The sequence below is a fragment of the Paramisgurnus dabryanus genome, chromosome 7 (assembly GCF_030506205.2).
Source record: "Paramisgurnus dabryanus chromosome 7, PD_genome_1.1, whole genome shotgun sequence".
NCBI lineage: Eukaryota > Metazoa > Chordata > Actinopteri > Cypriniformes > Cobitidae > Paramisgurnus > Paramisgurnus dabryanus.
In genome coordinates this window covers 3,695,963-4,272,678 of record NC_133343.1, presented here as the reverse complement: position 1 = coordinate 4,272,678, position 576,716 = coordinate 3,695,963, and the positions used below count along the sequence as shown (strand labels likewise).

At 38.0% G+C, this 576,716-nt stretch overlaps 1 protein-coding gene and 1 long non-coding RNA gene across 2 annotated transcripts; one reads left to right on the top strand and one right to left on the bottom strand.

The window, feature by feature from the left end:
* Window positions 1-128,476: 128,476 nt before the first annotated feature.
* Window positions 128,477-480,420, bottom strand: LOC135783174 (protocadherin-9). Its single transcript, XM_065293787.2, has 5 exons — window positions 479,852-480,420; window positions 476,225-479,364; window positions 403,011-403,112; window positions 254,127-254,328; window positions 128,477-130,530 (listed from the first exon to the last, which is right to left on the bottom strand). The coding sequence occupies exons 2-5, from the start codon at window positions 479,258-479,260 to the stop codon at window positions 130,166-130,168; spliced, it is 3,705 nt and encodes a 1,234-aa protein (XP_065149859.1). The 5' UTR covers window positions 479,261-479,364; window positions 479,852-480,420; the 3' UTR covers window positions 128,477-130,165.
* On the top strand, window positions 377,899-379,881 carry LOC135783175 (uncharacterized). Its single transcript, XR_010545587.2, has 3 exons — window positions 377,899-378,692; window positions 378,819-378,966; window positions 379,685-379,881. It is a non-coding gene; the product is annotated as an uncharacterized lncRNA (long non-coding RNA).
* Window positions 480,421-576,716: the final 96,296 nt, after the last annotated feature.

Here is a 576,716-nt window from a genome sequence, read left to right as displayed (position 1 = left end):
CACAGGGAGAAAGGGTCGCTCCGTTTTCAACCCCTGCCCTCTTTTTTCTTCTTCCACAGGAATTGGCTTAACAGGGGTGAGAAATAAGGAATAGATGACAAAGCAAAATGGTTTCGGTTTAACGGGTGAATGTGGGACTCACATCTCTATTAATATTATGGTGAATTCTCCTGATGGGTGCCTGCTGGAAAAAAAATTTTTGGGAACTGGCTTATAACTTTTTGAAAATAGGATAATTATTGTTACTGTATAACTAAAACTATTGAAATTAAAAAATAAGCCTAAATATTAGCTGAACATAAATAATAATTAAATAATGAACGTAAATTAAAAACAAACAAAAATTGTAAATGCTGCCTTAGCAATGTACTGAAATAAGTTTCAACTGAAATATGAATATAATACTAAATATAAAAAATGAACTTTAAACGCCTATAGCGAAATTACTAACATATCAGCTAAAATGAACATGAAAATAAAAAAAAATAATTTAAAGGCTAATTCAAACTATAAACTCAAACAACTCTGCTTGGAATTTATCAAGCTAATTTGTTTTTAGCAAACTTTATTGGAATTCCCATGCAGCAAAAAAAAATATATATTTTCAAATATAACTTAAATTTAATTTTTGAAATGTACAAAAAATATTTCCAAATATATATATATATATATATATATATATATATATATATATATATATATATATATATATGCTGAAATTTATTTTAAATATGTTTACAAAAATGTATTAAGCCTAACCCTAACCCTTACCATATTTAAAAAATATATTTATATAAAATAAGGCTGTCAAAAGATTAATCATGAATAATCGCGTTCAAAATAAAAGTTTGTTTTTGCATAATATATGTGTGTAATTATTTTGTATATATAAATTCCCCAACATGCATGAAAGTATTTAAAAAAAAATTACATTTATATATATTTATTTAGATTTTAATAAGTTTAATTTTATATATCAATTAAAGCAACACTATGTAGTTTCCATGTAAAAATGACTTACAGCTCCCCCATGTGGTTGAAAAGCGCAACAGTGCCTGGTATCAGACACTCTTCTGCAGGCAGGGGGAGGGGCGGGGCTGTGTTTCCTACCCTCCACCGCCACTTTCAGAGTGTGCTTGTAGCAGCTAGGAGGCTGCTCAGGTTGCAGCAACAGTACAATTTGTCCAGTTAAAAGTTGTTCTATCACTGAAATAATTTTAGAGACATTATTTAAAGGTAAAAAAAACTACATAGTGTTGCTTTAAAAAATATACATAAATAACATGTTTGGGTAATTTCTTAAATGTATGTGTTTGTTTATATATACATAATAATTACACACAATATGCACGCACGTTATTATGCAAACACAAACTTTTACTTTGTATACGATTAATCGCGATTAATCTTTAGACATCCCTAAAAAAAAACAAAATATATATTTATATTTATATCGCATTGAAATAACTTTATATGATACAAACCTATAAACATAACAGGTTTGAAAATGTTTAAATTTAATTTTTACATTTTATACATACTTATACAAACTTTTATATTTTGGCCAGAATTATTATTATTATTATTATTTGCTGTATTGTTTGTAAAATGAGAAATTTATTTTTTGCCCCTAAAATTCATTTTAAAATGTATGTTAATATATGAAGGTTAAAACTAAATATATTTTCCAATTCAAAAATACATTTAATTAAGCTTTACTTTCTATAAAATGTATTTAAAATATTTTTAGCCAGAGATTTTATTTATTTTTTGCTGTATGGGTTTACATTAACTGCAAATAACGGTACTATAGTAGACGTGGCAGCTTACTGCAATCATTGTAAATAGTAATTAGATGCTAACAATACTTTTATATTGGCAGATACTATTTGTGCCTCAGGATGCAATAATATCGAGTTTAAATGATTCAGGTCAGGTCAAAAAGATCTGCATTGCATTTTCTCATATGGATTTCCACTTACGACAGTAAAACAAAGATGGGCCAAGTTGAGAGTTGAGTGATATTTAACTCAAACTGCAACAATATTCGCCGACTGTTTACTTCCATCACTGTTGGTCTTTTTTAATAACATACACAAGCTTCTTCTTCATTAGTGGGTTTACTGCGCAAGTTGTTTGCATTTCGGCTGTTGCTCTGCTATTGTTGGTTACACATGTGGATACTGCCTACTAGCGGTCTGCTTGTGTAATTTTATGTTGACACGAACAACAACTCAGAAGTATTTATGAAAACCGCCGTGTTGCCTACGCTATCGGCCCTACGCAGAAGTATAATGAGCCCTTTAGTGTAAATAGACGCTCCAAACTACGTTTCTGCCGTTTTCTGTTTTGTGACTTTTGTCCGTCCACCACTAAAACATTGCTTTTGTGGGGATTCTGTCAAAGTCAAACTTTAGCACTATTGGATGCTTGTATGATGCAAAATACAGAAATGTGTTTGACCGCCAAATGCTTTCAATGTTTCACAACTGGCGCATCCGCTGTACACAACTTTAATTGCTGCGGTAAATCCGTCACATCGTGTTTCATAATGGCAGCCCTGCTCAAATTGTCGAGCAGAATTCAAAACATAAATAAGTCCAAGAAATCCCACGGATTGAAATAAATGCGGCACGCTGTTGGTAAATAACATTTTTGTAAACAACATTCCTGTTATTTACATCTGCTGAAAAAAACAAGCTTTATGGGCATATTAACATCACTTATAATTCAACCTGTCATTTATAAATTATTGATTGCATATATACTGTAAATATCATATATTCACCCAGCAGACAAGCGTATTTACCCTTCGGCTATTTATTCAGCTTTCTCTCTCCCTCTCTCTTTTTCTCTCTCTCGCCCTATTGTCTTGCGACAAAAGTCGATTGTGTTGGACCTGAATGCATTCCTCCCCACCCAAACCACATTAGCTCTTACCGAAGACACAAACACACTGGCGTGTGACAAATCACCTGGAGAAAACGCACAAGCGTGGAGAGAAATCGATATGCGTCCATGCCGAACAATTACATAATTTATCTATCAATCCATATGCTGTTATTAAACGCCAATAGGGATATTTCAGCCTTGCGGATTTCTTAAATGCTCAAAGGGAGCGTACAGAAGTAATGGGTGCACAGAGAAATGTTTATTAATGTTTGTGGCATGTTTCTCTTAAGCTTTTGTCCATCTTTAGAGAGCACGAGCGAGATCAGTAAAGAAGTCACTTTACAGCATTAGCCGCTCCCCGCATTGATTGGCACATGATGGAGAGCGCCTGTGCTCTCTGAGGTAATCAAGACACCCGTCTAATGAATGACATTTATCAACTAAAGGTGATTGGCTTTTACCATCACAGTCAAAATTCCATCGTTCTGTCAATGAATCCTGACACTTCATTATTCTTATGTATCCAAAATTGTGTTTTGCAGCAATAAGAGCTGTGCAACATTACGACTGGTGATAAACTGATGTAATGCTCGATATTAAACCGTATTCAGATCATGCGCTCTGGCTGATACCTTTGTTTGTTCAAAGCATAAAACGTTTTATTGACGAACGCTTAGCTAGTGCATTGCAAACCAGACAACAGATGACTCCGGGCGAGATCTGCATAGGATCTGCACCAGAGCTGCTAACTTCGGCATGGATATGCATTGAAAAAAAGTTCTTGGTTACATCGTATTTTGTCTTGTTTTCAGTGCAAATATCAAAAAAAAATTTAATCAAGATGCAGGGTTCCCACGGGTCCTTGAAATCCTTGAAAGTTTGTGAATCTGGGGGGAAATTCAAGGCCCTGGGAAGTTTTTGAAAATATTCGTACATAGATATAGGTCATTGAAAGTGCTTGAATTTATTTTATGCAAGAATTTCTCTGGAAAAAATTCCATATTATTCCCTTTGTAGTGTAGGATAATAACATTTTTTTTTAAGCACACGTGCTAAACTGTTCACTTTAAATGCTTATATCTTCTGTATGTGAATATTGAGTCATACCAAAATAATTTTTTGCATAGTTGTGTTTGACACATGAAAACGTCTCCGGTTATGTATGTTACTGTTGTTCCCTGAGAAGGGAACGAGACGCTGCGTCTCCTTGGTCATACTTCCTGCCTCCCTGTAACACCGTATTTGACAATATTTCAGATAGCGATATACTTCCTGGCTCCCGCGTCACCCTGTCTATCGTTAAGCCTCACCATTGGTTGAATTTGATATACACATTCAGACACACTTACTCCTGGAGACGTCCCCAAAGTGTCACCGTAGTGACGCAGCGCGAGTTCCCTCGAAAGGAAACTGTACCAATGTATCATTAAAGGTAACACGATGTTACCTTGCTCTCACTTGAAATGTGTCCCCACATTTAGTCAGAAATTAGGTGTATTGGACCTGGAAAGTCCTTGGATTTGAAGTTAACTAAGGTGAGAGAACCCTGAACATGTATTTTAAATGATTTCTATTTAAATTATTTTGTGCTTAAAATAAGCAAATAAATCTGCTAATGGGGTAAGAAGATTTTTCTTGAATTAAGTGTTTAGGATCAAAAGGTTTTTTTTTTAGATATTTGTACTGGAAAACTAAGTAAGAAAGTCATTTTTTGCAGTGTGGTGGGGATCTGGCCCAGAGTCGTCTACTGTCTGGGAAACATTTTGAACCGTTACATTTACTCAACATTCTGCTGTTCCTGTAGCTGACACAAAAACACAAAGGTCATGGGTTCGGTCCCATTATCCCAATCCCATCATTGTATCACCTGCAGACATATTGATTAAATGTAGCTTTAATGCTCTGTTATTTGCTTTGGATTAAAGCGTCTGCCAAATGTGTAAATGTAACGTGAATGCATTTGTCTGCCAGTAAAAAAAATTCAAGGGGCTTCAAAAATGTTGTTCTTCTTCAGGTATTTTGTGCATAAAACAAACAAAAAAATCTGCCAATGGGGTTAGCAAAAAATCTTAAACATTTTTCTTAAACACTAAATTCATGAAAAATTCAAGAAAAATTTTTGCTTAACACATTGGCCGATTTTTCGCTTGATTTATGCACAAAATCACTTAAATTTGATACATTTTCACAAAAAACTAGACTTATTTTCTTGGGTCGTTTTGAAAAAAAAATACCTAAATTAAAGAGTTTTTTGATATTTTAACTGAAAAAAAGACAAAAATACTAAGATTTTTTTTCTTGAAAATCATTTTTGTGCAGTGTAGAGTGTGCGTTTTTAAAAATGTGAACATTGCTGTGAATTTTTCGCAATAATATACAGCAACATTTACATTTATAAAAACGTTTTTTTTTTTTAAATGGAAAAGTGCTTAGCACCATTGTCAGGGTCTGAGCAGACAAACATATTGGACTAATCTCAAAAAAAGTTGTGTTGTAGTCACAAAAAATTTAATTAATTTATTTATTTGTGTCCATGGCACGAAATTCAGCTTTTTTACGCGCCTTGAGCATTAATATCTTTTTTGTGTCCATGGCACGAATTTCTATAAACAGTTTTTCGTGTCCGTGGGACGACTTTCTTTTTCGTGTCATTTTATGTATTGTTTTCTCATAGTTTTTTCCTATTTTCTTACCATTGTTGCTTGGGGTTGAGGTTATAATCACTTTCTGTTACATTTTTAGACCAAACCCCAACTCTAACCCCAACTCCAGGCGAGAATAGTTTTAAAAGCGGAATAAAAACACGTAGAAATCAATACATAAAGCTATATCCTAACCCAAACCCAAAACTAACCCCAACCCCAAGCGACAATGTTTTAAAAATAGTAAAAATGAGAAAACAATAAACGAAATGACACAAAAAAGAAAGTCGTCCCACGGACACAAAAAACTATTTATAGAAATTTGTGCCAGTGACACGAAAAAAACATTCGTCCTCAAGGCATGTAAAAAATGAATTTCGTGCCAAGGACGTGAATAAATTAATCAATTTTTTTGTGATTTTAACACCACTTTCCATGAGATCATGTTCATTTAAACATTGACAGGCGCTTCTTTATATATCAACACTGTAAAAAAAAAATCCGTAGAAATTGCAGCTGGGTTGCCGGTAACTTACCATAGATTTAAATTTATGTTATTTACTGGCAACATTTTGTTCAAAGTTAAATGAACATTAAACATTTACAAGTCTTTGTCTTTACAGAGTAAAACTAAAAAAACAGCATCAAGCAAAGCATTCTGGGAAACAAAATCTGAAGCAAAAAACAGAAAAAGGTTGATGATGATGAGGCTGTTATTGTATAGTTTTATTCTGTAAAGATAAAGACTTGTTAATATTTAAAATGTATTTAACTTTGAACAAACTCTTGCCAGTAAATTACAAAAATTTAAATCTACGGCAAATTACCGGCAACCCAGCTGCAATAACATTGTAATTTCTACAGATTTTTTTTTTACAGTGAATGACATGAATTGGCATCGTTTAAAGGTGGATCTGAAGCTGCTTATCTGGGCTCAAGATTATTTGTGATTTATAGATTTCACAATTTATAGATTTTACCCCGAAACAAAAAGGCATGCGCGTTTCTGTGCATACAGTACGTTCGTTCTATAAATCACACATATGCATTTTTCAGAAATGATCTTTAGTTCGAAGAAGCTATAGTTTACACTGATTTCATTTCTGCTAATATATCCAATAATTAATAACACATCTGCACATTTAAGTCTGGTGTTGTTTTGTACTCTATGTAATGAACTTTAATCTTAGTTTACCATTAAGCTACATTTTCTAAAAGCAGTTGTTACCCAAAATCCCTTTTCTGTTGGAGAATGGATGGCTCTTTTTATTGATATCTGCCTTTCCCTACAGAGAAGTTAGCCATCATTAAACATTCATGGCGTATCCACACAAATAGCCGTTTTTTGAAAAGCTGACCTGTTTCCAACAACAAGAGGAAGGAATTGTTGGCCTGCAGCATTGTATGAGAGATAGAAAGCATGTACCTTATATAAGCAAATATGGACCTGGCTTTGATTGCACAGCTATTATAAAATTATAGCGTCTATAAGCCATTCAAATGGAGGATGAACACTAGCTTGCTTTATATACGTTATTAGTCCTCTTTCATCATGTAGTAAGGGATTTCGTATCTTAAAATTAACGGCGTAGAAAAAACATTACGGGAAAGAGCAACACATTATTTCCCACGTTGTTTATTATTTTCAGCATAAAACATTATTTCCCCTTTTCATATTTCATGAACGCCCCGCTGAATTTATTACACCGTACATTTGTCACGAGCCAAACTCAAGAAAAGTGCCGTTTCATTTATAACGCGCTGGTTTTATAGTCTTGTTGACAAAGTCAGTGCTAAAAAGAGCATCCAATCGGAGCTCTGAATTTCACTCATGAATTATCATTACTACCCGTGTTTGTGACGCAGCAATAGCGGCAGGGGAGAGATGAATTATTACAGTATCAAAGTAACGCTGCTATGATGTATCGCCCGTAGCGGCCGAGATGCCAGAAAGCCAACTGTACAGTACAGACTTCAGAAGTCTGCTGGCTACTTTAGCTTTATGACTTAATGAGATAGAAAAGAGGACAGATGAAGAAAGTTTGGGTGTAGAGAGTGAAAAAGGCGACGGATTCCCAAACCCAGTGATCCCGATGAAGTAATTTTCAAGTGCTGATCTGTTTCGACAGTTTGGAAAGAAATCAAACAAGCAAACAAACATGCACACGTTTTTTTTAGTTATTTAGCATATTTTTTTTTAGTTTTTAGGTCAAATATTAGTTTTAGCTTAATGATTGTTGAACATGTGGTCGGTCTCTTATATACCACTCATGTATGGCTTCTCATGGGAAAGAGATCAAAGCTTTGCTAAAGTTGGCAACTGATTCATTATCAGTTTGTATAAATGCATCACTCGCTTAAAATGGACTGAACTAGTTCTGATTAAGCCAACTGTGTCGTGATGAGAAACCAAACATGAACTTAGATGTGTTTTATTGATTCACTGAGACTTACTTATTTTGAAGACCAGATTCCTTCGATGCTGAAATGTGTCTATCAGTGGATATCAACCTAGGGTCAAACATATTCTAGATATATGCTGGGTTGGGGGCTCAGGTTGTCATATATGTATGTAGGAAGGCCCCAAATGGAAAGATTGGGAACCACTGATCTAGATGAACTGATTATTGATGCAAAAATATTATATCTGTTGACTGTTTTATTCTGATTGGCTAAGAAATGTTCCATGGGTGTTGATTATTTTACTTTATTACACGGCTCTCTGGAATGCTTGATTCTGATTGGTCAGTTGAGACATTTGCAGGTTCGTTCTTTTCAAATAATAACCGCTCCAAATTAATAACGCATAGCCGGACTACTTGCACGAGTAAAATCGCTCCGCATCAATAAAGATCAATAAGATCTTTATCTGTTTGGCGCCATCTTGTGACAAACACTCGACAACCACGACAAGACACAGACAGCTTACTGAGACTGAACTTGACAAAATAGAGCATGACAGCTACGAAGCCAACACACACAAAAATACAGAATGGGGATTCAAAGACTGGCTAAAAGAGAAAAAATGGAGACAGACAAGTATGAAGCAGAGGATCTTAATAAGGTATTACGATCATTTTATGCATCTGTGCAAAGTTTCGCGGAAGGATAAAAATGTTAATTTAAAACAAATATGCCAATAAAATGTTTCAAATTCATATTCATGTCCAGTTTTTTTTCTTATGTGGCAAGTAGCCGTGTAATAAGCGGGATAATGTAGAGGCAGCCGGTAGTTATTGGGAAATAAGCCCCTTCAGTGTGATACAAGACCCTCCGCTTCGCGTCGGGTCCTGATCACACTGTCGGGGCTTATTTTCCAATAACTACCAGCTGCCTCTACATTATCCCTTACATAAACTGCACACCTAATCTGTCAAATGTCTTAAAAATAAACACCAGAGCAATGTTTGTGTTAAAAAGAGGAATAATTGACTCCGGTCCTTTGAATTATTTGAAAATAATGCACACCTGTGGTGTAACGAGTTACACCCGTGCTTTGTGTCATGCCGCATTACCACCTTGGGTGTGCATTATTTTCTTATAATTCAACAGCCCGTCGTCAAATATTCCTTAGTTATAAAATGTTACATAAATGTATTTATGAGTGACAGCCCTTTAAGGTCACATATTATGCCTATTTTTACAAGATGTAGTATATGTCTCTGGTGTGCCTAGAATGTGTTTGTGAAGTTTCAGCTTGAAAACCCCACATACCATTTATTATCACATGCTCATATTTGGATGGGAGCAAAAAACTGCTGTTTCCATGTGTGTGCTTTACTTTTAAATGCAAATGAGCTACAGCCCTTACTCCCTTACTAATCAGTACCACCAGAAAAACACGATTTTGCGATCGCATGATTCAATGCATAATCACACTGTAAAAAGTAAAACATTGCTGTTTTTCGTTTGATTTTTTTTTTCATTACAATAACCTAAAATTATTTGATTGTTAAGTAAAATTTAATTTTGTCATTTGTATGTGTCTTTCAATCTATTTTCTTAGATTGATACAATAAAAAAATATAACATAACAATGAAATTCAAATTATACATTCAATCAAACTATTTTCTTGGATTGATACAATATAAAATTATAACATAACAATGAAATTCAAATTATGCATTCGATCAAATGACTTTTATTAGATTAAAGATGGTTTGCGCACAGATGAAAACGCTAGAGAGAGTTCTGGGAGAGACCGTACGCAGAAGTTGTGTGGACGGTTATTTGCAAAACAGCCCGAACAGGACACATTTGTCAGGTAAAATTAACCAAAATTGCACGTTTGCGTTCAGCACTAACACTATAATTTTATAAGGTGACTAGTCCAGTTTTTATAAGGTGACTGGCACCGTTTTACCTATAGCCAGGTTTACAGGCTAGCATGACCTATCTAGCATAATGTAATGGGGAAACTCATTCAGCATTTAAATACTTGAATAGCATTAACGTCATATAATTTTAATAAACAGACACGCCAATTAGAAGTTATTATAACATTACTTTTTACATTAGCGGTATAGCGTTAACATGGTGCTATTTTTCAGCTTTTCCTGGGAAATCCTATTACTAACCTGATTAAGAACTTAATATTATATAGACTGATTGAACGGATAGTATGAAAGGAAAAATATTTCTCGCTCTGAATGTTGTAAAAAAAGTTGTATTCATGACTAATGGTATGTTTACACCAACCGCGGTAGAGGCGTGAAGCGCGAGTGATTTCAATGTTAAGTCAATGTGAAGACGCGTTGACGCGCGTCAGGAGGTCCCGCGGCGCGGAAGAGGCGTTTGGCGCAGCGCGGAAGACGCGTTTCCGCCTCTTTCGCGCGTGAAGCTCGGGCGAAAGGCGCGAATTGAGCGTTGTGCCCGGTACGCGCGGTAAGCGCGGATGTTGTTTTTGTGCATCTTGCGGTTCACGCGAATTTGCGGCTGACGCCCGAGTTGAAAAATTTGAACTTTGGCGGAATTTCGCGCCGCGTTAACCAATCAGGAGCCTGCCTGCTGCTGTGGTGGCAGCCCCGCCCGGAGTCACTCATTCAAGCAGTCACTCGGAGCTATATGACACAAGTTGTTATTTCTATAGAGGAGACAGGAATAAAAAGGACCTCGCTTGGAAGAGTGTCAGTAAGGACTTTGGGCAACTTGGTAAGTTGTAATACACACTTCACTTTTGAGTCACGTGACGTTTATCTGCCCGCGCCGTTTATTTTTCCCCATAGTAAGGTTACCCAATACAAAATTGGTAACTCTCTTGATAAATGCACAAGTAACATCAGTCATCTTGCAAACAGACACTCGCACAGCAGTTGCCCCTCCCACAAGAAGCGGATTTTGCTTCGGACGCGCGTCAAATGCTTGCTTTTTCCGCGCGTCTACTCCGCTCTACACGCGCGAATGCATCCAAATTGTTCAAGCGGCAAACCTGGCGCGGTAGACGCGATTTTGACGCCCAAACCGCGTTTGGTGTAAACTCAGCATAAGGCTTGAGTATATTGCATTTCTCTGCTGACAATTAACGTTAAATGAATTACCTCAATAGGTGATACATTACGCTGAGTTTCCCGCTCGGAGTGTCTTTATTTAGCTAACTTTGTCCTACTGGCTCTGCTTCGGGCGCTCATTGCCAATATGAACGTGGATTGTATATGTTTTAAAGTTGCGAAGGCGGAAATGAATGTGAGGGAATTTAATTTACACTTTGAAACTGTAAAACTGATTACTGTTTGGATTTGAATATTATTTTTTCATGTGCAAAAAATGCGGGTCTTGCATGATTCATAATCCCAACATTTTCGTTACAAAAATCACATAAATCTGTCATGATTCTGCCATCTTATCCTTTGTGTAATCTAGTCTTGTGGCAGGATCATGACAGGCCCATGTTTTGTATTGGTTTTACTAGACCACGTGTTCCCGGTGTCTTGTCACTTTTACCTCGCTCCCTAGTCACCCTCATTGTTTAATCCATGTCACCTGTTGTATTCATTAGTTCTCCCCTATTTAAGGTCTTTGTGTTTGTTACTCTGTGCCTGTTCATTGTTGTTCCATGTCTCGTTCTATGCCTCGTTACAGCCGTGAGTACTTTGTCAGTTTAGTCTAGTTATCCCGTGTATTGTGTTCTAATAGTTTATTGTTCAGTGTTACCTAGCTTAGTGTCCCATCATATTCTGTTATCCTGTTTATGTTATTTTGCCTCCTCGTGGGTTGTTTATTTTGTGTTTTTGTGTTTCAGTACTATTTTGGTTCATCTGTGTCTGCACTTGGGTTCTGTCTTACGTATTGTGACAAAATCTTAGCAGAAAGTTCATGTCCCCTGTTGCCATGGGAGCGTTATGCAGTGACGTGATTTTGTGACATTGTGTGCAAACAGTTTTTCGCACGTTCACGCAGTTTTTCGCAAGTTCCCGCGATTTTTGCAAGTTCACGCAATTTCACAGCATAAAATTGCATAAATATCCCGCATGTTCCATCAGATTTTTTTTAAGGAAACTTTTTCTGAAAGGACTGACTAACAAACACTAAGCGCTTTTGAGTAAAAACAGATCTGATTCCTGTGAATACAGTCTAAGACAATTGCGCTACAACGTGCTTATAAACACATTTATAAAAGCTTTTGGGTAAAAATAACCAGTCAGGCACTGGCTGTGGGCGGGGCTTGTATCACATTCACAAGAGAATCAAAACAGCTTGTCTAATGAGACTTTAATGGGAATTAACTCATTCCCCCCACCCCCTTTCATTGCCCTCCAGAATTTTTTGTGATTTTCATAAAAGTTTCACAAATTGCCTTCCAGGAAAATTTTCTTCTAAAAATATAGAAATAAACAAATATATTAAATAAAATGGGGAAAAAAATGTTTTATCATGTCTAGATTTTTTCCCTGCTTATAAACTCTTCAGATTCAGAACGATTATCAAAACATACACAGAGTTTAATATTAATAAAAAAAAATGCTTCAGTTTTTTTTTTATAAATTGGTTAAGTGGATCTAGTGGATAATTGCTGTATTACAGATTTATTTATAAATTCATCAGAAAGACATTTTTTCATGATTTCTTTCTCTTAATTAACGAGATAACTCGTCAATGGCGTGGAAATGTTAACAAAGATGGAGAAGGTGGATTAAATGTGATGGAGAGGGTGGACACGCATTTATGTCCAAACACCTTTTATAACAGGATTTTGCCTAATTTGTGTTCTAAGTCTATTTTTTTTTTTTTTTTTTTGCACTGTGCATGCAATTTTTTTAATCTGAATTCTAAAATAAAACAGTGTTTGAGGGGGAAAAACGAACTGCATTCACTGATGTCTTAAGACAGGGAAAGCTAAATAAGGTTTTCTTCTCCTTACATCCAAAAACACACTTCTTTTGTCGAACTATCTTGCTAAAACAAAGTTGCCGCGTGCTGTGCAGTGATACCAGTGACTTCTACTCGACGGTGCAATGACAATACGCATTGTTTTTGACAATACGCGTGGTTTTCTGAAGGTTAAGGCACATAACAGGAATATGGGGTCAATCAGTCGTAACGGATACCCCCATTCGAAAAAAAAACTTTCAGAAACTTGTTGGAAAATGGAGCAGTGAGTTTGGCTCAGAAATACTTTGTTACAACTGCTTTTTTGACACTTTTCTTATGTTTAGCATGAAGACTACAACTCTTAAACTGTGTTAATATGTCAGAATGCATGAAATAGCATTAAACGACCCATTTAAGGACATTTGCAGTATACTGATGCAAGTGAGTTTCTATATTTAAAAAACCAAAGGTTCAAATAAAGAACAATGAGGATACGAACAACTCTGCAGCTTGATGACGCAAGTGTACCGCGGTTCAGAACAAAATATTATGAAGTGAACAGAGACCAGCGGGGGAAGAGGGAGGGGGGAGCAATCGATCTCGGGTTCGGACCAGCCAATCGAACCCAATATGTAGCAACCCTAAAACTTCAGTCTCTAGTATCTATTAGTTGCATTGCCTGTAAGATCCTGCGTCACCCAACCTTTTCCTCAGCAACACTACACTAGATCTGCGTCTACTCTGTGGCAGGTCAGCATTCATCATTATCTGCAAGTACAAATCTAGAATCTCTTACATCTAAAGGTCATCAAAAGATAACATGTAGCTTTTGAAAAGAGTCGGAATTGGGGCTATTGTTGGCACTTGAAATAATCAGGTCAAAGTCTTGCAGACCTCTTCTGCACTCACACTTGTGCGAAACTCTGCTGCATTATTCAAATATGACCTTACGTTTTATCTCAACCTCTCTCGCTCGTTTTTCCTCTCTCGCTGTCTCTCTGATGAATGCTCGTAGTTTCTTTTTTCTTTTACTGCGGTAGTGAATAGGTCAGTTATTCTTATGTCACATAACTTTGGCTTATTGGAACACAAGATTTGTGATTTCCGAGCCATTTAAATGTTTATATTATGCAAATGAGGTATAATCCTATTAAATATGCACGCATTTGCATACTCCATCAAAAGTGATATAGACCTCACAGAAAAATGTTTTTGTTTCGATGTGATTCACAACTCTTGTTATTCTTTTGTCGTGTTGTTTAATAAATCATTTAGTGCAAGCTTTTTTGCCAATTGGTTTACATTTACAATTATTTATTTATTTATTTAGCAGAGGCTTTTATCCAAAGCGACATGCAAATGAGAAAGCATTTAACATTATGGCAATGAACTAACAGAATTTACAAAGCAGGACTAGAGGTTATAGCTAGCAAAGATGAACAACTTCGATTATGTTTTTTATTGTTATCATCGTTTAGGATATATTAGCCCATAAAATGATTATCAAAAACCTTTCTGACAATTACCATCACTGGCAGAAGATCGCAAAAACCAAACGCAGTTTTGTTGATGCTTTCTTATATACAAAAAAAGAAAAAGTTATTTTAGGGAAAAAGTGATAAATTAGTTTCCAGCATCCTGGTGATCGGTTCGTATCCTCCGAGGTCTCCAGCCTCACAGCCCATAAATCTAAACCGTAGAAAAGATATCATAATCAGACAGGACAGAGGTGCTCATATTGGAGAGATTTGATTGAGGCGCACTTGAAGGACACTTTGCATGTTGTTTGGGAGAAAATTCGCCCGTTGGATGAAAGAGCGGTATATTGGCTGACCTTTGCCTGCCGCGTCCCCATGATAAAAATTTACAGTTTCCCTGGCAATAAGATGTGTAACTCAGCAATAATAAAGGTCAGGGACGGCTTCCTTTCTTAGAGAGGTGCTACAGGTCGGCACTGCAATACTGATGAAATGACCTCTGTGTAACGCTGCTCACCAGCTGACTATATCTGTTAAGCTCGCTGAGGCGTGTCTTTATCCAGCGGGCTTAGAAAGACAAACACAGACACGCGCAGACTGCACAACTTGGGCACAGTTTGAAGAATAGATTCAGCTTGAGATCTAAACTCATTCGTATTTTTTTATTTACAGTCAACGAAATGGCATTTAAGGACTTTTATTTTCATTGAATTTTAGTCTGTTAACATAAAGCTACAGTACAACTTGGAATACGTGGAGTAAAAACTTAAAAAATAAATAAATTCCGGACTATAAGTCGCTCCGGAGTATACAACCCCAAATCCGAAAAAGTTGGGACACTGTAGAAATTGTGAGTAAAAAACTGAATGGAATAATTTACAAATCTCATAAACGTATATTTTATTCACAATAGAATATAGATAACATATCAAATGTAGAAAGTGAGACATTTTGAAATGTCATGCCAAATATTGGCTCATTTTGGATTTAATGAGAACTACACATTCCAAAAAAAGTTGGGACAGGTAGCAATAAGAGGCTGGAAAAGTTAAATGTACATATAAGGAACAGCTAGAGGAGGACCAATGTTTAGGAATAGGAATGTTGTCCCATTCTTGTCTAAAACAGGCTTCTAGTTGCTCAACTGTCTTAGGTCTTCTTTGTCGCATCTTCTTCTTTATGATGCACCAAATGTTTTCTGTGGGTGACAGATCTGGACTGCAGGCTGGCCATTTCAGTACTCAGATCCTTCTTCTACGCAGTCTTGATGTTGTAATTGATGCAGTATGTGGTCTGGCATTGTCATGTTGGAAAATGCAAGGTCTTCCCTGAAAGAGATGACGTCTGAATGGGATCATATGTTGCTCTAAAACTTGGATAAACCTTTCAGCATTGATGGTGCCTTTCCAGATGTGTAAGCTGCCCATGCCATCCGCACTCATGCAACACCTAACCATCAGAGATGCAGGTTTCTGAAATGAGCACTAATAACAACTTGAGATGTCTTTGTCCTCTTTAGTCCGGATGAAATGGAGTCCCAGTTTTCCAAAAAGAACTTCAAATTTTGATACGTCTGACCACAGAACAGTTTTCCACTTTGCCAAAGTCCATTTTAAATGAGCCTTGCCCAGGGAAAACGCCTGTGCTTCTGGATCATGTTAAGATATGGCTTCTTTTTTGACCTATAGTGTTTTAGCCGGCAACAGCGAATGGCACGGTGGATTTTGTTCACCGACAATGTTTTCTGGAAGTATTCCTGAGCCCATGTTATCATTTCCATTACAGTAGCATTCCTGTATGTGATGCAATGCCGTCTAAGAGCCCGAAGATCACGGGCATCAAGTATGGTTTTCCAGCCTTGACCCTTACGCACAGAGATTATTCCAGATTCTCTGAATCTTTGGATGATATTATGCACTGTAGATGATGATAACTCCAAACTCTTTGCAATTTTTCTCTGAGAAACTCAGAAAACTATTTTTCACCGCAGCATTGGGGGAATTGGTGATTCTCTGCCCATCTTGACTTCCGACAGACACTGCCACTCTGACAGGCTTTTTTATACCCAATCATGTTGACAATTGACCTAATACGTTGCAAATTAGTCCTTAAGCTTTTCCTTATATGTACATTTAACTTTTCCGGCCTCGTATTGCTACCTGTCCCAAATATTTTTGGAATGTGTAGCCCTCATGAAATCCAAAATGAGCCAATATTTGGCATGACATTTCAAAATGTCTCACTTTCAACATTTGATATGTTATTTATATTCTATTGTAAATAAAATCTACGTTTATAAGATTAGAAAATTATTTCATTCCTTTTTTACTAATGCCTTACAATTTCTACAGTGTCCCAACTTTTTCTGATTTGGGGATGGCATCATGAAGTACAGACCTTAGGGACCCTTGACGTGAGTCCACAAGGGTGCACCGGAGTCGTATTTTGGACAGACTGAAGCGTTGCACCGGAAATAGGAAGAAAAGTTCCCCATCAGTGTGAACTCCTCCCATCTGTCGTCTGATTGACTTCTGGGTTTGGTAAAGTGTGTGAACCCTGCAAGTGCTGGCTTTGCCGAAGACTAAATCAACGGTGCAAAGGGGACGTTGATGTGCACATAAATGACAGATGGGACACCCTACGGACTCGTAGACTAAGTGAGTATGTGCAATTTAAGGCCACGAGATGGAAAGTCCACATGAAGTGCGCCATTTGGGACAGGGCCACACTACACGTACAATGTGCGTGTGATTAAAAAAAAATACACGTGCACTTTTCTGATGATGCAGATTGCTTCACGCGCACTGTATGCGGCCCCTCGCGAATGCCTCAAAAGTGGACCATACTTTGGCATGTAACTAATTTAATATTTTAATAATTTAATACTCTTACAGTATATTGACGTTGGGGCGGCAGTGGCCTAGTGGTTCATGTAGGTTGTCTACAAACCGGAAGGTTGGTTGTTCAATCCCCGGCTCCACCGGACCAAGTGTCGAGGTGTCCTTGAGCAAGACACCTAACCCCAGCTGCTCCCGACGAGCTGGCTGGCGCCTTGCATGGCTGACACCACCGTCGGTGTATGAATGTGGGAGTGAATGGGTGAATGTGAGGCTAATTGTAAAGCGCTTTGGATGGCCATAGGTCTGTTAAAAGCACTATATAAATGCAGTCCATATACCATTTACCATTTACGTTATACATCCAGGAAGTAGAGGGCTGAAGTCCAACCCGTCCGTTCTTTGTAAAAAAGCTAATTCTGTCAATGAAAATATATTGCTTGGCATTAAACTTTGAGCTTTATAATTTTGCAGGCATTATTTATGCTCTAAAAGCAACTTTACACAAACTAAAGTTCACGAAAGATCACGAAAAATGACAGCTTTAAAAATATTATGTGTAATAATTATTTTAAGTAGATATCGCATATTTTTTTACTTACAGTGTACTGGCAAAACACTTTTCATTTACACTATGTACACATACAGGCGTTTAATAGTATTGTAAAGAGAAAACACTTGAATGCATGCTGGGTAAACAGACTGATATATATGCACCTGTGTGTGTATCAGCATCCTCTGCATTTTGCATTAAAAGCATGTTTGTTTTTCCCTTACTCTCTCTTTCCATCTTTCATTTCGCTCGTAGCGTCTCAGTTTTCCAATCTTGGCTGGTTGTTTTGGAAGAGAGCGGTGATGAATGTGGCTCGGGTTTGCTTGACCTCTGTGATAACCCCTGCTTTCTCTTGGCGAAAATTCATCAGTGCCTGATGCGGAGACCCACGGGACCCGTGATTCGGCACTCAAGGTGAGTGTTTGTCATGAGGCTTTGGGAACTCAAGACAGGAGGAGAGCAGAAAACGGCCGGCTTCATTCTTCCGACTCCCAGCTGTGTCTCTCTGCTCCCTCCAGGGACGACAGATATCTCCCAACTGGATTTCTTGCATTCTTTTCAATGCCTACTGTATGTTTTCTTTCCCTAATCTTCTTTTCTTAATCAGGCTCTCATTTGGATAGTTTTTTTATGCTTTAATAGCCAAAAAGTAAACAAAAGTAGAACTGAGATATTGGTGTAAGCGTACACTGCAAGAATTACTTTCTTAATTAGTATCAAATTTAAGTGAATTTGTGGAGTAAACAAGCAAACAAATCTGCCAATGGGGTAAGCAAAAAAATCTTGATTTTTTTTTAAACATTTAATAATTTTAAAAAAATTGCTTACCCCATTGGCAGATTTTTTTGCTTGCTTTAAACACAAATTCACTTACATTTGATACATTTTGACAAAAAAACTAGACTTATTTTCTTGATAAAACATTGATTTAAGAATTTTTCGATATTTTTACTGAAAACAAGACAAAAATACTAATTAAGAAAGTCATTACAGTGTACACTGCAAAAAATGATTTGCAAGAAAAAATTCTTAGTATTTTTGTAGTGTTTTCAGTAAAAATATATATTTTTTAAAAATCTTAAATTAACATGCTTTTTCTTGATGAGCAAAACGACCCATGAAGAAAAGTCTAGTTTGTAGACCAAAAATATCAAATGTAAGTGATTTTGTGCATAAAACAAGCAAAAAAATCTGACAATGTGGAAAGCAAATAGTTTTTTTATGCACAAAATCACTTCAATTTGAAATTTTCGGTCCAAAAACTAGACTTATTCTGTTGGGTAGTTTTGCTTATCAAGAAAAAGCATCTCAATTTAAGATTTTTTAAATATTTTAACTGAAAATATTTTTTTTCTTGAAAATTATCTTTTGCAGTGTAGTATTTTTGTTTTTTTGTTTTCAGTAGAAATCTAAATCTAGTCTAGTCTAGTTTTTAGACAAAACATATTAAATTTAAGAGAATTTGTGGATTAAACAACCAAAAAAATCTGCCAATGGGGTGAGAAAAAATTTCTTGAATTAGTGTCTAAGAAAAAAATAGTAAACTTATTTCAAGATTTTTTTCTCACCCCATTGGAAGATATTTTAGCTTCTTTTAAGCACAAATTCACTTAAATTGTATTTTTTTGTCTATAAAATAAACAAAATTTCTTACACTGCAAACATTTTTTACTTTATTAGTTGTCTTGTTTTAAAGGACAAGTTCGGTTTTTTTAGACTTAAAGCCCTGTTTTCAGATTGTTTATGGTCAAATAGAATGGTTTTGACTGAAATTTCGACATTTTCGGCTGCCCTGATAATTTTCGCGTGTTTGTTAGCCTGACGTTGTCATACTCAATTCTAGTCAGAATTTGAGTCTGATACCGCTCCATTGAGCTATAATTATGAGGCGTGTCTCAACCGAAAAATGCCTCTGCACTCAATTGGATAGACCTACGACCAATCAGGACAACGGAGTGTGACGTATGTTGAAATTACGTCTTTGCAGCCTGACCGAACTGCTAGTTATTTCGCTACAATGACACTAACATTGTGATTATACTGAGTTAGCGAATGTACATCAACACCTATTATGTTTACAACATTTCGTTTATATCACGAAGTATTTACTAAGTCAAGGAGTAAGACTATCTCTTACCATTTGTACGTTAGGTGCACTTCATCCACGACGATACCCATTACGTTGGCTTGAAAATATTAGAGCCTAGCATGTCCCTCCACTTATTCAGCAACTACGATTCCGAGCTTCCGAAAAGAAGCTGGCAACGATCGCTAATAATATCCATCTCGTCAAGCACGCTGAGTTGCATCGCCGTGATAACGTTACCCATTTCAGTTGCGACCAACTTTTGTCGAATAGGAAGTACGGCAAAAACATCAACATATGCCCTGCTCGCGTTTCTCTGTTCCTCTTTTAAAATCAATGCTCTGTCGATATCTTTTAGAACAGACTCAATGTCAGAACCCACACATCTGAACTCTACAGCAGCAGCCATTCAACACACGCGCTCTTTGGTGACGTGGTTCACTACGTTACTGTTGATTATCTGTCCATCATCGTATAAAGCCCGCCCTGACAATTTGATTGGTTCGAACAGCATTTGGTCTAGCATAGTAGCTCCTCAACGGAAAAACGCCAGACCGATCTTCCCGTTTTCAAAATCTTGTGGGCGGGGCTAAGATCGGCTGGCACCCAGGCTACGTGTTTGTGTTTCAGCTCAGACCTCTACAATGGGTTTAATGGTGCACTGGAACAATCCTTCCTAAAATGCATTAAACTTTCGTTTACAAAGACGTGAAACTCACCGAGTGGTCAGGGGTGTTCACTGGTATGCTCACACAAAAATCGCTCCAAAAGACGCATTCCAACAGGTTTTATCGTAGTTTTTACCAACTCCATTGACTGTATTAGACGTCCTATGAGGTACGGTATTACTCCGCGCCGGGAACTTTGTTTCTATTCTTGCAATTGGCAAAGGCGGATTAGCGCCACCACCTGGGCTGGAGTGTCTATTATTCAAGCTCTAAGCGGAAGAATGTACGGGTGTGAGGCGTTTGGGGAAATAGGTCCACAAGTTAACAACGAATGCTAAAACAGCTGTTGGAAAGCATCTTTTGCAGCGATTTTTGTGTGAGCATACCAGTGAACACCCCTGACCACTCGGTGAGTTTCACGTCTTTGTAAACGAAAGTTTAATGCATTTTAGGAAGGATTGTTCCAGTGCACCATTAAACCCATTGTAGAGGTCTGAGCTGAAACACAAACACGCGAAAATTCTCAGGGCAGCCGAAAATGTCGAAATTTCAGTCAAAACCGTTCTATTTCACCATAAACAATCTGAAAACAGGGCTTTAAGTCTAAAATACCGAACTTGTCCTTTAAGCACAAATATCAAACATTTTCAAGTTAAGATGCATTTTTTGATGAGCAAAATGATCTAAAAAAACCCCACTAGTTTTAAGACAAAAATATTCAATGTAAGTGAATTTGTGGATTAAACAAGCAAAAACATCTGCCAATGGTGTTAGCAAAAAACTTGAACTTTTTTCTTAAACACTTAATTAAAAAAAAAAACTAAAAAAAAATTGCTTACCTCATTGGCAGATTTTTTTGCTTGTTTTATTGACAAAATCTTTTAAATTGATATATTTTGTCTAAAAACTAGACTTATTTTTTTAGGTAATTTCGCTCATCAAGAAAAAACATCTTGATTTAAGAATTTTTTGATATTTGTACTGAAAACAAGACAAAAATACTAAACTAGAAAGTAATTTTTTGCAGTGAATATATGCTTATTATGATTTTATGACACTGAACCAATTCCATACTAACCCTTTTAGATTGTCTATGAATTATCTACACATGGACAGCATAGCTTAATGTCTATCCAACATCAAAAGACAGCGCTAAATGAAATGTATTCTCCAATACGTTTTTATTATTCCATCTCTTTGTGGCTGGCTGAAATTGTCCTCGTCTAAATCAGATTGGGAGATTTGGATAAAGGTTGCTCAATTGAAGCAACAACCAAAGCCGTCAAAGAGAACTCATATCCAGATTGAAACGCATTGTTGCGTTGGCTGCGATGCTTTGCGACGGAAATGACATTATTCGGCTTCTCATCGTATTGGCGATCTATGAAAGCTTATCAGCGAGCAAATATGCAAATGGCAGTCTCCAGTGGAATGGCATTGGAGCTGATTCAAATAATTAAAATAAGCACGTTTTGGACTGACTTTAAGCAACGGCCTGTTGTGTTCTGAAAGGACAAATCTTAAATTTTGTTTCTTACACAAAACACGGATGCACGTGCACTTAGATGTCTGTCTGGGATTGCAAGACGTTTATTCGGTAAGCATGCAAACAAGGTCTCCGTAAGCAGAATTTATTCAAGAAATGTAGCCCTGTGTTAACTCACGAAAGTGAGCAATAAAGTTCAACAAGATGTGTTCATCTTTATTTATGAATGTAAACAGGTGCATGCTGTTGGCTTCTACTGAGAGTATAATTTGTTTTTTTAGAGAAAAAGGTTAATACAGTAATATCTCCAAGGCAACAAATTATTTGTATATGTGATAATAATACTCGTATTCATAAAGTTCTCACAATAAATCTGTACATGTTGTTGATGTTAATACAGATGTTAATACATAAACATTTGGACTGTTTTCTTTGCATGTTGTGCTCCTTATTTTTCCATGTGCATGATAAGTGGGCGGAGCATCTGCAGACTGAATTATAAGGAGGTGTGGTCAAGGGTTAAATGTGGATCTGTGTCCTTTCTGCTTGGTGACACTGTAACCAGAATCCCACCCACAGGCACAGAAATAGAGTGATTACTTCCCCCCATGAGAGAGAGAGAGAGAGAGAGAGAGAGAGAGAGAGAGAGAGAGAGAGAGAGAGAGAGAGAGAGACATGGTTTTCACAGGTTTGATGGGTGAATGACCAAAAGGACAAACAGGAAGATGATGATGATTAGAAAGACATAAGCAAGCAGACAGATAAATAGATAGACAGCTAGATGGATAGATGACTTGAAAGACAAACGGACAGATATATGTATTGCTAAGCAGAAGGAGAGACAGGCATCTAAGCAGAAAGACTAACAAAGAGACAGCTGGATAGATGGATGAATGGACAGACAGACAGGCAGGTAGACAGATATAGATTAACAGACAGTAAGGCCGATAGATGGATGGAGACAGACATAATCAGACAGATACATTAATGGATAGACTGATGGACAGACAGACAGAAAATGGATTGCCAGACAGACATACATTTGCAGACAGATGAACCGACTGCAAGACAGACAGCTAGATGGATGGATGAATGACCAGAAAGACTGACAAAAGATGGATGGGTGGTCTGACAGACAGACAGCTAGGTAGGGATCTCTTAAGATCGAATATAAATGGCTCCACGTCTATCTTGCTATCATTTCGATAATAAAAGTACAGACAGTAAGACCGAGATGGATGGCGAGACAGACATACTCAGGCAGACAGATACATTAAATGGATAGACTGATGGACAGACAGCCAGCTAGAATGATGTCCGGAAAGACTGACAAAGAAGTGGATGGATAGATGGGTGGCCAGGCAGGCAGGCAGGCAGACAGACAGACAGGTATATTGTAATGCTGTCGGTGGTCACAGAGAACACTTCATTTATTCATTCCTAACTGTGCCGTGTGTTGTATAAGCACGGTGACTGCGGCCAGTGTATTGTAGTAACTTCAATGGCTCATGCGCGGTACTGAGAGCATCATGAAGTGACAGCAGGGACACAGTGTGGTATGGATCATCTGCTCTGAGCAGTGCTGTGTGCTCTGCCTTTGATGTGACTGCACCCTCGCTGTTTCCCCTCTTACTCAAGACATTCTGGAGAAACTGAAGGCAAACTGTCCACGGTAGCTCTTTGTTATTGTGCCACGAGTTGTGTTTACTTTGCATGTCACACACTGAACCTCAGATAACCCAACACAGAGCAAAAGCCCGGGAGTGAACAAATCCAAGGCATGCTTTTTAAACTGCATCATAGTGAAAGGAGCACTCATAAACTACAAAAATAAAGTTAAAAACCACAAAAATAGGTATGGGAGAATGTATGTCCCAAAATAATACATTGCATAGTTGTGTACTACAGGTGCACAGAAAAGATGCTCAGACTAAAATATTGCTGGTTTCAAAATGTGCCGTAGAAAAATGAATTCTGGTAAAAAAAAACCATGGTAAAAATATAACCATGATTGACTTTATCCAGACTGATCTTACGAGAATTCGTACATATTTTACGAGTTCGCAATTTCATTTGAATTCGTACAAAGTTAATCATGCAAAAACATGCAATCGTTTATCATAAAAACCACTCCTAATCCCAAAGTCAAAGGGGTCAAAGCAAAACGTACAAAAATGTACGAATGTGGTCGTACAAATTAACTCATTCCCCGCCAGCCATTTTTTGCAAAGTTGCCCGCAAGCATTTTTTGAGAAGTTTCACAAAATGCCTTCCAGGAAAATTTTCTTCTAAAAATATATAAACATACAAATATATCAAATGAAAGGACAGACCCTCTGCTTTCAAAGAAACAACAAACAAACAAACAAAATGGGGGAAAAAAACATTTCATCCTATCTATATTTTTTCTCGGCTTATAAACTCTTAAATATGGGTATTTTTCTTAAAAAAAAAAAAATAATTACATTTTTGTGAAGGAATTTTGTTAGAGGTCAGATTCAAAACAATTATCAAAACATACACAGAGTTTAAAATTAGTAAATAACGTTTTAGCTTCAGTTTTTCATAAATTGGTTAAGTGCGATAATCGTGGTGGTACAGATTAACATAAAAATTCATCAGGAACAAGTTTTTTTATGCAAATGTTTTCTCTTATTTGACGAGATAACTTGTTTGAATAAAAATGTAATTATTTCAGACGAGATAACTCGTCGATGGCGGGAAATAGTTAAAACGAATTAGCCACCTCGTAAAATACACTGCAAAAAATTATTTTCAAGAAAAAAATTCTTAGTATTTTGTCTTGTTTTCAGTAAAAATATCAAAAATTCTTAAATTAAGATGTTTTTTCTTGATGAGCAAAATGACCCAAGAAAATAAGTCTAGTTTTTAGACCAAAAATATCAAATGTAAGGGCTTTTGTGCATAAAACAAGCAAAAAAAAATCTGCCAATGGGGTAAACAAAAAAATCTTGAACATTTTCTTAAACACTAAATTCAAGAAAAATTTGCTTACCCCATTGGCAGATTTTTTGCTTGTTTTATGCACAAAAACATTTCATCCTATCTATATTTTTTCTCGGCTTATAAACTCTTAAAGGAACAGTATGTAAGAAATTTATATCAATTAATCATATAATGGCCCTGATATGTCACTAGACATTAAGAAATCATTTTCTTTTCAAATACTTTTATCTCTGACAACATTGGTCTGGCCAGGATATTGTCATTTAAAAAGTGGAGTTGCAGCCCTCAACTGATGTTTATGTTGTCATGTTGTGTATTGACCACCAGTTGTGAGATTGCAGTACCAGTTTAAGCCACAAGTTTTGTGATTGCAGTACCAGCTTTGACCACAATCCTGCATAATGTTCCTTTAAATATGGTTATTTTTCTTAAAAAAAAAAAAAAATAGCAAAAAGCTGAAATAATTACATTTTTGTGAAGGAATTTTGTTAGAGGTCAGATTCAAAACAATTATCAAAACATACACAGAGTTTAAAATTAGTAAATAACGTTTTAGCTTCAGTTTTTCATAAATTGGTTAAGTGCGATAACCGTGGTGGTACAGATTAACATAAAAATTCATCAGGAACAAGTTTTTTATGCAAATGTTTTCTCTTATTTGACGAGATAACTTGTCTGAATAAAAATGTAATTATTTCAGACGAGATAACTCGTCGATGGCGGGAAATAGTTAATACGAATTAGCCACCTCGTAAAATACACTGCAAAAAAAATTATTTCCAAGAAAAAAAAATTCTTAGTATTTTGTCTTGTTTTCAGTAAAAATATCAAATATTTTTTAAATTAAGATGGTTTTTCTTGATGAGCAAAATGACACAAGAAAATAAGTCTAGTTTTTAGACCAAAAATATCAAATGTAACGGCTTTTGTGCATAAAACAAGAAAAAAAAAAAAAAAAACAATTCTGCCAATGGGGTAAACAAATAATCTTGAACATTTTCTTAAACACTAAATTCAAGAAAAATTCTAGAAAAATTTGCTTACCCCATTGGCAGATTTTTTTGCTTGTTTTATGCACAAAATCACTTAAATTTGATATTTTTGGTCTAAAAACTAAACTTATTTTCTTGGGTCATTTTGCTCATCCAGAAAAACCATCTTAATTTAAGAGTTTACTGAAAACAAGACAAAAATTCTAATTTATTTCTTCTTGAAAATCATTTTTTGCAGTGTACGTACGAATTACCATGAGACAGCGTTGTTGTATCTTATATACAGGACACATTCAATACTCCTACATATTTTTTACATCAATTAACAGTAGTTTTATATTTCAATGGTAATAAATAATTTCGGACTAACACATTTTATGTACAGAAGATCAGAATTGGTAATGTGCTGATAATAAAATGAGGTGCAACGTCATTGATTAATTGCGAATCGCTTTGCACGAAAACACGTGCACGCTCCATTAGTGAAGAAGACCCGGCGACTTGAAACGCTTCCTTGACGATTGTCTGGCTCAAATCCGTTGTCTCCTTACGGATATTCGCCAGCTCACATGACAGGAATCTGCATTGAGGATTTTTTCCTCATTAGTTTTGCTCCAGTGCATCAGAATTGATGTCATTCCACCTGCTTCAAACCGTGCTCTTGATGGATGGGCTTGTGAGATAAAGAATTGGGTTTAGGCGACCTCAGAGCATTTACGGAAAAGCCGGGATAAGAAAATATCATTTATATTTTCATGTACGGCGAGAAGAGTCTGTAATTTTGACAGGTGAGCCGCGTCAACTCACCTATAATAAACGCCCACTTCAATTCACGGGTCGACTCAAATTTGGCGGATCAAGTGACGGAATAGAAATTGCGTGGCTGCGGATTGTGTTTTCGTGGGGTTGTGACAGTAAAGTGTTAAAAAAGACATTCAATTGTCGAGAGAAAGAATAAATGACAGCTGGCTGCTAATACGTTTACCTGATATTAAATTATTCAGGAGGCACTGTCAGCAAGAGACAGCGTTTCTTCACCAAATATCCACAGATGCATGCTGGGAAGTTAATAGAAGCTCCTTATCCCTATTTGTATGCCTCGTCCCTTGATAAAGGTCTTTGTAGAGCAAGCCTTGAATTTTATTTTGGCCCACACAACAGCCTCTGAGGTCATGTATGCTATAAAAACAGATTAGCACGTCAAGTCTTTCCTTGCATTTTATGAAAGCCTGAGCCAATGGTGAAGAAAGCAGGAAATATTTCTTACATTGTCAAATATTCCTTGTTGCAAGTTTACTTAACTTGAATTTGCAATTAATTTCAACTTTCTTGACTAGTAAGGAGTTGCTATAATTTATAAAAAGAAAGTTTAATTATCTTATGATATTTCCACTTTATTCTTGTAATTTATAGCAACTACTTCCTCAATGTTTAAATAAATTGTAAATTCAAGTTGTTTGGCGCGTCATGTAAACTTATCTGCATCGCACGTCATTTTAAAATAAATATCTGCTGCAGACACAAGAGGGTTTATGAGACGCTCGTGTTGGCCAGATACTCGCTTAATCTCATGTGTAACTAGAGTTTAATGTTAAGGGAGTGTCTTGTGAGTATTTTGTAAACATTATAAATGCTTTTGACCTGTGCAGCAAACACATATTTTGACAAGACGCATGCTGCACACGGTTCACATGACGCAACAAACACATATTTTGACATGATGTGAGCAACACACATGACACTCCGAACACATACTTTGAATTCGACCCCTCGGAAGAGAAGTCACCGGCCGCCACTGTATCCAATAATAATTACCACAAAACGCAACATAAATTCACAAAAGATGTTTATTTTATTAATTCGCTGCAATACACATCTTTAACTTTTTCTCCGCCAGCGTTTTAAAAAAAAGTTGCCAGCCAGCGCCAGCGTTTTTCATGATTTTCACCAAAGTTTAATGCCTTCCAGAAAATGCTAAATATATAAACTGACAATATACCAAATGAAAGAACAGACCCTCTGCTTTAAAAAAAAAAAAAACGTTTCATCCTACCTTCAGTGGTTCTTTTGTAATCATCTTTTGAATATGGGTAGGTTTCTGCAAAAACACCACATTTTGAGCAAAAAGCAGAGATAATTCCATTTTTGTGACGGACTTTTCATAGAGATCCCATTCAGAGCGATCTTTAAAACAGACACAGACATGCAGCCGCTTGCCATAGGGCAATACTTTAAAAAGTATTTAAAGTATAAAATTTAAAAAGTTGCGGAAGGGCGTCACCTGGTGGATAATAGCGGTATTGCGGAAATACGGAAAATCTCGTCAATGGCGGGGAAGCTTTTTCTCTTAATTGACGAGATATCTCGTCAATGGCGGGAAAAGAGTTAAAAGTCATACAATTGCGAGGAACAGATCCAAATTCAGCCCTTTATCCAGCGATCTTATCCCATTTCTTATCAGCAACTGTAAAATCTTGCTTTCGTTATGAATTTGAATTCAGAAATTGCGCCTCAAGAAGCTTTAAGACACATTGCTTGGCTTTTGCGTGCTTCGTCACAGATATGCGATAGTGCCGTCGTTCAGTCTGTGTACTTTTGAAATCTCAAATGTGTGCCTTGACAGAGAGAGGCCGAATTAACGTTCTCGTTGATTAATACCTTATAATTAGCCTGACGTTGTCATACTCAATTATAGTCAGAATTTGAGTCTGATACCGCTCCATTGAGCTAAAATTATGAGGCGTGTCTCAACCGAAAAATGCCTCTCCACTCAATTGGATAGACCTATGACCAATCAGAGCAACGGAGTGTGTGACGTATGTTGAAATGTCATCTTTTGCAGCCTGACCGAACTGCTAGTAATTTCGCTACAATGATACTAACATCATTGTGATTATACTAAGTCTGAGTTAGCGAACGTACATCAACACCTACTATGTTTAAAACATTTCATTGAATTTATATCACAACATTAAGTATTTACTAAGTCATACAGTAAGACTCTCTTACCATTTGTACGTAAGCTGAACTTCATCCACGACGATAGCTACCCATTACATTGGCTTGAAAAATATCAGAGCCTAGCATGTCCCTCCACTTATTCAGCAGTCACGATTCCGGGCTTCAGAAAAGAAGCTGGCAACGACCGCTAATTATATCCATCTCGTCGTGCACGCCGAGTTGCATCGCAGTGATACCCATTTCAGTTGCTTCTTTAACTTTGTCCTCCATAAGTGCGACCAACTTTTGCCGAATCCCGTAGGAAGGACGGCGAAAACATAAACAAATGCCTTGATCACGTTTCTCTGTTCCTCTTTTTAAATCAATGCTCTGTCGATATCTTTTAGAACAGACTCAATGTCAGATTCCACACATATGAATTCTCCAGCGGCAGCCATTTCATTGTAAACAGATTCAACACACGTGCTCTTTGGTGACGTGGTTGATAGGTTACTGTTGATCATCTGTCCATCATCGTATAAAGCCCGCCCTCACAATTTGATTCGTCGGCCAGTTTTGGGACTCGCATAGTAGCTCCTCAACGGAAAAACGGCAGACCGATCTTCCCGTTTTTCAAAATGTGGTGGGCGGGGCTAAGATCGGCTGGCACCCAGGCTACCTTATAATTCCTATAATACCTATAATACTTGTACTTTATATACTTTAGAAAATACAGGGGATGCAGCACATTATCATTTTAACTACATTTGGTACTACCTTAGAAATTTTGCAATGAATAAATTATTGTTATTACTCTTGTCTGTCTGTTATGCTTTTTATTTCTAACAGTACATGATTTGTGTAGGTTTAGTGGTAGGGCTGTATTAGCAGCGTAATATCTCCATTAATTGCTGTAAGGATGGGTTCACTACAGGGGTTCAATCTGTAGTAACGCCGAAATGACTGAGAAATGCAAACAACAAGATGGTGTAAATCTGTGTATTTCTTGTCAATTATCACCTTTCTGCAACTTATACCAACAACGGAAAATAGCGCAGTTATGATAGCAAAATATGTGGGAGACCATTGCTAGAAAACAAATATTGCTATGCAATATGTAGCATTTATTATTTATTAATTATTGTGCTTACACTTGTCTGTCTGTTATGCTAACAGTATTTTAATCAACTGTTTTGGGTAGGAATGTATTAGCGGCTTTAAATATCTTTTAAATCCTATATTGTTACAAACATTTCTGTCCATTTATTTGCTTTTTATATAAAGAATAGATAATGTATATGTTTAGGTATAAAAAGGGTTTGGGTTTAGGGTATGGGGTAGGGTTATTAAGGGAAATTATAAAGCAATCTTTATGGTATGAACTATTTATAAATGTTTAACATTTTGTAGCTTAAAAATGATTAAATGTACCAATTTAATACGTCTATATTGTACGGTTCAGCATCTATTTAAACGTACAAAAAAGTATGTTTAGTGTTTTTTAAAGCTACGTATTAATACTACGTATAAACGATTGAAGCACGTATCAGATACGAGTCGCTACTACTTAGGCTGGGTACACACCAAAAGATTTCTTACATCTTATAAGATTTTAAAAATGTCAAAGACCACACATGAGGATAAAAAAATCCTAGATTTAACCGTTTTGCTCCTAAACAGATTTTTAACCAGAGTCTCTACTGTGAACACAGGAAATCCCACAAAATCTCGCGAGACTTCAGAATAAGCATGGCGGACGATATGCAGGAAGACATTTCAATGATAGTGCTTGGAATAATTTTTACAAGACACGTCGTATAAACATTCGTGCTGTTGCCCCAAATCAACAAGCTGATCCTCCATCTCTGCTGTCCACATCAACTTCACTTTGGCCGTTTCTCAATCCGAAGGCTGTAGCCTGTGGAGGTCGCATATGCAGGCTGCATACGTCATGAAACCTGGTTTATTCAAGGTAACTGAGCATTACATTTGCAAGTCATAAGTATATTACAACAATATAGGATAAACTAGGAATTATAGTAAATTTTATAACTGTTTATAACTAGGAACTCAGAAATACTCAAACCGAGAAAATCGAGACAAAAGGGACTCTTCTTTCCAACTGGGGGAGACAATAGGGCTCATTTACATCTCATTTAGCTAAGCCATACCCCCTGTAAAGCTTTTTTGAGATACAGATGTTCTAGCATCATATGTAGTATTTTATGACAGAAGGCAGGATGACAACATGCAAAAAATAAACATGACTCTTTTTACCTTTGTGGGGATCACAAGTCGAATCAACAAGCCGATTTCAACCGCAAAATGTACGCTTTTAAATATACAAAAACTGCTATCTCAAACATGGAGAGGCTTCTTCGTGATCTCAACTAACAGATTCTGCAATAAAACCAAAATCACACATTTTTCCGTGACGGGTCACGATACTCTGGACATAGCTAGGATTGTCGGAAGGGGGGAAATTGGCCCAAAATTTGCCTGATTATCTTTTGGTGTGTACCCAGCCTTACCTACAGAACTTTTACTGGGACCGCACCAGCATACTTTCACACCTTCATACATTCCTACACTCCAATCCAGAACCTTACGTTCAGCAAAGAGGGGCGCCTTGTCTTACCTTCACAAAGGGGCACCAGATCACATTCCTGTTCAATTTCCTTCACTTCTCCCTGCTTGTGGAATGATCTTCCTATTGCAATCCGATCAGCCACATCTCTTGCAACATTCAAAAAACAATTAAAAACCCATCTCTTCCAAAAATACTTGACATAGATATTGACCCCATTTCTTTCTCTTCTCCCATTTGAGTAAAAAAAATAATAAAATAAATAACTTTCTACAGGTATTGTTTTCGGAATAGTGAAAACTTATATCTTGGTATAAGCACATTTTGTACTATTGCCTCTCTATGGCACATCCCTTTATTGTTTCTTAATCCTTGTAAGTCGCTTTGGATAAAAGCGTCTGCTAAATGCTTAAATTTAATGTAACAGTGCGACCAGCCTGCCCAAGCACAGGTTGCAACAACACAGGGTTTTACTGAAGTAAATACAGCCATTATGACACCAAGGAAGAGCCTGCACATTTTGTGAGAGATTTTTCCAAAGCACCGTCTGTAATTACAGTATGCTAGGTGGCCATTTTGGTATCAGGCAGTGATATGGGCTGCTAATGATATCATGCATTCTAATGTTAAGCCTTGACGGAGTAATCAAACTCTCATTACCAGCAGCTTCCACTCGGCAAGAAGAAAAGAAGAGGAACATTAGAGGAGATGAGCATCTGCTTAGGTTCTTTAAAGTGTCAACATCCACAACAATGAGCAGCCATATAAACGAGTGGGCAGATCTATTATTTATAGACCGCCTTTGTGCTTATAAACCAACACTAATGTGCTATAGAAATACAAGATTGGACTGTGTTGACTAAACATATGTTCATGTATTTTAATGTAAAAACATACTGTACGCAAGCACGTGAACACAGGCACGTCTTGCTACTATCGATGTTAAGTCGTGACGTAAGGACTCCGCTCACTTCATATGAGACAGCCGTTTATGAGCACTATTTCAGACTGTTCAGAGTTCAGACTGCACGATTTTAGCCCTGATTTTGAGTCAACAACAGGTTTTGAGTAATGGCCGACCAATGCTCGAAATCACAGGCACATCGATGCTTGTGCATTCGAGTGACAATCACACAGTGTGAATTATCAAAGGTGTGTTCTGAGAGAATCGCGCAACTCAAAATCATGCAGTGTGAAATGTGTTTTGACTGAATATAACATCAGCGATGACCTAAAGCCAATGAGAGAGCAACATACAGGACAGCTGGAAGTTCGGGGAGGAGTCTCTTCAAACATTTCCTCTTTCATAATCTTTATTTATTTTTCTTCTTTCTGCTGCAAATGAGCGCACATACAATTTGTATGGTAAGCTTCTTGCAGGCTACCATTTTTATAACAATCCGAGTCTCACGTGAGAACTCCGGTCTTGCATGCGTGACCTCGCATTGTTTCCTTCGCGTAACTTCTCACCAGGACAAAGTTGTCGGCGATTCTTCCTATGGTACAGTCCTGCAGTGTGAAACCCCCTGTCGCCAATCCATCATGCAATCTAAAAAACAGCAGCGACTGAACGCTACCCCAGATAGTCACGCAGTGTGAAAACACCTGTGACCCGACTAGTTTGAAAATCATGCATTCTGAACTCGCCATTATCTGAATACACTTCAGCAGATTCAAAGCCTTGGTAGAATAACACAGGATTTCTGTGAGACTTCTTCGCAATCTTTTCATAGATATGTACACTAGATGTAGCCATGGGGTTCTAAGCATGCGTCAAAATTGCGGCCATCTTGGAACAGGGGTCTTGTCATAGGAAGTAGCTCGGTAACGAGCTACTGGATGCTGGTCATCCAGAGACAGTGAAAAAAATTTGTGTTTTGTCGTTTGCTCGTAACTCGCTCCGCCCGCAGTACACTTCCAAGGGCTTGGGTTATTCGGGATGAATCGGTACAGCTGATCTGTCTTTTATAAATCTTTTTTAAAAGTTTGTGAGATATTTTCAAGTGTTTTTATATCGTTGTTATGTGAATGATGGTTACGCAACAGTTTGTTATTGTGGGGGAAATCTCCACACTCCTAAACATGACGTGGCACAAAGCGAAACGTGATTGGTTGCTTTAAATGTCAGTCATGTGGCCTCTCCTTGGCCATTGAAAGTGGCTATGGTTCCCAGACCTTCAGTATATTTTTATAAACTCATGGTGTACACAAGCTCATGGCATCCCAGACACCAATAAAAAATGAATTATGTGATTTTGTGCTGTATTTTGCATGCCAGGCCAGTAGTTAGCAGTGTCCCATGATGTCTGGACATGTGATATGAATGAAATTCTCTGTTCACAGATTTGCGTTCACAGATATAATAGCAGTATCATTTTCAAAAACACCTGTTTCCAAAAGTTTGCATCTCCAGGCCCCCAAACGCCATTGTTGTGAAAATAAATGCCAAATGCATAAAAAGTTTTACGTTTTTAGTTGAGAATGGTGTTGTGTAAACGGCCCCTGAGTCTGTCAAGAGCACATTTTCTCATAATGACACGATGTAACAGTGATACCATTACTCCAAATTGCTTTTAACCTAAGGTAACAAAATCAATTATCCCGAGAAGGAAGAAGCAACATCGATTCCAGTGAGGTTGACGTCAGGATGTGAGGTGTTCACACTTGCCTCCTGAAGCATTAGGAGATGTTTAGTTGTACATTAGGTGACTGCGCTATCCCCAGCCTGCTAACCTCTAAGAGAATGACTTTCGTATGGCTTTCTAATGATGCTCCACGTTAGCCGTAAATGGCAGTCGCTAATGCATTATTCAGGCTAAAATTACGTCTAGGTAATCATGTGAACTTAGCAATTACTGAGAGACTGTGTCAGCTGCTCTGTGGTGATTACTCTAACATTACGGCATAAGACCATCCAAGACTTCATCATTCACAAGCATCCGATCTCACGACAGGGTCTCGGTTCAACTCCTCCAGTTAATGGCTCACACAGAGGAGACTTGCATGAGACCATCAAACAGTCATGCACTATGATGAATTATTGCTGGTTTGGTTGTGTGAAGTTAAAATATGTTCTTTGCCATGAGATTTGAGGTTCAGTAAATAGTAACCAATATGCTTTTTTAAAAGAAGTTACTTATACACCAACTAATTTCATTTAGATGTATGTATGTTTGTTTGTTTGTATGTACTGTATGTATGGATGGATTGATGGACATGGGCATGTAGATGGTTAAATGGACGGGTGGGTGGATGGATGGACGAATGCATGGTTGAATGGATGGATGGATGGACAGATAGATGGACAAATAAAAAGATGTATGTATGGATATAAAGATAGATAGATGGATTGGTCGATGTATGTATGTATGTATGTATGTATGAATGGATGGATGGATGGACAGATAGATGGACAAATGGATGGATGGATGGATATAAACAGTGTTGGGGGTAACGCATTACAAGTAACGTGCATTACGTAATAATATGACTTTTCTAAAGTAACGAGTAAAGTAACACATTACTTTTTAAATGTACACATTTATATTTTATAATGCAAGTTACTTTTTTAGTTTAATTAATTAGATAAAAAAAATGATAAATAACTAAATTAAACTAAACGTAGTCACATTATGCACTCTATGCGTACACGCTTGTGTGGGAACAGTTTGAGTCAGAAACTGAGATGGTAGGCCTGAGCTCGACATTTTTGTGATGAAATATGCAATTTCTGAATGCAGAACTTTTCAGTCATAAAAAACACCTGCAAGGCCTGAAAGAGATCAAGCCTCAGCCCAGAAAAAGTAACGCAAAAGTAACTAAAAAGTAACGTAAGCATTACTTTCCATGAAAAGTAACTAAGTAATGCAATTAGTTACTTTGTTTGGGAATAGCTTAATATTGTAATGCATTACAATTAAAAGTAACTTTCCCCAATACTGGATATAAAGATAGATACATAGATGGATGAATGGATGGATGGATGGATGGATGGATGGATGGATAGATATGAAGATAAATAGATGGATAGGTGGATGTATTATGTATGTGTGCATGGATGGATGGATGAGTGGATGGATGGACATATGGATGGATGGATGGATGGATGGATAGACAGATAGATGGATGGATGGATGGATGAATGGACAGATGGATGTGGATTGGTGTATGTATGTATGGATGGATGAATATAAAGATAGATAGATGGATGGACGGATGGATGGATGTGGATTGGTGTATGTATGTATGTATGTATGATATAAAGATAGATATTTGGATATGTGGATATATGTATGGATAGATAGATGGATAGATGGATGGATGGATGCATGGATTGATTGATGGAGGGATGCATGAATAGGTATGTAGATAGATAGATGGATAGAATGATAGATGGATAGAATTATAGATAGATGGATGGATGGATGGATGGATGGATGGATGGATGGAGAGATGGATGGATGGATGAATATAAAAATAGATAGATGGATACATGTATGTATGTATGTATTGATGGATGAATAGGTAGATGGATGGATAGAATGATAGATGGATATAATGATAGATGGATATAATTATAGATAGATGGATGGATGGATGGATGGATGGATGGATATAAAAATAGATAGATGGATACATGTATGTATGTCTGTATGTATGTATTGATGGATGAATAGGTAAATGGATGGATGCATGGATGGATGGATGGAAGGAAGGAAGGATGGATAAATGGATGGATGGATGGATGGAAGGAAGGATGGATAAATGGATGGATGGATAGATGCATGCATGAATAGATGTGTAGATAGATAGATGGAAAGAATGATAGTTGGATATAATTAGAGATAGATAGATGGATGGATGGATGGATGGATGGATGGATATAAAAATAGATAGATGGATAAATGTATGTATGTATGTATTGATGGATGAATAGGTAGATGGATGGATGGATGGATAGATAGAATGATAGATGGATATAATGATAGATAGATGGATGGATGGACGGAAGGAAGGATGGATAAATGGATGGATAAATGGATGGATAAATGGATAGATGGATAGGTAGATGGATGGATAGATGCATGCATGAATATATATAGATAGATATGTAGCTAGATAAATAAATGGATGGATGGACGGATAAAAAATAGATAGATAGATGGATGGTTGGATGAATGTGGATAGGTGTATGTATGGATGGATATAAAGATAGATAGATGGATAGGTGGATATATGTATGTATAGATAGATGGATAGATAGATACAGTAGATGGATGGATGGATAGATTGATATGGATAGATTGATCAATGGAAAGATGCATGTATAGATATGTGGATAGATAGATATACACATAGATAAATTGATGGATGGATATAAAAATGAATAGATAAATATATAAATGGATGGAATGGTGAATATATGGGTAGATAGATAGTGTATTATTCATACATTATGGTTTTGTAAACTGATCCATATGTTCTGTCTTCTGGGTATCTCTCAGTATCTCTCTCTAAACACAACACTTCTTTCCTCACATACTGCTGTCAGAAGACATCACATCAACAGCATTCTGACTGTGCTATCACTGATACATGAGGTAATTAACCCTGAAATTAAAACTGTCAGATCAAGCAGGAGACAACAGCCTCCCTCTGATTTCCATCACCCACCTTCCTTCTGTTTCCCTAACTTCTGAGTTGATTTGATATGAAAACATTTTTATCTCATGGAACAAATTTAGTAGATATGTGGGAAATTAAACTGCCGTCAGGTCATCAAGACGCTTCACGCATTGACAGAACATGATGTAGTACTATAGCATAAACCGCATCTGGAATTACCTGAGGAATTAAAATTTAAATTACCTTCTTGCGTATACATCGGTATTAAAATGTAATGTGGTTACAGCATTTCAACTTGTAGACACAAGTTAATATGTATAAAGTTATATGATATAACTTTGAAGGCCAGTGCTGGAAAATCACAAGTTGGCTTTGATGTAGTGGTTATACAAAGCGACTCAATTTGTAATGATAAAAAATCAAAGAAGTGTTTTTTAGATTTTTGCATTTGTATTCGCAGGAATCAGATCTATTTTTAATCAAAATCAGCTACGTTCTGTTTAAGGGTGTGAGGAGCTGAAGCTCATTTGCATTTAAAGGTACACACATAAATACAGCACGTTTTTGCTTCCACCCAAATAGGGGCTTCTTGGACATGCTATGATAAATGATAGGTGAGGAATTTTGAGCAGAAACTTCACAGACACATTCTAGGCCCACTTGAGACTTATATTACATTTTGTAAAAATGGGCATAATAGGTGCCCTTTCAAACATAACAATTGCAAATGAAATATCACTTTATGACTATTATAACTCCACTGACAATTCAGACACGTTTCATAAGTCTACCTAATGACTAACAGGAACTATTGAAAGTTATCCCGACATGTGAAAAGCAAATGACCGCAACCTGATCTCACGGTCATCAAATGTGATTCAGACTTTTTAGAGATCCAATTAGTGTCATTCAGTCAAAAAAGCGCTGGCTTTTGTATGAAACGGTGGGCTTCAATTCTCTCCCCCAGATCTCCGGCTCATAATGAAGCCTCTAGAAGAAGGGACCGGCTCTCTTAGCAACATCATCTGTCATTATCAAATGGGTGGTTTCGGCAGGGAGAAGCCAGTTATGGGTCAAGTGCTGCCGACCCGCACAATGGCTCCCCTCCATATTGTATTATCATAGGAGCTGAAGAGGACGCGGGTTATTTTAGCGAGACTTCCATGCGTACGAATGCAATCATGAGAGCAAATAAACAAGGTCAGGATAGATTTTTGGAAGCCAGGGGCCTCATTTATAAAGCCTGCGTAAGCACATATTTGATCATTAAGTGTGCGTACCCAAAAATCCACAGTAAAGGCCATATTTATAAAAACGTTGACGTTGAAAAGTGCTAAGCGCCATGTCAGGGTCTGAGCAGACATATGCACTTTTGTTTGTCTGATTGCTGCAGGTTTTTGGAAATATTAGACATTCTTGCGGTTTGAAATTGGGTTTATACATTGACAAGCGCTCTTTTATATGTTTATGACATTAATTAGGCATCGTTTAAAGGCGGAGATCTGAAATTGGTCAGCTGCGCACAAGTTCAAGATCATTTGCGATTTATAAATTTCACATCTGAAAGAAACGTGTTTTCTGTGGGTACGTTTGGTTTATGCATCACGCGTACGCATTTTTGATAAATGATCGTAAGATCAAATGTACAATGGTTTCTACGAAGCATTTTATAAATGAGGGCCCAGATGTCACTTTCCGGTCCGAGACAATGGAACTTTAAACTTTTAGTGCGTAGTTTGGTCCCTGTGGATAATAATCATTGTAAAATCTTTATTACCACACAGCTAAGGCCAGTGAAATGCGATTCATGCAACTTTTATGTGATGTCACGGGATGGAGTCATGGACTTATTGGAGTGACAAGACCCCTGGGGCGACCCAGGTTAAAGTGAATTGCTCAAGGGCATAATGGTGATGGCTTGCGGCTTGCTCCTTGGAGAGACTGCATTAGAAACCTTCTGGATATTAGCCGTGAGCCTTAACTGCTAGTGCTACACCAAACCACCTCGACCTAAAGAAGATTCAGAACCTCACACTTCTTCGAAAAACTCAAACATTTTAAACATCTTGAAGTTTGGTGTATGTTCAATATCTTGGGGAGTGTATGGTAACTCTCATTGTGACATGAATACTTGACAGGAACAGATTTAAAGAAAAAATAAAGGAAAAACTTGAAATATTTTCTCTTTTAACTAAAAATGCTAAATCTGCAAGATGAACACTGTTAAAAGTGAAAGTTGAATTTACTTAAAAAACTACTTTAATTGGTAACACTTAAAAAAACGCATAAAATTTATGCCGAAAAAAATATTTTTAGGTTTTAACAATTGAAGTATTTTTTTATAGATGGATGGATGGATGGAAAAATTGATAAATGGATAAAAGTTTATCCAACTTTCACTTCTTACATTTTAGCTTTTCACATTACACTGCAAAATATGATTTTCAAGAAAAATATTTTCTTATAATTTTTGTCTTGTTTTCAGTAAAAATATCCAAAAATATCAAATTTAAGATTTTGTCCATAATACAAGCAAAAAAATCTGCCAATGAGGTAAGCAAATATTTCTTGAATTTTTCTTGAATTTGGTGTTTTTTTGTGCTTGTTTTATGCACAAAATCCCCTAAATTTGACATTTTTGGTCTGAAAACTAGGCTTACTTGGGTCATTTTGCTCATGACCATCTTAATTTAAGAATTTTTAGATATTTTTACCGTAAACAAAAAATACTAAGATTTTTTTTCTTGAAAATATTTGAAAATATTTGAATATTTGAAAATTGTCTAAAATTGTGTACAAAGTGGTCAGGATTTGGCAGGATAGCCCTGTTAAGTAGTGCAACATCACTATTGTAGGATTAAAAACATTTTTGAACGAACTTCTAATAAAGCTTTTGAGGTCAAAATACTGAAATCATAAGTTTTAAAACAACTATACATATAAAAAAGTTTATAGAATAGATTGTGAAAGCAATTGTGACCATGGACCAAAAAAACATAAGGGTCTTTGTATACATAAGGAAGATTTAAACATACTAAACATTAAAAAACACGATTTCCATTGATGGTTTGTTAGGACAATATTTGGCCGAGGTATTTGAAAATCTGGAATATGTGGGTGCAAAACAAATGCCTTTAAAGTTGTCCAAATAAAGTCCTTATCAACTACATCCACAAAAATAAAGTTTTGACATAATAGGTAATTTACAAAATACTTTCATTGAACATGATCTTTACTTAATATCCTAACGATTTTTTGGCATAAAAGAAAAATTGATAACTTTGTCCCATGCAATGCATTGTTGGCTATTGCTACAAATATACCCGTGCGATTTAAGACTGGTTTTGTGGTCCACGGTCACATTTATTAAAGAAACATTTAATACACTTTTCAAGTACAAAATCTATTGACCGAACAGGCAGTAAGCATTCAGGGCGACTGCATCTCTCCCTCAACTAAGACTCGGCTCGAGCTTCATTTTCTCTCTTTCCAGCCCGAGGCCACTGCATCCAGATCGATATTGTCCATCGCACCGTGGTCCGACTAAGGCTTCCCCTCCGCCCCCGGCGCCTGTGCCTCGTACGCTTCATCCGACGCCTGTCACCAGCTAATCTCCCGGTTTTGTTTTTCTTGGGTATGTCGAATCGGCGTGCCGTGATCTGCCGGCGTATCTCTGCCCTGCGCTACTGAATCTATCAACCTTTAAAAGTTAACAAGTTGTCTAGGGAAATGCCATTTGTTACCGGTCCAATAGGAAATGTCAGTGTCTAATAAAACAGTGACGCTTGATACACACGTCAATAGTGGTAGAGCCTGTCCGATACGCTCTCTCACCCGGGTGCCGCAGAGAATGGAACTTACAACAGCAGCCACCTGAAACGGAAATGGACGTTGTCGGAAAATAAATCATCTCGGTAAGGAAATGCGTGCGCACTGACGAGTCCTCTTACCACGAATGGCCTCCACAATCAGTCGGGTCTTTTCCTGGCACCCTCGTGTATGCGCAGATCTCTCACAAGTATTCATCAACCAGCATTTCAATTTCCTGAGAAGCTAGATGGCCAATCGGCGGTCCATTGAGGCCGACGGTAATGAGCGCAATGTCTCTGTCCCGCGTATCCTCGACTCTCTGCAACAACAATTACCACTTCAATCACATTCATTTGGGCCCCGTAATTGACTAGCGTAATTTACAGCCATGCGCTTCCCTGTTATGAGAACCTGATTGGTTTTAGTGCAATAACAGTCACGGGCTCATCCGAAGATCCACAGGGAACACATGTGTAACATTACTGCAGAATGAAGTAAAACAGACAAAATGTACTGCGAAGACACCGATCGAATCAATTACTGAACGTCCACATGGAGATCAATTTAATTCTGTACCCTAGTTGCTTTTCTACGCATTTATTTCTATAGGGAGGCTCTATAACAAGGTTAAATAGCTCCTGAATTTCGTCTTTAATTTTATTGGTTCACATGACCTCATGGCCAATTTACTTCTCTACCACACATTTATTTCTTTTGGGAGGCATTATAAGAGTTTGAAGGTTAAATGGGGTCCTAAACTTTCATCTAATTGGTTTTGATTGGTTCTCGCATGTCACATAATATCATCGTGCTTTTATCCTTTTTGGAGCTTGGTAAATTAAAGGCAACAGGTACAAATTTGACAGATTTTAGCTTATTTCTTTATCTCTCAAACTAAGTAAATCTATTGGTTGTTGGAGTTAGTTGGTAACAATTATATTACTGTAATGTCACTCCATGTATTCCCATAATTCAACTGGCAGAGCATTGAATTAGCAATGCAAAACCTCATGCCTTCGACTCTCAGGGTACTCACATACTTATAAAATGTACGGTATGCAATGCACTTTAAGTTAAAGTATAAGTCATAAAATAAATCAAAAGCATACATATTACAATATTTCAGTAACTCGATGGCCATGCTTGGAGTCATAGTATTGGATATTAAAAAATTATTAAGACCGCATTGCTATGAAATCACCAAAGAGACACTATTAATCTTGTTTTTACATTCAAGGAATTATTGCTTGTTTTTAATGCATGCTTTAAAAGTAATTACATCTTTAAACTAGCGAGTGATAGACCGTTATCAGGGTCAGGGTGATTATTATTTGGCCACTCTTGAGCCAATAACCATCTTGTCTTTGCCAAATAACATTGTTTGCTTCCTAGTGGTCATTTACAACTTACAGAAAGGGATGGATGATCACATTTGTGATGAGAAATGAAAGTGCTCATTCCATTTCAGCAATTTTTGTTGATGTTGTATTGCATTACCACACATATCAGCATTATATTGGCCACAGGCCATTGAAAATCCCACATTTGGCACAGCTTGTTTGAAGTACACAAAGACTGTTCTGTATAGCATAAAATATATTTTCCTGTCTAAAAATAAAGAGTGGGTATATTATCCACACTTCATAAAAACCTACAGAGTTTTACTTTTCTGTCTGACCAAGTCACAGTTCATTGCTGTCAGATCTAAATGTCAGCATCCTGTACCAACAAGCCATAAACGGCCGTAACATCAAATCTTGAGTTTGTTATGAATTTCAATTCAAATATTGCGCCTCTAGAAGCGCTACGAAACATTGCTTTACGGCAGTGATATTTAAACGCTCATTGGCTCTTGCTAACACAGTCTCACCCCATGGCGTCAATATTTGACGACACTTGACCATGCGTCAATATGTTGACGCGGAGGGTATACCTTTCGCGTCATTTTTTGACGAACTGGGGACTTCAATACTATTACGTCCGTTGCATTCTCTTTCCTATTTTCTTACCATTTTCGCGTCGGTTTAGGGTTAGATTACGCAAAATTAAACAGTGTACGCGAAATTAAACAGTTGTCACCTGGCGTTGGGGTTAGAGTTAGGTACGCGAAATTAAACAGTTGTCACCTGGCGTTAGGGTTAGAGTTAGGTTTGGGTAGGGATGTCATTATGTAAATCTAACCCTAAACCGACGCGAAAATGGTAAGAAAATAGGAAAGAGAATGCAACGGACTTAATAGTATTGAAGTCCCCAGTTCGTCAAAAAATGACGCGAAAGGTATACCCTCCGCGTCAACATATTGACGCATGGTCAAGTGTCGTCAAATATTGACGCCATGGGGTGAGACTGGGTTGCTCTTGCGTGCTACGTCACAGATTTGCGACATTGCCGTCTTTCAGTCTATGTTTTTTTTTATCCGCGCCTTGACAGAGACAAGCTGGATTAATGTTCTCGTGGATTAATAACTTTAATTAATAACTTTTGGTATAAAAAGGGTTTGGGTTTAGGGCAGGGGTGGGGAACCCTGGTCCTGGAGGGCCACTGTCCTGCAGAGTTTAGTTCCAACCCTAATTAAACACACCTGGAAAATCTAATTAAAGTCTTCAGGATCACTTGGAAATTAAATTCAGGTGTGTTTGATTAGGGTTGGAACTAAACTCTGCAGGACAGTGGCCCTCCAGGACCCAGGGTTCCCCACTCCTGGTTTAGGGTAAGGTTTGGGGTAGGGTTAGGGTGGTAACATTATCAATAAAATGGTTAAAGGGAAATTATACAGCAATTTTTATGGTATGAAGGATTTGTAAATGTTTTACGTAATAATGGTATGATTAAATATTAAAAATATGTTTACATTGTACGGTTTAGCATCGTGCAAAAAAATACAAAAAGCATATTGAAAGTTACGTATTAACTCTTTCGCCGCCATTGACGAGATATCTCCTCAATTAAGAGAAAACGCTTCCCCGCCAATGACGAGATTTTCCGTCTTTCCGCAACACCGCTATTATCCACCAGGTGGCGCACTTACGCAACTTAAACAACCCGGAAGTAGCGCCTCACGTGAAAGATAAAGAACTCCGTGTATGTTTAAGATAACTCTGCATCTGATCTCTATCAAAAGTACTTGGCAAAAATGGAATTATCTCAGCTTTTTGCTCAAAATTGGGTGTTTTTGAAGAAACCTACCCATGTTTGAGAGGTGATTACAAGAGAACTAATGAAGGTAGGATGATATGTTTTTTTTTTTTTTGTTTGAAAGCAGAGGGTCTGTTCTTTCATCTGATATATTGTTTGTTTATATATTCACATTTTCTGGAAGGCATTAAACTTTTGTGAAAATCATGAAAAATGCTGGCGCTGGCTGGCAACTTTTTTTTAAAACCCTGGCGGGGAAAGAGTTAATACCATTAAAGGAAAGGTGTTTCCCAAAAGCATCGTTTGCCAACTATTGTCGCAAGGTTCATTGTTTCAGCATAGTTTTAAGATTCGAGTGTTTCCCGAAACCATAGTTGTATAACCCTACAGGCTTTAAGACCCTGGGGAATGCCTAGGAGGAGTGACGTAAGAGGGAAATTTGCGCATTAATGAAATATCTTGAAATCAACCGAGGACTAAAGCATGATAACATCATTTTCCGATGCAATTTACGTTATTTACAGAAATAATCAAATCGATTAAACAGATTAATTACTACTCCACCTCCCACGTGACATCATCAACTATTTGTTGAACCAACATGGTTCAAACGATGAATGTGCGACAAGGTTACTGTTTTCGGGAAACAGTCGTGACAAGGTAGTTAGTTTCTCCAACTATGCATCACACCATGGTGGTTGAGCAGCGAGTTACGTCGTTGTTCGGAAACGCACCCCAGGCTGGTATTTAATGCGTTGGTGAATTCGTAAACAGTGAATCGTACAAAAACATATGATTATCATAAAAAACAAACAATAATGAAACCACATTCCTAACCCCAGTGTCACTGGGAAAAAGCAAATCGTATAAAAATATAAATGTGGTGAATTGAAACGAATTAGCGATCTCTTAAAATACGTACGCATTGATATCAGATATTTTTGGCCATACCGGATGTAAGAAAAATTGCCATATGACCCCGAAGATCACACCAGTGTCTTATTTTAAACATGGCAGAAAACATTCCCATTTGTGGGGATTTTCCGAAGATGTCGGTGGTTTGATATTATCAAAGCACTTAATATCTGGCTAATCTCCTTGGTTTTGAATGTATTTATTTTCAGATTTAAAGATGTTGCTGAATTATCAGTGCTCATCAAAGAGGCTTTTGATTTCCCCTGAACTTTCGGGGCAATCTGAAGTCGGCAAAACGAAATAAAAAAGTTCATCCGCGGGAATTAGTGTTCAGCTCAAGTAGTTAATTGCTTTGATTGATTTTTTTTCTCCTTCTCTGTTTTCCTCGCTGGCTCCGTCTTTCAAGGCTCTCTGGGGTTGAGGTTATTTTCAAGAAAAAGGCCAACCGAAGCTCCTGTTTTCCCCGTCGTAAGATCGCTGTCTCTCTACCGAGACTTCATCTGAAACAGAATAGCCAGATATGCTCTTTCCAGATAACTTGTGGGATAACACACACACACACACTTCGAGTCCTTTCTGTCGGCCCTTACCGTCTCTCCAGCTCAACTCTCGCTGTTACTGTTTTTGGAAGATGAATATTGATTGGGCCGCTGTTACAGCACAATTCACTGTCTTTCTCTCTCTGCCTTCGTGTCAGAGGGACATGAGACTTTGGCCCCTAATAATAGCTTAGTAAGAACACCTATCTACTCTGGAGACACCGAGCAAGTTTTATTCTGTTCTCACCTTCACTGGAACAATGGATCCTGGACCACTAAAGGGATCTTTCACCAGCTATCTTGGGATAGACATGAGATTCCCCGTGACATCAAAGTTCTCAGCCCATCATTCATACTGTATGTTGCTTTGGATTTATACTGTAGGTCCGTTCCTGCGTATTTTTAATGTGAAGCTACATTGTTTGTGCACTGTAGCTTACATAGTGATATTCACAGCACTAGATTAGTGCAAACAAATTATGATAGACTTTCTCATAGACTCAGATAGTCTTATAATAAAATGATGAGGAGCATCAAAGTTTGATTTCAATCTTTGACATGACCTTACTCAGGCATTATTAAAGATATCAAGGTTATATTTCACAGAATGTTCTTAATAATGTAGACAATAGTAAAAAACGACAAGACTTTCACAGATATTTTTGCAATTGCTTTTACCAACTGGTCATCAGATGACTTGCAGTGGACATATTGCCATCTGAAGGTGACACACAGGTAGCTCATTGCATTAATAATGGGAATGTTACGCTAAGTGCTCGAATTGAATCAAGTCTTATGGGGGGTCCCCACCATGACATAGCGAAAACCCAAAATGGCAACACATTACTACAGTACCTTTAAACACAAATGTATGATTTGTGTAACATTGATACAGAGAAATGCAATCCAAAATTTACAGACTTAAACTAGATCAGAATTTACCTTCATAACACATAAAAAAAAAAACATTACGGGTTTGGTAGCATTATCTTTACTAAGATACCAATATCTGAGGGGACCCCCCTAAGTATAATTTTGACTTTTTATAGGAGGTCCCTAATGCCTTATGGGAGGTCCTGGATCCCTCCAGCCCCCCCCCCCCCCCCCAATTCAAGCACTGCTTACCAACCAGAATTTGTTTAAATATTTTATCTCCATTACAAAAAATAATTCAAATGTGTTTTCATTCAAAACATAATTTTTTTTTTATGTGAAAATGATTGACAAAAGTGCCACTTGCATATGTTGATGCTTAATTTTAATATTTAATAATAGGCCTATTAAGTAATAGGCGCGTAAGTAAAAAATATATAAATGACACAAACATGTAGCAAATCATAAGTGAACCTGTCAGTGTTGTATAAAGTGTTGACTCGGACTCACTCCTCCCGCAGTTCGTAACTCCTCCTTCTGAATTTTTCCGTACGTTATCGGAAAGAATCGGTAAAGCTAAAATGCCTTTTAAAAATTAAATAAAACTAAAGATTTTTCAGATATATGAAGGATGTTATACTACTCTATAGGTACTCCAGATTAACATCAGAAATCGACAATTATTTATATATTTTTTACCGTAGTGTATAGAAAAATGCACAAATAAAAAATGCACTATAAAACAATATTGAAAAAAATGCAGCCTAAAGTTAAAACAACCTGATTATGCAAGTCAATTCAACTTACTATTTCAAGTTTTGACTTGTGATAAGTTGACATAACTTAATAAATTAAGTTAAACAATTTCAACTTGTTTTATAAGTTAAAGTAACATAAAAATATATGTTGATTTGATATCTTTTTACAGTGTACTCTCTAAAGAATGCTGGATTATTCTCAACCCATACAGCTTTGTGTCAAGAAGGGACAAACCCAACCTATTGGATTGTAATTTAACCATGGTGGGTTGTTGTATTCCATTGCTGGGTCAAATATAAGTTTTTAAATGAGTTAAATTAACCCAGGGACTGGGTTTGTTCCTTTCTGACCAAACGCTGGGTTGAAAATAACAAAGTTTTTTGTACAGTCTGACATTTCTGTGATTTATAATATTTTCCATTTGCATGTCATTTCCTAGCCCTCTATCTTCTGCAGGTCGAATTACCAGAGACCATCAAATACGGTTATATCACAAATTCTTCATTGAAGGATTTCTCAAGACCCCTTAGATAAGCCATTCAATTTCCGCCCATGTCCATGAAAACAATTGTTTTATCTATACGTTATCATCTTACCGCCGGATTCTTATTCCACGGTACTGTATACATGGCCCAAAACTAAGACCATTTGTCATTTTCATTAGAAGAAAAAGTCGTTCACACTTTTAAAATGTTCATTTACATAAGCATATAAGGAGCTTATGTTCTTTTGGCCACTAAAGTCTTGCAAAATTATGTTCCTGTTATTTGCATTTCATTGCATTATGCTAATTTTTAATGTATCCACATTCAATATCATTATAAAATGCTCAGTTTTAATGGCATGTGTCTCTCTGCACCCTAAAAAGGCTGGGTTGTTTTCAACCAAGCGTTGGGTCAAAAAGGGACAAACCCTACACGTTGGGTAAGGTTGTAATCATGCTGGGTTGTTTCAACCCAAATTGCTGGGTTATTTTAACCCATTCTTCTGTATTTTTTTATTTATGTAATTGATTTAATCCAATGGCTGGGTTCGTCTCGTTGTGACCATGGTGCTTGGTTGACAACAACCTAGCATTTTTAAGAGTGTGTCAGTAAAACATTTTTATTCTTATTGTGTAAAATAAATCGTTTAAATCCTTTCAAACATGAAACTCTTACGCTCCTTGAAGCATAATTTACATTTTGAGCGCATTTAACAGGTCCCATCTCTCAACTCAGGTCAACGTAATTGGTGAGTTTTGCAAACGGTTTGAAGATGCTTTGTTAAGATGCCACATTAATAAAATCTTAAGCCTACAAGTGGCACATCTGAAACAACTTAAAATTGCCAAAATTGTTTTCTTGGCAGTGTCATATAGCAGCAAAATGGTTTTCTTCTTTTTAAGAGCCACATGCATCCAAACTTAGTTTATGTGCCAATCAAAGTGTAAAGGGTCATTAACAGGCCTTTTCCTCTTCATTACGGCTGTATCTCTCTCTCTCTCACTGTGAAGCAAACTCAATTATCCCATCGCGTTTTGGCTCTCTGATAAATCTTCAAATTGTGCTTCTTTTGCCTCTTAAATTTTTAATGCGAGCATTATATCTGGAGTTTAACCGCAAAGTACCATTTTATTGAATATATCATACAGAACTATATTTAAATCTGAAGTGGACACTGGTGAAATAGATAGTGGATTATATTTAATTGACAAATTACGTAGCTATGATTAGTTTCACCCCAGATTTGTCTTTGTAATGCGATTCCACATGCAAATGTTCTGTCGACCGGCTATTTTCAGCTGGTATTAAAGTTATGAATGTTTAATTATTCATGATTTATAAAGTTAAAAGTCGTAGCCCCAGGCAAACGTATAAAGTTCTTCTGCCTGAACCCTCTGAAAGGTTTAGAAGTTTTAGGTACATATTTTTTTCTTTATGAGTCTATCATGATATACACAATTTGTCAGCAATCACGCTAAATTGCTGGAATATTTTCAGCCCAGCGTTAGGTCAAAAAGGGCTATAATTTAACATATGTTGGATTGTTTTAAACCATTGTTGGGCTGTTCTTTCTTTAAATAAAAAATGTAAGGTGAAACAACTTAAATTAAACTTAAACTTAAACTAAAAAATTAAGCGTTTTCGTTGAAATTGTTTTCTCTTTTTTTAAAGGTGTTACTAATTGAAGTAATGTTTTTAAATTACTGCAAATTTTGAATGATGATTTAAATAACACTCAATGAATAAATAAATAAATAAATAACTTACTTTCTTGGGGTTGTTTTGTCTTTTTTTTCAGTACAAATATAAAAAAATTCTTAAATTAAGATGCATTTTCTTGATGGGCAAAATAACCTAAGAAAAGAAGTTTAGTCTTTAGACAAAAAAAAACAACATAAAATTTTAAGTGAATTTGTGCTAAACAAGCAAATAAATAATCCACCAATGGGGTAAGAACTTTTTTGCCTGTTTAAGCACAAATTTGCTTAAATGTTTATATTTTTGGTCTTAAAAATAGATTTATTTTCTTTTTGGTCATTTTGTTAATTAAGAAAAACATTTTTTTGCAGTGTACCTGGGTCAAATATGCACATTTTCTGGGTTAATTTGACCCAACAGCATATCTTGGGTGTATCTTGAATGTGATTAACTTCCTGGGGTGCAAAAACGCGGGCGCATTTTGACGTGTTTTCTCCTTATCATAGCAGAATCAACTTAAAATACTCCATCATTAATTATCAAACACTTACACTGCAAAAATGATTTTCAAGAAAAAAAACTTGGTATTTTTGTCTGGTTTTCAGTAAAAATATCTATAAATTCTTAAATTAAGATGCTTTTTCTTGATAAGCAAATCAACCCAAAATCTGCCAATGGGGTAAGCAAAAAAATCTTGAAAATTTTTCTTAAACACTGAATTCAAGAAAAATTCACTGACCCCATTGGCAGATGTTTTTGCTTGTTTTATGCACAAAATCACTTAAATTAGAATTTTTTTTTTTTTTGGTCTAAAAACCAGACTTATTTTCTTAGGTCGTTTTGCTCATCAAGAAAAAACATCTTCATTTAAGAATTTTTTAGATATTTTTACTGAAAACAAGACAAAAATACTAAGAATTTTTTTCTTGAAAATAATTTTTTGCAGTGTACGTGTTATAGATCATTTGAAACTGTGAAGGGTCTTCTTTAATTTGAGCACATTCACAATAACAAATCTTTGTGTTTTTGTCAACTAAAGAAAATAAACAGTGTGCGCATTCAGACATTTCTGTCTCCGCCAGCTGTCTCTCAAAACACGTTACAAAAATCAATTGAAACGCGAATACTCGTCGCACAAACATGATACACATATCCAAATAAAGTCTTAAATGTCTAGACCAAATGTAAGAGCATGTCAGAACCTCTGCCAGTGTCCCAAAAGGGTCAGACCCCAGAGGGTTAAACATTTTAAGTCATTTGGTCTTGGTACATGTTTCAGTGTTATTAAATCATTAAGTGCTTAATGTGTAATTATATTACTGCTTGTAATTAAATGTTGTTTTATTGGCATATTGATCTGTTGCACCAGGTCGGATGTCACTGAAGGTGAAACGCTATTGGTTCTTATGCTCTATGTGGGCACTTAAGCAAACTTAGTCGGTCCCTCTGTTTCCGAACACCTTGACAAGAACCAGAATAAGTCAAAAGAAGCGTGAAGGAAATATTGGCAGGGCGAGGAACCCGACGCCCAATACAGCTGCAGGCAAGCTTTTTTATAAAGCCATTCTAGTGCAGATTCAGCCAACATCAGGCCTCAGTAGGGACACATGAGACCCTGCTGGTCTACCATTTTCTCTCTCTCTCTCTCTCTCTCTCTCTCTCTCTCTCTCTCTCTCTCTCTCTCTCTCTCTCTCTCTCTCTCTCACACACACGCGCACACACACAAACATCATAATCCCCATCTTCACGCATTAACCACTAAACTCCAGTTGTGCTTCATGGAGGCAGGACGGCCACTCCTCAATCCAATTACCATCTTATTACAAGCATCTGTTAAAGCAAAGCGTTTTTCCTCATTAACAGGCAGACACCTAGGGCTCCTCAACCTGTGTAAGAAAGCAGATGAACATGATGTAACAACCACAAGGTTTGTGCTGCTGGATCTCAAACCATCCACAGCGGGAGCTGCCATCAATCTGTAACAGAATCAAGAGGTTTGAAGTTGATCAACTGGAATATAAAAAGCTCATTTTTTTCTGTGACGCTTTATTGCAAGTTTGCAGTAATGCAGCTTTAAAGTAAATACATATTAGTCCAGACAGTAAAGACATGAAAAATGTAAGTGATCCTGTGCATAAAACACGCAAAAAAATCTGCAAATGGGGTAAGCAAAAAAATCTTGAAAATTTTACTTAAACAATAAATTCAAGAAAAAAATCAAGAAAAATAAGTTTACTCCATTGGCAGATTTTTTTGCTTGTTTTATGCACAAAATCACTTAAATTTTATATTTTTGGTCTTAAAACTAGATTTTTTTTTGGGGGGGGGGGGTCATTTTGCTCATCAAGAAAAAACATCTTAATTTAAGAATGTTTAGATATTTTACTGAAAACAAGACAAAAATACTAAGAAATGTTTTCTTGAAATCATTTTTTTGGAGTGTATACTACTATTATTGTCTAAAAATTATTAAATCGGGATGCATTTTCTTGATGAGCAGAATGACCAAAGAAAATAAGTCTAGTTTTTAGACAAAATATATCAAATTTAAATGAATTTATGCATAAAAAAGCAAAAAAAGTCTGCCATTGGGTTAAGCACTTTTTTGTTAGATTTTTCTTGAATTAAGTGTTCAAGAAATTTTTTTTTTTTAAATGTTTAATGCACAAATTCACCTTAATTTCATATATTTTGTCTAAAAACTGGAATTATTTTCTTTGGTCATTCTGTTCATCAAGAACACAGAGTACATTGCATTTTTTTTTTTTTTTGCATTTAATATTTCTCTAAGATGCATATCTGCAATAACTGTAAAACTGATTGTCTGTAAGATTACATTTGCTTTTAATATGAAAACTTGACTGAAATGACAACTTTAAATTTAAACAATTTCCAGAAATAGATGTACGTCAGAAATACAAGTAATTTCATCTGAAAGCTTGTATCTATCTCAGTGCTTTATGGGCAGACAACGTATTAATGTAACCTGTTAAATCTGAATATATAATGATTCACATGTAAGATGACACATGTCGTATTACAAATGTGAAAATTAAAAATAATGTACACTATCTAAACGGTCTTTAGGGTTGTAGACATACCATATTAAAAGCAAGTAAAGTTAAATTTAAAAAAGAGTAAACTCTAAAACTAACATGAATGAATGAATAAATATAAATAAGTTAAAAATAAATAAGTATTATAATTTTCTCTTGCTGTCATCTTGTTCATATCAGTGTGTCTGTCCCTTAAATAGTCTTTAAGCTTTAATTAGATAGTCTTTGCTTTAAAACTCTTTTATGTAAACATGCCAAATGATAAAATCATATCCTTAATAATTACTTTGTTGTGTTTTCCAGTAAAAAAAAATCTCAATATTAATATTTTTTATTTAACATTGTTTATCTAAGCATATTATAGTACTTCAAATATTAGGAAAAAAAAACAAACATAAACATAACCAAACACATACTGTCACTTATACTGACACGATATCTGTAAAATAGATCTGAACTATGTTCACAACACAAATATGAGAGTTTCATCTCCTATATATTCCGATTCAAAGCAAATATCAGGCTATCCTGTTTAATTGTTAGATGAAATGCAGGGGGACATATTCAACATGAACAAGATAACTCAGATTGTAATTCATGAAGATGATGAAAGAGAAGAACTTAATCTATATTGAGTTGGCTCGCAAGACAGTTAACACAAAATCAATTTCTTACCTCGATGCTGGTGCCAGACGAGCCCACTTGGATCGTGTGATACGCGTACTTTGCAGGTGGGCGACAAAACGCAGAATAAATTATTTAGACAACTCTTCATCTTTCAGGAAACATCTGGGCTGTGATCCAGACACGGCCCAAAAATTCCTCGAAGACCTGCTGATGACAACAGCATCCTCACATAGTTCATTACTGATTCTCAGCCCTTGATTTAGTGAATGTGTCTGAAATGACCAATTGATCTTAATGTTCACCTAATATGTAAAACTCTCAGGTGTCCAGAATGTGTCAGTGAAGTTTCAGGTCCAAATATCTTATTGATCCTTTATTAAACCATGTTGAAATTACCTGTTGTGGGGTGTGCATGACAAAGTGCTGTCTTTGTGTGTGTGTCTCTTTAAATGCAAATGAGCTGCTGATTCCCTCCAAAAATCTATACCAAAAACATATACTGTTTTTAATAAGACAATCACTTTTAATGAATTAGAGCAATAAATATAAAAATATAAATAATGATGACCTAACTGTGGTCTTGGATGGTTGTGGGCGGGGCCTACAAAAAAGTGACTTCACATAAAATGGCAACAGAGTAGATTTTTATCATAAATTTGTGTAGCAAAACAGCTGACTCATAATTTTTTTCAATGATTAAAGTGAACTTCTCATATTAGGTGACCTTTAAAGGAACGGTTCACCCAATAAACATTAGTCCACATTTAATCACTTGTATTTCAATACAGCTAAATATTTCCTCATCTTAATCAAAGTGGTAGCCGACTAAATGTGTGATTTATACATTGCAAAAAATTATTTTCAAGAAAAAAAATTCTTAGTATTTTGTCTTGTTTTTGGTAAAAATATAAAAAAACCTTAAATTAAGATGCTTTTTCTTGATAAGCAAAACGACCCAAGAAAATCTAGTTTTCTAGTTTTTAAACCAAAAATATCAAATTTAAATGGTTTTGTGCGGAAAACCATCAAAAAAATCTGCCAATGGGGTAAGCACATTTTTCTTGAATTTAGTGTTTAAGAAAAAAATTCAAGAATTTTTTTGCTTACGCCATTGGCAATTTTTTTGCTTGTTTTATGCACAAAATCACTTACATTTTATATTTTGGGTCAAAAACCTAGACTTATTTTCTTGGGTCGTTTTGCTCATCAAGAAAAAGCATCTTCATTTAAGAATTTTTAGATATATTTTCTGAAAACAAGACAAAAATACTAAATGATTTTTTTCTTGAAAATCATTTTTTGCAGTGTTAAGTGCCACAACAGGACAATAAAGCACCAATGTAAAGCAAAGTAAAAATAGTAAATTCTTCTGAATCTATACCTAAATTTTTTAATTAACACAGTCACCTCGTACAAGAACAATAATGTCAAACGTGATGCAATGCTCGTAAATGAGACATTTTTAATTGATGTGTACAAATGGGGTTTGAGTTATTTGGCAGAAGGGAAAATTAAGTTGTACGGAGTACTTCTGCGTTGCGTTTGGGATTTTAAATTAAATTGACTTAATGTGCACTATATAAAAGAACTTAGTTATTTAATAAAAATACTGAATTTTTTGTGTTAACTGTAAAATGAACATTTTGACTCTCTTAAAAACTCTTTTCCTCTGATGTCCAAAAAATGAATGACCTCAGGTTAAATCGATTGTAAGTAAATTACAATGTAAAGTTTCACGGATGAGTCTTTTTGGGACGGTGTCGACTGTTTAATTAAACAACAACTATGCAAAAACACTTTACACGTATTTCCTTATTTGAGCACAAAGCTCATTTGGCCTTAATTTATGATTATGCTTCACATTCGAGTGGAATTGGGCTCATTAACCGACTTGCTTTATAATCTCCTGATAAAACCAGACCTCCGACACTATTAAATATTTCACCTGTTATATCCTCTAATACACGTAGAGTGAAAATGAGGACAGTTCATTTTTTCTTATAAAGTGACTGTTCTTTTAATACCGTTCTGAGCGCCATCGGAAATGAATTAAAGAGCAAATCTATTTTCGCACACCGATGCTGTGCTAAAAGTCACTCTTAACCCTGTGAAAATGACCTTCATAAAGTTTTTTATTCTGGTAATTTAGGATACAATTTTCACTTACAAGTGTGGTCTCTAAGCATACGAGAATATCAAGGGCTGATATTGACACTCTGGATGCAAAAACGCTCAGGCTAGATAGATAGATAGATAGATAGGTAGATAGATAGATAGATAGATAGATAGATAGATAGACAGACAGACAGACAGACAGACAGACAGACAGACAGACAGACAGATAGATAGATAGATAATTTTATACACATCTTTGCATATCCAGGTGTTCAGTGCCAAAATGCATGAATTAATTTTTGATTTTCATGCTTTGGAACACCATTGGTTCTCACACAGTCTCTGAAATAAACATTGGCTATGGTGCCAAAGCGAGTCCTAAAATAAATATATGTTACACAGGTGAGTAAATAAAGCATACAGTAGCCTACATGGTTTATATCAATTCTTTATTCTGTAGCTGATGTAAGTGATGTGCATAATACAGATCAAACCACACTTCACCACCCACTACATCCTCTGTCGCCATTTTTTACAAACTTTGAACACAGTGGAAACTTTATCAGAACTTTATCTGGAAGGAATTTTTTCATAACTATGAGGGACACAATCTTTTTAAATCTTTACATTTTTTGTGACAGGAGAAGAGAAGATTGATTCATAAACAGCTGTGACTGACACAATATATAAGAAGAAAACATAAAGAATCCTGGGGCGAAATATCCATGCACAAAAAACATAATGAAAAAAGTGTTTTATACAGAATAAGAAATATTTCTAGCCATTACTTTTTTTACTGAATATTTTTTTCTTTAAAATGTATAATTGGAATATAATGCAGAAGACATGTGGTCCTTTTTGAAGATCACCGTCTGGTTTCCCAGTACACATACAGGGTAAGATCGGACATCTCAGTTGTGTTTCTTAGAAGAAAAAAAAACATTTTGGATTTAAACAGGGTTGTGTCAGGTGTGTGAGGAAGGAGATAACTGGAGACTCTGAGGGATAATAAAAAAAGATTAACTTTAATAATAATAGTAGAAACACGCACACACTTAAAGGAATACTGTACTTTCATAAAATAAAAATGTGTGTCATTTACTCACCCCCATGTCATCCAAGATGTCGTCCTTTTGTTAATTCGGTCGAGAAGAAATCAGTGCAGGATTATTCTCCATATTGTATACTTTAGTGGACCTCAACAGTTTACAGTTTCAATGCAGCTTTAAAGGACTCTAAACAATCCCAACCAAGGCATAAGGGTCTTATCTAGAGAATCCATTGTCGTTTCACCAAAAAAAAGTACTTTTTAAGTACAACTTCTCATCACTTGCCTTGTGATGTACCAGCTTATACCTGTGAACCAGTGAACTTGCGTATTACGTAATCACATCAAAAGGTCACGCATATGACGAATGTGAAACTACCGCTCCAGTGTTTAGAAGTGTAGAGAAAAAGGGCCGTTTCAACATTGTTGTATGTGGAATGATACTAATTAATGTCTTTGAGTCAGTTTATTTTTTTAAATGATCTGTAAGTGTGCATTTCATATATGTGATGAGCATATATGAAATGCACACTTGTGCGTGAACTTTCGATGTGATTACGTAATATGCAGGTCGCGCTGGCGCATCACACGGCTAGTGCAAGATAAGAATTCTATATTTTAAAAAGTCTATTTTTTATTTATTTTTGTTGGTGAAAATGACGATTGTTTCGCTAGATGAGACCCTTATGCCTTCGTTGGGATTGTTTAGAGCCCTTTTAAGCTGTAATGTTAAACTGCATTGAAACGGTGAGCCATTGAGGTTCACTTAAGTCCACTACACTGCAAAAAACAATTTTTTACATAGTATTTTTGTCTTGTTTTCAGTAAAAATATATGAAAATTCTTAAATTAAGATGTATTTTCTTGATAATCAAAATGACCAAGGAAAATTAGACTAGTTTTTAGACCAAAAATATGAACTTTGAGTAAATTATTGCTTAAAAGAACAGTATGTAGGATTGTGGCCAAAACTGGTATTGCAATCACAAAACTTGTGGCTAAAACTGGTACTGCAATCACACAACTGGTGGGTTGTCAGTGATATAAGTATTTGAAACATACATGATTTCTTAATGTCTACATATCAGGGCCATTTTATGATTAATTGATATAAATTTCTTACATACTGTTCCTTTAAAACAAGCAAAAAAAAATCTGTCAATAAGAAAAATTTTCTTGAAATAAGTCCTGCCTCCTTTTTTCATAAACACTTATTTTAAGAATTTTTTTCTTATTCCACTGGCAGATTTTTTGCTTGTTTTAAGCACAAATTAGATTAAATTTTATATTTTTTGTCTAAAAACTAGACTTATTTTCCTGGGTCATTTTGCTTATCAAGAAAATGAAATGAATCTTAATTTAAGAATTTTTCGATATTTTGCTGAAAACAAGACAAAAATACTAAGTATGAAAGTCTTAGTATTTTTGTCTTGTTTACAGTAAAAATATCTAAAAATTCTTAAATTAAGATGCTTTTTTCTTCATGAGCAAAATGAACCAAAAAGAAAATAATTCTAGTTTTTAGACCAAGAATATCAAATTTAAGTGATTTTGTGCAGAAAACAAGCAAAAAAATCTGCCAATGGGGTAAGCAAAAAAAAAATGTGAAAATTTTTCTTAAACACCAAATTCAAGAAATATTCAAGAAAAATGTGCTTACCCCATTGGCAGATTTTTTTGATTGTTTTATGCACAAAATCACTTAAATTTGATATTCTTGGTCTAGAAACTAGACTTATTTCCTTGGGTCGTTTTGCTCATCAAGAAAACGCATCTTAATTTAAAAATTTTTAGGTGTTTTTACTGAAAACAAGACAAAAATACTAAGAAAATATTTTTCTTGAAAATCATTTTTTGCAGTGTACTGTAAATGAAGAAAAATCCTGGAGTGTGTTCCTAAAAAAACTTAATTTCTTTACAGCTGAAGAAAGAAAGGCATAAAAATCTTGGATGACATGAGGTAAATTATTGGGATTTTTTATGAAAGTGACGTAATCAACAATGGGAAATATAGGATGAGCTTATATGGGAAGAGATGACGATGACAGGTGAGGGGAGCGTAGAGGATCATGGGAAATGGAGTCCAGAGGGAGGCCAATGGTGAATACATGGTGAACAGAACAGGAGGACAGACAAGGGACAGACAGTTTGATTTTGTACTTGATGAGAAATTTAAGATTTTGCTTAAAATGTGGTTCATTTTAGCGTTTGCCCTATAATTGCCCTGTCCCAAATGGCACTTGTGGACTTCCTCAGAGACTCGAGCATCACACCGGAAATAACAAGAGAAGTTGCCCATCAGTGTGAACTCCTCCCATCCGCCGTCTCTTTTGCAAGGACTTCTGGGTTGGTAAACGGTGCAAAGGAGGCGCTGATGTGCACACTTCGGAACGTAAAAATGACAGATTGTAGACTTGTAGCACGCGCAGTTTAAGGCCATGAGACCGAAAGTTCACATGAAGTGCGGCATTTGGGACAGGGACAATATTTCTGCCAAAATTTTAAATAGCAAGTGTTTCCCAGCATGAATCAGCTTTCCGAGAAAACCACGGAAGGTTGATGGAAAATAATTTCACTCTGGGCTCTCTCGCTTTTCTCTCTTAATCTTCCTAAATGTTTGCTTGACCTTTACCTCTCCCGTCAAAAACATTTATACATTATATACTGTTTCAACCCTTCTGTTGTCCATTTCATAAACTGTCAGAATAAATTGGTCCCTAGCTGTCCTAAAGAGTTCACATTAGTACCTCAGATGTATTGGTACCAAATACATCTGTACCTAAATAGTACCTAATGTTATGACCTTTTCAAAGAGTACTGACAGCTAAGGAACATTTTTTTTGATTGTGCATTCTGAAAGTGAAGCTTTCACTGGAATAGTTTGATCAATTAATTAAATTCTGTGTGATTCGCGGCATAAAACAGTCTTTAATCTTCACCGTGAATTCTCCCCATTTGTACTGTAGATGCCTCATTGTCAGCAAGCTGTATCTGAAAGTCTCTTAAGATAACCATGAGAACATGTGAGCCTTGTTTGCAGAAGTCTTAATGAGCATCATGGTCGTTCCCTATCATTTTACTCTATCAGCACATGTTTTGCTACTTAACCCATAAATTATACTGTACATATGATTACTACTTTTATGTTCGCCTTGTTCGTTTAACACCGTCTACACTTGAGCAAGTAATAAGATCGAACGCGGTCGAATGGTGAGCTTTATAACGCTCCAACGTTCGCTAACCAAACAGAAAATTGAACAAGTCCCAAGACAGTCAACGTGTTCAACAATAACCTTGGGAGTTTGCATAAGTAAGCAGACCAAAAGGGAAAAAACATTAGTGTGCTGATTAATTTAGCCTACATTTACATATAATACCTGACACAAGCTGTCTTGACAAACCTTTGCGGTCGCAAATGTTCAGGACTGTAGCCGTGCTTGGCAAGCTGTTACCTCTCCGCCACCATATGGCATTTTGACAGTGTTTACTCTGCTAATTAGTACCTTACACATAAGCCAGGGCAACAGAGCAAATGTCAAAGTATTCCTCCCATTCTTCCATCAACAATACTGTTTGGGCTCACGCTTGTGTTATACAAAACTGAGCTGGTTTTAGACATTTCATTTGTTTATACTGTATATTTATTAACAATACGGCAAAAATATATTTTCAAATATAATTTAATTATATATCAAAATATACAAAAAATATGTATTTTGAAATATGTTTACAAAAATTTATTTTTCACCAATACTTTTTGTGTATTTTAAAATATAGTTTAAAAATAAATATATTTTAAACCATTTACTGTATATTCATGTCGCATTGGAACAATCCACACCTTGGTTTTCTTCAAATTCAAGGACCTTTCAAGGACTTTCCAGGTCCAATACCCTCAAATTCAAGGACTAAATGTGGGGACACATTTCAAGTGAGAGCAAGGTTACATTGTGTTACCTTTTAAGATACATTGTTACAGTTCTCTTTGAGGGAACTTGCGCTGCGTCACTGCGGTGACACTTTGGGGACGCCTCCAGGGGTAAGTGCGTCTGAATGTGTATATCAAATTCAACCAATGGTGAGGCTTAACGACAAAGACAGGGTGATGCGGGAGCCAGGAACTCTAATATGAAACATTGCCAAAGGGAGACGCAGAGCCTCGTTCCTTTCTCTGGGACCAACAGTTACATACGTAACCCGAGATGTTTTCATGTGTCAAACACAACTATGCAAAAAGCATTTTGGTATGAATCAACATTTGCATACAGAAGATGTAAGCATTTAAATTGAAGAGTTTAGCACGTGCGCTTAAAAGGCTAGAAATTTTATGAAATTATCCTACACTACTCAGGGAATTATATGGAGTTTTTTTTTATTCAAGCACTTTCAATGGCCTGTATCTATGTATGTATATTTTCAAAAACTTCCCAGGGCCTTGAATTTGTCCCTGCAAATTCACAAACTTTCAAGGATTTTAAGGACCCGTGGTAACCCTGAGAAAAACATAACAGGTTTGAAAAGATTAAAATTAATTATAATGTACTTATAAATTTATATTGTATACATATACATTTATACTTATTTTACCAAATGGGATGTAAAATTGAATCAATGAATGAATGAATTACATTTTATTTGATATGGACATAACAATTATTAGAAATGTACAACCCAGTCTCACCCCATTTCGTCAATATTTGACGACACTTGACCATTCGTCATTTTTTGACGAACTGGGGACTTCAATACTATTACGTCCGTTGCATTCTCTTTCCTATTTTATTACCATTTGCGCGTCGGTTTAGGGTTAGATTTACATAATGACATCCCTACCCAAACCTAACTCTAACCCCAACGCCAGGTGACAACTGTTTCTAACCCCAACGCCAGGTGACAACTGTTTAATTTCGCGTACACTGTTTAATTTCGCGTACACTGTTTAATTTTGCGAAATCTAACCCTAAACCGACGCGCAAATGGTAATAAAATAGGAAAGAGAATGCAACGGACGTAATAGTATTGAAGTCCCCAGTTCGTCAAAAAATGACGCTAAAGGTATACCCTTCACGTCAACATATGACGAATGGTAAAGTGTCGTCAAATATTGACGAAATGGGGTGAGACTGTGTTAAAATGTACAGTATTTGTTGCCCCTGAAATACATTTTGAAATATATGTTAATGATTTTTTCAAATTCAAAAATAAATTTAATTGAGCTTTACTTTCTACAAAATGTATTTCGCATATATTTAAAAAATATTTTGGTCAAAGAAATTATTTAATATATAGACAATTTGGCATGGATGAAGTAGGGATGAACATCAAAGTAAAAAAGTCATGATTTTCCATCATTAAATATATAAAAGTACTGTAACAGCAATGCACTTAAATTTGAAGTAAATATACACTGTAAAAAATATTTGCTGCCTTATATTTGTTTGTCTAATCAACTACAGTGGCGGCTGGTGACTTCTCTTCCGAGGGGCGCAAATTCAAAATATGTATTCGGAGTGTCATGTGTGTTTCTCTTGTTTTCAAAATATGTGTTTGTTGCATCATGGAACCATGTGTTGTCATGCATCTTGTCAAAAAGAGCCTGCTGCACACGCGTCGAAAGGGTTTATGAAAAGAGGTGCTCGTATTCACAAAATACTCGCACTTAACACTAAACTCTGATTACACAGGAGATGAAGTGAGTATCTGGCAAACTGGCATCTCTTTTATCATAAACCCTTTAGACACGACTGCAGCAGGCTCGCATTTTGACATTACATGTGATGCACATAAGTTTACATGACGCACCGAACACATATTTTGAAAAGATGAGCCACACACGTGACGGGCTACATACAGTACATGTTGTGACGAGCTTCGCATTGTGCGCCCTCAAAAAATAAGTCACCGGCCGACATTTATTTGTCTTGACTAAAGATGAGTTACTACAACTTATAAAATGAAGTTCACTTATTTCAACTTTTACTTTTAAATGCAAGAAACAACAAAGGACATGCTCAACAGTTTATTCCAGAGTCAATTTACTAAAAGATGCTAGCCGATCATCATCACAATAGTTGACACTTGCATTTTATTGCAAGATATTATTTGATATGATTTAATTATTATATTATACATGGTTTTAATTTATTATTATGTATTTTGTTTGCATCGCTGCAAATATCCTGGGGCCTCATTTATAAGAAAACTTTCTAAATTTGATCTTATGATCATTTTTCAAAAGCACGTACGTGTTATTCATATAACAAACATATGTACAGAAAATGCATGTACGAATTACTTTCAGAAGTGAAATTTATAAATTGCAATTTATCTCAAAATTGTGCGAAGTTATATTTTCAAAAACCTGCAATCCTGTGCGTATGTCTGCTCAGACCCAAATGTGGTGCTGTGCACTTTTCCACCTCAAAGATCATTTTCATGAATATGAACATTGCCTTGCGTTTTTGCGTATTCTTCGATCAAATACATATGCATATGCACGTTTACAAATAAGGTTCCAGATGTCCAACCCAAAACTCTATGAAAAGATTTAAGTCTATTTCCCAACCTGGTTTACCTTTGTTGTAATTTCAGAAACCGTAATAGAAATAACCCAACATTGAAAATGTTAATTTCTCAAGCATAGACGAAAAAGCTAATACCAATCTGTGTCAGGAAAGCAAAGCCCTGAGGTTAACCATACTGTTTTCATATGAGTGACTTTGTAATTTGTCCCCTAACACTTTGGGAAGGTTGTATAAATGCAGTCAGGTGCTCGGGTCCAGACCCAGGGATGTCTGAGTTCTCTTCCCCCCGCTAAGGAGGCTGACATCAGGGTCAGTGATAATGGCTGTGGCCAGATGGTCCCTGTCCACTGGGGAGAAAGGACGTAGACAGCACGCTTACACTTTCACTGTAGAGGTTGCATATTTCGCTACTATTTAATACTTATTACATGCATCATTTATCTTAATTATTTCCCTATGAAAGTCTGATGTGCTACACAAAACAAGTGACACAGGAGTAAGTCAACTTTGCCCTTGGTTGAAGACGAAAAGGTGGGAGGTAAAAAGAGGCAATAATGGAAATAAAAAGTTTGTTACGATGTTGTGGCCATATCGGTGGAGCTATGTAGGACAGGTGGACACGTTTTGGTTTTGGAGCTGGACCATAAAACAATAAAAAACACATTCTGTGTCTATTTTTGAGAGACGTGTTGTCTCTCTCCACAGGGGTCACGGATACCCAGGAACTGATCTGTATTTCACCCCCTCTCTCTTCTCCTTTAAGGGTTTGGTTACTGGAAATATACTAAACACATGTAACATTGGATATATCATATGTTGTGATGCTACAAAGGTTTCATCTTCATGTTTGGTTTCGTTTTAAAGGTGATGGTGCGATGGTTAAAAAGGTCTAATTTCTATAATTCTAAGAGAAAGTGTATCAAAGTTTAAACTTAAAGACATAATCTGTACTCCTGCGAGGGGTGTCACATCATGAGAAGATCTAGATTACAGATGGTTAACAGTCCCATTTGGTGCTCCTCTTCAGGTCACGAGAACCGACCAACCAAATCCTGTTTTGAGATTTTATTATTCTTTTTCTCATTCTGTGTATATAAGGTGGCTTGGCAAGAGACTCTGGGAAGTATTCTTTAGCAAGAATCTTCCCCACACTTTGGGTGTGTGTATTCAGACATTATGGAAGTATTCTTTAGCAAGAATCTTCCCCACACTTTGGGTGTGTGTATTCAGACATTATGGAAGTATTCTTTAGCAAGAAACTTCCCCACACTTTGTGTGTAGGTATTCAAACATTATGGGAGAAATCTTTAACAAGAATCTTCCTACACCATTTTGGGTATATTATATTCATGATGGAAGTACTCTGTAGCCAGAGTGTCTATTGCCAGGTATGACTTTGTAACTGTTGATCATTTTAACGAATTGGATTTGAATCATATTCTGTATGATATTCTGTCATTTATGTTTGAAGTTGGAACCTGCCTGGTATAATAAATTGTTACATTTGTTTCATCTGAATTCTTCAGACATTGTATTGATTTATTTTAATTCTTTCAGAAATTATTATTTCCAGTAGATTAGAAGGAGTCTGGTATTACCGCAAAATAAGTATGTCAGGATATGATCACACTGGTGTTTTGATGTTGAATGGAGCAGGTAGCACATTCACCAGGATTCTCAGATTTATGTCTATCACCTGACTTAGCAAGTTGCATGATCGTGACTAAAGTAACTATTTTTATGATCGGAGCAAGCATGGGGCGGCCAGACATAAAAATATTAGTTTACCCGGCAACCTCTGACTAAGATCGGAACTGGCAATTTTGTGTTCGTGAGATGTACGCAAACGGCCGGCGTATATCCTGTGCGATATCGGGTCCCTAATGAACGAATAACTAAGACTATGGGAATTTATAAATAATCAAATATCTAAATTATGATCAACAGATAATTGGAATAATGCACTAAATTGTTACTTTATTAAATTGGAGTCAGATTATAATTTAAATACAGAGGTCAAAAGAATTTTAATTAATCCTGATATGGAATTATTCTTCTAGAAGCGCTGAGGAAGGAACGAATACGAGACCCCTTCACCCACTCCACTTGTATCTGTCGTTGGGCTTGTGGGTGGTACCTTACAGCTTGGTGACCCCGACGTGATGACGTATACCACGGGACGTGATGACGTAGTACACCCGAGCAAGTGACGTGGTACTCCAGGAAGCTTTCCAGCGCGACATTTCAACCATAACAGAGTATTCCATTCATCGCAAAATAGGAGGTTTAAACGTCTATTTTTCTGTCTGCAGCTGTGTTGGTAAGTTGATTTTATTTGCCTATTAGAATTGTTGAGGGTGAGCATAAACGCACCCGTATGTTGTAGAATGGGACGTTAAACTCCCATTGAAGGTCCGGAGAAATCCGGTTAGGCATGAAAATTAGAATAACAACACAGCTGTCAGAGAAATAATAACATTGCGGATAAGGAAATAATATATTTTCTCGCGCTTCGAATCAAACATCATCTCCTGTGTTTACACTCAGTAGGAGTGAATATTACATGGACTAATGACTAATGTTATCGTGGTACATTACGCAAAGTCGTAAATTTGAGTCTAAAAGTGGAAACATCGCCGTGGCGATTATCTATTTGCTTCGTGGAACGATCTCGAAACTATATCGGAAACCCATAAAGTATTAGCGAATCTCCGTGAATAATAAAAGTCCAGTCGAATGGATGAGAAAACTCCGTGCCCAAGTCGATGCGTCCATGTATGTAAACAAACCAGCGCAAAACAGGCGATAATAACTCTGTTAATGGAAATAACGTTACACAGCATGACAACAGCAGTGTAGATGAGGATAAACTCGCTTTTCAGCAAATGAAATATCTTTTGTTTATGAAAGCAACAAAAGATTAACTTAAAATGGAGTAACATCTTCCAAATTGTATTCTGGTTCTCAAATAAGGGTAAACATTGAATTAATACAGTAATAACTACATTTGAACTCCCTGTATGAGATTTTATGATGTTCACAGCACATGTGCAACATTTAGAGGAACAAAATCCTTCAGAGCAAGAATTAACTTAAATAAAGGGATGTTAAATACATTTAAACTACAGTGTACGTTAAGGTGTTTGCATTATGAGAAGTGAATTTCGGGCTTACATGATTGATATGACAAGAGCAAATGTTCGTATTAATCTTTATAGGATCATTAAATGCAGTAAACTACCATTTACATACTATACATGATGAGTTAAGGAGATAATTGTAATTATGTTGAATGAAGGAGAGATGGAAGTGTATAAATGATGGAAGGCAGCATAGTTTGGGTTAGAGGTACAGTGCATGCAGAGTGGAACTAAATGTTGGATATTAAGCAAATAGGGAGATAAGTGTAGATAAAATGGAACCAGAAAGTTTTGTTACAATTCCTTAATTAATGCAGGATTTCTCATTGTGTGAATAAGGTAAATTGAGCTAAAGCTTTGACTGATGCACAGCAAGATAATGATGAAACTGCTAAAATGGTCAATAAAACACCTGTGATCTTATCTCACTGAGAAAGTTTCACCACTGAGACCCTCTCAGAAAAGATCTGCTGTTTCTCCTTGTTTCAAGGGAAATATTTTAGCTTGGTTGTAACAAATAAAATACATCATTATTTTCTGTGAATCAATCAAAGTGTTTTAAGGCAATGATTAACAACATGATATACAGTACAGCGGTGTTAAGAGTTCTAGGCTTAGTCCTTTCTTTATGAGATTATGGGAATTGTCAAATAAACAATTTAGTCCAGTTGTCTAGAGATTGTTGAAGCTGAGTCTTTGTTTCTCTATGAGATTGTGGAAATTGTTAAAGAGCAATTTGTTGTCTAATTGTCTAAAGATTGTGAAAGTCATAAAAATAGAGCTTAGCTGAGTCCTGAAATCACTGCAGGATTATAGAATTCCTGTTTAAAGTGAATCAGTGGGAGCTAGTAAAAGTGTTTTTAGACTTCTGTATGTCTTCAGGCTAAAAGTTTATGAATTTAAAATCTATAACAAAATTTGTGCCTTACGCCCTATTCATTGATTACTTTTCATATTCAAATAGAATGACATCTAAAGAAGACTTAATGAGAACTCAGCTTAAAACATGAGAAACTTGTGCCAATTCCAGAGTGTCACAAAAAACTCCAGCTGAGCAATGAGTTAAGTCCTGTACCCAGCATGTGCTGCAGTTTATTGCATGCTAGAAACAACAGAGAGCAGTTGGTGTTAGTGGACCTGTTAATGCAGCTGCTACTGCAGGGTCAATTCACAGAAATGTATTCTCAATTTTGCAAATTTACTCTCATTCTAGAAGCTCTTGAGACCAGTTATAAAATTAATTTTAATCAATATTATTTTTAATATAATATAATTTATATTATAATTACATTATAATATACGTTATATTATAATGGCCAGATAGGCCTCAGATGGTGAAAAATGACGCATCTCATGCATTTCAAACTAAAATGGTTCAGACCTAGCAAAAGACCCTTTTAAATTTAGATTCAGATTTATTTGGTCCACTATCTCGTGCCAAAACGGGGGTATGTGTATGCTTTTGCTTGTTGCTTTGTTTTTTTGCTTTGCAGGAACACTGAAAATACTATGGCACAACATAGCAAACCAAACAACTTTTTTATAAGTTTGAAACATCAACTTTAACTGAATCTGATTAGTCAATTTACTTTTATAGTTGGTTAAAACTGTGGGAAATGTTAAATCATCAGATATTACAGTCCTACAGGTCACAGAGATTGAAAAGTTTAATAGTGTGTACCATAAACAGACATCACAGCAGTTAAACATATGAGCTGACGGTACTGAGGACAACTCAGAATAAAGCCATTTAAGATTAAAATTAAAGTTAATACAAAAATTTTCCCGGCAAAACTGGGACTTCTTATGCTCACAGTTTAAATGCAAGTGCAGTATATGGTGCTATACACACTCAGACTGAAACAACAACATAGTCAAATATAACAGAAAATTTCCAACTTAATCTGGCCTCTGAAATTAATTTGCAGAAAGTAATGATACAAATCTTCTTAACAGGAAGAATTTACACCCTAATGCATTGCTGTCATTGACAGCTGTGTGGTAGTGACATCATTTTAAACTAAAGATGATACCATATCTTAATGCAAATTGACCAAAGTTTAGAAATGTATGTTTCTTTGTCTGTTATCTTAACATCTTCCATTTCAGGTGGATCTCTATGACTCCTTAAGAGTCCTGACACTAGAGACGTGTCTGAGCCTAAATACAGGCACAAACCTGAAATGCAGGAGATGGGTGTGATAATTCTTTAAGGGGTCATACACATCTCACAGAAATAAACTACTATATTCATTTATGACCTCCCGATGTAGCATCGGAACTAAAATTGTGCAACACAGATTGTTTAAGGTTAGAATCCACCCACTCCCAGGCATGAACATTTAATGCACATATTTTCACCATTGAAACAACATAACACTGTTACCTGGTATAAGTTTTAAAACTATCCAGGCTTAAAACATCACACATATGTATGATTAATGACTAAGAATCCAAACTCTAGAGTTTGTCATACATGCAAAACCATTTAGCATCTCACACATAGGAAATCAAAGAACTACTCATGATGCTAATTTTATTTTTAATATAAAAACTATGTTTGCATTTTTCTTTTGAACTACGTGAAATTTTACAGTGTACGTAGGACATATGCATGGTTATAGTCACAAATTAAGGTTATTGTCTCTGATTGAATAAATAAAAGGTAGAAACTCTACCTGAAAACTCTAAATAAGACCTATTTGAGAATAAGATAAGTGAAGAATTAAGCCATTTGATGTGGTTGCAAACATGTCTAATGACATTCCAAACTTTAGAAAATGGTTAGATCTGAAGTGCACTTCTATTGATCAACCAACTGATTCTCAATCAGACTTCTAACCATTGAATGTGACTTTGCCAACGTTTATGTATAGAATTTGTGAACAATGGTTAAATAAGAAATTCAGAATCTGTTTGTGTAAAGTTTTCTAGGTATGTTTTAATTTGCTTTACTGAAATTTTAGATCTACATGGTTAACTTGCATTTCAGTGTTCTGAACTAATAATATGGTGATGAAAATATAGTCATATATCATATAAATATATCATATTATATATACCTTAGTATAATATTTGTATTTATATACATATAAGTACATGTATTTGTATTATATTTGAATACTATTGTTATTATATGCTTTAATGATGTATACCACTGGTAAATATGTCAGTAAATAACTTTTGCCACTCTCCCTTTAAAATACACAGATTATATCAAAATTCCACTCTATGTTCAATATGCATAGTAGTGAAGAGTTTGGTAATTAAATGGGATCACATTTTGGGACAAATTACTTTGAAAAAGGGAATGAGACCTTATTTACCATTCGCACCAATATCATGAAACATCTAATAATGTCATGTGTTGTTGTAATCCTTCACAACTATTTCCTTCCAAAGAAAGTCAAGTTCATCAGTGTTCAGTCATTTCATGGTCATGTGTATTATATTCCAATTCCCTCTCATACAGTGGTGCATTCTCAGTGTGAGGAATTCCTTCACCTACGGAGGTCTGACTTTTCTATCAAAAAATACCTTCTGCCAATAGGTAACAGAGGACTGTTCAAAAGGTCAGAAAAATATCCAGGGGAGGACCCCATTAGAGACAAATGCTTCTAAATGGTGAGAGGAGACAGCTTCCATGAACAGAGCACATGCATTTGGCTGACACAATGGACTTTGTACAACAAATTTCAACCAGATCCATTTGGGAGATTATGTAACCATGCAAACCACAGAGATTCTGTCCATCACAGACACCTGTTCATCACAGTTAAGTTCCTGCTTTGATATCTGCAGGCATTGTTTAACATTACAGGTGTTCATCTTGAAAAGACTGTTACAATTACAGAGGACGTATGGAGACCAAAGAAGTCCACCCAAAATGACCCCTTAGGTACTCTGACAGTGACCCAAGGGGGTCAGGGGAGGAGTTGTAGGACAGGTGGACACGTTTTGGTTTTGGAGCTGGACCATAAAACAATAAAAAACACATTCTGTGTCTATTTTTGAGAGACGTGTTGTCTCTCTCCACAGGGGTCACGGATACCCAGGAACTGATCTGTATTTCACCCCCTCTCTCTTCTCCTTTAAGGGTTTGGTTACTGGAAATATACTAAACACATGTAACATTGGATATATCATATGTTGTGATGCTACAAAGGTTTCATCTTCATGTTTGGTTTCGTTTTAAAGGTGATGGTGCGATGGTTAAAAAGGTCTAATTTCTATAATTCTAAGAGAAAGTGTATCAAAGTTTAAACTTAAAGACATAATCTGTACTCCTGCGAGGGGTGTCACATCATGAGAAGATCTAGATTACAGATGGTTAACAGTCCCATTTGGTGCTCCTCTTCAGGTCACGAGAACCGACCAACCAAATCCTGTTTTGAGATTTTATTATTCTTTTTCTCATTCTGTGTATATAAGGTGGCTTGGCAAGAGACTCTGGGAAGTATTCTTTAGCAAGAATCTTCCCCACACTTTGGGTGTGTGTATTCAGACATTATGGAAGTATTCTTTAGCAAGAATCTTCCCCACACTTTGGGTGTGTGTATTCAGACATTATGGAAGTATTCTTTAGCAAGAAACTTCCCCACACTTTGTGTGTAGGTATTCAAACATTATGGGAGAAATCTTTAACAAGAATCTTCCTACACCATTTTGGGTATATTATATTCATGATGGAAGTACTCTGTAGCCAGAGTGTCTATTGCCAGGTATGACTTTGTAACTGTTGATCATTTTAACGAATTGGATTTGAATCATATTCTGTATGATATTCTGTCATTTATGTTTGAAGTTGGAACCTGCCTGGTATAATAAATTGTTACATTTGTTTCATCTGAATTCTTCAGACATTGTATTGATTTATTTTAATTCTTTCAGAAATTATTATTTCCAGTAGATTAGAAGGAGTCTGGTATTACCGCAAAATAAGTATGTCAGGATATGATCACACTGGTGTTTTGATGTTGAATGGAGCAGGTAGCACATTCACCAGGATTCTCAGATTTATGTCTATCACCTGACTTAGCAAGTTGCATGATCGTGACTAAAGTAACTATTTTTATGATCGGAGCAAGCATGGGGCGGCCAGACATAAAAATATTAGTTTACCCGGCAACCTCTGACTAAGATCGGAACTGGCAATTTTGTGTTCGTGAGATGTACGCAAACGGCCGGCGTATATCCTGTGCGATATCGGGTCCCTAATGAACGAATAACTAAGACTATGGGAATTTATAAATAATCAAATATCTAAATTATGATCAACAGATAATTGGAATAATGCACTAAATTGTTACTTTATTAAATTGGAGTCAGATTATAATTTAAATACAGAGGTCAAAAGAATTTTAATTAATCCTGATATGGAATTATTCTTCTAGAAGCGCTGAGGAAGGAACGAATACGAGACCCCTTCACCCACTCCACTTGTATCTGTCGTTGGGCTTGTGGGTGGTACCTTACAATTTGTAGGATTGAAAATATAGAGATTTGTAATATAAAAAATATAGGAATTGATTACTTTGTCACAACTTGTCACAACCCCCATTTCCATACTGTACCATCTGCATTCCTGTGCTTACTGATAGTGATCACAGACTATTGTCACAGCTGTTTATCCAGTACAGTGGGGGTTAAAGGTGTGGTCTTCTGATTGGTCAGTTTGAATGTATGATGTTAGGTTTAGTCACATGGTCAAGGAATAGAGAATAAAGGTCTTGGTTTTCATGAGCTCTGGGCTTTTGCCTTTTGGCATTTGCCATTTGCTTTCTGCCCTCTGCTTTTCTTCTTTACCTGAGTTCTTGGGTTTAGGCCTTTAGGCCAAGATTCCAGTTCTTAATGGTGATTCTCTTTCTTCTAAACTTTATTTCTTTCTCTGTTCTCTATCTTAGCAGGTAATATCTCACATACATTGGAAACAGTCAATTGTTTGTATTAAGTACCATTTCATGCATTTATAGTGTAACCATTTCAACTGTAACTTTAAGTCAGTACTGTTATTAAACCTTTTCATTTACAAATCTGTTGTTAAGTTTGGATTTAGTGTTAATACTTAAACGCTACATATTGCAATTCAATATATTTATATTCTAGCAATGCTCTCCCACATATTTTGCTATTATAACTGCACTTATTTCCGTCGTTGGTATAGGTTGCAGAAGGGTGAAAATTGACCAGAAATACACAGTTTTATAACATCTTACTGTTAACATTTCTCAGTCATTTCGGCGTTCCTACAGACTGAACCACTGTAGTGAATCCACCCTTACAGTTTTGGTGCCGAAACCCGGGAACGATTGCAGTTTTGTTCCCCTTCCGAAACCTGAGATCCCTTACAGTTTGGTGGCCCGTACGGGGATCCCTTGCGGTGAGTTTTCTGAGTTTTACTTTGATTGATCAACTAAATGAGGACTTTATCACAGTTAATCCTGTGAATGGGTTAAAGGCCTTCTGACCACACAGTGGGTAAGTCTGTTTTCATTGTTTCATGGCATGGTTAGTTAAATCTCCATTTGCATGAATTGTATGAAACGGAAATTAGAAGGACCTTAAATAGTCCTAACATTGTTGTACAGTTATAGATTATTTCAGATTATCTCCTCGGGGATGGAAGGGAGTAACTCCAGTAATGATATATTGTTTGATTTATGGAGCGAGAAAGTTGAATCTACACTTTATAAATTATATAGAAAGGGTCTGGATTACTACGCTACCACTGATGATATTCTCACATGGTGGCGCATGGTTGGTGTTGAACAAAGAAAATCCAAACATGCTGACACCATTGAGGCTTTGAATTTCATGACGTGCAAGCAGCTACGTAAAAATACTGGAATTATTAAGTCAACCCTGAATGCTAAAAGTGATGAATTGGGAACCAAAAATGCTGAATTACAAAAGTCAGAGGCAAAGATCCAAAATCTTCAAACTCAGATAGATCAACTATCATCTGAGCAGTTAGCCCTGGCTAAACAGTGTGAGAAATATAAAGACATTATTGCAGATGTAAGGGCTAAACTAATTGTGCGAGACACTAAGTCTCCCCAAACGCTTAACAGCAATGGGACTAAAAAAGATGCTACTTGTACTAAAGAGAATGTATTTTCCAGAACCCAGAAAAGTGTTCCTATTTCAGCAATTGGGGTGATGCATCAACATGCTGGAACAGAACCGCATGATGTGAATGAAGCATTAGAGAGTCACAGACCTCCTGAAACTCCAGTAGAACCAAGCTACAAACCCGGTGGCAAAATGAACAGGCTTTGTAGTTCCTGTCATAAAATAGGCCATACAGAGGAGAAATGCTGGTCACTGGGCAGGGGCAGACCTCCACCTTATTATTTAAAATGTTGGAAATCACTTTCTAAGGACAGATGTACGCAATCTGGTTTTGCAGGTAAAACTCTTACTGAGTTGACTGCATTGTTCATGCAAGGACTCCAGCTGTTAACCTCACTTGCTAGTGGCTTAGCAGCCAGTTAGCACGTGTTTAACATTCTCATTGCAATGATCCTGTTAGCATTTTCTGATTTCTGATTGCTCGTAATGCATTGTTGTTTCTATAGAACACAAATTCTAGTTGTTTGTTGTACTGTATGTACACATAGGCTAATGAAGTTAATTTCTTATAACACTTGACTGTTTCCACTGTAAGTGTTAGACAAAACATTTAAGTGAGAGGTTGTTGAAACTACATGTATTCTAGACCAGTCGTCTTGTGTTAATGGAATAACTTTTGCTCTTGAAATTGTCTATTAGTTTCAAGTTGTATGTGTTTCTATGTTGAAAGATTTGTCTCCTAAGTGGTAAACTCTGCTATTCCCTGTATAGCTGCAGTCAGACCCTAAAGAGGAGCACAAAAATGCCATGTGGCTACATTGTGTTATATAATTACATTAATGAAAATGTTTTACCTCACAACAGGATCCAGTAGCACTTTTACCATGCTTAACTAAAAACATGGGTTTGAGAAGATTTACAGAGCCAGATTACAATCTCATACTTATATCAAAATGGCTCCCTGTTTTCAACAACAGGACTAAATTTGCATCACAATTTTATCTTCCTCACCTTTGTTGCAGCATGGTATTCACACATAGCCTCAGTTAAATTCACACATAGCAAACACAATTCGCCTCACATCAGTCATTATGTTAAAATGTCTGATGTCAAGCATCTGTTTTGGTTTCTTTTCAAAAAGTTTGATTAGTTTTATTTCTCAAATACTGAAATCTTGATAAAGAGTTATTTTCTATGTGTAATAATTTCATTAATTTTGCTATTATGTTTTACATTTAATTTGCTCTTTATCCAAGACATTTAAAACTGTCATGTTCTTAGTTCTCATTTTGTTCATTTTATTTATATTGGTTATACTGGAAAATTAAGATCTTTAAATATCATGTGGTTACACTAAATATATTGTTGTTGTTGTTCCTACTGACAAAGTGGGTTGTTAAAAATAACATTTGCTAAGTTAAAAAAGCATTGTAGTTACATGTTTCCAAAAACAATGTAAGAGCTTTTATTATTTTTTTATTTTATTCTCACCTTGACCATGTTTTAATGTATTTGACAGGGATTTAAGGCTGAAGACCAATCTGACCATTTAAAACTTGAGTAACAAATGCCATATGCTTTGCTGTTTGTTGTGCCATTTGCTTAAATCACAGAATTCTTGCTGTTTCACATCTTGGGTGTTGCCTCAAAGAGAAGGACAAAAGTGAAGTCCCCCTTCAGGGCCTGTTCTTGTGAAGGTGTGAAGTATCGATGGAAATCTGCATAACTATGAAAGGTGCAATTCCATTCGATGAAGCCTTTCATGCAGGGCTGAAAGGAGAAGGACGTCTTCAAGTCTCATCAATCAGCAACAAGTTTGGACAATAAGTCTGAAGATGACCACTGCACACAACTAAAGGCATAATCTTATGAACTATGTCACCATGGGTCTTCTTACGTGTGGCCCACGGTGCCAAGGGCGGATTTGTAGGATTGAAAATATAGAGATTTGTAATATAAAAAATATAGGAATTGATTACTTTGTCACAACTTGTCACAACCCCCATTTCCATACTGTACCATCTGCATTCCTGTGCTTACTGATAGTGATCACAGACTATTGTCACAGCTGTTTATCCAGTACAGTGGGGGTTAAAGGTGTGGTCTTCTGATTGGTCAGTTTGAATGTATGATGTTAGGTTTAGTCACATGGTCAAGGAATAGAGAATAAAGGTCTTGGTTTTCATGAGCTCTGGGCTTTTGCCTTTTGGCATTTGCCATTTGCTTTCTGCCCTCTGCTTTTCTTCTTTACCTGAGTTCTTGGGTTTAGGCCTTTAGGCCAAGATTCCAGTTCTTAATGGTGATTCTCTTTCTTCTAAACTTTATTTCTTTCTCTGTTCTCTATCTTAGCAGGTAATATCTCACATACATTGGAAACAGTCAATTGTTTGTATTAAGTACCATTTCATGCATTTATAGTGTAACCATTTCAACTGTAACTTTAAGTCAGTACTGTTATTAAACCTTTTCATTTACAAATCTGTTGTTAAGTTTGGATTTAGTGTTAATACTTAAACGCTACATATTGCAATTCAATATATTTATATTCTAGCAATGCTCTCCCACATATTTTGCTATTATAACTGCACTTATTTCCGTCGTTGGTATAGGTTGCAGAAGGGTGAAAATTGACCAGAAATACACAGTTTTATAACATCTTACTGTTAACATTTCTCAGTCATTTCGGCGTTCCTACAGACTGAACCACTGTAGTGAATCCACCCTTACAGTTTTGGTGCCGAAACCCGGGAACGATTGCAGTTTTGTTCCCCTTCCGAAACCTGAGATCCCTTACAGCTATATCAGGGATAAAATCATAAGAAATTTGGTAAAACTCTCACAAAAGTTTGTTTTCCATATTTGATATAAAATTCACAAAGTAATACAACGAAAACTTGAATCTTGAAGCCATAATCAATAAATACAAAGAAAAACAAATACACACAATAGCCATTGATCAATACTGTCATTTGAATAAACATTCACATCAAGCAGCAAAGAGACCCACGGGCCTTCCTTCAGAATAAAACGTCCTTTTAAGTGTATTATAGTGACGCGGGGTTGCTAATGCAGTTTAATGCTGGGTAATTGATAATAGGACGCTCTTTCAGCTCAAAGCAGAGCGGAGAGATGGTGCAGCACATCATATGTCACGGCGAGTTGACTGTTTCGCCCTTCCCCATGGCATTTGCTACCGTGGCTGAAGGATAATTGCCAAACACTGCTGCAGTGTCCTGCCAAGTCTGGGTGTGCACGGTAAAAAGCTCAGAGATCGAGGGCTAAAACCATTAGATACCTGCAAGAAAGTTAGAAAATGGAGGAAAAGGAGTCCAAGGCAAATTTAAGGGCGTTTTTGCACTTAAAAAAAAAAGGCAGGACTTTGGCCCTCCAGGACCAGTAATGCTCACCACTGATTTAGTCAATGGATCTGTAAAGAATTATTATTTAAAGGGCCATTTCACCGGTAGAAACATTAATCTTTGATGAAAGTGGGTCATATTTGTAGTCGAAATGTAACATAAATTTAGAATTTTGTGCCTATTTGACCGAAAAAAGACAGAATGTGACTTTAGAGCACATTTGTATGAAAAACTACAACTCCCACTATGCACCACAACCCACAGCTCTGCAAGCCACTCCCATTAATCGGAACACAGCTCAGATATGCTATTGTGTACATAAATGCCACGTTAGTAAAACGAAGAAAATAGCCACCAAACCTGATGTTACGTTGTGTTACACACAATAACACTCTGGCCTGGTATGTAGCAAAGTCTTATTCAAACAGTAACGTGTGGTTTCAGATCCGCAGTACAAATGTCTTTCCAAGTACTTAAAAAAGGGTATGCATATTAAATGTTTATTTAGTTTTACCAATTTTCTTTTTGTCTCTTGTTTACTGTAATTACATCTGTGTAAAATCAGCCTCATTGCTTTCACATAGACATATAAAACACCGCTCAGATATGCTATTGTGTACATAAATGCCACTTTAGTATAACAAAGAAAAAAGAAACACTCACTTTACAGTCAGACGTCCGTTTATCCCTGCATCCTGCACACAAACGCGTCCCCTGCATAATATATCCACAGACGCGCTGCCTCAGGTCTGTGCTCGTAAGTGAAACACGTCTTTGAAATAAACATGTCCAAACACGCGCAAAGTTGCTCTCTTGCCTCGAAACATTCACCAAACAAACGTCCATATCCTTATCTGATGCAGAAATGTTATAAAGAAGGCACACAGCAAGAGTACAGGCACTATCAGTCCGGGTTTCTCTACGCAGCAGAGGCCAATGGTTGCGGCGTCCTCCCCGGGCTCCTCTACTCAGCCGAAGCCCAGGCTCCGGCCTACTCCTCGGGCTTCTGTTCCTACATCTGCCTGAGCTCTTTGCTGTATTGTGGCTCATAAAGGTGCAATGAACAGCGGATTAGAGCATCACGCTTGCGAAATCACCCTCTTCTATATCATATTGATTAACTTCCGCTGTTATTGTAATACGAAGTCTGGCTCGCTCCACAACATCTGTTTTGCTTAGCTTAGCATAAAAATGGCGGCTGATTGTTTTTTTCATCTGTGTTCGTATATTTTCGTAAGTTCCACCCACTGATCTGTAATAGGTCTGTAGCGTGAGTGGGTCCCACCCATAGCCCCTACCTTGGAAAAATGAGGAATGAGTGTCTGTAGTCGTTCACACACAACAAAGATATTGCACTTCCTTCTTTCAATGATGCAAAATGATGATTTTTACATCATTGAAAGAAGGAAGTGCCTCACTGAAATTAGTATTTCTCCCCTCTCAGGGGAAACTGAGTGAATAATGCACGACCATTTAAAATATGTGACCCGTCACGGAAACCAGGGACTCAAGTCGGCAGCACAAGTTTCGAGAAAATGAGAAACAAAGTTTTTTTTTCGAAATTTGTGATTTTCGTTTTATTGCAGAATCTGTTAGTTAAGATCACGAAGAAGCCTCTCCATGTTTGAGATAGCAGTTTTTGTATATTTAAAAGCGTACATTTTGCGGTTAAAATAGGCTTGTTTTTCCGGAGATTCTAGCGTGCAGCGGGGGGCGTCATTGTCTGTGTGTATATTTACATACTGTATAAGCTTGTGTTTTCGCCTCCGCCCCCAAAGGGAACAGCGTGACTACTAAATAAGGATAGTTCGCCAAAAAAGGAAAATAATGTAATTAATGACTCACCCTTATGTCGTTCTAAACTCGGAAGCCCTCCGTTCATCTTCGGAACACAGTTTAAGATGTTTTATCGTTAGATTTAGTCTGAGAGCTTTCCCCTTCATTGAAAATCTATGTATGGTTTCCATGTCCAGAAAAAACATCATCAAAGTAGTCCATGTGACAACAGTGGGTCAGTAAGATTGTGTTGATGCATCGAAAATACAGTTTGGTCCAAAAATAGCAGAATTACGACTTTATTCAGCATGTCTTCTCTTCTGGCTCGAGCGTGAAGTCACGTGACTGTAGTGACGCGCTGCCCTGTTCCTCAGACATGTTTGCTAAGTTTTTTTTTTTTTCAAACTTATAGCCTGCGTCTCCCCAGACTGTAAAGCTCGGGCGCACAAAACAAAAGAAAAATAAAAGAAGCTGGGGCGGAACAAATAACAGTCAGCCGCATCGTACGTCAGTCGCGTCACTGACTTTATGCGGCGCCGCAGTCGGATGACGTCAAAGTACCGCGAGAGCACTTCAAGAAATCTTACGGAGTAGTTTAATTTCGACTCGCTCTCGCTGTACTTTGACGTCATCTGTATGTCAGTTCTTGCAGCGCAGCATGAGTCCAAACACACAGAAGTTACACAGATATAGTTGTATTCTTCATATAATTGGCTACATATTTTGTCTATCAATATTTTCCATGAAGTCATTGGCTGATGGAGGAACGAGCGAGCCATTGGTAACCTCTCTAAAGGATGTCACGTTTTCGACGGCGCTGTTTGGATGATCTATTATACTACTTCCCTATTTTAAATACAAACTTTGAAGGCGGGTTCATGTGTTTAATGGAGTGTAAGCTCATATACCCTTACATGTTACGATTTAAATAGTCTTCAGATTATATATTATATTGTATTACCAGACATTCATGCGAAATCTGATGTAAACAATCTATATTTAATAATAATAATAATAATAATACATAAATCTTATATAGCGCTTTTCAAAGGATTTCACGGATTATACGCATTTGTGGACAAATAATGGTCATTGGATAACCTGAAACAGACTGGATTCGACTTGTGATCCCCACAAAGGTAAAAGAGTCATGTTTATTTTTGCGGGTTGTCATTTGGTCATAAAATACTACATATGATGCTAGAACATCTCAAAAAGGGTTTTACAGGGGGCATGGCTTAGCTAAATGAGATGTAAATGAGCCCTATTGTCTCCCCCAGCTGAAAAGAAGAGTCCCTTTCGTCTCGATTTTCTCGGTTTGAGTATTTCTGAGTTCCTATATTCAAATGGCCACAACTTCTCCAAATCTTATCAGATTTCCATGTGTTACACATCGTTGGAAAGCTTAGAAACTGCACTTTCAGAATCTGTGAATAACTCAAAATGCCCAGATCCGACTTGTGTCCCTACTTTCCGTGACTGGTCACATATGACTGGGGTTCTAACGATACAAAGCTTAATGCAAATGGGTGAAGTTTCCCTTTAAGGAACCATACAGCCAAAATGTTTTGTTGTAGTTATGGCATCGGGAAGCTCCATAACCCTTGTGCTCAGTGACAGGTGGGGGCATATACTGTATACACTACAAAAAAAATATTTTCAAGAAAAAATTTTCTTAGTATTTTTGTCTTGTTTTCAGTAAAAAATATCTAAACATTCTTAAATTAAGATATTTTTTCTTGATAAGCAAAACGACCCACGAAAATAAGTCTAGTTTTAGACCAAAAATATCAAATTTAAGTGATTTTGTGCATAAAACAAGCAAAAAAATATGCCAATGGAATAAGCATTTTTTTTTTTAAACACTAAATTCAAGAAAAAAATTGTTACCCCATTGGCAGATATTTTTGCTTGTGTTATGCACAAAATTATTTACATTTGACATTTTTGGTCTAAAAACGCTTAGGTTACTCACGTAACCCCGGTTCCCTGAAATAACGGGAACGAAGCATTGCGTCAGTTAGCTGACGCTATGGGGGGGGGGAACTCCTGTTTACTCCGTGACTGAAGCCTATTGGTTAACGTCTGTACAAAGTACAGACCAATGACGTTTGAACCCGCGCGCGGGAGGAACGCGTCCCTATATAAGCGCGGTTCAATCGTCAGCAGCTCATTATTATTCGACTGAAGCGCGCAGCCGAATAACACTCGCTGCGTAGACGTTTGTAGCACGGCAAGAGACGCAATGCTTCGTTCCCGTTATTTCAGGGAACCGGGGTTACGTGAGTAACCTAAGCGTTCCCTTTCAATACGGTTCACTTCGCATTGCGTCAGTTAGCTGACGCTATGGGGGAACGTAATCCCATCACGCCGTGCATACACAACGTACTGAAGTGCCTTACCGGAGAGACACTGCGTGTGGCCCTATACCCGGCATATTCACAGCTTTAAAAGCAAATGTGTAAGCACCATATAAATTGTTGACGCGCACACGGTGGGGTTTTAAACGCACCGGGGGCACATAACATAGCACAAGACGGCGAGGTACGCGCCGCGGCTGTGCGAGATAAGTAAATTCAGAGTCACGTTGGTGAGCTCGCTGAGCGCACCGTGGTGTACACATAAAACGCATGAGCGTGCATGATTGAGCCGAGAGAACCTGCGCTCGTAGGGCAGGGACGTCTAAGCTGTACAATCTGACAACGTAGACGGCGAAGACCAGCCGGCCGCGTAGCAGATATTAAATATAGATATAGATACCCCTGTAGACCAAGTTCATGAAGAAGCCAAACTCGCACAGAGTGGGCTCTATATAGGACATAGCTCATAGAGGGGCGTGAGCCAGTGCGATGGTTTCAACGATCCATCTAAATAACCACTGTTAGCAACAGACATACGTAGTGAGTGATCTGCGAAGCTCACGAACGGCCGATCTGACTATAATATGCGGCAGAACGGTTCGTAGCGTGGGATTATACAGATACCACAATAGTGTGAACCCCGGTGCACCCTCGAGCGCATCGGGATGCATATAGGTAGTATTATAGTGCACAGATCGGTGAGCTTTCCAAGCGCGCCGTAAATGTGTATTGACTATAAATTGCACGGGCACAGGTGAACACTTGAATACATCGTGAATGCATATAGATGAATCAGAGTGTTATAATGCACAGGCCGGCAAGATTCTCGAGCGCGCCGTCATGTGTTCTGATAATAAATTGTGCGCACACGGGTGAACTCTTCAGTGCACCGTGAATGCGTATAGATAAATCAGTGCACACAACGCGCCGTGAATGTGTACAGATATGATTGATGAACGTAACGGTGGGCACCCAACGCACCGTGAACGTACACAGATGAACAACAATGTAAGTGTCACAAAGCATAACACAGCTGTGTATACAGGTGAGCTTTCCCAAGCGCATCTTATTGTATACCAAAATGTTATAGCGTGTACATGTGAGCTTCTCTAAGCGCACGGTGGACGCATATAATTAAAACCCATATCGTGCATACAGGTGAGCTAATGGGCGCACCTTTAATGCAACAAACCTCAGTAGTGCGCGAAGCAGGGATGTCGAAGCTGTAAACTGACAACGTGGACGGCGGGGACCAGCCGGCCGTGTCACAATTGTCAAATGAGAAACCTCTAAGACCATGCCCATGCTCTAAGACAAGTGAGCATAATTGTCACGGGAGGTGATAACGTCAACGATCCATAAATAGCCTGTATTGACAGGTGCTCTAGTGAGTGATCTGTGACGCAGATGAACAGCTGATCGTCTGATGTACGTCAGACGTATGTGTCATACAGGACCTTGGACAGTTCCAGAGCGCTGTGCCTCGGGCACCGTCCGCATCTGAGAAATGACAGGCTTATGAATAAAGTGAATGGCCAGCCGTAAAAGCATGGTTCGCTGTTACCGCCGCCGTCCGCATCTGAGAGATGACAGGCTTGTGAATTAAATGAATGGTCGGTCGTAAAAGCGTGGTTCGCTGTTATCACGGCCACATAGATATAGGTAGGGGAGAGAGCCGCCGTGCCTCTGTAGTGAGGAGAAAAGTGTTCCCCCGGCGATTCGCGGGGGGTTTTGACTTTCAAATGTCACTAGACAGAATGGATCAGACTTTGCATAAGGACGCCTCGTGAAAGGGGTCCTAGCAGCTTGTGTCAATGTGTCATAAGGCACGTAATGTAGGTCGTGTCCCACGGATGCCATCTCCGCACGCCCATCGTAATGGGTTAATATTGGTAGTTTAAGCATGAGATGCGTATCACTCTGATTGAACATAGCTTATAAAGCGATGCAATGAGTTTATAAAGGAGATGACTCGTCAGCTTGTTCAGGGGGCGAGATCTCAGTCTGGTTCGGTAAATAATGAAACCACCGTAGATTGCCCGACCGCATTATCACAATAACACGGTCGAGAGTGCTGCAGTGCTAAATCATCCTCATAATGTACCGTATTCACAGTACAAGGTGATTTATATGAGACAAACGGCGTTCCACGCGCCGAAGGCTGATTGCCGTCGTAAAGCGTGTTCAACCCACAGCAAATGCTGGGCTAGCTCGTAATGACAGCACTTCATGCAGCCGTGTGTAACTTAAGCAAGCTTCCCGGCCGTCAGCTCGGGGCGGGACCTTTGCTTAGTCAAACTGAAGTGGACTTATGAACAGAATGCCACGATATTCAGCTTTCTGAGGCTCGTTAGAGGGGTACGTGTGCCCGTCTTAAACGAGATGCCGCGCGCGTCTGACTGTGCGCGCGCTTTAAGCTTTGAAACTTATTGTGGCGGGTAGCAAGCTCACTTGAGGTTGATATTACCCTTAATATCTCCGAGTATTGGAGCGGAGGTGTGAGCGTCTTCGGATCCGCTAATATAAATCAGCTATATGGCCGAAAAACGTCATAAACCGCTTGGCTGTAAGCCTTTGAGTGGCCGTCCGGAGAGGGCGCGATTCAAACGCTTGGAGCCATGCAAAAGTCTGAGGCTGTCCTTCCTCTAGGAAGAGAGAATAACAGCCGTAAGACCGTGCTCGTTTGCGCCATCAGCATCGTAGCGGAGAAACTGAGGTGGGCTGCGAGCGAATTTGGCAGAAAGGTGTTAGAGACACCGTACAGTCGTGGGGTGTCAATACACAGTATATGGCCAAACCGGGGTTTTTTTCGGCTAGCGTCGATAGAATTATGGACAGCGGACCGTGTGTGCGTATTACTGATTGCTTGTCAGTAAGGCGATAAAGTGTTTAGAGACACCGTACAACCGTGGGTGTCAATACACAGTATAGTAAGCACGGAAATTACTCTTTTTAGAGGAATTAAATACCGTTCGCCACTATAGTGAGGTCGCATAGCCGACAGTATTACACAGTATGTTTGGATAAACAGCACACAGAAAACATTACAGGGCAGTCCAGCCGAGGCGCGACATAACCCCTTTTCTCCCAGACAGTTTCGTTCTCTGTTGATGCAGCTGTGCTGCGGAGACCAGAGCTCAGCCGTTCAGGTGCACAAGCCTCAGTAGTGACGGTGACCGAACGGCTCACGGAGCAGAGCAGTATGTCTAGGTGGTTTAATGTCAGACTGAACCCATCGCAGAGAGGAAGTCTGCCGTGAGGCCCGCGGTTTTGCCGTTTATTAAAAGGGCAGAAAAACCGGGTATATATATAAGAATGTACCAATATTCAGCGCACTGATATAGGACGGGACTGAATAAAGGGAGGTATTCGGGCCTCAGTATATTATAAACAAATTCGTTCTGCCTCTGATTCCGTCTAAACCAGAGAGAAATTACCAGGCAGACGAAAAATGAGCTATCTGAAGTGAGATCGGCTCAGGCCAGTAAAGCTCTATAATAAGTGTTTTAGCGCTCCAATAGAGGCGTGTCCGCCTTATCGAGCAGACGAATGAGATCGTGCCGCTCCAGGAGGGGAGGGGCATGAAGCTCTCTTATAATGAGTGTTCTTGGTGCTCCAATAGCGGCGAATCGGCCCTATCGAGCAGACGAATGAGATCGCGCCGCTCCAGAGGGGAGGGGCATGAAGCTCTGTAATCGTTGAACACTGGACAGCTGCATTTAGAGGCAGCGAGCCGTAATACCGCGTGCTAGCTAAGCCGTTAAGAGACCTCACCACTGTGGGGAAAGGAGCGAGGGACTCCGCGAGCGTGGAGCACGAGTGGCTGTGCTATGACAGAGACAGGGGCAGACCGCCCGTGTTTGCTTGTCGTATGCATCTATCCAGGTCTACGGTTCCCCGCTTGTTCATCTCAACAAGAGAGGAACGGCAGAGGGGAGCAGCAACACAGACAGAACAGCCATGCGTCGTGACGGTATCACCCGATGCACTCGGGGGATTAATATATGTGCCAGAGATCTCGCCACTGAATTTGATAGGAGCGAAGGGACTCTGTAAGCATGAACGGTTGCGGTGTGACAGAACACAGGGGGGGTTAGTCCGTGTGTGCTTGTCTATGCATCCATCTAGTCTCATGGCTCGCCGTGTGTTCATCCCGGCGAGAGAGGAACAGCAGGGGGAGCACGAAACATGGATAAGACAACCAAAGCATAAGCGCGGTCCCGGCGTGGGAGGTGCCAGACCGGTAACGCGCTCGGAGGAAATTCATAGCAGAGAGGCTCACCGAGCCGCTGTGCTGGACGCTATTACAACAGCGCCTGCTCTTTTAGCTTATAGCTTTATATTAAAAATATTGATCTTACCGGGCGGCCGCAGGGGAGACCTCGTCAGGCGTGTCCGCTGCACAGGGCTCGTACCACGGCAAGCGAAGGCTATCTTCGGTTCTCGGCCGGAAAGCGGCAGGGGAAGACGCTAGGCCTGGACTCTGCTATCTTCGGTTCTCAGCCGGAAAACGGCAGGGGAAGACGCTAGGCCTGGACTCCGCTGCAGGGCTTTTGTCAACGGCGAGGTAAGGCTTCTTCTTTTCTTCGGAGCAGCGAGAGGTTCGCGCTGAAGGAGAAAATAATGAGCTGCTGACGATTGAACCGCGCTTATATAGGGACGCGTTCCTCCCGCGCGCGGGTTCAAACGTCATTGGTCTGTACTTTGTACAGACGTTAACCAATAGGCTTCAGTCACGGAGTAAACAGGAGTTTCCCCCCCATAGCGTCAGCTAACTGACGCAATGCGAAGTGAACCGTATTGAAAGGGAACTAGACTTTTTTTCTTGGGTCGTTTTGCACATCAAGAAAAAGCATCTTAATTTAAGAATTTTTAGATATTTTTACTGAAAACAAGACAAAAATACTAAGAATTCTTTTCTTGAAAATATTTTTTTTTGCAGTGTAAGAGCTTTCTCTGATATTTCAGAGCAATCGATTAAATAGGCTCGAGCAACACGCTTGCAAAATGAAACAAATGATCAAGAGGTGGAGAGTAGGTGGTCTCTTCAACCATATGCGCGTCTACCAGTGTTGGTGAAAGTTACTTTTAAAAGTAATGCATTACAATATTAAGTTACTCCCCAAAAAAGTAACTAATTGAGTTAGTTACTTTTCATGGAAAGTAATACTTGCGTTACTTTTAAGTTACTTTGCGTTACATTTTCTTACTTGGCTGAGGCTTGATCCCTTTCAGGCCTTAATAACTGAGAACTTCTGCATTTAGAAAATGCATATTTTCATTGAAAAAATGTCAAGCTCTGGCCTGCCATCTACGTTTCTCACTCATACTGTTCCCGCGCAGGATATGTGACTACGTTCAGTATAATTCCATAATTTAAAAAAAAAATAGAATTAATTAAAGTGAAAAGTAACTCGCATTACTTTTTTATTAAAGTAACTCAAATATTAATATGTAAATTTATAAAGTAATGCTTAACTTTATTCGTTACTTTAGAAAAGTAATATACCGGTAATCACGTAAAGCACAGTACTTGTAATGTGTTACCCCAAACACTGGCGTCTACAACACAAAAGCAATTCGGTCAAAATCATTTTCCACTACCTCTGAATGTGGTGTCTCAAAACCTGTATTTAGCGTTGTCCACTTGTGATCCATTCGACCAAAGCACATCTAAATACCAGGTATAAACAGCCTCATAAAGAAACAAACACATGCTATTCAGATGACAAGAACCCCGGTGATCCACAAAGGTCTCTTGAAAGTCAACAATGCAACATCAAGGTACCAGCATGTTCAAATCACCCCTTGGCTCAGGCAGGATAACTCACACGTTTGACTCCACTGTAGGAAGAGCTCCCGAGGTCCAGTGCCACCATCAGCACATGAAGCTCGGATCCAGCGTGGCTGTCATGAAGACCAGAAAGAGAAGTTCAAGTATAAATAGCATTTCTGCTGAGATGCGTGACAGGCGGTGACACGCAGCGGCACAAATTTCTTCCAAAGCATATGTCTACTGTATGTGTCAGACAGCACCATCATCTCTGGAGTGAGAAACACATATTGCCACAGCTATTACATCAGACATCACCAAAATATACAATGATTACTGTTATTTTGGCATTTAGTGATTTTATTCCAACTTTGAAATCGTGTAGGTTGCTGTCATCTAACCAGACGATGCTGCTGTGACATGAACAGAAATTTGAGGAAATTACAGTACATTGGGAGTAGTAAGGATTTTAATAAGTACGCAAAAACATACAGCTTGCCAATTGTTAGCGCACAATAAATCCTGACATCGTGATCAGCAATCGATACAAACAAGTTTAAAGTTAATGTTTTTTTTTTTCATTTGGAAACAATGGGTCAACATTATATTTTTTTTATGCCGCAAATTACGTTAAGTAAATTTCCTTGTTGCTAATGACTTCATTTGGACAACTTTAAAGACGTTTTTTTTTTTTTATATTTAGATGATTTTGCATCCTCAGATTTCAGATTTTCAAATAGTTTTATCTTGGCCAAATATTGTCCTAACCTAACAAACCATACATCAATGGCGATATTTATTTAGATTTCAGATGATGTATAAATCACAATTTAAAAAAATATCCTTATTATTGCTGTTATTAGTTTCAAGTAGTTATCTGGGATAAACAAACCTCAGAATGTCACCACTTTTATATATTATAATATTTCCTTAATCTTCTTTTGATATGTTTTGTTATTTAAAATGTATTATTTTGTTTTAGTCTAATCATTAAGATAAGATGGTGTTTGCTAGGAAAAGAAGTATCCATAGTTATGTTTAAATAATTTCCTTTATATTTTAACATTCAATTCAACCGTGTTACAGAGTGAAAACTGGTCAAACTGTTAAACCTACTCATCAGTCCATCTGCAATAGACTATTATATTTCATTTTTCTCTGGACAAAATCAATATTAAACATTTTTTTACTTAAAGTGAATCAGGCTGAAGTTGTACAGTATGTGGCTCAGAGCCACGGGGCATCGCTGTCCTTTGAGGTGGGTCCTTTGGGTGGAATCGGATAAATAAGTCCAATGATTGAATTTGAAATTCATTTGGTTGTCAGTCCATTGAGACCAACACAAGAGGAACAAATCTTTGTGAATATTAATTAGCAATCATTTTATAATACCCCTGGGTGAAAGAAAACCATATAGCTTACAATAAAACACATTTAAAAACTTAATTTGAATGCTAAGGATATAAGTAGCACAGGTTTATTTGTAAATAAACGGGTTAAAATTATAGATTTTTTTCAAGTAAAGATACAGTAAGGATATTTTGTAAATGTTCTACTGTAAATATAGCAAAACTGTATTTATCATTAGTAATATGTGTCGCTAAATACTTCATTCTGACAACTTTGAATGTGATTTTCTCTTTATCTTTTATTGTACAAACCATACATTGATGGAAACAAATGTATAAATCTCAATAAAAATATAAAAAACTATGACTAGTTTTGACTTGTGACGTCCATGACGGGTTTTTTTTAGGTCATTTATTAGACATATAAAGTTGTTGTTTTTTTTATAACCAAATCTAGATTAGTAAAACCATCTGTTAAACATCCTTCTGGATGAGAAAGTTTTTTTAAAGAAAGTCACTTTGAAAAGAAAAACGAAAGTAGACTTCCTTCACTTTTGCTTTGCAGCCTGCAGATATTCTGGTTATAAAAAGAGTTTTAACCTACTTCAATGAGGCGTTTCTTTGGTACAAATGTTGCATTATCTGACACACTTTCCTGACATCTATTTCACGCACCATTTTCTTTTTTTAAATCATGTGATGTGTATCTTAATATTTAATGTTAAAATACTATCTTAAAGTACCTTGGTTTAATGTAAACAGCAATAGTTAAGTCATGTATAAGTTGATTTGATAATAAAGTGTAAACGTTGTGGCTCTTTGACACTTTTCTACAATTCTCAGTTTTTTTAGGAGGCCGACATAGCAACACTTTGCTCAACTGATAGTGTGAGGAACCACCTGTTTGTCCAACCAATGGAGGACAAGCTGGTGTTTGGGAAACAAATTCTGGTTTTAAAAGAGGTTTACAGTAACTGATTACCAAAACACTTCATATTTACATTTATGCATTTTGTTTATTCAAAGTGACCTACAGCAGTGTTGGGAAGTAGTTAAGGACAAGTAGCGATGACGTTACTAACTTAACTACACTTTTCTAAAGCTTGACGAAAGTTATGTTACTTTTAAACAGTGTAGCTTTAACATTTTTTTGATTCTTTTTTTTTCGTGTTTTTTCGTGATCGTATAACGAATTCCTGTTTTCGTGTGATTATCACGTATTGGTTACTCAACTGTTTTGTCCTATTTTCTTACCATTGTCGCTTCGGTTTAGGGTTAGATTTACATAAAATGACATCCCTAACCAAACCCAACTCTAACCCTAACGCCAGGCGACATATAAAAAATAAATCAGAAAAAAATAGTATAAACCAATATATAAAGTGACATTCTAATGCAAGCACCAAATCTAACCCTAAACCGAAGCGACAATGGTTTAAAAATAGGAAAAAGCAGTTGAGTAACCAATACGTGATAATCACACGAAAACAGGAATTCGTTATACGACCACGAAAAAACACGAAATTTCGTGATAATAGCACGAAAAAAGAATAAAAAAAATACGTGACTATATCACGAAACTTTGTGAGACTGGGTAGGATAATTACGTAAAGAAAGTGCAGGGGTAAAGTCGACAGACTCATATTATAATGTTTGTGATGGAGCGAGGCATGATGGAAGAATCTAAAGATGTAGAGATCAATTGATCACGGCCATATAAAGAAACAAACAGTAAAGCTTACACATTCGTACGTAATCTGCAAACCAAAGATTTGTCTGTCTGCTTAGTAATAGGTATTTTAAAAATGAATCCTCACATTTTATTGCTTCTATCAAATGTCTTTTTCTATTTTAAGTGCATTGATGCATTCGCTTCCCCCATTATTCCAAAATCTAATCTGTCCTACAACAGTTTTGTAACAAACCTACAAGAATACTAACATTGTGTTTGCACCACTGCTTCTGCATCTGCCAATCAAACAGAAAAATAAATCCAGATATAACTTATATACTAAGTGCATTTAACAAACCACATGATTTAATTATAAATCTTAGTTTATTTATAATAATTGTTAATAACAAGTAATAATTATTATTATACAGAGATAAAAAGTGTCATTCAAATATTATTTCCTCTCTGTATTTTTATTTTTCATGCCTCTTTATTGTCAATTTAATATTAAAACATCAATGAAATCATAATTGTACTGCATTGCATTGTTTGTAACCCCAAATCCTTTTCTTTTATTATATTCAGTTATTTGTACTATAAAGTCATTGTAAAAAAATCTAAGTAGTTTTAATGTAGTTAGCTACTTTTTAATAGTAACTTGTAGTGTAGCTAACTTCTTTTTCAGATAGCTAGCTTGGCTAGCTTGTAGCTTATCTAACAACTGTTTCAAAATAGCATTGCCAACACTGGCATTTAGGGGTGCCACGATTCTCAAAATCCTCGATTCAATTACATTTTCGATTCATGGTTCGATTCAATTCTCGATTTTTACTTTTTTTTGAAAGGCAAAAAAAATGCTATGCCATTATTATTTATTACATTATTATAGTTTCACATTAACATGCTTTTCCTCGCATGGGGGTTTGTGTGCTTCACTTTACATGAGAGAGCTTGTAGAGAGAGGATTCCTTAATGCACACACCTGGACTTAATGCACGTGTCTAGGACTCCTGCATTTGAAATAAATCCAGCGCGTCATAAGCATCTGCCCTTCTTTGTCTCACGTGTGCGCGCTCATGCATCTGTCTAAACATAACCTAAAGTAGTAATCCTTACCTATTTGTTCAGTTTTATGCATTTCATGCTAGCTGAGGCAAACAATTCCTTTTGTTTAAAAAAAACCCACTGCATGGCGCCTCTCTCACTCTCAGGCACGTGCAGAGAGCTGCGCTCTGTCCGAAGTCAGATCACTAGTAATCCTGTTTATGACATGCATTTCAAGGAGTTGTAGCATTACATCTCTCGTGTTTAAATATAAATTACGTTCCGCTGGACCGATGTTTTTAAAGGCACATCTCAGGGTTTTTTTTTTCCCGCTTGGCAAGCCGACCAGACGTGACATGGGCTGTGGCAGCATCAACGATCACATTTTTTATTCGAGGTTCGAGGTTGTGACTTGATTTCGATTTAAAATCGAAATCGTGACACCCTTACTGGCATTTAGTCTATTTATTTTTATCAGCATGTGTGTTATTCTCTGGGATCGAACCTATGACCTTTGCATGGCTAACACAATTCTCTACCAGTTGAAAAACATGAACACTTTCTCAAAACTGTCACCTAAAAGGCACAAAACTGTACTTTTTGTTGGTTCCCTCAAATTCATTTTGGGCTCATTCGTTTTCTACACAGAGGAGGTTAAATGCACATTACCGTACTGGGGTTTGTAAATGTTGTGAGCATTTCTTACACGTTTTAATTCCTCAGATAGCCAATGCAGCAGCAACAGCAAAGCTCGTGAGCGCGCTCAGACACTGACGTCTGCGACTGCACTGATTGCACTGCCTGCCGACAGAATAAAGTAATGTAACACGATCAAAACGGCCATAATCTCTGAAAAGTGACAAGGATGCAGCATTGAATTGATAATATTGTGCATATTAAACAGATTAAAAGAAAGTTACAGATTAATGGACGCTTCTTTGATTTTGAGGTTGCATGCAAAATCCATTTGGCTCAAAAAACCGAGGGGGCATGTTTGAGTGGGCATGACACCTCTGATTATACCCTAAGGACCAAATGTGTACCAGTTTAATGTTAGGCGTATAAAACATTTAATTGTACCTTTAAAGGTACACAATAGGTATAGTTATGTACACAAAAAGATACAATATTGTATTATGTTTTACAAAAATAACTGAATGCAGTATACCTGTATTGTTTTGGTAGCATTTTGTACCTTATTTCTGACAGTGTTTGTGTTTTTTATTATTTTTCTAGGTCAAATGACTCACACAGATCTCAGCAAATGTGCATTGTGAATTGTATTAAAATGTCAATTGTACTAAAATGAACATGTAAACTTCCCAAAAAAATAATTGCATATCTTTTAAACTTTATACTTTTGAGTGACTCACTTTTAGAATGTAATCTTTCCCAAGGTGATGACGATGACATGAGTACCCACATGGTCCGAGCGCATAACATAGCATTGAATCTTTGCGTCATCAACGGTATGCATCTGATGTCTGGCTCAACACTCGCTCCCCTTCATTATATCATCTGGTTTATGAAAGAGATATGTTTAGACGTCTAAAGTGGCTTCTGTGTGAGAGAACCGCACTGTGATTATTTCACAGCGTACTCAACATAATGATGTGTTTGCATCATAACTCAGCATTCCGAGACGTTTCCTCCCAGCCCGCGCCGCACGTTAATTTCCTCTCTCTATGAGACCCAGAGCGACTCAGAAACAAATAAATTGAGGTTGTTTCGGTGTATAGCAGGGGGAGATCTGGGACACTTTCATTTGTCTCGGTTATTACAATACGGGGATGGTTTCGCGCCAAGCAAAGTTGAGCTAATGAGTGAGAGAAGAAGATTAGGGTACGACTGAGCTCTCGAACGGGGCGACAGGTCAGTAAAACAGTGGCTGCTCGGGAAGATCAGAGGGAGGTTCGGCTCCAAATCATTTCAAACCCTCAGCACGGCTTTTGAAATGCGACACACTACCATGCACCAACTCACCACACCGGTTGCTAAAGAGAATGGAGGATCATATTGCTGCCTTTGGGCCAGAGAGGAATCTAAGATGCATTTCTGATTCTCTCCAATCTCCGACTTGCCAATGTGGTTACCCAACAGTCATTCTTCATTACCGCCACTGACATCCTGGTAAAGAGCTCGATTTTATCGGCAGGCCTCTGTCTGATTATAAGTGCCTAAATCATCGACGCTGGCACTTTCCAGGAAATTATTTGTTGCTTCTCTCTCTGTTTGATTGAGGGCTAAACAAAGCGACGGAAAGCTCTGGTTTTCTGATTCGCATTGATCTGGCACGCTTTTGTCACGCAGGCATAAAGCACGTTTAAGCCACATTGCCGTGTGTTCTGATCTGGTCCAATTACCATTGGCTGCCCTCCCGCTGCATACTGTACACTTCATATGAAAACGAAATGATGGCACTCACTGTCCCAGCAGTGGCCAGAATAGCAGCCATTAGGCGCTCATCAGTCCCCACTGTTTTTTTATCTCGCAAATGGATGCATGCCTACGACTCGGTCATCACTTATTAATTGCCAAATCACGAATACTAGGTGGTCATCCACGGCTAACAGAGTTCTGAGTACTCTCAAACAGGGCTCCGAACCGGTTCAAGGAACGAAAACGAAAACCGGAAACGAACGAAATTTTAACAGGAACAAAAACGAAAACAAAAACAAAATCAATTTTAATCGTTCTGAACAGAAACGTTTATTTAAAATGGCCATTAACCGGTTAATAACGTTATTTTTTCGTTTTCTTTAATAATTTACTTTTGCAGTGACCAATCATGAATTGAACAATACAACATGTGACTTTGACGTATTAAACGTGAGTGACGTTGACGCATAGCATGAGTGAAATGCCCGCGCAGCAGTCATCGAGTCTCCGGCACAAAAAAAAATTGTCTTAAATAACTTAAATAACCACAAAGCTACCCATCAAATGTTCAGAGGTATGTTTAAGTTAAAACTTGCTTGGGAATATAAAGATGCAAACTGTAACTCAAAAAAGCCAGCGAACTTATACCACTGTCAATTACTTTTTAGATGGGTCGCCACCAACAAAATCCTTTTCGTCACTATTTTTCTTACGACAAGGTGTCTAACAAGTCTGTCTGCAATATTGAAGGATGTGGGGGAGAAGTAGCCGGGAATCACGGAGGTAACTTGCAAAGGCATATTCAACGTAAACATCCAGCAGAGTATGCTGCGGTTTCAACCAGTAAACGACCGGCATCTATAGACGATGGACAAACAACTCTTGATGCGGTCATGGTTAAAAAGCCAAAGACAAGCCTAAATATTCAACTGAATCCTGATGTTCTAAAAAATGCTTGCATAGAGCTAGTAACTGTCAACGGGAGACCATTTACATTAATGGAAGACACTGGCTTCAGAAAAATTATCGACCCAATACAAGAGGCTATAGGAAATAATTTCGCCATCAACTCCTCAAATATCCGTGATATGGTGTCGAGCGTTGCTTATGTGGGAAGGGAAAAGCTCAAGAATGAGTTAAAGGGAAGGCTACTCATGCTTAAAATTGATTCGGCAACATGCAGAGACCGATCCGTTCTTGGCATAAATGTACAGTACACAGACGGAGAAAAAATTGTGTTGCGCACTTTGGCCGTAAGGGAGCTAACTGAACGACACACGGCCGAATACATTTCATCCGTTGTAAATGATGTCTTGCGCGAATATAATGTTGAATTACGGCAACTTTTCTCAGTAACGTCGGATAACGGCGCTAACATGTTGAAGGCGGTGTCTTTACTATCCGATATGCAAGAGGGTACCCCATCTGATGAAGAGAATGAAACGGATCCCTTTGGAGCAGAAATTGGTGAGGATGAGCTAGATGGAATCGAGGACGAAAGACCTGATTTGGAAATTGAACTTGACTGTATGATGTCAGGACATGTGTTGCGCAGTGTGAGGTGCTCGGCTCATACCCTGCAGTTAGCAGTTGACGACGCATTAAAAGAGCAACGGTCATCCAATTTGATTTCTAAAGCGAGACGGGTTGCAAAAAAGTTGCGCACACAGAATGTTGTCACTCTTCTTAAAAGAATGGGGCACAAAAGGGCAATTGTTAACTGCCCAACACGCTGGCATTCAACACACGATATGCTGGAGCGGCTTTTAGAGCTTCGAAATTTTTGCGAGGACATGTCACCAAACATTAAAGAACTACATTTAGGTGAGAATGAATGGGACACAATATCCAACTTGGTGACTTCCCTGAAACCAGCGAAAATTGCCACGAAAAGCCTCCAATCGGACCAGCTCACAGCGGGTGATTTCTACGGTGTTTGGCTTCAGTGTGTACTGTGCACCGAGAGAATTGACAATCCCTTTGCAAAACGCCTGGTTCAGTGTCTCAAATCACGACAAACAGCGCTCTTTGACAATGACGCGTTTGTGGCTGCTTTATTTCTCGATCCTAGATATAGACTTTTTCTGAGCGAACATCACTCGGAAAGAGCAAAAATTCACTTATGTCGCGCATGGGAAGCAATTCAGACTTTATCTGGCATCAACGCGACGCCACAGCACACTCCATCCCAGTCATCTGACGATGACGATGAGATAGAACAGCTGTTGATGGCAAAGGAAAAAGAAAGCACAACAGTAAAACACACTCGTGTTTCCATCTCATCTGTTTTGGATATGTATTCAAGAGAGGCACGGCTTAAGAGGAGTGAGTGTATTTTTAAGTACTGGGCAAGTGTTGCTCCCACTAACCCAGATTTGCACAAACTTGCTATGAATGTAATTGCACTACCTGTAACACAAGTCAGCGTAGAACGCGCATTTTCATGCCTCAAGTACATTCTTTCCCCACTGAGGTCGTCAATGAATCCACAGGTCTTGGAGGACATTCTTTTCGTACGTTTAAACGAGCAGTACGGACTCTAAGCTCAAATAGACAAATGGTTTAGTTTGTGGATTTAATTTAAACCTACCTAAGTACCAACTGGGTTAAACTGTCGCACAATTTCATAATCTTTAAAAGTAGCTAAAATATGTATGCATTTTTTCTTTTAGACTGTTAATGCTTTGTATTATTTTAAAAGGTTGAAATTTGTTGTCGTTTTACAATGTTATCGCATTAAATTATCTAAATTAGCTAACCAAATCTGATTTTGTGATGCCATGTTGCGCAGTGTTCGCATTAAAATAGCAATTGTTTTTATTCGGTTTATTTATTTTAATTCATGTTATTTCTAAAAAACAAGTTTTGCAAAAAAAGTTACAGAAAATGTAAGCACTCTTCTGAAAATAATTTGGTAGGCCTACTCTAAAAGGGCCACTTTCGATTGTCTACGGTCGAGAAAAACGGGTCATTTCCCCCCAAGCTGTTTATACTTAAATTAATGCAGGTATTTCTGTTGTGGTTTTAACGATGCATTAAATGTTCATACAATTTAACAATGTTATATTGCATTAAATGATCTGATGATGATTTAGAAATGATGATTTATTAGCTAACCAAATTTGATGTTGTGATGCAAGGATGTGTTGCGCAGTGTTTGCTTTGAAATTTGCCGACGACGGGTCATTAAAAGAGCAATGGTTATCCAGTTTATTTATTTTTTATTCTTGTAATTTCTAAAAAAGAAAGTGTTGTAAAATGTTATATACAGAAAATGTAATCCCTCTTCTAAAAAGAATGAGGTATAAATTTTTTCCAGCTGTTTATACTTAAATTAATGCAGGTATTTCTGTTGTGGTTTTAACAATGCATTAAATGTTCATACAATTTAACAATGTTATATTGCATTAAATGATCTGATGATGATTTAGAAATGATGATTTATTAGCTAACCAAATTTGATGTTGTGATGCAAGGATGTGTTGCAGTGTTTGCTTTGAAATTTGCCGACGACGGGTCATTAAAAGAGCAATGGTTATCCAGTTTATTTATTTTTTATTCTTGTAATTTCTAAAAAAAAAGAAAGTGTTGTAAAATGTTTTATACAGAAAATGTAATCCCTCTTCTAAAAAGAATGAGGTATAAATTTCTTCCAGCTGTTTATACTTAAAATTAATGCAGGTATTTCTTTTGTGGTTTTAACAATGCATTAAATGTTGAAGTTTAGTTATATCATGTGTTATGTTGTTATTTTTGTGTGAAAATTAGTCTGTATGCATGCATTTGTTAAATTATAGCCTGAATTAAAATAACGTTATTAACCGGTATTTTTTCTAAGTAAACCGTTTTCGGAACGTACATGTTCAATGAGGAACGCAAAAACGGAAACGTTAAAATATCGATTCTGCTCGGAGTGAAACGATTGATTATTTTTTTCGTTTTAAAGCCCTGCTCTCAAATGTGACCATCGGCGTTTCTCTTTAATAACATTACTTCTGCCCGCTGCTTAATGGCTATTAGATATGCCGCTACGTGTCGAATATTGCTTCCCATTGAGCGAGCTGCGAGGAGATAGTGGATGGGGCATGTCATTCCTTTTCCGTAGAGGACCGTCGTATCTTTCCTTCCCTGCAGGATTCCTACAATCTCATCACTCGGAGACCTGCATGACCAGAGCGTGGGGCTTCAATCACTCCAACCGCCGCATTCCCATCACAGGAACCAATCGGTGTCTCTCCCCACACCGTGGCCACTCTTTTCCACCCTACCGCTGGGGTTTGGCCCTAACCGTTATGCACAGTGGGACAGTGAGTGGAGTTATTAAACGTCTCCCAAAGGGAAGGGAGCATGAGAGGCACGTGACCCCTTCGAGAAATCATTAGCCGAACTCAGAAAGCCAGCTAAAAGCCCTGCCGCTGCCGACCAGCAAGAAATAGATGGATCAGGACTGCTGCGTTCAAGTCCCGCGGCTCGCATTGACCATCGCTAAACGTTTCCTATAATCACACTCGAAAATAAAGGGGTCATGTCAGGATTTTTATTGATCTTTTGAAATGAAAGAGATTATTATAATGTGAAAACATGCATTAACTTGTAATATTTCAATTATTCAAATTTTAATATCATAATAAAAATACTTGCAATTATTTAATAACAATAATACATTTTTATTATGCATTTTGTTATTTTTTATTTATTTTATTTTGGCAGGGTGGGGTTAATATATATATATATAAAAACAATACTGCACTGCAAAAAAAAAAAAAAATGATTTTAAAGAAAAAAAAATCTTAGTATTTTTGTATTGTTTTCAGTAAAAATATAAATAAGTTCTTAAATTAAGATGCTTTTTCTTGATGAGTAAAACGACCCAAGGAAATAAGTCTAGTTTTTAGATCCAAAATATCAAATTTAAGTGATTTTGTGCATAAAACAATCAAAAAAATCTGCCAATAGGAGTAAGCAAATTTTTCTTGAATTTTTCTTGAATTTAGGGTTTAAGAAAAATGTAAGATTTTTTTGCTTACCCCATTGGCACATTTTTTTTGCTTGTTTTGTGCACAAAATCACTTAAATTTGATATTTTTGGTCTAAAAATACTAAGAATTTTTTTTCTTAAAAATCATTTTTTTGCAGTGTGCTTTTAAATACATAAAAATAAGTGTTACACTTCAAAAAAATGACTTTCTTACTTAGTATGTTTGTCTTATTTTCAGTAAAAAGATCAAAAAATCTTAAATTAAGATGTATTTTCTTGATGAGCAAAATTACCTAGTCTAGTTTTTAGACAAAAATATAAACTTTAAGTAAATTAGTGTCTGCAAAAAAATCTGCAATTGGAATAAGAATTTTTTTTCTTTATTTTTTCTTTCTTTTAGTGTTTAAGAGAAATGTTCAAGATTGGCAGATTTTTTTTTTTTTTTTTTTTTTTGCTTGTTTCATGTACAAAATCACTTAAATTTGATATTTTTGGTCTAAACATTAGACTTATTTTCTTAGGTAGTTTTGCAAATGAAGAAAAAGCATCTTAATTTAAGAATTGTTTTTATATTTTTACTGAAAACAAGACAAAAATACTAAGAATAATTTTTTCTTGAAAATCATTTTTTTGCAGTGTCTCCTTACATCGATTCACAAAAGTAAGCTTACAACAATAATGTATGATTTGAGCTGCTCGGTATGATTTCATGTTACATGTCAGTTTCACGTCATTTGACTTCAAAACACTTAACATTAACTTGCAGTTTAAATGTCAAACAGAGATGGCACTAGAGAGGCAAAAGTTATGAATTGCATTTTTCTTAACCAAAAATACAAATAAATGATGACTAATTTTGGCCCAAAACTACCTTATTAACATTATCGGTAAACCTCAGAGGAAAAGTAAATTACAAAAACAAATGTTGATGGGAGTGTGGTGTGTTATTTTATCAAGGATGACTATTTTCTAAGACACTCTAGCTTAAAGTTTAACACTTTGTTAAAAGAAAGACAGATTTTCTCTCCACATGAGAACCAATGAAGTAAAACAAATTAAACCTCCCTAATATCCAATTAAAACCAAATGATAATAAGTACGATCATAAATTTTCATGTTATGCTTGGATGGATGTTGAGAGGATCTCACCCGCAGCGCTCGGATCACAGGTGAGAGTCTTTGGCTTGTTTAATTACTTTTGATTTTTGTTGAAAGTAAGTTTAAGAACATTTCCAGGCCAGGCAAGTTTTAGATCCAATTATCCACACGCCGATCCATCTGTGGGACAAAGAGTCGTGGCGTGGGAGCACTCTTATTATTCCATTAGAGGAATCTATGTCAATATAAATGGAGCTGAGCTCAAAATTAGCGTTCGAGTCTTCTGAGAATTCGGTACTGCAGTAATTAGAACGGATTTCATCATCTAAATTCATGTCCCCTGCCTCTCACCTCTGCTAAAGTTTTGACCTTGGACTAATAAAAGATTCGCATGTACGACAATGTAAGTGCGAGTGTCTCTAAAACTTTGGCGACTTTGTCTTTCTTGTGCAAAAAAAAAAAGCTGACAGTGTGCATTACCACAAAATTACTCCCGCTCTCTATTTCGGTTGCATTTAGTTTATGTGAAGAGAGTAAAAGACTTTAGTTACTGTTATTTGCTAGAATGATTAAAGGTTGGGATTCAGAGGCAAAGCATTCAGGTGACAACTTGATTATCCCCTTTCTGCTTGCTTTTGTAGGAGTCATGAATAAAGCCCCGGGTAGGGGGTACCAGGAGGCTCCTCCTGTCTCCATCTCTCTGCCCGCAGGAGGCTCACAGATGTGGAGGCTTCAATCCTGTCCTTGGTTGTCAGTATGGATGGCTCGAGAGCAAATCCCTGTCGAACTGATGCGGATGTGAGCGAAACATCACAATGTCACCCGGGAAGGGAAACTTTGCGCTGTCAGGACTGTTGTTTGTTTTGATTAAGTGCATTAGAGGAGAGTGCCAAACTTCAGCAGCGTTATTGCCATCGTCTGGAGGGAAGCAAATCACCATGGCGACAACATCACTTACTCTGACAGTTCTACAGCAACCTGCTGCTTTTCTGTCTAGCTTCTAATAAATTACAAATCACTTCTTTATTCCACTTAAGTACTTCAATAGTCAGCTATTTGTAAGACTTATCTGCTTCGGGTGTGCCTCAAACATCTTGAAAAGTGAAGCTGCTGGATCTTTGATCGCCCCCTGGTGGCAGGCTGCGGTACAAGTCATAAACCCGCCCTCTTAATGAACAGGACTCATATATACACTTCCTGTAAAATTTCCGAAAGATGGTTTTGGTCCTTTAAGGTAGTTGGGATCATGCTGATATATGTTCAATTGTTCATTTTTGTGATACGTTTCATTAAAGCTAGTAATTTGATGCTATAGAAAGGGGGCGTGTCGTTATGATTGACATTTGTGATTGACAGCTTCTCTGAGCGGACTATCGGGGGTTCGAGGGAATATTGAAGACAAAATGAGTTGAATTTAACTTACCTTATTTTAGCAAGCTAGTCAAATGAGCCGTTCAAGGGGCGTGGTTGAACTGGGCGTGCAAGCTTTTGGACAAAAGTTTGATACCGCGGCTCCACCTCCGGGCTCCACGGACAATTCCTTCTGTGCATGCCCCGGCTCCAAACTGACATTTTTGCATAACATGTCAGCGCCCATTGTCTGAAATTTTGTGTTTCGTTTATTACAATGGAAGGAAGCGGCGTTGCGTCGTCCATCTTTTTTACAGGTTATGATCAGCTTGTTCTTATTTGCTTAACCTTATATTTTTAAATGTTAATGTTTTACATTTTAAAAGTGTATTGACTGAAGGGAGATACTGTGAATTTTAAATACTTATACGTTTTGGAGCACACTACCTTATAGAAAAGGCAAAAGTTTAGATTTTAGTTTTTACTGGTCCTGCTTTCTAAAAAAAAAACGCTTGGCTATTTTCAACCCAGTGTTGGGTCAAAAAGAGACAAACCCAACACACTGGGTTGTAATTTAATCCAAAATGCTTGGTTATTTTAACCCATCCCAGACAGCAGACAACTCTTGACCGGGTCCGCACCGGATCCATGCCAAAGTCGGCAGCTTCATCTGCTCTCTGTTGGGTCAAATATAAACATTTTCTGGGTTAATCTAACCCAACAGTTGGGTTCATCCATTTTCGACCCAACACTGTTGAAAATAACCCAGCATTTTCTAAAGTGTGGGCAAGAAGAAAAACATATTTTTGTGAGTGCATTTGAAGGTAACTCTTTGTGCACCACATCGGGGAAAAACTTCATCCTGTACTTTTCAAACTTTTGGAAAGAGATGACTGCTATAACTACTCAGTTTGTTCAACCATCATTCTTTTATCATGAGCAGCAATGTATCTGAATGAGATTTTTGACAATCAGTTTCTGACTTCCGCTCTGACTGAAGATTCTTTAAAAACTTTATTATTAAAAATCAGTCATACACAGATCAGAAATACGGCAGGGGGCTCAAAAAAGTCTTTCTTTACATGTTGTGGGAGGAGGTCAACACATATCACTAAAAAAGGAAATATTTCTCCATATTGCATCATAAATAGGCAAACAATCTTGGCATGTTCTGGATGAACATATTGATTTGTGTCAAAATGAACGCGTGTCATCTTCATGTTGAAGGCAATTTATAGGAACGGAATGAGCCACAAGTTCTGGAGTTGGCGGGCAGTGGGTGTCTGAAGTGAGAATCCTTGAAGGATGTTTGTGATGACAGCGAAAAGTAATTTTGGTTGGAGACCGAAGTGACAGGAAGGGCAGCATGACTTTGCTACACTTCTACACCTGTGAGACCGGGCAAGAGCGCAGGTATTATCAACCTCCCCCCAACCCTCCGCCGCCTCTTCGCCAAACCTCGCATCACATGGCCCGGTCTCCGCAGGGGAGGGGTCCGTCACATCAAGGACACGCCGCGGATGGCAACAAGCGGCTAATTTATATCCTTCTCCTGGACAAACATGAACACAGCAGCAGTCGTGTCACCCAGGAGTCGTAATAAATATGCAAACGCAGATTTCCAAGAGCGTGGGGTCTGTCCGGTTGCCATCTTTTTTCATCTCATTTTACCTCCTCTGCGGTTTGTCCTCTGCTGACTTTCCGATTTGTAGGTGGCTGTTTAAACTAGCGGACATTGAGCTAAATGTAAACTGGGAAATGTAATATAATGTAATATATATATATATATATATATATATATATATATATAGTCAGGGTGCGATTTGTGAAAAAAACAGAGGGGGGGATGTTTTCATAGGCGTCGAATTCGGCGACGGTGGGCACCCACCATATTTCGTCATGAGTTATTTTGTACCCACCACTAGTTTTTACTTTTTTGACTGTTTTCAGTGGTTAAGAAGAGCAATATGAGAGAGAAATTTGGTAATCATTGTCTGACCTAACAAAAATCCATTATAATATTATTATTATTTTTTATATATTTCTAATTAAAATATTTCTAATATTCAGAAATGCGCTCTCCGCTCACGAGCTCTGATCGGAACAAACCCGAACCTCACTGTCTGCTGAACTTGCGCAGAAACATCAAAATATAACCAGCTTTTTAAAATGGTTTTAAAACTTAACATTTAGACTATTTTAGCGCAAATTATGAGCTTATTGACGATTTTTTATAATTCTTGACATAATGCGTCTCTGTCCACAGCACATTTCAAAACATTTTAATTCATAAAAATAAATAATGAGAACATGAACTCATCACTGCATTTGCAGGAATTGTAAAATCTTTTTTCTTATTAACTCATGAAGCAGCCTAACGCAATATTTTTATTCTAATAGCTTATCTTTCCCCACACATATGAACTGTGATCATGCACAACGAAAAACGCGTAAGAATTAAATCTTGAATGGCAAAACTGTATGGCACAATGTAGTGTCAACTTAAATATAAATATGAACAATGTCTTGATTGCAAAGTTAAACCATTACAGTAGAAACAGTTTTACTGCTGCTTTTAAAGTAATAACATTAACTTTACACCGCAATGCGGAGCTACAGTGAAATGATAGAAAAGACAGATGCATTATGTATAGTCACTTAGCCTCATTTGCGCAAACTGGACGCGCCCGCACCTCGCTAAACGCCTCATCTGCGTGTAACTTCGGCCATTCTCAGTGGTGTGACTGGGACACTAACTCTGCTTGTCATCATAAACAGATAATCAGATTGTTATGTTTATTCCCGCTTTATTAATATGCGGATGAATATGCTGCCTTCCACCGTTTCGACACACAGCTCCATAACCATCTCGCATGTGTTGATAGGCTACTCGTGAGGTGTAACCGGGTCTGTAACCAATCAGATAGCGCCGTGGGCGGGACATTGAGCAAGTCTGCATGCAGAGTGGTGAATACAGAGAGGCTGCGCGGCAGCTGTATCAGAGCCAGCCAAAGCAGCGCATTTTAAAACAAAATTGACTTTAATCAAACCACGGATCCGTGATAAGTTTTGTGATCCGTCTCGCCACAAGTGTAGTAGCACTGATCACTTTGAGGGGGGGATAAATTTATCCCCACCGGGGATAAAAATAATTAAGCAGAGGCAGGGATACATTGACCAGAAAGGGGGAAATCCCACGCATCCCCCCCGGCAAATCGCACCCTGTATATAGTGTACAAAAAACAACATCAATAACATTCACACAAATAGCCATATCTAAAGTCACACATGCTGGGAGATTTTGAATAGTTTATCTGAATCCCTGTGGCCATTATCCAATTCAACTATCATTCTCCATGGTAGATGCCCCGAGTCCCTTTGAACCCATGAGGCTAAAGTCTATTCAACACACTGGGGGTGTTAATGAAATTGTTTGTGGTTTAATTCTGAATGCCGACGGCCCACAGACGATAATTCGGGGCAACAGGTACAGGGTGAATTATAATGACTGAACTCTTCAGAGAATTTCTCTTTTAGTCCTGAAAATGATGTGGGTGAAAAGTATAATTAGATGGCGTAAATTTGATCTGGGAGCGTCAGAATTGACTTTTTCAATTCAAACCCCTTTGTGCTAATGAGTTTATGTATTTACAGAAACCATGAGCGCATTAATGCGAGGTCTCGACGTAAATGGTTTTGGTGTTTGACTTGCAGTAGACAACATTGCTTTTATAACTATGCAAGTATATCTGCACTAGACAGATTCTGTCGATTTAACAAAAATCAGCAAAAATAAGGACTTTAGGCAAGGCAAGGCAAGCCCCTGTGCTAGGCTTTACATTTACACAGATATATTGGTAACACTTTACACACTGTAAAAAGTAAAAGTTGAATCAACGTAAAAAAAAAAATGCTTCAATTGGTAACACCTATGAATTTAAAGTTTTCTCACTTTTATTGAAAATTTAAGGTCAATACAAAAATAGCAGGTAACACCTAAAATATTTAACTCTTTCCCCACCATTGACAAGTTATCGAGTCAATTAAGAGAAAACATTTGCATAAAAAACTTGTTCCTGATTAATTTTATGTTAATCTGCAATACTGTGATTATCCATCAGATGGCTTACCCAATTTATGAAAAAACTGAAGCCAAAACGTTATTTACTGATTTTAAACTCTGTGTATGTTTTGATAATCATTCTGAATATGATCTCTAATAAAATTCCTTCCCAAAATGCAATTATTCATTTTTGCTTAAAAATATTTTAGAAAAATACCCATATTTAACCATTTATAACCATAGAAAAAAAATAGATTGGATTGAACATTTTTGTTTGTTTGTTTATTGTTTGTTTGAAAGCAGAGGGTCTGTTCTTTCATTTAATATATTTGTATGTTTATATATTTTTAGAAGACAATTTTCCTGGAAGGCATTTTGTTAAACTTTTGTAAAAATCATTAAAAATGCTGGCGGCGAACTTTTCAAAAAAAAAAAAAAAAAATGTCTGGAGAGGAATAAGTTAAACAATTTCAACTCAAAATTTTCAATTTAAAAAATTTTGGGTTGACAAAAATGCTCCAGTGACAGCTAGGGACATTTTTTTCTAACAGTGTAGTTTTAAAGGACAAGGAAGAAAATGAAGTGCTCAGATGCAAAACATTTAAGTGTATTTGACATGTTTTCTTGTAAATGAGCATTTTTTATCCAGCCTGGAAAACTGCCTGAAACCGCCCCATGGGTCTAAAAATAATTACACAAAACTTCTGATCGTTTATGTCTTTATTAAACACACTCATTCAACATTCAAAATAGCAGTGGAAAAGTAAGTGAACCCTTAGAATTAATAACTGGTTGACCTAGGGCTGGGTATTGTTTAAAATCTTTCGATCCGGTGCCAATTTTGATACCTCAGTTTCGATACCGGTTCCTAGCGATACTTTTTTCCGATACCATATGTTTTAAAATTAATTTAAACATTAAAAAAATACATTAAACACACAACTTTTATTTTTCACCTCAATTAAAACTAATTTTGGTAACACTTCTCACTCAGGGTAACATTATTAATAAAACTGGTTGTGCTTTTTAGATAGGGGTGCGCCAGCAGACACCCTTATCAGTTTTTTTTATGAAAATAAGGAAACAAAAATAAAGACTGCTTTATTTTGTGAAATGTAAAATGGTATTTAGCTTGGACTAACAGTATTTAAAAAAGTGGGTTCATTAGTTGCAACTTTGACAAAAAGTTAAAATATTTAAATGGGTGACTGAGTTTTACTGGGAAGATTTGTATGCATGTGTGTTTTTGTAAACAATACTCAACTTCATAATTATCCAAATATTAAATACATTCGGGATTTTTAAAATGAGTAGAAAATGCGTTCAATGTCATTTCATTCAAGTGAAATTAGCAAACCAGTTAAATAGAATTTTAGTTTGTTTTAAATAATGAGTTAGGCTTGTAAGCAGTGTTGGGCTGCGCATGTGCATCAAGTTTAAACCATAGACTGTAAAAAATAGGTTTAAACGCATCGTCCATTTTGGGCGATGAGGGCATAAAGGCTTTGCGATGCGGAGAGACAGGCCAAGTATTTCATAAGCATTAAGAGACACAAGCTGCGCCCGTGGGTCAAGTTTAAACACCTTGTCGAGACTTTTGTGGGAGACACGCGCGGAGTCTTGCAATGCGAAACCAGGTGCGAGTAAAACAAGCAGAGACACAGGCTGCACATGTGCTTTATATTGAAACCCCTCGTCACTTTAGGAGAAGCGCCGTTTTGGTTGACATGCCTTTCACGGAGACAACACGGCCATGCTTGCGCTAACTCTATTGGTAAGACTGTCACAAAGACTTTCTTCTCATATTGTATCCTTTCTACACTTGTGTTGGGTGACTGCGAGGTGGACTGCGAGTATTCAGAAATCCTCCCCGTCACGTGGTGGTGGACAGCCAAACACGCAAGTACAGGCTCACACAGACACAGCCGCTTGGCTGTTGGAATCGAAATTTGGCATCGAATGATAAATCATTTTTCGATACTCGAAGTATCTGAGTTTTTCGTTCGATACCATAAAAGTATCGAAGTTCGGTACCCAGCCCTACACACACATGAGACGTCCAAAGAATATGACATAGCTAAAGCAGTTCTGCCAGAAAGAATGGGCAAAACAAAAATGCCTGGTTGAGGTTATTGCTGGGGGGGGTCAACATGGCCCTCTTCAAGTCAATTCATAGCATTTCTATCAGGGTTGATGTCTGGGCTCTGACTTGGCCACTCCAAAAGGCGGATTTTGTTTTTCTAAAGCCATTCTGTTGTGGACTTGCTCCTGTGTTTTGGGTGCGTTGTCCTGTTGCCTAACTCACCTTCTACACAGTTTCAGCTGACGTACAGACATTCCCATATTATCCTGAAGAATTGCCTGATATACTTGGGAATTCATCTTCCCCTCAATGATTGCAAGCTGGCCAGGCACTGATGCAGCAAAGCAAGACCAAGTCATGATGCTTCCTCAACCATACTTTACAGTTGTAATGATGTGATGTTTTCCTAATGATAACGTTAATCCAGTTTCTCTTTCTGTGAAGGTGTGCATTTCAAATTTCAAAAGTACATCGACTAAAAGACAAATTTGTACATCTGTAAAGCTGTTAATACATAAATAACGTATTAGTCAATGTTATGTGTTTTAGTGTGTATGAACACTTAAATAAAATACACGTATATCCATGAGATCACGTTGTTTATTCAGACTTAATGGATTCAGTATTTCAGTATTTCTGAAAGACCTGAGACCGTGATTAATACAACCAAAACAGTCATGGCAGAAAGTGGCGTGAACATACTGTATGTTGACTACAGCTACCATAAATGAGGCCTATGTGAATGACACGAACGGATCTTTCACTTTGAGACCCGAAATAAAAGTTCAAATCTCAAAATAAAGTGATGGGTGATGTTCACACCAGTGAATCTGTCTTTCATAACGACACCCCCGCTGCTTGTAAACTCTGAGTTTGAGAGCTCAGCGTGAGATGGGACTGTGAAGACAGGAATGTGATGGAAAAAAAAAACGAGCTTGATTAAGCGAAAGGGGGGACGCATTAAGAGCGAAGAAAGCCTAAGCTCTTTAACTCCTCTGCTTTGCATATAAATGAGAGATTACGGAGTGACTATATCTTATCAACCGCTTGGAATACATATCCCTAATTACAATGTATTCAGAAAAAGTACGCAAGTGTAATTTGCACAAAGAAGATTAGGTGCACAGAGAAAGGTCAGACCCCGTAGCACATACTGTTACAACGACTATCATGATCTGGGAAGACGAGGATCTATGCAGCTTTGGAAATATGCATTTTTGCATTCACTTCCATTAGGAGTGCCTTTATTTAAAGGGACACTCCACGTTTTTTGAAAATATGCTCAATTTCCAGGACCCCTAGAGTGAAACATTTGATTTTTACTGTTTTGGAATCCATTCAGCTGATCTCCGCGTCTGGCGGTACCACTTTTAGCATTAGCACAATCCATTGAATCTGATTAGACCATTAGCATCACACTCAAAATGACCAAAGAGTTTTGATATTTTTCCTATTTAAAACTTGACTCTTCTGTAGTTACAATGTGCACTAAGACAAACGGAAAATTAAAAGTTGCGATTTTCTTGGCCGATATGGCTAGGAACGATACTCTTATTCTGGCGTAATAATCAAGGACTTTGCTGCCATACCATGGCTACAGCAGGCGCAATGATATTACGCATCCCTGAAAATAGTCCCCTTGGTTACTTTCAATAGCAGGGGACTATTTTCGGGCACTGCGTAATATCATTCCACCTGCATTTGCGTGATGCTAATGGTCTAATGAGATTCAATGGATTATGCTAAGCTATGCTAAAAGTGGTACCGCCAGAACCGGAGATCGGCTGAATGGATTCCAAAACAGTAAAATGAAATGTTTAATTCTAGGGGAGCTGGAAAATGGGATGAATCAGATTTTTTTGTGGTAAGCAAAGTTATGCACATAAGTGGGTGAATATATAATTAAAGGTACATTTAGGGCCAGATTTACTAAATGGGGCAAATTAGCGTGAGAGCGCAATTCCAAAAAAGCACCAATTATTTACAAAAAAAAGCACAAATAAAAAAACACAGGCGCAACAGCTGATTTCCATAATCCAATCTACTAAATGCAGCGCAAAATAGTTCAGTGTCGCAAATAAGCAGAGCTGATCTTAAAATCGCATCTGAAAGGAAAACTCCCAGAAATGCATATGCAATAAGGTCAGTCGCAAAAATAACTAGACCACACCTTTCCAGTGGTAATTAGTAAATTCTGACATATCGTTATTTAGCAACAAAATTATGCTTTGCTGTTAGTAAATCTGGCCCTTGGTAGTCCAAAGTCATTATTTTTCATGCTTTTTTAAATGTTTATATTTTTAGTAATTTAAATCATTTGGTACTCATTGTCATGGATCACAAGATGTTGACAGGCCATAATATAATATATATTTATTCTGTTTTCCCGTTCTCTGAATTTGTCTGGGTCAATTCTGTTTCTGTCAAACTCTGTTACGAATGTATGTGTGTGTTTGTGTGTGTGTGTGTGAGAGAGAGAGAGAGAGAGAGAGAGAGAGAGAGAGAGAGAGAGAGAGAGACTGTGTGTTTCTTTATTTTGTTAAATACTGTCAGCACTGTTAATCTATACTTTGGTAACAGAGTCTGAAAGTAAGAGAATTGACACAAACTTATTCGCAGAATGGCAAAACATGTTTTTCAGTTATATAAGACACTTTTCTGCTGTTCGGCTGGATATGTACCGCACAGCATGCGCTACTTCACCCATACACACAGATAGTTTTTAAAGGGTTTGAAGGCACCGGTGTGTCACTCAATATAGAGGTCATTCAGGCTGCTGAGCTCTCAGCTTTGCCGTAATATTTTGTCCCATGAGACCCAAAGCTGAAGGACAGAGCTGGGTGAGTGTATATTACAAATGCAGAAGGTAAACACACACACGACTGCATGAGCGGGCAAAGGTGGAAGATGCAGATGTGCCAGACACCTGCTAGAAAATCACCATTTCAGATTAATATTATTATATTTCTTTAATCAAGATTGGGCGGAAATGCATTTGATATTTAAACAACGTGGCGCTAAACGTGAAAATTATAATTGCATCGGGTTTAAACTAGAAAAAGACGCGTTGCGCATTGCGCTGCATTGCGCTGCATTGCGCCGAGTGTATGATAGAGCTCTTAAATTCCTTTATTTTACACTTGATCTCACACCAAAAATCTCTCATTGAAGAAATCTGGAATAAAACAACATTAGCTCATTTTCTCCAAAACTAATGTGCTGAGAAACACAACTGCCTGTGTAGCACATATTAGATTTTATTGCAATCAAACGCAATGGTTTTAATGAGTAATGCAGGCTGACTTATAACAATTACATATTGACTACATGTTGTTCATCACAGTAACCAACTACTTGCACATGCAATTACACTGTAATCTAAAGTGTGACTGTGTAACTACTTTATCAGCAGCTTATTGTTCAAGCTGTTTTAATGGACTTGTTTTTTGAAGACTGTTTGATGGGGGTCATTGAGTTGACAATTTTCCCAATTTTGTAACTAAATTGGAACCCCTTGCACAAGCAGCATGCGCTCTTAAAAATCAATGTTTCCTTAAGTGTCCTTTGCCAGGCTGTATGGTCCCCTTAAAAACCGACGCAAAAACTTTTATTTATTGGAAGAAGGTTTCAAAGCTTATGAAAAGGTAAGAAAGAAATTAGAAATATCTGACTGAACAGTTCGTGAAAAAGATAATGAAAAATGGTTCTTCTAGCATCGCTGCACATGAATAACTCTTTGGTTTCTTTATTAATAAATTAGACGTTAACAACAATCATAAAAAAAAATCGCCCAATTTGAACCTATTTTATGAGGTGCTAATTTGTATTAATTGGTACGAAAAAACATTAGTTCATTTTTGTAAAATTTGCCTAGACACATATGAAGTTGGGGCTGGGGGCGTGGTTAGGGGTGGGGTTTAATTTTTTATTTACTTTTATTTTTTTGAAAATCGTAAGTTTTTGTACGATTAACTTCATACAAATTCATACGAATTAGCCAACTCGTAAAATATGTACTGTACGTATTTTCATGAGATCAGGCTGCATGGTAGCATGCATTCCATAAACATAGAGCCTTTCTAAACAGAGACTTTTTGAGGAACCAGACCATTCAGATTTAAAGAGATCCAACACAACCTCATGGCAATTTGTACCTATTTTAAAAGGTGACAAATTTGAATTAGTTGGTACGAAAAAAATTCTTACTATGCCTTCACACCAGACGCGGAAGAGGCGGCAAGCGTGAGTGATTTACATATTAAGTCAATGCAAAGATGCGAATATGCATCCTGCGAATTGAGCGTTGCCACGGGAAACGCGCAAGTTGAAAAATCTGATATTCGGGACATGTTAACCAATCAGGAGCTTGCTCTAGTAGTGACGTGATTACAGGAAGGGAGTAGAGTTGCAGAACCCCCCAATGACACGAATTTCCGTGTGAATGTCTCGAATGACTACAATTTCATCCGTGAATGAATCAAGTAAACTCAAAACGTTCAAGCATCCAACTACGCACGAATATCACGTTTTTGCCACCTCTACCACTTCTGGTGTGAATGCACAGTTACATTTTTGAACGATTTGCCTTGACCCCTATGACGTTGGGTCTGGGGATGTGGTTAGGGGTGGGGTTTCGTTATTGGTTTTTTTTCTTACGTTTTTGTATGATTAACTTTGTACAAATTCATACAAATTATTCAACACAAACTCATGACAATTTAGATTTTACAAAGTGAACAATTTATAAGAGTTGGGTGCGGTTTCATTGCAGTAGTTTTTCTAATAATCTCACTTCAAACTAATTCATATTGTCCCAAATTAAAATTGTCCTCGCCAACAGACGACTCCGGGCCGGATTTGCACCAGATCCATGCCGATGTCAGCAGCTCCAGTGTGGATCTAGCCCAGATTCGTCTGCTGTCTGGTATATTTCTTGAATGCACTAAAATTGGCTTTGGATAAAAGTGCCTGCCAAATGCAATCCAGTACAAGCACACAGTCTGTTTTACTTCACCCACTACTGTACATCTGTTTAAATACAGTACCACAGTTTCTTTACAGTACAAATGATACTGTTTACAGAAAGTAGTGAGGGATGGGAAAGGTGCCCGTGACATGCGTGGATAGAGGTGTCAGGATAAAGATGTATGTGTGTGTGACAGAAACAGACTTGTTGTGAGTAATGAGCGAGGAAGTAAACACATAAAAAAAAACGTATTAAAGTGAGGACGAGAGCCGGTGTGAATAGAAGTGAATTGTAGGTCATTTGGCCTCACTTAACTTCACTGAATGATTCACGTTTCCCTACAAATGACTGCCTTGACTTTCAATCTCGGTGTTGATCGTCCAAGGGTTGAGATGAGAGGTAGAATTTGTAAAAAGGACATTGTGCTGCTCAATAACTGCATGCATGAAATGTTGATATGATTACATTATTTTATTTTAAGTTCCACTAAAAAAAGCATGAAAATTAGATACTTTGTTGTCTATGGAAAATTAATTATTACAATGATAATTACAATATTTAATTTATATTATAACTGAATGTCTTTCTCTGTTAAATGTTTTTAGTGGGATGCCCTGTTTGGATTTCTTACTGTCTGACAGTTTTTGGCTTCAATGCAATGGACTTTAAACTTGGGCATCATTGGGCATCATTGCAACTTGGGCATCATTGCAACATCCACAGAAAAAATATTACAATAAAATATGTACATGCTAAATGCACTCGAGTCACCTTGGATAAACATGTCTGTTAAATGCATACTTTAAATATAAAATTTGGCCCTCTCTTATGCTAGGGTGCTTAAGATCTCATCCGCCTATTAACGCTCATATTTTTTATAGCATTTTTATTCAATCGAAAAGTGTATTGCTTAAAGCAATTGTGACAAAACCAGCCATAAGTCGCACGGGTATATTTTTAGAAATAGCCATGGGTCACAATTATAATTTTTTATGCTAGTAATCATTAGGATATTAAATAAAGATCATGATACATGAAGATGTTTTGAAAATATATTAAAAAAAAATCACTATAAAATGACTTCATTCTGACACATTTTTCTCAATATTTAGATTTTTTTTGACGATTTCAAATAGTTTATTAAATCTTGTCCTATCCTAGATCAATAGAAAGCTTATTTATTCAGCTTTCAGGTGATGTATAAATCTCTATTTTAAAAAATGACTGGTTTTGTGCTTCAGGGTCACAAGTGCTTTTTCATCAATATTTATCACATTTATATGACCTTCAACTTTGTAATAGAAATAAATTAACAAAAGACATATTTTAAGAAATTGCATTTCAAATCTGCGTGGCTGAGAAATGTAAGTGGGACGCGTGCATGTGAATGTATCACTGTATGTTCTGTCCTCTTCTCTCTGTTTTGTTCAGGTGGTCTCTCTATCAGTCAAAGACATAAAAAACCTTTCAAATTGAAGTGTCTATTATTCATGCACTACGGCAAACCACCGCACTTTGATTTCATTTGATATACAAATCCATCCGTGCAATTGAATTTGTTACATGGAAGACCTTGTTCATGTCCTTTATATAAATGGGGTTTATCAGCATGATGCTATTAGCGCCTCTATATCATGTAGGATATCATACGTTTCCTCGCTGATCCTCACATCGGCATGCACGGGCCCGTCTCTCATCTTTCTAACGCGACAGGCAGAATGTGTTCACCTGCTGATCGTGAGCAATTCATTTCACAAACCTCTGTCCCATAAAACCACCAGAGGAGAGGCTAATGCCACAGTTTATACATTAATCACATTATCTTTACACGGATCAGATACCAGACCTATAAGACATTTCACTTCACGCTGCTTTTGGAAAGCAAATGCAAAATACATGCAAAGATCCCTTAAAGGACACAGTTTGTTCGTTCTGCTGAGATGCATTATGTCTTAGGCCAAATCTAATGAGGTAACCTTGAGTTGGATGAGAGAAGAAACTTTAAAGTCTGTATAAAGTCATTTCAGAGAATTGTTTATAAACACATTGGGGCGGTTTCCCGGACATGGATTGGACTAATCCTAGACTTAAAGGAACATGCCCACATTTTGGGAATTTAGCTTATTCACCATAACCCCCAGAGTTAGATAAGTTCATACATACCTTTCTCATCTCTGTGCGTGCTGTAACTCTTACTGACGCAGCCCCTGCTAGCTTAGCTTAGCACATAGACTGGAAGTGAATGGCTCCAGCTAGCATACTGCTCCCAATAAGTGAGAAAACAACGCAAACATTTTCCTATTTATGTGTTGTGATTTGTATAGTCACAGACATCTTTTAGCAGTATATTTACAAGGAACTATATTCTCAGAGCACTGCTACTTGCTTCTCCGGTGCTTCGAGCAAAACACTCCGCCCAAGTAGCAGTGCTTCGCCTTCTAAAAATATAGTTCACAAGTAATGTTTTTAGTAAGGAATATTTGTTCAAACTAGTTATATGTCCTAATTAAACGAAGGTCAAGCTAATACCTGTCCGGGAAACCATCCCATTATGCTAGAAATGTACATTACAAAGATTGTGAACTATGTAGTATTGAAATGTGGAGTTACACCGTTAAACAGTTTTTCAACATTTCTGTGCTCAGGATTATTTGGGCGGGGCTAAAACGGTGCCTCGATGATGCACTGGAGCCACCGAGCATGGCCCCGCCCCTAACACAATTGCAAGCATCCATTTAGGTTGTAGCTGTATTCGAAAATTAAGCGAGACTGACAGATTTCCCGTGAGTGGGCATCAGTGCCAACAGCAGACACGCCTTCAACAAAGAATCCTGTCTGTTTTTTCCAGGATTTTGACTAATTTTATTTATGTGGCTTTTTTAGCATTCAAATTTGGCTGGGTGGTGACATGAAAATATAAACCACTGACCTATCTTAAGGCGCATACATCAGCACCTCTGTGATAGTAATGGTCTATTATGCTGCGCTCAAGTCATGTCGGCTATATCGCATTTATTACATGACGTGCTTGAACTTTACCGCAAAGTTGTAAATATCACTTAGAAACTCAAGATTTTCTTTAAGCCCCGAATTTAAGAGTTGGGGACCAATAGAAACAACACCTGTGGTTGACGGTTCATTGTTCACTGTTGGTTTACTTGAAAAAGTAAGTTACTTGGTTGCCTTAAAATTTGTAGTTAATTTAACTTAAAAATATTAGTTAAAAATGTTGCGTCAACAAATATTTAAGTTGAACTAACTCAAAATATTAATGTTACTAGCTAACCTCCTTTTTTATGTTAAACCAACTTTTTTACAGTGTAGTACAGCTTTTATTTACAGGTAAATAAGTATGTTTGATAGCATTATTATGTAACATAAATTAATTTATCAAAAAATAATTTAAAAGCACGCGAAACACGCCTGAAGTGGATTCTTGTTCTCCATTTACAGTAAGTAAAGTTAACATTGCTGTATTTTTGTGTATTTCATTTAAAGATGGTACACCACTATCGTATTTTCCGGACTATGACCTGAAAGCACCCGACGTCAAAAACATAACTCAACATAACTGAAATGCTCTGATTGGTCAAGCTGGCAATTTTGGAAAGCATTTTTTGAATGTCCCGCCCCTTCAGCTGTTGCCATAACAGCAAACAGTAATAAACAGCATTTCTTAGAAAATGGCCACAAAGCAGCTCAACCAGACCTTGTGCCTTTCTTGCGCGCACTTTTGGCAATAATTATTTAAATGAGCAAAATTGAGAAGTCAGTGTTTTCGGTTAAAGAGAAAATCCATTGGGAGTCGACTTTAAGCTTAAGTTTGCTCAAACAGCAACACTGCACACTAAATAAAGTTAAAAAGCATAATAGGAGCCCTTTAAGCAATAGTATAAACAATCTTAAAGCTAGAGAATAATGAAACGACAGACACACACACATCACATGCTGGAGGCGCTTAAGGAGGGAATTTAATTCTGCTCCACTTCATTTCTCTACAGGCATTAACTCATTCCTAAATCCATCTTTAAATTATCTCAAATTAGCAGAGTTTAGTCATTTCCATTTATGTTATTAAAAGAAACCAGTTTCATACTGAAAATAAGCTGATTCATTACCGCGGCTGGGACATGATTTTAATGCTAATGCCTAATATGAAGACACAGAGGAATGCTGGGTAAACAATAAGGCTAAATGAATATACATTGTCATCTATGGTATCCGCACCATTCGTTCTCTAGACTCTGACAGAATATGAATGTAATGACATTGGATATTAAGGACTGTTGATACAATACTGCATTCAATACTTGATATTTGAAGTAAGAGAGAGAGACTGAAAAAAAACACAGGTTCAGATTCATTTGCCTTATGATTAGTAGTTCTTACTGTATTTTGGTTCATTTTGGTCCAAAGTGAGCAGGCGGTAAATGTGACAAAGTTGGGATTTAAATAAGATTAAATCTAAATATCACATTTTCCATAATTTTATTTCATCATACTCCTTACGCAGCATATATTGTTGCTATAAAACGTCAGATCGACTCAATTGAATTGTTTTATGGTGTCCCTATGCCAATTTATGACCATTATGTGTTTTGTGGCTTTTAAAAGATATTGTGCTTTTATAAATCAATTATTGAATCGATGGTCACCTGCAGAAAGCTTTGAAATCCTTTGTCTAATTATTAGCGTATGAAGGCGTTAAAGGGTCTTTATTTCCCAGAGCTCCTTTGGTGTCTTGTCTAGAGGGATTTTAATGGAAATCTGTTATCTACCGCGAGTCTTTCAGGTGTTCAAAAGGGCCTTCCTGTTAAATAATATAATCCCTAAAGCTGCGACAATTACCACTAATTCCATTTTAATTCAGTGGAAAGGTGAAGTGACAGAGAACGCTTTATACCTCTGGAGCCGAAATGTAATTTTGATTTCAATTATTCCTTAGAGGGTTCGACCGATATCCAGATTATAGAACCGAAGTGTATGCGCTGGAAGAAACGGTTCTGGCAACCAAAATAATAACGTGATTTTATTAAAACACAATTTTGTGGAAATATAAAATACCTAAAATATTGCCATCTCTATCTTAACAATGCCTACAGTACATAACTAAATGTCCAATGTTCTGTTTTTATTACAAAGACAATGAATGAGGTGCAATTTATGACAATAAGTATCATACAAGTTTACTATAGCTCCAGTGTGCTATATTTCAAGTCATTCAATAAGAAACTAAATAAAATCTTCATTTGCGGATAAACTTTGTCTAAACCTCATAAATGGTTAAATTTAGACAAATCAAAGATACTGAATATTATAAGATTGAGCAGTACAATTACTATGACTAATGGAGAATGCAATGCTCAATATGGCTTCTCTGGCGACGGACGTCCCACCTTCAATTTATAAGACCTAATCATTAATCAATAAAGATTGATGATTCTTTGTGGGAGGGGTTTTGTACAGCTTCACGTGAGGTGCTTGCCAACCTGTGTGCATGAGCGAAAAATGCACACTTTTAAGCTTAAGAAACAAAAGTTATGGTGCAATTGATGTCAGTTTTTATTGTTGGTCAGAAATGTGTGATTTTAGAGATATCTCTTTATGTCTTCATTCAAGTAGATAGGACTTCAGTCTTGCATGACTAAGATAACTTCCAAACATGGCTGCCAAGTGGCGCAACTTCCCTAAAGGGATTTGCCGGATCGGACAATTCGAATGAGAGAACCAATATACTGTACTGTATTTTAGACACGGCACGCAATGCATATAAAGGCAACAACAGATGTGGGATGAGCAAGACTTGGAGATTATTACAGCTAAAATCGGTCATGTGAGTCACAAGTATACACCACTCTTATGGTGCTTTTATGTCGTTTTAGATTTTATTCACAGACCTTTTTAGATAAATGAGAGACATTTCATGCAACTGGATACGTTGATGTGAAATCCACTGCGATGTGTAACTTAACATTGCATTGATTTAAAAGTCAAATATCTCTTGTACTTCCTTCAATTCAATAGAAACGCCTTATTTTTGCTGTTCAGTTTTAAAGAATGCCTTCGGTTCAATACAGATTACGCTTCGTGGAAAGCATCAATAATAATTTTTAGTGCATTTACAGTAATATGCTTACAATAGAAGGCTATGAGGCAAGTCATTCTGAATGGGTCGAAGGCAGAAATATGAAGCTTGTATTTTTGTTAAAGCAATTATATAACTTCTTCACAATACACAAATGTGTGTTACTTGAGCTACTTCAGCTGTAAAAATCATTTTTTATGTGAGATGACTGCCGAGTTTACTCCATTTAAACAATACTTGCAAAAAGTTACATTACATGATATGGCATCTCAGAGCATATAAACTTTTAAAAGATAAGTTCGCATCCTTACATGTTTTCAGTTGATTTGCACCTTTAAATTAATATGACTCTGGTATTTTTAGACTAGAAGCCTAATCTTGGTCTTGTTTTAAAGAAGACAATAAAAGGTTTTTCACTGACGTGTCTGGAGGTGAAAATATTAAACAAACATTTTTTTATGCAGTTTTATAAAATTTATTTTAAATATATATTAATTTTATAAATACAATTATAAAAATTTAAATGTTTCACAAAATAAATTATGTAAACATGAAGGCATAAGTCTCAAATAGTTGTGATCCAAATTTCAAGTTAATTTCAAGTCACTCTTTTGGTCGTTTTACCAACAAAGGCCACTAGGTGTCAACGGTTTGCTGCATACTCTTGTCACAAATTATTAAATTACTCTCATTGCATTATTATTACTGTTCAAATGTTTTAAAATATGAAAAACAAACTACATTCTTAGAGCTTTCCAACGATATATAGTTTGTCAACATTTTTGAAGATTTATACTAGGGTTTAGTGTTATAAAATATGTATAAACAAATTGGCCCCACCTGTGGGCACATGACCTTTTACAAACTGACTCTCACAACATAATTTTATCACCAAAATGATGTTGATATGAAAACTACACTCTTAGAGCTTTCCATTGATATATAGTTTGTCAAAGTGTTTTTAGGTTTACAACAGGGTATCAGTGTTCCAAATATGTAATAGCAAATTGGGCCCTTCTGTGTCCCATGATATTTTAGAAACTGACTCCTACTACGTTAAAATTTTCCAAAATTGGTGATGAAATATAAAAACAACACTCTTACAGCTTTCCAAAGATATATAGTTTGTTAAGATTTTTATGCTTAGACTAGGGTATTAGTGTTATATATAAAAACACTGAGGTCCCACCTATGGGCCCATGACCTTTTAGAAAATGGCTCGCACTATGTCATTCTTTTCCCCCAAAATGATGATTATAAATGACAACTACACTCTTAGAGCTTTCAAGTGATATATAGTTTGTTATTATTAGATACGAATTCATATGCAAAACACAGAAGTTGGTGTCCCGCTGGCGGAACAGTGACATTTAGCAGGATTATCAAAGTTTTAGGCGTACTCTTATCATAAATGAATCAATTACTCTCCCTACATAATTTATTTTTTAAAACACTGAATTTATATGTATTCTAGAGGCTTAGACCTTTCCAAAGATATATACTTTGTCATGATTTGATAAACATTTACATCTAAAATATTGAAGTAAAGTCAGATGTTCCTCAAGAGGAACGGTGACAGTGTTAATCAAGATGTTATGTTTGTTTAGCAAATATTGCTTTGTTCAAGTTAAACCGACCAGAGGTCATTAAAGACAGTAGTAAATATAAAGACAGGCCTGCAGTTTTTTTTGTGGAGTTGATTTGCTCTTTATATCTCCTCCTGATAAAACAGAAAAAGTAAAACCTTAAAAGAGAGAAGGTGAGAATGTGCAATTTGAAGATGTTTCGGGTCATTATTGACATCACTGATCAGGTGACCTCCAGAGGTCAGAGGGGTTAACCTGTACCCACTGCTTCAATATGACATGTAATGCGAAGTCATTTTGTACAAAATAAGCCTCACATCTGCCTCAAACACAATATTGCTTGGGTTTAAATGCCATCAATTGTGTTCTACCTACATACAGCAAGGTCCCCAAGCATGTCTATTCACAAGGTTCACTTGTTTTTGAAATACAGACCGCACTGATAAAAAGTTTCTTTGACATTAATTTATCTCAAAGTGGACTGAAAGTGGAGATGACATTTTTGCACTGTATTTCGCTTGTAACACATTTGGAGTACGGCCCACAGTGGTCTTTCAGAGAGACTGTGAACAAGAGGAAAAGGTGAGAAAGAGCTAATGAAAGCAGACGCGTTAACACAAGAGCTTTTTTAGGGGCACGTTTGCGCGTAGCCGCAGGGCTTTGGAGGATAAACTGAAGCTGCTAGACTAAATCAAACATGCAAAAGAAATGTTCTGCTGTTTCAAATTAGACACAAATCACTCTTTTGTCAAAAATTGACAAATCTTACAGTACAGTATATCAGTGCGTGAAAGAGAGGTTTTTAGTGCAGATTACATATCACTAAATATATTAGCTGTACACATGAAAGGGTGTCGTGTTATGATTCATTCACTCTGGGACCCAGAAATTTTTTGATTTTTAGGCCCGAAAACCATCGGATCCATCATACTGAGGATACGTCAATATGGTACTAATATTTTTTCCATGTATTACCTTAGAATGAGCTGTTTTTATCCATACACTCTTACATTGAAGTCACCATTTTGCCCCGGCATTTTGTCACTGCGTTGTCTAAGACGTTGACGTGTTTGTCCCATGGCGGCTACCGTACCTTCTCTATGCATTTCGTAAAGGAGGGGTGAGCTGTGGACTGAGCCTTCGGGTGCAATTCACAATCAAACCTTTATAAGCAGACCTTTAAAGCATCTGCTAAAATTAATACATGTAAAAGTAAAAAATTGTCTATGCTATGTCTTTGAATTAATAAATATATTTTAATATTTGTGTCTAATTATATTAATCAGTTGCCTTAGAGATGCAATGACCGATGGATCAACTAACTGCATATATTTACATTTATCTGTCTCTAATGTAAATCTATCTCAAGGCAAATTATTGAATTATTAAACATATTTTCTGCCACTGGTTGTACAAACATCTATTTTTTCATCGTTATATGAGCCTGGTTTATCATTACTGTTAACATGCATTTCCCATAAGGTCATCTGAAGAGATATCTTCGGTTAATAACGTTCATTAGTTATACTCGGATATGAATTGGTACTCGAGTGATTACACAAGGTTAAGCATTTCATTTAAGCCCACCGAACGGCTGGATAATCATTTCATTAAACTCGTGATGCAAGAGGTAAACAGGTAAATAGGCATTAGAGAACATCTGAATGAGAGTAAATATAAAGTGCAAAAAACACTGGAAAGCAAAGATCACAGCGGAGGAATAAATATGGAGATTTACTGTACACTGCACATAATTGTAGATAAATGCGAGTCGTTGATATTTTTAAGCAGGAACACTTTGAAGCTTGCTGGAAAAGCAAGTGGTTCTGTAGCACAGGCTGTATATGCCCATTTACATCTGCCCGTGTCAATCTTCATGGTTGATGTTATTTAACACCAATGTCCAAAAGATGAAAATGCATCATTTGCAGACCATTTTAAAGGCACACCATAGAACTTTTTGGCCACTAGGGGGTGCTAGACATGTATTTTTAACGTCTACCGCCCCTAGAGGCCACAAGCGCTGCAACACTGTCGCAAAGGAACAGAAGACAACTCTTTAGGTCACAAAGTGTGCCTTCCAGCATGTCATGTGTCATATAATTTAATTTCATGGGTTTTATTTTCATCAAACGCCAAAAAAAAAATCACATAGCTCACGTTTACAAGCCAGTTGTAACGGTGGCCACTTGGTTAAAGTTTATATATTTTTTTAAAAATGCCCTAAAGGGGAATCAAACCCAGATCGCCCATGTCGGGTCCATGACGCCACCACGGCGCCACAATGTCACATGATATACCAATAATATTCGAGGAAAAAAATTGTGTGCGGGCGCCAGACAGGATTTATACTGTCTGTATATGCAAGCAATATAACTTTACTTACTAGTCCAAAAGCATGAGGGCCAAGTCAGCATCAGTCAGAAACCCCACGCTCTCCTTTAGTTCACGCCAGCGAGCGAACGCTGGCCCAATATAATTGATCCTCGTCCTTCTTTTTATTCTGCCCTTTTTTCTTTCTGGTCTCCTCCGACAAAACCTTGGGTTTCTTTTTCTTAGTTGCTGCTTCGGCCATGACAAAAACATCAGGAAAATAAATGGTTGCCGCTCTCACGTCCGAATTTGAGGAAGTGGAGGAAGTGACGTATGCCGTTAAGCAGATTTTTGTAGTTTTTTGTTTTTGTGCTTGGGTTACTACCCGAAACTCCAAGTTTAAAGTATGAGTAAAAGCGAAACAGACCCCGTCTGGCTATGGTAGACATGTCATTCAACCTATTTTAAGTCAATGTACCATCACAAGGGTCTTGAAAATATATTATAAAGGTTGAAAAACTACAAAGTGTCACTTTAAACAATAATCTAATAATGGTCGCTTTTGAAAAATGCTTCATGAGACTTCGTAACATTTACAATTTTTTTTTTCGAATCCTTGGTTCAAAGCGTGTTTCAAACTGGCCAAGTTACGTAATTTTAGCAAACAAGGCTTCATTGCATCATAACTGTTTCAAAACGTTTCAAAAATCAGATATTTCTTATTTTTCTTGCCGATCAATTGTTTTGCTATAGATAAGACCCTTATGCCTCGCTTGGGATTGTTTAGAGCCCTTTGAATCTGCGTTAAAACTGCATTTTTACTCTTTCCCTGCCATTGACAAGTTATCTTGTCAATTAAGAGAAAACATTTGCATAAAAAACATGTTCCTGATGATTTTTTATGTTAATCTGCTTGGATCATTTACTAAATTTAGGCACTTACCCAATTTATGAAAAAAAAACTGAAGCCAAAACGTTATTTACTCATTTTAAACTCTGTGTTTGTTTTGCTAATTGTTCTAAATCTGTTGTCTAACAAAATCCTTCACAAAAAAATCAATTATTTCAGCTTTTTGTAAAAAATAAAATAAAGCAAAATATACCCATATTTAAAGGAACAGAATGCAGGATTGTGGCCAAAACTGGTATTGCAATCACAAAACTTGTGGCTAAAACTGGTACTGCAATCACACAACTGGTGGCCAATACACAAAATGACAACATAAACATCAGTTGAGGGCTGCAACTCCACTTTTTAAATGACAATATCCTGGCCATACCACTGTTGTCAGTGATATAAGTATTTGAAATGAAAATGATTTCTTAATGTTTAGTGACATATTTTATGACTAATTGATATAAATGTCTTACATACTGTTCTTTTAAGAGTCTATATGCAGAAAAAAAATATAGATAGTATGAAAAGTTTTTCTTTTATTTTTTTTTATTTTGTGTATTGTTTGTTTGAAAACAGAGGGTCTGTTCTTTCATTTGATATATGTGTATGTTTATATATTTTAAAAAGAATATTTTCCTGGAAGGCATTTTGTGAAAATCACAAAAAATGCTGGCGGGCAACTTTTCAATGGCAGGGAATGAGTTAAACAATAAAGTCTATTTAATCAAGAAAAAATCCTGGAATGTTTCCTCAAAAAACTTAATTTCTTATTGACTGAGCAAAGAAAGACATCAACATTTTGGATGACATGGAGGTGAGTAAATTTTTAGATTAAAAAAAAAATTAAGTAAGTGTTTAACTTACAGTGTAGATGAGGTTGTTGCTAAAGCATTAGTTAACTTAAAAACAAAAATCTTCACCATCATCTATCAAATCAAAACAAAGCATACAGTATGACATTAAGTATTCAGTGAATATAGCATGCCAAAGTGCAAAATATACGTATTATAGTGTAAACATTTTGTCATTTATTCAACAATTTAATATATGATTTGATTCTAGTCAATATTTGACTAACAAAAGCTCTTTATCACTTTTACAGTGTACAGCATGAAAGCTACTAAATTATGTTTCACTCGGTTTATCACACAAAGCTTTCATAAGACTTGCAAAATAGTGTGCACTTGTACAGACTACTTAAAACAAAGATATTGTCCTTCTTAAGATCTTGTCATCTCCTGGTCACTGCATGCTTTTAGTATAGAAAAGGACAACACATTATTCAAATCTCTCCACTGGTGTGAAACGACAAGAGAGGTAAAAAAAAAACGATGACAGAATTTTCATTTTTCACAATGCCAGGCCACAGTGTGACTGCCATGCAAACCAGAGTACATGTCTCCTGTTCTTGTTCGGCACCTGTACCCGCTCATTATTTTCTGCCCTATTGATATTACACACAGTATAGCACCCGTGTCCAAAGAGAACTCGAAAAAATTCATCATCTTTCAGACTTGATTCGACCAAATCTCTGCTGGCCGCACTGTTTGCCGCTCTCCGGCCCAGCGGAGGCCCGGCGCGCATTGGAAATTGTTCTCACAAAGCCGTATGAATAGTAAATGGGAACGTTTCTTTCGTTTTCTTGCGGTGTGACACTAATTTGCTTCCCCTTGCACTTCCAAGGCAATTAGCTTTGAAGCTTTTCAGAAACTATTCCAGGCCGAGTCGATAGCTGGCGTGGCGAATGAGAATTTAAGCAGGTCCGCTGGGGGAGGCTAGATAAACATATCAACAGAAGGAGGGAAAAAGCGGTGTGAGAAAGAGGAGAAAATAAAGAGCAAAAGAAATATAATTACTCCAACTGCTCGCCTGTATGCCCGGCCTTCATTGCCGGGCATCAGTTTCATGCTAAATTCACTTCCTAGCAATTTGCAGTGGAGCCAAAGCACAGTCACCAGACAGCGTAAACAAAAACTCTATTGACGGATTGGGCGAAACGCCACGCCGAGAAACGTGGCGAACGAGCAAAGAGAGGCAAAACGAAACTTCAGAGGCGTGTTCGGCCGACACTAACTTAAACAGTTTCTGTTTCGGGCTCTGATCCGACTTCTGATTAGTGGTAACTGCAAACAAATGTTATTTTCACATTGTTATTCTGTCAGTAATGACTTTCTGTGGTGCTTGTTAAAGGCGGAACGGCCGCGTGAGATTGTTAAGAAGCGGGGTAGCGTGTATAAAGACACGTGTAGACATAATTATGCCATTATTGTTTTAAATATAACTAGATTTGTGCTTAATGTGACAGTAGGGCATTAGGTGAACCAGGTATAAAGGGCTGATACAGTACAGATGGAACTTTTACAATGACGTCGGGAGACCGGGGCATGTTGTCACACATGGAGATTGTCAAGTAACATAAAAAAAGGTTTTCCCAGCAGTGGTTTTCTATGTTGGTTCCAAACATCTTGTTAGTAAACATGAATATTTAGACATGGCCAGCTACATAACCACATGTAATTTGATAGATGTCTAAACATAGCCCAAAAATAAATCAAATAAAACAAGACACTGGTAATCACTTTTGACTTTGCTTACATGCCCTTACGAAAATTAACCATGGTTTTACTACAGTTAAGACCAAAAAACCATGGTTACTATAGTAAAACCATGGTTACCACCAAATAACCATGGTTTTGAATTTTCGTAAGGGTGATGAAATATCATATATTTGTATTTTGGCAAAAACATCAGGTAACCAAATTCAAGTTTATTTTGGGTTACTCATATACCTGGTTTATTGTTAACCTAAAGTAGTCGGTGAAATGACTGCTATTGCTTGCAAGGCAGGATGAAACTGAAAGTTTTTAATCAACATTAAAAAGGTCAAGGCTAGTGGTCACCTGTGTTTAAGTGTCACAAATTAAAGGTGCAGTGTGTAAATTTTAGCAGCATCTAGTGATGAGTTTGCGAATTGGCTTACTCCACTGCTCACCCCTCGTTTTGAAACACACAGAAATCTATGGTAGCAGGCACCGGACAAACATGTCATTGTCGGAGACAACTTAGTAAAAAAATTGTCCGTTAAGGGCTTCTGTAGAAAAATGGCGGCACAAAATGGCGACTTCCATGTAAGGGAACCCTCTGTGTATGTAGATAAAAAGGTCTCGTTCTAAAAGCACATAACGGTTCATTAGTTTTGTCAACTTTACTTAAAGCAAGAAAAATTAAAGGTGCCAAAGAATGCATTGATAAAGTATGTGACTTTATTTATAACGTTCCTGAGACATTTTTACATATCCATTTACAACTCTAGGATTTGCCCTCAAACGCGGTTCAGGGGTACACCCCTGATAATAGAGTTTTGTATATTATTTTGCATTTCTGTCAAGAGATCCTTCTTAAAACTACACACTGCACCTTTAAATAATATGTGTTAATCAAACCAGTGGTTATACATTTTTGTAACAATTTAGGTAAATTGTTTTGTGTTTTGCAGCTGAAATGTACTTTATTGACAGTGGACAGTGGGACAACATGCCCCAAGGTAGGTCAGCATGAGATCACAGAGCTGTATCATTTTGCTAAGTTACAACAGTAGAAATGTTTAATAGCTATTTTGAGCCAATAAATATTTTAAATTGACTTTCAACCCCCATGAGAATGTTTACTGCAGTAGAACCACTAACTTTTTAACAACTAAAATTTTTTTCAACTTAAATTTTCTTAAATTAAGTGAAATGTTTTATGGTGTTACCAAATGAAGTAATTTTTTACATTTACCTTCACCCTTAATGGTGCCGTAGAATGAAAAACTATTTACCTAGGTGTAATGAAGTATATAAGTGGAGAGGAAGAAGGCAAAAACCGGAATGCATTTAACACTTTAATAACAACACAATACTGAACGCCGGCAGCCCCTCACAGAAGACTGCCATCTAAAACATACAAACACAATACACAAATACTCTAAAATAGTGATGGGGACGAGACTGCCTATGCCAAGTCGGAGTCAAGACTGATTTTTTGAGGAAGCAAGTCTGAGACGGAGTCCTTTAGGAGACCAAGACCATAAAAACATGTCAGTTTTCATATTCATGATTTAATATCACCCCAGTTAATAATCAACAGTTAGTCCAACAGACTAAGCTAGATTGGGAATTGTTTAGAGGAGCAGTCTTAACATCTTAATATCAAGCATGCCGCACAAGCCCTGAAAAGTGAAGCCAAAACGTCTCAATCGCCCCCCAGTGACTAGTCCCAGTATAGGTCATAAACCCCGCCTCCCCATGTTATTCAATGGGACTTGAGACCAACTAAACAATTTAATTACACTTCAATTATCTTTTTTCCGAAGCTGGTTTCTGTCATTTACTGTAGTTTTTATCGCGCTGATGTAAATTCAAATGTTTGTTTTTAAAAAAGGTTTGTGTTTATTTAGTTATTTAATGATATAAAAACGGTGGTGTCATGTCATGATTGACAGCTGTGATATCGTGTGATATGCGCATTCTGCGAGAGCGAGGGTGGGGTCTTGATTTCGCGGCTTCACTTCCTGCTCACTACTGCGCATGACTGGTCCCGAAATCGCTACTGCGCAGACTCAAGACCCAAGATGTCAGCGCCATATCGGGAAACTGACAGCTTCACTTTTCACCAATGGAAGAGAGCGAACGGGCGTCGTCCATCTTTTTTTACAGTCTATGCTTAATATGGACTATGCTTTTTCTTTTCTGCCTATTTTTCTAGAGATAAATAACCGGCTCTGATGGCAGTATTTGCATTGCACCATGGGATGTCATTTTCAAATAATGCGGTCAACATTGCATTTTATTATTGTTGTTATGTGTTGTGTGGTTTTTTATATGAACATAAAAAATGTGTTGGTCTCGAGGACTCGTCTGAAATTACGAGTCCTCCTCCTCCCACTGTGGTCCGAGACCGAGTCAAGACCGAGTCTTTGAAGGAACAAGTCCGAGATGAGTCAGAGAAAGCAGAAAATGGTATCGAGACCAGACTCGAGTACTACATCACCACTCAAAAATAAGTCCAGGCCTGGTCCTCTCTCGTCCACCACCGTCGTCATTCCTGCATGCATACTTCCGGACTCCTCAGTAGGATACAAAATGCTCTGGCTGCCCTGCGTGACCGCTGGAAAACAGGCCAATGTCAACATAACACCAACTCCGATGTTACAGTCGAAATGTTGCCCCCCAACATTAAATTACACATTTATTTAAGTACAATGCAAAAACAAAGTTGTGACTTTTGAGTTAGCGCTATATGCTAGTTAGCGCTATATGCTAACAATAAGTTCTGCTACTGACTTTACTGTTACTTTTCGCAGGTCCATACTGATAAAAACAAAACAGACACACACAGAGCTACTGAAATTAGCTGCTTTGAGAAACAGCCAATCAGAGCTCAACATAATTATCCATTTTATTTTGAGGGCAAATCCTAGAGTTGTAAATGGATATGTAAAAATGTCTCAGGAACGTTATAAATAACGTCACATAATGCTTTCTTTGGCACCTTTAAATTTCTTGCTTTAAGTAAAGTTGACAAAACTATTTTTTTTTTTTAAAGTTTAAGTAATTTGTTTAAGTAAATCCAACTTTCATTTTTTACAGAATGGGTTACCTGTGTTTTTGTGTAGGAATGCAATCACATTTTCATATACAGTACGCAGCAATTCACTTATAATAGAGATCTCATTAATGTTTTAGATAATGCTTAGCTTTTCATATTGCTCATCGAATCATACCATTGACATCTTTATACTCTTCCTGTTTGTGTCTCATTTATGTCTCTCTTTTTTATGAATTTAAGAAGAAACATCGAAGACAAAGTTGACACTTTAGACATTTACAACCCGATTAAGTCTCATGAGTTATAAAGGAGCAACTGCTGAGCAATATAGCATTTCATCTGTGACGGTTTGACAACAATGCAAACACAATACATTTCAAAGGGGTAGTTCACCCAAAAATGAAAATTCTGTCTCATTTTCTCATCCTCATGTTGTTTTAAACCTGTATGAATTTCTTTTTTTTTTCTGATAAACACAAAAGAAGATATTTTGATAAATGAAGGTAAGCTGACCATTGACTTCCATAGTAGGAAAAACAAATATAATGGAATTCAATGGGTACTGTCAACTGTGTGCTTACCATCATTTATAAAAATATCTTCTTTTTTATTTATCACAATACGTCCATAATATTTTTTTTTTCCTACTATGAAAGTCAATGGTAATGGATGTGCTTATCATCATTTATCAAAATATCTTCTTTTGTGTTCATTAAAATAAAATAAAAAACTCATACAGGTTTATAACAATATGAGGGTGAGTAAATATAACACAATTTGCATTTTTTGGGGGGAGAACTATTCCTTTAAATGAGACTAAATGTGACTTTAGTTAAATATTTTCATTTTTTAAAAATCAACTCAATGATACACAAAACAAACACCAGAAATGCACGAATTGAAAACATTTATTGCAGTAGCTTGATATACCTGTAGAGCAGTAACAAGGAGTAACTGTTTAAATATCTATGATCGCAAACATCCCCACAACCAACAAACATACCGCTAAAAGCAACTGACATCACTCTTGCCTTTTCATATTGTTTTTTTTTTTACCATTTTTGTATATTGTGAGAAAACAAAGGTGCTATACAAAATGAATGGCCTTTACGTTACAAATCAACAGTTGAAAACTAAAGGAAAGTAAGTGAAAGTAACTCTTTGTAAAGCTATTTTGTCTCATGCGGTTTTGTTGTTTAAACCGGCGGCCATGCCACTGTAACAAGAAGGGTTTCAAAACGGCCCAAACATTTAAAGAAACAAAACCAAACACAAACCTCAGTCCTTAAATTATGCACATGCTCTTTTTGATCAAGTTCTGCGCTTTTCTTTTTTAAAATTCCCTTCCAAGTTCAGACTTGAAGTTTTTTTTTTTTACCTGGAATGACTGAGTATATTGGCGCCTGACAAACAAGTGTGTCTGATATCCAGTGACTAGGGACTGCTGTATCGCAGTCAGCGTATAACCTCTAGATCGGTACAATACATAGTATACTGTATGTCATGAAGGCACAGACATGAAAACTACACTCACTTCTTTTGCATGTTGAAAATCTTGGGCATACAGGATATTTTATGAAAAGAAAAGAAAAAGTTGGCAAATACTACTCTCAATTAAAGCACAGATTTTACATTAAAAGACATATTTAAATTAGATGTTGAGAATTTACAAATATATTGCTGTTGAATTGTTTTCATTTTTTTTTTTTTTTTTGGAGGAAAAGACATCAAGCTTTGTGTTGCACGTACCTGCAAGTAGAAACTGAGCATTTACATCAATAATACAAAATAGTTTTGAAAAAATAAGTTTGCCAGGTTCATCGACTTAGTAAATGCAAAAAACTGGGCAATTGTGCAATGACATGATTCGTTCGTTATTTCTCCATCAAAGGGGGCGTGGCTGCAGTTTGCGCAATGGAGTGTACGTCCGACTCTCGTGCGTTTTTGCATTTGTCGGATCCAGACGGCAGTCCTCCGTTCCAGCAGACGAATGACTGAAATAACAAAAGCATGTCTCCCGTACGATGAATGGTAAAAGACAACTGTCGTGATCATTGATCGAATCAGTGTGATTATTTCACGATAAGTACATAAAATCGGTTAGTATTAAGTTCTATTTACAAACACTTCAACGATGACAGACTAAACAATTTTCCACTAACAGAGTTATAAGCACAATGCTTTCTCAAGTGTAAATTCCATTTTTCTTGGATGGTGTAGATTAATATAGTCCCAAAAACAATCACGTCACAATATTTGTATATATTGGTCAGCCGTTAATATTGTTTTATTTTTATAACTGTTCATCTCAAACTCTTTTTTGCAGTCTCTGTCCAAGACGAAGTATACAGTGTTTCGTATATTTTTAGCAGTTGCGGCCGACCTCTGCAGAAGGCCCGTCGGCAAGCTGGATTCGCATTGTATACAGTCCTGCATAAGCGATAATGTCTACGATCTACACGAAACTATCACACCGCATTAGCCTCGATCTAAGAAAAGAAGATCAAAACAAGAAGAGGAAAGAAACCGAATGGACTAAAGCTCTCAAAAGTTGACCAGATACCCAAACAAACCCGATAAAAAGCTTTTAAAGCTGCTGTTCTTTCGGATTGTCGGGGCCTGAGGCGGCCTGGTAAGATTTCAGGCTGGCTAATGGGATGTCGGCCATGCCGCTGCCAAAATGTCCCTCCGAGCTCCCGAAGGTCTTCCTGTCCCCGAACTGATCTTGGCTTCCTCGCTCGCCTTTCCAGCTTCGGGTGAGGGTGTGGCCGTTGAGCAATCTCTCTTTAGCCCATTCTTTTTGGTTGCCGAAGGAGGTAACGGGCGACTTGGGCGAAGGGTACGTGCTCAGGCTCGGTGGCATCCAGCAGTTGTCGGAGTGACCCAGCACCAGGCACTCTTGGGTGCACATCTCTGTGGCCTCCACTAAGCCTCTTGGTCCTAGGGGTCCATCTGCAGATACAAAGAGAATGGGATGAGGTCACATTTCGAGGATGGAAACACTTGACAATCACGTAACTTTACTATAATGTGACAAAAAAGGTGTAAAGAGCCGTAATGTTGCAACAATAAAATAATTCATTAAAAGTTGGTGAATTCTGCAACTGTTAGCAATGCAAGCACTGAATTGTATGCAAATGCACAGAGATGCAAAAGACAGCAAAGCGACTCGACGACTTCGAGCCATTTAATCTCTGTCAGTGTGAGAGCTCGAATGGCATTATACTTATTGAGAAAACTATCTATGCTAAATACATTTGACTTTGAATAAAACAGAATACAACACTTCCATTCCACCCACGTCAGGACACAAAGTCCACTGTGGGAATCGGAGTTGTATGTTCAACCTAACAGCGCTGACAAATATAATCTAGAAGATAATGAAGACAATCCTCCAGGAGTTATTTAGTATTTATACCATGCTGCTCTGTGTAGTATTTAATCTAACTTGGACAAAATAAAGATGCAATTGTGATATTATAACTATTCTAGTAAAGAGCACTTCAAGATTCATTAAAATTTCATGTAAGGTCACAGGTTATTCACGGTAAGTCCTTGCAAATCAACGACTCGTGTGGAGAGCAAACAACAAATACAATAAATTTTTCGATAAACATTGGTATTTCCATATGCAGGGTTCATCGTAACAGACAGAGGGTTTGATGCGTGTACTTTTTAAAGGGTTTGCCCTTGGTTTTATATCATATGACTAGACTGTGTCTTGGGCTGTCATCACAGATGACTGTCTGCACTGTTCCCAGTCCAGCTTTATAAAAGCTTCACTCTTCCACCAGCTGTTGAGTGATAAAAATGGGTCTAAAGTTGATTTGACGGGAGCTGGAATTGCTAAATATAAAGTGGAGTGAGATTAACTCGACCACCTCGTCTCTGAACTGATTCAGACAGCGGCGTTTAGCGACAGGTTGAAAATATCCCATCACATCTGTCACCAAAACTATCAAATCACGAGGCTTGCGAACATAAAGCCACATTAAAATGCGATGTTATGACCCGTGCAAGAGAAACGGTAACATAATACGGGAAAATAATAGTGTCCGTTTTTATTTTAACACTGCTCTGTGAATCTCGGACACACTGCATCTATTATTCATCTGTTTGGTGTAATGCAATACTGTTCGTATCACAGGTGTTTCAATTCCAATTTAGCGTCTAATTTTCACCTTAAAGCATAACTAAACCTCTTGTCAGAGCCTGACTCCACCCACTGGCAATATTTGAAAAATGCAAGAAAAGTGGGCAGACCCCAAGGAGATAGAGGGGACGAACTAAGTGTGTGGTGAGATCGTAACAAGGGCATGGTGATCTTGAACCTGCTTATGTCACAAGTCATTTATTGGACCCCCCATCCAATAGGAAAATTCAACTGCAGTAGCCACCGTTCAACCTGAAGAGGGCAGCACTCAGACGTTTTTACACAATATATTGTAGTATTGAAACCCTTTACATCCAAATGTCAAAAAACTTACTAAAATCAATGAACAACACTAATAAAGCCCCATTCTTACAGATCATTAACTAAAAAAGTTGGTTTAGGGTTTAGTTACTCTTTAACGACTAAGATGTCGAATGTTTCCTGCAATGAGCTTAAGCTTTGAAAGACGCACCGTGGAAGGAGACCAGACATCGCTTGTTTTTGCCGGGAACCGTATGAACTGCTGATATGAAAGACAGCCACATGCTGTAGCCGGACAGAGCCGATGAATAAACAAATCTGGCGTTTGATGAGGGAACAAAAGCCAAAGCGCCATGTCTTTGCATAATTGGTCTGAAAAGCCATAAGCAGATTGCCAAATCTACCGCGGGAAATGGAAGAATTCGCTATGGAAAGTGATATTTAGGGCATCACTTTAAAACATATTGTGATTAAAACATATGAGTAACATTAGCTAAGATCAATGTCATCAGAAGAACACAGTAAAATGCAATACAATAAAAACACTTGGCTAATGTAATGCTAGATTCACACTTAAAAATAAAGGTGCAAAAACATTTTTGAATCAATATTTTTGGTTCCCCAAAGAACCTTTTAGTTAAAGATTCTTAACTCTTTCAGTTCCAGCATTTTTTATGATTTTCACAAAAGTTTTAATGCCTTCCAGAAAATGTACTTCTTTAAATATATAAACATACAATATAACAAATGAAACTTGCTCTGCTTTCAAACAACAACGAAAAAGTATTGTCCTATTTTAATTTGATCTTTTTAATCACCTTTCAAATATGGGTAGGTTTCTATAAAAATTCCAAATTTTGAGCAAAAAGCTGAAATTATTGAATTTTTGTGAAAGACTTCTGATAGAGATCAGATTCAGAGCGATGATCAAACATACACGGAGTTTGAACTGTTTCCCAAGGAAATATTCTGGGTTTTATAAGTTGAGTAAGAGCGCAACCTGGTGGATAATAGCAGAAATACGGATTGCCGTAAAAACTCATCATTGCCATCGAAGCGTATTTTTCGTAATTGACGAGTTAATCAGTTCTTCAGTACCTTTTCATGGTCTTTGAAATGTTTATCACAACAATGAACCCTTAGCCCCCATGTACATCGGAGCGTTTTCCTGGCATTTTTGTCCGCTTTTCCATACCCAATTCCGAGTGCTGAGAATTAAAAAATGTTCCACTTTGGGTGAAATGTTGAGCTCATTAATGTTACTTTTGTCATCCAGTCACACTGGAACTGGGGTGGGACAAATACCACACCAACCCGCACATAGTACAATGTTGGCAGGCCATAGATATATATATAAACATAGATATGTCATTAGCATCTGGGTCTACCCAAAATAAAACTTAAAAACTGATTTTTTTGTTCTAAAGAACAAAGCAAGACATTGGGGTTTTGTTTTTGGGTGAACTATTTCTTTAAACGGCACATTTTACAAAACTTTTTTAAGATGTCAAATAAATCGTTGGTGTCCCCAGAGTATGTATGTGAAATTCTAGCTCAAAATAATATATAGATAATTTATTATAGCCACTTTGTAGGTGTGAGCAAAAAATTGGCCATTTTTAAATGCAAATAAGTTGGTCTTTGCACTAATTGCTGTGTCGTGGTTGGATAGTGCAGATTATGGGGCAGTATTATCCCCTTCTGACATCACAGGGGGAGCCAAATTCCAATGACCTATTTTTTGACATGCTTGCAGAGAATGGTTTACCAAAACTAATCTTTTTCACATTTTCTTGGATGGTAGAAGCACTGGGGACCCAATTATAGCACTTAAACATGGAAAAAGTCAGATTTTCATGATATATCCCCTTTAACATAATATACATATGCGCTAATTTCTGAAACAATAATCTGAAACAGTTTTGGTGAGATATTTTACACTTTCTTTTTATATATACCATATATTACAAAATCTACTTTTTAAAATGTTAAAACACATGCGCAATCACTATGGCAACAATTTCTTTTCAATTCAGTAATGGCTTGCGGTTTACTGAGTCATGTCATCCAGACCGATTCAGTGACTCTGTTTGACTGATTCTTTAAAAACAAACAGCTCGTGGGATGTATTTGTCCACGAATCAGAGTGCGACTCCAAACTAATCTATTCCTAACATGGCGGCTCCATTTGTCTCTTGTCATCAGACTAATATCATGGGCCATTTGGTGCTTCAGTGTCCCAAAAGCCCAAATTACATCGGCCTTCATCCCTCATTGAGACTAAAGTTCCATCAGAGCTCCTGAACAAGAGTTTGCAATCGATATTCCCATCACTTCCGTGTTTTTGTGCGCGTGTAATATAAATAACACTGGTATGTCAGATTTACATCCATAATGTGAGAGAGAAATGTGAAATAAAGCATCAGCAACCGGCAAACAATAACACATCTCTACTACCTGCTGATATTTCGAGAATTCTGTCACATTTTTCATGAGATGCTTTTTATGCCCGTGCCATTTATAGAAGCCAGCCCTCTTTTAACATGAATTTTAATATTTATCCCCAGAGGGCGTTCTGTCACTCCGGTGTGTTATCATGGGAAAATAAACTGACTGAATTAAAGAGCAGACGACACGCGCGTCTTTTCCCCTGCACTTAGACGTATGCATTTATTTCACCGTGATCACGATACTGAAAAGCAGTTTGATGTTTTGGTGGGGTTGTCGCTGTAATTTTCAAGCTCCCGCAGGCGTTCGTCGTTTCTAATCTTCCTGATGGAGTCAAAAAGCGTGAGTTGCTCCGTCTCACGGTCTTTTAATAAGAACACATTACCACCATTTCAGAAACCTTGAGGAACAGCACTGTTACCATGTGTTTCACTACATTACACTGTCAGAAATAAACGGTCCAAAGCTGTCCCTGGGTCCTAATTTGTACTTTTTTGGTACAGATACAGCACTGTATGTATGCATTTGGTATCAATATACAGATTTGATGTACTAATATCATCTCTTTGGTACCAACATGTACCTCTGAGGTACTATAAACTCTTGAGTTGCAAATGTGTACTCTTTGGGAGCATCGGATGGTCAACACCTAGGGTGGCCATTCGTGCCAGTTCCGCCGGACACGTCCCAAACAGGATTTCGGGTTCGTTGCTCGACCGCATACGTCATCGAGGTTCTCACATTTCAGTTAAAATACATTAGAAAATTAAGATTTATTTCTTTTAAGACATACAGTCATTGTAGTTTCATTCTTACCTTGAAATGTAATGGTTGATTTTCTGAAATTGAACCCGAAATATTGAACCATGATGACGTATGCGGTCAACCAACGCGACTTCCGGAGAAGGCACCCAAAAACCTGTTCGGCGGAACTGGCACGAATGGCCACCCTATCAACACCAGAGCTCCAGTCTTGCACAACCAGAAAGAGCGACATAAAAGTTTTGGTTTTGTTACATGAAATTAACGGGTATTTATCTTATATAAGACATACAGTGGTGTGAAAAAGTGTTGGCCCTCTTCCAGATTTCTTATGTTTTTGCATATTTGTCATACTTTAATGTTTAAGATCACCAAACAAATGTAAATATTGGTCAAAGATAACATAAGTGAACACAACATGCAACATAACTTAACTGTGGTTTATCACACCTGAGCTCAATTTCTCTAGCCACACATGCCAGATACAACCAACCAGTTTTGACTAGCCTACAACTTGGATGATTGCTGAAGTGTACTACATATGAAGAGTTTCATTGCAAAACGAGATAAATCAGTTTTTAACATTTTTGTCAAAACATTATGGGCCCTATCTTGCACCCAGCGCAATTGACTTTGTCAGTGACGCATGTATCATTTGTATTTTGCACCGGCGCACAGCGGGTTTTTCCCTCCACAGACGCACGTCGGCAAACTAGGGAATGAACTTGCGCTCCCTGGGCGGTTCAGCGCAAAAAAAGAGCCGTGTTCTGGCGCAAACCATCCCTGATGCTATTTTGCAGTTTCAAAAAACAATTGCGCCACTGACCAGAAAAAAAAAAGTTTAAAGTCAGTTGCGCGTTGTTCATTATGCTATTTTAAGGGCGCATGCTTGACCATAATGTATAGCGTGCACAACGCGAGGGCAAATCATAAATTGTTACACTTAAAAATATTAATACACGAGATAAAAGGAAACATAGTGGTGAGCATTGTGGTGATAGTTTTTATTTATTGTGTGGCTGCGTTAAAAAATTATCATGCAAATAACGATTAAAATATTTTCATAAGTTTGTTGTGTGGCTGTATTACGTTTATTTTATGTAAATAATAATTAAAATGCTTTCATAAGAAACCTTAATGTATGTGAACTTGATTTGTAAGTGTACTTTGGGGTTGGACCTTGCTTGCGTTTCTTGGGTCCGATTTCAAAGCCCCAAAACCCTTTCAGCGGTGAGGGTGGACGCAGCGATGTCCTCTGCTGGCGTCAGGTCATGTGTAGGCAGATCCACCTCCCGTTACATGGCGTGCCCGATTTATGCTGGCAAGCTTGGGATTCCCACGTCTCCTGACATCATTGTAGCGCTTGGCGCAACGATGGGGATGCCAGCTGATGAGACTGTGGCTATTTCCTCTCACGCCTGTTTAACCTACGCTGATTTGGGCGGGTTTCTCCTATCCCCATACAAAACAACTTCTCTGTCTTTGACTGCTCTTACAAGAACGTCGGTCTCCTCGGCTATGAACCGCTCCTGGCGTGTGCCTGGTAAATCCGTCATAATAATAGCAACCCGCCATGGAACTTGCGCCCTTGCGTTTAAAGGGAATGTTGGATAGCGTTCTGATTGGTTTATTTGACGTTACGCCCAAACCACACCTATGAATAATGAACCTACTTCAGAGCAACCACTTATTGATTTGCGCCCGGCGCAAAAGTTATTTCTCACGCCGGGAAAATAGCAACAGCGCCCAAGATCCGCCCACAAACTCACTTGCGCGTTGCGCTTCGCACTTGCGTTTCAGATCGTTAAAATAGGGCCCTATATTATAATGTTATCATTTTATTATTTTGTTTTATGGTGCTACTTAGCTGTGTTTTTTAAGTTATGTAGGTTTAAATCAAAACAAACCAACTGCAGTTGAATTGATATTAATTGGAATGCACAACCATAAAACGAGATTTCTGAAAAAAAAATATCTCGTTTTCCACGAAACTCTTCATATCCTAAGTATAAAGAATAAATAAACTTGTCTTTTAAACTCATTGGTTTTCCTTAAACAACTAAAATATGATTTGCATGCGCAATAAATTGTACTAAAACTAAAGCTTTTTAATAAAATTTCGTGCATCAGGCTCGTTCAAATCCTCGGTGATACACACGCAGTGTCAGCAACTCTTTTGTCAGAATCGTTGGAAAAACCCTACAGGTTGAACCAGCTCATTCGGTCTCTTTGAGTCTGACGTGCTATTTTGGCTGTGCGTCCTGCATCATCAACCCGGAACCTATGCCAGAAACTGAAGTTCGATTCAGTTTGATTTGTGAACCGGCTCAAACGAACGATTCGTTCAAGAACCTAACATCACAACTCCTCATGAAACACTCAACAGTATATTTAGATGTGTGATGCTGTCTAGGTAGGCAGCTCACTAGGTTTTAGAGTAAAGCCTCATGTTAACATTTCCACTGCTTCCCATTTACTCATCAACTCCTTTGTGTGGCTGTTGAGCACATGCTAAGCCTGTCCCTATCACTCTTCTTATGGTCTCTGAAGAAGCAAGAACATGACATTATGGGACTGACATGAGAAATCATGAGGGATGAATTAGAGACTGAATCATGGTGACAGGAAAATGAGTACCACGAGAGAGAGAGAGAGATAGAGAGTGAGGGAGAGAGAGAGAGAGACTATAAACTACGTACTATTAACTTACTATATTTCACTTAAAATTTTGCACTATATATATACATGTGTGTGTTTTTTTTTTACTTTTTTTGCACTATTTGACTTTTTTTCTCACGTCACAGATCGGACATGAAGGCAGGAACAAAGGGCATAGATTCTGAGGTGCTTCTTCTTCTCTTCTTCCTCTTGTACTTCTTATTTGGGTTGGTCTCCATGAGCTCTGCTCTTCTCTTTCTTCTAAACTTTCGTTTTTCTCTGTTCTTTATTCCAGCAGGTAATATCTCTCATACATGGGAAACTACAGTAACAGTTAATTGTACATGTACTATTTACGATTTCATATAGTGTAACCATTTCAATTGTAACTTTAAGTCAGTGCTGTTATTAAACCTTTTAATTTACAGATCTGTTGTTTAGTTTTGATTTAGTGTTAATACTTAAACGCTACAAATTGCAATACAATATATTTATATTCTAGCAACGCTCTCCCACATATTTTTCTATTACAACCACACTTACTGTATTTCCGTCGTTGGTATAAGTTGCAGAAGGGTGATAATTGACAAGAAATAAACAATTGTACACCATCTTGCTGTGGACATTTCTCAATTCTTAGTATTTTGACTTGTTTTTAGTAAAAATTACTGAAAAAATGTTCAAAAAATTCTTAAATTAAGATGCATTTTCATGATGGGCAAAACGACCCTAGAAAATAAGTCTGGTTTTAAGACCAAAAATATCAAATTGAAGTGATTTTGTGCATAAAACAAGCAAAAAAAATCTGCCAGTGGGTTCAGCAAATTTTTCATGATTTTTTCTTGAATTTAATATGTAAGAAAACCGTTCAGGATTTTTTTTGCTTACCACTTTGGCAGATTTTTTTTGCTTGTTTTATACACAACATCACTAAAATTTTATATTTTTAATCTAAAAAATACACTGCAAAAAATGATTTTCAAGAACAAAAATTTTAAGTATTTGTCTTGTTTTCAGTAAAAATATCTAAAAATTCTTAAATTAAGATGCTTTTTCTTGAAGAGCAAAACGACCCTAGAAAATAAGTTAGTTTTTAGACCAAAAATATCAAATTGAAGTGATTTTGTGCATAAAACAAGCAAAATAATCTGCCATTGGGTTAAGCAAATTTTTCATGAATTTTTCTTGAATTTAGTTTGAAGAAAAATGTTCAATATTTTTTGCTTACCCCATTGTCAGATGTTTTGCTTGTTTTATGCACAAAATCACTTAAATTTAATATTTTTGTTCTAAAAACTAGACTTATTTTCTTGGGTTGTTTTGAGGTAGGTTGACCATACGTGCCATTCTTCCCGGACACATCCTGGCCAGGATTTCGGGTGCGTCTTCCGAAAGTCGTATTTGTCGACCGCATATGTCATATAGAGGATTTTTATTATTATTACAGAAAAGCAACCGTTACATTTTAAGTTAAGAATGAAACTATGATTGTTTTTAACTAAATGGCGTATGCGGTCAACAAATGCGACCTCCGGAAGACCCACCGAAATCCTGCCTAGGATGCATCCGGGAAGAATGGCACGTATGTTCACCCTATTTGAGGACACAGCATAAATTCTGAAAATATTGCATTTTTTACACAAGAAACATGAACACATTATATTGAGCCCCGTAAACACTAGGAAAACGTCAGGAAAACGTCCACATTAATGTTAAAGAGAGAGAGACAGTGTGTCTGTTTGAACCTGCAGCACATTTTCTCCTGCAACAACGCATTATGTGTGTCCAAGCTTACAAACTGGAGTAACTTTATGGTAAATTTGAAAGGATATCTCGATTTTTGACAGGCAAAAAGGCAAAAAAGGGAATAACGAAAACAATTTCACCCTCAAACTCTACAGAAGAAATTCATTTCCTTTATCTGAGAGCACTTCTCTTTTAAGTGCTTTCAGTTTAAAAACAGCACTGTACGCCTGTAGCACAAAAACTGCTTTGTTCAGTAATGGCAATACTTATAAATACATAAATATTATTCAATAAACAATAATACTATTTAATAATTTTAATATATAGTAAAAAAAAACTATTTTCAATAACTATAAATACTAAAACATTGTAAAGAGTAATGGATGGTTGGTGGTATGTAGGCTATATGACCTGGGTGCCATCTTAAACATCTGGACTTCAGATATAGCTCGAGTTGTTGGAAAGTCTGTAATATCATCCGCCAAGTGAAAATCATAAGTGTGATCACACCTTTTCTCAGCAACCGGCACAATTTGAGGCAAAAAATAGCATTGGGGTTTGTGCGAATCCCTAACTCTAATATTAATAGTAACAAATGGCCGAATTAAAAATACCAGAAGTGATGGTTCGGCTTGGGAAATGTTAGGTCATAATGGTAATATCAGTTCTCCAGCAGCCCTTCGATCAATGCATTTCAAACCTATTTTCCAGCTTCCTAATGATATCATTTCAATGGCAGAGTGAGATTGATCGTGCCGAATGACCCTCCGCTCCAGCCATGTTAACTAAATTACTCTTGCGCTGTTCTCTTCCCATTTCGTCCCTTCATTTGTGATTTTCCATTCCGTTGACAGGGTTGCAACTTCCATTAACATGCAAATTGGCGCCTCGCAGGACCCCGTCTTAAACAGACGTTCCTATTGGCACCAATATCTATTGTACATCAACCTCTGATGGGAACCTGCTGTCTTGTGCTGAGACCGGACAAAAACTAACTCACGACAGTCCACCTGAGATAAGACCAGTGGGGATTCATTCGGAATAATGATTCACTTGTCTTGACTAATTGGTTAAAGATATTAAACTTAAATACGATTCAGTTTCTTAACCAATGAATCACAATGGATGCTATGCTAAGAAAAAATATAACGATTTAAACAAAATGGCCTGTGAAAGGACTTCTCTGTTGATATACTGTGACCATACACATATAACGATATACTGTGAGTTGTACCGTATGAATGAGAATACTGCAGAAAACACATACAAAGTATCAAAACTCAATGTAAAAAAAAAATTTAAAGGGACACTCCACAAAAATATGCTAATTTTCCAGCTCCCCTAGAGTGTGAAACATTTTATTTTTACTGTTCTGAAATACATTCAGCTGATCTCCGGGTCTGCCGGTACCACTTTTAGCATAGCTTAGCACAATCCATTGAATCTGATTAGACCATTAGCATCGCGCTAAAAAATAACTAAAGAGTTTTGATATTTTTCATTTTTAAAACTTGAACTCCTCTGTAGTTACATCGTATACTAAGAGTGACAGAAAATTAAGTTGCAATTTTCTAGGCAGATATGGCTAGGAACTATACTCTCATTCTGGCGTAATAATCAAGGACTTTGCTGCCGTAACAAAGCTGTTGCCGTAACACACCTGCCGTAACACACCTCGTTTTCAGACAAGGGGTGCGTTTCCTGAAAGCAACTATGGTCGAAAGTCCTATCGTTACCAATAGAGTTCAATGGTAACAACAAACTATTAAAACAAAGTGACACTGGACGTGAAAATAATAACGTTTGGTTGGACCTAGCAAGAAACATTTGCGTTGTGGCTGCCGTATTGCACCGAGTGTAGGATTCTGTTAGCTTTGCAATGTTGCATGCGAATGGTATAGACGCGTTTTAGCTGACGTCACTCACTTGTCTCCTGCCATTTTAAGTACCTGAAGTGGTCGCAATAGAACTAGAATCTATGCCTTCAATATGTTGTGAGCATCAAAATCGCTATTTTTACAACACTAAGAAGGCTCGACACAACATGATACTTTGCTCAAAGTATCACCTGTGTCTCTACATGTGAACTTGAGCCATGAGAACATTGTTTGTGAACACAGACTTTAGTAAAAAGAAGGTTTTATACAACTGACTTTGGTTGATTTGGCTTCTGCTCGCCGCCATCTTCCCAGTCAAGATGTATCGGTCTGCGAATGCGACGTAAGAAGGGAGGAGAGTAAAGATGAATAGCTCCAAAAGCATAGTTCCATAACAATGCACGGATAATTCGTTGTTTTGTCGCAAGTGAAAAACAATATTGACCTTCTAGTTGAAAAAGGAGCCTCATATCAGATTAATTCATTCGGAAATCGATTATTTACGTCTGGCAGAGATGACGAGCGGACACCATAACAGCCAAAGTCAGTTGCACAAAACCTTTCTTATTACTGTAGTAAACTCTGTGTACACAAACAATGTTCTCAATGCTCTCGTTCATGTGTTGAGATCCAGATGATACTTCAAGCAAAGTTTCATGTTGTGTCGCTCTTTCTTATGTTGTAAAATAGTGGTAGTTCGGTAGCAGCGAACAGCGGCTGGATAAACGCATCAGAGATCGAGTAAGCATCACACCCTAACCAAGATATATTTTTTTAAAGTAGCGTTTATTTTCATGACAGTCGAGGTGAGACATGTTGTCTTTCGTAGCCCTTTACTGTATCCGTAAGAATCATAGACAGTAAATATAAGAAATCCGTAAATCGTAGCAAGCTAGCCAATGCTTGTCAGTAGCCTACTCGTTAGGTCTTCAACATGGCGGCATGACGTAAAAGGTCACATGACTGAATTCCACCTATAGATATATTAATAATCTATATTTAAATGTATTCAATATATGTTAGGATTTACCAATCGTCGAAAGCGGAATTTCTTGGGACAACAAATCCAACGTGATCTCATGGGAAAACATTACTATTTTACAAACTGGCGATTTCACACAAAATATAATCGTACAAAAATATAAAATTAATAGAAAAATGCAAACATGAAGGTCCACCCCACCCCAAACATAACTGTAACTGGGATAAAAGCAGATCGTTCAAATACGTACACATCAATATGAATTAGATACCAATTTAATAAAATGATAAAACTGTTTGAATTCTCGTGAGATTGCGAGTGAAGTCATGTTTAGGGGTGCACCGATATATCGGCAGAGTATGCTTGCTATGCTTCTTAATTAAATATTGTGAAATGCAGCTACCTCCAAAAGCAAGGGGTCGCTCTCGTGCTGAAACTCAATATGCGCTGTAGACGAAAAACAATACACACGCAGCTATGAGCTCCAGAAAATGTCTTAAGGATATATTTATATTGCTGTTCTTCAAATCTTTAGGTATTTTCATGATAATAAAGAATATGTATAATGATTATGTTTGACGAGTGTTTCTTTTTCAAATGCATGTTATAAATGATTCAAACTAACAGTGATTTCAGATCGATAAGGAGTTAGCAGTGATGGGAATAACGGCGTTATAAGTAATTGGCGTTAGTAACTGCGTTATTTTTTTCAGTAACGAGTAATCAAATAAATTACTGTTTCCCCCGTTATAACGCCGTTATCGTTACTGACATTAAAACGCCGTTTCACATGGTACGCGGCAACCGCGAGTGTTTAGTTCTTTTTCAATAGGAGACGTGCGGAAAGCGGCAAAACGGGGGCGGTTACAGAGGTGAAGCGGAGTTGGTCCACACGCCTTGCTCGTGCACCCAAAATTCTGTTCCTTCTCCAGACATAGTAATTTATGACAGGCGCCGTTGAAGATAAACATATTTGCACTTAATGCTGCACAAAACGCTTCCAATACAAGAGAAAAGCTGAAGCCACGCAGCGATTTTGCCGCTTACCGCGTACCGTGTGAAACGGCCATTACGCTGTACATGACGCGGCGCACCGCTGCTCGTCGGAGCTCGCCGCCGGCTCTCATTGAAAATTAATAACTTCCAGACACTTTGACGCTCTCTCCGGTGGCGGTCTGAATGCACAGTTAGTGTATATCGGCATTTATCGGTGCACCCCTAGTCATGTTTTGTCATCCACGTCAACTTTTGTGTTTGAGGCAATTTCAAGTTTAAAGCCCATTGAGGCTTTGGGAAATGTGTCACGTTATGAAAATTAAAGATGTTTTCAGTAATTAAGATTAAGACACAATTGTACCGTAAGTGATAAGGTCCAAAACCCAAATCTTTTTACACCTAATGAATATGAATATGACAGCAACAAGGCATATCCACCCACTACTACAGAGGAGATTTATGATAAAAGAGATCTGATTTACTGTACTGTGACCTAAACTTGTCCCTTTAAATGGCTTTCAAAAGTCTCAGCCCCACGCTTAAAGATTCCTGGTTTCCTTCCATGTTTTTACGGTGCCATTACTTTGACGTCAAGGTTATGGCATTCAAGGTGAATCCAATCAAAAATAAAAGGACATTGAACGCTCCAGCCTGCTTTGATTAAAAGGGGAACGCTGAAGCGGGGCTGTATCATTAGAGAACATATTTGTTCTTCTGACCGCCCTTTTCTTTCCTCTAAACATCATGTTTACCAATAAGTGAAGTGACTGTCATGAATAACGACCATTGTTAGATGTGGCATCCTGCTGTAAGTCGACTCTGTCGCCCTTAAAAGAGGCAAACAAAACGTGAAGCTTTTGTAGTTTAGCCTCTCAGCTCATGTTACTTTTCCTATGTAAGACTAATAAATGTGAATATGGTGCCTGGTCATATGATCATATCTGTAGAAATTTGCTGTGCTTCGATTCAGGAGCCATGGGAATATCATCCCACCTGTTTGTCACAGAGTTTGACATCTCACTATTTATAAAGATGTTCATTCACTTGCACATGTCACGTTGTGAATAGAGGAGCCAGATAACAGCGGTTAACATTGTGGTTTCTTTTCATTGGAGTTGTTGTTGGTTAATTGAAAATCAGTTAACAGTAATTACATCACTCTTTAACCAAAAAGCGATTACACAGAGGTACCAGAGTCGTAAAATAGCGTCTGTATTACAATTTGGTGCATAAAATATCTATCACTAAAGCAAGTACTATTCTGTTTTTGCTATGTGGGTGATACAATGAGTGAAAAAAATCTTATAAAATCTATAAAATAGTAATAAATACTGTAGGTACCAGAACATACCAACCTAAAAAAGACCCTAGCAACTACACAGTGCTACATATTAAAAACAACAGTACATTGTTTACAACTGTTGTTTACTGATGTATTTGTTGTCTTTCTCTTTATCCTTGATTGGCTCCGTCACAGTCGTCAGCCTCCATCACCAAGACACCCTGTCGTCTAGGTGCTCGGTTGCCGTGACGCCCTGCCCTAGTTTGGGTAGCTTTGGTGTGCTGCACGGCCTCTCGGCTTGACCTGGAGTCGTTCTGACGACTGCACCTGTCACACCAGCATCACCATGGCACCCGTCAACACGGCACATGTCACCGTGTGCGATAATCAAAGGCCGGACTACAGGATGCTGGAGAGAAATCAAAGTGTGTTTGTGTCTGGCTATACATGTGTGTGTGTGTGTGTGTGTTTGTGTACAGCCAGCTTTATGGCAGTAGATTGTAATACAGATCCAATAAAATGTCAGAAACGCCTTGAGCTACATACGCGTGGGACATTGGTGTGACTGCTTTATTCAAATACAAATGAAACATGTAAACCACACAAAAACAAATTAAACTTGCATATTCCAAATCAAGGTCAATGTGATGTAACTAAAACACAGGAAGGCATTTTGTCGTCAAGATGTGACTAGATGACACTATATTTTATCATATGCAGTGTAGAAACCATTTTCCTACAACTTACAAAATCATATTCGCGGCTTCTAGGGTTGAAGTCCTTGTATGGGCACTTCTTACCGAAATGTACTAATCAGAGCCCATCAATGTCGGAACCGCAGGTGGTAAATAAAACAGCATCAAAAGTGTTTTGTTGGCAATCTGCATGTAAGAGCATAATGTACACAACATGAAAGTAGTCAATCAAAAAGTGATAATGCAATGATGTTTTGTGTACGTTGTGTGCTCGTGAAAAGGCCACCCACAGTACACCTCCTGCAGCTCGGCTAAAACTAAAGATATGACTAAAGATATGAACTAAAGATATGACAGATGCAATACTACTCTATAATGAAGGTACTTAAGATTAACATGAAATTAGCAGAAACTGTGTGTTATGTAAGGGATAATGAATAGGCAGCCGGTTGTTATCGCAGAAATATTTTATATTAATATTTATCAATTTTATCGAATGCAGACCCTCCGTGGGGAAAACCGATTTATTTTTATTTTTTTAAGATAAGACTTTCAAATGTCACAAACACACTATTTGGTTTAACTCTTTCCCCGCCATTGACGAGTTAACTCGTCAATTGACCTATGGCAAAGCCACGCCCCCTCCACTCACTCGGACAAACAAACAACATTCGGTGATAGGCGCTATGGCAGCTGTCACAGTAGGAGACATTTCACAGGAGGCAATTGGTGATTTTTGGAGACAGAAAGATCATCTTGAAGTTACCAAAAGGGACTTAACTATGCATTGGAGGGTTTCGGGATACCTAGTGTCAGAGTTACATGTACCCCATGCACACTGTTAAAATGACAAAAAAAAAAAAAAGATAAAAACGAATGAAACTGACTAACTGCAATGCATGTCAATGGACGTGTAAGGAAAAAATGTCAGAGTGTATTGGATTGTCATTGGCTCATCACGTTTGATGGCGTGGCTTAGCCATAGGTCTATTAAGAGAAAACGCTTCCCTGCCAATGACAAGTTTTTCAGGCAATCCGTATTCCCACTGTTATCCACCAGGTGGCGCTCTTACCCAACGTATAAAACCTGACAGCAACCCCTCACTCTAAAAACAAACGGTGCTATATAGCACCAAAAGTGGTTATTTGCTCGTAATCATAGAAGAACCATTTTTAGTGCCATATAGCACTGGTGAAGCACCTGTGTAGAACCATATAGGGGCCATATAGCACCACATGGTTCTACACGGGGGCTTCACTGGTGCTTCACCGGTAATATATGGCACTAAAAATGGTTCTTCTATGATTACGAGCAAAGAACCACTTTTGGTGCTATATAGCACAGGTGAAGCACCTGTGTAGAACCATATAGGGGCCATATAGCACCACATATGGTTCTACATAGCACTATATGGTTCGACACAGGGGCTTCACTGGTGCTTCACCGGTGCTGTATGGCACTAAAAATGGTTCTTCTATGATTACGAGCAAAGAACCACTTTTGGTGCTATACACTCTAAAAACAAACGGTGCTATATAGCACCAAAAGTGGTTATATAGCACAGGTTAAGCACCTGTGTAGAACCAAATAGGGGCCATATAGCACCACATATGGTTCTACATAGCACTATATGGTTCTAAACGGGGGCTTCACTGGTGCTTCACCGGTGCTATATGGCACTAAAAATGGTTCTTCTATGATTACGAGCAAAGAACCACTTTTGGTGCTATATAGCACAGGTGAAGCACCTGTGTAGAACCATATAGGGGCCATATAGCACCACATATGGTTCTACATAGCACTATATGGTTCGACACGGGGGCTTCACTGGTGCTTCACCGGTGCTATATGGCATTAAAAATGGTTCTTCTATGATTACGAGCAAAGAACCACTTTTGGTGCTATATAGCACCTTTTGTTTTTAGAGTGAGGGCAAACACTAAAAACTCTGTGTATGTTTTGATCATTGCTTTGAATCTGATTTCTATCAAAAACCCTTTACAAAGAAGCCTTTTGCTCAAAATTTTTTATTTTTGAGGAAACCTACCTATATTTGAGAGGTGATAAAAGAGAACAAATGAAGGTAAAATGAAAAGTTTTTTTTTGTTGTTGTTAGAAAGCAGAAGGTCTGTTCTTTAATTTGATATATTGTATGCTTATGTATTTAAATAAATTTTTTTTGAAGGCATTAAACTTTTGTGAAAATCATGAAAAATGCTGGCGCTGGCTGGCAACTAAAAAAAAAAAAAAAAACGCTGGCAGGGAAAGAGTTAATCATTTGTAAATATAATGGCAGATATGTTATTAAAATAAATATTTATATTTAATTTTGTGTAATATTTAACTGTACCTGTCAAAATGATTTGCAGCATCTGGGTTACCGTGTGGTATTAGTTGAATAACATACCTTGGTATGCTGCACCTGGCCAATCAGAATCAAGCATTTTAGAGTGTTGTGTAATAAGTGACTTTTAACAATGGGTTTAAAACAACCCAGAACCTACACTGTCTTTTGATATTTCATATTTGGATCTAAATAACATTCAACTGACCAACATAATAAGAGAGGCACAAATTAAGCTAAAACAAATATAATAAGACAGCATGACAACCTTCAAAGGTGGTTTTTGCTATTCAGCATTTATTTTATTAACAACATTAAAAATTTTTTTTTACATATAATGGATTTCTTTATGCATTTAAATAATAAACAATCGGTATCGGCCTTTCTCATGCTATTGCCGATATGCAGATGGTTTCAAATTCATCAAAAATCGGCCGATAAATATCGGCAGCCGATACATCGGTGCATCACTAGTTTACACCATTTAACATTTTAAAATATTAATAAAGTAAGTGTTGTCTGTGTGCCGCTGAGTCTACATTTCTTATTTGTCATATGCACCGCTCACTAGATTTCTTACAAGATTTCTCATTTTCATATCCTAATTTGTCACTGTTTCTCGCATACATTTTTCTCATTTCGTTCATTCTCCATTCCTACATCTGTAAATGTTTATATAACGACCATCTAGAGAAAGTCAATTGGAGAAACTATACAGTCAATTAAATATCTAAAGGTGTGGAAAGGTTTATTGACTTCATCTGATCTCTGAGTCTCTCATTGTCTTTTATGATAATTATGGAAATATCGGTGACATTGTTGAAGTAATTGCTGGTGTGCGAACTGATAGATCCCTTCTAGTAAATGAAGGGTTAGATAGATCATCGCAGCTCTTACTTCCAGATGAACTAACAAAATTATTTAAGCAAAAGATGCATTTTATCCTGAAAAAGGGAAATAAAATAACCAAGCACAATGAAAGGAAACAAACTGTACTGTACTTAAAGGCCACTGAGGAATGGTTAATACTCATTGTATCACCCTTAAACACATGCTGGCATTGTAGGGCTTCTCAAGGTTTAAGGATTTTAAAAATTAGCCTGGTTACAGTCAAAGCTATACAGTACGCAGAGTAAAAAAAGAAGTAAACAGCAGAACTTAACACATACGAGCACCCATAAGTCAACAGATGTGAAGTGTTGACAGAAGCTGATCATGGGATCATGGAGCGAGCTGACAACAGTCTCATACTTCAGTATCTCACAGACAAACATAACAACACACGAGTCAAGGTTCATTACGTTTACTCGACTAAATCAGTGAAACTGAAAGTAAAACAAATTCCCTAAATATATCAAACAATGGTAAACGCGAGTCACACAGGTTCATACAACAGGTCCACCTCCAGCTTTTATTGGAAGACACAATCGTCGGTTCAGTCAGGACAGAAGAAACCTCGAGTGCTCACGTACCTTTCGTCTCCGTCCGCCGTGCGGCCCATTAGCAGAACACCGGCTGGCACACGCCCATCCAGCAAAACTAATGCTCCGCCATCGTGCCAACATTACGTCAGGCACCATAAATGTGATTTTCAGGGTGACCCCGCGAGAAGAGTCCGGCTCTCAAGGCCATCGGAGATTGAGAGCAGTCGATAGACGTTGCTTTGATGTGATGAAACCTGATCTGAATGTGAAAAGGGGCTTATAAACAGTACATACATCAACAGGACGATGTGTCCTTACTACTGTAGTTTGATGTACCGGTCAACTGGTCATTACTTAAGTGAGACGGCATATTGTGAATGTAGTCACGGCTGAAGGGCACTCTTAGGCATAATGTACTTAAGATTGGTGCCAGATCAACTATTTGCTCTACTAGTAGTCTCCTAAAACCTTCAAACACTTAATGCATAACCAGAGACACATAGACGTATGGGTTGGCCAAAGGCATGGATGACAGTTTTATGTGTCTGGGAAGTGTTTTGTGTGATGACGTGATGTAAGAGTCCTGCCAGAGCACCTGTTATTACAGTTCTGAGGACAGCATCTATATACTTCCCTGTTTGACAATAGAAACAAATACAAATGGAAAGGAGAAGTTAAGACATTCTGGATTAAGTGGGAACACCAAATGCAAAAGATGGTAAAACATGAGGATGCACAAAATTGAAATTTAAAATTAATGTAAAATTAAGATCCACATATTATTTATACTACATACTGTGAAATATTTAGTTAAAGCGATACTGTGGTAAATAAGGAAAAATTAACCTATGATTAACCCTTAAGCCACCCTCAATATGCACAATTATCTTTTTTTCCAGATAAACACAATCAGAGTTATATTTAAAAATGTCCTGGCTCTTCCAAGCTTTATACTGGTAGAAAACAGGGTACAACTTTTGACCTAAAAGCCCAAAAAAGTGCATTTATCCTCCACAGACACAATCCAGACGGCTTGAAGGATTTTTTTTGTATTGTAACAACAATGTACTTAATTTAATGTGTAATTTAATAAAGTCCTTCTGAGGCTAATCAGGCCTTATCTCACAAGAATTCAAACAGATTTTACGAGTTGGCTAATTCGTATGAATTTATATGAAAGTTATCGTGCAAAAAACGTACGATTATCACAAAAAAACTGCCCCTATCTCCAACATTACAGGGGTCAAGACAAATCGTACAAAAAATTACCAATGTGGTCGCACGAATTATTATGAATTAACCACCTCATAAAATACGTAGGAATTGTCATGTAGGAATTGTCATGAGATAGCGTTGGGTTATCAATGCGATTTTGTATAAAAAATATCAATATTTAAACTAGCATATAGCGCCAACCAGTGTTGGGTTAACGCATTACAAGTAACGCGCATTACATAATATTATTACTTTTCTGAAGTAGCGAGTAAAGTAACGCATTACTTCATAAATGTACACATTAAAATTTGAGTTACTTTTTTAAAAAAGTAATGCAAGTTACTTTTCAGCAGGCACGTGCACACATAGACATCAAAGGGGGCTTGAGCACCTGCCCTTTTTGTTCCTGGAGAGAAAGTGCCCTTTTTCTTCTGGGGTGCTTTTTATTTTTTTTTTAAATAATAATATAATCTTTATTCATATAACAACTGATGTCTGTCTGTTTCTTGTGTTTTTTACTTATTACTTATTTAATTTAACATGAATTCATTCAGGAATCATTTTAATGAAATTTAAACTCAGAAAAAAGAAAATTAGCGCTATTTGCGGTACACACACGGTTAACAGATGAGTCCCGCCTCCAAAACTCACATAGCTAATATGATTGGCTTTACCTTTCTTAAGTCCCGCCTCTCTAACCTACTTTGCTTTATGATTGGTTTGTCTATCCTCGTGTATGGCTGCATTGCAATCGCGCTTGTAAGCGCCAAAGCTCAGCCAGAATGAGACGCGATGTGCATGATTATGCTGCAGCAGGCAATCGGTAAGTGTGTGAGGAAGAAAGCATTCTTATATTAACAGTTTTATGCATTAAATATGGGACACATCGTTACACATAACGATTCAGGGACATTGTTTTCCATGGTAATCCCATATTAACCGGAATAGTTGCAAACTTGTAACCGTATATAGTGTATGTAGTTTAAACAGACTGCTCATAAAATAATAAAGCACAACCAATAATATAATTGCTAACTACAGTGGTAAGCTTTTTTGTTTGCGTTTTTTTGTAATGGTTGGCTGTTAAATAAGTACAATGTGTTATACCGGAGTGCTGGAGTAGATTGGGAAGAAATCTGATGGTTCAGTATTTTACTTGCCCATTCAGAATTTTCACATCACAAAAAAGTAAAATATAAAATACAAATAAAATAGGCCTAATCTATATTTGTTGTTTCTGACATGTGTAACCCTAATAAATATGAAACCTAAGATTAAAGGTGCCATAGGATGTGTTGCCATAATATGTTAAATTGTTCTTTGATAATTACATAGAAGGTATGTTGCTTTATTAAGTGCAAAAATGATCCAGAAACGTTTTTATATGTCCATTTACAACCCTAGAATTTGTCATTTGAATTAAATGGTCTATTTTTGCTCTATTTGAAAGGGTCATGAATAATAATGTTGAGCTCTGATCTGAGGCTTATGCCAGAAGCTCACATTAGTAAACAGACCGTATCAGATGAAAATACAGATTTTGAGTAACAACTAATTGTTAACTAATAGAGCTTCAGCTAAACACTAGCATATAGCATTTATTGGCATGTAGCGCTAACTCAGCAGTCACAACTTTGTTTTTAGCACTTTAACACATTTGTAAATTAATGTGTAATTTAATGTTGGTGTGTACATCATGTCATCAAGAGTCTTTCCACCTGAAATTTAGAAATCTAAATTGGTGAATTTAGAAGAAATCTACAGATACAAACAGATGGAGGATACACTCTAAAAAAAATTGTAAATCTGAGTAACTGCATCTGGTACTGTACATTAATAAATAAAACTGAGTAGAAATAATTTAACATTAAACATTAAAAATAATTATTAAGTTGCTGTATTTTGTCAATCATTTTTGCAGTGATTTTTTCCAGTAAAGTTAACAAAATAGCAGCAACAACCCTCTTCAGTTTAAAGTGAATATTTGTGTTGATTTTATAGCGTTATGTATTCTGATAACAACAAAATAACTAAAATGATGTAGTGTCTTGTGCAAAAATAAACAAATTATTAGTAAAACACGCCCCTCTGCTGGATGCATTTATTTAGGTTATTCTAAATATATACTTGAAACTAGTAGCTTAGAAAATGTTTTCAAAACATGCACATTGTGTAATGGTTTCCTTTGCTGCTCTATAAACCTAGAAAACTAAGGAGAACATGGTTTCTGTGTGAACTGATTATTTTGTAGACATCTTTTGAAAATGAAACAATTGCGTAAGTTTTAGGAAGATAAAATTAATTAACTTTTTTAATTATTTTTTTTAAAAAAGGAAGTGAAAGTTGCGTTAATATATATACTTTTTTGTTTTAAAAAAAACAAACAAAAAAAACAACATAATTATGAGAAGTGCCCTTTATTTCACTTGAGCCCCTGCCCCTCAAAATGTCTGTGCACGTCCCTGCTTTTCAGTTTAATAAATTAAATAAAAAAAAATATAATAATCTACTGAATTAAACTGAACATATTAACGTATATATATAACGTACTCTGTGCACCTGAGCGGGAACAGTTTGAGTCAGAAACAAAGATGGCATGTCAAAGCTTGACATTTTTGCGATCATAAAAAACACCTGCAAGTCCTGAAAGAGATCAAGCCTCAGCCAAGTAAGAAAAATTAAATCAAAAATAACTTAAAAGTAACGTAAGCATCACTTTCCATGAAAAGTAACTAAGTAATGCAATTGTATTGTAACTTAATATTGTAATGCATTACTTTTAAAAGTAACTAATTCAGGAGTCACAAAAAAACTTTGTTTTTAGCATTGTAACAACATTGTACTTAATTTAATGTGTATTTTAATAAAGTCCCTCTGAGGGTAATCCAGCCTGATCTCATGAGAATTCGTACATATTTTACAAGTTGGCTAATTCATATGAATTTACATGAAGGTAATCATGCAAAAACGTAGATCATAAAAAAACATCCCTGACCCAACATTACAGGGGTCAGGGTAAATCGTACAAAAATTTACAAATGTGGTTGTATGAATGAATATGAATTAGCCACCCCGTAAAATACGTATGAATTGTCATGAGATAGCGTTGCGTAATCATTGCGATTTTGTAAGAAAAATATCAATATTTCAAACTAGCTTTCGGTAGCGGCCTATGCACATTTTATGAAAAAAAAAGACATTAGATGGGTTTTCACAGGCAGGGTAACATACAGTATGTTGAAACTATAATAAAGGTGCCCAGAGGGTGTACCATTTTCAGAAGAATTTGAGGTTTGCATCTGGGAAGGCTTTTTGGATTTCCGTCGGAATTTTTTGCACATTTTTCCGTGGCATTCTCACGGATCTCCGCATTTTTCCGTGGCACTGCTACGGACTGTCTTTTTCATGGGCATTCTCACGGAGTGGTTACTCAACTGTTTTGTCCTATTTTCTTACCATTTTCGCTTAGGTTTTATGGTTAGATTTACATGAAATGAAATCCCTATCCAAACTCAACTCTAACCCCAACGCCAGGCGACAATTGTTTAAAGTTTAGAAAACATAAAATAATAAATCAGAATTTTTTTTTACAAATCAATAGTTAAAATGACATACTAACGCAAACACCAAATCTAACCCTAAACCGAAGCGAAAATGGTTTGAAAATAGAAAAAGACAGTCCGTAGCAGGGCCATGGAAAAATGCGGATATCCGTGAGAATGCCACGGAAAAATTAGCAAAAAATTCTTTGTCTATCCAACGGAACTTTGTGAGATCAGGTTGGAGATTTTCTGTTTTCAAGAAGTCTTTTGCATGCACAAGGTTTACATAAAAAGGAGGAAACGATAGTTTTTGAGCCTCACGATTTGTCATTACCATGTACAGAGCTCTTATTATTAATCTATGCCTAGGTAAATAAAGTTTGACATGCACAACACCTTTAATGTAAATCTCTTTTACCAAACGCTTAAAAGTATGTACTTCCCCAGTGAAGGATAAAACTAAGCAGAGAGAGAGAGAGAGAGAGAGAGAGAGAGAGAGAGAGAGAGAGAGAGAGAGAGAGAGTGAGTGAGTGAGTGAGTGAGAGAGCGAGCAAGTACTAATGCTCATGCCCAGGTAATCATTTCAAATAGCATTAGTCCCTCCATCTTCTCAGAAACAACATGCAGCTTACAAGGAATATTTCTCAGTAAATTAAATCAATTCACTGTGGGGCTTCTTTTTTATCGTTCTTTTTCAACTCAAAGACATAGCAAAGTGCTATGAAGTCGACGGCGAAGCTCAAATGAAAGGCTCTGGATCATTTTGCAGTGAGGAAAGGTAATTATCCATCTGGCCGAGCCGTTCGCATACAGCGAGTGAAACTCATAGTGATGTGAGTCAAATAAACTCGCATGAGATTTTTATTGAGAGCATCTCACATGAGATGAGTCTAATATGCAAAGATTACTCTACGCTACAGTATTCATACTTGTTGCCATCTAACGTGCAAAATGAAACCGGACGAAATCATTTCCCTCAGAAATCAATTAAGCGTTAAACTATTTCATAAACTCGTATTAAAACCGAGCATACGTCTGTGATTTTGCGCTCATGAAAGCGTATTGATGTTGTTGTCAGCGGTCGTGTTCTGCGAGGGTGAACGTGCGACTACATGCCGCTTCATAAAAGTCTGATCAGGAGAGATTAGCTTAGCTCGGAAAACAAAAGCGGGGCGCCGTTTTGGCGCCTGTTTACGCGAGCGCACGGCCTTACAAATGTGCCTGATAAAACAAGCTTTCTCATAAAACTGCAGGTATTGATATTTCCATAAGTAGACTCTAAAGCCCAGCACCATTAAAAGTGATTAAGCAGGGCTTTCTCGGTCGGTGCGGGCTCATACTCCCCAGACACAGATGAAAGAAAGCCACCATAAAATGGCTTTTATGTCAAGCAATAGAGGTCTGGAGAAGGCTGCATTTCCCCTGTATGTGACCATTAGTCAAAAGTGAGAATATTACCCTTAGTACATTTCAACAAGAAATGTTCCCTCCTCTTTCTCCCCGCCTCATGTAGTTTGGAGCCTGACACTCTATCTTTTTGTGGAGCACCTGCCGGCTCTTTCTTGTTATCAGTAGCAAATCATGATTCCCTTCCGGCGAAAATATAAATGTGAGGGGATCTTCAGATGTTGGAAACGGGGTAAGAGAATAAAACATGGCGCGTCCCGTTGGAACCGGGCATCACGGCCGAAGCCCTGTTTTCAAATCATCTCAATTTAGGACATAAAAGGTTTGTCTGAACAGGTTCATTCTGCCCTTTCAGGTCATAAAGAACCTCTTAAATAACTACTCACAATTTTAAAACTGCAATTGTGACGTGCGTTCGAATGATTCGCACAAAATCGATGAAATGCTATATTTTTTCTCTCTTTCTGCGTTCAGCTCTGAAAACCAAAAGCTCTGAAGCAAAATTTCAGGTTAAAAATATGATCATTTTATTTTCTTGATGATTCACTAAGACAAACCCTTAAAAAAAAAAGAGAGACCTTATTCTCATGTTTTTATGTTCGGTTCAATGTTAAAACATGAAGAATTAAATTATTTGGCCAAAAATGTTTTAAATTAGGGTTGTCAAAAGATTAATCACAATTAATCGCATGCAAAATAAAAGTTGAAGGCACAGCCTTGTAAAACATAGTATATTTGACTTATCCGTGTACACAGACGTTCAAAGCATACGCATTGAGACAAAATGTAATGCATTACCTGGGCTACATGCTATTTTTGCCTGTACGCACAAAGTACATGTACGCGTGGTTACAAAAATCCGACGGGACATGGTCTTTTGTGTAAGCATAAAAAACAGAACTAAATTCTGGCTGAAGCCCATTTTGTTGGTCCGAATCAAAAGAATCAAGTGTACTGAATTGTATATGTGAACACGAACTTAAATGTAAAAAAAAAAACAAGGAAAAGCTGACCAATTAGGTTGAAACCTTATTCTTACATTTTTATGTTCGGTTTGCTGTTAAAATGTGAAGAATTCATTATTTTGGCAAAAAATATGTTTTAAATTAGGGCTGTCAAAAGATTAATCGTACCGAGCCCCTAAGGTGACATTGGAGTAAAAAAATCTATAGTTTAGTTTCGTGTGCTCACGTGAAACTTTCATGTGCGATAGTTTCACGTGAGCACGCGAAACTAAACTTTAAAAAAAAATCTGCACATGAAAGTTTCATGTGAGCACATGAAACTAAACTTTATTTAATTTTTGCTCCATGTCCCCTTAGGGGCTCCGTATAATTGCGATTTATCACATACAAAATAAACGGGGTTTTTTTTTCTTTTTTTTGCATAATATACACTGAAAAATGATTCATTGAATTTAATACATTTTTTTAAGGTAAGTGGTTGCAATCAATTTATTTAAGCTACATTTAAACAAAAAAGACTAGTAACGTAAAATAAAATATAAAACTTTTGTTTAAATGTAGCTTAAATAAATTGATTGCAACCACTTACCTTAAAAAATTTATTAAATTCAATGAATCATTTTTTTTCAGTGTATGTCTGTGTAATTATTTTGTATATTTAAATACACACACATGCATGCATGTATGTAAGAAACATTTACATTTATATATTTATTTATTTAGATTTTGATATTTTTATATTATGGGCCCTATTTTAACGATCTAAGCGCATTGTCTAAAGCGCACAGCGCAACGTCTAAATGGGCGTGTCCGAATCCACTTTTGCTAATTTAACGACGGGAAAAATGGTTTTTGCGCCGAGCGCATGGTCGAAAAGGGTAGGTCCTATTGTAATGGGAGTACTTTGGGCGTAACGTGCAGTAAACCAATGAGAGACTTAGCTCTCATCCCCTTTAAAAGCAAGTTGCGCTGGCGCTATGTCTAATCCCTATTTAGATAACGGACTTTGTAAACTGAAAAACTAAGCGGAGGAAGAAGATCCCGTCTCCTCACGTTTCAGCACTTTGGACAGCGTTTTTTTTTTAGCAAAGAGTTTTTTTAAGCATGACTTAAAAATGTTTCTCATCTCACCATATCCACAGATACAGAGTCATCATATACAATAAATCCGTGAGGTAGCATTAAAAAACATTTAAAAACAGACGCATTTGTTCAAAGCAAAGCATTTATTTACTTACCAGGCTGCAGGTGAAGCAGCTCTTTGCGCCTTCTAACGTCTCATAATTAGTCCTCCTCATTTATGTCCAAGAGACTCAATAATAATCTTTTACATTCAATCCTTTAATCTTTCATATTTAAAAGCATTTTTGTGCTGCTGCGCATTCATGTACCTTGTGATAAGCAAACCCGCGTTGTCCTCCCGTGTATAGGCGCATTTTACTAATGCGCTCTTTAAATAACATAAAACACATTGCGCCATTGACTTTAGACTTTAGACCAGGTTTTTGTTGGTCAATGGCGTAGTCTATTTTAGTTGCCTCAAAATAGCAACGCGCCAACAATGCGCCTGAACACACCTCGTTTTCAGACCAGAACGCCCATGGGCGCAAAAGGGGGCGCAAATGCATTTGCTATTTAAACAACGCGGCGCTAAACGTGAAAATTAGGGTGGAAACTAGCGAAAGACACTTGCGTCGCGCTTTGCGCTGCGTTGCGCCGGGTGTAAGATAGAGCCCTATATATAAATTTGAAAAAATTATACATAAACTTTTCCTAAATTTATAAATGTGTGTGTGTATTTATACATACATAATACAAACACAAATATATAATGCAAACACAAACTTTTATTTTCTATGCGATTAATCGCGATTACTCTTTTGACAGCCATACTTTAAATATATGCTAAATACATTTTGTAATATATTTAGATTTAATCTTCATATATTAACATATATTTTAAAATGCATTTTAGGGGCAACATATATATATTAAAGTTTTTCAAATATTTTTACTTGCCAAATATTAAAGTTTAATATATAATGTACATATAAGTATTTAATGAATAAGTATATTTTTGCAGTTGAATATATTTTTCATTTTAACCTATGTTTTGTTTACAGGTTTGTAACATACAAAGTCTTTCTTCCAATACAACGTGAATATAAATGCTTTAAAATATATTTATTTTTAAAATATATTTCAAAATACAGAAAAAAATGGCCAAAAAATATATCGGTGAAAAATACATTTTTGTAAACATATTTTAAAATATTTTTCAGTATATTTCCATATATTTTTTTGTATATTCTGAAATATATTTAAAAATATGTATTTTTTGCCATATGGGTACATGGTTGAACGCATAGCCTTGTAAAGCATACTTTATTTGACTCGTACGTGTACACAGACGTGGAAGCATGCGCTTTGTGACATAATGCAATGCATTACCTGGGCTACATACTATCTCCTGTACACGCACAAAGTACATGTATGCATGGTTACAAAAATCCAGCAGTACATGGACTCTTGCATATGCATAAAAACTGAAATATATTTCTAGCTTAAGCAAATGTATTTTTTATGTGGCCTGTTGACTGAATTACAAGTGTAAACACGAACTTAAATTACATGCATGACTGTCAAGAGTTACCCCGAAAATAATCGCAAATGAATCACACATTATTATCTGTTCTACATTTACCTTAATTTAACACTTTTAAAATTGTTGGCTTCATCATTTGTGACTCATGCTAGGAAATTAAGTCAGAATGAGCAAATTTTCAAAAATGAGTTATTTATATTTTATTATTTGTATTTTTTCATAATTTTATAGGAAAATAGTTCAAGCACCTTTTACACCTTTTAAATACATCTACTTGAAATGTCCTTTTCAACCAATTGGATAAAAGTAATTGCTATTTAGTTTAATATATTTTCTTGTAAGGTAAAACAACCTGAACATTTAAGTGTGACTTAAGTGTACTTGAAGTCATTGCACATCTTGATTTAAAAAAAATTTTATTTAACCTAAAAATATTCTTCTGTAATATCCGGCTGTGAAACAAATCCACACAAAACATTCAAACGCACTCGTTTCATAACGTACTGAAGTCTCGGAGCCTGAATGCAGGTGGTCGTGTGACAGTGTAATAGTGTTGTCTCTCTAACGCAGGCTGGTATCATCTGTTCGTTTTCAAGGATTAACTAATTTCAGCCGTCTCGCTCTGTCCTCATGTGTAATCTGTGCTCCTGGCTGGGGAGCGGACTACATTACCCCGAATGCAGCTGCGTCTCGAACCGCTGACACACATATTGATGAAGTGAACAACAGGCCAACACCTGGTGCAGTATGCAGGCGTGTCATTTTATAAAGCAACTTTACCTCCTGCCTTTTATGAATTAGCAAATTATCCTTTACATCTGTTTGCCCATACGGTACGTAGTATACAGACGTATTCTGTCATATACAGTCTTTGCACGCATTTCAAGATATATATAAATTGGGTTTTAATCCCAGGTTACATACAAACTGATAAAATGTATAGCCAGAATAGTTATATTTGGATAAAAGCATCTACCAAATGTATAAATGTAACATGGCCTTGCATTTGAACTGACCAACTGCATTAATACTCATGAGTCTTTTGTCAAGAAACTATTATTTACACTACAAAATGCTTTAAATGTGTAAAATATAGCTGATTTATGTGGTCTTAGGTTGCATCCAATCACACAGCCTTGTACTGGCAGCAGAACTGTGCATGAGGCAGAATAGCAGGAGGTTGTAACCGAGATGACTGCCTGTCCCTTTTTGTCATTTAATTAGCCTGATTTCAGTTTCAGCTGACTGCGGGGCACGGATTACACTTCAAACATATGCAGGCATCCAAACACATGCACGCGCTCCCACTCAAATGTGTTTGCATATTTGCCCACAAGAGATGAGACAACAAGAATAGATGTTGTGAGTAAATGCGTTACGGAGATGTAGACGATGGGGGTGTGTAAGAGGTGGTGGTGTTCCAGTCCCATCATTCCTAATTTTAAGGGCCCCTGGCAAACCTCTGGCTGCTGTCAGATGCCTCCAGGGAACAGGAAAAACATGTGTGTGTCTGTGTGTGTGTGTGTGTGTGTGTGTGTGTACCTGGTAATCATTGCGTCATGTGGACCAAATCAAATGTCCCCACAAAGATATGAATACCAGTACATTTTTGACCTTGTAAGGACATTTTGAGGTCACCATGAGGAAACGAGCTTATAAATCAAACAGAATGATGTTTCTTGAAAATCTGAAGTAGGAGAAAGTTGTCTTTGATGGTTGGGGTTAGGGTTTGGGTTAGGAAAATGGAATAGAATATACAGTTTGTACGGTATAACAACTATGGAAAGTCCCCACAAAACATGGAAAGCAGAATGTGTATGTGTCTCTGGGGGTTGTAAGTCACTGGATGATATATTTGGTACTACAATAGCTACAGTTATAAGCAGCAGCTGCAGTTATCCTACTGAACAACTGGGGTCAATAGTCAAGGAAATAGTTTAAGGTTAGTTTAAGGTGAGGTTGTAATTTCAAATGCTAAGGCATTTAACAAACATTTAAACATAGACATTCTGGGCATAACTTACTCCGCACTTTTTAAAATATAGGTTTAATTGATACCATTTTCTAGAGCACTGCTGCAAAACCCCCCACTTAAAACCTCCACCTTTCCCAGAATAAAAACCATAACAACCCTGATTGTCCCAAAATGAACTAACTACTTAGTCATTCATCCTCTATCCATCCAAATATTTATCAAATAACCAAGAAAACTGACTGACCAGCTGACCAACCATCCACCCATCAACCACTTATTAAATGGCAAATGACAAGAACAAGAAAACAAGAAACTAAATAACCAATCAACTAATCAGCCAGCCACTAACTATATATGCAATAACAAAGAAAACTAATAAACCACCAACCAACAACCAACTAACTAACTAACTAACTAAACAAAATAACCAACCAGGTAATTAGACAGACAGCCACAAACTAACTAACTAACTAACTTACTAACTAACTAACTAACTAACCATCAAAAATATAAATATCAATTAACAAAGAAAACTAACAAACCAACCAACCAACCAACCAACCAAATAACTAAACAAAATGACCAACTAGGTAATCAGACAGACAGCCACTAACTATGTATGAAGTAACAAAGACAACTAACTAACCAGCCATTAGCTATTTATCGAATAACAACAAAAACTAACCAACCAACCAACCAACCAACAACAAACTAACTAACTGAACAAAATAACAAACCAGGTAATTAGACAGACAGACAGACAGACAGACAGACACTAACTAACTAACAAACTAGCCATCATATATATATATATATATATATATATATATATATATATATATATATACATACATATATATATATATATATATACATACATATATATATATATATATATATACATACATATATATATATATATATACATACATATATATATATATATATATATATATACATACATATATATATATATATATATATATATACATACATATATATATATATATATATATACATACATATATATATATATATACATACATATATATATATATATATATATACATATATATATATATATATATATATCAATTAACAAAGAAAACTAACCAACCAACCAACTAACTAAACAAAATGACCAACCAGGTAATCAAACAGACAGCCACTAACTATGTATGAAGTAACAAAGAAAACTAACTAACTAACTAACCAGCCATCAACTATCTATCAAATAACAAAGAAAACTAACAACCAATCAACCAACCAACAACTAACTAAACAAAATAACCAACCAGGTAATCAGACAGACAGCCACTAACTATGTATGAAATAACAAATAAAACTAACTAACTAACTAACCAACTATCAAATATATCAAATAACAAAGAAAACTAACCAACCAACCAACTAACTAAACAAAATTACCAACCAGGTAATCAGACAGACAGCCACTAACTATGTATGAAGTAACAAAGACAACTAACTAACTTACCAGCCATTAATCTATCTATCAAATAACAAAGAAAACTAACCAACCAACCAACCAACTAAACGAAATAACCAACCAAGTAATCAGACAGACAGCCACTAACTATGTATGAAATAACAAAGAAAACTAACTAACCAACCAACCAACTTACTAATTTAACTAACTAACCAGCCAACTAACTAACCAGTCATCAAATATGTATGAAATAACAAAGACAACTAACTAAGTAATTTAACTAACTAGCCAACTAAGTAACCAGTCATCAAATATATATCAAATAACAAACAAAGAAAAATAACTCACTAACTAATTAACTAAATAATTAACTTCTGTAACCAAAAAAATAACTTTGTAAACCTCCACACTCAGATGTAGAGTAGATGTGTTTACAGTTGGCTGTGTTGTATCAGTGAGGTGAAAGAAACCTCAGCACATTGATGAGCATCCTCTGTTTTTACTTGCTTATCACCAACACTTCACACTACTGCCTATGAAGACTCCAGATAGCAGCTATTGAACTTCCATCCATTTATTTTAGCAAACAGGTTACATTTCAGAGAATGAGATAGTGAGGAAAGAAGCGGGGAGGAAAAGAGAGAGAAAGAGAGATACTTTTTCTCCGGGTTGATCATTAGCTGCAGCCTGAAGAAATTTGGTAATAAAACCCTATCTGGTTATTTCAGCGGCGTAATTACAGAGAGCGCTCAATCTTACCCCCCTCCCCATACACTCCATAACGATTGCAATTTTAGCCTGCAATGTACCTGCACACAGTACATCATTTAATCCACATTACCTGGGGGAAGCGATATTTAACAGTCTTTAATAACCGCTATAAAGAATATAGCAGAGTTGATACTTCACCTCAATCTACTGATTGCTGTAACAAGGCAGGACAGAAACAATTTAAGAGATGTCTGTTGAAAGTATTAAAACTAAGTTTCTTATGTACACAGTGAGAAAATGAGGTCATTATTTACTCACCCTCATGTCGCTCCGATTCTGTAAGCTGTAAGCTTTGACGACATCTACACATCCAAAGTCAAAAATGAAAATATGACACCTTTTTTAGGGTGTTTGGAGCTAACATCAGTGGCTCAGATGTGTCGAAAAATCATGACTGAATAATAACAGGATTTTCATTTTTTATGTAAATGTGAACTTGGATTGTTAGAATCTAATTATGAGAACCGTTTTTATGGGAAAACTGATAAAATGATGTGGCATTTCAACAATGTAATTAAACTGTATGTTTTTTTTTTTTTCAGAACGCATAAGCCAATTGTCTTCACTTTATATATTATGCAGCTCTATATTACTTTATAATTTACAATTCAGATGCATTGAAAGGTCAGGGATTACCATGCCTATTTTTCCTATTTCTTGCTAGTTCCGACTCTAACAATTCTCTGTCTAATTACATTACTTACAATTGCAACTATTTCTGAATAGGGTTACTGTTCTTGTTCTTACTTCATTAAATAGGTAGCAGTTAAACTGATTGTCATTTAATTAACATCCATTTGAATGAGTTGCATGTGATAAAAATTCATCCCACATAATTCGCAAATGTAAGTGCATTTCTGATTCTCATTTTGATATACGTTTAATATGACAAAGGATGAAAAATAATAATTGGTAACAGGTCAAAATGTCTTAAAACTCTGAATCAGCTTGACACCTAACTCCCAACTCATCACATATTGATGCATGGTCAGTGACTCGTAGTCTGCAATACTTTTTAGTGCTCAGGCCCATTTGTGACTTTTTTTTGACGTGCAGGGTACTTCATTGAAATAATCTGTTTGCCTAAGGCATCAGATGCATTTCATTCTTTGCATTTGTAAACGCAGAAATGCCAGCATTAAGCTCGTTTTTTTTTTTTTGTAGCTGTTCAATAAACCATCCAGTGAATTCTTTCCCATAACTGTCTTCAGTGCACAAACAGATTTTTTACACAGAAAAATATGTTGTTCAATTCAAGGACAAAATAACAATGTAACAATTTTTCTCATTTTAGAAACTCTGAAGCAGAAAAGCGCTGTTTGTATGAAACATTGCTCTCCATCTCCGGGCAATAGACGCTATGAATGTATGCATCAACCCCCAAATTATGTACTAGTATGGTAATTTCACAGACCTGTTTTATTTGAGTAAAACTAGACTTGTTCACATAACTGAATTATGCAGGGGGGCATATTCGTCTCTTCTTAGTACCGTTCTTTATTTTCTTTATTAACCATCACAGATTGTTCAGATTAACTTTATATGTAGGCTATATACTCCTAAGTACTACTGGCTATAAACCTTCAAATGAATATAAATCTGAATTTTTTTTTGGTTTAGAAGTCTAATCTTGGTCTTGTTTTAAAAAAGACACTTTAAAGTTTTTCACGGCAGTGTCTGGAGGTAAAGCTATTATATATTATACTAGCCTGTCTGGGAACCACATGCTATTTTTCTCGTATTTGAGAAGCGGTTTATTGCCGTTTATTGGGCGCTACGAATGTCTATCCAATGCGACTGTACATAGCTCATAGCCAATCGTTTCAATTATACCAGATGACGTACGTATGTAGAGCGACATAAATTTTCAAGTGTCAACCACTTTTATCAGGAATGCTATGCAACTAAACCGGTAGCTGTATATTGATATTGAAAAGCAACACAACTTAGTGGCACTGTGACAACCACTGTAGGTAGGCTACAGGCATAACGACAATATGATAGTAAATAATACTAATAATATTAATAAATACCACTTTCCATTTATAAGTTAAATGGACTTTGTCGACGATGATGCCTAGCGTGTTGGTCCTATAAAACTCTGTGGCTATCATGTCTTGCCATATCCATACATCCTTCTTGGATATAAAAAATTGTTTAACGCCAAAAAACTTGCATTCAAAACTACTTAGAACACTATCTAAAGCTGCATCGAAAAGTAACTTTGCATCTACTGCCGTGTTGGATAAACAAAACTGCTTCGGTGTGTCGCATAGACATCGTCATCATCTTGCTGCCCCTCCCGTTCTGTGATTGGTTCCCTATTTCAGGGGAAAAAAGGTCCATAGTTTTCCATGCTAGACTTGCAGCGTGAATAAATATTATGCTGTATAATCTCCTAATTTCTTTGTATGCAATACAATGACAATAAAGGCATTCAATTTAATTAAATAAATAAAAATATAGCAGTTTACATTAAATGTTTTAAATAAAAATAATGCAATAAAATATTATTATCACAAAAAAATGAGGTTTGTGTAACTGTGCGTTCACACCAGATGCAGAAGAGGCGGCAAAAACATGCTATCCGCGCGTAGTTGGACGCTTGAACATTTTGAGATTACTCGCTTCATTTGGGCATGAAATTCTAGTCATTTGAGACATTTACGCGGAAATTTGCATCATGGGAGGGGCTTATATAGCTCAAATTGAGTAAACTTACCAGGGTTGCGTTTCCCCAACAACGACGTAACTCACTGCTGAACCAACATAGTACGATGCATAGTTGGAGAAACGAACTACCTTGTCACGACTGTTTCCCGAAATCATAGTAACTTTGTCGCACATTCGTCGTTTGAACCATGTTGGTTTAAATACATGGTTGATGATGTCACGTGGGAGGTGACGTACTAATTAATCTGTGCAAATCGATTAAATGTCAGATTATTGCGGAAAATAATATTATAATAACAAGGAACGATGCTTTTAACCACAGGTGAAGAGCTGCCGTTCAGACCACACAAGTTTACGATTGAGCTTGCGAATGTTTGAACTATGGTTTCAGGAAACACCAAATCGTTGAACTTTGTCAGTAACGGCAAAACTTACGACAGTAGTTGGCTAACGATGCTTTTGGGAAACACACCCCTGATTGTTCGACCTCCTCACCCACAACAAGATCCTTTTAATTCCTGTAAAAGTATGAAGATGTCTCGTGTAGCGATGATGATTGTCCTCCATTGTTGTTTTGTTTTTCTGCCTCTGCTCGCTTCCTGTAATCACATCACCGCTAAAGCAAGCTCCTGATTGGTTAACGCGGCGCGAAAATCATGTGGCAATGCTGAATTTGCACGGAAAGTGCCATCCGTGCATTCTGCACAATCCACGCCGCAGGATGCCTATTCGCATCTTTGCATTGACTTAACATCAAAATAACTCTCGCTTGCCGCCTCTTCCGCGTCTGGTGTGAACGCACCATTACAATTTAAGTGGTTTTACCCACAACGGCCACTAGGTGTCAATGGTTTGCTGCATACTCTTATCACAAATGAAAAAATTATTGTCACTGCATTATTATTACTGCTAAAATTCTTTTGAAATATAAAAACTACAACTGGCAAAAGTTAAGCATTCTTTTTAGCTTGTACTGCTTCGGTATCCAAACAAAGCATGAGGGTTAAATGTTGTTGCTAGTGTTTGAAACAGAAAAAGACTGGAATATTGTTCATCATAGCGTTCCATTTGCCGAATGCTGGAATTGTTGTCAAACTTTCAATTGGATTAAAGATCACTGCATAGTCATTGTGCTTGTCATGTTCTTTGCCACGGAGATGTCGGCTTGTTAGGGAGACCAATGTGTCTTAGCTTAGAGAGAAGTCGGGCATTAAATTGCCCTTGATGGATCCGGCTGATGATCTATCTGTCGCACGACCATATTTTGGAAAGGCGCTGCACCGAGGTGGTTTAGCTGTATTTAAAATACGCTTTTATTGTTATTTAACCTTTTTTATCTTAAGAAACAATTCTCGCATCAAGGTTTGATGATTCCCACTCAGTCGCAAATAACCCGGCTCTCATTTGGACGCGATGAAATTCCGTGTTAAGGACTAATGTGTTGTTCTGAAGAAAGCATAATCAATCTTTTCCAGGGGCGAGACTTCCTCGAAATGAGATGAACGGGGGGTGCAAATGTGAGTGTTCCTTAATCTCAGGCTGATAAGAGTTTATGAGATGACCTCACAGCTATGATTTATAGATTATCAGGAACCGCAATTACAGCAGGAGAGCGGCTTTAAAAATTTTCAGCCCAGGGAGTTAACGTGGGTCTAATATGTAGGTGAGCGAAACTTGGCAAGGACTGTGCGGAATTTGGTAGCGGCTCAAAGATAAAAGATACTTTTAATGAAAGCGCATTTGAACTTTGCAGTTGTTATGGAGAAATCAGCCCCAGGTGGGATGCCGACATTCTCACGCATACAGGTTTGTCCGATCTGTAAGCTGCAATATGATTGGCTGGCTTTGATTTGGCTCTGTCAAACACAGTGGTGAGGACTTTAGTCTTGTATGGGTAAAATAGTTGCCTGGAGGCGTTGCAAACATGGCCGCCCAGTGGCCTAAAGGGACTTTTGCAAAACTCGTATGCAGAAATGTGTTGTGTTTGTCTTCTCACTGATATGCTGTGATATTTTAATGTTCAGTGTTATCATTAGCTTTAAGTGGGAATTATTGCAATGATTTACTATTGAAAATCCAAACACTACTGCAGGTGAAACAGATTCACCGAATAGCTTTTCCCCTTAATGACACACCTAAGTCTGTTTGTTATAACATCTCGATCACACAGAGTCTTTCTCGGGAAAAGACAATGTACTTATATGAAATCCAATAGGTTGTAATTACTGCCCCATAGGTTTAACCTGCGTTTTACAAAAAGCCTTCAGGGTAAACTTACAGCTGAACCTGTAAACATACTGTACCGAAACTATGCTTTGTCTACGCTCATGCAAATATGTAATCTGCATTAAAATCCAGAAAGTGGTATTATAAACCAAACCCAATTATTTCAATCCCACAGCGTTAATCTACTTCACACCTGACAGAACGAGCGAATGCGAAAGGAAAACAAGTAAAGGAATATTGGATTGCTGTGTTGTTGCTTTGATCGTGTTATTGTTCAATATTATAAGGATTAGCTTGTCTTAGCTCATGTCTTCGACAGACGGGAATCGAAGGTGATGTTCTCTGCAAAACGCACGTTTAAGCATCTGCTCGATTCATGTGACTAAACGCGCTCGCAGCTCAGATCTTTTAATTATGACTTTTTCTCAAATTAGAGAAAAGGTTCAATTTCTGTCTATGTGACAGCTGAGAAATTTAAATGATGAAGGAAAAGCTTAAAGAAATAAAAACATTCTGATGTTGACAACAAACACAGACGACTGTTTCTTTAAGAATGTTCATACTTGTAAAACACATATGCTGCTAAAACCATGTTTGCTCCTGTGGCTCAATTGGTAGGCTATTTTGTTCGGGCATGTGTTAGATTTCAGAATACACACATACTGATAAAATGCATATAATGCATGTACTATAAGTCGTCTTGGATAAGAGCGTCTGCCAAATAAATGCATAAATGTAAATATGCAAATATCAGTGATGGGTTCATGAAGGCTTGACTCCACAAGTTAAAGCTTAAACCACTGAGACAAATGTCAAAACCAAAGGTTGGGGTCTTAAAAGAAAACATTTTCCAGCTCCCCTAGAGTTAAAAACTTGATTTTTACCATTTTGGAATCCATTCAGTCGATCTCCTGGTCTGGCGCTACCACTTTTAGCATAGCTTAGATCAGATTAGACCATTAGCATCGGACTCAAAATTAACCAAAGAGTTTTTTTAATATTTTTCCTATTTAAAACTTGACTCTTCTGTAGTTACATCGTGTACTAAGACCGACGGAAAATTTAAAGTTGCTTTTTTCTAGGCCGATAAGGATAATAACTATATTCGTATTCTGGCGTAATAATCAAGGAGTTTGCTGCCGTAACATGGCTGCAGCAAGCGCAATGATATTACGCAGTGCCCGAAAATAGTCCCCTTTGTTACTTTCAATAGCAAGGGACTTTTTTCAGGCGCTGTGTAATATCATGGTTGATTCTGATTGGTCGCAACATTTCAATGTGTGTTATTCTGAAATATTAACCGCTTAAAACAAATAACCCGGAGTAACATAGATACTGCAAATAATTTTAACAGGTACATATATATTACACAAAAATTTTATATAAATAGATCTTTTAATAACATATATGACATTATATTTACAAATTTATTTAATTCGTTTCGGGTCTTGATCACACTGCCCACGCTTATTTCGGCAATAACAACCTGCTGTCTATACATTATACCTTACATATTAGTGTATAACATAATTTTAACCACCTACTGTATAACATGGGTTATGTCAGGGGTTTTCAAACTGGGGTCCGGACTAGAGGTCTTCACGGGTCCACTTAGATCCGAAAACCCGAGGTCCGACCCGAAACCCGATCGGGTCTTAAATTTTCACATGGGCCTCGGACACGGGTCGGGTACAATAATAGCGGCATCGGGTCTCTGGTAATTTAAAAATGAATGTGTTTTTTCTGAACAGACCCGAGAAGACCCGAACTCTCTCGCCTGTGTGCGTCAATGTCCTTTTCAAACCTCTCATCTGTTTGCCAAGAGCGCTTGCGACATTGTGTGGTTGTCGGAAGGTTCATTTTCGTTGAGACAAACATGTCAGTCAATTATAAATGTAAATTTTAGCGGTTACGTTTGTGTCGTCGTCAGATAACAAAGTAAAACGAATGGAGCAGCTCGCCAAATTGGTTGCAAGGCCACCGGAGTTTCTTTCTGTCTGACTGCTGCGCGTGGGTCTGCAGACTGCACACACGTCAGTGCCGTTTACATTCGGTTCCAGTCGGGTAAAAAAAAAAATTTCACTAGCTTGGGTCGGACTCGGGTCTAATTTTCTCGGGTTTGTCTCGGGTCGGGTCTTTCTTTAAAAAAAAAATTATTTATGCACGTCGGGTTCGGGTATGAAGTGATTCAGGTCATTTCGGGTCGGGTACATTTCTATAAATTTTTTTTTAGGAAAGGGTCCATTGTCCCTGCCATTCCTACATAAAAATCTAGCTAAGACCAGCAAAAGCAGGTCAGTTTTAGCGAGTCTCCTAGCTTGGTTTTAGCTAGTTTTGCTTGTGTAGCAAGTTAGTCTAGCTGTGTTTTAGTCACTTTTTAAGCTGGTCTGGTTGGAGATCAGCTGACCCACCAGCTTTGCCAGGCTGAGAGTACCAGCTTAAACCAGTTACTGCCACCTTAAACCAGCTAAAACCAGCTACCAGCTTATGCTGGTCGTAGCTGAATTTTTCAGTAGGGATCAAAAAAGTTTTAAAACCCCTGGGTTATGCTATTGCCATTGCTTTAGTACTCAAATAAATAAATACAGCTTACCTGGCATAAACAGTTTCAATTTATTATTGCAAGATGCTTTTATGTATAAAAAGTACCAAGGTGTACCAATAGGAAATGCATTTGTTGTTTTTACAACCACTAGGCATGCCATTAAAACCATTAAAACATATTTAAGCTTAACCAGCATATAGCAGTGAGTGATTCTTTTGTTAATATTTTTATTTGATATATATTGTAACTATTCAATTTTTTTCAATGCTCCTTTTTACAGTATGAAGCACTTATACAGCTATTTTTATAGCGACTATGTACACTTAAAGCTGTAGAGATGATTTTGAACTTTATGATCTCCCTAAAATCCTGTGTCATGCAGACACTCTCAGAAAATACACAAATGGGCCAAGATAAATAAATAAAGCACAAGGTGGTGTTTTATCCTATCCAGCCCTCGACCTGAAATGACATCCCAGTGCTAGACTGAACTGTAATCATTTTCTCTTATTCACAAGAACCATTACAAAGTGTGATTCAAACCTACATCACGCTATTAGTGCCCGGGAAGAGCGGGTCATTGGAATATCCAAACCGACATCAGGCACGCTTTCTTTTGCCTTCAGTGTCTGTTTTTACATTCGACGGCCAGGTAAAAGCATGCCCACCCCTGCGTGATCGTCCAAAGTGTTGCAGTCTATTTCGGTGTCAGACAAACACGGTACAGCGAATTGAATTGCCAGAACAGCTCTTTGAAATCATCCTCGATAATCCCTGTCAGCGCAGCGCTGAACGTGCAAACAACCTGCTATCCTCCATCTCAGTACGCCCAGAGCAAAGAGAGAAGCCGGCTTCCATCATTGTCACACTTTGTCAAACCGTTTCCCAACACGCCATTCTTCTCCCCTCCTTTCATTTCACTTTACGGTGGAAATTATACATGTTGTCAGCATGGCTGGATACATCCACAATTAGTCTAAGTGAACCTACAGTTGTCATGTTCTTGTCATAAGTTACAGACGTCAGTGGCTTAGTGGGACCCTGGTGCGATTTCAGATATGCAGCTAACACAAATCAAGTCATATTTGCGGATCATTAATTCAGAAGATCTACATTAAAAACCAGCTTAATCCAACAAATGTAATGGTCAATAAAACAACCCTAGTTTACAATTCCTGTCTTATTTCATACAAAGCTAATGCAGAGTTGCTAACTTGCACATACAGTATATAAAATGTCGGACCTCTCCTATGCTTTAGGGTTTAGTGCTTTACCCTGTATTTTTTCGGCTGGTCCACATAAAAATACACTTCAGGTAGGGTTGTCTCCTTAAAGAAAGGCTCCTGACAGCATACAAAATTGACCAAGGCTGCTGGAAGGAGCTCAGGGACTGCTAATAAGCACCGCAATGCTCGCAGGGCATGAACGATATCAGCAAAAACAAAGACTAAAGACCGCTGCAGTCAGATAAACAACCAATCAACAGCAACAAGTCTGCCTTGATTCCCCCCATATTATTTCTTAATCAATGTCAATGGAAGAAAATAAAGAAGGATCATGAAGGAGCAGAAGAAGAAACCTTTTATTAGAGATTGTTAACCTTCGTGTTAGTTTATGTCAACATGAAACTACAATCGCAAACCATTTCACTTCAGGAATGTGATGTATTTCAAGTCAACTTTTATTGTCATTTAAACCATATATAACAGTGCAGTACATGGATCATGGTGCTACATACAGACACTGATCTACAGCGTCTACGGACTAAAAAGTTAATCTAAACCTATAGCCACATTAAGTGCATGTTTGCAATGCAAACAGTGCCAGACAAGAGACAATACAATACATACTGTAGGCGAATTCTCACAAAATAAAACGTGGCGATTTTTACGCGGATAAAAAATGAGAACTATAGCCTATTGTATGGCGGAAGAGCACTTAGTTTGCAGCACTTCGACCTCGGCACGCAGTAACATCATCACTCCTGACTACCCCCCTCTCGCTCAAACTTCGATCAATATTACTTTTAGTCTGGGATTATGCACTAAAAACAGTGCTAAAAATGGTGCTAAACAGCACTAAAAGTGGTTCACTGGCTCGTAATCATATGGGAACCATTTGAAGTGCCATATAGCTCCTATGTAGTACCTGTGTAGAACCATATTGTGCTATATAGAACCATATCTGGAGCTACACTGTAAAAAAATTCCCTAGAAATTGCAGCTGGGTTGCCGGTAATTTACCGTAGATTTAAATTTATGTTTTTTGCTGGCAATATTTTGTTCAAAGTTAAATGAACATTAAACATTTACAAGTCTTTGTCTTTACAGAGTAAAACTAAAAAAACAGCATCAAGCAAAACATTCTGGGAAACAAAATCTGAAGCAAAAAACAGAAAAAGGTTGATGATGATTTCTGGTTCCCAGAATGCTTTGCATGAGGCTGTTATTGTATAGTTTTATTCCGTAAAGATAAAGACTTGTTAATATTTAACATTTATTTAACTTTGAACAAACTCTTGCCAGTAAATAACATAAATGTAAATCTACGGTAAATTACCGGCAACCCAGCGGCAATAACATTGTAATTTCTACGGATTTTTTTTACAGTGTATAGTGGTGCTATATTACCCCCGGATGGTTCTTTATACGTACTTTATAGGTGCTATATACTTAAAATGGTTCCCCTATGATTACAAGCTTTTAGTGATATTTGGCACTATTTTTTGAGTGTAGGCTTTAGCCCTGTCTGGGAAACCGCCTTAATATGTTTAAAAATAATAAAAGTACAAAAATATGTAAGGAATAATTGACAACCAACCGTTGATTTATTACAGCGCATTCACACTGTGCGAAAGCGTTAACGCTTGACTGAAGGCTTGTCTGAAGCTTGGCCAACAGCCAATCACAGTGGCTGCAGCACATGCTCCGGTCTTCCGTAAATGTAATTGGCTGGCTCTGCCTAGGTTATTTGTATAAGGCAATCTGATTGGCTGACGCTCGCGTTGCCGCTTGAAAAGTGAGATATGTTTAACTACTGCCGTGAGCAACGGCAGTGACGCGGCACCGACCGATCCACAGTTCATTACGCCAACGCTTGATGTCACCCATTAAAAGTGAATGGGAAGCATCAACGCTTACGCCCCATGTGAATGCGCCGTTACACCTTGGGTGTGCATTATTTTTCAATAATTCAAGGTCCCGGAGTCAATTATTCTGCTTATACTACGGTTACCACACCTCAAGAAATCGATCACATGATATATTTAAAGGGATTCGTCCGGTTTTTGTACTTAAATCGTTATTGTGAGTAGGACTATTTCTTCTGCGTCTCATCCAATGGCTCTTTTGCTTTTTCCAAAACGTCATTTTAAAGCTGACAATGGAGGCTTGAGTCATTGATAGCATTCTAATGGATTCAATTAATGAAGTTATTAGAAAGAGAGCGAGAGAGATTGTGTGAACGAGGCTACCTCTGTGCGTCTCTAAACAGCGCCGTTATTGCCTCGGAAAATCGTCTGTCATGTTGTTTTTGTTAGTCCGTTATTACAGTTAACTATGGGAAGTGATATGGAACTGTAATGTGGTAAAGAGAGCTGCCTGGAACTATGCGTTTCCCAGAAAATAATTGCATACCTCAGAACGTTCATCAGCCAATCAGATTCAAGCATTCGGCCGTAGTATACATTTATTTAAACTTTAATTCCTTCTTTCTTTGCGTATATTTATAATACATTTTTGGCCAAAAAAAAGTATGTTTGTGCTGCGTAGACTACTAATCTCTACAAAACTACTCTACAGTCTGTTGAAATAGACGTGCTACAAATTATCCCTGGCAAATTGAAATTAGAAAAGAAATGTAATGATTTGAACTTGGTAATTAGAAAAGGAAACCTGTTTCATTATAAACCATTTAAATGGTGATATGCAGCAAATGATGCGTTTAATATCTCAGGGAAGGAAGTGGGTTTTGGGTACACTGTTGAGTGCGAATGTTAGCTGGTGCTTAACTCAAACACATGACCACAGCACACACACACATTAAAGTAAACATTAACTAATATCTATTCCCGTCTATCTACAGTATACGCAACACAAAGATCTGCAGCAACACAAACAAACCTAAAGTACCCATTTAATTCCATTATCTATTTTGCCAGACCCTCACAGCAGAACAGTCGATACTCTTTTTTTAAAAGTTACCCATTTCTTTTTTTGTTCCTGGTATGTCTGCTTCTCTTGATAGTGTCTGAGCAGTGACAGAAAGAGATTATAAAAACCACTACTCTGGCTCAAGCACCTAACTTCTAGCCAAAATGGCCGTCATGCACCATATTGAACCTGTCAGAGGAACGTTCTCAGTAGCAGTTCTTTAGGCAAACCTCTTGGACTTTAATTGCAGTTGCTGGGCAACATGTGGGGAACAAAAGTCTCAGTAAATAGTTTATTATATAGAAAAAATATTTTTAGAAGGAAAACTTAGCTTTGATCATTTGATTCTGGACTTTGTATCTTGGCACACGTAAGCACAGTTTTAGACACAGCAGCACACTGCTGAGATCTGATTTTCAGGAGAAATTAAAAAGCATACACTTTATTTTGATAGTCCACTAAATTTACAGCTTTACAAACTTGTATTTGCCATTACATCTTAACCTACTCTCATTAGAGTATTAGATGACTATTAGGGAAAAGGTTACAACAAAGTCCCTGTAGAGAAGTCCTGCCACTAGGCGGCCATCTTTGCAATGCCTTCAGGCAGTTATTTCATCCATGCAAGACTAAAGTCCTATCTACTTGAATTGGGTAAAGGTTAAGATATCTCCAAAATCTAATACTAAAGTCACAATTAACTCTTTCTCTGCCAGCGTTTTTTGTTTGAAGTTGCCAGCCAGCCAAGCATTTTTCATGATTTTTTATTCAAAAACACCAAATTTTGAGCAAAAAGCTGAGATAATTCCATTTTGTGAAGGACTTTTCATGGAGATCAGATTCAGCGCGATCCTCAAAACTTACACAAAGTTCTTACTCTTTCACATGAGGCGTTACTTCCAGGTTGAAGAAGTTGCAGAAGAGCCACCTGGTGGATAATAGTGGTATTGCGGAAAGCTGGAAATACTTGTCTGTGGGAAGGAAGCTCGTCAATGGTGGGGAAAGAGTTAAACAACATATTTCTGACCAACAATTAAACCTGACCATAACGTTTGTTTCTTAAAAGATTAGTCCATTTTCTTAAAAAAAAAACAAAAACAGATAATTTACTCACCACCATGTCATCCAAAATGTTGATGTCTTTCTTTGTTCAGTTGAGAAGAAATTATGTTTGATTTGAGGATTTTTTAAATTTTAATGGACTTTAATGGACCCCAACACTTAACAGTTTTAATGCAGTTTAAAATTGCAGTTTCAGAGGACTCTAAATGATTTCAAAAGAGGCATAAGGGTCTTATCTAGCGAAACGATTGTCATTTTTGACAAGAAAAATAAAAAATATGCACTTTTAAAGGTGCTCTAAGCAAATCTGCGGGACGTCACTTTTTGTTGATGTTTGAACTGTTTTCAAACAAACGGAGCGTAGCTAACTCCTCCCCCTCCCTTCCGTGCTTTCATGAACGCACCCAACCCCCATCCCCAAATCCTTCTTGTCGTTTATTGGCTGGAACACTTTTTTGTTTTGTGGTGCTAGTTTTGGCCACTGTGTTTATATTGAAGTTTGTAGAGCCTGGGCTGTCTACAGAGATCCCGTTTTTTTACAGTTTGATCAGCGGACAGGGAGCAAGCAGATAGTGAGGAGATGTTTGTTGTATGTAACAAAAAAAAATGTATGGTCTAAAACGCGTGAATTCACTTAGAGCACCTTTAAACCACTAATTCTTGTCTTCTTCTGGTCCTGTGACGCGCCAGCGCGACCTTACGTAATACGTCATCACGTCAAGAGGTCACGGATGACGTATAGGAACTATGCCCCAGTGTATGGAGAAAGAGGACCGTTTCGACGTTCTTGTATGTGGAATGATACTTATTAATGTCTTTGTGTCAGTTTATTGTTTAAAATGGTCCGCAAATGTGCGTTTCATATATGTAACACGTGACCTTTCGACGTCATTACGCAATTATGTGAGGTCGCGCTGGCACATCACAGGACTGGAGGAAAACGAGAAGTTGTGGTTTAAAAGTGCATTTTTTTTTCTTGCCAAAAATGACAATGGTTTCGATTGAGAAGACCCTTTTGCCTCGTTTGAGATCGTTTAGAGTCCTTTGAAACTGCAATTTTAAACTGCATTAAAACTAATAATTGTTGGGGTCTATTAAAGTCCATTAAAATTAGAAAAATCCTGGAATATTTTCCTTAAAAACATCATTTCTTCTTGACTGAACAAAGAAAGACATCAACATTTTGGATGACATGGTGGTAAGTAAATTAGATTTTTTTAATCCTTTAAGCTGAAATTGCGCTAAAAACAATGTTCTTTTAAATAGAAGTTATTAAAGCACTAGTGTGCATTTCTCCACATGCGTAGAAATAGCATTTTGTGTCATATCCAATATCTTTGGTTACAGTAAGTAGAATAAGTTGACATACATGTGTAGTTGCCCAGGTACTTACAGTAAGTACAATGTATGTGGGGGGATCATCACAATAAGATATTAAGCATACAGTCTACTAATACCCCAATGCCTGGTAGCTGACAAGTTGCAAACAAGTTGCTGACAAGAGTGGCATTAGACATCCAGTCTCCAGTTGATCTCCATTTAATCCCATTGCACTCCAGGAGAAACAACAGGGATATTAAGGGGATCTCATTTGAGTTCTTTCAGGATGTGGTATGAGAACACATAAAATGGTTTTATTGATGATTTACAATTTAACTGTCTCTGCTATTGTTTAAAGAACAATTAATTGTTTAAGTCATTAGGCATTAGATGATTTTTAACTCCAACAGTTCATCAGAGAGAGAGAGAGAGAGAGAGAGAGAGAGAGAGAGAGAGAGAGAGAAAGAAAACAGGAGTGGGTGTGACAGTAGCTCAGTGTTGTTAACTCAAGGTTTCACAATGTTAACAAGTTTTGTCAGAGTAGCAACATGGTCTCCCGTGGCAACCGAAAAACAGTGATAACAGGGCCAGTAGCTTTACAGCAGACAGCAGCATGAGAGCAACTGGACTAGCTGGGTCCCAAGAGGTCTCTCTCTCTCTCTCTCTCTCTCTCTCTCTCTCTCTCTCTCTCTCTCTCTCTCTCTCTCTCTCTCTCTCTCAGCTATATTAAGATGAATCCAAGACTATGCCTTATTTATAATAGGATATTAAAGTATTTTTTACAAATATACCTTACCAGGGGCGTCAGTTTGTGTTGAAAAGTGGTTGGGACAAAAGTTTAGATGAAAAAACATTACAGCAGGACTGGAAAATATTGAATAACGGCGAATCAAAAATGGGCATAGTGTAGGCCAGTCAACAACACACAAAAACTCAGCATAAAACCCTCAACAATGTCAACTGCACATGTAACAGTCCCTGCAACACCAGCTCAACCGAACAGTGCCAAAGCACCATACTGTAGAAAACAGCAGCACGTTAAGTCAATGATTACAATGAAATTCATTATGTAAAAGAAAACACACCATAAGCATACAACACAACATATGTGTTGGACCACAAAACCGTCGTACACTGCAAAAAATTATTTTCAAGAAAAAATGTTCTTTGTGTTTTTGTCTTGTTTTCAGTAAAGTATCCAAAAATTCTTAAATCAAGATGCTTTTTCTTGATGAGCAAAATGACCTAAGAAAATAAGTCTAGTTTTTAGACCGAAAATACCAAAATGTAAGTGATTTTGTGCATAAAACAAGCAAAAAAAAATCTGCCAATGGGGTAAGCAAAAAATATTGAACATTTTTCTTAAACACTAAATTCAAGAGAAATTCTAGAAAAAATTGCTTACCCCATTGGCAGAATTTCTGCTTGTTTTATGCACAAAATCACTTAAATTTGATATTTTTGCTCTAAAAACTAGATTTTTGCTCATCAAGAAAATACATCTTTATTTAAGAATTTTTAGATATTTCAATACAAAACGACGTAAGAACATAAGTCTAGTTTTTAGACAAAAAATATACAATTTAAGTGAGTTTGTGCTTAAAACAAGCAAGCATATCTTCTGATGGTGTGAGAAAATTTTGCTTAAATTAAGTGTTTAAGAAAAAAGAAATATTATTTTTAGATTTTTTTTTCTCACCCTATTGGCAGATATTTTTGCTTGTTTTAATCTTAAAATCACTTAAATTGTAAATTTTTGTCTAAAAACTAGACTTATTTTTTTAGGTCATTTTGCTTATCAAGAAAAGCATCTTGATTTAAGAATTTTTAGATATTTCTACTGAAAACAAGACAAAAATACTAAGTAAGAAAGACATTTTTGCAGTGTAAGTCGCTCAGGTATTGTTTGATTTTTCAGAACATTTTAACCAAATGCTTTTAAAAAGTGGTGGGGACAAAATCAGCCATTTCAAAAAGTGGTGGGGACAAAATCAGCCATTGCAAAAAGTGGTGGGGACATGTCCCCAGCGTCCCCAGTGTAAATGACACCTATGTACCTTACAAAAAAACATGTTCATCTTGAGACAAAACAATGGCACTGATATATTTTAAGATAGGTTAGTGCAAGCTGCTTTCAGTAAGGACAACTCAAACAAAAATTTTGGACTTGAGCTCTGTCCAGGAAACAATCCTTAATGTACAAGTAATAGTGCTGTTATTGGATGTTACAAGGTCATTATTTTTACAGTATTTTTGTGCTAGTGGTGCAGAAATGTCTTTACCCTTAAAGGGAAGTTTGTACTTAATTAATATTTTTTTAATCGGTGCAAAATGTGCAATAACTAGATTAGGTTTTGTTTATTGCTGTACTGTAAGTCCACTGAAAAGACTAAAACTGCATTCATTTTAAAATACAAATGTAATAATGTTGCATGTCTATATCCATCTTTGGAATGTGTTTATCTATGTGGGAAGGTGTGTAATGTGTAATTGAATAAATGTGTTATACGTTTTATCTTATTTACTTCAGGTTTAGTCAAAACAAGGGCACACATAGTCGCAAGGGCAAGAAAAAAATCCCAAAGATCTTTTTAATTTATTTGTTTCTTCTAGACAATGAGATTGCTTAGAGAAAATATTATATTATTTCCTGATTTAACCAGAGAAAAAGACCTGACCTCACAAGTGTTTCTTCAAAATGTGAGTCAGAGATGCAATTATATTTACATTACTTTTATTAATTTAGCACCTTTATCCAAAACAACTTAGAGAGCGTTTAACATTTTCTCTCTAAGTACAGCAAAGTGAAAACCCAGAGGTCTCCAAATGAACCAAAACATTTCTCGAGATGAGATACGCACTGTGTATAAAGACCTCTATGTGTAATTCTTATACAAAAAAATCACAACATTCATCCGCCGCATAGCAAATACTTTCATGAGCTCAACTGAGGCTATAAAAGGTCAAGAGCGGAGCAGATCTGAAAAGACCGAAGTCTGCGGTCAAAAGCCACCGATTTCAACATGAACTCTTGAAATACTTCTTCTTGAATTATCAGAAAATGTATTGATCTGAGCTCTACTGTTCTCATATTGTGTATATTCTGTATATCAACAATTGTCTAATTTGTGTCTATTGTTATTTCTCCTAAGGAATGTTAAAGGCGGAGTCCACGATGTTTGAAAAACGGTTTGGAAAAGGAGACGGGCCGACTACCAAAACACACTTATAGCCAATCAAATCAAATCAAATGCCGGGTTGCGTATGTGTGGGGCGGGTCTATCAACGGAATGTCCAGATTCTATTGGGGTAGGGGCGTGTTTGTTTAGGCGATTTCAAATATCAACACTGGCTTTCAAACATCGTGGACTCCGCCTTTAAAGTTGGAAACACATAAAAATGAAATCTGCTAGATAAGCCAAACAACAGCTGGGTTTCCATCACCCCGGATTTATGTGCATTTTAAAGTATCGCATAAGAAACGAGTGAGGGAAAATTTTGACTAAAAATGCCTTAATTTGCAAAAAAGTTTAAGGTGTTTTTTGACTTATGCTGGAAAAAAATGCCAATAATAGGAGATGGAAATAAATTTTGACGTAGCAAACATTAAACTCACGTGACTGATCGTTTAGCTTTTCCCGATGTCGTTGTCTTTACCTTATATGGGGCTCGATATTGCTGCAATGCCCTTTCTGCTAGTGCCTGCATCAACAATGTTGCATTCCTTCTTTTCTGCACAGCATTCAGTTTGGTAATAACAAGCTGCACTGCTAGTTAATGTATAACTTGCCCAATCATAACTAAATGCAGTCCTGTCTCTATTTTCTAAGCATGCCTTGTTTCAATTACTGTTGGTAACTAAATTACCAATACCACCATTATTTGCTCAAACATCTTTATGAAACGCATTTCCATTTGCTTGTTTTTCATTTTTAGGAATTTTAAAAAGATTTGCTTCACGTTTGGATGGAAACCCCACTTATTGTATGACTAAAACGCATGACACATATCTGCCATACCTTTCTAAGGCACATTTCATGCTTCAATACAGAAACATCCCCTCCAGCTGTTAAGGGATACAGACCACTACTCTCTACTCCGTTCAACATCCAATCAGCTCTCAGTATTGCCATGCGCTCCTGCGCGGAGGCGTCCATCCACGGGGACGTCTGATGTGATCTGATTGGTAGGTACAACCTGTCTTTGCGTCTGCATCAGCCCATCTGTCATCGGTTTGACAGGATTGCTGATGTTGCTTCCATAAGCAAAAACAAAAGAGGATCTCTCGTCCTGTACACGGAACAAAACAGTGTCCGGGGCAGCAACAACCGGCGAAATCGCAATGCTTTAAATCAAGATACATGTTATTTGCTTTGGTTCATATTGTTTTTTGGTCCATTTCTACTTGAGCTTACTTAATTTATACAAATAAATATTTAAATGATAAACACTACAAGCCTGGTCTTTCTTTCAGTTAACAAATCGGACTTCAAGGTGCCACCCAAAATGTCATCCAAAAAGTTGCGCACATAAAAAACGAGAACAGAATAATTGCATTTTCATGATCAATCGCCGCCATTTCCAAGTGCTCGATACTGCTGCCACAAATTTCTCAATGCTGAGAATCTGACTACAGGCTCAATGCATCATTTCTGTAAGTTACAGAAAAAGAAACTGGTCAGCGATGCATAAAACAGTCTGGGAATCTGGAATATAAAGCACAAATTAAGAAAAATGAGACCACCGCAAGTGTTATATTGTGTCTCAATACAGCCAGTACGAAAAAACACAAACAAAGACAAATGCCCTATAGCAAATCCTCAGAGACAAGAACATCAAAACACATCCAACCTTTCTTTTCTCCCTGCCAGCTGTACAATGCACCCGTCCATTCTACTTCTCTTTTGTGTTTCAGAGCTTCACCGGAGAACCATGACACACGAGGCTGAGCCCTTCGACTCGAGGGGAGCAGGATTGAAAACAATGAGTTCCACACAAACGTGCCACGTGCTCGCTCTATGAACATCAAACCCACATAACCTTTCGTCCGGTGGGAAATAGCCACGGGAGAACAAGCCGCAATGCTCATTTAAGACATATGTTATAGGACGGGGGGCTGCGTGTGTGGGTGTTGAGGTTATCCGAGGACCCTTCTGAAGAAAATAAAGCAGATCCAGTGAGAAGCAGCCACAAATGACTGACATCCCACTCATCTGGAAGGAAAGCTATGTGTGTGTTACATGCGCCGGCACAGTGCATCCAGCCTGCAGTTTACCCGCAGGCTTCAGCCGTACCGGGAATGTGTATATTGCAGAATTAATGTTTATGTGGTCTGGTTTGCAGCTCTGTGGGTGATATACACCTGTACTGTATGCTGAATATTCAGAATATAGCCGCTATGGTTTTGCTGGTGGGCGATAATAAATTAAGCAACGCCCAATCATTTTAATGCACTTTTTATTTGGCCATTAGTGTGCGATTAGAATGGTTTTGCAAATGCACCTCATCTAGCATCAAGACAGAGATGTTTTGATAGGCTACAAAATCGTAAAAGAAAAATAATTCGGAGCATCCACAGATGAATCATGCACAATGAGACCAGTGCCGTGCATTAAGCGCGTAGGGATAATATGAATTTATCTTCACTTTAAAAATCTTGAATTTAATGGGTGTTATGTTGTCAAGATGGTTGTCATCCGTTTGAAACAAAGCATGCTTAAGTAATTCCAGAGCACATATTCGCATGCAAGTATTAAGATATATCAAAAGATATAAAAAAAACTTGGACATTTTTATATATATTTATAATATCGCACAGGCCTGGTGGGTACCCAGATTCTGTTCTTTCTCTCTATAAAGACTAACAAGTGCTTTGATTTGATTTGTACGTTATTTCCTCCCCGTATCTTCCCAGCAGTGTCAAAACAAATGAAAAATCCACCTCACCAGAAGAGAATTTCTGAGAATCTCAGATTTTCCAGAAACTAGATTTCTTTCTTTCTTTAGCTCGCCTATAAATGGCTTGCATTTTAATCCTTTTAATTATGGATTCCTGCTACAATTACCTCAAATTGAATTACTGCACAAACCTCAGAAGAATACATTACGGAAATCAAGTGAATGAATCTTCAGTTGAATGGGGAACAACTTAGCCAAAGACTTTCAAAATGTCCACCCACGTGTAGCAGTCCAATCGCAAGTGGCGCTGAAATATTCAGATGGTGCTTCTCTGTAGCCAAAAAGGACCACACATATCGTATAAAATCCCGCTCTTCCACAGGGGATGAAAGATTTGACTTGCCCGGCAGGCGTGTGACTCATTAAATAATAGGGGTAAAATCGTGAAGGGGCCCAGGGAGGTGCCGTGAGGGGCTCCCCTTGCGAAAGGCCACACTTGCGTATGGGGAGCAAGAAGAAACTCTCTACTGCGTGTCAGCAGCTGGCTGCCAAGGTCGAAATGGCATTCCACTTCCTCTGCTGCATTTCCCATGTTCTCTGGAGACAATCCATCGAGCCATGAGAGACAGTGAGAGTCTTGTGTTAATCTTCTCAAACCACCACTGACCTCTCCCTCCCTTCCCATCTGCGCCTCTTAAATGAGGTGCATTTTAACATGAAAAATGAAGTAATTACTTGATGTATCAAAGTGGTTAATTGCTTTGCTGGATATGGGTCAGTCGCCTAAAGGGATGAGGTTGGGGAGGGGGTAAATTTAAAAGGAAGACAGACAGATTCTAAGAGAGAGAGAGAGAGAGAGAGAGAGGGAGAGAAGTGCAGATGTCAGGGGACAAAGTGGCATTATGACAGGATTAGACTGGGTCTCTAAATCGCCCACAGCCTCTGGATGTGCAAGCCAACACATACTCTTCACGAACACATCCTAAACAGCCTCCACCAACATTTCAAGCCACGTTCCGCAAATATATCTGCAATGAGCCAAAAAGTCGAAAAACTAATATGTGCGTACAAAATGATAAACCTTGTCATTCATTAAAATCTTTATTGATAATTTGATAATGATTTCAGCTACTAATAAATTTTTTATTTTATTAGGGTTTGCATGGTAAAAACTATCTCAATTGTCTGTATCAAGTGGCATCGTCACAAGGGCAAAAGGTTGTGAGTGGACAGAAAAGAAGATCATGATCTTTCTGTGCACGGTACGTATCATACTTTGGTTCGAAAAACGTTGGTAATTAGCAATGAGTGGTTGAGCATTAACAAGAGCTGTGTTTTGACACCACTAATTGTGTTTGTTTAAAGACCCGCTCTGTCAAGGTCCCTGGGAAATTTATTAGAAGAATACAACCTCAGTATCCTACTCTACAACGAGCGTCAAGGGTTCGTAAAAAGAACACAAAACTCGAAAGAAAATAACGCTGGCCTAGTTAATTGGTAATAATACACCAGAAGAGTCTTTCTATATTTCATCTAATGTCCAGCATCACAAGAGCTTGGAGATTGAATTACCTCTTTGATCACCATCTTCACCTCGCTGAGCTATAGCAGCGGATTGTCAATACTGTATATGAAGCAGCATCCAGCTTTCATATTCGCACCTGATTTCACAAAACGAGAAGCCTTGCGGGGAGACTGACAGTTCATCGATCTCCTCAAGCGTTTCCGGAGACAAAAAGGTACAGAAATGCTTTTCTTTCGTGATGACAGATACTCTCTCCGATGGAGTCGCTAAATACCCCATGGAGGCGACGTCTGGGAAAATATCAAGTAGCTTTTTAATTCAGTGAGAGAAATGTTAAACAGGACGTGTGGCGGATGGACTATCAAATGTGACACGTCCAAAGCCCAGGATGTAAACAACGCAAGCCACAAATTCCAAAATGACGATGATCTGAAACATCTTCCATCAGAAAAAAATGCACACGTATTTATAAATGACGCATCTCTTAGGATGTCCACAAAACAAATTGATCTGCATTTTGATGTCCAGATAGGACAACAGAGTACCTTTCTAGTGCAACTGGGTTGTCCAATTTTAAAATTATTTGAATCAAATAGTGAACCAGACTGAACTGATCAAGGCAATCTTCCACAATGATTCGACACAGCTGACTCACTCACTATACCGGGAGTCATCTCCAACCGTAAATGAGCCAAGACTCATTCTGAAAGCAATATTTAAAAAATAAAATCAGTCTATGCTGACTAGCTGTTAATATTTCATTATACATATTGAACTTACTTTGCATTGGTTTTTTGCAAAAACTTGTAGGGAATTATATTGGCATGAAACTTTCATCTGGTAGGCCTATGGGAAGCCTCTTGAATCAGTGACAGAAATTAATCAAATAAATAAATAAAATGTCTTCTTACCTGTTGACGGTGTCATGTAGGATAACCGCACATGTAAAAGAAGATAAAAGAGAAGTTGTATTAATTTCACAGTATTTTACCTCAGACACAATATATCACAACACCTCGGCCTTCTTAACCTCAATCGAAAAACAGCTCAGGCGTATCATTCCTGTCACTTTCTATTGTCTGTGACTTGTAATCGATTGATCCAGCATCAGATTTAAAACATTTCACACCGTGTGCGGTTTCACCAACACAACCCCTGACATTAGCATTTGCTAAACATATTTCTGGAACCTGCTGTAAGTCTGAAGCAATAATTAGGTGCTGCGCTCATCCGTAGCTGAAAGGCGTAAATGAATTTGTCTGTTTGTGTCAGGTAAACACGGCTACATATGCACGCTGAGTGTTATGACAGACACCTCGCACTCTCATTTGAGTACTAGCATTAACGATTAGCATAGAAGCTAGCTTGTTACGTAAATGTAGGGAATGAGAGAGGAATATTGAGGTTTGTAACTCATGCCTTTGTGTGATTAAGTTTCTAGAGAAACATCTTCGTGTTTAAGAGGTTGATAAAATAATTAAAAATAGTAAAAAAGGTGAAATTAAGATGAAGAATTTTAATTAACATTTTATTATGAAATATTTTTTTTTAATAAGAGTTTTTAAAATAGCCTTGTTATTTATTGTTAGTTATATGTATAATATGTTTGTTGACAAAAAACAGCAGAATTTAATTTAATTTAATTTAATTTAATTTAATTTAATTTAATTTAATTTAATTTAATTTAATTTAATTTAATTTAATTTAATTTAATTTAATTTAATTTAATTTAATTTAATTTAATTTAATTTAATTTAATTTAATTTAATTTTTTGCCTCACTCTCTTTAAGTGTTGTCCAAAATAACTTCATATGAATGAGAAATACTCAAATAAATGATATAAATGTCACCAAGAACATTTTACGATGCATCGCTGTCCAATTCTGTGAGTTATGCCTTTTTTGATTGCAAACCGTATCGAAGTTAAGATGAACTACAATTTTTGAGGCAAACCACTTCATCCAAACCAAATACACCAAACAGTCAAACGGACTTGGATCTGCACCAAACAATTTCAACTGACATCGACCATAAGATGTGCTTTACATTAGCGAGCTATATTTGATGCTAAAAGAAGTCTGTAAGACGCTGTTTTCTAAGCATTCTTTTAAAGAAAATGACATGCTACGGGTAGACTTTATAGTAAATGCTGTTTTACCTCAAAATCACGGGCTGACTGACAAAAGGTGTTTGTTTCAGTTGTGCATCAAAGGCTCTGATTCATGTTATTCCCTCGCCGGCGGTTTTCGCACGCCAGGCGTATGTGAGAGGTTACAGTGTTTGTGCGAAAGAGTCATCAGAACTGGTGTGCGCACCATGCCGAGCGCCGTGGGGTGGAAGAGTTTAATAAGGATCAAACTCATTTACATAGACAGAAGAAACCTGGGAGATCTCAGCAAACACAACCATTTCGAATCCCAACCAAGAGACCTCAACAGTAATTACACCAATTTTTTATTTTTTAACCAGCATGTTCAGCCTGATCTTACGAGAATTCATACATATTTTACTAGTTGGCAAAAATCGTATGAATTCGTACAAAGTTAATCTTGCAAAAACGTACGTTTATCATAAAAAAATTTGATGAATCCCCACCCCTAATCCCAATGTCACAGAGGTCAAGGCAAATCACACAAAAATTTACAAAAGTGGTCGTAAGAATTAATACAAATTAGCCCCTTCGTAAAATACATACAAATAAAAAAAGTTGCCAGCCAGCGCAAGCATTTTTCATTATTTTTACAAAAGTTTAATGCCTTACAGAAAACGTATTAACATACAGTACATGCAGTATATCAAATGAAAGAACAGACCCTCTGCTATAAAAAAAAAAAAACATTTCACCCTACCTTCTTTTTTTCTCTTTTATCACCGCTCAAATATGGGTAGGTTTCTTAAAAAATACAAAATTTTGAGCAAAAAGCTGAGATAATTATGTTTTTGAGAAGGACTTTTATTAGAGTTCAGATTCAGAGCAATGATCAAAACTTACACGGACATACAGCTCATTTCCCTAGGGCGATACTTCTGGGTTTTATAAGTTGCGGAGCGCCATCTGGTGGACAATAACAGTATTACAAATTGGCGAAAAAACGCATCATTGGCAGGGAAGCGTTTTCTCTTAACTGACGAGTTAACTCGTCAATGGCGGGGAAAGCATTAAAGTCCCCGTGAATAGGAAATAGCCAGGTGTGGCTTGTGTTTTCCACTTTCCTTTGATTGGATATAAAAAGTAGGTGCTTCATATAGAAATGGAACTTGCAGCAGACCCCATTTGGTGGAGGCGGAGTTAAAGGATATTTAACTCCACCTAATCCATCTCGCTGACGTCACAAAAGTGTGGAAGAACATTAAAGTTTATGAGGGCACATGAATTTAAAAAATAATGAACCACACTGATAAAATTTTTATAATGAACCCTGCAATATTGTAAGTTTTGATTTCATGGGGACTTTAAAGTCCACTTCATACCTTAACTGTGCATGCAAACTATAACACAGACACATGGCATATAGAGGCTGTTTACACTTGGCATTAACATGCGTTTTCGTCGATTGGATCACAAATGGACGACGTTAATGCCAGGTGTAAACGGTGTTCAAAATGTTTTGAGCTCGTCCACTTTCAACCACATCCAGAGGTAGTCGAAACCACTTCCGATTGGATCGCTTTGGAGTTGTGGAACTCATATGTGGTTGAATGTGTTCGAACAGCCACACACGACCGCCTTCTCTCCGCCCATTTATCTAATCTGAAGTATCAAACACAAGTTTTACGTCTTTTTTTGACTTCTGCCGTGAACATACGGTAAACAGCGCTATTTTTAGCCTTTCATTGATAAAACTAAAGCGGAGGATCTCCGTAGTTTCGTTTTGAAAGCGTGTGAAAGTTGCGCGATCCTATTTCATCAATTGCGCTGAAAATTCAAAGAAAGCTCTTACATACACACGTACAAAACACTGTGCAGCATGTTTACTTGCTAAACAAGCAGTGGACTCCGACATAATATTAGTTTGCGTCCATATAAACTCATAATTACTACCGCTTGCGTTTAAATGACAGCAGAACGACTCGCCCACCGTCTCGACAGACCGCCCCCTCACAGTGTTCAGGACAGATGCGGTCGAAAGTGGAAAAAAGAGACAAATTTAAATACCAGGTGTAAACGTAATGTGTCTCTCTCGTCCACTTGTGATCCGATCGATGAAAACACATCTTAATACCAAGTGTAAACAGCCCCATAGATGGTGTAGCGTACTGGGTAAAGATCTAAGATGGTTGTTGGTGTGAGCTTGCGAAGAACAAGCCACAAGCTATCACAACCACCTGCTGGTTTACATAAAACCATCGAACAAACATTACAAATCTTTCCTGTAAGTAGCCCATTTGATCTGTAAATATATCTTAAAACCCAGCTCTTTTAAACAAACACCACCAACCGAGTTGCGCTTGATCTGGTTCATCTTTGAAGGTGTGAGAGCTGGGCTAGTGGTTGGGGGTCTCTGTAGACACACATGAACTGAGATATTCGGCTGAACGGCAGACGGCCGGGCTTATGCGAATGCCAACAACTTAACATCACACTATGCTACCTCTCATCTCTCTTGTCTATTTTCTTTAACCAGAAATACTGCCATGAAAGGCACCATTATGAGTGTTTATATGTATAGAATTGTATTGTTAAATGACCGTATTACTGTAAAATGCATTCAGTTCACAATAGTATTGGATTAAAAAGCAGCCCTAGGATCTCTTTCCCCTTTACTCTTATCGTTCACATTTGCCAACGAGCCGTCTTGCAGTGTGGATTCATTAAATTCAGTTAGGAATCCACAGCGATTCCATCCCTGAATATAAATGTTATTTTCAATTAACGTCCCCCCAAAAAGGACAGGCAACTGGCCAAAGCTTATTATCTGAGACCCTGAACGCAGACTGAAACATTTTAACATGCCGGGTGCGTACGCTGGTGACCTTAGACACAGGTACACTGTATATCATTCCAAAACGAGGGGGAAAACAATAAATTAGCGAGTCGAATGAATTATCTGTCTGCTCGAGTCAGTTGGAGAAAAGCCAGTGAGAGCAAGTGAAATAAAACACATCAGATATGATTATCTGAACAACAAAGGACGCCTAAAATGTAAGGTACAACTTAATAGAGGACGCGAAGGTTGCGTGCGTGACATATTTTTTTGCCAGACTCGGAATTCTTGATGCTGAATCTAATAGCACGAGCAGTAAAAGTATAAATGTCACATCTTGCCATTTAGCTGCTGGCCTCTGTAATGCTCAGTCGTCAACGCTGAAGGTTTTCTGTACAAAAATTTCACTGAAGCTCAGCAGTCTTAAAAATAATAACCATTGCATGAAAATATTTCAGAAGCCATCAGTAATTTCATTAAATACACCAAAAGATATCTTCTTAAAGGGACACTTCACCCATTTGCATTAAGCTTTGTATAGTTAGAACCCCAGTCATGTTTTTGAATGGTCATGCATCATTTCCTCAGTTGCTGCTGAGAAAGGAGAAATACAGATTTCAGTGTTGCACTTCCTTCTTTCAATGATGTAAAAATCATCATTTTGCATCATTGAAAGCAGGAAGTCCAATATCTTTGTTGAGGGGGTAAGACTACAAACACCCCTTTTCTCGGTCAAATAGGCACCAAATTTGAAATGTTTGTTACATTTCGACAACAAATATGACGCACTTTCAATAAAGATTAATGTTTCTACGGGTGAAATGCTCCTTTAAAGTCTCCCAGCGGTGGAAATCAAGTTTTAATTGTTGTTTATGTGTCTATGGTGTTTTTAATATGATTCAAGACAAATCATATGCAAATTCATCATTCAATGCAGGTTTCTAAAAAGCCACGGTCTGAAATCGCTTCGGTTTCAATTTTGCCCCATGTGCAGCACATACGGAGAACTGAATTGAGTTCGAGCCATAGATTCAAGTATGTGTGAATGTCAGAATTGGCACTGAAACGATTGCAGCACTGCTGCATTAGCTCTTCTTTTGAGATGTGAGCATGTGCACCGTGAATGCTCTAACCTGTTAACATCTACGCTCCAAAATATGTGCTGCAAACACGCAATTCACGTATGCATTGTTACACCAACAGCTTCGTGTCTGAAATTGTCGAATGTGGCATCTATATATATATATTATATCTATGGTCTGAGCTGAAGTGACAGAGTGGAGGCAGGGACTAATTCGCATATTCATATCTATGGTTTGAACCGGTGTGATTGAAAAGACTAATTCACATATTCTTGGATCTGTACATATTAACTCTTTCCTCACCAGTGCTTTTTTAAGTTGCCAGCCAGCACCAGCATTTTTCATGATTCTCCATTTTTACTTCCAGTAAATGTTCTTCTTTAACTCTTTCCCAGCCATTGACGAGATAACTTTTCAATTAAGAGAAAACGCTTCCCTGCCAATGACGAGAATTTCTGGCTTTCCGCAAAACCACTATTATCCACCAGGAGGCGCACTTCCGCAACTTATACATCCCGGAAGTAGCGCCTCACGTGAAAGAGAAAGAACTCTGTGTATGTTTTAAAGATCTCTCTGCATCTGATCTCTGTCAAATGTCCTTCACAAAAATTTACTTATCTCAGCTTTTTGCTCAAAATTGGGTGTTTTTAAAGAAACCTACCCATGTTTGAGAGGTGATAAAAACCTGAAGGTAGGATAAAACTGTTTGTTTTGTTTGAAAGCAGATGGTCTGTTCTTTCATTTGATATATTGTTTGTTTATATATTTAAAGAAGAGACATTTTCTGGAAGGCATTAAACTTTTGTGAAAATCAAGAAAAATGCTGGGGCTGGCTGGCAACTTTTTTTTAAAACACTGGCTGGCAAAGAGTTAAATATATAAATATACAATATATCAAATGAAAGAACAGACTCTGCTTTAAAAAAAAAAAGTTTTATCGTACCTTCATTAGTTTTCTTTTTATCACCTCTCAAATATGGGTAGGTTTCTTCAAAAACACCAAATTTTGAGCAAAAAGCTGAGATAATTGCGTTTTTTTTTTAAATACGTTTGAAAGAGATTATATTTAGAATGATCCTCAAAACATACACGGACATAACATACAGCTGTTTGCCATAGGGCGATACTTTCGGGTCGTTTAAGTTGGGTAATAACGGAATTACAGATTGACGGAAACACTCGTCATTGGCAGGGAAGAGCTTTCTCTTAACTCTTTCGCCGCCAGCGTTTTTTTTAAAGTTGCCAGCCAGCGCCAGCATTTTTCATAATTTTCACAAAAGTTTCATGCCTTACAGAAAATGTTCTTCTTTAAATATATAAACATACAATATATCAAATGAAAGAACGTTTCATCCTACCTTTATTAGTTCTCTTGTAATCAGTTCTCAAATATAGGTAGGTTTCTTCAAAAACACTCAATTTTTGAGCAAAAAGCTGAGATAATTCCATTTTTGTGAAGGACTTTTGATAGAGATAAGATGCAGAGCGATCTTTAAATACACGGAGTTCTTTCTCTTTCACATGAGGTGCTACTTCCGGGTTGTATAAGTTGCGTAAGAGCGCCACCTGGTGGATAATAGCGGTGTTGCGGAAAGCCGGAAATTCTCGTCATTGGCAGGGAAGTGTTTTCTCTTAATTGACGAGATAACTCGTCAATGGCGGAGAAAGAGTTAAATGAGAAAAGTGTGTAGAGTTGATTTAAAGCATGAATAATTTATGACTATAAAACGTTTACATGTGCTGTTTTGATGCCCAAAAATTTGTTATAACGGACAAAATTATCGACTACAGGGGGACTTTAAGTTTTGTTTTAAAACCGGCTGATCTGTTTTCCTCCACATAACCTTACCCATGTTAAAGTTTTATTTAAATTTACACAAGACACATACGTGCATTCCACCTGCACTAGTTTTCATGGTCAAACACTGCATTTTTGAAGCAGAGCCTTGGTTTTTTTTGTATCAGTCGATAAAAAATTACAAACAGCAGGAATAAAAGTAATTGCATTTAAGTTCTGTAGCTGTTAAAATGGTTTATTCATTTATATGACAAATTCCTCAGGCATTAGAGAAACGATTGTGAAAGAAGTCGTACACACCCCAGCGCCCACCCATGGCTTTAAGTAATCCATCCTTGAGAATATCTCATGCTCACAAATGGCTTCATTCTTTCTTTTATCTTCCACGGAGATTAAGCGGTTTCTATTACTACCACATTAGGAAAGAACAGTTTTGTTAAATGGACTACTATTTAAAACACTGCTTCAAGCCCATCCCTCACCCCCCATCATTGACGACCACTGCTGAAGCCTGTACAAGATTAAGGAAAATACAAATGCATAGCCTTTGATTAATCCCTATCTTTATCCGCAAAGGAACATGAGTCCCGAGGGCTTAAGTTTTATATATATATGTACATTCAAATATCAATATCAAACTTAGCCTTAAGCGTGGAAAGTTCATTCGCACGTAATCCAGCCCTTGTGGTCCTTAAAAATGTAAATACAAGTAATGAGTATTGAATCCTGCGCGTGTGTTTTTAATTAGTCCAAGCTGTGTTTGTGCAACTCCTACGCAAATAATTTCACAATCAATATTACAGTAAAACTGTGATTTAATAATGCACAGAATCTGGTGTGCTTGCTCGCTACATGGGATTTATTCACCCAAGAACTCATTTAATTAAGACGCCTCGCTATAGCAGCTGATGGTGGTTTGAAGTAATGGATGAAATTTCGAGGTTTCTAAGTGAAAGACTCCACACCATTTACCAATGAACACAACAAGACTCAAATAACCTATGACTTGTCTTTTAGTTTTCCTGTAGGTCAACTGGTAGAGCATTGCATTAGCAGCGCAAAAGGTCATGGGATTGATCCCATACACAGACTGATGAAATGTACAGTACAAGTTTATTTGGGAAAAAAAGTGTCAATCAAATGCATAAATGTAAGCGTGTTGTAATACACATAACATAATACAGGTTGTGTCTCTGAAATGGACAAAGTTTGTAAGCTAAAAAGGACTTTGTATGCCACTTGTTATTGCTTTTCTTTGACAAATTGCTTTGCTGTCTTTCCTTGTTGTTTAACTCACATGTGTCTCCACGCTGTAAAAAATATGCAGCATTTTTGTCAAATCGATGTATATTTTATGTTAGTTTAACAAGGCAAGGCAAGTTTATTTGTAAAGGATATTTCATACACAGAGGTCATACAAAGTACTTCATACAAGGTAAAAATTTTGTTGAATCAACTTGGATTTACAAGTCATTTCAACTTACTATTATTTACCTTGACTAGAGATAAGTTGTTATAACTAAAGGGGAGTTGTTATAACTTGTAAAATTAAGTTGACTTTTCTCAACTATAATTTATAAGTTGTGATAACTCATCTCTGTTGACATGACTTGTAAATAAGAGAAAAAAAAAAAAAAAAATAAGAGAAATAAAATCTGAATAAAAACATAGATACATATTCCCCTGAACACTTAACTCTTTCACCGCCAGCGTTTTTAAAAAAAGTTGCCAGCCAGCGCTAGCGTTTTTCATGATTTTCACCAAAGTTTAATGCCTTCCAGAAAATGTTCTTCTTTAAATAAATAAACATACAATATACCAAATGAAAGAACAGACCCTCTGCTTTCAAACAAAAAAAAACCGTTTCATCCTACCTTTAGTGGTTCTTTTGCAATCAGCTTTTGAATATGGGTAGGTTTTTGCAAAAACACCATATTTTGAGCAAAAAGCAAAAATAATTCCATTTTTGTGACTGACTTTTCATAGAGATCTCATCCAGAGCGATCTTTAAAACAGACACAGACATGCAGCAGCTTGCCATAGGGCAATACTTCCGGTTTTAAAAAGTTCCGGAAGGGCGCCACCTGGTGGATAATAACGGTATTGCGGAAAGACGGAAAATCTCGTCATTGGCGGGGAAGCGTTTTCTCTTAATTGACGAGATATCTCGTCAATGGCGGGGAAAGAGTTAAACACCCCTTATTTCAAAAGTTATATTTTTGTTTAATTTCTTTATAAATTCATATATTGCCTCCTTCTCATTAACAATAGGCTTTATGCCCAGCTGAACTACTTCCTGAACTTCAGCCAGCTCCTTGTTTGCTGTCTGCCATTATTGGACAAACTGATTAATCCAGGAGTGTCTGAGTATTGTTGTTGTGACTACTGAGGTCAGGCACACCTGGATTAATCAGTTTGTCCAATAATGGCAGACAGGAAACAAGGAGCTGGCTGAAGTTCAGGAAGTAGTGCAGCTGGGCATAAAGCCTATTTCAACTTGATTTTACAAGTTATGTCAACTTATCACAGGCCAAAGCTTAAAATAGTGAGTTGAATTCAACAGCAAAACCAAGTTGTTTTAACTTCATGCTGCATTTTTTTACAGTGTCCTTTTTGGATTTCCTTTTCTGTCAGTTCGTGCTCGGCACAACGTCACGCAACGCTTAGGTTGCTTAGCAACGGCAGATGGTACTTGAGCACACAAGCGTTTTCTGCATGGTTAGACGTGAAATGTGAAGTGCTCCTTATTCAGCTTATTCATCAAAGCAGTATTACAACTCGCGAGATCCACCAAATAGGTTCTCGAAATTCGGTGGGTGCTCCGGGACAAAATTGGCCACTATTGGCATTTTGCCATTGCATTGTACCCCACAGTTTGGTTTGGGTCGGGCCAGCTTTTTACTGGGTGCAGTACGTAGTACCCAATACTTTTTTTTCAAGCGACCCGAGCTGATACCAAAACGTGATGCGAAAACACTGTAGATCCCTGATTGGTCTGAGAGAACCGTCACTACCAGCGTCATCGCTATAATATAAAAGATTTGCTTTACCTTCGTGCTAGCTTGCGCCGTTTCAAGTAAACCTGTTGTCATCTGTGCTTTGCTGTAAGTTCCCAAACTCCATTAAAGCGATGAAAGGGGCTGACCTCTTCCAGTGACTGCGTAAAAGCCCTCCGGTTCCACTTAAGGAGGAGGAGGTAGGTTTTAAGGCAGAAGGCCGGGCACTAGATGTTCCTTTAACCCCACAGAAGTGCCAGCGACTGGGAAGCGCCCTACCTGAGCGGGATAGGAACGCTGCGGAAGCCACCACCCGTCTTAAGGGCTAATGGTGGGCGAAAGTCAACCGTAGTTGAGGTAAAAATGACAGCCGTGGCTGTGTAAGCAAAGCAGTGCTCTGCTAAGGGAAACGTGGGCTGGTAGGATTAACCCCACGGAAAATACTCACAAAGGAACCCGGTGGGACACAATGTGGAGCCCGAGCCAGACACGTAGGTTCGCGAGGATACAGCTAGTGAAAGGCTGACAGCCAATGCTCCGCAACAAAGGCTGCCAAGGCAGCGGAGGAAGAACAATTCAAACCATTACGCATTTTTGTTCTTGAAGGCCTTCCATACTGACACAGTTATGAAGCATCAGTTGGAGGCTGCAAGCCGACCTGCGAGACTGTTCTCCGTGCTCCCCCTGGTGAGGAAAGAACACGAGAGGATACAGGCTCGATACGAACACTGTAAAATCTAGTGAACGCATTAGGTGTCGCCCAACCAGCAGCTCTACAGATGTCTGTTAGCGAGGAACCACGAGCTAAAGCCCAAGATGAGGCAACGCTCCGTGTGGAGTGCGCTCTCAAATTAAAGGGGCAAGGAATACCCTGAAGATTATAAGCCAGGGTGATAGTATCAACTATCCAATGAGACATCCTCTGCTTAGTGACAGCTTTCCCTTTCTGCTGGCCACCATAACAAACAAAGAGCTGGTCTGAGGTCCTGAGGCTTTGCGTGCGAACCACGTAGAGTCGCAGTGCGCGTACGGGGCACAACAAAGCCATGGTTGGGTCTGCGTCCTCCGGGGGCAGCGCTTGCAAGCTCACCACCTTATCTCTGAAGGGAGTGGTGGGAACTTTGGGCACGTAGCCTGGTCTGGGTCTCAGTGAGACAGCAGGACCAAACTAAAAGCACGAATCGTCAACAGAGAATGCATGTAAATCCCCTACTCTTCTTCATGGAGGCCAATGCTATCAGGGTCAGAGTTTTCATTGATAAAAACCTCAGACTCGTAGACTGCAAAGGCTCAAAAGGGAGACCTGAAGGCTTCAGCACCATGGACAGGTCTCAGGAGGAAAGAGGGAGGGCGCGAGGGGTTTAGCCTGCGAGCGCCTCTTAAATGTAATAATTAAATCATGCTGACCAACTGATCTGCCGTTGATAAGAGAGTGATGAGCAGAAATAGCGGCGATATCAACTTTAATGGCGGAGGGACAGCCTACCATCTAACCTATGTAAAAGATATAAAAGCACAATGTTAATGGGCATTCTCTGGGGTCCTCGCGTTGCGAAGAGCACCGGGTGACGAGAAAGGTTTCTTTAAGCGCGTAAGCCCGTCTCGTGGACGGTGCTCGAACCGCGTCGATGGTGTTAGATACCGCTTGCGATAAATCACCTAAACCTTGCGCGCGCTCAACGACCATACATGGAAATCCCACAGGTCGGGGCGCGGGTGCCATAATGTGCCCCTTCCTTGAGAAAGAAAGTCTTTCCTCAGGGGAAATCGTCAGGGAGGGGCTGTCGCGAGGAGCATTAACTCTGAAACCCAATTCCTGGAGTCCAGTACGGGGCGACTAATAAAAGGCTCTCCTCGTCCTGCCTGACTTGCACAGAGTCTGCGCAATAAAGCTCACTGGAAGGAATGCGTCTTAACGCATCCCCCGCGGCCAGCTGTGTGCCAACGCATCCACGCCGAGGCTGCCCTCGGTTAGTGAATAAAATAGGCGACAGTGGGTATCGTCCGGCGACGCAAACAGATCTATCTACGCACAACCGAACTTCTTCCAAATTAGCTGGACCGTCTGGGGGTGGAGTCGCCATTCGCCGGGGGCGCAGCTCGGGAAGCGCGTCTGCCGCTGAATTGAGCGTACCCGGGATGTAAATGGCACGAAGGGACCTCAGATGCTTCTGACTCCAAAGGAGGAGATGACGAGCGAGATGCGACAGGTGACGAGAGCGCAAAACCGCCTTAACGGTAAATAACGCAACAGTCGCAATGTTATTGGTGTCGGCTAATACATCCTTCCCTCGCATCTCCATAGCGGAGCGTACAAGTCCCAGATATACAGCGCACCGCTCGCGGCAGTTGGGGTGCTATGCACACCCCTGAGACTGCAAGCCCGTCATACGTGGCTGATCATCCCGTGCTGAGGGCATTGCAATATACAGAATGCCAGGAGACCCCTCAGGGGCATATCTTCTATCGGAAATGCCGGGTCTACCACGGGGAAAAATTGAAATGACACGCAGGTGCAATGTTTACACGGTGTATGTCGGTGTGCCACGCTCTCCTCGAGACTCGATCGTAAGCCAACGCTGAAGCGGTCTCATATGAAGCAGCTAGGGCGGCGTCACAGCCGCAGCATGCTGTCATATGTCCAGGAGCTTCTGAAATTGTTTCAGAGGGACCGCGTACTTCCCTCGAATTAAAGCGAGGCAAGTCAGAACTGACTGGTTGCGCGCTCTTGTAAAACACGCCAATTAGTCGATCGAGTCTTATTTCCATACTGAGAAAAAGGATCCTCTGCACGGGGCAAAGTTGCTCTTTCCCAGCCGACCTGAAGACTTAAACGAGCGAGATGCCGAAGCATTAACTCTCTGTGTTCGCGCACGTCTGCCAAGAACGGGCTATTATAAGTCGACGTAGCTAAAAGCAGATTGCGAACAACGCTCTCTCTGACATTTTAATGCCGTGACTATGGAGACACGGAGAGAGAGAGAGACAGCTCGAATGGTGCACTTAGTATTAATATGCCCACCCCACGACGCAGAGCGAAAAAACGGTCTAAAGCGAGGGGAGATGGACACATAAAGTACACGTCTTACAGGTCTAAGGCTGCAAACCGATCTGAATATTGAAATACGAGCCTCGGCGTTATCATCCAAAAAGAACACCTTCGTAGAGCCGGTGCGTAAATCAAATCGATCGTAACCCGCCGCGTATTTTGGGTACTATGAGATAAGGCTGGAAAAACCCCATCATCATCATCTCGGTAAGAGGGACCGGCTCGAACATCCTTCGCCAACAGGATATCGACTTTTGCACGCAGTACATGTGCATCGGACGCTTTCACCACAGTGAAACGAAAGCCCGAATTTTGGGGTGTGCCGGATTCGTAACCGAGGCGGATCGTGCGTAAAACCCAACGAAACGGGCTGGGAACTGAAGCCAAGCACCCAGGCACCGTACGAGGAGAAATAACGACACTACCGAAGTACCCGCGGTGGGGCAGCGAAGCGAGACAGGTGGGACTGCCGGTGCGTCTGCTGTGACAGCATAAACATCTACAGTATGTGTGTGTGACACTGACCTGAGCCCGCTGAGGGTAACGGTCATCTGGTCTCCTCTACGGAGAGCGCAGACTCCGATGAGGGTGCTGGTGGTCCGGTCTCCTCAGCGGAGAGCTCGGACTCCTCAGGTCACCCGTTGGCGATAGAGGAGAGGTAGGGGAGCTGGTGTGTACCCGCTCACGGCTCTCTCGATCCTCCGGAGACCTAGAGAGGGAAGAGGAATGCACTCTTATGTGTGGTTAAGTGGGTACCGGCCGAACAGCCGGTGGAACATATGCAAATCAAGGATTTTCCACCCGACCCTCTATCGGGGGAAGGAGCTCCATCTCCTGAAGAGTGATCCTCTGCCAATCCGGGTCGCCCTTCACTGGCCACTTAAACTCCCGAATTTCACGGGAAGCGGCTAAGCGGGCGGGGCGAGCTGCTGACGACCGGTTCCCCTGCGCTGCCGAGATGGGGTCCGAGGAGGGGAACGGAGGTGGTCGCCGCAGGACGCCGACGGCGAGAGGCAGACTGAGGAGCCGGCGTGGTGGACCAAGGGCAGCTCTCTTCCGCCGGGGCATGACCTAGGAGATCGCCTCAGTCTGCGCAGCGGAGCTGTCCGACTCCCCTGGCTCGCCGAAGAGGCCGGTCTGAGAGACAGGAGCATTCAAGTTGTTCTCGTCTGCGTCCGTCATGTCAGCCAGACACAGCCAAAGGTGGCGATCTTGAACCACTGTGGTGGACATCGCACGACTGAAGGTCGCGGGCTCCCTCGTAAATCCTTGGTGAGCCTGCAGCAACGTTATTGCGTGCAGGGCCGAAGCCGCCTCTCCGGCATGCCTGATGGGCAGCGTCCGTAACCGGACGACTGTCTACAAACACGGGAGGAAAGGGTTGGGTGGTCCCTCCAGGAACGCATCCCGCTCCACTGAAGGGGTCCCCGCCCTTAGCGGCTCCGTTGGTGAGGGAGGTGAGGGGTGAAGCTGAACGGCCGGACGGCCGCAAATCACGTCAGCTCTTCGTGCCGCGGGAAAGAAAGGCACAGGAGGAGAGGACCGAGAGGCCCGAGCAGCTCCGAAGTACCAATCATGTGGGCGGGACGGTTCGGGCGGAAAGGGGTTAACCTTTCCAACTCTACCGTCTCCGCCGCTCGCGGGCACGGCCGCCATCTCCGGAACGACTCTGCCTCGGAGGAAAAATGGACACCCCTCTGATGCTGCAGAAGTGACGGGACCAGAAGGAGGTCCAATGGATTCGGCAGACATCGTAGAACACGACTCTGCAGTCTCCACCGGAGCCTCAACCGGTTGAGGATGAGAAGGCCGGTAGGCGGAGGACGCATCCTCCATCCTACTCAGCGTAGTGACGCAAAGGGCGCCCTGCGAGCGCTTGACAGCCGCACCATGGCGGCGTCAGCACTGCAAAGGCGCGGACAGCGTTCCCGTAGAAACGACAGTCATCTCCGCAATCCAAGAGGGTTATGCTCTCACAGAGAGAACAGAAACTCTCCACGAACGCAGCCCCGGAGTGCTCGATGCCTGAGCACGAAGACAGCGCTCGTGACCGTCACTGGAACCCTTATACTTCTCGCATCCAAGATCGCACGGGCGAAAAGCTATCCTGAAAAGGACGCTGATCTCCGCATATACGAGAGAGTGGCTGCCTTTAAAAAGACACAGAGCTCTCACGTATCACTCTTTTAGGGAAATCACTCTTTAGGTGCTCAGCTGATGATGCGCACAGGGAAGGCAACGCACACACTAAACTCAAAACAAAAAAGATGCAGAGCCGTGGAATACTGCGAGCGTCCGCTGTGTTAGTACTGCTTGTCAATCAACTTCAGCAACCGTTCCCAGAAGAGCAGAGAGTAGCTTCTCAGTAGCAGATAAAGCCGGCTTTCGAAGCGAAAGAGCTAATTTCCCTATTTGCACCTGCTGCTTATAAAGGCACCTGGCGGGGCGGCGCCAGCATTATGCAAATATCTCAATGCCAAGTTCATTGGCGTTTTTGTAGTAAACGAAGCAGATTGGTCTCTCTAAGCGAGTTCCCAATTCGTCGGTCACGACGTGACGTCGTAGTGACCGACTGAAAGGGAACTCAGAATTCACATGAACTCAGGTGTAAAACCCTTAAAGTGCATCTGACATGTTTTCTTATAATCGAGCATATTTTTACCATTATTAATGGATTCTGCATGCCAACAAAGCTGGATTAAGCATATTAGAAGTGAAAGTATTTAATGAACGTATAATACATACCGAAAGCATTCGGTCAATATCATCATTTCATTTTTGACGGAGTTGGCGTGTAGCGGCTTTTGCATCTAAGTATTTTCCTCTGCGACTGTCCTTGTTAGCTTAACAACTGTTACACATGTGAGATAAGTAAATTTTACTTCCATAAAACGACTGCTAGTTACAGTTGATTATTTGCTGTGAAGGCCACAACAGCGAAAGCATGCTCGGTTTAATTTGACAGGAAGGATCAAATGAAAGCTGAATTACATTCTGACAGGCCTTTAGCACCAGAGCACTGCTCTCTGACACCGGTGATGATGTTATTGCAGGCCATGTTTACAGTTCTTACTCATAAAGAGATGATAGCTACACACAGCTCAAGGGCAAAAGCAAAGCACCAGCTAAAAGATCGCTACAGCTCTTTCAATCTTCCAACAGCCATGCTGCTGAAATAAAAGGTCAAAACCTCCAAGCGAGCGTCAACGCTACTGCAGCCGCTGTCAAGCACCATTCCTCACAGATAATGCGACCCCGGGCGGCTTTGGCTCTCATCAGCGTTGATGGGTGTCTGTCACTTGGTGTGACACATTAACTTCAGAGTGATATCAGAGTGCCAATGTGCTAGAAGTGTTAGCTTCTCTGATACAACCCTCTATACTCGCATATACCCTGCTGGAAAGCTTAAAGGATTACTACACTTTCTTAAAAAAAATACAGATGATTCACTCACTCCCATGTCATTCAAAATGTTTATGTCTTCCTTTGTTCATTCGAGAAAAAAATTCATTTTTTTTGAGGAAAACATTCCAGGTTTTTTATCAATTTAATAGACTTTATTGGACCCCAACAGTTTACAATTCAACACAGTTTCAAAGGACTCTAAACAATCCCAAATGAGGCATAAGGGACTTATCTAGTGAAATGATTGTTATTTTTGGCAAGAAAAAAAAAGCACTTTTAAACCACAACTTCTCATCTTGCACCAGCCATGTGAAGCGCCCGCGCGATCTCACATAATGCATAATAACGTCGAAAGGTCATGCGTTACATATGTGAGACGCATACTTGCGGACCATTTTAAACAATAAACTGAAACAAAGACATGAATAAGTATCATTCCACATACAACAATGTTGGAACGGTCCTCTTTCTCCACACTTGTAAACACTGGGGCGGTAGTTTCGCAGTGATTAATGATGGCGCATTACATGAGGTCGCGCTGGCGAGTCACACCGCTAGTGCAAGACGAGAAGTTGTGGTTTAAAAGTACATATTTTTTATTTTTTAGCCGAAAATGACAATCGTTTTGTTAGATAAGACCCTTGTGCCTCGTTTGGGATTGTTTAAAGAACTTTGAAGCTGCGTTGAAAAAGTTAAACTGCATTTAAACTGTTAACAGTTGGGGTCCAATAAAGTCTATTAAATTGAGAAAAAAACCTGGAAAGTTTTCTTCAAAAAAAAAAAAAAAAACGTAATTTCTTCTCGACTGAACAAAGAAAGACATCAACCTTTTGGATGACATGGGGGTGAGAAAATGATGGGTTTTTTTTTTAAGAAAATTGAGTTTTGAAACATGGCAGCTGGTTTCTTAAGGCCGGGGTATAACTTTTATCCACGTCCGCGCAGCTTTCCAGGTATACTCCCCGCGGCTACAAGCGGACGGCCGCGTTCGACACTATACGCAATACAAATGATTTCTTATTCAAATTATTAGTCTAACAGGCCGTCAGGGCAGCCCTGATTTGGCGACATTTACAGTAAATTAAAACATTAGGACAGGCGAAGAAAAGTAACCGATCCACCATTCAAACACAGTTTAGAACAAACAACAAGACAACAAAGAACCGGAATCAAACATTATGGTAACAAACATGCTCCACAGCTTTCTGATCTTGGAAGAAGTAAAAATTTAAGAAGTTAAACGATAGTGTGTGGGTGCAAATGCTGTCTATTTCCTTAGTATAAGTGTCCTGTCTAAATATTTTCACGCGCATGCGCTGTTGTACGCGGTCTGTACGCACATTTTGGGCTGCACGCAGACCCTCCTGATGACGAAAATGATGTAATGCGGACGGCGTGCATACGCGAACGTCCCTAGTATACTTTCGGCTTTACTAAACAAACCTGGTTTATGCTGGTTAACTATAAGAATATTAGCATACACAGTAACCGACAATAACATTACTAGATGTTTACATACGGTTACTGTAGCAAAACTATGGATAAATTTGTGGTAAATGTGGTTAAACTATTATTTTTATGTTACTTTAACTTAACAAATTAAGTTAAGTTTTTATAAGTTATGTCAACTTTTGTTATCAACACTTAAAATACTAGTTTGAATTGACTTGCGAAACCAAGATGTTTTAATTTCATGCTGTATTTTTTTACAGTGTATGCTTTTTGGTTTATACTTAGTATTGTAAAACCACGGTTAATTATTGTAAGGGGTCAGAATAAGATGAATCTTGGTTCACCAAGTTGTTAAGCCATGAACAAATATCTTGGAATGATCTTGTAAAGTAATTCTTATAAAAAAAATCTGTTTACAAATGTTTTATAATTAAAGGAAAACCTATACTGCCGTCCAAAGCCAAAGCGCAGTAACTACACACTTGGTCGAAATTGAGTTAAGGCTTGAAATGAGCTTTATGACATCTGTTCTGTCTTGTGACAAAGTCTCCTGGTTCAATTTTGTCCCGTTTCAGAGAAATGAGGGTGTCAAAATTGCAGTAACTACAAAATCCATGCTAATACCAAGGCAAACCGCAGTAAGTGACGTTACTGCGTTCTGGCTTTGTTTCCCCGGCTTTGATACCGCAGATACTGCGGTTCCCCCCGATCGTAACACACAGAAACAACAAACCATGGCACAATCCCGCGGCCAAATGATGGTTGAACTCGCGTTAAAACGCAAAAAAACAAATACTGGTAAGGAAGATAGCTAAATAATACCTCATGCTAAGGCAAATTACAGCTTTATAAGTAGTTAACATTGACTAGCCAGCTGCTAGCAAGTTTTGACCTACCTGTGCTCGTCCATTGAAGGCAATATCCTCCGACAATAATGATATAATCCGATTCAAGCGCATTGGTGTTTGTTGATTCGAACATCTCTCCACTTTTTAGGCAGCTAATCAAATTGTATTGGCAGGGGTTACTCCTTCAAAAGTTTGATAAGAGTCTGGTAAAGTTTTATTGTTAGGCAAAGATAGCGGAGCCCAGTCAACCTGACGAGCGCAGCCGGGCCAGCAGAAAGCACACTATGTGAAAAAGTACACTTCCATAATAAGTGCTCTTTCTCCACGAACTAATTTTGTAGGCTACATTATATTAAAACATTTAGTTTAGTACTTCTTAAGCTAATCTTAAAAATATCTAAGTTTACATAACTGTGCTACTTTGAGATGAAAATTAACTAAAATGTACATACTGTTAGTTACCACTTATAGTAAATTTGAAACAATAATGTCTTTGGGACAAACATGTTCTTCTATTTTTAAATTATGTTAATTTTTAACTACTGTTTTAAAGCAAACCTCGTCTAATGTATTTTTTTAATAAATAAAAATTAATAAAGTGAGTTAAATACTCTCTTTGTGGTAAAAGGAGCATTTTTAGCATTCACAAACATAAATAAAACTATTACAGTTATTAAAAACAATCAAAATGTATTAAGAAGCATGAGGAAAAAGTTGAATGAACACATTTAGTTCGTAGATACTGCACTTTGCTTTTGCAATAGTGTTTTAGTTGTGTAAGGTCTTTCAAAGGCAGAGTGCAGTATCTGCATTTTGGGAGTCAAAGGTCACATCGGTGGTCATGGTTTTTATCTATAAAAAATTTCTTCCTAACAAGGCATTACATGAATGCATTACCACTAATCTACCTACAACATGTTTGGCTGGCTAGTGTAAAAACTTTAAAGCCATTTTTCTCAGTTTCAGTGTTTGCGTAGATACTGCACTTAGGCTTTGGAGGGCAGTATAGTCAGATGGTTGTTATCTCAAAATTAAGCCTCAACAGTGTGATCAGGACCCGACACAATGAGGAAAACCCATTTACTTACGGTTTTAAGATAAGACAAGACGTTCAAATGTCACAAATAAAACAGTAAATAAAACAATGTCCCTCCCTCTTCTTCTTCTTCTTCTTTGGATAACTACTCTCCTGGGGGATCACAGGATAGCAAAGTGTCCACCGAATGAACACTTCAGGATCTTGCCGGTAGTAGTAGGTCTTCCGGGTACTTTCGTCAAATGTTTTTTTGAACACTATAAATTTTAAAAATGCTACTCGCCTACTGCTTTTTTGCATACTATAGAGTAGGTGGTTTTGGACGCAACCTGTGTCTTTTGTGGTTTTGAACGTTTGTTATCTGGGAATAACAAAACTGCAAATGTCATGACTGGCCAATCAAAATCAAGCCTTTAAAAGAGCTGCTTAATAAGTGACGGGTCCTGATCACACTGTCGGGGCTTATTTCCCAATAACTACCGGTTGCCTCTACATTATCCCGCTTATTACACGGCTACTTGTCACATAAGAAAAAAAACTGTACATGAATATGAATTTGAAACATTTTATTGGCATATTTGTTTTAAATTAACATTTTTATCCTTCCGCGAAACTTTGCACAGATGCATAAAATGATCGTAATACCTTATTAAGATCCTCTGCTTCATACTTGTCTGTCTCCATTTTTTTCTCTTTAACCAGTCTTTGAGAAGTTTTAATGCCCATTCTGTATTTTTTGTGTGTTGGCTTCGTAGCTGTCATGCTCTATTTTGTCAAGTTCAGTCTCAGTAAGCTGTCTGTGTCTTTTCGTGGTTGTCGAGTGTTTGTCACAAGATGGCGCCAAACAGACAGTAATCTTTATTGATCTTTATTGGCGCGGAGCGATTTTACTCGTGCAAGTAGTCCGGCTATGCGTTATTATTTTGGAGCGGTTATTATTTGAAAAGAACGAACCTGCAAATGTCTCAACTGACCAATCAGAATCAAGCATTCCAGAGAGCCGTGTAATAATTACAATTATACCACGGGCCTGTTAAATGCTTGATTCTGATTGGCTGAGAAATGTTCCATGGGTGTTGATTATTTTTCTGTAAACTGCACACCTGACCTGTCAAATGTCTTAAAAATAGGCACCAGAGCAATTTTTGTGGTAACTGTGAATAATTGACTCATTTGAAAATAATGCACACCCGCAGTGTGCCGCATTACCACCTTGGGTGTGCATTATTTTCTTATAATTCAACAGCGTATCTTCAATTATTCCTTACTTATTAAAAAACGTATTAACCTGGTTTATTTGAATTATTCATAGGAGCTGATCTGTAGAAACAAGGGAAACTTTCCATCACTATAGTTACCAAGCTAATTACCAGCTTGAACCATCTACCATGATCAGGATTTTCCAACGGGCCAAGATCCCAAGCTGCGAAAAATGAAGTCCGCCTCCCTTATACAGTTGGAGTGATTAGTATTAGTCACGCACACTCCACCGAGCCGCAAAGTCTCGAAGCAAAGATCAAACCAGCTACCGACAAGCGCATGACAGACAAAAACCAAGTGCAGAAGACTGATTAAGAACAACAGAAGAAAGAATAAAACAAAAGGGACTAAGTGTATTCATTAAGAAATAGTGCACATGTCAATGGCAGATGGTTTTATGTGCACTGGGCGACGGTCTTGACACAGATTCTTTTCGGAGTAAACAGCTGGGCTTTTTCTGCGTCAGGAGCCATGATAGTCTTCGCGTTGTATTTACACAGCTACAGACGGCCCCTAAGGATTGTGGGTTTTGTCACGAACCCCAGCTGTTGTTCTCCTGTGTGTCTTTACAGCGTATGTGTTTGTGTACACATCTTAGAATGGTGCCAAGTATGTTCTCTTTATCTTCGGTTGGTACAGACAGAGATAAGCCATATTTCGGCAGCGTGGCTTATCGCCGCACACGTGGTGCATCCTAAATTTCTTCCAGCTTGGCATCTTCCAAAAACGCCAAACAGAAACCTGGAAACCTGGTGTTGTGTAGTTTGTTGTATGACAATGTGCTTGCTGGCTTAAAAGGGACAGGTTTTGTATTTTTGTCAATGCTAGTCAAGAGTTTTTGCACTTTACATGAACTTTTTCTTTTCAATCTTTTCCAAAATATTGCAGCTTTACCTTTAACTCTTTCACCGCCAGCGTTTTTAAAAAAAGTTGCCAGCCAGCGCCAGCGTTTTTCATGATTTTCACCAAAGTTTAATGCCTTCCAGAAAATGTTCTTCTTTAAATAAATAAACATACAATATACCAAATGAAAGAACAGACCCTCTGCTTTCAAAAAAAAAAAAAAAAAATGTTTCATCCTACTAGAGCTGCAACTATCGACTATTTTTTCAACCGATTAATCTATCGATTATTTTTTAGATTAATCGAATAGTCTAATGATTTTTTTATACATATAATTCCCCAACAAATAATAAATGTAACATCTGCCATTAACGCCAACATTTTATTTAAGCATTTTCTTAATTAAACAAACACACAAACCAAAATTTTCAACATGAAAAATAAAGTGGCAGTGCCACTTTAAAAGAGGTATTATTCACCTTAAACAATAAAATAGGCATATATTAATATTTTAAACATTAGTTTATGATTAGTACATGCATTAACTCAGCATTAGTTCAGACTGAAGTAAAAATAAGTTCATTGTGATTCATGAACCCTTATATAAGATGTAATGGTTATATTATTACTGTTAATATTATTACTATTAGTAGTACTGCATTCTCATTTAACTTTAACATTTAACTTTTCTTAAGTTCCGGGTAAAAAACAAGTTCAGTTAGTATGATCTTCTAATATTTTATAAACAGCGTTTACGCCGCTGTTACTTTAAATAAACGCATGTCAGGAATACCTTACAAGACGAGCTTCTGTAATATCTGCGCACATATTCGCAAAAAAGACGTTCATTGGGAACTCCGCACTGCCAGCTGGCTTTCAGTGCACGCGGGCACATGCCTATCAGTTCTCAATGTGACAGTAACTTATTATTTCATAACTTCTTAATATAAAAACATGTCCTGCTCTTTATTTACTGTTTCAACATACTGCCCAGAAGCGATGCAATGTCACGTCTGTCAGGCGTCTCGCAGCTCGTATTAAACGAAGATGTAAACGCAGCTGTATTAAGCACAATATGTATTGATTCTATTGTTTATAGAGTAAGTATAAAAACTTACTGTAATAGTTCAAATTCTTACGCTGACGTCTCGTCATTTTGAGGTCGGAGAGCTCCAGGTTTTCTTCTTTTAAGATGATCATACACAGGTGTTGCCAGTGTTGGGGAAGTTACTTTAAAAAAGTAGTGTTTGCTCGTTACTCGTTACTTTTTAAAAAAGTAATCCATTACTTTACTTAGTTACCACCTTTGGAAAGTAACTTTTTACGTTACTCGTTACTTTAACGTTACTTTTATGTTGCCTGTATTTTGAAAATATTTTGGAAACACACACAAACACACGAACACATACACACAATACCCTGTTACTCAGGCATTTGATCTTGTTAAAATCTTGTCTTTTTTACATGTTTTAACACTGTACATTTAACTTAACATATTTAATTGTGTACAAGAAAACAGCTCTTATTAATGAATTATTAGTAGCATGTTGTAGTGTCTCGGGAGATTGTGCTCATTGTTAAATAGCTTTGTGGCTATACTGCACTGGAGCGGCAGTTTAAAATATAAACCCAGAATTCAGCGAACGTCAAGAACAAGAAAAAAACAATAAGGCCAAGACGCGGGATTTAAATTACGTTACACGGACCATGTATAAATTTCAATGTTTCTGGACAGAAATACCAACTTTGTCTGGTATTAATAAGCTGCACATTGGAGTGCTGGCTGCTCCCCGCGGTGCTGAAGACGCGTGATGGCACATATACACAGATATCTACGTGCAATCTATTGGAAAGTGGAGGAGTCATTAGCTGGGTTAGTAAAATAACGAAATTAAAGCTTTTAAATAGAAGAAAAAAAGTTTTTTTTGTAAAGAGATGTATTTTTTTAAGTTTAAAAGTGCAGAACTCTTCTCAAGGGGAAGAAAGCTATACTTTTCCCCTTACGTGCAACCTATCGGAAAGCCCAGATGAGTTAGTTTGGTTAGTAAAATAATGAAATTATAGATTTAAGTACAAAATAGTATTTATATAAAGAGAAATATTGAAATAAAAAGTGCAGAACTCTTCTTAAGTGGAAGTAATAAAGTAAAATAACGAATAATTATATAATAACGAATAATAGTTTCCAATAGGTTGCACGTGCTGCCACCAGTACTCCGTCCGAGCGCGTCTTCAGCACCGCGGCCAGCACTCCAATGCGCAGCTTATTAATACCAAACAAAGTGAACAAGTTGGTATTTCTGTGCAGAAACATTGAAATTTAAACGTGGTCTGTGTAACATTATGTAAATTCCGCGTCTCTGTCTAATTGTTGTTTCCATTTCTTGTTCTTGACGTTCGCTGAATTCTGGGTTTATATTTAAACTGCCGCTTCAGTGCAGTATAGCCACAGAGCTATTTAACAAGCACGATCTTCCGAGATACTATGCTAAGATACAATTAATACAAAACGAAATTCACTTCAAACGGAGTGGGTAGACATGATTTTTACCACTTTATTAAATTTGTTTTCGTAGAAACCTTTCTCTAAAGTGAATTTCGTTTTGTATTAATTGTATCTTAATTTCAATCAATGTTTTATCAACCAATTGCTTGAATTTAATACATAAGAAATAAATAAAAGAAAACGATTTAGTTTTATATTTATGTTTAAAAAAAATTATTTCATTTAAACATAAATATGAAGCTGAATCGTTTTCTTTAATTTATTTCTTATTTATTAAAATCAGGCAATTGGTTGATAAAACATTGATTAAAATTAAGATGCCTCCATCCCTCAAAAGTTAGCGTCAGCTGCTTCTTGCTTGCCATGATTTCTTTGCAGACTGATACGAGCCTCTGTCATGTGTGTGAACCTTGTGACTATTGCGCAAATGCGCAGATGGCAGTGTCGCTGTCAAATCTAACCAAAAGTAACGTTGCGCTGAATTGGAAAATGAACTACGTTACCAAATTTTCAGTAGTAACGCGTTACACTACTTTTTTCTCAAAAAAGTAGTTACGTTACTGTAACGCGTTACTTTGTAACGCGTTACACACAACACTGGGTGTTGCGCTGCTGTGGTATGCCATTTCAGTTTTACACAGTATGTGTTTTATTTGGTCTCTGCTTAAAGTATTCCCACACTTTTGATCGCGTTCTGTCTGTTTGGTATAACAATTGTATCACCCGGTCGGAGCTGAAGCCGCCTTCATTTCAAAATGTAAACAGTGCGACGCATCGACGCATTTCCGGCAAATCGACGTAATCGACTACGTCGACGCGTCGTTCCAGCCCTACATCCTACCTTCAGTGGTTCTTTGTAATCAGCTTTTGAATATGGGTAGGTTTCTGCAAAAACACCATATTTTGAGCAAAAAGCAGAGATAATTCCATTTTTATGACGGATTTTTCATAGAGATCATATTCAGAGCGATCTTTAAAACAGACAGGGACATGCAGCAGCTTGCCATAGGGCAATACTTCCGGTTTTAAAAAGTTGCGGAAGGGCGCCACCTGGTGGATAATAGTGGTATTGCGGAAAGACGGAAAATCTCGTCATTGGCGGGGAAGCGTTTTCTCTTAATACAGGGGAAAGAGTTAATACAGCATATAAAATATAATTTTACCCTAAATTTGATTTATATCGCTAACCTTAAAAGTTTTGTAAGAAAATATCCACAATTTTACTTACAGTATTTACAGCAAGGAAATTCAATAGGGAAGTGATATACAACATCTATAGGAAAAAATTTCAATATTTCTGCCTACTTTAATCTTTTTGAATGCCTTTCAAACAAAAGTATTCCTATAGCTCAACTGGAAGAGCATTCCAATACAGCAGATGACTCCCGGCCAAATCCTTACTGGATCTAGGCCAAGGTCCGGAATGGATCCTGTCCCGATGTTGTCTGGAGTCATCTGCTCAACGGCAGTGGTTCATCTAGGTTGTCTACAAATCGGAAGGTTGGTGGTTCAATCACGGTTCCACCTGACCAAGTGTCAAGGTGTCCTTGAGCAAGACACCTAACCCCAGCTGCTCCCGACGAGCTGGATGGCGCCTTGCATGGCTGACACTGCCGTTGGTGTATGAATGTATGGGTGAATGTGAGGCACTTTGTAAAGCGCTTTGGATCTATTGTTTATTGTTAATAGTTTGTGGTAAAATGTACTCTGAATTGCTTTGGATAAAATGTCTGCAAATGCAAACATGTAGATGGAAACCTCATCTCCGTTGGAGGGATGGGGAGCATCGCAGCACAAATCATCATCATTTTATAAATGCCTGAAGGCAGCGTTTCAGGCGCTGGACAAACATGAATATTAATTATCACACTAGGGACCGAAAGTGATGTGTTGGAAAACACTGCATCCCTCTCGTACTCTGGTCAAAACTAATAACGTGATTAATGATATGCAAAAGAAAGATCAAACAGCAGATATCTGAGGCTGTAGACCGAGCTGGTAAATGCGTTTTAAGTTCTGGCCGGCAGAACATCATGTTGATGGTATCAAGTGATTTACTACAGTATAAAACAGAGGCATTTGTGGTCATATTAGGGTCTTTTAAATTAACCTCATTTATTATTCCTACACTTGCTTCAAATCTAAAATGACTTTTCAGCTGATGTCACCCACAAACAGCAACTGTCTTTGTTTCAATAGCGTAATGGGATCACTGTTTCACACAACGCCTCCGCATCACACATCTCTTGTAATTTTTCCAGGTTTGTTACTCACGCAAAAGTCAAAGTGAGCTCAGAATGCAATGACCCAACGTGGCCCACAAAGTTTTTTCGCTCCTGCCCTCCATGTGTCACTAACTGAATACGCCATATACAAGTAAAGCAACCAATCACATTTTGCTTTGTGCCGCGACATGTTTAGGGGCACGGAAATGTCTCCCCTATAACAGACCGGTGTGCAACCAGTATATCATTCACTTACGAACGTCTTTGAAGTTCATAACAACAATGGCAAACACGTTAAATATCTCTTTTAGATTTCACAAATTGCATCAAACTAAACACTGTCTTTTAAAGACTTTATGGCGTGAACCTTGCATACTTTTCAGCTTTGTGTTGTTTCCAGGCGGAACACAACACACTCAAGGCTTAGACAATGGCTGCGTCTGAAATCTCTAAAATGCTGCCTTCCAAGGCAGGAAGACATCAAGGCACGTCTGAATCAAATGCTTGGTTTATTTGCTGACTCCTGAGATACCCTCATCGTCTTGACCACAAATCTATTCAAGTGTCTGCCAGGGGAATGTGATTGGTCGAGCCTGCGTGAGTTCGAAAAACCAAAATGGCGACCAAGAAAGTGCCTGGATCACAAATTTAGTGCAAGTTATTTTTTTTTTACTTTTTACACCTTGTGATTGCATTTCTTGCGTAAAATTTGTATTGCAGTTTTCAAATATGGGATAAGTTATCACAAATGCGCTCTCTGTTTATAGGCTGTTTCATCGGACGCACGTGCATGGTTAGTTTTCGTAAGGGTATAGTTACTCAAAAGAGAAACCTGAATTTGACACCGGAAGGGCTGCAGCGTGGACGCCATCTTTGGCCAAGAGGCGATAATTCATTCAGCGCGAGCTTTAGTGGACGACTAGCTTTTTTTTATCTATGTGTTTCAGGAAGAGAGTGATATCTAGATCTACAAAAGTGTACGGCATTTGAAAAATAATGTTCTTATTTTTCTCTCTAAAATACAAACATGTACATACATGTAGCTCATATAATATTGTAGCCCAGTTTGTGCTGAACACAGTTTTATGAGACACTTGCCATTATTATGTTTTAAAGCAACTGAGAGGCTGTTTACACTTGGCATTAACATGCGTTTGCGTCGATCGGATCGCAAGAGGACGACGTTAATGCCAGGTGTAAACGGTGTTCAAAACGTTTTGAGCTCGTCCAATTTCGACCACTTTCAACCACATCCAGAGGTAGTCAAACCACTTTCGATCGGATCGCTTTGGAGTTGCGGAACGCATATGTGGTTGAATGTGTTCGAACAGCCACACGCGACCGCCTTCTCTCCGCTCATTTATATAATCTGAGGTATTAAATACAAGTTTTACGTCTTTTTTTTACTTCTGGCGTGAACATACGGTGAATAGCGCTATTTTTAGCCTTTCATTGATACAACTAAAGCGGCTGATCTCCGTAGTTTCGTTTTGAAAGCGTGTGAAAGTTGCGCGATCCTATTTCATCAATTGCGCTGAAAATTCAGAGAAAGCTCTTACATACACACGTACAAAACTCTGTGCAGCTTGTTTACTTGGTAAACAAGCTGTGGACTCCGACATAATATTAGTTTGCGTCCATATAAACTCATAATTACTCCCGCTCGCGTTTGAATGACAACAGAGAGACTCGCCCACCGTCTCACAGACCACCCCCTCAAAGTATTCAGGACAAAAGCAGTCGAAAGTGGACAAAAGAGACGGATTTAAATACCAGGTGTAAACGTAATGTGTCTCTCTCGTCCACTTGTGATCCGATCGATGAAAACACATCTTAATACCAAAAATGAAAAATGTAAGAGCATGTCAGAACCTCTGCCAGTATCCCAAAATGGTCCGACCCCAGAGGGTTAACCATAAACCAAACACATTGTATTACACAAAATAGACACAACAACTTTGTTTTTAGCAATGAAATAGGTGCTCTTTAAGGGTACAGGGAGCTCTTTCGGACACAGCTTATACGACAGGTGGTGGGAGGGAAAGGGTTAAAGAAGCCAAAATGGTCATCAGATACTAATTTAAGATTATTAAGTCAAACATTTTTGAACTTTAATATAGGGTCAGCTTTCATTTCTGACCCACATCTTCAAATGTGTGCGATTTCTCCAAAGCTTCAACATGTTGGCTGAAAATGTAATTTGACATTTGTGAAAAATGCTTCCATCTGTTCTAGTCAAGCGATCACATTTGTTTTTTAGAGAATCAACCCAGAGCATCCCATCCTTCCCCCAAGTGTGCGCTCCTCTCTGAACCGTGAACCTCACCGTGAACTTCACAGCTGATGGAGCAACTCTGCTGAGAGCAGGAGGAGATCTGGCATAAGTGTTTTGCCGTGTTATAGTGTTTGCTGCATAAGACATGGAAAAGTGAGAGGGAAAATGGAGGTAGAACAAGAACGAGATCTTGCGATTCAGTGTACGCTGAAAAGCTAAACAAGGAAGGTAGACGACTGAATTCACAAGGTTCAGATTGGGTATATACTGTATTAATACCTCAAAGATGCATATAAGTATCTCAAAGGTACATATTGGTACCAAATGTATACCTATGTGTGCCTAAATGTTACATTTTAGGACCTTTTTAACCCTGGATAACCCACGGGGTCAAATTTGTTCAATAGAATGAATGGGTTTTTGGATTTTCCTGGGTTCTCCAGGGTTAAAGGGTCTTGCCCCTTAAGGACCATTTTTTTCTGACAGTTTATTATTTTTCTCTGCAACCATCACCTAACAGTGTTTTGAGTTGTTATGCTTTAATCCGTTCACGCCAGATAAAAACCACCGAACGACCCCATTACACGAGGACATGAGATACAGCGTTCAACTAAGGAATTACAGATAGGCCTTTACCGCAGTATGTCACACGTTTGATTGTTTTTTACCGTACCGATAAGCTTTCATTTGATGCACGGCAGTCATTTATTACCTCTGACGTTCTCTGTGACCTCTGCGTGTGGGTGGGCCGCACCACGAGGCGAGTAAAGGCTATTTGTTTCAAACAAATTAAAGAAAACCGGGCCGCTAGCAAAAGCAATCAGCTCACAGCTAAATGTTTAATTTGACGCGTTCGTGTAAGAGTAAATCACTTACAAGACAGCGCGTGTCACTCTGAACAGTACAGCGTGATTCATAGGGGAGGCTTCCTTCGTAAAACAAGATACAGGGATCAAACTTGAAAGCGGTGAAGTGCCTCTAGTGGGAAATGCTCGGGCAGGTACATATGCAACACTGCTAGCATGAAAGAATTAACATTACGGCGGTCTACACACTCGGCATGGGGTTCTGAGATTTATCTTTCTTTTTTAGTGTAAAAAATGCATATTGTACATTTAAAAAGAGCTTGGTTCCAAAACGCAATAAATTCATTTCGACTAATTTCGGTAAAAATGTGTTTTCTATACCAAGAAAGTGACAAGATGAAAACCACTATTTTGTGTTACAAACTTTCACATAACATCTTTAAGTTATAAAAACATAAAATTCAAATCTATAAGGGTGCGCTGTGATTGGTTAAGCAGATGTATTGCATTCTGCTGAGAAGGAGGACTGGCGTTTATCGCGTTTTGGGGAAAAGGGAGAAAAGATGACAGAATAACACGGTGGATATTGAATTTTGCGTAAAATTAAGAATTTACTTTTTAATACTGACCTGATACAATACTGATTTTGGTGGTAAGTACTTTTTTTAAATTGCGTTTTAGAACCAAACTTTTCATTTGGTACTTGCTGTACTACTGTAACATGATGACGCCCAACAAGACATCATTTTACCGCCTATAGACCCAATATAGTCTGGCTATGAGTAACCCACTTCTATTCAAACTAAACTTGAATTTTGCCAAAATATCTTGTGAGATGTATGATATGTCATCATGTAAGCAAAGTCAACAGTGATTACAAGTTGTTTGGATTCATGTATTTTTTAGCCTATGGTTTGACATCCAGAAAATTTTTAACAGCTCACATTTTGCCTGTATGTCTGGGCTGTGTTTGGAGGGCTATTAGACGTCTTTTAAATGGAAAATTGCTGGGCGTTGTGCGTTTTATAAATCTTGCATTTATGTTTACGGCAGTTAAACTTATCGTTAACAACTTGCAAAAAACACAGCATGAATTTGTGGTATCACTAATAAAATAAATATCTTTTTTGCTCCTTTAGTGTGTGCGTCTGTTATATGAGTGCTCTTCTCTAGCAGCATGACTCTACAAAGAGCAGAAATATAAAAATGTATCATTTTAATTTTGAAACATAAATAGTTAATACCTAACAGATTTACATTAATTTGCATATGTGTGAGTAAATATTTATTTTAGTGTAGCTATAATAGCTATAATAGGAGAATGCATTTTTTTTCCTGCCAGTTTTGTTATGAACACCACAGTTAGGACTATTATAACGAGGAGATAGTTTAATGACTGTATTTCCACACTGTGACATTTGATGATAAAAATGCATAGTAATTAAGATAAATACAGTATATCGTTCTTTACACTATGTTCTGCAGATATCTAATGGTAGGGTATTTGATGCTATCCATGCAATTGGGCCTCCTCCTGCGCTCCCGTAGTGGACAATGTGACGGTGAGACAGCGCTAATTAAATATTTAAACTTTTTTTATTTAAAGGGCACCTATGGTCCGATTCCCAATTTAACATTTCCTTTGGTGTGTAAGTGTGTATTAGTACATTTTAACGATATGCCCCAAAAGTAAATGAGGACGCGAGTTATCGTCTCCAACTTAAATCTCTTTTCTTGGACTACAACAAAAACACGGATTGTAGGGAAAAAGTTTACTTCCTGGGATTGGTGATGTAGACAAGACCGACATTATCATAATTTGGCTTTTTAACTCCTGTCAGCATTGCATTGTCACCGAATCTTTCAAACATGGTAAGGTGCGTCCACAATTCCAGCTGACATTTGAGGTATTCAGGCCAATCGCAACGTACAGATTAGCTGGCCAATCAGGGACACAGCGCTTTTCAAATCGATAAGTTTTGTACAAAATCCATGTGTTTCGGGAAGACAGGGAAATCTGGAGCTACAAAAATTTACAGTATGTTGAAAAGAATGTGTTTTTTGTAAGCCACGCAAACACATTGCATTATACCAAATACACAAAATAATGTTTTAGCAATGAAATAGGTGCACTTTAAGATTTTACTCTTTAAACCAATGTGTTAAAAACAACACATCTCTGTTTTTATTGGAACAACACAACTTGTGTTTTATTTTAACACAAAAACAATCACACATAATGTGTTAATAGCATAACATTTGTAAAAATGAACACATCCTTTCTTAGCGTGTATACCTATATGAAACAATTATCACTCAGTACAAGTGTAAATAAGACTGCTGAATTTATTCTTCATGATAACGTGGGTCTAATGTATGATATGGAGTAAAATTATGTTTGCATCTATATTTATAATCGTTCGTCTGACATTTACTTTCTTCTTCGCACTTAAATTCACAACCTCACCATCTGTGTCGCCAATTCCCCATCTCTCCAGAATGTGCGTATGCACGGCTCTGAGTTTACTTACAGATGCGCACATTCTCCCATCAAGTTTGTTTTTTATAGATCACAACCTTTTCGTGGGAACTGGCGTACGCACGCATCCAGTGCCGTTTTCAGCGTATGCATGCTTTATAAATGAGACCTCAGGTCTTTAAATTTTATTATTACATGGCTCGTTGGAATGCTTGATTCTGACTGGCCAGTCGTGATGTTTGCAGGTTTGTTATTCCTAGATAACAAACGCACAAAACTAATAACACACAGTAACTCAGATGCTGCAAATCATTTTGACAGGTACAATGTAATATTACACAAATATTAAATATAAATGCCTTTTAAAAACATATGATTAAAACAAATAGTGTGTTTGTGACATTTGAACGTCTCTTCTTATCTTAGAACCGAAAGTAAACTGGTTTTCCCCACGGAAGTTCTGCATTTGTTAAAAATGAGCAAATAAAATGTTTCAAATCAGGCATGGCTCCAGGGGGGGGCAGAGTGGGCCTGGCCCTCCCTATCAGAGGCTTGGCCCACCCTGGCCCCACATAACAGACAATATTTTGGCCAAAAATCTATAATGTTATACTATATTATCAGCATTCTAAAAATATTGGCTTCACAAGTCTTTAATAGTATTATGCTAAAATTCCGTTTTAGTTACAATATGTAAATATTTATATATTTAGTTAAACTGTTCTGACTAAGTTGTCTACTCCCCAAACTTCCCATTGATTGGCTTTAACTATGCGACAGAGAAAGTTCAACAGCTGAAGGCTGCACAATTCAATTCTTTTGTTGCATTTTTCATTGTATAAAAATAATTTATGAGCGTACACACGCATGTACACACGCAGAAGCTGATTAACTCCCACACGAGCACCCACGCTTACTTCTTAGTAGAATAACAAGTATGCATCGGCATAATGCACAAATACATGCACGTTATACAGCACCAACACCCAGTCACTTATCCCTATACAGACACTGAAAAATTATAAACTTTCACAAGGCCTGCAAAAAGGCCTTGATACAACCTTGGGAATTAATTCCAACTTGAAGAAACGGCATCCGATAATTTAATACCTCTGGGTGCAGTACTAAAGAAGAAATTATTTCTCCGTGTCATGAGCGTGAGATAACTTGACAATTTATTGGGCTTTACACTTGAGTCCTGCGAACCACTCGCTAACACTTCCTTGCAGAGTGTAGTACAAAATTGCGCCAACAAGATCGCAAGATCAACAAGTGTATTATATGATATGAAATGCCCGCATCCGGGAATTAGTCATTTTAACAGAAATGAAGGCAGAATTGTATCAATTATTTATAAAATCTGCAAGGAAGCAAAATTGTTATTTGTCAGATTAGCAAAAGCACGTCTTCAGAGAATGCTTACCCAGCTCTGGAGGAGTTTAACACAACAAGCCTCTTTACCGTTTGTCAACCGAAATATCATTTTGGCTGCTTTTAAGTACACACGCAGTACACATTGCCATGCAAAATCATGACTGGTTAGGCTGGCAGATTAAATTGAATTTTCATCTCAAGCCTCTAGAAGAAGCTGTGCGAAGCATCTTGAGGGTTTGTTTGGGCGACGTCCGGGCTAAAGCTGGTAAAGACGTGACTCAGATGTTTCTGCCCTGAAGTCTCTGTTCTGTTATGATGTCCTCAGGGCTTGCGAGTGGAGGTGGACAGAGACTTTAAACAGCACTATACTATAGGTCAGTGGTCACTGGTGCATTGTGTAGGGTGCATCCTTTCGTGGCCCCCAAAAGAAAATTCATGACATAAACAATGTCAAACCTAAAAACTGAATAAAATAAAACATATAAAATGATGCAATGTTGTGCTGTTGGTTGGTATTAATATCCTTATGAGGTTTGATTTGAATTTATGATAAATGAATGTATATTTTAAAATATCATAAAACTGGGCCTCCACTGGCACCATTTCGTGCCGCTTAAGGGGGGCCCGCCCCCCAGTTTGGGGTCCACTGCTGTAGGTGATCAAACTAACTAATTTTTAACTCTTTCACAACCATTGACAAGTTATTTTGTCAATTAAGAGAAAACATTTCTCTGCCAGTGACGCCTTTCTGACAAGTTTTTATGGTAATCTGTAATTCAACTATTATCCACTAGATGGCGGTGTAACCCAAGTTATAAAAAACTGATGCAAAAACGAATTTAATAAATTTTAAACTCAGTGTTTTGAATCTGATCTCTAACAAAAGTCCTTTACAAAAATGCAATTATTTCAGCTTTTTGCTCAAAATTTTGTATTTTTAAAGAAACCGACCCAGGTTATTAAAAAGAACAAATGAAGACATGAAACTTTTCCCTCGTTTTGTATGTTAGTTTTTTGTTTGTTTGTTTGTTTGAAAGCAGATGGTCTTTCATTTGATATATTTGTATAAACTGCAGTCTGACAGATTTGCAACAAAATGTAAAACTTGTAAAGAGTTCAAATACATGCTGGTGTACATTTTGGGCCATACAATTAAACAGGTTGTTTTTGCTACTGTGCCTTTAAAAAGTAAATTACCTCTGTTATGATTGGCTAATGACAGCAGACTGGCATAATTCACACAGTTGTTGCTAGACTGAATAAGTTAATGGCTTTAATGGCACAACCATAAGCGCATGGCAATTTCTAAACGACTCATTTCTGCAGCAGTTTCAATAAACTCTTATTTCAAAAGAGCAATAAAATCCTGCGTTACACAATACGACCCCTTTAATAATCGCAGATGTGCATGTTAACACATTGGCTGTCAAAAGGTGCAATATTGCCCTTATACAAATCCCAGCGGAGCGATAAGGATATATAAAAAAAAGAGTATGTGCATGTGCGTGAAACCTAATGCTTATGTCTGTTTTTCAATGCTATTTAGATTTAAAACTGTTTTTTTTTATAAAGAACTAGTCTAGATAGTTTCTGAAGCATGTACTTTACCTTACAGTATGTAACCTTACAGTCATTTAGAAGAAATAGACAAATAATCCTTCTAAATATAAACTATCAGTATGCTGGATTCGAAAAACAGCAAATGACATTTAAAGTAGTGGCTGCTGAATTATATTTTCCCGAGATGCTGTAGGCTGCGCAAGGTGAACCCGCGGCTGTCGTTCTTACAGCAGGATTGGCACGCCATCTCTACACCAGCGCAGCCGTCAGTCACTCACATGAGATACTGCTTTAATTCAACACACCGGTTTGGTGGAAGAGAACGAAGTGGTGTTTGAATTGTAATCGCTGTCGTACCGTGAGGGTTTGCATCCGTGTCTCTGTAAGTGTGCGAGATTGTAGCTGACATTCATCTGAGACCTGTTCAATTCAGAAGTTTCTTATTACGGCTGCAAAACTGATGCTTGCTGCAGTTATTGTTCATAAATCCACGGATGCCACGTTTCCACCCAGCATTCACCGTTTCTGCTCTTCACTTTCTCCCTTGACTCACTTTACTTACAAATACTCTATTTCTCTCTCTCTCTCTCTCTCTCTCTCTCTCTCTCTCTCCAACTCTTTTCAGACAGACATTACGGAAAATACACGGAAAATGCATCCAGGATTTGTCCGGGATCGTTCAATTTTTGGTTCATTTACACTGCCAATGGTTGCAACTTCTGGTTGCAATGACACACACATTCTCACTACGGCACCTTACGGCATTGTTTCTGCGTCTTGTTCACACAGAGGGTTTTCCGGGAATGTTCCGGGAATGTTGCTACTGTAGGTCCTCTTTACGGGAGCAATCCCAGAACATTTACTGAACGTGTTTGTGTTCGCACAGAAGCCTCTGCCAATTTCAAAGAAATTTTCTGGGACCAAAGTGCTGTGTATGAGGTTTCTCTCTCATATGATTATATATTTATTACTTTTACTTCTTAAAGCATTAGCCTCTTTGAATTTATTTAGTTTGTTTGTGTTATCTTGTAAACAAAACAAAAATAAACAATTTCCAAGTTTTGTAGAATGAAAAAACAGAATTCAAGATGTACTTTTTGAATACATGTTTGAATATCTCATGCAAACTCCTTTCCCACATAAAAAATAATTTGGTACACGTTGGTAAACTGTTTCCTAGATATTATAGTGTTTTAGAACTTTACCATAGTAAATATTAAGTAAGAAATAATTGACGACAGGACATTGAATTATAAGAAAATAATGCACACCCAAGGTGAAATGCGACACGACGCGAAGCGGAGTGTGCATTATTTTCAAATAATTCAAAGGACCGCAGTCAATTATTCCTCCTATACCACGGTTATAATTACGCCCCTTAATTCAAGAAAAAATTAAGACAAAATTCTTAATCCATTGTCAGATTTTTTTGCTTGTTTTAAGCACAAATTTACTTAAAGGTGCAGTTTGTAAATTTTAGCGGCACCTAGTGTTGAGGTTGCGAATTGCAACCAATGGCTCAGTCCATTGTTCACCGAAACGCATAGAGAAGCTACGGTAGCCGCCACGGGACAAACATGTCATCGTCAGAAACAACTTAGTAAAAAAAGTTTGTCCATTAAGGGCTGTTGTTGAAACATGGTGGCAAAAAATGGCGACTTCTATGTAAGGGGACCAGCGGTGTATGTAGATAAAAATAATTCATTCTAAGGAAAGAAAAACATAACGGTTCATTATTAAAGGTCTTTATACACCACTGATAATATAGTTTTGTATATTATATTGCATTTCTGTCAAGAGAGCCTTTTAAAAGTTACACACTGCACCTTTAAATTGTATACTTTTTTCTAAAAACTAGATTTATTTTCTTAGTTCTTTTATAATTTTATAATAATTTTGCTCATTTAAAAATCTTTTTGTATTGTTTTTAGTACAAATATCTAAAGAAAGAATGTCATTTTTTGCAGTGTAAATGTACATAAAACAAAATGTCAAAAAGGGACGAACCCAACCTGTTAGGTTGTAATTGAACCTATATTGGGTGGTTTTAAATCATTTTTGGGTCAAACATAAACATTTTCTGGGTTAATTTAAACCAAAGATTGGGTTTGTCCCTTTTGAACTCAATGCCAAGTTAAAAATAACCCTGCATTTTTTATATCAAATATACTATGGCATTTCCATCTGATGTCATCACTATATCAGTACCATGGTAACAAAACCTGATAGCATCTTTGCCATTTTCTGAAAATAACTTCAATTTTCCCTTCCTCAGAGATGTTACCACGGTAATACTACGCTTTAGAAGACACAATCGTGACAGAAATACCATATTTGAGTGCTGTGAGTTTTGAGCTCAGTGTGTGATTACTTCTCACCTCTAGCTCCTTCTTTCTCCACCTGTCACGCCTCCATCTGTTCTCATTACACCCCTCCTCACCTCTAGTTAATGGGCTCTTCCAGGTGTACCCGACACCCCTGCTGTGCCTTGCGAATGGACCGACCCATCTCTGCCACTAGACTTCACTATTACTCTCAACTTCACATGCCATGACGGATTACCCTTATAAAGTGATACCTGGACATTTTTAGCTGTACATCTATCTTTCGAAAGTCACATCCCAAATGTATCAGCCTCTTTTTCATCACGTTTAACGCTACCTTCTGTCGTGAAATATTATTACCACGCAATCAGACTGGCTTTATGCAATAAAGCATGTTAAACAGTACTGTATGCCACGGCAGTAAGGATGTAAACATATGAAAAAAAATAGCAGCGGTAATCCAGTGTCTACAGAGCGAAGCCTATCAAAGCTTAATACACACTCACAAACACAAAACACAGAGATGCTGGATGAGCTCCAACCGCACAAGAGGATGCAATTACCACGGTAACAGGAGCTATGAGCTGTGGTGTAAAAGTGAAGCACAAACCATATGGTGGATTACACATTTGCATGCACATATAGACAGCAATCCAAAAACAGTGGCCCCTGCAAGTATTGGGCAACTTTAGGCATGGTTAAAAATAATATTGTAAGAATGCCATTGCATTAGATAACAAAAATGTAACCCTGTAGGGTAATGTATGCTAGTATTCCTACGGTAAACTTCGACTATATAGTATACAAAAACGTTGTGTCATATAAATGTATGTATGTGTTACAAAATAATAAATAATAGTAATGAATAACTTTTTACCTTCGGTAAGTTAACATTTCACATTTAAAACCACACAGAAAAAGCAAATGCAACGTTTTTGGGGTGGTTCGCGTATTTCGCAAGCACAAATATGTTATTTTGAATGTTTAGATATGCGACAAGTCAGCTCAAATAGAGGTGCGATGCAGTCGTGACGCGCAAACAGTGCAATGCACTCTTTTTTCAAGTGTATCGGCACCGCAGCCAGTTAAAAATATTTAAACTTTTCAGAATGCTGTGTTAGAAACTGCATTGGAAAGAAGGAACGTGCTGCAATCGCTTTTTCCGCCGGGTTTTAGACGCGAACTGTTAACCCCCCCTGCTCCATTCTAATGTGCTTTCCGACTATAGACAGTAAACAAATATGGACGTTGTGTCCGAGACGTCACCCATTAGTTTGTGAAGATCATTTTTTAAGCTTAAAGTAGGTGTTGCCTGACGTCGCCATCGTGGCTGTGCGTCACCATGACTCACTCACGGAAAACCAAAAATGGGTAAAGAGGCGGGACATGGGTGAAGCTGAGGTGGCTGGTTGCTGAAACCACGCCCGCCTAGCTCCATTCTAGTGACAGCAGTGGCTGTTCAACCATCAGTCAAGCAGCAAAACCCTTAATTATGCAGAAGTTTAATGTTGCGTTTACACCAGCCACGGTAGAGGCGTGAAGCGTGAGTGATTTCAATGTTAAGTCAATGTGAAGACACGTTGACGCGCGTCTGGAGGACTTGCGGCGCGGATGAGGCTTTCAACGCGTTCTGCCTCATTCGTGCATCTAGTTTGCGCGAATGCCGCGAATTAAGCGCCTGGCGCGGTATGCGTGAATGGTGCTTTTAGTGCATTTTATGTTTGACGCAAATTGCCGGCTGACGCCCGAGTTGAAAATGTGAACTTTGGCCGGAATTTCGCACCGCGTTAACCAATCAGGAGCCTGTGGCAGCAGCCCCCCCCCCCCCCCCGGAGTCACTCATTCAACATGAAGGAACGCTTGATATTGTCCAAAGCAGTCACCCGGAGCTATACGACACAAGTTCTTATTTCTATAGAGACAGGAATTAAAAGGACCTTGCTTGGAAGAGTGTCAGCGAGGACATTGGGCAACCTGGTTAGTTGTAATACACATTTCACTTTTGAGTCACGTGGCGTTTAAACGACCCGCGCCGTTTATTTTTCCCCTATAGTAAGGATACCAAATACAAACTGGTAACTATTTCGACATCAACATCAGCCATCCTGCAAAGTCAGTGCAAACAGACAACCGCATAGCACTTGCCCCTCCCACAAGAAGCAGAGTTTGCTTTTTCCGCGCGTCAAATGCTTGCTTTTTTCCGCGCGTCTACTTCGCTCTACACGCGTGAATGCATTCAAACTGTTCAAACTGCAAACTAGACGGGGTAGACGCGATTTTGATGCCTGAAACGCGGTTGGAGTAAACGCAGCATAAAGCTTAATAAATTTTAAACGGATGAGTTACAAAAAAATTCACATTTTTGTACCAGGCTGTAAACATATTATTTTTTACTGTAAAGTTGGGCACTTTTACATGGCAGTCTATGGGAATTGACCCCATTTTGGAGCCAGCCTCAAGCGGCCAGTCGATGCATTTCAGTTTAAGTCACCTCCGTATTGGCTTCATTAGAGAGATCGGAAGGTTGAGCCTCGTTTCCGACATGGCATTCTGAAAAGTTTAAGTATTTTCAACTGGCTGTGGCGTCGACATGCCTCTCTATTGAGTACCCTTGCCGCGACTATTGTTGTAGTACTCGAGATCGGTTTTGGTCTCGAAGGTCTTGGTCTCGTCTCATCTCAGACGAAGAGGACTCTGAATTTTATTTCAAGACTGGTCAAGACCACAACTGATGGAATATCACAAAATTATATTTTATCATTAATTATTATAATTTACAGATTTTTACGGTGCCAATTTATTATAATTTTTATGCCATCTCTCATGGCATAAACACACACACACACACGGACGAGAAGTGCCTATGCATATTCCACATTTTATCGTAAGTGTTTTAATGCAGTGACTTGCACTGGTCTTGGTCTTGACTTGGTCTCGCCTGTCTTGGTCTTGACTTAGTCTCCGCCTGCCTTGGTCTTGACTTAGTCTCGGCCTGTCTTCTTGACTTGGTCTTGGCCTGTCTTGGTCTTGACTTGGTCTCAGCCTGTCTTGGTCTTGACTTGGTCTCAGCCTGTCTTGGTTTTGACTTAGTCTCCGCCTGCCTTGGCCTTCACTTAGTCTCTGCCTGTCTTGGTCTTGACTCTCATTTCTCTGTCTTACCCCTTCCCCTTACCCCTTCACCTCGGTTTTGCGCGTTCATGTGAGGCGATGTGGTGTCTCAATTCTCAGTTTGATCAAAGGCTAGGGCCAAGGCGTAGGGATACATAGCCCTTGAAATGAAGTGTGATAAGGACCACACTTGAAAGAGAGGGGTAAACGTTAATGTAAGAATTTCTCAGGAGAGCCGGCATCAAGACGTTTTAATGATGAGCGTCGAACTGTCAAGGAGTCGCAAAAATGAAAGTAACGTTATTTTCTGCAGTTTAATTGAGATTATATTATGACAACACATGTTTTATGATACTTTTAATAAAATGTTCAAGCGGTTTTAATTGTAATGTTTTTTGTTTTGAATCGCTAGTTAAGGCGCTAGCTAGCAGCTAAGTTATGCGCTATTTGTTGAGCTCTGCTCAGGCAATCGATACCACAACCTGCGACAAAGGCATCTTCTTTGTTTGTCAACGCTTGTCTGTTTACGTAGCAGCTGGTTAGCGGCAAGGGAAAGTGACGCAAATGGTAATCGAGTGGTGTCTCATTTTTTAGATGAACAATCTGTCTTACCCCTTTCCCCTTTACTCCGTTTCGAGGGGCAAGGGGAAGACGAAGACAAAGGGGAAGGGGTAAGACAGAGAAATGAGATTGGCCCTTAGTCTCTGCCTGTCTTCTTGACTTGGTCTTGGCCTATCTTGGTCTTTATTTGGTCTCGACCCTTCAAAGTCTTGGTCTTATCTCAGTCTTGGCCTGTCTTGGCCTTGGTCATGACTTGTTCTCGGTTTAGGTGGTCTTGACTATAACACTAGTAGTCGCTTCCGAAAATCGCATCAAGTTAAACCTTTCTTAACTTCCTTGCGTCACGCATCTGGTCGCCGATGGTCACTTGTGCTTGTGACGCTGGAAGTCGCCAAGCTTCATTTAAATGAACAAGATTATGTCGCTCTGCTACTGCTAGTCACTGATGGTTGGAATGTGGCCTGCATTTGTTTTATGTTCTGACAAAATAAAATGAATTAATTTCATTAATGAATTAATTTATTGCTATAATAACACTGGTCCCAATTAACAAAAAGGCATCATGATGCACTCTTCACTGAGGGCTAACCCCCCAAGAATGAAATTCTTTATATGTATATAAAAACAAAATGTGCAAAATGTTTGCTTCAATGATTGCTTCCTTTACAATAAATGTGGTTAACCAATGCAGTGACATCATTTATGTTTCTAGCTAAAGACCTAAATGTCTCATTGGAACAGAACTGAAAGTTTTAAGGGTTAAACTGATAGATTTGTGTTACTCGCTCTCCATGTTTAAGTCTGCAGTGTGTATCTGTGGATTAAGGTCCATCACAGGGCTGTGAAGCTGAGATCAGCTTGTCGGGGTTAAGGTGAGCCCCCTCCTAAAGATAGAGCAAACTGGTGCCATCTCTCTCTCTCTCTCTCTCTCTCCTCTCTCTCTCCTCTCTCTCTCTCTCTCTCTCTCTCTCTCTCTCTCTCTCTCTCTCTCTCTCTCTCTCTCTCTCTCTCTCTCTCTCTCTCTCTCTCTCTCTCTCTCTCTCTCTCTCTCTCTCTCTCTCTCTCCAACAGGGACAGAGAACTTCACCATGAAAAGCTAATACAAAGATAACCGCTTTAAGTGGCTACCGTGACTCCACCACCGCAGGATAAAGAGAGAAAACCGTGAGTCAAACAAAGCCCAGAGGACAACAGCTTAAAAAAATCACCTTATTTGAAGGCACAGCACTGACTCCTTTTACCTTTAAAGAACCGATTCACGTGTAAGCCTGCAAACCAGAACCGTCTTTGGCATTTACACAGCTAGCGTGGCCTCCGCCCAATCCACCTGTCATCAGTACTTATTACAGTTGATAATGTTTAGGAACACTGTAAACAAGTGCCATTGGGGACTGCTGCATAAACAGGCTAAATATAACAGTTATAATTATCATGTCACCGCAAAAATAAGTCTTAAAGGACACAAAATGGCTTTTACACTCCACCAGAATGTTATCTTTCCTCCAGCAGCGGCTCTCATCAAATTGTAGGAACAAACGCTTTTCTATTGCACTCCGTTGGCCAATAAAACCTTCGCTGCCAGCGTTCGGCACTCTTAAAAATAAAAGTTTCAATTACAACCAATAAGAGTTTTGCAGTCTGATGATCATGTGCTGTCGTTCCTCAAGAAAATCACTGAAGATAAAAACCTCAGAAACCAATACATCAGTCTAAGGAGTCTATATAAGTGAACCAATTCAAGAACCTTATAAAATCAGCATAAAAAGGCGATGACTACCATAATGAATACCTAAAATTGTACTTTACCGTTTCAAAACTCCATTGAAAAACCATTATAAAGCGATTTCTGTAGAGGGTGTATGTGCTGATTCTTACAGTGTTTGCATTATTTTTGTTTTGTATACTGTGCACAAGGAGTACAGTACATGACAGAAGAGTACTTGAAATACATTTCCTCTACCTCTGCCGCACTGTATATCTGTTCATTATACGCCTTATGTTCACTGTTACCATGGTTTCAAGGCACTAACTCTGATTAAGGCAAACTTGAATAAACTCCGTTCTGACTCTGAAAAAGGAAAAGCTTTCTGAAAAGAGAAAAATAAAACTGAATATGTTTTATGAGAGAATGGGTGCTATAGGGATAGTGAGCGGATGTAGAGCGATTCAAACACTTCTCAGTCTCTGTTGCCATCCTTCTTTTTCTCCGCTCGCTGGGTTGTGTATTTTCCACCCCTCATCCTCTGTATCTCATTTTCCTTATTCTCGATCTGTGACAGCATTTTCTCACTTCAAAGCGGTTCAGCACAGAAGCAACAACCTTTACAGAAGTCACCTTAAATCAGTGTTTACCTCCAGGAAGACTTCCAAAAAGGGTAAAGGAATTTCTGCTGTACACATCTGTGATTATGATTTTGTGATGAGCAGATGTGCTATACATCCAACACATTTCTATGTTTTTTTATGATGATCATTCATGCGTATATGCAATACATAGATTTTCATTAGAATGTATTAATATTATTACAGGATACTATGTGTACTTTTTGTCTTGTTATGTTACTAAAGCACCCCAAATTCCCACGTGGGATCAATAAAGTATCTATCTGTCTATTTATCTGTCTGTCTATCTGTTTCTCTCTTTGTCTGTCTGCCTATCTTTTTCTCTGTCTGTCTGTCTGACTTTCTATCTGTCTGTCTATCTATCTATCTATCTATCTATCTATCTATCTATCTATCTATCTATCTATCTATCTATCTATCTATCTATCTATCTATCTATCCATCATTAGTCCCTTTCACACATACAGTCTTTACTGGTAATTTACTGGTAAATTGCAGTTAACATGTCATGTGTGAACAGAACCTTTCCGGTAAATCAGTGCTCCCAATTTACCAGTAAGACAGGTTGTAAGATTAGCAGTAATTTACCGGTAAGCGCTATGTGTGAACGAAAAATATAGGATTACCGGCATTTAGAACGGACGACGTCAGACCGCGCTGACAGATCGGGCCAATCAGAACGTTTTTAAACAGATGACGCGTTTACCACCGCACTGTTTAGGTTCGTTTCCACACCCATGCTGCTTAAAAGTCGAGCACAACTGAAGTTAACATCCACATTTCTTCAAAGTTGTTTAAAACAGCTTACCATATATTTGCCAAATTGCGGATCCGTCGGCGCCGCGTCACTGCCCTTGCTCGCGACAAAAATTGAACATTTCTCAACTTTTCAAGCGGCAACGCGAGAGTCAGCCAATCAGATTGCCTTATGCAAATAACCTAGGCAGAGCCAGCCAGTTACGTTTATGGAAGATCTGAGCATGTGCTGCGGCCACTGTGATTGGCTGTTGGCCACGCTTCAGACAAGCCTTCCGTCAAACGTTAACGCTTTCGCCCCGTGTGAATGTGCGTTAACGTAATGTTGTTTGGTCACGAGCAACTTCGCAACCATTTGCCACATCGTGAAAACAACAAAATACGGACTGACGATATAAAGTCATAACCCGCCATTGTGTACAAATACGACTCGTAGCTCGCGGCCGCGCGCAACAGGTAACTTCCGCTTTCTCTCCGAGTTTACCGGTATTTTGATACTAATGTGTGAATGATGTCTTACTGGTAAAAAGACGGAACGTCACTGCATGTGTGAACAGCACATTTTTGTATTTACTGGTAAATTCATTCTGGTAATTTCATGGTAATTTACTTGAATTACTGTGTGAAAGAGGCTATTGTCTGTCTATCTGTCTGTCTATCATTGTATGTCTGTCTGTCTGGTTCTCTGTCTGTCTGTCTGTCTGTCTGTCTGTCTTTCTATCTGTCTGTCTGTCTGTCTATCTATCCATCTATCTATCCATCATTGTCTGTCTGTTATGTTTGTTTGTCTGTCTGTCTGTCTGTCTGTCTGTCTGTCTGTCTGTCTGTCTGTCTGTCTGTCTGTCTGTCTATCTATCTATCTATCTATCTATCTATCTATCTATCTATCTATCTATCTATCTATCATTGTCTGTCTGTCTGTCTGTCTGTCTGTCTGTCTGTCTGTCTGTCTGTCTGTCTGTCTGTCTGTCTGTCTGTCTGCCTGTCTATCTATCCATCTATCTATCCATCTATCTATCCATTATTATCTGTCTGTCATCTGTTTATATGTCTATCTATCTATCCATCTATCTATCCATCATTGTCTGTCTGTCATTTGTTTGTCTGTGTGTCTGTGTGTGTGTGTGTGTGTGTCTGTCTGTCTGTCTGTCTATTTTTCTATCTATCTATCTATCTATCTATCTATCTATCTATCTATCTATCTATCTATCTATCTATCTATCTATCTATCTATCTATCTATCTATCTATCTATCTATCTATCTATCTATCTATCTATCTGTCTATCTACCTACTGCCTGTCTGTCTGTCTGCCTGTCTGTCTGTCTGTCTGTCTGTCATCTCTCTCTGCCTGTCCCTCATTGTCTGTCTATCTATCATTATCTGTCATCTCTTTGTCTGTCTGACTGTCTGTCTGTCTGTATGTTTATCTCTATATCTGTTTCTTATCTCTCTGTCTGTCTCTCTGTTTGTCAGTCTATCTATCTCTCTATCTATCCATCATTGTCGGTCTGTCTGTCATCTCTCTCTCTGTCTGTCTGTCTGTCTGTCTGTCTATCTCTATATCTGTTTCTTATCTCTCTGTCTGTCTCTCTGTTTGTCTGTCTATCTATCTCTCTATCTATCCATCATTGTCGGTCTGTCTGTCATCTCTCTGTCTGTCTGTCTGTCTGTCTGTCTATCATCTCTCTGTCTGTCTCTCTGTCCGTCTGCATGTCGATCTCTATATGTGTCTCTTATCTCTCTGTCTGTCTATCTCTCTATTTATCCATTATTGTCGGTCTGTCTGTCATCTCTTTGTCTGTATGTCTGTCTGTCTGTCCGTCTATCTATCCATCATTGTCTGTCTATCTATCATTATCTGTAAGTCTGTCATATCTTTGTCAATCTGTCTGTATGCCTATCTATACTGTATATATCTGTCTATCATCTCTCTGTCTATCTACCTGTCTGTATGTCTATCTCTATCTCTATATCTGTCTCTTATCTTACTGTCTGTCTGTCTTGTCTGTCTGTCTACCTACCTACCTACCTACCTACCTACCTACCTACCTACCTATCTATCTATCTATCTATCTATCTATCTATCTATCTATCTATCTATCTACCTACCTACCTACCATTGTCTGTCTGTGTGTGTGTGTGTGTGTGTATGTATGTATGTCTGTCTGTCTATCATTGTCTGTCTGTTTGTCTGTCTGTCTACTTTATACAGAGCCCAGAGAATGCTCAGTCTTTATCGATTGATGATTGTTTTTTTAACTGGAAGGCGGAACTTCTGTCGCAGAGCGGCCATATTAGGCATTGCATTGTCCACTATTTATAGTAATACCAGTGTTTATATCCAGTATCTTTGATTATTATCCTCATTGTTGGTGCATGTACTGTAAAGGATGAATGTCCACTGAGCCATTGTTTAGCGTCTTATGTGGTTTGTTAAGATTCTGACAAGTTTGAAGGTCAAAGTGTTTAACAAACGATGTCTTACATTAAAAAGCTCAATCTCATTCATAACCGAAAACAGGTCTAAATTTGTTTAAAATGATGAGGTGGATAATGTGTACATCTAATTAACTTTAACCTTGACCTTGTTATGTTGGGAAATCATTACACCTACTTAATGCATCAAAATTAATTTTCTATTTCAATCACTGACTATTTGTCTTTCTAATTATGAAAGGACTGGGAGCTAATATACTGGAAATGAGATATTCAAGCATAACATCACAGCTTCTGTTTTTAGCCCTGATTGAAGTAAACATGTATCTATGGACAGTTTTAATCAGCTTGAATGAATTGAGAGCTCTACCTTGAGCTCAGATTATTTGTAATCAAGACATTTGTAATCAATTTATGATTGAACGCTGTTATTATTATCGTTTCGGCCTAAAATAATGGATGAACCATAATGATGTCCATAAAATAAACTGTGATTATTCAAGTGGTGTAAGCCGATAAAGGATACTTGCAGTAAACACACAAGAACTAAAGGTCATACATTTACAGATTAACTTGTTGCATATTACATTAATGCGTTTATCTAAATAAAATAACTTTTCATGAATGTATACTATTTTACAAGATTTAATTTATTTTATTAAAGATGCATAAAAAATTTTGCATGCATCTTGCATTGCTGTGTTGGGAGTACAAACAAAGTTCAGCTTTAAAAAGAATTTAAGGCTGTGCAATTAATTGTTTTTAAATTTTTGCACATTTTGACTGCAAAAACAAGATAATCGGAGTAATTTGATTAGTGTGCCGCATTCTGTTCCTGTTATTTAGTCTTGCATTATAAATCCAACCTGTAGAGCCTCTCTCACATGTGCACATGCCCTCGCATCAGTCCAAAGTCCGATCACACAGTATTAATCCTTATGTATTTGTTTAGTTTTATGGGTTCCAAGCAAGCTGAGGCAAACTATCCCTCTTGTTTAAAATATAATCAGCTGCATCGTGGCATGTGTTTAATAATCGGGATTATGGTTTTTACCAAAATAATCGGGATTATGATTTTTCCCATAATCGAGCAGCCCTACAAAACACATGTGCAAAGTTTATAAAGACAGGATAAAAATTACAAAATATTAAGAGGATCAACACATGTTAATAGGTTAACAGATAAAATTGTAGTCAATGGATACTTTAATACATGTAAGCTTTTTGTTTTCTGTGTATTTTTTGTATATTCTATATAAAAAATATTCCCTATACACCGTGGTTTGCATTTTGTCCAATAAATACCTTTTAGATTTAGTGTTTTGTGCATTTTGTGTGATACAACTAATTATTGATGGTTTAATCCAACACAATTTAAACACAGAAGACACAATGTCCTGCAATTTTTTTCTCATTTAACGTTAAATAAAATATGAACACCAGCAACCATTCAACGTATTAAATGACTAACTAATAAAATAGGCAACCTTCAAAGCAGTTCATTTCAGATCTGTTTTGCTCGGTACTTAAAATAAACCTCACTGGCTATGATTGCTTTATTCATATTTCGTGAATACCCTCTAAGACTCGATCTTTTTATTCAAAACCTTAAATCATAATGAAGTGCTAAATAATGGCAGCAATATCACTTAGATTTCAAGTGATGCATTAAAATTGCACATCGTGCGTGCTAATAATTTCATTTTAATATCAGACTCAGACAGAGCGCTTGGCTGCGCTCGGTAAGTTCGACTCAGTTAGCCACAGTGAGAGCGGATTAGTGATCTTTCCAGAGAAACCTGGGCTAACATCTGCCACTTCTCCCCCCTGCCAGCTCTTTTCTTATCACACCTCTCAACCCGGCACCATGTGCTAACCAATAGGGGGGTGGTGAAATTTGCAGGCCCCTTTTGTACTGCATAGCAAAGAGCCATGTTTGACTACATTTAAAACAACAGCTGATCTGTGCCTAAAATGTTTTTTTATGCGCGGTTGTCTGTTTAATGCGAAAACAACGAGCGGGCAACAAGACCCAAGTGATGAGTTCCAGCGAGAGATAACTCATTTTTATTTTTATACAGGCTCCACCTAACCAGAAATATATATTTATGACACCCATCATGGTGCGAAGTCAGTGTAAACCAACGAGGCGTCTATTCTGTGCTGCAATAAACGTTCCTTAATTTACATGGATAAACATGTCGTCGTATATCTGTAAGATTGTCTATACTATATATAATAACGTGGACTCCCTATATTTGTAGGAAAAGCCTTGAATGCACTGACACACATTCATATTTAATCATCAACAACTCACGGGGAAAGCATATTTATTTTTTATTTTTTATGTGTGGACATAAAATGTTAGTCAAGACTTCTAAATATAAGTAGCTATCTTACATGTGTACCAACATTTGTCAGGCAAGCTGTCAAGTAGAGTTTTTCATTTTAAATAAAAATAGTTTTAAGTTATTATTATGTCTACACAGTACATTGATTTAAAGAAAATATTATTAACACATACAAACATCCATTTAACATCCACAACACAAACAATAGAAAGTTTGCACATTAATTAAAGGTTATATTTACACAACAATGATGTAGTTAAAAATGCAATTCCTTCACAATTATTTTCATGTAAACACGACAACACTGTCAAACATTACAGATCCACAAAAAATGCAATAGTATCACGCATGCCAGGCCAGTAGATGGCGATGTTACCTTGTAAAGAATCACAATGTGCCTGCTCACATATGCATTCTTCTACAGGCCGATAAATACAAACAATCAGGAGAGCAAAAGCTTCAAACTGTTTTGTTTGCATGAACAATACGGTAGGTTCATTGCTAAAAGTGACACTTGAGTATATAAAGCGTCACAATTTTGTTGGATAAGTGTTAACAAACTATTTAACTATTTTCATACTTTAAATGACAACAAGCCGATGTTTTTAAAAACGTGCACTTTAAAATCCGTCTTCAGAAGTTTGTGTTTTCAGGACCCCAAAATTAGGCATATACGGACTTTTTCACCTGGTCACTTTATGCTTTTCCTCGGATAGCTATCAGATTGTAAAAAGACCAGAAGTAAATACCCTCTTAATACCGATCGCTCAAACCACTTCAGGAGGTGGTCTGGGATGCATTTCAGACAAAACTGGACAAGTGTAAATACATCTGGTAAATAAAACCACATATGTTAGCCATAACTCCTTCCAAACGTTAACACGTCACCCGAAAGTTAGCCGGCAAAGAGCTTATAGCTTTATGGAGCAACCACTCCGGGTAAAAAGCTTTCTAGAAGCAATAAAAGATTCCAATAGCAAACTCGAATGATATTAAACAAAGAAATAAGTTAAGTTAAATCATCACGCCGTCACTCTCCTGCTACTCTGTATGCTTCATGCCGAGCAAGGAGACGCGCATCCCCTGCCCAACATACAATTCAACAGATAGTAAGTGCTGCCTTTTGTTGCATAAACTTTTTAAGGTGGAGTAATTAATAGTGCTTTTGCATTTTATATCCGTTTTGCCAAGACGCATTTATGTGGCCAAATGTAAATGGAACAGTTTAAACAAATCAGATTGCGATCCGATCAAAGAAGGCATAAAAAGACCTTTAGATGCACTGCGGCAACTATTGTAGTGTTTGCAACTAAACTAGATATCTAGTCACACCTACCATATATTTAGCACTTCATCACACACATCTTATAACTTGTAATACTGTCTCACTGCTCTCTAGAGATGCAGATCTATTAAAAGCTCTCATATAAGTAACCTCATAAACTCAAACTCTCACGCATTGCTGAATTTACCAGCACTACAGTGGTGCTATACTTAAAATTGTGTTCACCAGCTTGTTGACCAGATAAATAGTATATACTGTATATATATATATGTATATTGCACATTATTTGTGTTTCTTATGAAGCATTTAACATCATCAATTTGCCATTGGTAAATGGCTTTTCAGAGTGAAGTGTAAGGTTTATATTACTAAATGAATGTGAATGCCGCTGGCAGGACGTCCCTCTGTTAATTAAATAAACAATGGGCATTGTTGACATAGATTGTCAACATAATCTCTTTAAATGGGTCTTTTGTGTTGCCGGTGCTCGTGGCAGATGGACTGAATGCGATGGCTGAATCTGTCCTGTCGAGTGTCAGGCACTGCGCCTGAGAGGCCGGTCAGACGATGAGAGGAGGCCAAAATCCTACAGGGGCTCTTGAACACAAGTACTAAGCCAAATGCTTCACTCTTACTGGAAGGACATATTCAATTTAACTTACCTGCCGCATTTGTCAAGCCAGATGTGTGTACAGATTCAAAAGTCTATCTGAGTAGTTTATTTTCAACTTTCAGTTTTAAACATGGGGCTCATGTTAAAGTTTGACTTTCCAATCGATACAATTTCTATAAAAATTGCTAACATGAAAAAGATTGAACTGTTGACAACTACATTTCTTATTTAGATTTCTGTAAGTCATTGCCGTTTTGGGAGTGTCTCACACACAGAGAATGGAAGGGACTCCAACGCAGAGAATAGGAGTGGCTCATGCACAGGAAAGGAAAGTGTCTCACACAGAGAAAATAGGGGAGTGACTTACAAACAAAGGGGAGTGGCATGAGCACAGAGAATGGGAGTGGCTCAGACACAGAAAATAGGAGTGGCTCACATACATCAAATTGGCGAGACTTAACAACAAAGGGGAGTTGCTTGAGCACAGAGAATGGGAGTGGCTCAGACACAGAAAATAGGAGTGGCTCACATACATTAAATTGGCAAGGCTCAGAAACCTAGAATGGAAGTGGCTCACACAGAGAAAATAGGGGAGTGACTTACACATAAAGGGGAGTGGCTTGGGCACAGAGAATGGGAGTGGCCAACACACAGAAAATAGGAGTGGCTCACACACATCAAATTGGCGAGACTTACAAACAAAGGGGAGTGGCTTGTGCACAGAGAATGGGAGTGGCTCAGACACAGAAAATAGGAGTGGCTCACATACATTAAATTGGCAAGGCTCTCAAACCTAGAAGGGGAGTGTCTTACACACAAAGGGGAGTGGCTTGTGCACAGAGAATGGGAGTGGCTCAGACAGAGAAAATAGGAGTGGCTCACAGACATCAAATTGGCATCACTTACAAACAAAGGGGAGTGGCTTGTGCACAGAGAATGAGAGTGGCTTAGACACAGAAAATAGGAGTGGCTCACATACATTAAATTGGCAAGGCTCACAAACCTCGAAGGGGAGTGACTTACAAACAAAGGGGAGTGGCTTGTGCACAGAGAATGGGAGTGGCTCAGACACAGAAAATAGGAGTGGCTCACATACATTCAATTGGCAAGGCTCACAAACCTCGAAGGGGAGTGACTTACACACAAAGGGGAGGGGCTTGTGCACAGAGAATGGTAATGGCTAGCACACAGAAATAGGAGTGGCTCACATGCATCAGATTGGCTAGGCTTACAAACAAAGGTGATTGGCTTGTGAACAGAGAATGGGAGTGGCTCGGACACAGAAAAAAGGAGTGTCTCGCATACATCAAATTGGTGAGGCTCACAAACCTAGAAGGGGAGTGACTTACACACAAAGGGGAGGGGCTTGTGCACAGAGAATGGGAGCATCTCACACACAGAAAATAGAAGTGGCTCACATACATCAAATGTGCGAGGCTCAAACACCGAGAAGGGGAGTGACTTAAACACAAAGGGGAGTGGGTTGTGCACAGAGAATGTGAATGGCTCACACACAGAAAATAGGAGTGGCTCACATACATCAAAATGGTGAGGTTCACACACAGAGAAGGGGAGTTACTGACACACAATGGGGAGTGGCTTGGGCACAGAGAATGGGAGTGGCCAACACACAGAAAATAGGAGTGGCTCACACACATCAAATTGGCAAGGCTCTCAAACCTAGAAGGGGAGTGACTTACACACAAAGAGGAGTGGCTTGTGCACATAGAATGGGAGTGGCTCAGACAGAGAAAATAGGAGTGGCTCACAGACATCAAATTGGCATGACTTACAAACAAAGGGGAGTGGCTTGTGCACAGAGAATGGGAGTGGCTCAGACACAGAAAATAGGAGTGGCTCACATACATTAAATTGGCAAGGCTCACAAACCTCGAAGGGGAGTGACTTACAAACAAAGGGGAGTGGCTTGTGCACAGAGAATGGGAGTGGCTCAGACACAGAAAATAGGAGTGGCTCACATACATTCAATTGGCAAGGCTCACAAACCTCGAAGGGGAGTGACTTACACACAAAGGGGAGTGGCTTGTGCACAGAGAATGGGAGTGTAACACAGAAAATCGGAGTGGCTCACATACATCAAATGGGCGAGGCTCATACACAGAGAAGGGGAGTGACTTACACACAAAGGGGAGGGGCTTGTGCACAGAGAATGGGAATGGCTAGCACACAGAAATAGGAGTGGCTCACATGCATCAGATTGGCGAGGCTTACAAACAAAGGTGATTGGCTTGTGAACAGAGAATGAGAGTGGCTCAGACACAGAAAAAAGGAGTGTCTCACATACATCAAATTGGTGAGGCTCACAAACCTAGAAGGGGAGTGACTTACACACAAAGGGGAGGGGCTTGTGCACAGAGAATGGGAGCATCTCACACACAGAAAATAGAAGTGGCTCACATACATCAAATGTGCGAGGCTCAAACACCGAGAAGGGGAGTGACTTAAACACAAAGGGGAGTGGGTTGTGCACAGAGAATGTGAATGGCTCACACACAGAAAATAGGAGTGGCTCACATACATCAAAATGGTGAGGTTCACACACAGAGAAGGGGAGTTACTGACACACAATGGGGAGTGGCTTGTGCACAGAGAAAGGGAGTGGCCAACACACAGAAAATAGGAGTGGCTTACATACATTAAATGGGCAAGGTTCACAAACAGAGAAGGGGAGTGACTTACACAGAAACGACTTGTGCACAGAAAATGGGAGTCACTCTCACACAAAAAATGAGGAGTGGCTTACCAAGAGAATGGGATCCCAAACTTTTTAGACTGTTCTTATGTCCCTTACTAATTTACTTTCCTTAGTAATATTTAACATTTAGCCAGTTCTGTTCCACTAGCAGCATCAATTAGAATTGGAAATATTTATAACTACTTTTAAGGCAAATTTATAGTCTTGCCTCAGATTGCCACAGCACAGCTTAGTCTGGGTTGCTCAGACAAACAAATAACATTTTCGTTTTGTGCTGCTAGTGGTGCAGAAATGATAAACTGCATCTTTTAAATGTTGTTTACTCTAGTGCAAGTCTCACAGAGTCATGAGAAAGACTCGCTGGTGCGATCATGAACCGAGAAAGAGTTTATGTCAGTCAACGGAGCCCATGGAGCATGTTTTAACAGTAATACATCACTAACACCCCGCACATCCCGATGAATGTTATGTGTGTGCATCCAGTAAGCCGGGGCTCAGAAGTAAAGCAAGGGAATCGCCCATCATCTCAAGCTCATCAATGATGAATGTTAAAAGTGCTTCCGTTTTCATGCTAGATAACATAACAATCTCTCCGCATCATCACACTTGGCGCCCCCGAGTGCCGGGTTCCTCCATCGTCCAAGCCCGACAGACCCGGCTGTAAACGCAGACTGACACATCGAAAGAGTCTTTTACCTGCATGCTTTCTGTACCTGCATAAATAAACATCTTTCTAGTAACCGCGTAGAATCAAGTGCTAAAAGGGTAGAAACATTTCACCACAGCTATATTTACCACAGAGACAAAAGATTTAAATATAAATAAATGCACAGCGTTTCAAAGCCGCAGTGGATTCCTAACACCTCGCTTTGGTGGGTATCAGAAAAAAACTGATGACTGTGAACTATGACTTTCACTTACAGAGACTGTTACACTTACACCACAACAACACAAATCGTCACAGCGGCTTAAAATCATCCTGCACACACCCACACTCACACTTTCCCTCGTATTTGTTTTCTTTACGACAGCCTTTTTCAGCTCATATGAGATGTTGACATAGCAGAAGTGCTTGTTTGCGTTTCGTTTTACGAAGAGAAATATACATCAGAACTGCCGAGAGAACGCGTTAGTAAACGTGGGCTAAACAAACACATATGTTGGCAGCGTTTGTGTTAGGGATGATTTTACACATCGGTCTTATTTGGGGCCACTTTAAAAAAAGTATTTTTGCCACCTGATGGTAGCCGAGTACTTCCTCAGTAAATAACATACTCCTAAAACAGTGTAATATGGTAAATCTATTTACATATTAAACTATACTATTACTAAATACGATTTACAGATCCATTTATATTTACAACTTTTTTGTTTGCCATTAAAAGAAATTGTGTTTGTTTAGGTGATTTCAAATGTCAACACTGGCATTCAGAGATCATGAACTCTGTCTTTAAGACTTAATTTATTGTATATAACTTTTATATATACTAGCAGAGCCGATCCGTCCTATACGCAGGCTACGCGAGCTGTTTAGGGTCCCCCACCACTTGGGGGCCCCCTTGTTCTTAACTTCATGCAACGCTGCACAGACCACCTGGCGAGTGACATCATTGTGCCGCCAGAGCCATTTGAAGTTATGCAGACACGCCTATCGACATGCATCTTCATTTGGATATGGTTTAAAGCTATCGGCCTGGAGCAGGAAAGACAAGCGCCGTCAAGGTGAAGTAAAAAGATTAAGAAGACACATTCATGTTTTAAATTCCTATTTAGTCTTGACTAACCATGCAATAGATTTATAACAAACACTGCAGTCCCAATCCCTAGATTCAGTTCTTGTCCAATCCATATCACAAATGTATAAAACAAGCTATCCTGAACCCATACTACTGTACATGTAGCTCAGCTTGTAGTGACACTAATGCCATGCCATGGGTTTGATTCCCAGGGAAAGCTTGAGCTGCTATACATTGCATTTAAAAAGAAACATACAGCTTGAATTTACTGTTTAAAGTATACTTTGATACCGGTGTGGATAAATAAGTCTGCCAAAACAATAAAGTCTTCAAGTTCCCCAAGCAGGTTCATAAGCATAATGAATGCATTTCTCTCAAAAGATCATTAATAAAACAAAGTGAAATAATTATATTATCAAAGCAAAATCATTTGATTAAATCTGATTTGCCTTCTGTAATCAGCTCATGCCAACAGGGTGAATAAAATCTTCGGCTGAGGTTTGCAGTGAACCGCAGTGGCACTTTCACGCTGTAGGTTGAATCTCAATGAAACCTTTCTTTTAATTACACAATTAATTATGAACTTGGTAATTAGATTAATTGGTTAATTGTATTAAGGGCTCTACCCCTTGCCGTGGTGCTGTGTAAAATTAAAGTGAAGCCGCCAGCGATTTTGTTGAATGCATGATGAAAATCATCATGTTGGCACATAAATATATACTGTAGTGTATAACATAAACACAAAAAGACTGTAGTGCAGCGTGTGGTCCGTGTGACAACGACAAACTGTAAATGTGCATGCTGTAAAATGAGCAGGTCTGTATCTCAAGCAAACACAGATCACCATAAAGAGGTCTATTATATTGTGATTACCTTTAACTTAAACCTTTTACTAAGCATCTTTTTACCAGGAAAAGCAATAGATGGACATGAAATATGGATCTGCATTGAAAACATAGTGATAGGAAACAACAAAGTCATGCAAAACAAAGTTACCCGTAACAAAGGTCAACTATACATCATATTGGATACCAGAATGCTGCTTTGGACCAATCCGAATGAAGTATTGAGAGCTGTGCAAGAGTCAGCGCTGCCATTTGTTATTTAACATGGACAATACTTTAGGATACTACAAAACTTGAACACGCCCTCCATTCTCAGTTTCCACATTTCCCCCAAAATCATCTGTCAAACGCTCATAATCTCTCTTCTTCCTGCGATCAATCATTCGTCTCTTTCCTGGCCTTCTGTCTGTGCCGGCAGCCATGCACAGCAAACACGGCACCCTGCCAACGTGAAGTAATTAATTTCAGTATTTCCACGAAAGCGAATGATTGACAGGGTTTCGTTTGCCATGAATCCTCATTATTTCTCAAACGCTCCCTTTATTTCCAAGCACCTCCTTCTTCATGCCCTCCTTGATTTTCTTCATCTTTTGCTCGTTTTTGCCTCGAATGCGAGACGCCTGCCGCTGTGTGAACATCTTGTCACGGTGATGGAGTGAGTACGACTTAGTCTCCACGATTCAATGAATTGCTGGATGTTGGGACATTGCTATCGAGTCAAACTGATTCTATCACGAATGTCGTGTAGCAGCATTTGATTTCAACATCATCAACCAAACATTTATTTCATTAAACCCTTAACTCTTTCCCCGCCATTGACGAGATATCTCGTCAATTAAGAGAAAACGCTTCCCCGCCAATGACGAGATTTTCCGTCTTTCCGCAATACCGCTACCGCAACTTTTTAAACCCGGAAGTATTGCCCTATGCCAAGTGGCTGCATGTCCGTGTCTGTTTTAAAGATCGCTCTGAATGGGATCTCTATGAAAAGTCCGTCACAAAAATGGAATTATCTCTGCTTTTTGCTCAAAATGTGGTGTTTTTGCAGAAACCTACCCATATTCAAAAGCTGATTACAAAAGAACCACTGAGGGTTTTTTTGAAAGCAGAGGGTCTGTTCTTTCATTTCGTATATTGTATGTTTATTTATTTAAAGAAGAACATTTTCTGGAAGGCATTAAACTTTGGTGAAAATCATGAAAAACGCTGGCGCTGGCTGGCAACTTTTTTAAAAAAATGCTGGCGGTGAAAGAGTTAAAGGGGTTTGGAATCAATTTAGCCTTGATCTTTTGAAACATAGTATCATTAATACATCCTGCCAGTCTCATATCTAAAATGCCCTCTTTTTCCAATAATCATTTATGTTATCGTAACATGGCCCCACCCTGAAAAACACACATCACATCATCATATCGTTGGCTCCGCCCACTGGTGTTTAGTCAGAGGAGCGACTCAAGTGAAGCTGAATCTGGATACTAGATCGTAGTTGTTTACAGTCATGATAATAACAGTAAATTTCCAATATCAGACAAATATTGGCTATTGCTGGTTGTGGAAATCAAGTGCGCTAGTGATTCACTTAAATGCTTCCTGCACTGGTGAAAACTTTTAGCTTTGTGTCTGTGAGATTGTTTTGCTGTGTGTGACATAATGAATAAACAAAAAAATTGCTTAGTTTGCGAAGCTGTTTCTGTAGTGTGACTGCAGTTTTAACCGCAGCACCTAGCCTGTCAATCATAGAAGTGGGCGGGACACAAAGCCATGCCGAACGCTCTTAAAGGATTACTCCGCTTCATAATAAAATCCCAAGAATTTACTCACCCCAGCATCCAAGATGTATATGTCTTCCTTTCTTCAGTTGAAAAGAAAATACGTTTTTTGAGGAATTTTTTTTTCTCCGTTTAGTGGACTTTAGTGGACCTAAACGGTTTTTGATGCAGTTTAAAATTGCAGTTTCAATGCAGCTTCAAAGGGCTCTAAATGATCCCAACTAAGGCATAAGGGTCTTATCTAGCAAAATGATCATAATTTTCACAAAGAAATCAATAAAACCACAACTTCTCTTCTTGCACAAGCCATGTGACATGGCAGCGTGACATTACATATTACAGAATCACATCGTAAAGTCAAGTGTTACATATATGAAACGCACACTTGCAGATAATTTTAAACAATAAATAGACATTAATTGGTATCATTCCACCTACAACAACGTCAGAACGGTCTTCTTTCTTCACACTTGTGAACACTAAAGCAATAGTTTTGCATACGACATGCGTGACCTTTCGACGTGACTACTTAATATGTAATGTCATGCTGGCTAGTGCAAGACAAGTTAAAAAGTACATATTTTTTTATTTTTTGGCAGAAAAATATGATCATTTTGCTAGATAAGACCCCTATGCCTCGGTTGGGATCATTTAGAGCTCCTTGAAGCTGCATTTAAACTGTAAACTGTTGAGGTCCAATAAAGTCCACTATATGGAGAAAAATCCTGGAATGTTTTCCTTAAAACTAAATTTCTTCTCGACTGAGCAAAGAAAGATATAATATCTTGGATGACATGGGGTGAGTAAATAATCCGAATTTTTTATGAAAATAGAGTAAAGTGCAAGCACACAAATCATGAAAAACATGATTTCTATAAATTACTTTTTTATCGTATCTTTTTCTTATTTGTTTTCTCATCTTTTGTCCTATTTTTTTTTACCATTGTCGTTTGGGGTTTGGGTTACAATCACTTTCTGCGACGTCTTAACCCGAACCCTGAATCTAACACTAACCCCAAGCGACAATGATTTAAAAATAGGAAAAACGATGAGAAGAAAAAAAATATAAAATGAGACGATAAAGAAAGTCGTGGCACATACACACAATTTTCTATAGAAATTCATGCTGGGTGGCACGAAAAGACATTTGTGCTCCAGAGGGAAGAAAAACAGCAGAAAATCGTGTGAATAACACAAAAACATGAATCAAATTTTTCGTGAGAATAACACGACTTGCTGTGAGATAGAGTACAAAAACAACATTATTTGGTATAATACAATGTATTTGCGTGATTTACGGTTAAAAAACACAGTGGGCCCTATCTTGCACCCAGCGCAATTGACTTTGTCAGTGACGCATGTATCATTCGTATTTTGCACCGGCGCACAGCGGGTTTTTCCCTCCACAGACGGACGTCGGCAAACTAGGGAATGAACTTGCGCTCCCTGGGCGGTTCAGCGCAAAAAATGAGGCGTGTTCCGGCGCAAAACCATCCCTGATGCTATTTTGCGTTTCAAAAAACAATTTCGCCACTGACAAAAAAAAACTAGTCTAAAGTCAGTGGCGCGTTGTTCATTATGCTATTTTAAGGGCGCATGCTTGACCATTATGTATAGCGTGCACAACGCGCACACACTTTGCTTATCTAATCTACACAGATGCAACAGTTATTTTTGCAAATCATAAATTGTTACAATTAAAAATATTAACACATGAGATAAGGGAAATCATTGTGGTGAGCATTGTGGTGATAGTTTCTATTTATTTTGTGTGGCTGCGTTAAATTATTATCATGAAAATAACGATTAAAATATTTTCATAAGTTTGTTGTGTGGCTGCATTACGTTTATTTTATGTAAATAATAATTAAAATGTTTTCATAAGAAACCTTAATGTATGTGAACTTGATTTGTAAGTGTACTTTGGGGTTGGACGGCTTGCGTTTCTTGGCTTTCAGCAGTGAGGGTGGACGCCGTCTCCTGACATCATTGTAGCGCTTCTGATTGGTTTATTTGACGTTACGCCCAAACCACACCTAGGAAATACTGAACTTACTTCAGACCAACCCCTTATTGATTTGCGCCTGGCGCAAGAGTTATTTCTCCTGCCGGGAAAATAGCAACAGCGCCCAAGATCCGTCCACAAACTCACTTGCGCTTTGCGTTTCAGATCGTTAAAGTAGGGCCCATTATTTTCCACATACCGTACATTTTTATAGCCTTAGATATACTGCTTACTTCAAACGGATCGATTTTGTACAAAACTCATCGATCTGAAAAGCGTTGATTGGCCAGCTAATCTGTACATTTTGATTGGTCTGAATACTTTTGACGTCAGCAGGAAATGTGACGCTCCTTGCCATGTTTAAAAGATTCGCTCACAGTGCAATGCTAACAGGAGTTAACTTACAGGCTGTAATTCAAAGCCGGAGGAATTATGATAATGTCGGTCTTGTCTACATCACCAATCCCAGAAAGTAAACTGTTGCTTACAATCTGTGTGTTTGTTTTAGTACAAGAAAAGAGATTTACGTCGGAGACGATAACTAGCGTCATCATTTACTTTGGGGTTTGAACCTTTTGCTTATCCTTAACATGTACTAATACTCACTAACACACCAAACAAAATGTAAATTCGTGAATCGGACAATAGGTGCTCTTTAAAATAACAAATTAATGTTTTATTATTTTAATTCAGCAATGACAGATCATGAACAGATATCAGCACACAACTTCACCTTTGTATTCGTAAAATGCTCTCCACTCCATTACTTTATGTTTAAAAAATAAACTGTGCTTTTGAAAATAAGAAACTGGATTTTGGCTCTCATTCTCGGGGTTCTTGTATCGTACCAACCATGAATATTTTATGTAAAGGTTCTTTATATAACAAAGAGTGCAGTGGTACAACTTCAATAGCATTCTGTGTTAAACTCCCTACATGAATGACTAGTACGTTAATCTTAGATGCATTAAATATAGCAAACATGATTTGGGTCTATTTATCATAAACAGCAAAGATTCGAACATCTCTTCTTGGCATAAAATGATAATGATAAGGTTTAATTACTGGTTGCCTGCTGTATGTGAATGGCTACAGATTCAGTTCCCCAGAAAAGAGCTTCAGGCATTTTAATCTTTAATGATCAGAACTGAACTATAAACCCAAGGCATTGAAACATTCATCAATAAATAAATAGCTATGGGTTATTGTATATTCTCATGGTGTATTCAAATAGTGACAAGCCTCAGCCCCAACCCGTGGCATACCGGCACCATCTCAACTTCCAATTATAGCCCAGACTTATTAGATTACAAATTAAATCGGTGTAAATTTGTAGCGCAGCAACGTGGGAATTGATGTAGCTAATTATTCCAGATGTTAAGATCGCAAAGAATTTATAATGGTTTAAGACGCCCATACTGTAAAAATAATGACTATCACTATAATCTTTTGTGCCTTTAGTGCTATTTTTAAAGCACAAGTGATGCTTAAATCGTTGACCTACAATTAGCATCCACTAACTTAATGTCTTTTGATTGGAAGCATAAAAATGTTTAGTTCATTTGCATAATTGCTAATTAGATGCATATGTATTCACTATTAGCAACAGCTGTATGGTATGATTGTATAATTTCAGCTCGGGATGCCAAACGAAAAACAAACCACAAATTTTGCCCATAAACAAAAGCATTGGACTTAATCTTATATTTGAGTATTTTCTTACAAATGCTTAAAAGTTTTTTTTTTTTCTCAAATCCTCGAATGGTAGAGCTTAACAGTATCCTGTAATTATCATCTCAGAGGGCTGCTTTTGTTCAAAGGCCTTTTTGGAAAAAAAAATAAGGAGATCAGCTTTTGAATCCCACGCAGCTTGCGAATCTGGGGGTCCCCCGTGGAGTCCAAATGGAGCCCACTCGGATCCAGTACTTGTGTGCTTAAGTTGTTGAATACAATTGCCATTGACAGTCCTGTGAGGCGTATTTAAAAGAAAATACAAGCTTTTTGTGACAATTCCAAGATTTAACAGACGTCTACGAGTAAACAAAGCGAGATAAAAAAATAAAAGAATATCATAATACTCCCTACTTCGAAGATTAATACAATCAGCAAAACATCCTCAGACCCGCTTCCTCTGTGGTTGGTGGATCGTATGAAGTTGACAAATTAATCCTCGCAGTCAGTTTTTACAGAAGAGAGCTTTCTGAACTCTCGGAGCAAACAGGCAGAGAGAGATTTGTGCACAATGGCTCCACGCTGTAAAAATCATTGTTGTGTGGCATCTGCAGTGCAGGCAGCTCACAGAAAGGAAAAAAAAGCAGTTTTAACCGCTATTGTTCAATGAGAGCATGTTTTCTGAATTCAGACCTTTGTTTGATGCTTAACACAATCTGTGACCTTGAATGCGAGTCATTAAAGGAATAGTTTAACCAAAAATGAAAATTCTGTCATCATTTACTGGCTCTCATGTTGTTACAAACCTGTATAAATGTCTTTGTGCTGATGAACACGAAGGAAGATATTTTGAGGAATGTTAGTAACCAAACCGATCATGAGCCCCATTCACTAGGAAAAAAAGTACTATGAAAGTGAATGGGGCCTCTGATCGGATATTCCTCAAAATATCTTTTTGTGTATTTATCAAAAAAAAAAAAAAAAAAATGAAAGGAAATTTATATAGGTTTATAACAACATAAGAGCCAGTAAATGATGACAGAATTTTCATTTTTGTGTGAACTATACCTTTAACCTTCACAGTGAGTCAACAACTAGCTCAAACTGCCGAGCCTTGCATTAAAACCACAAATATGATAGGTTCGATCCTCAGGAAACATAAAGATTGATTAGAAAAAAAATGCATTAAAAACAAAAAAAAACTAAAGTCGTTTTAGATAAGTATCTGTAAAATGCATGTAAATAGTAAAAAGTCAAAGTAAACTTTATTGTCAATTCTGCTGAATCTACTGTACTAGACATACAGAGTATCGAAATATTGTTCCCTCAACCCCACAGTGTACAACAGCAACAACATTACAGAAAAAGTTTTAGAGAATTAGAAATAATAAAATAAATAATATACAATATTTAAAGAAAAAGACACATTGCGTCACATAAGAATAGTATATAAATATAAATAATAGTATATAAATAATTACTGTATGGACATAAAAATTGTTAGAGGTTGTATAGTCTGTAGCTGCGTTTCTATTAAAGACATGTATAAACTTTTGAGTTATTTTTTGTTAACAAAAAACTATTGCGAAATGACTAAAACTTAATTTTGGGTCTCATATGTTGTTTCATATGGCGTCACGCAGACGGACATGCAGATGATATCAAAATACTGTGAGAGCGATTTGAAAGCATACAGACTGGTCGACTAACAAATCGCTCTCTCTGCATTTGAATATCATGTGCTTGTCAGTTTTTGTGACGCGACAAAGTCGAACAAATCTCTTCTGTCTTGTTCTCCAATCAAACATGCCATATTTAAAGAATGATCATGTGACTTTTATGCACGCCAGGAAACCTGTAAAGGCCGAAGTATAGGCACGTTTTTACGAGTCATCAAAAGAGTGCAGGCATACTGTACGCGCACCGCCAAATTGTACATAGGTTGCGCATGTGCCTGTAAAAAATATTTTGTGTCTTAGTAAGTTTAACTAAATAAAATTAGTAAATTCTATATAAAAAAAAACGTATTCTTGTTTTTTAAACAAATTTGAGTAAAAATAACACAAAAAAGGTGAGTAATTCTAAATGAACACATTATTAAATAAATTCAACTTAATTTTATCATTTAGAATTTGTAAGAAGGAAATTAACTTAATCATTTTGTGTTGAAACTACTTGAATTATTTTAGTAAATATAACTAAATAGGCAGTGGACTTGTATATTGTTAAAAATAATACGCTGGATACTATTATACTTAAAAATATAGTGCGTCATTTTTGCATCCACTTTTTTAAGTAAGTAGCATTTGCTTAAAAAGCACATTTTAACTTAAATTCCTTAAAATTCCATGTAAAACTATACTTAAAAAAGTGTATGCAAAAATTATGCACTATAATTAATTCTTTTTAGTAAATCCAGTGTATCATTTTTTGAGTGTACATGAGTGTACAATGTAGTATGTAACCAAGGAGATGCATGCGCCAAACATCTGTGTACATGTACAAGTCAAATATAATATACTTTGCAAGGCTGTGCGTTCCACCATCCTCGCACGTTGGCGTACATGTAAAACTGTAAAACTGACTGTACTCCGGGTCTAAATGCGAAAAAACATCTTTTCGAAAAATTCGCTATTTATAATTCGTTACATTTATATAGCGCTTTTCTGCAGTAGCACTTAAAGGAGTAGTCTACCCTTTTGCCATATTAAACTATGTTATTACCTCAACTTAGACAAATTAATACATATCTATCTTTTTTCAATGTGTACACTGCGCGTCGTGAATGTGTTAGCATTTAGCCTAGACCCATTAATTCCTATTGTACCAAACAGGGAAGCCACCAAACACTTCTGTGTTTTCCCTATTTAAAGACTGTTACATGAGGAGTTATACCAGTAAGTATGGTCCCACAAAATAAAACTTTTTTTTGGTACCATAGGAATGAATGGGGCTAGGCTAAATTCTAACACATTCACAACGCTGCGCTGTACAGTGCACGCATTGAAAAAATATATGTATGTATTAATTTGTCTGGGTTGAGGTAATAACATAGTTTAATATGGCAAAAGGGTAGACTATTCATTTAAAGCGCTTTACATATGAAAGGGGGATTCTCCTTAACCACTACCAATGTCCACCTGGATGATGCGACGGCAGCCATATTGCGCCAGAACGCTAGTCAGTGTATATAGGGATGATTAATAGGCCAATGGGCAAATTTGGCCAGAATAGAGATGTTTAACGACCAAAGAGACCTCAGATTAACGTCTCATCCGAAGGACAGTGCTTTTTGACAGTATAGTGTCCCCATGATATTACTGGCATGTATAAAAGCTATACAAAAGTTAAACGCTGACATCTCACTCAAGTTCAAAGGGTTTTCAGCTCTTAACTTCAGAGAAATAAACTTTTAGCTGCACTGCAGTACTTTCATAATCTTGAACCTTTTGATATGCCTAATTTGTTTTCCATTGTTAAAGAGTGAGATGTATAAACTTCACATTTGATCATCTTCATCAGACTTCATTAACACACACCAAATCTACCGGCCAATAGACCTGGATTGATTTTACAGTCCAGACAACTGGACCAAATCTTTGATCCGCAAACTAGAAGTGAAAGCATTCGCCCTGCTTCTCCACCTTGTAGACACGACTTCATCCTCAACACAGGTTACTTTAAATATCTGTTTATGCTTAAGTCAAAAGAAAAACTCAAAACTTTACATTTCAGAACTGTCAGAATTGCCAATATTAATTATTTACACTTATACACTTCAATAGCAAAATGTTGCTGTATTTTTCTAAAGATGACAAAATTATTATTTTATCATGTTGTTATTTAAAAATATTCTTTCTATAAATACTATGCAAAAAAAAGAAAAGAAAAAATGTGACATAGTCTGTAAAACTCTGTAAAAGTTTATTTTAAGTAAGGGTACTTTCATTATAATGATTCAGAAGAAATGTTAAATGCAGTCTTATTTGAAAGTGGCTTTGGATTAAAGGGTCTGCTAAATGAATAAATGCAAATTAAATTGTATCCGCAGTCACTGACCTATATGCATTAAGAGCTACCTAAAGTTTCTTCACAATTTCACCTTTTGAAAAAACAACAACATAAGCTTTTGCAATAAAACATTTATGCACTTGGCAGATGCTTTTATCCAAAATGACTTGCAGTGCATTCAATGTATACGTTTATACTGCTAATGCAATGCTCTACTGGTACTGAAACACAAGGAATATGGAGGTGAAAAATACAGATGAAATTTACACATTCCGGTTTACGCAAAAATGTATTTTTGTATCCAAGCAGATCTGGGGCACCATTGACTTCCATAGAAGAAAGAATATACTATGGTAGTGAATATTGCCCAAGATCTTTTTTGGTTACATACATCCTTCAAAATGTATTCCACAACTTGGGGGTGTGTGAATTTTATTTTATTTTATTTTATTTTCAATAATGCAATAATTGGCACATGCAATTTTTGCTCCTTGTCTGTGAACGTGTTTTGCCTACCATTGTGCACCCTGTTCACACAGACATCATCATTAGCGCATTTTTTTACATTTATTGAAAAAAAAGTGAAATAAACACATTTCCCAAGGATAACACAATAAAGTTAAAAAATAACTTATTTCCATTGTGGTCCTTGAATTCACAACAAGTTCCAATAATCCCAATCCCAACAAGTGGCACAAAAGGGAAAAAACGAAACCAGTTTTTAAAAAAGGAGGCGTGGCTTTGGATGGCGATTTGCATGGAGGGTGGGATCATGATTTCAATGCTAGCAGGCTACATTTATCACTTTTCAAAATCAGATACATGCCATTTAGTTGTAGTCAGGTTTATCGATCCTTTGCCGAACACGGAAAATATAACTCAATCGAGTTTGTTGGTTTTCTTTGACTGACCTCTAATTGAAGTGCCATGTTAGTGTGGCGATGCTCTCAATATAAACCCTGTGTGCACCCGATATTTGATTATGCATCGGTCTCTATGGCACCCGGGCCATTTGTGTGCTAATTAATTGTCAGGCTTAAGAGCTTGCAGATAATTGGTGTGTACACCACCATCAATTCCATTAAAATGAACAATTATCACCTACTTTATGCAAATGCTTGTTTCAGACCCCCCTCTCCCCAGACCAAATTAAAAGGTGATACTTGTGCCGCTAGATCGCACTTTCAATATCGTAATAATAGCAGGAAAGACGTGGAGCCATTTATATCCGATCTTAAGAGACCAATGCAGGGTGGATGTAAAATCAAAGGGTGCCTACATTAAAAACGCACTAGTCTCATAAAGGATCACATTCATTCGAAACAAAAACACACGTGTGGAGATTTGACCTTGGGGGAGACAGGTGCATCTGCAGATCTATAACTCTCTGCGATGGGGAAAGTAGGTCACTGTGGCTGGAACAAAAACGAACATCTCTGCCGCATGAGATGCCAACGGGGAAATCATCGCTAAATAAATCAGGTAGGTGCTCAGACCAATACAGCTACCCGCAGAGACTTGACTGACCATTATACTTCCGTCACGGCCCGTCTTTATGCACAAAGTGACCTCAAATCTCAGAGCGAGATGTTAAGGAGAGCCGTATAAATCAAAAGCTTTCTTATAGCTGACCTTTTGTGCTAGGTTACGATGAACATTTTTCTTATTCATATGGCTTAGATAAACAAGGTCAAAACTTCTTTCTTATATTCAGACATTACTAATATTTTATTATTCACATGCCATATAATTACTATAACAATGTAATGAATTTCTTTTTCTGATGAACACAAAAGAAGATATTTGTAAGCAAGCAAAAAAAAAAACACGAAAAATAAATACTATGGAAGTCAAGGAGCCAAAAAACATTGCCAAAAAATATTTTCCTTTGTGTTCATCAGAACAAGAAAATGTATACAGGTTTGTAACAACATAAGCATAGCTTAGCACAATCCATTGAATCTGATTAGACCATTAGCATCATGCTCAAAAATAACCAAAGAGTTTTAAAACTTGACTCTTCTGTAGTTACATCGTGTACTAAAACCGACTGAAAATTTAAAGCTGCATGTAACATGGCCAGAGAAGGCGCAATGATATTATGCAGCACCCGAAAATTGTCCCCAGCTATTGAAAGTAACCAAGGGGACTATTTTTGGGCGCTGCATAATATCATTGCACCTGCTGCAGCCATGGTACGGCAGCAAAGTTCTTGATTATTACACCAGAATGAGAGTATAGTTCCTAGCCATATCGGCCTAAAAAAAATCACAACTTTTAATTTTCTGTCAGTCTTAGTACACAATGTAACTACAGAAGAGTCAAGTTTTAAATAGGAAAAATATCAAAACTCTTTGGTTATTTTTAGCGCGATGCTAATGGTCTAATCAAATTCAATGGATTATGCTAAGCTATGCTAAAAGTGCTAGCGCCAGACCCGGAGATCGGCTGAATGGATTCCAAAACGGTAAAAATCAAATTATTAACTCTAGGGGAGCTTAAAATTTGCATATTTTCAAAAAAGTGGAGTGTCCCTTTAACTCAGAAAATATTTATATTTGATCCAACAACCCAGCATTTTTTAAACTGCATACCGTCTTGGACAAGCGATGAGACATTCATTTGGTTTCTATCTTGTCACCCACACACAGTTTAATCTAATTGGTTTAAAACTTCTGTGACTGTTCAGGTATAACTGTGCATTACAGACTGAAATATTACTTCCTACTAAAAATGCACGTCTTGCTTAGTCAAAACACAATGCAAAGCAAAACAGCGATAGAAACTTTGCTTACAGTACAAGATAATACGTATTTACAGCATTACACGCTTAGATTAATTAAAGCAGATCTTGTTCAAATCATCAAAGCATCCCATGCATCTCGCCACAAATGTGCATAATTATACAATCTCGCCTCAGCCCATTTCTTCCTAAGTAGCTTAAATTAACTCGCCTCAACTTTATTCTGTGCATCATGAGTTTGTAAAGTTGAATTTATGTTCGTAATTACTGTATATAAAATTGTCATTTACAGTATTGTTGTGGGTGAGATGATGTACGGTGTAATTGTCTGTAATATCTGGATGAAGTTTCTGCTTAATTTATTAAAACACGCATAAAAGACTAGAAGCTAACTCACCAGAGTTGGGGTCCGAATTACCGTCCGCTTCGGTCCTCTTGTCCGGTGAGGCCTGCTCGTAAAACTCATCCTGGGACTGCACCAGAGGAAGAGGATGGGAGAGGAGCGGCCCGCTACCCACCGGCTCATGGTCACCCAGTCCACTGTCACTGCAGCTTTCCTGAGACCCGTCCGGCAGGTGAAACGTGACGCGCCGTTGCGACTGAAATCAGAAAGGAGAGAGATGGAGACCAACGTTAATGCTTGTCTCATTGTTTACGAATCATATTTTGTAATAAGAATACAAAAAAAAGGGGTTGAATATTTTAAGAGGATTATTTACGATTTGCTGAAAGTTTTACAGTACAAAGATTAACACACTGCAAAACAAAATCTACAATTCAACTTATTTGACTAGTGAGGAGTTAAAGTTGAATTAGATCTCAATTTTATTTTTATAATTTGCAACAAGGCATCATAGGTAATTTAACCATATTTTAGCCAGGCATGGGAAGAAATAAATCTTGTACTTTGCTTCCAGAAATACAACAGCACTTTTTATTTATTTATTATTGTCTGTAATTAAACCATAAGATCAAAAGACATTAAAACAGGCTGCTGCCATGAATAAAACTAAGAGTCAAAAATCAGATGATATATTTTGTACATTCGCTGACGCCTGGTCACCGCACGCTCGACCCGCAACACTGGTAGGCGTCGGAATTGAACTGCTGGGTTGGCACGGCCTGACCAGAGCATTCAATTTCACATGCCATGTGCTCACACTGGGCACAGAGGCAGAAAACCGCATGACAGCTTTGGGCGTGACTTTTTAAAAGCTTTCACAATCCAGCCAGTGTGTACCGTTCACCCTGCATCTGCTAAACCCTCGGTTGCTTTAAAACCAACAATGTTGGCACCCTCCAACATGCAAATAACCGATTGCACGCCATTACTATGCAATGATACACGTCATTGCAACCAGGCAGGATTCTTGTTTCTCTTAAAAAAAAGGTTGGCAGATCTCCGTGGTTTGCTTAATTTTGACCACACTCCAAAGAAATTCAAATGACATTTCCCGAAGTTCGGCGCTGAGCTCTCTGCTAACCTTTTTGAGCGGTAACGTTGTGTTTTCCTGCAGCGTCTCTGTCGACTGTCTTAGGCGATTCTGCTGTAATTATTGGCAAAAGCAAAGGTCAACCAATCTCAGCGCTATGCAGATGACCTCATTATATAATTTGGAGCATTTCATAAAGCAACTGACTATCAATAAGAGGTACAAAACAAAATAGGTGGGATTGTATCTTCTGTGCTGTTTCTGAAAACACCAGAACTTAGATCTTCAGCTAAATCTCCTAAATATATATTTTTTTTAGATTATAGGTGAATTTAAGAGGCCTTTAAGAGGTGCAGGCCTTGTTAGGAAGTTTTAAAACTAAATCTATATTGAAAACTTTCCAACTTTGTTAAATATATAAACGCCAAGTATAGCAGTGTGTTGGTTTTGCCCAGGCAGTAAAATAAACTAGTTCACAAGAATGCTAAACCAATATTTCCCTCTTTCTTATTTCCTTATTATAAACATTTCAACAAAGAGTTAGTGAGTAGAAATATGCAAAACGTATGAAAACTGTAGTGCGAAATAGACTCACAAACAAAAAACATTGAAAGTGTTTAAAGCGTGTCTTTAAAACAGATATTGGTCTTAAATTAATGTTGCCTTACACTCTTATTGTGTGTGTGTGTGTGTGTGTGTGTGTGTGTGTGTGTGTGTGTGTGTGCTATGCAATTTGTTTATTTTTAGGTTATTCTTAACTTACCAATCATCTTCTTTCATGTTGTTAATATCGGATTTGAATAATAGTCAGTTTAAGATTAAACACACACACACACATACAGTTACGTAATAGATATGTGGGATGTGGACAGAGTCAACCACAAATCATTTGCAGTATCATTTTCATCTAATATGCTTGGGTTATACTAAAACCACACCAAATATTATTGTCTCATATCATGTAATACAATATCATACAGCTATCAAAGCAATATTTGTGCATAGCACTTTTCAGAGAGTACTGTAACTTGACCCTTCTGAAGTGATACATTTCCCTGTAGAGCATGTAGAAACCTAATTTGTATGAATTCGTATAAAGTGAATCGTACAAAAATGACGTATTATTAAAATAAAGCATTAATGAAGCCCCACCCATGACCTAGCATCAATGGGGCGAAAGCAGTTTGTATTAAAACATATTAATGAGATTTACCATTCTTAATAAAACGTTTAGGTCCAGTCCTTGATTCGACTTTTACAATTTATAGAAGTTTATCCACGATGCCTAAAGTTTTGGTTTTCTAAAAAGTAGTTGGAATGGGGTAAGTTGTCACACTGTTCATAACAACAACACTAGATGCACTAACATCTCAAAAATCCCATAGCCACTTTGTGTGTTGATGACTTCTATAGTCAAGTTCGTGTTCACATGTGGTCAAGACCGCTCTAATCTGACGTTAGCACAATGTTTTTTTTTTTGGGCTAAAAACTTTGTTAGGGATAAATGTAAAAAAGTATTATTTTGCACAAATTGATGAGACAATAACGTGTATTTTAAAACTTTAGCTGACGTGCTTTGTTGAGCTGACCCTGGAATTTGGCCAACATAAGCACACGTGTCAGTTTGGGGCAAGTCATCACATGCCTTTCACACCGGAAATGGTTAACCCACAATACAATACAAACATGCAGTTATATGGTAAATACTTTCACTTTATCTTGGCATGCGGTAAAAAGACAATTTTGGACCCTGTGTGCCACAGTGAGGGACTGTGTGTATGTGTTTGTTTGTGCGTTTGCCCAGCAGTCACTCTCTGTTATATTAGCATAAGACCAGCTTAAACCTTTGCCACTGCCAATTTACACGCAATCATGGCTTATCATGCTTGTCAGCCCACATTAGCCGTGTGTTTTTATTTCGTAAGAGGCCAAACATCCTGGCGATGGCACTGATGCTAGACAAACATAGACGCTTTGAGCTAAGATGTTTGCCATCGTCAAAGTACACAAAATCAGTGTCAGAGAAGTTTGCTACTCAAAGACGGCACTCGATCGTGGCACGTACTCAATTCGCTCACTTGGTACTCAGAAGAAAAGAAAAGAAATTGATGCCTCTAAACCGCTTTTCAGAAAACTGAGACGTCTTTGGCTGCAAGTAAATAGGCAATTACACCATGCATAAACAAATCTGCGAACGTGCACATCTTTAATGAATTACATTTCCTACGTTTAAGGCTTATGTCAGTTTTTCTAAAGAAGAATTTTAAAGCTCGCCTATATGGATGCTTCATATCCAACTGAGTAACGCTTAGCGGATTTGCGTTAAGTCTCGGTTTAACCTAACCTCCCGCTCGGCAAAAGTCACGGCTGTCTGTGGACCTTTATCGCAGTTTAGCTGCAGATCAGGTCTCTGTGTAGAGATTATCTTTGGAGTTTGCTAGAACTTTCCATTGAGTGTTGGAAAACCTCAGAACACCTGCTTTAAATCTCTCACAGGCACAACAAATCTGACTAGAGTTCATTCATTGCAATATTTTTCCCACAACATGATGACTTTGAGTTCATACTGAAGTCAAGAGCACTTCTCGGAAAGCAGCCCATCTCTCTCCATGAGATGAATGATACACATTTAGAATTAGGATGCGTTTAGGATGCAGTCCTGATACCCAACACTGGCATCCCCTGGCATATTTAAAAGCCTAAGGGGCACAGATGTCTCGTTTTTCTTTATTTAGACTAACTGCTATTCTGTGTTTGTTTATGTATCAAATACATTTATCGAGTGTTTAAGGTTCATTACCAGAAAAGTAATGTTCTGTATTTAGACATCCTGCATGTTGGTAACAGGGTTGCACAAATGATAAAACTCATATAATCATGAATCAATTAAAACAATTGACAACAACCCTGATACTTTCAGGCGTGTTGGTGCTTGACTACAAAATTATATAAATCAGTGTTTTAATCTGTATTTAGACATCCCAAAGTTTGGTAACAGGGTTGACAAACCTTATAAAACCATGATTCAACAACTCTATTACTTCAATGCCTGTTGGTGTTTGTTTTATTTATTATAGATATTTTATTGTGTGTTTAATGTTCATTACTACAAAAATCTGTGTTTTAATCTGTATTTAGGCATCCCAAAATCTGGTAACAGGGTTGACAAACCTCATACAACCACGAATTAAAAAATGACAACAACCATGTTACCTCAATGCCTGTTGGTGTTTGTTTTATCTATCATTTATATTTTGTATGTACATTTAATGTGCATTTGTGAAAAAACACACAATTCAGTGTTTTAAACTGTATTTAAACATCCCAAAGTTTTGTAACAGGGTTGACAAACCTCATATTATCATGAATCAAAATATGACAACAACCCTGTTGCTTCAATGCCTGTTGGTGTTTGTTTTATTTATTATTTATGATTTATTGTGTGTTTGATGTTAATTACTACAAAAATCATACAAATCAGTGTTTTTAGACATCCAAAATTATGGTAACAGGGTTGAAAAACCTCACATAACCATGAATCAAAAAATGACAACAACCCTGTTACTTCAGTGCCTGATGGTGTTGGTGTTGGTGTTTGTTTTATTTATCATTTATATTTTTTATGTATGATGAATGGGTATTTGTATACAAATCAGGATACAATTCAGTGTTTTAAACTGTATTTAAACATCTCAAAGTATTGTAACAAGGTTGACAAACCTAAAAAAAAATCAAAAAATGATAACAACCCTGTTCCTTCAATGCCTGTTGGTGTTTGTTTTATCTATAATTTATATTTGTAATGTATATTTAATGTTTATTACTAAAAAAAAACCATACAAATCAGTGTTGTAATCTGTATTTAGACATCCCAAATTCTGGTAGCAGGGTTGACAAACCTCATAAAATCATGATTCAATAACCCTGTTACTTCAATACCCGTTGATGTTTGTTTGATTTATAATTGATATTATATTGTGTGTTTAATGTTCATTACTACAAGAATCATATAAATCAGTGTTTTTATATATATTTAGACATCCCAAAATCTGGTAACAGGGTTGACAGACATCATACAACCATGAATCAAAAAATGACAACAACCCTGTTACTTCAATGCCTGTTTGGTGTTTGTTTGTTTATTTATCATTGACAAATCTCATGAAATCATGATTCAACAACCCTGTTACTTCAATACCTGTTGGTGTTTGTTTTATTTATTATTGGTATTCTATTTTGTGTTTAATGTTCATTACTACAAAGTCATATAAATCAGTGTTTTATCTGTATTTAGACAACCCAAAATCTGCTAACAGGGTTGACAAACCTCATACAATCATGAATCAAAAAATGACAACAACCCCATTACTTCAATGCATGTTTGGTGTTTGTTTTATTTATAATTTAAATGTTTAACATATTTTTACAAATCAGTGTTTTAAACTCTATTTAAACATCCCAAAGTTTTGTAACAGGGTTGACCAACCTCATCAAATCATGAAAAAATGACAACCCTGTTTTATATGAATCAAAAACTGACGGCAGCTTTATATAATATACACTGTACAGTAGTTTGACACTGCCTAAAGATGTCATTCAACTTCTTTTAAACATAAACAAATAAAAGCAGATATTTTCAGCACCACATTCATGGAAAGCACACTGCCTATCTTATCACCGTAGTTGTTCACAGAAGTGTATATTCGCCCCGGCATGGCTCATGTAGTTGGATGCCACGTGTGTGAGAAATAATAGACTGCTGTTTCTGCTTCGATCCCATGGGACGATTCATTGGCAAGCACACCTCTCGCTTCCCCTCTCTCTCTCTCTAATGGGTTGGGTACACTAACAACCCCCTCGATTTCCAAACCTCAGTGAGAAAACTGCATACTGAAAACACCACGCGCTCTTCCGCACCTGAAACCAAACCTACAGTGCATCCTAACCAGGTTTCAAAGATAATTTATCCGTCCAAGCTGACGTAAAGTAAACATGTTGAGCATAGCAACAAAAGCGCAGCCAATCAGAACACAGCAATATACATTTGTGGAGAGGGATTTAGGGCCAATAAGGTTTTACAGTGCAGAAATAAAAACCACTGCTTCATCTTTTTAGTGATTATATAGTAATTATTAAATAATAATACATATAAGTTATTATTAAATAAATTAAAGTACTGTACACCCACTGATCTATATAAATGACTGGATTGCGCATGACGTCACACTTGTGAAGCCACCGTGCCGCCATGTTGGTATACCCAAACGTTCTATTAAATCAATGGACGTTATCAGATTTGAATGATAAAACTTCACTTTACTCGTCTTCGTTTTTATATCCGAAGATACCCTGTACATTATTACAACACAAACGTCCTTAGCATGTAAATAATTATTTACAGAAATTTGTACATTTTGCGTTTTAATCAGTTATTATACATTCATCTTTATTACAGTATCATATCAGCAGACAGACCGCAGCATATTTAGTATTAATTACAAACTTGCTCATTCTGAAATGCAAATAAATAATCATGCTTTGTACCGTATGTGCATGCAATTATTTGCTAGTTTTGTAATTATGTTATCTAAACGTACATGTTACCTAAACTTATTTAGAGAAATAACGCTGACCGTCACCGTGTAGCTGAATGTCAAAAAAAACTTTATTTATACCCGTGTCATTAACAGAATGCAGCAGACACACTCACCTTAACGTTTTTTATAAATCTATTATCCTGCCCGATTAAAACATAAACATTGCAAAAACACCAGAATTAACAAATAATTAACGTACACATATCCTAAAAATTAACCTTTTGTAACTGATACGCTGTAAAGGGGGTAAATTTTGATCATGATTTTGAATGGAAGTCAATGGCGCCCTCTGCCGGTTGGGTATACCAAGATGGCCGCTCGAAGTCTGCACTGGCTTCACCTTACGCAGTTACGTCAAGCGTTCTATGCGCAATCCAGTCATTTATATAGATCAGTGTGTACACCCCAAAATATGCTTAACCATATGGTTAGGTCAAATATGGACATTTTCTTGAAATCATAATATTATTGGTTGAGTTTGTCCATATTTTACCCATTACCCATGCCGCAGCTACTATACAGTAAATGTCCATTATTGAAGAAGCTTTCTTTCCTGGTAATGGTACCCACCCAAACCCTGACCAACAAGAAATGTAACCACTTGTCACAACCCTAGTTACTACGCACTGTTCGTTTCAGGTAGGTATCAATGTGAAATCAGGATTGCGTACGACTAAAGCTTTAAAGTTTCAATGGCAAACTCAACAAATTAGTCACACCCCACGATTAAAAACTGCACAATGTATCTCACATGTTCAGGTAGACATGCACACACATGCACACAAAGGCCAGGATTTTGACAGGTTCTGGATATTTCCAAAACACCACCGGTGTGTTTTTCATTAGCAGTCTGTTGCTTAGATTGCTGAGATAGAAAGAAACGACAAATTAAGGTAGAAAAAGAGAAAGAAAGAAAGAAAGAAAGAAAGAAAGAAAGAAAGAGACCGTCTACCACCTCACTGTAGCTTCAACCTCAAACACTCGAAAAAATAATCCAGCGACGCCTTTACCACCTGCTGAAGGAATGGCCAGGTGTCGAATCATCAGTCTAAACACAACAACAACACCACTACTGTATGTGAAAACACAACTAAGACACACAACCCAAAATCTCAAAGATGATGACAATGGCACATCTTCACACAAATGCAATGTGGATGCACAGATACATCTGTAAACATATCAACATCGTGCTGAATCCGACATAACCAATCACAAAGGAGCGACAGGGTAAAAAAACTTTTTGAAATTTAGTCCTTTATCTTCCATTTTAAAACTCATCTGTACCTCAGCCTGTGAAGCCAATGGTTTATCATTGGCTAAATAGATGTGTGTAATTTAAATGCATGTGTGTTCATAAAGGCTTTTTTCGTTGTACAATACAGGCATCATATGTGTGCATTGATGTTCGTAGGCTTTCTGTGAAAAAAAATAAGTATAGCCAGCCTTGCAGAATGATTGTCGACAAAGACTGCCAACAGTGCTTGACAAACCCCAGATATATACAGTAGATATATACAGCATAACACACAAACATCCACTCGAGTTGCTTTATTTATTTTCTTTCTAAAAACCCTTATTGCTGCTGAATCCCCGCCTCACGAGTGATATATATTCTGCTGCACTGAAGTGTTTTTACACAAGGAAACAAGGAGTAAAGGAGACGGAGAGTCCAGCTGAAGTCAATGTAAACGTCTGCCTGCCCTCTATTGGTTAAAGTGCGTTACTGCAGCACAGACCTTACATGGGTTTCTTTCATATCCCGTTCTCTCTTTACCCTCCTCTGTTATCATACTCCCTATCTCATTTCAGTCTCCGTTTCGTCTCACATCATAGGGTTGCATGTGTAACGTCAAAGGCCTTGTTCAGCTCGCCCCCGGGTTTGGATGTGTTCTGTCTTAATGATCCCCCTGCTCCTCATTACAGGCAGAACGACGTGACGTCCCTCCCATCGCACGGAGACTTTCATTAGCTCGCCCAGGCGATCACGGAAAACATCTTTTGCATTTCGGCCTCTGTCATAAGTTTTGGCACCGATGGGCGAGTGAGCACAAGAAACATTAAAGAAGCCCGAATAACAAAGCACACACGTGCAGGGCACACTTGGTCTTGTGAGGGTTGAAATGGCAGCTTTAAAGATGAGCGCTTTCCCGGTGTCCCAGAAACACAAGCACATAAGTCCCAAATCTGTTCTAACATGTGGAGAAAGGTGAATAAACCATGGCACGTGTGCATTGTTTTTTATTGTAAAACCCTGTGTGTGCTGCTCGGTGCCGCTGGATCTGGACCTCGAGCGTCAACGGATGTCAAAATACATCCTGGTTCAAACAGTAGAAATCTCTTGGTGGAAATATTTTGCTTGTTTCTGCAGAGGGTCAGGTGTATGTGTGAGAAAGATGAAGAGAGAGAGAGAGAGAGAGAGAGCAACACAATGTGAAGATTTTAAATGTCCCTTATAAAATTAACCACGGTTTAATTTAAGCATATAATAAAACTAACCTAACCTAACCCTAACCTAACCTAACCCTAACCATTTTTTTAGTATATTGATTACCATTTTTTGTAGTAAAACTGTAGTAAACATGGAGAAATGATTTATTATCTATTATTTTACATGAGATATCATAACAATGCTATATCATAAAAATGACGCTTGCCATAAAAATCCCACTATCAACTCTTACAGCGCAACCGATTCACGGAGAAGTTGTTCCCTATGCGCTAATTGTCGTCCGTCACATTCTTGAAACTGAATTTCTCTGCTTTCCTTTGCCAGCAGCCTCTTTATCTTTGTTCTCGCTATAGTCGCTTTCCTTCTCTCTGGCGTGGAGCCCGGCAGCGTGCATCCGGCTCGGAGAGTCGGAGAGTTGGCCAGGCTGTCCTCCACACTGGTGTAAAGGGTTTCTCTGGATCTCTCCTCTGTTCTGCCTCAAAGCATTAGCTGCACACTAACAGCTTCTCATGCAGGAGGAGAGACTGTGCGCTTCAATGACTGAGTCAGAGTGTGTGCGTGCGTGCATGCTCGCTGTATGGAGTGACTAACAACCTGATTCCTCTTCCAGCGTTACAGCTAAGAAAGGTAAAGAGTTTAAAGTCGGTAGCTTAGTTCCTATGCAATTATATCCTATCTATGCATGCATTTCTTTGCTTCTTGCAAGTTCTGGATGCTGAGTGGCAAATATGGCACTTCAGCTATGCTTAAATATACATAATTTGCAGTTATGATGGCCAAAATCTGCATAACGCACCCATAGAGATTACGTTTATACATACGCTTTTATCCACAGTGCATTACAAGGTATACATTTTTTATCAGTATTCGAACTGAGGGGCAACCTTCTGATCCCTCTGATGAAGCCAAAACACGGAAATGATTTAAACTGCATGGTCAACACGCAACTTCCCGGTAAACTCCACTAAGAATAAATAACAACAACGTCCTTAAAAGTTATATATTTAAAATAAGCAAAATAAACAACACATAGATTACCTAGGAAATCAAAACATTTGTTATTTTCGAAAAGGTATTTGTTTAAGTGTTCAGTTTCAGCAACCATTAAACAAACAGAAACCGGAAGTAAAGTTCGGTCCGATGAAACAGTCCATAGAGCTAATTTTGCCCTTCATGACAACTGTGAAGAGGGGGGTGGGTTTTTTGTTACTAATTTTGTTACTAAATTAAATCTGCATAATTTAGAGGGTGGGCACTGCTGTCCAATCAGCTCCACCCACATTCTGCCTATTTGGCCATTTTCGGTTATCCTGGAGTGACACATGGTTACGCGTTTGGCAAGATGGAGATGACCGGCTCCGCCTACGCTTGGCTTCACAGACACTAGGTCCATGTTTTATACAGTCTAGGGGCTCTATCTTACACCCGGCACAATGCGCGACGCAAGTGTCATTTGCTAGTTTCCACCCTGCGCAATTGTAATTTTCACGTTTAGCCCCGCGTTGTTTACATAGCAAATGCATTTGCGCCCCCTTTTGCGCCCATGGGCGTTCTGGTCTGAAAACGAGGTGTGTTCAGGCGCATTGTTGGCACGTTGCTATTTTGAGGCAACTAAAATAGACTACGCCATTGACCAACAAAAAGGCACAATATGTTTTTTGTTATTTAAAGAGTGCATTAGTAATATGCGCCTAAATGGGACGACAACGCGTGTTTGCTTAACACATACATGAATGCGCAGCAGCACAAAAACGCTTTTAAATATGAAAGATTAAAGGATTGAATGTAAAAGATTATTATTGAGTCTCTTGGACATAAATGGACGTTACGCCCAATATACTCCCATTAATCATTCAAAAAATAGGACCTTCCCTTTTCGACCATGCGCTCGGTGCACAAACCATTTTTCCCGTTGTTAAATTAGCAAAAGTGCATTCGGACACGCCCATTTAGACGTTGCGCTGTGGGCTTTAGACAATGCGCTTCGATCGTTAAAATAGGGCCCTAGGATTCGAACCCATTGCAGTGCTAACCCAATGCTCTACTATGAGCTATACAGGAACACACTTAAAGGCGAGGTGCATGATCTCTGAAAGCCAATGTTGACATTTGAAATCACCTAAACAAACACGCCCCAATAATCTGGATTTTGATAGACCCACCCCACACATATGCAACCTAGGCGACAATGGGTTAGTAGACACGCCCCTTACTGCTGATTGGCTACACATGTGTTTTGGTACTCGGCCTAACTCCCTCTTCCAAAGCGTTTCTCAAAAATCGTACACCCGACCTTTAAATTACTACTAATCTTAGTTTACATGCACATGTTTCCTGAAAGATAGCACTTAACAAATCACTTAGTGTTGATTTTTATATTTTGTGCATGTTATAAATGAGTCAGAAAAGCTATATTGTAAATATATAGTAACCACAAGCGAGTTAGATGTAAATATATACTGTATAAAATGTATAGAGTTTAAATATACCGTAAATAACCAATGTATTAACCAAATATTTAATTTACAATTGATTACTGACTTGCTATTACAGTATTCATTTGCTGATCTTGCATCATTCTCTGCATTTTCATGATTTAAGATATCTACTGACATAAGTATGTATTATCTTTCTTTGCCTTTAGCTGTTCTTTCGTTCTTTATTCGTATCATTTGTAGACTTGCAAATCTTACATGACAGCTAAGTATGGTAAGTAGCAATTTATCATGAGGAAGAAAACGTCCAATTGTAGTACAATAAACAGAGGAATGAATCACAAAGCTCAATATGTCGGCCGTAGGGCGTCTCGCCTTTCACTTAAAAATGTCAATTGCATTGTAAAAGCGCCTAATTGCTCTGGATAATGCATTAGCACATACTACAATTACTACAATAAAACCACTTTTATCCTAAGAAACTAAATATTTGTTGACAGATTTTATTGGTGATTTATATTATATTCATTTTTCAATGTTATTGAAATAAAAAAATCTATTCTGCTAAAAACAACCCTTCTTAAAAGGGACATATCATGAAAATGTGACTTTTTCTATGTTTAGGTGCTATATTTGGGTCCTCAGTGCTTCTATCAACATAGAAAACATAAAATAATTTTTTTTTTATTGACAGCACAATTGAGTTTCAATTTCAACCAACCACCATCATGACGATCAGTGTTTGCATTCCATCAGCTCATTTGCATTTAACTCTTTCCCCGCCATTGACGAGATATCTCGTCAATTAAGAGAAAACGCTTCCCCGCCAATGACGAGATTTTCCGTCTTTCCGCAATACCGCTATTATCCACCAGGTGGCGCCCTTCCGCAACTTTTTAAAACCGGAAGTATTGCCCTATGGCAAGCTGCTGCATGTCCGTGTCTGTTTTAAAGATCGCTCTGAATGGGATCTCTATGAAAAGTCCGTCACAAATATGGAATTATTTTTGCTTTTTACTCAAAATATGGTGTTTTTGCAAAAACCTACCCATATTCAAAAGCTGATTGCAAAAAAAACACTAAAGGTAGGATGAAACGGGTTTTTTTTTTGTTTGAAAGCAGAGGGTCTGTTCTTTCATTTGGTATATTGTATGTTTATTTATTTAAAGAAGAACATTTTCTGGAAGGCATTAAACTTTGGTGAAAATCATGAAAAACGCTGGCGCTGGCTGGCAACTTTTTTTTAAAACGCTGGCGGTGAAAGAGTTAAAAAGACACACACAGAAATTTTTGCTCACACCTACAAAGTGGCCATTTTAACCTGCTATAATAAATTATCTATATGGTATTTTGCGCTTAAACTTCACACTCTTCACACGCGGTGGACACCAAATAATTATTGTACATCTTTAAAAAGTCTCACAATACTGTATGTCCCCTTTAAGATCATTTGCTGATTTTAAATCATTTATACTTGTTGAGCTGGTCTTCTAGCTTGGCCAAGATAGTATTTATTAGGTTAAAGTGCCCAAAACACACATAAACAAGTGAAACGATCCAACCCCCGTATCTCTACGATGTTCTGATGCAGAGATATAGGCTTTCTAAATCGTCCCATGCACACGGAGTCATTTCTCTGTCCATATACAGTAAAAGGTTTTTTTATGCTAATGTAAATATGACAGAATTAAAAACAGCCCTTTCCCTATACGGTGTGATTCGAGAGGTAAAATCTCCATTCAAGACCTGTTGAAATAACACTTATTTGCTCAACGAGAGCACGTTTTAGAGATGAGATGTAAATCGATGCAGTGCCACTTGACTCATTTTTTGTCAGCAAGCACACAGGCCAGAAAACACTTCCAGTCTCTCTTTCCCTCTCACCGGCGTGTTTGCCGTGAGTGGTTTTTCAATGCCTCTTTACCTTAAGCTATTATGCCTGTGTGATTTTACCTATAATGCTTCAGGATTCAATTGAATTATATCAAGCGTAGTACTACAGATACACTAAAGATGGCCGACTGCTGACTGACTGATTCCTTCCTCTCTTAGTTCTGTCTTACCACCATCTGTCTCTTTTCTCAGACAATGAAAAGCTTTGAAGATCTGAAAGAGGTGAAAGTCATATTTCTGTCGCGTCACAATTTAACAAAGCCCGTTTTGTCATGTTTGTTCCGTGGCGGCTACGGTAGCTTCTCTATGCGTTTTGAAAGGGAGCGGTGAGCTGTGGACTGAGCCTTTGGTTGCAATTCACTGTGCCACCACTAGATGCTGCTAAAAACTACACAGTGGACCTTTAAATGAAAATCCGGACATGGACATTGCATGACGGTGTCCTTGAATTTTTTTGGTAATTTATCGATGCCCACTGATTTATTGAAATTGCCAAAATAAACATACTGTACTAAAAAAAAGTACTTCTATTGTAAGTGTAATTTTTTATTTTAAGTTACAATCTGAGGTGAAAGCCTTCCAAGTGAACAATCTGACAAAAACCAACAATCTCCCTAAAAAATGATCAAAAATACAATGTTTCGTTGCCTCTGACTTATTAAAGGTAAACAAACCGTGGGTGCAGGTGCTCTGAAAATCAAGCTATCATAGAAAAATAACCCAATCACAGAACAACAACAAACATCTATCCCATTCCACACCTCAGCAATGAAAAGGGCATGCCGTTGGAAAAGGTCTGTGCTGTTGTCTATTTCTCCTTGTTTTTCTTCTAACTGAGACTCGGGGCATGAGCCGATTTCCTATTAGGTTGAAATAACCCAGGTCCTCTTTACTGAGGTTAAACGGCGTACGAGGTTCGCTGAAGTGTAGCCTGCGCACTCAAAAGAGATTTAGATGTGTCAGGAGTTCTTTTGAATGACACGCCATCATTTGAAAGCAAGGTTGGCATGTGCTGAACCAGCCTTGCTTTTGAACCGACCGGCAAGGTGGTGACCTCCATGCAGCTGTGCTCTTAACCAGCCTATAAAGGGGTATGAATACATTGAATGCATGGGAATGATCGAAATCTGCTTGGACACAATCTCAAATTTGCACATTGGGTCCCTGAGGGCCTTCAAGGATCTGTCTTCGTTCCAGGCCGCCACATGACACAACCTAGTTTTGTCAGGACTTCGACTCTCTTTAGCCTTGACAGCTTTTTGAGATCCTAACAACTTTTTACATTTATGCATTTGGCAAACGTTTTAATCCAAAGTGACTTACAGTACAATGTATACATTTTTTTTAATCATTATTTGTGTTCATTGGGTTCAAACCCAAAACTTTTGCACTGCTAAAGCAATGCATAGATCTGTGATGAAAAGTTTAAACATCATTGCTGCTGTTTCGGTCTGTTGGTTAAACTGTGATGTACCCCGGATCGAGAGCAAACCCTCATTTAGGAACTTTATAAGAACACGACCTGACCCAGCCAGCTCCGCCCTTCTGAAACAGCAACACCTGAAAAGGCCAGGCAGATGGCTGTCTAATGGAAATGGATTGAACTCGCAAAGAGGTTGAGAGAGCGAGGTAGAGACAGCCACGAAAAGAAATGCAACATGACGAAAATGGATCCGGAAACTGGGGATGACACGTCCACCAAATGTCACTGCTCCAAATGTCCGGCGCTCCCATATCAGGAGTGCACACCGGACCCAGAGAGACAGAGCTTACAAGAGGGAAATAAAACACAGAAGTACAGCAGAGAATAACAAGAAGGAAATGCGACGAGAGAGGGGCATTTTCACAGCAAAGCGATGAGAGGATAATAAAGTGTTGCCAGGTGCTAAACCTATTTGCTTACCAAAAAAAGCATGATGGCATCGCCTACCCTAATTCCCTGGCTGGGGCGCAGGCCCGGCGGTGACGTAGGGAACCCGAGCAGCCGTGGCATCCTGACTAGCCCGAGATCGAAAGAAAGCTCAATTATATCGCTATTGGCAGTCGAACATTTGCAACACGTCGCATAGAGCATTGTATAGGATTAGCATTGACAAACTGCCGCTTTTCTTGGCCGTCTACCCAGTTTCCTCCTCGCTTCCAGCATCACGGAGTGGAGGACTGGTCGGTACATCTATTAGAGAAGTAAAACTGAACAAATCATTTGTATGGATAGGTCATGTTCACGGAGCTTGGCACGCCCGCGGACACCTCTGCACACATATAATAAGTGCAACCTGCATCCCACTACCCTTTCCGCAGCGTCCACGGACCTCTAATCACAGGGATCGAACCGTAATCCCGTTTGGATAGACTGTCACGCAGACGCAGACAGTTGTTGCTTTCTCTTGCATTTACGCGACATGCAATACTAATACAGCTAAACTAATTACACCGGCGACACCTGCCGTGTGCACGCTTAACACTTTTCCATTCACTAAGGGGTCATCTCTGAATTATTCAGAATGCAAATCCGGTTGTGGTTTTCCATCATAATGGCATCTCTCCCATCACGGTGGCGTGAAGGCTTTACGGCAGCGGGTGGGAAAAAATAATATTTCTCAGTCGGAGCTTCGGATACGCAGCCGGTGCAATTCGGGGGCGACCCTGGGAGCTGCAATGATATTCGTCACAGGAAAAGTCACATGCATATGTATGCGAATGACCCATACGGGGGAATACGCGCTCACAGAAAATAAGCAAACCACTGAGATGCGGCGGAGGGAATTGTGTCATGCTTCAGATAGCAGGGTGGAGAGGCTATTATTAAGTGGGTGCCCAAATATCCCTCGTACTATGGCAACATGTGTAACTTACTTATGCATTACAGTTAACGCTCAAAAAGCTTTAATCAAACGCTATTTGCATTGCATTCAAGTTATAGTATTACTCTGATTTCAACCCTTGACCTTGACGCTACCGCCAGTTAAACTACAAAAACAGCAGTGTAGTTTATTCTGCTAAACACGACTGAATAAAACATGGATTCAGAAGGGATGCAATGCATGGAGGTGTGTCACTATATAAATAAAACATCCTGCATGGCTCCAAAAGAGTTAATGGGTATTTTCACATCCAGATATAAATAAGTGTTCTCCTACATTCAGTTACCCCCCTTGTTCTTTCCTAAAACAAATAAATCAATAGTCTGAATCCAACAGATGTATCAGATACAATACCACACGGTCTCAATCAGATTTACAACCACGTTTTAAAAATAACCCAAATCGAATGCCAAATCTGATCTTATTACTGTTTTGCAATGAGATCCAATCTCTGCCAGTCCGTGGGAAGAAAAATGAGTATAGGCTGACAGCGTAAACGTGTCCTATGACTCGGCAAGTCGGTCAGGTTGCAGCCCACCATCACCGTCACCATTTCCAAACCACAGTGTTCAAGGTAAATGATCACTTGTAATGGTGCATGTTATTACTCCGGCGGGAGCTAAAGGACACGCTTTAATAACGCATGCAATGAACTGGGTGTGAACTTGTTCCTCAACATACAGTAAATTAGAGGTTTGTTCCGTCAGGTAACTTAAGTAATATGTATCTTAATATAAGAAATACAATCGATTCCCGCCTTAATAATTAATTTTATGGTCGGTGATCTTAGCAACCATCATTTCTGTTAGACTTAATCATCTGGAAAATAAAAATTGCCCAAACTGCTTTCTCCATTTGTGTGGTTGCCAAGCAGCCGGCAAATTTCCCTCAAACCCGCCGCGTGTGACACGATGCCACGGTTGCCATGCATGTGTGGGTTTTTGTGTGAGAGTGCATGATTCTACATATTGGTCTATGCATTGCAATTATAGTTGTTTTCAAGCACCGGAGGGCAAGAAAATAAGGAGGAAATGGATGATGTAGGAACACCATCAGTCTGTTGTCTTCGCAGCACACAGACCCCTTGTTCCCTGTGAATTAATGGAGAACACTAAAGCAGTGTTTCCTACAGTTCGCAGCAGGGGGCACAACAGCACCCCAGCCCTAAAACTGGAATATTTATTCCATCACATTCATATGTAATTCATACACTTTACGTTTTATTTGTGCACTTTTATCCAAAGTGTTTGTAGCCAATGCAATGCTATTTGCATTCTTACAGTGAGACCATGATTCACTCTTTTTAGTTTCAATGAGGTTGACTGATTCATTACCACAAGTCGTCACACCAATCAACAATATTTATAGTCAATGCATTATTTCACAGCACCCAGTATTCCTATTTCATCAAACGCAAATCACAAACTTGTTGGCACATTAAACAACTCACGGCAATGTAAATGCACATTGGCTGAATAAAAAAAAAACTAAACAAAGCCAAGCACGCGCATACGCCTGCGACTACATTAAATTGCATGTGCACACACGGCGTTCGAACTCCAGATACATCTGATTCCAGAATCAGCAGGAACATTTCTCTAATGGACTCCTTGTCGAAATTAGAGCCTGTCAGGCATTTAATAGCCGCCGTTTCTTTTGCATCAGTGACTTTAAAAGCCAATAACCATTGCGAAAAAACAAACGGGAAGCACGCCTGGAAAACAGCAATGGCCGTTTATGTGCAAAAATCGCCATGTGCTAATTACAGAGCCCAAATGGACCGAATTCGGTTGCCCTGCGTGGACTCGGCCACTGGGTTTTCTAACGTGTCATTAGGTGCCTTTCAAATGTTAATGGTGCTAAAAGATTTTTCAGAGGTCAGATGACTCACGAGTCTATTTTCGAGTACGAAAACATCTGAGCCTCGACCGAGATCAGCTGTGTTTTTGCAAGATTTCTCATTCATTGCACACACACAGACACATATGTACAGTTAGTCAGTATGGATGTGTATGCGTATACATGTTTATTATTACTTTTAATGGTTCCCTAAGGCCCATTTACTTTGTTATGTGTATGTTTTCACTTCAATTTCTCTGACTCTTACAATTCAGCGGGCCATTTGCTTTATGTTGTGTCTTTCTAAATATCCTGATCATCACACAATAACTAAGACTTTATATTATTAGCAAGGCATGCAGCCGGTTGCAACATTGTAATCAGGACCCCGATAAGAGGCAAAGGGGTCTTGAATCACCCCGAAGGGATTTAACTGCGATAACAACCCAGCTTGATGTATATTATCAATCTTATTATACATATAGACACAGAATATTGATTTGGTACGTTTTATTACCACATAAGTAACAATGAAAAAAACTTTCAATAAAGGAAGCATTGAATAAATAAGACAAACATGCATTTGGTTTAATCACAAGACCCTTTTATTTTTTCCTACTATGGATGTCAATGGGGCTTCTGATCGGTTTGCTCTCCCAAAATTAATATACAGTAGCACACTGTATTCTGTAGCGCGTCCCATTCACTTGTTCGATAATAATAGTAGTTTATAAACGTTCATAATTACATTCAGCATGCCCGTGTTTCTGATAATTGTCTCTTCTCATCAGCCCAGGTTGCATGAGCTCTAATTAAAATCATTAAACTTCACAGCTCATTATGGGTCCAATTTTAAGAGGCCTCATTAAAGGCCGAACGCCCGACACGTGAGCTCGTGTCACCGCGATATAAACCGTAAACGATAAAGACATCACGCTAAGAAATCAAAAACAAGAAATCTCAAAATCACACGCTATGTCATGCAGTTAATCCGCTTCACAGACATCTTAGCACCTAATGTTGCCGCGTGTCGGTATATAAAATTGTGCCCCGGGCTATTGCAACTGAGCCAAAACAACTTAATGGATTAATTGGGGAACCAACAGAGTTAATTAGGCCTTGGGGGGTTTATGATTCCACCCAACGTCAACCTTGCCTCAGTCTCAACAGCCCTGCTGAGCAACCGCCACAATTAGCCGAGATGTTGTGTCAGTGTCCAAGAATTAGCAGGAGGCGGAAGAGAAATTGTGCTTGTGCAAAAGCAACGGGGAAATTCAGGAACTGAGCTTAAAAAGCTTCACGCTTTCATTTTGTTAGCTTTATTCGGAGGAGCGAACAGAAAGGCGAGTTGTAGTTAAAATTAGAATTTTGGGGAGAATTGAAAACAATTTGAAATTTAAACAAGTGTAGTAATAAGAGATGTGCATGCATGTCATTTTTTTCATTTCGATTAATCGATAGGTCTGAAAAATGAGTGCTCGATTAATTGGGGGAAGGGCTATCAAAGAGGCGGGGCGTCATGGTGAAAATTTAATTATTTTTATTAAAAACACTCAAACTTAATTTTGAAGAAACTATGACGGAAAAATTAACACAAACAATACTAGATTATTAATAAATTAAATGTTTTTTTAACAGAAACCTCTAATTAAGGGTTAATAAACACAAATCAAATGCAGGTGGGCGGGGTCCGGGAGAATATCGCTGCGATTAGCAATTAGCAACATGACCCAGCTTCAAATGATCCAATCAGATCTCGATGGACAAATTCAAATCCAGCCCTGCCTTATTTCATTTCAGAGGCCGGTTTTACTCGGATACACGCCACCACTGGGAAAATCAGGCAATTGATACTTCCGTTTCATGACGACTTTAAACTAAGTTATATAATGGACAGAAAGTTTAACTCCCGTTGTGGATGTGCACCATAACAGTACGCTTTTAAACACATCAAGTCAAAGCACAAGCTTCATAACATTAAGCAGCTTTAAGTCTTTTGCTATCATTTAAGCGATTAGCTGTGTCGTGTCGTCCTTTCACCTGTTCTCAGTCAAGAGGTTATGTTCGTATGGCTCTCTGATATTTCTTGACATTTGATGTTTAAATATGAGATGATAACCCATTGAACTTGTGACGGCGCTGTACATTTTGCACCTGACTGATTGTATTTTCGTTTTACCAAAAGTGAATCTTTTGAACCATAGTGCCTCAGTTATGTGTTCTGCTTCACAGCGTTGCATGGATCGGCGAGGTTGCCAGGCGTGGGTGCGCTTCGGGAACGGACTTATCTGTTTGGTTTTGAATCATGCATGGTGCTGATGTCATACAGTACGCCGGTCTACGCAGCTTACATCAACGTCAAACACGCACCCGGTCTTTACTACCACATGCGCTTGTAACGCTAACCAGACCTCCAAATCCCGCCATAACCACAAAATAAACCAGCTGATCATCGATTTCGTGATCAATCGTCGATGCCACGTTCGAGTACTCGAGCAATCGAGTATTAGTGCCCATCCCTATTTGTAATAGTTTAACATTTATTTGATGTTATTCATGTTAACAAAAATTAAAAACACTTGTGATGTAATAAATGCGTAGTAAATTTTGACTTAAAAAAATGTATCTTTATTTTGTTATATGGATACGTGATGTATTGACGTGGCGTATTATTGCTAAATGAGTTCAAAATAATTTATATCATAAATGTATAGTTTTACTTTAAAATACATTTATTAACCTACTTGTGCCAATTGGATTACTTTAAAGATGGATGTTTGTGCAGTTTTTGAACTCAACAACCAAGTGAGTTCTATATGAGAAGATAACATGGCGGGGATGGCATGAGAGTGTAAAGTTATTCCTTTAATTTTTTATTCTTTCTGTCAAATTCCAGCATCTCCCGTTTCATCCATTACTAAAGGGAAGCCAATTTCTCCATTCTGTATATCGCACAACCCTGGATCCAACACCAGATCTTCACCGGATAAGCAGAAAAGAAAGTTTGGAGCACACCTCCTCTTTTCCCATGCAAAGAAAAGCCTCGATCTTTGAAAATTTTTGCAAAGTTTGCACTTTCTCTGAATGTTTTTTGGAGAAACTATCTGTGCTTATTGCCACCTACGCAGACACTACGCTGAATTCCAACGCTGAGCTGAGTCTTTTTCTGGCTGCGTGTATACGTCAAGAACTGCTAGCATCTCGTCCGCCCCGTCTGCTGTTTACCATCCCCAGATCCCCCTCCTCCTTCATTCACCCCAGTTAACGGATGCTACGCCACCCTCCCGTCACCACCACTACCACCCCACCACTCAACCGTCTCCCCGCGCCTGGCGGGGGCCAAATTGATTGGTGTGCTCTCTCCCTTCAAAAGGACTTGAACTCAATTTGCTTGCAATGGCTTCAATTTCCTGGCCAGCCCAAATCTGCCCTCTTTTTTCTATGTCTTTTTTTTGGTCTTCTTTTTTCATTTCATTACTTTGTGCGAATCCACCTCCCCTCTCCACCCACTATTCATCCCGCGACGGAGATCAGGCGAACGTTAGCATGTACACGTGTGGCCGCGTGTATGCGTGTGCGTGTCATAAGGAATCTGTTTGCTTTAAAACCGTGATGTCACCGCGGGTCCCGTTACCGGTGAACACTAGACGGATGTCGCAACCTCTTTCCAAACAGCTAACAAATAAAATAAAAAAGCACATTTGTGACATTGACCAATTTAACTGCTCTACAAAAGGTCAGAAGTTTCTGCTTCCAGCACGTAAGGATTTAACATTTTCACATCGTGATGAATAACATGGATCATCAGTTTTTCAACAAATTCTTAAAAATAAAAGTGATAAAAATACTTCCACTGTATGCACAGAAATCAATGCAATTAAAGAGCCTTGCATTTTAACCTTCATCTAAGTCCAATTGCAGGGCACACTCTTCTTCAATGGCCTCATTAAAACAGATTCATTTACATGACATTACTGTGCTGTTGAGGAACGCGTGTAAAAATGAAGGGATGCCACGCTAGTCGACACCCACATCTAGCGCCATACAATCAGTTAATTGTACGCTATTAAATCTCAATTAATGGCTCGAGCGCCGCATGGATGATTAGTGTTTTAGCAGACAAAACAGCATCTCTATACATCTCATACGAAACAGCTGAATGCAGCAAACTAATAGATAAAATAAAGCACTTGTAAGTGACATCAGGGACATTAAGGGGAGGAGAACAAAAACTTGTGCATTTACAGCAGATGTAGCCCCGCCTCACAGGTGAAAGAGCCAAATGCATTTGTTTATAGAACGCTTTACATTTGCTGTTCATTTACTCAAAAATGCACATAAAATAAACAAAAGTTTTATTTAGTTTGTGTGATTTGAGCTAGAGATATGATACGATTAAACAGAAGCACCACTGATTTCCATATAGGAAAAAATACTATAGTGGTCAATGGTGCTCAAAAACGGTTTGTTTACAAACCTTGCATCAAATATCTTCCTTGGGGATCTCTAAATGATACATCGCTGTTTCATGGCAATTCGTAGGTATTTTACAAGGTGGCAAACTCGTATTAATTTGTACGACCACATTTGTAGTTTTTTACAATATGCCTTTGCTTTGGGGTTAGGGGTGGGGTTTCGTTACTGTTTTTATCTGCCAAAATAACTGATTATTATAAACATATATCATAAACAACTGAAAAGAAGCACCACTGACTTCCATAGTAGGAAAAAAATACTACTATGGAGGTCAATGGTGCTCAAAAACTGTTTGTTTACAAACATTGCATCAAACATTGTCCTTTAGGTTCTGTAAATGATGCTATGCTATTTCATGGCAATTCGTACGTATTTTACGAGGTGGCTTATTTGTATTCATTTGTACGACCACGTTCGTAAATTTTTGTACGATTTGCCTTTGCGCCTGTGACTTTGGGGTTAGGGGTGGGGTTTTGTTATTATAATTTTTTTTATTATAGTCGTAAATAATCATTTATGATAAACATATATCATAAACTATTAAACAGAAGCACTACTGATTTACATAGTAGGAAAAAATACTACTATAGAAGTCAATGGTGCTTAAAAACTGTTTGTTACAAACATTGCATCAAATATCGTCTTTCGAGTATTGTAATTGATACAACACTATTTCATGGCAATTTATACGTATTTTACAAGGTGGCTAATTCGTATTCATTTGTACGACCACATTCGTACATTTTTGCACGATGGGCCTTTGCGTCTGTGACTTTGGGATTAGGGGTGGGGTTTTGTTATTGTTTTTTTAATGATAACTGTAAATAATCTATTATAAACACAAATCATAAACGATTAAACAGAAGCACCACTGACTTCCATAGTAGGAAAAAATACTACTATTAAAGTCAATGGTGCTCAAAAAACAGTTTGTTTAAAAACATTGCATCAAATATCATCCTTTGGGTTCTGAAAATGATACAACACTATTTCATGGCAATTCGTACGTATTTTACAAGGTGGCTAATTCTTATTAATTTGTACGATCACGTTCGTACATTTTTGTTTTCCCTTTGTTTCTGTGACTTTGGGGTTTGGGGTGGGGTTTTGTTATTATTTTTTTATGATAGTTGTAAAATAATCATTTATGATAAACATATATCATAAACGATTAAACAGAAGCACCACTGACTCCCATAGTAGGAAAAATACTACTATGGAGGTCAATGGTGCTCAAAAACAGTTTCAAATATCGTCATTTGGGTTCGGTAAATGATACAATGCTATTTCATGGCAATTTGTACGTATTTTACGAGATGGCTAATTCGTTTTAATTTGTATGACCACATTAGTACATTTTTGTACGATTTGCCGTTGCGCCTTTGACTTTGATGTTAGGGGTGGGGTTCCTTATTGTTTTTATGGAAATCATAAATAATCAATTATTATAAAGATATATCATAAATGAATAAACAGAAGCACGACTTCTATAGTAGGAAAAAATACTACTATGGAAGTCAATGGTGCTCATAAACACTTTTTATTATTGATTTTTTTTTATGATAATCGTACACAATTAACAATTTTGTATGATTATTTTGCACCATTAACTTGGTATGAATTCATACGATAGAATATGTATGAATTATCGAGATTTAGCTGAAATTAAACAAAATTAAAACATTTTTGGGGGGGAACTGTCCCTTTAACTATCCCTTTATGCATCTGGCAGGCCCTTTTACCAAAGCATAGTGTAGATGAATTTCTATAAACAAAAAACTATATCGATAAACAAAACAAACAGTAAAACATATCGGTCATGGTATTGTGTACATCGCTGAAAAATCATAGTTGTGTTTTAATACGCGACCTTGTAATTGTGTCACAGGTAATTGAAATGTTTCAAATTTGTGTTCATGGTACATAGACAACGCTATATCATGGAGGTCATTCGTATTAATTTGTACGACTACACTTTTTCTAGATTTTCCTTTGCCTCGTTGAGGTTATGGGTTTTCGTTATTGTTTTTTCTTTATGATAATCGTACATTTCAGCCAACTTGTAAAATACGGATTCTTGTGAAATCAGGCTGACATAGATTAAGACAAATTCAGAAATATGAGCTATTTATGTTGCTTGATATCATTTCTTTGTTTGACTGCAGTCGTATCTAATTGTGCTACAAAAGCATATTAAAATACATTGAAAAAAGACTGACATGTTGTCATTTCATTTTTATCTTTCAAAGAAATGTCGTCATTTGCAAGGCACAGTGGTTTGCGGTGTTAATATCTTGAGACCGTAAATCCCTCGATTTCTTTTCTTTTCTTGACGGCTGTAAATAGCACAGCATTAATGAAACAGGCGACACTATGAGCTCTGAAATTTTTCATAACATGACAGTAGCCATTTGTCATTCTGAGATTCGTAATTAACGCAGTTTATCTACATTAACTCTTTTGATCCGACACGGTCCTATCTGCCGTAAAGCATATCCTCTGGCCTGAAATTCACGAATAAATGACTTTGGAAACACATAGAAACAAACAAACGTGTGCTTCAATCAGAGCGATGGTGTGGGTTACAACCTCGCTTTTGAAGATCAGCCAAATAATTTACTTCAACGTTGACGCGATCGCGGCCTCGTGTTTTCTCATCCGAGGCGTTCATCTGTAACCTCTCGGTTGAATCTAATGACTGCTCTCTCATACCCGATTATCAAAACTGCAAACAAAATCAGGGTCTGACAAAACAAATTAAAGTCAGGCAACTTTCCAGACACCCAAATAGCACACGGGTCCCAATTCCTCTAACACTGTGTCTGTGTCCGCCCGACTGTAACAGAATTACCCTGGCCAGAGCTGATGAGCGCCAGAGACCGTGTCTGGCGGTGGCCCGGGGAAGTCGTCCCATTGCTGGGGACTTGATTGGAAAAGCCAGCCCCGGGTTCTCTGGTGCTCCAGGGAAATTAAGTCAGCGTGTATCGAGGTATTGAAATGAAGTATTGAACACGCCTCCCTTGACTCAGTCACCGGTCCAAACAGATCGAGGTAGAGATGTCCAATTCCCTTTATGAAAGAAACAAGAAGGAAGCCCATCCTGGGAGACCTCCAGGCTATCTGTAATCTTATGCTATCAACCTTACCATGAATATAACAAGTACCAGCGTAGCTTCGTACAAATGTCCAAAGTTTGGATCTGAATTTGGGTGCGCAATTTTTTGAGGGAAAAGCTGTAACCAAACCAGATTGAAAATGTTGTCTGGTTTAGCATCCTCAATGATAATGTTTAAACTTATGCAGACGCTTTATCCAAACCAACTTACAAAGTAAACATCCTGGGTTCGAACCCATGATCACATGCAAGAGTATGTTGATGATGCAAATGTGCCACAATTAGGACCCAAAACGATCACAGAGAATACAAACCATCTGGAAGCGAATTGGAGACGGATCACGTGTTCCTGTAGGTCAGTTGGTAGAGCATTGGCGCAAAAGGTCATGAGTTCGATCCCACAATGTTTACTTTGTATTGCACTGTAAGTTGCTTTGGATAAAGCGTCTGCCAAATGCATAAATGCAAATACAAGCAAATCAAATTGAGTCAGAAAAGAAGCCGGTCTGAAGGATAAAGACATGATGAATGAGAGCAGAGGTGGCGTTCGATGTTTTTGTGGTACTCGGCCCACACATTAAGCGAGTGTTTGATATAATTTTGCTGGCTCTCTGTAGCCGAATTCACACAGCTGGTGGGTTTGCCAACAAGCTAATGACATGATACATAAACTGCTGTCATTCTCTCCCACCAAAATCTCTTTAGCGTTCCGCTACATCTTTAGCGCTCGTGTTTATGTTGCTTAAAAAAGTTCTGACTGACATTTTATCCACATTAGAAAAACGAACAAGCCGAGGAGAGGATATCTGGTTGTTGTCTGATTCAAAACATGATGGTTTCCCAGATTCCATTTTAGGCTCAACGTCTTTCAGTCACTTCTCTAAAGCTGTCAATCAATGACAAGAAGTGGTTTTATTAACCCAAAAGTGACCTTAAAGCCACCGGGAAGGGTTTGCACGGATTAAAAAGAGGATGACGGACGACAATAAAGAGGTAGAGGCGATGTGTCTTTCAACTGAATTCCAGAAGTGAATTTCCTATAAAGGTTTCTATTGTTGCATCTAGCCTGGGCATTCAAAAGACTGTTCGGCACAGTTCACCATGTGCGTAAAGTGCCCATTCTCCACCTGACATCCAGCCATAACTGTGGTAATAGGCATCTGTGCTCGCAGCAGGACAGCGAGGGACTGTCTCTCTGACAGGAAGCTGATGATATACCTGTCGCATTGAAGAGCGCGCTACCTTCCCCTGTCAATCATTGGGTCAGATTTAGCATCTCATTGAAAAACATGGCCTAGCGCTCGCCAAATACCATTGCTGGCTATTCTCTGCTGAAATTGTATTATATTATGGAAATAGCGAGGTTTTATAAAATGCATACTGTATTATGCAAGGAACGGAGAGATTTGAGAATTGACTAGGTTGTTTATTTTTACAGAAGTTGGGAGTGGCGTTTACCCATACTGGAAAGGTGGCACCAGGATGCGGGCCGTTGCTATGATGTTCCTAGGGGATTGTTAGGGAGTTCTATGTTGTCGCTAACTCTTTTCATGCAAATCTACAATACTTTATGGCTGTGTCCGAAATAGCCCCCTATACATTTTTTCACTATTTTCTACACTGCAAAATGTTGGATCAACTTTAAAAATGCCTAAATGTAATCAGGACCCGACAACAGCTTTATTACACAGCTTTTACCTCATAAGTAAGGTTAGGAACAATAAATATTGATTTTAAAATAACAAAAAACACATGCAGACCGCTGGTAGGCAGTATCCACGCTGGTAACCAAAGTAGCAAGGGGACTGTCAATGAAGAAGCAGCTTGGTCAGTTTAACCCACAAACAAAGAAGAAACAGCAACTTGTCGTGTATGTTTTGAGAAGACCAGCAGTGATGGAAGGAATAAACAGCGACGAATGTTGCAGTTGCCTATCTTTGTTCTCACCGTCGCAAATGGAAATACCTATGACGCAGTTTTTTTACCTGATGGGAGGGGTTCTAGTGGACCAATCACATCGCTTGCGGTCCGCATAGAACTGACTCGCTGATAAAAATTTGGCGAGGTGAACGTCTGGCTACTCAGAGGCTACGGATAACCTACGGCATAGCGCCATATAAATTGGACTTAAGCCTCTTCCTGGGTTAGTGACATCACAAACCCCACAATTAACATAATCTCTGCCCACAGGAAAACGCGCACTAAAGGGGCTTTTTTTCAAAACAGCCAATCACAACACACTGTGACACCAATCTGAACATATTGAGTATTTCTGAGGGAGGTGCTTCAGAGACAGCCTGTTTTAACTCTTTCCCCTCCAGCGTTTTTAAAAAAAAAGTTGCCAGCCAGCTGCAGCATTTTTTATGATTTTCAAAAAAGTTTAATGCCTTCCAGAAAATATTCTTCTTAAAATATATGAACATACAATATATCAAATGAAAGAACAGACCCTATGCTTAAAAAAAACAACGTTTCATCAGACCTTCATTAGTTTTCGTTTTATCAGCTCTCAAATATGGGTAGGTTTCTTCAAAAAGACCAAATTTTGACCAAAACCCTGAGATAATTCCATTTTTGTGAAAGATTTTTGATAGAGATCACATTCAGGGCAATCCTCAAAACATACATCGACATACAGCTGTTTGCTCTAGGGCGATACTTCCGGGTTTTCTAAGGCTATGTCCACACGAAGCCGGTGCATTCCCTATCTGATCATTTTTTTTCCTTGCTCTAAAAAAATAATCCGTAAACACGAAACCACTGAAACCGACTGAAAGCGGTGTAGTATATATGCCAAACCAGTATGGGGCGCTGTAATTCTTCCACAGATATACACTATACACGGAGAAGAAGACTTTGAGCATGCGCATAACCAACGTATGGTGTTGTCCATTATCGCTTGTTGGTCACCACAATTGCATAGAAGCAATAGATTTTGCTGTAATAAAGCTAGTAGGCTTTAGCAGCTTCTGTAGCACGAACACAATTACGTAGTCCGCCATTATTGTTGTTGCTGTTACGTGTGACGCTTCCGACACGTGATGTGATGACGTTTTCGCTTCACAAAATATACGGATTGGCTGTACAGACGAAACCGCAAGGGTGTCGGTTTCAGATTTATCCACTTTAGGACCCAGTTTCAAAAAATAGCGGATTCAGTCTCCCAAAACGCCGGATCCGTGTGGATGAAACGCCAATACGATAACAAATTTATACGTATACAGTGATACCCGTCTCCGTGTGGACAGCCCCTAAATTGCGGAAGAGCGACGAGTTAACTTGGTAAGGAAAAAGTTAAAGGAAAACACCACCGTTTTTTTATATTTTACTATACTCTTATCTCAACTTATATGAATTAATACAACTCGATCTTTTTCAATGCGTGCACTTTTAATCTTTGTACAGCGCCTCCTTAAAGTGTTAGCATTTAGCCTAGCCCCATTCATTCCTATGGCTCCAAACAAAGATGAAAGACTTCCATGTTTTCCCTATTTAAAGAATGTTACATGAGTACTTACACGAGTAAGTATGGTGGCACAAAATAAAACTTTTGCTTGGAGCCATAGGAATGAATGGGGCTAGGCTAAATACTAACACATTTAAGAAGCGCTGTACAAAGATAAGTGCATGCATTGAAAAAAGATAGGTATGCATTAATTAATCTAAGTTGAGGTAAGAACATATTGAAAACGGTGGTGTTTTCCTTTAAAAGGATGGCAACAGCGTTGCAGAATTAAGGTAAAGTATAGGGGAAATTATGTTTTTTTTCAATGAAGCATAAACACATGTTACAGTGTACCACATAAACACCATCAAACCTTAGGAATTTAGGATTTACCCCCCCCCCTCCAAGATAAGACATCAAACACACTATTTGGTTAAATAATTTGTAAATATAATCTCATATATGATATTTAATGACATATTTATATCAAAGTTTTGTGTAATATTAAACTCTATAATCGGGGTCACTGTGTGTTATTAGTTTTGAGTGGTTGTTAACTGTGAATAACAAATCTACAAATGTAACGACCGGCCAATCGGAACAAAGCATTTTAGAGCGCCATGTAATAATGTGAGGTTATCATTCAAGTCCATATTAAAAAATCAAAGGGAGACTTGCATCAAGTTTATAATTTATGAAAAAAAATATATATATTTTTTAAATCCCCTGCATATGAATGCACTATTGTTTTAAGCCATTAATAAACAGAAAAGATGCATACGGGCTTTGTTTTCCCACGAACGCTTATTTTGGAAGAGAGAGGTTTTTAAACGTTGCTCTTGTGCTGTTATTCTGTGTCGTTCTGATCTAATATATTTTTCACTCAGTTTCTCTTTCTCAGCTTTCTCTGGCTCTGTAATTCCTCTGGGCTTAAATAAAGAGATAAGGCATCCAGTGTAAGTAATGGAGCGCACCCACGCAACCCTAACAAACTGTGCTTTAGTCCACACAGACCGCTGCCGGTCCATGGGAAACCCACATCACTGTCTTAAAATGTCAATGCTCAGAGCTGGAAGTTATTACAGGCGGTGGAGTATGTGTGCATCTTAAAAAGACACAAGATAACATAAACCAATTGTGCTGAACTTCAGACTGTAAAGTGATCTGCCTGGTAATACTTAACAATAAGATCTCATTCAATTTCATGAATGCATTAGCTAACATGAACTAACAATGAATACATTTCCAAAGCATTTATCGATCTTGGGTTGTTGGTTGATAAAAAACAAATGTAAGTTTATTGAGAATTACCTTGATGTACTAATACTAATAAATCCTTAATTTATGCATCTTGCAGACACTTTTATCCAAAGCAATTACGGTGCATTACAATGTATGCATTTTATATTATTAGGGTACCTATGAACGTTTCCGCAATTGTCGAACACTGAGCTATATAGGAGCACTAAATGCTGTATTGACTTTATATAAAAATATAAACGCTTACTGGAAATGCCAGCGTGAATGTGCCGCATTACTTACAGTACTCAACAGCTCTGAATAAAATCTATTTCTATCTGTAAAGTTCAATGCAACATTTGCATAATCTAACTAAAGCCACGGGTTACTTCATTGTTGGATTTCATTCAGCGGGGAAAGGACAGGTGAATGAAAATATATAAATATATTTATAACAAATAACAATTGATTTTCTTTCACAGCGCGAGGTGATGCAGTGAGTAAAGTTGCAGTCCGAAGCAAGACGAATAGAGCTGACTGCGTGTATGTGCACTGCAGATAAATCAATTCAAATGAGTACGGCTGACAAGCGCTTGTATTGCGCACCGCTGCTCGGGGTGGAGAGTGAAGGTGTCGCGAGCGTACTGTGACACAAATTCAACACCCCCCACCCCTCCGACGGGGAATATGTAAACAACAACTTGTACCTTCACGAGCACCTGGGTTTTATCTTATGAAATGTCAGACAATATGACCGACACAAAAGTTTTTAACGAGGCCAAACAACAGAAAACCAAGACCAGATAACCATTCAACATCCTTACGTTTCTGATGTCATAAATACTATATTATCTACTACTACTTCTACTTCAGTATTTAATATAATAATAAGATACTACAGTATTCTGAACTGTAGTAAATACTGTAGTATACTTCAATATTTACTATACTAATTTGTAGCATTATTGTAAATGCCACACTTTCTTAATTTACACCACAGTATGCATTATTTATAACTATATTGAATTATTAAACTGCAGTCAACACTAGTATTTACTATAGTAAATGGTAGTATACAGTAGTATATAATACAGTATTAATTACAACACTTTGTTAATGTACACAACAGTATTAGGTAGTAATAACTGTAGTGAATGAATAAACTGTAGTAAATACTGTAGTATACTTTAATATTTACTATAGTTAATTGTAGCATACTGTAGTATATTATAGTAAATGCCACACTTTCTTAAGTTACACCACAGTATCCATTAGTTATAACTGTGGTAAATTAATTGACCGTAGTCAACACTATGGTACACTTCACTATTTACTACAGTAAATTGTTTTATAGTGTGGTACAGTATATTACTAATTATATTAATAATTACCACTATAGTGAACTGATAAAGTGAAGTAAATACTGAAGTATACTTAGTAAATTGTAGCATACTGTAGTAAATACCACACTTTATTAATGTACACCACAGTATCATTTAGTCATATCTATGGTGAATTAATTAAACACAATAACATACTTCAGCATTTACTATATAATGGTTGCATACTATAGTATATTATAGTAATTGCCACACTTTCTTAATGTACACCACAGTATCCTTTAGTTATAACTATGGTGAATTAATTAACCGTAGTTAACACTGTAGTATACTTCAATATTTACTACAGTAAATTGTTGTACAACGTGGTATTTTACAATAATAACCACAGTTAGTTATTGTATTATATATCTTCTGTAGCATCAACTACAGTGAACTGATAAAGTAAAGTATATACTCTAGTATACTTTAATATTATAGTAAATACCAAAATTTATTAACATACACCACGGTATCCTTAAGTAATATATATGGTGAATGAATAAACTACTATAATTTAAAATTTACTATAGTACATTGTAGCGTACTGTAGTATATTATAGTAATTACAACACTTTTTTAATGTACACTACAGTATTCTGTAGTAATAACTATAGTGAATGCATAAACTTTAGTCAACACTAGTATACTTAGTACATTGTATTGTACTGTAGTATATTATAGTAATTACCACACTTTATTAAGTTACACTACAGTATCCATTAGTTATGGTGAATTAATAAACTGTAGTCAACACTAGTATCCGTCAGCATTTACTGTAGTAAATTATAGTGTACTGTAGTATATTATACAGTAGTAATTACAACACTTTGTTAATGTATACTGTAGTTATAACAATTGTGAATGAATATACTGTAGTAAATACTGTATTATATTTTAATATTTACTATAGTACATTATAGCATACTGTAGGATATTGTAGTAAATTCTGCACTTTCTTAATGTACACCAAAGTATCCTTTAGTTATAACTATATTGAATTATTAAACTGTAGTCAACACTGTAGTATACTTCAGTATTTACTATAGTACATTATAGCATACTGTAGTATAATATAGTGTACACTACAGTAACATTTAATAATAACAATGCTGAACTAATAAACTGTAGTCAACACTGTAGTATACTTCAGTATTTACTATAGTAAATTGTAGCATACTGTAGTATAATATAGTGTTCACTACAGTATCATTTAATAATAACAATGGTGAACTAATAAACTGTATAGTCAACACTAGCATACTTCAGTATTTATTATAGTAAATTTTAGCATACTGTAGTATATTATAGTAAATGCCACAGTGTCCATTAGTTATAACTATGGTAAATGAATAAACTGTAGTCAACACTAGCATACTTCAGTATTTACTATATAGTAAATTGTAGCATACTGTAGTATATTATAGTAAATGCCACAGTGTCCATTAGTTATAACTATGGTAAATGAATAAACTGTAGTCAACACTAGTATACTTCAGTATTTACTATATAGTAAATTGTAGCATACTGTAGTATATTATAGTAAATGCCACAGTGTCCATTAGTTATAACTATGGTAAATTAATAAACTGTAGTCAACACTAGCATACTTCAGTATTTATTATAGTAAATTTTAGCATACTGTAGTATATTATAGTAAATGCCACAGTGTCCATTAGTTATAACTATGGTAAATGAATAAACTGTAGTCAACGCTAGTATACTTCAGTATTTACTATATAGTAATAATAAGACTTTGTTAATGTATATTGCAGTATTTTGTAGTAATAACTATGGTGAATTATTAAACTGTAGTCAACACTGTAGTATACTTCAGTATTTACTATAGTTAATTGTAGCATACTGTAGTGGTATATTATAGTATTTACCACACTTTATTAAGTTAAACTACAGTATCCATTAGTTATAACTATGGTGAACTAATAAACTGTAGTTAACACTGTAGTATACTTTAGTATTTACTATAGTAATTTGTTGCGTATCGTAGTATATTATAGTAATTACCACACTTTATTAATGTACACCACAGTATCCTTTAGTAATAACTATGGTAAACTAATAAACTGTAGTCAACACTGTAGAATACTTCACTATTAACTATAGTAAATTGTAGCATACCTTAGTATATTATATTAAATGACACACTTTTTTTTATGTACACCACGGTATACTTCAGTAATATCTATGGTGAACTAATAAACTGTAGTCAACACTGTAGAATACTTCACTATTTACTATAGTAAATTGTAGCATACAGTAGTATATTATAGTAAATGCCACACTTTCTTAATGTACGCCCAGTGTTCTTTATTAATATTTATGGTAAATGAATAAACTGTAGTCAACACTAGTATACTTCAGTATGTACTATAGTAAATTGTAGTGTACTGTAGTATATTATACAGTAGTAATAACAACACTCTGTTAATGCATGTTACAGTATTCTGTAGTAATAACTATAGTGAATGAATAAACTGTAGTCAACACTAGTATACTTCAGTATGTACTATAGTAAATTGTAGTGTACTGTAGTATATTATACAGTAGTAATAACAACACTCTGTTAATGCATATTACAGTATTCTGTAGTAATAACTTTAGTGAATGAATAAATTGTAGTCAACACTAGTACACTTCAGTATGTACTATAGTAAATTGTAGTGTACTGTAGTAGTATATTATACAGTAGTAATAACAACACTCTGTTAATGCATATTACAGTATTCTGTAGTAATAACTATAGTGAATGAATAAACTGTAGTCAACACTAGTATACTTCAGTATGTACTATAGCAAATTGTAGTGTACTGTAGTAGTATATTATACAGTAGTAATAACAACACTCTGTTAATGCATATTACAGTATTCTGTAGTAATAACTATAGTGAATGAATAAACTGTAGTCAACACTAGTATACTTCAGTATGTACTATAGTAAATTGTAGTGTACTGTAGTATATTATACAGTAGTAATAACAACACTCTGTTAATGCATATTACAGTATTCTGTAGTAATAACTTTAGTGAATGAATAAATTGTAGTCAACACTAGTACACTTCAGTATGTACTATAGTAAATTGTAGTGTACTGTAGTAGTATATTATACAGTAGTAATAACAACACTCTGTTAATGCATATTACAGTATTCTGTAGTAATAACTATAGTGAATGAATAAACTGTAGTCAACACTAGTATACTTCAGTATGTACTATAGTAAATTGTAGTGTACTGTAGTAGTATATTATACAGTAGTAATAACAACACTCTGTTAATGCATATTACAGTATTCTGTAGTAATAACTATAGTGAATGAATAAACTGTAGTCAACACTAGTATACTTCAGTATGTACTATAGTAAATTGTAGTGTACTGTAGTATATTATACAGTAGTAATAACAACACTCTGTTAATGCATGTTACAGTATTCTGTAGTAATAACTATAGTGAATGAATAAATTGTAGTCAACACTAGTACACTTCAGTATGTACTATAGTAAATTGTAGTGTACTGTAGTAGTATATTATACAGTAGTAATAACAACACTCTGTTAATGCATATTACAGTATTCTGTAGTAATAACTATAGTGAATGAATAAACTGTAGTCAACACTAGTATACTTCAGTATGTACTATAGCAAATTGTAGTGTACTGTAGTAGTATATTATACAGTAGTAATAACAACACTCTGTTAATGCATATTACAGTATTCTGTAGTAATAACTATAGTAAATGAATAAACTGTAGTCAACACTAGTATACTTCAGTATGTACTATAGCAAATTGTAGTGTACTGTAGTAGTATATTATACAGTAGTAATAACAACACTCTGTTAATGCATATTACAGTATTCTGTAGTAATAACTATAGTGAATGAATAAACTGTAGTCAACACTAGTATACTTCAGTATGTACTATAGCAAATTGTAGTGTACTGTAGTAGTATATTATACAGTAGTAATAACAACACTCTGTTAATGCATATTACAGTATTCTGTAGTAATAACTATAGTGAATGAATAAACTGTAGTCAACACTAGTATACTTCAGTATGTACTATAGCAAATTGTAGTGTACTGTAGTAGTATATTATACAGTAGTAATAACAACACTCTGTTAATGCATGTTACAGTATTCTGTAGTAATAACTATAGTGAATGAATAAACTGTAGTCAACACTAGTATACTTCAGTATGTACTATAGTAAATTGTAGTGTACTGTAGTATATTATACAGTAGTAATAACAACACTCTGTTAATGCATGTTACAGTATTCTGTAGTAATAACTATAGTGAATGAATAAATTGTAGTCAACACTAGTACACTTCAGTATGTACTATAGTAAATTGTAGTGTACTGTAGTAGTATATTATACAGTAGTAATAACAACACTCTGTTAATGCATGTTACAGTATTCTGTAGTAATAACTATAGTGAATGAATAAACTGTAGTCAACACTAGTATACTTCAGTATGTACTATAGTAAATTGTAGTGTACTGTAGTATATTATACAGTAGTAATAACAACACTCTGTTAATGCATGTTACAGTATTCTGTAGTAATAACTATAGTGAATGAATAAATTGTAGTCAACACTAGTACACTTCAGTATGTACTATAGTAAATTGTAGTGTACTGTAGTAGTATATTATACAGTAGTAATAACAACACTCTGTTAATGCATATTACAGTATTCTGTAGTAATAACTATAGTGAATGAATAAACTGTAGTCAACACTAGTATACTTCAGTATGTACTATAGCAAATTGTAGTGTACTGTAGTAGTATATTATACAGTAGTAATAACAACACTCTGTTAATGCATATTACAGTATTCTGTAGTAATAACTATAGTGAATGAATAAACTGTAGTCAACACTAGTATACTTCAGTATGTACTATAGCAAATTGTAGTGTACTGTAGTAGTATATTATACAGTAGTAATAACAACACTCTGTTAATGCATGTTACAGTATTCTGTAGTAATAACTATAGTGAATGAATAAACTGTAGTCAACACTAGTATACTTCAGTATGTACTATAGTAAATTGTAGTGTACTGTAGTAGTATATTATACAGTAGTAATAACAACACTCTGTTAATGCATGTTACAGTATTCTGTAGTAATAACTATAGTGAATGAATAAACTGTAGTCAACACTAGTATACTTCAGTATGTACTATAGTAAATTGTAGTGTACTGTAGTATATTATACAGTAGTAATAACAACACTCTGTTAATGCATGTTACAGTATTCTGTAGTAATAACTATAGTGAATGAATAAATTGTAGTCAACACTAGTACACTTCAGTATGTACTATAGTAAATTGTAGTGTACTGTAGTAGTATATTATACAGTAGTAATAACAACACTCTGTTAATGCATATTACAGTATTCTGTAGTAATAACTATAGTGAATGAATAAACTGTAGTCAACACTAGTATACTTCAGTATGTACTATAGCAAATTGTAGTGTACTGTAGTAGTATATTATACAGTAGTAATAACAACACTCTGTTAATGCATATTACAGTATTCTGTAGTAATAACTATAGTGAATGAATAAACTGTAGTCAACACTAGTATACTTCAGTATGTACTATAGCAAATTGTAGTGTACTGTAGTAGTATATTATACAGTAGTAATAACAACACTCTGTTAATGCATATTACAGTATTCTGTAGTAATAACTATAGTGAATGAATAAACTGTAGTCAACACTAGTATACTTCAGTATGTACTATAGCAAATTGTAGTGTACTGTAGTAGTATATTATACAGTAGTAATAACAACACTCTGTTAATGCATATTACAGTATTCTGTAGTAATAACTATAGTGAATGAATAAACTGTAGTCAACACTAGTATACTTCAGTATGTACTATAGCAAATTGTAGTGTACTGTAGTAGTATATTATACAGTAGTAATAACAACACTCTGTTAATGCATGTTACAGTATTCTGTAGTAATAACTATAGTGAATGAATAAATTGTAGTCAACACTAGTACACTTCAGTATGTACTATAGTAAATTGTAGTGTAGTGTTGTAGTATATTATACAGTAGTAATAACAACACTCTGTTAATGCATATTACAGTATTCTGTAGTAATAACTATAGTGAATGAATAAACTGAAGTCAACACTAGTATACTTCAGTATGTACTATAGCAAATTGTAGTGTACTGTAGTAGTATATTATACAATAGTAATAACAACACTTTGTTAATGCATATTACAGTATTCTGTAGTAATAACTATAGTGAATGAATAAACTGTAGTCAACACTAGTATACTTCAGTATGTACTATAGCAAATTGTAGTGTACTGTAGTAGTATATTATACAGTAGTAATAACAACACTTTGTTAATGCATATTACAGTATTCTGTAGTAATAACTATAGTGAATGAATAAACTGTAGTCAACACTAGTATACTTCAGTATGTACTATAGCAAATTGTAGTGTACTGTAGTAGTATATTATACAATAGTAATAACAACACTTTGTTAATGCATATTACAGTATTCTGTAGTAATAACTATAGTGAATGAATAAACTGTAGTCAACACTAGTATACTTCAGTATGTACTATAGCAAATTGTAGTGTACTGTAGTAGTATATTATACAGTAGTAATAACAACACTTTGTTAATGCATATTACAGTATTCTGTAGTAATAACTATAGTGAATGAATAAACTGTAGTCAACACTAGTATACTTCAGTATGTACTATAGCAAATTGTAGTGTACTGTAGTAGTATATTATACAGTAGTAATAACAACACTCTGTTAATGCATATTACAGTATTCTGTAGTAATAACTATAGTGAATGAATAAACTGAAGTCAACACTAGTATACTTCAGTATGTACTATAGCAAATTGTAGTGTACTGTAGTATATTATAAAGTAGTTATCACAACACTTTGTGAATGTAAACTGTAGTAATAACTGTAGTGAATGAATAAACTGTAGTAAATACTGTATACTTGAATATTTACTATAGTAGGTTTCAAAATCACTATATGTAGTATCTTGGATTGTTTTCTACAGTTTAAAAGAGTACACTAAGATATGAGATCTATTAAAGGTACAGTAGCAAATAGGTAATAGATGGACATTTATTTTTAGCCTATTTTTGGTTTGAATAACCTTGACCTTGACTTGTAATCCAAAGTGAGTTAACACAACATTATTTTGCCATTGTATGTTAGAGAGAGATGTGTATATGAATACCTCCAGCATATATTTGTACTGTATTAGCATATAATATCCGGATTTATCATCTCATTCACCAACTTATCCTGAAATCACAGAGTATGCAAAATCTGAATTGCATGTTAAGTTCTGAGCCACATACGACAGCTGTTTGCAATCCATCTACTCTTGATATTCTGTATATTTTTGCTTGTGGCACCGAAGACAGTGTCTGATGTGTCCAGGTGTATGTGTGTGTGTGTACCAATGCAATGTCCTCCATTACTTGCGGGACACCGAGGTCATTCACCACAAACATCAGAAGAATGATAAGCAGCCGTGATTCTGAAAGATGCATGCGCGGGGCCGACCCTCCATCCAACACAGCCATTTTCTGTGCATCACAATATCTCAGGGTCATTACACCGGGCAAGGATCAATGCATGGGGAAAAATCAAGTGATTGGTCTGCCACTCCAGACGAAGCGCAGACCCGACGCTCTCTCGTACCACCAGCCCAGACGAACGCTCATCAATCTTCCTTTAATGCGTTTAACCTAACGTGTGCCGTTTAGAATGAAGGGGGAGACTGTTGTGTTACTAGTTATTCAGGCCAAATCGTTTGTTTGTTATAGATCGGAATGACTTAGACAGATTATGCTTCCCTTTTATAGCTCTGACACTCTTAAAGAAAGAGGCTGAAAAGAGTCATGGATTGAGCTGGATAGTATAGGCTCTCTTCCAAAATCGCACTTTTGCAGGGTCAACAGACGCCCCTGTTTTTGTGGGGTGTTCCTTTGGACAATCAAAATGTGTTCACAAAAGCACTTACTATTTACTACTGTAGATACATGTGTGCTTATTATTTCGCATACAGTACATAATTTCTATTTCTTTGTTTTTATCGATCACAAGACTAATATCATAAACATTACTTTCTATTTTCTTTACACACTGAAGCATCAAATACTTCGAGTAAAATCAATGTTTAATTAAATTTAGCTGTTTTATTGATGAATAACACTAGTAATTATAAAGGTGCTACATGATAAACTTTTTTTTGATTTAGGTTTCCATAAAGTACCTTTAACATCCGAGGAACCTTCGAGAATGGTATATGTATATTTACAAATGCATTTCACTTTTCTGCTGTGTCGAATAATTTGTTTCAGTGAATTTGCTGCAGTGCATTATGGGACTGTCTAACGTGTGAGGAATCCATGTGATGTTCCCTGAGATATAGATGGCTGCATAATTAATCGCCATCGTCTATGATGTCTTCGCATGCTGTTGAGGTTAAACGGCTCACTGGGGTTTGAAACAGAGCCATGGCCTCCCTGGAGGTCTCGTTCAGACATTAAAGTAGACAAAAGAAGATTTTGGTGGTCCGGGTCAGCCGGTGTTAATGGCACCTCAGAAACATTTAGTCTAGTAAATGTCATTTTTATAAAATCTTAATGACTTGGGTTCACTGTCTGTCAAAAAATAATTACTAAACTTAGCCAAATTCCCCTCGGGCTTGTTAAAGATTGAATACAAGATGTGTCGTTAGAATCATTTATATAAAATATCTTCAAAGTAAGAAAGGAGAGCTTATCATCTGTAAGACAACTTTTAAAAACCTACAATTTCTAAATGTAGGAAGAATATTTCTGCGTGCTTATTACGTGTCAGACATCATGAAGTGTGCTAGTCAAGTACCTTAAAAATATTGTTATATTATAATATTTGGCTGAATTCTTTTATTTTTACAATACTTAAACTTCAAACTGGGTTATTTTTAATGGATGAACCAAACCCTAGGTTAAAGGTGCATTATGTAACTTTTAGAAGGATCTTTTGACAGAAATGCAATATAATATACATAACTTTATTATAGTAAAGACTTTACATAACGAACTCTATTGTTTTTATTATCTTAGTATGAAACGTTTTTATATCTATTCACCGCAGGTCCCCTTAAATTTACAATTTTTATCTGCATTTTGTCAGGATTTATAAACACTCAGACACGAACCCAGATGCAGACATTAACCACGAAGGATTTATTAGACAAAACAGGGTAAAACAGAAAAACAAAACCCACGAGGGGGCAAAACAAGACAAGGGAAAACACGACGCTAAACTAACACTAAACTTAACAAAACAAACAATAAACTTTTCAAAAACATAAAACAGGCAACGACTAAGACTTCACTACTAGATTATTTACTTACAGGCAGACCAACAAGGTGCGACAAGACGAACGTGCACAGAACAGCAAACACAAGGACAATAAATAGGGACAAAGTAAATTACATACACCTGGAAAATAATCACAAGTAAGGGATTGGGGAAAAAGTGACGAGACGCGGGAAATGCGTGGTCAGAATAAACCAATACTAAACCACGCATCTCCCACATAGAACATATGTACTGTCAGAACCCTGCCATGCTGAACTAGATCTAAATACCAACAAGGATCTGGCAGGATTCTGACACATTTCATGTGACCATGACTACCAATAATGGTAGTCTACCCGCATTCACGAACATACAAAAAGTGCTAGACATGCTAAACATCTCAGTCTCGTAGAAATTCCTCTTTTAGAAATGTCAGCCCAAAAACGCCCCAATCTAAAAAAAATTATCCTTATGACATCACAGGCATCTCACTGCCCCTCCACTTTAAAATAATTGGCTAAATTTTTTTGAGTGGCAGTAAAGTCAGCCAATCAGTAATGAGATTGCAAGTTAAGCCAGTAGGGGGAGCCAAATAGGTGCAAAACCACTTGTTTAAAATCCCCCACCTTAATAGAGCTATCTGAGAGAGTCTTTTAGGAAGCTTCTAAGGCATTACAGACCCAAACAAAAAAGGTTTTGTCTACATGTCACATCACAGAACAAGGATAAATACCCCGTTCAATCATTCTATGTCACCTTTAATGAGAAAAACTTTAAAACGGATAAAAAATCAAAGATTTTTTAAGTTAAACGTGCAAATTAGGTCTGTCACAATTAATCGTGCAAATGTGCGTTTTCTCAATGAATGAATTTGAATGAATTACGGTGAAATCTTTGCACATCCCAAAGCCAGGGGACGCTCTCGTGCAGAAACTCCCTTTGTGTCACAGTTGAAGTAGCATCACAAACGCTATTCAAGGAATATTTATATCGCTGTTATTCAATTTGTTTCAGGTATTTTCATGACAAAAATACTATTTTGAATGATTTTGTTTAACGAGTGTTGCTTTTTTAACTGCACGTTATAAACGACTCCGACTCATAATGATTTTAGATTGATAAGGACTTCCTACTGACCAAATGCCGTAGTACACGCACAAGCTGTCCATGAAACAAAGAATCAATTCAAAATAAATTCTGAATGGAATGGAATCGATTAATCATTGCAGCCCTAGTGCAAATGTGCTATTAACTTATTGAAATATTTACTTAACTCATTTCCCGCCAGCCTTTTAATTGAAAAGTTGCCCACCAGCACTGTTTTGTGATTTTCACAAAGTTTTCACAAAATACATAAACATACATAAATATCAAATGAAATAACAGACCCTCTGCTTTCAAACGAACAAATAAAAAATTGTTGGATTTTTTTTTATAAACTTCTCTTCAAAAATATTTTTTTAGCATAAAGCTGAAATAAGGAATTTTGTTAGAGATCAGATTCAGAACAAAACATACACGAAGATCAAAATATACAAGTGTAAAATTAATAAAAAAAATGTTGCTTCAGTTTTTTAATAAATTGTGTAAGTTTGCGATCTAGTGGATAATCACGGTATTACAGTTTAACATAAAACATTATCAGGAACACTTTTTTTCATGCAAATGAGATTACTTGTCAATGGCGGGGAAAGAGTTAAAATCTCAGTGGAAAAAAAACCTGGGATAAAGTCGAAATGAAATTGAAATAAAAATGATTTTGGGGGGATTCTTATGGTATTTTTTTACAAATTACTTATATGTGAGCTCAATTAGTTTATATATATATATATATATATATATTTATATATATATAATGTGCCCTCATAATCTTTAATCAAAAAGTAAATCTCTTTCCCTTCTCGAAACGATCCCCCCTGACTTCTGGTCATATGGTATGGCAGGTGGGCGGGGTCTGGGAAAAGATTGCAGCGATTAGCAATTAGCAAATGATCCAATAAATTCTCAATGGACAAATTCAAGTCCCGCCCAGGAGCCTTTTCACGCAGATATACGTCACCACGGGAAAAATAAGACAATCACTATTTTTCATTTCATGGCCACTTTAAATGGGGTTTAAACAACTCAGAATTTTTTTTAACTTATACATTGCTAAAAGTGTTTTAAATGTAAAAACAAACAATAAATAAGAATAGCAACAAATATATAAAATAAATCATTAAATAAATAAATAAATAAATCTAATTTTTAATAATGTAATGCAGAAAATTATACTTTTTTTAAAAGTTATAAAAAAGATAATCTTTCACAGATGCAATGAAAGTATAAAAATACTGTCAATCTTACAATTGTCACTACTGAGAATTTTGAGAGTCTATTGAAAGTTTACACAAAAAAAAAAACTTTCAGCCATAATACAGTAATAAATAACAGTTTGGGTAACAATGTACCAAATACATCTAGCCATACATCTGCCAACATGTCTAGATATCTGTTTTTTTTTTCATTACAAACATAGTGTAATTTCACTTTAATTTGCTTTGATATAAAGCACCTAAATTTCAAATATGGCATCAAACACGGCGAGATGTGTACGGTGCAGCGGTGTAAAACGTGTGTAAGCTCGTGTTGGTTTATTTGAGAAAATCCTATGTACATAATTCAGCAGGAGTTGAAGTTAATGAGCGCACACATCCACGAGCGTCTTCTGTCTGCGCTTTCATCTCATCGCCTCGACTTTCATTAAAGGGCCGGAGTAAAACGCAGGGAGCTTAAGGACTGTTTGCCTTTGCGGTTTTGAAAAGAAACGAGGCCTAACCAGTCACCCGAAGAGATCGCGCGGCACTTCATTCACACCAAGAAACGGTTTTCTGCTGAGATCCTCCACCATTAGCACAAAGGAACTCGATTCGTATCACTTTCTTTGGAAGTAAATGATAAAGCGGGAACTGCTCTGATGGAGAAGAAACAGATGCGCGATTCAAAAAATTGTGAGGAAAAGAATGCGGGAGTTCAGATGAACGACAACAAAAGCAAAGGAAAGAGATGAAAAGAGAGACTTTGGCTTTCTTCCAACCTCACTGCGACATCTTTCTGTTTACAGCTTAAAAAAAGTTATAATTCTCATCCACACCTAAACATTGCTCCTTATATGATGCACACAAGCTGGATTTAACAGATTTTCATAAGAACTGCTCGCATTTCGACGTCTATCTCAACTCCACCCCGCTCCATGTGTCATTACCAGAACCTGACCTTCTCAAAATCTGTATTATTTTCAGCGTCTGAATGTGTTTTGAAAGTCCGGCGAGAAAATGCGAGCTTTGAAGATGCTCAGACAGACCAGGATGAGCCCAGAGGACGCTGGAGTCGGGGTCAGGATCTCATCATCGTCTGGATTTTTTGGTGATTCAGTAAAGGTGCTCTGTAATGAGGTGGCCATCGCTGCAGGCACACAGCCTCCCTCTCTCATGACTCTACTAATGCTCTAATTGGATTGTTATGGTCATAATTAAGGTGGGAACACACAGGGAAGAGACACAAAGTCTACAGCTCATTACTGGTGCTCAAATGCAAACAAACAGCCGCGGCAAACAAGATTTATAAGTCACAAAGGCGACCGTCTCTTTTCAAATATCAACCAGCCTATGTGTGTGTATAAGACAGATGGCTGTGGGGTGAAGTTTGGGTTTTCGTGGCACTGAGTGTGTGTGTGTGTTGTTAGTGTTTATGTGTGCGAATGCCTGCTTGTGTGTGTGTGTGTGTGTGTGTGTGTGTGTGTGTGTGTGTGTGTGTGTGTGTGTATGCGTATGTGTTTGTGCCTGTCTGTGTGCATGTTCGCATGTGTGCGCATGATTGAGTGTATGTGTGCATGCGTGTGTGCATGTTTGTGTGTTTAAGCATGCGTGTGTGTATGTGTGCGAGCGTATGTGTGTTTTTGTATGTGTGTGCGTGCATGTGCGTGTGTGTGTGCATGTTCGCGTGTGTAAGTGTGTGTGCGTGCTTGTGTGTGTGTATGCGTGTGTGCTTGTGTGTGTGCATGTATGCGTGCTTGTGTGTGTATGCGTATGTGCATGTGTGTGGGCATGTTGCATGTGTGCGCATGATTGAGTGTATGTGTGCATGCGTGTGTGTATGTTTGTGTGTTTAAGCATGCGTGTGTGTATGTGTGCGAGCGTATGTGTGTTTTTGTATGTGTGTGCGTGCATGTGCGTGTGTGTGTGCATGTTCGCGTGTGTAAGTGTGCGTGCGTGCTTGTGTGTGTGTGCGTGTGTGCTTGTGTGTGTGCATGTATGCGTGCTTGTGTGTGTATGCGTATGTGCATGTGTGTGGGCATGTTGCATGTGTGCGCATGATTGTGTGTATGTGTGTGTGCATATTTGTGTTTTTGTATGTGTATGCGTGCATGTGTGTGTGTGTGTGTGTGTATGCATGCGTGCATGTCCCTGTGTGCGTGCATGTTCATGTGTGTGTGTGTGTGTGCTTGCATGTTTGCGTGTGTGCCTGTGATTGTGTGCAAGCGTGCGTGCATGCTTGTGTGTGGGTATGCGTGTGTGCTTGTGTGTGTGTGTGTGTGTGTGTGTGTGTGTGTGTGTGTGTGTATGCATGCGTGCGTGTGTGTGTGTACCTGTGTGTGTGCATGTTCACATGTGTGTTGATGATTGTGTGTATGTGTGCATACGTGTGTGTGTGTGTGTGTGTGTATGCACGCGTGCATGTTTGTGTGTTTAAGCGTGCGTGTGTGTGCATGCATATGTGTGTTTTTGTATGTGAATGCGTGCATGTGTGTGTGCTTGTGTATGCATGCTTGCATGTGCCTGTGCATGTTTGCGTGTGTGTGCGTGTGCATGTTCAAGCGTGTGGTTGTGATTGTGTGTTAGCAGGCGTGTGTATTTGTGCATACGTGTGTGTGTGTGTGTGTGTGTGTGTGTATGCACGCGTGCATGTTTGTGTGTTTAAGCGTGCGTGTGTGTGCGTGCATATTTGTGTTTTTGTATGTGAATGCGTGCATGTGTGTGTGCTTGTGTATGCATGCTTGCATGTGCCTGTGCGCGTGCATGTTCGCGTGTGTGTGCGTGTGCATGTTCAAGCGTGTGGTTGTGATTGTGTGTTAGCGGGCGTGTGTATTTGTGCATACGTGTGTGTGTGTGTGTGTGTGTGTGTGTGTGTGTGTGTGTGTGTGTGTATGCATGCGTGCATGTTTGTGTGTTTAAGCGTGCATGTGTGTGTGCGTGCATATGTGTGTTTTTGTATGTGAATGTGTGCATGTGTGTGTGCTTGTGTATGCATGCTTGCATGTGCCTGTGCGCGTCCATGTTCGCGTGTGTATGCATGTTCAAGTGTGTGCTTGTGTGTAAGCGGACGTGTGTGCGTGCTTGTGAGTGTGTAAGCATGTGCCTGTGTGTGTGCGTGTATTATCACATGTGTGCGCATGATTGTGTGTATGTGTAAGTGTGCGTGTGTGTATGTGTGTGTTTGTATGTGTATGTGTGTGTGCGTGTTTGTATATATGCGTGCATGTGTGTTCATAATGTGTGATGTGCGTGTATGCGTGCATGCATGTGTGCTTGTGTGTGTGTGTATGCGTGCATGTGCCTGTGTGAGTATGCGTGCATATGTGTGTGTGCGCATGTATGTGTATGCGTGCGTGCATGTGTATGCGTGTGTGCTTGTGCGTGTGTGTGGGTGTATGCGTGCTTGTGTGTGCATGCGCATGTGCCTGTGTGTGTGCGCATGTTCGCATGTGTGCGCATGATTGAGTGTATGTGTGCATGCGTGTGTGTATGCGTGTGTGCATGTTTGTGGGTTTAAGTGTGCGTGTGTGTATGTGTGCGTGCATATGTGTGTTTTTGTATGTGTATGCGTGCATGTGCGTGTGTGTGTGTGTGTACAGTATATTTGTGTGTCTCTTCTAGATTTTCTTGTTAACATTTATCTCTGCTATGCATTGATGACAAACACAAACAGAGTTGGGCCATTAATTTCTTTAACAGGTACACAAACTATTGTCAAAAATAGTGTCATTGTGCATAAATAGTGCATTTAGATTTTGGTACCAATATGTACCCTTTAACATGTGCAAAGGTGCACTTTTTAAAAGGGTGACACCTAGTGACCATTTGTTGTCAATTTTTATGTAAAATATTCCCCAGTTATCTTCTAAAGCCAGGAGCTTAAACCCATTATGTGTCAACAAAGTCTATCACCTTAACCGCTCACATGGAGGTTGAAAAAGTAAGTGCATTTATTCCTAGCACCAGACGAACTAACAAGAGTAAAATGTGGTAAAGTCTGTCGAACAGCTGTGTGTGTAACACCTGCACATCCATCTGAAAAATAAGCAGCTGTAGTTTATTTTAACAAGACCCTTGAGTATCTCGGTTTGATCTTAATAGCTTGAGCGACACATTTCAGTGCAGATTCTGTCACAATGTAATACAGGGTTTGCAATGGGGTGTTATTTAAAGATGGGGTTGTTAAAGCTTTATTGGACGCGGCATCAAACCCACATCTGAGATCTGAGATAAGGCTCTCTCTCTCTCTCTCTCTCTCTCTCTCTCTCTCTCTCTCTCTCTCTCTCTCTCTCTCTCTCTCTCTCTCTCTCTCTCTCTCTCTCTCTCTCTCTCTCTCTCTCTCTCTCTCTCATTTTGCTTGGAGATCAAAGCACTGTCAATCTCGACCTGGTCATTGCATGAAAGAGAAGCAATGTTACGCCTTCAGCTGAACAGTAAAGAAAACGGACACAAACTGATGTGTTTTGCATCGTGTACAGTCTCCCTCTCTCTCTTTTTCTCTTTACAGAAAACAGGACAAGTTACACAACCCCTTTATGTTGGAAATAAATGACGTTTGGTGTATCCAAACATGGCTTTTTCAACTACGCTCTCCAGAGAGGAAAAATCTCGTACAGACTTTGATGTTGACGATACAGCAGTGGCTGTCACTTCCGTTTTAAAACACAGTTTTATGGCTTACTCGTGTATAAAATACAGAAGAAGAGAAGATTATTTCCTTAGCGAACGCCCTTCTGAACTATTTATTTATGCAGCTATTTGATTTCATTATTGTTAAAATTAAATCATACATCAGGAGTTCAGATCTGTAAAAAACAGAAATAAATAAACAAACAAACAACTTTTTTGTGTCAGGCAAACCGAAACAACTTTAGTTGTGGTAAACATGAGTACAAATAGGAAGGCATTAATATTAATAGCTTTATTTTTCAGTCTGAATGCGTAATACGATTCATTGTGCCTGCTACCTGTCATAAGATACCTACGTAACAGGGAAGGCGATTTATCCGGCATGCACAGAACGCTTGAGTTCAGTCCCACGCAGGGTAAAAGGATAATAAAGAGTCATTTGTCATTAAAATGAAAGACTTTGTTATATTTTCTTTCATTCTGTTCCTGAACTCACAGCATATCACAAATAATGAGATATGTATTCAATGTGCTCACATCCTCAACTTTTCTAAGTCTTCCTACTTTCAAAGTATAATTTTAAAGAAAAAGTTTGCTCAAAAATGAAAATACTAAAATCGACTGTCACGTTCGTGTTGCATGGCTATTCATGTCTTTGCATAGACTTTGTATGTAATTTATGCAAATTCAATTTTGGTGTGCACACACCATTAGGGATCATGCAACTAATAAAATGTAAAGATTGTATGTCACTTTAGGATAAAATACATAGAATGAAAAAGTTAAACGCAGAAGACTTGGATTATATTGCTTTTTTTTCTAATGAAGTTTGAGAAAATTGTAACCAAAACAATCAGAGGCCCCATTGCCTTAAAAACTAACTCTGTGGAAGTCAATGGGGCCTCTGATTACAAATATTCCTCAAAATATCTTCCTTTGTGTCTTTAGAAAAAAAGACATTTATACAGGTTTGTAACAAAATGAGAGAAAAAAAAACATTTATGAAGAACTATTCCTTTTAATGAAAGAGATTGATCAGGATATACTTCAAAGGAAAAAATATCCTATCCAGTCCCACAGAAGAAGGTTTTTGAAAAAAAAAAAGAAAATCAAAAGACAAAAAGAAATAAAAACATATGTGAGAGATTGAGAAAACAACAAGTGAGATCAGATGAAGGTTTTATAGATCAAAGGTTTCACTGTTACCAAAGCAACGCCTGAAGCGTGGCAATCACCCACTGTGGGTCACGCTGACAGTGAAAACAAGATGGCTACCCGCTGATAAAGACACAGTTCGTCCCTTTTTTCCAGACTAAATGAACGACCGCGTCTGTGACCCCGAGTCATCGAGTCCTCTATAAAGAGACCATCATTACTCCTAAACAGGAGGGAGCAGTTCATAATAGTCCCTCTACAACTGTAAGATCTCTTTATACTGTACATGTTCCTCAGCATCCCTCGTAAGCCAATGGCTAAATCAAAAAATAAAACTTTAATTCCATATAAAGTCACAAAATTGTGTTTGAAACCTTGAATAGTTGAGTATTTTATCCTTTAGTTTTTTTTGTTTCATGGATGGATTTTTCTATTTTGGATTCTAGCTAGCTGCCCCCTCGTCATCATTTCGTTAAAGTCATTTATTTCAAACATTTAATATTTTTTTAATAAAAATCAAAGATTATATAGAAAATAAGATACTTTTCCATCAAGTGGTCCTGAACCAAAGCTATCTCATGGCAATTCAATTCACCTTTGCCCCTGTGATGTTGGGGGTAGGGGTGGGGTTTCGTTTTAATTGTTTTGATCATGCTGTCGTAAACACAGGGTTCCCACAATTTAGTTAAATACAAATTCAAGGACCTTTCAAGGCCTTTCCAGGTCCAATACCCTCAAATTCAAGGACTAAATGTGGGGACACATTTCAAGCGAGAGCAAGGTTACATCGTGTTACCTTTTTAGATACATTGTTACAGTTCCCTTTCGAGGGAACTCGCGCTGAGTCACTGCGGTGACACTTTGGGGACGCCTCCAGAGGTAAGTGCGTCTGAATGTGTATATCAAATTTAACCAATGGTGAGGCTTAACAACAAAGACAGGGTGACGCGGGAGCAAGGAAGTATATCGCTATCTGAAATATTTCCGTTACAGGGATGTAGGAAGTATGAAAAGGGAGAAGCAGCGTCACGTTCCCTTCTCAGGGAACAACAGCTACATATGTAACCCGAGACGTTTTCATGTGTCAAACACAACGATGCAAAAAAAGCATTTTGGTATGAATCAACATTTGCACACAGAAGATATAAGCATTTAAAGCGAAAAGAATTTTATAATATTTTAGAATTTTTATATTACCTACACTACACAGGGAATAATATGGATTTTTTCCAGAAAACTTCTTACATAAAATAGATTCAAGCACTTTCAATGACCTGTATCTATGTATGTAGATTTTCAAACACCTCTTCAAGGATTTCAAGGACCCATGGGAATCCTGTAAACAGTGTATTTCCTGTTTGGTATAAAATGCATTGTTGAATTTTGCACAATGAGTCTAGAAATGTCCATTAAGAAAGTAGTAATTTAATTCGTAATGATCAGCATGTGCCTTTGACCTCCCCGTCAGCGTGCAATCGTGTTTGACTAACGCTCACAATCTTTTCAAGATTTCAATCTCCAAATCAGTTTTACAACTAAGCTCCTACAAATACATTCAAGCGTAAAAGCAAACAACAATGTTCAATAGTGATTATCTTTTTGTGACAGAGTCTCCAGACTGCACATCAGCACCCTGCGTGAGGGATGTGGGGAACGCGTTCAGCACAACCGTTCTCTTGAGCTGGCGTGAAATAACTTCATTCGTCACCTTCTATTTGGCAATTAAGCTACTCGCACCGCCGTGCGACACAAGCCGGCATGTTTGAAGAAGACAAAAATAGCTGCGGGATCTGGTTCATCTTCTATTTACGGCCAGCTGATGACCTAGCATGCTACTTAAAGACTCTGGATTGGTTGACCTCCAAAATTTCAAGTACCCATGTGGCTCTATTCCACGAAAATGTGTCACTTTCTTAATGTTTTCCTGTTTTTATCTTGCACCTTCTCATATCGCCCTCTCCAAAGCTATTTATCCAGATGAATTGATGGTAAAGGTCTAGTTCGCCTCTTGTCCCCAGAGCTCCTACTAATTATTCTCTCAAGTGCTTCTGGGATCTTCAAGCACATTCTTGAGGAGGTCTCCCTTCCCTCCTACAGTACCAGCTGAATGGAGGATGTGCAGGTTTTGAAAAGAGTCCGGAAGTTCCTTTAGCTTCCGACGGACAAATCGAATTGAAATCAACCCACCAGGAACATCATCTTCTGAATCATTAGCTTACATCATATGAGAGCGTGTTAGTATTTGATATAGATCTATCTGAGTATGTCTGGGGCAAAAGATACAGATGGTCTTAAAGAAGTTAAGTCATGGAGTGGTTTCATCAATATTGTAGCAAACCAACCTCATGTTCCATTCATGAGTGCCTCTGGCCTTGTGGGCAACCTCTCTGACTCACCCTTCCCAGAAAAGTAATGTCCTCTGTGCTGCTTTTCAAGTGCTCAACTCCCGGTGCCCTCTTCTCAAGTTTGGTTGAGGAGGAAACACTTGATCTAGTGGCGGGAGAAAATAGTTTCTTGATGGATTTGAAAGTACAGGATTGTGAGTTCTGTGGGAAATTTCTTTATCCTTTCTGTCCCACCTCAAACACAGCATCTGTGGTCTGAATTACGATGTGTGAGGGAGTGGCGGCTGGTGACTGCTCTTCCGAGTGGCATAAATTCAAAATATGTGTTTGGAGTGTCATCTGTGTTGCTTGTGTTTATGTGTTTGTTGCGTCATGTGAACCATGTGCATCACGTGTTTTGTCAAAATAAGTGGTTGCTGCACACACGTCAAAACCGTTTATGATAAAAGAGAAGCTCACGTTCACAAAATACACGCAAGGCACTCCCTTAACAGTAAACTCTGATTACGCATGAGATTATACGAGTATCTGGGAAACGCGAGTGTCTCTTTTATCATAAGCCCGTTAGACACGTCTGCAGCAGGCACTTATTTTGACAAGACACGTGATGCACATAGGTTCAATTGATGCGACGAACACATATTTTGAAATTATGAACCACAAACATGACGGGCTTCATACAGTGCATGTTGTGACGAACTTTGCATCGAGCGCCCTCGAAAAATAAGTCACCGGCCGCCACTGGTGTGAGTCTTGTCAAGTGTAAGGCTTTGCAGTTAACTCTTTTCCCACCAGCATTTAAAAGTAAAAAAGGCCAGCAAACGCTAGCATTTTTATGATTTAAAAAAAATCAAGAACAGAGCCTCTGCTTTCAAACAGACAAAAAACTTTTCATCTTATCTTCATTTGTTCACTTTTTATCAAATATGGGTAAGTTTTTTCAAAATACCAAACTTGTATTGCAAAGGACTTTTGTTAGAGATCAGATTCCGAGTTATGAACAAAACATACACAGAGTTTTTACTGTTTTTGGATCAGTGGATGCTTCAGTGTTTTATAAGTTCTGTAGGAGCACCACCTAGTGGATAATAGCGGAAATATGGATTGCCGTAAAAAGTCATCATTGGCAGGGAAGCGTTTTCTCTAAATTGATGAGATAACTCGTCAATGGCACGGGAAAAGAGTTAACTTCGCCATTAAAGGGAGCAGTGAGTGAGGAAAAATCTGCTGACACATATGAATATTATAAAACAGATACCGTCCTGGATGCTGATTGGTCAGAAGATGTGGTTTATTATCATTAAAGCACAGCTACATTATGCGCACTATACATGATAAGATTTTGTTACTGTCTCTTGATGTTACTTACATGATGCAGTGTACCTTTAAATATGAAGCAGAAATATGTGCTTGACTTTTCTATATAAATGAATCCTCAGTTACATCACAATTTCCATCAAAATATAGGCACTGTAAAAAAAACAATGTATTGGTACAACCTAAAAAAATACCAGGTTGGCTTAAAGGATAATTCCGGTATTTAACACTTTGAGTCTCATTTCTGGTTTGTTTTGGATGAACTACAGTGATGGACATTGAAATTTTGACAATGGGTCGTGTCTTGACTTTTTGACTCGTTTAGAAGCGTCTCTTGACTGCTTCAGAATGGAAGTCAATGGCCATGCACAAACATGTCATTAAAACAACACTTAACGTTCATTTTCAAAACGGTGCTACTCACCGAGTGGTGCGTGGTGTTCGTTGATGATTAAAAACAAGTTGTGTAGCGAAATACAGTTTCTGTCGTGTTTTATTTGGCATTTTGTAAAATTCCATTGAAGACTCATTGCTCGCTGATATATCACTATGCCGCCGGGAAACAGAAAAGGGTCTGTTTACATGTGATTGTAGTTTTTTCGCTCGGTTTCTCTCAGAAGAAATTTTTCCCATATTTGATGGCTCAGTGACCAGCTTTAGGTTTGAAGTTGAGCTCGATTGTGACTGTCTATACGCTAGACACCGAGAGTACTTTTATGGCAAAGTGGTTGTCGCCATCAAGTGGTCGGGAGTGTGCTAACGCTTCAGACTCAAATATAGAGCGGAAGTATATACGCGGTTGTGAGGTATCTGAAAAAATAGTTCCACTATAGCAAATAACACGGATTGAAATCATACATTGCGCCAATATATTTGTTTTTAATCATCAACGAACACCACGAACCACTCGGTGAGTAGGACAGTTTTGAAAATGAACGTTAAGTGTTGTTTAAATGACAAATTTGTGCATGGTCATTGACTTCCATTCTGAAGCAGTCAAGAGACGCTTCTAAATGAGTAAAAAAGTCAAGACATGACCCATTGTCAAAATTTCTGTGTCCATCACTGTAGTTCATCCAAAACAAACCAGAAATGAGACTCAAAGTGTTAAATACCAGAATTATCCTTTAAAATCTGGAGTTCATTGGAGTTTGTTGACGTACAAAAGTTGGGTAAAAATTGTTGTGTCAACTAATATATATATATTAAATTGAATTAAATCAAAAGTTTAAGAAAACCAGGTAACTTACTTTTTTAAGTTGAACCTATTTTTACATTGTAGTCAGTGCTTTTTGACTATTGAGGAGTATAAATAAATAAACAATAAAGTTGAATGAGCTTTAGTTCTTACAAGTAAATTTTTTTTATAATTTATAGCAACTTGTAACTAGTCAAAAAAAGTTGAAATGACTTATTAATTCAAGTTGTTTAAACTTTTAAAAATGTAAGTGCAACCACGTTTTTTTTTACAATGTACTACTACTAACTTCAAAACCCTGTCAGAACCTTTTAAACAACTGCATTTACTTGCCAAGTAACATACAACCAGTTTGACAACCAATACCATACACTTTATGGTGTTTAATTTGATGTGTAAACATTCCTAGCAAAAAGAACAGCACGGCAAAGTAATAAAGCCAAGTGTAATTGCTTAGAAACAAGCATGCTGGTATATGACAGTATAATGCCAAACATAGCTACAGTATATCAACTTATCCAAACACACAGGTCAAAGACGCAAAGCTGGATTAGGTACTCAAGACCTTCCCAATTCCCCCAGTTACCCAACTGGGATTACTGTAGTATGAAGCCAGCCTGCTGTTGTCTTACAGTATAGAAGGTTGCCTGCAATCTTTTCACTATCAGGTTATCAGAATTAACATCGAGAAGTTACGCATTGTATTGTTTGTTGTATAACCCCCCAGTCTCACACAAAAAACATGTGCACTCTTTATTACATATCTGATTTCAAACAAACAACCAAAAACCGAATCTATAGTCTTAGCACTTTAAAATACTGTGACACACAACCACATTCAAGAAACCATAACTCAAGATCTAAAACTTTACCACTAATTCACACTTTATGTTACTGTCGGTGCCCTGAAGCAACTAGTGGTCGAACGATTCTCTTGCCGATCATTTTGATACGACTACTGAAATAACACTGTCTGTAATAAATAATAACTACTATCACAAAGCTGAAGTGGCACGGGCTATAAAATATCTCGTTATCCGTGACCAGACAGAAAATACATTTTGGTTTGATTTAAACCTTGCTTTTCTTTAAAAGAAAGGCGCTAAAACATGTTCTTTGTGGCGGTGTTATAAAATAACTATTTTTGATTCTCCAAAAAACCTTCGGTGCAACAAAAAGCTGTTGTGTACAATTTGGTTACCTTTGGAAAACGTGTCTCTCTTCTGCTGTCTTGCTTTCTCAGATCAAATCAATGTAGTAGGTTTTAGGTAAACATATCAAACAGTCAAGTTTTTCTTTAAATTGGGTTATTAGTATTTTTCATTTAAAAGACACAGCCGTCCAAGTTCATCCTAGACATCTACGCCAATTTTTGGCTGTCAGTGAAAATGTTATAGATGTCTAACCATCGCCTCCCCAAAAATGTATAAATAAATAAATGAAACCAAACACATTGTAATCACTGTTGACTTTGTTTTTGATGAAATATTATACATCTCACAAGTTATTTTGGCAAAAACAACATGTAACCCAATTCAAGTTTATTTTGGCTAGAAGTGGGCTACTCACAGCCGGACTATATCAGGTCTATAGTTAACTTAGATGGTGAAATAATAACTATTGCATGTTGGAAATGACAAAAAATGACCAACTATGCTAATAGTTTCCAAAATAAACACGAGGGGTTGGAGATTAGAGACACTCAATATACCAGACTCTCTCGCTCTCATACACACACATACATGACCTCTGTAAATCTAAACAACTACTTAGCACCGAGTAGGATTATCATTTCATATGCCAGGCTTATGTTTTATTAAATTGCATTCGGACTATTTTAAAAACACTCAATAATAATAGCATGTGGCATGAGACTGTATACACCCAGAGATCCCTGCGACCGCTTCAGTGCATTTACAGCATAACGGCAGTGTTTTGTGTCGGTGTGGGCCAGACGAGATAATCTGATACATGAGCTAATGTCTTATTTTATCACAAAGAGAGAGAGAGAGTATGGCACAGACCAACAGCTCAGAGGAGATGCTCGGACGCAACAGATACGGCACACATCGCTATTTTTCCGACTTTTCCTAAGTCATCATTGTTTGTTTTGTTTCTTTTGACAGTGTTTGTTTCCAATATCTCTCAATGCCAAAAAAAAGAAATCATCTCCCTGACCTCTTTTCCCTTCCGACCCCTATTACCACGTCGGCAAACAAAATCCGAAATGAGAATCTGGCGCAGGGTGATGAGGTCACCGGCGAGCACCATCCACACGCGACTCTCTCACCCCGATCACGCCACATGGAAAGATAAGCCTTTCGTCTCACACGCTTTGGGCGACTCATCCATCCCTCTTTTCTACGGGAGGGATTCATCACTGCATATCCGACAGGAAGCTTTTGAATGGCATCGTGACTGTTTTACTTGACCTTTATCTGTCACGGAGAGGAATAAGAGTGACTGTGAGGAAGATGATGAGGAAGGTGGAGAGGACCCTTGAGGTTGAAATGATGTTGAAAAGAAGCTCTCAGGAAACAAGATTTGCACTTCCTGGAGGAAATAGCAGTGTTAGCAAAGCATCAAATGAACAGTGGTAAAGGTTGAAATAAACACTGACACTGAGACACTGAGCATCTGTCTTGTTGTCCAAAAAAGCAACACATACTAAAGTGTTTATACAGTATGCAATATGTTTACTGTGCATGGGTCATTTTCATGCATTGAATACATAACTGTTATGCTTTACACTGCGATCAACACTGTATCCCATAATGCAATGCGTTTGACTTAACCTACTGTACTATTTCCAGTGATATGGAGAGATAATACAAAAAAAAAAAACGCTCAAAAAGACCAATTCTGATTCAGTATGCAAATATCAAATAGAAGAACAATCACCAATCACTTACAATTATTACAACAACACCAGCTGCATTCAGTCAACTGGGCATTTAGAGAAAAGTTTCCTAGCAAAGTTATAGAAATGTACAACAAAACAAGTCTGTAAGGTGTCCACGTGTTAAGTTGCTGAGCAGAATTAATTGCTGAAGTTTAATACTCGGGGTTAGGGGTTTAAAACAAACCTTAACCGCAATGTTTGGAATATTAATACACCCCTGCACTGCAAGCACAGTAATTATGCACAGTGAGTCATAACGCTGTGCTTCAGAGGAAGAGAGGGGCAAACCGTAGCATAACAAGATGAAAACTTTTAGTCCCACCTCTCAAAATCACCTTCCACACATCACAACAAAGACGCTGGATGGCAGAAAGCTTTTTAATGAAAACAAAATCATAATAAATAATTGTCAGAGGTGTACGTCTATACGCTGTGCATCACTGTGAAAATTAATTGCATTCATTCATGTTTTATATCTCAAGTCTCTAAGCCCCCAATCAAAAGTTTCTTGGAGAACATTTGAAGCATGCTTACAATTTTGTTTGCATACATTTTTTAATTAAATTTAGAAAAGCCACAAATTCTTGCTCTTAACAACATAGAAGTGCATGTTTTGTTTATATAGAGAAAGTATAAAACAGGTCATGCCGCTTATAAGCATTTCATTCAAGTCCCACCTGGCACCTTTCTCAGCAGTAAGACAGCCAAGTATGTACAGTATGATTTAAACAGACAATGAACAGCTTGGGGAGTGCAAGTAGAGCGGCACGCGTTGGGCAGGCGGTAGGAGCCGTGCCAAGCAATTTGGAGCTGTGATCCCTAAAAACAACTAAGGGGTGAGTTGCCCTTGTTAGAGACCAAATGGCCGGGGGACCGTCCTCGGAGAGCCCAGGCTCGTAATAACGCAGTGAGAATCGAGTAAAAACACCCAGAAACATGAGGAAAGGAAAGAAGAAAATGCCAAAACACATTTCACCTGACCTCGAGAGAAAAAGGAATCAATATCAAGAAGTCATCCTCTTTCTTTATACAGGCCTGCACTTTGATGTAGAAATGAACCTTTTCTTTTCCCTTCAAACCTTTCTTTCTCAGGCAACATCGCTATGTGCTTCCGCCTGCCCGACCGAGCTCCCACGAGGGGCTGGCGATCTCTCTTACAGTATTTATTTCATTATTTCTAATATTACAAAACAGCATTTTCGCCAAAATGATAGATTGGACGCCGGATACGGTGCGTGTATGTGCGTATGCCGTTTAAATGTCAGAAAGTAGTGCACCGTGCCGTGAAACTCTGCAGGAAACGTCCGACACTGATGTATTAGTTCCCGTACGCCTCCTGCCGTTCGCCGGCGTGCCCTCCTTGCACAACCTTTTTCTATTACATTGTCAAACATGTCACACATCGCAGACATTACTTCAATAAAAGATTCGTTGCTAGAATCAATAGCGGCCCCGCAACCTGTTTGCTTAGGTGGCTTTGGCGACACCGCACAGGTCACATTCGGCCCGTGAAGCTGATTACCTTCGAACCCTTGGGTCAACTTGTCAAGATACCTTCCTTTCACAGGGCGAGGTTCTTGGATAATAGGTGAGGAGTGTGGGTCTGAAAGGTGATTTCAAGGACAAAGCTCTCTTTGAAAGATCTAGAATTACAGGGGATTGGATGGAGGTAGATGCAATACTGTTTGCCTTGTATTTCTCGGATTAAATAAATGAAGAATAATTGATACTGTTTGGCTGTGGTTCCTGTTTGACCTGCTATATCTTTAATGAATTGAGAAACAGCTGCCTCTATTGTTTACAAACCCTTCACACCATTGCAGATGAATAAGAAACACGGCCTGGGTGCCAATCAACAAGATCCAATCAAGATGCGTAACAATTCCCTAGAATCCCAAGCAATGAGCGCACGCTCCATTTAACACAACAGTCGAGGGAGCGGACGACATGCTATAAAAGCAGAACATACCGATGAACCTTTTTTTCCGGGCACGTGTGCAGGCAAATGTGCATGGTCAAGCCCAAAGAGAGACACCTTTTTCTGGGGTAATGGATTTCCAGGCGCTAAGCTTACTTCGCTTTTTGGGTTACTGGGATGAGGGATTGGTTTCTGGCGGTGGAGTGGGCTGCCAGGTGTTTCGTGGCCCTGGGATAAAGAGAGATCTATGGCTCTATCCTCAGCTCAAGAGAGGAGAAATGAGGTTGGAATTACACTACACAACACGGTCAGATTTCAATTCACTATCCCGCAGAAGAGGAAACCGGGCAAATATTGTGCCTGCTTTAGTGTTATTCTCCTGAAGGCTTATACATAAACACTGGTTCATACATAAAAAATGTTTCTTTGCCGGATAAAATGGGTTTCACCAGCAGGTGGTTCAGATGTTTTGGGAACGCTGTAGCTGATTTGTTGTTTCTCCACTTTATTAACCAAGCTGGAGCAAAGCAAGTTAACCAATAAAATGGGATTTAGCTAGTTTTACAAACTTATACACAGTATTCAAATGAATATTTTATTTCTGCTCATTTATTTATCGGCAAGCGGCAGTGTTACAAGCAGGATTATGTACAGTACATCGGCCATTATTTCAAACTAAATCAGTTTAAGGCGATACGAGTCCTGATCACCCATTTGGGGGTTTATTTTGCGATAATGAACATTGTACCTTACATAAAGACTTAAATATTTCACAGTATGTGGTGTAGTTTTCTTTAAAAAAAAAATAAAAAATGCTACGGTGTGCACCTGCACCTCTTTTGGCTTCGAGCTAGCCGAATACATGCCCAGAAGAAAAATATAGAGAGATGGCTCTGTCTGTATCAGAAGGTCTGTCAAAGCTCAGTCCCAACTGACTTCCCAGTTCTCATGAGTCAGCGCCTTTGATTTTAAGAGGGAATTCACTCTAGGTTTTCAGACAGGCATGTTGCAGGTCTACCTAATAGCGATACGCATCGGTTCTTTAAGGTCCACCGGGTGCGGATCAGGTGATAGACAGACACGAGCTATATATAAGGCAATGTTCTCGCAGCGATGAGCGTCTGGAAGTGTGAAAGGTGATTGATTTCAGAACGTCACGCTTGCCTACCGGCACGGCGAATTTAATACATAAACACAAAGATAGAACGGTGCGAAAAGTGTACCTGTTATTTCTGGTGTTACCTGTGTCGCCTAAATTCGCTCCAAATCTCTGGTGTCGCACACATCTCTTCCCTCTTCAGGTTGATGGTATGAAATATGCTGAACTGCAGGCTGCAGACTCTCTTCTCTCTTCTGTCTGATCTTTCTGCTGTTCTGTCTTCTCTTTTATGCCGCTCCCTTTTCATTTGATTCTTTTGCTCTTTTCTTTCAGTATTAATCAAAGGCTAGCAGAATGCTCAGACCAGCCATTTAATTATTCATGGTAATTCCTTGCCTGTAAACCTTGCACAACTCACGCACACACACATTCATCTAGCTATCTACAGTACAGTAAATTAGGACATACTGTACAGTAGCATAGACTTTACTTTTATAGAAAGCTCATTATTTATACCCACATCCAAGCCCTTGCTCAAAACTTTTACAAAAATAATACAAAACTTTTTTTAGAAGTAAATAAAAAACAACAATAATGTATGCATGCTTTTCTCACTTGAGGACATAAAGGCAAAATAAATATTCTGCACAGTTTGCAAAGCAGCTAACACACCTATACAAACACTCACCATGCCAACCAATCTTAGCAGTGGACGTCAGCTAGTTTTGCTTCAGGACTCAGACGTTACATTACACACCAAATGAACCACTACATAGTGTGTTGGGTTATACTGTACAAGTTTTATAGTGATGTCCATTTCATTTCAGTGTTGTTTAGGGTGCATCCCTACAATGTCAAACTAAGAATTTGAACAAACTTATAAAATGATACAATCTAGTCATAAACCTGCCCCCACCTCCCGGTCCCACGCTTCCATATGTTGGCGCTTTTCCATCGCATGGTACCCCACGGGTTGTGTCGGCACACCTTACCTTGGCTCGGTCAGCTTTTCCATTAAGTTTAGTAGCACTTTAAAGTAAGAGGGATTATAATCGTGGCATTATATTTGCACTGCCTGCTGCTGTGACATCATACAAAAAGTGGGAGCGAGCATCGTTGGAATGCAGTGTTTCGCATACATTAATTTATCTGTCAGTCCACCACAAAATCAAAATTGACCACCAAGAATAGACATTTGCACAAAAATAGCGTGCATACATGCGGGCGTGCGCATCGCGGATGTGCCGCCACAAACTGCAAGTCTGGAAAACACTGGTACAATGTTCCTGATTTTCAGCCTGTGGATGTTTTTCATCGCTAAAAGTGAGTTTGGGAGCTTACAACAAAGCACATATGACAACAGGTTTGCTCGAGACAGTCTAAGCACGAAGGTAAAGCTAATTTTGCATTTATCGATGACGCTAGTAATGATGATTCTCTTAGACCAGGGATCTCCAGTCCTGCTCCTGGAGGGGCGGTGTCTTTGCAGAGTTTTATTCCAACCCTAATCAAACACACCTGCTCCAGCTAATCAAGGTCTTACTAGGCAGACTAGATATTTTGAGGCAGGTGTGGTAAGGGAAGTTTTAGCTAAACTCTGCAGGACAACCGGCCCTCCAGGACCGACTTTGGACACCCCTGTTTTTGACCAATCAGTGATCTACAGTGTTTTCACATCTCGTTTTAGTATCAGCTCAGTTTGCTTGAAACCTCAACCGAGGTGGTACAAAAAAAAGTACTATTGTTACTGTACCCATTGGTAAAGCCCCCAAAAGTGAATTGGAGGGATCAGAATGGTCAGTATGGCCTCTTTAGTTCTTCCTTCCAGTAAAAAGAGCCAATCGTCAACGTTAAAAATGACATCCTCTAACGCCGGATTTCCACCAACTGCGGAGCGGCTGCAGATCGGCTTCGCTGCGTTATGGCTCCGCACTCCGATGTCCGCCAATACCCACCAGGTCTGTATTTGTTGCAGAGTGGCTGCGTGCTGAAGTGCCGAGGTCTCGCAAATTCATGTGATGATCGTGCGATATCTAGTTCTGTCTCTGCCCATTATGCCGTTGAATTATGACGTTTTTACAAACCAGCCCAGATCACAACACGAGTTCTCGCGTAGACAGAGCAGTACAACAAATCCATCCAAAATTCAAAAAATAAGAAGGCTGCTAAAACCATTTATTTATGCTCTATCTTTAATGTATTTATTTGAAACTCCCCCTGGCTCTGTTCTTGTCTATTATTTGTTGTTTCTGTATTAATGACTTTATTTGCGTGTGTTTGTATTGCAAAGATTTACGCTCTGCGTATTTGTGCCGGAGCGCTGCGGATGGCCGGAGCTGTGATGGATTCGGAGCGCAGTCAGTGGAAATACACACATTGATTTGAATGGAAACCGATTGACTCCGCCGCCGTTCCGCAGCGGATCCGCAGCCTTTCTGCAGTCGGTGGAAGTTGGGGGTAAGGGATTGACGAGTCTTGCTTTAGAAAGACCTGGACGCATTGCAAAAATGGCAGCGCAGTGACGCGTCACTTGCGATGTGCACGCACCTTTAACTACAGTATGCATGATTATACGTTTACTTGTATTTCATTTGCACCTAAGACACGTTCCTGTGCTGCGACGCTAGTTGAGAACCACAACAATAAACTTGCTACTGTTTTTTGTTTATAGCTCATTTTAACAGACAAGCCCAAAGCCTGACTTTACATCTAAAATAAAAATGATTTATTTATATCCTTTTAAGCTTCGTGGACATCCACAAGACTATGTCACGCTTCATAGATATCGTAAAACTAACAAGATACTCGTTTTCTTTTTCACGGTTACCTTGTACTGTTCATAGAAGCGCTATGTCTCCACCTTAAACTAAATCGAATAAAATGACCCCCTTCACCGAATCTCTGTCCTTCCGCAATATGACTGCTACTTTCATCTCCCCTCCGAGCTGATTATCGCGCCGCACAGCTCTCTCAAGCACAGATAACAGGCCTGTCTATTGTACCGGGTTTGAAGGCTGCGGGTGCCCTCTGTTACTCTGCCGCCGTGGAAAAGGAAAGGTGGACTCTCTCGATAAGGCCCCGGCCTAAATCAACCGGCACTTCCTCCATAACAGCTAATTAGCCGGCGCTGAGCGCCTGGGTGCGCGTTCGGCCGCGCTGTCCGTCAAGCACCCGGCAGCCATTGACATCCAACAGCAAATGTCAAGTCCGCCTTTGTGATGGAGACAAGCCTATTACAGAGAAGCATGCTGACGGGTGGGGGTGGGGGGTCAGGCTGGCATTCAGAATAATAAAAAAGGTGCGAGAATAGAGGGGTGAGAGAGAGAAAGAGAGACAGACTTTTCTTTAAAGGCCTAGACATGTAGCGATTGCAGTATTTCTAACTGGCCAGCTGTCAGAGAGAGATGGCTGTTAAAGGCCATTCAGAAACTAGAAAGAGGGAATAAATGTGCTCACAGGCTGAAGAGAGAAAGAGAGAGAGAGACAGACAGAAAATTGGGGCTAATATTTGTACAAGGAAATAGTAACAATACAAGCTTTGTGTCATCATCCAACAAGCAAATAGTGTTAAATAGGAGAAAAAAGCATTGGCAAAAAAGTCTGCATGTGATCTGCCACAGTCAGATGTGCTCGGCTTTGCCTCCGTCACCTGTGCTGTGCCTCGCGGTCACCATTGACAAATTAAAGCGTAACAGCACATGGCATATTAGACTACCATGAAAATGACTTTTATCACCAACAGTTTAAAATCTGTTCGTTTTAATACAAATCAACCACTGAGGCATAAAAGTGCACGCAGCTAAAGAAACACCCAGAAGTGATCTAAAAATAATCCTGATTTGCTTGGCTTATGAATATTATTTAGGTGACATTACATTTGCCCCGGTATACCCTAACTGATTGGTTAAAGGGAAAGTTCACCCAAAAAAACTTGTCTTCCGCCATTTTGAGTACCTGATGTGGTTGCAAAAGAACTAGTAACCATGCCTTCAATATGTTGTGAGCATCAAAATCACTATTTTTACAACACTAAGGGGCTGGACAAACCAAAACTTTTAAACGCGGCTGAAAACGCCTTGAGGACGCCGAATGCCAGCTGTTTTTCAGCTGAGTGCCAGCTTTCTTCCGCTCTGCACTTTGGTAGCTGTGATACTTCAGCTGCGAGCCGGTTGGTTGCTGTGGTAATGTCCCGCCCCTCCTCCACTGTGATTGGGCGGCCGTGTGAGAACTGACATTGACGAGCGGAGCTTTTCTCCCCAAGTTGAATCTCTTTCAACTCTCGACGCTCAGCGCCGAGCGCGGAAAAACCGCCGAGCGCCGGTTTTCAGCGCGGAAAAAACCCGCTAGCTGCTGGCTTATTTGAAAAACGCCGAGCTTCCATTGGAAACAATTGAAAACATGCGCCGGCCGCGGGCGTAAAAGTTTTGGTGTACACAACCCCTAAGAAGGCTCGACACAACATGATACTTTTTGAAGTATCACCTGTATCTATACACGTGAACTCGAGCATTGAGAACATTGTTTGTGTACACAGAGTTTACTAAAAAGAAGGTTTTAAACAACTGACTTTGGCTGTTTTGGTGTCTGCTATCCGCCATTTTGCCAGTCAAGATGTACCGATCTCCAAATGCAACGTAAGGAGGGAGGAGGGTAAAGATGGATAGCTCCTAAAGCATAGTTCTATATACATGCACGGATAATACGTTGTTTTGTCGCAAGTGAAAAACAATATTGACCTTCTAGTTGAAAAAGGAGCCTCATGTGAGATTCATTCATTCGCATTCGGAGATCGATTCTTAATGTCTGGCAAAGAGGCGAGCGGCACCAAAACAGTTGTCAGTTGTTTAAAACATTTTTATTAGTAAACTCTGTGTACACAAACTATGTTCTCAATGCTCACGTTCATGTGTAGAGATCCAGGTGATACATTTCGAGCAAAGTTTCATGTTGTGTCGTGCTTTTTTAGTGTGGTGGTAGTTCGGTAGCTGCAGACAGGGGCTGAAAGAACCCATCAGGGATTGAGTAGGCATCACACCCTAACCAAGATATTTTTTAAAGTAGCGTTTCTTTTCATGACAGTCAAGGTGCGAAATGTTGTCTTTCGTAGCCATTTCCCGTATCCGTAAGAATTAACAGTAAAATATAAGAAATCCGTAAATCGTAGCAAGCTAGCCAATGCTTGTCAGTAGCCTACTGGTACTCAGTAGGTACTCAAGATGGCGGCAGGTAGCTGTAAAAATGGGCTAATGACGTAAAAGGTCAAATTACTAATAATCATCTATACCAGTGTTTCTCAACCTTGGTCGAGGACCCCCTTCCAGAAAGTTTTCGATGTCTACTTATTTAAAACACCTGAACCAATCAGGTATGTTAATTAGGGAGACATCTAAAACTTTTGGAAGTGGGTCCTCAGGGACCAGGGTTGAGAAACACTGATCTATAGTATACTCGCCTACTACTATATAGTATGAAGTATGCTGTTTCGGACACAGCCATGGTCATCTATTTGTTTGATGACTAAAATCTGACAGAGGGAGCTTTTTAAAAAGCACTTCTTTGTGTCTCCCGTCACGGAAACCACAAGCACTGTCATGTTTTTAAAACCGACGAAAGTTTGGGGTGAAATGTGACAGTGAACGAAACTCTACAAGAGTGACACTCCAAAGAACAGAGGGAGGCCCGGGCTCCAACGCTCTGTTGTATGGTAGTGACAGAAGAGCTTTTAGAAAGAGATAGCCATTCATGGTTAGTCTGGAGTTGAAAGATAATGCCATGTTATATTGTCTGACACATTGTTTTGACTTCCAGTATGAAGTGAAACTACAGCTGTTATGAGCGGTGAAGGCCTGGCATCATGGACACCATTATCTATCATTCATAGATACACTTGATGCGCTGGCCTGAAGTATACAATCCTGTCAAAGCAATGCTTTTCAATGTCTACCGCAAAGGGGTCATATTCGACACTTTTGTTACATTCATTTGATATCTGGCCATTTTCCACCTTTTCTAGTCTGAACCTTAGCTGACAAAGTCACTCACTGACCACCCAATGGCTATTAAAAACAATACCCCCATCCGTGCTTTCATCCAGAGTGACTTACAGTGCAATCGAAGTATACGTTTTATCAGCAAGTGTGTCCTCTGGGAATCGAACCCATGATCTTTGTATTGTTAACGTAATGCGTCACCAGTTGAGCCACAGAAACACTACAGGATTTTAGCACCTCTGCGTAAATAAAGGTAGAAATATGATCACAATGACAATTTCCAAATAATTTAGATTATATTTTACATAAACTAATAAATCTAAGAAAGTGTAAATAAAGTTCACATAGTTTTAAAAACTCAAAAACACGTAATTCGCAAATGACTTAACAAATATGCAATATATCCTCGAAATAAACAAATAAAACGAATGGTGAATGGGCAGTAATGCACCTCGAGAAAGCAATACCTTCCGAGGGCCTTCTGTTTGCCCATCTCTGAGCCATAAAAGCCGGAGAAACAGTAGCCTTTGGGATATCGGAATGGATAATGGTGTTTTCTCAGACCACTGCAGTAGACCGGTTCGCATTCAATTACTGCCTGCCCTTTCTATCTTCATGCCCCCCCTTCGCAGATGCTGTTTCAAATCATTACCTGCGAGGAAGAAACAGAGTGTGGGCTGCCATCTTCACTGCCTCGGAGCTACACCGAAACCTCATATACACACACGTACGCGCACATACACACAAAGATGGACTGCTCTGCCTGCTGCCCACCAGCTAGTCTGAACAATCACAGACCGGCCGTACACGCCGGTGGCTATATCAACAGAGGATGATTGTTTGTATATATATTTTTTGCCGGTACTCTGTCAGCAGAAAATGAGACCTCCATACTGCTAAGCTGAATCAATGAGACGCTAAGATGCACGTTATTGCTAGCACAGGCCGGAGAAGGTTATCACATTCCAAACGTGCGTATAGCATATTCCCAGGATCAGTCGAATGAGCTACGCTTAAAACAAATTCATAAATAAACAACAATTTGCACACAATCATCAGGCTAATCAATATTAGCGCCCATGGCTAATGCTAGCACAAGTCACTTATTAGTCACACTATTATTTTATCTGTTCTCACAGATTATCTCATATGCCAAACTGTTCAAGCTAGCATTCTAAAAACACAGCTGCTAACAGGAATGAGAAAGTTAGCGACACTTGCATTTAGCAATAAATGTGTACGCTGCTAAAAAAAACAACTAAAATGTTTATAGCAGATCCTTACAAAAATGTATTGTGTTTTTTGTGTTTTGATTACTATTAGCAAAATCATGGTTTTACTACAGTAACCATGACTTTTTGGTGTTAACTGTAAAAACATGTTTCTTTTTGTAAGGGGATTTTTGGCCACTTAGCTGGTCAAGCTGGTCTTGACCTGTCAGGTTGAAAGACCAGCTAACCCAGCAGCTAAAACCTGCTTGGCCAGGTTGAGAATTGATCCGTTTTTCCTGGCTGGCTGCTTTTAGCTGGGGTTTTTTCAGCAAGTTTTTACATCACGGCTGCTAATAGGAATGGAAAAGCTGTACCAAGATTTATATCCATGAATATGCACTTAAGATGTGTATATTATTTGAATACCTATAAAATCACACCGTTGTGTTCTCCAGGTGACATGCGTTTCCAACAGATATATTGGTGATACATTTATGCTAACTTGGATCTTCATCTGAGACATCAAAGCATCTTAAGGTGAAGATCAATGATGGTTAATGTATGTCACCAGTTGCCCTATGTCAGTGTTTCCCAATTCTGGTCCTCGAGTACCCCCTCCCAGAATGTTTTAAGCCCGGGATACATTGCACGATTTTTGGGTGTCCCAGACATAATTGTTGCGATTTCTGTGATCGTGGCTCTTCATCGGTGGTTTATGTCATACAGTGGGGCGGCAGTGGTTCAGTAGGTTCATGTAGGTTGTCTACAAATGGTTGGTGGTTCAATCCCTGGTTCCACCTGACCAAGTGTCAAGGTGTCCTTGAGCAAGACACCTAACCCCAGCTGCTCCCGACGAGTTGGATGGCGCCTTGTATGGCTTACACCGCCGTCGGCTAATGTGTGACGCAGCCTCCGTGTCATCATCGTATAGTCTACATGCTTGTCGTACCCGAGTTGCACAGTGTGATAAGGTAATGATCTTATAGGAGTGCAAAAATCCTGCAGTGTATTCCGGGCTTTAGATGTCTCCTTATTTAACACACCTGACTTAACTCATCAGCTTGTTAGGAAGATAACCATACTGGAAAGAGGTGGATGAGTTGACTCAGGTGTTTTAAATAACCAGACATCTAAAACTTTCTGGGAGGGGGTACTCAAGGACAAGGATTGGGAAGCAATGCCCTATGTGATGTGCGCTTTCCATGTTGTCGGTGTAATCCTCATGGCTCAAATGCTAAAAAGTTGCCTCTGTGATGTCAGAATAACAACCAACTGATCCATAATTAAAAAGCCAAGCCGATCAACGTTGATGTTCAAGGACAGTGACTCAGCGTCTCAAAGTTCGGCCCATCTTACGGGGATGTGAAAATATATCCAAACCCCACACTTCTCCCCACCGTTTCCTTCGCACCACAGCCTGAAACTTCGAGGCATCGATCACAAGTGGATGAATTATGAGTGTGTCTGGAGAAGCTGGAGGCTGCGGCTGGTGAGGGGCAGCCTCCAGAAGAATGCCCCCGCTCAAAGACACCCGCAGGTGGGGAGAGGGTGATGGATTGGGGGTCCGGCAGAGAGATGGTGAAAATCTCTTACTTCCATTTAGGAGCAGTCAGTGTTCAGCATCAAGTCATCCTCATTTGTGAGAAAAAGACAGAAGGAGAGAGATTTCTGTTACAACCCAGCCAAAAATGAAACAACATTCTTGGGGTTAACTATCCCTTTAAATCCATTCATTTAATAATGATACATGCGTAAGCAAACTCTTTTGTGTTATGATTTCTCTCATTCATATTTCTACAATCGGTTCATCACTTTCATTAATTCTTTCTCTGGTAATATTCAAACCATCATTATCGCAGACACATGGCCGGGTAAAACAGAGAGACAGAGAGAAATAATGCCACAAAGAAAAAACAGATGTCGCAGCATTACGGAATAAAGAGTAAATCTATAGCCAATTAGTGCTGTGGGTACGACAGCGAAGCTATCAGTCATTCTGTGGAGCGGCACTGACACAAGCAGACACGACGCTGTGGGAAAGAAATGAAGCTCACAACGAGATCTAATGGAGGTCAGAAGACCCCAGTCCACGACGAACCCGGAGACACGCGGAGACACGGAGCTGTCCGAGCCCAGACGTGCGATTTCCATTTCTGTGATCGCCCCATGATGTGCGTTTAATGGCGAATACAGTCACCTGCGCTGTGTTACGGGTCCTCAGACAGGGGACGGATGTAGACGCGAAGCGGCTGTAAAACAGCGCCCATTAAAAATGAAGAGGTGGATTTTCCACAGATCTCATCTTCAAATAAATATCAAATAAAATCTAGCTGCATTAACAACCATAACATGTAAAACATGTTTCTATGTATGTATACATGATATTTACATAGTAGTCTATGGAATCACCTTCAGTGTAGTACTACGATACTGCACTCCTAAAAAAAAAAAAAAACAGCATTGGGTCAAAAATGGACGTTGGATTGTAATTTAACCTATGTTGGGTTGTTTTAACCCATTGCTGGGTCAAATGTATACACTTTTCGGGGTTAATTTAACCCATCAATTGGTTTCGTCCTTTTTAAACCCAATTTTTTATTTTTTTACAGTGATGTAACAGAGGGTAATATACGCCCAGCCTTTGGGTTAAATTAACCCAGGAAAGGTTTATATAGGTTTAAACAACCCAGCATAGGTTAAATTACAAACCAAGGGTCTGGGCTTGTCCAGTTTTGACCTAACCCTGGTTTGAAAATAACATTGTACCCTGTTGTTACAGTAAAAAAATAATAAGCTATAAATAGTGTGAATATATGGTACAGATAGTGTCTATAACCTCTTTATGAAGCAAAGTGGATATCGATGAACTGTACAGTACATGGGCTTCTCGTATATCCACTATGTGTATATCATTACAGTGCAGTGTTCATGTGCAGACATTAGGCCTTATATGATCTGTATGAGGTAATCTGGTTATAAAAAGCGCGTCATACTGTATTGACTGTGCAAAACCGCAGATACGTTAGATAGAAGCTACTGCATTTCTGGCAATATGCCTAATGTTTACCACACACATACACATTGTCTCTTTCTCTCTCTCTCTCTCACACTCACCCACACACCCAGACACAACGCTGTATTCACATCACCGCTCTGCATTCCTGTCACACATGCGGTCGCCGTTGCCTCGGAGATGAATGGGGAGGCGGGATGCTTCATTACATGAGGCTGAGAGCACATCGTGTGAGCCGCAAATAAAAAGGTGCCTTTTAAGCAAATTCAGCGATCAGTGTTAATGTTAGCCATTTTACCAAGCCGCCCACCGTGATGGTAGAGAGAATGAGGCCGATGGCACGCTGAGGACACGGGGTGGCACGAATCAAGGGGCGGTACTTCGTATCAGGAATGCAGAGGATTTGTTTATGTGCAGTGGTGTGTGCGTTTACGTATCAATGTGGTCAGGAGAAGCTCTGACGAGAAAAGAGCAAGGGGCTTGCCAGGAAGAGAGGGAGAAATAGAAAGTGGAGGGGATATATAAGGAACTCAGTCATTCCCTACTGTCATTCATTTTAAAACACATAATAATGTCTCTTCTAATTCACCTACAACCACGACTTGGACACTCTGTTATCAGGTTATCAACACTCCAAATGAAATTGTATTGGTTCAATATCTTGCTCATCATAACTAATTAAGCAACAAACATGTGTTGGAGAATGCATTGTGTGGACAGATTGCTTGTTTTTGGAGTCTTATCACCTGATTTAGACATGGTCTTACATGCCAGTATTCATTTGACTGGTTGGTGTTGAGAAATAAGGTTATGCATTGATAAAACATTTCTCAAATGTAACTGTTTGATCACTTTTGTTTTCATGTTTATCTGTTTTTGGGTGTAATGTTTTCATGATACTGGAGGGGAGAGAGGACCCCAAACGAGAGGAGATGAGATATTTAGATGAAGAAGAGAGAAAAAAGCGGGGAAGAGGAGATGAGATGGATAGGAGAGAAATAAAAAAGAAGAGAAAAGAAGAGATATATATATGGAAAGAAGATGAGAGGAGGAGAGAAGGGGAAAGGAGAAGAGAAATGAAGAGATATAGATGGAAAGGAGAGAAGGAGCAGAGAGGAAAGAAGTGGAGAGGAGATAAGTGATGGGGAGATCCAGATGCAAATCCAGATGGAAATAGAGTAGGAGAGGAGCGGAGAGAAGTGGAGAGGAAAAGAAAGGAGAAGGGATGGAGAGGAGAAATACAGATGGAAAGGAGAGGATGATGAGAGGGGAAGAGATAAGAGGAGATAAGGGGAGAGAAGGGAAGAGGAAGTATATAGATCGGGAGAAAGGAAAGAAGAGAAAAGCCAAAAGAAATATAGTTGGAAAGTACATGAAAGGAGGAGGAGGAGGAGAAGAGATTGGGAGAGGAGATTTTTAAATGGAGTGGAGATATATAGATGAAGAGGAGAGAAAGGAGAAAAGAGATATAGATGGAAAGTAGAGGAGGAGAGGAGCGGAGAGAATAGGAAATAAGGGAAGAGGAGAGAAGTGATGGGGAGGGGAGATCCAGATGCAGATCCAGATGGAGATGTGGAGATGGAGGAAAAGAGGAGCAGAGAGAATGGGAGAGGAGATATATCGATGGAGAGATAGGAGAGGAGAAGAGAGGAGATGGGGAAGAGATGAGAGAATGAGAGAGAAGAGAAGATGAGGTATATAGATTGAGAGGAGAAAAAAAGGAAAAAAGACAAAAAACAAGAAGAAATATAGTTGGAAAGGAGAGGAGAAGAGGAGAGAATGGTAGAGTAGATATACAGATGGAGTGGGGAGAAAGGAGTGGAGATGGAGGGGAGAAAAAGAAAAGAAGAAAAAAGATTAGATATAGATACAAAAGAGAGGAGGAAGAGGAGAGAAGATGAGAGGGAAGGAGACAAGAGGAGATTAGAGGAGAGAAGGGAAGAGGAGGTAAATAGATGGAGATTAGATATATAGATGAAAAGGAGAAAAGGGATGAGAAGTAATTGAAAGTAGAGAATGGAGAGAAGATGAATGAAAAGATATAGATGGAAAGGAGGGGAGGAGAAGAGAGCAGAGGAAAAAAGAGGAGAAGAGAGAAGTGATGTGGGGGGGAGATCCAGATGCACATACAGATGGAAATGGAGGAGAAGAGGAGCCTAGAGAAGGTGAGGGAGAGGAAAGGTGATGGAGAGGAGAGAAAGGAAAGAAAAGAAAAAAAGATATTGGCAAGGAGAGGAGGAGTAGAGGAGATGAAATAAGAGGAGATAAGGGGAGAGATGGGAGAAGGAGGTATATAGATGGAGAGGAGATATATAGATGAAGATGAGAGAAAGAAAAGGGGAGGAGAATAAATGGAGAGGAGAGAAATGAGAAGGGAGGAGAAGAAATGGAAAGGAGAGAATGGAGAGAAGACAAATGAAAAGATATAGATAGAAAGGAGGGGAGGAGAAGAGAAGAGAGGAGAGGAGAAGAGAAGAGAGGAAAGAAGAGGATAGGGGAGAAGTGATGGGGAGGAGAGAAAGGAAAGAAAAGAAGAGATATAGATGGCAAGGAGAGGAGGAGTAGAGGAAATGAAATAAGAGGAGATGAGGGGAGAGATGGGAAGAGGAGGTATATAGATGAATAGGAGATATATAGCTGAAGATGAGAGAAAGAACAGGGGGAGAGAAGAAATGGAGAGGAGAAAAAAGGAGAGAAGAGAAATGAAGATGGAAAAGAGATGAGGAGAGGAAAGTAGGGGAAAGACTGATGGAGCATCCAGATGCAGATCCAGATGAAAATGGAGGAGGAGAGGACCGGAGCAGAAAAGAGAGAAGAAGAGAGCAGAAGAAAGGGGAAGAGGTGAGGAGGAGAGAAAGGAAAGAAGACAAAGGAAGAGATATAGATGAAAAGGAGAGGAGGAGGAGATCATGTGAGGGAAGGAAGGAGGATATCTATAGATGGAGAGGAGAGAAAGGAAAGAAAAGAAGAGATATAGATGGAGAGGAGAAGAAAAGAGAGAAGTGATGGGGAGATGCAGATGGAGAGAGGAGAGCTAAGAAAGAAAATAGAGGAATAGAAGATATATATAGAGAGAGAAATGAAAGGAAGAGGAGAGAGAGATGGGGAGATGAGAGAGAGAGAGAGGAAAATGAAGGGGAAGAGGGTGCTTTCATGGTTTGGTCTTGCAGAGATGTAGCTGTCACAGTTTCAGAAGAGAGGCGGGCAAAGCGGGGAGGAGCTGAGCATGTACGCTCGTGTCCTTTGTGGGAATTTTTTCAGATCCATGAAAAGACTCTGCGCTCCTGTCGGAACGTCGATCCGGCTGAGAGGAGATCTGTGAGGTTTAGCTTGCTCTGTGAGCTGTCAATCATCCAGCGAGAGTGTGCTTGAATCACAGACTTCCATTTATTGTCCATGATATGTAGCCCTGTAGCTTAAAACCATGCTATTCATATGTTGAGCAGATGAAAGAGAAGAGGATATGTGATGTAAACTATACAGAAAAAAAAAACATGAAATCTCTTTAATATCCGAACCGTTTCCCTAGACATTCATGAAATCAACAGAGAGTGAACGGAGTCTACTGCCAGATTTTTCACTTTTGACAAAAACATCCCAGTTAACTCATATCTAACGTCATTTCTAGACTTTTGAAACGTTCACTTTTTAAATTCTAAGCTAATAGTTTATAGCTCACCACAAAACATACAATATATAATACACAAAACATTTATTCTCAAAGTTGAAAATATTTATGAATATGAAATATAACAAAACCCCTCAGCTATAAAACAAGCAAACCGAGCAGTCACATTTTACACAATAAATCTGCCACATTCATACTAAGGCCTTGCCAAATAATTCATGCTAATTTTCCCCAATGCCCTGTACGCAATAAAACTACAAAAACTACAGCAGCAGAGCGACAAATCCTGTCAGACAATGAAACTGAATTATACGACAAGAAAAGGGAATTTGCTGCAGAGAGGTCAGAGAGGTGTGTGATGATTTTATTGAGAATTACGTTAAAGCCACACGAGTCACATAAAACCATCTTCAGCTGATAAAAGAATGCCAACCAACGAGGCCTGTCTACCTCAAAAGCGTATTGAAATCAAAAAGAAGACTTTTAATTTTGACACGGTCCCTAAGGACGTCACAATCAGTACTGCCTTTAAGAGCAATATTAGCCCTTAAAAAAAGAGCCCTTGGTGCCAAGATCTCAACATCTCTGACAAGCACAGACAGACACAAGTAACACATCTACAGTTCGTTCAATGCTAAACAAAAGAAAAAATATTATAAGAGTACCTTCTGATGGTGTCAGGCTGTGCTTTGTAATCCTTCGTTGTGACAGTAGTTGGGTTGGGAAGTTTGCTTTAAAAACATCTTCATCAATTTGATTGACGGTGTTGAAACAGGAAGTTACGAAGAGTTGACCTCACACTCTTTAATTTGCAACAGACGACAATAAAAACCGTAAAGAGCTTATTTTTGACACATTGTTGATATATGAAACAACAGCTTGTGACTATTTCATCTTCTGTCTACCTTTCATTCCCTTTCCCAGGCATTATTTTTCTTAAAAGTGCACTGTGTAGATCTTAGCGCCATCTAGAATTAAGATTGTGAATTGCAATCAACGGCTCAGTCCACAGCTCAACCCTCACTTTCAAACGCATAGAGAAGCTACGGTAGCCACGACATGACAAACACGTCATTGTCTGTCCCAAATGGTGCACTTCATGTGGACTTGCGGTCTGGTGGCCTTAAATTGCGTGTGCACGCTTACTGTGGGTTCACACCAGACGCGAGTTCAACAATTTGCCCAAGTAGACTACATACAAAGTCAATACAAAGACACGATCAGACGCCTCCTCGTGTGAGTCAATGCGAATTACGCAATTCGCCTCAAACGCGTCTTCGCCAAAGTTGAAATATTCAACTCGAGCGAAAAATTCCTGCGTGTAATATAGAGCTAGAAATGTGATCCCCCCCCCCCCGTTTGGTGTGTATGTAGCATTAGTCTTTGAGTTTGTAGGGTGTCCCATCTGTCATTTTTACGCTTTGAAGTGTGCTCATCAGCGCCCCCTTTGCATCCTTGATGCGGTATTCAGCAAAGCCTGCACTGCTGCAGGCTTCACGCACTTTACCAACCCAGAAGTCCTTGCGAAAGATCAATCAAACCAATCAGACGACAGAAGGCAGGAGTTCACACTGATGGGCAACTTCTCTTCCTATTTCGGACGTGATGCCCGAGTCTGTCCCAAAATGCTCCCTTGTAGACTAGCATTAAGGATCTTTAAGGTCTGCACTACATAATGTCATCAAAGTGTGTACTCTGAGGAAGTCCATAAGTTTGGAGTGTGCCATTTGGGACAGGGCCAACGTAGTGTACTCGCTTCATTTGTGCGTGATAGCCACGTGTAAAATTCTAGTCATTGAGACATTCACACGGAAATTCGCTTCATGGGAGGGGCTTCTGCGACTCTCTCCGCTTCCTGTAATCACGTCACTACTAGGGCGCAAATAAGGCGAAATCATTCACGCCTCATTCTCGCCGCGAGACCTCCAGACGCGTCTTTACATTGACTTAACATTGAAATCACTCATGCTTGACACCTCTACCATGGCTGGTGTAAACGCAGCAATAGGGTGTGCACATATTTAAAGTTTCTTTTCACAATATGTGCATGGAAAATTGTGTACGGATCAATGTCCATGTTGTATATACTGTATGAATCAGGCCATGCCTAAACTTACATTTATTTTATTCGTAGGTTGTTGATGCTAACTGATGATACTCAAGTCTAGAAGGGTTTGAGAATCTCTTCAAGAGCAAAAAGCTATGTTTATATTTCCTCAAGAGCAAAGGAGTGTTTAGATATCTACACTGCGTATGAATAGTTCAAAACACCATCTGTACAAGCTGACAGAGCTTGGCAGACGATCCCTGCCGTTAGGCTTAATAACTAAACTAAACTCAGGTAACTTGTTAAAAACAATAAAACTTCTGGGATCTGTGCACCTGCTTGGCAACATCCACTGAGATGAATGAGATTGTTGGAGGACGGTTCTCTGCAGGTATATTAGACTTCCTAGAGCCGGTGCGCCACTAATGCATTTGCAACGCATGAAATGCAATCAGACGCAGTATTCAGAGGCAATAAACTGGTGGGAAAAGGTTGCACAGAGCCCATTAGAATTGAACACTCTGTTAATATACTTGCAGTCAACTTGCATTTACTCCAATGTTAACTTGCAAACCTGATTTTAGGGCGATCGATAAATGTATGTGCTAGCGAGGGAGCAAAAGTGCCTTTTACACATACAACAACACCTATTCTTCCATTCGGAGACGCACAAACACACACAGTACAAGTGCATCAAACCATTTTAGGAGTAAGTAAAACATTAAACTGAGAGTGTGGGAGAGAGAGAGAGAATAGGAGAGAAAAACGTTATCATCATTTGCATTGTTATATCATGTTTATTTAGAGTAATGGCTCCATTTCAGCATGGCAGGAAAACAACGTTTATTTTATTCATCTGAAGATAAAACTGAGCAGGCTGAAAAATGAGGCGATGGCGAATGAGTAACGTGTTCGGATATCAGCGCCAGTCACTTTGAATCGCAGTAAAGTATCTCACTTATATTCATGTCAGTATGATTATGCAGTACTTTTATCAAAAGTACTGCTGGTATTGGTTGCCCAATCCTGCGCTGATACCGGTTCTTTCACTCTGTCCTGTATTTTCATGTAAAATAATTAAAACTACCCTTAGTTGAAAAGGTACCGGACTAGTTAAACTCAAACACTCAAACTTTATTTAATATAACTTGATTTATGCAGTAACATAAAAACTAGGGATGCACCGATACCACTTTTTTGGAATACGAGTACTTGCATTTCAGTACTTGCCGATACCGAGTACTTAAAAAACCATGATTTAAATTTACAGGTAACAGCTTTATTCATATAATTTAACAAAAAAACAAGGGACTAGTTTTCCAGTTTGTTGTAAACTCTGCCTCTTTGGACAACACAAGAGGCATTAAAATTTCAAAATAAATTTGCATATTTCCTGCATAAATTCTCTTTTTTAAGGACCAAGTCTGAAATTTCTGGTTTTATTTCATTTTGAAAGAATATTTAGAGGATAATTTCAAAATTGTCAATGTGGTGTAACCAGTCTGTGTCAATTGGTGTAACTAGTATTTCTTTGAAATTAAAATATAAATATTTTCATAAAAAATTGGAATAAAGTATAATCATGTAGTTTAGTGTAATATGAATTTTTACATAATTTTTTTTTTACATCATTTGTCAAAGATTATTAAGAATACAGAGCTGTTTTCAGCACATGTCAGGACAAATATTAAAAAAAAAACATACATATTTAAATTTAGAAATAAATATCTAATAAAATGTGTTTTTTATTATGCTTACATGCAATCAAGATGGATACAATATTTAATATTTCTCATTTTTTTGCCGCAAATGGCGGTTACACCATTTGACATTTTCAGGTCCATTCAGATAACATAAAAATCGTGCAAATGTATTTGTTTTATTGCATAAAATTAACATAAATACACTGTGCACTGAAATAAACCTGATGCAGGCTTTTAAAACAAGTAAAAAAAAAATGAATTTCTCATCTTGCCAAAATGTTTTTGTCACTGACCCACCTACTGATGTTTATGTTATATTATCATGCCACAAATTCAATGTTTAAAGTCCCCATGAAATCAAAACTTACAATTCTTATTTTTTAATTGAATGTTAAAGCGTTCATTATAAATAATTAATCATTATTTTCTTAAAAATTCATGTGCCCAAATAAACTTTAATCAAAATAAAAAAAATACTTCTGCCCTCCTGTGGTGATTCTTCTCTGATGACGTCAGCTTGGCGGCTTGGGCGGAGCATCCGCTAATCCCACCCCCTCCAATTGTCTGTTTGCCGTGAGTTACATTTCCGAACGAAATGCCTACTATTATATATTTAGTCAATTCACAGTGGTAAACACTAGCTATGCCCGCTATTTTCCTCATGTGATATTCCGTTTCACCCAGTAATACATCACAATTTGGACTTTAAATTCAAATGATTAAAGGGGGGTCGCACACTGAACAAGAAGCACAGCGTTGTCTATGCGTCACATCTAGGACATCTCTGAGGTATCATACACCGGAAGTGCACATTAAATAGCGCGAGCTTAGTCAGATAGCATCTACTTCTAAATGCAAAATATACGTAAGCAGCCAATGTTAATCGCTAACGATTTGTGACAAATATGATGTTATTTAATGTTAAACTATGTGAGTGGCACAACAAGGATTTGAGCAGTGTCCAAAGTCCCAGCGGACAGCTGCCGGTGTACGTACATTCATAGAAAATAATGTGTTCTGTTTTTAAATTCATGGCGTAGTTCTGTGCTTCTCGTCCGGTGTGCGACCCCCTTTACCCCATGTTCACTAATAAGTACATCTAATTTCCTTCTTTAAAATGAATATTTTCTCAAATACATCAAGACATATTTGACGGGACATTTGACCCGGTCTCGTCCTCAGTCGGCCTTACAAATCTCTCTCCATTTGACTGTCATTAGGACCGACGCTCGAGGATACTGTGGAAAAGCTCTTGTGGAGTCAAGAAGCGGATGAATGGCAGATTGAGGACTGAGCGACAGTGAGGTGATAGACATCATGCAGACACTCACATATGCATTAATGCTGTCAAGCTCTTTCTTCTTGGAAGTATGCAAAAGAACGCCATTTAAAAGCCACTTTCATGAGTCAAAATTCCTACATAAAATGATACTATAGCCTGTTCATCAAACGTAGTGGCAGGTGTGTAAATGATTCTCTGTTGACAATCGCACACCTGAACAACAAATGCATTTATCCTCTACAAGAAGCCAGGAGACGTCTTTGTTGACATTCAGCTGCATAGCTCACCGTTTTGTTTCCGTACATTTCCGTGCATCGGCAATGAAATGCCTGCATGGTTGGAAGTCAAAGACATCAACTCTGAATTTCCCACATCTGACTTTGAAAGGGAAGCAGCGCAACACACACATACGGACACATACACACACCTCATTCCGTATATAATCACTAGGCATTCAGCTTTTCAAATACATAAGCTGCAGGGTAATAGAGTTGATTTTAGCTGCATTCAACGCACAGTCTCGCAGGATTTTACATCACTGCATAGCGCAGAAGTTTTTCGACCGCAGAGACAGGACTGTTCTCCAACAAAACAGAAACACAATAGTTTCCTCCGTGCCTTCCTTCCATGCTGGCTAGACCAGATAAGGCACAGCGAAACAACGTACGAGGCAGCTCCAAGAAACTTCCCGTATATTTGAGAGCCTGAAAATTCATCTTCTATGAGTCCATCTACCCTTTCAGAATGACAGTATGGCAGGGTGAGAGGTGGGAGGCGTGAGGTTGTATCCGTGAAGAATGTCAATACGAGCAGTGTGGGGTAATATATCGACGTGCCTCATTTATCACGGCAGAACATTCGCATTGACCTTTTCATTCAGGGCTCCTTACATGTAACATGCAAAAGAAAGCACTTTTATTAACAATTAGAGATGGGTCTATTTTTAGTCAGATGTGGGAAATCGGTGAAGATATGCTGGAATGAATAAGAGGGAGCTAAATTCTTGTAGAAAATGCTGTCCAAGCATAAACCAAAGTGGTGGGTGTTACCTGGTTGGCACTAAATGCTTTATGCTATTCAATGCTTTGCCTTGTAAGCTTTTGCCTTCCTTTGCTGTAAAAATTGTTCCTGTACTACAATTAGTACACAAAGGCCATTAAATCCTAAGGGAAAACACGCTAATGTGTAGCTTAAATGCACAAGTCGTTCTGAAATAAAAGCGTCTACCTAATGTATGAAATGTAAAAGCTATTCTTTACACAACATACTGTATATTAAACTGCAATGCAACCATAGCCATACTGTAGTAACAGCCCTATCTCACAAGAATTCAGACATATTTTACAAGTTTGCTAATTCTTACAAAGCTAATTGTCAGAAAATATACGATTATCATAAAACCCAAAAATGAAACCCCACCCATAACCCCAATGTCATAGGGGTCAAGGCAAATTGTACAAAAAATTACAAATGTGGTCGTACTAACTAATACAAATTAGCCACCTCGTAAAATATGTACGAATTGCCATGAGATCACATTGGTAGTACACATGCGGTTCAAATATACCAGGGTTTTCCAAACTGGGGTTCGCAAACCCCTGGTGGCTCGCAGGGGATTTGCAGGGGGTTTGCGAGTTAATGAAAAATAATAAATTACAAATATATCATAAAATGTAAATAAATAATTTAAAATACGAAATAAAAAAGCTTATTAACAAAATATATATTTTGTTTGTTTAATCGGAATGTCATGTGACCATTACACAACACTATAATAAGTCCCTCCAGAAAAACGCGATTATGCGATCACATGATTCAACGCATAATCAGCCAAAGTCAGCATATTTATGGGTGGGATGCATTTTTATGCACTTTCGCAAGCATAAATAGCAGATTTCCGCAGGCTTGCATGATTTCACAATCCCCGCATTTTCGTAGCAAAAATTACACATATCTTAGCAGAAAGTTGAAAAATGTTGCATTTACCTCACACAAGCGCAGCCATGTTCCCTGTTGCCATGGGAACATTGGGAAGTGACGTGATTATGTGATGTTAACATAATTGAAAAGCTGCAAATAGTTTTTGCAAGTTCCCGCAATTTTTGCAAGTTCCCGCAATTTCATGGCATAAAATTGCATAAATATCCCGCATATTCCATAACTTTTTTTCATAAAACAGGCAGCAAGATTAAGGATTTTTGCCTGCAACAATCACAAAAAAACTTTTTTCTGGAAGGACTGTATAATATCTCATAAAACTAAGAACTCTTACAAAATACGATTACCAGATGATTGTCCAAAAACAGGTAGAAATGAACAATAACCATTTAAAATGCTACTTTAAAATGGATAAAAATATTTTTTAAAGTTAAACATGCAAATATGCTATTAAATTATTGAAAAATGTACTTAAAGGCATCATAGCATAAAAATCTGATGTTTTCCATGTTTAAGTTCTACAATTGGGTCTCCAGTGCTTCTATCAACCTAAAAAAATTGAAAAAGATCAACCCAGTAACGTAGTTTTGGTAAATCATTCTCTGCAAACATGAAAAATTTGGTCGTTCAGATTTCGTCTGTTTTGTGACATAGGTAGCACGTGTAATTACAATAATAACGCCCCTTAATCTGCACTATCCAACCACGGCACTGCCATTTAGTGGAGAGAGAAAAAGAGGAAAAAAAATAATGACAGCACAATTGAGTTTCAATTTCAACAAACCATCATCATTCCCTCAACAAGTGTTTGCATTTCATCAGCTCATTTGCATTTTAAAGGACACACCCAAAAACATATACAAAGTGACAACTTTAACATGCTTTAATAAATTATATGTGGGGTATTTTGAGCTCAAACGTTACAAACGAATCTGGGGACACAAAAGGCTTATTTCACATCTTTAAAAAAAAATCTTATAATATGACCCCTTTAAAATTTTAGGGGGTACTTGAAGTAACTAGTTTAGATCAAGGGTGCTCGGTAGAGCAAAAAAGTTTGAAAAGCCCTGAATTATAATGAGAAAGAGATGTTAATACAATTAAATGTACTTATGAATAGTTATGTGTTTCATTCCCACACCATCTACACCATTAAATTAAAAAGAAAAACATATTTAAACAGTGTTTTCCAAACACATCCCTATCTGCCATTCAAAAGGATAGCCCCGCCCCAACTCGCACCATTGGGTTAATGTAACAATGCTCATAAACCCGCAAACACCTTACTCATGGTTGTTTCTGTATATTACCTTTAAGGTCAGCAGAAATTTGGTGTAAGAGCAGCTAAATAAACGCTATAGTAAGTGTGAGCCATTCCAAGCCAATTTCTCTTCCTCCTGCCACACTCGCAAGATCCCACTTAAGAAAAACAAACACGTCAGCTATATTAGCTGGAGGCTGAATATCTAAAACGCCATCAGAAGTCACTGCGACAATTGTTCCTCAAAGGTTTGAGGATCACAATGAACACAATTAAAAGAACTATCATCCTCCATATTTTTGCTGACTTCTGATGCTCTAGCGAACGTTCCTCAACTAAAGGAGATGAATACGAAACGACACTTAAAGACTGTAAACAGCTTCCACGGTCCCCACGGTAAACACGTCCACACGCATAGCTGCTTTCACGGACCGGAGAAACCTGCACGAATAAATTTGAACTGATAGTAATGCATTTCCCATCAGCTAAAAAGTTCAATTATGATAGATTTGACAGTGCATTTCAGGGCTCGGGTCTACATTATTGATCACTTCCCTGGGGTTCAAAACACACTTTTGCTGAAGAAGCTGAAGATGGAGATGTGTCTAAATATCATGTCTGTATATCCAAAGATGGAAGGTGAATGTAAAAGCACAGGATTTCAGAAAGGTCTACATCCCCCCCCCCAAAAAAAAAAACGTCTGTCATAATTGCGGATATATACTGAATGCTTTCTGTGCTAGTTTTTTTTTGTAGCTCACAAATATTTCTTTTTGAAGAACAAACCTCCCATTCTTCACGTTGGACTGAAGTTCTAAGAGAAAACGAATGAAGAGAGGTGAGATTTCCTTTGGGACAGTAGCTCTAATTAATTTTCAAGCTCCTTTAACAAAGTCCATTAAAATGCTCAGGGTTTTAAAGCAGATTTGGCATTATTAACTACAATGAAATCGTGAAGCTCCACAATCTCAGAGCCGTGATTTATGACGCAAGATCAACGTTTTTGCAGAGCTGCATTGTTTTTACGCAACACATAATGCATAACAAATACATTATAGCAACAGCAGATGGTTCATTGTGTTTGCTTGAATTAAACGTAAACCAAGATGATAAAAGAGAGTTTAATGCATGCAAAAAAAAAAAAAAATTCTGTTGCATTTGGTGTTGATAGTGATGCACGCTTTACTTAAGCTGCTTTGTTATAGGCTCATTAGCACATTTACATTTAAAATCATTCAAAAACAGGCAGGATCAACATTCAAATACAGCCTGTATGGATGCTCATGATTAGTGTTAGGGGCGGAGCCATGCTCAATAGCTCCAGTGCGTCATCGAGACTCCGCCCAAGTAATCCTGAACACAGAATTGCTATTCAGTGTAACCACTTTGTGTTTATCTGCAATGAAAGCACCAAACGATTAGAAATTAAGCCAATTTATTCCAATGCATGTCCTTAGATGTTTAAACATAAGCAATTTCAGTGAAATCTGTCTGAAATCCTCTCTCCCCAAAGACTTTAGCTCCAACACAAATAACATTAGCAAGCTGAAAGTCAAGAGGCATCGCCGGATAATGAATCAAATCTTCACCCAAAATGAGTCGAGCCGTCAACAGAGGAGCACTCCAGAGAGCGAGCGAATCAGACGGAGAATCTAACTCTCATTATCAGAAAGGGGAAAACCCAAGGTAATTAATGGCTGGTGTAAACTATTTGCAAAACGAAGCTCAGATCATTAATGAATCATCTTAGATATATAATCAAGTAATTAGAAAACGAAGTAGCGAGGAAAACGCAGGAAGTTGGCGTAATGAGGAACGGTGATTATCAATTTGAAGGATCTGCCGATGGTCCCCGGGGTCCCCATCACATTATTGGCCCACAAAAGCCAATTTACCCTCAACTCTCCACTGTGACTCTGCCATCGTGACTTTACAGCCCAGAGCAAAAGACCTTAAACAACAACGTAGAGAATTTAACATCTCTTTATAGATTTATAAGATGATAAAGAAGGATGCATTTGGCAGTTACCAAGTCTTGCTGACACTGTAGATGCCGTGATTACACCATCATAAAATCTATCCGATATTCAAAGCTAAGCACTGTGATTTTGCTGTATTTTTACCTTGATTATACATCACATTAAATATTTACAGTAGTGGCCAAAAGTGATGTATGGGGTGAAATTCAGTAGCGCCGCCTTTTGACTAAATTGGTGCTTGTTAGGTTTACCTACAGTCACCAAACTTGGTACATACTATCGTTCGTATCAAGCCAGAGAGAAAACTTTCAAAATTTCATAACCATTGTTGTTGATAACTGCTGCACATCTGTGTCAAATCTGGTCAAACAACTTCTGGCACCTAGAATCAGTCCAGGATCCACAGTTCCTGTCAACTTTGAGGTTTTGCTTAAAGGAACACGCCAACATTTTGGGAATTTAGCTTATTCACCGTATCCCCCTGAGTTAGACAAGTCCATACATACCTTTCTTATCTCTGTGCGTGTTGTAACGCTGTCTGAAGCAGCCCCCGCTAGCTTAGCTTAGCACAAAGACTGGAAGTGAATGGCTCCAGCTAGCAAACTGCTCCCAATAAGTGACAAAATAATGCGAATTCTCAGAAGGCGAAGCACTGCTACTTGGGCGGAGTGATTTGCTCGCAGCACCCGAAAAGTTCCTGGTGAGGAGCAGAGAGTTCGGTCAGAGTTGTGCAAATCACTCCGCCCATGTAGCAGTTCTTCGCCTTCTGATAATATAGTTCCCAGTATGTTTACGGTTAACAGATGGCTGTGTCTCATATGACCTTGTTATTTGTACACGCTCTGACTATACAAATCACAAAACATAAATAGGAAAATGTTTGCGTTATTTTGGCCCTTATTGTGAGCAGTTTGCTAGCTGGAGCCATTTACTTCCAGTCTTTGTGCTAAGCTAAGCTAGCGGAGCTTGCGTCAGACAGAGTTACAGCATGTACGAAGATAAGAAAGGTATGTATGGACTTATCTAACTCTGGGGGATACGTTGAATAAGCTAAATTCCCCAAATGTGAGCGTGTTCCTTTAAGAAACTGGATTTGTAATGTCACCTCACAAGTTTAGGTAAAGATCAGGGGATTGAGCCAGCCACTCTTTAACATCAATCCTTTGTGTCTGGAACCAAGATTTTGCCCTCTTGCTTGTGTGTTTGGGTTTGTTGTCTTCTTGAAACCCCCATTTTTGGGACATGTCATCTTCTGCAAACTGATCCATGTTCCCGTGTATATGATAAAAATGCCCAACATGGTAATATGAAAACATACCGTGATTTTTACTGTGGCTTGAAGTCATTACCTGGGGATTGCCTGAAGTCCTGTCGATAACCACTAGACCCGATTTTTTTTTCCCATTAGGCCACAAAATGTTACATCATTTTTCTTTGGGCCAGTTGATGTGTTGATGTGATTCTGCATGTGCCTTTTTTCAACAATGGTGTTTTACGGCAGCTTCCTGCAAACAGCTTAGCTTCAATCAGACGTCACAGTACTTACAGATCATTTTAGATCATGTTTGATCTTTCTAGAGGTGATGAAAGGCTGAATCTTTGGCATTTTGACTATTCTTCCATCTGTTTTAACATAGTTGCTTGTTTTCTACCACGTGTTTCGGGTTTTTGTTGCCATGAGATCATTTTAGCTGAGCATTGCTGCATTTCACCTCTCAAATCTTTTTAATGAAATTCGTTGTTTCTCCGAGCAATGTTTGGCCTATTTTACTTCATTTAATTCAGCAGCAGTTATATTTTATAACAATGGGCGAAACATTTGCTTTCCCTCTTTTTAATAAAGGACACAAAGGAGCTGCTTTTTCACAGAATGAACTCATTTTCTAATTAAACTTCACACTGCTATTATTTTGATCACACCACTTTCAATAAGGCTGGGTTTACACTGAAAATCTTGATGCCCAATTCCAATTTGTTGCCTGTATTTGATTTTTTCGCAGATATTATCTTTTAACTCTTTCCCGGCCAGCGTTTTTTAAAAAAAGTTGCCAGCCAGCTCCAGCATTTTTATGTTTTTCACAAAAGTTCAATACCTTGCAGAAAATTTTCTTTTTAAAATATATAAACATACAATATATCAAATAAAAGAACAGACCCTCAGCTTTCAAACAATAAAACAAGTTTCATCCTACCTTCATTCTATTTTAATCACCACTCAAATATTGGTAGGTTTATTCAAAAAACACCAAATTTTGTGTTAAAAACTTAAGATAATTTCATTTTTGTGAAGACTTTTAATAGAAATCATATTTAGAGTGATCCTCAAAACATACATGGACATACAGCTGTTTGCCCTAGGACGATATTTCCGGGTTTTCTAAGTTGCGTATTATCCACCTGGTGGATAATAGCGGTATTACGGATTGCCGGAAATACTCGTCCTTGGCGCTTAATTGACGAGTTATCTCGTAAATGGTGGGGAACAGTTAAAAGCGACTCGTATCCGATATCTGCATTTACACTAAACACTTAGCAAAACAATTCTAGGTAATGACCCCGAACAGCTTAAATCACAGAGAAAGTAAAATGTCGCGATATGCAATGGACACAGACAAAATGATTATACAAGATTATAAAGCTTTATTTCTGTACGACATAAAACTTCAACATTACTCGTCCTCCATTTCACTGCTAAGAAGAGTCATGTGATCGTTGACGTCATTTGCCAGTGTCGCATTTTCAATGACACAAGTCTTGAGATGGGAAAATCCGCTCTGTCCGCTTACATTGCGGACGCAAATGCATGTATCCAATTCATATCCGATTTATTCCACATATGAATGAGGCCTAAAATCGACCGGAGAATATCAGAATCTATACGTTTTTCATGCTTACACGTTTGTGGGTCATATTTGATCTGTGTCACTTCAAACATGCAATAAATGAGCCAATAACTCAGATCACATAGTGTGGATATCGTTACCAAAGGGTCTTTTTTATACTACATTAAAAAATGTAAGTAAATACATTTCAATGCAAAAATATTACTGCTAATAACAGTAGTTTATCAAATTACTGATGTTGCACTGCTATTTTTTTCACCCTACTGTATATGCAAATATGCAAGCTAGTGTAGAAATCCAATATTAAATTGCGTCTTTGTTTAGCACCCTGAGCCATTTCAGATTTTTCTGCAATTATAGAAGCAGCCAAATATAGAACCTTAAAACATCATCACATGATCTCCATTCAGCTCTCTGCGTCTCATTCTCTCTCACTCTGTCTTTACAGCACTCAACACAACCCACACAACTTCAGTATTTACATCCGGACTGAAATGCCTAATGAAATTGGGGCATGGAGTAATTAAACCTTCTTTTCTCCACACAAAAGGGCTTGATGAGGAACCCCCCCTCCAAATTTTTGTCTCTCATGCACGCTCTGATATGAATCAGTACCCTTGTGCGCCCCGTCTCACTAATCAAATGCTCAAGAGCTTCTGTTACCCTTACAAAGACAGTAAAGCGCAGATAGATTAAAAACAGGAAACTCTGGATAGAAGAGAAGTGAAGCACCACGAAACAGAAAGATTTCAAATTTTTGCTTGTACATTCAACCTCTTGTATAGAAAAAAATGAAAAACGAAACTAGAAAAAAACTATTTTTATCTATGTGTCCCGAAAGACACAAGCAGAAAACCAGACACCTTACATCTATGAGTAGCGCACATGACAGCTGTATATCAATGCATTGCGCAAGAAGTTTGATTTTGTTTTAAAAGTTTGATTTTGTCTTAAAAATTAAAAAGCGTTTATGTAACATGTGAACTTAAAGTCTATTTCTGTTGGCCTTGAAAAAGCAGCTCAAACTCATAATTTCCAAATCCACATTTTTTAGCAAAACATAAAGAAATTGAAAAATCTGCAGAATGTACTTCTGTGTACAACATCAGTGTCTGTCATGCTCCAAAAAGGTAAAACACCATGAAATTACCATAAAAGTACACTACTGTATATGCAGTGGGGGAGAGCGAGGCACAAACTAACACTTTTTGGCTTTGGGTCTATCATTCAAAAATTATTTAAGTTAGATTAATAATTTTTTTACACAATCAACACACACATCTCTGCTACAAATGAACACTTAAAGTTTGTTTGTGGGACATACCGTTGTCGTACAATTACACGAAAAGTGACAGGAGTGCAAACGTGACAACTTACCCCATAGGTGGGGTTCATTTGTTGTAACACCTGAAAATTTTGTTTAAACACAAATAATTCAATCAAAATCAATCTATATACTAAAGGTATTGTTTATATATCTGTCTATAATGATCGATATTCACACATTCATCCATCCATGATCCTTCATCTAACCATCCTTGTATTATGCACCAAAGCATGGGTGATTCTCAAGAAATAAGACCTATGAGGGGTCATGAAACATTTTGATAAAAAAAGTAAATGCAAAGTAAGAGTATTAAAATAAGAAGCATACAGTTACAAACATCTCTTCATGTACTATTTTGCACATGATTTCAAATGACATACAAACCAATTTTGTTTTTCGCATTTAAGGGGAAGCTTTTCATTACCGCATTGTGTCCATGACTGGATTTGGGTTCTTTGACATGGAAATATTTATAATAAAAAAATCTAAAAAATCAAAAGCAGTGCATGTTATACTATAAACATAAAAGGTAAAGAAACATGTGGTATTTGGTGATCATTGGTAAATGTAGAGACAATAATAAGGAATATAAATGTGTCTCATCCTCCGCAACAATTTTCAATCATTGTTTAAGGCCTCTAGGAACTAACATTTAAAAAAAAAATGTTGGAAGGGACATAATTGACTGTGACACTCAAGATGGCTACCATGTAAGCAGTTCTTATTTTTTCTCTCCAGAAAAAAGTTGAAATTTTGTTTGTCATAGTACCTAGACAACTTTTATTGTCCTCATTACCGAAACATGAGTTTGTTAATGCATATATTTAATGTAATATCATGTTGCGGTAATGATAATTTTTGATAATGATAATCTAAAAAAAATTAAATATATAGGAAATATAAAAAAAAAAATCAGAAAAGTTCAGACCTTAATCTTATATGTGCAAAAAAAAAAATTGATGCTGGATACCTTCTAAGTCTGGATTTTATGAGAATCACCCATAAATATATATTTTTTGAAAGGGCTGCACAAAATTAAGACAAAAAAAAAACATATGAGTTATTACCCCTGATATTGTATCAACAGTTATCATTTTGATTAATAATATTTACATTGTTTTCATTTCAGTATTAATGTATACCTGAGGCTTCATTGTACTGTAACACTGTTTGACAACTAACCCCGCAATGTAAAAATCTCCAGTCTGATAGCTGTCCAATCCCAGCTATCAGTTACTAGCAGACATGTTTCAAAATGCTGTTATGTTTTAGGTAACAAGACAGTGATTCAAATAATATAAAGTTGGATTTGGTGACTTAGACACTCAAGTTATAAATCGGGAAAAAAAATCATAATATAGGGAAAATTACTTCCATGCCTCCAAAGCACTCTTTGTTCAATATCTTAATGAAAACACAATTTCACAAATTCACAGGAGATTTTCTGACAGTAAGAGAAAAAGACTAAAAGCACAGATTCCTCTGCCCTGTATAAATACTTAAAGTTGCCGTGTTACAATTAGTTTGTTCCCCGCTCACCCCTACATTTCCAATCTTCTAATGACCTAAGAGAGACAGAGAGATGATTTCATCCATATTGATTTTAAGGCCTGGCCCATTTTCATTTCAATGAATGTATAGTGAATGCATTGAGTACAGTATTATCAGCATGAGCTATTGTAAGGAATCCTATGGGGAATATAAATCGGTGAGCATCCGTAAACAATTGTGACATAAATGCGTTCGGTTTAATAAATGTCATTCGGTATTACGGCAGTCCGTATTAACTTGATACACATTCTCTAAAATCTCTAGTGGTGGCTGTACTGTATGAAGCCAGACGATCTTGTTTACGGATCAGTCAATGCTTTGGTACTTGTAATGTAAACACCTTTGAGAAGTCCTACTAAGAAAATGAAAAAGCTTTTGAACTGATTGCAATTGAATTGCATCCTCAAGGTCACTTCAGCAATTAAATCAAAATGGTAAATGGTCATCAAAAGCCAAAAGAGTTCACCTTCTTTCTCAAAAGCAATGTTTCACGCACAAAGCAAAGGTAGCTGAGACCCAGAGTCTTGGGCAGATGAACGCCCGGCGGGCGACGAGTAGACAGAAGTGTTGTTTGAGAGGATTGCAGGGGAGCAACAAATAGGGCGGCGGTGTCAATGACGGACGCAACAGTCACTTGAAACCCACTGTGTTTTGTCACTTTTAATCAGTCAGAGGCTGCCGACTCATCAGACAGCCTTCGGAAAAGTGGGTGGGAGAGAAAAGCGAAGTCGGAAAAGCTAGCGCACCCACGCTAATTCCATGTTTCAGCAGTTGTAACAATGTGGGGTAAGCCAAAATATTAATAAGCTTTTGTAATTATGTTGCATTTTCATTTTAGCAACACATTTGAGAGAGCTGATGCAATCGGCTGCATGTAAATAAATGAACAATTACAGGTGGGTGGTTGGGGAAAGTGTACAAGTTTGTTTGTCTATGTGAACCAGCGTCACGTTTATCCACAGGACTTCGAGCAGCTACAGAAGTCACGAAAGCAATATAATAAATGCACTCAGATCAAGCTATCTAAATAATAAGCGGCTAAACGACTGCTTGATCTGGGGCGTATAATCGTGATTAAACAATATGGGAATCGGCGGAGGAATATGAGAAAACCTCTGAGGGGAAAAGAATGCCTAATTCACTCGGATTTAAGCGCGGGAGATTATCCGCGAGCGTTTAACCTCCTGTCATCATAACCCCGCAACATCTGCACAGGAGATCTTATTATTATGAATTACACATTAATATGTTTCTAGCCATGGATATTGTAGGGAAATAAGCCCCTGGCCCAGATTCTTGAAAACAAAAGCGTCAAGATATTCACTGCCAAGGTTTTAAATAACATATCTCGGAGGCATCAACATGCAAGGTGTAGTTTTGTTTTTTGCTTTAAGTTCTCACACTCTCGCCTCCTCGTTTTTTTCTCAGCTGTTGAAATGAGTAAAGAACGTATCAGAGCCTTCATCCTCGGTGCTATACATCCTTTAGTTTCATGACTTACTGGTTTCACACCTCCTCCCAGTAACACTCTGAAGTGCAACTTGCTCATTTATTTACCTGCCAAAAGAGATTCAATTCAGATTAAAGATTTTTTAGCTTCACATGTGTGGTCACAGCTAACCATCACCCAGAAAGTACTGAATATAAATTCTTTCCAGCAAGCAATAGCCGGCATAGGTTCAACTAATATAGTTTGGCTATGAGTAACTCACGTCAAAGCAAAGTGTAAGCAAAGTCAACAGTGATTAAAAGGTGTGTTGTTTATTTATTTATTATTATTATTTTTTTTTTTATTTAATTGGTTTTCTTTTTCTTTTCTTTTCTTTTTTCTTTGATTTTATTTTATTTCTTTTATTTTTTATTTAATTTTTGTTTAATTTTCTTTATTTTATTTTTTATTGTATTTTATTTTTTATAATTTTTCATAATATTTTATTTTATTGGATTTATTTTTTTTATTTTAGACATCTATCATTTTTTCTGACAGACCACATTTTGCCTTGTTTTATCCTAGACGTCTGGGTGTGTTTGGGTGCCTGTTAGATGTTTTTTAATCACAAAATTGCTTGCTGAGTTCATAAAATAACTTATATTTTATTTTATTTTATTATTGGATTTTTTTGTTTTGTTTTGTTTTGTTTTGTTTTGTTTTGTTTTGTTACTTTACTTTACTTTACTTTACTTTACTTTACTTTACTTTACTTTACTTTACTTTACTTTACTTTATTTTAATTTTTTATTGGTTTTCTTTTTCTTTTCTTTTTTTCTTTGATTTTCTTATATTTATTTTCTTTTAATTTCATTTTTTTTTCATTTTCTTTATTTTATTTTATTTTTTAGTGGATTTTATTATTTATTATTTTTCATAATACTTTATTTTAGTAGATTTTATTTTTTATTTTAGACATTTATCATTTTCTCTGACAGCTCACATTTTGTCTTGTTTTATCCTAGATGTCTGGGCTGTGTTTGGGTGCCTGTTAGATGTTTTTAATCACAAAATTGCTTGCTGAGTTCATAAAATAACTTATTTTTATTTTATTTTATTCTATTATTTTATTTTATTATTGGATTTTATTTTTTTATTATTTATTGTTTTGTTTTGTTTTGTTTTGTTTTGTTTTGTTTTGTTTTGTTTTGTTTTGTTTTGTTTTGTTTTTTAATTGTAATTGTAATTTTAATTTTTTTATTGGTTTTCTTTTTATTTTATTTTTTTACTTTGATTTTCTTATATTTCTTTTCTTTTTATTTCATTTTTTATTTCATTTTCTTTATTTTCTTTAATTTTTTTGTGGATTTTGTTTTTTATTATTTTTCATAATACTTTTTTTAGTAGATTTTATTTTTTATTTTAGACATTTATCATTTTCTCTGACAGCTCACATTTTGTCTTGTTTTATCCTAGATGTCTGGGCTGTGTTTGGGTGCCTGTTAGATGTTTTTAATCACAAAATTGCTTGCTGAGTTCATAAAATAACTTATTTTTATTTTATTTTATTCTATTATTTTATTTTATTATTGGATTTTATTTTTTTATTATTTATTGTTTTGTTTTGTTTTGTTTTGTTTTGTTTTGTTTTGTTTTGTTTTGTATTTTAATTTTAATTTTAATTTTAATTTTAATTTTTTTATTGGTTTTCTTTTTATTTTATTTTTTTACTTTGATTTTCTTATATTTCTTTTCTTTTTATTTCATTTTTTATTTCATTTTCTTTATTTTCTTTAATTTTTTTGTGGATTTTGTTTTTTATTATTTTTCATAATACTTTTTTTAGTAGATTTTATTTTTTATTTTAGACATTTATAATTTTCTCTGACAGCTCACATTTTGTCTTGTTTAATCCTAGATGTCTGGGCTGTGTTTGGACGACTTTTAGATGTTTTTTAATTACAAAATTGCTTGCTAAGTTCATAAAATACCACAGCCTTTTTCTTTTCTTTTTTCATTTTATTTATTATTTTTTATTTAAGTTTCTTATATTTATTTTTATTTTATTTTAGAATTTTGTTTTTTTATTATTTTTCATTTATATTTTATTTTATTTTATTGTATTTTATTTTTTATTTAAGACATCTATAATTTTCTCTGACAACCCACATTTTGTCTTGTTTTATCCTAGAAGTCTGGGTTGTGTTTGGATGCATATTAGATGTTTTTTAATCACAAAATTGCTTGCTGAGTTGACAACCCACTTTTGGCCTTGTTTTATTCTAGACGTCTGGAATGTTTTTTATCACAAAATTTCTTGCTGAGTTCATAAAATAACAGCATGCATTCAGTTTTTTTGTTTTTTATCTGGGCTGTTATTTGGACGCCTATTTGATGTTTTTTAATCACAAAATTGCTTGCTGGGTTCATAAAATAGCATCATTTAGTTTTCGAAAACACAATAAGGTTGAGTTCGTTCAGCATAATTGTTTTGAAAAATTCTTTCCAAACCAAACTGTATCTATTTAAAGCCACACATGAAGTGCATCACCTCAGATTTACTCCTTTCCACAACAGAATGTGTTTTTGAAGCAAACTGATCAAGCGTGAGGATCGCTCCGGAGCACCGGCTCGTAACGGTGGGAAAGAAGTAGGGCAGAGCAAATATAATTGCCGTCTAGACTCGTGGTAAGCGTGTGGTCAATGGGCGACATTTTAAGACTATCAGCGAATGACGCAACCAGGTGCAATCCAGAGAGAAACAGCATCAGGTACGCAGCGACCCTTGTGTCAGCAGTATCTGTTTTTAACACTACATTAGTCAGCAGTATGTGGGTCTGCAAGCGACAGCTTTAAATATTTCTCTCTCTTACACACACAAATCTTACAGGCTACAGTAAATCTCAAAACAAGTCCAGGAGTTGAAACAAAAATCAAAGGAAGAGTTAAGAAAAGACGGCCATAAGAAATGATGCACTTAAAAATATAAAAAATAATACATGCAGACATTTGAGTTTGGATGCACTACTTGATCCCACATTATCTTACTTATTTCTCATAATTTGGAGGTGAGATATGACCTGGACATGTTCTTGACTGTTCTCATGAGCCCAAAACATAAATCCATGTTTAGCATTGAAGCCAATCATGTGGTTTTTGCCAGGGTCATATAAACATAATGAGATCTGTGTCTGTGTTTTTATTTCTTGAAGCACCAGATCAATACGCCATCCTTCTCCAAGCGGTCGCCTCTTTTATATTCCACATTTCCACATCAGGTGGATTTATTTGGTCTCGTGAAAGCGTGAATCTCCGTGTGCGTGTGGCTAATTCAATCCAAGCGCCATTCAGCGCTCGTGAGCGATTGATTTATCCATTTCGTGTGTGACCAAAGAGTTATGGCCTATATGGAAGTCAAACTGTGCTAAATCTTGGTCTTTTCTCCTCTGATCTCTTTTTGTATTTTGTTCCCTCTACGATATTGATCCTCTCAACAAGGCCACCTTCACGCGCAATTAGCATCTAATAATGCATCTAATTGGTTTTATGAGCCTAAATCGGTTTAAAAACAAACATCTGCATGTTTTCTCTTTTCCCCTGACATTTTCTATTCTTCACTTAGTTTGTTTAACAGTAAATGAACTCAAATTTTAAAGGGTATCATGAAAATATGACTTTTTCACATATTTAAGTGCTATAATTGTGATGTCAGAAGGGGATCTTATCATAATACCATCCCTTAATCTGCACTATCCAACCATGGCACTGCCTGTAGTAATTTTTGTAGGGTAAGTTTGTAAAAACTTCTTAAATGACCTTATATAAATAAGGTCTAGTCCTGGATTAACCTCTTAACCCCTTAAAACATTTATTTTAACTTGAATGAATCCAAATCAAGTGTTTGCTCAAATATCTTGCAAGCTTTCCTAACCCGCTCTTTGTTTTGCATTAAAAAGCCATCGAGGGCCAGGAAACGCTTGCGTGCTCCGGGTCGTTCGCTAATGTAAATCCTTCTGCTGTTGTTGACAAGCTAGAGTTCATATCTCAGTCATTACCAGCTTGTATCTGCTCACACATGTGATTAATGTACTGGTATAATTGCAGCCAATTGCCAAAATATTTCAACGGCTCCTGGGCATCGATCATATACAGCACACAGAGCGATCAATAAAGCATGCTGCCAAGCACGCTGGAGCCAGAGACTTGAGAGATATACTGACACGGAGAGCACGCATTAAAATGTACAAATTAGACGTTTTATACCCCTTATCGCTTATATGCAGAAGTACACATACTTTATGCTACAACAAACGCACATTTTCTGTTTATCATCTGTACAACTGTCGGTTGTCGATAGCTGAATCATGAATGCGAGACCTAATATTTTTATTCTGTCAAGTGAGTCTCATGTTGCTTCAATATACTCCAATATACCACATACTGGTTTTTAACTTGATTTTTAGTTGTTTTAGCTTAGTTTTATTGCTTGCTTTGTCTCCGCATATAAAAAACACTCAAGTGCTAGTAAAACAGTAGTAAAAATCCTAAATAAAATAGCGTTTCTAACCTTACTTTAGTAAATAGTGATGTAGTACTACAGGAAATACTATAATACATGTTGATTATTTAAAACAAATTTAAGTCAACTTGGGGCCTCCTTTGAAGTTTCTCATTTTATATCCAGGGACCCCTTACAGAGGAGCAAAATTTTGAAGGACCCCCTTAACAATTTTAAGCATTCTTCCTGTACCTTAAAGCATAATTTTACACTTCTTTTATAGTGATAAACAAAAACACACAATCTCCTGAATCATGTTAATTCCACTTATGTGTTTTTAAAGAGGGTTGTTTTGTTCTAATTACATTTGGACTCAACAGCTATACTTTTAATTTATCATAAAAGCTTCCATCAAATCAACAGTAGTAAGGCTGACATGGTTCTTAGGTTGAGGACCACCAGGAGTCCCCGGACCCCACTTTGAGAACCCCTGCCCTAGTGGACCCCATCCCCTGGTTCAGAAACACTAAGTATCCCCTTCTTAATAATACAACACAATTAAATAATGTATAACAAATTATTTCACGGACCCCGTGGCTAAGCATTGCGGACCACCAGGAGTCCCCGGACCCCATTTTGTGAACCCCTGCCCTTGTGGACCCCATCCCCCGGTTCAGAAACACAAAATATCCCATTCTTAATAATACAACACAATCAAATAATGTATAACAATTATTTTACAGACCATCTGGCTAAGCATTGAGGACCACCAGGAGTCCCCGGACCCCACTTGGAGAACCCCTGCCCTAGTGAACCCCATCCCCTGGTTCAGAAACACTAAGTATCCCCTTCCTAATAATACAACACAATTAAATAATGTATAACAAATTATTTCACGGACCCCGTGGCTAAACATTGCGGACCACCAGGAGTCCCCGGACCCCATTTTGTGAACCCCTGCCCTTGTGGACCCCATCCCCCGGTTCAGAAACACAAAATATCCCATTCTTAATAATACAACACAATCAAATAATGTATAACAATTATTTTACAGACCATCTGGCTAAGCATTGAGGACCACCAGGAGTCCCCGGACCCCACTTGGAGAACCCCTGCCCTAGTGGCCCCATCCCCTGGGTCAGAAACACTAAATATCCCCTTCTTAATAATACAACACAATCAAATGATGTATAACAAATTATTTCACGGACCCCGTGGCTAAGAATTGCAGACCACCAGGAGTCCCCGGATCCCATTTTGTGAACCCCTGCCCTAGTGGACCCCATCCTCTGGTCCAGAAACATGAAACATCTCCTCCTTAATAATACAACACAATCAAATAATGTATAACAGATTATTTCACGGACCCAGTGGCTAAGCATAGCGGACCACCAGAAGTCCCCGGACCCCATTTTGTGAACCCCTGCACTACTGGCCCCCATTCCTTGCTTTGGAAACACAAAATATCCCCTTCCTAATAATACAACACAATCAAACAATGTATAACAGATTATTTCACGGACCCAGTGGCTAAGCATAGCGGACCACCAGGAGTCCCCGGACCCCGCTTTGAGAACCCCTGCCCTAGTGGCCCCATCCTCTGGGTCAGAAACACGAAATATCCCCTACTTAATAATACAACACAATCAAATAATGTATAAAAAATTATTTCATGGACCTTCTGGCTAAGCATTAAGGACCACCAGCAGTCCCCGAGAACCCCTGCCCTTGTGGACCCCATCCCCTGGTCCAGAAACACAAAATATCCCCTTCTTAATAATACAACACAATTAAATAATGTATAACAAAATTTTTCATGGACCCCCTGGCTAAGCATTGAAAACCATCATGGGTCCCTGGACCCCACTTTGTAAACCCCTGCCCTAGTGGACCCCATCCCCTGGTTCAGAAACACAAAATATCCCATTCTTAATAATACAACACAATCAAATAATGTATAACAAATTATTTTACAGACCATCTGGCTAAGCATTGAGGACCACCAGGAGTCCCCGGACCCAACTTGGAGAACCCCTGACCTAGTGGAACCTCATTCCCTTGTTTAAAAACAAGAAATATCTCATTCCTAATAATACAACACAATCATATATTTTATAAAAAAAAATTCACGGACCCAGGGGCTAAGCATTGCGGACCACCAGGAGGCCCTGGACCCCATTTTGTGAACCCCTGCCCTAGTGGACCCATCCCCTGGTTTAAAAACAAGAAATATCCCATTCTTAATAATACAACACAGTCATATTATTTATAAAAAACTATTTCACAGACCCCCTGGCTAAACATTGACCACTCTGGGTCCCCAGAGCCCACTTTGAGAACCCCTCACTTGTGGACCCCATCCCCTGGTCCAGAAACATGAAATATCTCCTTCTTAATAATACAACACAATCAAATAATGTACAACAAATTATTTCACGGACCCCGTGGCTAAGCATTGGGGACCACCAGGAGTCCCTGGACCCCACTTTGAGAACCCCTGCCCTAGTGGACCCCATTCCCTGGTTAAAAAACAAGAAATATCCCATACTTAATTATACAACACAATCATATAATTTATAAAAAAATTATTTCACGGACCCCCTGGCTAAACATTAAGGACCACCAGCAGTCCCCGAGAACCCCTGCCTTAGTGGACCCCATTCCCTGGTTCAGAAACACAAAATATCCCATTCTTAATAATACAACACAATCAAATAATGTATAACAAATTATTTTACAGACCATCTGGCTAAGCATTGAGGACCACCTGGAGGCCCTGGACCCCATTTTGTGAACCCCTGCCCTAGTGGACCCATCCCCTGGTTTAAAAACAAGAAATATCCCATTCTTAATAATACAACACAGTTATATTATTTATAAAAAAACTATTTCACAGACCCCCTGGCTAAACATTGACCACTCTGGGTCCCCAGAGCCCACTTTGAGAACCCCTCACTTGTGGACCCCATCCCCTGGTCCAGAAACACGAAATATCTCATTCTTAATAATGCAACACAATCAAATAATGTACAACAAATTATTTCACGGACCCCGTGGTTAAGCATTGCGGACCACCAGGAGTCCCTGGACCCCACTTTGAGAACCCCTGCCCTGGTGGACCCCATTCCCTGGTTTAAAAACAAGAAATATCCCATTCTTAATAATACAAGACAGTCATATTATTTATAAAAAACTATTTCACGGACCCCCTGGCTAAACATTGAGTACCACTGCGTGTCCCCGGACCCCACTTTGAGAACCCCTGCCTTAGTTGACCCTATCCCCTGTTTTAAAAACAACACTACTTCAAACCATGCAGACATCCAGTCACTTATATCATGGACATAGCTCCACTTGTGGAATTACCTAGAATTTATTCATTTTCATATTTTTATTCAAAGGCATTCTGGTAATCGGACGCTAAAAAAATAGCAGAAGTGACTGCAAGCGAGCAGATAAACCCCATAACACGGTGACGACCAGTTTCCAAGGCGACCACACAAACCATCCGTACCATCTCCTCGCAGTGCAACTTCTGTACCGCTGCAAAGCTTTGGGAAATAACAGCCAACCCTTTGAGCATCAGCATTTCTCATCTGAGGACAGATTCATTGTCCTACTGATGAGATGGGAGGCTTACAACTTGTCTGACACTGCTTTTGAAGCTGTCAAAAGCTAATATTTGTAATTAAAATAGTCATTATTCTTTTAATTCAGTAAGATCTTCAGTTTCTTGTACATGTGTCAGCACTTCGAACCTGCTGCCTTTTCTGGGAAAATTGTACATATCCTCTCTGTTTGCATGTTTGTATGACTGACTTTGTTTATTTGAAAGAAGTTCTCAATCAAAAGAGAACACGCGAAGGAAATGTTGTGCTTCGTTTCTCCCTGACAGATGTCGTGTTAAAAATCTGAATTATTTACCGCACGCCTGCTTACAAACACACAAAAGCTTTCAGAAGACTTCAATCCCACCGAGCGACACTGCAGACAAATGACAGTCAGATTTTGGTTAAAAATAGTCATAATAGCATAATAGTCATGCATGCATCTACAGTATAATACAGAAAATGAAATATGATTAGAAAAACAGCATCGGGTCTGGAAAATAATGGTACTGTAACAGTCATATTTATCACACTTCCGTAGTCAAAGTTTGGATCTGATCCTACAGAACACTTTGAAAAAGAGATCCTTATGCGTTTTAGGTTTTGAGATATACATAAATATATACAGTAAAGTACATACAGTGTATACATCCAATGTTTACCGTTAATGTTTTCATGGTGTTTTCTTTAAAAGTACTTTCTTATGCGATTAAAAAAGAGAAAGACGCATCTAAGGAAACACGCTAAATGCAGTGTTCAAATTAAGGGGGGGCTGGGGTGGTCCCAGACACCCTATAAGCATTGAGCGACCCTATAAAGTACTAGAATATAAATATGGTGGGTCCCTTGGTTTTTATTCAAATTTAAATACTACACAAAAAAATACTGTTCATTATTTGCCCCAAATTCGCAGTAAACTAATCCAAAAGATTTCTGTCTGAATTAAATGTAAACTCTAAAATGCGCCTTTTGTACCTTTTTTCTGAGAGTGTACAGTTCACTATAGTTAACATTAAAGTATACTACAGTATTTTTCACATGGGTCATTTGGAATATAATTTATACACTGTAAAAATTTATAAGTTGGATCAACTTAAAAAAAATACTTCAATTGGTAACATCTAAAAAATTAGTTTTTTCTAAAAATTTCAATTAAAGGTACAATTTGTAAGATATTTGCAGTAAAATATCCAAAAACCACTAGTCCGGAGTTATATATTTTGTCCAGCTGATTACTACTTCAACTACTTGTAAATTATGAGAAAATTGCTGCCCTAAACAGTGACACGGGGCAGTGCATTCGTCTGTAAATGACGTTAATATACGTCACCCTTTGTTACAGCCTTTACTGATGTAAAAAACACATGACAACATTGTCGTGGATAAATGCGGAAGTAATGGCGTCTGTCGGGCCACTCGCTCTTTTATGGTAAATTTTTTCATCTGAACACTTAATTCTGTACTTAAGTTCACGCTGCTTCAGAGCATCATTAATCTACGTCATTGTTATTGATTTGATCTGGCGCCCTCTAGCGGTGCGAATTATACAAATTGCATCTTTAAAGTAATTCAAGTTATCAATTGAAGTAACTTTTAAGTTGAACCAACCCAACTTTTTTCAGTGTAATAGATTACATTTATAGAAATGATTAACTGATCTGGTCAGTTTACAATAAGCCGTATGATCTTTTGTGAACTGTTTTGGGTACATATTTCTTGTCTTGTCCTCTGCACTTGTTATATCAAATCACACTTGTTGATGTTTAAGCACTATGTTTAAGTGACACTAAAGTATACAGAGCAAATACACTCCATACAATTTAGATTCTAACTCAAGATGTCCGTACACCCCGTGAAGTCCACTTCACAGTGCACTTGAAGTGGACTTGAACGTACCCACAAGTGTGTTCCAAGCGATGCCATATCCACTGAGTGAGCTCGCGTCTCACAGATTACCCCCGTGGAGCGTTTGCCAGATAAAATGACCTTTGACCTCGGGATGACTGTGGGTAGAGCTTGAAAGCAGTCCTGCCCGGTACCACCTCACTGGCTTGACATTTTCAGCTTAATCCACTCAAAGTGCCTCAAAATATCAAACCGTCTTCAAACGGAATTCATTGGACCCCCCTTTATAAGATCCGCCGGACAGACCCGCAAGCTGGTCTTCAGAACGATAAAGAGGCTACTGGGTGCCTGGGAAGTGCTCGGTGTGAAAGCCATGAGCCAAGAGTCACTTAGTATGTAGGGTTTGTTTCATAAATACTTGAAGAGGTTGCATATCAAAAGTGCCAACATCCACGCGGCACATAAACATGCGCTCTGACACCCATTTGTGCTTCTAATTAGAGAAGCCTGAGATTGAGCGAGGCAATATGCACATATGAACGCTTCTAAAAGCATCCTTTATAATTCATGACAGTTCGAACTTGAACAGGGAATTGGTAACGCCTCTAAATTAACCCCTTAAAGGGATGGTTTACCCAAAAATTAAAATTGTGTCATTAATTACTCAACCTCCTGTTTCTTTCTTATTTTGAACACAGAAGAAGATATTTTGGTTGATGGTACCCATTGACTTCCTTAGTATTTGTTTTTTCCTACTATGGAAGTAATGCACTCTAAAAACAAACGGTGCTAATTAGCACTAAAAGTGGTTCTTGGCTCCTAATCATAGAGGAACCATTTTAAGTGCCATATAGCACCGATGAAGTACCTGTGTAGCACCGGTCTAGAACCATATGTGGTGCTACAGTGGTGCTATATATGACCCCCATATGGTTCTTCATAGGTGCTATATAGCAAAATGGTTCCTCTATGAGCCAAGAACCACTTTTAGTGCTATTTAGCACCGTTTGTTTTTAGAGAGTATAAGTAATGTGTGGTTAGCATTATTTATCAAAATTTCTACTTTTGTGCTTAACAGCATTAAGAAACACATACAGGAGGGTGAATAAATGATTAATTTTGGTTGAAGTATCACTTTAAATGCTGGAGCCCAGCCTGGAAAAAAATGAAATCATATTTTGCATGAAGAATCCGAAGGCTGTTTGCAAGGCTGCTAAGATTGTTTTCTTTGTAACGTTGTGTTCGTAACAATTAAACACATTTTTCTTTAAAAATCGTATTGGTGCATCCATTCGGACATCTTTTCTCAGATATGTTTTGCAATTCTCAATGGCAATTCTCATTACAAAACTGCAATGCAATGTATATTTTGTTCATTTAAATCAGCAAAAAATGCTGTTATGACTCACATATAACACATAGTTTTGTAGTAATGAGAATGTGGAGAACATATACATATCAAATAATAATTTAAAGGTAAAAAAATGCATTGAAATAATATGTTCAATTATTATCTGATGTCTACATAGAAGGTATGTGGCTTTATTAAGTGCAATATAAAATATATTATAAATTTGCCCCCAATATAAAAATGTCGATTATTAGCTTGTTTGAAAGGGCAATGAATAATAATGTTGAGCTCTGCTCTGATTGGCTGTTTCACAGAGCAGTTCAGTTCAGTAGCTCTGTGTGTGTGCAGACATTATGCTTGAGCCTTTATCAGAAGAAGATATGGAATTTGGCCAAAAATGATATTTAACCCACGATTTATTCACCCCCAAGCAGCCAGAGATACATTTTCTGTTATTTTAGAAAAAAAAAATTTAGAAAACATTTGCAAAGTAAAACGTGTTGTTTTAGAAAATATTCAAATGTAAAACTTTATAAAAAAAAGAAAAGTCACTTAGAAAAGTCTAAGATGGCGGCGTTACCGGAAGCTAGTTATTTTTGTTTATAAAGTTTTACATTGGGATATTTTACAACAAAATGGCACAGATTACCCTCAGAAGGCCTTTGTTTATCGTCGTGGAGCCGTTTGGATTTATTTTGTGAAGAATGGATGCACATTTTTTGGACTTGAAAGCTGTTGACCCTGTAACTTTACATTTGAGTAACTGAAAGATCTAAAACATTTTCTAAAATAACTGAAAAACGATGGACATATGTATCTCGCACAGGTGAGTAAATCATGGGTTTAATATAACTTTTGGCCGAACTATCCCTTTAATGGACGTTTCTGAGCGGTAAGCTTTTTTTTCAGTATTGACCTGTGAAACGTAAATGTTACGTAAATAGAACTTCAGCCTGAACGTTAGCATATAGCATAAACTAGCATATAGCGCTAACTCAGCAGTCACAACTTTGTTTTTAGTTTTATATGTATCATCTCTTCACGTCACCGACCTTAATTTAGGCATCTTCTTCTTTTCTAAATGCTTATGGCTTGCATTAAGAGCCTTTGTTCTGATTCACCCACCAAGACACAATAAAGGCCTTCCTGTTTACATCAAAGTTATAGATGTGTTGGGCGCGAGAGGAACGAGTCCCCGCTGAGCGCGGTGAAGTACCGTTCAGAGGCGTTAGTAATCAGTCTCACTCCGGTACCAAACCCTGCCGCTTCACTCCCACACCAACACTCCTAATGGATATTCACACCCATGATGCACTGCGTCAACTTCACAAACAAATAAATATATCAAATGAATGTAGAGAAACAAGTCAAGAAATCATTGTGTGTCACGTTCTGAGGTTACGATGTCATTGGAGAGCCCAAAATTAGCAAGACTGCTTAGTGAGAGTCACTTAAGAGCAGGATATGAACGCCTCTCCAAATGAATATGACCTACATATTTCCACCACAGCTGTCTAACTGGCATCTTTCCTGGTGCTTCAGTTTGTCCATACTTCGCATATTTACTTTAGACGTTTTAGTTTGCATCCATCTTGCCGTCTCCTCATGTGCCATCATATGCCGGACCGTACGCTCTCTCACGCGGTCCGTGCCAAATTCGCCTCAGTGCCTTTGACGCGCGTCTACCTCTTTCTCTCTTATTTCATATTTCTTGACGTGCGAAGGCGGGAAGTTGACGAAGTGTTTAAGAACACGCTGAGGAGGAGAGTGTAAACTTTGAGGAGGCCGTAAGTAGCCTGACAGCTGGATGTGTGGAGCAGAGATGCTGAGTGACAGCGGTTTTCCACATGCCTGACCCATCCCTCAACGCGTCTCCAAGAATATCGGATACAAGAATACTTTAAAAACATCCACTGTTAGGCCAACAGAGAAGAAAGATGGAAAATTAAATTGATTTAACTATAAACAGCAATGAGATTCATTTTATATTGGCATTGCCACAAATCCTGCTCAGACATTTAACTCATTCCCTGCCAGCCTTTTTTTGAAGAGCATTTTTCAAAGCAAGTTTCACAAAATGCCATCCAGGAAAATTTTCTTCTAAAAATATATAAACACAAAAATATATAAAATAACAGAACAGACCATCTGCTTTCAAACCAACAAACAAACAAATGTTTTATCATATGTTTCTGTTTATACTCTTAAATATGTTTTTTTTTAGATTTTGAGTAAAAAGCTAAAATAATTTCATTTTTGTGAAGGAATTTTGTTAGAGATCAGATTCAAAACGATTATCAAAACATACACGGAGTGTAAAAATAACAAAAAATATTTTGCTTGCTTTAGTTTTTTTTATGAAATTGGGTAAGAGCCATCAAGATGATAATCGCGGTATTACAGATTACCATTAAAACCCACCAGTAACACGTTTTTTTCAGGCAAAACGTTTCTGAAAAACGATGGACATATGCATCTCGCACAGGTGAGTAAATCATGGTTTTAATATAATTTTTGGCCGAACTATCCCTTTAATAGACGTTTCTGAGCGGTACGTTTTTTTTGTTCAGTATTGACTTGTGAAACGTAAATGTTACGTCAATAGTAGAACTTCAGCCTGAACGTTAGCATATAGCATAAACTAGCATATAGCGCTAACTCAGCAGTCACAACTTTGTTTTTAGTTTTATATGTATCATCTCTTCACGTCACCGACCTTAATTTTTATACTCTTAAATATGGGTTTTTCTTAAAAAATAAAGATTTTGAGTAAAAAGCTAAAATAATTTCATTTTTGTGAAGGAATTTTGTTAGAGATCAGATTCAAAACGATTATCAAAACATACACGGAGTGTAAAATGAATACAAAAATATTTTGCTAGCTTTAGTTTTTTTTATGAAATTGGGTAAGAGCCATCAAGATGATAATCGCGGTATTACAGATTACCATTAAAACTCACCAGTAACACGTTTTTTTCAGGCAAATCTTTTCTTTTAATTGACGAGATAACTCGCCAATGGCGGGGAAAGAGAAAAAGAACAACTATAACTAGCTTTGTTTCCATTATGCTTCAAATTGCGCAAGTAAAAAAAGCAACCTTAAAATGGACAGACAGCAATTTCGCAATAACTCCCATTTATCGCATAAAGTTTTTATGATTAGTTATTTTCAGGCTATTAAAAAGATATATATCGCAAAATTCCAATAGAAACCGGTCACTTGACATGAAAATACCACAATAGCAATTCAGAAGTTGACTTTTCTGTATGCTTTCACGTTGCTTTTGCTGTATTTTGACGTTATCTAGGGTTGTGTCGGTAGACAATAGTATTGTGTATCGACAATCGTCAGACATATGGACGATAGCGGGCTTTCATGACGATAGTTGGCGATATAGAATAAAATAGAATAAGATTGCTAACTAAAGGGACATCTTCACATCATGAAACTTAACTTAAGGTCAGAAGTGTGACACAGTAAAGTAGAGGTTCGACCATCTTAACATCATTAGGCCAAAGAGATGCCATGAGCTGAATGCATGAGCTGTGACCCCGTCAGTACTTCTGGTCATACCCAGAGCTCTTTGCTTAAGGCTGAAGAATAGATCGTCCACTTGGGAATGATGATGTCTGTAAATTCCAGTCTTCTTTGATGCAGTGTGGGCCGTTTGATTTATCGTCTGCATTCTGGGAGCATTTCCAAGAGAAATGAAATATTTCAGCGGAGAGACCGGCCACAAAATCGTTAAAGATTGATATGTATTCCGAAAGAGTTCCCCCGATTTGGATATTGGAGGTGAGGCAAAGACAAAGTTTCATATTTGTTACAATATGTGTTTACTTTGATAAACAAACTAAAGGGTTTATGTTGTGATGTTTTGACACCTGCCTGAGCAGACGTAGACAGGCGGGTTGCACAGAGCAAACCGGAATGTTTAGATATCCGAGGAAGGAAGTTTCGTCGCTCAAGATGGCACCCTGTAGTTCACAGTAGGGGTGACAACAAACACATGTGCACACACACTTCTGACTGGAAGGCAAACTGTGACATGATGTCTTTTGCATGTTCTGCGTTCACCACCATCACACCGACTTTAAAAAGTTAGAAAACAACTTGCTCTTTATGAAGAAATAATACTGTAAACCAGTACATTAATATAATCAATGATCGGTTTTCCTTATAGCCATAGGCGAAAATGTGGGGGTGTCAGGGGGACAGACCCCCCCATCTGAGTTTGCCACCGCCCAAAAATAAGCATTAAACATACACAAATTGATTGATTTTTTTCCCCACAACATATTTCTTCACTAGCAGAAAATGAAATTGGCATTTCGGTTTAAGTTTCAGCAATTGATTTTTCGCCCGCTGGGTGGTTTGTAATAAGACACGAAAGAGAAAATCTTTCAGCTTTTAAGAGAAAAACACAGTTGAGTGAAGTAACCGATTTATTTATTAAGGCTTTTTTGCACCATAACAGAATCAACTTAAGGGTCCGAGAGAAGTGCGTCAATACTTCGACAGGTGCATGTCAACATGAAACACCAGTCGCAATTCGTTTTAATTTCATCATGTGCTGTATTTCTACATCAAACTGTATTTTTATTGAGAAGATAAAGGAACGAACTTTATCAGACAAGTTTGCAGTGGATTGTAAAGGTCAGCACCCATCTTGTTAAAATTCTATATAAAACATGTTATTATATTTAACATGTATTTTGAAATTTTCCTTACATTTTCATTGTCGAGTCGAAATCAAAGTTTTGAATCGTTTAAATGTACAGTACACATTGTTACATTTTCCCTGCCGAAAACAGTTGCATAAAAAAGCGTTCCTGGGGAGTTTTTATGGTTATCGCGATTATCCACTAGTTGGCGGAATACACTTACCCAATTTATAAAAAACAACCAAAAAATTATTTATTACATTTACACTTCGTTTATGTTTTGATAATTACGGAGCCCTTAACGGTACATGGAGCAAAAATTTACTATAGTTTAGTTTCGTGTGTGCACGTGAAACTATTGCGTGCCCACGTGAAATTATCGCGTTTAGTTTCGCGTGCGCACGTGAAACTATCGTGCACGCATGTAAAACTAACGCGCGCACACGTGAAAGTAAGGCGTGCGCACATGAAAGCGAAAGTTTCACGTGCACACGAGAAAGTTAAATGTGCACACAAGAAAGTTTCACGTGCGCGCGCAAAACTAAACTTTAAAAACAATTCTGCACATGAAGGTTTCGCGTGAGCACATGAAACTAAACTTTAGATTTTTTAACTCCAATGTCACCTTAGGGGCTCAGTAGATAATTGTTCTGAATCTGATCTCTAAGAAAATCCTTCACAAAAATGCAACTATTTCAGATTTTGCTAAAAAAAAATTTGAAGAAAAATACCCATATTCAAGATTTTATAAGGAGAGAAAAAAATATAGATTAATTTTGTTTATTTGTTTATTGTTTGTTTGAAAGCAGAGGGTCTGTTTTTCATTTGATATATTTGTATGTTTATATATTTTGGAGAAGATTTTCCTAGAAGGCATTTTGTGAAACTTTTGTGAAAATAAAAAAATGCTGGCAGGCAACTTTTCAAAAAAAGACTGGGAGGGAATGAGTTAAAAATAAAAAGTTGGTTAAATGTAAAAACTTAAAGGGGACAGAGAATGAAAAACCATTTTTACCTTGTCTTTGTTGAATAATGGTAGTCTACCCGCATTCACAAACATACAAAAAGTGCTAAACATGCTAAACATCTCAGTCTCATAGAAATTCCTCTTTTAGAAATGTCAGCCAGAAAACGGCCCAATCTGAAAAACTGATGCTTATGACATCACAGGCATCTCACTGCCCCTCCACTTTAAAATAATTGGCTACATTTTTAGAACGGCATCAAAGTCAGCCAATCACTAATGAGATTGCAAGTTAAGCCAGTAGGGGGAGCCAAATAGGTGCAAAACCACTTGTTTAAAATCCCCCACCCTAATCGAGCTATTTCAGAGAGGTTTTTAGGAAGCTTCTAAGGCATTACAAACCCAAACAAAAACATTTTTGTCTACATGTCACATCACAGAACAAGGATAAATACCCCGTTCAATCATTCTATGTCACCTTTAAGTTACCTTAGAATTTTGAGTTAATTCAACTTAAAGCTTATAGCTAATATTTTTCATTTGAATTACCTCAAATTTTTAAGACAACCAGGTAACTTACTTTTGTGGAGTTGAACCAACAATATTTTTTTACAGTGACCACACAATACAATAAAATTGGAGCCCCCCCCCCCATCTAAGCATTGCCCCCAGCCTAAAATGAACTTTTGTCTTAAACAAGACAGAACTCCTGCTGAAAGAAAAACGAGTGTCTGGGTACACCACAAGTGTTCCTAGTGCAATTCATATATTTTATGTGCTGCATAGCCAAACCTTGAATCATTATGTATGGATGCTTCATTTGTCTTGCTCTCTGTGTTTCTGTGGGTCATCTCGGTTGTCTAGATTTTCACCACTCCCCTCTCTCACCCTGAATGCAGTGGGCATAAGTACTAACAAAAGACCTCAATTGAGACGCTGGCATGAAATTGCGAGAAAGAAAAGCCATCGCCACGACGTGTGATGTATTTACACGCGGACAAACCCACACGCTCGATACGTGTTTGGCGGCAAATCCAGGACAAAGCAACATTATCTGCTACAATCGTGCAGATGAAAGTATTTGGACTATTACATGCTTGATCTACACTGAAATGAAGGAATATACGGTAGATAATCATCGACAAAAGCCATTTATCGTCCAATTAATTGTCTTAGAGGTGGTTACAATCCGCATGCAGGCACAGACATGGAATACAAATGAACTGTAGACGCAAGCGAAGAACAAATGTAGGAGAATCAAAGTAAAGCTGCTGTGCTGTTTATTCATGTGAAATACAGTTCTTCAACAGCACAATCAGTGATAAAAATCAACACAAAAATTTCTTATTTTCTCCAAACGTTTGGATGAAACCTACCCATCATGGCTTTACCAAACAGGCCCTTCATTACTGCTGGGTCAAGAGCTTGCTTACGTCCTTTCAACAACATGAAGACAGACACGGTCCCTTGTGGGAGAGGCGGAGCATCTCTCTTACCTCCATAAATCTCATTATGAGGTGTCTGACCTCTAGTGTTAACATTGCCTCCCTCAAATGGAAGAATCCGCAAAGTACATCAACTTCCTGTCAGCATTCTTTTCCATTAACTTAAGCACTCATTTGACTTCGGTCCTCTTGCGCGAGGCGGGAATAATTCAGCAGGTAAAGGACGAGCCGTCTGAAGGTCAGAAGTGGACGTTCTGCTAACGCTACGCTGGCAGCAATCACTCAGCGTGATAAAAGGTCAAAGAACATGCCAACGTAAACAGGCTTTTAATAAGCAAGATGGATGCCACACGGGTCATACCAAAGCACTGTTCTCCATCAAAATCAATATTGAGATGTATGCCGCCAATTCAGCGTGCCACAATGTTCAACGAGTTTCAGAGAGATCGGCTTTTAATGTGAATTTCATAATGACAGGCATAATGACAATATGATTTTCATAAATAACGCTTACCATTTATAAGTTAACTCTTTCACCGCCAGCGTTTTAAAAAAAAGTTGCCAGTCAGCGCCAGCGTTTTTCATGATTTTCACCAAAGTTTAATGCCTTCCAGAAAATGTTCTTCTTTAAATATATAAACATACAATATACCAAATGAAAGAACAGACCCTCTGCTTTCAAACAAAAAAAAACCGTTTCATCCTACCTTTAGTGGTTCTTTTGCAATCAGCTTTTTAATATGGGTAGGTTTCTGCAAAAACACCACATTTTAAGCAAAAAGCAGAGATAATTCCATTTTTGTGACGGACTTTTCATAGAGATCCCATTCAGAGCGATCTTTAAAACAGACACGGACATGCAGCCGCTTGCCATAGGGCAAAAAGTTGCGGAATAATAGTGGTATTGCGGAAAGACGGAAAATCTTGTCATTGGTGGGGAAGTTTTTTATCTTAATTGACAAGATATCTCGTCAATGGCGGGTAAATAGTTAAATGGAGTTCGTCAGTGACAATGCCTAGCAGGTTGGTCCTATAAAACTCAGTGGCTATCATGTCTTCCCATATCCAAACATCCTTCTTGGATATGAAATTGTTTAACGGCAAAAGTTTTTTTTTTTTGCGTTCAAAATTACTTAGAACACTATCTAAGGCTGCATCGAAAAGTAACTTTAAGTCTGCTGCCATGTTGGATAAACAAAACTGCTTCGGTGTGTCGCATAAACGTCGTCATCGTCTTGCTGCCCCCTCCCCATTCTATGATTGCTTCCCTTTTTCAGGGGAAAAATTGGTCCATGGTTTCCATGCTAGACTTGCAGCGTTAATACATGTATGCCCAAGGCAGCATTAGGGGAAACCAAGGCTAATATGCACAGGCTATTTTAGGCTATTTGTAGGTTTATTGGCTATGACTAACTTAGCTGGCAAATGCTAGCCCCCTCCCTCTCTCTCCACCATCGATCCGGTCTCAAATTCATAAAATATGAGCCGTTATAGACACACTAGTGTTTATTTTGTAAAGAGACAACATTTTACTCAAACTAGATATTTATTTACCTTTGCAAGCCGTTCAGCTGCTCTGCTGTGGAACTTCAGTTCGCTGTACTCAGGAGGGCGGAGTTAAGAGGTTTAATGCCTTTAATTGGCTAAATATATTTGTAAAACAAACAGTTGTAAAGGGTGACCAATAGCATTGATTTATGGAAGAAAAAAGGGTACATCGGAGTGTAAGGACAAACAGGCACGTGCCCTACCTGTGCACGTGCCTGTTGAACAATTAGGGTTGCAACGGAGACAAAAATGTCAGTTTCAAGAAACTTTCCATGGAATTTTGGAAAAATTCCAAATTGGAAATATAACACAAATTTATGGGAATTATTTGGAAAACTAGGGAAATTTTTATAAACTATATTATATATAAACATTAATAAACATTTTATTTGGTCATAAGCAGACATGCATGCAAGTTAATACAAATGTTAAATATGATGTTTAAAAAAAATACCCCACACTTTTGAACGGTAGTGTATATTTTTTGTATACACATACGTGGACATAAATTTTTTTGTCGTTTGCACCAAAATATTTAATTCTGTGTAGCTGGAACCTGTTGTACACAAACATGGACAATTACACAGCTTCATGTTTAAAGAAAAATATTGAGTTATTATATTTATTGGTTCTTTCTAATCCCAAAATAGGTGGAAGAAATCTGAAAAAAGACAAACCAAAGCTCGAGTCTTGGGAGGTTAAATAAATTGTTATTTGTTTTAATAAATTTGTTCTTTTTTTTACTTTTTATACTTGCACTCATCAAGCCTGGGTTTATTTGATCAAAAATCCTTCAGAAATCATTTTAATAAGCAGCGTGCATGTGACTGAGGAATGTGTAGTGTAGAAATTCAACACAAATTTAATTAAATCTTGTTTTAAACAAAATTATCATGCAAGATTTTTTAGCTACATTTAAATTTCTTGTTATAGACAACTCTGCATTTTTGCAGGTGAATTCTTGTTAATTCCCAAATATTCCAATTAATTCCCATGGAAAGTTTCCAGCCCAGAAAATTCCCAGGAATTTGCAACCCTATGTACGGTACTCGCCAGCCTTTGCGCATGGGAAGTATTTGAAGCAAGAGAACGTGTTTTTGAGAAACAAAAGTTATAGTTGGTTTCAAGTTCAAATGATAGTCGGAAATATATGCTTTAAAAATGATTTTAGCCTGCGATTTTTGAGATATCTATCTTTCCGAATTTAAGTACAGTAGATAGGACTTTAGTCTTGCAGTACAGAAATAACTGCGTTGCAAACATGGCCACCAAGTTTTATGTCTTCATTAAAATGACTTTGGTGTAGTATTTGATGTGTAGATATTTGATAAAGTGATAATGGCAGTGATTGCCATAAGTAGACGTACCGTCCAATGCAGTGGCGTAGCAAGTCAGTCCCGGGCCCATATGCAAAAAAATTACAGGCCCCCTTAAGCCAAAGCCCCCCCCCCAACCTTGCCCGTTGGCACTGTTAACTGTGTTGCGCAGGTCTGTTAACAACATATACTTTTAATAAGATAGTCAAATATTTTTATTTTTAGCTTTGGCGGGCCCAGGGCCGGGCCCCCTATTGGTCCGGGCCCATTTGCATGTGCATACCCTGCATGCCCAGACGGTACGCCGCTGGTCTAATGGCGATCCTAAAACAAAACGTGCCAGCAGCCAGCTGTTGCTATAGCTACAGTACCTTTATCTATTTAGTGAACTGACTGACTTTTTGTGGTACGCGTAACACTGTTTGAAAACACTAATACGTAGACGACTATGCAAACAGAATACATTAGACTTTTCTTTAAAGTGTTCAAGCTTTAAGTAGCGAGTCAACCCTCATGTAATTCGCATCCCGTGCCCTGCGAGAATGAATGGAGAGCTAACATCTCCGTGATGTCACTATAATATCCCCATCTCGAGCAGTTCAGTGCTCTTGTGGCCACTCGTCCTTAAATATACATTTTAGGATTTTTCTCCGAGTGCTCTTTTTGGAGAAGATAAATTTGAAGTATTTTCCAAGCGGTACCCTCACTGTTCCCATCAAATATCTGCCAGAGCTTAAAAGCATCCAAAAATGTCCACTAAGTGCGACATAAATACGAGGGATTTTTCTCTCGGGATCAAACGTCCACTTTTGGAAAGCTAGAAAAGCACTTCCTCTCTAATCTAAAGACATCAACGTAAGTACCATTAATGAGGCCGCAACAGATGAAATATTAATATTTAGAAACCTCGTAACAATGCGTCCCAAATCGTCCTCCAAGTCTTTGATATCATCCACACTCAGAGATTTTAAACATCTCCACTGATCATACGCCTGAAAGCTGGAGGTCGTTCACCATAAACCCTAATCTGTATGATCTTTCCATTTACCTGATTGAAATCAGATTGATCAGGACAAGACAAAGAAAAAATAACCAGAGATCTTATTACGAGAGCCATTTGGTGATGGCTAGCATGGGAGTCTTCTGGAGAGTCGGTGATGGGGGATTTGTTCAATTGTCCAAATGATCCAATCATGGATAGGTAAGTCGGGGTATCTAGTTTAAAGTCGATCAAGGTCATATGGATCACGAGTCATTACTTACAATAAAACATTTCATCTGGTGAAATGAAATCATAACTACGTTTAGGGATCAAATACATTAGGCTAAATCGGAAATATAAAATGTAATATGATTTGTCGTTTCAATTGCTTAAAAGAAAAATAAAATCAAACTAAACAGGATAAAAAATAAATCCAATATACATCCATCAAAACAACTCATATGCGCTATGCAAGATTATAATGAATTGTTTTGTGATTTGCCAATCTCATTCTGTTAAACGTTTGCTGAAATACCTATAATAGGATGTCGTTGGAACAGCTTACTCCATAGACATAAATGTTAGGTAAAAATGATCAATATGGTTTTCGTAGCAATTTATCCAAACATAAAACAAATAAAAAAGTATTATAATAAAAATAAACCTACCCTTGTGTGACAACTTACCCCAGTTCTCTTCTATACCGTATCATTCCTCAATCATTTAAAAGGAATGTTTAAGAAAACCTTAATTTCATTTTCTACATCCTACATTACATTTGTAAGACAAATCAATTTTCTTTTCAGGTGTTTATAATTTAACCCCTGCTGGGAAACCACATCCACTACAAGTCATTCAAATTTCCCACAAAAAGGAAGAGCACAACCGTGTGCTCTTTCCAGTTATTTATCTTTTTACTGCGCTGTAAAGAAACCTTTTTGAAGTTCGCAAAACTCATGTTCAGCTGAGAAGACTTGTTTAATTACAGCGGTTTAACACACCGATAAGTTAACATGAAGAATGTATGCAACATAAGCCACAGTGATAGTTTTCCTAAAGTACAATAATTACTTTTCATTGTCTGCTAAATTAGGATACTGGATACAACGGAGAAAAGTATCATGATATAAATGAATAACATTCTGCATCGCTTTTCAATACATTATTAATACTATAGCTGTCAAAACGACGGTCTTCAGAGCACCAGACATCCTTAAGACACGAAGAAAACCATTCGCACTTGTGTTTTACAAGCAATTAACGCAGAACAATTCCATGTAAAGAGGCTTTTTAAGCTCAGAGGTCTATCATGAGCGGCTCTTCTGCTTTTACAGACGTCAGAGATTTCCAAAACAGCTAAAACAGATTCTAGGAATGAGAAATGGAAGCATTGAGGAGCTTTGAAGAACTCGAATGAATCACTGACTGAACAAACCAGCTGAATAGATTTGCAAATTCACAAAACACACACTAACTTCTTCATGGACATGAAAAGTAGCCTCCTAAATCGTTTCCTCAACATGTGTATTTGTGTTAAAGTCTGTGTAAAGTTATGACGGAAAATTGTTTCTAAACACATTATTAATGTTACAAATGTATTGTTGAAACATTGTGAACTATGCAGTACAGTTTTTGCACATTTCTGTGTTCAGGATTATTTTGGGGCGGGGCTAACGCGGTGGCTCGATGACACACTGCAGTCACCGAGCATGGCCCCGCCCCTAACACAATCTCGAGCATCCATTTAGGTTGTAGCTGTATTTGAAAGTTGAGAGAGACGGCAGCTGTCCCGTGAGTGGACGTGGTTTCAATGCTGACCCCATCCTTTTTTTCAATATTTTGATAACTTATTTTATTTACTTGGCTGTTTTATCAATTTAAATTTGGCTTTGGGTGGTTTATTACACATTTTTCTATGGTGTGACAAATTGAAAACACATTTAATATCTGACTTTACGCAGACTAACTTTTTCTACGGAACAAAGACAATTGTGAGGGCGTTAAACTAGTCTGTTAATTATGGGTGAACAAAACAACCTTTGAATAAAGTTTCACGATCATATCAAACTTTAAAAGAAAAATGATATTTTACTTAAAGAAAACAGCAGTTACAGTATTAAAGTGTTATGCTGTGTTACAGTAATGAGAATCTAATGAGGATCACTACTGAGAATAGTAGGAATTAAAAAGTCAAAATAAAAAACATCTGGACGCATTACTGTAATGAGAAATCAAGAGGAAAATGTGCTTAATCGTCATGAAAATACAAAATATCTTACCGACCCTAAAAAAAAAGGTTTATTATAATAAAGATTATTTCTCACATTTTTGTTTTGTTTCGGAATGAATCTTGACCTGGAAGTGTTGGTGTGACGCATTACGGGAATGAGAAATTGGGATGAAAATGTGCTTAATTATCATGAAATGCCTAAAATAGATTTCATATAATAAAGATTATGATGAAGATAATTTCTTTCTTGCTTTTTGATTTGTTTTGGGTTGATTTGCGATCTGGAAGTGTTTTGGTGAGACCCATGTGTGTTTTTCTAAGTGTGTGTGAGTGAATTTTTAAGTGCAGTAGATGGATTATATTCTTCAATCCATTTCCTCTCCTGCTGGCTCTAGAGTATTTCTTCTGCTTCCTGCCTCTCATACGGTTGTTATTGTATTTCTGGATGTCTAAAGCAAAACCGAAGAGGGGAAATGAGAGAATGCTCGGGTATTAGTGAGGACCAAAGAGAGAGAGAGAGAGAGAGAGAGAGAGAGCCTGACAGTCACATCCGTTTGTATGAAAGCTTTGATTATTTGACATCACATGCATATGCGTGGCAGATTAAATCTTTATCTCATCAGGATATAGTCAGGTCAAACAGATCATCACTAAAGGCTCGAGGTAAGATGTGCAGTGCCCAGTTGAGGAAACTTCATATAAAGAGTCTGTTTGCCCATTTGATTATTCCAGAAATTCAGAGAAAACTTCAAAGAGGGCATTCCCAAAAGAAGGAAAAGGCTAATTTGCATATTTCAACAATAACCTGCTGTCGAGTAAACCAAAACAATGCCTTTCCGCACAGCAAACCTATTGTCATGGAAATTGGCTACTGTACAAAGAATCGTGTGCATAAAATCTCAATGCATGTTTTCCTTCAGAGACAATTTTTGGAATTATTATTTCTGTCTCACATTTACATTCACTCATGTTTGGACACGGTTGTTTTATGAAAAAATGGATGAGGATGTAAAGGGGTAGTTCACAAAAAATTTAATTTCTGTTATCATTTACCCTCAAGTTGTTTCAAACCTGTATACATGTCATTGTTCTGCTAAACACAAATTAAACACAATTTAAAATTTATTTTTGGGGCACCATTCACTTCCAAAGTATTGTCTTCTTACTATGAAAGTCAATGGTGCCCCAGATCAAACATTCTTCAAACTATCTTTCTTTGTATTCAAGTAATATATGCAGGTTTGAAACAACTTGAGGGTAAAAAAGACAGAATTTTAAACTTGCGTCATCATTTACTTTGGGGTATGTACGTTTTGCATATCGTTAACATGTACTAATACACACCTACACACCAAAGGCAATGTACAAAAATGTAAATCACACAACATGTGCTCTTTAAATCAAGATGTATTTTCTTGATTAGCAAAATGTGATTAAAACAAGCAAAAATATCTGCAAAAAGGTAAGACAAAAATCTTGATATAAGTTTACTTTTTAATTGTTATAACAGGGTTCCCACGGGTCCTTGAAATCCTTGAAAGTTTGTGAATTTGGGGGGGGATTCAAGGCCCTCGGAAGTTTTTGAAAATATACATACATAGATACAGGTCATTGAAAGTGCTTGAATCTATTTTATGAATCTAAGTTTTCTGGGAAAAAAATCCATATTATTCCCTGTGTAGTGTAGGATAATATCATAAAAATTCTAGACTTTTAAGCACACGTGCTAAACTGTTCACTTTGAATGCTTATATTTTCTGTATGCAAATGTTAATTCATACCAAAATGCTTTTTTGCATAGTTGTGTTTGACACATGAAAACGTCTCGGGTTACGTATGTAACTGTTGTTCCCTGAGAAGGGAACGAGACGCTGCGTCTCCCTTGCCATACTTCCTGCGTCCCTGCGCCGTCTTTGGCAATATTTCAGATAGCAAAATACTTCCTGGCTCCCGCGACACCCTGTCTTTGTCGTTAAGCCTCACCATTGGTTGAATTTCAGACACACTTAAACCTGGAGGCATCGCCAAAGTGTCACTGCAGTGACGCAGCGCTAGTTCCCTCTATAGGGAACTGTAACAATGTATCTTAAAAGGTAACACGATGTAACCTTGCTCTCACTTGAAATGTGTCCCCACATTTAGTCCTTGAATTTGAGGATTTGGACCTGAAAAGTCCTTGAAAGGTCTTTTATTTTTTTCTCACCCCATATGCAGATATTTTTGCTTGTTTTAAGCACAAATGCAATTAAATTTTAGTTTTTTTTTTTCTAAAACTATTATTTGCTCATCAAGAAAATACATCTTTAAGAATTATTAGATATTTCTACTGAAAACAAGACATACATACAAAGTCATTTTTTGCAGTGTTTAATTGATTCTCTCGTCATTTCCCCCTTAAAAAGTTTTAAATCTGTATGCATTTCTTTGTTCTGCTGAACAAAATTGGTTAGATAACAAAACAGATCTGGGGCACCATTCACTTCCATAGTATTATTTTTACTACTATGAAAGTCAATGGTGCCCCAGATCATTTTGCTTACAAACCTTCTTCTAACTATCTTTCTTTGTATTCAATTAATACATGCATGTTTGAAACAACTCGAGGGTGAATAATTGAAAGAATTTCATTTTCAGTGAAATATCCCTTTAAGACAACTATAGGGAAATGTAATAGTTTAAAACCCTGTGAAGTCGAAAACCGGAAAAATATATATATTGTGTATCTCAAGCATGAAACCATTCCTTCCAAGTAAATTATACATTTTCTACAACCTGCCTCCAAATAACTATAGCACATGGTCACACTAACACTTTATTTCCTTTCCAAACTGTCAAATGTTTATATTTGTCTTTGTACAACCTGTCAGATGTGCTTCTGGCCAGCCGTAAAATAAACTAAAGGCTACCGGTTGTTTGAATACAACAACACTGCACTCATCCAACCATCTCATTGAATCTTGAGTGCCATCTAACATTATGATGTATGATATGCAAGTTCTCGGTACGTTCAAACGAACGACTCTTGTAAATAACACCACTGGGGATCTCTTCAGTCGAACAACTTTCCCTCAACCCTGTGTTTGAGATTAGACACACGATGATCTGATATACAGTACATGCTTACACAAGTACAGTATACGCTTCACATTAATTACGCCTCAGATATTGCGAGAAAACAATTGAAAAAGGACGGCTTCAGAGGAAAAAATTGGAAGTTTATTGAGCATGAAATGGCCACATTTGCAAATGTAAATAAAACATGGATATGCAAAGACGACTTCTACCGGTGGTCTCATAAAATCACTAGAAGATTCATTAATTGCAACGTTCTCCAAAAAAAGTCCTAAATTGAACTTCTAACACATAAACAAACTAAAAAAGTCGAATACCGTGTATGCCGAGAGACCCGCAACATTGCACCAGAACTCATCAGTAATGCATAAACAAGGTCGTGCCATCTTTTAATTGGTAGACTGACTCAACCGTTGGGCGAACCACTCGAAACAGTTTGGGTGAGCTGGGAGCATCAGACCACCTTAACTCCATCCTTTCACATCTCCTCTCTGTGAGGGATGTCTGCCTCAGAGTTCTCGACATTGATTTAGACACTTAAATTATTAACTAAACACCCAGCAGATGTGATTGTATCAGCAGGAGATCATATCGAAATAAATAGAGTGATCTTCTTCACCTCCTACATAGACGCACGTAGCCTTGAGGAGCCGAGAAAGGAAAGAAATAAAGAGAAATTGGAAATAAATCAAATCCCTGATGGATAGTTCTTCAGATGGAAAATCAACTTCAAAGTCTTAGTGTTGTATGTCTCGGCCAAGACGCGAGCTGCGCGGCAGCCCCTCAGGTATACGTGTGGTAGTGTCAATACACGGATAACACCGACTAATGAGGCCTTCAAAGAGTACGGGGTTGACCACCCGAGACCCGCTCGCTCCTTCCTCGCATTTCTCTTTCTCTCTCCTGCTCGTTCTCTAGCCGCTGTTTATTTATTAAACAAGCCCCCTGCACCTTGACTAATCTCCTCACCCCTCACATTCGCCTCTGATTAGCGCAGGAACGCACTTTTCCGTGGATCCAAAACCTACCGCGAGCGCTTACGGATACGCCAGATAGGATTATAGCTCATTACGCCGAGGGAAGCCTTCGAACGCGCCGTACCGCTGACCACAATACACTTAATGGACAATAATGACAGCTGGCCAGCTAGCAATTATTCTTTTTGACTCACTTATTAGGTACGAACAGATCCCATGATGCGCTAGATTGTAAACAGCATCTAATTTTCTTAGTTCTGCTTGGTCGTTGCCATTTGATGTCAAAAAAAGGAAACGACGGCACATAAAAGGCTATTTGTGACCTTGTTAGACTTGCTAATCTGGACCCCGGTCGGCATTCGGCCCAGCTTCTTAAAGGGGAAACATCACAGAAAACGGGGATTTTCCTTGATCTTGCCATGCAGACTGGCTTTCTCTTGGTTCAACCAGATGGTTCATGATGAAACTGGTCTGTAAAATGGGACAGATATTGCCATGGTTATGACATCACACACACACGAGCACATAAATATACGACAGGCCAGATTTGCATATCAACACCTGTACAGAGGCAGAGGTTAGTCCTAAAGGTACAGTCGAATTATGTATCTTGCTAATACAATAGCTTCTGATATCTGGATTTGCCAAAGTTTGACAAGTTAGTGGCTTTAAATGAGTGAAAGAAATCACTGAATTGGTTCAGGTTACGCACCTTAACCCTTAAACACTTTCACTGCAAAAAATACCTTCTTACTTAGTATTTCTGTCTTGTTTGCAGTAGAAATATCTAAAAAATCTTAACATGTATTTTACATCAAGGGTAGTTTTTAAAACAAGCAAAAAATATCTGCCAATGGGGTGAATTACACTGCAAAAAAATGATTTTCAAGAAAAAAATTCTTAGTATTCTTTACATCAAGTGTAGTTTTTAAAACAAGCAAAAATATCTTGAACTTTTTTCTTAAACATTAAATTCAAGAAAAATTCTGTTTTTTATTTGCTTACCCCATTGGCAATTTTTTTGTGTGCTTGTTTTATGCATACGGTAAAATCATTAAATTTGATGTTTTTGGTCTAAAAACTAGACTTATTTTATTGGGTCATTTTACTTATCAAGAAAAAGCATCTTTATTAAAGAATTGTTAAGATATTGTTAAGATGTACTGAAAACAAGACAAAAATACTAAGAATTTTTCTTGAAAATCATTTTTTGCAGTGTAAAAGTTTAAAGGGGGGCACTTTTTAAGATGTTAAATAAATATTTGGTGTTCCCAGGGTATGTATGTAAAGTTTCAGCTCAAAAAAACATACAGTATAGATCATTTATTACACTGCAAAAAATTATTTTTAAGAAAACAATTCTAAGTATTTTTGTCTTGTTTTCAGTAAAAATATCTAAAAATACTTAAATTGAGATGACTTTTCTTGATGAGCAAACGACACCAAAAAATAAGTCTAGTTTTTAGACCAAAAATATCAAATTTAAGTGATTTTGTGCATAAAACAAGCAAAAAAAATCTGCCAATGGAGTAAGCTAATTTTTCTTGAAATTTTCTTGAATTTAGTGTTTAAGAAAAATGTTCAAGATTTCTTTGCTTACCCCATTGGCAGATTTTTTTGCTTGTTTTATGCACAAAATCACTTAAATTTGATATTTTTGGTCTAAAAACTAGACTTATTTTCTTGGGTCGTTTTGCTCATGAAGAAAAGCATCTTAATTTAAGAATTTTTAGATATTTTTACTGAAAACAAGACAAAAATACTAAGTAAGAAAGTCCTTATTTTTGCAGTGTGTGAGCAAAAATTTGCTGTTTTGGGTGTTTAAAATGTAAATTAGCTTATTTCCACACTAAATGGCAGTGCCATGGTTGGATAGTGCAGATTAAAGAGCGGTATTATCCCCTTCTGACATCACAAGGGGAGACAAATTTCATTTTTGCAGTATTTGTATCGACTAAATACCAAATCTCACACACTTACAAATATTTACTGTATTACACCTATTACGAAATCTACATCCATTTATTCTGTTATTCCTTTATAGCCTGTTGCTGAGTTTTATACGCGGGTTTATTATAGCAGTATTTTGGACTTTTTTGGATATATAGGTCACATAAAAACCAAAACATTATATACCACTTTACTGCCCCTTCAAAAGGTCTCATTTTGTCTATGTGGGCAATTTTGGTCCAGAATATGCTGAAAAGTGCAATAGACCTTATGATGATATTAAAAAGACTCATCAGACTTTTAAAAAAAAGGCCTCTACACTGCAAAAAAATGACTAACTTACTTAGTTTGTTGTCTTGTTTGTAGTACAAATATCACAGTTTACTTAAATCGAGATGTATTTTCTTGATGAGCAAAACGACCTAAAAAATAAGTCTAGTTTTTAGACCAAAATAAAAAAAAATGATAATTTGTGCTTAAAGTGACACCATGTAATTTTTCAACCTTCATAATACATTTTCAAGACCCTTGTGATAGTACATCGACTTTAAATAGGTTGAATGACATGTCTACCATAGCCTGACGGGGTCTGTATCACTTTTACTCGTATTTTAAAACTTAGGGTTTGTGGTAGTAACCAGAGCACAAAAAAAAACTACAAAATTCGACTGCTTTACGGCATACGTCACTTCCTCCACACAATTTGTTTTTAACGTGAATTTTGCTGGAGGCTACTTAAGGAGTGTAGAGAGCGGTTTCTAATATGTGACTCTGTGGCACAGTCTTTAGTGTCACGGACCTATGACACGGGCGACCCGGGTTCGATTCCCCTTTAAGGCAATTTTTTATATAAACTGTTGATTCATACATAAATGCGATGTTCTTTATAAATTACGGCGATTATATTGCATATAGTTCCCTGTATTCAGATGCTGTGTTCACGTATTTACCTTTCTTTTTACTGTGTCTATGATATTTACATTACAATCCAGGATGCTATAGCACTCAAACTTGCTCACAGTGTAAAACCAAACCCTACTCATTCACCAATCAGATCCGAGCGTTTCTCTCTTCTCTCTTCCTCATTTGCTGCGTTCCGCTGTCACTCGCGTGACGTATTACAAAGCGGCAGACCTAAACGCATCGGTTTACTTGGATTTGGAGCGATTTTCACACAAAAAAGAGGAATAACGAGCGCCATTGCGGAAAATCCTGGTGGCGAGGGAGAGAGAGAGGATGCAACAATATTTGTTTGGAAAAAGGCAAGGAAATACACTGAAAAAAATGGACTTGGTGGGTCTTTGAATTTAAATAAAATAAACATGTATATGCAACACAAAATATTTATATTCCTTGTGTAAACATAATTTAATTGATTATGATGAAAATGTTTTGTTTGAATGTAAAATGAACACATTATTCTCACATTGATTAAAAATGATTGAATTGAATACTTAAAGCAATAAAACTGAGTTTGCACACAAAATGGCACCTCCTAAACAGAAGGTGGCAGTAACGCTCAATAAAAAGGACGTCAATCGCCATAAAAGAAGAATAAAGATCGTTTGTTTTGGGCGCCAAAATGAAGACTCAGGCCCTGTCCCAAATGGCGCACTTCATGTGGACTTTCGGTCTTGTGGCCTTAAATTGCGCGTTCTCGCTTAGTCTACGAGTCCGTAGGGTGTCCCATCTGACATTTTTACGCTTTGAAGTGTGCTCGTCAGCGCCTCCTTTGCCCCCTTGATGCGGTCTTCAGCGAAGCCCGCACTGCAGCAGGCTTCGCGCACTTTGCCAACCCAGAAGTCCTTGCGAAAGGGCAATCGGACCAATCAGACGACGGAAGGGAGGAGTTCACACTGACGGGCAACTTCTCTACCTGTTTCCCGTGTGATGCTCGAGTCTGTCCCAAAATACGACTCCGGTGCACCCACGTGGACTCGCATCAAGGGTCCCTAAAGTCTGGACTACGTGATGTCATCAAAGTGTGGACTCTGAGGAGGACCACAAGTCCGGAGTGTGCCATTTGGGACAGGGCATCAGCAGCAGTCAGTCAGAAGAACTCTCTCAGACGGACATCACGTTATTAAAGTAAGTTCTATTATTTATTTATGTTCACTTTATACGTGATATATCTTCACTAGATAGACAGTTTTTTTACAATATGTAGCCATTGCAATGACTTGTAGTAAAAATGAGTTTGGAGGATGTTGGTGGAATAAGTTAACGTTACAGTCAGTCAGTCAGTCAGTCAGTCAGTCAGTAAGTGTAAGGCTCATAAAGAAAAACAGCGTTTTAAAAATGTCAGCTGTATAACGTTATTTCACGTTTGGTAGTTTTATCCGAGTTGAAAACTGTCAGATTTGAGTTGACTTTTGAGGCACTTTTTACTCAGTTGTTCTATGGAAACGGTTCAGGACAAATAAAACGCTAACCAAACGTTATTCTGTCCAGAGTAACGTTATCCATGTAAGTAATTTACCAGATGATATCAATTGACTACATTAATAATGACATTGCGTATGAAACAAACTGTCTGCTTAATCAGATGAACAGACCCGCGTCAGTTATTCGTGACTTCACTACGCCACGAGCAACACTTGATTCTATTAGAAAAAGCTTTTTTAAATGCCTCGCGTGACGTCTGGTATATTAACTGAAAAAATTGCTTTGAAGTGCCACACCTTAAAGCTGACGTTTTCAGAAGAGCACCTTGTTTTAAGATCTCATTTTGTCCAAAATTGCGTCCTATGACAGATATAATACTTATTTCATTATTGCTCTGTGTATGTGTGACCTTCATCATTTGAGGTTGTGTGTTGATTTCACCTCTGAATATTTCCTCTTATAGGTCCATCATCCTTGCATGCGCTACACACTCAAAAGCATTGGTAAGTAATTCCTATCACTGTTTTACTGCTGTTAGGAGCTAAATCTTATTTTTGTAACTAATATACATGTATTATTCTTTGACTCGCAGTACTCAAATATACAATGGTTGGTTAATTTGTTTTCAGATAAATGCTGAATTTAAAAGAATCACTACTGTCTTATGTTCCTGCGTGTCACCTGGACCTCCAATCCAAAAACCTGACGAAACTCTTCTATCAGAAAGGAGGACAGCTAGCAAAAAGACTTCAAACAATGAATGATCAAATGACAGAAGTAAGTAATATAGATTCATAGACATAAAAATGTGTAAACATTGTTGGAAGTACAGAAAATGTAGTATGTTTTAGTTACATCTTTTGGCACAAGGGTCATTAAAACACCTGGGAAGATTTAAAGGGATAGTTCACCCAAAAATAAAAATTCTCATCACTTACTCCCTATCATGTTGTTACAAACCTTTATAAATGTCTTTGTTCTGATGAACACTTAAGGAAGATATTTTGAGGAATGTTTGTTCCCAAACCAATCATAAGCCCCATTCACTTCCATAGTGGGGAAATATAATACTATGGAAGTGAATGGGGCTAATGAACAGTTTGGTTGCAAACATTCCTCAAAATAAATGTCTTCCTTCGTGTTCATCAGAACAAAGACATTTATACAGGTTTATAACAACATGACAGTGAGAAAATGACATAATTCACTTTTGCTGTGATTGTCAGGTATGGTAGCACACACTCGAAATGTGGCCTCTTTATTTAACTCATTCCAGTCTAGTAAACGCGCACACACACCTGGAGCAGTGGACCGTGCAGCTGCCTTGCTTTGTAACCCATATATTTGTAACCAATTGTAACATGCTGTGGCAATGCACATGGGTCTGTATACTTACATTTATATTTGTTTGCATTGTACTAATTTCCAATGACACTTTTATTGTAACAGTAACTTTTTTTCTGTTTCTTTAACTACATTTGTCTGTTTTGTACAGGGCATGGATGAAGTCAGCATCAGTGAGGTCATTTGAAGACACCACTGTTGGGATTTGTGCTCTCAAACAACATGCTTCTTGTGATGAAGAAGAGGATCTTTGTATAGTCCTGGAAGGCATGAAGGTGTTGCAACATCGTGCCATGTTGTTTGAGCTGATGTATGCCTTAAACCTGAGCTATCCTGATCTCTGCTTTATTTTTGAAAATATCCAAAAGATTTTAATGGAACTGCATTGAGCGTAACTTTAACGAACCGTTTCTTTCAGTGAAAGGATTAGAAAGACTGTGCTGCTCATTTATGTTCTTTTTATTTATCTGTTTTAAGTGTTTTTTCCTTATTAAAACATGAACAGTTTTCTGCTCAGAGTTGATTTTGGAAATGGTTGTTGTATTTTGTTTTTGTTGAATCTTTGATTATCAGTTTATACAAATGCTGTAGCTCTGACTTTCTGAAGGATTGATATTTTCCAGTTTGTAAATCCATTTAAAAAATAATAGTACTTACTGTTTTGCATGTCTCTTTGGAATGCAGTGTTTGTGCTTTAGCACTTCTAAATCTACTGTGATAGTAACTATTTTAAACATTTGGGTCAGTTTTACAGATGGGGCTTTTTCTAGTCCCAGACTGTTGCAATGCCTTAATTTGAAAACATATTGCACTGACATATCTTGACATATATCAGTGCCATTGTTTTGTCTCAAGATGTACTCCAGTGTTGTTTTTGTAAGGTAGGTTTGTTTGTAAACTTTTTTTGTAAAAAATATCCTAATATAACTAGGGCCTAGTCATGGATTAATCTACAACCTGTTTGGGAAATTGCCCCTTTGTATGTACTGCATGTGCTGATTGTTGTAATAGTTATTGACTGTTGTTGAATTAATGTGTAGTGATTTAAATGAATTGATGATCTGAAAGCAGTGGTTTGCCTCAATATCACTAAACTTTTGTTTAAAACTCTTTGCTTTTTATGCCAATGCAAATGTATTTTGTATTTAAAAAAGAAATAAATAACATTTGGATAATTATGGATGATTATTCTGGTGCCAGAAACATAATGAAATTGCTTTAGAGTTACATAATCCCATAATATAAGCATTAAAAAAGCATGTTGGAATTACAGATGAAAATCTAGTCCCCTTACATAATAAAATTACTTAAACATTACAAAATAAATGTGTTATAGTAAAGAGAAATAGCACTTTGAGTCAACATATTTATATTAGACTACTTGAAACAATTAAAATGTTTTGGTCTGACACATAAAAATTAAATGAGGAAAATTATGTTGGTTTAACACAATCGGATTATGTGGGACCGATGTACACATTAAAATTACGTAAATTGAAAGGATTTTTTTTTTCAGTGTACGTCTGGTCGTTTCTGAATTGGAAGGCTGCACACGTCATCAAGCCTGGGTTATTAAGGTAAACTGAGCATTACATTCGCAAGTCATAAGCATACTGCAACAATTTACGATTAACTAAGTATAATAGTCAACTTTGTAATTGTTAATATTGTGAAATAAGACAGTCTTGATGACGTATTAGAAATACGACATCCGGAGGCTGCAACCTTCAGATTGAGAAATGGCTTCTGCCACGACGAGTTCCTCATCAGAAAGTTGTAACATGACTGCGTTTCTCCCTGTTGTCTCAAAATGTTGATCGTTTAGCATTTTAAATGTTTAGTTTTTAGTTTAGTTTTAAGGTTGGCCAGTTCCTTTCCTTTGCGACAGTGCTGCGGCGCTTGTGGGCTCTAGGGGCGCTAGAAGTGAAAAATATGTGTCTAGCACCCCCTAGTGGCCAAAAGTTTCATGGTGTCCCTTTAAAACAAGCAATACAAATAAAATAAAATCTGCCAATTTTTTCTTTAATTAATTGTTGAATTAAAAAATTAAAGATTTTTTTCTTACCCCCCTTTTTTTATTGTTTTAAGTACAAATTCACCTAAATGTTATGTTTTTTGTCTAAAAACTAGACTGATTTTCTCAGGTAATTTTGCTCATCAGAAAATCTTAATAAAAAATCTTTGAGATATTTGTACTGAAAACAAGACAAAAATACTAAGTAAGAAAGTTTTTTTTTGTGAATAAAATTTCTATTTTTGGGGCTGACGCTTATGTGCATATTTATTTAGGCTTGACTTGCTGGTGTGTGAAAGAGAGAAAGAGCTTCTCTGATTTATTCTGTGTGCACATACTTATATCGGTTTGAATAGCGCTTTATGATCACGCTTGCCTATGCTAATACAGCACAGATGGAGGCATTTGTGTGAACTGGTGCCATTTTGATGCCATTACATGTAGATGTAATACAATCACAAACAATTGTCACACAAACAGCACACAGACCGGGCCAATGGGAGCGAATGCTAAGACAGCTGTGTTGAATTGAGAAAATCTTACCATCTTTAAACATTTCAACACAAGGGCACTCTGAGACAGTGGAGTGTGAGACAACCAGCATGCACCTCTTCATAGATTTCTACGAATTTCAAATGCACCACTTGCAAGTTCATTTTGCTAACTTGGTTAAACGTTCAGCTCCGAATAAAAGTGTACTCGTATGTTCCCATCAACATTTCCTACATCTGAATTTGTGATTACTAGTTTGTCACGTTCATTTTTAATGAATGCACACGCAGTGTTGCAGTTATGTGCCTGAACCGAAGTGAACTTCCAGTCTGTATTTATTTATCGGTCTGGCTAGTGGCTAAACTGAGGCCACAATATTTTTGTAATAAAAAACAAAACCACTTGCACAGTGTGATATATTTCATGGAGCTCTGTACTTACATTAGCCCAAAAGTTACAAAGGATTTGTAAATCCTCCTTTTAAAAAATGGCTCGTCCCTTGTCTCCCTTGTAATTGTCGCCCTTGTAGTGACTTGATATCCATGCTATCCTTAGTTTCCGGTTGTATAAACTATGGCAACACGTGTGGACAAATGCGGAATTGGCGGTTATGCAGCATTTAACACGCAGCTGTTGTGCGTTGCAGCTTATTCATTACGATGGCCAAAAATAATGTGATCAAATGTACAAACATTAATTCATTACCTCATCCATGAAGATGATTAGTGAATCCCATACGTCTCTGGATGGTAAAAAAATATCACATCATTTCACCCTCAAACTGCAAAAAATCTTACTTTTTTTGTCTTGTTTTCAGTAAAAATATCTAAAAATTCTTAAATTAAGATGCTTTTTCTTGATGAGCAAAACAACCCAAGAAAATAAGTCTATTTTTAGAGCAACAATATCAAATTTAATTTGTGCATTTTGTGCATAAAACAAGAAGCAATGGGGTAAGCAGATTTATCTTGAATTTTTCCTGAATTTAGTGTTTAGCAAAAATGTTGCTTACACCATTGGCAGATTTTTTTGCTTGTTTTATGGACAAAATCACTTAAATTTGATATTTCTGGTCTAAAAACTAAACTTATTTTCTTGGGTCATTTTGCGCATCAAGAAAAAGCATATTAATTTAAGATTTTTATATATTTTTACTGAAAACAAGACAAAAATACTAAGACATTTTTTCTTGAAAATAATTTTTTTGCAGTGCAGTGCATTCATAACGTCATTATGCTTCATCTTTGTTATTATGTTATTGTAAAATAGCGACCTCTAGTGATAAAAATCCTACATATTGTGCCTTTAACGTGACACACTGTAAACTACATACTTGAGAAAAACGCAATCAGATGGCAAAAAATGAAGATTTAAATTGCAATGCATCCATTAAACGACTTCAGCGCCAATGTACAATTCATTTTCTGACCTGCTGAAGTAACCAGAGCAGATAACCCATGTAGACTAATTGCCAAGTTGACTCAGTAGGTAGATGGTGGCCTACAGCACTTCTGGATCTTGGCTGCCAGGTTGTCAAGACAACATGTCCAAACCTTCTCAGTATGAAAGGAGCAGGTGAACCTTTCCTGTCTCTCACCGCTCTGCATATCTCCCTGTGAGCCAATTAATCCAGTACAGATCTCATTTCTGTGGACGTACGTTAGAGATCACGGTACACCTGCAGACACCATCATATCACACAACTAAAGCTCAGCCTGTGCTTCTGGATGACATCGAGGTTGATCTCAAGACTGCATGTTTCTTTTCCCTTAATAATAAGGAGATTAGCATTGGAAATCAATGTATTTATAGTAGTTAAGTGAAAAGTCCTGTCAGATTTAATAATTCTACTTCAAAAACCAAACAACAATTATTTCCAACACAAAAGAGCCATTTCAGGGAAATTATTTAATCAAAAATGAGATTTCATCCGACTAGCTGATGCAAATCACATTGGTGTCGTATGCTTAGTTTAAGTTCACAGTGCATGTGCATTTATGGTTAAGTTGCATTAACAGTTATTACACATTTATTAAAAACACAAAATATGCAACATAAAAACCACAAGGGTCATCTCTGATAATGCAATACATGTAAATTTTTATCTTATTATACTGAAATAAATATTAAACTCACTTGATATTAATAATGATAGCCTATTTCTTTCATCACAAAATGTGAATTTTTGCTTTTTTGCCACAGATTTGGACATTTTTGCATGTGCCTGGATGCTGGATAAAACGAGCAGTTTAATAAATATCTCAGGTTTCATCGTTTTCTCCCTTTTTTATTAAAAACATTTCAATTGGTAACACGTTTCACTTCTATACATAAATGTTCTTACGCCATTTAAAAGTCAGTCTTCACCTATGTATTTCAAGCAATAACAAGCTATTGTGCAAATACTTTGCTCGATCGTGGTGTACTTCTTAACTCTTTCACTGCCATTGACAAGTTATCTCGTCAAGTAAGAGAAAAAAATTCCATGAAAAAAATCGTCACTGATGAATTTTTATGTTAATCTGCAATACCGCGATTATCAGCTAGTTGGCGAACTTACCCAATTTATGAAAACGCTGAAGCCAAAACGTTATTTACTAATTTTTAACTCTACGTATGGTTTGATAATCATCCTGAATCTGATCTCTAACAAACTTCCTTCAAAAAAAATGCTATTATTTAGCTTTTTGATATTTATTTATTTTTTTTAAAGAAAAATACCCATATTTAAGCGTTTATAAGAAGAGTAAAATATATAGATAGGATGAAACGCTTTTTTTTCATTGTGTTTGTTTGTTTAAAAGCAGAGCGTCTGTTTTTTTCATTTGATATATTTGTATGTTTATATATTTTTAGAAGAACATTTTCCTGGAAGGCATTTTGTGAAACTTTTGTGAAAATCTCAAAAAATGGTGGCGGGCAACTTTTCAAAAATTGACTGGCGGGAATGAGTTAATATCAGGTATACCCAACGCTATCTCATGGCAATTCGTATGTAATTTATGAGGCGGCTAATTTGTACAACCACTTTCATACATTTCTGTATGGTTCCCTTTTGCCCCAGTGAAGTTTGGGTTGGGGCAGGGTTTCATTATTGTTTTTTTATTAAAATCGTATGCTTTTATACGATTCACTTCATACGAAATCATAAACAGAGCTGAAAAGATGCTGCATAACATAAATGACCCATATTTACTTTCAGGACTGCAGCACACATTTCAAATAATCAGAGCCATCTCGAGTAAACCAGGACGTCTGGCTATTACAGTATAGTCTCCATCAAACAATAATATTCCTAAAAAAATCTGTTTATTGTGCGGTCTCGGTACAGCTTATGATATTAGTGGGAATGGTTTCTTATACAGTACATGAGACTAGTGATTAAATGCTCCAGATTTATAATATTGAGATGAACATGCAAGAGGTTTAAAGTGGAGCAGTATGTTTTCATAGATTCATCTCTTCTTAAAAGCCTCTTAGCATAATGAAAGGCTTGAGACAAGTAATCTCCAATATCTAATTCTGTACAAAACAATCTGATTTAAAACAATATCACATAAAATATATGAGTGACTATAAGGATGAATATCACGAAAAAGCCTGGCAATTATATTGCATTATATTAATAATATAAAAGCATATATATCCTCTAATATATATATATATATATATATATATATATATATATATATATATATATATATATATATATATATATATATATATATATATATATATATATATATATATATATATATATATTAATTCAACAAGGTGCTAAGAGCATTCTTTAGAAATGTTGAGAGAATAGCATCTGGCAGTTGATAGAGATTTGTGGGATGCACATCCAGGTCACAAAGCTCCCTTTCAACCACATCCCAAAGACGCTCTATTGGGTTGAGATCTGGTGACTGTGGGGGCCATTTTAGTACAGTGAACTCATTGTCAAGTTCAAGAAACCAATTTGAAATGATTTGAGCTTTGTGACATGGTGCATTATCCTGCTGGAAGTAGCCATCAGAGGATGAGTACATGGTGGTCATAAAGGGTTGGACATGGTCAGAAACAATGCTCAGGTAGGCCGTGGCATTTAAACGATGCCCAACTGGCACTAAGGGGCCTAAAGTGTGCCAAGAAAACATCCCCCACACCATTACACCACCACCTGCACAGTGGTAACAAGGCATGATGGATCCATGTTCTCATTCTGTTTACACCAAATTCTGACTCTGCCATCATAATGTCTCAACAGAAATCGAGACTCATCAGACCAGGCAACATTTTTCCAGTCTTCAACTGTCCAATTTTGGTGAGCTCGTGCAAATTGTAGCCTCTTTATCCTATTTGTAGTGGAGATGAGTGGTACCCGGTGGGGTCTTCTGCTGTTGTAGCCCATCCGCCTCAAGGTTGTGCGTGTTGTGGCTTCACAAATGCTTTGCTGCATACCTCGGTTGTAACGAGTGGTTATTTCAGTCAAAGTTGTATATATACATATACTAAAACCTTTATTGAACAATACCGTTCTTGTCTTAGGACAACTTTGATGAACTTTTTTGATCTACTTTGAATGCTGACTGTCTGGTGAGGTGAAGGAAACAATTTCGCCTTATGTAGTCAAGACTTTTTGGCGATAGCAGAAAATATACAGAGCATCTCTTACTTCACTTCATGCAGAGGAAAAATGGAGCACTGCCCATCCACAAAGACAACTTCGCTGAGACAGCCTGATAAAAGTCAATTTGGAAAGCAGTGGCCCAAATCTCAAAAGGCCACCATGCTGTGTGTATGCGTGCAAAACTGATACAGCAAAGTGAGCGAAAAATGGGCCATCTGAAGGACTACCTATTTAAAATCACCATATATATGTGTGTGTATATAAGACAACCTGGCATGAAAGCAGACGATCTATGAGGTTAAGGACTATTGACGGACAGGCCTGTAGAAAGTTGATTTGCACTTGTGTCCTATGTTAAGCTTTGTAATCCCCATCACTTCTTATAAGATGTTCTCTTTATTTAAAATAATGATGATGTGTCAGAAAGCTCTGGTGAAAACCACAAAGTGATAAGTCACTGTTAAATCTCCTGTTGATAAAGATCATTAGGAAGGACTGGGAGGATATAGGGGGCCGGCCAGGTGCCTCAATCTCCGATCGATTTGATTTGCTAATGCATCAACCCGGACCGATGCCATCTCAGATCTTGTATCCATTTAGCTATTTTCTTCTTTAGTTAATTGTTATTCTCTGTAAACAACAATAACAACAACTAGGTGACACCATCTGTTTCCACAGATGACAACACATTTATTAATAATTCATAATATTAGGGTAATTAATAATTCATGACAATGTCATTAACTAAATGGCTTTTGGCTGACATCACCCAACTCTTGCTTGTAACAACCTGTTACACGGAGTTCACCTAACAATCAATCTCGAATTATTTTTAAAGCGTTTTCACTTTTTTGCATTTTAGCAAAGCTGCTTTACATTAAAAACAGAGTAGTACAGGTGATTACATAAAAAATATAAAATATGGTATCATTACAAAATACAAAAACAGCTATTGAGTGCCGCAGTGATTACGTATTTTTGCAGGTTAGCAGGACACTGGTTTCCTGGTTAAAAACCCCGTTCATTTTTCTCACAAACCTTTGAATTTAATGCAAAAAATAAACTCTGTTTATCACAAAAGTTTATGACACTTACACATTTTGTCCAACAAGACTTTTATGATTTTATTTTTTCAAGTCTACACTGCAAAAAATGATTTTCAAGAAAAAAATTCTTAGTATTTTTGTTTTGTTTTCAGTAAAAATATCTATAATCTGATGAGCAAAACAACCCAAGAAAATAAATCTAGTTTTTAGACCAAAAAATATCAAATATAAGTGATTTTGTGCATAAACAAGCAAAAAAATCTGCCAATTGTGTAAGCAATTTTTTTTCTTGAATTTAGTGTTTAAGAAAAATGTTCAATATTTTTTTGCTTACCCCATTTGCAGATTTCTTGCTCTTTTTATGTAAAAATCACTTAAATTTGATTTTTTATTTTGTCTAAAAACTAGACTTATTTTCTTGGGTCGTTTTGCTCATCAAGAAAATACATCTTAATTTAAGAATTTTTACATATTTTTACTGAAAACAAGACAAAAATACTAAGATTTTTTTCTTGAAAATCATTTTTTGCAGCGTGTTTTCATTTCTAGTAAACGCATTTAGACTTCAAAATTCATTAGAGTTGTTTTCATTTGTGGGACAAAAAGTGTCATAAATGGCACGTCAATGAATTGCAGTTTAAGTCACTATTGCCCCTTAACAACAGGGGCCTCCTTAAACTTCCAATAGGGCCTGAAAATGACTTAAAATTGTTCATAATAAAACAAAACAAGTATTAATATAAGCTAAAACAGTGTTTTTGATTGAATCCAAGCTTTAAGATTTTTTGTAAAAATTGTAAATAGGGGACCTTTAAATATTATTGTGGACAATAAGGGGGCCTTGAAATAAAAAAGGTTAACAACCCCTGAAATACAAGTATATTATCAATATCAACTCCAAATAAACAATCAGACCAACATATACATACCATTGTGATACAAGATGTATGAAAGTTCAAACTCTTTAAAATTTCACATTAGTCGCGAAGCTAATACAATGTACAATAAATGCTTTGCGACTTTTCATTCTGACTTTATACAGATACTGGACATACAGGCTTTGCCAGGATATCTGTTAAAGTGTAGTTTACCTATTTGTCAGATTAAAAACCTGGCAAGGTAACAAACTCTTTTTTTTTAATATGGAACTGTGCCATCAGGCCAGATGCCTCGCAGACAACGCAGACCAAAAGAGACAGAAATTGCCTGAAGTAGAACAAACTTACTTTCCTATGGGACAAGCTAATTATTTCGATAATTACTATCTGAACTCTTCATCCGAATAACAGTGACAGCCAGACGCCACAGCTGGTACATCAGGCCACAAACACACATTTATCTACAACACAAACGCATCAACACACAATAAATACGCAAGGTAGCCGGCTACAAACATGTAGACGTTAATCAACTTCCTATTCAAACGATGGTAGTTGACCTAAAAGTTTCTTCACACCACAATAAAAAAAATTCCCTGTTCACCCACACTTATTAAACAACACGGCAATGAATCTGTCCAAAATTTCCATTTATAGCAAATATATACTTGCAGTACCCATGTTTCTGTAATAGATAGACTCAAAGAAGTAGCGTATATTGACACACAAAGACACACACACTTGACCTTCTGGCTTTCTCTAATGCAATGTTAATAACTTAACGCTTGCATTGAATTTGTTTCAGACCTAAGGGTGAATTTTTACATTGACACAAGCAAACTGGCTGAAAAATCCGACTGGCTATAAAACCGGCTGCTATACACAGAGATACAGTAAACGACAAGCGGCGAATAATTCTCAAGTCGTCCTGCCAACCATCATTCACACAGACTCCATCCAAAAGACTGTATGTGCAGTTCTCTCTGCGTCTTGCATGTGTTTAAAAATAGACAATGGAGGATGTTTACGCGGGTGTCGTGAAGTCTATTAAAGGATTGAGATGCAACAAACGCGAGAGCGACTGACAGGTTTGCGGTGACGAGTCGCGATATGGCATCATCAAAGATCGGCAAGCATGACAACATGTATAAAATCAACTTCTCTTGTTGGGATTGTGACTGTCACAATCTGGCAACCCTTGTCCTTTATAGCCATCAAACAACATGACATTTTCTCTCTCACATACACTTCATCTGAAGCAAAATACCATCATGCTGTTATCGACTTGACATTGATTTTTAAAGTATGCGGCGCAGTCAGAGAGACGTAAAATGCAAGTTTTAGTATCTGATAATAAAATATAACCACACAAAATAGGCCGTCATTGGAGCGTGGAGCTAAAAGTCGAATGACCCGACACGATTTTTATGGTACTGAAAGAACCGAGAAGCGAGATATTTTAAGGGTAGCACCTGTGGGCCCTGCTTTCTACACTAATGCAGGAGCTCTTATAAAAAAGCATTTTAAAGGTCTGGCGCATGTGATGCCGATGCTACTTTCAGGGAAATGTTTCAAACCATCCATCTTCGCCAAATAAAAGAGCACCCTTCACCTGTAGATGCCTCCAGGAGTGACCACTTATCTCAAATAACCAGCTCCTCGGTTAATAACGGAAAGAGAGAGCAAATAAGAGGGAAGAGTGGTAAAAGAATCAAGAATAAAAACTGAAGAAGAAATTGACAATAAAAAATAAGAAAGAGAGAGAGGCAATAAGAAAATGGCAGAAAATGAGGTTGGAGGCTTTGAAAACAGCGTCTGCAACTTAATAATGACAAAACTTGGTTGAAACAACTAAAGGGGTTTTAGTTCCAACAAAATCCTTGAAAGGGTTTTAACGTATGCCGCTAAAAGCCAACAATATATATATAGTTGTGCTCATAAGTTTACATACCTCTTGCAAAAACCAACGATGGATTGTAAAACGTAATTTTTCAACCCAAAGCATCAAAAAACGAAGCTTTGTGACATGGATTTTGCATCACTTTGAAAACGCTAAAGGTACCCATACATTGTAAATTTAAAGAAACTACTTAATTTGGTAACACTTCAAAATTTTTTTACTTACATTTTTCACCTAAAGTAAAACTTTTAAGTTTAATAAACTAAATTTTTTTTTTTACTAATTAAAGTAATTTTAAGTTGATCCAACGTACGTTAGAGGTCTTTAAGGGTCCGCTTAGATCTAATAACCTGAGGTCTGACCCGAGAACCAAGCGAGTTTGGGTTTAACCGTTTCGTGTGTGCCTCGGACAGGTAGCAGCCTTGGATTATTTAAAATTAATGTATTTTTGCCGAACAGACCCAAAATGACCCAAACTATTTTGGGTTTGTACATCAATGTCCTTTTCTGACCACTCCTCTGTTTGCCAAGAGTGTTTGCGACAACGTGTGGTTGGCGGTAGGTTAATTTTCATTGAGCCAGACCTGTAAATACATTTTAAATGTACATTTTAGTGGTTACCTTCAGATTACAAAGTAAAATAATTGAAGCTAAGGGCCAAATTGGTTGCGAGACCAGCATGGTTTCTTTCTGTCTGACTGTGTCTGTTTACATTCGGATTCAGTTGAATTGTTACGGGTCTGGTCTTTCTTGAAAAAAAATGTATGCATGTATTTTGTATGCATGTATGCGGTCATTTCGGGTCGGGTACATTTCTTTACACCCGAGAAGACCTCTAGTGTAAGCATCACTATGTAGATGAATGCCAATGTTTCCAATGGGAAACTAGGCATTGTTTTCTGCAGGAAAAAAAAAACGATTTAAAGTCTCCAAGGAGGACATCGTATTTCCATGTGAAAAAAAATCTCATAATAAAAATGGTGGGCGTGGCTTCTGTTTTCCACTGTGCTTTGATTGCATACTGTATAGAAAAGTAGGCGTTTCATTTAGAAATGGCAGCAGACTGACAGTTTTAGGGGGCGGAGCTAACGGATGCTCCCACCCAAGCATTCTAGCTGACATCATCAGAAAAGGATCACTGAAATACATTTTCAGATTTTGAGTTTATAAGTTTATAAGGGCACATGCATTTTAAACTTGCATGGATCAATTGTTTACAATAAACACTGCAATATTACATAACAATTGTCGAAAAGTTACAAAAAGTACTCCCTGAATAAACGATTTCACGTAATAGTCAAAATAACAGAATTTATGCAAATTTTAAACGTTTTAAAACGTTAGTTGACATTTACAACTTTTATGATGAATGAGTGATTGTATGTTTTGTTATTCTTCTATTAGAATCTCTGGAGCCATCCAACTTAAAGGTGCTCTAAGCGAATTGACGCGTTTTAGACCATAAAACATTTTTTGTTACATACAGCAAACATCTCCTCACTATCTGCTTGCTGCCTGTCCGCTGATAAAACTGTAAAAAAACGCGATCTCTGTAGATAGCCCAGGCTTCACAAACGGCAATAACAACACAGTGGCCAAACCTAGCACCACAAAACAAAACAAAGTGTTCCAGCCAATAAACGACAAAACGGATTTGGGGGTGGGGGTTGGGCGCATTCATGAAAGCACGGAAGGGAGGGGGAGGAGTTAGCTACGCTCCGTCTGTTTGAAAACAATTCAAACGTCAACAAAAACTAACGTCTCGCAGATTCGCTTAGAACGCCTTTTAGAAGGAAACACAATGCATTAAGAGCTAAGGTTATGTAAAGTTTCGATCAGGATGATCTGTATAAATGTTTATAATTTTGTGATCTGGGAAATATGCAAATATTTTATGCGGAGGAGACATTTACATTTATACTGTAGCTATGGAAAGCTACGGATTGTAAATGTGGGCTTTTGTGTGAACTAATCATTTAATACTATAGCAAGTTTTATTCTAACTTTTACATATAAAGTTCAACTCGGTGAAAACATATGGTCGAGCTAATGTAATCGCAGAGATTCAGCCCCTGGAGTATCCACAGTCTTTACTTAAGAAAAGGATCCATTTCCTATCCAACATCTCTGAACAGAAATGGTAGCTCTTCGCACATGCATAATTCACGAGGTCTCTTTCTTCTTACAGTAAATACACCTTACTTTATAAAGAGGGTATTGACCAACTTTCGAAAACGCTTAGATGCAATGTTTCTTTGACTTAAACTAGGCTAAGGCTTTGGTGTTTACGCAAAAGTGCTTTTGTTAAAAGAAACCAAATGCCACATGTTATGTTATTTGGTTTCCTGGTTTCTCAATGCCAAACAGCTTCCTCAAATCTGCTAATGAGCGAATCCCTCACAGCGTTGAGATCTCACACTTGTTAATCGTAACTAATGTAACCCCTCGGATCGCTCAGAGTAACGCAGCTTAGCTGATTTCCCTCTTACCGGTATAAATAAATTGGGTCTTGCCTGTCTTCGCACCAGCCTATCCCGACAGCAGGTCAATAAATCAATAATGCGTGCACATACAAGAAAAAGCAATTCAAAGTTGCCATTTCCATCCCAAAGCATGTCCCTACAAGCTCAGAAACATTTCTCTTCATTGCTGACAGATCTCTCCAGACAGTCTAGCACTGCTTCATGAATATTCGCGGACATGTTGGGCGACAAAGCAGCTGGAAATGTGAACGTCAATCCCACGATTCCCTGCTTTTCTGCGAACCATCAGGACATGGAGTTTCTTCACATGCCAATGACAAATGTAACTTATTCCACTGGGAAAATGATTTAAAATGACAAACAAATATTTGTTGTAGTGTGTTAACGGGAGATATAACTAACAGCGCGTGGGCTTCGATGTGGTACAGGGTTTGTAGCTAAAGGATCCCTTTCTGGATATTGTGCACTTATTCCAAAACTAATGCATTCTAATAGATAATATGCCATGTCTTGGGTGCAACTGACCCGAGGTTAATCACGATGCTAACCTTTGAAAGAGGACGAATGAAGAAACAAGATATATTGCGCATTCACACTGACCTCCGGACAACAAGCAATATGTTCCCTGAATACAACCTTGCTCATAATATGCGCATAATCCGATTAGCAATTCAACAGAATTCGATTCAGGATGGTTTTCAAAGCCATTTATCAAAACATTTTACGTATTGATATTCATTTGGAACACACACAACTATCCAGAATAAATTTGTGATAAATGAAATAACAAAAAAGGAGGCCGTCCGTCCCCAACACTACTGAGCTGAAAAGATGACAGTTTAACCCTCTGGGGTCTAAGGGGTTTTTAGGGCCCTGGGGAAGTTTTGACATGCACTGACATTTGTGCTTTTTTCAGTTGCTTAAAAACATATTAATGGCAAAAGTCTCATAACACTGTGTTCAGCACAAACTGGGCTACAATATTATATGATCAACATGTATGTACATGTTTGTATTTTTGAGAGAAAAATGTTTATGCGTGGTTTTTGAAAAAGCAAAATTTTTAAGTCACTGATATAACTCCACAAAACTCATTCTTAACATGTTTCCCAAGACTTTCCAAACTGGATCTAGTAGTCTAGAGATATTGATTTACAATTTCTAAGACACTTTTGCTTGAGAGAGGCTGTATGCGTGGAGGCGGGAAAGCTCCTGAATAATCAGTGATTGACAGCTGAGAGACAAAAGAGTTGAATAATGAGCCACATAATAAGCCTTGTGGGGATGTTCAACAGGAATGTAACTACCTCTGTAGTAAAACCATGATAAGGTTTCCTTTTCAACATAATGTAAATACACACACACACATATATATATATATATATATATATATATATATATATATATATATATATATATATATATATATATATATATATATATATATATTTCTATTGAAATATTTTCTATTCATTTCACAAGTATAAGTTACCTTTTAAAATCCATGGTAGCCTAATCCTGGTAAAGATACTGTATAATATATATATATATATATATATATATATATATATATATATATATATATATATATATATATATATATATTTCTATTGAAATATTTTCTATTCATTTCACAAGTATAAGTTACCTTTTAAAATCCATGGTAGCCTAATCCTGGTAAAGATACTGTATAATATATATATATATATATATATATATATATATATATATATATATATATATATATATATATATATATATATATATATATATATATATATTCTATTGAAATATTTTCTATTCATTTCACAAGTATAAGTTACCTTTTAAAATCCATGGTAGCCTAATCCTGGTAAAGATACTGTTTGGCCATCGTAAAATGAACACACTTCAACACAGGGTTAGTGTTTGGTTGGCCAGCGAGAGGTTTACTTTTGTGCAGTAAAAAGCTCAAAAGAACAACTGCATATCGTTGTCTGGACTCCTATTTGTGTTTTTGTAATCATTATAGTAGAAACACAACCAGGGACACGCGTGATAAACTTATCAATGTTTGTTTACAGCCGCCGCCATTACCTCACGTGTTGATCATGAAAGCAGTGAATGTGTGCACATGCGAGTGATCCTGTGTTTAATAAACTTGCTGTGCGGAGATATGACGCAAATAAATAAGGATTGTACTGTTTGCAATCGCGTATTTTATAAGAATACCAAAAAGCGCGTCGAGTTTCCTGACTCGCGTGTTTGTGTATGTGCGTTCCCGTCGCCTCAGCTGTTTGACGGAAGACAAAGAAAACACTCGCGTCTGGAGAAACTGACACACATCCGCAAGCAGGGGCGTAGCAACCGGGGGGGACGGGGGGGTCACGACCCCCCCACTTTTACTGTGCGTTCACAAGGCCACCAAGCATCAAAGTGGCCAGAAGTCATAAATTTTTAATGAGAGACGGAGGCGAGCTCCGGCGAGCAACAGCGCAGTGCGTCATGTACAGTGTTCTCTGATTTGTTACTTAGATTTGAGTGAACTAACATTCAGCCAATCACAGAGCGTGTCTGCATGAGCTTCAAATCTCTTGTTGCTCTTGTGAAGTTTCGTTTGTTCATTTACTTTTGCTATTACGCCGTCTGGGATAAAATGCCCCCTAGAAAAAAGCAAAGGACGATTAGCCTACATAATTTTTTCAAACACACGTTAGATAATGTTGCAGTATGTCGTGATGACACAAATCACGAGATAAAGTTTTCATGTTATGATTTAACCTACTGTAGTTAAAATACACTATGGAGTCGGACCTCCTCACGCTGCGCAGGATTCAGCGTGGGTTGCACAGATTAAAATAAGCAGAGTTTAGAGCTAAAATATGGTTTGTTTATCTCAGTTTAATTTTAATTCGAGTTGTGTTGCACCACTTACATTTAAACACAGCTTACAAACCTTATAATATAGATTAAAACTTATTTATGTTAAACCCATCATCTGCGCTGATGAATCTGCCGGTGTAATTAAACAGCAACAAATGTTGACGTTGTCATTCATAAAGAAAATAAACAGTTTATGCAGGCAAATGTAATATATTTTTTTTGTAGCCTATATTATAAATCACTATACATCGGTAATCTAAATATCTTATTCAAATAAAAACATTTGACCATCATTAAAACAATCAATTGTATTGATTAACGAAGCAATGTGGCAGGAAATATTGCGAAGCTCAGTTATTGTGATATAATGAATGAACAAGATGTTCCGACGCGACGCATTTGTCATGCAGCACCGCCGTGTGTCCGTTTATTCACTGCTCTCAGTTTCTGACTGGAGCGCGCATGACAGAGGAGAAGCGCATACGAGCATCGGGAGCTGTCACTGGTAGTGTTAAGTAATATTTTTAAGCCGTCAAACTCACTCTGTTGAGACGTTATAATAAACGCATCTTTGAATAGTGCCACCACGCTCGCGGTGTCTGTTTCTGATGATTTAGCCACATATTTAATTGTAGAAAATCTATTTGAACTCATCAAACATTAAAGTTAATCAGAGATTTAAAACAAAGTTTAAAGTAATGGAGCAACAGGATTAAAGATAATCTAGTTTAATTGTAAAAAGTTTGGAAGTTTTGATGTTTTGAACAGGAGGTGCTGTGAAATAATTTTTTTTTTAACAAAAAACCTATGAGCCTATAGGCCTATTTTAAATACATTTTAAAAAGAAATACATTGAGTTTTAATACTTTATTGTCATATACACTTCAGTGCACACAGCCAGGGTCTGAAACATACAGACATCATCAGTTATAAGATAAATATATGCGCTATTAATCAGAAGCAGAAATACTTTGAATAATCCCAGGGAAAATTACTTTCATTATAACTTCAGATATACATACATAGAACATATTTTAATACAACATATAATATTATAACAACATAATAATAATTAAACTTCACAATTTTTAATATCCATGCGGACGAAAATATTTTACTTTCGTTTTTAAATCACACGTCGATTAACAGTGGTAAAATATTCTCACAGAAACATACCTAGTATATTTTTATATAGATCTTTTTTTTACTAAATAATACTATTACTGTCTTTTTTAACTTACAATTCATAAATGGAACAAAAATAATAATGGGTTTAGTTCTGATATTGTATACTTTTATAAAATAAATACATGGTGTATAATTACATTTTTAGAATATATTAGGCTTTATATAAGGTTTGTACTCTAAAAATTCTTTATTTGTTACAAACAAGAGATAAAGAATTTACAAACGTTCTCATCTCACCATATCCACAGGTACATAGTCATTATATACAATAAATTCGTGGGGAAGCATTTAAATAAAAAAAAATAGATGCATTCGTTTAAAGTAAAGCATTTATTTACTTAGATGAAGCAGCTATTTACGCCTTCTAACGTCTCATAATCGGTCATCATTTATGTCCAAGAGACTCAATAATAATCTTTTACATTTTAATCCTTTAATTTTTCATATTAAAAAGCGTTTTTGTGCTTCTTCGCATTCATGTATGTGATAAGCAAACCCGCGTTGTCATCCCGTTAATACTGTATGCGCATAATATCAACGCGCTCTTTACTATAGCAAAAGACACTCGCGTCGCGCATTGCGCCGGTTGTATAATAGAGTCCAAAGTCTCTCATGAGCTAGGGGACGAATGCCCAGGGAGTTCAGAATTCCTGTGTGGGCATGCATTAGCCAAAGGTGTGTGAGTCTATTCTGGGTCATGGTGCTGCTTACCCATGTCTTCAAAAGACGCAAGGCGGAGAAAGTGCGCTCGGATGAGGCCACGGAGATGGGTAGGCACAGACAGTAATGAAATTAAAATCCAAAATACACGTAATAACCTACGTGTGTCAAAAATAATCTCCTAAAATATTCATAAGTAATATATAAATTGTGCAAAATATTTTTACTTAAAAAAATCTCCATCTCGCCAACAGTGGGTGCTGCAGCACCCACAGCACCTCCACTTCCCACGGCCATGTATGATTAAATAACTTACTTCCATCTTGAAAATATTAAAAACTTGTAAATACATTGATTTAGGTTTTATTGCTATATTTTCATAAAATGTATGTTGTATAAAATTAGTGTAGATGTAATCTGTATATTCATCAAAATACAAATGTAGTGTAACTGAAATATTGTAACTATCATAAAATATCTTTATTTCATAAAAATAAAGTAGGCTATAGATGGTCTCACATTGGTTTCAAAGTCCTGCAGTATTTTTAAATTGTGAGTATGATTTCACAAATATAGGTTCATGTAAGCTATCATGGCATGTTCCCAAAATTGCCACTAGGGTGCTGTAAAATGCCAATTGGTATTCTATTTTGGAATGTATTATTATGAACAGCAGCTTTACTGTCCCCCCCACTTTTAAAATGGCTGCTACGCCCCTGTCCGCAAGTAAATAAGGATTTATATGTCGGACATCGATCCCGTCACACTGACGAAGCACACACACTCGCGTCTGTCTGGAGATTTAGGCGCGAGTAAACAAGTATGTGATGTGTGCAATCGCATCTTTTATAATGATACCACAAAGCGCTTCAAATATGAGGCATTGTTTGTGTGTGCGTTTGGACGTCGATCGAGTCACACTCGCGTCTGGAGATAACTTTAGTTACAGTCACGAGTAAACAAGTAGATGTCATGTTTCCAGCACTCGGATTAAAACTCAACACAGCAGTGAATGGCTGGCTGCAGAGACGGAATGGAATGTCCATTGACTGTGGGGTTGACTAATGAATATGGATGATCTCTGCTCTTTTCTTCAATGGAGCGGGGCGTGGCTCATTATAGATAATGAAGCAACAGAAGAAAGACGGTACATCTCTCTCTTCTAATACAGTTAACAACGAATTACAATATTTGTTTTCGATTTCACTTACATCTTCCAAAAGCAGACATTCCAAGCATTATGTAGACATTTATCTTTTGTTTATATGACAAATATTCGTTAAGTGACAGTTCATTTTTCTGACGTGTTTCTGAAAGGACTTCACTGAGGGAGAGAGAACAAAACGCGCATCATGTTTATTTTCTTAATTTTGCGAAAAGCACAACATGCTGTTTTTATTGGGAGTGGACAGAAAAAAACTAGACAATTTTACGTTTTAAATGATGTATAAATCATATCTGTATGTCAAAAATCAGCAGACTTATCTAAGTCTCTTTGTGGAATGATCGAAAAATAAAGAGTTTGCGGCGCCCGCGCCGCAGCCGACCCCAGAGTGTTAACTATTGAGTTTTCTGTCTCTTTTAGTCACCGGCTTGATCTTTGTCCAACTTCAACTTCCTTTAAAGATCAGCTATTGTTCTAATAACAAACTTAAATGACTATAACCCGTGACCCTTTGGTGGTCATATTGACAAGTAGGCTAAGTGACTTATGGTGACCTACCTTGAAACGACCCCAGAGACCCAACAGGACCCCGTGTAACTCTTCGACAGGGCTAACTGGTCAGCTGACAACAGGGGTCAAAATGAGGCTTTACCTCATGTTCCAACAACTCAACCATCTGGAAGCCTATAAAGCCCTACTGAAAATACAAGCTTGGTCTTAGCTGGTGTAGCAGGCTGGTTTTAGAGGGGTTTTGGTGACTTTTTAGCTGGTCAGGCTGGGAGACCAGCTAACCCACCAGCTTAACCATGCTGGAAGACCAAGTTAACCACATACATCAATTGTAAACCACGTCCTGGCCAGGATTACGGGTGTGTCGTCCGGAAGTCGAAATTTGACGACCGCATAATATATATATATATTCAGACACATATATATGAAAGCAATAAGCCATAGAGGTTGAAGTCACGGCTAAAGGGTGTTGTTATTCATGACATGAAGTCAATGCAACCCTTTCACTCGTGACTTATTCACACTTGCCTCAAGAACCAAATTGCTTTTATAACTACACAATACAAATATTATAGCAAAATAAAAATGTGCGTTCATGAAGTAAAATTACTATAAGCCTTCCTTCCACTGGAAAAATAATCCATGACTGACTGTGACCAGCAACAGAATGTTATATAGTTTTACCCTGCTGAAAAAACCAGCATACCAGCAAGACCAGCATATGTTGTATTTTGGTGCTGGTTTGCTAGAGAACACCAGCTAAACCAGCATCAGCCCCAGCATTAGCACCAGCTAAACCAGCACCAAACCAGCATAAGCACCAGCATCCCATGCTGGGCATACCAGCAAGACCAGCATATGTTGTGTTTTGGTGCTGGTTTGCTAGAGAACACCAGCTAAACCAGCATCAGCACCAGCAGTAGCACCAGCTTAACCAGCACCAAACCAGCATTAGCACCAGCATACCAGCAAGACCAGCATATGTTGTGTTTTGGTGTTGGTATGCTAGTGAACACCAGCTAAACCAGCATCAGCACCAGAATTAGCACCAGCTAAACCAGCTCCAAACCAACATTAGCACCAGCTAAACCAGCACCAAACCAGCATAAGCACCAGCATCCCATGCTGGGCATACCAGCAAGAGCAGTATATGTTGTGTTTTGGTGCTGGTCTGCTAGAGAACACCAGCTAAACCAGCACCAGCAGTAGCACCAGCTTAACCAGCACCAAACCACCATTAGCACCAGCATACCAGCGAGACCAGCATATGTTGTGTTTTGGTGCTGGTTTGCTAGAGAACACCTGCTTAACCAGCATCAGCAACAGCAGTAGCACAGCTAAACCAGCACCAAACCAGAATAAGCACTGGCATCCCATGCTGGGCATACCAGCAAGACCATCATATGTTGTGTTTTGGTGCTGGTATGCTGGTGACCACCAGCTAAACCAACATCAAACCAGCATAGACCAGCATAATTCATGCTGGTTTGATGCTGTTTTTTCAGCAGGGTAGTATATACATATTTCAATGCAATTATCAAATCTACTTAATTTCATCTCTAGTAGCAATCTGATCAGGTCGCTCACCACATAGTAAACACCAAACCAATATTCAAACAGCAGAGCCAGCAGATTTATAGACTGAGATCCAGAAAGCGTTCAGAACAGATAGTTAGCAATCCCTCACTCCCTTATCGTCACCCCTTTGAGGCATTAACCTTACTGAAGAGATTCAGAACAAGTACATCCTCTTCTTTCACCGAGCGGTCGTTTTCATTATCAGCTGGCCAACGTTCCTGCTAAACGGTCAATACTGCAACTTAGACACAAAAACGGTACTGTTGCACTTACAAACCCACAGACCCTTAAACATACACACTGTACTGGCTATAGATAAATCCATACGTATTTGCATAAGAAGTATTGTGCACTGCATGCTTTTAAATAATACCCACCTAATTTACTTGAATTTGAAAAATTGCCCCTATTTGGGTGGGAGCAAAAAAACGCAAAAACTGTCATTGACTTCATCTTCTGTGCACTTAGAGGATTTTGCTGAAAAATCGGTTAAGCAGATTCTGACAACAAAGCCTTAGCCTGGGATTAAGCTGATTTAAAGCAAAAATTTTGATACACATATAATATGTGTTGAGCACATTATTTTAATATCTTCAAATTGTGTTATTACATTTGCATATGTATGTGCATTTTGCATACTGTCTTTAATGTCTTACAAATTTGTTTACCATGTCTTATATTCTGTGTTATCACAAACAACCAAAATGTACTCCAAGTTTCACTCTGTAAATATGTTTAGATTTGATGCTGAGACATCTGTGTGTATTTGTGCATTTGTGTGAACGACTCTGTGATTGGCCCGTTCACCCCAGGACAACGTGGGCAAGTGTCCATTCACACTACAGTAATGAGGAGAGATCCCATTGAAACACCACTGGGATTGGCCGCACTGTCAGGTTCTCTTATACATTGTGACATTTGGCAGCATACGGGTCGCCTGTCCCTTGAGAATATTCCTACCACAGGCAGAGCAGATCCATATTCCCTCCGGCAGTGGGAAGCAGTGACACGGAAAAAAGACATGCAAGGCACGGACGTGGCAAAATGTTGATTGGGAATGTAACGCACATACTGAGAAAGAGGCTGAAGGAGCGTGGCATGGTGACCATTCAGCGGACGTGATGAGAGTCTTAAGATCGCTTGGTCGATAACAAGGCAGAAATGACAAGAAATGTCTTTCATCACCCAAACATCTAATGCATCTGATTTAAACACATAGCTGTCGGATAAGAGAATTAAATCCTTAAAAAGCATTTGGGCACTTTTGGAAACTGAGTCACACTTAAAAATGTGCAAATTTAATCGAAACGCATGAAATATCAAACCAATTGGCATTTGCAAACAAGATTTTAATTTCACTCTTATTTTTGCAGGTCATTCAAATAACTTTCTCTCTAGAATCTTTTTAGCATTTAAACTCAAACTTTTTTGTTAATCTTAAATGTCATGTGGTTAATTTATAGTGATAAAAAGAAATTAGTGTCCAAATACTTTTTAGGGCCACTGTACTGTGCACATCATCCGAACATCTCTCAACACCAAAGGTCATTTGCTAAAATGCTCTTATGTTGACCCTACCAAACAGCCAATAATTAAAATGTCCATTTCCAGATAAATATCACTTTACAAAACAGAACATTGTGCTTGCAAAAGACAAGTATCGGCTGACGTAATTGGTCAAGACTATGCCTCATAAACAATTCGACTCAGAATCTGGAGTTTTAAATGCTTTTCTCAAAAGCGACCACAACATTAAGATTTCAAGCTTGAGATTTTAATAACAGCTGAGAACTAAAGAAACCTAGGAAAACAAGCATCATTATGGCAACCGAACCACTTCGATTCCCAAAAGACCAGAATCCCAAACTCCAGGACATACTCAGGTAATGGGAGCTATGGGAGTTATGTGTGTTTATGCAAGAGTAGCTCGGTTCTAATGATGCACGGTGAAGATTCGCTTGTTAGAGGTTTCCAAAAAAAACCATAAACAGAGAAGACATAAACAAGCAGGTGAAAGGTGTGTTTCTGGAAATCTCTAATGATGCCAGCGTTGGCCATTGAAATGATTTAAACATGGGTTACTCACCAGAGGTGTACAGGGCGTCCAGTACTCCGGGTTCAGCTCGGCTCTGGAACGAAGGTCCAGGTAGTCGGGGTTCAGTTCGGTACGGGCACGGGTAAGCGTTCCCTTAAAAACCAAGAAAAGTTAGTTGCGTACAGGTCCACTCAGACACCAGATGTATAAAAGTGGTAAGAAAGTAATCCTGGTAAAGTTGTGGTTCAAAACTGGAGTTGAATGTACTTGATTTGAGCTAAAAATTATTTATGTTGTCTGTTGCTTAGATATAAAATGGCTGCCTGAGGGTGTTGTCAAGATGTCCAACAAAGAAACAGATTTGCCCTAAAGCAAGTCCATGAATTTAACATTGGAGTTGTATTGCTGTTTGCTTGGCTTTATTACCTTTTAAGTGATACATGTATAATATTTGATCTTTATTTTGATAAGAACCAAAAGTATTGACCACTTTTTCTGCACTTACAGGTTTATCAAAAGTTTGTCTAAAACACCATTAAAGCACTTGTTAAAGCAAGAACTTCAAAATCAGTCAGAAGCTGCATTTCCAGTAAAGATTTGCTCACAATTTTTGCGGTTTTCTAAATGTTGAAAAAAAAAACAATTACAAAATGACAACGTTTACATTAACCCAACATAATCTCCCAAAGTTCCATGGTATAGTCACGGATCTCCGCATTTTTCCGTGTCCGTACCACAGACTTGCTTTGCTGTGTCAGTTTCGCGTATTGGTTACTCAATTGTTTTTCCTATTTTTAAACCATTGTCGCGAGGGTTTGGGTTTAGATTTTGGGTTCGGTTTAGGATGTCACTTTAACTATTGGTTTATACTTTTTTGGGGGGGATTTTTAACCTCTTACAAAATGGCTGAAATTCCACAAGGGGTGTATTTGTTCCTCAGACGTTGCACAATAAATGTGACACCCAAATGTAGCCTTACAAGTCTTGAATGAGAAGAGAGAGTTGAACGAATGTCCAGTAGTGAACTAATTGTTTACAGTATTTATATCGTAAATCGGTCAGAAACGTCAAGATTGTGAGGCGAACAAATCGTTTGGATTAAAAGGCTTGGATATTCCATTTCCTTGGACTTTTGGGGATTTATGAACAATTTGTTTTGGACAATTTCACTGAAGTGGATAAAGGGAAGATTTTGAGGGTAAGTAAATAACCTAAATCGGGGCCGCCTGGGTTCTGGTAACTAATAACTAGATTACAGTTTTATGAGTGCTATAAATCATACTATGCTTTTTGTGTAGTAATGGAAGGGATTAATTGTGCTTAATGGAATCCTGAGAGTCTAAGCTTTCAAACGATGTGCCGCATGACCGTATATTTTGAAGATTTAATGCTTCAAAGTTACAATGTTGTTTATGCAACCTCACATCCAAAGGAGGGGATGTGCCGTGTACAGCACAGTGATCCTTATCAGGTTAAACAATTGTCGCCTGACGTAAGGTTAAGAGTTGGGTTTTGGTTAGGGTGTCATTTTATGTAACAGAAAGTCATTCTAAAGGGCTCGTTATAGTTGTGCATAGGTCCTATGGCGTAGCGTCGATGGTGTAGGTTCCGTGTCGGTTTTCATTTATACTTGCGTCTTCCACGTCGACATTCCAACACACGCACAGACCGCTGGTAGGCAGTAACCACGCGTGTAACCACAGTAGCAGCGCGACCGTCAAAGAAGAAGCAGCTTGGCAAGTTAACCCACAAACGAAGAAGAAACAGCAACTTGTTGTGTATGATTTGAGAAGACCAGCAATGATGGAAGTAAATAAACAGCGACTTTTGTCCTCAACTTGGCTCATCTTTGTTTTCACCGCCGCAAGCGGAAATACCTATGACGCAGTTTTTTTACCTGACGAGGGGGTTCTGGTGGACCATTCATGGCGCTTGCGGTCCACGTAGAACTGACGCGCTGTTGCGAGGTGCAAGTCAGGCTACGCAGAGCTACGCACAGGCTACGGATAACCTACAGCATAGCTACGGTGTAGAGTTTACGCATGACCATAAATCGGGCTTAACCCCAAACCCACGGGACAAGGGTAAGAAAATAGGAAAAACAATTGAGTAACCAATACGTGAAACTGACACAGAAAAATGCGGAGATCCGTGACAATGACACGAATAAATGAGCAAAATATTCCGTGACTATAACAGGGAAAATTGTGAGATCAGGTTGCATTAAAGGCAGGAATTATCAAAAAAACTGTTTTACAAATTTATTTAAACTGTCTTTATATTCCAATACATAATTAAAATGTAAGTACTCTGAAAAACAGAGTATAAAATTCGAGTGTCTTTAGAACTCTCCATTCGGGACGAAACAAATGATTGGCTTGCGCGACTATCACTCTCTCTCGCGACCATGGCACACCCCTGTTGCTACGGGATCTGCCCACACATGCGCACACCCGATTGATTTGAACGTGCACGAGGCACTCTAGGAAGAGCAAAACTACGGCAGAAAAAGAGCATTCAGAACTCACAGTACCTGCATATGCAGTCAGCGAAGGCAAACAAGGCAAACGGAAAAAACAAAGCAATCAAACGAGAGTAAATATCGCGTGGCTTTTCCTCGAGTCGACGATGCGGTAGCGGTATTGTCTCCGGAGTGTAGTCCTCATCAGAGTCAGCAATGCTTTCATCACGGAAACTCTTCCATGCAAAACACCGGCTTAATAGTGAGTACTATATACAGAGCTGCGTGGACCGACATGCGGATGACATTAAAATTTAGCAAGAGTGACTTGAAAGCATACTACAGTATATTTGATGTCATGTGCTTGTTGGTTCTTGTGACACCACATGAAGTCATACACACCTCTTAAGGTCTTGTCCTCCAACTAAACATACCACGTTATATTTAAAGAATGATCATATGACTTTGCATACATCAGGTGACTTCCGGTAAACTCTGCTAAGAATAAATATCTTTAAACGTAGTTTATTTATATAACAAGCAAAATAGACAACACATAGATTACCAAGGAAACCAAAACATTTGTTAATTTCGATGAGGCATTTGTTCAAGAGTTCAGTTTAGCAACTAGTAAGACCATAAAAAAAAACGAAACCAGAAGTAAAGTTCGGACCAGACGTGTATTGCGTTACCGCAAGTGCGTCCGATGAAACCATCTATAGGAGTTTATGCAAAATTGCCGTGTTTCCATTGGGCGCATTTACGATTTATGCAATTTGAAACGGGCTGGTGATTTGTGGTTTATAACTTTGATGTAAACTAAAAACCACTGGCAATAAAACACTGATATGTTTCAACTTTCTCGATCCATAGAGAAATACGTCAACTGTGGCAAGACAACTAGTTTAAGTTAGGTTTAAATTTCAAAGTCTTTGAAAGAAACATTAAATAAAGACAGACAGGGAATGATCTTCTAAAAACTGAACTAAGAAAAAAAGGTTTATGCAAAATTTTGTGTGTCTCATATTTTACAAGTAAGCGTAAAATTACAGGGCTCTCAATTTCCAAACACTTGGTCAACTCGAAAGCCGGCAAATTACCCAAAGCTTTTAGAGGTGAGGCGGAACTGAAGATGTTTTCTTCTCCGCATTTTGTGTCCCGACTGATTATATCTCCTTTGAAAATGAAATTGCCTTTATAAGCATACGCTGTTTGTGTTTGACAAACCTTTTGCCGAGAATCCGAGCAAAATATCCAGCCTTCAAATCAAGTCTGCCCTTTGTAAAGTAATCTGCTTCTCCCCCCCTCTCTCTCTATCGCTCCCTCTCTCTCTCTTATTTTACATGCAATAGACAAAGAGATGCATATGAAACAAACACATATGAGTGGTGACATTTCAGCTGATATTAGAGTGATACTCAAGCAGGAAAAGCAATCAAAAAGGCTTTGGCGGAGCCCTGGCAATCTCATTGAAATTCAAGAACAAAGAAAGAAAAGTCGAAACATATTGCTCGTTGCACAGCCGTGAATTAAAACCTAAATGCTTACGTGATTGAAAGAAAACAAACCAACAAACAAAACAAATAAAAGTGTTTATATATTCATTCTTATATATCTAAGCACGAAAAACAAATACATTGAAGTAAAATACGGCTTGCATAAATTTCCAAGTCACCAAAAGAGTGGTGGCCAAAAGACAGATGACCCGAAAACAACAATACAAATGTCCTCAATCCATTATAAAAACCAAGTGACCAAGCTTCAAAATGAGCAGTTTTTCATTTTCCACCTCTGCCTGTCCCTTAGCGGCGGACCTAACCAAATATGGTAAACTGCGGTGATGCGAGCAGCGTATGATGTATACCGTAATTATCTGTTGATTTACAAAATGGCCACCCAGTAATGAGCCAGGGCCGAAGAGAGCCCAGGGCATATATCACTGTCTCTAACCCCCGAATGCCTCGGGGAGCGCTCTCGCTCTCCCTCTTACATGTGATATTTATCCGTTTCTCTCTCTCATCATCTCTCAACACTTGCGTGGTGAAATCTGAAGTTATCCGTCCTGTGCCAAGGCATCAAAAAGTCTTTTTTCCACCACCGTATATATTTATTTCGAGTATTTGTCTGGGAGCTAGTGCTGCCTACGCTTTGTGTTTTAATTAATGTCACGTTGACCTGGACAACACACTTTGGCAGTTGGCAAAGTCGCTTAATGCCAGCGTGAATCTCTCCTCTACCCATTAGTGAGCGAGCAGGCAGGGAAAACAAAGCGCTGGCTTATATTTTTACTATCGTTTTTGATTTCTACATGTTTTACTGTAATCTAAGTTTGGCGCGTACAAGGAGCGTGTACAGTGTTAGGAACGAGGTTTCTGTGTTTGAGAGCTTTCTCGAGAGCAAGATGTGTGATCAAAGCCAGACAGAAGCTGTTTCCATCCATAAAAACTAAGAGCTGTCTGTCTTTCATTCCTCAAAGCATGTTCGACTGAACTCAACACTTCCGTAGCTGTAAGGAAAAGCAAAAAAGATCGCTTGTGTTATCCAATAAGAAAGAAATGTACTGTACATGGAGTCTAAGTATAGAAACCTTGAGTGCTTCGGTTTTTCTCCTATGCACACTGTTGCTGTAGTTTTGCATTATTTAGACGGTACATTATCGTAACATTTGAGAATGAGTTTAATTCATCTTTCTGCTATGGCAAATTTTATTTACCAATGCAGTTTACAACTAAAACCCATATTTTCCAAAAATACCTGACATATATAAATTATTTCGAAAAAAAAAAGAAAAACCCTAAAGGGGGTCGCACACTGGATGAGAAGGTTTTTTTTCCACCCCTGGGAGTCAGCCGACTTTGGCTTAACGTAGCACCCCTTCTATACGTTACATATTACTACACTCGCTTGTGCAGTTTAATCTTAAGGCCGGGGTGTACTTTTTTGCGCATCCGCGTCCGGCTCGCGCGCACGCGTCCGCGCACCTTTCTGAGTATACTCCCCACAGCTACACGCGGATGGCCGCATTGGACATGTATACGCAATACAAAAAAATTCAAATTATTACTCTACCAGGCTATCAGTGCAGCACTGATTTGCAGCATTTACAGTGCATTAAAAAAAAGAATAGATGAAGAAAAGTAGCGGATCCACCACTGCAAACAAAGTTTAGAACAAACAACAAGAAAACAAAGAACATTATGGTGACAACTCAGATCGTACCATCCCTAATTCCAGGTATGCATTTTTTATAATGTGTGTGTTCCCTGGGTTCGAACCCATGACCTATTGCACTCCTTATGCAATGCTCTACCACTGAGCTAAACAGAAAAAACTGGCGAATCACTGCAAACTTAATCATGGGCATGGATGTGTCTGCACTTATTTAAATTGCATTTAATGTTAAAATGATGCCGTATGTGATCTGTTTTCCAACTGCAGCACCTAAAATGAGATGATTTTCGGTTTACAAAATGGGTATCTTGCAAATCGTATGCCTGGGAACGCAATTTCGATGGCTGATGAATATCAAAACTCGCAAGTTTCAGCTTTCTCCAGCACCTCATTTCTGCCGTTAATAAGGCCACATATAACTGTAATAGGTTTCCTCTACACAACAGGAGTTTCAATTAAGCTCTCCACGGCCTTGTCTGCGTCTGCCGCCATTTAAGTCGAATTAAACCACACTGCGATATAATTCACATGACATAAATGAAAGCGGTGCATGGCGATTCACGTTCTTCTTTAATCAAATATTAATGTTCTTTTATTTCTAAAGTGGGCCTGCCTACTGTACTGAGTAGCACTTCAAGGTAATAAGATTTTATGATTTATGATGGGTTAAGGCAATGCAAATAATTGATTTTTGGGATTGGTAGACAGATGATATGACCCAGATCAGCTCACCACGATTTAGGTTGCCTCTGTTTTTTGGTTTGATATATGGACTCAACCTATAGCTTATCCGGAACCTTTTCATTGACCTTTAAAGTTTTTCAGAAACTATTTCTACTGTTAAAATCCCGACATTTAAAGACTACAGGCTTATAGTACACTGTCAGAAAAAAAGGTACAAAACTGTATCATTTCTGTCACTGGGGTGGTACCCTATGGTTCTGTTTTGTACTTTTACAGGCATACAAAATATTACAATGTTTATGTATCCTTTACTGTAGCTTATCTATTAAAGTAAAGTACAATTAACAGTTTTGTACGCCTTAAATTTTATTTGTACAAAAAAGTCCCTTAGGGTACACAACAGGTCCTAAGAATATAATATTGTACCCCAAAAGTGTAGTACAGTGTAGTAATGTTTGTGTATAGGAATGTGACTAACTATGTGTAAGAAATAATTGACGACGGGCCGTTAAATTATTAGAAAAATAATGCACACCATGCGGCCACGACACGGAGCGGAGTTGCTTTACACCTCGGGTGTGCATTATTTTTCAATAATTTAATGACCCGGAGTCAATTATTATGCTTATACTACGGTTTCCACACCTCAAGACATCAATCACATGATATATTTAAAGGGATTCGTCCGTTTTTTGTACTTAAATCTCTATAGGACTCTGACGCGTCTCATCCAACAGCTCTTTTGCTTGTTCCAAAATGTAATTTTAAAGCTGGTAATGGAGGCTTGAGCCGTTGATAGCATTCTAATGCAGTTATTAATGAAGTTATTATAAAGAGAGATAGAACGACAGAGACACATAGAGAGAAAGAAAATAAGACTAAGAGCGAGAGTGTGTGTGAGAGATAGAGGGCGAGAGAGAAAGAGATTGTGTGAACAAGGCTACCTCTGTGCGTCTCTAAACAGCGCCGTTATTGCCTCGGAAAATCGTCTGTCATGTTGTTTATGTTAGTCCCTTATTACAGTTAACTCTTTCACCGCCAGCTTTTAAAAAAAAAAAGTTGCCAGCCAGCGCCAGCGTTTTTCATGATTTTCACCAAAGTTTAATTCCTTCCAGAAAATGTTCTTCTTTAAATATATAAACATACAATATACCAAATAAAAGAACAGACCCTCTACTTTCAAAAACAAAACAAAAAAACGTTTCATCCTACCTTCAGTAGTTCTTTTGTAATCAGCTTTTAAATATGGGTAGGTTTCTGCAAAAGATAATTCCATTTTTGTGACGGACTTTTCATAGAGATCCCATTCAGAGCGATCTTTAAAACAGACACGGACATGCAGCCCCTTGCCATAGGGCAATACTTCCGGGTTTAAAAAGTTGCGGAAGGGCGCCACCTGGTGGATGATAGCGGCATTGCGGAAAGACGTCATTGGCAGGGAAGCGTTTTCTCTTGATTGACGAGATATCTCGTCAATGGCGGCGAAAGAGTTAACAATGCAAAGTGATATGGAACTGTAATGCGATCAAGAGAGCTGCCTGGAACTACGTTCGCCGTGCGTTTCCCAGAAAATCGGAACGTTCATCAGCCAATCAGATTCAAGCGTTCAACGGACACATAGTATAAATAATTGTAAGATCTGGTTATAAGGTTTTGAGCATTGCTTGCATCACCTTGATTGTACCTTTAAAAGCAATAGATGCGCAGTTTATGCAGAGGAAATTTAAATCGCAAAAGCAATTGTTTGTCGACCCCTAAATATGAATCAGCTTATGAAAATATTGTTTTTACAGTGTTCAAGTTATTAAATGTAAACATTTGTTATGCAGGGACCTAAACTTGGTAAATGCAGTACGCAAGAAACTAAAACATCAAATACAATATATTCAATACCATTTGTGTCATTCACTGAGGTTTAGAAATTCAGGTGAAGATTTTAAAAGAAAAAAAAATAACAAATTGTTTACTTAAAAAAAATGCAGCGCATCGATTTACTCGCGCTAGATTACTCGCGGTATAACTTCATGTCATGCGAATTTTTCAGTCGAGTTAAATATTTTCGCTGCAAACGTGTCGCCCATATCGCGTCATTCGCACCGTCCCACGCGAGCACGCGTCTGATCGTGTCTTTGCATTGACTTTGTATGTAATCTACTCGCACAAATCGTTGAACTCGCATCTGGTTTGAACCCACAGTTAGACTTAATAAAATGTAGTTTGCCATACTTAGTAAATTAATATATAGTAATAATACATAAAACGAATGTAGTGTGTATTACAATCTGAAGTGACATTAACCCTATAGTGACCCTGGGCATGATCCACCCCCCTCATTTATTTTTTTGAAGTGACCTCTAGCTTCTTAATATTTCTCGGTCTATTTATTATCAACAATTTAACTCGAAAGAAACAAAAAATGTTTTCAAATTCATTAATTTTAAAAAGTGTATAGGGTCATTAAAGGCGGAGTGGACGATACGTAAAATCGCTTTGGAAAAGAGAGTCGGGCCGAGTACCAAAACACACTTGTAGCCAATCAGCAGTAAGGGGTGTGTCTACTAACCGACATCATTGTCTGGGTTGCGTATGTGTGGGGCGGGTCTATCAAATGAAGGTCCAGATTCTATTGGGGTAGAAACCTTTAAAGACCCAATCTGCATAATTTGTGATACAATTGCCTAAATCTTATTTTTACATTACCACAAAAAGTTGTCCAGTCTAAATCCGGCTTGGATTGGTTATCCTGGTTCCCTGGTAATGAGTCCTCTTGTCTATATCTGCATGTCATAATAATGACGGGTCTGTTATTATAATATGAGTCATATTATGATTATCAACAAGATGCATATTGAGCACCAAATGCACTTATTTATGGCGTTTCTCTATTATCATTCAATCTGATGACTGCCATATCCCACCCACCATGATTTATTAAAGCAATAGAGCCTGTACTCAAATGACAGCGGCATAACTAAGACACGCTGACATTATAATTTGCCATATATCACACGAGTGCTTGAATATCATTACCAATTTATGAATCTGATTAAGGGGAAAATATTGCTCTCGGTCAAGTAGCCTTGCGGATTTGAGGGTAAATAAGTGCGTGTATGATGGACAGGTAATGCTGACAACTCGATTATATAAATCTGTGTGTGTTTGTGAGAGCATTTTCCATATACATTAAAGTATGTTGCTTGATTATTAGTCATCATTTATTCAGGGACTTTATACAGAGAGGGCCATGTTCATAAGACATTGAGCACAGACACAAGCATACAAACTTGCATAAAAAGATCACCAGACATACATTATATTACCTTTTAATTTAGGTTCAGATATGTACCTTTGAGGTACCAATGTGCACCTTTTAGGTTTAAAAGGTACCATCCCAGTGCCAACTTTTGCACCTTTTTTTTCTGCGTGTTTACAACCAGATGGATAATACGTCATGCTGTACTGTAAATCAAGAGCTTTTAATGTGCACATACACAATGCAAAGTTTTAGGCTGGACAGGTGCATGTAAATACAGAAGAAAAGTTTGTTGCACTTAATCCGTTTTACCTTTTGGTGTCTCGTGACTGTAGGCAGGAAATTAAAGTAAATGTCAATAGTTTAAACCATTTGTTAGCAGTTTTTTTTTTCTTTGTTGTTGTTTAAGAAATACATTTTAATGACAAAGTCCGACAAAGTACCTCTGCCTCTGTGATCTGCATCACTGTATACCAAATAAGCTGTCAGTAGGTACATTTACATGCAACCAAATAATCAGTTTGTTATCGTAGTGGTGGCTCAATCAGATTGAAAAGAAGTCAAAACCTTAATCAAAACGATTGAGATCAATCGGATGCAAATTTCGATCGTGTAGTCCGTGATCTGATCATCAGGAGAAAAGTACGCATGTAAAGGCGTGAGTCATAGTATTTTCCCAAAACCAACCCTAACCCTAACGTCAGGCGACAATTGTTTAAAAATCTGAAAAAAATAGTATAAACCAGTAGTTAAAGTGACATCCTAACCCAAACCCAAGCAACAATGTTTTAAAAATAGGAAAAACAATTGAGTAACCAATACGTGAACCTGACACGGAAAAGAATGTCTGTGGTACGGACACGGAAAAATTAGCAAAATATTCCGTGACTATACCACGGAACTTTGTGAGATCATGTTGAAAAATATCCATGTGCACATGCACAGAAGAATTTTGCTTAAATTCATTTCTTACAATTACCTCATATTTACGTATCACACGATTGTTGTAACAGAAACATGCAATAGCAAGGCAATGAGAACACACATTATTAAAGGGACCCTCCACTTTCTTTGAAAATATGCTCATTTTCCAGCTACGATAGAGTTAAACATTTAATTTTTACCATTTTTGGAATCCATTCAGCTGATCTCCGGGTCTGGCGTTACAGTACAACTTTTAGCATAGCTTAGCACCATCTATTGAATCTGATTAAAACATTAGCATTGCGCTTAAAAATGACCAAATAGTTTTGATATTTTTGATATTATGCAGTGCCCGAAAATAGTCCCCAGCTATTGAAAGTTACCAAGGGGACTATTTTCGGGGACTGCGTAATATCATTGCGCCTGCTGCAGCCATGGTGCGGCAGCAAAGTCCTTGATTATTATTATGTCATTCTTAGTACACGATGTAACTACAGTAGAGTCAAGTTTTAAATAGGAAAAACATCGAAACTCTTTGGTTATTTTTGAGCGCAATGCTAATGGTCTAATCAGATTCAATGGATTTTGCTAAGCTATGATTAAAGTGTTAGTGCCAGACCCGGAGATCAGCTGAATGGATTCCAAAACGGTAAACATCAGATGTTTAACTTTAGGGAAGCTGGAAAATGAGCCTATTTTCGAAAAAAGTGAAGTGTCCCTTTAAGAAAATGGGGTATTAGCGTGTCCTGCTGGTACGTCTGGTACACCTATTTTGATGACAACTGAAATGTCAAAGTAAACAAAACATGCTTTAATTTATCAATCTGGAATTGTTAATAAAATATTAATACAGTTTTGTATTATTTGGGCAGTTTAGAGACCCAATCATGTTAGATAAGCACCCCGAGTCACTAAAGACACGAATATGTTACTGTACAATGATTGGGGAAGTCATGCATTTAAGGTTTTCCAAATTTGGAGTGCATTTGGTAGTCCATCCTGGAAATAATCACAATTTGTATGTTGGATCATTCACACAGAAGAAATGTTGTTTGTGGTTGGTGTGTACAGTACAAGGCCAGGTGTACTACATACAGTAGTATGCTCTTTTTTAATCCTATTGGGGCAGTTTCCCGGAGAGGGATTAGTCTAGTCCTAGACTAAAATAAATGTAAGAGCTGTCCAAACTGAAAACAACTTGCACTGACATATCTTAAAATAAATCAGTGCCCTTTGTTTTGCCTCAAAATGCACACAGGTAATGCTTTTAGTAAGGCATGTTTGTTAAAACTAGTAATATCTCCAAATTAATTTAAGGCCTAGTCCTAGTTTAAGATAATCCCTGTCCGGGAAACCACCCCGTTGTAGGTAAAAAAAGTCAGTTTTTGTCTTCCATAACATAAATTTTTAAGCTTAATGTAGACATTCATTATGCATTATATAATCATTAAACAATTATATGATGATCTTCCATCATTTACTGTATTTCCAAAATGCTGAATGGTTTCCAAAAGCACTTAAGAATTAATTCCACTGTAATAAATATTCAATCCCCTGTTATCACTACACTATTCTAGCACCAAATTAAAATTTGGTGGCACTGTTATTGTTTCTGCTTGTATTATTCTCACTTGTAAGTCTCTTTGGATAAAGCATCTGCTATGAATAAATTCAAATATGAAACTCAATTTTTTAACGAGTTCTTGAAGCACAACTAAACTTGATTAGAAAAATGAGTGAGCTAATAATGAATATGCAAAGAAATGATCGCTGGCCTGTAAGTAAAAGGATCATTTTTTTATATTTAACCAAACAATTATACTGTTATCCTTGTTAATTGTTTATCTTTGCTATAATAAAAACACTTTCACTTTCTTGCAGTTCCTAATTATTATTATCACAGGAAATACTTTAACATATGCTATTTTAATGCTCAAAGATAAAAAAAATGTTGTATAAGTTTTTATTCAACTTTAAAATAATAGAATAATCCACACTGTAAAAATGCATTTTTAAACAATTTAATTATGCAAGTCAATGTTTTAAAGTTTTGACTTTAATGCAGCATTTTTCTCAAATCAACATATATATTTTTTGCGACTTTTACTTACAAAATTAACTTCAACGAGTTTTATAAGTCAATAGTATTGAAGTTATGTTAAAATAGTAGGTTGAATTGACATGCAAAATCAAGTGATAAGTTTACATAAATTAATTTGTTTAAGTTAAGGTAACAGATATATATATATTGATATATATTGATATATCATTTTTACAGTGTATAATCTTCTTAGATAAAAAACCTCTCCTTTAAATTTAACCCGCCCTGATATTGTCAGTAATACACAACACTTCAGTTCAGTTCAGTTACCGTACATTACATTATGAAATACAATTCCTTAAGGTAACAAATGGGTCCCAAATCTCGTTAAACTGTCCAGTGTCTTTCAAGAGGTATCTAGTTTAAAGTGATACAATTATCGACTACATGGGGACTTTAAATGTCCAAAGTACAGTACATTCAGCCAAACTGTGCCATGAGATAATGATCCTTAGGGGACCAAAGCTGCCCAACTGTTTTTTAAAGAACGACGATAAGGTGTTATGACATAACAGCATCATCATTTAAAATGCGCAGCCTACATGCGACCCCGCCGCGATCCGCACCTGCATACGAGCACTTCCGCCGAAATCACACCACCGCCTCGGCTTTAGTCCTCTTCATTAAAGCGTCCGAAGCATTCAGGCTAATTAATCTTTCGAGCGCACTTCACTTCTCTCCAGATAAGCCCATTTTGTTTGTTGATAATCAGGCAAATTTCCAGTAACAGCGGTGGCACACGAGGCTCCCTCACCGAGCCCCCACGGGTCATTTTAGCGAAAGTGCAGATGCTTGCAGAAAGAAAAGAGATAACCATACTCATTTTATTAAGGTTGAAGCTGAGGGCAAAGAGCTCCTGGAGGACACAAAACAAATAAATACACATCCTCGCCGAGTATTTACCGACCGCATTACCCGCGGTGAGATCTCATCATGAGCGGGAGCCGTGGCACGTCGCAGGGGGCCGTTTGATAATTACTAAATGGATCCTTCGCAGGCGTCTCCAACCACTGAACGCTCGCCGTTACGGCTCTGACAAATGTCCGCAGGTTTCTTCTCTTTCAGCTGCATTAATAGTTAACAGCTCAGTAAAAATCAATCAGCGCATTATCCGGCCTGCCTCTTGAGATCGGCCCAGTATGTTTAATATATTTGCCACCGCGTTTAATATATTGCATTCATAATCGGCCCTTTACTTATAGTCTCCTCACTGTGCTTGAGTTACTGGTCCACAAGCGCCGCACAAATGAGCTCGTAAACTAAGAGGAGAGAGACCCGGAGTTAAGCACATCTTCTCCATCTTGCCTAATTTATCTCTCTTCATTTCTAACACAATGTACAAAGGTAAAAGACTAGCAAAACTCCAGAGATTGACACTTAAATCAGAAAAATTGGATCGGTGCATACAATTAAAAAAGTGACGGAGAGCATATCCTGATTGCTCTGTCTTTCTGAAAACTAGACCAATCAGTTTTCGCTGTGGGCGGGCTTACAATCGACTTCTTCCTCTCTCTTCAGTTCAGTATACCACCGTTGTTTATTTACAATGTAGTGTAAATGACAGTGTCCAAAAACAGGAAAAGTACATTAAAGGGATAGTTCACCCCAAAATGAAAATTCTGTCATCATTTAACTAAACCTGTTTCTTTTTTCTGAGGAACACAAAATAAAATATTTTGATAAATAATGGTAGACACACAGATGGGGGAAACCATTGACTTCCATAGTAGGAAAACAAATATTATGGAAGTATTGTGATAAATGGTGAAGAAGATATTTTGATAAATGATGGTAAGCACCCAGTTGAGGGTACCCGTTGAATTCCAAAATATTTGTGCTGTGTGCTTACCATCTTTATCAAAATATTTTCAAAAAAAAATCATAGAGGTTTATAACAACATGAGAATGAGAAAATTATGAAAGAATTTTCATTTTGGGGTGAAATATGACTTAAAGTGTACCCCTTCTTAACAGGAAGGGGTACATTGAAGTCATAACATAATATAATAAAGTATTAATTATATGCATGCAATGAATGTATAAATTATTATTGTGTTCTTTTTTAGAATCGTGGTCGGCCAGCTACCTCCCTTAAATGAGTTTCTAGTGCTGCCGGTGTAAATATTGCATGCATTTTCAATAAATCAGTTGCAAAACTTAACTGTGCACTTGCAAACTTGAGTCTGACATCGACCACTGAAAAAGTTTTGTTTACACACTCTTAGAACGGATGTGTTTAAAACAACATATTTGTGTTGATTCTGGGACAACACACAAAGGGCCCTATTTTAACGATCTGAAGCGCAAGTGCGAAGTGCAATGCGCAAGTGAGTTTGTGGGCGGATCTTGGGCGCTGTTGCTATTTTCCCGGCGGGAGAAATAACTCTTACGCCAGGCGCAAATCAATAAGGGGTTTGTCTGAAGTAGGTTCATTATTCATAGGTGTGGTTTGGGCGTAACGTCAAATAAACCAATCAGAACGCTATCCAACATTCCCTTTAAACGCAAGGGCGCAAGTTCCATGGCGGGTTGCTATTATTATGACGGATTTACCAGGTGCACGCCAGGAGCGGTTCATAGCCGAGGAGACCGACGTTCTTGTAAGAGCAGTCAAAGACAGAGAAGTTGTTTTGTATGGGGATGGGAGAAACCCGCCCAAATCAGCGTTGGTTAAACAGGCGTGAGAGGAAATAGCCACAATTGTCTCATCAGGTGGCATCCCCATCGTTGCGCCAAGCGCTACAATAATGTCAGGAGACGGGGGAATCCTAAGCTTGCCAGCATAAATCGGGCACGCCGTGTAACGGGAGGTGGATCTGCCTCTACACAGACGCCAGCAGAGGACATCGCTGCGTCCACCCTCAACGCTGAAAGGGTTTGGGGCTTTGAAATGGGACCCAAGAAACGCAAGCAAGGTCCAACCCCAAAGTACACTTACAAATCAAGTTCATATACATTAAGGTTTCTTATGAAAATATTTTAATTATTATTTACATAAAATAAACGTAATACAACCACACAACAAACTTATGAAAATATTTTAATCGTTATTTGCATGAGAATTTTTTAACACAGCCACATAATAAATAAAAACTATCACCACAATGCTCACCACTATGATTCCCCTTATCCCTCGTGTGTTAATATTTTTTATTGTAACAATTTATGATTTGCAAAAATAACTGTTGCATCTGTGTAGATTAGATAAGCAAAGTGTGTGCGCGTTGTGCATGCTATACATTATGGTCAAGCATTCGCCCTTAAAATAGCATAATGAACCACGCGCAACGCGCCACTGACTTTAGACTAGTTTTTTTGGTCAGTGGCGCAATTGTTTTTTGAAACTGCAAAATAGCATCAGGGATGGTTTGCGCCGCAACACGCCTCCTTTTTTGCGCTGAACCGCCCAGGGAGCGCAAGTTCATTCCCTAGTTTGCCGACGTGCGTCTGTGGAGGGAAAAACCCGCTGTGCGCCGGTGGAAAATACGAATGATACATGCGTCACTGACAAAGTCAATTGCGCTGGGTGCAAGATAGGGCCCTAAATGCATTGTCCCAGAATCCACCCATCTCTGTGTTATTATTGAAACAACACATTTTGTGTTACTTTTAACACAACTTGTGTTTTATTTTAACACAAAATCAACAGAAAATGACACATAATGTGTTAAAAGCTTAACACAAAAAGATGTTTAAAAAATTAACACATTCTTTTTAAGAGTGCATAATGATTTTATGCAAAAATGCACACATGCATCAATAAAAATGCATCTGTCTTTATATTTCAACACTAATAATTTGTAAGTTTTTTATAATGTGGCTAATTCGTACGACCACATTCAAAACATTTTTGTACAATTTCCTTTCACCCTTATGATGTTCAAGTTATGGGCAAGTTTAGGGGCTTTTTTAAGATAATCGTTCATTTTTGTACAATTTACTTCATACGAATTAATACAAATGGGCTAACTCATAAAAAGCGTACAAATATTTGTGAGATCAGGCTGTCTATTTAGATTTATATTTTAGCTATTCTTTAATGCACATTTTACAAGAAATACTAATAATTTGGCACCAAAGCAAAGTCACTTTTCCTTAAAGAGCACCTATTGTCCGATTCAGGTTTTTACATTTCCTTTGGTGTGTAAGTTTGTATTAGTTAACAATATGCAAAATGTACAAACCCCAAAGTAAACGATGACGCGAGTTATCGTCTACAACGTAAATCTATTTTCTTGGACTACAACAAATACACGGATTGTAGGCAACAGTTTACTTCCTGGGATTGGTGATGTAGACAAGAACGACTTTATCATAATTCCTCCAGCTTCGGACTCTTAGCTTGTAAGTTAACTCCTGTTAGCATTGAATTGTGACCGAATCTTGAATTGTAACGTCAGCCGGAGTCACATTCCGGCTGACGTCAGAGGTATTCAAGCCAATCCTAACGTACATATTAGCTGGCCAATAAGGGACACAGAGCTTTTAAAATCCGTGCATTTCAGGAAGAGAGTGAAATCTAGTGCTACAAACATGTACGGTATGTGGAAAATAATGTTTTTTTTAAACCATAAACCACACCAACACGTTCTAAAATACACAAATGAACATTGTTTTTTAGCAATGAAATAGGTGCACTGTAAACAGTCTGTAGCCCAATTCCACCCTAACGGGAAGGAAACAAATAAATAGAGATTACGAGGCAGCACCGCTTGTTAAAGGTGCAGTGTGTAAATTTTAGCGGCATCTAGTGGTGAAGTTGTGAATTGCAACCAACGGCTCAGTCCACTGCTCACCCCTCACTTTTGAAACACATAGAGAGGCTACGGTAGCCGCCACTAGACAAACATGTCATCGTCGGGGACAACTTAGTAAAAAAATGTTGTCTGTCAAGGGCTTCTGTAGAAACATGGCGGCCCAAAATGGCGACTTCCATGTAAGGGGACCCTCGGTATAGATAAAAACATCTCATTCTAAGGTAATAAAAACATGAATAATAAAACCCCTGATTATATAGTTTTGAATATTATTTTGCATTTCTGTCAAGAGATCTTTTAAAAAAATTATACACACTGCACCTTTAAGTCTGACATCACAGAGCGCTTCTGGGTCCAACCAATCTTAAATGCCATAAGTAAATAACAAAAACTGATGCTAATATACACTCGAATCATAATGCAAAACGATCAAAAACACCTATTTTTCTCTCCATAACAAATCTGGGACTATTTAAGAATTATTAATATATTGCTGTCGGTGTTTCTGTAAGCCTGAAGACTGCAGTATACCCTCTCAGTTTATAATTTTTTTTGTTTAAATTTGTGATATGAATAAATAGTGGAAACAGTATTCCTTACGTCATGACTTAACAAGCGGATTAACGTTTCATTGCTCAACACTGGCAGCGATCGGTCTCTTTAGTGACTTTCACATTTGTCCCGCTGCTAAACCCATTTTCACAGTGGGCTCAAAACGGCAACGTATTGACTTTTCATTTAAGTTGACAATGGCTTGCAAGAGTCTTAAATGTGAGCGAAATGCAATGAAAACAGCTGCAGCACCAGGACCGCCGCTAAAAATATTACCCAGTTATCCTCTGCGCTATAATATCATTCAGGAACTAAAGAGATTTGCTTGGGCCTTTTACTTTGTACTTGAAGAACAAAAGCTATAACTCGCTATCTATCACACCAACCCTTCATATAATCATATGTACCCAGCTCGCATTCAAAGCAACTGCTCTTTCATATGCCAAACATGACACAAATGCATTTTATTTGATATGATAATTAATTACCACCTTACAGAAAACCAAAGTCTGCACACTTTATCGACGTTGTGAGTTAGTTTACACGAACATGAAGAGAGATTGAGGTAACGAGAGGCCACGCGGCCGACTCCAGACAACCATGGAACGGAGAACTTGTTCTGTAATGGCACAGAATATTCCCAATCGATTTCTCTGTCCTTCGTCCAACCGTCCGCTCGCCCCTTTGGCTAGGTGACACGTAAAACGCACTCAGAGAAATTCAAGACTTGAGCAGAAAGCAAAGGGATGCTCGATCAATTAAACCGTCGAGACGAGGGACATTGGATGGCAGAGGTCTGTTGTTGTGCTGCTCATTCACAAGAGACGAAGCCTTTATCGATTTCTACCGCAGGCTGTGTTCTCATCATTAGAAAACATTAGCGATCTGAAGAGGAGACCCCTGACCGTGCTATTGGTTAATGACTGCTTTAAATACAGTGGATGGGTTCATACAAGCGCGTTGATAATTGGGTGAACATCACAAAACCTGTGGATAAAGCATGCATGGGCAGTGCCGGAGTGGGACTCATTTTCAGCCCTGGAGTTTCTTTGACCGGCCCACTTTAGTTCACGACTGACTATTTTAAAATAATATCATTAAATCCTCAGTCAGTAGCCCATGGTAAACCCTTGATATAAAATACACAAGCAAGATTTATCAAGTATGCAGAGAAAACAGATGGAAAAATAAAAATGCTTATTTTGATTTTTTCACATTAATGCAATTATCTAATCAACCAATCACATAGCAGTTGCTTCAATGCATTTACGGGTGTGGTCCTGGTCAAAACAATCTCCTGAACTCCAAACTGAATGTCAGAATGGGAAAGAAAGGTGATTTAAGCAATTTTGAGCGTGGCATGGTGGTTGGTGCCAGACGGGCCCGTCTGAGTATTTCACAATCTGCTGATTTAGTGGGATTTTCACGCACAACCATTTCTAGGGTTTACAAAGAATGATGTGAAAAGGGAAAAACATCCAGTATGCAGCAGTCCTGTGGGCGAAAATGCCTTGTTGATGCTAGAGGTCAGAGGAGAATGGGCCGACTGATTCAAGCTGATAAAAGAGCAACTTTGACTGAAATAACCACTCGTTACAACCGAGGTATGCAGCAAAGCATTTGTGAAGCCACAACACGCACAACCTTGAGGCGGATGTGCAACAACAGCAGAATACCCCCCAGGGTACCACTCATCTCCTCTACAAATAGGAAAAAGAGGCTACAATTTGCACGAGCTCACCAAAATTGGACAGTTTAATACTGGAAAAATGTTGCTTGGTCTGATGAGTCTCAATTTCTGTTGAGACATTCAGATGGTAAAGTCAGAATTTGGTGTAAACAGAATGAGAACATGGATCCATCATGCCTTGTTTCCACTGTGCAGGCTGGTGGTGGTGGTGTAGGTGTGGGGGAAGTTTTCTTGGCACACTTTAGGCCCCTTAGTTCCAATTGGGCATCGTTTAAATGCCACGGCCTACCTGAGCATTGTTTCTGACTATGTCTCTGATGGCTACTTCCAGCAGGATAATGCACCATGTCACAAAGCTCGAATCATTTCAAATTGTTTTTTTTTTAACATGACAATGAGTTCACTGTACTAAAATGGACCTCACAGTCACCAGATCTCAACCCAATAGAGCATGATTGGGATGTGGTGGAATGGGATCTTCGTGCCCTGGATGTGCATCCCACAAATCTCCATCAACTGCAAGATGCTATCCTATCAATATGGGCCAAGATTTCTAAAGAATGCTTTTTAGCACCTTGTTGAATCAATGCCACGTAGAATTAAGGCATTGTGAAGGCGAAAGGGGGTCGAACACAGTATTAGTATGGTGTTCCTAATAATCCTTTAGGTGAGGGTATATTGCCAAATACTGTACTGTAGGCCTACTTTGAGTCAAAAACGAACAAACATATAATGGACTTTGTCATAAATCTATCATAAACATGATATAGCAGAATAATTATCAAACTTAAAAAACTACCTTTATGGGTTAACATTACATTAAACTGTCATTTTAATGCCATTAAGTGTTAACACTCCATCAAAAAGTTTTATAAAAGCATCACAACTATTTTTCTTGACCTCAACTACAGTGGTACAAATTAAACGTGTCATTAAAATGTCAATAAGGGTTAATATAATGTCAAACAATTTTAAATACCTAAACAAAATGCATCAGACATGTCAAATATTATACTTAACTTTATGTATGTGCACAATACACAAAAAACTGACAACTAGCAGAACTTGTATACATCAGGGTAGTATTTATTAACTGCATTTACAATAAGATTGAACTTGTTAACATTAGTTAATGCATTAGCTAACATAAACTTACAATGAATAACATTTATTCATCTTAGTTCTTGCTAATTTTACCATTTACGAATACATTTGATAAAAGTTGTAACTGTTAATATTGTGCACTGTTTATGCTATTAACTAACATTAACAAAGATTCATAAATGCTGATTTGTGTTAGCTAATGCAAGTTAACAAATGCAACTTAATAGTAAAGTGTCTCCATTCAAATAACAAATTATCATTTTATAATGATTTTTCAGACATTTTTAAAGGAAATATTTTTAAAGAGAGTTCATTACAATAATGAGATTCGGCATTAAGAGCCAAAAAGTCAGCATGCATTACCATAATGAGAATTTGTGAGAAAAATGTGCCTAATTGTCATGATAATATTGTTACAATGCAAAAAAAAGAGTCTTAATGGACTTTTCTGGTCTTGTGATTTCGATGCAAAATGCATTTTAGTAACATTTCATGAGATTCATTCATTCATTCATTTGCTCCACTCCAGTCTCCACTAAACACAAAAGACAAATTTCTCCTGTTTGCACACAAACATAATACTATATAATCTGTATTTTGTGGGCGAAATGACATGTCAAGCAACAGCAGTTACCGTATCTGACAGTTTAGGAGTAATATGCCGCACAACTAAACAAATATAAGTGGTTATCTGGAGTTATTTGTTTAAGCGAGACACTTATTCTTCTGTTCATGGACAGAGAAACAAGAGCTGCGACTCCACAGAAACGCCACCCAATACAATGCTAAATATATATCAAATCAATTCCAGCTTATCTTCTCTTTCACTACGTCTGTCTGCCTCCACCTCTCCCAAACACGCGCACACACACGCACGCGCGCGCACACACACAGTATGAGATGTAAGGCACACTAAACAGCTTGTTTGGATCTATGTAAGGTTTAGACTCAGTGAACTGGCTTTACAAATCCTCATCTATGGATCCATCATGAAATCTTTGCTTTATGTTCATCCCCGGAGAGATGTGTGGTTTACAATGGCTCTCGCTGTTCCTCGCTGGATTTAACCACCTGTAGTATCTCTCTTTTCTTTGCTTAAACCTGTCGATGTGCACTACCAGAACAAGCAGTCTCTGTGAATGTCTGTTTGTATCAGTGGTTCTCAACAATTTTCACTTCAAGGCCTCCCTTTGGAATTAGTGATGCGGAGGTCAGGGTTTCTTTCAACCTACGGGTCCTGCTTTTATGAGATATTTAGCCCGCCCTGCACCACTGTATCTATTTTACCAACCCGCCCCGTCCCACGACCATTAAAATAGACATACTAGATTACATCGCCCTGTAAACTGGCAACAACATACTGTACGTTAATGAACCAGTAATCCAAACGCTACCGTTCCTTGTTAGGGCCAGAACACTGAGGTGCGAGGACCAGCTAAAAATGCTGGGTTATGTTCAACCTATCATTGGGTCAAAAAGGGACGAACACATCCGATGGGCTAAATTAACCCTGTAAATGCTTATTTTTTACATGGGTTAAATATAACCTAGCATTTTGGCTTAAAACAACAAAGTTAAATTACAACCTAAGGGGCTTGGTTGGTACCTTTTTAACCAAACGCTTGGTTAAAAAATAGTAACTCTAAAAAATGCTGGGTTGTTTTTAACCCAGGGCTGGGTAACTATTGGACAGAACACATTGCTGGGTTAAAATAACCTAAAAAATTGGTTGTTTTAGCCCAACTGCTAGTTGTTTCAACATGGTTGATTAAGAATAACCCAGCAGTTGGGTGAAACAACCCAATATTTGGGTAATTTTAACCCGGAAATGTGTTCTGTCCAATAGTTACCCAGCCCTGGGTTAAAAACAACCCAGCATTACTGTAGAAATGATTAATCTTGTACAAATATACAATACAATTAAAAACAAAAAATAACAAGATAATTATGAAAATTTTAAACATTTACAAAGTATATATTCCCAAATATTGAATATAGGCAAAAGGGAATTGCACGCAACAAAAAAGTTTTTTGTTTGTTTTTATTCATTTTTTTAATTATCTTTTTATTTGAAAAGGTAAATTCCCATCACATACATTAGTTACAACTTTACTTGATTAAGATATTTTAGATGAGCGAACCATAACAAAGCAGAACAGAATCGGGATTTTATTTTGTTTTTAATGACCCGCCCCAATCCACCCCGCAAATGAAGTGACAATTTCGTTACCCGCCACAACCAGACCCGCGGGTTACCCTCGGGGCCTGTGGGTTATGAGACGACCGAGCATCACTACTTGGCATGACTAGACAGATGTATGTTCATTACAAAAATAACCAAACGATAAGAAATATATACATTTTTGTTAAATTATTTTATTTTAATGCTTTTGGGGAATAATTTTAAGTCATCTTAAAGCTATAGCTCAATATTAAAATAACCCCATGAATTACTCACCCACATAAGTTAAATTACAACCTAAAGGGGGTCGCACACCGGACCCGCAGCTCAGCGCCGCAACGTTAAAAAAAATCGAACACATTGTTTTCTATGAGTATATGCACACCGGCGCCGATAGGTGCCGCCTGTCTGCACCGCCCAATCACGACTCAGGAAGTTTCTCAAATCCCTGTCACGCCACATAGCGCCACTCACATAGTTAAACATTAAATAAAATTTGTCCCAAATCATTAACGATTAACATTGGCTGCTAACGTATATTTTGCATTTTGAAGTAGTGGCTATATGACGAAGCTCGCGCTATTTAATGTGCACCTCCAGTTTACAATACCTCCAAGTTGTCCTAGATGCGACTGGACGCAGCACAGTGCGGCGCTGAGCTGCGTGTTCGGTGTGCGACCCCCTTAAGGGGCTGGGTTTGTCCCTTTTTGACCCAATGCTTTGTTAAAAAATAACCCAGCATTTTACCAAAAATCATTGATCTGTGACTGTCACTGTAAAGAATCTTTTGTAGCCCCTTAATTTTTCAAAATTGTATTGTTTGTACAATGCTAATAATTTCGTATGTAATACTTTTTTAAGTAACCATCCCATCTCTGCGTAATTCAAACATAGCATTCATCGAAAATAAATTGCAACTCTAGTTAGTCTGGTTAGCAGCAGTGTAAGATACTTACACTTATCCCAAATAAGCAAGTGGTTGTACCTTCTTACTTCAGTGTATTGTAATTTAATATTTAGAACGTGTGATGATGACATACTTCACAAGATGTGTAACACCCTTCAGTCGAACGTTATGTGAAAAATGTGGTGAACTATTAATAATAAGGACATGAATTAGTTTCATTTCCCCTAATATACTGTATGTGAAAACTGTGAGTATGGGGATGAGTTGAATGCACGGGCCACACCGGGCCCCTGTTCAATCTGTGTCCTTGGGGCCAGACTTAAAAAGCTCTTTAAAAGCAAATTCACTCCACAATTACAGCATGTTCTATATTTCCATTAGACTAATGTCACCCGGGCTCTCACTTAAATAAATGAGTTATATAATTAAGCATCAAATTAATTAACTTTACAAGTGGCACACTTCAGCAACTCTGGAGGGGGAAGAGGAAGATTTGAGTCGCAGAAATTGCGTCGAATGGCTGAGCGTCGCTTCTGTCAGGACTGACGCGTGTGGGATGCGTTAACGTCCCTCGGACTCGGCTCGCAACCGACATGTCGCGCCGAGGTGATCATTAAACACGCGAAAGACACATCTGAGAAAGAGAGGCTTGGGGGGACGGCTCACTTCTTAGTCGAATGCTTTGATGGTGCTTCACAGCGAACGGTTTGTCAAACGCATCGAAGGTGGCAATTTAGGAAAGCCTCTGCGTTCTTCTCCTGTGGCATGAGCTGTCTTGTCTTCCTGCCTATTGATCGGCGCTCTGTAATGAAGCTCGGACAGAAAGCGGAATGCCTGCTAAACTGAACGCGTCCCTACAGATCCTGACAACATGATGCCGTTTGTCCTCCGTGATGTGACGTGTCTGTGGGTTTGGAGACTTTGTGCTGTTAAATTTAAAACGTTTCAGAAGATTTACATTAGGAAGTAAAACTTAATGGCATAGTAACTAAGCAAACTATGCTTTTTATGATACAATTGCACTTTTAAGGCTATAATAGACATTTTATTATCATCTACAGTGATTCAAACGCTGTACAGAATACTCAGACTCGCTGCATCAATGTTGAATCAGGTCGGTTACGACATATGATTTAAAGGTGCATTGTGTAACTTTAAGGAGGATCTATTGACAGAAATGCAATGCGGTGTACATAACAATATTTTCAGTTGTGTATAAAGACATATTACCTTAGAATGAGCCATTTTTATCGACATAAACTGCGGTTCTCCTCTCATGGAAGTCGCCATTTTGCACAGACAAAATGCTTTACAGAGCGAATATCATTGGTATGTTGTCTCAGGCGACGACATGTTTGTCCTGTGGCAGCTACCGTAGCTTCTCTATGTGTTTCGAAAGAGAGGGGTTAGCTGTGGACTGTGCCGTAGGTTGCAATTCGCAATCTCACCACTAGATGCCATTAAAATCTACACACAGCACCTTTAAATGCTGTCATCTTTTCTCATGTGCAAGAATGTGTATGCTTCCAACATATATATTAGCGATTTTCCTGAGGGGTGCTTGAAAAAAAATATGCTTTTAGGAGCTCTCAGAAATATTGGTTATTGGCAAGCATCTAAAAAACGTATTTATTTTACGTGTCCATCAGTATATAATGTGTTTACAGCATCTACTGTATCAGCAGAGACCAACCAACCAAACCCTTTGAAATATCTGCAAACATTGCCAAATGTACTGAATGCTACAGGTTAAGTCATCTTGTGTCCGGCTTATTTGGACTGCACAACCAAAGATTTGTGAACTACTTTCCTAGCTAGCCTAGCTTAGCGCAAAGACTGGAAGTAAATGGCTCCAGCTAGCATAATGCTCCCAATGAGTGACAAAATCACGCCAACATTTTCTTATTTATATGGTGTGATTTGAATAGTCACATTGTGTACAAATAACAAGGTCATTTGAGACACAGCCTTTTTTTAACCGTATACATACTGGGAACTATGTTCTCAGAAGTATGCTAGCTGGAGCCATTTACTTCCAGTCTTTGTGCTAAGCTAGGCTGCTAGCGGTGGGTGCATCAGACAGAGTTACAGGATGCACAGAGATGAAAAGGGTATGTATGAACTTATCTAACTCTGCGGGATATGGTGAATAAGCCAATGTGGTCGTACCAATTAATACAAATTAGCCACCTCTTAAAATACATACGGATTGCCATGAGATAGCGTTGTTTTTTCCAAGGAGTCTGCAATAAAACCACAACACACCATTTAGCTTGTCATCCTTAGAGTCTGGATAAATACTCATCTCTGTCTTCCCAATTGGCCTTTGTGTGCGCACGTGTGTGATGTGCACGCATTTGTGATGCAAGTGGGCTGGCCGAAACGCTACTTTGTTTTTTTAGAAATAAACATAATACGGTTCTCATTTTCTATTCGACTTCAGCATCCAGACGTGTGTCTTTCTCTGTGGAATATAATTGGCTCTCGTCCAACGCCTCCATTGTCTCTCCAGCCTTTGAAAGACGGATGGTTCTGGTGAATGACTTTTACAGTTATTAATACTTTTTGTTTGAGTAGGTCAACGCGTGAGTCGACTGGGAGAGAGAGAGCTATTGAATGAGGGAGATCAATATGAAATGCAGAAGTCACTTAGTGTCACTTCTCAAAACCTCTGTCTAACTAACGGAGCCCAAAATCTAGTAGTGCCGTCTTTTGGGCGTTTATGCATCATTTTTATGTAAATGAGTTTAAAGTCAGTGCTAGTCGCGTTGTGTAATTGCTGCTGTGCTATTTCCCCTAATGAAGGTGGGTAAATGAAATTTTGTTGAAAGTAAACTTTTAATAGTGATCCTGGCGGCGTAATTTATCAAATCTTGATCACGGTGATGCTGTACAGAACCTGCATCATTAACATCTTTTACTCAAAACTTGCAAAATGGCACAGTGCCATGGCAGTTGTGTTTTGGTTAAGTTCACAACATGTTGTATAATTCCTCTAGTAAATGGGGTGATAAAAACCATCGTATTCTAAGTGAATATCCTCTTAATGTTCAAATGAACAGGTTTCAAAAATTGGGTTTCAATCGCTGTAGGCAAAAGCTAACCAGTAAACATATTTTCCTATTCTCTCTCTCTCTCTCTCTCTCTCTCTCTCTCGGTCTGCTATCTACTATTGTGTCTGTAGCAATAAAGGCCAGTAAAGAAGGATGAGGGAAAATATCGAGATAGAAATCATAAGATCCTATTATGTCTAACCCACTACAGATAGCGATGCATATAAACAACACACCAAGTGCGAGATGCCAACCAATATTTCATGAAGTGACAGCGAGTAACGGATATAATTTATCTTACAGTGAAGCAAAACCAGTTACTGGCAATGCAAACTTTAGCTTCCCTAATATCATGAACAGAATTCAGTCTATTTGAGTATACACTTTCAGAAACAACATGGGCTGCATCCGAAAACTCTGAATTGCTGCCTTTTGAGGAAGCATTCCAAGGCAGGAAGGCATCAAGCGCCGAATCCAATGTTAGGTTTACTTCCTGTTGTCCCACAATTCTATGCATGTGGGTGAATGTGATTGGTCGAGCCTGGTCGAGTTTGAATAAATAAAATGGTGACCAAGAAAGCACCTGGAGCACAAATTTAGTTTAAATAAATGTATATTTCAACTTTTACAGCTTTTTATTGCTTTTCTAGCGAGAAATTAGTATTGTAGTTTTCAAATATGTGATTAGTTATCGCAAAGGCGCTTTCTGTTTATATTTCAAAAACGCTGCCTTTGAAGTGTGTCCGAAAGCGTTTCTCTGAGCTGTCTTCATGCCTCAGAAGTCATTGCCTCATGAGGTAGTGAGACAACAAGTCAGCTGCCTAAAGGGCGATTTATAGTCGTGCATAGGTCCTACGGCGTAGCCGCGACGGCGTAGGTTCAGCGTCAGTTTTCATTATACTTTTGCGTCAGTGTCCGCGTCGACGTGCAAACACACCCGCAGACCGCTGGTTGGCAGTAATCACGCGTGTAACCACAGTAGCAGCAGAAGAAGTCACAGAAGAAGAAGCTAAGCAAGTTATCCCACAAACGAAGAAGAAACAGCAACTTGTTGTGTATAATTTGAGAAGACCAGCAATGATGGAAGTAAATAAACAGCGACTTTTGATGCAGTTTGAGTTAAAACACTCCTCAACTTGGCTCATCTTTGTTTTCACCGTCACAAGCGGAAATACCTATGACGCAGTTTTTTTTACCTGACGGGAGGGGTTCTGCTGGACCAATCACAGCGCTTGCGGTCCGCGTAGATCTGTCGCGCTGTTAAAAATTTTGTGAGGTGCGCGTCAGGCTACGGATAGCCTACGGCGTAGAACCTACGCACGACTATAAATCGCCCTTAAGTTTTCGGACGCAGACATGATTTCACGGAAAGTCATGATATAGTTAGGAAAAATTTGATTCATTTATTTGTTAGTGTCAAATTTAGTGGTTAGGGTTAGGGTTAAGGTAAATAACATGATGACATAATAATAAACATGTTTTGAAACGAAACTCTTCAAATAGTTTTTCGTTGCACACCTTTTTGTGTCATTTTATGTATTGTTTTATCATTTTCCCCTTATTTGTAAATCATTGCCGCTTGAGGTTGGTGTTAGATTTGGGGTTTAGGTTAGGATGTACTTTTATGTATTGGTTTCTACATGTTTTTTCTTCTGCTTTTAAAATGATTCTCACCTGGAGTTGGGGTTAGAGTTTGAGTTATGATTTCTAAAAATGTTAGAGAAAGTGATTCTAACCCCAACCCAAAGCGAAAATGGTAAGAAAATAAGAAAGAACAACGAAAAAAAAAACAATACATAAATTGCAACAAAAAAGAAAGTCGTGCAACGGACACGAAAACTATTTATAGAAAATAGTGCGAGTGACACAACAAAGACATCCATGCGCAAGGCACGAAAAAAGCTGAATTTTGTGCCATAGACACAAACAAATTAATCAATTTTTTGTGACTTTCCGTGAGATCAGTCTGGTCAGAACAAATGGTCAAAAAATAGCTGACCCCTTCAAAAAGTACACCCTTTGCACCTTAAGAGTTCATATTAGTACCTTATACTGTATGTACATTAGGACCTTTAAAATGGTACTGCCCCGGTGACAGCTTGGGATGTTTTTTGGCCATTTGTTACACATAAAGCAGATTTCTATTGTCAGAAATGTCTTTCTAATGAACTCTTTACTGCATTATTGGCCTCTTTCCCAGGCAAAACATTTTCCTTAATCGCTGCATTAGTATTGTGATCTTACGCAATATTACAATTCAAAGCAATATATGATACGCACACATGTATATTTGGTGTAAATAAACTTGTAATAAGTATGCAGTCAGCCACTTAAAATGAACACAAACCCTTTTGGGGTGAAACAGGGTCCAAGTCTGTATAAATGACTGAATGAGCAACACCAGCATCTCATTGCAAATCAGGTAACTGTTTTACGAGAGGACTACATGATCGTTCACATGATCTCAGTTTAAAGCTATGAATGGTTGGGCTCAGGGGTGGGATTTCATTTAATTAGGTTCTAAAAAATGCTGGGTTATTTTCAACCCAGCAATGGGTCAAAAGACACAAACCTGTTGGTTTAAATAAACCCATAAAATGTTTATATTTGACCCAACAATGGGTTAAAACCACCCAGCATAGGATAAATTACAACCCAATGGGTTGGGTTCATCCCTTTTTGACCCCATGTTGGGTTGAAAAACCTAGAGTGTATGCATCTTGAAATGTAGTTATGAATTTTCGTGAGATCAGGTTGAAATGACTGAATATCATCTCTTAAGGTTGCACCTGTGTGATGCATGAATCATTGAGTGACAGGTGCTAAATAAGGAGTAAGAATAAATAGGATTCTGGAACGCAACGAGACTTTGCTATCATATCTGTTTCTGACACCTGTCAATCTCAAATCATTTCTCGAGTCTTCACAGAATGCTGTCAGAATTGCGTTCATCTCTTTGGGATAAAATGTCTTCAGAGAGTGCTACAGTATATATACGTTAAACTGCATTGAACAGGTGGAACGGTGTCAATCACATCAACCAACAGGGATGCAGCAACATTAAAATATAAACCTGCATATACGGTCTTTGCAATGCCTTTTGTGTTAAGCCCTTTTTCTTAAGAACCATTATCTGCTGTATGGATTTCTTTGGAGTTTTCTTAAAGGGCACCTATTGTCCGATTCACGATTTTACATTTTATTTGGTGTGTAAGTGTGTATTAATACATGTTAACGACATGCAAACCCCAAAGTAAACAATGACGCAAGTTATCGTCTCCAATGTAAATCTCTTTTCATGGACTACAACAAACACACGGATTGTAGGCAACAGTTTAATTCCTGGGATTGTTGATATAGACAAGACCAACATTATCATAAGTTTCTTACATTTTCAGGTTTCTTATTCCCAGATAACAACCGCTCAATAACACATAGTAGCCGGATGCTGCAAATCATCATTTACAAATGATTAAACTAAATAGTGTGTTCGTGAGGTCTGTATTGTTTGTTTTAATTTTAATTTTTTAAATTTTTTAAATATTTTAAATATTTTTAATTTTTTATTTTTTTTTATTTTTTTATGTTTAATTTTTTTATTTTTTTTTATTTTTTAATGTTTAATTTTTTTATTTATTTTTATTTTTTTAATTTGTTATTTTTTATATTTTTTATTTTTTTATTTTTTTTATTAGTCAATAATTGTTTGTAATATTTTGACATAAAAAAAAAAACGTTTTGCCTTTACTGACTGTCCCAGACCAAGTAAGCAGGTGCAGATGTTTTAAAGTAGTGAATAAAAAGTTATATTTTTGGACCTTTTAAACCTTTTAATCTAAGGTTTTATATTTAATAGCAATCGCTCAAATTAACTCTTTCACCGCCATTGACGAGATATCTCGTTAATTAAGAGAAAACGCTTCCCCGCCAATGACGAGATTTTCCGTCTTTCCGCAATACCGCTATTATCTTTTCCGCAACTTTTTAAACCAGGAAGTATTGCCCTATGGCAAGCGGCTGCATGTCCGTGTCTGTTTTAAGGATCGCTCTGAATGGGATCTCTATGAAAAGTCCGTCACAAAAATGGAATTATCTCTGCTTTTTGCTCAAAATGTGGTGTTTTTGCAGAAACCTATCCATATTCAAAAGCTGATTACAAAAGAACCACTGAAGGTAGGATGAAACGTTCTTTCATTTGGTATATTGTATGTTTATATATTTAAAGAAGAACATTTTCTGGAAGACATTAAACTTTGGTGAAAATCATGAAAAAAGCTGGCGCTGGCTGGCAACTTTTTTTAAAAACATTGGCAGTGAAAGAGTTAAGCCATGGGACAGTGCAGAGAACTCGATGATCTCCAATCTTGGGATTCAATACCGCACAAAAACAGCCCGATAATGGAGGGCATTTGCCTAGAAATGACCGCTCGCTGCCTTCCTCACATTACAGGGCCCAGATTGCATGCTAACATTTCACTTTGAATGTTATTATTTTACAACGAGTGCTTTGGGATCTGACCAAACAACATCGCAATGACTCATCCGCTTTTATTAAGGTCAGTCGAAACATCCAAAAGACATAAATTCCTCTGAATGGGCTCGTTTCCAACCGTGTCCCCCGTCGAGACACGGGCTTCTCTCTCAGCTCCAGGGTCGGGGGCACGAGAGATCAGAAGACCCTCCGGGTGAGCCGGCACCGCCAGGCTCGTGACTGCCAAAGTGTAGCAGCTGTTCATTGTGTGAGGTTTGCTTGAAATGGCCAAGCGTCCTCCCCTCCCGATGCCCCGTGCACGCGCTGTTAATTCTCCCCTGTGGATTCGCTCGACGAGTCACGCACGAGCGAGAAAGACAGAGAGTGAACTCATCAGACACGTAGCCCGAAGCAAATGAAACGTTCCCGACTCGGCCACAATCGATGACACTATCATCTCCGACTCCAGATAATGATATCTGTGGTTGGGTGCATTAGAAAGATGGAGCGTGTGTGTGTGTGTGTCTGCATGTACGTGTCTGTGTAGTGACCTGGATATCTCTTTTACCTTCTCCATTGTCACGCTGTCTAATCCGAGATTCACTAATGAGAATGTCTGTCTGTCTCTCTTTCACCACCGTCAAGTCATCGTTCCATACGTTCATATCTGATGGTCTTACGGTGCACCCACGAGCAAAAAAATCATTTTCTTTATCAGTATTTCTATCTTGTGTTATAATCTCAAAACAAGATTTATTTTCTCGGAAACTAAAGTCTGTGAGACTTTAAGTGAGAATTAGGTTCATTTTTATTTTACCCCATTGGCAAATTGTTCTTTTTTAAATAAAAATAATCAGTGAGGTTGTAATAGCAAGTACTTAGACTTTAATCTAAACCACAAAAAATTGATTATTTAGTAAGTATTTTTGTCAGTAAGAAAATTAACTTTTAAGTACTTAATAAAGTTGTAAAACTTATTTTTCATACCCCATTAGGACATATTTATTTTGTGTTATGCATAAACTCAATTTTGATAATTTGTTTCAGAAAACAAGACTTAATATTTCAGATAAGTAAGTAACTGTATCTTGATTTGACAATATTTTAATAAAAAAAGAAGACAAAAAAAAACTAAGAAATCCATATTTCCAGTGTTTCCAAAACTGACAGATATATTGTTACTGTATATCCACACCTTTTATGTATGGATTTTAAGATTTTGTGACCCTTGTGATATTCGGCTTTATTGTAACACCACCTTTACCCTTTTTATTTAGCAACGAATGTCCAATATTCATGAACGCAACCAAAATTTCCATGTCAAATTCAATGAGGTAAATTTGCAACAAAGCAATACCCATAGGGCAATATATCGGCAGATATTTGAATGTTTTTTTTTTATGGGCATCGGCCAATAAATCTTTTCAATCGGCCAGCATTTCTCTATTACTTAAAATGAATGTTTATAAAAAAAAGTCTTAACATGACGTTAATCAACACCACACTAGTTCAACACACTTATTCAATCAAACAGTACTGTGAAATGTCAGATCCACAATAATTATGTCTTGTAAATATGTTTTAAGTACTTCAAAAGGGTATATTTATAAAAGTTATGCATAATAAATGTTTTTTCACTAATTTCCTGTTTGTCTCTTATTTACTGTAATAACATTTGTGTCATATCGGCCATACAGCTTTCTTAAAGGGGTGGTTCAATGGTATTTCATGTATTTTGACTTATTAACACAGTTATAGAGTTGGTTTTTTTTCATGCTAAACGTAGGCAAAGTGTCAAAAAAGCAGTTGGGCGTGTTTCTGTGTCGAATGTACTTTACCAGGGTTCGTACAAGTTTTGGAAAGTTTTTTTATTAAGGGTCCAGCTGACGTTTCAGGGGGTTTCAATACGTATCACTTCTTTTTATGGGCACTTCCCCCGGAAAACCCCGCCCACCCAACAATCAGCGGGAGATGCTAGAACTTACAAACATCACATCACACGACAGCTTTGTTTAATTTCAAAACTCAACAATGGCACGAAAGAAGAAGTGTGTTTTTGGATATAAGGAGAAGAAAGCCAGCCTTATGGAAATAATGGCTATAGTTTATTATCCGGGGTAGCAGCGGAGTTTTGCGTGTGTGTTTGATGCGCTGGATTTCATTGAAAAGTCCCAACCGGGTCATGAGTTGCATGCTGTAAGTAAAGCCGCCTTTCCACTGCACACGACATACGGAAACGACAGTCGGAGTTCTCCCCCTAGTGGCAGTCGTAATGACGTTTCAGTTTAATCGTATATGGGAGAGAAGCTCATTCCAGTGCAAGAGGCTTCATTCTAATATGTTTACCATGGTGGAATAAATAAATGAACGCAAATGAATGAAACAATAAACAGCTATGCAAATATGACAAAGATTGCCAATATTTTTTTGGAGAGAACATATAAAGACAAGATTAAAATAGTAACGTACACAAATTAAATTAATAATGTATTAGTTATCAGTAATCAAAAATGTTTTTTTAAGGATTCAAGTGTTCCTAATAAAGTTAAACCAAAATGATTAATCATTTTCACCTCACACACAGTTTGTGATTGGAATACAATGAAATGCATAACTTCCGGTCGGCATATTGCATGCAGTTAAGTCGCACAAGTTCAAATTTTTTAACGGATCCAACGCTCAAAACGGATCTGATATTTACGCATCCGCAGATGGTCGGCACCTCACGCAACCCCTTTGCGACTCTCCATAGGAAATGAATGACTTCCGGCTTATCGGCCGTCGTTTGTCGTGTGCAGTGGAAAGGCGGCTTAAGACTTATCTTGGAAATAGGCGCGTGCATATTATATAAATGACACAAACATGTAGTGAATAATAAGTTAAACAGTGCTGTAAACTCGCTCCTCCCGCGGTAGTAACTCCTCCTTCTTCATTGTTTCGTTCGTTATCGGAAACAATCGGTAAAGCTAATCTTTCTTTTATAAATCTGATTAAACTGAAGACTCTTCAGAGATATAAAGGATGCAATACTACTCTATAGGTACTCCAGATTAACATCAGAAATGCAGAAACAGCGTGTGTTATGTGAGCTTTAATATCGGTATCGGCAACAGCCATAAAAAAAAAACATATAGGTCGACCTCTACCCAAATCCTCCCCTCCTTTTTGTGTATTCCTCTTGTGTTTATAGTCTGAAGTATTGTATTTGGTATTTTTACGCGTACATGAGGGTCCACGTACAGTGCACGTGACATCAGAATAATCTGTGTGCCTTGCAAATAATGTCAACTCAGGTGGACATCACCTGTAATTACATGACTCTTCTTTCAGCGCAATAGAGGATGATGCTCCGCTTAGTGGAGTAATGTTGAAGTTTTATGTCTTGTTACAGAAATAAAGTTCTATAATCGTGTATAATAATTTTGTATGTGTCCATTGCATATTGTGACATTTTACTTCCTCTGAGATTTAAACCATTCTGGGTCAGTATTTCCAGCTTGAATTGTTTTGCTGTGTTTAGTGTAAATGCAGATATCGGATATGAGACACTTTTAAAAGATAATGTAAGCGGGTTGTTGAACAAATTTGAATTGGGCATCAAGATTTGCAGTGTAAATCCAGCCTGAGTCGCAATACGCATGTGACGAACGTATGTGTACACGTACGAGTCAACTAAGCTGTGCGTTCGACCATGCACACAATCTCGCGCAACACTATACGATCACATCTTTGAAGTGTCAAAATCTCAGCAGCCCCTATGAACAGAAGGCACTTTTACCAAAACATTTGCAAGAAGTGCATAATTTATGAAGAAACAGTTAGCAATACATCAAAACTTCAGAGTCTAGTTTACACGGGGCAACAATTAGCTACCTTGATTTGCATCTAACATAACATCTGTGCATGCTGCCGTCTGCATCCACGTGTCTAACATAAGGTGAGAAAACCATTTGATGCCTGTCTGTATACGATATCTCATTAGGTGCATACACACACACGTTTCTGTTAACAATAAAATCAATGCTACAAGTACCCACAGACTCATTAAGAACAATGAGCGGTAATTCCATGCAGCATTAAGGCAATACGCCACAATATGTGCCATCCTTTACAGTAATATTGTGTAATGAATGCTCCTCATTTGATTAGTGATAGTAATGCTGTAAGCTTATTGGTCGAAAGCTGTGGTTTATTCACAATAAAGTAGTAGGTTTTGTTGCATAGCAACACTGTGTAACAGGTTATGAATCATATATTCTAATGGAAGGATAGCTTGAAAGATTTGATTTAAAACGCACTTTCATAAATAGTTGTGTCTTTATTGTTGTTTAGTGGTGGCCATTTCTAAAAAAGCAATAGGGCATATGAGGCTGTGCCAGATTTAATTTAGCTTTGTGCCCAAAAACTGCTTTCACAATATAGCACAGTATCTTAAATCTTATTTTTTTTATCTAAAACATACCCAAACCATTATTCACAGTTTACATTTATGCATTTGGCAGATGCTTTTATCCAAAGTGACATACAGTGCATTTTAAGAAATACATTTTATCAGCATGTGTGTTTCCTGGGCATCGAACCCATAACCTTCGAATGCAGTAATCCAATTAAGCTACATGGACACAATAAATTAGGGGGTTGTCAACTTTTTTACTTTAAAGCCCTCTTATTGTACACAACAATATTTAAAGGCCCCATTCACAATATCTACCAAAAAAATTAAATAAAAAAATACTAGAGATTGAGTAGATGTATATTTATACAAAAATAATGAAATATACTGTTTAAGCTTGTTTTGTTTTATTTTTAATAATTTTAGTTAATTTTGAGGACTATTTGGAAATTTGTTGACGCCCCCTAGTAGGCTCCAGCCCCCTGGTTGAGAATTGCCAAAATAATATAATTTTAAAAATTCAGCAATTATCGTATTTTTATACAGTACAATATTTTTACAACCGATAAGGACAATATATATAGTTTTCAAATATAATTTTGAATATATTTCAAGATATACAAAAAATGGCAAAAAATATATGTACCTGTACTGAAATATATTTAGAAATATGTTTACAAAAAATATATTTTTCACCAATATATATGTTGGCCATTTTTATATTTTTAAATATTTATTTTATTTTATATATATATATATATATATATATATATATATATATATATATATATTTTTTTTTTTTTTTTAAGCATTACCATTTACATCGCATTGAAAGAAAAACTTGCATAACAGGTTTGAAAATGTTAAAATTAATTCTATTTTCAACTGCAAAAATATATTTATAATTGTATGCATACATTTTATACTTATACTTTATATATTTCATACAAACTGGAAAAATATATTATTTGCTGTATGGGTTGTAAAATTACAAATGTATTTGTTGCCCCTAAAAATACATTTTGAAATATATGCTAATATATGAAGGTTAAAACTAAATATATTTCAAAATGTTCAAAATGTATTTAATTGGCTTTACTTTCTACAAAATGCATTTAGCATATTTTTGGCCAGAGAAATGTTTTTTTATTTTTTTTGTATGGGAATACAGCTTATGGATGGTTTGGCACATTAATATAAATTGCAACTGCAGTCACGTGTCCATAATTATAGGAAAATAAAATTACAAAACCATTCAATTTTGCATCTAAAATGTTCTGATTCATAACAAACGTAGAAGGACAAAAATCTGCAAGTTGTTTATTCTAAGAATGAATCTCACACATATTACGCTTAACGGCAGCATTGCTTATCACTTGCAAGTTATAAAACCAACAACTCAGAAAGTGCAAACTCAACCTGCATCTGTTCTCGCTGCTCCTCTGGCTGTGTTTGTGCGTCTCTCGCCACAAAAAAACAACAGCATGCCACAAAGAACAGCTCCCACGGGTCCCGCTAATGCGCTAACACGCCGGGTGCTCTCGTTGGCCGCTGCTGTTTACCGTGATGGGGACTGACAGCCACACACAGCACACGTGCAAGCCTAAATGAGCTCCCAGACCGCTGCGCATTAATTATGAATTGAGAATAATTGCAGTGGGACACGCTAGAGTCAATGCATTCGGACTGAACGCTAAGTGTAAATATGACTGCACTGCATGCTGGGAGAAAACATCAGAGGTAAACCGAATCGATAACAAACTTTTAAAGTCGGTACGTGTTTGTCGCCGCATATTACAAAGTGCTGGGGATTGAATCAAACGTCGGATGAATATTCATGACGTGCGTTACCATTAAAGTGTGGCTAATCCCACAACCTGCCAGAGTAAAGCAGAGACTTTTATATTTTTAACTCCATGTGGAGGGGTGCAGACATGAGTCAGATGTGAAATGGTTAAAATCACCTGGCAGTGTTTCACAGCATATTCAGCGCTAATAAAATTCCTTGCGAGGTTACCAGGACGCATTTATACTGAGGCACGGTCCATTGTTAAGGATGCTTTATTATGAAAGAAAGTGCTGTTTGTTTTGCTTTTTAGCTTGGCATGGCTGCCCCATTACCCAATTTAACAGATCTCCAGATGTAATCTGATATTTAAAAAACACAGATTTAATAACACAAGGACTGATGACTCGTAAGTCAGAAATAGGTGGTATTAGCGGGAAAGACATTATCATTCCCCTTCAGACCATCTGATTGGACAAAATCAGTGAGTCCTCCATGAGTCAGCAATATTTTGGTCCACAAGGTTGTAAATTATGTACATGTATGTGTTAAAAGGACATTTTGGCAATGTGGACTAGCATATAGTTGATCTCAAAGCTAACACACTGCCAAATTACATAGTTTAGGTCACACTAGCATGCAAATATTTGTTGGACGTTGCTTGCGGAGAGCGGTTTGTTTGATCTTTGGCTTCGTCCACTACTGGTCACGTATCTCCATATGATATGAATTCGCAGGACAGAGTTCACCAGACCCGAACTTTGGCACGCCGTGAAAAGCACAATATTGTCATACAATATTCGTATGCAATCAATGAAATAAAAAGTCTATACTGTATCGGTATGTTATTATTTGCATACGTTTAATATTTGGGGTCGGAATCTAACCAGAATGTTTCATACATATCAATAAAGCTTTAGAATTTTATTACGACATCTTCATATCATCAATAGCAAAAACGACAGCGAGCGTGACTCTCTTAAGCTCTCGTAAACCACAAACCCATCCCGACCCTCCCGAGAGTCAGGATGAAAGACGCAACAAGAATGTTTTCCGTCTCTTTTTTATTTCGCTGTTTGGAATAGAGTCATCGACTCCCAGTAGACGTCAGGCTCTGATATCTATAAAATGTGCTTCGATAAGGATCAAACGCTTGGTACCCACGGGTCGCTTCCTGCATGTTCCACTCGTTTATTCATGCAAACGGTGGCTGAGTCCCAGAGAGGAGAGATAGCACAGCGTGTTAGTACACACGTCAGAAGTGCGGCTCTAATGCCTGACCCAAATATGCAGCCAAAGATTGCCGTTTCATGTTCGGAGGAGGGGTACTGGTAAGATAATACGACGCTAAATTGGGTAACGGGGCGGCCGTGCCAGGAGGAAACTGATGGATGATGACAACAACAATTGTATTCTGCATCCGCCTGGATTCACAGCGCTTACTTTGGCCATATAGTGTAAACATGCTGTACACTATTGCAGGGGTTTTTAAACTTTATTATGCCACGGACTTATGTGAGGGACCCCTACCTAAAATAAATATATAGAGAGTAATGCTGGATGAAATGTATTTTTATAATGTATTTTAAAGGTGACTGTAATAAAAAAAAAACACACTAGAAATAATAAGAAAATTTAAATGATTCTGAAATGTATATAACAGGGAATGAGAGTTAAAGAGATACATGTTACAAATTTTCTTCAAATGTTCTGGGGACCCCCTAGAACCTCCTGGAGGCCCCCTGTGGATCCCTGGACCCCAGTTTGAAAACCCCTGCACTTCTGTATGCACTAGGTCTTGATGTCTTTCCATCTTAAATTTAAAGGTGGGGTGCATGATCTCTGAAAGCCAATGTTGACATTTGAAATCACCTAAACAATCACGCCCCTACCCCAATAGAATCTGGACCTTCTTTTGATAAACCCGTCCCACACATACGCAACCCAGGCAATGATGTTGGTTAGTAGACACGCCCCTTACTGCTGATTGGCTACAAGTGTGTTATGTCAAAAATCATGCACCCCGCCTTTAACTCCACTTTTTTCCATCTTTGGTTTCAGACCTATAGACTTTCATCCCAACATCTCACACATTGTTCAATTGTATAACCTAAGTTAAGACATTTTGTATTAAAGATAAAAAATACCCATTTATTTCTGACATGGTAACTGAAGAACCCCTGCTGTATTAAAGTGCATATAATGAGGTCTTATCACAGAAGCGTAGTGCTAAAAACATTAAAAGCAAATTCAGTTTCGTAATAATGCTGTTTCACATCCTTTTCAACACTTTTAAAAGCTTGCACCATCCTTTTATATTCTCTCTAAAATATATTTCGCAAAAAAGAGATCCCATTCCAACAACATTCCAAATTATGTATATTGATTTAAAAATGTAAAATAACACGGCTGCACTGTCAGAAAAAAAAAAACGGAAAAATTGCCAGTACCCTTTAAAAAATACACATTTTCACCTAAACAGTTTATTTTAGTACCTCAGAGATACATAAGGAGTAATTCATGACCGCCGTTGAATTATGAGAAAATAATGCACACCCAATGTGGTTTCACCGCGGGTGTGCATTATTTTCAAATAATTCAAAGGACCGGATTCAATTATTCCACGATTACCAAAAATATTGCTCCGGTGCCTATTTTTAAGACATTTTAAAGGTTAGGTGTGTGGTTATTGAAAATAATTAACACCCGTCTAACATTTCTCAACCAATCAGAATAAAGCATTCAACAGCCCCTTGGTATAAATATTTGTAACAAATGTATCCATATTTGTACCCCGTGAAAATTTTTAGACCATTTTTTTCTAAGTGTGCTCCTCGTTAGTTTAACCATAATGTACAGAATAGTATTATTTTGTATATTTGCCTTTATATTATAACAGTCATAGGCAGTATACCGTACACATTGTGCGGTATGCAGTATTATATTATTCCAAACACAACTGACTTGATTTATTGAGTTTGAAACTTGAAAAATCCCGCCTGCGCAAGCAATATATTGAAGAAATGGCATGTCTGAATCCAATGCGTGTATAACATCATGTCTCCCACCGGCATCATGTGGTCGCGTATTGAATTCAGCTTATTTGTACCCTTGACTGCTTCTGATATCCCACAATCCTATGCGTGCTGTTCGGTGTAATGGGGCGTGTAAAAGAAGTGACTTTTTAAACTTATGATTCAATTTATAACAAGCAAGCATTGTAATCATGAAATATTAGCTTGGTTTCTATAAAGTTCACTTGAATTTGTTCTAGATCATTAGATGTGATGTTATTGTGCCTTCGTACCGAAACCCTTGCCAGTAAGGAGTTACTTTAAAGCAGTGGGTCTTATAGGGATAGTTCACCCAAAAGTGAAAATTCTGTCATTATTTACTCATCCTCATGTTGTTCTAAACCTGTATGATTTTTTTTCTTTCTGATGAAAACAAAAGAAGATATTTTGAGAAATTTTTAAAAGCAAACCGATCAGAGGCCCCATTGACTTCCATAGTAGGAAAATACATATTATAAAAGTATTGTGATAAATGATGAAGAAGTATTTTGATGAATGATGGTAAGCATACAGTTGACAGCACCCATTGAATTTCATTATATTTGTTTTTCCTACTATGGAAGTCAATGGTTCCCATCAGCTGTGTTCTTACCATCATTTATCAAAATATCTTCTTCTGTGTTCGTCAGAAAAAAATTATACAGGTTTAAAACAACATGAGGATTAGAAAATGATAACAGATTTTTTTTTTTTTTTTTTGGGTTAACTATCCCTTTAAACTGGGGGCGTGACCCTCTGGCAGGCCGTGAAACCGTGCCGGGGGGCTCCAGTTTTATGATATTTTATAAAATAAATTAATCATAAAATCTGTGCATTAACTATAATAACAATACAGTGTAATTTAATGTTTTGTTTGAGATTTTTTTAAAGTTTAAGAACCACAAGCAAGGCATATATTGAGTTTTGGACACAGTCACAGTGTAGTTTGGTATCACTGTGTTTATACGCTTAAACCATCTGCAGACTGGTTTCTATGATCTTTTGCTTTGGGGATTTACTAAATTATTAATTCTGGACAGGATTTTCAGTTTCGCTGAATTTATTGACTTGTAAACTTGCATGGATTTGGGATTTAATATCAATTTAGTGTATTTCCCCACTACTGTACTACTGAATTTCATTGCATTCTCATCCCTGAAATAAATGCTGTAAAGGAAGGGTCTGCTTTGATGTAGCTTCAGAGGAAGAAAGAAAGATGACCGGCGAGGAATATAAATAGACTGGAGTGATTAAGGGTCACATGACCACAACACAAGGATTCTGATGCTTATTGTATATGATGATGCATTTGACATTTATGCATCCAAAGCAACTGACATTGCATTGAAATTATATCAATTATAGACTGCGTATGTGTGTTCCCTGTAAATCAAACCCTTGACCTTTGAACTGCTAATGCAATGCTTTACCGAATGAGCAACAAGAACTCGGATGCATGCATTAAAAGGAAGAAGAAACAAAAATCACTACTGTATGAATTCTAAAATATTCCCAGATTTTTGATATGCTGCATGCACTTTGATAAAGGACCCGTCGGTCCCATCGGTTTGCACATTAGCGGGAACAGCAACAGACTTTGCCTCTAGAGAGTTCACAGAAAACAGAGATGAGGCTTTGATATTTATTTCCTTATATGCTCAGTCTCTCACGGATCCACTTGATTTCCATTTCTTCACTTCCAGCCTTTCCTCACCTCATCCTGCCCCCTCCCTTTGCTGACCATCTGTGTTTTCTTGCCTCCCGAGGTTCAGAGTAAAAATCGCCTGTCGACCCAGCAGCCATTTAGTGAACGCAGCCCATGAGGGACCGATCGCGTACACAGCGCAATACAGAGGATGTCGAAACGCATCGAGCTCTGGATAAAAAATTAACAAATGAGATCTGTTTCTCCTAGACAGCAATGAGAATAAATGGAAAGCCATTACATTTAGCAGATGCTTTTATCCAAAGCGACTTCAAGGGCATACATTTTTGATGAGTATGTGAGTTGCAAGGGATTTGAACCCACAAACATTGTGTTGCTAACGCAACGTATCACCAGCTGCACTTCAGGAAGAAAGGAGAAAATTGAGGATTAACTAGAAACCGTGTCTAGATTTGTCGGCAGATTATCACATACATTTTGTATTAATAATTGTGTTTTTATAATTTTTTACATTAAATGAAGCTATTTTTTTTTATTATATATCAATAATACATCTTATTCAAATTATTTGGGTGAACTATCCCTTTATGGTATCACTGTGAAGAACCTTATAAAAAGGATACGTCACAAGACTTTTGTAAGATGTCAAATAAATCTTTGGTGTCCCAAAGTACATATGTGAAGTTTTAGCTCAAAATGTCATATAGATAATTTATTATAACATGTTAAAATTGTCACTTTGTAGGTGTGAGCAAAAATGTGCTGTTTTGGGTGTGTCATTTAACATGCAAATGAGCTGATCTCTGCACTAAATGGCAGTACCGTGGTTGGATAGTGCAGATTAAGGGGCGGTATTATCCCCTTCTGACATCACAAGGGGAGACAAAATTCTATTGCCTAATTTACCATACTAGAATGCTTTACCAAAACTAAGTTACTGGGTTGATCTTTTTCACATTTTCTAGGTTGATAAAAGCACCGGGGACCCAATTAAAGCACTTAAACATGGAAAAAGTCATATTTTCATGATGTGTCCCCTTTAAGTCCGGGATACAATGCACAATTTTTGTCTATCCCAGATGAAAGATTACCATTGTGAAACAATCATCGATGTTGTATGCATCCCCAATCATTATTCTATTAAATGCAATATTTAAATTTCATTATGTGCAATATATAAATACACTTCAATTATATGCAAAAGAGTGGCCAGATGTTCTTTAACAATCCAGCTTTTGTGTTCATAAAAGTGACACAATTGTGATGTGTAACTTATGACAGATCTTTTTTTGCAAAAGTCTCCCGGGTCTTTATGTGGAAGCAACATCTAAACAGTCAAGTTTTCCTTCGGGTATTGAGGTAAACGGAAGAGATTGAGGTGAAGTAGAGAAGAAACGAAGAGAGAGTTGAATGCGTTAGTGAGACAGTGGGAGTCCTGCTTTACTGAAGAGCTCTGATAAGACAGCGGAGCTGAGCCAAAAACGTGCCAGAAAATGAGAAGAATAAACTTCACTTTACATTAAACAAACACAAATGGACAGCCACAAATTTAATTAACGTCAGAATACCAATCAATACCACAGCTGCTGGAGGGGTAGGTTGCTGAAAAAAAAAAATTCAATGTTTTCCATCTTAAGGCCGAAGTATAGTCAATTTTTTTACGTGTATGCAAGGGTCTGCGTACAGTTTAGTCATCAGAAGAGTGCATGCGTACTTTATGTGAACTGCCGAATTTTTTAAACCCTGCATACACTGTACACATTTGTCATGCATGCACCTACAGTACAGGAGAATATCGTATGTAGCCCAGGAGATTTTGTTGCAATGCGCCTGCGTCAAACGACTGTGTACATGTACGAGTCAAATAAACTATTTTAGAAGGCTATGCGTTTGCGCGAGCGTTCACATACACATAAAAAACATGATACAATTCGGGCTTTAGACTAGAGGTCTTCTCGTGTCCAAAGAAATCTACCTGACCCTGAAAAGACCGAATTACTTTAAACGCAAATCCTGACGTGTACACTGCAAAAAATGACTTTCACGAAAAAATTTACTTAGTATGTTTGTCTTGTTTTCAGTAAAAATATCAAAAAAATTCTTACATTAAGATGCTTTTTCTTGATGAGCAAAACGACCCAAGAAAATAAGTCTAGTTTTTAGACCAAAAATATCAAATTTAAGTGATTTTGTGCATAAAACAAGCAAAAAAAATCTGCCAATGGGGTAAGCAAAAAATATTGAAACATTTTTCTTAAACACTAAATTCAAGAAAAATTAGCTTACGCCATTGGCAGATTTTTTTTGTTTGTTTTATGCAACAAAATCACTTAAATTTGATATTTAGGGTCTAAAAACTAGATTTATGTTCTTGGGTCGTTTTGCTCATTTTTATACATTTTTACTGAAAACAAGACAAAAATACTAAAAAATATTTTTCTTGAAAATATTTTTTTTGCAGTGAATATATATGTTTTTTTTTAAACCCGACCCGGAAAAAAACCGAGAATATTAAACCCCAGCCCTACCTGACTCTTTTAACATCACTGGACTTGAATGTAAAGCAGCCCCGCATGCACCCGTCAGACAGAAACCCCGGTGCCCTCGCATTTAATTTAGCCTGCTACTCCATTATTTTAATTTGTCGTCTGAAGACGACACCAGGGTAACCGCTAAAATGTGCATTCAAAATTTATTGACAGGCCTGGCTCAATGAAAATTAACCTACCACCAGCCACACGATGTCGCAAGCGCTCTTGGCAAACAGGGAAGGGGATAGAAAAGAAATCAATGCACACACGCGAGATAGTTTCGGTCTTCTCGGGCCCGTTAGGAATAAACACATTCATTTTAAATTACCCAACGCCACTGAGGCCTAGTCCACATGGACACGTTATTTTTATAACCAAAGTTTTTCCTCCTGCGGTTTAAAAAAAATCCCCTCCACACATGGTCGGTTTTAAAGAAATCTCCGCCTACATGAAACAAAAACACGTGATCACTCGCTGTCAAGAGCATGCCACACCAGCAGGCGGTGATATAACTCAAATCGTAAAGCCACCTTGGCCAATCAGAAGCCTAACAAAAGTTACGTCGCAAAGCAGAAACCCATGTTTTACTGTCTACACGACAACACCGCAACCGGCGTTTTTTAACATACTCACCCTGGCAGGGGTTTTCAAAAATGTTTGGTTTCAGTGACATCATACTTTCCGTGTCGACGAAGTGTTATAAAAATACAGTGTCCATGTGGACAAAGCCTAATATTATACCCGACCCGTGACCCGAACCTGCTTAGGGTCGAACCTCAGGTTTTTGAATCTAAGTGGACCCGTGAAGACTTGTACTTTAGACTCCTAATGCTAGAGTCTTAAAAATAAAGGTGCTTAAATGGTTCCTCAAAGTGATGTCATAGAAGAACCATTTTTGGTTACCATTCTTTTAAAGGTTCCAAAAAATGGCATCATGAATGACCATTATTTTTAAGATTTTAACCCTAACCATAAATACACACACATTACGGTATGTTTAAAGCTAACAAACTGTTATCATGCAAGCTTGCGTTGCATCTATCTATAGCACGTGTCTTTCCTAACCCCAACTGGAACCATTTACATTATGCATTTGGCAGACATACAGGGCGTTGTGTACCTAACATGCTTATATACTACCTGAGATAAAGGAACACAAATTGAGGAGAAAAGCATCACGATCAGGTAGATTTTATATCTATTACTGTCTGGGCACTTTGTCCTCATATTGACAGAAAAACAAGAGCTAACATACAGTACAGAATAAATACCCTATATGCTAATGTATTGTCTATGAGTTATAGACACTAATGCATATACATTACATGCGTGTGCGTACGTCAAGTCATTTGATTAACACGTGCGATTACCCACACATGCGCGACCTTGAGCGTGAAAGCACCATTATGAGATTTGCAGGAGAATTCTGGCACACAAACACATAAATTAGCCGAGAGAGATCACTTTGCCTCTCGTTTTTTCCTTTCCTTCCATGGCAGCGTGCTCTTCTCCATTAGGACTGCTCAGGATTGCATGAGATTGATTGTTTGTGGATGATATTAGCGGCTCTGCTCTGTGAAAATCAAAGGCGACAGGGATGAGGAATTGGAAAATCAAATACGGACTTGCGTGGCGTTATTACGCAAACGAGGAATGATGGTACAGTACGTTTAAATCTCGCTCGATTGCCAAATTTGATTTGGTGAATTAGTCTTAAGGGATTCAATTTACTTTCATGCAAATTTGGCTTTTCGATGCAGAGGTGGGAAATACAAAGTGCTCGCATTTAAATGGAAACCATATCTGCAAGCATCTTCCAGTATTGCATATATATATATTAATCTGCCAAGCTTTCTGAAGCCACCCATTTGCTTTCGGTGAAATTTGGGTCGTTATTCACTTTGGCGCTCAAATCTCATTCAACCAGACATGGCATTCGAAGACGGCTTTCGATTTTGATTTGTGAGAGGAACGTTAAAATGTATCATCCCAAATACGAATACATTAATGCATGTTTTTGAAGATCCCCTTTAGGTAAAACTGAACTCTCTGTGACACGTACGATAAATCGGAGGAAAGTTGATCATGCAGTTTTTATGCGAGGTCGAGTTAACAATGACAGAATTGTTGGTGAACCAGGCCTTCGGGTCTAACAGTTTCGAGTCATGAATAGTACATTATATTGGAAAAGCAGAAATATGAATCGGCTTAAACTCAATTTCTGTCATTATAAGTACGATTTTCGAGCATTTTTCAGCTCTGAGAGCCCTAATGCAGTTTACGAGCTCGACAGAAACCGAAGGACTCCTTTGACAGAGCTTGAAGTGACATGAGAGTAATTTCGCCAGCTTCATTTTGATTCAGTCAGCAACAAGCGATGGGAAGCCGCGAAATGGAAATATAATACGTGAGGTGAGGACTATGCTTTCTGTACGGAGGAGTTTAATAAAAGCCCAGAGACAAGCTGTTTACACACCATCAAGCCTACCGACACTGCGGTTGCTGCGGGGCGGCGTTCTGTACGAGAATTAATACCTCTATGCAAAGACGCATACAAATCACAGAGACATAATCCAATCAATCTCAGACGGCGCAACTTTCGCCGAACAGCTGTGCCGAAATACGCAATTCGTTTTGGGGCAACGGCTGACCTTTAAGGTGATTATTATAAGCATGGATCCATAACAATTTTTCATTCAAATCTATGGCGCTCGTGATCATTATTGACGTCAGGTCGGGACTGAATTCAAATCGACCCCTTGTCTAGATATCTCTGAATTAAAGCTCTATTTTTATCTCCATCCATTCTGCGCTTTTTGTTTTCCAACAGTTGCGTTTAAAAATGAATGTGCTCGGTCTGGTGTAATGCTGTTGTTTGTCAGAAAGAAGAATCGTGACATGGGGTCACTTTTGGTATGGCCAATGTGAGGCGAATGCAGGATGAAAGCGGCCCGGTCTTTGAAATCAGCGAGGGGCCGAGCCGTGTCCTGTATACATGCTTCCTCTGAAGAACTGTGGATATTTTTAAGTCTGGAGGGCCTTGACGGTTCATCACCTCGGATATTACAACAAGGATGGCGTTGTTTGGGGAGGAGGTTACAGTGTGGGAGATTTCTAGAGGTCGTTTGTTGGGTCAGATGTTACCCATAATGTGACCCCTGCAAGGAAGCCTGGAATGCCGACAGCCTGTGGACACGAGGCTTTGTTGGGGGTTGTGGACGGGAGTCAACATAAGGTTGTTGGGGAGCGGATGCATTGGAGATAATGGATCGCCCCTTTAGTACAGTCAGGAATGATGGGAAACCAGGGTCACTTACTGGCAAAGGCGTGGGTTTATTTACTTCAACGTGACAGATCTATACCACTTTTATATAGTGCATAAGATACTGTATAAGCAGCTTACAAGCAAAGCATTTTCTTCTCCATCACACCGCAAATGATTAATGGACCAAGTAAATTACTAGTACTTAATGATTGTTGTTTAATAACATGCCGAAACCCATCATTTTGAACTTCCTACTGTAGATGTGTACAAGACAGTAAACAATGACTTCTGTAGATAACCATCAAATTCATAGCACAAGATATTGGATTTTGATTGTTTTGATGCATTGTACTCCTCCATGAATATTTTACAATGATGTGCTGTATTAAATAATGTTTTGTAACTGTGCCTAATGTCTTGTTCCTAAAATAATGTCTTGTTATTTACTTCTTCCTATAGCTCACTTGGTAGACATTTACAATAGCAATGCAAAGGTCATGGGTTCGATCCAAGGGAACACAAAACAAGTTTGTTGTATTTTTTGTCATGCATCTAATTTAAAATTTATATGTGACCACAAAACCAAACTTAAGATTTATATATAACATTAAATATATATTAAATAAATAAGCTTTCCATTAATGTATGGTTTGTTGGGATAGGATAATATTTGGTCAAGATACAACTAATTAAAATGGCCTCTGAAGTTGTCCAAATGAAGTCCTTAGCAAAACATATTACTTATGATAAATAATGTTTTGATATTTGTACAGTAGGAAATGTACAAAATATGTTTACTTAACTCATTCCCCGCCAGCCATTTTTTGAAAAGTTGCTTGCCAGCATTTTTTGTGATTTTCACAAAAGTTTCACAAAATGCCTTTCAAAAAAGTTTTCTTCTAAAAATATATAAACATACAAATATATAAAATTAAAGGACAGACCCTCCACTTTCAAACAAACAATACGGGAAAAAATATATATATATATATATTTATTGCAAAAAGCTGAAATAATTGCATTTTTGTGAAGGAATTTTGTTAGAGATCAGATTCAGAACGATTATCAAAACATACACAGAGTTTAAAATTAGTAAATAACATTAAGGCTTCATTTTTTTGTGCTGAGCAAAGATTAATCGTGATTAATTGCATACAAAAAAAATTATTATGAATATATATATATATATATATATATATATATATATATATATATATTTAAATACACAAATTCATGTGTGTATTGAAGAAACATTTACATGTGTGTGTATATATATATATTTAATTATATTTTTATATATTCTATATTATATATAAATAAAAAAATTCTGAAATGAATATATATATATATGTGTGTGTGTGTTTAAATATACATAATAATTACACACAGTACACACAAATATATTATGCAAAAAAACACTTTTATTTTGTATGCGATTAATCGCAATTAATCTTTGCCCTGCAGCACTAGTTTTTTCATAAATTGGCTAATGTGGATAATCGCGGTATTGCAGATTGAGATCAGGAACACCTTTTTATGCAAATGTTTTCTCTTAATTGACGAGATAACTCTTCAATGGCGGGGAAAGAGTTGATATCCTAAAGATTTTTTGGCATAAGAGAAAAACGTATAGTTTTTGATCCATACAATTTATTGTCAGCTATTGCTACAAATATACCTGTGCGGCTGGTTTTGTGGTCCAGGGTCACATACTGTAATGTATCCTGTCAACATAATGTTAAATGACTCAGATTATGAGCATTTGGCCATACTAAAGTAAAATAATCCAGATTCAGCCATCATTACATCAGACAAACGACCCAATAAATACTCATGCATGCAGAAGAAGAGTACTATAAGCAGTAGCACAGTTCTTATCTTTACTACGAAAACATGGCTTAATGGGAACTGTATTGACGATAGCGAGCCGCCATCTGTCCAGAACATTACTGTGTTAAAAAGCCATGATAAAAAAAAGAAATGAGAAACTACGGATTTTTGGCTTGGGAACCACTGAGCGCTGCTGTCCAGATGGTGAGGTGAAATCGAAAAAGCGTGCAAGGGTTTTAAATGAAAGGAGACGGAAATAAATAAATAAATAAATAAAGCGAGCGATAGGGGAGGAAATAAATCCAGGTGTCCATGTGCTTTATCAGGTGCATTATCGGGAGAACGGGGACCCGGTGTCTATGTTTGGAGGGAGATAGCAGAAAACAATTTGACCCTCCTTTGCTAATTCAGCTATTTTCCCGAGAGCAATCGCATCATCTAAATAAGGCCCCGAAATGTTTTACACCTTAGCATGTAATACGATGATAAGGTGTGACTCGTCACAGTCTTGGGTGACATTTCTTAAAACGTATTATAATTTTTTTGCAACGTGTGACACAGACGAATGCGGGGAGACCCCTACACGTGCCGAACCTCACCGGTGCGTCTTCTAAAACGTGCCATGATGTGTTTTATGTTTGAGTTAAATATCCCTCCGTGCAGCACCTACGTGACAGCTTATTCGCTGCCAGATTGATCGAAGCTCTTATGTGTTCTCACATTGTTTGAGCAAACATTGAAAATCCTGCCAAGAGCTCGACCGGATAAGCCACGGATCAATACTCATCCACAATCCATACATCGAACAGACTCGACAACAACTCATTAGTTGGGCATGCAAGCACACTTGGGCTTCAATAACAGCATCCTTCAGAAGCTGAATTTATGTGACTTTCCTATAAGCTCCATTCGAAATACACATAGCAATGCTATTGAAATATATCAGTCGTTTGACAGTAGCTCAGTATTTCTTTCATACGATATAAAGATAAAAGCTACTTTTTCCAACAAGTAGCAGTGTTGCGTCGATGAGTCAGTGAGCATGATCAAACACATGATTTTAGGTAGAAAACAGTATGGGGCGGTTTCCCAGACAGGGTTTAGATTAATCCAGGACTGGACCTTAGGACATTCAAGTAGTTTTTCCAAAAATACCTTACAAAAAAAGATACAGGTGTGCATCTTGAGACTAAACAATGGCACTGATATGTTAAGATGCGTCAGTATAAGGTGTTTTTTAAATACACTGAAAAACAAAAGATTTTAAAGAAAAAAAATTCTTAGTATTTTTGTCTTGTTTTCAGTAAAAATATCTAAAAATTCTTAAACTAAGATGCTTTTTCTTGATAAGCAAAATGACCCCAAAAAATTACATTTACATTTAGTCATTTAGCAGACGCTTTTGTCCAAAGTGAGTGAGGTACAAGTGAGGTAAACAATAGAAGCAATTATGGCAACATAAGAACAGCAATACATAAGTGCACTGGAAATAGTCTCATCAAGTCCAACACAATATACATAGCCAAGGGTATGTTAGTAATTTTTTTATAGATAAAGAGGAAGGTAAATAAAGAAAGAGATAAAGAGAAGGGTAATCATTCCACAGTTGTTGGACAGTTCCTGAGAAGGTACGCGTTAGTGTTTTCTTCCCTTTTTGAGATGGTACCACAAGCCGTCGCTCGGTGGCAGAGCGCAGTGATCGAGAGGGTACATCGAAGGTAAGGGGGTGCTGACCCAGTGGTGGTTTTAAAGGCCAGGAGCAGAGCCTTAAATTTGATGCGGGCTGCTATATGAAGCCAGTGTAACTTGACAAAGTGTAACTTGACAAATTAGTCTAGTTTTTAGACCAAAAGTATCAAATTTAAGTGATTTTGTGCATAAAACAAGCAAAAAAATCTGCCAATGGGGTAAGCAAACAAATCTTGAACATGTTCCTTAAACACTAAATAATAAAAAAAAATAAAGGAAAAAAAGGCAGTGTTTTGCACATTTATGCACAAAATCACTTAAATTTGATATTTTAGGTCTAAAGACTTAAGAAAAAGCATCTTAATTTAAGAAATTTTAGAAAATCATTGTTTGCACTGTCAAATGCATGTTGGCTACACTGCAAAAAAAATGATTTTCAAGAAAAAAAAAATCTTAGTATTTCAAAAAATTAAAATGCTTTTTGTGATGAGCAAAATGAACCAAAAAATTTGTCTAGTTTTTAGACCAAAAATATTAAATTTAAGTGATTTTGTGCATAAAACAAGCAAAAAAAAAAAAAAAAATCCGCCAATGGGCTAAGCAAAAAAATCTTGAACATTTTTCTTAAACACTAAATTCTAGAAAAATTAAAGGAAAAAAAATGGTTACCCCATTGGCAGATTTTTTTGCTTGTTTTATGCAAAAAATCACTTAAATTTGATATTTTGGTCTAATAACTTATCTTCTTGGGTTGTTTTTTTAGATACTTTTTACTGAAAACAAGACAAAAGTACTAAGAAAATGTTTTCTTGAAAATAATTATTTTGCAATTTAGGACATTTAAGTAGGTTTTACAAAAATAACTTACAAAAAACATACACACTGCAAAAAATGATCTTCAAGAAAAACATTTTCATAGTATTTTTGTCTTGTTTTCAGTAAAAATATCTACCAATGTAAGTGAATTTGTGCATCCAAAAAATCTGCCAATATGGTAAGCAAATTATTCTTGAATTTAGTGTTTAAGAAAAATTTTCAAGATTTTTTGCTTACCCCATTGGCAGATTTTTTTTGATTGTTTTATGCACAAAATCACATAAATTTGATATTTTTGGTCTAAAAACTAGACTTATATTCTTGGGTCGTTTTTCCCATCAAGAAAATACATCTTAATTTAAGAATTTTTAGATATTTTTACTGAAAACAAGACAAAAATACTAAGAATTTTTTTTCTTGAAAATCATTTTTTGCATTGTGCCCGGAAAGCTTCCTCAAAATCACAAAAAAAAAAAAACTTTAGCCGGGATTTCACAGACTAGGTCACATATACGTGTTAAATGTTATCAGTTGAGGTCTAATTTAACAATATCTGTGAGTTTTTGTGCCAGAAAGAAGTATTCCTATAGCTCAACAGGTAAAGCATTGTGTTATATGCAAAAGTCATGGGTTCAAATCCCATGAGATACACATATTGATCAAATGTACAGCTTCAAGTGACCAAAAATTCAGCTCTGATCTGAGAATAGCTTAAAGAAAATGATACTCGCCTCCTAAACAGTGTCAGTGTTATCTCCTCCTTAATGTTACTAACCTTTTCAAAAGAGTAGCTCGACTTTAATTTATGAGTAGGCTTTGCTTGCCAAGCTAAGTTTGAAGCACTTTCACCAGTGCCGTTCCTCCTACAAATTTTGGCGCTTAATTATATGATTCCTTATCAGCATAGGGTGCCGTTCCTCTTAGGCTCTGAAAATAAAAACGGACGGTCCAGCGGCAGGCGGTCAGTAAGCAGCGACTCAGGCAATCAGCGAATGAAGAAAAAGAGCAGCGTGTCTGGCCTGCAGCCTCCGGCACCCGCTGTGTCATTACAATCAAAAGGCGATCTACATGTATATTTACACTCCAGCACCTGTTCCTCCATGGCGTCCCTTCAGGAAGTAAATCAGCATCGCCGCTCGAGTGTCCAGCATCACGCAATCAAGAGTCCCGGCAATCATTCGGGTTATTTTCCCCGCGCCGGCAGCGTTATCGGGCCACTTCAGCGCATTACCTCTCCCGGCCCGGTCGTGAGGCTTGTCAATGCGGCGCAATAAAAGGAGATTGAGACTGAAAGTTGAGATTGAATTTTATTGTCATTTTTACTGCGCTTCACGGACATCGATTTGCCTCGGCCGAGACAAAGCAAGAAATTTACAGATTCGGAGCGACTAATGCCACGGCAGCCATCGTAAAAATCACAGACTGCAAAGTCAGTCTTAAGAGGCGATTTTATGTCTTAAAAATGTAATCTAGGAGTGCCGAGCACATTTTCCTCTAGTATGTCTTTATTGCACACTCTCATTCTTGCTCTCTTAGGTTATTTGTGTGTGTGTGACCACAAAATGTCTAAGTGTCTTTGCATTATATTACAGTGTCATGGCATTTCTTAAAAAAATAACAGAACAAGCATGAAAATCACCATGGCAACACTTGAAGTAATTAAAAGCCAAGAAATTTGAAGTTAGTTCATTTTGGCTGAGGTCACTTGGTTTAAAGCTATTGAGTTTATTTATTCTGTACCCACTGACTTCCATAGTAGAAAAAAACAAATACTATGGAAGTCAATGGGTGCAGTCAACTGTGTGGTTATCATCATTTATCAAAATATCTTATTTTGTACATTTAACAGAATTAAGAAACTTATAAAGGTTTAAAATGGGGCTTTATAATGATTAATTGTGACTACTCGTTTGCAGAATAAACGTTTTTGTTTACATTATATGAGTGTGTACTGTGTATAATGATTCATGCATGTATAATTTTAAGAAAAAAATATTTATGAATTAAATATTTATAAATAATATAAATTATATATAAATGTAAAAATGTATATGCACATGTAAATATTTGTTTATGTTTATATACATAATATACATATATTTAAATATTATACACAGTACACACACACATATATGCTGTAAAAAAAACTTTAATTCTGCAAACGATTAGTCACGATTAACCGTTATGCAGCCCTAAAATAAAATGAGGGTAGTAAATAATGTCTGATTTTTCATTTTGGGGTCAACTATCTGAACTTAAATTCATGCGTTTTAAAATGTGACATATAGTAAGTGTCAAAAAGGGTACATGCAAATTTATTATAGGGCTGCATAATGATTAATCGCGACTAATCGTTTACAGATTAAAAGTTTTTGTTTACATCATATATGTTTGTGTGTAAAATAATTATGTATATATAATTACACACACATACATGTAAATATTTAAGAATATTTACTTGTGTATATAAATGCTTATATTTATATATAATTTATTATATATATATATATATATATATATATATATATATATATATATATATATATATATATATATATATATATATATATATATATAAATACTTAATATATATTTAAAAAATTCTTAAAATTCTACATAAATGTGTGTGTGTGTGTATATATATATATATATATATATATATATATATATATATATATATATATATATATATATATATATATATATGTGTATATGTATGTATATATATATGTATGTATATGTATATGTATGTATATATATATATGTATGTATATATATATGTATATATATATATATATATATATATATATATATATATATATATGTATATATATATATGTATATATATATATATATATATATATATATGTATATATATATATATATATATATATATATATATATATATATATATATATATATATATATATATATGTATATATAATTACACACATATACATGTAAATATTTAAGAGATATATATTTACATTCAAGCATTTGGCAAACTTACAGTACAGTACATTACAACTATAAATTTTTTCTGTATGTATGTTTGCTGTGTTTGAACTCACAACCATTTGCGATGCTAATGCAATGCTTTACCACTGAGTTATCTATGTATTTTAACAGTTTACTTTATTTTTTTTAACCTATAAACTTCACAATTCCAGTGGCACTTATACACAAATGTGTCATGAGAATCACTGTGATGTTTATACACATTTTTTGGGGTGAAACGTTGCTAAAAATAACACAAATTGCACACCAACTTACTTTTACATTTGAAAATCATGAAGTCATCTGAATGCCTTAGGCAAAGAATAAAATTACTACAGTAATACTTTACCATCTTGCAGCTGCTTGTCAAAGCTAGTTAGTTTATACAAACCCTGTAGCGCTAAACAGACCGATGAACTACCTCCAGACTGATCCTGCTGTAAATATTGACATTATTATATTTATGTATTTGATGGATTAACGGGATGAAGCCATTACCAGACCTGCTGGTCACCTGGCCGTCCAAGCTGATGGGATTATTCGAACCTTTACCTTCAAAGCATTTGTTTACGTATTTATCTCAACCGCAGCACGAGCTCATCAAACCATCAGCACGCCAACGAAGGCCACGCTCCAAAAATTGAAGGGATTAAAGGAGGAATTTAAGCTGTGGATGTGTTTGCTCGGCACTTTGATATACAACCGTTTACTCAGCATGTGTTTGTGCAACACAGAGAAGCAGACTCGCATCCAAACGTCTGGTCCGTGAAGCGTCAGGACACATTCAACTCTAATCTGTTTTGCTTCTTATATTATTAAATAGATTTTCCACTTTTGCGAACTATAAACCAATCGAAAATAAAAAGAGGCACAGTGAGAAAAATCTCAGAAGAGTTAAGAGTCTTTAGAGGTGCATGTGGAAAGTATCAAGTGACTGCAAGAGAGAAATTACTAATCGCATTGGTTTACATGTTCTTGAGAAAGCAAGTATGGTTAAAAGTAATATTTATATTGCTCTTTGCTTTCCTATAGGCTTTTGCTTCACACTTCATGGGCTTTGTGTAGTGTACCTTTATTTTTAAGATAAATTTAAACCTGCTCGTCTTTGTTAAGTAGATTTGTGCCGTTCTGTACCTATTTACGGTCATATGTGCGCAAACAATGGCATGCATAAGTGACTTTTTTTAGGCTATGTCCACATGAAGCCGGTGCATTCCCTATCCGATATTTTTTTCCCTTGCTCTAAAAAAATTATCCGTATACACGAAACCACTGAAACCGACTGAAAGCGGTGTAGTATATATGCCGGACCAGTATGGGGCGCTGTAATTCTGCCACAGATATACACTATACACGGAGAAGAAGACTTTGAGCATGCGCATAACCAACGTATGGTGTTGTCCGTTATCGCTTGTTGGTCACAACAATTGCATAGAAGCAATAGATTTTGCTGTAATAAAGCTAGTAGGCTTAAGTAGCTTCTGTAGCACGAACACAATCACGTAGTCCGCCGTTATTGTTGTTGCTGTTACGTGTGACGCTTCCGACACGTGATGTGATGACGTTTTCGCTTCACAAAATATACGGATTGGCTGTACAGACGAAACCGCAAGGTTGTCGTTTTCAGATTTATCCACTTTAGGACCTGGTTTCAAAAAATAGCGGATTCAGTCTCCCAAAACGCCGGATCCATGTGGATGAAACACCAATACGATAACAAATTTATACGTATACAGTGATACGCATCTCCGTGTGGACAGCCCCTTAGACATTTCTGCGAATATGGGCGGGGAATGCTTCATCGATATAAGTACTTTGGCTTCATCTATTTTTGCTTTTCTGTAGAGAGAAAAGCCGTGACCGAGGGGCAACCTTCTGATCTCTCTGATGAAGCCAACACGAAAGTGACTTAAACTGCAATTCATCGACTTGCCACTAGAGGCAGGCTTTGAAAGAGAGTCAATTCCCATAGACCCCCATGTTAAAATGCTTAATTTTACAGTAGAAAATAATCTTTACTGCCTGGTCAAAAAGTGATTTTGGTCTATATCAACACTCTCTCACAAGAATTCGTACATATTTTACGAAGTTAATAATATTTTTACGAGGCTAATTTGTATTAATTCATACGACCACATTCGTAAGTTTTGGTACGATTTGCCTTGACCCTTGGGACGTAGGGCTTGCTAGGTTAGGGGTTCAGTTTCATTGTTGTTGTTTTTTTTTTCATCCGGTATTGCACGATTAAAGGAACAGTATGTAAGAAATTTATATCAATTAATCATAAAATGGCCCTGATATGTCACTAGACATTAAGAAATCATTTTCATTTCAAATACTTGTATTCCTGACAACAGTGGTCTGGCCAGGATATTGTCATTTAAAAAGTGGAGTTGCAGCCCTCAACTGATGTTTATGTTGTCATGTTGTGTATTGGCAACCAGTTGTGTGATTGCAGTACCAGTTTTAGCCACAAGTTTTGTGATTGCAATACCAGTTTTGGCCACAATCCTCCACACTGTTCCTTTAACTTCGTATGAATTGATCCAAATTAGCCAGCTCGTAAAATACTGTGAGAAGGGTGAATTTATTTGTAATTCATCCATTTAAGTTATATAAAGCCTTAAGCCGCATTCACATTTCATGCGACTTTGTCATAGTGTGTCGCTCGTCAAAGAGGTCATTAGGAGGCTTTTCTAAATCTGGTTGTCATAAACAAATGAGTAACGTCCCTTCTAGTAATTGACGAGAGATGCATGACGTGAACTCCACTCCTTCGCTCTCATTGGTAGTTGCAGCTGAAAGTCGCTCATCATTTGTATAAGGTTAAACTTTTCTCAACTTTGTCACGCTACTCAACACGCCCAATCTGGTCGCCAACGGTCACTGTTGCTCGTGTCACCGGAAGTCACCAAGCTTCCGCTAAAATCAATGAGATCACATTGCTCTGCTACTGCAAGTCGCTGCTAATGTGAATGAAGCTCTAAAGTTCGGCATAATTAAGGGCGTGGTCAATTGAGTGACAGGTGAGCTGTCACTGCTATCACTACTGTAAAGCTAGGCGGGCGACATGCTGTCAAGATGGCGACAGCAAGCCTCACCAACTATTGTTTTCTACAGGTCATAAATCTCTATGCGATACGAATTCGCAGGTCAGAGTTCACCAAACTTTGGTACGTAATGAAATATCTTCGCTCGAGCTTGCGTTTTCTGATTCAGATGCATTCGCAATTTCGCATGCGTAAGCTATGAATGGAAATCGATGGAACAAAAAGTGTAGTGTGACTGCCCCTTTACATGTCTTTGCAGTTTAAATGTAATAAAACACAGCCGATTAAAACATACAGATGTATTTTGATCATTCATTAATGTCCATTTTGTATCTCGCCACTATGCTTCTTTTAAACAACAAGGTCTTGATGTACCTCGATCTGCCGAAAAGGATCAATCCTGATAGTAACGACATCAGACGTTTATTAGCCCCAGTCACACAAGCATGAACTGATCAATATACAGTATTAATGTTGAGTATTGTCTGCTTTGTAACCTTAAATCAACCTGAATCAAAACGTTGATCTAGTGGACACTAGATGCAGTGATATTCAGGAGAAATGTATTTGAGGTTATGCAGAAATGTAAGCAGAGGTACGTAATTACAAGAAGCCTGCGAAAGTATAAACATATTAGCTGGAGTGTTTGTTTTCAAAGCGTTTTTATTAGATGCAGGGATTTGCTATCTCTCAGGTCAGGCTGATGTTGGGAGATGACGTCGGGCTCACGGTTGGCATTTCAGTTTATCCTGAAGTTCTTCAGTGGGGTTTAGATCTAGACTTTGGCTTTGGCTATGTGTGCATTGTCATTATGCGACAGAAAAGTGGCTTAGCCAAACCGCCTTAAAAATTAAGGATAACACATCCAGTGTCCTTCTGAATGTTCACATATATGTAGTAGTGTACATACAATCAACCCTCTTAAAGAGATACTTTATTCTCATTACTCTAATAATGTCTGGGTTATTTTTGACCAATTATGGGTAAATTTTGGACAGAACACATCGCTGGGTTAAAATTGGCCCAATGCTGGGTTAAAAATTACCAAATGTTGGTTTTTTTTATGCAAGTTTGGATTATAATAACCCAACAGTTGGGTTAAAACAGCCCAGCATAGGTTCAGTTTTAGCTGGTGTTTTATGTCCATTATTTACCTATATTTACTAATTATGGGTCCAATATTTATCCATTATGGGTCAAAATAAACCAGCCAATTTTAGAGTGACGTTGTCCTATACCTGTATAAATTGTTTTTTATTTTTGTTAAACACAAAAGAAGATATTTTGATAAATGATGGTAACTACAGACTTATTCATGATATTTGTTTTCCTACTATGGAAGTTGATGGGTACCATCAACTGTGTGGTTCCAATCTTATCAAACTGTTTTCTTTTGTGTTCAAAATAATACAAGTTTAGGACAACATGATGACATAATTTTCATTTTTGAGTGAACTTCTCTAACTTATGAATCAGATATTTTATTGTTTAACATAAAGTTGCACAAAGTTTTCTCTTTAATACGAAATGTTTATATATCTGGAAAAATGTATTCTTCCCATAATCATTGTCTTATAATACTACCCTTGACTGTGCTTTACTTTTAAGCTCATACTTTTCTACTATTTTTAAACCTTGAAATTCGAATCTAGCGTGGAGCTTCGGGGTTTTTCTTCTTTCATATCTAACCGAGAGATTTTAAACAGTTCACATTCTCACTGCGCTAAAGCTACAGGCAACAAATTTGTAAGATGAGCTTTTGTAAGCGAGTGCTTTTCACTTCAAACCTTTTATCCTTCAATTTTTTGTTTGATTGAACCTGATAAGTATAAATGCATTGTTTGAACTTCTATAGTAAATCTAACAGCACATACATCTCAAGGACTACAGTGCTGCAGGCTACACAATCGACTGTATGCCATACATTATAATGTCTCCATCAGTAACTCCTATTGGTTTACTTAAAATTACATCCATGTCTACACCTTAAAATTAGCACGCACACTAACAAAATGATTTAAAGTGTTTCTTTATATACTATTACTAGTAAGAAAGACTAACGTTTAGTTTAAAGGTGCATTGTGTAACTTTTAGAAGGATCTCGACAGACATGCAATATAGTATATGTAACTATATTATCAGGGGTGTATAAGAACCTTACATAATGAACTGTATTGTTTTTATTACATTAGTATGAGACCACATGGAAGTCGTCGTCATGTTTCTACAGTAGCCCCTAACAAATAAACTAATCTATAAAGCATGGATGAACCCTATGTTGTTTCAGACGACAACATGTTTGTCCTGTGCCGGCTACCATATGTGTTTTGAAATTAAGGTTGCAATTTAAAGTATCACCACTAGATGCGGCTTAAATTTACACAAACCACCTTTAAGTCTTAACTCTTTCCCCGCCATTGACGAGTTATCTTGTCAATTAAGAGAAAACATATCCCTGCTAATGATACTTTCCTACGAGTTTTTACGGTAATCTGTAATTATGTATTATTCACTAGATATATAATAAAAAACTGTTACACTCTGTGTATGTTTTGATAATTGTTCTAAATCTGATTTCTAACCAAATTTCTTTACAAAAATGCAATTATTTCTGCTTTTTGCTCAAAATTTTGTATTTTTGAAGAAACCTATCAATATTTAAGAGGTTATAAAAAGAGAAGAAATATAGATAAGATGAAGCGTTTTTATTTTATCCATTTTGTTTGTTTGAAAGCAAAGGGTGGCGGGGAATGAGTTTTAACAAATTTTAAGTTTTGTTATACGTGTTGTTTTAAAATCTAACATGGTGAAGATCTAATTTAAAATATTTTCACATTTTGTGTGATGCACACTAGTAAGATAAACTCTACACCTGTATGATCAAAATGTTATGAGCACTTTACGTTAAAGTCACCATGAAACAGAAGTAGCGATTGTCTTCTTTTCTGTATCGTGACGTATATTCAAGTAAAACGTCTTCTGAAATATGAAAAAAGTAGGGCAAGATTTGATTTTGTCGATCACTTTAAGTCTAAACTTAAGACTTTTCTCTTTAACAAAGCATTCACATAATTTATGTCTAGTATGTCTAGGCAAGAATTTGTTCAAAGTTAAATAAATTTTAAATATTAACAAGTCTTTATCTTTACAGAATAAAACTATACAATAACAGCCTCATGCAAAGCATTCTGGGAACCAGAAGTCATCATCAACCTTTTTCAGTTTTTTGCTTCAGATTTTGTTTACCAGAATGTTTTTTTAGTTTTACTCTATAAAGACAAAGACTTGTAAATGTTTAATGTTCATTTAACTTTGAACAAAATGTTGCCAGTTAAAAACATGAATTTAAATCTACGGTAAATTACCGGCAACCCAGCTACAATTTCTACGGAATTTTTTTACAGTGTAGTTAGCCTGTACGGAACAAAGCATTCACATAACTCGTCTGGGTAATATACTAATGCCGCAATAGCTAGCCTGTCTGGAACCGAACAGATATTGAAGAACAGCACTGTGTGACACTTGCATTACACACGAATGGCCCCTACGCTAATAGGATTTTGTTTCTCTCTCCCTGTCTTTTCCTCGATTCCGAGGACATTGAGACAAACAGATCCAGTTCTGGCTGCCGTGAAGGTCAACACGCCAATGATCTACTGGCCGTCCTTCAACGTGATGCCCAGCTGATGCCTGACCAACGACCACCGGCAGAACCAGTTTATTCTCCTTATCCGTTTACATCTATAAATCTACCAAGGGTTTTTTTCTCCTAGGACTTTTTTCCCTCCTGGCTAAAAAAGTCGGAGGTTTTTCTCCTAGGGTTTTTTTTTTAACCCCGGGGAGTCAGACGACATTGGCTCAAGTTAGAACCCTCTTCTATACGGTACATTATTAATACGCTCCCTTGTAAAGTTTATTCATAGCCGCTGTATTTTGCTACATATGTTGTCCATTGTTTTTTCTGTGTTTTCCGCTGCTTCTATTAATGTAGAGCTGCTTTGAAACAATTACAAATTGTGAAAAGCGCTAAAATAAACAAAATTTAATTGAATTTTGTCTATCGAGAACTGATTGATCTGATGAAAGTTGGGCCATGTTGCTAATTGCTAATCGCTAATTGTCACAATATTTCCCAGGCAAAAATATTTCTCTCCCATTCCTTGTGGCAGGAATTGAAGAGAGGTCGTTTCGAGGAAGGAAGGAGGTTAACGTTTTTGATTAAAGATTATGAGGGCGCATTAATTAAAATATATTTATAAAAAAATGAAGCACACAGATAAGTAATTTATTAAAAAAAGCTGCAATAAAACTAATTAGTATTTCAATTCAATTTCATGGTGACTTTAAGTGAATAGCATTTTATGCTTCTATCTGCAGTAAAACCTGTCATTGTCTCTAAAAGTGATGACTCCTTTGTGTCGTGAGCAATAAACCAGTACAACATAACTTTTCAACATTTATTATGAAATTTAAAAGGTAAAATACCACTTTTCAAACAATGTTCAGCAGAAAAGAAAGCAAAAAATAAATTAAAATAATAGTCATAATCATCAAAGATCACTTAAGCTGTGTACAGATTGCATTTAAAAAATCCATTATAACAAGCGGAGGAAAATATACAGGAAAATATGCACAACAGTCCATTATAGAATAACACAGCACATTAAGCAAGATTACCAGGAGGTCAATTTACATAAAACATTTTTTATGTACATTATAAATTATGGTGAGCGCAGAGGAGGAGTGGAACAGAAGTTCACTACAGATTACGGTAATCAAAGTAATTAATCTGAAGAGAAAGGGAGGTGCTGGGATCTGACAGGATGCCTTCTTCAACCTTTTTTTTTTTTTTTTTTAAGTCCCGTTGATGACATCATGTCAGAGAAACAGCACGGTGAGATAAGTGTACACTCATAAAAATGAAGGTTCTTCTATGGGTGTAAGGTTTATCAATATATCAATATTCTTTTAAAGCATTATTGAATATATACTGCATGGTTGAAGATAAAATGTTTCATTGGAGGTTCTTCAGACTGTTTCGTTTGGTTTTTAATAAGGATGGTAAACAGATCCTTCATTAGAGCCCTTTTGGTTTGAATTGGAACCTTCATGTTTAAGAGTAAGGTGATATATATGAAGTATAAGTCTCAAAAATGTCATGTCAGGATGAATTGGTGCACCTCAGGTGATAATACAACAGCGTTAAACATGTGTCCACAACATCACAAACATGTCAAGAAACATTTTCTTCCAGCTTATCTACTTTAGCCATTTCAAAATGAGTTATGTAGAAGTTACACAAATGCATTCTTGTAGGCTTTTCGCTTTTAATCAACATTGCGGGATCATGTAGCTCAGTTGGTACAGCATTGCATTAGCTGCGCAAAAGTCAGAGATTCAGTCCTTAGGGAAAACACAAACTAATAAAATGTATATCATGAATGCACTGTATGTCAATTTTTCTGCATACACATAAAGGTGTAAGTTGTAAAAACGAAAGATTTCTGTCGAAATTATATGTTGTTTTGGAATCATGCAGTGTTAATATCAAAATAATGAGAGTATGGATATAAAAATAAATATTACAGATTTCTTTAACTAGACTTTCGGAAATCATGAAGCGAGTACTTGAGTCATATTTCATCAGCCATTTCACTTTATGAGATGAAATTATGAAGGATGATGAGCTGCCACCCAGAATAAGAAAGGACACTGCACAACTAAATTAAATGAAAGTTCCTCAAAACCTAAAATATTATGCAAATGTGGTCACTTAAAGCTGGAATAAGGGCTGCATAACGATTAATCGCAACTAATCGTTTGCAGAATAAAAGTTTTTGTTTACATCATGTGTATACATGTATAATTTTAAGAAAGAAAGAAAAATATATATATATATTATACACAGTACACAAACACATATGATGTAAACAAAAACTTTTATTCTGCAAACGGTTAGTTGAGATTAATCGTTATGCAGCCCTAACTGCAATTCATTACTTTTCCCTCTTTATCGCAACCTGTGTTAAAACAAAAAAATGCAGCTTATGCTCTTATTTTTATGTGAGCTAAAGTCAAATGAACATTTTCATATCAAATCATACACGACAGATAAATTAGATCCATAAGTTTATAAATCAGGTATGATTCCCAAACTTTATACGGCGCATGCGCATCCCATAATGTAGTGTGGTTGGTTAATAAATATTTTTTCAGCGGCTACACAGAATTTATAATAAATAAATACATTTTATAAAATGTCATAAAACCATCTTAACATATATCAGCGACATTGTTTTGTCTAAAGATGCACACCTGCATTGTTTTTTTGTAAGGTATGTTTGAAAAAACTACTAATATAATAGTCCTAGGCCTAATCTTGGATTAATCTGAACTCTGTTCGGGATTCGATCACATATTGTTCAAAATAAAAACGAAAGTATTTGGACTATTTCCAGTATTTTCACAGTTAATATGGTGAACAACACCTGTGGTTACTTTGCTATCTGTGTGAATCTAAGGGACCGGGTAGCTGACATCATAAATTCACTAAATGAGGGTTTGAAAAAGTAAAGTTAACTCGGTGAAACAGATTAATGCCATCTAAACGTTTTTTTAATATCTTGTGAAATATCACATTGTTTTAAGTTTCCAAATATTTTTGGGGGGGCACTGTAGGTTACTTTAGTCACATTAAATCTGTTTTGCTCTTTGATGATTATGGCAATGATGGAAAAACTCAATAACAAATATCTGAATGTCTTCACAATCCTGGTAATTTGCCAATGGCCTGCTGGTATTTTTTTTTTGGAAAGAAATAAAAACTCCCCCTCATGGGTTACGAGTGCTCAGAAAAATAGCAGTACTACGGTACATTGTTCATGTAGAGAGAGAGCAAGCGAGCGAGCAAGCGAGAGAGAGAGAGAGAAATAGAGAGAGAGAGAGAGTTCTTGCTTGATTTTTCTCCATTGACATTTTCTATATGTCTCTGTGTATCTACTGTATAGAAGTCTTGAGCTTTATAAAAAAGTTCTGCCAGCATGCCAGCCCACATGGAGTTCCTTCCAGCTTAACTTACAGTTTATTCTCTGTATTGTGGAGTTTCACACAAGCTTTACCGTCCTGAGGCAACGTTTCATTCTTTGCCCAGCCTGCCGAACAAAATCGCCTGCCTTCCATCAGTGCGCTACCTTAAGCCTTGACAGTTCAGCCCCAACATGGGCTATAACTGTAAAGTACTTTAGACAGAGTGGGTTCACATTTAACTTCAGAGGTTGAGCCTTACAGGGACAAAAGATGAAGGTTTTACTCTGGCAACCGGTCCACAATTTGTATAGCCAATAGCCTGTTTTGAAAGGTGAACCGGCTTGTTATAGAGGTCTTCACGGGTCCACTAAGATCTGAAAACCCAATGTCCGACCCTAGTTTCATAAAAGTTAAACAAGGTCTGAAAGTTTCACAGGTGCCTTGGACATGTGTCGGGTGTAATATTACCCCCCCCCCCAGTTTGCCAGGAGCGCTTACAACATCATGTGGCTGGCGGTAGGTAAATTTTTGTTGAGCCAGACCTGTCAATCTATTTTAAACGCACACTGTAGTGGTTACCTTGGTGTCGTTGTCAGAAGTGAGATTGCAGATACCCGATACATTTACTTATTTGTTCATTTCATACTCATTTATGACAAGCCACTTGTTGGTGGGCAAAATAGAAGCTGTTTACTCTAATTGTGCGTTCACACTACCACCGGCGAGAGTGTCAAAGTGTCCGGAAGTCATTTATTTTCAATGAGAGCCGGTGGCAAGCTCCAACGAGCCATGGCGTGGCGCACCATGTATGGTGTGAGCGTCAAGGAGAGTTGAAATCAGCTCAACTTTATGATAATGAGCTATGCTGGGTTCGGCGGCAACCAATCGGAAGGTGGAAACGTTCGGCGGCAACCAAGTGGAAGGCGGAAACCTCCACTTCAGAGAAGTTCAGAGAATGCATTTGGGCGTCAGAGCGTCCTTTACACCTTTTCTATAGCGTCGTAGCGGCAGGGCAGCCAGAGCTTTTATTGACGCTCTCGCACCTTCTTAAAACTGATGCCATCAATCCTGCATAACATTTCCTGCATGCCAGGGAGCAGGAACAACACACTCGCTAGTTTTAAACTATTGCGCACCTAACACTCTGTTTAGCGCTAGGAAATCACAGAGCGTTGTGTATTACAAGCTCAGGTGCCATGTAGAGTCCAAATCATGCACATTAGAAGTTCACATGCGAAAAGGATTCCGTGCCGCACGCATTTAGGTCCGAGAAAGAGTCCAACACGCGTCCAGGTGTGTGTGATACTATCATCTATCGTCACAACCATAGTTGTCGAATAACAAATGAAATTAAATGGAGCAGCCAGACAGATTGGTTTGTGAGGCCACCTGGGTTTCTTTCTGGCGCGTGCGGGCTGCTAACTGCACACACGTCAATGCCGTTTACATTCGGGTGCAAAAACTTGCCACTGTGTCGGGTCGGATTCTGTTGGGTTTTTCTAGGGTCGGGTCTTTCTTTAACAAAAACAATATTTATTACGGTCAGGTTCTCAGGGTTTAAGTATGTTGATTAGCTGAGATAAAGAGGAACAGACTGGTTGTGCATTGAATGTATATACTATTATTACTTTTATTGTATTTCTGTGCATTGTAAGCTGTACCTACTGTGTGTGCACAAAAACTTGTGATCCAGACTGGAAAAACTACTAACCATTCCAAAGAAAAGCACTTTTGATTTTACACACCTGCCTTTTGTCAGTTTGGTTTTCCCAATGGTGTCAGTGTATTCTGTAAAAAAAAACATTCTTGCCCATTCCTCATTCACACACAACTAGTTTAAATAACAAAATGTTATGCCAGCCTAATGCAATTCTCATCAATTTCCATATCACTTAATCCAGTCTGTCAGTAAACTAGCTGAAGAGGAGTCCAAAAACACGTGGCCAATCTCAGACGCTCTTTATGCAAGACAACGCGAGGCTGCCGCGGGTGTCGTTTGCCGGTGAAATCTCTTTCTTGGACCCAACGGAGCGCCTCCATCAACTCAACGTGCCAGATATCGCAACAGACGTCCCCCTCAGGTGCAATAATGTCACAGTCCATTAATCTTCTCAAACTTCAGGGCCCAATCCTGGGAGCCCTGTCCATGCTAATCCCTTATTAATGTGGTAAATGAACCTGTGGAGAAAAAACTACTCCCTCTCGGCCCTTCACCATCACAATGCCGAGTCTATTACCGTCCTCCCTTGTACTGTCTCGAGCTACTAACGTTTGCATAAGGACGTCCATTCATTGAAGCATAAAGCCACTCGAGAGGTTTGAACACATATACACACATCTCCACATCCCTCATATTATGCGCTCCATGCACTCGCTGGTAACCTTTGTTTAGCACACATATGGCAGGGTATTCGCTGAGAGCGAGCCTGCTGCATGCGTAATCTCTTAAGATATAATGTTGCGATTCAAGTCAGCAGCTAGGCACTTTTGTTTCACCCTGGTTTTGTCTTAGGCCGATGGCAGGAAAGACTGCGTGTATGGATTCTTTCTATTATGCGAGAGTGGGAAAGATCTGACTGCAATCAGCTTTGCCAGATTAGGGAAAACAGTCATCGGGTCTCTAAAAACAGTTCCACGGAATTGCTTCCTAATCCGAACGGCACACTTTGGAATGGGCAAGACGCTCAAAGCAAGGCTCAAAGTCACATCAGTGATAAAGATACATAGATAATGTAGATACAGATAGATACTGATAAATAAGGCTTTGTAAGAATCTATAGTTCTTAAAGGCATAGTTCACCCCAAAAATGAAAATACTGACTTCTATAGTATTTCTTTCTCCTGCTATGGAAGTCAATGGGTTCCATCAACTGTGCTTACCATCATTTATCAATATATCTCATACAGGTTTAAAACAACATAGGGGTGAGGAAATTATGACAGAATTTCCATTGTTGGGTAAACTATCCTTTTAAAATATATATAAGAGTCAGGCATGCCACTTATATGCGATATTACTTACAGCGTTATAAAACTATTTACTACAACATACAATGGATACAAACCCTTGGTTGTTTTATCCCATAGTTGGGTCAAATATGGACAAACCCAACTGCTGGGTTATAAATAACCCTATACTCGGTTGTTGTTACCCAAAAATGAGTTGAAACAATGCAACAATTTATATGGTGTAGTTATTGAAAAATAGTCAACCTCATTTTTTTCAACGTGTTTGAAATCAACTTTATCTATTTGAGTTGAGATTACCTTAAACATTTTTGAATTGTTAAAATAGCATTGCTGACACTGGGCATTGTATTTGGAGTTCCCATTATGCTTTGCATGTGACTTATATAAAGTATAGAAATAAAGTGCTATGAAAAAGTAGAGACCGATTAAAGGCGGGGTGCTTGATTTTTGAAAAACACTTTGGAAAAGGGAGTCATGCCGAGTAACAAAACACACTTGTAGCCAATCAGCGGTAAGGGACGTGTCTAATAAATTACATCATTGCCGGGGTTGCGTATGTGTGGGGCGAGTCTATCAAAAGAAGGTCCAGATTCTATTGAGGTAGGGGTGTGTTTTTTTTGTTTTTGGTGATTTCAAATATCAACATTGGCTTTCAGAGATCATGCACCACACCTTTAATGCGTAATTGTTGTATTTACACTTTAAAAATGCTGGGTTGTTTTAACCCATGGTTGGGTCAAATATGGACAAATCCAACCATTAGGTTATAAATAAACCTATGCTGGGTTATTTCAACCTAAATGCAGGGTTGTTTCATCCCATGATTGGCTAACAACAACTCAACAAAGGATTATGTATAACCTAACTCTTGGGTTTGTCCATATTTGACCCAACCATGTGTTAAAACAACCCAATATTTCTTAAAACCGCTGGTTTCACAGACAAGGCTTAAGCCTAGGCCTAGACTAAAACTCATGTTTGAGCTGTCTCAACTGAAAATAACTTGTATAGACAAATCTTAAATATGCCAGTGCCATTGATTTGTCTTAAGAAACACACCAGTGATATCTTTTACTAAGTAGGATGACCATACAATACGTGGCATTCTTCTCGGACGCGTCCTGGCCAGGATTTCGGGTTCGTCTTCCGAAAGTCGTACTTGTCGACCGCATACGTCATAGAGGATTATTATTATTATTATTATTACAGAAAAGCAACCATTACATTTTAAAGTAAGAATGAAACTACGATTGTATGTCTTACGTTTTTAACTGAATGGCGTATGCGGTCAACAAATATGACTTCCGGAAGACGCATCAAAATCCTGGCCAGGACGTGTCCGGGAAGAATGGCACGTATGGTCACCCTATTACTAAGGAATGTTTATTAAAGATGCTTAACTTGGCTTTAACCAAGCCTTGTCTGTGAAACCAGGCCAAAGTGTATTTACTTTAATGAGTTTCTGTTATGTTCGTAGTTTTAGGAGAGTAAAGCATTTGCTTGGGTTGAGAACAGACTTATTGGAGATCGAGTCTTAAATGCGGCTTTAATCAGAAAGCAAAAACATAGTCAGAGCCGCTGGTGTAGTCAATAGTGCTGTCGACATGTTGTGCACATGCGCTTTCGGTGACCCGAGTTCGAGTCCCGAGTTCCCCTTTCTCCACCGTGTACTTTTCTGCCCTCTCTGTACATTACTGTCTGTCAACTTAAGGCAAAAAATCCCCCCCCCCGAAAATAATGCAAATGTTAGTGCTGTGGTTTCCCCCAAACTGAAAAACCAATTTGAAGCATATTAGTTTGTGCTAACTTTACTTAATCATAAGTTGACGCATCTAACTGTAGTTGGTTTGCTTAATTCAGTTAGAGCTTATGTATTATTAATATTATATTAAGCAAACCTAAGCTACGTTCCATGACCGAATTAAGTTCAGCTTTTTTAAATTGAGCTCAGTTTTTTGAAATACAGTCATCCGCCCGCCTTGAGCATTTGTTTATTTCAACAAAAATTTAGCACTCTCAACTTTGTTTAACACTGGCTATGTTACATTGCATTCAAAAGCATTTCACAGATTTTCCCCCACAAAATCTAAATGGGAAGTAAACGTCTCCACACGCTCAATGAAAACTTGAATACTGTAAATGTCCGTATGCTGTTATTTTGCTCTGCAGTACGCTACGAGCACTACGAGTTTAATTTCTTCATCCACGTTTATTAATCAGACTTGTTGAGGAGTTTTCCTTTGGAGGGGAGAGACTCGCACACTACATGCTAGCTTAATCAATAACCTAAATGTTGCCATGCACCTCGTAATAGACTTTTTAATGTGCCTCCATCCTGAGAAGCTATTGAACCGTGCGTGTGTGTGTTTGCCACACTTGATAAAAAACTACAAATGAGAAACAAACGGTCTTCTCGGATTATTTTGCAATAAACGCTGCATCAGATGCCAGCAATTTGGGTAATATGTGCGCGAAATCACACATACACGTTGATTCAGAGCGAAAATTTCCATCCGCAGAGACACATAAACGTCCTGTAAAGTGGAGAATATTAATGAATATCATTTCCGTGACGTTTTCTCCGTACTTGTAACTGTTTTCCAGAAAGACAGATCATGGTAGGCGGTAGCAATTACTGTTTTCTGACGCAATCGTTTGGCTTGGTCCTAAAATTGTCAGTTTACACAGCCATTTTTGTGTGCTTCGGCCAAGCGAAACGCAACTGGTAATGGTTGCTACGACTATTGGGTAACTTTGCATGTGTTCATTGTTGTTGCGCTGCTTCGGTTCACTGGTCGAACAGAAAGGCCGGACGTTAATTGCCCTATGGCTGTCAGCGAAGGTTTCGGGTGCTATAATAAGTTTGCCACTGATGTGCCTCAGTGCTAACTAACTCCGCATGGATGCTGCCCTGCGTCTAAGAGCTTTACAGAGGAAATGCACAGTCGATGGCTTTTAAAGGCTGGAGATGGAGACACAGAAAGCAAACAAAAATGGTCTGGACTGCAAGAACACAGTGTGGTAACGGGGTTGACAGGCATCTATCTCTGCGTCTACAGTGCTCACTATTGTTCTGGGTCACTGAGTCATCCTAAAGACACGTACGGGGCGACAGAATGCTTTCCAAGTAGGACAAAAGCTACAGAGGTCCCTCTTTAAGAATTGCGCTGTATTGCATAATCTGTTTTTCATACAATAAGTACATATTTTTCCCTACAATGCATGTCTAAGACAGGGCAGCGGAAACTGGATGTAACGAATTGCCTCGGTTGCCCCAAGGGCTCTGGCAAATAACAAAGATTTCTCAAACAGACTCTTTAATCCAACACACTTTAATTTTTCCTTCTGGAAGAGGAACGGGACGAGTCGTGGCGTAACTTAAATATGGGTCAAATCTGGTGTGCTCTGCTTTAATGCCTGAATGGCATCCGGCTCGGAAATTAATATTAGACAAGCTTTGTTTGCATAAGGAAATTATAAGGAGTCATCCCCAAGTGTTTGTTTTGCTATACTTTAGGGACTAAACTGCGTATCCGGAATCTGACAAAAGCTCCCTTTGGGATGTTCTTTAGTTGTAAACATGATTTATAAATGAAGTAAGTTTTGTGCCTTTAGACACAGTACTATACAGCGACTAGGTACACATGGGTTTGTGTGTGATTGTTTTGCTATACTTAAATGTATGTATGTCCTCCAATGGTCACACATTATATTCCACATCTGTAACAGCCATTACCAATAAGTCCAACATTAAACATGAGCTGTTTACTGAGAGAGACACTCACACACATGCGCAAACACACAGCACACGGACAAAAGGGCAAGAAAATGCAGAGAGAGAAAGAAAGAGACTGAAAGAGAGCCCCCCCCCCACATCTTCCCCATGCATTATAGACACACACTGCATGTTGGCACATAGCCAGATGATGCCATACAGCACAACAGTGCCACCTACAGGTAATATTCCCCTCCCTCCTGCCCACTCTCTCTATTATCTTCCCTACTTCTATGAGATGCAGTGAGTGCTTGCTTGCTCTTGAAATATCTTATGCAGTTCAAATGTCTTTGAATAATGCAAAGAGTATAATAATAAGAGCAAACTAGACAGTACTATTCAAGAAAAAATTTCTGGGACAGTTTATTTGTGTAGCATGTGGATAAATTTACCATAGTGCCAAGTTACTATGTTTTGGACAGCATGCACCTGTTTTTACCACTGAGTGGATTAAATGCAATCAAAGATGAATTAAGAGAGCGGTACGCTAATAACTGATCCATAAAAAATAATAAAACAGGGTGTAATGCATTTGAGTGGCTGCACATACAAGTGTTGGTTTGTTTGCGAATGACCGTCAGTCTTCCATTTAACTTATGTGCCTCGGAGGAGTTTAGATGCCAACATGGGAAAATGGTGATCGAAGTAGACAGGCAAGAAAAAAATGTTTCTTTCACAACTTCTCAGAGCATTGCATCTTTGAACCATGACAGAGCACTGAAATTCAACTGAATCTAGCTTTGTAAGGAAATATAGGAAATATCTCATCCATTAAACCAATTGCTTATGCAGTATTCGTTTCAAGTAGAGGATTGTAAAAATAAAAATAAAGACAGAATAACAAACAGGTATGCATGTGGTAAGATGATGACATTAGCGATTCGCTTGGGTCTGCTAGTTCCATATCAAACACATACACTTCTTTTTGGTTATTATGCAAGAACATCTATGGGAGACGGGATGTGTTTCTATTTCTACGTAGTGCATGACAAATATATATATATATTTATATCATTTGGAGCAGGTAATCTACAGTATAACAGGCACTTCAGTATTGAGCAGGGCAGTTATAAGCAGTACTTATAGACCAGTAAAAGTGTTCTTTTACCTGTCTGGTGTGCAAAGGTGCCCCCTTTGACTTGAAGCCCCCTTGTGAACTGCATTCAGAGGCACTGAAGTGATCCGAACTGGTGGACGAACGTTTGGAAAGCGTGTCGCAGCCTCCAACAAAGGTGTTGTCCAGTGGCAGCTCCTGTATGACGTGATGTTTCTTCACGGACACCGGCGTGTCGGCTTTTAGGTGGAAGGCCGACTGGGGTGAAGCCGATTTGTAGTGCCGGGCCAAGTCCGGGCTGCTGGGTTTAAAGGTGGAAGTAGGGGTGGCATTCCAGTCGAAACGTCCGATTCCGGGCTCCTCGAGCTCAGCTGGAAGGCTGATGGTGCCGTTAATGGGTTCGTGAGCGGCGTCGTCGGGTTTGTTCTCCTCAATGGTGACAAAGTTCAGGAGAGAGCTCTTCGGCGACTTCCTCTTTTTGCGCTTTTTCTTCTTGTTCTGCTTGTTCTCCTGGTTGGGGGACATCCATTCGGCACCCTGCTTCTTCCTCTGTGCTGCCTTGAACTGCGAGGCGTTTCGGCAGCGCACCAGAACAGTGATGAAGATGACCACGATGACCACCATGGCGCCCGTGACAATTGCGATGATGGTTTTCAGGTTGTCGACGTTCTGATATGTTTCGCTGCTCTCGCCGATGTTTCTATCCAGCGGCGTTTCCATCGTCCGTCGGATGAGGTCGTATACGTACGAGGAATTTCCAACCGTGTCATTGACATACAGGAAAACGAGGACGAGTGTGTGTAGGGACTTTGGGTAGCCGAGGTCGCTGATGTTGACCACTAGCCTGTGTAAGCCAATGTCTGCAATCATTGGTTTCTCCTCCAGCGTGATGTTTCCCGTTACAGGGTCGATTCTGAAAAGACCTCTGTTGTTGCCACTCACAATGGTGTACTTTAGCTCAGCGTTCATGCCTGTGTCACCATCCACAGCAAAAACTTCAGCCACGACTGATCCCGGAATCGCAGACAGGGGCACCAGTTTGAAAGACGTGTTCGATGGTGGATATATGACAATGGGGGTGTTATCGTTAACGTCAATGACATTGATGGTCACCTTGGCTGCCGATGAGCATGGGGGGCTGCCATTGTCCACAGCTCTCACGTCAAAGGTGTAGGAGCTTTGCTGCTCTCGGTCGAAGGAAACGTTGGACTTTATGACTCCAGAATCCGGGTCAAGGATGAAGTTCTCATTATCATTGAGTATCGAGAGTCTCACTACTGCGTTCTCGCCAGCATCAGCATCCGTGACAGTGATTACTCCTACTGTACTATATTTAGGCAGATTCTCAGAGACAAAGAACTGAAAGTGGTTGTGTGTGAATTTGGGGCTGTTGTCATTCTCATCCAATATGGTGACTATGACCGCAGCTTGACTCTGCAGAGCCCTGGTGCCATTGTCTCTAGCAGTAACAGTAAAGAGGAATCGCTCTTGATCCTCTCTATCGAACACTCTCGATGCGGTCAACACCCCTGTTTTGCGGTCGAGGTCGAAGAAGGAAGCGTTGGGTCCAAGCTGGTAGACGATCTCAGCATTTCTCCCGCTGTCCTCGTCCGTGGCGCTGATGGTTGTCAGAAACATGTCACGTTGGTTGTTTTCCATGACTGCCAGCTCAATGACAGGCTGGGTGAAAACGGGCGGATTGTCGTTCTCATCCTCGAGCCTGACTCTAACTAGGGCAGTCTGGTTTAAACTAGGCTTTCCAGAGTCAGAGGCCACGATCTTGAAAATGTACTCCTTGGTTCCCTCATAATCGAGCAGCGCAGACGTTTCTAACAAATACTGGTTGTCATAAACAGCTTTGAGGTGAAAAGGAACGTCTTTTTCAATGAAACAAATCACCTTGCCGTTGACATCGGTGTCTTTGTCAGATACGGTAATGAGAGCGATCTTGGTGTTAATCGGATCTTTTTCAGAAAGCAATACAGTACCGTTTGTTGGACCAATTATGTATCTCAGGTCAATGTTTGGAGCGTTGTCATTAACATCAGTCACGTTGATAGTTACGGTGGCTCGTGCCGGACTCGAACTTCCGTCGCTGGCTAGCACTGCCAGTTTATGAATAGCAGTCTCCTCTCTATCCAGTGGCCTTTGAACTGTTATGAGCCCACTGGTGGAGTTCAGAGCAAAAAGCCTGCGTGTGGCTGGAGACACTTGGGCTCCAAACATGTATTTAATTTCTGCATTGGCCCCCACGTCCGCGTCGGTGGCTTGTAGCTGAACTACCGATGTCCCAATGGGAGAATTCTCAGGAATGTGGACCTCAATTTGGCTTTCTTTAAACACAGGCCGGTTATCATTGACATCCGTGACAGTTACCTGTAGAATGGCAGTGCTGGATTTCTGCGGGCTCCCTCCATCCTCCACTTTAACTTTCATCACGTATGTATCTTTCTGCTCTCTGTCTAAATTCTGCTGAACTATGAGCTGAGGCCATTTCTCTCCCTCTTGCGTCTCCACGATGTCCAAGCCGAAAGCACTCTGGCCGTTCAAAAGCTCGTACTTGTAGACGCTGTTGGGTCCGGTATCGGGATCGGTGGCCGAGGGAATGGCAAAGCGGCTGTTGATCAGCGTGTTTTCCGGAATGGAGATGTTAATGACGGGGGATGGAAACATGGGAGCGTTGTCGTTGGTGTCTTTGACGATGATCTTTATTTTGATTAGCCTGAAATAATCATTGGGTAATATGACCACCTCGATTTCAAAAGAGCACTCGCTGTCTTCAAACGAGGGTCCGGGACAGAGTTTTTCCCTGTCTATGCGATTAGAGGTGGTAAAGATTTCTCCCGTATTGCTCATCACTCTCAACAGCGGGTTATCCCCTGCTTTCGATACGAGCCGGTAAACCAGATTACTACTTGCCCCAGTACCAGAGTTCATATGGGAGATATTCAAGTCCTTTGGTATATTTCCAATAAGAACATTCTCCTGTAGCTCTTCTCGAATCGGATAAATGAGCTCTTGGGCAATGGTTGGATCTAACCAAAAACATGCAACCAGTGTTGCCAACAAGAAAAAATCCCTTAAATCCATGACAGCAGTTCATGCGTGTTCCCACTGCTTTAATTCAAACAGTTGTCTCCATATGGTGTTGTCAGAGCCATACATTCGTAGACCAACAGCAGCCAAACACGACCCTACAAATACAATATTAGGATGTTAAAACGCATTTCATGATATATAAACAACACTCAAAAAGCAAAACATGCTACTAATAACTCATGGTAATCATAATTATAAACTGTGCTTGTAAGCAGCTTATGTTTATAAAATGTCTGAGTGAATAAAAAATGGCATTGATTTCTGAATAAAAAATTTCTTCAAAGCGTTTTAACCATCACTGAAATATGTTTACCACACACGCGCGCACACACATTCAGAGGCTCTGGTAAGATAATGCAGCCAGTTAAGCACTCAGCATCATATTTCAATACATTTCACATTGATGTGAATAACAAGTCGCGAAATATCTCATGCATTCCTCTTCAAAGTTAAACCTCATGCGTCTAGACTGAAATTATTATTGCATTACGCACGATGCACCGGTGTCGTTTAAATAAAGCAGCTGTTTAAATTCAGCATGTAGACCCGTTCGGGTGTATATGCAAGCATCAGTTTGCTTACCTCGGGCTCGCGCATACGGGTAGAATCGGTCACCGTTTCTCGTGCATAGTGACAAATCCGTGGATCAGGGTAAGTATAGGAAAGAAAACAAAAACGGACTCCTGTTTAACGTGAAGATATCCTAATCGATGCTTTGGGCTCTGTAAAGACTAAAGTCATTCAGTCGTGGGGAAAATCCAATTCAGGAAATAGCTGGTTTAGGGGAAAGATGTTGATTCATTAGGCAATCTTCATTTATGCGTTCAACTTTCCTCCTAAAATCGGGGCGCGCGGAATGCGGCTCTCGGTGATGAATCAGGTGATCCACGGTAAGCGCGCGCTAACGGTCCCGTGCGCTCATTCCGCATTACCGGAGGAGCCCATATGAGATGCACCTGTTCTGCTCAAATACGCGCGTAAACTATCCCACAAAGAAAAGTCAAGTTCAAACGTGACGAAATTCATTTCCTTCTTTGTCTTAAGACACAAACAAAATCCACTGCTGATGTCCCCCCGCGTCTTGTGCGTGATTCACCGCGCGCACCTGAACGCGTAAAAGTCTGGATGCTGGGATGCGTCGGGATGCTTATCCTCGCGCTCTCTTCCCAAGACTGAATTTCCAACTCTAACTCTGAATATGACCACAGGGGAACGCCCACTCGCTCCCTGATTGGGCCGTCTCTTCATTAACGTCGCGGAGAGAGGCGGGGGAATGACGTGATTGGTTAGAATTAACGTCAGTGAAGCTGAGACTGAGCGAGATGCTTGAAATGATGCTGCGGGCGCCGGGATGCGGAGGATCCGTTTACGGTTACATTTCACCTCATTAGCGGATAAAATCATTTGCGTATAATCTCCATGCTTATAGCTTTACGATGGTTTTAAACAAAACGCACGCGAGGTGGAAATGTTTTACTGGTGACTGTCACGTGTGATTAGCCTATTAAAATGAGCATCATTAAACTACAGTGAAGAAAAGCCATTTAAAGAAACAAAAACAAATAGTTTCTGCTAGTAGAAATCTATACTTATACATTCACTGTGTTTTATTAAGTTGGTAGGAAATTAAACTACAGTCTTTACACTATTAAAATACCCAACCAGTTTTATGACTTTTACGCAAGATACTACATGATTTAAAGTGACCTCGCCATTTGCAATCCTCAAATTTAATATTTAGGAAAAAGTCCACTGGGGTTGATCATAATTATTTATATTTCTTAATCAAAGTTGTTGTTTTTTTTTTCTATCATCCAATGTCACTTGTGCATCATTTTTTTTTTTAAACAGGGCTGGAAAAATAAGAACCACAGGCTATTCAAAACGCATACATCTGAAATCTTTTCATCTATTCTGGAACAAGGTTTATTAGAGTAAATAAGTGAAGAGAGATGGAGTATATTTCAATCAGCTGCACAGAGAGACAGCACAGGGTCATAACAGCAGATCGAGTTGAGTTGCGGTAAACAGCGCCATCTAGAGGAAAACACGAAAAACATGCGTTTATCTCTCATCTGATACTGGAAAGAGAGAGAAAGAGAGAGAGGCAGAGAAAAAGAGAGAGAGAGAGAGAGAGAGAGAGAGAGAGCTTTGTAAGACTTTGTAGTCTTTGTAGATCACAAGTGAAAAACAGATAGACCAGTAAACTATATATTTGGATATAACACTAACAAATTAAGTAACAAGAATGTATGAAGGCTATAGATTAGAAACAAAGCATGCTTGCATTTAAAAGTGCATTCAATTTATACATCAGTATGTGAACCCATGACCTTTGAGCTGCTGACACAGAGACAAACTCAATATTATTGACAGTCTGACAACCTGGTCACTTTATTTATTCAAATAAACATTTGTCAAAACTGCTCTTAGTAAAGAGAAATACCTACAGTAGGCTTCTATATCTTTCAATGAGAAGTGGCAACTTTATCACCATCCAAATTGTTAATCCAATTAATTTCATTGCCACTTCTTTTTATAAATAAAAGTTTAATTATATATAAAAATATCAGCATGACGGCAAACCAGCATATTCACATTTTAAGTGTCAAGTTTTAATAGGCAATGACCCAAAAATGTGTGTGCTGGTGCATTGTGGGTATCTCTCTGTATAGATCCAGTGGTCAGAGATTAGCAAAAAGCCACTGGGCGATTTCCATGGATATTAGATTAGCTATTAAGATTTGCATTTTCACTGCATTTAATTAAAGTCCCATACGAGCTGAGCTTTGATTTTCAGATCAAGATTAGTCATGCAATTTTCTGCATTGCAGGTATACAATATATTTATGTAATATTACACACATGTTCGTCATGACTCTGTACAGTAGGTTATGTTAAGTATAATCATTGTTCAGTAGTATTGTTATGACTTATACTACATAGCTTATAAGACAGACACTGTCCAATTTTGGAAGTCAAAACATAATACGTATTAAGCCTGCTTATGCATGTATATTCTTGTCTATTTTCAATGATAATTGTTTTAATTTTATGATTAAAACTAGGCCCCAAGGTCAAGCAAGAAAATTATACATTGAAAGATATTGACGTATGAGTGGTTTCTTTGTGAACAGGTGAAGTAGAAATTGAGTTTTCTCCCTCCAAGAAAGCAGTATACACAATATAGTGCATTTAGCTCAAGTGTTCTTCAGAGATCAAATAAAAACGGACCAAGTTGCTTTTGTATTGCGCGAACTAATAAAAGCATCTTGTTGACCCGATAAGATTGTGAGTTTTCAAAATTGCATAGTCCTTTCACCTTACATGAAAGCATTTTTCTTCGGAAAATTATGTGTGAATGCTTCCGCCCGTCAATACAATGACTATGGGTGAAGGTTATACGCAGGCTTTAAAATGTCAATACGTGTTTGCCGACACACTTTTAAAGCATCTTGTTGATTTGTTGAACATAAAGAAAAATTGTGATCAATACGTGGGTCTTGTTTTTCATTTCAAACGTTCCTGTAGTTCAGCCAGTCGAGCAACGGTGCTACCAAGGTCACGGGTTTGATATCCAAGGAATGCATATGCGGATAAAACATACGGTTTGAATGCACTGTCCATCATTATGGATAAAAGCATCTGTTGAATGCATAAATGTAATGTAAATGAAAAACAAGATTGTAAGACTGGAATAGCACGAATTCTGCACATGTTTTTTAAGCATACATTAATTTGTCAATACATTCAAGATCAGTTCTTTAAAAACAAGTCTTGTGGGCTTAACTCGTCTGAGTGTAAGCATAATTAAATATATTAAGGACGGGATTTTACAACATTTATAGTTTTTTTACTCCTTCGGCTGTACAACACGACTCCATTTGCCGCTATCTGAACTCTGAAAAAATAATCAAAGAAAAAAAAACCTGAAGTGTGGCCGTTGAACTTATATAAAGCTACTGAAATCGCCTTCTCTTCTAACCCCTTAATAAACAGCAAAACAACTCAAGTGGCACTTTAAAGTATCTGAATGCAAATCTCCTTTGAGCTTTTCTCATCTGCTGCAGCTTACTGCCTTTCGAGAGAATGCATTGGAGAAAACGTGCATAAATAAATAAACATACACACATTCACACATGTGACTAAAGCCGGCCGGCTGTGGCCAGATGATGGTTTGATCGCGCTCACCCAGCCTGGCCTATCTAACTCCATGAATGCATGTGTGTGTGTGTGTGAAAAAAACTGAGCGAGAAATAGAGAGAGGGCCGATCTCTAGGGTTCTGAACATTCCTGCTATCTTTAGGCACAATCTGGGCCGGCGCGGGATTGGACAGAGCAGGCCAGAGAGTGATAAATGTTCACCAAAGGCCCGTGTGGCACTGCCAAGAGATTGGTTTACATCACAGTCTCATTACAACTCAGATACAAGGTTACTGGGACAACAAAGCAGCGTCCAAAGCAGAATGAAATCATGCCGGTTTAAATGAAGCGAACGTGATTGAAAATCAAGCAAGTTAGGGACCGCTGGAGATGCTCAGATTGGTGCTGAACGATATGTGCTCTTCAAAAAGCAGATTTGAAAATTATTACATTCGGTCCCTCCAATCCTGAATACATTATGGAAGACATTAGCACAAATACTGTAGATATTATTTTGAGAGCTGGCATTCTTTGTGTGAATAACATTTCGGTGGCTGATGTCCAAAAAATGTCCAGTCCTCACCAAAAAGCGAAGGGGCTCAATGATAGCTTGAAACCTGAGCTAACACCTTTTTAGAAGGTTAGGAACACTAACAGGATGTAGATCTTAGAGATTTAATGCAAAGCATATTTACAGTAATACCGTCATGGTCACTATTTACTGCTTTTTCACCAAAATTATAGCTGCGTTGGAAATTTAAGGCCGCTGACTTGTTGCCTCATGAGGCAATGACTTCTGCGGCATTGAGGCAGCTCTGGGAAATGCATTCAGACAGCCTTCATAGCCAGCGTAACGGAATTCGGTTTGAAATATAAATGGAGATCGCCTTTGTGATAACTAATCCCCAGACTGATCTCACAGAAAGTTGTGTTATGGTCATGCAAAATTTGATCACTTTATTTGTGTCCATGGAACGAATGTAAGCTTTTTTCGCGCCTTGAGCACGAATGTCTTTTTTTTGGTGTCCGTTGCACGACTTTCTTTTTCGTTACTTTTTATGTATTGTTTTCTCATTGTTTTTTCTATTTTCTTACCATTGTCACTTCAAATCACTTTCTGTTACATTTTAAGACATCCTTACCAGTGGCGGCTCGTGACTGCTCTTCCGGGGGGGGGTTCAAAAGAAGTGTTCGGAGTGTCATGTGTGTTGCTCGAGTTTTCAAAATTTTGGGTGTGTTCGAGATCATCCGGCGCTGCGCAGACCGAGCGGCAAGGTTTGCCGCTTGCAGTCGACGGAGGAACTGAAGACGGAGCCGTCAAGCCGGACACCTGCTGCTTGCGTAGTGACGTGTGCGCCGTGTTTCCTTGTTTTTATTCGCAAATGAAGTGAATTAGATGCTGAATTTGATAAAAACAAACCTTTTAATAAAAAGTTGCAACCAGAAACATTTTATATTGAATATTTTAATTGCTGCTTATACTGTATACCCGAAAATAACGGGAAACAAGCCTACATTATTAAAATACCAATAGTGTTTGTTATTTTCATTTTTATTTTATTACACGACACAATATAACATATTTAAGCATATTAAAGTGTTTTTTCCTGTTTTAAAACATGAATTTATAATGTTTATTAGTGGAACTAAAGGTTGGATTAAACTTGAAACGCACGTGATTACTAACCGGAATGCACTGCTTCAAGTCAGCTGACGATCGGTCTGCGCAGCGCCACATGAAGTCGAACACACCTATTGTGTTTGTTGTGTCATGTGAACCATGTGCATCGCGTGTTTTGTCAAAATAAGTGCCTGCTGCACACTTGTCAAAACCGTTTATGATAAAAGAGACGCTCACGTTCACAAAATACACGCAAAACACTCCCTTAACAGTAAACTCTGATTACATATGAAATTATGCGAAGATCTGGCAAACGCGAGCGTCTCTTTTATCATAAACCCTTTAGACGCATCTGCAGCAGGCACTTATTTTGACAAGACACGTGATGAACATAGATTTACTTGATGTGCCGAACACATATTTTGAAATTACAAACTACATATTGTGACGAACTTCGCATCGTGCACCCTCGAAAAAAAGGTCACCAGCCGCCACTGATTCTAACCCAAACCCCAAATCTAACCCCAACACTAAGTGACAATGATTTAGAAATAGAAAAAAAAACAATTAGAAAACAAGACATAATGACACGAAAAAAAGTTGTGCCACGAACACAAGAAACTATTTATAGAAATTTGTGCAAGTGTCACGAAAAAGACATTAGTGCTCAAGGCACGTAAAAAAGCTGAATTTGCCACGAATGGACACAAATAAATTGATCAAATTTTGTGTGAATATTACCGAGCCCCTAAGGTGACATTGGAGTAAAAAAATCTATAGTTTAGTTTCATGTGCAACTATCGCGCGCACGTGAAACTTTCGCTTTCACGTGCGCGCGCGATAGTTTCAGGTTTGCACGCGATAGTTTCACGTGCTCGCGCGATATCTTCACGTGAGCACGCGAAACTAAACTTTAAAAAAAAATCTGCACATGAAGGTTTCGTGTGAGCACATGAAACTAAACTTTATTTAATTGTTGCTCCATGTCCCCTTAGGGGCTCCGTAGAATATAACACAACTGGCTGTGAGATCATGTTGCTAATCTCCTATTTGAAAACTACAATACTAATTTCCTGCTAGCAATGCAATCAAAAGGTGTAAAAAGTAAAAATATACTATTTTATAACTACATTTGTGTTCCAGACGCTTTCGTGGCCGCCATTTGATTTTTCCGCACTTGACCAAGCTCGACCAATCACATTGGTCGCCCCCATGCACGCCCATGCATCGAATTGTGGGATGATGAAGGTATCTCAGGAGACAGGAAGTAAACCAAACATTGGATTCGGACGTACCTTGATGCCTCAGCCAATAAAAGCAAACAGATTTAAGAAAGTGGAGCTGATTTTTCCATTAACTGTAGTGAGCATGACTCAATAAAAAAAGACATCAGATGTTTCTTACAGGAAGACATTAGCAAGAACGTTATGTCACAAAGCCTTGCATCTGATGTGTTTGCCAGTAAGAAGAAGAAGTGAGAAGGTGACAAAATCAAGCCCATGGGCTTTACTGAGAGCTGTGAAGATGAACTCTTTTATGTAATTGAACCACACTCTTGTATTTGTGTGCACACATTCACGTTCAAATTAGTTGCTTGTAAATTTAAAATACGCAATCAAAAATCAAAACAGACACAGACATTTGTTAAGCCCCCAAAATTATTTTTTATGAATTAATACTGAAAATTGAAAGTTATTTAAAGGGCACATATTATGGACATTTTTACAAGATTTAATATAAGTCTCAGGTGTGCCTAGTATGTGTCTGTGAAGTTTCAGATCAAAATGGTCATTTATTATAGCACGTCGAAAATGCCCCTATTTGGGTGGGAGCAAAAATGCACAGTTTTAATGTCTTTACATTTAAATGTAAATGAGTTACAGCTCCTCTTTCCTTACAAATAGACAGGGAGTGCTTTCCTATCTGAGTAATACAATCTGAGACAATAGTATCTACTGGGCAGGATACTGTAAGTGGGCGGGGCTTTATCAGGGTGACCTCACATTGATAAGAAAATCAAAACGGCATGTCTAATGCTGCGTTTACACCAACCGCGGTAGAGGCGTGAAGCGCGAGTGATTTCAATGTGAATACGCGTCTGGAGTTCCCGCGGTGCGGATGAGGCATTTTGGCGTGGCACGTAAGACGCGTTTTCGCGCGAATTGAGCGTTGTGCGCGGTATGCGCGGTACACCCGAATAGTGCTTTTTGTGCATTTTGTCTTTGACGCGAATTGTCGGCTGACGCACGAGTTAAAAAATTTGAACTTGAGCGGAAATTTCCCGCCGCGTTAACCAATCAGAAGCCTGCTTGCTGCTGTGGAGGCAGCCCCGCCCGGAGTCACTCATTCAACCTGAAGGAACGCTTGATGTTGTCCGTAAGCAGTCAACCGGAGCTATACGACACAAGTTCTTATTTCTATAGAGACAGGAATAAAAAGGACCTTGCTTGGAAGAGTGTCAGTGAGGACATCGGGCAATCTGGTAAGTTGTAATACACATTTCACTTTTGAGTCACGTGACGTTTATAGACCCGCCCTGTTTATTTTCCCCTTATAGTAAGGTTGCCAAATACAAACCGGTAACTCTCTTGATAAATGCACAATCAACATCAGTCATCTTGCAAACAGACAACCGCATAACAGGAAGCGGATTTTGCCGCTGACACGCGTCAAATGCTTGCCTTTTCCACGCGTCTACTTCGCTCTACACGCGCGAATGCATTCAAACTTTTCAAGCGGCAAACTAGGCGCGGTAGACGCGATTTTGACGCCTGAAACACAGTTGGTGTAAACGCACCATAATGAGACTGCTTTGGGTTAATATGGATTAAAAAACAACCCTGCCAACACACATTATGTCCAAACACCTTGTAAAAGTGGATTTTGGATAATAGGTGCCTTTAAGTAACAAATTATATGTGTTAGTAATATGTAGCTCAATACGAGACATACGTTCAACACTGTAATTGGGCAAACACCAAACGTGAGTTCAACGATATGTGCGAGAAGATTACATACAAAGTCAGTGCTCGCGTGGGGCGATGCGAATGAAGCGAAATGGGTGGCGCGATTGCTGCGGAAACACGCGCTATTCACTTCCAACGTGCCTTCGCGCAAGTTGAAAATATTCAACTCAAGCAAAAAATCTGCATGACACAAAGTTAAATCCTGCGAGTAATCTTGAGCGACCAAGGTTCAAATACATTATTTTGAATGTAGATGTGGTGCAACAAGCTTTTTTCCAGGCATGTCGGCACTGCAGCCAGTAAGTCCAATCATCAGTCAATAAAGACTGATCATTCCCAGCCACGAAAAGGTGTTTTGGCGCAATTTAAAGGGATAGTTCAGCCAAAAATCTCAATTCTGTCATTTTCTCATCCTCGTGATTGACTCCCATAGTAGGAAAAACAAATATGATGAAATTCACTGGGTACCGTCAACTGTGTGCTTACCATCATTTATCACAATACTTCCATAATATTTGTTTTCCTACTATGGAAGTCAATAGCCAAACCTGTGCAATGACATTGTTGCCATCCAAGTGTTTGTTGACAGTGTTTTGTTAATCTGCTTCAAACTAAAAATCTGTTTATGTGGGTCACATGGAAAGCGTTCCTGTACGATCCCGGCGGTTTCACTGTCCACAACAGGAAATGAAAGCGAAACGATGAAGAGAGAAGAAACGAATGGGAAATGGAGAAAAGCAGGGAGAGGAGATTGAAATTAAGGCTTGTTGGATTCTCATAACAATAATCTTTACACTCGCTTAGCCAGTGTCAGCGCTGCGGCCCTGGAGGACACAGCAGTGTGTATTAATTACAAGTGTGATGCACGCTTATTGAAATCCCACAAAATTAAAATTCTTCCATTTCAATTTGCTTCCCGAGAAGGAAATGTCATCAGACAAAGGGTTTTCGCAGACTTCGGGGAAATGGGCTTTATTTAATTATTTCTTCCCTTTTTCCGAGCTCCTCGTGACATTTGGTAATGCAAGTATATGTTTCACATTTATACCATTTCATAATCGGCAGACTGCGGAGCAGATTGGCGCAGCTGGCGGTGGGAGACAGATAAAACTCTGATTAGACCAGAGTGACTCACACACATACAGTACACACACGCTCATAAATATATATACACAGTATATACACAGTGAGAGTATTAGCGGCAGGTGTCAGACGTAAAAGCATCCTCTGTGTCACATACAGCAATGGATCGATCGCAATGAGTGATATTTAAAGGAAAACGTTCACAATTTGCCAATCATTTACTTATGTACAGTCATTACTTATTTTTTAAGTTTCCAGAGATGGTCCGTTTCAACAATTTACTCCAAATTAAGCACAATACTTTTGCATTTGTAGGTTAAACCATCCATATGTTTTGTGTATACGTCGTGGTGTGAGGGTTTAGTAAGAAACGTATCATCTGTTCATCTCTCTCACTCAGTCTCTCGCTATCAAGCCATCTATCTATCAGCTCTCCTCGGTTTCAGGAAGTGACATCATGGACATAAGACAGATGGTCCCATTAGATTAGAGAGGTTGGGGTGGCATTGCAGCGGGGTGGGAGCTATCAACAAGGCATTTGTCAACAGAATATCTCAATGACCTATTTACTTTCACCAAGAGCTTTAGATTTGTGGTGCTGGAGAACTGACTTGAACTATCTTGATCTAAGATGTAATATAAGGCTAATAATTCATAACTTATTCCCCGACAGCCATTTTTTGTGATTTTCACAAAAGTTTTACAAAATGCCTTCCAGGAAAATTTACTTCTAAAAATATATAAATATACAAATATATGAAATTAAAAAACAGACCCTCTGCTTTCAAATAAACAATAAATATTTTTTTATCTTATCTATATATTTTTTTTCTGCTTATAAACTCTAAAATATGCGGGGGGGGGGGGGGGTTGTTAGGTTAATTTGTGAAGGAATTATGTTGGAGACATAGTGGTTTATCCATCTAGTGGATAATCGCTGTATTGTAGTAAAAATTCATCAGGAAAACATTTTTTATGCGGTTTTGATATTTTCACCTAATTGACGAGATAACTTGTCAATAGCAGGGAAATACTTAAAATTAAAGTGCCATATTTAAAAAGTAAAAATTTTCACTTAGTATAAAAATTATGGGGAAAATGGTAAAAAAAAACATCTTGTAGCTCTTAAAGGCATGGTGCATGATCTCTGAAAGCCAATGGTGATATTTAAAATCACCTAAACAAACACGCTCCTACCCCAATACCCACACATACGCAACCCACAGCCCAGTCACATGAAATTACATACCTATAGTCACGTAATTTTTGTACTCTTTTTCGTGATACTGTCACAAATTTCCGTGTTTTTTCGTAATCGTATCACAAATGTCATTGTCATGTATGGGTTACTTAACTGTTTTGTCCTATTTTCTTACCATTTTCGCTTCGGTTTTGGGTTAGATTTACATAAAATGACATCCTTACCCAAACCCAACTCTAACCCTAACGCCAGGCGACAATGTTTTACAATTTAGAAAATATAAAAAAGTAAATCAGAAAAAAAATTGTATAAATCAATACCTAAAGTGATATCCTAACACAAACACCAAATCTAACCCTAAACCGAAGCGAAAATGGTTTGAAAATAGGAAAAAGCAGTTGAGTAACCAGTACGTGACAATGACACATAAACAGAAATTCGTGATACGATCACCAAAAACCGCGAAAAAAAAAAAACGTGACCATAGGTACATCATTTTGTGAGACTAGGCAACAATGTGGGTTCGTAGACACGCCCCTTACTGCTGATCATGAACCCCACCTTTAAATCTGTATATTGTGCTGTGCTTTACATTTCGCTATTTAAGCTTATTGTTGGTTTTGTAGACACAACGTTAAACGTTTTCGCATTTGTAGGCCGTTTCGGATAAAAACATAATGCTTTTATTTAAAACAACTTAAAATCATAAACACTTTTGCATTTCTATCTATGAATCCAGGCTGATCTCACAATAATTCGTAGGTATTTTACAAGTTAGCTAATTTGTATGAATTCGTACAAAGTGAGTCGTACAAAAACATACGATTATCATAAAAAAACTTATAACAAAACCTCACCCCTAAACCCAATGTCACAAGGGGCAAAATTAGCCACCTTGTACAATATGTACGAATTGCGTTTATAAGAGTAAATAGCGAATTAAATTTTTCTGCTAAATTAATACATTAAAATGTATGTGAATGTATTAAGCTGTTAAGATTGAATGTGATGCCGAATTTCATTTTTGGGTGACATAAACTTTACCATGTTTCTTAATCAACTATCTGTTTTTCAACTAATGGAAGACAGTTTAAAAACAGTTTAAAAAACGATCAGTATTTTGGTTTGGTAACGCTATAGTATGGCGTTATAGCTTTAAAACTGAAGCAGTGAGTGATATACTGGTATGTTTAATTTATTAAAGGCCTGTTTGTGGGTTCATGAAGTTGACAAATATTTGACTGATGGCCTAAAAGCTAGCGTTTTGCTCTGAAGGCCGTTGAGAGAAAGCAATCAAGGTCACGCGCTAACTTTTAAAGACGTTGTTTTATGCGGCGAGGTTATCTATTCACCCTCATCGTCTAAGCTTGACTGTTATTTCAAAGTAAAGGTCTTTGTACATAAATAGTCTATTGAGTGCTGTGATTGACACCCTGCTGGATCAATACAGATATCCTTGGTACACAAGACAAACAAGGGCTTGAGATATCCTCTCTTTCACTCTCTTCTTATTTCCTTTCCCTTGACTTTCTCCTGTATCTCTTTCTCAGTTTCTTTCCCTCACACCTCCCTCTCTTTCTCTCTTTCTCTGTAAAGCTCACACATCACATATCATGTTCAGGATGTGCACTGGTAAAGGTCAAACATTCTCAGCTCGTTTGTTTTGCCACAGCCACCCAAAAAAAGATGTCTTCTGTGTTCTCTGAGATGAGGAGGAGGGGAGCGTGGACGCCGAGCAAGGGCGCGAGATTGATACCACAACCGAGATGATGGAGAAACTGACAAGGGAAGTGGGAGGGGGAAGGAGGAAGCTATTACCCGAGACGGAGATTAGGAGAGAAATTCGGAAGCTAAAATGAAGGATGGGGAAAAGGAGCCGTTTAAAATCCACCTGAAATTAAAACTGAGCCTGTTTACTTTCTAAATAAATCCTCACGCTCTTATTGTGCATGCATCATCAGTGCTGCCTTTCATTTCTGCCTTTCATTTCTGATGATGTCATCAAGGCCATGTAAAAGTAATTTGAACCAAAATTAAAATTTGTTGTTGGCTATAAACATGATCACACATTACTTACACTGCAAAAAATTATTTAAGAAAAAAATTATTACTATTTTTGTCTTGTTTTCAGTAAAAATATCTACAAATTCTAAAATTAAGATGCTTTTTCTTGATGAGCAAAACGACCCAAGAAAATAAGTCTAGTTTTTAGACCAAAAATATCACATTTAAGTGATTTTGTGCATAAACAAGCAAAAAAAACTGCTAATGGGGTAAGCACATTTTTCTTGAATTTTTCTTGCTTTTAGTGTTTAAGAAAAATTTTCAAGATTTTTGTTGCTTACCCCATTGGCAGATTTTTTTGCAAAATCACATAACTTTGATATTTTTGGTCTTAAAACTAAACTAGACTTATTTTCTTGGGTCGTTTTGCTCATCAAGAAAAAGCATCTTAATTTAAGAATTTTTTGATATTTTTACTGAAAACAAGACAAAAATACTAAGAATTTTTTTTCTTGAAAATAATTTTTTTGCAGTGTAGTATTTTTGTCTTGTTTTTTATATATATATATATATATATATATATATATATATATATATATATATATATATATATATATATATATATATATATATATATATAAATATATAAAAATTCTTAAAGTAAGATGTATTTTCTTGATGAGCAAAATGACCTAAGAAAATAAGTCTAGTTTTGAGACAAAAAAATATAAACTTTAAGTAAATTAGTGCTTAAAACAAGCACATTTTTGGCAGATTTTTTTTTGCTTGTTTTAGCACAAATTCGCTAAAAGTCTTAAAACAAAACTTATTTTCTTAGGTCATTTTGTCATATAACTTAATTTACGTATTTTTTATATATTTTTACTGAAAACAAGACAAAGAATACTAAGTAAGAATGTGTTTTTTTTGCAGTGTAGTACCATCAAATAAGCATGTGTATCATATTCTCTCTCCCCCTCTTACTGTGATGGCTTCACTTAAACGTCCTTTGATTAAATTTCCCTGTTCTTTGCGATTAGAGACAAAGAAAGATGCAAGCAGCTGAAGGCAGTGATGTGGCAAGACGCATATGCCCCTACCGCGAGCGCCAATGCAGTTCAATAAACCTTTCAAAGCACAACTTATTTTTTAAGAGGGTCAAAGGTCAGCAATCGCAGCAATAATCTTACATTAAAATTTTCTACGCTGGGTTGTGTTAAAAGTTTGAGAAGACCACTTAAAGATAAAAGTGCAAACTTGCGCCAAACAATTTGCACATAAACACATGGAGACGATACAAGCATATGTTTAATTCTATTTGTTGAGCATTTCAGAGACTGAGAAAAACGAACAAAAGAAATAAGTGCGTCGCAGGCGTAAATGTGAGGAAATGGAGGATGGAGAACAGATGAAAAAGGTCCAGTACGGACTGACTCACTCAACGCATCTTAAATGTTCATAATGATCCACTTTCACACACACACACATGCAATTATCCCTGTTGAGGTGACACGAGCTGTTAGATGGTTATCTTGACAGTTAAATGGCTACAGTGTTATTGTAATGATTTAGGGGTGCTGCTCTGAAACCTCTTCTGTTGGACGTATATAAACTCCTGTTTCCTCTCTGGATGCTGTGGGACGCCGCACCTCTGGATCGGGTTTCTGGTAATGAGGGGTAAAGTAAACGCCGATGATGGTGTGAAAGCCCACGGTGTTGATGCAGAAATGCGAGTCCTCTGTGGGGATGGCGGGGAATGAATATATGAAACAGACGCTGGTAGTTTTTATACATGCAACATTTTGTTTAAGCATCAGAGGCAGTCCGCTTGCACTTTAAAAAAACTGCTGCATTTTTGTCAAATCAGCATATATATTTGTGTTAATTTAACTTAACAAATTCAGTTAAGCAATTTCAACTTCTTTTTATAAATTATGTTATATCTAAAATAGTGGGTTAAATTGAATTGCAAAACCAAGTTGTTGTAGGTTCTTGTCAAATGACCTGCGGTGCGCTTGCGGCATTCTGAAAAGTTGAGATGTTTTTAACTCTATGCAGTGCGGACGCTCCTGAAAAAAAACGAGCGTGTCGCACCGCACGCCTAATTTAAAATAACGAACTTGAATGCGCAAGACACATTATGTGAACGTAACATAGCTAAACTGTTTTCAAGAAAAAAATAAATTCTTAAAGGTATAGCGGATGATTTTCTCGAATTTTAGAAAAGAACCGCCTTCTCCATGTTTTAAAAAAATGCATTTGCGCAACAATCTTGAGTGACAACTAGGAGGACCAATAGTCTTGATGATCCACCCGGAAATAGAAAATCCTCCACAATACCTTTAAACTAAGATGCTTTTTCTTGATGAGCAAAAAGTCTAGTTTTTTTTTTTTTTACCAAAAATATCAAATTTAAGTGATTTTGTGCATAAAACAAGCAAAAAAATCTGCCAATGGGGTAAGCAAAAAAATCTTGAAATTTTTTCTTAAACACTAAATTCAAAAATTGAGTTTTTAGATATTTTTACTGAAAACAAGACAATTTTTTTCTTGAAAATATTTTTTTGCAGTTTAAGGACTGCATGTAAATAACTGTTATTGGGCATCTGAATAAAAGTTAGAGTTTTTAAGCTTTATATGCAAGTCGTGGTATAGTCACAAAATATTTGATTTATTTATTTATGTTCATGGACACGATTTTCATTGAGCACAAATGTCTTTTTCATGTCACTCAGCACAAATTTCTATAAATAGATTATTTTGTCCATCTCACGACTTTCTTGTGTCATTTTATGAATTGTTTTCAAAAATTTTTACCATCGTCATTTAAGGTGGGAGTTACAACGACTTTTTGTTACATTTCAGACATCCTTACCCAAACCCCAAGCGGGGAAAAAAAAACATGTAGAAAACAATCCATAAAACTACATCATAACCCAAACCCCAAATCTACTGTAACCCCAAGTGACAACGATAAAAAAAAATGAAAAAACAATACATAAAATGACACGATAAAGAAAGTCATGATAGGGACACGAAAAACTATTTATAGAAATTTGAACTGAGTGACTCAAAAAAGACATTCGTGCTCAATGAAAATCGTGTCCATGAACATTGTCATTTGGGGTTGGTGTTAGAACGACTTTCTGTTACATTTCAGACATCCTTACCCAAACCCCAAGTGAAACTTGTTTAAAAATCAGAAGAAAAACATGTAGAAAACAATACATAAAATTACATCGTAACCCAAACCCCAAATCTAACCCCAAGCGACAATGATTTAAAAATAAAGAAAAAACAATACGACAAAGAAAGTAATGGTCAATGACACACACAAAAAAACTGAAAATTGTGTCCATATACATGAATAAATAAATAAAAATATTTCATGACTATACCACGAAATGCCTTGAGGTAGGATTGGGATAAGAACAATAATTATATTTTAGCATTAGCAATACTTCTTTGACTAAGGAGCTTACACATACTGATAGATTAATCATTAGAGAAACAAACAAATGATTTTGGTAATCATCAATAATGTTAGTTTAGAGCAGCTTGGTCTGATAAATTTATTGAGCACTGTATGTTTTTTTAAATGATATAGCCCAAAACAGTAGTCAAGTCATTGGAGAGTCACCACCATGCTATAAAAACAAAGAGTTTTCTTGGAACGACCATAAACCATATTCTGTGATCTAGATAGTTAATGTAGCGTCTCTTAGCTACTCAGATGTTTTGATTGATGTAAATATAATTGAAAGTAAGCTGGATTTAGACTCAAACATCAGTAACAGCAGGACCAGGTGCATGTCTATGACACCTGCTCTTCCACAGATCTAATGTAAACAGTAATAAATAGTGTATGAAAGCATCAGTTAATCATTAGCAGGAAGTTTGTTTTTCAGCATCGTGTGCTCGGATACAGTTTATTATACAGACAGGTGAGGACAGGTCTGGAAAATGTCAACTGTTGTTTCTCCTTGTTTTTTTTTCTGGAGAACCAAGGACAGCACAACACCATCTGTTCGGCCCAGAGAGCGCACGGCTACAGGTGTGCGCCAAGGAAAGCCAGAGATACAAAGGTTGGAAAAGTTTGTCCTGTGTCTCTTTCTAACATATCGTTCGGATTTATACATCTTTCAATGACTCGCCCCTAAAAGCACCTCATTGCGTTTAAAGGGCACCTTATTATTAAGTCTCCGGTGTGCCCAGAATGTATTTGTGAAGTTTAGGATCAAAATATCCAACAGGCGCATAGTCCTAAATGCGCCTATATGGGTGGAATAAAAAATGTGCTGTTTTCGTGTCTGTACCTTTAAATGCAAATGACCTTTCGATTATAAATAGATGGAATTCCTGTGAACACCGTCTGAGACAATAGTATCTCCCTGTTGAGATATGGCAGACATCGAACAACTCGCTGAGAGTGCAAACTTTGGTAATTCAGGACTGTTAGTCAGTGGCCATGGGCGGGGCTTCATCAGTGTGACATCACATTAACAAGAGAATCGAAAACATGCATGTCTGCTTTGGTTTAATAGGGATTTTAAAATGAGATGGTGGATTTTTTTCATTGTAAGGTGGTTGTGTTCAAACACTGCCAACACACATTTTTGTCCAAACATCTTTGGCATAATAGGTGCCCTTAATACACAGGTGCCAAGCAAATGTCCCAAATGTTTTATTGACGCTGTCATTGTGTTCTTCGCGACGTCAATTCAATGTTACACATCACGCTTAAATCAATTTCAATCTTTAGAGAAAAAATATCAGGTAAAGCGTTGCTATGCTCTGTGCAGCGCTAAGGTGTAAACCTGGAGCCAATCTCCATTACGAACCGGGCCGAAACAAGTAGAGCAGAACGGCGAGCGAGAAAGAGTGAGAGAGAGAGACGGTCACAATTTTTGCTAATATATGGAAAGATAGTTACAGTAGCTCGTACGCTTTCTGAATACAGAATTTAGTCCTGCAGAATGAAGAATTTGTGATTGTGTGCAGGGCCCTGTAACTTTTATCTGCACCTGCCAGTGGCGACTGATTTTGGAAGATGTAATGCTCTGTTCTGTATAATATTACTGTCCATTGGCACCACTTTTTATTCACATTTTTGTGATGCTAGTTTTGTTTTTGCTTGTGTGTGGAGATAAAATAAGGAACATAAACAGAGAAGCAAAAGAGACAGATGCATTGTGGTAAGTGGGCACAGTGTGCCGGGTAACGCACCGTAGCCCTGTGGATTTGCCTTTTCCAGGTCAACTGTTTCCTGTGATGCAAAGCATTTTAAAAACAAAGATACTGGATTCTGGAAGTCACATTCGTGTGATTTATTCGACTGTCAACTGTTTACTGATCAGCACACTGGCACTGAATCTGCAGACTCAAATCTCTGCATATTTCTGCACGACTGGAACGCACTTTTTCAGTTCACCCTCCCAAATACATGGCTGTTACCACAATAGACATTGAGGAGGAGTTTTCTTTTTGTGCACATCAGGAATAAACAATACAATAAATACAAAAAACACATTTACAAAAAACTGCTTTTTACATTAATTCCCCCAATGCGATTACTTAAAAGAAAGCAGTTTTGGAGAAGCTATAGTCTTTGGTCTTTGCAAGCATACAATCTGATCGTTTCTTCAGAGCACTCTCCAAAGCCACCCCTCCTCTAAAACGCATGAACTTTGCTTTCAGCTCTTTCTTGATTTAAATGTATTTTTGTCGTGGCCATTTCCTAATTATGCTTTCTGTGCCGTGTGTTGTTGTTTCCGGAAGGTAAGGTAGCCTTGCACTTGCATTTGGACCGAATGCAATGATTGGGTGAACATTTTATGTTCGTTCTACAAAATAAATAAATGTATATATATTTTTAGGCCACTTTTCGTAGGACTGCTATCAGGATGAGACTTTCAACCAACAAAGAAAAATGCTTGTGGGAAAAGTTGTCAACCCTGATACATAAAACAGCTAAAGCTGTGTTAAAATAAAGAATTTGGCGAGTCAACATTGTGTCTTTACTAATACAATAAACAAGCAGATTATTCATTAATCTTTATCCTTGTTGAACTAATCTTCTTCATTATTCTCAATTTCGACCAGACAGTTTATTTTTCTTTTTTGTCTTGAACAAGCGCTTTATTCACTACACACACCTAACACTACAGCTGCCCACCCTGTCTAGTTGTGTTTTTTTAATTGTCAGTCATCCTGGCCTGCGTTGTGACGTTGGCTACCAGCCCGACACTTCGTCCTGTCCTCCACTCCGCCTGCCAAGTGTTACCCCAGGGGTTAAAAAAAAACACACAGAGTCGAGCAAAAGACAAACAAACCCACCTCTGTGTTTGACACGGATATAAATATGTGTAACATGATATTATGGGTGCAGTAATTATAACTGCTAAAGTCTTTGTGTTGTCGTATTAAACAATGATGAATAATGTACAAGTTTGATCAAATCACTATATTGCTGTAGTAGTTAGAGATTTGAACTGAACCCTCACGCTGCTTTCTCTCAAGACTCGATTTAGATCAGCCGAACTCAAGGATCTGTTATAAAATAGATAAAGCTGTTGAAACATAAATGAAACTATGCTATGACTGAGAAATGAGGAGATTTTTATACCGGGGTTGTTTATTCAACACTTTCGAGACCGTGACAGAAACTGACAGACAGGATTTGCATATTGTACTTTATCTGTAGAGTTAAATTGATTTGCTTGATAAGCTTCCTCTTTAGTGTTTAATTTTTCAACAGTGCCAACGGTGCAGAACACGTCTGTCAAATGTGTCAGCTGTTTCTTTAACCCTTTTTAGGGTTAGATTTACATAATGACATCCCTACCCAAACCTAACTCTAACCCCAACGCCAGGTGACAACTGTTTCATTTCGCGTACCTAACTCTAACCCCAACGCCAGGTGACAACTGTTTCATTTCGCGTAGACGGTTTAATTTTGCGTAATCTAACCCTAAACCGACGCGAAAATGGTAAGAAAATAGGAAAGAGAATGCAACGGACGTAATAGTATTGAAGTCCCCTTTCGTCAAAAAATGACGCGAAAGGTATACCCTTCGCGTCAACATATGACGAATGGTCAAGTGTCGTCAAATATTGACGACATGGGGTGAGACTGGGTTGGTTTCTTACGACTGTCTGAAGAAGGTAGGTGATTGGTGGAGAGCAGAATACAAAGAAAAAAAACTAAGGTAGAGAAGGAAAGTGAGAGTGTTTCGTGGCGTTTCACGCTGAAAGCCGGCGATCTGCGTTTTTTCTGTGGAATATTTGAAAAATATTCACCTTTGGGAAAAAAGCTAAATAAACATCATAACAACCAACTAGCGCATCGTCCAACAAATGATAAACAAAGCAGAAGTATCATAGCAACCAAAGTGCCGAGGGGCGTGGCAATCAAAGGGGCAGGGCGTATGCATCATGAAGTAAATAAAAACATTTTTATTTAAAACACTCAAATAAATCTTAATTTTGAAGAAACTATGACAGAAAATGAACACATACTAGATTATTAATGAATTAATGTTTTTACCTCTAACAGGAATAGCTGTGTGCTGAAGTGAAACTAAAGGGTTAATAAACACACACTAAAGTAGATGTTCTTGTAGAATGTCTGACGAACGATGATAGATAGCGTGAAGATTGTAAAAACTGATTATTTCCCACTATTAATTACATTATCTTAAAGGAGTGTAACAGCATGTAAATAATGCACATAAATAACGTGAGCAAGAGCGCTCAACAATTATATCTCATCAACAGGCACGTGAAACCTAGCTAGCAGGTTGCTCAAACAACAAAATCACCTTCTAACGTACTTTAAATTTGCAAGAACTATAGACTAATACAATAACAGGCTTAAATAAACCCAAAACATAAGTCCACTTACAGTTCTCACGGACACGTGTTTTATCAAATGGCTATCCTCCAGACATGACAGAGCACGTCTTTATATAAATTCGGCCGTGTGGCGCGCGGTGTGAAGCGCCTCCACGCTGTTCTCCGAGATGTTTTATCAACTAGTTATCCTCCAGACAGTGACAGTCCAGACCATGTCTTTCTCATTTCGCGCGTGCCGGCTCGCGGTGTGAAGTTTACATTTGATTAACTGAAAGATCTAAAACATTTTCTAAAATAACTGAAAATGTTGACATATGCATCTCGGACGACTTGGGGATGAGTAAATCATGGGTGTAATATAATTTTTGGCCGAACGATCCCTTTAATCTGACGTGACCTTTCCGGACAACATGCGCTAAGCTGATGTCGAATCACAACACACTGGATCAGCTACACAATCAGAACTCATTACGTATTTCTGGAAGACATCAGGAAACATGAAAAAAATATATATTGCGCACCTGTGTTGCTTCGGAAAACACAGAAAAAAACGGCACCTTTATTGTATTATTATTATTATTTGACCGAATCAGATCATCTTCGGCGTTATTGCATACAAGTCTGAATATGTACCAGTGTCTCTCACCATATGACTGACGCTGTGTTTTCTGTGTGTTAATTGAGCTGGAGGTTTTCACTAAGCCACAAGTGACATTTAATCCTCTCATTGTGTAATTTGACAGCGCACGCTAGATTTGATATCATGAATTGAAACACCGCTCAGCTTTTACTGCGTTACGCACAAATACTGACTGTATAGACCCAGATCTCTCTGTCTCGTCTTTTAATAGCTCAGGAGAATGTGTGAAAACACAATACAGCAGATGAGCAAAAACACGTAATGATCATAGACTGAGACAGACAGACAGGTCTCTCATCTTACAGCTTATGTTTTATATCTGCAACTCCAAAGTGTAATTTCCACTTACATAATAACTGTACTGTCATGAACGACACTTCAACGTAAGTGTTAACACAATGACAGTAAACAGCGTGTCTTATTCAGATACCAATTCACTAAAGGTCACTAAGCAGGTGGTACTAAGGGAAGATATTTAATCATTACTGAACAAACATGATGTTTATGAAACTAAGGTACATCATTTAATTTGCCGTTTCAATAGTCAGAGAATAAATAACAGAACGTTGTTTTGTCCGAGACATCAGCTGAAATTTTAACCAAAACGCCATTTAATTTAAACTACAGAGCATCTGCCAAATGCATAAATATGAATATTTTGTGATATACAGTACCGCAGGATGAAACATGATATTAAGGGGCGTCTTTAAATCTATTGGGAATTAATTGAATGTGGTAAAGTGTCGTCTCTATGACAGGTGGTTGTACGACAAGAGTTCAGACTTGGTGACATCATGCATGAAGGAAAGTCGTATCCGAGGCGGAGCAAATTGTTTAATTTTGATGAAAGAGTACTGCATGCACAGATGAATTAGTAAATAGGGTCTATTTCGATTTCATGTTAGCTTTTAAGTTATCTCATCTCCAGGCGCACAAGATGATCTCTCCAGGCTGTACCGCAGTAGATATCCACATCTCTTTCATGCAGTGCCGGCACGCTTCACCTGCAGAGTTCAGAGAGTAACTTCGCACCCTTCGAGACTCAAAGTCCATCTTTAGAGAACCAGTAACTCTCAGCAGAAGAAGATAAAAGGACGGCTGCCATGGACTGGAGAAAAGGTTGCGAACACCGTGACCCGCTGGCCGACGGAGAGGTCGCGAAAGCAACTGTACTGCTGTACCTTGGTTCACTCACTGGGTTACAGAGTTTAAACACATTTTAAACATACACAAAACCAGAATGGAGCATGAAAGTAGCAGTTTGTGTAAGAGGTCTGTGACTCTATACAATCGACCTTGTAAAACAAATGTGTTAACACTCTATACATCATGTCAAGTTATTTTCTGAATAAGGCTTTTCATACTATAAACTGTTATATTTCAAGACAGACTAACAGAAAGTCATGCTTTAAGCCTTCCAGTGAACAGCCAAAAGCGACTGTGGTGAAGAAAACATTCCCATAGTATGTTTATATAGAAACAGCCTTGACAGGAACTAAACTTTCTGAAGGTCAAAGTACCCTTATAGAAAAGTCAAATGAATTTCACATGTGCAAATGTGTATTTCTGGAACATTTTTGTGTAAAACCCATTTGATCACATTTGAAATCAGTGAAAAACATCCAAAAACATAGGCTGTTTCTCAATTCCTAGAACGCAAAAACGGACTTGCGTTCTCGTGGGGATCGGTCTTGCCAGCGACCTTGGAAGAACGAACGCAGAAAGTCGCGAGAACACCGAACGCACTTGTAAGATTTGAGATGTGTGCGATCTTCTTTTTGGTCACCTGACCTCCGCCATTGTTTTGCCGCAATTACTTTTGGGGCGTAAAGTAAATGCATCCTCGATATCAAGAACATATCCGTGTTTTTTCATGCGTCCTCTGTACTTTATTGAGAATTGGAATTGAACACAAGGATGCAAGATCGCTGAAGAACGCATATTGTGAAACAGCCATACATTTCACATGTGATCACATCTGTTTTTGTAAAATGCATGTTGTTCACTGTCATCACTTACTCGCTCTCATGTTGTTACAAACCTGTATACATTTCTTTGTTCTGATGCAGACATTTGTGACCAAACCATTCAAGAAGAAAACTAACACTATCAGCGGTTTTGTGAAGAAAACGAACACTATTAGTAGTCAGGTCTCCGCATCGCCATCTCTTGCTCATGCTCAGACTTCTGATGCATGCTTGCTTCACTCCTTCTCTCTCCTATCTGAAGCAGATGTTTCCAAGGTCTTCGCTTCTAACCACCTGATTACCTGCACGTTAGATCCCATACCCCTCCATCTCCTTTAGGCCATCTCTCCTTCAGTTATCCCTACATTATCAACTCATCTCTTTCCACTGGTCATACCCCGCAACTTTTAAAGGGGCCCGGATAACCCCGCTGCTGAAGAAAATCACCTTTATACCGGCAACGTTCGAAAACTACAGACCAGTATCTCTGCTTCCCTTCATAGCCAAGACTCCTGAGCGTGTGCTTTTTGACCAACCCGGCTCTTTCTTTCAAAAGTGGTCACTCTACCGAGACTGTGCTGCTCTCAGTCATTGAAGCCCTTAGGCGAGCAAGGGCAACCTTCAAGTCATCTGTACGGATCCTACTGGATCCATCTGCCACTTTTGACATCGTCAATCACCACATCCTCCTTTGGACCCTCAAGGCTATGGGTGTCTCTGGTACAGCGCTACTATGGTTCAAGTCTTACCTCTCAGGTAGGTCATTTAGGGTATCCTGGAGAAGTGATGTCTCCGAACCCCAACGTCTTAATACCGGGGTACCTCAAGGTTCAGTGCTTAGACCACTGCTCTTTTCGATATACATGACATCCCTGGGTTCTGTCATTCGGAAACATGGCTTTTCATCATCTCCTGCTGAACCTTGCAAAGATGGAACTTCTTGTCATATCATCACAACCTTTCCATTCAGCTAGGTTCTTCAACCATTATCATCCTCCACAATATTAGGAAAATTAGACTATTCCTAAATGAGCATGCTACGCAAGTCCTAGTCCAGACTCTTGTCCTGTCCAGACTGTACTATTGTGTCCCAGCCAGCACAACCAAACCCCTACAGATGATTCAGAATGCAGCGGCAAGAGTGGTCTTCAATGAGCTAACGAGGGCGCACATCACTCCTCTTTTTGTCAAGTTACACTGGCTTCCTATAGCAGCTTGCATCAAATTTAAAGCTCTGCTCCTGACCTTTAAAACCACCACTGGGTCAGCACCCCCTTATCTTTGCTTGCTTATACAGCCTTACGTACCCTCTGGATCCCTGTGCTCTGTCATAGAGCAACGGCTTGTGGTGCCATCTCAAAAAGAGAAAAAAAATCACTATTGGGTACCTTCTCTGGAGCTGTTCCACATCTGTGGAATGATCTGCCGGTCGCAACACGATCTGCTGACTCTGTAGCTGTCTTTAAAATCAGCTAAAAACCCATCTCTTCCGCCAACACCTCACTTACTAATACAGAGCTTAATATCTTTTTCTATCTTTATCTTTATCTGTACATTTTCTTTGGGAAAAAGTAACCCCTTGGCTATGTATACTGTGTTAGACTTAATGAGACTAGCTCTTGTGCACTTATATATTGCTGTTCTTGTATTGCTCTAATTGCTTCTATTGTGTTTCTCATTTGCAAGTCGCTTTTGACAAAAATGTCTGCTAAATAACTAAATGTAAATGAGCCTCATTCACTTCCATAGGATTCTTTATTCCTACTATGGAAGTGAATGGGGCTCATGATCGGTTTAGTTTCAAATTTTTCCAAATATCTCTCGTTGTGTTCATCAGAACAAAAGACATTTATACAGGTTTGTAACAACATGAGGGTGATTAAATGAATTTTCATTTTTGAGAACATTACAGTACATATGTTACCCTGAATCACAAAACCAGTCATAAGGGTCAATTTTTTGAATTCACTGAATCAAAATCATCCCATATAATGTAAAGAACATTCTGTGAAAGTATAAACTTGATCTTTAAAGCGATACTCCAAAATTACCCCATGATGTACTCCACCCCAAGTAATCTGAGATAAATATGTCCATCATCTTTCAGATGACCACATTTGGAGTTATTTTAGTAAATGAAGAGTTTCGTTGCAAAACGAGATAACTCCATTTTTTTTTTCAGAAATCTCGTTTTTTGGTTGTGCATTCCAATTAATATCAATTCAACTGCAGTTGGTTTGTTTTGATTTAAACCTCCATAACTTAAAAAATACAGCTAAGTAGCACCATAAAACAAAATAACAACATGATAACATAATAATAAACATGTTTTGACAAAAAAACAAGTTATCTCGTTTTCCAACGAAACTCTTCAAATCTCCTTGCTTTTTCATGCTTATAATGCGAGAAACCATATGTATATTGGATTGCTTGAGGGTGAGTATATCATGAGGTAATTTTGTTATTTGGCTGGAGTATCGCTTTAATATTGGCCAGCGTCATGTCAAAGATTGAAATCAATGTGAAATCAATGGCTTTCTGTACCTGCCTGCATTTACTGTTACCACCCCCTAAGATATTTTCGGACATGCTTTCAGCAGCCTAATATTCCATCAGTCTTTTATTTCCTTTTTCAAGGTCAATTCATAGTTAATTCAAAAAGAAAATATAAGGAATGCTTTAAGATGCACAATTCACGTTCCTCCCTTTTTACGCTACCTTCAGGTGGGTGATAAATGTTCCCTCGAAGCGTCCGGTTCACGGCGACAAGCGGTCCCTCAAGAACTCACCGCGGTACTTGAGTCTCGAGGAATCCAGTGAGTATCAATGCGTTATAATTCAACGCTCGTGACATAACACTCCAGCTCCTGTGATAGATACAAAAGTAAGCTTCTATCGAGTCATATATCTCTAAGCCCTGAGCCAGTGATCCTAGCCAGAGCAATTTATAACTGCTGAAAAACAAGCTTCTTATCTTCTTATCTGGCTGCGCTACAAGAGCCGTCAACTCCATGGTCCGCTGGCTAAAAACACCATCCGAGGCAGACGCTAGGGAACAAAGAGTTTTAGTTATAAACTACTGTTTAAAGAGATTTGACAGCCCCTGCCAATATCGTAAGCCCATAAATGTCTGAAAAAGACGCCTGATGATTTGAACGACCCTTGGGCATATCAAGAATCTAGCCGCTAGAAGTTCAGTTACAATGACAAAGGAGAACTTCAATCCGATGATGCTTGACTCTTTCAATCACTTACAGGTAGACTTTAGAAATAAAAAGAAGTCTCAATAACTCGTTTAAAAGTTTTGGGGACATTTACAGTATAGCCTCTACTTCATAATGTATTATACAGGCGGCACTATTGCATTATAATGCTTTCAAAATGCACAAATATCGCTCTTTATTTCATTTTTATGCCATTGTGTAAATAATCACATTAGATTTAATTAAGTTGCATGAGCATATTTCTGAAAGTCTGATATGATCGATTCGCAGACTTCCTGAAAATGTTCAGGTTAAAAGGACAAAACAGCAATGGCCCTACAATCTTCAATGATGTTTTGTAATATATTTGACAGAAAACGAGGGATAAATAAGCTTAATTGATTTATAACTGTTGGCAACAATGCATTTAATCTCTTCATAAGTTTCTAATATATATTTAATTTGACAATCGATTTAAAAGCACATACTGTATTTTCAGTTAATAATTTTAGTTATTTGACAGCATATGTTAATGGTAAATTAAAGCGTTTCAGCAAGTATTACAGAATATCATTATCATTTTTAATGTAGTAATTAAACGTACATTACACCAATTCGAACACAGTTGCAGACCCAATGTTGTGACATATTTAGGAAAATGGCTCATAATCACTTCCGCCTAATGTTTGAATGAAGATTTTACCCTGCTGAGTGTAAAGGTGAAAATAGTTCAGTCAAGAGAAGTGAGGGCGGTCGAGAAACACTCATCTATTTCTCTCTCTCTCTCTCTCCCTGTTCCGGACGGTGTAAAATTCCCCAGCGGGAGTGTAAATTATACTTCGCTCTTACGATTCCATCACTGTCACAGATTAATGAAGCACTCGCAGAAGAAGAGAAACACAAACTCTGTAAGGTATGTCTTCAAAATACCATTCAAATAGAAACCTTTAATCAGCTTTGCTTTATGTCATGCATAAAATGTCAAGAAACAATTGTGTGCTTCTTTGTATTTTTAGTGAAATCTTTCAAAAATGTTCAATTCATACGATTCAAATGTATTAATTAATTCTTGAATCCACTTTATCCACTTATTTTCTCAAATTAATAATTATTTGTATTACTTATCCAATATTTCATGCCAGGCCTGATACAAGGCTTGCTGGACTGGGGGGGCATTCAGGATTTTGGGGTGGGCAGCCATTTCTTGACTAAAAGGATTCATACACTAAAATGATGGATGTTTTAATCCAATTTTATTTAGCATCTGTCCATTTGCGTGCTCAAATTCGAAATTTTAAATGTAGATGCACGGCAAATGCGCTAGATAGATGGCTAAATACAGGCAGGGTCACAAATGCTGGCTGTCTCTCACAGCACGTAAGTTTAAAGCAAACAAGACAAAAGAGAAACAGCACCAGCCCTAAAATAACTTTAAGTGTGAGTCCAAAGACAAATTACACTTCTTTGTTCATAACACAGCATATTAGATATTATAATACAACGTAACATTATAAAATACAACATACCTTATGACAGTGGTTCTCAAATTGGGGGCCGCGAGATGGTGCCAGGGGGCACCAGTTTTATGACATTTTATAAAATACATTAATTCTGTGTAATTAAACATAAAATAATAAGGCTGCTAACCAACAAAACTACTTTGTATAATTTAATTTGTTTTGTTTCATATAAATTTTAAGTTTTTTGTCATACATTTTCTTTGGGGGGGGGGCGCGAAGGAATGTTCCAAACACAAGGGGGGCTGCACGCTGAAAAAGTTTAAGAACAACTGCCTTATGATGGCCTTGTGGAGTAAAAGCTCCTCCTGACCTCTGAAAAATCGGTAGATTTGGAGAGATCGGGAAATTTTTCTCAAACACGGGCTGAATGAGTTGACCAAGTGACGATGATGACAAAACCGTCAAAATTTGATTTTAAAACTGCACGAAATGTGTAGCTGTTACATTACTGTATATTTACTGTATAACTATCTTATATTATTTATATTTCCTATATATCATGCTACAGCTAAACTGCATATTCCAATTTTAATAAACATAACTACGTCAGAAACAAACACATAGAAAGCTGCTGGAGACTTGCCATTGGCTGTTGTATTTGAATGTATAAATAATGAGGTGAGAAGAAGAAATTAGGGGCTATTTTGTGGATGTTTCATTTGAATATGGGTTGTGTTATTACGTTTATGTAATACTGAATAGCATTTGTTTCTGATATATATTTTAAAGTTACTGTCATGGAGAATAGTAGTAATAGTAATAGTAGTAGTTTGTGTAAAGAGACTCAATTTTTTTATGGTTGGCTGTGCACTTGGGGCAGATGGAAAATCAGGAGAGACCCCGTAGACCCAGCCCTGCTTCATGCTGTGAAATCTTTTAATAAATATTTTTACAACAATATGATTGTCAGGGTTTTGTGTTGCATTTAGTTCTGTTCATTGTTAATCATCTTGTTTAGTTCATTTGTTATCTCATTTCATCATTATTAGTCTTACCTGTTTGATTATTAGTTAAGTTCTTACACCTGTGTTTCATATATTCTGCCCTCATGTGTCCTTCCCTTGTCAGTCGTTGAATGTATGTGCATGTTAATCTGTTCCTCGTCGTTGTTGAATGTTTGAATAAAATTATAGTGTATATAGCAAGAACTTTATCTCCTCGTCATCATCGTTGTATTTTGGTATAAGTAGTAGTAGAGTACGTGACAGAACGACTGACCGTAAAGTGTTACGTGGTGTTTAGTGTTTCTCCTCCTGTTTCCAGAGTTTTTTGTTTTCCGTATTCACAGTTTCGTTTTTAGTTTATTCTCGTTATGGATCTCCCCCCCTCAGTTAAAATCCAAATTCTGGACCAGGAAGATCGCCCGTTGGAACTTCACATCAAGGACTTTCTAGACCTGGCGTGCCTTACCAACTTCACAGATCACGCGCTCTGTGTTTTTCTGAAAACCAGCCTGATCGATCGGTCATGGGCACGTCTTCCAACGGGCGGTCCAGAGAACAACTTCGCCACTTATGTGGAGTGGGTGCTGTTCCACAACAACTCCCCATTCACCGTCGGCCCCGCCGATGGGGAGTTTGCCGCCAGCCCCACTTCACCCCCAGAGACCGACACGCCAACACTCTCCACGGACCTCGAGCCCACCGCGGGCGGAGAACCCGGCAACGCGACCAGTGAGCCAGAGCGAACCCCTGAGCCCAGCGTCGCTGAGATCCTGGATCCCTCCACCGACCAGGTGCGAGAGCCGAGTTGTCTGAGATTCGCCGCGGGAGCTGCTGAGGATGTCGAGGAAGACATCCACCTCCGGTTGCTGAGGGTGAGCATATTACGTCTCTTGGGGAAATTTTTTCGAACTGTGCTTTGGACATTTCCCTTCCTTCATCGGCTCCGCTGGTTCCATCCAGCTCCTCCCCAACACAAGTGGACCCTCCCAACCTCCCACTCCTGCCTCCTCTGCCTACCTCAGCCAGTCTGAAGCACCTGCAGCCATCACAGCGACACGCCCCTGCTCATCCTCAGCGCGTCAATGCCGCTGGTTCGATTGATCCGTGGCGTGCCTCTCTGCTAGCTGCTTTCGGGGAGCTCTCCAGTTCTCCGCCTCCGCTCCCTGAGACCAAGAGGTCCCGTCGGACCAGTGGCATCGCTTCAGGTCTCTCCTCCCTCCCCTTCGTCGGGTCCCGTCTCTACAGCGACGTCACCAGGCATCGTCACCACTCCGGCTCCGCCCTGGTCGGTCGTCGTCCCGTCCTCGCCTCCGGGTTTTCCTCGCTCCCCAAGTGTCCCTCACTCCACCCTTCCAGCTCGTTGGGCTCCTCCCTCCTACGGACGTTCACCTTTGGGTTCCTCTGCTCTGGCTCCGCCTCGTAGCTCCGGTCCACCTCCTACATCTCGGTCGGGAGACCCACCAGCTCTGCTCCCCCCAGATTCTCTGCTCGCACGGCTCCACCCTGGATCCTCCAAGTGCCGTCAGCGCCGTTGTCCGTCCCCAGGGTGGGTAATAAGAACAATACTCCACCCTGGCTCCTCCCACCAGCGACTCCACCCTGGGGCTTCATCCCGTTCGGTCTCTGGGGCCTGGTCCAGACCCCTTCCTAATCCCTCCCTCATTTTTGGACATTTCTGTTTTGGACTCCCTCCCTCCCTCCACTTCGGTGTTGTTTTAGTTACGGCGCGGGACGCGCCTTTGGGAGGGGGGGGGCGTACTGTCAGGGTTTTGTGTTGCATTTAGTTCTGTTCATTGTTAATCATCTTGTTTAGTTCATTTGTTATCTCATTTCATCATTATTAGTCTCACCTGTTTGATTATTAGTTAAGTTCTTACACCTGTGTTTCATTAGTTTGCTCACCCTTTATATTCTGCCCTCATGTGTCTTTCCCTTGTCAGTCGTTGAATGTATGTGCATGTTAATCTGTTCCTCGTCGTTGTTGAATGTTTGAATAAAATTATAGTGTATATAGCAAGAACTTTATCTCCTCGTCATCATCGTTGTATTTTGGTATAAGTAGTAGAGTACGTGACAATGATATCCATTTGCATCTTTTTGTATCCAAATTAAAAGAAAAATCAAGTAAATATTTTGTGTTTTAGACAAAAAAAAATTAACAACACACTTATAAAACTAAAAAATAAAGAGTAATGAGTTTTTAAATCATCAGTATGAAAGGGTTTTGAGAAATACCAATAAGCATTTGCTGCTGAATATTTAGATTATTTATGTTTGATCATAGAATAAGAACCAATGAAAACATTTGATTTGATAATAAAACAGAGCAATTGTTTTTACAACTTATTTCAAGTTAAATAAACTTAGAATTTTCACTGTATGTATTGGTAGAGCTAGAAATGTAAAATTAAATTTGCTTAAATTTTAGTATAAATTTTTTTGGGTCACTTTTTTTTAAATAGATTCAGTTTATCTGGGTTTACACTGCAAAAAAAAAGTATTTTTGTCTTGTTTTCGGTAAAAATATCCAAAAAATCTTAAAATCAAGATGTATTTTTAGACAAAAAATATACAATACAATATAGGTGAATTTGTGCTTAAAACAAGCAAAAAAATGTGCCAGTGTGGTAAGAACATTTTTCTTAAATTTTTCTTGAATTAAGCGTTTTAAAAAGGTAAAGATTGTTTTCCTTACCCCACTAGCAGATTTTCTTGTTTTAAGCACAAAATCACTTACATTTTATGTTTTTGTCTAAAAACTTGACTTATTTTCTTTATGATGAGTCATTTTGCTCATCATGAGTATGCATCTTGATTTACATTTAGATATTTGTGCTGAACCATACTAAGTAAAAAATACATTTTTTGCATTGTAATCATTATATTATATTGCTTATCAAAAAATGTATCTGTTTTAAAATATTTTCAGATATTAATGCTGGAAATCAGACATTTACCTTTTTTTTAAAATATTTTTTGGCAGTGAAGGTTAAAAGGTCAAAGATCAGTCATGACACATGGAATCATTGCATTTTCTATGATTGCACATTAAAAGCGAACACAAGCTTACATCAATAAAATGATTCTGACAATAAACCAATAGTTGGCCGTATCAAAGCACATCAAAGCAATAAACATGCCAGAAGGTCTTTAAATGTCCACCGTGGACCAACAGATGTGAGTAAACATCCATCCACATGTGGGTAAATTTCAAATGAAGGCTGTAATTAACCTGCGTGCCTTCGCTGCGAGAGCAATGCCGCAGATAACTGAAACATCAATATATTCATAATGAAATGTGGAAGGGAACGATAGACAAGCAAACACAAACACCTAGAGGGATATAAACCTGAACGCTAATGTCTATTTACACTTTTTTTCTGTTCCAAGGCCGCACCGTACCACCGTGAGTGACATCACATCGGTTACGCTCCAATGAGCTTCCATTTGAAACATTTGCTCGTGACGTTAGCGTTGCCAATTTCGGCCTAACTAAGACAGATGTGCTAATGAAGGACTGCTGTCTTGGCGATGTAACACCGGCCCCGCGGAATGCTGGGAATGATGGTGTGGGGGGGCATTGGCTCTTCCCACCAGGGTCATTATGCTAATGGAGGCTAATTTGCGAGGCCTAGCATCCCGTCGCCACCGACAACGGATGATTGCGCCAATTTGTTCCACTGCTGACATGAGACAGTCACAGGCTGTCCTGAAATTTAAGAAAAACAGCATATTTGGATGATAAGACTGGATGGTGTGTGTGTGTCACCCTTTAAAATGTTTAAGAGCAATATTGGTAATAACATAGTACTTTGATACTGATGATAATGTCACAACATACACTATGCTTCTTATTTGTCTCCTATTGATTTGGGGGTTAAATATGACTGTTGAATGTATTCGAAATATGACATTTCTTTGAGGGATTCACCCAAAAAGTGCTGATGGCCGCAAAATAAAAATAAATAAATGCCACAACATTGATCTGTGATGGCCGGCTATAACACAGGCATCTTGAAACAATCTTTCAACAGCTTGCTTAGAGATATTTTTACATTGTGATGTTTGCAGTAGGGAAATAAATTGATTGATGCTTTTATGCTTTTTTCCCTTCAGAGCATTTAAAAGACGCTGAGCTGTATGATACAGACAAGAACAACTATGCAAGAACAATAAAGGAATAAAATCAAACAAAACAAAACAGTCAAATAAATGGAGTATCTCCTCGATTTGAAGCTATCTACATCTGTGCATTGTCTGGAGCTCCAGACACACGAGGCAAAACCCCAAAGTCATTTTCCCCTCGGATGACTCGCTTGATTTATATCAGAACAAGAGCGAGCTGGTGCACGTCTTTTGTACGGTGAACAGTTTAACTATGTATCATGTATTTAGCATCCTTTCCTTGCAAATCAAATTCGAATTGTTCAATAAGTTGCCAACATCTCTTGAAAATAAGCAAGACGCGGCATGAAATTGGACTGTCAGCGAACAGGGTGCAGGTACACATACAAATGTCTCATTACACTTTATTGCACAAACACACACAAACGCGCACTTGTTTATATATGCACATGAGCCGAAAGCTTACAAACGTGACATGTTTTATAGCCGAGAGAAGCAATCGGTCTTTGGTATGTAGCGTACGGTGCAAACACAGGAGCGTATAAATGCATTCAATTTAAAATGTTTACAGCACAATAACACTCCAACGTCAGTACTGATTATCAGTTTTCCATTATAGTTTTAAACAGCACCTATTTCATTGCTAAAAAAATTATTTTGTGTATTTGGTATAAAACAATGTGTTGCATGGTTTATGGTTCAAAAACACATTATTTTCCACATACCGTTCATTTTTGTAGCTCCAGATTTCACTTTCTTCATGAAGTACAGATTTGAAAAGCTCTGTGTCCCTGATTGGCCAGCTAATCTGTACGTTGTGATTGGTCTGAAAACCTCTGACTTCAGCAGGAAATGTGACGCTCCTTACCATGTTTGAAAGATTAACAGGAGTTAATTTACAGGCTGTGAGTATTTATGTGAGGAATTATGATAATGTCGGCCTTGTCTACGTCACCAATCCCAGGAAGTAAACTGTTGCCAACAATCTGTGTGTTTGTTGTAGTCCAAGAAAAGAGATTTATGTTGGAAACGATAACTTGCATCATAATTTACTATTATGGATTTTTAGAGAAAAATTGCATCAATTGCCTTCAGAAGGCCTGAAGCCGTGTGGATTATTTCTGTGACGGATGGATGCACATTTTTGGCTTTAAAAAATGGATAATTTACTCACCCCCATGTCATTCAAGATGCTTATTTCTTTCTTTGTTCAGTCAAGATGAAATTAAGTTTTTTGATGAAAACATTCCAGGATTTTTTAATAAAGTGGACTTTTTGGAAATGGTTTACAGTTTCAATGCAGTTTCAAAGGGCTCTAAATGATCCCAAGCGAGGAAGAATGGTTTTATCTAGCAGAAAGGATCGTCATTTTCGTCAAACGATAATGTACTTTTAAACCACAACTTCTCGTCTTGAATTAGCCATGTGATGCATCAGCGCGACCTTACGTATTACGTAATCACTTTAAAAGGTCATGTAGGCGAAACTACCCCTCCATTGTTTACAAGTGTGGAGAAAGAGGACCGTTCTGAAGTTGTTGTACGTGGAATGATACGAATTAATGTCTTTGTGTCGTTTTTCAACGTGATTACATAATACCAGTGTTGGGGGTAACGCATTATAAGTAACATGCATTACGTAATAATATTACTTTTCTGAAGTAATGAGTAAAGTATCGCATTACATTGATATTTGAGTTACTTTTTCTTAAAAGTAATGCGAGTAACTTTTTAGTTTAATTAATTAGACGTAAAAAAAAAACAATGTACTGCATTAAACTGAATGTATTAACGTAGAATTACACAATCTATGCGTGAACAGTTTCAGTCAGAAATGGAGATGGCAGACCAGAGCTTGGCATTTTTACGATTGAAAATATGCAATTTCTGAATGCAGAACTTCTCAGTCATAAAAATACCTGCAAAGTAAGAAAAATTAATGCAAAAGTAACTTAAAAGTAACGTAAGCATTACTTTCCATAAAAAGTAACTAAGGTACGCAGTTACTCTTGTGGGGAGTAACTATAAAGGGATAGTTCGGCCAAAAATGATATTAAACCCATGATTTTTTCACCCCCAAGCTGTCCGAGTTGCATATGTCCATCGTTTTTCAGACAAACACATTTTCGGATATTTTAGAAAATGTTTTAGATCTTTCAGTTGATTAAATGTAATGTTACGGGGTCCACGACCTTCAAGTCCAAAAAAAGTGTGTCTATCCTTCACAAAATAAATCCAAACGGCTCCAGGATGATAAACAAAGGTCTTCTGAGGGTAATCCGCGCAGTGTTGTTGTAGAAATATCCATATTTAAAACTTTATTAACGTAAATAATTACCTTCTGGTAGCGCCGCCATCTTAGTTGCGTCCGCATTCAGGATGAGAGCTTACGCAGCCTACGGAGGCTACTCTGCTGCTTCTCTGTGCCCCCGCCCTCCGAATTTGTCATACGTCACTAAGAAAAGTGCGTACACTACGCTAATACTCTCTCCTGAATACAGAGGAGTCTAAGATGGCGGCGCTACCGGAAGGTATTTATTTACGTTAATAAAGTTTTAAATATGGATATTTCTACAACAACACCGCACGGATTACCCTCAGAAGACCTTTGTTTATAATCCTGGAGCCGTTTGGATTTATTTTGTGAAGGATGGACACACTTTTTTTGGACTTGAAGGTCGTGGACCCCGTAACATTACATTTAATCAACTGAAAGATCTAAAACATTTTCTAAAATATCCGAAAATGTGTTTGTCTGAAAAACGATGGACATATGCTACTCAGACAGCTTGGGGGTGAGTAAATCATGGGTTTAATATCATTTTTGGCTGAACTATCCCTTTAATATTGTAATGCATTACTTTTAAAAGTAACTTCCCCAACACTGCATAATACCATGAAATTGTGTATTAAAAGTACTTTTTTGCAAATGTGACAATCGTTTCACTGGATAAGACCCTTGTACATCGGTTGGGATGGTTTAGAGCTCTTTGAAGCTGCATTGAAACTGCAAACCATTGAGGTTCACTAAAGTCCACTATATGGAGAAAAATCCTGGAATGTTTTCCTCAAAAAAAAAAAACTTAATTTCTTCTCAACTTAACAAAGAAAGACTTAAATATATTGGTTGACATGGGGGAGAGGAAATTATTGGGATCATTTTATGTTACGTTTCAGCTAGATCCTGGTAGAGGCGCTAATTTAGTAAAGGCATCTATGGGTCATATTAGAAGGACAAACACCTGGAGGGTAGGTGGATATACACATTTAAAAGAGCCTAACCAGTCAGTCAGGCCTTCTAATGAACTTTCCTTTAATGCATGTATGATAAACAGAAGTCATAATTCATCGTGCAATCCTTCAGCCAAAAATGCAAGGCAAACTTCCTTATTCTGTGATGTACAGTACCATCTCATTGAATACTTTCAGTCCAATTTCTCTCTCTGCGTTCCCAAGGCTAAGCAGTACCCTTGCGCCAATGTAATTTGAATGTTAATGTTCTGAAGGCGGATTAAAGTTTCTCGTCTTTTCCCTCAACAGCAGCGTAAAGGATGCCTAGCACCTTTTTTTATGTAATCATCACTAGTCTCTTTTAGAAGAGATTAATATTTCTGTCTTCCTCTGTTCATTTCCATTTTTAATCTAGTTGCGTCTCATTGATGGGCCGTAGGAAAGAAGACATCAGAGAAGCGGATAAAACTCTCAGCTGTTAGCCGACTTACATTCATGTAATAACCGGGCGGGGCACTTTCTCTTTTTTAAAATGCAAATTCGGCAGGGACTTTCACAGCAAGATTTAATTATTTTCATCATTTTTTTTTCAGCATGCACGAGAAAGGCAAACATGTAGTTTCAAAAGCGTCTGACAAACAGATGAAAGCTTCTGCACTTCAACACACTTTTTCCTGTTTTCCAGTAACAACCAGATTAAATCAAAGTCCTCAAGCTAAGGGGAATAAAATGAACTTTACAAAAATGGACGCCGAATTCAAGTCCCATTATGGTAAATGGAGACGAACACGAGAGCTCAATCTGATGACACAGAAGGACCTATAAACCCATCAAAAGTGCTCCAGACTCAAGTCACTCTCTCAACAGCCCCGTAAAGAGCCATAAAGAAGCCTCTTTGACGTTATAAAGCGTTATCAGGGCTCAAATAATCTTGAACTGTATGAGAAACACTACTGAAAATCAAAGCCTGAGGGGACCAGGAACACTCTCGAAATGCAAGCATCTACTGTAAATTATATTTAACATTTCACTCACGGGTTCATTATCTGATGAAAGGGGTCCAGGGCCTGTTCGACCGTTTCCTGCTAGCTGCACTTAGAGACGAATCAAAAACTTTTCCATAAAACTCTTTGTGATTACAGATTTAGGCAGAGCAAACTTAGAATGTAACTTTTCCAATAAGGAACAAGACACTGATTCAGCATTTGATGTTTTGCAAAGACCTCCCCATCATCGGCCAAAACAATCCTACTGCACTAGAAAGAATTATCGTAAAAAATATCATTTCTGGGAAAAAATGAAGATTAACAGACAAAAGGTCTGCAATATGCATTTCAAGTATAATTTCTGGATGTTAAAGTGACTTGGAACAAGGTTAACAAAATAAAGATCTAAGCAAGTCTGCATTACCAGCCGATCAAGATGCAGAATCAAAACATTAAGGACCAACACTGTTCCTGTAAAGCTGGATAGATCTCTATTCAATACCTTCCAAAAAAAAATCAAATCAGTATTCATTTATAACATCACATTTAAGGGCACATATCATGAAAATCTGACTTTTTCCATGTACAATTGGGCCACCAGTGCTTCTACCAACCTTAAAAATGTGAAAAAGAACAACCCAGTAACTTGGCTCCCCTAAATTTGGCTCCCCTTGTGATGTCAGAAGGGGATCTAATTATAATAATACCCTTATTCTGAAACTATCCAACCACATCACTGCTATTTAGTGGAGAGAGAGAGAGAGAGAGAGAGAGAGAGAGAGAGAGAGAGAGAGAGAGAGAGAGAGAAAATAATTGACGGCACAAATGATTTTCAATTTCAACATTATGGTGATCAGTGTTTGCTTTTTATCAGCTCATTTGCATTTAAAGGGACACACCCAAAAGCGGAAAATTTTTGCTCACACCTACAAAGTGGCAATTTTAACATGCTTTAATGAATTATCTATATGATATTTTGAGCTAAAACTTCACATATGTATTCTGGGGATCTTAAAAAAGACATTGTGAAATGTCCACTTTAAGTAAAACATAATAGCTAGTGTTAGTAACAGTACACACTTTTAAAATCTTTATTGTTGTATAGTGTGACAACTGAGATCCCACTATGTGATGTGACTTTTAGCTAGGAAGACAAAAAGGACTTTTTAAAATCCACATAGTTTTGATTGTCTATTGATTGTTTTGAACCTGTCAATCAATATAAGTTTTTTTCAGTCGTGTAATTCTGTCATAGTTTACACACCTTCTTGTTTTCCTGTAACACAAAAATGTTTACTTTTATAGGGCCTTTGTGATAACCAAGTGAAAAATTAACAGATGGAAAAAAAATTATAACTGTGTTTATAACAGCATCTCTATTGTATCTAAAAACATTTTATTTTAGCCTTAACCTGCATAAACGTTAAAGGCCACTGCAGTTTGCATTTATATATTTTAATTCACCCTTTTTAATTATGCATAATGAGGTTAATTTTGCTCACACAAATAAATTTTTGCTTAGATACATCTCAGTTTAACCAAACGCTTTTGACTTCCTGTGTCACTATGGTTACAAATCCGCGAGCAGTTCCCCACAGTTAAAAAAGCGAAAGTAGCTTTACCTTACGCTCTTCTTTTTACTCTCTTTGTACTGTACGTAGAAATTGGGTGGCCCCAAGGGTCGAAACCCTCCGGAGGAGACTTAAGTAACTCCATTTAATGCACAGAAGGGGTTGCAATAACCTCCTCTCTCCAAAGCAATATCTGAAGGGCAGGTCAGGCTTTTCCTGAGCGGCTGAGTGCTTTTAGACTGCGGGGAACGAAGTGTGAATGCTATGTCTGTATGAGACTAATGACAGGCCTCGGTCGGAGTCAGACCCTCGCCTCTTCCGGCTAATGCGGACGGAACGGGGAAATATAACTCAAGCACACTTTGAAGAATGGACCGGAACGAGCGGAGTTACTGTGGAAGTTTCACAAATGGTTTTAGCGACAAATCGAATTGTTTTGTATTTACTTTCTCAATAGTTGTCTCTTGTCTTGCTGTACATGCATGCAAAATGATTCAAATGTACCTTAACTTTCCTCACCCCTGAAATACATTGGAAGAGCATCATATGGCAGCGTTTGGTAACACACATACTGTACAGCTTAAATGCATTGTAAGGTGCTTTGGATTAAAGTGTCTACCAAATGCAGAAATCTAAATGCAATGTGAATGTTTTCTAATGCTTTAACCAAGTATTCATGGATTGTGAAGGACAGTGAATGTTCTGTTTCCTAGCAAGCATGGCAATGATATTTCGCAGCAGCCGAAAATAGTCCACTTGGTAACTTTCAATACCAGGGGACTATTTTCGGGCACTAAGTAATATAATTGCGCCTCCTGCAGCCATGTTACAGCAAAAAAATGACTTGATTATTACGCCAGAATGAGAGAATAGTTCCTAGCCATATTGGCCTAGAAAATCGCAACTTTTAATTTTTCATCGGCCTTAGTACACCATGTTACTACAGAAGAGTCAAGTTTTAAATAGGAAAAATATTGAAACTCTTTGGTCATTTTCAAATTCAATGAATTATGCTATGCTATGCTAAAAGTAGTACCGCCAGATCCGGAGATCGGCTGAATGGATTCCCAAACGGTAAAAATATTTAACTTGGTTTGGCTTGCATTGTAGATTTCTTCCAGCTATTTGGGGTTATGAAGAACCCATAAATGTAATTAAATATTTTTCTTTGAACATGAAGCAGTGTAATTGTCCACGTCTGTGTAAAACTGGTTCCAGTTAAACAGAATTAAGTATTATGGTGCACACACAAAAAATGTATGTCCATGTATGTGGACACACCAGGTCTTAGGAGGTTAAAATTGAAGGATGCCATTTTGGCACCCCTGGCATTACTTAAGTTTCCAAAACACTTTCTCACTATCAACAGTTATTGAACAGGAGACAGCGCACACAAATCCAACTTTCAAAAACTAACTTGGCTTTACTGCTCTGTTTGATTTTACATCATTTAGAAATGTCTGCATCTTAGACAGGATTGCACAACTTCGGTAGGAATTTGGAAAAATTGTCTATTTGTTGTCTAAATCCATATTAATTCAGGGTTGCAGCACTTTGCGGCATGTGTATATGGGAAACAAAACACAATCTGTGTGTGTGTGTGTGTGTGTGTGTGTGTGTGTGTGTGTGTGTGTGTGTGTGTGTGTGTGTGCGTGCGTGCGTGCGTGCGTGCGTGCGTGCGTGCGTGCGTGCGTGCGTGCGTGCGTGCGTGCGTGCGTGCGTGCGTGCGTGCGTGCGTGCGTGCGTGCGTGCGTGTGTGTGCACTGAGGGAAGACCATTAGAGGAAAGTGGTACGTTTATTATAAACATTTGTTTCACTTTTCCTTATAATAACAGGTTGTAAAATGGAATCAACCCAACAGCCTATGTTTTTGTGTTTTTCCAACACTTCAAAATCTGTATAAAGTCAGTTCAAAGAATTGTTTCTAAATACATGAATGTTCGAAATGTATTGCTGAAACACGTACCAAAGACTGTGAACTATGTACTGAAATGTGGATTTATACCGTCCACATTTCTGTGATTATTTGGGTGGGGCTAAAATGGTGGCTCCAGTGCGTCACCGTTTTAGCCTCGCCCATAACACAATTGCGGATTCGGGTTGTAGCGATATTTGAAAGTTGAGGGAGTCCGGCAGCTTTCTCAAAAGTGGGCGTGGTTTCAGCAAAGACAGTGGACACGCCCCCATTGTTTGAGAGCAGAGAATCCTGCCTGTTTTGATAACTTATTTTATGTATTTGGCATTTTTTTTAATTATTCAAATTTGGCGGTTTATATCACATTTTTCTGTGTTGTCACAAACTGAGAACACATTTATCTCTTTCCCACCATTGAGGAGTTATCCCGTCAATTAAGAGAAAACATTTGAATAAAAAACGTCCTGATTAATTTTATGTTAATCTGCAATTATTATTACCACTTACCCAATTTATTAAAAAAACTGAAGCAAAAACGTTATTAAATAATTTTAAACTCTGTGTATGTTTTGATAATCATTCTGAATCTGATCTCTAACAACCATAAAAATGCAATTATTTCAGCTTTTTGCTATAAAAATTATTTTTTAAAGAAAAATACCTAAGAGTTTATAAGCAGAGGAAAAAATATAAGGATGAAGGCAACTTTTCGAAAAATGGCTGGCGGGGAATGAGTTAATATCGGACTTTAAATAAATTGCTGGGTTGTTTCAAACCATTGCTGTTCAGAATATGGACATTTGCTAGGTTAATTTAAACCAATGGCTGGGTTTGTCCATATTTTATCCAACCAAGGGTTGAAACAACCCTGCTTTTTCAAGCATGTGATTACATTGTCTTCATTTGCTTTGTTGTTTTAAATCCTGTATGGCTTTATAGCAGTGGTTTAGGATTATTTCAGCATATTTGCATGCACTGTAAAAAATACTTTGGTGCCTTAAAATTTTTTGTTGAATCAACTCGAAATTACAAGTCATTTCACTTGACTAGAGATGAGTTGTTATAACTACAGGTGAGTTGTTATAACTTATAAAATTAAGTTGACTTTTCTTAACTATATTTTATAAGTTGTGACAACTCATCTCTGTTGACATGACTTGTAAATCTGAGTTGATTTAACAAATTTTTTTTAAGGCAGCAAAGTATTTTTTACAGTGTGTTCTGACAGACTTCCCTTTATACATCTGTATTAATAGTTTAATATATATATATATATATTTTTTTTTGGTTATCCTAATATAACAAACATCATTTCATAAGAACCATGGAAAATATTTTATCTTAGTAAATAGAATATTCTGTCACCTACCAACTAATCACCTGCTGTCTGGCACATTAATGATGTGTTATAAGGGTTTACTATTGTGTATTTTATCTATAAAAAGTTTTATGATGTGTATTCTACAATTAGCAGAAAATGTAGGTTATAAAGACATTCAAATTTGAGCTGTTTTTAATCCCTCCTTGAGCTGAACCACACCTGCTGTTTATTCAGACCGACCTGATAAAGCAAAAACTGAAAAAGGAGCATGAGCAGATGTTTTATGAAAAAAATGTGATGGCACATTATGCTCGAGGCCATATTTAATGAGGGCACAAACAGGTAAAATGCATTACAGGTAGAAAATAACACATCAGAAGTGAGTGAAATTTGTTTTAGATTGGATGAATAAGATTGAATGGTGATACCTGCTGGCACCTGTGTGGAAAACAGTAACAAAGAAATGCAACTTAAAGTGCCAGATAACAGATATTGTTCACAGCTGTTGTCTGGTGATGTTGTTGTGAAGTTTTATTGTTAAATAAGGTCTCTGTGCCTGCACAATTGACTAAGAACTCATACACGTTACATAAACTTTCAACTTAAAATTGTTACGGTGAAAAAACACAGAGAGAGATCCCAGAGCAGATTAACAGAAGAGTTTATTGAAATAATAATAATAAGGAAAAGTCAGAAGCACGTCTGGGCGCAATGGCCACTCCGAGGCAGACGGCAAAACAGAATCCACACACTGGGCTTGAGAGGATGACCACACTCGTCCGGCCTGCTGCCACACTCAGGCGAACGGTGGGAGAGAGAGAGGAACACACACGACACAGTGAGAGATGTCCACAGTTCACTAGGGCACAGAGCCAGCTCAGGAGGCGAGCGAGATGATCCTGAGGCGGGCAGAGAGAGAGAGAGCGTTAGTGGTGCTGAAATCTGACCGGGCAGGCTGGACAGCTCCCGAAGCGAGGGACCGCCCAATGGGAGAGCGGCAGAGCCGCAGCGAGACTCCTCAGCACGCTGGAGAAAAGCAGTCTTAACAGGCAGCTTGGGAGAGCGGAGAACAGGGGATAAACTGGGCGAGAAGTCTCCAACACCTACGGGTAGCAGAGAGCACAGACTGACGGGGGAAAAATAAAACAGGCTAGAAAAACAGGCAAACTTGACAGGACAAGACTAGAATCCATAATAAACTAAATATAAACTAAACTAATCAAATACAGAACCGAATGGCCATGAAATGAGCTGCAGGTGAGTGGCGCAGGTGAAACAAATAACACTGATTACACCCGTGACTGAGACGCGCACGTGTGAAGCAATAAACACAAACACCAACACTGAGAACCCAAAATAAAGCAGTGAATAAACCAAAGTCACAACAGGACCCCCCCCCCACGACCGCCACCAGGCGGTCCAAGGGAGGGCTCACCTCGTCGCCGACGGAAGTCCACAATCAGGTCAGGGTCCAAGATGTCCCGGGCCGGTACCCAACACCTCTCCTCCGGACCATAGCCCTCCCAATCCACTAAATACTGAAAACCCCTGCCCCGCCGACGTACATCTAAAAGGGTTTTAACGGTGAAAACTGGGGCACCATCCAAAAGCTGCGGGGCGGGAGGGGTGGGAGCAGAAGGGACAGGGTTAAGGGGAGAAAAAAACACAGGCTTCAGTTTAGACACATGAAAAACTGGATGAACCCGACCGAGAGCAGGGGGCAATCTGAGCTTAACTGTCACCGGGTTGATGACCTTATCAATACTGTATGGCCCAAGGAAGCGAGGTGCCAGCTTGCGAGATGGCCCTCGGAGAGACAGATCCTTGGAAGAAAGCCATACCTTCTGCCCACAGATAAAGCGGGGCGCGGGTCTACGATGACGGTCAGCCGCGGCTTTGGTCCGTCTGGAGGTCTCGAGTAAAGTATTTCTAGCCCTCCTCCAGGTGCGTCTGCAACGTTGAACGAAGGCTAGCGCAGACGGGACCGCCGCATCGGGTTCTTGAGCTGGGAAAAGAGGAGGCTGAAAACCCATGGAAGCCTCAAACGGGGACATTTTAAGGGATGAAACAGGAAGAGAGTTATGAGCATATTCTACCCAGGGTAACTGTTGGCACCAGGAGCTCGGATATTGAGATGTCAGACAGCGGAGCGCACGACCAAGATCCTGGTTAGCCCGTTCGCATTGCCCGTTGGTCTGTGGGTGATAACCTGAAGACAAGCTGGCTGTGGAGCCGATCTGTCTACAGAACTCTTGCCAAAAACGGGAAATAAACTGAGGACCCCTATCAGAAACCACGTCAGAAGGCAGACCATGTAAGCGAAAGACGTGTTCTATCATAATCAGAGCCGTTTCCTTGGCAGAGGGAAGTTTGGGCAGAGGGACAAAATGCGCTGCTTTAGAGAAGCGATCAACAATGGTCAAAATTACAGTGTTACCTCTAGAACTAGGTAAATTGGTAACAAAATCAATGGCTATGTGAGACCAAGGACGGGAAGGGACAGATAAGGGCTTAAGCAGACCACTAGGGGCTTGATGAGAAGCCTTATTGCGGGCACAAACCTGACAGGCTAACACAAACTGTCTGACATCGGAGCCCATAGAGGGCCACCAGAATCGCTGATGGACGGCAGCCAGCGATCTCCGAACTCCGGGGTGACAAACTAACTTGGACTCGTGACCCCACCGGATGACCTCGGAACGGAGCGATTCCGGAACCCAAAGTCGACCCGCTGGGCACCCCTCTGGCACTTCCTCCTCCCGTCCGGCCTCCCTCACTCGCTGTTCGATTCCCCAGCGCAGAGCCCCCACCACCCGCCCCTCCGGGAGGATGGTTTCGTCTCTGTCAGAACTGGAAACCTCGAACAACCGAGAGAGGGCATCAGGTTTAGTGTTCTTAGAACCAGGCCGGTACGAGAGGATGAAGTTAAATCTGTCAAAGAAGAGCGCCCAACGAGCCTGACGTGATGTTAACCTCCTGGCTGAACGGATATATTCTAAATTCTTGTGATCCGTCCAGACCAGGAAGGGTTCCGAGGTCCCCTCTAACCAGTGACGCCACTCACCCAAAGCCAATCTGACGGCCAGCAGTTCCCGATTCCCTATGTCGTAGTTTCGCTCTGCTGGGTTAAGCCGGTGTGAGAAGAAAGCGCAAGGATGCACCTTGCCATCCTTAGACGATCGCTGAGACAGAACGGCACCAACCCCGACATCCGAAGCATCCACCTCAACAATGAATTGAGAGGTAGGATCTGGAATAGAAAGAACAGGAGCAGTGATAAACCGGGACCTTAACTTATCAAAGGCCTCCTGAGCCTCTTTTCCCCAGACAAACCTCTCCTTGGTGGAGGTGAGAGCCGTAAGGGGTTGAGCAATCTGACCAAAGTTTCTAATGAATCGCCGGTAAAAATTGGCGAACCCTAAGAAACAAAGTAATGCCTTACGGGAGTCGGGGACTGGCCATTCGGCCACCGTTCTGACCTTGGCTGGATCGGGACGTATCTCACCCTCGGCAATCACGAAACCCAGAAACGAAACCGACCTCTTGTGAAACTCGCACTTCTCCGCCTTCACATATAACTTGTTCTCAAGTAACCGACGTAAGACTCGGCGGACATGCTGAGTGTGTTCCTGCATGGAGGGAGAAAAGATGAGAATATCATCTATGTACACAAAGACAAACTTGTCAATCATGTCTCTCAGCACATCATTAACCAAAGTCTGGAAGACAGAGGGAGCGTTACAAAGCCCGAAAGGGAGAACGCAGTACTCAAAGTGTCCAGTAGGGGTGTTAAAGGCTGTCTTCCACTCATCGCCCTCTCTTATGCGTAGTAAATGATAAGCATTGCGCAAATCCAACTTGGTGAAGAACCGTGCTCCCTGCAAAAGCTCAAAAGCAGAAGACATTAAAGGAAGGGGGTACCTATTCTTAACAGTAATGTCATTCAAACCCCTATAATCAATACAGGGGCGAAGGGAGCCGTCCTTCTTTTTAACAAAGAAAAACCCCGCCCCTGCGGGAGAGGTGGAGGGACGGATGATACCGGCACGGAGGCCATCATTAATATAACGGTCCATAGCCTCTCTCTCAGGACCGGACAAAGAATAAAGTCTACCTTTGGGCGGAGAAGTGCCTGGGAGGAGCTCGATAGAGCAATCGTACAGCCGGTGAGGAGGAAGGGAGGTGGCCCGGGCTTTACTGAACACCTGACCGATATCGGCATACTCCGCCGGGACTCCAGTTAAATCAACCGCCGAAACCTGAGGAAGAGAAGAAACAGAACCCGAAGCAGCAGAACCAAGACAGGACACATGACAGGACTGAGACCAAGCTAAAATAACATCTTGTTGCCAATCAACATGGGGATTGTGCTGTGCCAACCATGCATGCCCCAAAATGATGGGAGATAGAGAGGCATGCAGGATGTACAACACAATCTCCTCACGATGATTGCCAGAAATAAAAAGACTTACAGGGGGCGTGCAATGAGTGATCTGTGCCATCTGCTGACCTCTGATGGACCATACATCCAGGGGAGCCTCGAGAGAAACAGCAGGGATGCCACAAGCCCGAGCCAGGTCTTCACTGATAAAATTGCCCTCGGCGCCCGAGTCGAGCAGGACCATGGTGGGATGATCGACACCAGAGAAGGACAAGGTGACCGGAAGTCGAGTGCAGGACGATGGGGAGGATTTCTGTGACGTGGTGCCCACCAGGACCCCCTGATTCACCGGTGGGCAACCCCTTTTACCGGGCAGAGCTTGGCAAAATGTCCAGGTTTGCCACAATAGAGGCATAGAGAATTCTGAAGGCGACGCTCTCTCTCTCTCTGCGATAAACGCATCCTGCCCAGCTGCATGGGCTCACTCTCCACTGGCGGCGAGCTACCGGGCTGGTTGGACTGGGAAGGCTCGTTTAAAAAGACCCGGTGACGGAGGGTACGGCGCTGGTCGCGGAATAACATCCGGGCTTCAACCCTAAGCGCAAGCTCGATGATGCCGTCAAAAGAGTGCGGGAGGTCGTGGGTCGCTATCTCATCTTGGATATTGTCATTCAGACCCTCAAGGAACTGCGCCCGGAGGGCTGCCTCGTTCCAGCTGCATGCCGCTGCCAAGGTCTTGAACAGGATGGAGTAGTCCGTCACCGAGCCCGATCCCTGGGCGAGGCGAGCCAGCCGAGCCGCGGCGGCATCCCCACGAACAGAGCGATCAAAGAGCTTTATCATCTCTTCCCGAAGCTCCTCAAATGACCGGCAGCATGGATCCTGGGCGTCCCACACGGCGGTGCCCCACTGGCGCGCTCTCCCTACCAGCAGAGTGATGACATAGGCGACTCGGGTGCGTTCAGTCGCGTAGCGGCGAGGCTGGAGAGCGAACACCAGCGAGCACTGGGAAAGAAACGCCCGACAGGAGGAAGGATCGCCGTCGTAGGGCGGAGGGTTGGCAGCATGGGGCTCTGACTCGAGGGAATGCCGAGTCCGGTCGAGGCGTGTGGAGAGCTCGTCAATGCGAGTGGTCAAATCCTCCACCTCCTGAGCTGTAGTGGAAAGCTGGGCAGAGTGTTGGCCCAGCCAAGCTCCCTGCTGCGCGAGCGCAGATCGGACAGAATCTGCATCTGCGGGATCCATGTTGGCAAGTCCGTTCTGTTACGGTGAAAAAACACAGAGAGAGATCCCAGAGCAGATTAACAGAAGAGTTTATTGAAATAATAATAATAAGGAAAAGTCAGAAGCACGTCTGGGCGCAATGGCCACTCCGAGGCAGACGGCAAAACAGAATCCACACACTGGGCTTGAGAGGATGACCACACTCGTCCGGCCTGCTGCCACACTCAGGCGAACGGTGGGAGAGAGAGAGGAACACACACGACACAGTGAGAGATGTCCACAGTTCACTAGGGCACAGAGCCAGCTCAGGAGGCGAGCGAGATGATCCTGAGGCGGGCAGAGAGAGAGAGAGCGTTAGTGGTGCTGAAATCTGACCGGGCAGGCTGGACAGCTCCCGAAGCGAGGGACCGCCCAATGGGAGAGCGGCAGAGCCGCAGCGAGACTCCTCAGCACGCTGGAGAAAAGCAGTCTTAACAGGCAGCTTGGGAGAGCGGAGAACAGGGGATAAACTGGGCGAGAAGTCTCCAACACCTACAGGTAGCAGAGAGCACAGACTGACGGGGGAAAAATAAAACAGGCTAGAGAAACAGGCAAACTTGACAGGACAAGACTAGAATCCAGCAATGCTAGAAACCGGCGAGCACATACAAAGACGGACTTGCAACGAACACTGAAACACACAGGGATTAAATACAGAACCGAATGGCCATGAAATGAGCTGCAGGTGAGTGGCGCAGGTGAAACAAATAACACTGATTACACCCGTGACTGAGACGCGCACGTGTGAAGCAATAAACACAAACACCAACACTGAGAACCCAAAATAAAGCAGTGAATAAACCAAAGTCACAACAAAAATCATATTAAAAATTATAATAATAATAACTACAATAATAATAATAATAATAATAATAATAATATTTCAAATAAAATAATAATAATAATAATACTTATAATAATATTAATAATAATAATAATAATAATAATTTCAATGAATAATAATAAAAATTCAAATAATAATAATATTTCAAATAAAATAATAATAATAATAATACTTATAATAATATATATAATAATAATAATAATTTCAATGAATAATAATAATAATTCAAATAATAATAATAATAATACAATTAATAAAAAATTGCTTAAGATGAAACCAATTTGTGGACTATGAGTTTTTGTATGCTGGCTTATTTTCAAGCACATTTCAACATTCAAGCACATTTCCTCACCCTTTGCTAAATACTAATAAAAACTTTAGCTTTAGTAAACTTTAGTAAAGTGTTTAAACAATACGTGATAAAAGTATTTGTTTAGTGCATTTAATACAGTATATGCCTATGTAAATGCAAAAATAAATACATAATTTTCCCTCCTAAAAATCACCACTGAAAGCAACAAAAAAAAAGATATAAAAACAATTAAATGTTAATCTGAAGAAGCAAAGCTTGATTGGCTTTGGGTTGTGACCTTAGAGCGATACCAATTATCAAAATTACCCAATGATTTACTCACACTCAAGCAATCTGAGATACACATGTCCAACATCTTTTAGACAAACACATTTGAAGTTATTTTAGTAAATGTCCTGCTTTTCCAAGCTTATTATAATTGGAGAAAACAGGGATCAGGAACAATTTTTACATTTGAAGCCTAAAAAAGTGCATCCAACCTTCACAGAAGTAATCCACACTCCAAGGGGTTAATAAAGATCTTTTGCTGGTAATCAATGCGATTTTATAAGAAAAATATCCATATTTTAAACTTTAATAAAATATAATAACTCGCTTTCGGTAATGACGCCATCTCGGACTCAAGCGATTGCGGTTTATAATTTTGATATTTGGCTGGAGGATCCCTTTAACACATTATTTGTGAACTTTAACTAACTTTATCCAAAAGTTCTTGAAACGACACACATTATCATTGGTAAACTTAGAGGTGCTTCATTTTCACACAAAATCACAAGCGATGAGTTAAAAGCGACATATGAATATTCAGAAATTGTCTTTTGTTGTCATCCATGATGCACAGTTTGAGGCTATTTCTGCACTGATGTTAAAAACACATTTGCACATTAAGAAGTTTTATTTCCATGGGCCATTTCACATGTATGAAATTAATTTGTTTATAGAGGACATGGATAACTTTCCTTAATTTATCACGTAACGATACGTGACTCACTGTTAAAACATGGCACGTCCAGAAAATAACGAGTTTTGTTCGGAGCTTCACAGATAAAGCACCCTTGGCATTCGGCATTTTGAGCTTCATGAAAATTTTTATGAAAAAAAACATACTGTAAGGACAATAAAGGTTCACAAAAAAAAAATTAAGATCATTAACTGAAGGGGAAGCATACAATAGTCAAATTCTATTCTACACAAGCAAGACTTTTCTGCCAATGAAAGCTAATAAAAGCATCAATATTACCTTTAAACATCATTGCGTGTATGCATTTTACCTACAGTAACAGTTCAAAACTTTCAACATTGTGTCAGTGTCCAAAATTCTCTCCATTTCTGTGTGTATAAAGCAATAAACCACCAACATACCAACCTCTGACATCAACTGCACTAAGAAAAATGCACGTAGCTGAAGATTTTTATTTCCCCTGGACACGTCTAATGATCCCGGCAAAAGGCAACCGTGTCCGTCTTGTGTTTTCCACTACAACATTTGTATGTCAGCCCAAACATGAAGGAAAAATGCATCTTTCGTTCTTCTCCTTGTGCCTCCTGCGTTCAGGCCCGGACTTTAGAAATTCACATCATGGCCGCCGCATTTCTGCGGGACCTATTAGCACCGCCATCGTCCCTGCCGCACAAACAGGCCCGGGAAATGAGGCATGTCAAAGTCAGTTTCTTTCCACTCTCTACATCTTTTTCTCTCTCTTCTTCCCCTAATGCCAAACAATCTCCACCCTTTGTTCCCTCCATCAATTTTTTGGCATCAACAATTTTTTCACGCTCCTTATTCTCCTCATTCGTGTTTTTTTCAGGCGGCCAGGTGCAGGTGCGATCGATCTTCATAAGTTTGTGTGTGTGTGTGTAGCACATGGTTTCCTTCACCGCGGTGCTTTGCTTTATCAGGAGATTGGAGTCGGATGCCTGACTGCTCTCGCTGATAAGGTTTCTCTCTCTCTGAAGTGACAAGCACTCCTCCACTCCACTTCTCCCCGCCATAACCCTCATCTGTCCGGTCTGCTTTCCACATCCAGGTTTAATGCAGTGTGGTTAATGCCATCATTTCTTCAATGAGTTTGAGAAAAGGTCCTGTTTATACTGAACTGCCCTGGAATAATTCGGAAAAAAAGTCGAATTTGTATTTGGCAAAATGGACATCTGGGTGAATCAGTGTCATTGTTAAATCCGCTTGTAGATCTAAAAGTAAAAGGCTTAGAATTGATAAAGCAAATTCTTAATACTTTACACTTAAAGGAACAGTCAAACAAAAATATCGATTTTTGAATAAATTAATCTGGCAAACAAAAGTAAGCATTTTTGGATGCACTGTCTCTTTAAATGCACATGCACATGCAATATCATCCGAACCCGTAACTAGCTCCGAGGGCACATCAAATTTAACACAAATGATTTTTTCGTAAATAAGAAAATACATAGAAATGGGATTCTGAGTTGAGCCGCTGCAGAGCAATAGTTTTATGGAAGCAGGTCAGTCTGATAAGAAACTCATATAGGTATGATTGATTCGAAAAGGAAATAATTTCTCTGCTTCCGCTGCTATTGGGGAAGTAGATATTAAACCTGAGAGAAGGCTGTAATAAGGGCAGAGTGAGGTCACGGGAAGGCAGGAAGGTCACAGGACGCCTCTGCCTATCAAAAATCCTCAATCAGCATATGACCTGTGAAGGACTACTATAACGGCTGTTATAGGCGCCTGTTTATGTGTGATAAAAAGCAGCAGTGAAGAAAATGAAAGTTTTTAATGTTGGTCCAAAAAAGTTTTTTCTAAAAGTTTGAAATTGTCTTGACATTTAAAGTTTAGTCAGTTGTTTATTGGGCATTTTGAAGAATTGAAGATTTGATGTTACATATATTACATATTGTATGTTATTTGATGATTAAATGGACACTCCACTTTTTTTGAAAATATACTCATTTTCCAGCTCTCCGAGAGTTAAACATTTGATTTTTAACTTTTTGGAATCCATTCAGCTGATCTCCGGGTCTGGCGCTACCACTTTTAGCATAGCTTAGCATAATCTATTGAATCTGATTAGACTGTCCGCAGTGTTTCTACTTAAATTAATCCCTTTTCATTTGCCTTTGTGTGAAGGGGTTGTAATCTCACATTAAAATGATCCACTTTGCGGGTTTTGCTATTACCTCTGAAAAAAAATATTATTATTTTTATGTGAAAGTACCGGGCCGGATTTGGCGCGAAATCCAGTGACGTCACCTGCATGCGCGCTCCCAAGCCTCTCGCCTTGTCTACTGACTATGCGCTCAACAGCGACGAGACTGTCTGATAACAGACTGAAACGACCTGCTCCCAGCACAACACAGACTCCAACACAAACTCCTCATATTGTGAAGAAAAAAGTTATCTGCTGAAGCTCGTAAGGCCAAACGTGAATCGGATCAACTTCGGACAAAAACACGGATTAACATTGGCAGGGCATTTGAATTATGGAGAAACCTCCGCTTTGTTTTGGGTATAAAAACGGATCCTCATGAGTTCGAGCACGCGCTTGTAAACTTATTGGTTGCAATCTGAAACATCAATGCTAGGGGCCGCTGTGAACTACATACAGCGCCTTTAAAACTTGACTCTTCTGTAGTTACATTGTGTAATAAGACCGACAGAAAATTAAAATTTCGATTTTCTAGGCGATATGACTAGGAATTATACTCTCATTCTAGCGTAATAATCAAGGACTTTGCTGCCGTAACATGGCTGCAGGAGGCGCAAGGATATTACACAGCAACTGTTTGGTTGTTTTTTAGGGCAATGCTAATGGTCTAATCAGATTCAATAGATTATGCTAAGCTATGCTAAAAGTGGTAGCGCCAGATCCGGAGATCGGCTGAATGGATTCCAAAAAGGTAAAAAACAAATGTGTAACTCTAGGGGAGCTGAAAAAAAGTAGTGTCCCTTTAAGGTGCGTTGATATAGCATTATCATTGGGTTTCTACAGTAGACTGCTTTGGGTGGTTGATAGTGATGTAATGTATTTAATTTTTGATTAAAAAGCACAAAAAAAGCATCAAAATCTCTTAAAAACAGGCATGATTCTCTGCCGTCAAAGCTGGGGGCGTGTCCCCTGTCGGCACCGAAACCACACCCACTTGCGGGAAAGCTACAACCTTAATGCATGCTCGCGATGCAAAATCCTGAACACAGAAATGTGGAAAAACATTGTAACTCCAAAATTAATTACTACATAGTCTTTATAATGTGTTTAGAAATAGTTCTCTAAAATGACAAAGATTTGTTTTACTGTACAGTATATGGATCACAAAACAAGTTCAAATATTGTACAATAAAATGATTAGTTTGTGTTCAGCTGATGAAAGGAAGTAATATACATCTTGAATGGCATGAGGGAAAGTAAATTATGTCAGAATGTTCATACTTGGGTAAATTATTTATATAAATAGTTGTGTATAATTAAAATAACAAATACTGTATCATAGAAGTCATTTATGGTTGCCAAGCAATGTTGCCACTTGGCACATCAATATAGACTTGGCTTTATCCAATCGAATTTTATAGCCAGAATTGTTTGTTTTAAACTGCACATCTAAATATAAAGTCATTAGATCCAAAACAAATGTTTTATTAGACAAACTAAGTGATAAATGCTGATGCTATTTTATTAAACATCCATCACTCACAGAGTTTTACTGTGGCCTTGTACTGAAGTGCTTTATCACGTCTGCTGTTCAACATATTACGGTACATAACACTTCAAATTATCACTTTACATTTAGAAAACATTCAGCATTGTACTTCATAAGTATTTCTAATATTTTTAGGGCTGTCAAATGATTAATTGCGAGTTATCGAACACAAAACACAAGTTTGTGTTTGCATAATTTATATGTGTGTGCTAAGAATGTGCATCCCTATAACCGAGTCCAATGCGATACGCATTTCGATGCATAGCATAAAGATACATATGAAGCAATACTATGTGATTCACCCCATTACGATGCACTGATTTCGATTCGGTTCAACAAGACGTCATATATGTTGCAATGAAAAAATATGATGCTAAGCATTTAATATGGTACAGATAGTTTTCACACACTGGATTTGTGCATGAGCGTCGGAACCATTTTAAGACCACTTTAGTATAGTGCATTTACTAATAATTTACATAAATAAATCTGTTTTTTACTGATGCAATATGTTAGACACGATGCATTGCGATGCAATTGCTTATTTGTATCTGATGGACAGTTTTTAAGTAAGGGATAATCCACGGCCAGCCATGCATTAAAGGGTTTTAATGCACGACGTAGAGGCGAAGAACCACCCGACGCGTAGCGGAGGGTGGTTGCCTCTGCGAAGTGCATTAAAACCCTTTAATGCATGGCTAGCCGTGGATTATCCCGCTTATACCTTGGTTATTTGCCAAGTTAAAGCTGTAATTAATGTTTACAGTGTAATTTTAACCGACAGGTAAAAAATTACGGTCATCTTCTTAAGTTAAGGCTCGCACTCCGTCCGCTTTAAATAAAGTAGTGCCATTGTATTGCATTTATTTAAATAAATTATCATATTTATTTAAACTCATTAAATAATTTATGAATGACAGCCAACACTGACAGTGACAAGGCAATCTTTATTTGAACTAATCATTTATTTAAATGAATTATGTAAAGTGTGAAATAAAACCGACATCTCTAACCACGATTACTATATAAGGACACATTACATTTATTGAAATGGATTAAATTAAATGAAAACAAAAATCAAACAGTTGGAAATCTCTCTCTCGCTCTCTCTGCAAGTGTAACTGTGTTACTATGGTTACCAATGTTTATAGTAGTGGATTAATTTCTAACTTTAATCAAACTGACTGGAACTACCTGTGCGTTAAACGGTTTTAATGCACACCTTCCAGCCAATCAGAATCGAGTATTTAAACAGACCATGGTATAAACCGATGCATTGCATTGTTAACTTTTTATGTCGATGCACCGAGCAAATCTGGGAATTATTATATACACACAAATATATATATATGTAAAGGTGCTGTAGAATTGAAAACTTCATTTACCTAGTCACAGATTAATTATAAGAGTTCTGTACAAAGGTAATGACGAATTTTTACTCTTAAACACGATTGTTTCCTCCTTCTTATGTAAACCATATGCGTTTAAAAGACAGCTGGAAAACAGACCAATCTCAACATAACACCAACTGTGATGTTACAGTCAAGATGTACGCCAATGATACTCAACATTATTATATATATATATATATATATAATATATAAAATACATAAAAAATCTCAATGTATATATAATAAACACACATAAATTATGCAAACACGAACTTTAATTTTTTATATCGATTAGTCATGTGACACTACTACTTTCTTTAAAACATACTTTTGCCAAAAGTTCTGATAAACTTACATTACACTTATATTTATGTATTTGACTTAAAAATTTTAGGGCATTGAAGGTATATGTGTTTCATCAGTTAATGTTGTAGTTCTCGAGACCGGTCTCAAGACCACTTTTTAAAGGTCTTGGTCTCGTCTTGGAATCGACTGTTTTTTTACTCGGTCTCGTCTCGGTCTCAGACAAAGAGGACTCTGAATTTTATTTCAAGACCGGTCAAGACCACAACTGATGGCATATCCCGAATTTATTTTTTATCATTAATTTTATGCAGTTTATTCAGGTTTGGCATATGATGTTGGCATTGTTTAAACATTGTTTAAGTTTCTCCCAATGACAGTTTTTCTAAATTTATTACTAAAAACACCTGCATTGTGTTAAGTGGATACCAAGCCATGGAAAGACATAAGTTGATTTCAGCTCTTTAGTGTTTGTTCACTTTTATTTGTTTAACGACAAAGATAAATTCCCACATATCTGCAATGCCTTTGATTATTTTATCAACTTCTCTGATGGCATACACACACACATGCACGCACACACACAGATAAGAAATGCCTAATGCATATTCCACATTTTATCATAAGTGTTTTAATGCAGTGACTTGCAATGGTCTTGGTCTTGACTTGGCATCGGCCTGTCTTGGTCTTGACTCGACCCTTTAAAGTCTTGGTCTTGTCTCGGTCTTGGCCTCTCTTGGTCTTGGTCATGAGCTGGTCTCAGTTTAGGTGGTCTACAACACTATCATCACTTATGTGCGTTAGAATCGAACCCATGAGCTTTATGCTGCTAAAACTATAGCCAGTTGAGCTATAGGAACACAATTATACTGTATACTGGAATCTTCTCTTTTCTCCTCTCAGAATTGTTCTTTTTTATTTCTAGTGCTCCATTTTTAGTGAATGCCCTCAGAGCAGAGAGTTTGATGCAAGACTTTGTTGCTGATGTGAGACAAATAGCAAATTAACAATACACTGCATCACAAATAAGCAATGACAGTTCATGCCGGTTGAGGGAAAACTGCTGTCCTTACCAAAGCTCTCTGAAGTGCCTTACAGTGTGTCTGGCGAAACAGGATGGGGCAAAAGCAAACGTTAAAGGACAGGAGAGGGAAATAAAGCAGAGCGGATGAGAGAAACGGGTGCTTGGCAGAGGAAGATAAAACCGAGGCTCAGTGGGTGTCTGAATGATCCGCAGGAGCATGTCAAAAGGTTTTCTGCTGACACTCGGCGTTCTGCTAACACGCTCGGAGAGAAGCTGTCGACAACCCCGCACAATACAGACGGACAAAACCATTCAACGGTGCATCCAAACCCCTGTAGCAGTAGATGGAAAATAGGAGCTAATTTAGGGTTCATTATGACATACATTTCACTCCATCCACTGACTGATCCAATGCAGACGAATGCTTCTCCGAGCGACTCTATGAAGACGCTGAATGTTTGTAATTTTTTATGGTCTTGCCATTTACGATAGACTCAAAACATCGGATGCGTTCGGCCTAAATCTCTCTGTTCACCTTTGAGTAGGAGAATTTTAGGGTTATCATTTAATTACGTCTAGAAAGGGCCCGAGCACGCAAATGTCAATTAAAATGAAAGGCAAATACGAGAATACAAATGAGCTACCTGTAGCGATTGTGAGAAGAGAGGATGTTTTCTTATAGCTTTGAACTGCACAAGACTTCAAATGATTTTGAAAAAGGCAAAAATGCCCTGAATGTGGTGTAGAAACGGCTTCTTGGGTCGCTATTCACAAGGTTTGCAAAAATGCTACGTCCTGCAAACTTTATGGATTTCATTCAGGTTTTTTTTGTTCTTTATTTGATAAACCCTTTACTTGGCATAAAGTAGAGTCAGGAAATGAATAGAAGATTAACAAAATAATAGTTTGTGAATAGAAAGTTATTTATGTCTCAATAAATTGCTTGTAGAGCTTACAGTGGTGGACAAACCGTCAGTGCTTCAGTAAACAGTTTACATTTTGAATGCATTGCTGGCGTACTTCATGTTCAAATCAGGTCACACTGAATGAAGCATGTGATGGATGGACAACTTTATCAACAAAACCCCAAACAGGAGCACCATACTTATACTGTGTTTGACCCCCTTTTGCCTTCAGAACTGCCTTAATTCTACGTGGCATTGATTCTGAAAGCATTCTTTAGAAATGTTGGCCCATATTGATAGGATAGCATCTTGCAGTTGATGGAGATTTGTGGGATTCACATCCAGGACACGAAGCTCCCATTCCACCACATCCCAAAGACGCTCTATTGGGTTGAGATCTGACTGTGGGGGCCATGTTAGTACAGTGAACTCATTGTCATGTTCAAGAAACTAATTTGAAATTATTTGAGCTTTGTGACATTGTGCATTATCCTGCTGGAAGTAGCTATCAGAGGATGGGTACATGGTGGTCATAAAGGGATGGACATGGTCAGAAACAATGCTCAGGTAGGCTGTGGCATTTAAATGATGCCCAATTGGCACTAAGGGGCCTAAAGTGTGCCAAGAAAACATCCCCCACACCATTACACCACTACCACCAGTCTGCACAGTGGTAACAAGGCATGATGGATCCATGTTCTCATTCTGTTTATGCCAAATTCTGACTCTACCATCTGAATGTCACAACAGAAATCGAGACTCAACATTTTTCCAGTATTAAACTGTCCAATTTTGGTGAGCTTGTGCAAATTGTAGTCTCTTTTTCTTATTTGTAGTGGAGATGAGTGGTACCCAGTGGGGTCTTCTGCTGTTGTAGCCCATCCGCCTCAAGGTTGTGCATGTTGTGGCTTCACAAATGCTTTGCTGCATACCTCGGTTGTAACGAGTGGTTATTTCAGTCAAAGTTGCTCTTTTATCAGCTTGAATCAGTCGGCCCATTCTCCTCTGACCTCTAGCACCAACAAGGCATTTTCGGCCACATACTGGATGTTTTTCCCTTTTCACACCATTGTTTGTAAACCCTAGAAATGGTTGTGTATGAAAATCCCATGTAACTGAGCAGATTGTGAAATACTCAGACCGGCCCATCTGGCACCAACAACCATGCCACACTCAAAATTGCTTAAATCACCTTTCTTTCCCATTCTGACATTCAGTTTGGAGTTCAGGAGATTGTCTTGACCAGGGCCACACCCCTAAATGCATTGAAGCAACTGCCATGTGATTGGTTGATAAGATAATTGCATTAATGAGAAATTGAACAGGTGTTCCTAATAATCCTTTAGGTGAGTGTATTTCCACATGAAACTTAATATTAAATGAGAAAAATAAAAAGAATGGCTTGATTTCTACCACTGCATTTTGAGTCAAAAGGTGAAGTGCATTTTCAAATTTTGATTGAAGATTACAAAGACAATTGTTTTGTGGATTCACTGACTTGCACAAATGAATTGGGTGCACACAAAGCCAACTGAGTCAATTTTGATTTCACAAAGAAGAAAATAATAGCAGAAATATCTAAAGTATATGAACAAGCAGTGGCGGCCAGTGACTACTTTTTTCGAGGGTGCATGATGCGAAGTTCGTCAAAACATGTATGTAGCCCGTCATGTGTGTGGTTCGTAATTTCAAAATATGTGTTTGGGGCGTCAAGTGAACCTATGTGCATCACTTGTCTTGTCAAAATAAGTGCCTGATGCAGTAAGGTTTATGATAAAGGAGACGATCGCGTTTGCCAGATCGCATAATCTCGTGCATAATCAGAGTTTGCTTTTAAGGGAGCGTCTCTTTTATCAAAAACGGTTTTGACACGTGTGCAGGGGGCACTTATTTAGACAAAACACGTGATGCATATGGGTCACATGACGCAACAAGCACATATTTTGAATTTGCGCCCCTCAGAAGAGCAGTCACGAGCCGCAACTGTGCACAACTTAAACTTTTCCTTTGGCATTACATTTTTTTTTTTAAGTTTATGTATTGAGGAGGTCATTTAAATGTAACATTGTTTTAACAAACCTTACACTTTCTGAATCAGTGAGTCACCAACAATCTGATTTATTAACCAAAAAAAAAAAAAAAAACATTTGCAAATAGCATCCACCTTTAAACAAAAGAGAAACTCTTGAACCTCCAGATGATAAAAGTGCGATGAAGGTGATTAGAGTTCACCACAAACAAAAGGACAATAATGCACATCAACTGTCAGCATTAGCCATTATAGGTGATTCAGTGTGTTTAAAAGAGATGGTATATTTCATCTGGGCTGTTGAATTGCCTGCAGATGTTTTAATATTACATGCTCACCTTCGGGTTTAAATAATTAACAAGCGCAGCGTGGATTTTGATGAGCGGAATGATTTTCAGTCAGTGAGTGAATTCACAAGTCTTGCAGCCCGAGTGAAACTCTATAATTAAGAAGAAAATCCGACCTTGGGAAAATGGATAGATCTTAACTTCAGGCTGCAGTGCGTCCTTTGGTAAATCACAGTTTATTGGCTACCTATTCAACTTTTAGCGTAGAAGCAGATAGGGTCCAATCACCCTATCCTCCGACCCATCCGATTGTTTAGATCGTTTGTCCATTTCCCCAAATGTGCCCAACAGACGAGTTTAGTAAATAAGCGCCTCTACCAGCACCAGGTGAAACTTAAAGGTGGTGTGTGTAAATTTTATTGTGTTCCCGACACTAATTTCGCAGAGGATTGCGTTAGCAGCACAAAAAGTCAAAGGTTTGATTACTACAGCACTGACACACTAATAAAATTGTGCATTTGCACAATTAATAGTCACAGCCCTAATATACACACTGTATGCATTTTTTTTCTATAGAAGACAGTATATATGTGAAGTATGCACTAAGCAGTGCACAAACACATCACTTGTGTCACTTAGAAAGGTCAAGTTTCTATTTCCTTTTGCCCTTGGACACAGATAGCAAAAAGAGAGCAAGAAGTAGGGCTTCTGATGTTTCTGTTGTCATTCCATTGGGAATTCCGCACATTATCCCAAAAAACACCACTAAACGCGTCTAACTTCTCCTCTGTGCAATCGGAGATCAATCTGTGTCACCTTGCGGATGAGAGAGGAGAAAGACCACAGGTTTCACTGTTGGTACAGACACAAGGTTGCAGGTCCGTCCCCTACCTTCATTTTTCCTCATCAGGGGAGAAACGCGACACCTGTCCCTATTGGCTGGATCGATGAGGTGACTTTCGATGGGGCAGCGATGTTACCGCAAAGCTATCACACGGTTGCTGGCAGATTGCATCACTTCACGATAGGATGGCAGCAGGTGACAGCTTCAAATGAGGTGCGAGTGTGTAGCATTCTCTGGATCTTTATGGACAATGACACATTTTGTTTGGAAAAGAGCGATATGTCTACTTTGAAATTAACCAGAGATTATCATCATGTTTTCAACATAGGACTTGTAATTTAAGGTGACCATATTTCCCGTTTTTCAGGGATAGTCACGTTTTTGGTGTTTTGTCCTCCACAAACTCACAACAATAAAAGAGGAAAACCATAAAAACATGTTTTGTCCCCCTTTTTTTAATTCATAGATAATAACAAATAAGATTAAATAATATTTTGACCATTAAACTGGGAAATGTCCCCAAACTGGTCACCTTAAAAACAAAATGGCCGCTCTATGTGAGAAACATATCTAGCAGATTAATAATTCACAATTATTTGTGACATAAACTTTTATTTTGTCACATCTACCAGAGAGATATCAGTGAGATCGAGCCACAGTTAAATCAGCACAGTTAATGTACCCAATGAAATGGTATAAATGTGGTAGGTAACAAAAAACATAATTTGATTGTGGTCATTTTTATCCAGAATTCCACGTGGCGGCCGTGCCATACTGAATGATGTTGGCATGCTGAAGTGCACCAGCTAAGCCTCTGCAGGTGGTCCTGTCACCACAGATACAAACCTTAAATTGCTGCCATTCATTATGGCGCCTGCCCGGCTGCACGCCTCTTGCCCGCCTGGCGCGGATACAGAGCGTCCAATCCATCCCTGTCACTTTGAACCGCGTCAGTGACAAAATCTTAATTATGCCATTAATTAATTGAAGCGTTTGAACACAGCATGCACCCTTGGTCCCATACACATTAAGATCGCTCCGTGTGCGATAGCTCACATCAGATCACCAGGCGATCAGAGAGAAATGCGTGCACACACACGATCACCCTCATTTATTTAAAGGCAAAGGATCCTAAAGGTCAACTGTTTGTGGCGGGAAATGAAGACGGATGCAAAGTACTGACAGTCGAGCAATGCTGTCAAGTTTACAGAGTGATTCAACTCCAATAAATGCTTTTGGAAATAGAGCTTACAGCAGGGTATCAGATGAAAAATCTCATTTTTATATCTCGAGACATTGAATTTGAACAATAACATATATATAAAGCTTTCAAGATGGACCTGCTGTGAACTCTGAGTTTGTTAAGCGTGTGGTCTTTTATAGCTCGGTTGGTTGATCCTTCAGTTAGTAGCGCAATGATTGTGGGTTCAATTCCCACAGTGCAATGCATTGTACATTTTATTAACTCATTTTCCGCCTTTGATGAGTTATCAATTAGGAGAAACATTTTAGGAATTTGGACACTAGACTTACCCAATTTATAAAAAAACTGAAGCAAAAACTGATTTATTAATTTTAAACTCTGTGTATGTTTTGATAATCATTCTGAATCTGATCTTTAACACAATTCCTTCACAAAAATTTTATTATGTCAGCTTTTTGCTAAAAATGTTGTATTTTTGAAGAAATATACCCATATTTAAGAGTTTATAAACAGAGAAAAAAATTAAGTTAGGATAAAACATTATTTCATTTGATATATGTATGTTTGTATATTTAAAGAAGAAAAATTTCCTGGGAGGCATTTTGTGAAACTTTGGGAAAATCACAAAAACATGCTGGCGGGCAACGTTTCAAAAAAAGGCTGGTGGGGAATTAATTAATTTTTATGCTATGAATTATGAATTAATTAAGTTTTATTTTATGCTAAAAATTAAGACAAAAACTTCAAAAACAACTTCAACTAGTTTTTATACGTTATGTCAAATATTCACAGGTCAAAACTTAAAATAGTGTGTTAAATTATAGTATGAAATTATGTTTTAACTTCATACTGCATTTTTTACAGTATGCAATCTATCTGCAATTTGTACGTAGTTTAAGAGGTAGCTAATGATTGGTATTAATTCATAAAACCACATTTTTACTTTTTTTGTATGATTTGCTTTTCCCATTGTGATTAGGGGCGGAGTTAGGGACTGGGTTTTTTATTTTATTAAGTTTTGAAATATAATTTGAAATGCCCCAGACTGATATCTGCCCATATCGACGCCATGGTTTGGTGGTTACCAACTACATTGTTTTTTCATTTTAACTAGTGATGTTTTTTTTTTTACATTTTCTATACACAAAGCTTAAATTCATTGCATTTTCCTATTCTCTTTCAGCTGTTTTTAAAATATCAATCGATAGCCGATAGTATGAAAAATGGCCTTTATCGGCCAATGCTGATTATTGGACAATAAGATTGTTATTGTGGAGAAATGTCCTCTCCCCTAAACATGATGCGGCACAAGGTGAAACATGATTGGTTGCTTCACGCATCAGTCAAATGGCCTCTTGGCCGGCCATTAAAAGTGGCGTTACGAGATTTTTGGTTTCTAAAAATTCGGTTTACTGGGCGGAGCTACCGAGAGTATTCATAAACTTCCTGAGCATACGCATTAAAAAGAAAGCGACGCCATTAACAGTGCATTCACACGGGGCGTAAGCGTTGACGCTTCCCATTCACTTTTAATGAGTGACGTCAAGCGTTGGCGAACTGAATTGTGGATCCGTCGGCGCCGCGTCAGTGCCGTTGCTCGCGGCAGAAGTTGAACATTTCTCAACTTTTCAAGTGGCAACGCGTGCGTCAGCCAATCATATCACCTCATGCAAATAACCTAGGCAGAGCCAGCCAATTACGTTTATGGAAGACCGGAGCTTGTGTTGCGGCCACAGTGATTGGCTGTTGGCCACGCTTCAGACAAGCCTTCCGTTAAGCGTTAACGCTGACGGACCGTGTGAATGCACCGTAAGTCTCAACACATCTAATGGATTAGGGAACTTTATGAATATTCACGTAACTGCTCCCATCGAACGAATATTTCAGAAACCAAAAATCTCAAACAGCCAATAGCCGATAGTATGAAAAATGCTTTTATCGACCAATACCGATCATTAGCCAATAAAAATTTTATTGTGTAGACATTTCCTCACCCCCAAACAGGATGCGGCACAAGGCGAAACATGATTGGTTGCTTTGCGCATCAGTCAAATGGCCAATGGCCGAAAGTATGATAAAATGCTTTTATGAACCGTTACCGATATGTATCAGTGCATCTCTAATAATAATCATCATATATTACTTTTATAAAAAATGTAAAAGTAGCTTTCTGCTGCAAAGCCAATCAGTTTGAAACACTACAAGCGCTTGTAAATTAGCAGCATTACTACTTTAACTTAGTTACTCCCCAACACATCCATCCAGACAGACACAGATTTAGAGAGACAGAGGGCTCTTTGTTGAGTCTGTCACTGTTTATTGTGCTGTGGGTGATCAGTTCTCATTAGTTATGTTTAATATTAATAGGGCTGAGTGTCAATAAATTCCCTCTGTGTATCTGCTGGCTTTGGGGAACAAGAGAAAACAACAGCGAACCAGGCTGGCTGCCGGGATGCTAATGTTAATGTCTTTGTAAATGATGAGCCTGGCTCAGCCTACACTGCAGATGGTGCAAACACAACCAGAATTTTTGCCATTATTCAGACTTCTGCCCGGTAGTTTGCATTATCAGATTTCTGCCTTCTCTGTGATCTCAACTGATCTGATATTAAAGGTTTAAATATAATTTACTTTACATATTCCTACAAGATTGTTTGTGGGTTTTTTTTCAACAAACACATTTTGCCAAAATTTCAGTGTTGTGAACAGGTTTATATTTTAATGAATCAATGCAGACATGGTCACACTTTTGCTTGACACCTTAGAGATATTATAACTTAAACCACAGGCTGTTGAATGCTTTATTCTGGTTGAGAAATGTTCCATGGGTGTTGATTATGTTTCTGTAAAATGCACAGCTAACCTGTCAAATGACTTAAAATAACCACCAGAGCAATGTTTGTGATAACTGTGGTAAAAGCGAAAGAAGTTACTTCGGTCTTTTGGCGCGATACCACCTGGGTGTGCATTATTTTCCAATAATTATACGGCCCGTCGTCAATTATTCCTTACATGTTTGCCACTGTTATGAACTTCAGAGATGTTTGTGAATGAATGATTTACTGGTTGCACAGCGGTCTGTTATTGTGGAGACATTTCATCGCCCCTAAACATGATGTGGCACAAAGTGAAACGTGATTGGTTGCTTTACGCATCAGTCAAATGGCCTCTTGGTCCTTGAAAGTGGTGTTACGAGATTTTTGGTTTCTGAGATATTCGTTTTACTGGGCAGAGCTACTGAGAGTATTCATAAACTTCCTGAGCATAAGCAATAAAAAGCAGTCCTTCCAGAAATGGCTGCGCTTGTGTGAGGTAAATGTTACATTTTTCACCTTTCAGGTTTTTGCTACGAAAATGCAGGGATTATGAAATTATGCAAGCCCGGGATATTTTGCAAGCAGAAATCTACAATTTATGCTGCGAAAGTGCGGCATGTTTGAAAAAATGCGGCCCCCGCATAAATATATGGACTTTGGCTGATTATGCGTTCGCATAATCGCGTTTTTCTGGAGGGACTGAAAAAGAATGCAACATCATTTAGTCTCAGCACATCTAATGGATTGTGGAAGTTAATGAATATTTACATAAGCTGCTCCCAAAAAACGAATATCTCAGTAAACAAAAATCTCAAATAGCGGCAATGGTTCCCCGACCTTCCAACCTGATCTCACAAGAATTCGTACATATTTTACGAGTTGGCTAATTCGTATGAATTGTACAAAAACTTATGGTTATCAAATAAAAACCAATAACGAAACCCCACCCCAACGTCACAGGGTTCAAGGCAAATCATACAAAAATTTATAAATATGGTAATGGACCAATTCATACGAATTAGTCACCTTATAAAATATGTATGAATTGCTATGAGATTCGACCTTCAGTATAAAACTAGGAAATCCCCCACATTCAGCTCCGTAAACCTCATTATCGTTTAAAAAATGCAACTCAAATGGTGTGTACACTGACCGTGGGTTTACACCAGCCGCGTTTGAGGCGTCAAAATCCCGTCTACTGCATCTAATTTGCCGCTTGAACATTTTGAATTAGAGCAAAGTAGACGCGTGGAAAAAGCAAACATTTGATGCGCGTCAGAGACAAAATCCCCTTCTTGTGGGGGGGCAAGTGCTATGCGGTTGTCTGTTTGTAAGATGGCTGATGTTGATCGTGCATGCATTGAGAGAGTTACCGGTTTGCATTTGGTCACCTTACTATAGGGGGAAAATTGTTTAAAAAACGGCGGGAATGCCGCGGGTGGATAAACGTCACGTGACTCAAAAGTGAAATGTGTATTTACGACTTACCAGGTTGCCCGATGTCCTCACTGACACTCTTGCAAGCGAGGTCCTTTTTATTCCTGTCTCTATAGAAATTAGAACTTGTGTTGTATAGCTCCGGGTGACTGTTCACGGACAATATCAAGCGTTCCTCCATGTTGAATGACAGTGGCAAGCAGGCTCCTGATTGGTTAATGTGGCGCGGAAATACTGCAAAGTTCAAATTTTTCAATTTGGGCGTCAGATGCAAATTCGCATGAAACGCAAAATGCACAAAAAGCACCATTCGTGCGTAGCGCGCCAGACGCTCAATTTGCGCCATTCGCACAAACTAGATGCGCAAATGAGGCGAAATCGCGTCTTCACATTGACTTAACATTGAAATCACTCGCGCTTGACGCCTTTACTGCGGCTGGTGTTAAATCAGCATGAGAAGAAGGCCAAAGAGTGGGCGGGGCTTAGGAAAAGAGTAACAAATAGTAAGATGTACTAAAAACAGTAACAGCTGTATTACAGAAAGAGCTAAACTTAAAGGGATAGTTCGGCCAAAAATGATATCAAACCCATGATTTACTCACCCCCAAGCTGTCCGAGTTGCATATGTCCATCGTTTTTCAGACAAACACATTTTCGGATATTTTTGAAAATGTTTTAGATCTTTCAGTTGATTAAATGTAATGTTACGGGGTCCACGACTTTCAAGTCCAAATAAAGTGCGTCCATCCTTCACAAAATAAATCCAAACGGCTCCAGGATGATAAACAAAGGTCTTCTGAGGGTAATCCGTGCGGTGTTGTTGTAGAAATATCCATATTTAAAACTTTATTAACGTAAATAACTACCTTCCGGTAGCGCCGCCATCTTAGTCGCGTCCGCATTCAGGATGAGAGCTTACGTAGCCTACGGAGGCTACTCTGCTGCTGCTCTGTGCCCCCGCCCTCCGAATTTGTCATACGTCACAAAGAAAAGTGCGTACACTACGCTAATACTCTCTCCTGAATACAGAGGAGTCTAAGATGGCGGCGCTACCGGAAGGTAGTTATTTATGTTAATAAAGTTTTAAATATGGATATTTCTACAACAACACCACACGGATTACCCTCAGAACACATTTGTTTATCATCCTGGAGCCGTTTGGATTTATTTTGTGAAGGATGGTCGCACTTTATTTGGACTTGAAGGTCGTGGACCCCGTAACATTACATTTAATCAACTGAAAGATCTAAAACATTTTCTAAAATATCAGAAAATGTGTTTGTCTGAAAATCGATCGACATATGCAACTCGGACAGCTTGGGGGTGAGTAAATCATGGGTTTAATATCATTTTTGGCCGAACTATCCCTTTAATTTAATAAATGTTTATGTATAAAATAAAAGTCAAGTGACACTTGTATTTGAAGATATGGGATAAGGTACCACATCCAGAAGCAGTGTTGGGGAAAGTTTCTTTTAAAAGTAATGCATTACAATATTAAGTTACTCCCCAAAAAAGTAACTAATTGCGTTACTTAGTTACTTTTCGTGGAAAGTAATGCTTGCGTTACTTTTAAGTTACTTTTGTGTTACTTTTTCTTACTTGGCTGAGGCTTGATCTCTTTCAGGCCTTGCAGGTGTTTTTTATGATCGCAAAAATGTCAAACTTAGGCCTGCCAACATCGTTTCTGACTTGAACTGTTTCCGCTCAGTCGGACAGAGTGCGTAATTCTACGTTAATGTATTCATTTTAATTCAGTACATTATTTTATTTTTAAATTGAATTAATTAAACTGAAAAGTAACTCGCATTACTTTTTTTAAAGTAACTCAAATATTAATGTGTACATTTATAAAGTAATGCGTTACTTTACTCGTTACTTCAGAAAAGTAATATTATTACGTAATGCGCGTTACTTTTAATGCGTTACCCCCAACACTGTCCAGAAGCAGGGTTGAAGACCTCTGTAATAGTACTTAAGCACGTCACAACCTGTAGCTTTTAAAAAGCTCAAAATTACCAGATTTTACTAGTAAAATAAAGAAATTCCAAAATTGTCTTCTATGATGTGCAACACAACCAAATCTGTAAAAATCTCAGAAAATGTTGTTTTGTACTTCATGACCCTTAAATATTGCAGAATGAACTACTGGCATCAACCACTGTATGCATTTACCGTATTAAAGTTAACAAAAGCAATATTATTGTAAAGTGATACCAAATTTTTTAAGAAGATACTAGTGAAGAGAAAAGAGAAAGAAGCTATTTATAGAGTCTGGTGTTACTGTCTCATTGACACTGATGTTCATCTCCACCCTTCACGCTCAGAAGGCTGAAAAGATCATGAGACTCATAAATAACCACCAGGGTCTTAACCAAATGATACGGTTTGGGATTAAGCCAAATTCAGATTTCACATTTTTGGGAGACAAAGCTCTGGATGTGTGCTTGAAGAATAACTCAGACAGCTCTATTCATGAGCTGAACCGATCAAACGCATCCACCCTGAAAGGAGACTGCAATAAAACTCTTCATCAGACCCCGGTTAGACAATGTTATGACACCCCTGCCCAGGCTTAAAGGAACAGTTTACCCAAAAATGTACATTTATTCCAATCCCGACTGACATGAAAATAAATGGTTTGCCCAATGTTTGTGTGAACACAGCTGTCACGATTGCACTGTAATAACGGCCTAGCACTGACGGGAGATGCGGAGCACCATCAGTTTATATTTTTAGGCATTTTCTTCTTTTGGCCCAAAACCGATAGTGCCATTTTTTTGGCCAAAAATTCTCACAGCTGAAATTTCAGTGCATCACTAGCAATGATAGTCATTATCGACATGAAAGATTATTTTGGTTGAACATGAGTAAAAAGCCATTGCACATTATGTAGATTAAAATGCCTTGAAATGTGCAACTTTGTTTGATGAGTTGATGCAATGTAATTTCTATGCACCAAACAGAAAGTTAGGCCAAGTGGCTCCTCTCTTTTAAAATAGCTTACAACATTTTATTTATCACAACTTGGTATGTTTAAAACGCCTTTATTTTGTAAAAGTACATTTTGTCAATGCTATGAAGCGGCTACCACACTCATTCTAAAAACCAAAATGGGGACTTTAATAAGAAAGCTGATGTCCTTTACAGAATGAGAAAAGAAGATGCTTGAATCACTACACGATTACATTAAATGTGAAAGTAATTTATCGATTACGGTATTATCGTTATTATCCGTCTGCATGGAATTGCATCACAGTTATGAGAAAAGCAAAAATGACTATCCAGGAATCTGTAGTGCTACAGCTCAGATACGACCGTATATATTCCCAAAGATAGATCATATTAAATTGTAGTCCTGACGTCTCTATTTCAGATACTGATCTTAACTGCAGCATATGAGTCCTTCATTTCCTCTGAGGTAGTTGAAAAGTTAAAGACGTGAAGAGAAATGGCTGTAAGCCCTGACAACTCTCTCTTTTCCGCTGACAGATATCATGGCGCATGTGGAACATTGTTTAAATCATTAGCGCAGGGGTCTGCAGGAAGACGATTTTATACTGCATCACAAAAACGTCTCAGACAACCACAAGAAAATGGGAGGTGAGAATTATTCAGTCTGTGAGCTGATAGGTGTCATAATGCATTTTCTGAAGCAATGCAAGTGTGCTGGGTGTCATTGGTAGGCGTGAGTTTTTGTGCGATGCTATGTGGTGGTTTTTTAAGTTGTCGCTAGGGTGCTGTACTGTAGGTGGTTGCTTACTGACCCTTGACCAAATAAGCCAACCTCATGTCGATGCCATTGTCTATATCTCGTCAATTAAGAGAAAACATTTGCATAAAAAAACGTGTTCTTGATGAATTTTTATGTTAATCTGCAATGCCACGATTGTCCACTAGATCAAATTTATGAAAAAACTAAAGCCAAAACATTAATTACTAATTTTAAACTTGTGTATGTTTTGCTTATCATTCTGAATCTGATCTCTAACAAAATTCCTTCACAAAAATGCAATTATTTCAGCTTTTTGCTTTAAAAATACCCATATTTAAAAGTTTATAAGCACAAAAATATATAAATAGGATGAAACTTTTTTCCAGTTTTGTTTGTTTGTTTATTGTTTGTTTGAAAGCAGAGGGTCTGTTCTTTCATTTTTTATATATTTGTATGTTTATATATTTTTAGAAGAAAATTTTCCTGAATGGCATTTTGTGAAACTTTTGTGAAAATCACAAAAATGCTTTGGGGGCAACTTTTCAAAAAATGGCAGGGAATGAGTTAATACACAGTGAAACGTATAATATCAATGTCTTGACAGGACTAATACGTAAAAAAATGTATGTATTAATAGCTTTACAAATGTACAAATTTGTACGTATTTCTATTCGTAAATATTAAAATTGCAGGCATCGGTGTTTCTTACTCATATTAATGACACGTTCATATTTTCTTACGACTTATATATTTAAGACAGTTTACTCATTTACCTAATTAAATGTTCATGACTTTTATACTGTAGAAAGACTTCACTTTAAAACCTTCAAAAAAAAAAATTATAATTTCACCATTTTGTAATATTTAGAAAAATTTGTTTTCTCCTATGCTGTCTACTTCTATGCAAAAATAATTACACTAAAACACAATATAAATTCTAGGGGTGTCCTCTACTAAGGATTTACATATTCGAATCAGAATTGTCGAATCTTTCCATAGTCGACCGATAGTCAAATCATCTATGTTTGTGTGCATGGGTTGGGAGGGGGCCAGACCAGGTACAAATTGGTAACTTTTATTTTCTTTCACAAGCAGCACACATAAACAACTGTCTGATAAAGTGACCAAAACTGTCTTTCAAGTAATAAACTAAGACAAAACTGACGATGCATTTATATATATATATATATATATATATATATTTTTTAAGGTCAAATGTAAGGCAACATTTGTTTAATTATTCCTCATAACATTTTAAAGCCACGATCTACAGAACATCACACAAAAATACATTTTGATAACTAAACCTAAAAAAATAACAAAGGTGATCCTGCCTTGGAAACTCCGGCTACAATTACGTGTTTTTATTTAATTTGGAGATAGCGCGTCAAAGCAGTCATGACCAAAAAAAAAAACGACAAATGAGAAATGACAAATAATTTGTGATTGTGACTGTAAATGATAAAAACTAATCTTTATATACAATTCATTAAACGTTAATTTATAACAAGAAAAACACTGAAATTAATGATTTTATAGACACTACGCGTTATTATTTAGCACAGAAATACCTGCTTGCTTGCTTTGACTTTGATCATCTCTGTATTCACTTTAGATACAGAAAGAACGGATGATATTTTTATTTCAGGAATCTCTTTGCTATCATTTGAAAGTGAACACCGACCGACCATAATATTAAATCACAAGAAAGACATTCGTGTCAGGCAGAAATAGGTTCGGTGCAGATACTAGTTTCCGTTTCATCACCGAAATAAAAAAAACGGCTTACCTGTTTTGTAGTTAAACTTTTGACAAGATAACCACTCAGTTTTAAATACATTTTAAAAACTTAAACTCTTCGAAAAACATCCGTTTTTTAATGTTTAGTTTGATGAACTCCTAAATATGAGACGCAGAGCACCTAACCCGTTCGGCTAAATTACATGCAAGCATGGCCAGCACGCAATAGCGCAACATCGATACAACGAAAAGCTATCCAAAATGTACATACTTAAATTAGATCAGAATTTACGTTTATAATAAATATTTTTTTTAAATAAAATAAGGTCAGAAGTTACAAAGTGCAGAACAAATATGCAAAATGCCTCAAGTGCACGGAAACAAAACCTCAGATAGCAATGAGTCGGCGGACCACCGGCGGTGCTCTGGAGGCAGTAAGCGTCATAAGGGCGTAATCGCAAACAGGTCTGACGGCGGACCGCCGGCGGTAGCCGCTTTTGCATAAATTAAGCAGTCGGTCAGCCGGCGGCAAATCGCAAGAAAGGGGAGTGACGTATTCGGCGGCAAATGTTTCATCCCTGCCAGCGGGACGCACCTATAGCCGACAGCTTAGGGCTGGCGGCAAAAAGAAGTCCTGCGGATATTTTTTGCTATCTGGGACACAAGCCAAATAGTTAAATCAGATAACCCAAAGTGATTGATAAATAAAATAAAATTTAGAAATTATTAAAAGAACGAAAGGCATAATATAATTTGCCAGGTTTGACTTTTAAATGTAAAAACAAAGAGGCAATGGTTTATTAAAAACCTCTTATGGACGTGTAGCCCGGTCAGAGGGGTTGTTGGATTTATTAACGCATTTTAAAAATATTTATTGAAAGCTGCTACTTCACATTTGCAGCATTATCATAATCATAATCATAATATGCTGTATATTAATATATTGTGAGAAAGCTGTTATATGTGAAATCAGATAATGTGTGCACCCATATACGGCCAAAATTGAATGATCCTGTCAGGATCCTGAATGTCATTATATGTGTTTAGTCTTGTTTCTAGTACCCTCATATAAGTGTTCTGTGTTTGTCTGGAGAGTCACGTGACCTATGTGTTATGTGTGGCACGTACTGTATATATATTTTTTTAAATAAGTTATTTATTTTAATAAATACAGTTTGGGGTATGGTGGTCACATTATCGATAAAATGGTTAAAGGGAAATTATACAGCAATCTTTATGGTATAAAAGATTGTAAATGTTTAAAAAAAATTACATTGTTAAAAAGTAATAATGTTGCTTGTGAATAAATGTTGCAAATACATATACATTGTATGCTTCGGAATCTATTTAAACATACAAAAAAAGTATGTTTCATGTTTTTAAAAGCTTTGTATTAATACTACATATTAACAGTGAGACCAGGCTGCAGTATGTGTGTTTCTGGGAATTGAACCCATTACCTTTGCGCTGCTACCACAATGCTCTACCAACTTGCAGGAACGGTCAAGATATGACTGGGGATACATAATTTAGGTAATTTACGTCTTAATAGTGAGCGACAACACACACACACACAACTAGTTTAGCTGTTTGTTTTCTTATATTTGATATATAGGCAGCTATTAGCAGATCAACTCACAGATCAAAACATATGGGTTTGGTTTGCTGCCAAAACCCATGGCAGGCGATACTTGATCTCCCCCTCTCTGTTTTTTAAGAGTTATTGCGTTTATTTTTCTGGAGGTGGAGAGGCTAAGTTCTTACCCCCGTCTGTGCATTGAGTATTTCCACTTTAAAACAAAATGCTATGGCTGATGGATTTGTGATGGAGAGATATTTCTGAAAAATTTAGGTGGATGCGAGAAAACAATCACTGCGGGTTACAGTATTGTGCAGCTATGTCTACGAGTTCCTGTTTATATTGGTCTGTGGGTCTGACCGCATACGAAATCACAGTAAACTGGTCCTTATTGAACCTCTAACCGCCCCCTTTATAGCGTTTCGTTTCGTTACAGTTTTGCTCTGTTGCAAATGAAGGTCTCAACAATGCACACAGGCATTACATATGCAATTTTATCGACCAAGAGACCAGAGATATCTACTGGAGTTCGGCCTCGACAGTTTGCATGGCTAATGCATGCTCGGGGCTCTTATTTATCAACAACGAACCGAAACGCGCGCATAGGTTACGACGTCGCAGCCTACGAATGCAAAAATGCACATGGAAAGCAGTCAAAGGGGAATCTCAGCAGGGAAGCAAGGAGCCATTAGGACGACCTGTATCAGCACCCTTTGTTAAAACGCTAATGGGATCCAGCAGAGATGCAGATTGGAAAGCGGGCGCTCTGACCGAAAGAATAAAAATATAAGAGCGAAGGCTAAATAAGTGCATATATTTGCATCAAAGCTGCCGAACGTGGGCCTTGATTGATCTTGCACATATGGCCGCGCTCATAGAGAGGTGATTAATCTCACTACCGCGGTTCAAAACCTATTTAAAGGAAATTTGTTTGCCCAGGCAGCCAAATGTGTCCGCGGTAATTACGTGTCACTTTTCTTTGCCTCCACCGATATTTCATTTCCAGTCGGGGTTCCTCCCCGAAACGTAACTCTTCTTACCGACCGCACACAAACACGCTTTCAAACAGACACCGGCAGATGTATGAGTTATGGAGTTAATGCAGGTATAAAAAAAAACACATGGAAATTGCCTTTAATGGATCTGGCAAACATTCCTTTGTTTATTTAAACCCTGGCCTGCCGTATCAAGCCCAGACTTACGTCTGACAGCTCCCGGAGAGAAAAACAAGGAAAAAGACCCGGTACGTCCATAACGGAGGGAGGCTGAGTTTCACGGGCGAAATTAAAACTGTCAAAAATGTACACAATTAAAATTTGTTAAATTAATGGGCTGAAAAATGCAAAAGGGTTGCAGCAGGTATCCAGATGATCGGGCCAACAGGAGACGCTATTAAAATGATTATGATGGATGATGACAGATCGGCAAGCGATTAATTGGGACGGTGGGAGAAACGTGATGAAATGTTTGGTGGCCACCCAGTATCTCAGACATCTTGTTCAATGCAAAACTACGGAGAACAGCTGGTGTGTCTACATGTGTGTGCGTATAAGACACTATATTCGTATATTCCCTATAAATACTTGCATCTATCCTAACAAACGCTTATTTATTTAACTTTCAGATGATGTAAAACTCTGGGGTTTGTTGATTGATTGATTGACAGCTGAATGGGCGGTCACTGCATTCATTGTTTCCACTACTGTTCGCACAGTAACATGTGTTTAACCATGACTAAATGTGATTTGAGTGATCGGATCACAAAACGCTGTGGAACGTTTAGGTGCGATCCGATTACAAATGGACAGCACCTAATGCAAACGTGAATTGAATCCAAGATTGGAAATGAAATTCTGGTTTAGTTTTTGCCTCTGATCTTCAACTCCAGGAGAGATATCCGGTGTGTAAACAATGTCTAAATGTCTCTTTGGACAAAATGTTCTCAAGTGTCAAGCTCAAATGGTGGTGGACAGTGTCAGACAAGCCCCTGCATGTATTACCTTGAGAATTACTGGCTGGGACATGCCTTAGTCACGCTAATGGATATCAGGATGACAAATGATCCACCTGACGCCTCCAAGAATACATACTTCACGAAATTACATACCGCATGTCCGCTACGTCCAACCTCCAACCGAGATCTGGTCATAAACCCTCAATTTTCTTTAGTTTGACTTGAGATAATTGGCTTCCAGTTTATTTGGAGAAAACCGATCAACAAAGATTGTCAGAAGAACGCTTTCGTAATGACAAAAAAACATGTCATTTTGTGAGAAAGAAATGACATTTTCACATACATTACATTCAAGGTCTCTCCAATACTGACAACCCAATCAGACAAATGTGAATAGGCAGGGGGAGATAGGCAGAAAAAAACCTTGAATAGAATATAGACCTTGGTCTTTGTCTTTCACTTGCTATTTTAAGTGCTGAAGAAAATACTGTAGTAGTTAAATTCAATAGTGCCACATAAAAAATAAATTATATAAGTACTTGTTTAATCTTACACAGAGAAAATCAAGGAAAATTAAGTTATTTTCATTACTGGCCTTCTCAAATTATAGACCTCAAACCCATTGTGCAAATTTGGGGTGAGTTAAAAAATAAACTGCACTTGAAAGCATCGGATAACATTACTGATGAAGTTGGACATACCAGCTGTTAAAGTTAAAGGAAAACATCACACTTTTTCAATATTTTACTATGTTCTTACCTCAACTTAGACAAATTAATACATACCTATCTTTTTTCAATGCGTGCACTTAATCTTTGTACAGCACGTTGTGCATGTGTTAGCATTTAGCCTAGCCCCATTCATTCCTTAAGAACCAAACAGGGATGAATTTAGAAGCCACCAAACACTTCCATGTTTTCCCGATTTAAAAATGAGTAGTTACACGAGTAAGTTTGGTGGGACGAAATATAACATGGCGATTTTTAACTCTGTGCTGCAAACTCAGTGCTCTTCCGCCATACAATATAGTTCTCATTTTTAAAAATATCGACCGATATATCAGAATATCGGATTTTAAAACCATCAAACATTTGTATCGGTATCGGCTAGGGATGCACCGAATATTCGGCCACCGAAAGTTTTCGGCCGAAAATGCCCAAAAGAGCATTTTCGGTTTTCGGCTGAAAGACTTTTATCACCGAAACAATACGGCCGAAATGTTGTGATGATGCAAACAGAAACCGCGACCTGCCCGTGCTTGTCTGAAGCAACATGTATGCGGTGTGGATGTATTAATAACCGCAAAAGGCGCTAAAGAGAGCAGTTGTCTGTACGCACAGAGGCACATGCGCTCCGCCGGTCCAGACGTGATCATCACAGTGATGGTGTGTAAACTTTAGAGAAAGTCGCTAAAAGTTTTCATGCTGCGCTGTTTAGGATTTTCCCTCGGTCTCTGTGTGCGCGCGCGTTTAAGTGCCCTCAATAGTGCACACACGAGTGAGACGCAAACAAGAGAACGTAAAATCTTTCTGTTATTGACAGGCAGTGTTGGGAACGTTACTTTAAAAAAGTAATTCGTTATAGTTACTAATTACTTCTCACAAATAGTAACTGAGTTAGTAACTCCGTTACATTATTATAAAAGTAATTAATTACCAGGAAAAGTAATTACTGCGTTACTTAAAAAAAAAATTATATTTCAAATAACTTGAATGCCCCTTACAAAATTAAATATGTTAAATGACTAAAATGGATACTAAAGAGAAATCACTAATTTTGTGGCAGCATGTGACGATGTGAGGTGCCTTATTAGATCAGAATTACTTGCCACAGACGTGGAGAGACTTTTTCTTCATGAGCATAAGTTGCACATTACACAAACTTTCTTGCCTTTCACCTCAACACTGGAAAAGTAGTGCTTTATACTTCGTGTTTGCGACCGCTACCTTTGAGCTTGTTGTACTTGCCATCGCCCTGTCGCCGGTGTTTTCGGAGTGATTGATGCGCGATGACCAGGCTGCATGTCAGTGCTTTGAGATGGGGCACAGTCAGCAGCAGCACCGCTGCTCGTTGAGAAGAGAAAACGACGCGTATTTTCATGTCAGTCTACAAAAGTCTCCAACCACGCCGGAAAAGATAGCTAGATTTGTCCTATAAAGTCGCTAAAGTGATGGAAAGTTGCTAAATCTAGCGACAAAGTGACCAAGTTGCTCAGACTTTTTAACACTGCTGCTCGCTCCTCTGACTTGGACTGCGCGTGTGGGCGGGCCTTTTTGTGAACTCTGCCTCTGGTTGGCTACCGATGGAAATTAAGCCAATCATCATTCGTTATGTTTCTCACAACACACACAAGAGAAAAACAGTGTTTGGCTGAGAGAGTGAGCATACGCGGCTGAAAATCACTACAGTAAGATCAATTTTAGTAACGCGCCGCATTTTAATGTCAGTAACGATAACGGCGTTATAACGGGGGAAACAGTAATTTATTTGATTACTCGTTACTGAAAAAAATAACGCAGTTACTAACGCCAATTACTTATAACGCCGTTATTCCCATCACTGTTGACAGGGCACATATAAACAAAATTATCTCCAAAGTATTCTTTTTCTTATAAAAACATTTGTTTATGTCTTAAGTGTATGTATAGATTACAGTCAGAAACCAGTCTCTGCTTATTTGAAGAGACAGTAACCTCAACTAGATAGAAAAGTTTGAAGACAAACTTTATGTTGGCTTGACAAAGCCTAGCCTGAATGTTTAAAACAGATTGAGAGAAATTTAAAACAAGTTTAGTTTAGTATTATAACTTTCCGTAAACATGATACCAAAAGTTACCATGTTAGCATGTTTAGCACTAAGTTAGCATGATGCTAACATGAATTAGCATGAAGCTAGCATGATGATAACATGAATTAGCATGAAGCTAACATGATGCTAACATGAATTAGCATGAAGCTAACATGAATTAGCATGAAGCTAACATGATGCTAACATGAATTAACATGAAGCTAACATGATGCTAACATGAATTAACATGAAGCTAGCATGATGCTAACATGAATTAGCATGAAGCTAGCATGATGCTAACATGAATTAGCATGAAGCTAACATGATGCTAACATGAATTAGCATGATGCTAACATGAATTAGCATGAAGCTAGCATGACTTAGCATGAAGCTAGCATGATGCTAACATGAATTAGCATGAAGCTAACATGAATTAGCATGAAGCTAGCATGATGCTAACATGAATTAGCATGAAGCTAGCATGATGCTAACATGAATTACAATGAAGCTAGCATGATGCTAACATGAATTAGCATGAAGCTAGCATGATGTTAACATGAATTAGTATGAAGCTAGCATGATGCTAACATGAATTAGCATGAAGCTAGCATGATGCTAACATGAATAAGCATGAAGCTAGCACGATGCTAACATGAATTAGCATGAAGCTAGCACGATGCTAACATGAATTAGCATGAAGCTAGCACGATGCTAACATGAATTAGCATGAAGCTAGCACGAAGCTAACATGAATTAGCATTGAAGCTAGCACGATGCTAACATGAATTAGCATGAAGCTAGCACGATGTTAACATGAATTAACATGAAGCTAGCACGATGCTAACATGAATTAGCATGAAGCTAGCACGATGCTAACATGAATTAGCATGAAGCTAGCATGAAGCTAACATGAATTAGCATGAAGCTAGCACGATGTTAACATGAATTAGCTTGAAGCTAGCACGATGCTAACATGAATTAACATGAAGCTAGCATGATGCTAACATGATTTAGCATGAAGTTAGCAAGATTTATTATGAAATTAGCATAAAGCTAGCACGAAACTAGCATGAAGCTAGTATGACTTAGCATGGAGCTAGCATAAGGCTAACATGACCAAAAGACCCAACCCCCATGTCTCTATGATGTTCGGATCCAGAGATATAAGGCTTTGTTTATTATGTTGCTAGGGTGCTCATATTTGGTTGTTAGGGGCGTGGCTTAATACCTCAATAAGAATCCAAAGAGACTGATTGGATGTCTGAGTAAAATAAGCCCACCCCCATGTCTCTGTGACACTGTGATGCAAAGATATCCATCTGGGCATTTTATAATGGCAGTCTATGGAAGATGTTGCTAGGGTGCCCAAAATGGTTGCTAGGGGCGTGGCTTAATAGCTCTGGGGTGATCCTAAGAGACTAATTGGATGACTGAGTAAAATGAGCCCACCCCCATGTCTCTACGACACTCTAAAGTGAAGATATTCCATCTGGGACGCTTTTATTCCCTTATATGGGCATGTTCCCTGCCCCATTATAAGTCAATGGGGAAATTTGGGTGGCCCTTACGCCCCAGGGGTGAAACTTACACCCCAATGTGAGGCATGTTCTTACAGAGCCTGCCAGCCTCTTCAAATGTGGTAACCCAGAAGTTTCTACAAATTTCTCGCTCGCAGCTAAGACCCGTCAAAGTTTGTCGCAATGTTAAGTCAATGGAAAATTTGGGGTGTTTGAGCGCCCCGTTTAGGAATTCGGTAGGTCCCATCAGTTAGAAAAGATATAGCATAAATCTACGTACCAGTCTTAAAAGTTTTGTAAAATTTTGTGGGTGTAGCTTGAAAGCTCTAGGAGGAGTTACAGTTAGAAAAAGTGTGGACCAGAAGAATAATAATAATAATAACTAGATAGTAAAGTTTGAAGACAAACTTTATGTTGGCTTGAGAAAGCGTAGCCTGAACGTTTAAAACGGTTTGACATAAGTTTAGTTTAGTAGGCTATCTGGCTGTTAGTATGTTTAAGTATGAAGGTAGCATGATTTACCATGAAGCTAGCATGATGTTAGCATGATTAGCATGATGCTAGCATGATTAGCATGAAGCTAGCTTGGTGCTAGCATGATTCGCATGAAGCTAGCATGATTAGCATGAAGCTAGCATGATGTTAGCATGATTAGCATGAAGCTAGCATGATGCTAGCATGATTAGCATGAAGTTAGCATGATTAGCATGAAGCTAGCATGATGCTAGCATGATTAGCATGAAGCTAGCATGATGCTAGCATGATTTGCATGAAGCTAGCATGATTTGCATGAAGCTAGCATGATGCTAACATGATTAACATGAAGCTAACATGATGTTAGCATGATTAACATGAAGCTAGCATGATGCTAACATGATTAGCATGAAGCTAGCAAGATGCTAGCATGATTAGCAATGAAGCTAGCATGATGCTAGCATGATTAGCATGAAGTTAGCATGATGCTAGCATGATTAGCATGAAGCTAGCATGATGTAAGCATGATTAGCATGAAGCTAGCATGATGTTAGCATGATTAGCATGAAGCTAGCATGATGTTAGCATGATTAGCATGAAGCTAGCATGCTGCTAGCATGATTAGCATTAAGCTAGCATGATGCTAGCATGATTAGCATGAAGCTAGCATGAAGCTAGCATGATTAACATGAAGTTAGCATGAAGCTACCATGATGCTAGCATGATTAGCATGAAGCTAGCATGATGCTAGCATGATTAGCATGAAGCTAACATGATGCTAGCATGATTTGCATGAAGCTAGCATGATGTTAGCATGATTAGCATGAAGCTAGCATGATGTTCGCATGATTAGCATGAAGCTAGCATGATGCTAACATGATTAGCATGAAGCTAGCAAGATGCTAGCATGATTAGCATGAAGCTAGCATGATGGTAGCATGATTAGCATGAAGCTAGCATGATGCTAGCATGATTAACATGAAGCTAGCATGATGCTAGCATGATTAGCATGAAGCTAGCATGATTTTAGAATGATTAGCATAAAGCTAGCATGATGCTAGCATGATAAGCATGAAGCTAGCATGATGCTAGCATGATTAGCATGAAGCTAGCATGATGCTAGCATGATTAGCATGAAGCTAGCATGATGCTAGCATGATTAGCATGAAGCTAGCATGATGCTAACATGATTAGCATGAAGCTAGCATGATGCTAACATGATTAGCATGAAGCTAGCATGAAGCTAGCATGATTAGCATGAAGTTAGCATGAAGCTAGCATGATGCTAGCATGATTAGCATGAAGTTAGCATGATTAGCATGAAGCTAGCATGAAGTTAGCATGATTAGCATGAAGCTAGCATGAAGTTAGCATGATTAGCATGAAGCTAGCATGAAGTTAGCATGATTATATAAGGCTTTGTTTATTCCGTTGCTAGGGTACTAAGTTTGGTTGCTAGGGAGAACATTGGCATCCCATAATGATTACACTTCAAGCCACAAGTAAAACGGTCCAACCCCTGTGTCTCTACGATGTTCAGATCCAGAGATATAAGGCTTTGTTTATTATGTTGCTAGGGTCTTCATATTTTGTTGCTAGGGGCGTGGCTTAATACCTCAATAAGAATCCTAAGAGACTGATTGGATGCCTGAGTAAAATGAGCCCACCCCTATGTCTCTATGACACTCTGGTGCAAAGATATCCATCTGGGCTTTTTATAATGGTAGTCTATGGGAGATGTTGCTAGGGTACCCAAAATTGTTGCTAGGGGCGTGGCTTAATAGCTCTGGGGTGATCCTAAGAGACTGATTGGATGCTTGAGTAAAATGAGCCCACCCCCATGTCTCTAAGACACTCTAAAGTGAAGATATTCCATCTGGGACGCTTTTATTCCCTTTTATGGGCATGTTTCCTGCCCCATTATAAGTCAATGAGAAATTTTGGGGGCCTCTTACACCCCAGGGGTACAGCTTACACCCCATTGTGAAGTATGTTCTTACACAGCCTGTCAGCCTCCTTAAATGTGGTAAGCCACAAGTTTCTACAAGTTTCTCACTCGCAGCTATGACCCGTCAAAGTTTGTCTCAATGTTAAGTCAATGGAAATTTTGGGGTGTTTCAGCGCCCCGTTTAGGAATTCGGAAGGTCCCATCAGTTAGAAAAGATATAGCACACCTCGTCAGATCAGACCGAAAGTCTGTCCAAAGTTTGATGGCTGAAGCTTGAAAGCTCTAGGACGAGTTAGAGTTAGAAATTTTAGTCTCAGAAGAAAAAGAATAATAATAATAACTAGATAGGTACATTTCCTGAAGAAAATGTGAGTGGTGCTTGCCGTGGCAAATTTCAGGGGACAATTTATGATTATACTCCAAGCCAAAAGTAAAACGGTCCAACCCCCGTGTCTCTACGATGTTCTGAAGCAGAGATATAAGGCTTTGTTTACTCTGTTGCTAGGGTACTGTATTTGGTTGCTAGGGGAAAAAATGGCATCCACTAGTGATTACCCTCCGAGTCACGAGTCAAACGGTCCAACCCCCATGTCTTTACGATGTTCTGATGCGGAGTTATAAGGCTTTGTTTACTCTGTTGCTAGGGTACTGTATTTGGTTGCTAGGGGCGTGGCTTGGGAGTGGCCAATGATGTGCCTAGTGATTACACTCCGAGTCACAAGTAAAACGGTCCAACCCCCGTGTCTCTACGATGTTCTGATGTGGAGATATAAGGCTTTGTTTACTCTGTTGCTAGGGTACTGTATTTGGTTGCTAGGGGCGTGGCTTGGGAGTGGCCAATGATGTGCCTAGTGATTACACTCCGAGTCACAAGTAAAACGGTCCAACCCCCGTGTCTCTACGATGTTCTGATGCGGAGATATAAGGCTTTGTTTACTCTGTTGCTAGGGTACTGTATTTGGTTGCTAGGGGCGTGGCTTGGGAGTGGCCAATTATGTGCCCAGTGATTACACTCCGAGTCACAAGTAAAACGGTCCAACCCCCGTGTCTCTACGATGTTCTGATGCGGAGATATAAGGCTTTGTTTACTCTGTTGCTAGGGTACTGTATTTGGTTGCTAGGGGCGTGGCTTGGGAGTGGCCAATGATGTGCCCAGTGATTACACTCCGAGTCACAAGTAAAACGGTCCAAACCCCGTGTCTCTACGATGTTCTGATGCGGAGATATAAGGCTTTGTTTATTCGGTTGCTAGGGTGCTCAAATTTGGTTGCTAGGGGCGTGGCTTGGGAGTGGCCAATGATGTGCCCAATTGTTACACCCCTAGTCACAAGTAAAACGGTCCAACCCCCGTGTCTCTACGATGTTCTGATGCCGAGATATAACTGTTTGTATTTTATGTTGCTAGGGTGCTCAAAAGTGGTTGCTAGGGGCGTGGCTTAGTAAGTCTGTAAGGATCCTGAGAGACTGATTGGATGCCTGAGTAAAATGAGCCCACCCCCATGTCTCTATGACACTGTGGTGCAAAGATATCCATCCGGGCATTTTATAATGGCAGTCTATGGTATAGGTTGCTAGGGTGCCCAAAATGGTTGCTATGGTAACCTTACACCCCATTGTGGGGGACGTCCTGACAGAGTCTAGCACCCTCTTCAAATTTAGTAACCCACATGTTTCTATGAAATCCTGGCTGGGACCTATGACCCGTCAAAATTTTTGCAATGGTAAGTCTATGGGATTTTGCCCCATTGACATTTCATTGGGGCACTTTTGGGCACCTCTTACACCCCAGGGGTACAACTTACACCCCATTGTGATCCATGTTCTTACAGAGCCTACCACCCTCTTCAAATGTTGTAACCCACATGTTTCTACAAAATCCTCGAGCGGAGCTATGACTCGTCAAAGTTGGGCGCAATGTTAAGTCAATGGGATTTTTTGGGTGGTTTTTCGCCCCCCTTTCGGAAATCCTGCACCCGATCGCTTATAAAAGTCATAGCACACCTCTCCTCAATAAGCCGGTCGATTTGAGCCCTAATTTATGGGTCTACGACAAAGCGTGCGGGACGAGTTACGCGCCGAAAAAGTGTCCAGAAAAAGAATAATAATAACTAGATAGGTACATTTCCTGAAGAAAATGTGAAGTGGTGCTTGCCGTGGCAAAATTCCCGGGACAATATATGATTATACTCCAACCCAAAAGTAACATGGTCCAACCCCCGTGTCTCTACGATGTTCTGATGCGGAGATATAAGGATTTGTTTACTCTGTTGCTAGGGTACTGTATTTGGTTGCTAGGGAAAAAATTGGCATCCCATAATGATTTCACTCCGAGTCACGAGTCAAACGGTCCAACCCCCATGTCTCTACGATGTTCTGATGCGGAGATATAAGGCTTTGTTTACTCTGTTGCTAGGGTACTGTATTTGGTTGCTAGGGAAAAAAATGGCATCCCATAATGATTACACTCCGAGTCACGAGTCAAACGGTCCAACCCCCATGTCTCTACGATGTTCTGATGCGGAGATATAAGGCTTTGTTTACTCTGTTGCTAGGGTACTGTATTTGGTTGCTAGGGAAAAAATTGGCATCCCATAATGATTACACTCTGAGTCACGAGTCAAACGGTCTAACCCCCGTGTCTCTATAATGTTCTGGTGCGGAGATATAAGGCTTTGTTTACTCTGTTGCTAGGGTACTGTATTTGGTTGCTAGGGAAAAAATTGGCATCCCATAATGATTACACTCTGAGTCACTAGTCAAGCGGTCCAACCCCCGTGTCTCTACGATGTTCTGGTGCGGAGATATAAGGCTTTGTTCACTCTGTTGCTAGGGTACTGTATTTGGTTGCTAGGGAAAAAATGGCATCCCATAATGATTACACTCCGAGTCACGAGTCAAACGGTCCAACCCCCATGTCTCTACGATGTTCTGATGCGGAGATATAAGGCTTTGTTTATTCGGTTGCTAGGGTGCTCAAATTTGGTTGCTAGGGGCGTGCCTTGGGAGTGGCCAATTATGTGCCCAATTGTTACACCCATAGTCACAAGTAAAACGGTCCAACCCCCGTGTCTCTACGATGTTCTGATGCCGAGATATAACTGTTTGAATTTTATGTTGCTAGGGTGCTCAAAAGTGGTTGCTAGGGGCGTGGCTTGGTAAGTCTTTAAGGATCCCGAGAGACTGATTGGATGCCTGAGTAAAATGAGCCCACCCCACTGATCTATATAAATGACTGGATTGCGCATGACGTCACACTTGTGAAGCCACCGCGCCGCCATGTTGGTATACCCAAACGTTCTATTAAATCAATGGACGTTATCAGATTTTAATGATAAAACATCACTTTACTCGTCTTCGTTTTTATATGTGAAGTTACCCTGTACATTATTACAACACAAACGTCCAAAGCATGTAAATAGTTACTTACTGAAAGTTGTACATTTTGCGTTTTAAACAGTTATTATACATTCATCTTTATTACAGTATCAGATCAGCAGACAGACCGCAGCATATTTAGTATTAATGACAATAAACGTGCTCATTCTGAAATCTAAATAAATAATCATACTTTGTACCGTATGTGTATGCAATAATTTGCTAGTTTTGTAATAATGTTATCTAAACTTACAAGTTACCTAAACTTATTTAGAGAAATAACGCTGACCGTCACAGTGTAGCTGAATGTCAAACAAAACTTTATTTATACCCGTGTCATTAACAAATGCAACACACACTCACCTTAACGGTTTTTTTATAAATCCATTATCCTGCCCGATTAAAAGATAAACATTGCAAATAACACCAGAATTATCAAATAATTAACGTACACATATCCTAAAAATTAACCTTGTGTAACTGATACGCTGTAAAGCGGGTAAATTTTGATCATGATTTTGAATGGAAGTCAATGACGCTCTCTGCCGGTTGGGTATACCAAGATGGCGGCTCGAACTCTGTGCTGGCGTCACCTCACGCAGTTACGTCAAGCGTTCTATGCGCAATCCAGTCATTTATATAGATCAGTGGCCCACCCCCATGTCTCTATGACACTGTGCTACAAAGATATCCATCTGGGCATTTTATAATGGCAGTCTATGGGAGATGTTGCTAGGGTGCCCAAAATGGTTGCTAGGGGCGTGGCTTAATAGCTCTGGGACTCTCCTGAGAGACTGATTGGATGCCTGAGTAAAATAAGCCCACCCCCTTGATTCTACGACACTGTAATTCGAAGATATCCCATCAGGAAAATTCTTATTCCCTTATATGGGCATGTTCCGTGACCCATTATAAGTCAATGGGGCACTTTTGGGCGCCTCCTACACCCCAGGGGTACAACTTTCACCCCATTGTGATGTATGTTCTTACAGAGTCTACCACCCTCTTCAAATGTTGTAACCCACAAGTTTCTACCAAATCCTCGAGCTGAGCTATGACCCGTCAAAGTTGGGCGCAATGTTATGTCAATGGGATTTTTCGGGTGGTTTTTCGCCCCCCTTTCGAAAATCCTGCACCCGATCCCTTATAAAAGTCATAGCACACCTCTCCTCAATAAACCGGTCATTTTGAGCTATCTTTCATGGGTCTATGACAAACCGTGCGGGACGAGTTACGCGCCGAAAAAAGTGTCCAGAATAAGAATAATAAGAATAAGTATGAGCAATAGTAATAGTGATGCCTTGCATAAATGCAAGCACCACTAACTAGATAGGTACATTTCCTGAAGAAAATGTGAGTGGTGCTTGCCGTGGCAAATTTCAGGGGACAATTTATGATTATACTCCAAGGCAAAAGTCAAACGGTCCAACCCACATGTCTCTATGATGTTCTGATATGGAGATATAAGGCTTTGTTTACTCTGTTGCTAGGGTACTGTATTTGGTTGCTTGGGAAAAAATTGGCATCCCATAATGATTACACTCCGAGTCACGAGTCAAACGGTCCAACCCCCGTGTCTCTACGATGTTCTGATGCGGAGATATAAGGCTTTGTTTACTCTGTTGCTAGGGTACTGTATTTGGTTGCTAGGGAAAAAATTGGCATCCCATAATGATAACACTCCGAGTCACGAGTCAAACGGTCCAACCCCCGTGTCTCTACGATGTTCTGATGCGGAGATAATGAAGCTAGCATGATTAGCATGAAGCTAGCATGATTAGCATGAAGCTAGGATGATTAGCATGAAGTTAGCATGAAGTTAGCATGATTCCCATGAAGCTAACATGAAGCTAGCATGATTAACATTAAGCATGATTAACATTAGCATGATTAGCATTAAGTTAGCATGAAGTTAGCATTAAGCTAACATGATTACCATGAAGTTAACATGAAGCTAGCATGATTAGCATGAAGCTAGCATGAAGCTAGCATGATGCTTACATGATTAGCATGAAGTTAGCTTGAAGCTAGCATGATGCTAGCATGATTAGCATGATGTTAGCATGATTAGCATGAAGCTAGCATGATGCTACCATGATTAGCATGAAGCTAGCATGAAGCTAGCATGATTAGCATGAAGCTAGCATGATTAGCATGAAGCTAGCATGATTAGCATGAAGCTAGCATGGTGCTAACATGATTAGCATGAAGCTAGCATGATGCTAGCATGATTAGCATGAAGCTAGCATGATGCTAGCATGAAGCTAGCATGATGTTAGCATGATTAGCATGAAGCTAGCATGAAGCTAGCATGATTAGCATGAAGTTAGCTTGAAGCTAGCATGATGCTAGCATGATTAGCATGATGTTAGCATGATTAGCATGAAGCTAGCATGATGCTACCATGATTAGCATGAAGCTAGCATGAAGCTAGCATGATTAGCATGAAGCTAGCATGATGCTAGCATGATTAGCATGAAGCTAGCATGATTAGCATGAAGCTAACATGATGTTAGCATGATTAGCATGAAGCTAGCATGATTCTAGCATGATTAGCATGAAGCTAGCATGATGCTAGCATGAAGCTAGCATGATGTTAGCATGATTAGCATGAAGCTAGCATGAAGCTAGCATGATTAGCATGAAGCTAGCATGATGCTAGCATGATGGTAACATGAAGTTAGCATGATTAGCATGAAGCTAACATGATTAGCATGAAGCTAGCATGATGTTAGCATGGTTAGCATGAAGCTAGCATGATGTTAGCATGATTAGCATGATGCTACCATGATTAGCATGAAGCTAGCATGACGCTAGCATGATGCTAACATGAAGTTAGCATGACGCTAGCATGATGCTAACATGAAGTTAACATGATTAGCATGAAGCTAACATGATTAGCATGAAGTTAGCATGATGCTAACATGAATTAACATGAAGCTAGCATGATGTTAACATGAATTAGCATAAAGCTAGCATGATGTTAACATGAATTAGCATGAAGCTAGCACGATGCTAACATGAATTAGCATGAAGCTAGCACAATGCTAACATGAATTAGCATGAAGCTAGCACAATGCTAACATGAATTAGCATGAAGCTAGCACAATGCTAAAATGAAGAAGCATGAAGCTACCATAATGATAACATGAATTAGCATGAAGCTAGCATGATGCTAACATAAATTAGCATGAAGCTAGCATGATGCTAACATCAATAAGCATGAAGCTAGCATGATGCTAACATTATTTAGCATGAAGTTAGCAAGATATATTATGAAATTAGCATAAAGCTAGCATGAAACTAGCATGAAGCTAGTATGACCTAGCATGAAGCTAGCATGAAGCTAACATGACCCAAACACCCAACCCCCATGTCTCTATGATGTTCGGATCCAGAGATATAAGGATTTGTTTATTATGTTGCTAGGGTGCTCATATTTCGTTGCTAGGGGCGTGGCTTAATACCTATGTAAGGATCCTGAGAGACTGATTGGATGCCTGAGTAAAATGAGCCCACCCCCATGTCTCTATGACACTGTGGTGCAAAGATATCCATTTGGGGATTTTATAATGGCAGTCTATGGGAGATGTAGCTAGGGTGCCCAAAATTGTTGCTAGGGGCGTGGCTTAATAGCTCTGGGATGATCCTGAGAGACTGATTGGATGTCCAAGTAAAATGAGCCCACCCACTTATCTCTACGACACTGTAAAGCAAAGATATTCCATCTGGAACTGTTTTATTCCCTTATATGGGCATGTTTCCTGCCCCATTTTAAGTCAATGGAAATTTTCGGGTGCCTCTAACACCCCAGGGGTACAACTTACACCCCAATGTCATGTATGTTCTTACAGAGCCTACCACCCTCTTCAAATGTTGTAACCTACATGTTTCTACAAAATCCTCGAGCGGAGCTATGACTCGTCAAAGTTGGGCGCAATGTTAAGTCAATGGGATTTTTCGGGTGGTTTTTCGCCCCCCTTTCAGAAATCCTGCACCCGATCGCCTATAAAAGTCATAGCACACCTCTCCTCAATAATCCGGTCGATTTGAGCCCTCTTTCGTGGGACTACGTTAAACCGTGCGGGACGAGTTACGCGCCGAAAAAGTGTCCAGAAAAAGAAGAATAATAATTATAAATAATAAGTATGAGCAATAGTAATAGTGATGCCTTGCATAAATGCAAGCACCACTAATAATAATAAGTTTAAGTGCAACAACAGTATGTTGGCTTTCTCAAGCCAACATAATAATAATAATAATAACTAGATAGTAAAGTTTGAAGACAAACTTTATGTTGGCTTGAGAAAGCGTAGCCTGAACGTTTAAAACGGTTTGACATAAGTTTAGTTTAGTAGGCTATCTGGCTGTTAGTATGTTTAAGTATGAAGGTAGCATGATTTACCATGAAGCTAGCATGATGTTAGCATGATTAGCATGAAGCTAGCATGATGCTAGCATGATTTACCATGAAGCTAGCATGATGTTAGCATGATTAGCATGAAGCTAGCATGATGCTAGCATGATTAGCATGAAGCTAGCATGATGCTAGCATGATTAGCATGAAGCTAGCATGATGCTAGCATGATTAGCATGAAGCTAGCATAATGCTAGCATGATTAGCATGAAGCTAGCATGATTAGCATGAAGCTAGTATGATGCTAGCATGATTAGCATGAAGCTAGCATGATGTTAGCCTGATTAGCATGAAGCTAGCATGATGCTAGCATGATTAGCATGAAGCTAGCATGATGTTAGCATGATTAGCATGAAGCTAGCATGAAGCTAGCATGATTAGCATGAAGCTAGCATGATGCTAACATGATTAGCATGAAGCTAGCATGATGCTAGCATGATAAGCATGAAGCTAGCATGATGTTAGCATGATTAGCATGAAGCTAGCATGAAGTTAGCATAATTAGCATGAAGCTAGCATGATGTTAGCATGATTAGCATGAAGCTAGCATGATGTTAGCATGATTAGCATGAAGCTAGCATGAAGCTAGCATTATTAGCAGGAAGCTAGCATGAAGCTAACATTTATTGCGTTGCTAGGGTACTAAGTTTGGTTGCTAGGGAGAAAATTGGCATCCCATAATGATCACCCTTCAAGCCACAAGTAAAACGGTCCAACCCCCGTGTCTCTACAATGTTCTGATGCGGAGATATAAGGCTTTGTTTATTCCGTTGCTAGGGTACTAAGTTTGGTTGCTAGGGAGAAAATTGGCATCCCATAATGATCACCCTTCAAGCCACAAGTAAAACGGTCCAACCCCCGTGTCTCTACAATGTTCTGATGCGGAGATATAAGGCTTTGTTTATTCCGTTGCTAGGGTACTAAGTTTGGTTGCTAGGGAGAAAATTGGCATCCCATAATGATCACACTTCAAGCCACAAGTAAAACGGTCCAACCCCCGTGTCTCTATGATGTTCTGAAGCGGAGATATAAGGCTTTGTTTATTCCGTTGCTAGGGTACTAAGTTTGGTTGCTAGGGAGAAAATTGGCATCCCATAATGATTACACGTCAAACCACAAGAAAAACGGTCCAACCCCTGTGTCTCTACGATGTTCAGATCCAGAGATATAAGGCTTTGTTTATTATGTTGCTAGGGTCTTCATATTTTGTTGCTAGGGGCGTGGCTTAATACCTCAATAAGAATCCTAAGAGACTGATTGGATGCCTGAGTAAAATGAGCCCACCCCTATGTCTCTATGACACTCTGGTGCAAAGATATCCATCTGGGCTTTTTATAATGGTAGTCTATGGGAGATGTTGCTAGGGTACCCAAAATTGTTGCTAGGGGCGTGGCTTAATAGCTCTGGGGTGATCCTAAGAGACTGATTGGATGCTTGAGTAAAATGAGCCCACCCCCATGTCTCTAAGACCCTCTAAAGTGAAGATATTCCATCTGGGACGCTTTTATTCCCTTTTATGGGCATGTTTCCTGCCCCATTATAAGTCAATGGGAAATTTTGGGGGCCTCTTACACCCCAGGGGTACAGCTTACACCCCATTGTGAGGTATGTTCTTACACAGCCTGTCAGCCTCCTTAAATGTGGTAAGCCACAAGTTTCTACAAGTTTCTCACTCGCAGCTTTGACCCGTCAAAGTTTGTCTCAATGTTAAGTCAATGGAAATTTTGGGGTGTTTCAGCGCCCCGTTTAGGAATTCGGAAGGTCCCATCAGTTAGAAAAGATATAGCACACCTCGTCAGATCAGACCGAAAGTCTGTCCAAAGTTTGATGGCTGTAGCTTGAAAGCTCTAGGACGAGTTAGAGTTAGAAATTTTAGTCTCAGAAGAAAAGAAGAGGGAATAATAATAAGTTTAAGTGCAACAACAGTATGTTGGCTTTCTCAAGCCAACATAATAAGCTTAGATCGAAGAACAGTATGTTGGCTTTGTCAAGCCAACATAATTAACCTACTTAAGTCTGTGTCATTAATGTTAATCAAACAACCCAAGACAAAGAGAAAATCACTTCTGTAGCTCTAAAAAAAATATGTATTTAATTTATACAATAAAAAGAGTGTTATAACTCATTTAATTTGATTTCTGTATACCTAATGCTAATGTTAGCCCTTATTAATGTGCAACTTTGTTCTTTTTTATAAATGTTTTCAATTTCTTTATTTGTTATTAGATTTTCCCAACCCCTGAAAAATAATCCGATCCGTGCCTCAAAAACTGTAATGTGATCCGAACCGTGAGTTTTGTCATCCGTCGCACACCCCTAGTAAAGTTAGTACACAGTGATAGCCATAAATGCATTTGTACTAATAATTGGCATAATAATTTATTTCGGTGTTTCGGTTTCAGATTTTCGGCCTTGGTTTCCTCTTTTTCGGTTTTCGGTTTCTCCCAAGAATTTTAATTTCGGTGCATCCCTAGTATCGGCCTTGAAAATCCTTTATCAGTCGGGCTCTAACTGGTATCAAGATCGCTGGATAAAAGGCTGAGTTTAGATCTGTTCCTCACGATCATAGGATTTTTAAAGATGTGGTAATTATTGTTGACAGCATAAGAGAAAACGCCTGTTGTGTGAAATGACAAACAAACTAAATATTACAAATTGGTTAAATGATTACAGAAATGTTATTCATTTTAAGGTTTTAAAGTGCAGTCTTGTTTAATATTATGTAAAGTCATACACAAGTCAGAAAATACGACTGAAAACGTTTCATTACATGAGTAAGAAACGCCAATGCCAACGCAATTTAAATATTTATGAATAGGAATACGTGAGTAAAGCTGTTAATACGTAAATCATTTACATATAAGTCCTGTCAACACGTTCATATTATACGCGTTAGTGTGTATAAAAAGTAAGTAAATGTACATTGTTGGTTTTAAGTCAAAAAAGAGCAATAATTTCATATTTGTCAGGTTGTTCTAATAATTTCGTCCACCACTGTAAACAATAAAAAGCATGAAAAAAATCATGCTTCCGTGGCACAGTCATTCCAGTTACAACAAGCTGAAACGAATGGCTACCCTGCCTGAACTGCAAATGATTGTCGCCCTTTGCCAAATCCCCCAACTAATCATTTCAACAGCTCAAAAACTTCCAGAGTTTTGTTGTTGGCCTATCATTTCTGCCATCATCCATTCACCTCATGAATGACAGACAGAATCATGTTTGGATTCTCCAGACTGGCCATCAAAATGCAGAAGTCAAAAATATGCTGATCCTCAAGACCTTGAGCCTGAAGTGTTGGTGTCCATCAGGGCGAACGAAAAAGTGCTAAGCAGACAGAAGGGCGATGAGTGACCCGTCCGCATTACCCTGAACTCAGCAGCTCTGGCCCACCTTTGATAAGATGTCATCAGCGCGGTAGACTGCAGAAATACCGCGATGTCAGGACGGATGAGGTCTGACCTGGTCTTTGCACACAAATACAGTACACATAAACACACACATAGAGAGATTGCCCGTGCTGTATTTCTACTAAGCTTGCCACCTTCACCTCGCTTAGGCTTTCTGTGGCTTTTAACATGTACACCTTATCTGTCCCAAAAAGTTTGGGATGGCATAAGAAGGTGGTAAAATATGAGAGAATGTTCATGTTTGGTTAAACGATTTATTTCACATGACCATCTGCATTACAGTGCATTACAACTTTAAATTTGCATTGACTTGAAAATAATTTTGATCTATTATTGTGTGAGCTGGGAATTTTTAATCTCAGACTTTCAATTTCGCAAGAATTACAGTATACCATTTCTGAATGTAGGAGTAAATTACATCGCTGTGATTACGAAAAGTAAGAGTGTTTTCTTTTCCCAGGGCAAAACCTCAATGTAAAGCGCGCTTGATGTTCAGAAAGCAACCTGACGTTGGTTATTTAATCTCCTGAAGGAATTGGGGATCAGTGTTTGATTAAGACAGCCGTTTACGAACAAACACGGCTGACAGCGCGCGATGAGCTCTTGACAAATTGGCTTTGGCGCTAAATTCATTTATCTTACGTGAAGAGAGACTATTTTCTTTCGCAACCTGCATCAGGGGGCTTTCCATTAGGATACGAGCAGAAGCCCAGTACGCGGAGATATAGGAGTCAGGGAAGACGTTTCGCCTGCACAGGTTTTTTCGGCATTAGCATAAATCAACTGGCCCACATGTGCAGCTCCGCGCCACCTCCTGTTTCTGTATCCCATGATGCAACATTATCCCTGCGCACTTGTTGCTAGCTTTGCCTTTTAATCCTCGGCTCGCCCAAATTAAATCTGCGGGCTAGATGGAAGAGACTGCCGAGCCCGCGATCATTCTCGTTTACTATTTAATTGATCTTTCTTGCCAGCGGTGGTCTCACTAGCTAACCCCTTTCTTCGGCCCGCGCATCAACCTCAGATCAGGCTTTAACCTGGCAGAACTGGCCGACTCCAAATTGAATCTAGATGGGGAAATAGGGGAGGGGGGCTTCTCATTTGAAACTATCTTTAGAAAGAGGCCGTTAAGAGAGACTCCCGTTGGGCCGGAGTATGTGAGAGAGATAATCATCGTGAACCTCGTGCATACACGTGTGCACATGCACCCCATGTGCCCTAAAACATGCACACAAGCGCAGAGCCCAAATCCCCCATCCTCAGGAGTTCGACATCTTTAAAACAGTCAATTTTCTCCCAAAATATGCCACTCGGTCTCGACAGCTGAATGGCTGGCACGAGGGAGATAAGTGCGACTCTGCACCTGAGGGATTTCCAAAATCTGTCTCAGCTCATCAGATTTTTCTGCTTTGCACTTCTGGAAAGTTGTAGTAATCACAGATTATAGTCTAGCCTTTAACATGCAGGAGGTGGTGTGCGTGCGAGTTTGTGTTGCATGTGTGTTTGAATTAACCTTTATCACTCCCACACTCGCTCAGGATCTCAAATTGTATATTAAATCATGCCAAACAATAATACAAAGGATTGAATGTTTGGTTTTGCACAGTACTGTAGATGTAAGGAAGAGGTTTATCACCAAGGAAACAGGACACAGGTAACATTTTCATTATGACTGAATTTGAGTGGCTTGTGCAGTTTGGCCTATTTTCTCCAGGGTTACATCAGTGGGAACTAAATTGTTTTAGGTGCTTTTTGCTATTTTAGTCCTAAATGGGTTCGACAGCAGTTTGCAAACACAGATTTACCAAAGTTGCATTGGTCAAACAAGAAGTCCCACCCACCACAGACCTACAATATTGGTTGAAACATTGTTGCCATTGTTGTAACATGTTAAAGTTGCCACTTTTGAGCAAAAATGTGTTGTTTTGGGGTGTGTCCTTTAAAATGCAAATGAGCTGATGAAATGCAAACATTGATATCCTTGAAAGTTTGTGAATCTGGGGGAAAAAATTCAAGGCCCTGGGAAGTTTTTGAAAATATACATACATAGATACAGGTCATTGAAAGTGCTTGAATCTATTTTATGCTAGAAGTTTTCTGGAAAAAATCCATATTATTCCCTGTGTAGTGTAGAATAATAACATAAAAATTCTAGACCTTTTAATCACACATGCTGAACTGTTCGCTTTAAATGCTTTTATTTTCTGCATGCGAATTTTGATTCATACCAAAATGCTTTTTTGCATAGTTGTGTTTGACACATGAAAACATCTCGGGTTACGTATGCAACTGTTGTTCCCTGAGAAGGGAACGAGACGCTGCGTCTCCCTTGCTATACTTCCTGCGTCCCTGTAACGTCGTCTTTGGCAATATTTCAGATAGCAAAATACTTCCTGGCTCCCGCGTCACCCTGTCTTTGTCATTAAGCCTCACCATTGGTTAAATATGATATACACATTCAGACGCACTTACCCCTGGAGGCGTCCCCAAAGTGTCACCGCAGTGACGCAGCGCGAGTTCCCTCAAAAGGGAACTGTAACAATGTATCTTAAAAGGTAACACGATGTAACCTTGCTCTCACTTGAAATGTGTCCACACATTTAGTCCTTGATTTTAAGGGTATTGGACCTGGAAAGTCCTTGAAAGGTCCTTGAATTTGAAGTCGACTAAGGTGTGGGAACCCTGTAACAAACAAAATGGGAAAAAACTTTTCATCCTATCTATATTTTTTCTCTGCTTATAAACTATTAAATATGGGTATTTTTCTTAAAAAAATATTTTTTTAGCAAAAAAGATGAAACAATTGCATTTTTGTGAAGGAATTTTTTAGAGATCAGATTCAGAACGATTATCAAAACATAAACAGAGTTTAAAATTAATAATAACGTTTTGGCTTCATTTTTTTACATAAATTGGGTATTGTAGATTATCATAAAAATTCATTAGGAACACATTTTTTCATGCAAATTTATTCTTTTAATTGACGAGATAACTCGTCAATGGCAGGGAAAGAGTTAATTATTATTTATATGATAGTCGTATGTTTTTGTACAATTTACTACATACGAATTAGCCAATTAGTAAAATATGTGTGAATTCTTGTGAGATCAAGCTGAACAAAACATCTTTTTAAAATGCTAAATATTAACACAATCTCATGTGTTAATCTCAAATGCATTTTATTACAAGGCTAATTTGAACAGTATGAATTTATACAACCAACTTTTGTTTACTTTTTTTTGCAATTTGCTTTTACCTGTGACATTGTGTTAGGAGATTTGGAGTTGGGGTATTATTATTTCTTTGTTTCTCGAATAATCGTATCACTTTGTATGAATTCATACAAAGTAGCCAACTCGTAAATTATGAATTCATGAGATCTTTAAGAATCTAGGTGTTTAAATCCAACATATAAAATCACTGTAAGAGATCAAAGCATTTGGATGCAATGCTTTAAAGTGTATGTATTTTGAACCATACACAGAATGAATCTTTGAACGGGCATGACGCCTCTGCTCGCAACCCATTTTACTTTAGTGAAACTATATTTAATGAGAAAAAAATGTAGGACAAGACTAGGGGTTAGGGTCATGATTATGCCTTAAGTCAAGTCATTTATATTAAAAACGTACAAAACATTCTCAGTTCGTAAGCATAAATTAATGAGCCTACTTCACGTCTTGTTCAACACGAAAGCGAGCAGCTCGCAATCAAAGCGAAATTTCATAATCTCCCCAAACCTTCAGCTTTCTGTCAACACTGTATTTCATTTCATGCATCACTTCACTTTAATAAAGTGAGATTATCTTCTCAAAAACAACACAAACAGTTTCACCCTTCGGAACAGAACATGACACAAACACGCAAACACGTGAAAGAGATCTCTCGCACAGCTGAAAGTCAAATACTCACCAGTGTGAATAAATCGGCAACTTAGACACGGGTGCAAAATAAAGATTACATTTAATACTTGAATCAACGTGCGTGCAGATGAGTTTAGAGTGACGAAATTCATCCTGTACATGACTGTGCCACAAGACAAATGGGAAAGGTTTGCTATTACTTTTCCAAGCAACCAAAAACAAGTTTTATGAAAATATCATATAATATTTAAAATGGTCGTGTTAAAACAACACATTAAATGTGTTGTCCTTAACTAGACACAAAATGTGTTATTATTGGAACAATGTGTAAAAAATTAACACATCCTTTCTTAAAATGTAGACTTGCATTGAAGCATTGGGATGCACATCCAGGGCACGAAGCTCCCGTTCCACCACATCACAAAGATGCTCTATTGGGTTAAGATCTGGTGACTGTGGAGGCCGTTTTAGTACAGTGAACTCATCGTCATGTAAAAAAAAAAAAAATTGAAATGATTTGAGCTTTGTGACATGGTGCATTATCCTGCTGGAAGTAGCCATCAGAGGATGGGTACATGGTGGTCATAAAGGGATGGACATGGGCAGAAACAATACTCAGGTAGGCCATGGCATTTAAACGATGCCCAATATGCACTA

Excerpts from the sequence above, each read along its gene's own strand:
- LOC135783174 (XM_065293787.2), bottom strand. The coding sequence starts at position 479,260 with ATGGATTTAAGGGATTTTTTCTTGTTGGCAACACTGGTTGCATGTTTT. Across the intron at positions 403,113-476,224 it reads CACCTTTGCACACCAGACAG|GGAACGCTTACCCGTGCCCG; the intron begins GTAAAAGAACAC and ends TTGGTTTTTAAG. Across the intron at positions 130,531-254,126 it reads TAATTCGGACCCCAACTCTG|ATGGACCCCTAGGACCAAGA; the intron begins GTGAGTTAGCTT and ends TTGTATCTGCAG.